Source organism: Pseudorca crassidens, chromosome X, assembly GCF_039906515.1.
Source record: "Pseudorca crassidens isolate mPseCra1 chromosome X, mPseCra1.hap1, whole genome shotgun sequence".
NCBI lineage: Eukaryota > Metazoa > Chordata > Mammalia > Artiodactyla > Delphinidae > Pseudorca > Pseudorca crassidens.
In genome coordinates this window covers 114,513,094-115,089,809 of record NC_090317.1, presented here as the reverse complement: position 1 = coordinate 115,089,809, position 576,716 = coordinate 114,513,094, and the positions used below count along the sequence as shown (strand labels likewise).

The 576,716-nt window shown below is 38.4% G+C and overlaps 1 protein-coding gene, 1 long non-coding RNA gene and 2 pseudogenes across 3 annotated transcripts; 2 read left to right on the top strand and 2 right to left on the bottom strand.

Moving 5' to 3' along the window:
- Positions 1-315: 315 nt before the first annotated feature.
- On the top strand, positions 316-887 carry LOC137217465 (small ribosomal subunit protein uS3-like; annotated as a pseudogene).
- An 11,034-nt stretch (positions 888-11,921) lies between these two features.
- On the bottom strand, positions 11,922-12,969 carry LOC137216951 (sharpin-like; annotated as a pseudogene).
- Positions 12,970-121,609: 108,640 nt separating this feature from the next.
- On the bottom strand, positions 121,610-550,098 carry LOC137216278 (uncharacterized). 2 transcript variants are annotated; one of them, XR_010939676.1, is made up of 6 exons: positions 550,065-550,098; positions 393,769-393,951; positions 230,566-230,669; positions 139,136-139,318; positions 130,455-130,560; positions 121,610-124,564 (listed from the first exon to the last, which is right to left on the bottom strand). It is a non-coding gene; the product is annotated as an uncharacterized lncRNA (long non-coding RNA). The 2 variants fall into 2 exon arrangements; XR_010939677.1 differs by lacking the exons at positions 230,566-230,669; positions 393,769-393,951; positions 550,065-550,098 and adding an exon at positions 216,463-216,834.
- Positions 543,580-546,736, top strand: LOC137216433 (sex comb on midleg-like protein 2). Its single transcript, XM_067722459.1, has 2 exons — positions 543,580-545,155; positions 545,849-546,736. Exons 1-2 carry the CDS (start codon positions 543,580-543,582, stop codon positions 546,382-546,384), a joined length of 2,112 nt encoding a protein of 703 aa, XP_067578560.1. The 3' UTR covers positions 546,385-546,736.
- Positions 550,099-576,716: the final 26,618 nt, after the last annotated feature.

The window sequence follows — 576,716 nt, the reverse complement described above, 5'->3', positions numbered from 1 at the left end:
CCACCTTGAACAGGCACCAATATATTCTAATTAAGAGAGTGTACAGGTTTCTCCTTTTGGCGGCGCGTGGTGGCAAGAAGGCGGTGCAGATTTCCAAGAAGAGGAAGTTTGTTGCTGACGGCATATTCAAAGCTGAACTGAACGAGTTTCTCATTTGGGAGCTGGCTGAAGATGGGTACTCTGGAGTTGAGGTCCGAGTTACACCAACCAGGACAGAAATCATTATCTTGGCCACCAGGACACACAATGTTCTTGGTGAGAAGGGCCGGCGGATCCGGGAATTGACTGTTGTGGTTCAGAAGAGATTTGGCTTCCCTGAGGGCAGTGTAGAGCTTTATGCTGAAACGGTGGCCACAAGAAGTCTGTGCGCCATTGCCCAGGCAGAGCCTCTGCGTTACAAATTCCTAGGAGGCCTTGCTGTGTGGAGGGCCTGCTGTGGTGTGCTGCGGTTCATCATGGAGAGTGGGGCTAAAGGCTGCGAGGTCGTGGTGTCTGGGAAACTCCCAGGACAGAGGGCTAAATCCATGAAGTTTGTGGATGGCCTGGTGATCCACAGTGGGGACCCTGTTAACTACTGTGTCGATACTGCCGTGCGCCATGACGTGTGCTGGGCACAAGGTAAAGATCATGCTGCCTTGGGACCCAACTGGTAAGACTGGCCCTAAGAAGCCCCTGCCTGATCATGTGAGCATCGTGGAACCCAAGGATGAAAGAAATACTGCCCACCACCTCCATCTCCGAGCAGAAGGGTGGGAAGCCAGAGCCGCCTGCCATGCCCCAACCGGTACCCACAGCATAATAGGGTCTCCTTGGCCGCTGGATCTGGAGTCTGGATGTTGCTCTATAAAGACATTTAATAAAAATCTTTTTAAAAGAAGAAAAAAAAAGAGTATACAGGCCGTGGACACAGTCCTCATTTTCACAGTAATGCTCACTGGTTTTTGGCTCCCGCCCAAGCATGAAGGATTTTCCAGGGGTGGTGACACTCCGTCTGTGCAACTAGCAAAAGTCCTGGGTTGGTGTCTCTGTTTATTCTTTTGCATTTTGCAGGACCAAGCTTTGGACTCAGCTCTCCTTTCTCTCTTTCCAAAACCCGTAGTCCTTTGCGGAGGGGATGCTGCTGTGCTGTCTTGCTGCTCCGATGTCCCAGAAGCACAATGGTTCCCTGAGCATGGACCCTATTATGTTTTCTTTCAGAAAGAGATAAAGAGCACACATCCTTCTGTTTTGTGCCAAAAAAAATCTGCATAATTATCTGACCTTAATTGATGGTCACTTTTTTATTTTCAAGTGGGGAGAAAAGGAGTCACAGTACCCAAGTTAGTTTTACAAACTCCCCGGCAGCCCCTAAAACAAATGTCAAAGTTTTGAAACCAATCATACCCATAAGATAGTCACTTGTTCTGTTTCTTATATACCCCAGGGCCTTTGCACTTGCTGTTCCCACTGCCATCTATGCTCTTCATCCGGATAACCACTTGGCTAGCCTGGTTCCCTTGCTTCCTTCTGCTGTCTGCCTAAATGTCTCCTGTTCATGGAGGCCTTCCCTGACCATCCACTATAAAATGTACACTCACTTCCACCCTTGATGCTCCCTCTTCTCCTTTCCTTGCTTCACTTCCCCCCACACCACCCATCTGTCCCTGATGAATTCTACACAGAGTAGCTGTTTGGTTTTTGTGTGTGCATCTGCCCCAGCAAAAGGGAAATTCCATGAGGGTAGGGTCTTGTTTTTTTGTTCACTGCTGTAGCCTCAGCACCTACAACAGTGCCTGGCATAGCAGACTCTCAAGCAATACTGGATGTGTGAATGAGTGAATGGATGTAGAAATAAGGCCCCGAATACTATCTTATTTTTATGTAAGTTTTCTCCAGAGTGGACATGCATGTAAGGAGAGAAGTCATGGAGCTATAGGGGTCTGAAAAAAGATGGACCTCTGACCTACCTCTAAACCTGTGGTGATGGTTTCTCTTCACTACCAACTGCCGTTCCCAGAAACCTTAGGAAATGTTTGAAAAAGAAAAAAAAAAAACTAATAAAAATCCTTTCACTTTCATTAGTGGAAACCTTTGTATCAAGTAGGTACAGGAGAAACTCTCTATTTCTGCCTACTGAATCAATATTTGTTTTTTATTTTACATTTATTTATTTATCATTTATTTTATTTATTTATCTTGGCTGCGCTGGGTCTTAGTACGGCATGCAGGATCTTCATTGCGGCATGTGGGATCTTTAGTTGCGGCACACGGACTCTTAGTTGCGGCATGTGGGATCTAGTTCCTTGGCCAGGGATCGAACCCGGGCCCCCTGCATTGGGAGTGCAGAGTCTTACCCACTGGACCACCAGGGAAGTCCCTGAATCAATATTTGAATCTCAGTATTCACCAGGAGACTCCAGACGTTTGCAAAGAAGATTGGGCAAGGAACAAACCTATATCCAAGCATTTCTCGCCTCCATTATTAATATTACTTCCCCCTGAATATGCTGCAAGCCACGTGTACACATTTTTTAATTCAAGTATAGTTGATTTACAATATTGTGTTAACCCGTGTACACATCTTGTTTTCAGTAATACCACTTTTTCACGTATATAGACTAGAGAATAAGAATATATGTATGTGTTTTTATATCTATATATCTATATCTATACCTATTCCCACCATCCCTACCACACACAAATGCAAGAAACAGGAGGGGCAAAATTTGTACGATGTTTGTTACGGTCAACCCACTCTCTTTCTCAAGACTTCGGATAATTGAAATGTAAGCTAGATTCAGTAATTAGTGACTATTCTTGCCAGTAAGTTATAATGGCTCATTTATAATCTTTTCCAGTCTTACCATCTTCTTGGACTATCTAAAGCTACTAGTTCTGAAACCTGTTGGATCATCAGAACTGCTTGAGGTGTTAAGCCTGAGTTTCTCCACCTTGGCACTACTAACAACTGAGACCAGATCATTCTCCGATGGGGGACTGTCCTGTGCACTGTAGGATGTTTAGCAGCCTCCCTGGCCTTGACCCACTAGTTACTAGTAGCCCCCACCCCCTAGTTATGACAACCCAACTGTCTCCAGATGTTGCTACATGACCCCTGGGGGCAAAATCATCCCCCAGTTGAGAACCACTGAGTTAAAGCAACAAGACAGATGCTGGAGTACCCTGAGCCCCTTGCCTTCAGGGAAGGCGGATTTGGGATTCGTTCTCCTGCTCCTCGCTGGACTGCCTCGTGAGTAAACCCTCTCTTCACTGCACACCTCGCTGTCTCAGCGCTTTGACTTGACAGGTATAAGTAACTTTAGTACAGCACAGACAGATTTTGGGACCTCGGTCTGTGGCAATCCTGGAGAACCTCTGCGAGGATCAGGCAGTAAAAACTCTTTTAGAGCAGAAATCCACTGGCCTTAAAAATTAATGGTGGGAGGGAGTCCAGGAAAAGGTCTGGAGCTGCCTAAGAGGCAAGAGACCATTATTTCGGGGTGTGCAAGGAGAGGGGATTCAGAGCACTGCCTAAACGAGCTCCAGAGACGGGCATGAGCCGCGACTATCAGCACAGACCCCAGAGACGGGCATGAGACGCTAACGCTGCTGCTGCCACCAACAATCCTGTGTGCAAGCACAGGTCACTCTCCACACCTCCCCTCCCGGAAGCCTGTGCAGCCCGCCACTGCCAGGGTCCCGTGATCCAGGGACAACTTCCCTGGGTGAACGCACGGCGCGCCTCAGGCTGGTGCAACGTCACGCCGGCCTCTGCCGCCGCAGGCTCGCCCCTCATCCGTACCCCTCCCTCCCCACGGCCTGAGTGAGCCAGAGCCCCCGAAGCAGCTGCTCCTTTAACCCCGTCCTGTCTGAGCAAAGAACAGACGCCCTCAGGCGACCTACATGCAGAGGCGGGCCCAAATCCAAAGCTGAACCCCAGGAGCTGTGAGAACAAAGAAGAGAAAGGGAAATCTCTCCCAGCAGCCTCAGGGGCAGCGGATTAAATTTCCACAATCAACTTAATGTACCCTGCATCTGTGGAATACCTGAATGGACAACGAATCATCCCAACATTGAGTTGGTGGACTTTGGGAGCAACTGTAGACTTGGGGTTTGCTTTCTGCATCTAATTTGTTTCTGGTTTTATCTTAGTTTAGTATTTAGAGTTTATTATCATTGGTACATTTGTTTCTTGATTTCATTGCTCTCTTCCTTCTTTTTAATATATATATATATATATTTCCTTTTTCTCTTTTTGTGAGTGTGTATGTGTATGCTTCTTTGTATGGTGTGATTTTGTCTGTATAGCTTTGTTTTTACCATTTGTCCTAGGGTTCTGTCTGTCCGTTTCTATTTTTAGTATAGTTTTTAGTGCTTGTTATAATTGGTGGATTTCGATTTGGTTGCTCTCTTCTTTCTTTCTTCTTTTTGTTACTTTTAAACTTATTTTTAATTTATTTTAAGAACTTTATTTTATCCAACCTTCCTTCCTTCCTTCCTTCTTTCCTTCCTCTCTCCCTCCCTCCCACCCTTCCTTCCTTCCTTTCTTTTTTTTTCTCCCTTTTCTTGTGAGCCCTGTGGCTGACAGGGTCTTGGTGCTCCAGCCGGGCATCAGGCCTGAGCCTCTGAGGTGGGAGAGCCGAGTTCAGGACATTGGTCCACCAGAGACCTCCCAGCTCCACATAATATCAAATGGCGAAAGCTATCTCAGAGATCTCCATCTCAACACGAAGACCCAGCTCCACTCAACGAACAGCAAGCTACAGTGCTGGACACCCTATGCCAAACAACTAGCAAGACAGGAACACAACCCCGCCCATTAGCAGAGAGGCTGCCAAAAATCATAATAAGGCCACAGACACCCCAAAACACACCACCAGACGTGGACGTGCCCATCACAAAGACAAGATCCAGCCTCATCCACCAGAACACAGGCACTAGTCCCCTCCACCAGGAAACCTACACAACCCACTGAAGCAACCTTAGCCACTGGGGACACACACCAAAAACAAAGGGAGCTACGAACCTGCAGCCTGCAAAAAGGAGACCCCAAACACAGTAAGATAAGCAAAATGAGAAGACAGAGAAACACCCAGCAGATGAAGGAGCAAGGTAAAAACCCACCAGACCAAACAAATGAAGAGGAAATAGGCAGTCTACCTGAAAAGAATTCAGAGTAATAACAGTAAAGATGATCCAAAATCTTGGAAACAGAATGGAGAAAATACAAGAAACGTTTAACAAGGACCTAGAAGAACTAAAGAGCAAACAAACAATGATGAACAGAACAATAAATGAAATTAAAAATTCTCTAGAAGGAATCAATAGCAGAATAACTGAGGCAGAAGAACGGATAAGTGACCTGGAAGATAAAATAGTGGAAATAACCACCACAGAGCAGAATAAAGAAAAAAGGATGAAAAGAATTAAGGACAGGCTCAGAGACCTCTGGGACAACATTAAAAAACGCACCAACATTCACATTATAGGGGTCCCAGGAGAAGAAGACCAAAAGAAAAGGCCTGACAAAATATTTGAAGAGATTATAGTTGAAAACTTCCCAGTATGGGAAAGGAAATAATCAAGTCCAGGAAGCACAGAGAGTCCCATACAGGATAAATCCCAGGAGAAACACCCAAGACACATATTAATCAAACTATCAAAAATTAAATACAAAGGAAAAATATTAAAAGTGGCAAGGGAAAAACAACAAATAGCATACAAGGGAATCCTGATAAGGTTAACAGCTGATCCTTCAGCAGAAACTCTGCAAGCCAGAAGGGAGTGGCAGGACATATTTAAAGTGATGAAAGGGAAAAAGCTACAACCAAGATTACTCTACCCAGCAAGTATCTCATTCAGATTTGATGGAGAAATTAAAACCTGTACAGACAAGCAAAAGCTAAGAGAGGTCTTCCCTGGTGGCACAGTGGTTGAGAGTCCCCCTGCCGATGCAGGGAACATGGGTTCGTGCCCCGGTCCGGGAAGATCCCACATGCCATGGAGCGGCTGGATCTGTGAGCCATGGCCGCTGAGCCTGCGCGTCCGGAGCCTGTGCTCCACAATGGGAGAAGCCACAACAGTGAGAGGCCCGCGTACCGCAAAAAAAAAAAAAAAAAAAAATAGCTAAGAGAATTCAGCACCACCAAACCAGCTTTACAACAAATGCTAAAGGAACGTCTCTAGGCAGGAAACACAAGAGAAGGAAAAGACCTACAATAACAAACCCCAAATAATTAAGAAAATGGTAATAGAAACATACATATCGATAACTACCTTAAGTGTAAATGGATTAAATGCTCCAACCAAAAGACACAGGCTTGTTGAATGGATACAAAAACAAGACCCATATTGTCTACAAGAGACCCACTTCAGACCTAGGAACACATACAGATTGAAAGTGAGGGATGGAAAAAGATATTCCATGCAAATGGAAATCCAAGAAAGCTGGAGTAGCAATTCTCGTATCAGAAAAAATAGACTTTAAAATAAAGACTGTTAAAAGAGACAAAGAAGGACACTACATAATGATTAAGGGATCAACCCAAGAAGAAGATATAACAATTGTAAATATTTATGCACCCAACATAGGAGCACCTCAATACATAAGGCAAATGCTAACAGCCATGAAATGGGAAATTGACAGTAACCCAATCATAGTAGGGGACTTTAACACCCCACTTTCATCAATGGACAGATCATCCAAAATGAAAATAAATAAGGAAACACAAGCTTTAAATGATACATTAAACAAGATGGATTTAATTGATATTTATAGGACATTCCATGCAAAAACAGCAGAATACACTTTCTTCTCAAGTGCTCATGGAACATTCTCCAGGATATGTCATATCCTGGGTCACAAATAAGCCTTGGTGAATTTAACAAAATTGAAATCGTATGAAGTACCTTATCTGACCACAACACTATGAGACTAGATATCAATTACAGGAAAAAACCTGTAAAAAATACAAACACATGGAGGCTAAACAATACACTACTAAATAACCAAGAGATCACTGAAGAAATCAAAAAATACCTAGAATCAAATGACAATGAAAACACGATGATCCAAAACCTATGGGATGCAGCAAAAGCAGTTCTAAGAGGGAAGTTTATATCAATACAATCCTATCTCAAGAAACAAGAAAAATCTCAAATAAACAACCTAACCTTACACCTAAAGCAATTAGAGAAGGAAGAACAAAAAAACCCAAAGTTAGCAGAAGGAAAGAAATCATAAAGATCAGAGCAGAAATAAATGAAATAGAAGCAAAGAAAACGATAGGAAAGATCAATAAAACTAAAAGCTGGTTCTTTGAGAAGATAAACAAAATTGATTAACCGTTAGCCAGACTCATCAAGAAAAAAAGGGAGAAGACTCAAATCAACAGAATTAGAAATGAAAAAGGAGAAGTAACAACTGACACTGTAGAAATACAAGGGATAATGAGACATTAGTGCAAGCAACTATATGCCAATAAACTGGACAACCTGGAAAAACTGGACAAATTCTTAGAAAGGCACAACTGTCCAAGACTGAACCAGGAAGAAATAGAAGATACAAACAGACCAATCACAAGCACTGAAATTGAGACTGTGATTAAAAATCATCCAACAAACAAAAGCCCAGGACCACATGTCTTCACAGGCGAATTCTATCAAACATTTAGAGAAGAGCTAAAACCTATCCTTCTCAAACTCTTCCAAAATATAGCAGAGGGAGAAACGCTCCCAAACTCATTCTACGAGGCCACCATCACCCTGATACCAAAACTAGACAAGGATGTCACAAAGAAAGAAAACTACAGGCCAATATCACTGATGAACATAGATGCAAAAATCCTCAACAAAATACTAGCAAACAGAATCCAACAGCACATTAAAAGCATCATACACTATGATTAACTGGGGTTTATCCCAGGAAGGCAAGGATTCTTCAGTATACGCAAATCAATCAATGTGATACACCGTATTAACAAACTGAAGGAGAAAAACCGTATGATCATCTCAATAGATGAAGGAAAAGCTTTTGACAAAATTCAACACCCATTTATGACAAAAACTCTCCAGAAAGTGGGCATAGAGGGAATCTATGTCAGCATAATAAAGGCCATATATGACAAACCCACAGCAAACGGCATTCTCAATGGTGGAAAACTGAAAGCATTTCCTCTAAGATCAGGAACATGACAAGGATATCCACTCTCACCACCATTATTCAACATAGTTTTGGAAGTCCTAGCCACAGCTATCAGAGAAGAAAAAGACAAAAAAGGAATACAAATTGGAAAAGAAGAAGTAAAACTGTCACTGCAGATGACATGATACTATACATAGAGAATCCTAAAGATGCCACCAGAAAACTACTAGAGCTAATCAATGAATTTGGTAAAGTTGCAGGATACAAAATTAATGCACAGAAGTCTCTTGCATTCCTATACACTAATGATGAAAAATCTGAAGGAGAAATTAAGGAAACACTCCCATTTACCATCTCAACAAAAAGAATAAAATACCTAGGAATAAACCTACCTAAGGAATCAAAAGACCTGTATGCAAAAAACTGTAAGACACTGATGAACGAAATTAAAGATGATACTAACAGATGGAGAGATATACCATGTTCTTGGATTGGAAGAATCAACATTGTGAAAATGACTCTACTACCCAAAGCAATCTACAGATTCAATGCAATCCCTATCAAATTACCAGTGGCATTTTTCACAGAACTAGAACAAAAAATTTTACAATCTGTATGGAAACATGAAAGACCTCAAATAGCAAAAGCAGTCTTGAAAAAAAAAAAATGGGGCTTGAGGAATCAGGCTCCCTTACTTTAGACTATACTACAGGGCTACAGTAATCAAGAGTGTATGGTACTGGCACAAAAACACAAATATAGATCAATGGAACAGGATAGAGAGCCCAGAGATAAACCCACACACCTATGGTCACCTAATCTATGATAAAGGAGGCCAGAATATACAAAGGAGCAAAGACAGCCTCTTCAATAAGTGGTGCTGGGAAAACTGGACAGCTACGTGTAAAAGAATGAAATTAGAACACTCCCTAACACCATACACAAAAATAAACACAAAATGGATTAAAAACCTAAATGTAAGGCCAGACACTATAAAACTCTTAGAGGAAAATATAGGCAGAACACTCTATGACATAAATCACAGCAAGATCCTTTGTGACCCACCTCCTAGGGAAAGGGAAATAAAAACAAAAATAAACAAATGGGACCTAATGCAACTTAAAATATTTTGCACAGCAAAGGAAACCATAAACAAGACTGAAAGACAAGCCTCAGAATGGCAGAAAATATTTGCAAATGAAGCAACTGACAAAGGATTAATCTCCAAAATTTACAAGCAGCTCATGCAGCTCAATATCAAAAAAACCACCCAATCCAAAAATGGACAGAAGACCTAAATAGACATTTCTCCAAAGAAGATATACAGATTGCCAACAAACACATGAAAGGATGCTCAACATCACTAATTATTAGAGAAATGCAAATCAAAACTACAGTGAGAGATCACCTCACACCAGTCAGAATGGCCATCATCAAAAAATCTATAAACAATAAATGCTGGAGAGGGTGTGGAGAAAAGGGAACCCTCTTGCACTGTTGGTGGGAAGGTAAATTGATACAGCCACTGTGGAGAACAGTATGGAGGTCCTTTAAAAAACTAAGAATAGAACTAGCATACGACCCAGCAGTTCCACTACTGGGCATATACCCTGAGAAGGCCATAATTCAAAAAGAGTCATGTACCACAATGTTCATTGCAGCTCTTTTTACAATAGCCAGGACATGGAAGCAACGTAAGTGTCCATCAACAGATGAATATGGATAAAGAAGATGTGGCACATATATACAATGGAATATTACTCAGCCATAAAAAGAAATGAAATTGAGTTATTTGTAGTGAGGTGGTTGGACCCAGTCTGTCATAGAGTGAAGTAAGTCAAAGAGAAAAACAGATACTGTATGCTAACACATATATATTGAATCTTATAAAAAAATGCTTCTGAAGAACCTAGGGGCAGGACAGGAATAAAGACGCAGATGTAGAGAACGGACTTGAGGACACGGGGAGGGAGAAGGGTAAGCTGGGACAAAGTGAGAGAATGGCATGGACATATATACACTACCAAATGTAAAATAGATAGCTAGTGGGAAGCAGCCGCATAGCACAGGGAGATCAGCTCGGTGCTTTGTGACCACCTAGAGGGGTGGGATAGGGAGGGTGGGAGGGAGACGCAAGAGGGAGGAGATATGGAGATATATGTATATGTATAGCTGATTCACTTTGTTATAAAGCAGAAACTGACACACCATTGTAAAGCAATTATACTGCAATAAAGATGTTTTTAAAAAGACAGATGCTGGGGGATTCTGATTGAGTAGGGGCCTGGGAACGTGTGCTTGAAAACAGCTACCCCAGGTAAGTGCCACAGTCTGCTAGAGTTGAGGAGTCCTGCCCGATTTATTCTCCCAGGCGATGACAACACATTCCTCATACTGAGCCCTGGCGAGGATCCAGTTTTCAACTAACTCAAAGTGGAGTGTCAGAAAAAGACGCTTTTGGAGGAAAAATAGAAGAAAGAAGTTATTGCCATTTCCTTTCCTCGTTTCCCTCTCCCTGAGGTGAGAGACACTGACTCTGACAGAAGCCAAATTGTCAAGTGGCAAAATTGGAAGCAGTCTAGCCTCACCCAGGAAACAAAGAAAGAAATAGGAAGGGAAGTGTGTGCTTTTATCAGTCCGTGGGCACCTGGCCACTCAGACTGATATCGCAGGGGAGGCCCGGGCCTTTTGCAGGGAAGACGGCACTAAGAGCAAATGCTCCGGATCGCAGTGGTGGATTTTAGCACAGTCTCCAAGAAAGGGGGCCATCAGCAGTCTGAGTTAAGTATCTAAAAGGAGAGTAGCAACTCTGAAGACATGGGTCTAACCTGTGGCCCTTCAGCCATTCATTTTGATGTGGCTCTTTTTTTTTTTTTTTTTTTTTTTTTTTTTTGCGGTACGCAGGCCCTTCACCGCTGTGGCCTCTCCCGTTGCGGAGCACAGGCTCCGGACGCGCAGGCTCAGCGGCCATGGGTCACGGGCCCAGCCGCTCCGCGGCATGTGGGATCTTCCCGGACCGGGGCACGAACCCGTGTGCCCTGCATCGGCAGGCGGACTCTCAACCACTGCGCCACCAGGGAAGCCGATGTGGCTCTTTTTAAGCCTACGTTCCTTCTTTGTGATTCTCTAAATCATGACCCGGCACACAATGGCAACTGGGTTTTCGTCTCCGAAAGTGGATGAAGAGTCAGCAGTGTGGAGGTGCAGGGCCCGTATACGTCTAGATCATCCTTATGTATATTGCCTCTCGTTTCTTTCTCTCTCTTTTTTATTTTCTTATAAAAATGTGGGAGTAGGTATTTATGTTTAAGTTGAACTATACGAAATCTCCATTTTCATACATTAAAAAAGGAGAGAGTATTGGTGATTTTCTATAGCTAATCCTAATCTTTTCTGTATCTTCTCTTTCTCCCCGCCCCCTTCTCTCTCTGTCTCAATCTCTTTCCATGGCTCTATTCTCTTATTTTCTTGCCTTTGCAATCACATGTGTATTACCCAGAATACCAGCTCTGAAGGTCAATAGATAGTACCAGGAAAAATTAAGAAAAAGAAGAGGTTTCAAATTTCAGTAAGTGTTAATTTGAAAACGCACTGATGCACTTCGTATATCTGGAGGGGAGGTTCTGTGTGGTCCAGCCGAAGCAATGGCCTGTGAAATTCTTGATCCTGCAGAATGGACCAGTCCTGATGAGAATGTGAATTTGTTTGTGTCACCTTTTTTTTTTTGCTCAGAAGTTCATTTAATGACTCCAGCTCGCCGCCCCTCCCCTGCAACTCCTGCTTTGTCTCCCGTGAGTGGTCAGCAGAGGTTCCCTGAGAGGTTCAGCAGGGGCTCTAGGGACCTTGGGCTTGGAAGGGAAGGGCCATCGTCTCTCCTTGTGGCCTTTGGTAGCTGCTGGGTGGAGGCTGTGGGACGGGGTTCCCAAGCCCAGGGCCTCTGGGTGCTGCACATCTCACAGCCGGGTCAGCTTTGGGGCACTAGTGAAGGTGCAGGAAGGGCAGGGCCAGCTGTGCTGAAGGGCGTTGGGGAGGCTGGAGCCAGCTGGCTGAGGGGCTTGGGGCAGCCCCAGTGACTAAGGAAAAAGGCGGCCTAGTTCCTCATCCATCTTCTGCGGGCGCTGAGGATTGTGTCCTGGGGCTTCTCGGGGGGGCTGAGAGTCCCGGTCCCGCTCGCCCCCATAGAAAGCAAGGCTGTATCCAGGGACACACAGGCACCTCCCGATGACCCAGCGCTGCACAGCCGGTGGGAAGCCGAACTCCGAGAATATCTGCTCCTGGAGGGCCCCAATGGTGCAGTGGGGGTGGACCGGCAGCGAGACATGGGCAGAGGATGCAGCATCTTCAGCTGTGCCGTGTAGTCTGATGGGGCCGGGAGGGAAGCAGGCCTCCTGCAGCTGGATGCTGAGGGCCACATGATGCTGGGCCAGGATGGCTGCCGCTTGGGCTGCCCGCTTCTCATCCCCACCCTCTCTGGCCCGGGTCAGGTGCCCTGCTAGTTCCTCATTCTGTCCTTCCACGGTGGCACCTCGGACCAGGGCTGCCCACCGCTAAGCTTCCTGAGGGTTGGCGAAGTGCAGGCTGAGAGTCCCAGGCCCTCCTGGTGGAGGCTGCAGCTCATGCTGGATGGGGCCTCGGACGGTGTAGGAGACTGACTCCCAGGGCCGCTCCAAACTGACCGCCCCGGGCCCCGCACCAAGCAGCTCCAGCTGGAAGCGCCCTGGTCGCTCGTCCCACCCCGCGCCCAACGGCCTCACCGCGGCAAGCACGGCCAGGAGCACCGCGGCCCAGCCGGGGTCCGAGGCCGCAGCTGCGTCGCTCACCGGCGGCGCCATCTCCGGTCCGGCCCCGGCCCGGCCCCACGATCCCGCTTCCGTGCCCTCCGGCCACTCTGTGTCACCATTTTGGCGTGTGAATAGTGCTGCTTTTTTCATTACTTGGGCTTTTAGATTCAAGAGGGCTTTTCTGGATATGGGGATATAGTGTTAGAGGGATTGCTAAAAGAGTCGTGACCTTAAGACCAAAAATCTCTACGTATGTACTGACAAATAAAGCAAACCGGGCTGGACAGGCTTTGCCGTATGGTCCCACTGATGATCCAGGTGCCTGGTATCTAGTTTCCCATCAAAGTTTGCCTTCTGAATGAGCTCTCTGGCCCTTGCAGCATCTTTGCAAGCTGCTTTAAGTGGATCCTGTTGACTGTCCTTACCCTGCTTGCCAACCTCACTTTTGTTTCCTGGATCACAAATGGAATTTGTCACCTTCTCATGGATAATACACCTCAAGTAACAACACCTTTGTTCCTCTGTGCATAACATGCTTTCTTTCTCTTTCATTTTTAAAGATGCAACAGTTTTGAGCAAAGGCAAAGGCTTGTGGAAAGGAGCCATTAGAACAGCGACGTCACATAGAAGTATGGGAGTTAATAGGGCACAGGTCCTTAAGAAGGTGAGCAGAAACATGGCCCGATTTCAATACTTTAGATACGATGTGTGACAAGTGCAAAGAAGAGCAGAAATGTCACTGTCACATTTTCTTCTTGTCAGAATCATTTGGGATTATGGGGATTATAGTCAGAACTGCAGTTTTGAGAACCCTGCAATGTTTTTGATTCATCTTTCCTTTTTGAATCTCATACTATGGAATCATGTCAGTCTTCTACTCAAATCTTATTAGGGTCAATAAATTCAAACCAGTGGTTATTTATTTAGCACATACTTCATGTTCAGTGTGTAGTAGGTGGTGTGAGGGTTGCCACACAAGACATGATTCTGCTCTTGAGGGATTTATAATCAAGTTGAGAAAGCTGAAAATAGCTAAATAAATCAAAGAAAATATATAAATATGTTAAAGTGCTAAAGACAGGTCGCCAGTTTCTTATCCAAAACATTTAGAGCCAGGACTTCAGGATTCATACATTTTCCCTCATTCTAGAAAGGTAGTATAGTTTGTAGCCTATATAATACATAACAATTCTAGTGGGGTAGGGCCACAGCACCCAATAACCAAACTATACATATAATAAAGAGATATAAAGTAAAAACAATAAATAATAAATGAAGACTGTTAATAGACCAGGTTTGTTGCCAAACGAATTTAAACCAAACCTAAAAGAAAAAGTTGTGTTTTCTGAAATGTTTGGGTTTCAGAACTGTGGAAAGGGACGCTGAACCTGTATCATGGGTATTGACTAATATAGGGAAAGGAAGTGAATATTTATGGTGTAGTTAGAAAGTTTCCAATTTTTTTTTCAGCCGCAGCATCTGAGATTCAAACCAAGGAGTAATTTGTTCACATGTGTACAATTCAGCATCATCTGGAAACTCGTAAGACATACAGATTTCACACCCCATACCACACATACTGAATCAAAACCTTTGGGCTGGGCCGCAAGTAATCTGTGTTTTAACAAGCCTTCCAGGTGATTTTGATGCAAGTTAAAATTTTGAGAACCACTGACGTAGCAAGTACTTGACAGAGAACCCGGATTCAAACTCAGGTGTTTCTGATTTAAAACGCCATCTTTCTTTTTTGATGCTGTTTTCCTCGCTCTCAAAGTAGAAAAAAGCAAGAGATTGATGTGAGCTCAGACGGAAGAGCGACTTCAAAGAAGGTAAGTTGAAACATGGTTCGCTTTAATCTAATAGATAAGAGCAAAATAATTTTGTAATGTACATCCCTAGAATATTAGTCTGTTCCTTAATTATATCAGGAAGAAAAATAAGCATTGATAATTCCCTGTTTTATTTTCTCCACGTTATCTCAAAGATGGTATAATATATTTTGTAATTTCTTTAAGATCAAGGGAGTAACTTAGCTTAATTGTGAAAGTTAAGACTTAGGAACTTTGTAAGGAAAAGAGGTTCTCAAATAGTCCTAAGATGGTTATTGACCTATTATTTGGTATCTTTGATATAAGCATGTTTCACTGGTAAGATGATGTGTCTTGCTTTTCTACTTTCAACATAATTCTTAGTGTGCAAGTTGACAAACATAAGAAAAAATCCAATTGAAGACCATTAAAACATACCTTTGCAGGTAAATGACGGTTATTTGTGTGGTCCCAGCTCTACTTAGAAGGCAAGAGATTTGAACTCAAAGGGCGAGTTTAGGGCACAGATTGCTCCTTAGTAACTGACAGAGGGGATGACTTATTTCTGAAAGTGAATAGGTAGACATTAATATGGATGTGCTTAGAATGAGACCTAGCAAAACACAAGTCTAATACACCCTTAGGCTGTGTCTTAATAACTTAATGTCATATTGATCTCTTTTGGAAAGAGATCAATTTGCAAAAACAAAACGGCAAAAAGTGCTACCAAAATCACCAGTTACGAGTTCTCTTTTTACCGTCGTGAGTAAAGCTTTTTTTTAAGGGATGAAGTGGATGTAAAACCCAGTATCTTCCAATAGCAATTAATCATGTCAATTTAGGGCAGCTGTTCCAGTTTTCTTTTGCTGCAAACCAATCACCCCAAGCCTTAGTAGCTTAATACAGTAACAACAATAACACCAATAATTATGCTCACAGCTCTGCAGTTTGGGCAGGGCTCAGTGGGGACAGCGTTTCTCTGTTCCACTCAGTGACTGATGGGACAGCTTGAAGGCGTTGGGCTGGAATAATCTGAAGGCATTTCTCACAGGTCTGGCTGTTGGCTTAGCTCATAGCTGGGGCTTTCATCTGAAACGTATACTTGTGACTTCTTCATGTGGCCTGGTCTTCCTCACCAAATGGTGGCTGGGTTCCAAGGGTGAGTATCTAGAGAGAGAGCCACGTAGAATCTGCAACACCTTTTATGACCTAGATTCAGAAGTCATGCAGTGTCTCTTCTATTTATTTTAGTTGTAATAAAGTCCTGCCCAGGACTTTAAAGTCCCCAGTTGAAGGGGAGGGTAAATAGAATGCATCTCTTGATAAGGGAGTGTCAAGGTTCTGGAAGAGTGAGTGGGGCCATTGTTGGAAAAGACAGTCACAGGAGCTTAAGAATTACACCTCTGATTTTTTTATTGTTGCTTTTTAACTTTTTTATTTTGAAATAATTTCAGGCTTACAGAGAAGTTGCAAAAATAGCACAGAGTTCCCATATACCCTTCACCCAATTTCCCCTCATATTACATCTTGTCAAACTATAGAGTAACTATGAAAACTGAGAAATTAAACTTGTTACAGTGCTATTAGCTAAACTAAAGAATTTATTTGGATTTCACCATGTTTTCCCCCTAACATCCTTTTGCTGTTCTGGGACGTGACACACGGTTCCATATTGCATTTAGTTGTGTGTCCTTGGTCTCCTTCAATCTGACATTTCCACAGTGTTTTCTTGTCTTGTATGACTTGACACTTTTGAAGAGTACTGGTGAGTCATTTTGTAGCAGGTCCCTCAATTTGGGTTTGTTTGATGTTTTCTCATTAGATTGAAGCTATGCGTTCTCAGAAAGGAGGACACAGAGGTGATGTGCCCTTTTCAGTACAGCATGTCACAGGGTACGTGATGCTCACATGTATTACTGGTGATGTTAATCTTGATCACTTGGCTAATCTGTCAGGTGGCATCTACCTGTATTCTTGACTATAAACTTACTATTTTTCTTTTTGTAATTATTAAATATTTTGGAGAGATACTTTTATTAAATAAATTTATTTATATTTTATTTTTGGCTGCATTGGGTCTTCGTTGCTGTGTGCGGGCTTTCTCTAGTGTCGAGTGGGGGCTACTCTTCATCGTGGTGCGCGGGCTTCTCATTGTGGTGGCTTCTCTTGTGGAGCACGGGCTCTAGGCGCGTGGGCTTCATTAGTTGTGTCACGCAGGCTCAGTAGTTGTGGCTCACGGGCTCTAGAGCGTAGGCTCAGTAGTCGTGGCACATGGGCTTAGTTGCTCCGTGGCATGTGGGATCTTCCCAGACCAGGGCTCAAACCCGTGTCCCCCTGCATTGGCAGGCGGATTCTTAACCACTGTGCCACCAGGGAAGTCCTTGGAGAGATGCTTTGAGACTAAGCAAATATCTTGTTTCTACTTAAAACTTTTGGAAACTAATTTTAGCATCCATTGGTGGATCGTGCCTGCAGCAATTACTAATGTGGTGTTGTAATGTTTATTTTTTATTTTCTTCATTCCTTCTGTATTATTTAATTAGAATTCTTCTCTATGAGAGAGCTGTCCCTTCTCCCCTGTTTAGTGTTTTATTCAGTTGTTTTGATCAGCATGGACTCATAAATATTTATTCTTAGGATTATATTCCAATACTATATTTATTTTCTTGTTCATGTTGTTCCAACTTTGGCCATTGGGAGCTCTTTCAGGTTGGCTCCTATGCCATTTCAACATGACTGCATCCTTTTTTTTTTTTTTTTTCTAATTTTTTGGAGCACTTCTTTACTTTCTGGTACAAAAACATGCTCTAGGTTCATCTTGTATTTTCCTTGCCAAAGCCCTGGAATCAAGTTCTTCAAAGAGCCCTAGTTCCTTTTATTGGAGAATGGTATTTAGAAACCAAGATTTGGGTGTTTAGATGTAAACATTGCGACTGGGGTGTCCTACATATACACATTCCTTTTAATTGTTGGGTGGTATTCCATTGTATGAACGTACCACGGTTTTTCCATTCAGCAGTTGAAGGACATCTGGCTTTTCAAGTTTTGGTGATTATGCACAAAGCTGCTATAAACGTTTACGTATAGGTTTTGTGTGAACATAAATTTTCATTTCTTTCAGGTAGATATGTAGGACTGTGATTGCAGGTACAAAGGGTTGGTATATGTTTAACTTTGTCAGAAACTGTCGGACTATCTTCCAAACTGGCTCTACAGTTTTGCATTCCCACCAGCAACGTATGAGTTCTGGTTGCTCTGCATCCGTGCCACTGCCATTTGGTTGTTCTGTGACTTCAGATGTCTGATAGGTTTGGAAAAAGTCATAAAATTGAAGTTATTTTGGTTATTTTTTCATTATCTGCATAAGAGCAATACCCCTTTTCACTCCCTACATCACAAGTGGGAGTCAGAAGTAGAAGAGCTTTGATTTGAAAGTTGAAAGAGGTAACATAAGTTTAACTGGGAAATTAAGGTCAAAACATTGTACTTCTATTATTTTGGAATAAATAGAGCTTCACTGAATAGAAACATTATGTACTGGGAGGTCATGGGGATAGACACATTATTTTCTTCGAGTGGTCTCCTTCAAATTTTTCATGCCAAGTGACTGGCTCCCTTCTGGGTGTTGCCAGAGACCTCTCTGCCCTTCCGTCTTCTCTGCCGGTATCACACTACTTTGCCATTATTAATTGATTGCAGGTTGTATATCTGAATGATTATGGGGTCAGAGAGATTACATAAATAGGCTAACCTTACTGGATATGATACAGTAGAAAGAGTAGATCAGGGGCTAAACTTGGGAGTGCATACCCTGCTTTAAGGTAATTCAAGTGAAAATTCATATGTGCCTCTGTGTGTATCTATCTCCTAACAAATAAAACTGCTCAGGGCACCAGCTTATGGTCCCTGATTCATTCTGTGTGGTTTGGCTGTAGATTCTGCAAGGAGCAGTTGGCATGGTGCCAGCAGCACTACCTAGTAAGTGTTCAACAGATACTGAATGAATGACTGATCATCACAAAATGTGGCAGGAAATCCAGAGCATTATTGATTACATTGAAGTAGACATTTCTTTCCATGTACATTCAGAATGCCAATGGTTTTTATAGATCTTACAGAACTTCTTGCCCCATCACAAGTTTTGTCAAGATCTCTATGTCTACATGTCATAAGGAACTAAAAATAATGAAAGGACTAGGCTCAGTTTTCTATAGCAACACATGGGATATTTTTACACCAGTTACTGAATTAAATGATGACATAGGAGGATTGATTTATTGATTTTTGCCATGTAAAATAGCTACTTTGGGCAGCAAGAAATTTCTTTAAGATGAAAAATTCCTGGGACTTCCCTGGTGGCACAGTGGATAAGACTCCGTGCTCCCAACACAGGGGGCCCAGGTTCGATCCCTCGTCAGGGAACTAGATCCCCCATGCATGCGGCAATTAAGAGTTCACATGCCACAACTATGGAGCCCACCTGCTGCAACTAAGACACAGTGCAACCAAATAAATAAATATTTTAAAAAATGAGAAATCTTTAAAAAAAAAGGTTAAAAATTCCCTAAGCACCGCTCATCTCCACCTGTATCATCTGACAACTCTTTCAGGCTGTGCAAATATTTAATGGGGATATTTCAGAGAATTGAAAGCAATAGAATGAATGTTTTAATCTGACATTCATTCTAGAGGGGCATTCTGGGATTTTAGATTAAGATCAATACTATGATGAGGTACGTGTGGAAGTGACAAGGCAGAGTCTAAGAACTGCCCTGGAGTCTAAACTGAGTGAGTGTTTTTAAGAAAAACTGAAGGGACAGTGAGAGGTTTTTTTGTTTTTTGTTTTACTTCTCAGTTGTCATTTAGTCTCCAAAGGATTGAGGAACTTTTCTTGAGGTAGAGTGGGGGCAAAAGGAAAGTTATAGGTTAGGAGATAAAATGCCTTTTGGGCACAGGAAAGATTGTGATAATGGAGATGGCAGGTCTCAAGGTGGGAAGGATACATTTATGCAGAAGAAAGAACTCAACTCTAACAAAGGATTCCCTGGGGCAGGTGAGACACAAGAATAAATTAGGTACAAAGCACAAGAATCCCTGAAAGATTATAATATGAATGTAACCAGTCGTTTTCTCTGAGTCAGACGTTCCATATCCACTTAGCTCATGGTCACCTACAACCAACACGATGTTGGCCAAGTTTACATTAGTCAGTCAACATCATGTGTTTTCCACCGCTCTTGCTGTTACTTAAAAAAAAAAAAAAAGACATCTTGTTCATGCTTATGATTACCCTACTATCTATACTTCTTTTGTCTGGCTCACTTTTTAACGTACAAAAAAAACTGGTCTGCAGTAAAAATTATCTGAGCCAGTTTGAACCAGTATTTCAAATACCACACATCCACACCACCAAAGCATTCTCTGTTCATTGATGTAATTAATATATTTTTATGCCAAGTTAATTTGAAATTTTGCTTCAATTTTCCCTTCATGTGATTAAATACTTAAGCATTAGGTCTCAAAGGCCAATTTACATAAATAATGAAGGACCTAATTCACCCTATCTATGTTGGCCCCTCCTTCTATCGTGGAAGTAAATGTTGTAATACATATGCATACCACATTGCAAGTCCTTTACCTTTTCTACCCTTAGAAGTAGTAATACTGAACTATTGGGTTGGCCGAAAAGTTCTTTCAGGTTCTTTCATAAGATGTTGCAGAAAAACCTGAAGGAACTTTTTGGCCAACCCAATATTAAAGAGTCTTGGCTTTCATGGGTACATTGCTGCCACATTTTATCAGTTCACAGAGGAAGAAATATGGATGTCATGTGAAAAGGCAGTATTTGGGAGGATGGTATTTATAAATGACAATGGCTGAAAGGCTGATGTGTTGATCAGACTTCTGTGGCTTTGAAAATAATGGAGTGCTCCCTTGTGCATGGCTGTCACTGTGTAGTCCAGGGCATAAATCCATAGCATTTAAGATGACAAGACCTTGTATTTACATAGAGACTTTCTCCAAGGAATTCACATCACTCCTTAGGAATGGCTCCATTAATTCTTATAGCTTTGGGAACTAGAGTGGGAAGATACATCTTTATGACCGGCTGTCATAAATGAAGGAACCATGCCTGAGATAGGTTTGTAACTTTCTCAAGGTCACTCTAGCCAAACTGAATTGCTAGAAGTGTAGAAACGCAGAGTAATATCAATTTCCCATGGTGGGGAAGGACTTTATGGGTCACTTGGGGTAGAGAAGGAACATGGCCTTTCAGCAACTGTCTTTCATCGTTTTTATCCCCCTTTGTAATCTGTGACTGAAGACTATTATCTTTATAATGGTTAGTGTTTCCCAAACCATGATCTTCTGAACACTAGGCTATGCAAGACATCAATAGGTCTTCATTGAAAAAACAAAACATGGCTTCCATAGTCAAATATGTTTGAGAACAGCTTCATCTTATATTTTCTTTTTGCTGATTCATAATTCCTATTAGTGCAGTAAGAGCTCCGAGAAGTCCTGTAGTGAAGAAAATTACTAACTTTGTTTAAGCCACAGTTTTCCAGATTTATTTGACCGTGGAAGTAAAGTTTCTTTTATAATAGCACCTCTTAAAGACTTACGGAACCGTCTTTCAATGGATTGCATTTTGAGGAAATAGGTTTCTTAGATAAAGGCTCTGGTGAATAAATACTTCTCTAAAATGTTTTTATTCTTTTATCTTTCCAGGCCCACAGCCTATGTGGAGCCCTCATTCACAGATGACCTGGGTGATGTTTGAGCCTTAGAGATGCAGGAGATATTCTCAGTGTTGCTAGATAAGGCTCCATGGAAGGAATGGGATGGTGCTGAAAAATGATCTGGGAACAATAACATAGCCTTTGCTCCAATCTCCTTGCAATTCCTGCCTGGTTCTACTTATTCCACACACTGATCTGGGGCCATTTGCCTGGAATGGTGTCACAGTGCCCTGTGTGCTGGGCACTGAGGGGATGAACAGTCACCAAGACCCAAGGAGAAATCAAGAAGCAATTGGACAAGAAGTAAGAGTAGTCTATCACTGAGGTACAGAATAGGACATGGCTTCTCAGGGTAGAGATAGTAGAGGCAGTGGTGACGTCAGGAAGCAGGGAAACATGGAATATCACATTCTAACAGAACAGGAAGAGTCTTATGTAGACCGAATCTTGATAAGTAGGCATGTGGCGTCCCAGAACAGGTTTCAGGGCTAGGGCAGGGTCCGAGACGAGGTCCCACCAAGAGTTTTTGTTCAGGTAGCTCTTGCACATCGGTTAGGGAAATCACTATTAGAATATTTTAGTTACTCTCCTACGGGATGTGATAAAAAATGCCGCCCTGTGAGTTGCTAACTAAAAACCATTTGGAAAACAGGTATTTGTCAATATGGAGACTGATAGCCAGGGGAAACTGTTACTTTTGTAAGGATAAAAAAAATACTGTGTCAAGATGATCAGCTGCCTTAAAAAAAAGCCAGGGTGAGAATGCATAGCTATTGGGCCACGTTCAGATGCTAATTTTCCTTCCCTTATTCCCCCTAGCCAACCAATGCTGTCCTCCCTGCCGCCACAGTCATCTCGTCACTATTGTGATCAGGCAGGGCAGGAGCTCTTATTCCTCAAATGTCATTTGAATTAGTAAGAGTGAGGTGCCTGGAGGGTAGCATTGAAAAGTGGCAGGAGGTGGGGGGATGAGGAGGGTAAGTGGGACCAGTTACAAAGGACTTTGGCTGTCATAATGGAGTTATATATCATGTCAAGGAGTTTGGACCGTGTTGTCTGGAAATGAGAATGCAGAGTTTTGAAGTTGGGTTGTGCCACGACTGAATGTTACCAACCTACTCAGGCGTTTACCAGCCCTTGTATTGCTCCCACCCTCTTACTGCCGCCGACTGAAGGCCCCTCTCCTCTGGGAAACCGTCTACATCAGAGAGACCCTGAAGTAAAGGAGGTGTGTAATCCTATTTAGTGTGTCTTAGGTCATGTTTAAACATGGTAAGTAAATAGGATGACTGTATGTATTTTCTCTGATTATTACAAAAATAGCAACCAAGAGATAGGTTTTTATTGTTGTAATCAATTATAAAGAACAATTATAATAAGCAAAAGCAGGGAATTTAATAGTAGGCTATCCAGAAAGTTCATCAGGTTTACGTGAGAGTAGGTTTTCTTAAGAGCGGAGAGACCATTCTCCTCTGAGCATCTGGTTGGGACTTCCCTGGTGGCCAGTGGTTAGGATTCGGCGCTTCCACTGTTAAGGGCACGGGTTCAATCCCTGGTCAGGGATCTAAGATCCTGCAAGCCACCTGGCGCGGCCAAAAAAACCCCGAAACAACAACAAAACGTGCAAGGCTCTTATTAAGAGAAATGCCCATGAAAGAAAATGGAGAGGGAGCTGGGCAAGCCTTAGCGAGCTGTCACACCACAGAACAGGGGTGACCAGGACGGAAGGGGGTGGGGTGAGAGGGTGGGTGGAAGCATCCTAGGCCTTGGTGCAGTCACAGACAGGCTTGGCAAGGTTGCCAGGGTGTCCTCCAGCCAGCACTGGCCATCAGAGATATTCCCTGTCTCCTAGCAGCGGGCTGCCCTTAGTTGGTGCCCTTGCGGCGCTCAGTCATTGGCTTGGAGCAGCCTGTGGGAGACGTAGCCCCACACAAATGCACCAGTGGCCTTCAGGGCACAGCAGCGGCGCCCAGGCCCCCAGTAAGTCTGGGGAGTGCATTCTGTCGGCTGCAATAATGTGCAGATTCAAACCTCTGTTTGCTTACTGCGTTCCGTGCTGCAGAGGGAGGGCTTCACAGAGTGAAAGCGGTTTCACAAAAAAGGGAGGGCGGGCCTTTTGTTGGTAGAAACGGGAGGGTGAGGGCAGGTCAGAGATGGTCCCGTTGGGTACATCTGAACATGCCACCTGCCTGCTGAAAAAGATGAGGCAGATTTGCAGCTGGTTTTACTATATATTCTTCTGTGAATTCCATGGCATCTAATGCCTTCCTGATTAAAAAGAAAAATGATATTACAGAGGGGGGAAGAGGTAAAATGTTATTTTCAATTTCTAGGTAAAGCTGTCAGACTCAGGAAGTTTCTGACACTTCATTATAGGTAGAAGCACTTTGTTTAGTCTCTTTACATTTTATACTCAAGATAACTTTTGGATTGATGTAATTGTTCTAAAATAATGCTCCCATCAGATCAGAGGCAAAAACAATTAGAAGATACCTTTGTTTGAAATGAGTATGACTGCATAAAATGTATTAATGAAACACAGTGCATAATCTTGATCTCTTGATAAGTTGCCTGCTCTAGAGAGCATAGGCACCTCTTGTAGCATCTATTGAGAAAACAAAGAAATCCTGTCAAGATGACATCTGCTTCTTCCGTAGAACATGTTAGGAGTTATGAGGTTTTGAATATGATGCAGTTAGCAGCATCGTGTACTTAATCAGCTGGCAAAGAGGAATGTTTGTCTTCTTTCTTGTGCATCTGTGGAGCTGAAGGCAGCTCACATTTGGCTTTACCTGAAAATCAGCAGGACGTTTAGTTTTAAGATGCCGACTGAACTTGCAGTCCCCAACCCAGCATATCTGAGCGTACTGTTGGCCGTGTGACAATGAACTGTGGTGAGATGGGGCCGGGGATGGTGTCATAGTTAACTATGGCCACAGTAATGATGCTGCACAACAAACACCCACAGAATCTCGGCAAACCCAAAATGGGTGTTTGGTTCACACATCTAGGGGTTGACTGAGATTGCCTGGTCTAAGCTGGGTTTAACTGGGGCAATTTGGTTTTGCTCTGTGTCTCTCTCATCTTCCTACTGGGATCAGTGAGCCGGCCTGAGCATGTTGTTCTCGTGATGGTAAAAAGACAAAAGAGCAAGTATAAACACACAAGTTATATTAAGGCTTAGGCTTGGAACTGGCACACTATCACTTCCGCCTCATTTTATTGGCCAAAGCAAGTCACGTGGCCAAAATGACAGGAAAGGTACAGAGAAGTATATTCTGCCCAGGATGAGGCCGTGGCAAGGGTATTGATGCAGAAAGTTGTGATGAAATGGGGCCAAAATAGGCAATCTACCACAGGGAGAAACTAGCCCTGTCTTCTTTGATCTTCTGTTTAATCTAGGCTTCCCAGGAAAATTCTGGGGGACTCAGCCCAAGCAAGGCACAAGGTCTTGACTCTCCTTCTGTGGCAGGGGCTGTGAGCCATTCACTAACATCCATTGCCACTTCATCTTGGGTTGTTGGTCTTTTTGCTGTTGAGTTGCAAAAGTTCTTTATATATTCTGGAGACTAGACTCTTACCAGATACATGATGTGCAAATATTTTGTACCATTCTGTGGGTTGTCTTTTCACTTTCTTGATGGTTTCCTTTGAACAAAAGTTTTAAATTTTCAAGTGCAATTTATCTACTTTCTCTTTTGTTACTTGTGCTTTTCATGTCTTATCTAAGAATCCTTTGCTAAGTCCAAGGTCATGAAGGTTTATCCCTGTGCTTTTCTAAGAGTTTTATAGTTTTAGCTCTTACATTTAGGTCTTTGGTCTATTTTGAGTGGGTTTTTATACACGGTATGAAATAGGGGTCCAACTTCATTCTTTTGCGTGTGGATACCCAGTTATCCCAGCATCATTTGCTGAAGAGACTCTTCTTTGAGAACCACAGATCCGTATAAGAAATTTTCACAGCTGTGGTCATTCAGGCAGACTCGGGCATAAAGCTTTGTGGCTTGCTTGGTACCAGGGTGAAAAAGAGAAGGCAGGGCCAGAGTTGGGGTGGGGAGGGTGGGGCTGAAATTGACATGGAGGTTGGCCTCTTGGAGATGTTATATCACTCTAGGAACACTGCCAAAGGAATGTTATAATCTCAGTCCAACTTCTGGAAGTGTCAATATCAGTGAATTCATAGACATGCAGAGACCTAGTAGTTAGGGATCCAGATGGCTGTTGAAGACTTGGCAGTTACATATTACCCTATTTATTAGATATCTACTGGTATGCAGTGGAACCACACTCAGGGGCCAGTCCTGGAGAAGAGGCTCACCCAGGCTGAAACTAGGCAAAGTGTGGTAGATTGATGACGAAAATAGCTGCAGTTTTTCAGCCCTCCTTGTATCTAGGCTTTTTGCATTGTGACTCCGTGGCTCATTCCATCAAGAGATGGAGGTAATTTCCCACACTTTAATCTGGGCTGGCCTCTTGATTCTTTTTGGCCAACAGAATGTAACAGACGTGACTGTATGTCATCACGGAGCCTAGGTATCAGTATGTTTTGTGGACTTCTCCTCTCTGTCTGGGAGCCTTACCTAGCTTCCATGAGAACAAGCCCTGACTGGAGGATGAGAGACCTCGTGGAGGCGATCTCAGGCAATCTAGAGCTGCCTAGCCCACCCACAGCTGAGCAAGCTTCCATGAGGGAGCGCAGCTGAGACCAGAGGCCTCGTCCAGCTGAGCCTAGCCAAAGTTGTCAATCTCCAGAATCTTGGTATAAACAAATGGTTGTTATTTTAAGCCACTGAATTTTGGAGATGGTTTATTACACAGCAACAACTAATAATACATAGGGCATTGAGGTCCTGCTGAGTGGGCTGTAGACCAGGATGGGTTTTCTCAGGACCAGGGCTGAGGTAAAGCAGGGGAGGTGCCCAGGGTGCCAAGTTCAAGGAGGCATTAACTCTGAGGTGCAGACCCTGTATTTTTCCTGGCCTGGGTCTTCTTTTCGAGACTGGGAGGTGTTGAGAGTGAGAGCTAAGGAAGGCGATTAAAGCAGACTGGGTCACTAGGAAAATAAGAGTGATGGCAGGGAAGCTGTGGATCAGGGTACAGGTGTGCTGAGAGATCCTCCTGGCTCTGGGCTGGTGAGGAAGACATAAGATATCAAGTATGGTTGGTGGTCAAGGAAATCCCAGTTGCAGCACAGAAGCCCAGCTATTGCGTCTGGGCCAGTGGACCCCAAACCTGCGTATGTGTCAGAAACTAGGAGGGGCTTTGGTCTGGGCTGTTAGCTCAGTTCCTAAGCCGTGGAGCACAAGGAAGGACATGGGAAGGGGGCCAGGCTGTTGTCAGCTGTGTGCCTGGTCCTTGGCCTCTTGCTCCTTTGACTTGTTAGAACAAAATGGTTAAAATTCAAGAAATAATGGGCCACTTTTAGGAAACAGCTGCCTTGCAGAACATACTTCAGAACAATTTTCATGATAAGCAGTAAGATTCTTTGCTTCAATTGCAGCTGCCACAATTTACACATTGCACTGAGTAGCGATAAGCAAGTTTAGTAGTGACAGGGACAGGTCATAGACATGCTTGCAAAACCTGGGTCAGACCCACAGAGATAATTTCTAAGCTCTCACATCATCACCATCTTTATAGTAATAAATGGCAACGATGATGGCTCTTTAGATTTGGGGAGGGGAGTTGCCCAGAGAGTGAAGTGGAAAAGTAATAAGGGTATGTGTTCCTCGGGCTAAGATGTGAACAGTTTTGAAGATATGGTCTACATTGTAAAACAGTGACTGAGGCCTCTAGGATAATAAAGACATGCTGGAGACAAGCTTTCAGTTCTTAGCTTGTCAGTCTTTGTGGAATATGCTCGTCTCTCTGTAAATTGGGAACCAAGACTTTCCAGGCTTGGGTAGTTAATGAGAGTAGAGGAGGGGCCATTGGGTAGCCTCACCGTTACAGTTCCAGAAACTTTGCTTCTCACTCACCAAAGGTACAACACCTACTTCTCCATCCTCTGGTATTACCTCGTCCAGGCTGGGACCGTCCCAGCCCGCAGTTGACCATTCCCCTGCTGGTTCACCATTTAATAGTCCTCAGTCTTCCCTCTTGCCCTCGGTTTCATTGTAAATGGATGCCCTTAATCTAGTTAAACAATCACCCCTTGTCCTCCTCCTTGAAACTGCACCCGTGCAGGTGCTCTTAATTATAACTACTGCTCTGGGACCCAGGACCTAGAGGTGGCTTGGCCATTGCACTTTCACTCTTACTGGGAAACCACTCTTTGTTTTTTAAAATTTTTTAATTGAAGTATAGTTGATTTACAATGGTGTGCCAATCTCTGCTGTACAGCAAAGTGACTCAGTTATACACATGTAGACATTCTTTTTTCAATATTCTTTTCCATTATGGTTTATCCCAGGAGACTGGATATAGTTCTGTGTGCTATAGAGTAGGACCTTGTTGTTCATCCATCCTATATATAATAGTTTACATCTGCTAATCCCAACTCCCAATCCTTCCCTCTCCCTCCCCCCACCCCTTGGCAATCACAAGTCTGACCTCTCTGTCTGTGAATCTATTTCTCTTTTGTAGATGAGTTCATTTGTGCCATATTTTAGATTCCACATGTAAGTGATATCATACGGTATTTGTCTTTCTCTTTCTGACTTCACTCAGTGTGATAATCTCTAGTTGCATCCATGTTGCTGCAAATGGCATTATTTCATTCTTTTTTATGGCTGAGTAACATTCCATTGAATATATGCACCACGTCTTCTTTATCCATTTATCTGTAGATGGACATTTAGGTTGTTTCTATGTTTTGGTTCTTGTGAATAGTGCTGCTATGAACATAAGGGTGCCTGTATCTTTTTGAATTATAGTTTTGTCCAGGTATATGCCCAGGAGTGGGATTGCTGGATCACATGGTAACTGTATTTTTAACTTTTTAAGGAACTTCCATACTGTTCTGCATAGTGGCTGTACCAAATTACGTTCCCACCAACAGGCTAAGATGGTTCCCTTTTCTCCACACCCTCTCCAGCATTTACTGGAAACCACTCTTTCTATAAGGCTCACACCAACCAGTTGTTGCTGAGACCACTTTCTCTGCATTGTCACCTGCAGTCCACTTGGAGACTCCTTGAGGATTTCACCCTTGGTTCCCTCTCGCTTTCTTCTTCTCTATCCAAGTGTGATCATTATGCCTGATGATTTTAATGATGCCTGGGCATGGCAGAGCCTATTTCAAAGTCATCACTTGTAGTTCTTGTATCACTGCTGAAATTTGGTATTTTTTGCCTAATATTTCAAATCCCCACAACTTTTAACTGGATAAAGTCTGATCCATTGGACTTAAGGAAACTTGGGTGGCCATCTTGTTTATAACAAATTCCCTCCCCACTGAAAATGTTTTCCAAACTCCAGAGAGAGGAACTCCACCGTTCCCCTCAATGTATTACTCTTGTGTTTAACTTGGTTACTTTTGATGATAGCCCCCTGAATTTAGGGACCATGTCTCATTGTCTGTCCTTTATAGTGTTCAGGACACAGTAAATGCCTGTTGGTGTATTGGTGTACTAATGCTTAAACTTTGATGCAATGGGAAATGGGCAGGTAGTCAACTTTTCCCTTTAAACATTTTTTTTTTTTTAAATTCTGAATGCCCAGGTTACTGTCATTGGCTTGGCCTTCATTCTCCATGCAGGAGTAGAGAAGATTGAAAGTAGAGTTGATTTTTGTCTTACCCAATTTTGAGTTCAAAAGAATCTGATGACTAGTAAGAAAGAAAACCTACAGGAAACTGATATATAATTTATTTGGTACCCGGTACCCGCAGGAAACATCTGTTATGATTTTATAAGCCTGTACAAATTCAGAACAAGCTAAGTGAAGAAAATGTGTCTATTTAAAAGACAGCAGAGCAGTCTTCTCTAAGAACATTACAGAGAGAGAGGTCTGCAGCTTTATTTGGCAATTGTATATAATCTCACAGGCAACACAGCTATTTTATTCATTTAATTACAAATGGAAAATGTATTATAATGAAAAATGTAAGCTGTAGAAAATGATGAACTACCTTCCCTGGATTCCTAACCTCTTTTCTTTGCTTTTTTTTTTTCATTTTGTGTGGTTAAGCTTTCCTGGCAATTAAGATGTTTAAAACAATGGAACAGAAGTACAGAGTTAGAGGATGGCTGGTTAATTTCCTCATAGTTATTTTTTAAATCCCTTGCCAGTTACTCCATAAGCAAAAAACTTAAACATGGATGTTAATTACCTCATTAGTGCTGACAATAGGAGTTTGCACTAATGATCAGGTTTGTTCTCTGCTCCATTTGCTGAGCTGAGTTGTGAATTATTAATGGGTACAACGGCTACTTTACCACAGATGGAAATGCTTTGCAGGCTGTTTTTTCAAAACGCATGTCAACAAAATCCTCAACGTTCAGACCAGCTTCCTGTGCGCACCCATAAATGTTGTGTTAAAAGGATCTTTCTGTGTGTACCTTTCAACCAATCAATGGACCTATGATCAGTGTGGTTTAGCTACAGACAGTATGTTTCTGCATATGAAGCTGCATCAGGGCTGTGATAGAGTTCCTGCTTGGTCCTGCGTTGTTCTGAAACACTGGGCTAGTCAATTCTCTGCATTTCCTTGACCCATGTGTAAATTACGAGAGCTGAATTAAACCCCTCTCTCCCCACCTTGAAATTTGACTGTGAGGCCAGCTAGGTTCAGGCCTTAAATAAAAAAATTCCTGTAGCCCAGCCCAGGTGAATATGAGGTGAACAGAAAAAGACCCCAATTCTGTTTCCGTCTCTAAAGATCATGAAACAGTACCTAGTTTTGGGTCTTCATGTGACTCACATCCTCCCCGCCCCCGTCCCACCAAACTCCAGAGTGAGGGACAGATAAAATGACTAATTACTACTCTTGGACCAGTTGCAAGAAGAGTTATTAACCACTGAGTCATCGGGGACCACACGCCTGAGTAGCAGCCTGTGTCTGGGAATAATAATAACCAACCCTTATATTTGTACAGTGCTCTGAGGTCTTTCAAGTATTTCATACGTATTTTCTCATTTTACCCAGAATAGAATGAGGGTGATGATCAAGATGGTCTGGAAGCACATTTTCAAGGAACATGAGTTGAGGTTTTCAATCTTAGGCAAAATGAAGGATTGCATTTTTCCTCCGGGATGAGATTGCATTTATGTTGTTCTTCCTGAATTTCATTAGCTTCTCACTCCCAACTTGAAAGAAGACTGTGAAAGGCAATGAAGACATTGAGAATGTGGCAGCAATGCTGAATATAAAATAGAAAAAATGGAAGTCTTCCCTCTGAATTTAAAGAAAATAATGGTCTTGGCACTCTAATCATTGGGTTTGATATTGAAACAGCCTGAGGATTGTCCAAACCAGGGAAATTGCATGAATCTGCAACTGGAGGCCAGAGCTGCTGGAAAAGATAGATTCAAGGATATGGCCAGGTTGCCGAGATTGATTGTACAAATTTAGCATGAGTAACTTAATTTTTTTTGTTCCCACTGTTCTTCAATAACGAAACCTCCAAAACACTAAAAGATTATCAAGGCTTGAAACAGATGGGAAAAGCAGATGCACCTTGAGTTTTCTTTCACACAGAGTTCCCGAATGCCCTGGGAGATGGGCAGAGAAGGATGTGCTTCCGGGAGCATTGTGGATTTGTCCATCTCAAACCGCAGGGACCTGGCTTGCCTGGCAATGGCCAGATTAACTATTGCACTTAAGAAATTTGGTTTCATGATTTTTGTTAATAAAAAAAGAAAGTGAATATATGTGTGTGTGTGTATATATATATATATATATATATACACACACACGTATATATGTATATGCATGTATATGTTTTTTCTCCCCCTTAAAGAGGTGGTGATGTGGACTTTGGATTTGACTTGGGTTTTTTTTAACCTGTTTCCTATCAGGGTTGTTGGAAGTTTGGAAAGCCTTCTGGACCTCCTTTGGCTGTAACAATACTATGTTAAAGCCCTTAAAAGTGAGCTCTAGGCTGAGACTGCCTAAGGTATTAAGAAGCACAAACCCTATTTAAAAGTCAGGGGAAAAAAAAAACTGGAGGGAAGGAACTATTTCTTGTGTGTGTAGGGATCCACCTCACCATGGAAACCCCACCAACCAGCTTTTATCTTGAAGACCCCCTATTTAGGACCAAATGGACTAAAGTCCACACATCTGTGTATTCCCCTGCTTCTGGCAGTGTGGTCATCAGAATCGCCTGGAAACTTATTAGAGATGCAAATTTTCAGCCCTACTCCAGACCTACTGAATCAGAAACCCAGCAGGGTGCAGCCCAGCAGTCTGTTTTAACAAGCCCTCCAGGGGATTCTGATGCAGGCTTAAGTTTGGGAACTACTGGTGTTTGCTAATAGAGTGGGTCTCAACCTTTTCAAACAGTGGAATCACCTGGAGAACTTTAAAAAGAAACATGCAATGTCTTGTCCCCACCTCTGGGCATTGTAATTTAATTGGTCTGGGGTTTGGCCTGATCATTGAATGTTGCAAAACCTCTCCAGGTGATACTGATATTCAGAGAAGCAGAGGATCCACCCACTGTGCTATCAACCTACTCACTTATAAGGGGCAGTTTTCAAAGAAGAAAAGCAGGACACAGCATTGACAGAAAAACAAAGCCAAACAGGCGTTTGGGGAGAGACAGATAAAGTGAGTTATACATCTCGAATGCTTTCTGCTCTGTGTAAAGGCATCTGAGTCAGTCTCCGGAAACTTTTCAAGTGATGATTAATTCTCCAGGTAAGAACATTCTTCTCTGTGTGAGAAACAGTCTTGCTTTTGTGGTTGACACACTTCAAAATTTATGTCAGAGAGAGAGATTCCTGTGGGATTCTGATGGCAAAAAATATAGGGAAATAGCATAACAATTTTGAAAATGTTACTTTGCAACTCAAGAATATTGGTCCAAAGTCATCTGCATTGCTCTTGTTTTTTGAGACCTTAAATGACCAAGTTACATTGTAAGCTTGAGTTTATTTTATTTCATTGAGTCTTACAGTTAGAAGGGGTATTAGAGGCCACAGATGCTACAGGAGTACTCCCTCCTGTTTCTGTGGGTTGGTCGCTTCCAACGGAAATTTGCCGGGAAACTTAACTGTATCACACTTGAACCAACCAATTATTAGAAAGTTCTTTGATATTAACAAGTTCAAATTGAAATATTTCTTCTTACATGTTATACCCATTCATCTCAGTTCTCCTTTGGAGAACCGCTCCTGAGAAGCGGGTTACTTAAAATCCTTTCCAGGTCAAGGAAGGATGTATACTCATAACTCAAAAGCCTGATGGGGGTTTTGAGGGTTGTGGTCATGTGGATAACTACTCAAAACATTTTCTCTGTTGGTTTTGAGCCAAGTGGAAATAGGCATAGAAGTCAGATATCACTGTGAGGTCCACATTATTGTGGATAAAATTGGGGCTTTGACCTGAAAACATAATTTGACTTCTACCACTTCCCTGTGAATTGGACTGATTTTGTTGCAGGGCAGAGAAGTCATCTCTGTGAGTGTATCGACCACATCCTATAAGGGCAAACAGAGCTCCCCATGAGCTCCAAATGAAAAAGCCAGCAAGGTCAGGGTCCACACATGCCTGAGCCTCTTTTTCCTCATCTCCTCTACTGTAGAGGGGTGGGTTGAAGAGAGAAACCCAAAGAGTTCCTTCCATACTAGTCCCTTCTGAGAGAAGAGAGGAAACTGGAGGTGTGTGGTCGTCACATACACTATCCCCCTACATACATCAAGCCTCTGAACATTTCTGTCCTTCAAATAGATGAAGGTAGTTATTATTTGCCATGTAAATGTGCACTTTTTCTCTTTAAAAAAAACATTGAAAATCCCCTGGGAGTTCCCGGATGGTCAGGTGCTTAGGATTCGGCACTTTTACTGCCGTGGCCTGGGTTCAATCCCTGGTTGGGGAGCTGAGGTCCCGCAAGCAGCGCGGTGTGGCCAGAAGAAAAAAAAAAAAAATACCACCCAACCACTTTATATGTAAGAAGATCTCCAGGCCCCTGACCATGCACCATGCTGATTAGCCTTTATGATCCCTGTGATATTGTTCTTCTCAAGATGTGATGTTCAGAAGTGAGGGTGTGTGTGTGTTTTTAAAATTTATTTAATTTATTTTTGGCTCCGTTGGGTCTTCGTTGCTGTGCCCGGGCTTTCTCTAGTTGCGGCCAGCGGGGGCTACTCTTGGTTGCGGTGTGCGGGCTTCTCATTGCGGTGGCTTCTCTTGTTGCAGAGCATGGGCTCTAGGCGCGCAGGCTTCAGTAGTTGTGGCTCGCGGGCTCTAGAGCGCAGGCTCAGTAGTTGTCGTGCACGGGCTTAGTTGCTCCGCGGCATGTGGGATCTTCCAGGAGCAGGGCTGGAACCCGTGTCCCCTGCGTTGGCAGGCGGATTCTTAACCACTGCGCCACCAGGGAAGCCCTTTAATTTATTTTTGACTTTTATTTTTTAGACAGCTTTGAGTGGTTGGTACTTTGTGACCTTGGTTAGTAAATCTTTTCTTACCGCAGTGGCATAAAGATAGTCTTGTGCTCCAAGGACAATGGTGCTTCAAGGACAAAGACGACCCTGCCTGAAAAAGTTTCCCTTTCCCCTTCCCACCCTGTTGCGATGGTTACGAAATTCCTGAGTCCCCCTGGGCGATGGGACCTGTCCCAAATAAGGAAAGGCATATGCCCCGTCCCACTCCCACCCTATAGAAGGAAGGTGTATGTGCCTTGACCAATCAGTAAACGAAATTTTCACCTCGGACCATTCCTTTGTTTTCTGGCTATAAAAACTGATCAGTAGCACATGTTCGCGCTCGAGTCTCCCAGACTACTAGGAAGTCGGCCCGCTGTTCTGGCAGTGACCCTTCCCTCTAATAAATTCTATCTTCTTTACATTCTGCCTTGTGTCTGGAAATTCTTTTCCAACCCGCGTTTGGACCACGACAAATCTCATATATTCTTTGAAATATTTGAAGGTATTGCCTTTCACATTTAAGTCCTATTATGGAGAGTTGATTTTTTTTATCAAGGAAGAAATCCAGTTTTATTTTCCTCCTAATGTGTAACTAATTGTTTCAACATATTTGTTCAAGAGTCCAACATTTCCCTCAATTTCTTAATCACCCTTTGGTAATGTACCAGGTTTCTGTTTAGTCATGAGTCTGTTTCTAGGCTTCCTGTTTTGTTACTGGGGTCAATTGGCCTATTCCTATGCCCAAACCACAATATTTTAATTGCTATAATTTATAAACATTTTCATATCTGATATGAGTTCCCATACCTTGTTTTTCTTCAGATGTGTCTTAGTCTGTTGTTCTTCAATATAAATCTTAGAATCAACTTGTTAAATATCTTCTAAAAAACTCTTAGGATTTTTATCAGAATATCACTGAATCTGTGGATGAGCTTGGTGAGAAGAGAGAGCCTTATGAAATCATATTCTTATCTATGAATGTATTTCTCCATTTAACTCTTTATTAATGTCATCTAATAGTTTTATAATTTTCTCAGTAAGGCTCTAACACAACTTTTGATTGATTTGTTCTTATGTGCCTCATGTTCTTTTGTTGCAGTTTTAAATGGTATCTTTTCAAAACCTACATTTGCTGTTTGTTACTAGTGCATTGTAGTGTGGTTGCACTCTCGCTAAACTCTTAATAAGACTAATTCTTTGTAGATTATCTTAGTTTTTCTACATAGACAGTCATAGCATCTTTCAGGTTTATTTCTTCCTTTTGAGTTCTTATAGCTTTTACTTATTTTTCTTGTCTAATCACCTGACTAGGGCATCCAGGACAACGTTGAACAGAAGTGGTGATAGGGAGCGTTCTTTTTCTTCCACTTTCAAAGGGGATTCTTTTAACTTTCACAGTGTAGTGTTTGTGGTAGGATTTCTTTTACGACTCAGGAATCCAGCACTTGCTAGCAGCTTCTTGCTGCTGGAATCTCTAGGTAGCCATTTCCATCACAGGTTGCTTTCAGTTTTTCAGGCATGAGACACTCGCAAGTCTTCCGTGTCTTCCAATTACAAGAAATAAGCACTTTGGGTGGAACCATGGAAATTCCTCAGATGAGACTTGAGGTGGGAAGGTAGCGCCACCTCAGTCCTCCCCTACAAGGGAAGTGAGAAATCTTGTCTCATTTTTGCATTCTGAGTTCCCTTTACATCCTTGTTCTGGCTGGGGGTACCAAAGGTCATGGGACTGGTTCTTAAATATCCCTTTGTGAATTATGTACCTGAGAGCTTCAGCTCACACTCACCTTGGTGTCTGACGTTTCCTTACTGGGGTCTCAAAAATGAGTCAGGAAGAATCCAGCTGATCATCCAGTGACACTTCTATACTTAGCTTCATGAAGCCTGAAGTGCAGCAATAATTACCCTGTTCTTGAAGAATATGAGGACTTGAGAAAGCTTTAACTTCCCTTACCCAGTTCTGACTCTCCTCTTCTTGTCCACTGTTTTAATTATATCTTATTTTTTGATATCACAGATTACAAACTAGATTTGCCTTCTATAGCTAGTATTCGTTTCCATTTCCTCACAGTTTACCATAGTCCTGGCTCACTTTTCCTTCCTGCATCTCACACCTGCCTTCTGTGGTCATCTTCCTTCATCACGAAGGGCATCCTTTAGAATTTCTTTTTTTAAAAATATTTATTTATTTGGCCGTGCCGGGTCTTAGTTGCAGCCTGCGGGATCTTTAGTTGCGGCGTGCGGGATCTAGTTCCCTGACCAGGGATCGAACCTGGGCCCCCGGCATTGGGAGCGCAGAGTCTTACCCACTGGACCACCAGGGAAGTCCCTAGAATTTGTTGATTGAACGTCTCTTGCTAGCATTCTGTTTGTCTTTCCTGAGTGTCCTGTTTCCGATGAGCCAAATCACCTGCAGCGCAGGGTTTCTGTTGGTGGGGATAAAGGAGAACAGTTCATCCTCCAGCTTCTAGCTCCCACTGGTCGACGTTTGACCTGCAAAGAGTTAGCTTTCTCTCACGACCAGGTTGCGTCCATTGAGGTGACTGCGTGATATTTGCAGGGGGCTGCAGGAGGGAGGCAAGAGGTGCAATGTCCAGGTATAAAATGAGGCCCTGTCCACGTGTTCCTTTCTTCAGGAGTATAGATTTCAATTGGCTGGAATCTGTGCAGAGATAGTTATCACAGTGGCAGCTTGTTCAAGCGTCAGGTAAAGCCAAGAGGATATGAAGTGGTTTGAAATGAGTGGCCGATTTCACTGTGTGTTTTGTGACTTATATTCTTCCTTCCTCTCTGCCTTTCTTGCTCCCTCTCTTTTGTGGTGAGTAATATTTGTGGAAACTGTTATCTATGAGAATTCTTTGAAACCTGGGTTTAATGTGCTTTCTTCCAGAAAGCAATTGTGTTTACTTCTGTGAGATTTCTGGACCTCTTAAAGTAAATCTCTGCCTGTGTTTTTTCAGTTCTTGGAAGTTGGGTGATTTCCAGGTCCAGTTTGGCATGAGTACTGGCTTACAGTTGTAGATTATCAGGAGAGACCCCGCCGCCACTCCTACCACCAAAGAAATGACTAAGAAAGGCAAATGACTTGATTGTAACTGTCAGCTGAAATTTTCCCCCTTTTCACAGTGAGTACAGCTCTTGAGGGACCAGGCATGACAAAGGAACCCATTCAGCTTTTCTTTTTGCTGGGGCCCAAGGCTCTGCAGGCAACCTCAGGGCAGCTGTTGGCCTTTGCATTTTGTTACCTCTCTGTAGCAGTAGTATTTTCCACAGTATGATCTGTTCTGTTAAACCAAGATCAAATTGCTGCTGAATTCTAAGTTCACCCTTAAAGAGTTAGTTTTTCCTACCTCCTTTGCATTACCTGAAGTTTGATAAACATGTTCTTGGTGTCTTTCTATTGTTAAGGTCTTAGCATTTCTAGCGTTAAGATCCCTTGGAAGGCCCCTGTTGCCATTCTGTTCATTACAGTTCTTTTCTCATTAAGCTTGGGGTTCAGTACTACCCAATTCCCTACATTCTGTCCTGTTCCTGAAGACAAGTCCATAGACTCTTGTCATTTTAAAAGAAACATATGGGATATGTCCTGGTTATCTTTTGCTGTATAACCAATCAACCCCCAAGTTATTTTATTTTATATTTTATTAGATTTTGTTTGATATTATTATCTTTCACAGTTTGAGGAGTGTTCAAGGAGTTGACTGAGTTCAACTGGGCAGTTCTCATTCAAGGTTTCTCATGCAGTCGTAGTGGGTGGGGTGAGAGTCAACTCAAAGGTTTTCTTCACTCAAGGGCTTTAAGGTTGAGGCTGGCTGTCCACTGGGATCTCAGCTGAGCTATGTTAGAGCACATGGCTGGAACAAGTGGTCTCTCCATGTAACCTGGGCTTCCTCACAGCATGGTGTCTGGATCTCAAGGAAAAGAGTGAGTTAGAAGCTGTATTACCTTTTATGTTCTAGTCTTGCATGTCATAAGTCTGCTGCATTTTATTTGTTAGAGGAGAGTTACCAAGACTGGCCCAATTCATGGGGTGTGGAACTAACCTCCATCTTTTTGAAGGAGGATCAAAGACCTTGTGGACATATGTTATAACTACCGTAGACTTAAGCAGACAAACATAGGAAGGTTTCATGTTTTCAAATTCTAACAAGTTTTTTTTTTTTATTGCCATGGTCATAGCTCTTCAATTCCTGATCCTTTTTGGTGGAAACACAAATGGGCATTTTCCTTTGATTTTATAACTCACTGGGTTTCACTCACTATATCTTCTTCTGAACCTACCTTTTTCTGGTTACTGTTACTTATTTATTTGTTTTTATATTTGGCTATATTGGGTCTTCACTGCTTTCTCTAGTTGTGGTGAATGGGGGCTCCTCTTCGTTGTGGTGCACGGGCTTCTCGTTGACATGGCTTCTCTTGTTGCAGAGCACGGGCTCTAGGCGCGAGGGCTTCAGTCGTTGTGGCAAGTGCACTCAGTAGTTGTGGCTCGTGGGCTCTAGAGCGCAGGCTCAGTAGTTGTGGTGCACGGGCTTAGTTGCTCCGCGGCATGTGGGATCTTCCCGGACCAGGGCTTGAACCCGTGTTCCCTGCATTGGCAGGCGGATTCTTAACCGCTGCGCCACGAGGGAAGCCCCTGAACCTACCTTTATGTATATTCAAGCCCTGAAGATGCATCCAACCTACAGTAATTCTTATCGTGTCTTTCAGGTTTCTCTGCCTCCAGTTTTACCCTCCTCTTCTAACTGATATACTTCCAAGCAACACATCTGATCATGTTTCTCTCATGATGGAAAAATCACTGGTGGCTCCTTATCTCCAGTTCCTCAACATGGCACGAAAGACCTTCCATGATTGGCTCCTTCCTTACCTTCTGTGCCACATCTCATTTTCCAGTTTCTCTTTATACTCTAGTAAAACTAAACACTCTGCCTTTTCACATCTCTGTGCCTTTGAATAAGTTGATTCCCCCGCCCTAGAATGTCCCTCTCTGACCTATCTGGTAGTCTCAAGCATTCTTAAGGTGCATTCACAAATGTATCTGTGTTCCCGAGTCTATAGCATCCATTTGTTCAGTCTACTGGCTAGACCTGAATCGCTTTTCTTTTGAAATCCACGAAGTTCAAATCTGCTCTAATTCTCTACTATTTCTTTTTGGTAGGATGTAATAAATACATGAACCTTTCCCTTCTGACATTAGAAGCAGCACTTGTCAGCTCCGGTTAAGAGCTCAGCAATCTCTGAGACCCCCTGGTCTTCAAAGGACACTGGTCAATTTTTCTCAAGAATAGTCTCACCTCACTTTCCTTTGGTGACAGTATCCACTGTCATAATCCCGTTGTTGCCTCCAACTGTGAGAATATAGCTTTACAGAATTTTCTTAAATATCAACTAGAACCAAGACTTCCCTGCAGAGAGACAAGTTAAAAGAAAAAGTAATTCAGCAATATAAAAGAAATACAGCAGTATGAAATATAAACAGCATTACAGATGTAATACAGCATATAAAAATTTAAAGCATAAAAATCAGGGAGAAGAAAATTATCATAATGGCAATTATTGATATACCATAATTTCAACTTCCCTATTGTTGGACACATCAATATTTCCAATTTTCCTATATAAATAACATGGAAACATGCATCTTTATGCACAAAAAGTTCTCTCCTGATCTGATTCTGTCTTTTTGATAGATTCCCAGAAATGTAACTATTAAGTCAAAGAACATGAGTTCTTTTAAGCTTTTTGATATATTGCCAAATTCCCACCATTCTTCCCAGCACTGCATGAGAGTTCTGCTTCATTGAACCCTCACAAGCTTCGGCATTATTTTTTTTAAACTTTCGGTAATTTGAAAAATTTTAAAAATCTTTCTTTAGCTTATAATTCAATAAAGTTGAGTGTTTTCCATATTTTTATGGGTGGGGGATGGATTGGACCTTGAAAGACAAGAGAGATTTAGGTGGGCCGGGAATAGACAATTGGACCTTACAGATGAGAAGAATTGCATTTTAAAAAACTCTTAAAAGTGACTCTTTTGTATCCAGATGAATCTTTTTCTTCAAAGATAATTTTGTATTCTCCATGATTTTCTCAAAGATGGAAGAATTGTTATATGCTGTCTCATGTAGATTTCAAATATACCATAAACAAGACTTTATAACAATTAAATCTTTTTCAACCTCCCTCAGATGTCTATGTAAAATATTTCTGTTCAATTTTATCCCTTGTGTTCTGAAAAGGTGGCCCATATTTATGGCATCTGATGGGTTCTACATAGCTTAATTATGAAAGAGGATGAAATTTAAATTTTCGTAAGTTGGTGCCAATTAAACTATGTAAATGAATGTTTCCTGCGGTTTCTGTTGTTGACTTCATTTCTTTTAATTTTTTTTCACTAACTAGCTCTCTGTGTACTTATGGTGAAGGTGTCACACAGGGTGTGTTGATAAAATAAACATTTGGCTCTCTTCCCTACTACCTTTTGAGACATCTGGGGAATACACTTTTGCCCCAGAAATTAAATGAACATGTCAACTGAGCCACTTGTCATATTATCCCTCTGTTCCCGGACTTGCCAATTTTTAATTGTTAAGGTCTCTGGGGAAATGATTCATTTAGTCTGTATCTTAGCCACCAGTCTCAGCCAGCTGGGGTTTTTCCCCCTAATGTGTTTTCCTCCCTTATTTAAGTTTAATAAACTTGATTTGAATTAGAAAAGAGATTCTTTGATTAGAGGTATTTGTGTCAGGAGAATGTCTACGTCCTACATGCAACATCTGCTTCACTGCCTCCTAGGAAGATAGACATTTGTGTTCCAACTTCTATTGGTCATTGAACTAGTTTACTAATGAAAGTGCTGTGACATCAGGTTTAGAATTTATAGATCAGGGAAATGATTTTACAAACAGTGTGCCCATCTGTACTGAATGTTCACATCGTTATAAACCATCTTTTAAAAAAGTACATTTAATTAAGCATCTCAGTTTCTTCATTTACTGTTACTTCCTATTTCCATACTAATGCATACATTCTGAATTACTATCTTAGCTGAATATGCCTGTTTTATTTCTTCCCTTAGTACAAAATAATCTGTTCGGTCCCAAAGGCCAGTAGCATCCACATAATGTTAGAAAAAGGGTTTGCCCAACGAATGAGCTGTTTATTGTACTACGGTAAATTAATTTAACTATTCTGGGCCTTGGTTTCCTCATCAGTAAGACAGAAATCTGCAATAGATAGTCTTACAGCTGAGCCCTCGTAGAGCATGCAGTTCATCCCTTTCTTTACCAATGAGACAACTGTTGACAAACCTTCCACAGACCCAGGACATGTACTCAGATTTCTTGACTTGAGGTCCAGGGTTTCAGGGCTTATTTCTAATACTTCACTCTGACAGAAACTGAGTGAATTTAACCCATTTCATCTAAATGGGGTGATAGAGGTGACGGGGTGATTGATGGGGAAGAACTTTCCAGGCAGAGAAACTGTCATGAAAAGAGGCCTGAAATTAGGAAAGACTTATTGGCTTATTTGAAGAACTAGAAGAAAACCAACGTGAGTACGGAGAGTGAGGAGGATAGACTGAGAGATGGGGCCGGAGAGGTGGCCAGGAGCCACGTCAGACATGACCGTTTGGTCATGTTAATTTGTTTGGGTCTTTTTCAAAAGAGATGAGAAGCCATTGAAAGGTTTCACGTAGGAAAGTGTCACGATGTGGGATTTGCTACATCTAAGCTTCATCGGGGCTTTAGGTCCAATATTTAATCTCTAGTACATACAACACTGTCTGGCACATAGTAGGCCCTCAAAACTTGGAGGAATGAATAAAAGAATGGAATAATAAGTGTATTTGTAATGTGCAGAAGAGACAGAAGCACGGGAGGGGCTGTTACGGTGGTTTGGTAGTATTCCAGCCAGAGGTGTGTCAGTCTGTGGTGGATGCATTGGGGATGGAAAGAAGCAGATAACGTTGGATATCCTGTGCTTAGAACCATCAGGACTTGGTCAGAGTGCGGGAGGTGCTGAGCAGGAGTCCAAGTTTTCTAGCTTAGGCAAGGGGGTGGCCAGAAGTAGCATTTACTGAAATGGGGAAGAAAGGTGGGGTAGATTTCAGAAAGGACCAAGGGCTTGATCTTGAACATGATACATACATCTGGGATGCCAGGGAGAAGATATCCAAGTTGAAGTATACAGTTATCAACTGGATGTATCAGACTGGTGGTTAGAAAGAAGATTTTGGCTAGAGATGTAAATTTGGACATTGTCTGCAAGTAGATATTTTAGTTTTTTACCTTATTCTATTTTTTTAAAATGTTTATTGGAGTATAGTTGATTTACAATGTTGTGTTTCAGGTGAACAGCACAGTGAATCAGTTATACATATACATATATTCATTGTTTTTTAGACTCTTTTCCCATATAGGTCATTACAGAGTATTGAGTAGAGTTCCCTGTGCTATACAGTAGGTTCTTATTAGTTATCTACTTTATATACAGTAGTGTGTATATGTCAATCCCAATCTTCCAATTTATCCCTTTCCCCCTGGTAACCATAAGATCGATTTCTACATCTGTAACTCCGTTTTGTAAATAAGTTCATTTGTACCATATTTTTAGATTCCACATACAAGTGATATCATACACTATTTTGTCCTTCTTTGACTTACTCAGTATGACAATCTCTAGGTCCATCCATGTTGCTGCAAATGGCATTATTTCGTTCTTTTTTTATAGCTGAATAATATTCCATTGTATATAGGTACCACATTTTGTTCTTTTAAATAAACTATAGGCAAATAGTTAGAAAAGAAGCAGAACCTAGGCCTTAGGAAATTGACCTTTAGAGTTCTGGTAGAAAGGAAGGGCCAGCAAAGGAGCTAGAAGAGCAGAGTCCAATGAATGAAGAGGCAAAATCAGAAAAACAAGGCATCATGGAAGTAAACAAGAGTATTTCAGGAAGGAGGAGAAGGGGCTAACAGCATGGAATTCCCCAGAGAGGACTAAATGATAATAGTGTTAAGCTATGTATTAGATTGAGTCATGTGAAATTGCTATTTTTGTAGTTAAAAAGTGATCAAGTATTGATAATTTTGTATGCTTTAATGTAATACATAGTTTGCTTGAAAGGTATATATTTCAGGGGAACATCTCTTCCATTAGGTGAGGAATGTCTGTTACCACAATCCTAACCCACGCCCCACCACCAACTTGTCTTTGTTTACCTAACTTCTCTCAGTAAATTTGTATGTACTTGGCTTTTATTCTAAAGCTGGGGGAAACCACTGAAGGATTTTAAGCAGGGAGTGACAGATCTGATGAGGTTTTGTTTCTTTGGCCTGTAAACTAGGGGACCTATGTCTGTTTTCCCCCACAGCTCTTTGCCCAGCAAGTGGGTCGTAGCAGGAGTTTGCTTTTTATATCCCAGAGAGGTTCCTTCCTGAACATGCAGCACAAATCTCAGTCTGAAAGTATTTCCCCTAATATTTTAAAATATTATGGGCGTCGAAGTCTCACCATACAAATGATATGGCCTTTTCGGTTTACCTGTCATGGCTTTTGTTATCCAAATGGTGGCGTTTGGCATCTCAGTGTAGAAATGTCCTGAGTTACAGAGTCAAGGCTGGTTCACTTTGATGTCAACACAGACCCAGAATGAGGAGTTTGGAATCCTGGCATCTATTGCGGCATCATGAACTAGTTCATGTAACCTCTGAAGGCTTAAGTTTCTTTACTTTTTCTCCCTATTTTCATTATTTTAAAATAACTAGATTGAATGATTTCTTTTAGTTTTCTTTTAGCTTTCACAGTTGATGCTTCTATTAATGATGTAGTAGTTAGAATATGACGGTTCCGTTCATACATTTGTATTTTGTCTTAGCAAGTTGTAAGGTAGCTACTCACTGGCCAGGACCTGAAGCCAGTGTTGACATGCTTTGTTTATCCCACCAAAAATATATTTTTAAACATCTTTATTGGAGTATAATTGCTTTATAATGGTGTGTTAGTTTCTGCTGTATAGTGAAGTGAATGAGCTATACGTATACATATATCCCCGTATCTCCTCCCTCTTGTGTCTCCCTCCCTCCCACCCTCCCTATCCCACCCCTCTAGGTGGTCACAAAGCACCGAGCTGATCTCCCTGTGCTATGCGGCTGCTTCCCACTAGCTATCTGTTTTACGTTTGGTAGTGTATATATGTCCATGCCATTCTCTCACTTCGTCCCAGCTTACCCTTCCCCCTCCCCATGTCCTCAAGTCCATTCTCTACGTCTGCATCTTTATTCCTCTCCTGCCCCTAAGTTCTTCAGAACCATTTTTTTTTGTAGATTCCATATATATGTGTTAGCATACGGTATGTGTTTTTCTCTTTCTGACTTACTTCACTCTGTATGACAGACTCTAGGTCCATCCACCTCACTAGAAATAACTCAGTTTCGTTTCTTTTTATGGCTGAGTAATATTCCGTTGTATATATGTGCCACATCTTCTTTATCCATTCATCTGTTGATGGACACTTAGGTTGCTTCCATGTCCTGGCTATTGTAAATAGAGATGCAATGAACATTGTGGTACATGACTCTTTTTGAATTATGGTTTTCTCAGGGTATATGCCCAGTAGTGGGATTGCTGGGTCATATGGTAATTCTATTTTTAGTTTTTTAAGGAACCTCCATACTGTTCTACATAGTGACTGTATCAATTTACATTCCCACCAACAGTGCAAGAGGGTTCCCTTTTCTCCACACCCTGTCCAGCATTTATTGTTTGTAGACTTTTTGATGATGGCCATTCTGACTGGTGTGAGGTGATAGCTCATTGTAGTTTTGATTTGCATTTCTCTAGTGATTAATGATGTTGAGCATCCTTTCATGTGTTTGCTGGCAATCTGTATATCTTCCTTGGAGAAATGTCTGTTTAGGTCTTCTGCCCATTTTTGGATTGGGTTGTTTGTTTTTTTGATATTGAGCTGCATGAGCTGCCTGTAAATTTTGGAGATTAATCCTTTGTCAGTTGCTTCATTTGCAAATATTTTCTCCCATTCTGAGGGTTGTCATTTTGTCTTATTTATGGTTTCCTTTGAAGTTTCATTAGGTCCCATTTGTTTATTTTTGTTTTTATTTCCCTTTCTCTAGGAGGTGTATCCCCCCAAAATATTTTTTAATGTGCGCCAGTTTTCTCAAATTGCAAGATCTCATGTAAAATTTTACATTTCTAGTCTCTCTTAAAAAACAAACAAACTCAAGTTATTTGGCCACTTTGGGCTGGCATTCTTACAGGGCAGCCCTCAGCTGGATCTGAGCAGCATCTGCCCCGTTAGAGTGGCAGTTCGCGTTCTAGTTCATGACCCCTCACCATTCTGGGCTGTTCTTCATACCCCGAACACTTCCCACATGATTTTCCCAGTCCTTGTAGCTATTTGAGTTCGATTGGCCTGGGATGACCCAAGCTGGAAAACATGGCAGTGGTGAAACTTCAGTGTGATGTGAACCCTTTACGGGTGTGCAGCTCAGTTTCTCATTTCTTTTTGCTGGGACTTCGGTAGTCAGGTACACTTGGTCAAAGTATTGCCTAAAACTAGACAGGCAGATTAAGGGAGCAGGACTTTGCTGTGTTTAGTGATGGTTTTCACACAAATGCCTCTGAGCGGCGTCGCTCCACCCTGGCTACCCATTAGAGTCATCTGGGGAGCATTGAAAAAAAAAAACCTCCTTCCAAGTTTCACCCCAGAGCAATTAGATCAGAATCTCTGGAGGAGAGGCCCAAGCATTAGTATTTTTTTAAAAATCAGATGTTCTAATTTGCATCCAGGGTTGAGAAACACTGCCGTAGAAGCTGTGAATCCAGCCGCAAGGACTGGCATCATCAGCCTAGAGAAATCCTCAGAAGGTCTGGGGAGTTATTTGTGGCTGCTGTTCAGTCTCTATGGAGTCACTAAAAACCATGTGTAAGAATAGCCTCCCTCCTCAGAAGCTGCCCATCTGTCTGGGGTTTCCATCACACCTGGTGGCATTCATTAGATGCTTCCAGCATGGGTCACTCAGCCACTGCTGTCTCCCTCGCTTAGGCAAGTATGTAGGGTGGAATGAGGGTGGGAAGAGGCCTAAATGGAGTGGTGAGCTGAATAAGGGAAGGGAGAGGTGGGATTGTTGTGTTTTACTGATCTAAATGACAATCTGCCTATTACGGAAAAATGTGGTTTCAGTATCTTAGCTTTTAAGATGATTGATGAAAGTGCAAAAACAACCTGGTGGTAAAGCAAAGATGAAAACATAACTTAAGAAGATGCTTCCGGGAATTCCCTGGAGGTCCAGTGGTTAGGACTGAGCTTCCAGTGCTGGGGACCCAGGTTCGACCCCTGGTTGGGGAACTAAAATCCCACCTGCCATGCAGCCAAGAAAAAAAAAAAAAAAAAGGTGCTTCCATTTGAAGTGTTTCCTTTCCAGTGACCCCATTTGGGCTACTTGAATCTGGAAAGTCTGAAAAACGACTTCTTTCTCTGAGTATTGTTAAAGAATTAGAAGACTAGGGGAAAAGTGCAAAGTAATGCCAGAGCAATCATTGTTTCCAGAGTTCCCATACAGAAATTATTTTTCCAAAGGACCCAGGATGATAGGGTGAGAAGAAGTACTTGAAACAATAGCTACTCAATGACATTCTCCTTGTCTGCCCCACCAGTAATGTCAGAACAATAGGCTTTGAATCCGAGCCTAATATGGAATTGAAAAATTGCAGACTTAAGGTTAATGATGAACACAACCCAGCTGGAGCATTCACTGAACAATGGCAGGAAGGTTTGGTGGAGCCAATCCGGCCGGCTGTGGTCCTGCCACAAGGGAACGATGGGTTTTAAAGGACACAGCCTAATTTCTCTCTGCAGCTGGGTGTCATTGACTAATGAAAATATATTGGCACGCTGCTCACGGGTTATTGTTCCATGTAACTTCACCTCTTGGCTGGGGATTTGTAAGCAGGCCATGATTGAAAGTGATATGACTGGGCTCCGTTATTAAAATATTCCAAATACAGCCTGCCCTATTTATTGGAAACAAAGTTTGACAAGATTATGTTGATACGAGGAGCGGATAATGAAACATCACCGTGCATAGGCACTGCCAGCGTCAACTGGGCAGAATTACAGTCCTTAAATATTTATACAGAAAATGAAATGCAACTATTAATACTTCCAGGAAGTGATACAGTGTGAGAGGAGAAAGAGACATGAGGAATAGGATCCTGGGCTACTTGTAACAGGCCAATTTATCATTTTTATAAAATGGCTGCATGTCTCATTTGCAGGAAGTCTTCAAAGAATGGGAAAAAGCATAACCACCTCTAAACCTCTAAAAATTAGGCATGTTTAAACAGAAGTGTCTAAAAACCTGATGACTAAATTTAGGTTTAAGAAGGACTTCATTTTTAGGAGGGTTATATCTTTTGGACTGATTTAAGCTCTAGCCCATTTATTTAGTCATTTAAAAAGGACACTTCGCTTGGATAATGTAATTTTGTTTTACTTTGGTATTATTTGGGGGAGAAATCTCTAAGAGGCACTGAAGGCAAATGTTTAGACAGGCATATTCACCGTAAAAAGCAATAAGAAAGGCATTAGTCTAAGGATCAGGTCTGGTTTTAATCCAAGGTTTGCCTCTAGTTGGACTTGTGGGAAAGTTGCTTTCTCATTCCAGGCCTAACCTCCGCACTTCTGGGGTGTATGCTTTCTGTGTGTATTTATATATATTTGGGTGGGGAGGAGGATTTGATAATACCCTAATTTTCCTCCAAGTGTTTTAGGAATGCACGTCTTATAGTCAGCAATTTTACCCATTTCCAAAACCTGATTTCTTACCAAGTTTACACCCACTCGAGGAACTAGCAAGGAGGGCTCTCAAGAGCCAGAACTTGGCTGCACTCTGCGGCCTTTGGCTTCTGCCCATCCCAGCCCTCACTCTTGAGTTCTCCCCGCCTCTCACGTTAGCTCTTCCCTCACTCTGCCACGTAGGCCTCATGCTCTTCAGGTTCTCTGCCCCTCTTTTCTCCATCTGCCCCTTAGTCTCTTCATTCTCTGCCCATTAGTAACCCCCTCTCTGGGGTGGGCAGCCCAGGAGTGCTTTTTGCAGGCTGGAGGTCTCCCTCCGTGCTCTTGAGAGTTACTGGTTGATGGAGCGAAGTCAACTGTACTTTCCTTAGAACGCTGCTCTGAAAGCAAAATGAAAACCATTCCACTGAAATTTAGCAGAAGCCTTCAAAAGGCTATTAAAAGCATCACATTCAGTACAAAATGCCCTGAACTATATACAGTCATAAGAAACACATTTTGTATAAATCAATACATTTGATTAATCAGTCATTTGGCAAACTGCTCATTTGCTGAACCAGTTTTCAATGAATTGCGCTAGAGTGAAAACCGCACTCTTCGTTTTGCTTTCCCCTTTCCTTTTTCCATCTTCCAACAGGCTCCTTTTTTTTTAAATCGTCCTCAGTCAACATTTAGTCTGTTGATGACTTCTGGTATTGAACTGAATAAAGTAATTGGCAGGGATGTGTCAAAGATGGAAAAGGAACAGAGTTTAATTGCAGAGGTTTCCGAACTATGTTCCAGGCATAGTTTTCCAAGGCCTTTTCAAGAGTTTGGTTTGAGGGCAAAGTTGGATTCAAGAGCGGTCTGAGGTTGCAGGGGAAGTTATTAAAAACTGTTAACCACTTGCAATTACTTTTCTGAGTCAGGATTTTGTCAGTACTATACCGTGTAATAAAATAAAGAAAAATTGGATGCCGAGACCGATTTGTTGGCATCCATAATCCCCAGTTTCAGAATTTTCAAAAATCTCATTTTTGTCTTTGATTGATGTTATAAGTAAGTGTGGCACAAAATACCCATAAATAATCTTATACTAATGCAGCCTTTATCAGTTACATATATTGAGGTTACATAAGATTTCGTTCAGAGGAAAAACGGTTCTATTGTTTAAAAATGCTTGAAAACCATTGATAACATAGAGAACTCTGGCCTGGGAAAATTAAGACTGTTTCACATCCATACTCCACCAGTGATGCGCTCAGTGACGCTGAGAAAATCATTTAAAACTTTTGGGCTTTAGTTTAAATCTATGAAGAGAAAACTGAATTCCTATCTTTTTGAGAGAGCAAGAAAACAAACAAAAATAACCTATGTGAGGATTAAGAATCCCGGGAGATAGCTGAATGTTTAAAAAGTTTGGTGCAAAGACATGTCTAGTTTGTGACAAGTGTGGAGGAATAATCTTTTGACTGTCTCAGATTTACCTCCTGCAGCGGCACGGTCCTCACCAGCTCTTTATCTTAGCCAATGGCCCTGCTTACTGTATTGCTCAGAAAAATAAAGAGGCCAGTGCAGAAAATTCATGGTTACCCAAGGCTGCCGTTGTACGGTATATTCTCTTTCTATCTGCAAGGACCTTGAAGTTGACTTTCACTAGATGCTGGACATAACCTGGTAAGATTTTCACACATCCCAGGTTTGTAAATACCTCTCATCTATAGCACGCACTTTTCCTAGGAAAATTCGGACTCCTCATGAGAGTGACTGCTTGAGCCATCTTGAGCAGAAAATAACAGCTCCATAAGCATTCACATACCTCCGCAGCCTACCGGTACTTGCTCAGTAAGCAGCCTTGATTTCAAATTCCTGCCTTCTACAAATTATGTTACTACGTATTATCTCGGTCCTGCAGAAGCATTCTAGAAGTGTCGAAACCGTCGATACTAAATCCTAGACTGCAGAGGGTCTTCTGGGTAGGCAGTACCACTTGGTGTTGAAGGCTCAGACTCCAGATTTTGAAAGACTCCAAGCTGAAGGCCAGCTTTCCCGCCTACTGCCGAGGTATCCGTGGGCAAGCTAGTGGACCTCAGGTGGGAATGGTAAAGTTCTAGGTCCAAAATAAGATTCTAGCTAAATAGCTAAAATCTATAGGCTGAATAACTGATACGTTAAATAACAGTGTTTTTCAGGTGACCAATTAGCCTAACCTACTAAATTCATCCACTTACCTAAAACTTATGTCCCTGTATTAAATCTTTATAAAGCTCACTGCATTTAATACTGAATGGATGGTCCTAACAGCTTTGGGAGATTTCTGTGAGTTTTTTTACTTGACTAGTTCTCATTTTGTCTTTGTAGCAGCATTTTAAAGAATAGTCAATTTGTTGCAAACTAAGACTGATACAATGGTTTGATATTTTTACAAATATAGTTAATAATCAGAAAAGTACTTTTCATTATACAGCATTTCAGAAGTTCAAGTGGGACGTTTTCTCTCAGTTTCTATCGAATTCCTTGGATCCTCTGGTGTGCCATTTTCTCTTTCAACCCTCTTCTAGCATTTTTAGGATTTTTTTTTTCCATCCAATTTTCAAGTAGCAGATCAAGTTGTATTTGGACTTTTGGAGAGCAGATATTTGGCCAATTGATTTTCAGTGCATTGGGCTCCTTCTGTTAAGCTCCACAAATATTTCTCGAGTGCCTATGATGTGCTGACCTTGGCTCTGGTTATCCTGTGAGGACAGGACAGACAGGGTCCTGCTCTCGAATTTTCCATTCTAGTGGAGGAGAGCAATGATAAACAAAAGATGATAACTGTTATGAAGAAAATAGAACAGGTTGTCAGAATAGACAGTGCTACCGTGCTGACGCTGGAGAAAGCTTCTAGAAGGTGAGGATGTTGAGCTCAGGAGATTGCCTTCGTTGGGAGGGGTAGTTCTGAACCACTGGCCAGGAAAAGATTGATGGGGTAATAGGAGAACCTAAAGTAGTGGCCAAAGACAATATTGACTTGCTTTGTTATTGTGGTTGAGGTGTGTGCAGCCTAAATGCATCTCCTTTCATTGTAGAATGCTTAGTTTACCATATGACCATTCACATTGACTGGGTATCTGTGGTTGTGTTATTTTTCCCTCTTGTGCCCTATAAATATTGCCTGTAGTCAGGAACACAGCAGCACTAGGGGAACAAAAGATATATGTATATACAAAACAATCAATCAAGCTGGACAGTTTTGGCAAAAGGTTTCCAGAATACACTTTCACTGATATAGTTTTAAACTGCTGTAGCAGCGTTTTAGTGCCTGATTAATGGGTTCATTTACTTCAAAGCCTGCTTCAGACCATAACCTCTTTGAAAAAAAAAAAATTGAAAAGAAGCTTCAGAGCAGCTCGTCAGCATTTCATTTACAAAACTTTCTTGTACTAATCTTCACTCTAAAACGTCAGTGGCTACTGATGATATAGGGACTTAAATAGGAAAAAGCCTTTTATTTCAGTGCAAGATACATATATCCTGCCTGCAGAATAAAATGAAAAAGGAGAGAGAAAACATACCCTGAGAGTCACTTGGAAAATATAGGTGGGGGATGACGTGGAATCACGTCTGCTCCTCAGGGTAAAACTTGGCTTCCAGATAAATCACAAGAAGGCTGAAGAGTCACGTGGGAGTTGATGAGATGGAGCATTAAGTCAGCGTCTCCAGAGAAGGTCAATGAAGCTTTGGTGCTGTTTGAGGGTCTTTGAGGGATTTTAATAGCACCACCTGTAAGCTTTATCTCAGCAGGTTGGAAACCTGCCTGAACATCTGTGTCACCTGGGAAGCTTGTTAAAAACAGATTTTTGGGCCCTATCTCAGATCAATGGGTCACAGCCTCCAGAGTAGGGACAATAAAGACATAAATACTTTCCAGGTGATTCTGAGGCAGTGGGAATACAGCCTTATATTTAGAAATTGTCATTGCACATTAAGAGAAAAAACCAAATCCTTACCAGAAAATTCTAGAAGAATAGTTTGCAAATTGTGTTTTCACAGAAAGATAACAGGGGTCAGCTGAGCTGCTAGCAGTGAGGGTGGGCATAGTAAGAGGCCAAACAGCAAGGGCTCTGAAGCCCCTGGCCTTGCTTCAACAGAACAATTCCATTTTTATATGTCTTAAACTGTATTTTTAAAAATGTTGAATTATTCTGATCTTGTACGTAATAGTATTAAGGTAATATGCACTCAGGCAAGTTGTGTGTAAGACAGACGGTAGCAGAAGAGCTGGGGGCTATTGTAAAGCGAGGCCTGACAAAGAGATTTCAGGCTGGATTGAAGTCCTAGCAAACAGAAGTGTTGCGGTTTCTCATTTTCACATCACTGTTTTCCCTCCAGTTGTCCAAAGCCCTGCTCTCTGCTGGGAGGGTCTGATAATTAAACTAAGCTCTTGACAGGGCAATTGTCCACATGGATGGGTCCAAAAAAATTCTTGGGATACAGGCATTATGCACTCCTGGCTAGGTCATCAATGAATGACGTGCAGGCTGCTGCTCATGGGAGGTCCTTGCTGCTTGGCAAAAAGCAGGATAATGATTATTAGCTCCTTGGTGTAGGGGTGAAGTGGGGGGTTCTCCTGTACCTTGTTGGAGAGTTTTGGGGGCTGGCTTAGCTTCCTTATGGCTCCCTTGTTCTGGCAATGGGTGGTTCTTGCTTGACCAGAGGCCGTGATATTTCTCCAGTGCTGGCTCAGCTCCTTTCTTTGCAGTGACTTGAAGAGTCCAGTCCGCTCACCCCTTTCCCAACCAGCCTGGGTAATGTTTCCCTCTTTTTCTCCTTTGCCTGGGCAGCCCTTGTCTTATCTTCAGAATGAACAATCTGGCCTCTTCTCCATTCTCTATTGACTAAGGCATAAACTTGATGTTTTGTTTCTTCAAGGTTTGCCTTTTGACTTTAAAATTTTTTTATTGTAGTATAGTTGATTTACAATGTTGTACCGATCTCTGTACAGCAGTGACTCAATTATACACATATAGGCATTTGTTTTCATATTCTTTTCCATTATGGTTTATCACAGGATATTGAATTTAGTTCCCTGTGCTGTACAGTAGGGCCTTGTTTTTTTATCCATCCTGCATATAATAGTTTACATCCGCTAAGCCCACACTCCCAGTCCTTCCCTCCCCCCATCTCCCTTGGCACAAGGTTAGCCTTCTGAATTACAAAATTCCAAGCTCTTGCTTATCAAACATTTTGAATTTCAAGACAATGTCTCTGTCATGAGTTTCAAAACCAAAAATGTGGCTGAATTCCCTGCATTTGACTGTGTTCGATCTCCCCAAAGCCTCAGTGGCCATGGTATATTTTTATTGGGTGGAGGGGTAGGGAGTGATGATTAAGTAAAAAAATAAATAAAATAAAGCAATTTCTTAGAATGAACGACCTATTGGATTGGTTTTTTCATCAAAATATTACCCTATTGGGGGCTTCCCTGGTGGCGCAGTGGTTGAGAGTCCGCCTGCCGACGCAGGGGACACGGGTTTGTGCCCCGGTCCGGGAAGATCCCACATGCCGCGGAGCGGCTGGGCCCGTGGGCCGTGGCTGCTGAGCCTGCGCGTCCCGAGCCTGTGCTCCACAACGGGAGAGGCCGCAACAGTGAGAGGCCCGCGTACCGCAAAAAAAAAGAAAAAAGAAGAAAAAAGAAAAAATTACCCTATTGTGATATGGACTGCAGATTGAAGACAGAAGAAATATTTTCATAATGTAGTAATAACATTTCTTAAAGCCAGTAATAATAATAAAACTATAGAACAAATGAGTGTGCCCTGGTGTTGAGGATTTTGAAATGAAGAGACGTTTTGTGAATGAAACTTTGGATGGGTTGAACGGTAAGGCCAGAGTCGTTATACCAGGTCCTGGTGTTAGACTAAGGGAGAAAGCCATGTATCAAAATTCTGGGTTGATCCAAGAATCAGAAAGAACTGTTACTTATGCGTGGACCACATGTGCAAATGCAATGATATATATACAGTATGCACATACTACAGATGGACAACATGATGGCTCTTCTCAGTCACTGACTTCTGGCTACAGTAGGAGGAAAGATAAGCAAATCTATTTTATTGTCTTGCGTCTTTATGGATAAATTTCCATCCATAGGAAAATTGTTATTTAAGTGAGGCTTTATGCCATGGTCAGAAGTATTAGCTTTAAAAATGTTTTGAGTACTTGCCAGGGAGTATAATTTTGAGTTCAGTGCCGTACAGTACCTTTTAATAGCTTGTCCAAGAGCAACAGTATCTGTAGAAGGATTATTTGAAAGACATGGAATCCATTCATTTCTCTCAGTAATTCTCAATGGGGCTGCAATCGTCATTTGGGACATAAGAATTCTTTACTGTGTGTGACTTTCCTATGCACTGTAGTATGTTAAAATCCCCAGACCTTCTTCAGCAAGTGGTGCCCACCTCCCATCATTTTAACAATTAACAGTTGCCCACCCATGGTTCCAAAGCCATAACACCCCTGGCTAGGTACCATTGCTAGAAAATCTAAAGTACACTAATTGACAACCCAGAGAACCGAGTACCCGAATCAATTATACAGGCAACTCAATAGAATCCTAGCTAGTATTCATTTTTTTTAAAAAACATCATAGCTCTACAAAACTTTTCACTGGATATATATATTTTAAATTTTATTGAAGTATAGCTGATTTACAATGTGTTAATTTCTGCTATACAGCAAAGTGATTCAGTAATACATATATATATTCTTTATCATATTCTTTTCCATTGTGGTTTATCATAGGATATTGAATATAGTTCCCTGTGCTATGCAGTACGACCTTGTTGTTCATCCATCCTGTATATAATAGTTTGCATCAGCCCATATGGATATTTTTATCAGTAGAATTAATCTCTGATCTTTCTGAGACAGAATTGACGGATATTTAGTCCTCTGGTCTCAGCAGTAGTGCTTTTTGTGAGCAAATGCTTTCTTTTTTTCCTTGTACATTCTATGAAACTTGAAATTGCATCCATATTCCTATTGGCAGTTGGCAAGCTCAGAGCCAAAAGTATCGGTCTACCTCTGGCATGAATGCCATTGTGTTCCAACCTTATTAATGGCTTCCTGTTAGTTTCCTGTGATTAGTTACCTTTTGGCTCATATGTTTTTTACTTTTAATGGGCCTTTATATTGTTACTTTACAGGAACATTTGTAAATGGCTTGAAGTCCTTTCTGGATCAAGGTAAGATAAAAATGTGTACATATATTCACCTATATAATATAGTTTATGGTGTGTGAAACGTGTGGGATGTTAATTTAAGCATATTTGTGATAGCCAAATAATTCTACTTTCTAATCACTAGCAACAGTTGGAAATTAAGGTAAAACTTAATAGAGGAGCTAAATTAGGGAATTTAATTCTTATAACAGCACAATTGTTTAATTTGCTAATGGTCATTTCTTGGCACATAAGCCTCATATATTAAAAACAGTGCAACTCCATGCTTGGTAGGAATCTTGTCGTTCTATTGCCTCCTCTAATTATCTAAATTTGAGCAGAGTCACAAACTTAAGGGATAAAATAATTTATACTGTGGCATGTGTTTGCTAATAATGCTAGTTTATTGTTTTTACAAATTATTATTTGTATTGAAAATGAAGCGTTGGCCTCATTATTTTTAGTCACAGCTCTAGAATTTCAACAGCTGAAAAGATACACTGACTTTCCCTTGGAGGTGTTTGTAAACTATTTCTATTTAAGAGGTGGTAAGGTTTGTGGGAAGCAGTAACTGGGTGGAGATATGTAAAAAATTCTTCCTCATGTTGGAAGACACTCCGAGCACAGTAAGTGTTACTAATTTAATCACTATTGGCATGGAGCATAGAACAGATGAATAAAGTTGAAAATATGAAGACTCAAGCAATAATACAAGATGCGTGTGTGCCTAAATTAAGTGCTCTTGACGGTCAGAATGCTTTTATTTGCAAAGATCTCTGTATCTTTGGTAGAAGACTGTTCAATATATATTTTTTAACATCTTTATTGGAGTATAATTGCTTTACAATGGTGTGTTAGTTTCTGCTTTATAACAAAGTGAATCAGCTGTACATATATATATATCCCCATATCTCCTCCCTCTTGCGTCTCCCTCCCACCCTCCCTATCCCACCCCTCTAGGTGGTCACAAAGCACCGAGCTGATCTCCCTGTGCTATGCGGCTGCTTCCAGCTAGCTATTTTACATTTGGTAGTGTATATATGTCCATGCCACTCTCTCACTTCGTCCCAGCTTACCCTTCCCCCTCCCCATATCCTCAAGTCCATTCTCTACATCTGCAGAAGACTGTTCAATATTGTTTGGAAAATATAATAGTTCGAACTCTATTTAAGGTCACCGAATAATAGTAAAAATATAACCCAAACTCCGAACTTCCGTTATAGCCCAGGAAGCTAGGTGCTCCGAAACAGAGGAAAGAGAAAAACAGAAAATATTTGAGCTAGAATTCAGGCAAGACTTTGACCTGATAACGTGCCTGTGTGTGCGTGCCTGTGCACGTGTGTGTGTGGACACGCACATGTGCCTGCACAGGTTTTCTCTCATTGTCCCTCCGTCTGACATTGAAATGGTGTCTTTGATTTGGACAGAAAGAAGATGCCTGAAAAATACAGATTTGAAAACCCAAATTACAAGTTACAGGCTGTTATTAGGATGTTAGACTAGACAGTGGCAGAGGGACAAGGCAAGCAAGTCACAATGAAATTCAGAAATAAAAAGGTACGCTGCCAAGAGAGAACTCACTAAGCTGCTCGCCCTGCTTTATTTTTCCCCTAATAAAATGATTTTTGAGAGGCTGCTCAGCCAGAATGGTAAACCATTCTCACAATTGAAAAGCGCCAGTCATCTGTAAAGCCCGAAGTCAAGACAGAAGGAAATTTGTGACAAAGAATAGGATTGTCACTTAGAAGGCAGAAGACGAGAGAGAGACAGTGGAGCTTCTGTAGCCAAGTTAATTAATTAGGGGCTTGGACTCAGCTTCTGGATTTTCCCTCTCCTGCAGCTTCCCTCCTTTCTTCCTTGCTTTGGCCTGCCTTTTCACCGTTAAACAACAGGGAAAGGAAGGGAAAGGAAGGAATATACTAACCAAGTCTGTGTTGCAACAATGGTTGGCCCAAAGCAATACAATTCAAAGGTAGAACAAAATAGTCAAGTTTTGCCTCTTATCTTTCTAGTTTAATTTTTCATAACCGGATAACGATCACTTAATCATCTGTCAATCTGGTGAATAAAAGTGTAGCACTTGTGTGTGCAGGCGTGGGTATAGAGCCTGGCTGGGATGTCTGCAAGTCGAATTGACCTATTTTCTTAGAAATAGGGACAGCTGGTGAAGCAGAATCTATCAACGTGGGGCTGATACACAAATGGCTCTGTTGCACAGATGTATTTGTGTATATGGACGTTAGAATGAGGACCATGATAAATCGTTCCATCTGTGTCGCTCACCCTGAAAAATCTTTTAACATGCTATGGTACTTAAAAAATTTTTTAAACTTTAAAATTTTTAAATTATTTTTAAAAACTTTTATTGGAGTATAGTTGATTTACAATGTTATGTTAGTTTCAGGTGTACAGCAAAGTGAATCAGTTATACATATACATATATCCACTCTTTTTTAGATTCTTTTTCCGTATCGGTCATTACAGAGTATTGAGTAGAGTTCCCTGTGCTATACAGCAGGTTCTTATTAGTTATCTACTTTATATATAGTAGTGTGTATATGTCAATCCCAATTTCCCAGTTTATCCCTCCCCCCTTTATCCCCTGGTAACCATAAGTTTGTTTTCTACATCCGTGACTCTACTTTTGTTTTGTAATTAAGTTCACTTGTACCCTTTTTTAGTTTTTATTTATTTATTTATTTATTTTGTAGTTAAATGGGCCTCTCACTGTTGTGGCCTCTCCCGTTGTGGAGCACAGGCTCCGGATGTGCAGGCTCAGCGGCCACGGCTCATGGGCCTAGCTGCTCTGCGGCATGTGGGATCTTCCCGGACCGGGGCACAAACCCGTGTCCCCTGCGTCGGCAGGCGGACTCTCAACCACTGCGCCACCAGGGAAGCCCCTGTACCCTTTTTTTAGATTCCACATTCAGGCTATCTCATATGATATTTGTCTTTCTGTGTCTGACCTAGTTCACTCAGTATGACAATCTCTAAGTCCATCCATGTTGCTGAAAATGGCATTATTTTGTTCTTTTTTATGGCTAATATTCCATTGTGTATATGTACCACATCTTCTTTATCCATTCCTTGTTGATGTTCATTTAGCTTGCTTCCATGTCCTGGCTATTGTAAATAGTGCGGCGATGAACATTGGGCTACATGTATCTTTTCGAATTATGGTTTTCTCTCGGTATATGCCCAGGAGTGGGATTGCTGGGTCATATGGTAGTTCTATTTTTAGATTTTTTAAGGAACCTCCATACTGTTCTCCATAGTGCCTGTACCAATTTACAGTTCCACCAACAGTGTAGGAGGGTTCCCTTTTCTCCACACCCTCTCCAGCATTTATTGTTTGTAGATTTTTTGATGATGGCCATTCTGACCAGTGTGAGGTGATACCTCATGGTAGTTTTGACTTCCATTTCTCTAATAATTAGTGATGTTGAGCATCTTTTCATGTGCTTCTTGGCCATCTGTATGTCTTCTTTGGAGAAATGTCTATTTAGGTCTTCTGCCCATTTTTTGATTGGGTTATTTGTTTTTTTGCTGTAGAGCTGCATGAGCTGTTTGTATATTTCAGAGATTAATCCCTTGTTGGGTTCTTCATTTGCAGATATTTTCTTCGATTCTGAGGGTTGTCTTTTTGTTTTGTTTATTATTTCTTTTCTGTGCAAAAGCATTTAAGTTTAATTAGATCCCATTTGTTTATTTTTGTTTTTATTTTTCATTACTCTAGGAGGTGGATCAAAAATATCTTGCTGCGATTTATGTCAGAGACTGATCTGCCTCTGTTTTCTTCTAAGAGTTTTAGAGTGTCTGGCCTTACATTTAGGTCTTTAATCCATTTTGAGTTTATTTTTGTGTATGATGTTAGGGAGTGTTCTAATTTCATTCTTTTACATGTAGCTGTCCAGTTTTCCCAGCACCACTTATTGAAGAGATTGTCTTTTCTCCAGTGTATATTCTTGCCTCCTTTGTCATAGATTAGGTGACCATAGGTGCATGGGTTTATCTCTGGACTTTCTATCCTGTTCCACTGACCTGTATTTCTGTTTTTGTGCCAGAACCATACTGTTTTGATGACTGTAGCTTTGAAGTATAGTCTGAAATCAGAGAGCCTGATTCCTCCAGCTCCGTTTTTCTTTCTCAAGATTGCTTTGGCTATTCGGGGTCTTTTGTGTTTCCATACAAATTTTAAGAATTTTCCCCCCAATTCTGTGAAAAATGTCATGGGTGATTTGATAGGTATTGCATTGAATCTGTAGATTGCTTTGGGTAGTATAGTCATTTTCACAATACTGATTCTTCCTATCCAAGAACATGGTATGTCTCTCCATCTGTTTGTGTCATCTTTGATTTCTTTCATCAGTGTTTCATAGTTTTCTGAGTATGGGTCTTTTGCCTTCTTAGGTAGGTTTATTCCTAGGTATTTTATTCTTTTTGTTGCGCTGGTAAATGGGATTGTTTCCTTAATTTCTCTTTCTGATTTTTTGTTGTTGGTGTATAGGAATGCAAGAGATTTCTGTGCATTAATTGTGTGCATTAATTTTGTATCCTGCAACCTTACCAAATTCATTGATTAGTTCTAGTAGTTTTCTGGTGGCATCTTTAGGATTTTCTATGTATAGTATCATGTCATCTGCAAACAGTGACAGTTTTACTTCTTCTTTTCCAGTTTGGATTCCTTTTATTTCTTTTTCTTCTCTGATTGCCGTGGCTAGGACTTCCAAAACTATGTTGAATAAGAGTGGCGAGAGTGGACATCTTTGTCTTGTTCCTGAACTTAGAGGAAATGCTTTCAGTTTTTCACCATTGAGAACGATGTTGGCTTTGGGTTTGTCATACATGACCTTTATTATGTTGAGGTAGTTTCCCTCTTTGCCCACTTTCTGGACAGTTCTTGTCATAAATGGGTGTTGAGCTATGATAATTTAAAAGCGATAATGATCATTTTTAAGGTAAACGTTTAATTTTCGAGCAGTTTTAGATTTACAGAATTATTGCAAAGGTAGTACAGAGAGTTTTCATATATCCCATATCCAGTTTCACATATTAGCATCTTATACTAATATGGGACATTTGTCCATTAATAAGCCAATATTGAGACATTGATTATTAACTAAATTCCATACTTCATTCAGATTTCCTCAGTTTTTCTCTAATGTCCATCTTCTGTTCCAAGATCCCTCCCAGGACACCACATTACATTTAGATTCCACGTCTCCTTAGGCTCCTCGGGTTGTCATGATTTTTCAGACTTTCCTTATTTTTGGTGACCTTGCCAGTTTTTAGGGTTCCTGGTGAGGTATTTTGTAGAATGTCTGTCAATTTGAGTTTGTTTGATATTTTTCTCATGATTATACTAGGGTAATGTGTTTTTGAAAGGATGATCACAGCGGTAAAGTTCTCATCACATTATATCATAAAAGTGATATCAGAGTTCTCATCACATTATATCTTATGATATAGGAAACTATAAAACACTGATGAAAGAAATCAAAGATGACACAAACGGATGGAGAGACATACCATGTTCTTGGATAGGAAGAATCAATATTGTGAAAATGACTGTACTACCCAAAGCAATCTCACTTTAATGTTGACCTTGATCACCTGGCTGAGGGAGTGTTTGTCAGTTTTCTCCACTGTAATGTTACTCTCTTTTCCCTCCTTTTCCATACTTTGGAAGAAAGTCACTGTGAGTAACACACCCTTAAGGAGTGAGGAGTTGTGCTCCACTCTTTAAGGGCTGTGTATCTACATAAACTATGTGGAACTCTTCTCCTTGGTAGAGTTATTGTCCCCCATTTATTTATTCAATCATTTTTTTGTATCAGTGTAGATTCATAGATATTTATATTACAATTTGTGTTATAATCCAGTACTACTTTATTTTGTTCAGATTGTTCCAGTTCATTGTTGTGACTGTGGGTTTTTTGTTTGAGCACTTTTGAATGTTCTGGCACTATGAGATACTCCAGGCTCATGTAGTGGATTAGACTGATTTTTTTGAATATTGAACCAGTCTCACACACTTGTAATAATTCCCACTTGAATGTAGTATATGTGGTTATTTTTGATTTGATTTACTAATATTTTGTTGGCGATTTTTGCATAATGTTAATGAGAGATACTGGTTTGTAGTTTTGCTTTCCTGTAATGTCATCTGGTCTGTAGTTTTCCTTTCATGTAATGTCATCTTGTTTTGTTATTAGGGTAATGATGGCTTCATAGAACGAGTTAGGAAGTGTTCCCTCCCTCTGGGAAATATTGGTACAATTTCTTTCTTAAGTGTTTGGTAGAATTTACCAGTGAAACCATCTGGACCTGATGATTTCTGTTTTTCTGGAAGGTTATTTTATTCATTCACTAGCTTTGTTTTTTTTTAACATCTTTATTGGAGTATAATTGCGTTACAATGGTGTGTTACTTTCTGCTGTATAACAAAGTGAATCAGCTGTACATATACATATATCCCCATATCCCCTCCCTCTTGCGTCTCCCTCCCTCCCACCCTCCCTATCCCACCCCTCTAGGTGGACACAAAGCACCGAGCTGATCTCCCTGTGCTATGCGGCTTCTTCCCACTAGCTATCTATTTTACATTTGGTAGTCATTCAGTAGCTTTTTTTTTTTTCATTCACTTGCTTTAATGGCTAATCTAAATAGCTCTACATCTATTTTTCATTGTGTGAGATTCGGTAGTTTGTGTGTTGGAAGGAATTGGTCTATTTCATCTGAATCATCAAATTTGTGGACACAGAGTTGTTCACAGTATTCCTATATTATCCTTTTATGTCCATAAAACAGTAGGGATGATCTCTCTTTCATTCCTAATACTGGTAACCTGTGTATCCTCTCTTTATTCTTGGTTAGCTTCACTAGGGGTTTATGAATTTAAAAAGTTTTTTCAAAGAACTGACTTTTGGTTCTGTTGATTTTTTAAATACCTCTTTTCCTGTTTTCAATTTCATTGATTTCTTCTCTGATCTTTATTATTTGTCTTCTGCTTGCTGTAGACATAAATTGCTCTTGTATCTCTAGTTTCCTAGGGTGGAAGCTTAGGTTACTGGATTTTTTTTTTTTTTTTTTTTTTTTGGCGGTACGCGGCCCTCTCACTGTTGTGGCCTCTCCCGTTGTGGAGCACAGGCTCTGGACGCGCAGGCTCAGCGGCCATGGCTCACGGGCCTAGCCGCTCTGCGGCATGTCGGATCTTCCTGGACTGGGGCATGAACCCGTGTCCCCTGCATCGGCAGGCGGGCTCTCAACCTCTGCGCCACGAGGGAAGCCCTAGGTTATTGATTTTTGATCTTTTTTCTAATATATGCATGTAATGGTATAAATTTCTCTTTTAAACCCTGTTTTTGCTGCATCCCACAACTTTTGCTAAGTTGTATTTTCATTTTAATTCAGTTGAAAATATTTAAAAATTTCTCTTGAGACCCTTCTGTGACCCATGCGGTATTTAAAAGTGTATTGTTTAATTTCCAAATATTTGAGGATTTTTCCAGCTATCTTTGTTATTGATTTCTTGTTTAATTTCACTGTGGCCTGATAACATGCTTTGTATGAACTTTATTCTTTTAAATTTGTTAAAGTATGTTTTATGGCCCAGAATGTGGTCTATCTTGGTGAATGTTCTTTGTAAGCTTGAGAAGAATGTGTATTTTGCCATTGTTTGATAGAGTCTTCTACAGATGTCAATTAGATTATGTTGATTGACAATACCATTCAAGTCAACTATATCCTTACTGATTTTTCTGCCTACCCGATCTAGCAATTACGAAATGAGGGTGGTGGGGGCTGAAGTGTCTCCAACTATAGTAGTGGATTTCTCATTTTATCCTGTCAGTTCTTTTGGGTTTTGCCGCAAGTATTTTGATGTTTTATTGTTAGGTGCACACACGTTTAGGAATGTTATATCTTCTTAGAGAATTGATCCATTTATTATTATGTGGTGCCCCTTTTTATCCCTGATATTATTCCTTGGTCTGAAATTAATAAAGCTTCTCCAACTTACTTTCATTTGATTAGTGGTAGCATTGTACATATTTCTCTATCCCTTTGCTTTTTTTTTTTACATCTTTATTGGAGTATAATTGCTTTACAATGGTGTGTTAGTTTCTGCTTTACAACAAAGTGAATTAGTTATACATATACATATGTTCCCATATCTCTTCCCTCTTGCGTCTCCCTCCCTCCCACCCTCCCTATCCCACCCCTCTAGGTGGTCACAAAGCACCGAGCTGATCTCCCCGTGCTATGCGGCTGCTTCCCACTAGCTATCTATTTTACGTTTGGTAGTGTATATATGTCCATGCCTCTCTCTCGCTTTGTCACAGCTTACCCTTCCCCCTCCCCATGTCCTCAAGTCCATTCTCTAGTAGGTCTGTGTCTTTATTCCCGTCTTACCCCTAGGTTCTTCATGACATTTTTTTTCTTAAATTCCATATATATGTGTTAGCATACGGTACTTGTCTTTCTCTTTCTGACTTACTTCACTCTGTAGGACAGACTCTAGGTCTATTCACCTCATTACAAATAGCTCAATTTCGTTTCTTTTTATGGCTGAGTAATATTCCATTGTATATATGTGCCACATCTTCTTTATCCATTCATCCGATGATGGACACTTAGGTTGTTTCCATCTCCGGGCTATTGTAAATAGAGCTGCAATGAACATTTTGGTACATGACTCTTTTTGAATTATGGTTTTCTCAGGGTATATGCCCAGTAGTGGGATTGCTGGGTCATATGGTAGTTCTATGTGTAGGTTTTTAAGGAACCTCCATACTGTTCTCCATAGTGGCTGTACCAATTCACATTCCCACCAGCAGTGCAAGAGGGTTCCCTTTTCTCCACACCCTCTCCAGCATTTATTGTTTCTAGATTTTTTGATGATGGCCATTTTGACTGGTGTGAGATGATATCTCATTGTAGTTTTGATTTGCATTTCTCTAATGATTAGTGATGTTGAGCATCCTTTCATGTGTTTGTTGGCAGTCTGTATATCTTCTTTGGAGAAATGTCTATTTAGGTCTTCTGCCCATTTTTGGATTGGGATGTTTTTTTGATCTTGAGCTGCATGAGCTGCTTGTAAATTTTGGAGATTAATCCTTTGTCAGTTGCTTCATTTGCAAATATTTTCTCCCATTCTGAGGGTTGTCTTTTGGTCTTGTTTATGGTTTCCTTTGCTGTACAAACGTTTTGAAGTTTCATTAGGTCCCATTTATTTTTGTTTTTATTTCCATTTCTCTTTTTTTCTTTTAAGACAACTAATGCAGCATTTTACTGACAATGGAAACCAACACATCAGTAAAACAGAACAGAAAGTTCATAAACATACCTAATGCCTATAAAGCAAACAGACAAACAGAACTAACACCTAATAAAGGTACTAAATCAGTTGGGTAAGAGTGGATAATTCAATAAGAGGCAGAATCTACAAAAGGAAAGATAAATTTGATAGCATTATGAAAAATGCTTCCACATAAAGCAATTCCCAAATTAAAAAAACAAAATGCAAAGGCACAACAAAACAAAGCAGATGGAGTATTTTTTGCAAAGTAAATGACATTTAGAAGATTTAGATCCTTATTCAGTACCTAGAATATAAGAAAAACAGAAAAATGTGCAAAGAAAACAGTTGGGCAATTAATGAAAAGAAAAGCAAGAGAAAGAAAGGAAGAAAGAAATACAAGCATAAATAAGTTTAAGAAAATTATTAACTTTTCTACTAACCAAAGAAATACAAATTTAAACAGCAGTTATTTTCACCAATAAAGAGAGCTGGTGGTCGGCAGTGATGAGGTTAAATACCACTCTAAGCTATTTGCAGAGAATTTAAATTGATTCAGCTTTTCTGGGTAGCTTTTTTTTTTATATATACATCTTTATTGGAGTATAATTGCTTTACAATGGTGTGTTAGTTTCTGCTTTACAACAAAGTGAATTAGTTATACATATACATATGTTCCCATATCTCTTCCCTCTTGCGTCTCCCTCCCTCCGACCCTCCGTATCCCACCCCTCTAGGTGGTCACAAAGCACCGAGCTATCTCCCTGTGCTATGCGGCTGTTTCCCACTAGCTATCTGTTTATGTTTGGTAGTGTATATATGTCCATGCCACTCTCTCGCTTTGTCACAGCTTACCCTTCCCCCTCCCCATGTCCTCAAGTCCATTCTCTAGTAGGTCTGTGTCTTTATTCCTGTCTTACCCCTAGGATCTTCATGACATTTTGTTTTCTTAGATTCCATATATATGTGTTAGCATATGGTATTTGTCTTTCTCTTTCTGACTAACTTCACTCTGTAGGACAGACTCTAGGTCCATCCACCTCGTTACAAATAGCTCAATTTCGTTTCTTTTTATTGCTGAGTAATATTCCATCGTATATATGTGCCACATCTTCTTTATCCATTCATCCGATGATGGACACTTAGGTTGTTTCCATCTCCGGGCTATTGTAAATAGAGCTGCAATGAACATTGTGGTACATGTCTCTTTTTGAATTATGGTTTTCTTAGGTTATATGCCCAGTAGTGGGATTGCTGGGTCATATGGTAGTTCTATTTGTAGTTTTATTTTATTTTTTGGCGGTACGCGGGCCTCTCACTGTTGTGGCCTCTCCCATTGCAGAGCACAGGCTCCAGACACGCAGGCTCAGCGGCCATGGCTCACGGGCCCAGCCGCTCCGCGGCATGTGGGATCTTCCCAGACTGGGGCACGAACCCATGTCCCCTGCATTGGCAAGCAGACTCTCAACCTCTGCGCCACCAGGGAAGCCCTATTTGTAGTTTTTTAAGGAACCTCCGTACTGTTCTCCATAGTGGCTGAACCAATTCACATTCCCACCAGCAGTGCAAGAGTGGTCCCTTTTCTCCACACCCCCTCCAGCATTTATTGTTTCTAGATTTTTTTTTTAACATCTTTATTGGGGTATAATTGCTTTACAATGGTGTGTTAGTTTCTGCTTTATAACAAAGTGATCAGTTATACATATACATATGTTCCCATATGTCTTCCCTCTTGCATCTTCCTCCCTCCCACCTTCCCTATCCCACCCCTCCAGGCGGTCACAAAGCAGCGAGCTGATATCCTTCTGCTGTGTGGCTGCTTCCCACTAGATATCTACCTTTCGTTTTGTAGTGTATTTATGTCCATGCCTCTCTCTCGCTTTGTCACAGCTCACCCATCCCCCTCCCCATATCCTCAAGTCCGTTCTCCTGTAGATCTGTGTCTTTATTCCTGTCTTACCCCTAGGTTCTTTATGACATTTTTTTTCTTTAATTCCATATATATGTGTTAGCATACAGTATTTGTCTTTCTCTTTCTGACTTACTTCACTCTGTAGGACAGACTCTAGGTCTATTCACCTCATTACAAATAGCTCAATTTCATTTCTTTTTATGGCTGAGTAATATTCCATTGTATATATGTGCCACATCTTCTTTATCTATTCATCCGATGATGGGCACTTAGGTTGTTTCCATCTCTGGACTGTTGTAAATAGAGCTGCAATGAACATTTTGGTACATGACTCTTTTTTTTTTTTTTTTTTACATGACTCTTTTTGAATTATGGTTTTCTCAGGGTATATGCCCAGTAGTGGGATTGCTGGGTCATATGGTAGTTCTATGTGTAGTTTTTTAAGGAACCTCCGTACTGTTCTCCATAGTGGCTGTACCAATTCACATTCCCACCAGCAGTGCAGGAGTGTTCCCTTTTCTCCACACCCTCTCCAGCATTTATTGTTTCTAGATTTTTTGATGATGGCCATTCTGACTGGTGTGAGATGATATCTCATTGTAGTTTCGATTTGCATTTCTCTATTGATTAGTGATGTTGAGCATTCTTTCATGTGTTTGTTGGCAATCTGTATATCTTCTTTGGAGAAATGTCTATTTAGGTCTTCTGCCCATTTTTGGATTGGGTTGTTTGTTTTTTTTTTGATACTGAGCTTCATGAGCTGCTTGTAAATTTTGGAGATTAATCCTTTGTCAGTTGCTTCTTTTGCAAATATTTTCTCCCATTCTGAGGATTGTCTTTTGGTCTTGTTTATGGTTTCCTTTGCTGTGCAAAAGCTTTGAAGTTTCCTTAGGTCCCATTTGTTTATTTTCGTTTTTATTTCCATTTCTCTAGGAGGTGGGTCAAAAAGGATCTTGCTGTGATTTATGTCATAGAGTGTTCTTCCTATGTTTTCTTCTAAGAGTTTGATAGTTTCTGGCCCTACATTTAGGTCTTTAATCCATTTTGAGCTTATTTTTGTGTATGGTGTTAGAGAGTGATCTAATCTCATACTTTTACATGTACCTGTCCAGTTCTCCCAGCACCACTTATTGAACAGGCTGTCCTTTCTCCACTGTACATTACTGCCTCTTTTATCAAAGATAAGGTGACCATATGTGCATGGGTTTATCTCTGGGCTTTCTATCCTGTTCCATTGATCTTTCTTTTTTGTGCCAGTACCATACTGTATTGATTATTGTAGCTTTGTAGTGTAGTCTGAGGTCAGGGAGCCTTATTCCTCCAGCTCTGTTTTTCGTTCTCACGATTTCTTTGGCTATTCGGGGTCTTTTGTGTTTCCATACAAATTGTGAAATTTTTTGTTCTAGTTCTGTGAAAAATGCCAGTGGTAGTTTGATAGGGATTGCATTGAATCTGTAGATTGCTTTGGGTAGTAGAGTCATTTTCACAATGTTGATTCTTCCAATCCAAGAACATGGTATATCTCTCCATCTATTTGTGTCATCTTTAATTTCTTTCATCAGTGTCTTATAATTTTCTGCATACAGGTCTTTTGTCTCCTTAGGTAGGTTTATTCCTAGATATTTTATTTCTTTTTGTTGCAATGGTGAATGGGAGTGTTTTCTTGATTTCACTTTCAGATTTTTCATCATTAGTGTATAGGAATGCCAGAGATTTCTGTGCATTAATTTTGTATCCTGCTCCTTTACCAAATTCCTTGATTAGCTCTAGTAGTTTTCTGGTAGCATCTTTAGGATTCTCTATGTGTATTATCATGTCATCTGCAAACAGCGACAGCTTTACTTCTTCTTTTCTGATTTGGATTCCTTTTATTTCCTTTTCTTCTCTGATTGCTGTGGCTAAAACTTCCAAAACTATTTTGAATAAGAGCGGTGAGATTGGGCAACCTTGTCTTTTCCTGATCTTAGTGGAAATGCTTTCAGTTTTTCACCATTGAGGACGATGTTGGCTGTGGGTTTGTCACATATGGCCTTTATTATGTTGAGGAAAGTTCCCTCTATGCCCACTTTTTGGAGGTTTTTTATCATAAATGGGTGTTGAATTTTGTCAAAAGCTTTCTCTGCATCTATTGAGATGACCGTATGGATCTTCTCCTTCAGTTTGTCAATATGGTGTATCTCGTTGATTGATTTGCGTATATTGAAGAATCCTTGCATTCCTGAAATAAACCCCACTTGATCCTGGTGCATGATCCTTTTAATGTGCTGTTGGATTCTGTTTGGTAGTATTTTGTTGAGGATGTTTGCATCTATGTTCATCAGTGATATTGGCCTGTCGTTTTCTTTCTTTGACATCCTTGTCTGGTTTTGGCATCAGGGGGATGGTGGCCTTGTAGAATGAGTTTGGGAGTGTTCCTCCCTCTGCTATATTTTGGAAGAGTTTGAGAAGGACTGGTGTTAGCTCCTCTCTAAATGTTTGATAGAATTCGCCTGTGAAGCCATCTGGTCCTGGGCCTTTGTTTGTTGGAAGATTTTTAATCACAGTTTCAATTTCATTACTTGTGATTGGTTTGTTCATATTTTCTCTTTCTTCCTGGTTCAGTCTTGGAAGGTTATACCTTTGTAAGAATTTGTCCATTTCTTCCAGGTTGTCCATTTTATTGGCATAGAGTTGCTTGTAGTAGTCTGCTAGGATGTTTTGCATTTCTGCAGTGTCTGTTCTAACTTCTCCTTTTTCATTCCTAATTTTATTGATTTGAGTCCTCTCCCTCTTTTTCTTGATGAGTCTGCCTAATGGTTTATCAATTTTGTTTATCTTCTCAAAGAACCAGCTTTTAGTTTTATTGATCTTTGCTATCGTCTTCTTTGCTTCTATTTCATTTATTTCTGGTCTGATCTTTATGATTTCCTTCCTCCTACTAACTTTGGGTTTTGTTTGTTCTTCTTTCTCTAGTTCCTTTAGGTGTAAGGTTAGGTTGTTTATTTGAGATGTTTGTTGTTTCTTGAGGTAGGATTGTGTTGCTATAAACTTCCGTCTTAGAACTGCTTTTGCTGCATCCCATAGGTCTTGGATCGCCCTGTTTTCATTGTCATTTGTCTCTAGGTATTTTTTGATTTCCTCTTTGATTTCTTCAGTGATCTCTTGGTTATTTAGTAATGTATTTTTTAGCCTCCATGTGTTTTTTTTTTTCGTTTTTTTCCCAGTAATTGATTTCAAGTATGCGCTTGTAAAACGTGTCTTGTATTATGTGCATGTATTTTAATTTACATAATTGCTATTGTCTTATCGTATATTTTATTCAGTTTATTTCTTTTTTCTCAGCACTGTGTTCTAAAGATATGTCCATATTGCTCTGGGTATACATGGTTGGTTGGTTCAAATGACACTATAGTACTCCAGCTTTATTATTTTTATAAAAATCTTACAAACTCAGTATAGAAAAGCTTAATACCAGAAAGTGAAAGTAAGGGATTAATGATCACGGGAAACTGCATCCTAAGACAACCAGAGTCATCATTTTGGCTCCTGTAAGATATCTGTTTGCACATATACAGAAATGTATTCTGTGTATTCAGTTTTACTTGTATGGAACCATGCTGCATATGTTATTTTATTGCTGGCCCCTTTCATTAATCTGTGTTTCATGGACATCATTGCACGCTACAGATACAGACCCATGGCATGGCTTTTAATGACCACACAGTACTCCATTGTGTGGTTGTACGTACATAAACTGTTCCCTCATTTATGGGTTTTTTGCTTTCATTTCTTTTTATTTAGTAGTATAAACGGTGCCTCAGTAAACAGCTTTGTGCAGATATCTTTTCCCCCTTGCACCATAATCTCTTCAAAGTAAATATTTTCTGTCCTCTCTGTGGGTTGGGCCAGGTTTCACTCTGCTTGCGAAGTAAATGCCTTGTCTACTGCTTTATGTTGCCCAAAGATGCAAGAGCTAAAGCGACCTCAGCTATTGAATTCTGTGAGTTTATAAGTTTATGAACATTGGCAGTAGGGGAAGAAGTCACAAAAGGAAAAGAGGCCATTTTATCAGCTCTGCTCCAGTAAGCGGTACTATGGAGAAAGGTTTCTGTACATATGTAAATCTGTGGTCTTTTATGGCGCCATCTAGTGGAGCCATCGGCTTCTGTGGTGGGCTCTCTCTCTAGTCATGGCCTTGCACCAGGGTCTTCAGGGAACCTGCACGCTTACCTGGCTTTCTTGTATCCTGGTGCTGACTAGACAGACACCCACCCCCATCTCTCTCTTTTACTTTGTGACAAAATAAATGCTAATAAATAAGCTGTCAGAAATTAGTAGTTTAAATAATTTGTTTAAAATTAGAGTTCAACACTAACTTTGATTAGAACAGAATCAGATTCTGTTGTGAATGTTGTTCTTGACACTAAATGTGACAAAATTATTTAAGGAACGGTACTCTCCTAGTATTTACAACTCAGATTTACAACGCAGAGAGGCGTATGCCAAGAAACCTCTTTGGTATATCTGCTTTCCCAAGATATTTTGGGCCAAGATTTGAAAACTCAAGGAATTTAGACACATATGTTTGGGTACTTGTTCTTAAATAAACCAAATGTTTCCTTGTTTCAATTTTTAACATGTTTGTTTCTCTAATTCAGAGTTCTGATAAATCAAACTTTCTGGGCACCAGTTTGCTTTTTTGGGCAGATGGGGAACAAAAGTTTTGTTTAGTAGGAAAAGAAAAACACCTTTTTTTTTTTTTTTTTTTTTGTCATGGTGGAGGTAAGCATGGGATATTAAGATACCTAAAGACAAACCGATTTTCACATCACAAGCCATTTAAAAACACCTAATTACCTGTAACTGAGATGCTAGTGAAAAAAAGCATTTTGTTATGGCAATTTAACTTAATATACTACATGGAAATAAAGCTTCAATTTAAAAAGTATTTAATGAAATATTTCAATGTTTTTACTATTCTAAACAAAACAAACTGAGTTGGAAGAGGGCTGATTTTGCTATTTACTCTAATGGTTTATTTTTCTCCTGGGTCACTGTGATGAAGTTATGTTTATGATGTTAGTATGGGGATCATACTGGACCAGTTTTAATGAGATGTAACCAGCATATAACGTTATATACATTTTAAGTGTACAACATAATGATTCAATATATGTGTATATTGCAAAATGATTACTGCAATAAGTTTAGTTAATATCCATCATCTCACATAGTTACAAATCATCTTTTTCCTTGTGATGTGAAGTCTTAAAATCTCCTCTAGCAACAACTTTTTCCGTCCTCTTTGGTAATCGATCATTCCATTTTCCCATTGTGATCTGGCCTGCGCGGAAGTCTTCTGCTCCTACCATGCTCTGTACTTCTGTTCAGCTCAGAGATAACTTGGGCCAGTTTAGCCCCAAGAGGAAGGAGATGGGAAGCTTCTTCACCCAGGGGTGCATCACCTGACTCCTAATGACCGTTCTCCTTTTCGTCTGCCAACAGTGGCCTTGCTCTTGCAGTCGGGTAGTTTTCCTTTACTGAGGGCCTTATACCACCTTCCTCTAGGACTCGGCCGCCATGGTTATGGGTATGTCACAGCCTTGTCACATCTTCATCCATATGGCAGGACACATGACCTCTGCTCTCCCTATGTCAGGGCCAGTTCTTTGCCTCCCTGCTGGAGAGTTCCTGGGGTGTCCTGGGATTTGGCCAGCAGTCCCCAAGTCCCCTTTGTGATATTTGCCAGGGGGCTAAAGTTCTTTAGGAACTTGGGCAAGTGACTTGGCTGCTCTGTGCCTCAGTTTCCTAGTTTGTAAAACAGGGATAATAAATGTTCAAAAGGTTGCTGTGAGGATTAAGCAGGTTAATTATTTATAAAGCACTTGGAGCAGTGCCTTGGCCATAGGAAGGGGCATGTGAAGGGCTGGGGATTTGTAATACCATCAGAATTCTGAGAGCTCAGAATGATCAAAGCTGGAATCCTGTTCTGTGGTTCACAACCCACTGTGACCCTGATTACTTCAGCAATTGTAAATATTACTCTAAAATGGCCATTTTGGAACACTAAGTTGATCATAAATGAGGGCCATTTAAATGATGATTTAAAAGGGACTGTAGGGCTTCCCTGGTGGCGCAGTGGTTGAGAATCTGCCTTCCAGACCTACTAGAGCATGGACTTGAGGATATGGGGAGGGGGAAGGGTAAGCTGTGACAAAGTGAGAGAGTGGCATGGACATATATACACTACCAAACGTAAAATAGATAGCTGGTGGGAAGCAGCCGCATAGCACAGGGAGATCAGCTCGGTGCTTTGTGACCACCTAGAGGGGTGGGATAGGGAGGGTGGGAGGGAGGGCGACGCAAGAGGGAAGAGATATGGGAACACATAAGTGATTCACTTTGTTATAAACCAGAAACTAACACACCATTGTAAAGCAATTATACTCCAATAAAGATGTTAAAAAAAAAAAAAGAATCCGCCTGCCAATGCAGGGAACACAGGTTTGAGCCCTGCTCCGGGAAGATCCCACATGCCGTGGAGCAACTAAGCTCATGCGCCACAACTACTGAGCCTGCGCTCTAGAGTCCACGAGCCACAACTACTGAGCCCGTGTGCCACAACTTCTGAAGCCCGCGTACCTAGAGCCCGTGCTCCGCAACAAGAGAAGCCACCACAATGAGAAGCCCTCGCACTGCAATGAAGAGTGGCCCCTGCTCGCTGCAACTAGAGAAAGCCCGCATGCAGCAACGAAGACCCAGTGCAGCCAAAAATAAATAAATTTTAAAAAAAGTCTTAGAAAAAGGGACTGTATATTAAAATGAGGAATATGCAAATACAGTATATCCTGTTCTTTTTAAACCAGGGCAATGTGATTTTTTTATTTTTTTATTTTTTTGCGGTACGCGGGCCTCTCACTGTTGTGGCCTCTCCCGTTGTGAGGCACAGGCTCCGGACGTGCAGGCTCAGCGGCCATGGCTCACGGGCCCAGCCGCTCCGCGGCATGTGGGATCTTCCCGGACCGGGGCACGAACCCTAGTCCCCTCCATCGGCAGGCGGACTCTCAACCACTGCGCCACCAGGGAAGCCCCATGTGATTTTTAAGATAAAATTATTTATACATTATTGATCAGTGTGTTTCTGAGCCTTGATGCTCTCATGGGCTAGAAAGTGGTCTCAGTCATGCCTACACATACCCACACACACGTCATTGTTCCTGTCTCTCTCTTTTTTTTATAAATGATATTCATTCATTCATTTAGCAAGTATATTTATTTATTTATTTTTTAGATGTTGGGGGTAGGAGTTTATTAATTAATTAATTTTTGCTGTGTTGGGTCTTCGTTTCTGTGCGAGGGCTTTCTCTAGTTGTGGCAAGCGGGGGCCACTCTTCATCGTGGTGTGCGGGCCTCTCACTATCGCAGCCTCTCTTGTTGCGGAGCACAGGCTCCAGACGTGCAGGCTCAGCAGTTGTGGCTCACGGGCCTAGTCACTCCGCGGCATGTGGGATCCTCCCAGACCAGGGCTCGAACCCGTGTCCCCTGCATTAGCAGGCAGATTCTCAACCACTGCACCACCAGGGAAGCTCCCGTTCCTGTCTCTTAGAGAACATTTTCTCCAGCTCTCCATGCGCTAGTTTGCATTTTCCTGTGTTTTTCAGTCATTAGTACAACGAATAATCCAATGTAAGAAGCATGCTGTGCCAGTAAAATATTCTCACATTCCCAGCGAATTATTGTGATGGTCTTATTTAGAAGAGAGGCAGAGGGTGGAAACGTAAAGTGCTTTGCTTCTATCATGACTCTAAACAAATCACCTGGGGTGGCAAATCAGCACACCTGCCTTAAAGGTCACCCCTCCCTTTCTGCATCTGTTAGCAACACACTCATACAGGTGTGCTATATTAGTGTCCTATCACTGCTGTAACAAGGTAGCACGATCTCAGTGGCTTACAACAACTCAAATTTATGATTTTACAGTTCTGGAGGTCAGAAGTCTAAAATGGGTCCATAGGGCTATGTTCCTACACAGAAGCTCTCGAAGAGAATGTGTTTCTTGCCTTTTTCAGCTTCCAGAGGCTGCCTGCATTCCCTGCCTCATGGCCCCTGCCTGCATTTTCAAAGCCAGCAATGCAGCATCTTCAGTCTCTTCCTCTCTTTCTGACTCTCCTGCCTCCTTTCCTTGTGATCACATTGGTGCATCCAGATAATCTCCCCATCTCAAGATCCTTAGCTTAGTCACACCTGCAAAGTCCCTTTTGCCGTGTAATCATTACCTGGTAAAGTAACACATTCACAGGTCCTGGGAAATAGGGCGTGGACATCTTTGGAGGGACATTATTGTGCCTTGTACCTACCACAGGTGCTCTCCCGAATAAGACCTTCCATGCCATCCGTGCACTTGGCTCTGCCTACCCTACTTAAAAGTTTACAGATAGTAACTGTGATAAATTCCTACCAGTTGTTCTCCTCGCTTCCCGCCCTTTCCCCACACATTTAAACAAGTCAGATAGCTTTTAGGTTTTTCTTAAATGTTGAAAACATCCTGGAGTTTTGTGGGATAAGATTTAATGAGAAAGACACCCCTACACTCTAAGTCTGTCTTAGAGAGCTACACGAAGCAAGCAGAACTCCAAGGTGAAAGTACATCAGCAAAGAATTACATGACACCACATGATGACACGGGTCTTGGAAGCCATTTGAGAAAATAGATATGATTTGGTCCTTAGGATTCTTCCTGGGAGAAGAGTTAAGAATGTGAGCGTCTAAATTAGCAAACTCAAAGAGTAGCCAGAGAGAGGTCTTGGGGGCAAGGACAGAGGCTTCCTGGCTTCTGCTTTTCCAGCCCTGAGCACAGTGCTTGGCACGCTGGAGGTGGGTACTAAACGGTTAGTGAATAAATAGCTCGTTGAAAGTATCTAAGGAACAGCTTAGGCCTTGGGAAGGATCTGGCCTTTGAAATACGACCTGTAGGAAAAATGATGGGTTTTATATCCTCAGGAAGGAGTGAAGCACCCCGCTGAGTTCTGTTAGGAGGCAAAGGAAACTAAGCCTCTAGTATCACCCTCCTCTGTCCTTCCTTGAAAGATGAAATAGCAGAATTGCTTCTCTGTTTATTTTGCTATTGTTTAAAGCATGATTTTCAAATTCATTTCTAGGTAAGTGGATTGATTTTTTAAAAAATTGTTACTCATGCTGAGCATTTGACAGTAATGATTTATTGCATCTCTGGGATCTCGGCAGCTCCTTACAGCTCGTGCTTTAATTCACAGTTTCCCTAATGGCTTTAGTGTCTGTGGTGTTTGCTCCGAGAGCTCCTGTGAAGTGATGCGCCACTGGGAGCAGGGCACTCCTGGCCCTGTGCTCTGGCCTGAGTTCTCTTCCCCCGGCTCTGTGACTGTAGTCACTAGAACAGGAGAAAACACTCGGAAACCTAGGAGGCCTGCCACCTTCTCCTTTCCTAGGAACTGCAGCCACTGTAGTTCTGTTCTACGAGCTGATGTCAAGTCGGTTTAAAAGGAGGCCTTGGTGGAGCTGAGAAGGAGCCGAGTCACTGTGTGTATCTTAGGGGGATGGCTTACTTTCCATACTTTGTAACAAAATAGCAGTGTACCGTACCGACCGTGTAGCATGTGCTAGTCCAGGCGTTGGCGGACTCCAGCCTGTGAACGAAATTGGGGCCACTACCTGTTGTTGTGATTTAAGGTAAATTAGAACACAGCCGTGCCCATTCATTGACCCCGCGCTTACGGCTGCTTTTTATGCCGCAGTAGTAGAGTAGTTACACAGAGACTGTATGGCCTATAAAGCCAAAATTATAGGCCCTTTGCAGAAACTTTGCCGATCCTGTCTTAGTCCACTTAATCTTTACAATATGAAGTAGATTTTCTTTCTTTTCTTTTTTTTTTGGGGGGGGGCGGGGGCTGTGCTGCGTGGCTCGTGGGATCTTAGTTGCCCGATCAGGGATTGAACCCAGGCCCTCAGCAGTGAAAGCGCAGAGTCCTAACCACTGGACCACCAGGGAATTCCCTGAAGTAGATTTTTGTAATATCAACACCATTTCACATAAGAGGAACCCAAGGCTCTGGGATGATAACATAACGTGCCCAAGATCTTAGAGCGAGTAGGAGGTGAAAAGGCAGAATTACAACCCAGGGAGTCGACCATATACTGCCCTGGAAAGTTACTCTGAGAATGCAGTAATTGCTAAGCTTGTCACATCATCATGTCCTATTTCTTTCCATCCTCACAAGGTTTTACTTTGTGAAATCTTTCCAGGTTATATAACTGTCAGGTGTCTAATGGCTTTAAGGAACTTAGATTTTTAACTCACTACTTCCTATTAATTGATCAAACCATTTGTGGATGTGGACTACTGGTTTTCATCCTTAGCTCCATGGTGGAGTCACTTTGGGAGCTCTAAAAGTACTGATGCCAGGTCCCATAGCTCCCAAGTTCTGGCTTAATTGGTCTAGGGTACAGCTTGGGCATAGGGACTTTTAAAAACTCCCCAAGTGATTCTAATCTGCAACCAAGGTTAAGACCCACTAGTATAGACACTTGTAAGTCCAGCCCCAAAAGATGGTGGTCATAGTATAAGGTCTTCCCTAGTAAGTCAACTGTCAATGTAATAGGAAGGGAGAAAGGAAGGACAAGTAATTCAGAGTAGAAGCACTGGCCCATCCTGGAAATGCTGCATGTTGGTGAGCCCAACTGCAAGAAATACTACGTACACTATCAATTTTGTGATGTTGAAGGCAGTTACATTCTGGAATTAATCTTATTTGTGTATCATTATACTGAGATATATGCATGTGTGTGTGTCTGTGTGTGTGTTTCCTTTTTTTTCTTTTCCCGGGGGAGAGGAGGCACGTAATTGGAAAGAAATAGTGGAAAAATTGACCATTTTCCTTTAAATAGCTACAATGGCTTGTGCATTCATTCAAAAGCTGCCGTGTATTTCTTCTACAAAATGTATATTTTGAGTTTCTCCATGTTTTAACCTTTCCTGAAGGGCAAATTAAATCAGGGCTGATTGAGACTCACGTGGTTTGTTCACTGATGGCTGCCTCATGGAATTACATCATAATCATTCCCAGCAACTACTGAGCAAGCCCTCACAGGGGACTTGGCGGCACTGCTGCACCTCATGCCCCCAAAAGTGCACCTTCATTGCAGCGCCTGGGAAAACATAATCACAGCCGAAACTCCAAATAAATATCTCACGCTTCGGATTCTTTCCACTGTTTCTTTTTGCACTGATGATGGTGCCAATGTTGTTAGAACAGCATGAGACTGAACATTTACCCATGAGCCGCCTTCCACAAGCTGTCTGTACCGGCTGGTACATCATACCCAGTAAGAATAATCAAATTGTTAAACATCAGAGAGGTTTACAAGATTTTTCTGCACTATCAAAGGTCACACATATTTTCTTGGAGGCTGAAAGAGAGAAGTGGGGTATGTACGTAAAGTATCAGAGACATGGGGCAGGTTTATGTCTGTGCAGAAGTGGCTCCCCTTTTCCTTGCTTAGGCATGACTGCCAAAGGAGCACAAGCAATGCTCTGCGCTCTGGCTGGTGGAAAGGAAATGTATGTTTTAGAATTGCAACACGGGAGGTTTATGGGATGTTAACGTGTCAAGTCTTAGTAACCTCTCAAAAAGGCCACTTGTGAAGTTAGACTGTCATCAGTCACAGAAACCAATGCATCCGTCTTCTGAGAAATCCCTCAGAAACATCTTCCAGAAAGATGAAAGATCTCAATACAGAGAAAAGGTATTCTATACATGTGAATTTTTGCTGCTTCTGGCAACTTCTAAGTGCTCCCTCAATTGAGAAATGACAAACTGATATATGCATAGCATCTATTCAAGAAAATGATAAAATTGATTAAAGTCAGCTGTACAAGGGTCAATTACTGCATATTTATGAAACTTACCCATCCAAATGGGGCTCCACTAAGTGCATTTGTTAAAACACACACTCCTACAACAGCGGGAGGCAGACTTAGGCTCAGTTTGCTAAAATTAGATAATGCTTCCTAAAATCAGCCGAGCAAACCAGCCTGACTCTAATATTGTATGAAAGTGGTTTACTAATGACACCAAAGGCAAGTCTGTATAATGGTGAAAGATGTGGATGGAAAAGGATCTAATCAAATGTTAACTCTAATGGTAACTGGGGATCTTGGTTGTTGGCGTCTGTTGCATGTCAGACACAATCAGTATTCAAAGTTGGAGACGTGTTTTGTTGTACAGACATAGTCAATGAAATTGAGATCTCAGCTCCTGTGAGCTGCTTTAACTGAATCAGACCACCTATAACCAACTGCATAAGTTTTATAAGTAACAGAATAAGAACCCAGAGAAAGTGGAGAACAAATCCTCTTTTGACCCTGTGTTGCTTGATTGGATTCCCTCAAATTCTGCACAGTTGTGATTTTGACAGTTGCTACCATTTCCCCATTAGGCCCAACAGGAATCACAGACCCAGACAGTAAATATCTGCATGCAGAGCAGAAAAGCATTTATGCAAAGAGAGTCATGGTTAAAAATGGGCAAAAACGGAGATCAAAATCTCAACAGCTTTCACATTTTGTGTCCTATTATCCCTCCAGTCCATCCAGCGGGGTGGTAAATTAGTCCCCATCTGAGCTCTAGTGAATAAGGCCCACTTGCTTCTCTCTGACTCTTTCACCTAAACAAGAGTTAGTTCATGCAGCATATCATCACACTGTAGACAATTTTACCGTATGTGTGAGCTAAAAGGACTATAATGGCCATATTTAATTTCCTTGGTCATTCATTCTACAAAATATGTTTTGAGCACCTACTATGTGTCAGACCTCGGGCTCACTGCTGGATACACAGTGGTGAACAAATCACTACTCTCAGCTGACAGTACAGTGAGGAAGGCAGATGGGCAAGGCATGGTCCCCCGAATAAACTAAGAGTTACAAATTGTAATGGATATCATAGGAAAAGAACATGATGCGATGAGTTAGATCCGCAAGAGGCTGTAAGTTAAATAGCGAGGTCTGAGACGGTCTCTGAGGAAAATTTAAACTGAGACCTGAAGGATAAGTAAAGCATTTGCCAGGGGAAGAGCGCTTAGCAAAACTCTGCCGAGGCTTGTCCAGCTCTGGCCCAGCTAACCCTTGTGTGATGGGCTGAACTCTTCCCTTGGGTGAAATCTACCACTGCAGCATCAAGTTGCCACGTCCCCCATCTCCTGGCTTTCCCCCACCGCCCCACTGGTTGGTGCCTCTGTTGATTGAATCACATTGTGTTGGGTGCTAAGGTGTTTTCCTGGCTTAGAGCAGTGGCTTCCAAATCTATTAGGGAGCAGGAAAATGATATTGGAATATGTGTTTATTTTTATTCTAAAAGGTAAGAAAGGAATGAATATTAATATTTACTTTAAGATTGGCATAGTATGTGTATATGGGTTTTAAATAAACGTACATCATCTGAGGACGTGTGTTAACAGTATTTTTATGGATAGGTGTGTACAATCAGAACGTTTGGAGATCACCTAAAGAAAACAACAAATAACCAGGAGTCATTACAGAGTAAGCAGAGCCCAGACTCTGCAATCCCCCCTTTCACCTTCTCTTTAAAGGCAGCTATTCCTTTCACAGCCCAGCTTAAACTCCACTCTGGTAACCAGGGAAGCTTCATTCTCCCATAACTTTGACCCATACTCAAATTGTTTATATCCCTGATAGCTCATAGCATTCCCTGTCTGATTCAATATTCGGCTGTTTTAGTTTTCAGCTGCAATGGTCTTGTCTTTCCAAGTAGACATAGGTTGTCCTGGGGCTAGCCTGAATCTAGTACCTTTTTATCTGACGTAGCGCTGGGAAGATAGAAAGTACTCAGTGGATATTTCTGGGCTAAACCCTCTTTGCTATTCAAAGTCTGGTCAAAGGACCAGCGGCAGCAGCATTACCTGGGAGCTTGTTAGAGCACGTTACAATTTGCACTTCCATGCTTTTCTCATTTCTCCGGTGCTTCTCAAATATTAATGTGTATGAATCACCTGATGGGTGGGGAGATCCTGTTAAAATGCAGATTCTGATTCAGTAGGTCTGGGTGAGACCTAAGATTCTGATTTTAGAAAGTTCCCAGGTTATTCTGGTGCCTCCAGTCTGGGAACCACACATTTAGATTTAAGGCCCTAGAACTATACTGTCCAATATGGTAGCCCCAGGCATGTGTAGCTGTGGAGCACTGGATACATGGGATTTTGAAGCTTAATATGGAAGAAAGAATGTAAAATATCTCATTAACAATTTAAAAATATCGATTATATGTTGCAGTGATAATATTTCGGATATGTTGGGTTAAATAAAATATAGTGTCACATTTATCTTTTTCTTTCTACATGAAAAAATAATTAATTTTGGCTGTGCTGGGTCTTAGTTGCGGCATGTGGGATCTTTTAGTTGCAGCATGTGAACTTTTTTTTTTTTTACATCTTTATTGGAGTATAATTGCTTTAGAATGGTGTGTTAGTTTCTGCTTTATAACAAAGTGAATCAGTTATACATATACATATGTCCCATTATCTATTCCCTCTTGCATCTCCCTCCCTCCCTCCCCCCACCATCCCACCCCTCTAGGTGGTCACAAAGCACCGAGCTGATCTCCCTGTGCTATGTGGCTGCTTCCCACTAGCTAGCTATTTTACGTTTGGTAGTGTATGTATGTCCATGCCACTCTCTCACTTTGTCCCAGCTTACCCTTCCCCCTCCCCATATCCTCAAGTCCATTCTCTAGTAGGTCTGTGTCTTTATTCCCATCTTACCCCTAGGTTCTTCATGACTTTTTTTTTCTTAGATTCCATATATATGTGTTAGCATACGGTATTTGTCTTTCTTTTTCTGACTGACTTCACTCTGTATGACAGACTCTAGGTCCATTCAGCTCACTACAAATAACTCAATTTCGTTTCTTTTTATGGCTGAGTAATATTGCATTGTGTATATGTGCCACATCTTCTTTATCCATTCATCTCTTGATGGACACTTAGGTTGCTTCCATGTCCTGGCTATTGTGAATAGAGCTGCAGTGAACATTTTGGTACATGACTCTTTTGGAAGTATGGTTTTCTCAGGGTATATGCCCAGTAGTGGGATTGCTGGGTCGTATGGTAGTTCTATGTGTAGGTTTTTAAGGAACCTCCATACTGTTCTCCATAGTGGCTGTATCAATTTACATTCCCACCAGCAGTGCAAGAGGGTTCCCTTTTCTCCACACCCTCTCCAGCATTTATTGTTTCTAGCTTTTTTGATGATGGCCATTCTGATTGGTATGAGATGATATCTCATTGTAGTTTTGATTTGTATTTCTCTAATGATTAGTGATGTTGAGCATTCTTTCATGTGTTTGTTGGCAATCTGTATATCTTCTTTGGAGAAATGTCTATTTAGGTCTTCTGCCCATGTTTGGATTGGGTCGTTTGATTTTTGATACTGAGCTGCATGAGCTGCTTGTAAATTTTGGAGATTAATCCTTTGTCAGTTGCTTCATTTGCAAATATTTTCTCCCATTCTGAGGGTTGTCCTTTGGTCTTGTTCATGGTTTCCTTTGCTGTGCAAAAGCTTCGAAGTTTCATTAGGTCCCATTTGTTCATTTTTGTTTTTATCTCCATCTCTCTAGGAGGTGGGTCAAAAAGGATCTTGCTGTGATTTATGTCATAGAGTGTTCTGCCTATGTTTTCCCCTAAGAGTTTGATAGTTTCTGGCCTTACATTTAGGTCTTTAATCCATTTTGGGTTTATTTTTGTGTGTGGTGTTAGAGAGTGATCTAATCTCATACTTTTACATGTACCTGTCCAGTTCTCCCAGCACCACTTATTGAAGAGGCTGTCTTTTCTCCACTGTACATTCTTGCCTCCTTTATCAAAGATAAGGTCACCATATGTGCGTGGGTTTATCTCTGGGCTTTCTATCCTGTTCCATTGATCTATATTTCTGTTTTTGTGCCAGCACCATACTGTCTTGATTACTGTGGCTTTGTAGTATAGTCTGAGGTCAGGGAGCCTGATTCCTCCAGCTCCGTTTTTCGTTTTCAAGATTGCTTTGGCTATTCAGGGTCTTTTGTGTTTCCATACAAATTGTGAAATTTTTTGTTCTAATTCTGTGAAAAATGCCAGTGGTAGTGTGATAGGGATTGCATTGAATCTGTAGATTGCTTTGGGTAGTGGAGTCATTTTCACAATGTTGATTTTTCCATTCCAAGAACATGGTATATCTCTCCATCTATTTGCATCATCTTTAATTTCTTTCATCAGTGTCTTATGATTTTCTGCATACAGGTCTTTTGTCTCCTTAGGTAGGTTTATTCCTAGATATTTTATTCTTTTTGTTCCAGTGCTAAATGGGAGTGTTTTCTTAATTTCACTTTCAGATTTTTCATCCTTAGTGTATAGGAATGCCAGAGATTTCTGTGCATTAATTTTGTATCCTGCTACTTTACCAAATTCCTTGATTAGCTCTAGTAGTTTTCTGGTAGCATCTTTGAGATTATCTTTGCATAGTGTCATGTAATCTGCAAACAGTGACAGCTTTACTTCTTCTTTTCCGATTTGGATACCTTTTATTTCCTTTTCTTCTCTGATTACTGTGGCTAAAACTTCCAAAACTATGTTGAATAATAGTGGTGAGAGTGGGCGACCTTGTCTTGTTCCTGATCTTAGTGGAAATGCTTTCAGTTTTTCACCATTGAGAACGATGTTGGCTGTGGGTTTGTCATATATGGCCTTTATTATGTTGAGGAAAGTTCCCTCTATGCCTACTTTCTGCAGGGTTTTTATCATAAATGGGTGTTGAATTTTGTCAAAAGCTTTCTCTGCATCTGTTGAGATGATCATATGGTTTTTCTCCTTCAGTTTGTTAATATGGTGTATCTCGTTGATTGATTTGCGTATATTGAAGAATCCTTGCATTCCTGGAATAAACCCCACTTGATCATGGTGTATGATCCTTTTAATGTGCTGTTGGATTCTGTTTGCTAGTATTTTGTGGAGGATTTTTGCATCTATGTTCATCAGTGAAATTGGCCTGTAGTTTTCTTTCTTTGTGACATCTTTGTCTGGTCTTGGTATCAGGGTGATGGTGGCCTCGTAGAATGAGTTTGGGAGTGTTCCTCCCTCTGCTATATTTTGGAAGAGTTTGAGAAGGATAGGTGTTAGCTCTTCTCTAAATGTTTGATAGAATTCACCTGTGAAGCCATCTGGTCCTGGGCTTTTGTTTCTTGGAAGATTTTTAATCACAGTCTGAACATCAGCGCTTGTGATTGTTCTGTTCATATTTTCTATTTCTTCCTGGTTCAGTCTTGGCCGGTTGTGCATTTCTAAGAATTTGTCCATTTCTTCCAGGTTGTCCATTTTATTGGCATAGAGTTGCTTGTAGTAATCTCTCATGATCTTTTGTATTTCTGCAGTGACTGTTGTAACTTCTCCTTTTACATTTCTAATTCTATTGATTTCAGTCTTCTCCCTTTTTTTCTTGATGAGTCTGGCTAATGGTTTATCAATTTTGTTTATCTTCTCAAAGAACCAGCTTTCAGTTTTATTGATCTTTGCTATCGTTTCCTTCATTTCTTTTTCATTTATTTCTGATCTGATCTTTATGATTTCTTTCCTCCTAACTAACTTTGGGTTTTTTTTGTTCTTCTTTCTCTAATTGCTTTAGGTGCAAGGTTAGGTTGCTTATTTGAGATGCTTCTTGTTTCTTGAGGTAGGATTGTATTGCTATAAACTTCCCTCTTAGAACTGCTTTTGCTGCATCCCATAGGTTTTGGGTCGTCGTGTCTCCATTGTCATTTGTTTCTAAGTATTTTTTGATTTCCTCTTTGATTTCTTTAGTGATCACTTCGTTATTAAGTAGTGTATTGTTTAGCCTCCATGTGTTTGTATTTTTTACAGATCTTTTCCTGTAATTGATATCTAGCCTCATAGCGTTGTGGTCGGAAAAAATACTTGATACCGTTTCAATTTTCTTAAATTTACCAAGGCTTGATTTGTGACCCAAGATATGATCTATCCTGGAGAATGTTCCATGAGCACTTGAGAAAAATGTGTATTCTGTTGTTTTTGGATGGAATGTCCTATAAGTATCAATTAAGTCCATCTTTTTTTTTTTTAAATTTTTTTCTTTTTTGTGTGGTACACGGGCCTCTCACTGTTGTGGCCTCTCCTGTTGTGGAGCACAGGCTCCGGACGCACAGGCTCAGCGGCCGTGGCTCACGGGCACAGCCGCTCTGCGGCATGTGGGTTCCTCCCGGACTGGGGCACGAACCCGTGTCCCCTGCATCGGCAGGCGGACTCTCAACCACTGCGCCACCAGGGAAGCCCAGGTCCATCTTGTTTAATGTATCATTTAAAACTTGTGTTCCCTTATTTATTTTCATTTTGGATGATCTGTCCATTGGTGAAAGTGGGGTGTTAAAGTCCCCTACTATGAATGTGTTACTGTCGATTTCCCCTTTTATGGCTGTTAGTATTTTCCTTATGTATTGAGGTGCTCCTCTGTTGGGTGCATAAATATTTACAATTGTTATATCTTCTTCTTGGATCGATCCCTTGATCATTATGTAGTGTCCTTCTTTGTCTCTTCTAACAGTCTTTATTTTAAAGTCTATTTTGTCTGATATGAGAATTTCTACTCCAGCTTTCTTTTGATTTCCCTTTGCATGGAATATCTTTTTCCATCCCCTCACTTTCAGTCTGTGTGTGTCCCTAGGTCTGACATGGGTCACTTGTAGAGAGCATATATATGGGTCTTGTTTTTGTATCCATTCAGCCAGTCTCTGTCTTTCGGTGGGAGCATTTAATCCATTTACATTTAAGGTAATTTGGGTTTGTTATTGTAGGTCTTTTCCTTCTCCTGTGTTTCTTGCCTAGAGAAGTTCCTTTAGCATTTGTTGTAAAGCTGGTTTGGTGGTGCTGAACTCTCTCAGCTTTTGCTTGTCTGTAAAGGTTTTAATTTCTCCATCAAATGTGAATGAGATCCTTGCTGGGTAGAGTAATCTAGGTTGTAGGTTTTTCTCCTTCATCACTTTAACTATGTCCTGCTTGTCCCTTCTGGCTTGCAGAGTTTCTGCTGAAAGATCAGCTGTTAACCTTATGGGGATTCCCTTGTGTGTTATTTGTTGTTTTTCCCTTGCTGCTTTTAATATGTTTTCTTTGTATTTAATTTTTGACAGTTTTGATTAATATGTGTCTTGGCGTGTTTCTCCTTGGATTTATCCTGTATGAGACTCTCTGTGCTTCCTGGACTTGATTAACTGTTTCCTTTCCCATATTAGGGAAGTTTTCAACTATAATCTCTTCAAATATTTTCTCAATCACTTTTTCTCTTCTTCTTCTGGGACCCCTATAATTCGAATGTTGGTGCGTTTAGTGTTGTTCCAGAGGTGTCTGAGACTGTCCTCAGTTCTTCTCATTCTTTTTTCTTTATTCTTCTCTGCAGTAGTTATTTCCACTATTTTATCTTCCAGGTCACTTATCCGTTCTTCTGCCTCAGTTATTCTGCTATTGATCCCTTCTAGAGTATTTTTCATTTCATTTATTGTGTTGTTCATCGTTGCTTGTTTCCTCTTTAGTTCTTCTAGGTCCTTGTTAAATGTTTCTTGCATTTTCTCTATTGTATTTTCAAGATTTTGGATCATCTTTACTGTCATTATTCTGAATTCTTTTTCAGGTAGACCGCCTGTTTCCTCTTCATTTGTTAGGTCTGGTGGGTTTTTATCTTGCTCCTTCATCTGCTGTGTGTTTCTCTGTCTTCTCATTTTGCTTATCTTACTGTGTTTGGGGTCTCCTTTTTGCAGGCTGCAGGTTCGTAGTTCGTGTTGTTTTTGGTGTCTGTCCCCAGTGGCTAAGGTTGGTTCAGTGGGTTGTGTAGGCTTCCTGGTGGAGGGGACTAGTGCCTGTGTGCTGGTGGATGAGGCTGGATCTTGTTTTTCTGGTGGGCAGGTCCATGTCTGGTGGTGTGTTTTGGTGTGCCTGTGGCCTTATTATGATTTTAGGCAGCCTCTGTGCTAATGGGTAGGGTTGTGTTCCTGTCTTGCTAGTTGTTTGGCATAGGGTGTCCAGCACTGTAGCTTGCTGGTCGTTGAGTGAAGCTGGGTGTTGGTGTTGAGATGGAGATCTCTGGGAGATTTTCGCCATTTGATATTACGTGGAGCTGGGAGGTCTCTTGTGGACCAGTGTCCTGAACTTGGCTCTCCTACCTCAGAGGCACAGCACTGGCTCCTGGCTGGAGCACCAAGAGCCTTTCATCCACACGGCTCAGAATAAAAGGGAGAAAAAGTAGAAAGAAAGAAAGAAGGAGGATAAAATCAAATAAAATAAAGTAAGATGAAATAATTAAATTAAAAAATAATTATTAAGAAAAAAATTTTTTAAAAGTAAAAAAAAGAGAAATGGATGGACAGAATCTAGGACAGATGGTGAAAGCAAAGCTATACAGACAGAATCTCACACAGAAGCATACACATACATACTCACAAAAAGAGGAAAAGGGGAAAAAATAATATATCTTGTTCTCAAAGTCCACCTCCTCAATTTGGGATGATTGGTTGTCTATTCAGGTATTCCACAGATGCAGGGTACATCAAGTTGATTGTGGAGGTTTAATCCGCTGCTCCTGAGGCTGCTGGGAGAGATTTCCCTTTTTCTTTTTTGTTTGCACAGCTCCCGGGGTTCAGCTTTGGATCTGGCGCCGCCTCTGTGTAGGACGCCTGAGGGAGTCTGTCCTTCACTCAGACAGGACGGGGTTAAAGGAGCGGCTGCTTTGGGGGCTCTGGCTCACTCAGGCCGGGGGGAGGGAGGGGTGCGGATTGAGGGGCGAGCCTGTGGCGGCAGAGGCCGGTGGGACGTTGCACCAGCCTGAGGCGTGCTGTGCTGCGTTCTCCCGGGGAAGTTGTCCCTGGATCCTGGGACCCTGGCTGTGGTGGGCTGCACAGGCTCCTGGGAAGGGAGGTATGGATAGTGACCTGTGCTTTCACACGGGCTTCTTGGTGGCTGCAGTAGCAGCCTTAGCGTCTCATGCCCGTCTCTGGGGTCCACGCTTTAAGCCGCAGCTCGCGCCTGTCTCTGGAGCTCCTTTAAGCAGCGCTCTTAATCTCCTCTCCTCGCGCACCAGGAAACAAAGAGGGAAGAAAAAGTCTCTTGCCTCTTTGGCAGCTCCAGACTTTTCACCAGACTCCCTCCCGGCCAGCCGTGGCGCACTAACCCCCTGCAGGCTGTGTTCACGTCGCCAACCCCAGTCCTCTCCCTGCGATCCGACCGAAGCCCAAGCCTCAGCTCCCAGCCCCACCCGCCCCGGCGGGTGAGCAGACAAGCCTCTCGGGCTGGTGAGTGCTGGTTGGCACTGATCCTCTGTGCGGGAATCTCCCCGCTTTGCCCTCCGCACCCCTGTTGCTGCGCTCTCTTCCATGGTGCCGAAGCTTCCCCCTCCGCCTCCCGCAGTCTCTGCCCGCGAAGGGGCTCCTAGTGTGTGGAAACCTTTCCTGCTTCACAGCTCCCTCCCACTGGTGCAGGTCCCGTCCCTATTCTTTTGTGTCTGTTTATTCTTTTTTCTTTTGCCTTACCCAGGTACGTGGGGAGTTTCTTGCCTTTTGGGAGGTCTGAGGTCTTCTGCCAGCGTTCAGTAGGTGTTCTGTAGGAGTTGTTCCACGTGTAGATGTATTTCTGATATATCTGTGGGGAGGAAGGTGATCTCCACGTCTTAATCTTCCGCCATCTTCCCGGCCCCTCCTTTTATACTTTTATCCTCTGCATTTCTTGCCTGTGTACTCTGCAGTCCAAGTATACAACGTCTCTTAAGGATTTTGTGTATGTTCTTGTACGAGATGGTAGGGTACATGGTGGGGTACAGTGCTTTGCAGATGCTACTCCCTTAGTCTGAAATGCCTTTTCTCTTCGTATATAGATGTAAAATTTCTGCACATACCTTCTGACAACTAAATGTTGACCTCATCTGTGAGGCCTTTCTTAACTCGCATGGAGAGTCATTCGTACTGTGCTCTCTGGATATGTTTTACATTACCTTATGGTACTTGTCAGCCTGTTTGAGTCTGTCTCAAATTGTATTTGAGCCTCTCAAGGGCACGGCTCTATCTTTTTCACTGTCCTATACCCAGCGTTTTAGTCTGGCTTCTTCCAGAAACAGAGCTGAGACAAGGCTTTGAATGCAAGTAGGTTCTTTGGAAGGTGATTCCGAGCAGCTCTGTGAGAGAGTGGGAAGTGAGGCAGGGAAGGCAAGGCAAACAATGGAGAATGTAGTAATGAGCATGTTAGTGTCGTGGGCAACTGGGGCTCATCTCACTGGGGTCTTCTGGGAAGCTGTATGGAACTCTTGTCAGACCTGTCCCACTCAAGGGTGAGGACATTGGGATGTTTATCCACCGACTCCCATCCTTCATTGATGGAGGGCTATCAGCTCCTGGCATTTGGACCTGTGCTGTACTTGAGCTTAGCCCAAGAACACCCTCAGGTGGAAAATCACGTGGTTGCTGAAGAAAGCCAGTAGTGTATAAGGGCATGGTGAGAGGTAAGGAGGGGGTGGATGGGGGTATCTAGAACATCTGCAACAGCCAGTCCTAAAAAATAATATGTAACCAATAAACGTTGGTTGAATGACATCAGTGAATGAGTGAATGCAGCTTGTAGGGATTATCCTGATGAGACCCAAATCAAGAAAAATTAAAATACCTTTTCTTAAATGAAACATGTTTTCTTTGAGGACACATCTTTGAAAATCAGAACTTGTGATGTCTACTAATGTACTCAGTGTTCTTTTATTATTTTCCTTTCTGGAATACTTTCAGCTTTCCTGGCTAAGATATCCCATGTGACATTACCAGAGTACAGTGCAGTATCTGATGTTTTGCTTTGGAACGCCTTGCATATGAGATGGGATCCATCCATTCTAGAGGAAGGGGTTTGAGGGATTTGGAAAAGTTATACCAGATGGAGATCTGTCTAAAGGTTTTGGCACAAGTTGCATTAATACATTTACTGATGCATCATTTGTTCATGTTACTTGTAAATTATTCTCTTATTTATACATTTAGTTCTGCCATTGACAGACTTCTGCAAAGATTCCACTACATTTTATTTTTACTTTATTTATACTAATTTTCTTCACGCTGCTTGTGTTCAGGACCTGCAAAGTTACTTTAAAAATTAAAAGAATAAAAATTAAGAAGGTTAATTCGCATAGAGTGGAACCTCCAGAAAACCGTGACGTTGAGAAATGACATATTTATTAGTGTTCAGACAAGCACATCTCCCTGGACTTTTTAACACAGTTGAAGGATGTGACTTGATTTATAAATGAAGCTGTGCAGTAATGAGGCATCTTTTAAAGAAGCGAGGCTCTCAAACTTGGGTGAATGTCTGAATTCCCTAGAAGCTTGTCACAAATAAGGAACCCATCCTCCTGTAATATATATTTAATATGCAAACCAGAGCAGTCCGAAGGTCTTGCAGGTTTGAGAATTGCTATCTAAAAGGCATGAAAACTACTTAGCCTGCCTGAATGAAGTTTAGTCCGCCTAGATTATTAACTCCTCGTGGCCTGCGGCCATGTTTCGTATTGATTTGGCTTCCCCTAAAGCACCAGTTCAGTGTTGAGTATATAGTGAGCCATCAGTATTTGCTGATGACAGGTGTTTAAAGGCCAGCCTGTTTGTCCCTTACTTGATCAGTGGAGGAAAGGTACTCCAAGAAATGGGAGATCTTGGGTAAATATTAAACATTTCTGCTGTCTTGCTGGGTTTGCAATTTGGCATCACAGTGGAATGTTGAACCAATCAGTTACCTTGCTATGTAACACAGTTCTTTGAATCATTCACTTAATGGTAATGGAAGGGAGCTACCATGTATTAAGTGTGTTCCACTGACAGACGCTTTCTTCGGGTTATCTCATTTAATTCTCACGACAATCCTATGAGGAAGGACTATTATCCTCATTCTATAGATGGAAAAATGATTTCTAGAGGATAAGTCACTTGCACAGAGTCATACAGCAAGTAAGTGATAGAGCTGGGATTAGAGTCCAAGTTCATCTAGTCCCAGTGTTTGTGCTCTTTTCACGACACAAAGACTCCTTTCAAGGGACCTTCCAAGTAAAAGCCCAATGTGAAGTAGCACTTGACAGGGGCATGGGGAAGAGGGGGGCCAAGTTTGGTTCTTTTTTAGCCGGATTTGATTCTGAGTGTCCTCCTAATTACCCCCTTTCTTACCCTGATCTTTTCCTTGGTCTTCATTCACTTTCCCTCCTAATTCAAAGCAAGAAGTAGATAGATGGTGGGAGAGTAGCCAATATTGTAGATAGATGGTGGGAGAGTAGCCAATATTGGTGATAAGACCATTTCAGTTTCTTATTTTTATCTTGAAGCTCGTCCCTGGATTATCCATCTTTGCCTCAATTCTCCCATTAAATTTTACAGTGGAAACCTGACATAAGTGGGATGAAGCCCTTGGCTATAAACTGAGCTACAAGAAGCAACGCATGCTGAATTTTCAAAAACTGGAGTTAAACAAAATGATTAGAATAACTAAAGTTGGGATGAGTGAGAGTTCGGGGCGGCTGCAATAAATAGAATTCTCATGTTCAAGAGGGATTTAGAAAGGTATTAGGAGGTAGTATTGCAAGGGTTGACACAAGAAGAGGTCAAGATATATATGGGGATTTCAGTTCTATTGGAGGTCAAGGTGAGAATTTTTTTCGAGTAGCATCAAAGGGAACATGAAAAGTAGTCTCAGAGATAAGAGAAATGTGAGCATTGCAAGGCATAGATCATTCCAAGATTGCTGGCTTGGGAGCCTTTGGGGATAAAGGGAATTAGAACTGTTTACACTTAAGCTCCATCCTGCAAATTGTCCGGAAGCAGAGAAGGGTGTCAAAGTCAGACAGATCATCTGATGAGGCCGAAGTATGTACCAAGGGGTGTGCTTGAGTCATATGTTATCATAGCCAGAGTCACTTCCTTAGTTGCTGTTCATAGTGAGAAATCTAAGTGTAAAGTTAGCAAGGAACCAAAAGAATTCTTGCTCAGAAGGGTGGGCAGAGTGTCCGGAAGCTTTAAGGAATGTCAAAGGCATATTTCACTTCATGGTTCTCGTGCTATTTATAAAGGCTGTCACTTGCATTTTATAGCAGTGGTCCATGCTCTCCTCCCTCACCTGCTTCCCTTCTCATGAATTTTGTTCTGTTTTGTTTTCTTACATAATAGAAAAAAGCACGTCTAATGGCAAATTTGCCTCCAAAAAGGCTCAAAACAAGATGTGATCTGAGGGTGACCCCAGAGAAGCCAGGTTAGGTGGGTTCCTGTAATCTCTTCTGCTGTTTACTGGCATGATTGCCCATGAAATCTCTCTCCTTGACCCCATCCCTTCAATATCTAGAATATTCCATACTCATTCCACTCTCTGCCTGGATTTGTTCCCTCTCCATATGTATCCTTTTTTTGGTGCCTGGGAGTCCTTTGGCTCGAGCTGGAGAATTTTATGATAAAAACGATGACCTTTTCCTCTTAAAAACACATCATTCGAACCCTCCTTGACCTGATGGGGGAAACCAGTAAGGGCATGAGGTAAAGAAAATCAGTTAGGATGAATGTTTGAGGAGCTAGAATTGGCCCCTGGAAGGTTACAGTGGTAAGGGACATGCCAGAGGCAGAACAGTTGTTAATTCATCTGTCAGTTACCCAGTTAAACTGGAAACTCCACGAAGGCAGGATCCGTATCCGTGTTCTTCACTGCAAAAATTTTCTTCTTTATAGCAAAATTCCTGGTACATAATAGGTGCTCAGTAATTATTTGGTGAATGAATGAAGACCTTCAGTCATAACCACTAGACACCATTACAATAATTTAGATCCTGAGGATGGCCAATTCCATTTTCACCTTATACCTAGAGCCTAGCTTTCTACATGTCATTCAGTTTCTTGTATTATTGTCATGCATCCCTCTCACCTTCTAGATTTTAAGCCTCATAAAGGGCAGGGGCATCAGTAGATGCCACTATCCTCAAGAGCTCAATTCCTAGCATAGTGGGCTGTGTGTAGTAGGAAATTAGCACGTTTCATAGAAGAATTAAATAACTTTCATCATGATAATATGACTTCATAGGGAAATTTTCAGACATCTGAAAGTGACATTCTAAGCATTTTTAAAAGTAACTTCTTTTGGAGTATAGTTGATTTACAATGTGTTCGTTTCAGGTGTATAGCAAAGTGAATCAGTTATATATATAAATATATCCCCTCTTTTTTATTTTTTTAATTTTTAAAATGTATTTATTTATTATTTATTTATTTCTGGCTGCATTGGGTCTTTGTTGCTGTGCACGGGCTTTCTCGTTGCAGTGAGCGAGGGCTACTCTTCGTTGTGGTGCGCAGGCTTCTCATTGTGGTGGCTTCTCTTGTTGTGGTTGCAGAGCATAGGCTCTAGAGCGCCGGCTCAGTAGTTGTGGCACACGGGCTTTTAGTTGCTCCACAGCATGTGGGATCTTCTTGGACCAGGGCTCGAACCCATGTCCCCTGCACTGGCAGGTGGATTATTAACCACTGTGCCACCAGGGAGGTCCCTATCCCCTCTTTTTCAGATTCTTTACCCATATAGGTCATTACAGAGTATTGAGTTGCCTGTGCTATACAGTAGGTCCTTATTAGTTATCTATTTTATATATAGTAGTGTGTATACGTCAATTCCAATCTCCCAATTTATCCCTCCCCCCTTTATCCCCTGGTAACCATAAGTTTGTTTTCTACATCTGTGGCTCTATTTCTGTTCTGTAGATAAATTCATTTGTCCCCTTTTTTTTAGATGCCACATACAAGCGATATCATATGATATTTGTCTTTCGGTGTCTGACTTACTTCACTCAGTATGACAATCTCTACGTCCATTCATGTGATATTCTAAGAAATTTTTCAATCAGACTTTAAGAGATGATAGAAATGACTACCTTGAGCTGATAGACACTACTATTCTCCAGCGGAAAGTAAACATTTTAGCCTGATATGGATGATGACTGGTTTATTGGCATCTTACTTGAACAAATGTAGGTTAAATTTTGAGAGGATATATTCTAGTAATAAAACTGGCAGAAGATCAGTTTTTGATGGTCTAAAGCTTCCCCCACTGGTGAAATATTTGCAAGGGTAGTGGAAAGATATGACAATTCATTTTCTTAAGGAAAGGATTTAAATAACATCTCTTCCTGGTACAGACATGGATTGCCACTTCCAGAGGGGATATATTAAGGCCTACTAGGTACGTGTTGTTTTCTGTTTACTGCTGGCTTCTATAAATATGTCTTGTAAATTATGCCACAAGAGGAATGTCACAAGTCGGCTTGTGTCAAACAACAGAAATCAAAACATATGGCAGATGAATATACCACTCTCCTGCCTGATTTTATCAGAGGTTCAAAGTTTACAGATCACTAGTAATGAGGGGACTTGGAGATGATTACATTAACAGGAAGCCTGGTGGTTGTTTAGGGTCCTGATTTTGGAGCCAGACAATCTGGGTTCCAATCCTGGTTCTACCACTTACTGCCCATGTGAGCTCATTCAAGTTACTTCACCACCTCGTGCCTCAGTTTTGTTCTCTATAAAATGAAGAGAATAGTAATAGTCCTCACATCATCGAGTGTCATGAGGGTTGAGTTAATACCTGTAAAGCACTCAGTGCCTGGCATGTAATAAGGCCATATATATGTTTTCTATTATCATTAGCTTAAGACCTCAATTTACATCCAAGAAACTGAGGTCCGGAGTCATGAATCACTGCATGTAAGGCCACAGAGTTTGGGCCAGAACCTAGCTCTGCTCATCCCCAATTCAGAGCTCTTTTTACTCGGCCATGATGCCTTGTTGTGTAAATGAAATGATATCAGTAAACCCCAAGAAAGAGGAATTGAAATGATATCAGTAAACCCCAAGAAAGAGGAATTTCTTGAATGCATTTTTTTTTTAAGGTAAGAGCCAGTGATACTTGTGAGTAATATCAAGAAGTATGTATTAATCCTTTGGCCTTAGGTGGTGGTGCAGATATGGTGGTGCCCTGCCCATATCTTGTCCACTCACTGGACCAGTGCATGCTATTAGCATCCTTCTGCAGGCATGTGTGACTCTCTGCTTATGGGCTTTTTCTTGGCCTTTGCATGGGAGGGCCAGAAATATCCAAGAGTTAATGCCCCCTTGGGAATAGTCCTCCCTACCGATGATGGAAAGGATCTGAAGAATAAACACCCCAGCTACTTGCCCTTCAGATGAGATAACGCTGGAGCTTATGCTTCACTCTCTCTCTCAGGAGACCCCAGCAGGATTCAGCCTCTTTTGCACATGGTACACACCTGCTCACTGACAGCACATCCTGAATTGGTTGCTTGCTTTTCCCATCTCACTTCCCTTCTCTACTGGTGTTTTCTGGAATCACCTCGCAGGTAAACTGCTTGCACCCAGATCCTTGTCTCTTGGTCGGCTTGACCTCAGGAATGACAGTTAGAAAGAAGCAAGAAGTCTAAGTACTCTATGGTTTGGGGACAGATAAACCCAAATGAATATTTGGCATTCTAGAAGATAAGGGGAAAAAATGCTGGCTGTGAGGCCCCTCAGGGAAAAATGGCCATGTTTTTAAGAGTGCCTTTTTCCCATACATAAAAGCTGGGCCTATTTAGAAATATAAAGTTCTCAGAAACTTTTAAGCCCTGAAGGAAACTGGAAATGTTTGAACAAATAAAAATACTTACATAGCTTATATAATTTTTAACACCCTTCACAGATCTAAAGTCACTTTGTTAATTTAGGAACATAAAAATGCATTATGTATAACTTGGTTGGCTCCTAAAAGTATCATGTTTGATATCTAGCGAGATGTGAAGGCCTAGCAAATAGGAGCAAAAAGAATATTTTGAAAGGGAATCTTGAAATGCCATGATGAAATAAAATTCCAAGACAATTCTATAAGCTAGTCTTATAGGCTGCTGGTGCAGGCGGGGCCATTTCCCCTGTCCTGGAATTGCTGTAAGAGATTGATTTTCAGGGACATTTGGGGGCTAGAAGTGTGAGCACAAGACACTGGAATTCTGGGGTATGCTGAATGTCTTGATGTTTTGACTTGGGGTACTTGGGGATAGCTCTGAGTTGTTCCATTGTGATGCATTATCGACCCCCAAAGAGTGGTCCCTAGACACTCCCTCTGCACCTCAGTAGACCTTCAGGCAGCCCTATATTTATAAATCCATCTACAGTGTGAACACTGTGTAGAGAAAAAGGTATGTTGAGATGCAGTTGCTGGGTAGTAGAACCAAGTCCTTTAGCCATACACTGGCTAAAGGACTTGGTTCCTCATACCAGCATCACAGACGTGGAGGTTTACAACCACATTCCCCTGCAAAATCACAGAACGAAATCAATTAGCAGATGATATTCCCCTGGCCACAGGGATTGGTTTGAATGTGGCTTCTTTGGCTCAGCGGTGAGGGTTTTTGTTGAATGGTTGAAGGAAGCCTCTCCTCTGGGATGTAAATTGCTACTCAGAGTCACTCTTTGAAATCAGCCTTTAAAAGAGCATCGGCAGGGCTTCCCTGGTGGCGCAGTGGTTGAGAGTCCGCCTGCCGATGCAGGGGACGCCGGTTCGTGCGCCGGTCCAGGAAGACCCCACATGCCGCGGAGCGGCTGGGCCTGTGAGCCATGGCCGCTGAGCCTGTGCATCCGGAGCCTGTGCTCCATAACGGGAGAGGCCACAACAGTGAGAGGCCGGCGTACAGCAAAAAAAAAAAAAAAAAAAAGAGCATCGGCAGAGCTGAGAAAATCGCCTAGAATTTAGTGAAGGAAGTGGAGCCACAGGCAGGATCTAACTGCATCTGGAACTAGCACTATCTACGGGCTTTGCAGTTACAGCAGCCTCTAAATCCTCTGTAGTGTTTTAGCCTACTTATATGAGGACTTCTATTTCTCATACCAGAAGGCGTTCTTTTTTTTTAATTTTTATTGGAGTATAGTTGCTTTACGATGTTGTTAGTTTCTGCTGTACAGCAAAGTGAATCAGCCATACGTATACACATATCTCCTCTTTTTCGGATTTCCTTCAGAAGGCATTCTTATGGACATACTTAGGCATGATAGGAATGTGACTACTGGAACTTATTCTTTGAAAATAATAATTTTGCTTTAACTATAATCTATCACAATAAGCTCTCCCCTCAAGGCCCATTTTATGGACTTTTCTGCAGTTGATGTTAAATATGGCTGAGAAATCCGAGCACCATAAGAAATTTAGCAGCAGTCAGAGTTCAGGGGTTTTCTTGAAGTGGAGGTTCAGTATAAACACAGGGGAGGATACTGTCTAGCAATCAGTAATAGTTGATTATTTTGTGAGCACGTTTTACAAAACTAACTGGCTACATTCCAATTTGAATAAGCAAATTAGAATAAACAATTCCACCTGGCTTAGATACCTATTTGATTTGGGCAACTGGTGGTTCACTTGGCATGTAGTATTAAGCGTTCAGCAGCTGGGGCTCTCCCCCTCGTGGGGCCTTTCTTTTCAGAAGACAATTATTTCAGATTGACAAAGAGCTGGGATCTGAGCTGGGTTCATTCAAGACCAAGGATGTACTAAAATCTTAGCAATCACTATTTTAAGTAGTGATGGGAACACTCATTAAATGGAAATCTTTTCTCTTTGAGACACAGTAAGCATTTTCTTCTAAGCATATTTTGAAAGATTTTCCCTTTAGATGTTAATTCAAGACAGTATTTAAATCTATTGAGTGTGACCTTGTGCCCGTGATGGAGAATTTTCTCCTGGTAAGATCTTAGTTAGCACTTTGTAGAATACAAAACCAAATGAAACATGGCTGGTCACATGCATTATTTTTTGCTTACGTAGTGTTTTTCATTCTCTCAGGCTCTCTGCCTAGAACACTCACCACGCGCCAGTGCACGCATGGCAGACTTGTACGCATCCTCTTTGTCTCAGCTTGTGGCTTGTCCTCTAGGAAGTCTTGAACCACTACCACCACCACCACCATTCACCCAGTAAAGGTTATGTGCCTAGCGTTCTGTAACTGACCATCGTAGCATTTCTCATACTCTGTTGGAAATGCCTCTTTACTTGTCTTTATCCCCAGCTGTGGTGGACAGACTTTAAGATGGCCCCCGTGATCCCCATTTCCTGGTGTCTACACTCTTGTGTTATTTTCCCCCGCCTTGATTTTGGGATCTGTGACTTGTATTAGTCAGTGGAATATGGCAAATGTGATGGGATATCATTCCCATAACTAGTTTACATTATATAAACACTGTCTTGCTAGCAGCTCACTCTGGACACTCTCCTTGGTAGCTTTGAAGGAGCCAGCTGCCAGGTGTCCTACAGCTGCAAGGAAATGAGTTCTGCCAATGACCTGAGTGAGCTTGCAAGTCCTATCAGGTTCCCATTTTACAGACAGGAATTGGAGGTTAGAAATGCTGTTTCGTGCCTTAAGGCACACTGCGTGATTCGTGAAATCAGGATCTTTGAGTCCCCAGCAGGTAGTGCAGTGACTCACATGTACTAGGTATCCGAAAGATGCCTCTCAAATCAGTGTGTGAGGCCCAGGCTGGGATCACCTAGAGAGAACATCTCAACTTGAGCACTTTTGAATCCACCCATGCTTTCTAAAGCAAGCCTCTTCAGGTGGAGAATTAGCATAGGAAGAGTAACTGATGGTGTAGCTTGAAGCACCTCACTCCGAGGTCTGGTGGCCAGATCCATCAATACTTACTTACCATGTTGAAAACTTGAGAGAGGAGAGCCTCAGAATCCTCACCTGTAGGAATTAGTTCTGTGTCCTGTCTTCAGTTCAACATTTTCTTGTTAATGCTCATTTTTCTCTAGTAGATGATCAGCTCATCTGGGTGGAAAGACAGTGCACTGTTCTCTGGTTTAGTGACCACACTATGCTCTTCATAGTGAGTTTGGCCTTGTGCATGGAGACGCGAGTGGTGGAAAGATGAGTGGGCAGCACCCTTGGCAGTTAGGCCTCTCGAGCTGTAACAGTGATTGTTCAGCCTTCATCATCTTTTACGATTGTCTCTTTTCCTTAAGATCTGGACATGACACTTTTTTTTTTCCCAAAGTTACTGGGTGCTATGAATAAGTTCATGCTCAGGAAATGTCTATTGAGATGCTGCTTGAAACCATTTTATGACACATTTTTACATTGAAATGTTAAATTCCTTCCTTCTTTTCCTCTTTCCTCCCTTTCCTCCTCCTTTCTCTCCTCCTTTTCTTCCTCTCTCTCTTCCTCCCTCTCTTCCACCCACCCTCCCTCCCTCCTTTCTTCTCCAAACATTTATTGAGCGTCTGGTAGGTGCCGGAGTTAAAAGATTATACAAGTCTGACAGCATCCCACCTCTCATTGTGTGTGTGTGTGTGTGTGTGTGTGTGTGTGTGTGTGTGTGTGTGTGTGTGTGTGTGTGTGTGTGTGTGTGTTTACAGAAATACATAGGCAAGTAAAGAATAAACAAAAGTATCCATTTAAAATATTATGATGAAGAGACAATAGGGTGATATGATAGGGATTAGCAGGTGAATTCCTTAGGCTGGGTGAATACTAAAGGTCTTTTCCTGAGGTTTTAAGCTGGAACAAGAAAGAACCAGCCATGCAAAGATCTGGTGGAAGAGAACTGTAGGCAGAGGGAATGGTTAATGCAAAGCTTCTGAGGTGAGAATGAGCTTGGTGGGTTTGAGGAACAGCAGTGAGGTCTCTGTGACTGATTGTGTTGGGGGAGGGGCAGAGGGAGGGGGGACAAGGTTATAGACATGGGCAAGGACTAGCTCATATAGGGCCTTGTAAGCCATGGTAAAGAGTTGTTCATTAATTCTAAATACAATGGGTAGAAATTAGATTGTCTTAGGTAGACAAATGACAATGATCTGATTCATTATTATAAAGAAGGTTCCTGGGTGGTAGGTATAAAGGTATTTTATGTTTTTTCAGTTTGCAGTTCTAAAATAGTTCATATTTTTATGATAATTCTTATCACTGAGTACAAAACTAATTGTTAGAGGGAAAGAATGGAGGTAGGGAGATGAAGTAGGAGGCCACTGTATAATTGCAGGTGCCAGAGGTAGGGTGGTAGCAAGTGTGAGGGAGAGAAGTAGACAAATTCAGGATATGTGTTTTGAAGGCTGAGTTGATAACACCTGCTGATGGATTGAATGTGGAGTATGAGGAAAAAAATAGGAATCAAAGATATGTTTTGCTTTGAGCACTTGGTGGAAAAGATGGTTCCACTTACTGAGATGGGGAAAACTGGGGGAAGCACAGGTTTTGGCAGTGTTAGGGTGATCAGAAGTTCTCTTAAGCATGACGTTCCTGCCAGATCTTCACATGGAGATGTCAGGATTGGATACAGTAGGCTGAGTTCTGTTTATCAGTGATCCTTAAGGCCCTGGATGGGATGAGCTCTCTCAGCTAGAGGAGAGAAAGGGACCCAGGAGTGAGCCATGAACACACCAATATAGAAGTCACGGAGAAGAGGAGAAACCAGCAGAGGAGGTTGCCAGTGAGACAGAGGGGCGATCAGGAGAGGGTGAAGCTGAGAAAACCACAAGAAGAAAATATTTCAAGTTGGAGTGAATAGTCAACTTTGTCTAAAGCAGCAGGTATTACACATTTTTCTGCCATAATGTCTTTTGTAGGATGGTGAGGCCTGTGGAACACCTCAGAAAAACGTTTTTAAGTGCATAAAATAAAATACGCAGAATTACAAAGGAAACCAATTATGTTGAAGTAATACATATTAGAAAACAAATTTGATGGCAATATGTGTTTTTAGTAACATATTCTACAACTAGATCTAGTGGCGAGTTAATAACTATTGTAATCTCTGAATGGTGGCGAGCAGAGATGATATTTTGAGATCTGCACTATCTTAAATGTAGTATGTAAGATGTAATTTGAAAATGTCATATGAAAATATCTGTGATTCTGTGACAAAGGCACAGGTACTGCTAATACTACTGTGGTTTGCTGACTATGTTTAAAACTCAAAGAAATGCTAGATTTCACTTAGTGATTAGTGAAAACAAAGATGTATGTTTTTCCATGCAAGTTCCCGGACCCTCTGATTTCAAAATCACTGGTCTAATGTTAAAAGGTAAAGCTTCAGAAATGGCACTCAGTGGTGTGGATTCTTGTAAACAGTGACTTATTTTGCTATCCTTGTTTAATTTTGAGCAATACCCATAGCTTGTCAATGTTCTGTCTCACTGTTAGAAAATGACATTAAAAGGGCATAGGAGCAATGACAGAGGAAGTGGGTGGAGTGGGGAGGGGAATGCCGAATATTCTTTTCTCTAGTTACTTATGTTGAAGAGCATTAATATTCATAAAGATGTCTAATATTAAAACAGATTTTGAATTGAATTCATTAGGGCAGAAAATGTTTAAATTTGCCTCTACTCCCATTATTTGATATTCAGAATACTTTATAGGGAAGAAGGATAGACACTTGTATGAAGGTTTCCCTTTGTTCTTTTGTTCTTTCTCTTGCCTCCTTTAAAGTTCTAGAATATCTATTATATTCCTCTCTCCCTCTAATTACATACTAATGTACAAAATATAGGTAACTTGGCATCTTTAAAATACAATGCCCAATTTAAGAGTGTGCTGTGAATTTTGGAATTTCAATGGTATGTGCTCAAAAAATACTTGTTTGTTGACTGCTGGATAGAAATTGTTTCCCACCTCTCCCCGCCTCCTGCTCTACCATGTACATCCTCACCAGTGAAAGTCTAAACATTTAGCCCTGTATAAATATATCCAACCTATCACCAAGTCCATAATGAAAGTCCTTCATATTCATTCTGCTTGCCTTATACTCTAGTGCAGTGGTGGTTGGCAAACTGTGGCTTGTGGCCTGTTTGTGTGCAGCCAGCAAGCTAAGAACACTCCTTATATTTTTAAAGGGTTGTAACAACAAAAAACAAAGAAGAATATGCAACTGGGGCCTTATGAGGACTGCAAAACCTAAACTATTTACTATTTGGCTCCTTACAGAAAACGTTTGCTGATCGTGCATCGTGGTTTACGTGTGTGCGTGCGCGTGCTTGCGTGTGCGTGCACATGGGTCTACCTAGCAAACTTTCTTAGCCCCCTTCTTTCTCTCTTTATTTTTTTCATGGCTGTATTTTTATTTAGTGTTGTAAAATTGATTGATATTGAATACACATTGCTTAATATAACAGACATATGCTCAAATTATGTAGCAAGGTATGTGGCATTTATGGTAACCGATCAGAAGATGATGTACATGGATATACAGTAGGATTGCAATAGGCTGCATGTAACAGAAATCTGACAACCATAGTTCAGCAGTTTTTTTTCTATAACAACAAATCTGAAGATGAGCAGACCAGAGCTGGTGCAGTGATGTTATGAAATCATCAAGGACCCTAACTTCGTCTGGCTTCTTGGGTCACCATCCTTAGCGTGTAACTTTTCCCTCATGGTCACAAGTTGGCTGCTGCAGATGTCATATGTGTGTCTCAGGCAGGAAAAAAGGAGGACAAAGCCAAAAAGTGCAAAGCAGCTGAGTCTTTCCTTTTTACCAGGAAAACATCTTTTGGAAGCTCATTTAGTAGACATCCCCTTACATCTCACTGATTCAAATTCTGTTACTTATCCATTGCTAGCCACAAAGGAGCTGAAAAAAATCAAATCTTGTAGCTGGTCAGCCCTCTTCTTTAAATAATAGATTTTGTCCCCTTGACCACTGGGGCAGATGAGTGATCAGACTTGGCCAATTCTAGTATGTCATCACCCTAACGACTATGACTGGTCCAAGGGGTGAGCATGTGAAACCATCAGGGGCCATTAGTGTCCTAGAGAATTGATATGCAGACGTTGGGGAAAAGCTGGGGTTGCTCAGCTGAGATGGGATAAGCCTGGTCATGCTGGTGGACCTCATGGAAGAAGCATCTGTAACAGGAGAGAAGGGAGGTGATGTGCACAGGGAAGGGGGCCTGATAGATCAAGAGTTAGGAGGGCACAGACCAAAGCTTCTGAGCTCTGACGCTTGAGGCTAGGTCCATTCTTCTCTCTCTGTATTATGTAAGTCAACAATTTCCCTTGTTGTTTAAGCTTATTTGAGTTGCAATTCTACCACTTGTAAGCAAAATACCTCTTTGTAATTCAAATACATCACAGCTCTTCCAAAAGTTCAATAAGAAACCTGACTTTTTCTTTCTTCCTTAATTGGAAATCTGTAATGATGATGTATATAGCTACCAACTACTGGGCACTCTTAACGTTCTAAGCACAGGGCTGGTTGGTTTACAACATAACGGAGTATGTATTATTAGTGCCACGTGGCAGAGGAGGGAACAAAAACCGAGAGTTTAAGTAATTGGCTTAAGATCTCACAACTAAGTAGGTGGCAAAGCTGAGGCGCCATCCACATTCTTTGTGATGCCAAAATTTGTATAAATTTTACTGTGGTCATAGCGTTTCAGTGATCTGACAAAATAAAGCCTTGTCATGCGCTTCCCTCTGAACATAGCATACGTAACAAGTCAGTATCTATTTCCTCATTGATATTTTACAGTTTAAATGGAATGACATTGTTTTCTCAGTACATGTAAATACAAAAATTTCAAATACACTTGACTGTTATTGCTTTTGGGACTCACAACGTCATAAAGCTGTATGAAATGTACTGTGCCCTCTTATTTGGCTGAGAAATACATGCATTTGAAAATGTAGGGATGATTTCTAACCAGCTGTCTTAGCTTAGTTTCCCTAGAGCCTGTAGCCAGGATTAAGTGCCAATTCTGAATTGGCCAGGTACAAACCCAGGGCAGTGAGAGTGACGATACAGGAGGTAAGGCAGGGAGGAAGGGAAGCAATGCAAGGTGCTGTGTGACAGTGTTTTGCAATGAGCCACAAAGAAACAAAGAAGATCATTTGGCAGATGTGTCCACTTAGTCAGAATGTCTATGGATGTTTTTGCACAAGCTGTGTGGATAAACTGTGCCTTCAAACAGTTCATGGAAGGGAGGGTCGAGAATTTACGTGCAGGCTCCCTCCCATCTCCTGTTTCCCATTGGTTAGATTTTGCCCCAGAGGGAGTGAACTCCTCCACACTTCTAGGTTATATCCTCCTGATCCTTTGGTATCTAAGAAGATGCTCCGTCCCATGCCCTGGGGAGTGGCGTTCCATCCTAATCCAGTGTAGGAGTCAGAAACACCAGGCAGACGGCTGGTCACCGGGCTGCACGGCAGTGGCTAAGGCAAAGCAGCCACTATTCCTGAGGCAAGTAACTGATGGACCTCGGAAGGCAGAACCACACAGGCCTGAGAGGAACTGATGGGCCACGGAGGTGGCTGAGGCAGAGCAAGAAGTTGCGGACCCAGATGGCAGTGGTACCGAGGGATTCTGACTGTGCACAGAAATGGAGTATCATATAACCATTGATAAGCACTGTAAATCATACGCTTTTAAGTTCTAATATATTATGTGCAAAGACCATGAACTCCTTAAGGAAATGAGTGCTAGTTAACTTTGCATATGCAATAAGATAAGCAACTCAAATTTGATCTTGACCAGACAGATACTAAAGAATCTTTTCTTCAGTTCCAGGAGAGGTGATTTATCTAAGTCTGAACATTTACTAACGCTTAATCTAGGCTGATGCACTAGACCTGTACTTTTTCATTTTTAATGTGGTGAACTGTTATTATGAATTAGATCTTTCATCATGGAAACAGTAGCTTCCAATTCTTGAAGACAGCCAGTGAATGATTATTTAAATAGTGGTTCATCTATCAGTATAGATTGGATTCAGAGTGTGTGTGCCTGCATTTCTTTCCATCTCTCCACTGCTAACACAGTTTTCCATCTATTTTCCATCTCTGGCTTCTCATGAGGGCATCCATAGGACATCTACGGTGTCACATTGGTTTGGCCCTTTGTATCTGGAAAGTTGAAAAAGTTACTGACTGTTTCAAATAACAAAAGTATATTCTCTCTCATAGTCTCAGAGGTGAAATCTGAAAAGCAAAACATTTACAAAGTCATGATTTGATCTTTCGCATGAAGGAGTCTAAAGTTGATAATACGGTAGGGAATGCACTCCTATTGTTTTTATTTTCCCCTTCCTGAGTATTCTTCCAGCTCAGCTGTTGAGGGCATCCCTGATGCTCCCTGAGCAGGGATTTTAAGTGACTCCACAGCAGATTGTTCTCAGGCTGAATTGTGTGCAACAAATCTTGGGAATTTTCGTTCATAGCAAATAAATGCTACTCCTTTGGGGTCAAGAAAAAAAAAATCCCCACATTCACTTTTTAGAATATGTTCATTTCTCTTATAAATCAAGTTGGACCGAAATGGTTTAGGATTATGTTCTGACAAAATATGTTTCTGTGGACTTCTGCTCTGTAGTCTTAATGATCCCTGCAGAGTCTGACATTTATAGCAGTATTTTGCCCAGTGAAAAAGCAGCCAGTGTTTAGTGCTTTGATGACTGAAATTGGGCTGGGGCGAGGTGGGCGGAAGGCATTCAGATGTGCTAAGCGTCTCTATCTTAAAAACAACTCTATGTCTCCCTTTAAAAATCTCTTAATTTTTTTAAAAGGTTGAGCTCTAAAGTAACACTAACAGCCTTAGTCATGAAGCAGGGTTACTGCCGCCTCCTTCCATAAACCCTGACTTAGTGAACCCAAATGCTGGGAATTGCTTTGGCCTAGACTTAGAAGATAAAGAGGCCAGTGGCCATCAAACCAACTGACATCAGGGATTTAGTTAATAAAACAACTTCTAGGGAATGGCCCTGGGTCAGACCCATTAAGGCTGACTGTTCACATGCTTTTTCGCCTCTCCATCTCCATCTGAAGTATAGTCGCCTTTGCAGTGAGGACTTTAGGACACTATACAGCCTTCCGTTGATAAGGACTAACTCAGGTTTACTAAGGTGAAAAAGGAAAAGAACCAGTTTTAAAAGTTTGAACTGCAAATGGTGAAACAAAGTGGGTTTTCGGGTAAATTTTTAATTGTTTTCTGCAAACACTCAACTCCCAGAGCATTTTAGCTAATCAGAGTCTTGTTATTTGTATAAGTACCGTATGCTTTATTTGCACTCTTTTACGTATTAAACTCTTCCACCATGACAGATGAGGTCAACCTTCTGGCTGGCGAAACACTACCAATATTCCTTTGTAGCAGACTCCCGGAAGCTCTCTTCAAAACCATCACCCTGCTTTTAAGCCTCAAATTATGACCACTACTGCCATTAATGCAAGAATGATGATGTTATTACTTACGTCCTAAAGGAAAAAATATATGGGAAATGGAAGAAGGCAAAGGACATTGCTTATTTTTTTTTTTAAACACAGAATAAAGGAAGAATGAATTACCAGATAGTTCTTGCCTCTGCTGTGGCAATTCTGCCCCACCATCTGATATTAACATTCATGAAGAGATATCTGTAATTCTCTAGAGCCCAGGAGCAATATCCCTTTCCATTCAGGTAATCCATCACTCTGAAGGGTGGGCAGATAATAGGAACGTATGTTTCATTTATCGCTCCCTGCCAGTAGAGGAAATGACAGTCATATTGAAACTCTTTAATATCTTGCTTGACGTGCAGGAGCGGGTTCTTTGCTCAGGTTCCCATTCTGCCTAGCTCGCGGTCAGCATCCATCCTTTCTGAGCACAAGAAAGGGAGTGACCCTCTGAGCTATCTTGGGTTGGAGCTAAAACGAGTGTGTCTAGATCTGTGGTTATCAAGTGCTAGATGTGCGTGTGGTGGAAGGCTAGGTGGATGGGGACCTAGGTCGTATACAAGTATCTCAGACGTGGGAAATGCTGTATATTTTGCAAGATCACCGCCACCACCAAAGCTGAAAACTAGGAATCAAGTTTGAGCAGGTATTGTTATTGGAAAAAATTGTCTTCTCCATTGAATTTCTAGTAGTAACAAACCATGGGATGTTCAGAAGTATCTTCCCTCTTCCCCCCAGACAACTGCTATGTTATATGCAGACTACAGTGATTGTGTTTTCATTTAACTACATGCCCAGAGTCTTAGCGTTTCGTTCATTGTAGGAGTTAGACCCTGAATGATTAAAGTTAGAAATGTAATTACAGGGTCTCTGAATTACTGTAGTTCTTGTTACATGATGAAACTAGAGAAAGTGGTCTCTTTCCACCACTTTATTTGCTTCTCTTTCCCATTCATCTTTTGATATTCCCTGACTATAGTGTCATCAAACTGTTGGAAACTAGCCTTAACCATGTGGTTGTAGAAGAAATCCTTGGCAGGTAAGGAAGTGGAGGCTCAGGTAAAGTGGCCTATCCAAGGTGACTCAGTTAATAAGTGTCAGAAGTGGGATTCAACCTGAATTCTGTTTCCCTTCTAGGCACCTTGTTTTTCTGCTTCCATATACTGCTGCCAGAGGATACTTTATATAGTTAGTATTAAAAAAGTAATCATCTGTGAATTAATTAAGCTATCTACTAAACATGTATAGAGCTCCTTGCTAAGCACTGAGAATAAAATGAACAAGACATGGTTTTCCTGAGCCTTGGGAAACCACCTTCTAGCTAGCTAGGGCACCATTACCAATAACTACAACACACAGTAATATCACGAAGAGCTATAGGATCACGGAGAATAGAGCCCCTATCTCTGCCTGTGGAGTCTGGGAGGCTTCAAAGAGCGGTGACGTGTAAATTTGGCCTTGAAAAATAAATAGGAATTTCTGGTGAAATGAGTCTTTCCATTTAACTGTCTAGTGTGACCCTGAGCAAGCCAATTAAATTTCTCATTCTTAGTTCCCTCTGTCTTATGATTGTTATGAAGATGAAATAAGATGTGGAAGCACTCTGAAAACTTTCAGATGCTATTCCAGGAAGTATTTTCAAAAATTAGGCTCCCATTGATAAGAGGCGAGGCCTGATCCATTGGAAAAAATAGGATGCATACACTATTTCTAGAAAAACATTATTGTTTGGAAAATTCATAGTCTCCAGTACAGCTGATATGGGTAATTGCCAATTTTCTATAACATATAGATAGGCCTCTAAGCCACGCTCAGGTAATTTCTAGGAAAATGGCCTAGCAATCAGGAATGGACATCTGTACTAGCACGGAGTGGTTAAGGGCACACCTTATGCATAATTTTAGGCATCTGTTATAGGGGAAGGGCTTTGCTTTGGGCCTAACTCATAGAATGTACAGTTTTAGGGTAAACTCAGATCTGCCACTTTTACCTTCTTTTTATTGCCCAGAGTAATTGATAGGTAGTTAAAAAAAAAAAAAATCCGAAAAATGTCCCTGGGTCACATGAGTTAAGGATGTCAAAGATGAGAGAATGTTTTAATAATGGTAAAATGCAAAGATGGCGGGAGCTGAAGTAGGCTGTTTTGCAATCTCCATAAAGCAGAAAATATTAATTTAAAAGCTGACTTTTCATAAATCATGGGCAGTATCCAAACTTATGCTTTTCACGTTTGATAAATCAAATAATAAAGGAACACACTGTACCAGATTGTGTGTGTGTGTGTGTAGTTCTACTTAGTTATTTATAGTATGGGACTATGTCTTTGTATCTTTCTTCCGGGGGACTTCTTTTTTTGCATAAGCTTTGCATAATGTTAGCTTATTTATGATGAAGAACAAGCCCCATTACCAGTTAGCTATTGCTGCGTAATAAACTACTCCAAACTTAGTGGCTTAAAACAACATCTGTTTATTACTGCTTATTAATGTACGGGTTGGCTGGCTGATTTTTCTGAACTGAGCTAGGCTCCGTGGGACTTACTTAGGTTTCTGTGGTCAGCTTTGTGCCAGCTAAGAAAAAGTTGAGGTTATTTTGATTCTACAGGGATGATTAAAAGAGACAGATGTGCTAGGGTTGTATTTTTTCATTTTGGGGAGGAGCAAATTTCACCTTACATAAGTCAGAGGATGTGTGAGTGTGGTTAAATTTCTTAGTAAAGAGCAGGCATTTTCTTTGTTTCCGTACCCGCATCAGTGAACTAGAGCACAGCCTATGTGCACTGCTTTGAGAGGCTGCATCCTGACAAATGGCCTCATGAGATTGCCACACTATCTGATATCCTTTGAGGGGAAGCATTGTGGGGTTTTTTGGTCTGTTTTGTTGTTGTTGCTGCTGCTGTAAAAGGCAGTGCCTCTGAGAGAGTTTCCAAACTTAAGTGATTATCGATCATCAGTGCTGTAGGGTGTGAGCACTCTGGGAAACTTGGTGGGGAAAGAGGAGGACACTGAAAAGTTAAGGGGCCACAAGAAAGGAAGATACAAATGAAATTCAATCTGCTTTCACAGTTTTGCCCTAGGGCAGATCCTTAGTAGGCCCGGTCCACCCCTGTCAGCCTTAGACCAGTCCTGTTATAGAATTAAAATTAGGAAAGTGGTTAGGATGTCTCCTGAGACAAATTGGATGAATGTGATAGAGACTGGTGGAGAAAACATCATAGACAGAAGGATCCTGGAGGAAAGCAGAGGCTAGTTAATGCCTTAACTAGAGCACTAAGCTCTGGGAAAATTTGCAGTTCTATCTTCTTTTCTCTTCTTTTGAAAGGGAATTGAACGTTTAATGGGATAGGCTTGAGTATTATACAGAAAAAAGGAAATGGCTGCTTCTTGTAACCTCCTACCAAACCCCTCTGATTGTGATTTGGTTTCATAATTATATTAAACCAGGTTATAATCCCTTAAAAACTCAGCACTCTGTACCTACTAATAGTGCAATCAGTCTAAATGCCATTTATTGTTAGTTTAAAGCAGAAAACAATATTTGAAACCAATTTTCAGTCTCAATTCATGAAAAAAAATCCCATCACTCTATCTTATTTATAATAAGCTCATTCGGGTAGACCCAGGCACAGTATAAACAAGTGATGGAAAATCCCTAGGAGGTTTTGGCTCATACATTCTGAGCAGACATGCTCTGGAAAACACAGACATTCTCAGAAAACTGCAGTCTGCTGAAAATGCCAGGAGATTTCAGGAGACTGGACTCTTCATTAGGCCTTGGCATCTTTCGTCGTTTTTGCACAGGGAGTGGGTTAACAGTTTTTATCTGATCATCTGTATGTCCAACTTTTTTTTTTTTTCTGATTGTGTTTCAAATGGACAAGATCTAAGGGCATAAGAGACGAAATGTGCGCGGGGCTCAGGAATGTGGATGCTGCAAAGTGATCCAAATCGTGACCTATGAGAGCTCAGCTCACTCTTGGTGAGTTGAAAAGGGAGGCCAGGCGGCATGGAACGACAGCTCAACGATACAGTGGAGTAGTGGAGAGTGCAGAGGCTGTAAAGCTAGAGGGACCTGCCTGAGTTTTGGCTGTACTATTATAAGTTGTATAACCTCAGGCAAACTACTGAACCATTCTGAGCTTCAGTTCCCTTATGGGTAAAATGGAGAAAAGCGTATCTATCTGCAAATGTTGCCAGGATATTTGGCTTGTATAATATTAGTAAGCACACGGAACACAGTATTCTGCCCTTCTCTGCCCTTCCTTCTTTCCATGACCGCCTAGAGGGGTGGGATAGGGAGGGTGGGAGGGAGACGCAAGAGAGAAGGGATATGGGGGTATATGTATACATACAGCTGATTCACTTTGTTTTACAGCAGAAACTAACACACCATTGTAAAGCCATTATGCTCCAATAAAGCTGTTAAGAAAATGAATAAATATAATAAAATATATATTTTAAAAAGAAATACTTATTGAGCACTGTGCCGGATGCTGCCAGTGCCCTGTCCGTGTTCCCGTGGACCCCTTTATAATTTTTGTGCACAGGACTCCCGGTGTGGTTTTACTCCCAGCAGCCAGCATCTGTGTCTATTTGTCAAAGGGTTGCCCTCAAGCTCTCAGAACCCACTTTGCCTGAAGAACCAAAACGGCCTGGGAATTTACAGCCCCTTGTGGGCATCCCTTAAGCAATAATTGATAGACGAGAAGGCATAAATGTTCCAGTCATCATGCCCTCCACCAGGGACCACTCTGAAGTTAGACTTGTCTCCACAGGATCTCTTGTGGGATTGAGCCAGTCACCATCCTTGGGAGTCAGTGTCTTTTCCTTGCTTGGTCTCCTTCCCTTCTCAGTCCTGTTTCTCTAGTCCCCAATGGGTTTCCTGGGAACACTTCCTAATGACCCATTTCCACATGGATCCTTATCTCAGGCTCTGCTTATAGGAAGACCAGTCCAAGTGACGTTATGTACCTCATCCTGTTCTGGGTGCTGGGGTGCCACCATGAACGGGGCAGACAGTCTTAACTCTCGTGGAGTACACTCACATTTTACTACCTGGAAACACTGTAGTGAGAACCCATTAAATAGGTTCCCACAATAAAGGCTGTACTTTAGACATTCTGTACAATTCAACACTCCTCTGTAGGGGAAAGAATACAGGCTTTAGAGTTAGAACTTCTGAATCTGTGTCCTGACTTGTTCATGTATATTAGCTGTAAAACCTTGGGTAGCTGCACTTCACTCACTGAGCCTCCCTTTTTCCATTTACAGTGAATTTACTGACGTCTGCCCTGCTAAACTCACAGGGTTGCTGTAGGGCTGACTAGAGTAGAAATATAATATGTGAGAGCCTCGACAGCACGTAACCCCAAACTTAGTCATTATCTGGAGATACTCCATGAACAGTCAACAAGCAAGGGCCTTAAAAAATGGAAGTACATCGTGTCATTTTGTAGAACATGTTACGTATTTTATAAGGCACTGCTTTAAAAATTAACTTTAATGTTTTTATCCTTGCTGAATTAAACAAGCGTGATTTGATAGGGTCAGTGCGTCATAAGCTTGGTGTGGTCAAGAGGAAGAGCGGGCTAATACATAAAACAGGCAATGGTAGAGGTGACAGCAAAATGTAAACGCAACTCTTAGAGTTCTGCTAAGTGTAAAGCCTTGACAAAGCACAGAGTAATGAAGCAAGTCCCGTGAAGAAGCCCTGCCCCTGATATGTACCCTCCCCCAAACCCCCGCCTCCAGTGCCAGGGCATTAATAGCTGCCTCATGTAACTCCATCTTCTGCTGGACAGTTGCCAGTCCTCTTGTCTCCTGTGATTGTGCAGAAAGAGTCCCTTTGATGGGTTTCGTTTTGTTATTAGAGAACCAGGCTTAACGGTTTTGTAGGCCTCTCTGTGCCTGCATGGTATTGCTTCTGGAAGCTAAAGCCCTGAGATGCCTGATTCAGGTTTTCCAGAGTTAATTATGTCCACAGGTGATTTTGATGGGAAGATCCAAAGTGGTTTAAACTGAAAGGGGACATTTCCTGGAGGAATACAAGGGTGTGTGTGAGATGCTAAGGGCAAGGCATGCGCCTCATTAGGGACTGGAAACAGTACCTGGGAAGTCAACATATAAGTGAAGGCAGACCCCTCCCATCTGTACTCATTTCTCTCTTTGGGATCACACAGTCTTTTATACCTGCTAATCTCTGTTATTGGCTTCATATTTCTCTTACTCTTCAGGCTGGTTCTTCTGCTATGTTTATATATGGCACATCTGAGCTGCCTTTAAATGGTGGCCTTCAGTTGAGTTTACATCAGCTTACAAAATGACTGCCTACAGTTAGCTGTCTGGACCTTTCTGTGTCCCCATACCAAATGGTGAAAGACATTTTTCCTGCCAGTCTAGACTCTGAATTGGTATCCCTGAGTCAAATATCCACTTTTGGTCCAATCAGCTGGGGTCAATGAGTGGTGAGAGCAGAGCGCTGACATGGCTTCAGAGTCTCACCTCTCAGGGGAAGGAGAATTGTTAAAGAAGTGAAGCTCTCGGTGGGCACACATTCTGAAATAGATTTACTACAGTGATTCAGATGGATTCCCGGGCTTGCTTGCTATGTTTCTATCACCCACGTCTATTTAGCTCTCAGGGAAAAAAAAATCACCACAAACCAAGCAGCCGAAGACAAGTCTGACAGACCATCTGGACTCCACGAAATTTGACATCATTCTGGCTTGTCTTAAACCCATCCCTTCTTTTGAAACCTATAGTCTTTTGACAGTTTGCTCCCAAGCAGGAAGGACTATGTTTATCTAGGAAAGGGTACTATTTTACTTTTTCTAATATAGAGTCTGTGATTCTTCTTGCCTATTTTTCAAAGGGAGTAAACAATTTTTTTGTTGCATTAGCTTCTTGGAAAGGCCCATGAATTCTGGTGGGGGCATTCATTTCAGTGACGAGTTAGACACGCCCACACTGCTGTCAAGTATTTCATCAGCACTAAAATTGGGCCTTATTAAAGCCAAGACGGGACTTTGCTTTCTGCAATCTGATTCATGTTTTCTGGCCAAAGTAAAATAAGACCTTTTTGTTGAAAAGAGGTAGAGAATCTGCTTTTTTGTGGCTCCAACAGATCTTTCTAGTTTGTGTTCCCTCGTAAAGCCCTCTGGAGTGAAATGCTGCTTTCTTTCAAGCAAGAGGCACTTGCTGGAAGCTACAGGAAGTTATTGTCCTCTACCAGAATGCTTCCTCTTCAAAAGATGAATCCAATCTAAGAAGACACTCAAGTTCTTTTGTCTTCACAGAAGGAAGCCTATAGACCCCAAACCCCGAAGATTTGGTCATGGTAAAGAGTTTGGAAACGTTCAGGTGGACTGAGGTGTGGTTGGGCTGTGGGCAAGACCACTGAATCAGACGCCCACACAGCTCAGTTTTGGAGTGGAGAGACTTGCTTAATGCTAAACATATACCAAGGCTTTAAAGTACAATATCTTCCACCTCAGGCCAAGCCCAGATGTGGTAGAGGTCCTTTTTTGTGGCTTCACAAGGAATGTTAAACTCTGAATTAACATTTAAAAAGCATGGGGACTTTTTTTTTTTGATTTTAGCTATACTAGTGGGTATGTCGTGATCTCTCCCTGTGCTTTTGATTTGCATTTCCCTAGTGACAAATAATGTTGAACATTTTTTCATGTGCCTTTGGGTCATTTGGATATCTTCTGTGGAGAAATGTGTATTCAAATCACTGGGGACTCTTGCTCTTATTCCCAGGGAGGCAGATGTGTGGAGACCAGAGACGCACACCAGGTTTTGTGAAACGGGTCAGAACTGGGCTTCTCCTGCTCTAGCTTGCATGGAAGGTGGCATTCTTGTCAGTGAGTTGTTTCAGTTGTGGGCTGGACCTTTTCCACTTGCCATTGCAGGTTTCCTTTCTGCCCTTTTCCTAACCTGCTCTGTCCCAGCAGGCTGATTTTTATGGATTGCCTCTATGGGCTCTCTTACCCTTTGGCTTCTAGTTGCTTTTGGCCAATGTGAGGACCCAGTAAGAGCTAGGTGGGCAGAAGGAGAATGAGAATCTGGGTTTTTATTCCCTGAGCTCCCTCCCTGCCCAGTCATTGTGGGTTGGCTTCCTCCGCTGAAGGTAACAACTTTGTCAGGTGGCTGGTGCCCTTGCCTTTTCAGGCTTGAGTGGTAATGGCTCCCTGCGGTGCTATCCCCCGGAGTACTCGATTATCCACTGTTGGGCTTCCTGAAATAGACCTTTGTAAAATTCACCCCCATTTGAGTGTGCCTTTCTCTTTCCTGCCAGGAACCTGACTGATACAAGTAGGGATAGCCCTCACATTCTCCCATGGGTTTCTCTCCCTAGATCTACTTTTAGCTATCTAACCTGCTTTATGGTTAGACAAAAAAAAAAAAAAAAAGTGAACCAATTTTCAGGGATACTGAAAGGACGCTATGCAAAAAATAACCTCTATTCCTTACTTCTCTTATAATTGCTTTATTAGGAGATGAAATCTTTCATTCTATTTAGAGATAAGGTTTTAATTTAAAAGATGCCTGGGAGAGGCATCCCATTCAGTACTTTAAGAATAATTGAGAGGATTACAACTAGGGTCTAGACACTGAGAATACAAAGATCGTCTCTGATCTCTGAGTGTATAATGTAGGCCAATAACTGACAATAAATTCTTTCTCGATAGTACGTTTTGCTAGTGAAATAGGAAGGTTCTGGGCTTCTGATGACAGAGACAGGTTTAGGGAGAGTGGAAAGTGGGGCGGCTTATAGCTCCGAAAGAAAGACAGATAGGCTAATTATCTCTCTCTCCCTTTTCCTCCCTCCTTTATTCTAGAATCTTTGGATTCTTTTCAGAACTTGAAGGAACCTGGATGATAATTTACTCTAGGTCCCTCCTTAACAGATTGGAAAACTGAGCTTCAGAGATTAAGTGGCTTACCCAAGTCATACAACCGAGCCCTTGACCCCTAGCTTTTTCAAAAGGCTCTGATGAAATTTCACAGCACAGCTACTGAAGGACTGGACTGTGGCTGGGCTTGGAGATGTCCATGAAGGGGAAGGATCAAGAATGTCTGATAATGAAGAGGGAACTGGGTTAGAAAGAAAGGCAGATTTGGGTACTTCTCTGGGTGAGTCAGTGTAAGGGGAGAGGCTGTCATGTGCATCTTATTTAGGAAAAATGATGAGGAAAACAAAGCGTTCCTATTTAGTGTCTTGAACAGTACGTACTACGTCTTTTTGGAACTGGAAAAATTTTAACACAGGACTATCAGAATTTAGTTGGTACAGTTTCCCCAGAGCAGTCTTACTGACACGTAAGTGACGGAACTGGTATTTCAGATCCTTGCCAGGTAGCCCAGCTATTTAGATGTATACAAATTGAGTTCTGGTATCTGGCTCTATTTGGCCTCATTGACATAGGCCTTATCAACTAAATCTCTTTATAGCAGGCTCTCATCTTCAGTTATCCCTTGTCTATCTAACCTCAATATTCACATTAGTGGGGAAGGCTTTGGAGAGACGAGTGAGAAGCCGGCAGCCTTGAGATGGGACTCTCAGTGAAAGCCAAAAGCATGCAAAAGGAACGCTCCTAGAGTGACGCAACCTCACAGTGGGTGAACATAAGGTTGGGAGACAGGCCAGGTGAGATAATGTCTTGGATTAAGGCCACAGTGATAAGGGAAGGATGAGGCATGGCTTCCAGGTGGTCTGTTTATTGCTTTTAATTTTGTTTCAAGAGGATGTCTGTCCAAGAGAGGTGAATTTGGGGAGAAGAAGCCCCCTATTATGAATTTCAGTATTTTGCAGTGTTGAGATCACAGAAACCCAACTGATGGATTTACACTATACGCGTATAGATGTACATGTAGATATGTCACTGCTGTAGCGTTTTGCCAATTACAAGATGCATAGTTTATATGAAATTGTTTAGGTCATAGAACTTACAGGGGCATGATAACTGCTGTCTGAGCTTCCTCCCACTCTTTGGGAGGCTGCTCTGCTGATGAAAAGAAGTAAAACCTCACTCTGTAACCCAGCACCTCAGGAGACACACTGGGATGGGGTGACCATGGAGAATGACCTGGAAAAGGCTCAGGCATCTGGGCACTGATTTGACTGGAACATTTTTAGAGGACACGCACCCTGCAACTTGTCAAGGGTTCATGATTCCGTGTAATGAATCGTGTTACCTACTAGTAGGCAGGACTTGTGGAATTTCCATGAGTTACATAAAAAACTACTAATACTTCCAGGCTCTGACGTAGCCCAGCACTTAGCCTACTCCCACAGGACCCCAGGTTGGGAGACAGACCTACACATCCTATCCCCACCCCGATCTCCCAGCTTGGAGAGGTTCTGACCAAGGACCAAAAACACACGACCATTTTGTGCATTCATCACCAGGTGCCGTGACATCCTTAGGAATGCATGATTTTCAACTTTTATGGCTGTCTCCTTAAATGGGCTCTTAATCTCCATAGTCCTTGAATTGTGACAGGCTTTCAAAAGAAGAGATCCCCAAACCAATGGCTTGAGCACTGACAGTTTGAAAGGAGTTGCTGAGTTGCAGCCATTAGTTCCCTAGCAGGAAACTGGCAGGCAGCCATCACACCCAGCCCCACATTCACAGCAAATGTAGGCTGTCAGGGGGAGACGAGGGAAACACTGTTCTTTGTAGGGCCTGGGATTTCTTTATGTGGTAAAGCCTGATAGGACCTGCGAAATGGATGACGGGTGGGTCTGAGATTCTGGTCTTAAAATCTTGAGAAACAGATATGCTAACGGAGGCATTGACTTCGGAGTCATTTCACAGTCATTGCGCCTTAGTTTTCTTCTCTGCCATTACCATTTCATGGCTGTTCTGAGTTCCCACCTTTGGTCAAGTGATTCAATGGTTTCCTACTTGCTGAAAACAAAAATGTAATTTTGGAGACAGTGCCCTTTCCTGATTGAATGATGGCATCCTTTTCATTGGGTTGGATTTTCAAACTTTTCTTTGTTCCCATGTATCACCCCATCTCTGTTGACTTTGCCTTCTAAATTAATCCCTCTGCTGGTGTGACTTAGCCTCTTATTGCTAACTCCTCTCCCTATAGCACCGCATCTGTTTGAATTTCCTAGTGTCACTCATTGCTTAAGGAACAGAGGAAATGGAAATGACTGCTTACAGCTATTTTCATTCCCTTCTCCTGCACGATAATTCTACCAAGGGGGCCTTTTGAGAAGGGGCTTTGGCCTATTCAAAAGCACACAGTATTCACAGACAGGTACAAAGTTGGCCCCCAGTATGTAATCTTTGAAATTATTCTTTGCATTCAACTCTAGCCAGTGATCTGGAGATTTCTCAGGCCATTTAAATGAAGCCAGCTCCTCCTTGGGATCTGGTCTTAACCAAATGCTCAGAGTTGCTATTCCTGTTCAGTTGATTCGGTTTCTTCCACTGAAGTCTCAGCAGGAGCTTTAAGTTGCCTTTCCAAGCCTTCTCATGCCTCCTTGCAACCTTGGGCAAGTCACTACTGGAACATTCCCAGAGGCTGGGGCCTTGCAATCTGCAAAGCAGCCATCTACCTGCACCCTAACCTTCCATGTTAGCAGATCTATTATTTTGTTGTAAGGTCACGTGGCAACGTGGAGCCTATTGTTCTCAACTATACAAAGGAGGAGGCCTGAGGAGGCTTAGGTTCTAGTATCTACATTGCTGCTGAGCAGCTGGGTGAGCCTGAGCAAGTGGCTTCTCTCCATCCTCAGTTTCCTCGTCTGTAAAATGACGTGGCTGGGTGAGTGATAAAATTCTATATTTTGGAATCATTCTTCCTCATAAATTTCTACATGGAATTTATTTTCTTTAGTTGTAAAACAGACCATATTTCTAAACTTTTGGTCCTCACTTTATTACCGCCCACTCTTTTTCCTATTGTCTTAATTTTCTTTTTTAGATAACATGTCTTCCCATTTAAATTAGAAAAATTTTAATCTAGGATTTATTAATATATTACTGTTTGAGTATAATAGCATTCAAACTATTGTTAGTAGTCATAAAATTTTTTCAAATTTCCTTCTTTTAGTTTTACTATGTTAATAGATTTTTATTGCAGTGTACTGTAACATGCATGTAGAAGAGCATAGAGCTCAGTGAATTGTCACCAAGTGAATTCCACGTAACCCCTATATGAATGTCGTTAAGTTTTGAGATTCACGGATGTTATGTGGGGAACTGTAATAACTGAGAATCAACATATTCGCATTGCTGTAGAGCAGTTTAGCTTTTCAGTGGTTTTCTTCAACTAGCATAGAAATTTCAGCTGTGTTCTTACACCATATAAATGCTGATGATGTTTTTCTATGGGGAAAGAGTATATATGCTAGAAATTATAACACTGGAATGGTATAAGATTTTCTAACTTTCTTCCACCTATGGCCATGGCAATCACTGGAAATGCTGGAGAGCTTGGCGCTTAAAAGGGCTACCAGACTGTTCTCTCGATATTTCAGAGGATCTCAGAGTCTCCTCGTATAATAAGGAAACCTTACTCCATTTCACTGAGCAAAGTACCTACAACATATAAGCTTCAGTGCATATTGTGTTTTCAGTGTTCTTTTGAAAATTCAGATGTGGAAGCACGTAATCAACAGACAAGGATCAAGAGATCAAATAGCTCCGGGAACACAAGAAGGAAGCAGCAATGTAGTGGCTGGCTCCTCTGGAAGGCCAAGCAAAGAGAAAGCCCAGGCTCAATCTGAATTCAAGTTTGGCCATGCCAATGATAGACAGCTGGTTGATACTTCTTTGAAAAGATAGGTGGTTGATACTTCTAGGGAAAGAGATTTCAATACAATCAAACACTTTCTCTTTGTCAAGATTATGAATTTTAGTGAGAGATTAGATGCCACTCTGAGATGGGCATTAAAAATACTCATCTGGGGAATTACTGATGTGAAAAATGTGAAAGTCCCAAGTTGGAGTATAATGTCCGACTGTTTCTCTCACATGCCCCAATTTCTCCTATACGTATTGACAAAGAGATGCCCTAGAATTTTTTAGCGCTTTTTCACCTTTCTGCTAAGGGTCAGTGAGTTGTAACTTTCTTCCTTTAGTATTTTCATCAATGTCCAAAGTGAATCGAAAAGGCAGATGCACTCTCTTTAGATAAAAAGTGCCTGGATATTTTCTTACTCTTTCCTGGTTATGAACAAAGAGTTTTCCTCTTACTCATTTCCTTATTACCCATCAGGATGTACGGTGGAGGCAGCATATTTATCCAATGTGGAATAAGTGGATAACCCAGAATCCTTTTAAAATGTCATATGTTTAAAAGAAATGTCAGCAGTTCCATGTCCTTCAGGGTTCATCTGTCTAGCATTTGAGGGGGACACTTAATGAGTCTGTTGAGGCTAATGTGAGTTGGGGCCATCTGTGCCATAGATAAGTGAATGCTGCAGGCTTAGAAGGGGTTTCCAAAAGCTGATCTTAAAATTTGTTTTTAGCAAGTGGACATTGGAAGCATGATTATGGCTTTGGTATTCTACAGTGGGGCACTACCCTGGAGCTGTGAAGCAGGATATGGGGAGAACGATTGACTTATTTGCTAAGAAAAAAGTGGGACAGAAGAGGGGCTATTAGGATTTTGAAAGTTAGTGTTTGGCTCAGTTTAAGGCCTAGGTTGCAGCAAATCCTGTGTTTGTCATTACTATAAATAGTCATCTCTTCCTCCCTTTTCCTATTTCCTTTAACACAATTTTTGAGATTTATTTTTAGGTGATAGGCACTATTTTCTACTACTGTTATTACTACTCTTACTATTAATAACAAATGTGTAATGAATGCTTCATATATGTCAGGCACTGTTTTAAGTACTTTACATATATTATTCTACAGAGTACTCAAAATAACCTGATGAGACAGGTATTATTATTATGTCCAATTTATAAACGAGGAAAGTGAGGCTTGGAGATGTTAGATAACTTGCCCAATAACACCAGCTAGTAAGTGGTAGAGACAGTATTTGAACCCTAGGCAATCTTACGGCAAAGCTAACAGTATTAACTACTAAACTGTTTATTTCATGAGTGTGACTTTTAAGGATTGTTTTCAAGTGAATGTATATTTAAACTAATCTTAATTTGCGGCCTCAAATACACTCTTATGGACTCTACTTATTTATTCATTGCCTTACATGTCACTGAAGAACCGCTTCCCAGTTAGCCCCCTACCAAACCAAGAATCTAAGAAGTATCATTATGTGTAAAGCACTTTATCAGCTGCCAGTGATATCAAAAAGAAATAGGTCTGTCCTCTGTTGACTAGGTAATTATGATGTGTACAACAAAAAACTTTGAAGTCAATGTGTTAAGGTCAATGAGGTGTAGAGGTAAAATCAGCAAACTGAGAAGGAAGTAGCATTTAGGTTGAAAATTAAGAGTGGCTAGGAATTTGACGTGAAAAGAAATGGGGTTCACTTTATTATATATGGAGGCATATCATTACAGAGAATAGAAAGGCATATTCATAGAGCTGCACTAAATTCATCTGATTGGAATATGGGATGAGTCAGGGGCGCGCTTGAGCTGGATCAACTCCTACAGGGTAGGTAGAGCCAATTGTTAAATATTCAGGACTCTTTCGAGCCAGTTTTAAAATCATCTTTGGTAGCTTGAAATTGGTCACAGTGGGAGCAGTAGCAACATGAAAATTGGCAAATATTACAAATCATGGCTTTGTTTCTTGAACTCTTGAGAGATGGTTTCCCACATCACTGATAGTGTTTGCGGGAAGAGATTGAAAAGGGTGCAAAGGTTGTTGAGATGAGTGTTTGAATGGCCCTGAATTCCAGCCCATGGTATGTAGGCATTATTCAGTAAGGGTAGTTACGGAAGGTCATTTAGCAAGAAATCAAAGTAACTAGTAAAGAGAATAGTGATACTTAGATGTGATTCACTGATCTTAGGATCTCAGGTATGAACGAGACTAATGGTCCAAATATTCATCTAAAGTTAGAATTCTGACTCTGCTTTCATTTTCCCTGAATCTTTCTGGTTCTCCAATTAGTGGGGTTTTTTTGTTTTCAAAATATGTCTGTATTTGAATATGTGTGTATTTTCTTTGCGTATAGCTATTTTTGTTAAGGCCAGATGACGAAAACTAAGTTTCGGCACTAATTTTCAGCAGTGAGGTACAACTGTCTTGCCAATGTTGGTGCCAGCCTTCAAAATGGATAATCAGATTATGCACATTTAAAAATAATCTCTATGTTACAGGAGTTCCTGATGTAATTAAAATGTGAGTTAAATTTTTATAATGTGTGCAAAGGTTGTTGAAGCAAACATTTGGATGTTTTGAGGTACACCTGCACTGAAAAGTCAGCACCCTTTTTCCATTCCGTGGTTCCTTGCAATTAATATCAAAATGAATCTAATGTATAACAATAACTGGGCTATTTTACTGAAGTAGAAATTGATGTACAATGTTGTGTTAGTTTCAGGTATACAGGAAAGTGATTCAGTTATATATATATATATATATATATATATAAAATCTTGTTCAGATTCTTTTTCCCTTTGCGTTTATTACAAAATATTGACTATAGTTCCCTGTGCTATAAGTAGGTCCTTGTTGGTTATCTGTTTTATAGATAGTAGTATGTATGTGTTAATCCCAAACCCCTAATTTATCTGCCCCCCCCCCCCACCCTTTCCCCTTTGGTAACCATAAGTTTGTTTTCTGTGTCTGGGCTGTTTTTAAAATCATGATCAAATCAGTCTTTTCTGTATTTATATTATCAAAATGATTTACTACGTTTAGCATACCTTGTTTCGTGAGGCAAGTGTATGAAAATGCTTTAGAATAATTTTTAACAGGAGTTTTAAAAAGGTGGTCTAGGTTAATTTTTGGCTAATCAATCAGATGTTATACAGTATACTGAAAAGGCTATGGCATTTTCAGTTAGATCTGAAAATCAGTTCCTGGTTGTGTAATCTTAGACAAATAACTGAGTCTCTCTCAGCCTTAGTCTTGTCATTTGTGATACTGGGATAATACTTAACACTTGGTTTGCCTTCCTGAGTAGTTGTGAGGGTCAAATAAATAACAAGAATTCTTTTAAGAATCTACAAATTTAATTACTGTTGACCAGGAAAGTAAATTATTTGGTAGATCCCATTCCAGAAGCATTCTGATTAATTGGTCTTTGATTCCACTCATCTTGTCTCCACTTTCTGCTACAGTCATCCTGTGTCATCGTATCTCTGAACAAATACAACCATTAGTTTTGGAAACACACATAATTTCTTACCATATAAAATACATTTCTGTATGCTGTACTCTATTCCACTCCTGGATTTCTTAATGGCTGTCGTCAGAGAGTTCTTTCATGCAGTATCTAAATTTGTATGTGAGGAAAAGATAAAGTTATGAAAAAGCAAAGTAGAAAGGGAAAAAGTCACAGATAAGGAAACAAAAACAGGAGATGACTGCTACTAATTATTTCTCTCTGGAAGGTAATAAACGTATCTGATATACCTGTATAGGTCAGGCCCTAGATTAGTCACAAATAGACTCTAAGTTTAGCTTGAAAGGCCACTAGTCTGTTCTATGAGATTTCTAAATTTTTTTCTGTTTGTTTAGATCTTGGGGTTTGAAAGGATGTAATCATCATCTTTAAGGCTATGTTAGAGTTAATACGTTTAAGCTACTGACTGAGATAGGCCAAGGTTTGTGAGTTGTTAAAACACCAGGTTGGTAAGGTCAATGATCTGAATTAAAATTCTCTGAGGCTTTATTCCACGTATCACCACAGACTTTGGTCTCAGTCTCGGGAAGCAGCCTTGCAAGTACGTTTCACTGCTGTGGAAGAGAGACGAAGATAAGGGCAGAAAAGGCAAAAAAAAGAAGTGTGCAGCCAACTTGAGGTTTGCATCATAACCTACGTAGGAGGAGTCGAGAGTCTTGTATGTGAAGGACAGTTAAAGAGAACACAGAAGTGCTCTTCAGAAAAGACAGTAGTAGCTTGATCCTAGGAGAGGAAACTGACCAAAAGAATCACTTCAGTTGTCTCAAATAAGTTTTGGGACATAGGGAAGGCCGAGAGGTTTAGAAGAAACTCAGAACACTTTAGACGTAGAACATCCTCATTTTTCAAATGAGGGAACTAAAACAAAGCTGAATGGTTTACCTGCAGCTGGTGCCATTGGTGGTAGTACTTCTCCAATTTCAGGGGATGACTTTTCTCTAGAATGTTAGAATTGGTTTCCTTTGTGATTCTTACTCATGCTTTGTGTCAGTGCAGTTCTGATTATCTCCATCTTGGTGCCTTCAGGCTAACTTCTGTTTTAATCTAAGGCAACCAGAGTTTCCCTTACTTCACAAGTATTTACTGAAGGCCTTCTCTGTGCCAGGTCTTGTGCTAGCCACAGGTGATAAAATGGCGAGCGAAACATTGTCACGCAAACATAGTGCAGTTATGACCAGTCATCACAGAGACCATTTTTCACGGAACTTATTCAATTTATGTAAACTCAATAGGAAACCAAGTTTTGGGATTGCAAAGTGAGCCAATCAGCTGCAAGGTACCATTCCTCTAATTCAGATCATCCAAAGAGAAAAGGCATATTATCCTGCTCAGTCATGGAGAAGGTCCATTGTTTCCCTTTTAAATTTCTTACTGAGGTTTCCTAAGGGGCTGAAGGCAAGATTCCGTTTTTCAATTTCATGAATTTTTGTCCTTGAGGTTTGGATTCAAAATGAATTCAGTTTTTTGTAGGACTTCCCTAGAGACGTGGTTGGTTCAAGCTTATGTTTCCAAATAGCTTTGTTTAAGAATCCAAAACAAAATGAAACTGTCCTATTCGTGGCCATGCCACCTGACTCCCCCATTCATACCTGCCTGGGCCAAAAGTAAAACAAAATAATACACATGCATTTTTCCACCCCTAAGTAGCATACTGAAGCCCACTGTTGTTGAGTCTGAATATCTAAAGTGAACCACAATTTGCATATTCAACCAAGGGGAGCCCTGCAATGCTTTTGTAAGACTGTTGCAAACCTAAAACAGCTTGAAATGAAACCTTTTGAAAATGTAAGGGTGATAGTTTGAAAATCCTGTTACCTTGAAAGAAGCAAAGAAAATGATGATGAGGTCTTCAAAAAAATCTCTCAACTTTCACTGGGTTTTCAGCTAGAAAGACTGCTTGAAATTTGAAAAGCATTTTCTTTCCAGAATTTGTGATAATATAGTTATCAGTGGGATATATGGTTCCAGATTTGCAATAAGGAGCTCAGGGCATTAGAGAGCATTAAATATACCACTTCTGCATAGATCTGGTAATGTGAGGTGCAAGGCTTCTAAAAAGAAGCTGTTGCAACTCAGGGACCACATTTTCCCTAGGAATAATAGTGACACTAGGGAATGGTCAGTGAATTAACACTGTAAGAAAGATTTGGGATCAACATGATTTGCTTTTGCAGTATATCAATCAGTCGTCGCTTTTTATTAATAAGACAACTTTTTAATTTTGGTCAGGTGCTTTCAAGTGAGTAGAGTTGATGGGATCCCACTGTGCTGTGCAGTGGTGACATTTGCCAGAAGACTGAAGTGCCGCTGAAGTGTTGCTAACCAGTTGGGCAGCCTAAATATGATAAAGCTCCGTGAACTATTCTCATGTCGTCTGTCATAATAACTCTGCAGCATTTTGTCAAAAGAGTCAGAATCAAGGGTCAGATCAAAATGAAATGTTTCATATTCCTGTAGTGTATAAGAGAGGGAAAGGTGTGGATGCCCTTGGGTTAAAAAATAGCTTATTAGGTATTTTCTGATCACAAAATAAATTTATAGTAACTAAAAAAAGTACAAAAAAGAAAAATATCCATAATCCTACCAGCCAAAAAGGCAAACATTGTTAACATTTTGTCACAGGTCTATCCACACTTTTTTCTAAGCATATTTTTACCTAATTGAAATGGTTCCGTAGATCTAATTTTCTTCTCTGCCTTTTTTTTTTCCAGTTGTAATGGAGATTTAAGTTGCTGTACAGCTCTACTGGTTAGAGATTGAGTCATCCTCCTCTTCCGGGTACAGAGGCGACACCCTTACAAATAAATGAAGATTTCCCTCCCTCGTAAATGTAAGTTTCTTATTTACAAAAGGGTAACTTCTGCTTGGTTTTCAAAGCTTTTCCTGTGTCTGCGGTTCCTTTTCTTTAAAAAACAGCCTAAAATAATCCTTATGCAGAAGAGGCATATTTTAGGGTGACCAGTTCTACTCCCTTTCAGCCCTGCCTTTGAAACTTCCCCAAGAAGTTTCACAGTCATAGCCCAGAAGCTAAGTTGATCGATTGCTCCAGATCTTACTGAACCAGTCTCTTAATCTTGAGCAAAGGTCCGTTCAGTTAAACAGTGCATCTCATTTTAGGAGGCGGTGATTTAGGTGGGCTCCTAAAGTTAGGCCTAAATGGTATGAGCGATCAGGTATTTACTAAGGAAGGCGTTTCTATGGAAACGAAAGAAAAACAAAGGTTAATAGCTGGAGCACACTGAAAACACAGACCGAGTCCTAAGGGCAGGCAGTCGACAAGAGAAGATATCTAGAGGTTGGGGTTGAAGCGCCTTTTGCGGTTTGAATGTTTCTGATGATGTTGGCGGGTGTTCTGAGTGGCCCACGCAGCAGCAGGCACAAAGATTGTGTAAATGAGCTGTCATGGTGATTTCTCTGAAGTTTACATCAAGTTGTTCACGTTCAGTTTGCAGGGTTTTGTGGGAAAGGGCAGCTTTTGTTCTCAGTGATTCCAGGTCAAAAGGGGAGGAGAAAATTGGAAATGTTAGTTTGGAGAGGTGTAGTCAGATACTGGAGGAAACGAGAAGAACTCAGGATCCGGTCCAGTTTACATGTATATAACAAAATCTCAGAATGTGGTTAACAGAATCTGATAACCACAAGTGTGTATTATAGTTTCTACTGAAACGGTTTTTCTCCTCCAGGGTCCCCCAAATATCCTGAGGTTCCTGCATCTGCCAGGAAGTGTCCTTCCTTACTCACCTGGTTAGGCTGCTAGGAACCCTGTTTTACAGGGGGCTTTATGGGCTGCATAAAGTCACCCTTACTTCCTTAAAGCTCTCGGGTCATATCTGAGTCTATGCACATTATTCTCAAATATGACCTGCCAGTCAAAGCCTTGGTAATGTAACCATAGTGAACATATGCAAATAACAGTATTGCCATGAAAATAAGAATATTCACTAACAAACAGTTTCTAAATTCTGGAGGGATCAGGTAGGGAGAAAACTGTAATTGTTTCATCTTTGTTCACAAAGGTATACTCTACCCAATAGCTGTAAGTCACAGATGGCTTAACAGAAGAGAGTTCCTTAGGTCTGGACAAAGAAGACATAACCATGTTTTTTTAAAGAAAAAGGCATAAAATTATATAATCTTCCTCATCAGTCCACTCAGTCCCACATAATTAATTCTTGACTTATCAGAGTCATTTCCGTGAATCTCTCTGAAGATGAAACACTTCTGCAAAAGCATCAGAGTAAAACAAACAACAGCTGTCTGTAAATGACAAAGGACTTTAAAATGGCCGTGGTTAAAGATATGAGAGATTGACAAGGAAATTTGGTTATTTCTGTGACATACATTTTAAGATGATAACTAGAATTAAAAGCAATAGCATTATCAGATTTCAGGAACTTCACACAAATTCTGGACAAATGCAACATAAAGAAGGCTTAGTGTCACTTCATATACTTGACAATGCTTCCCATGTAATTAACACCTCAATTAAGCCTAATTAGTATCTCTCTTTCATAAGTAGAGAGAACAAATCTTTTGAGGTATTCCAAGGGCCCTCTGGCAGGTCCCAAAGTTACTTCCAGCTCAAAAAGATTTAATGTAGAATTTGATTTTGAAAGTTTGTCAAACATATCAAAAGTTTCTGGACACTTGACTAAATAGGATCACAGATCATTATGAAAAAACACTTCATCTAGTTAAAGTAACAAAATATTTTAAAGGCAAATATAGAAGGTTACATAGTTGTGGGCAAAACTTAGCTCATTTAATATTAAGAAGATTCGGTTTTCTTCAGTAATCAAAGGCCTGATTAAGACAACATGGAGCACAGGAAATTAGTTCGGCAAGACACAAAATCTTTGCTTTCTAGGCAGAGCAAAACCCTTAGCAATCTCTTTATCAAGAGCACACCAAAAGTCTAAGAAAACTTTTTCCATTTACTAGATGGAAGAAAATTAAGTTTTAGTTTTATATAAGTATACTCTTGATATTAAAACTTATTTTTAAAAGCCTTATGATAACAATTCAATTTTATCCAGCTTGACTACACAAGGTAAAATTCTTTCCTCACAAGTGCCCACATCCACTGAGTCTGTCCTTTATTCTCCTTTCCTCACAAGTGCCCACATCCACTGAGTCTGTCCTTTATTCTCCTCTTTCCCGTTCTGAAACAACCAGCTTTACTTGAGGACAAAGTTACTTTCATTTCCCTTAACAAAAATGCATCTCCATAACTTGTACCTTTGCTTAGCCCCAAACAATACTACTTTCCTTGTATATAAAATTGTTTCCCTTATTATCTCTAGTAGTTTTAATTACATATTAACTAGAATTCTTAGAGACCTTAATTTCTCGTGAAAACTAAGTAGTAAGCCATTGTGAACTGTTACACCAGCATTCTTTAGATTGGGAAATTTATGAATACATTTCATAATTTTTAGCAACATCTACCTTTTATACAGTACAATTTTTCAATCTGGCACAAGAACAGACCAGTGTCTTTACTTCCTCTGTAACAAGAAACCAAAATAGGTAAACCTATGTTCAATGTTCAATACTTTATCTTATTTGGAAATGATCTAGATATTCAGTGAATTTCCATCAATTAACTCAGCAAAACTGGAAGTTACTGAAAAGATTTGGGAAACTTTTAAACTAGATATACTGTAACCTACATGTATCTAATAAATCACTTGCTCCTAACAATTATGTTTAGATTACTCAATAAAATTTCACAAGACATTAGCTAGCTAGCCGTCATCTTAAGCTATATTTCTCTTGTTGACAGTTTGTAGCAGATAAAACACGACCTTACGACTAGTAAACTTAGGAGGAAAAAACTATATTTAATGCTGATAATTCTGAAGACCTACTATTTTAATTAAACCAACAAACTTAAGGCATTAACTTGAAAAACATTTGGGTTAGTTTCTGTATTTCTCAGAGAGCTTAAGAAAACTTAATTCAAGTAAGCGCTTATGTTTTTCCCCTTTTAAACAGAGCTCTTTTACAAATTAATTTTGGCAGTACCGTCAGAAGGTAGAAAAATATCACGCGCCTACAACAGACATACATAAACACACAGATGCAAACACAGACCTTATAGCTGTCATTCTAAAATTTTAGCCATGACTCAGGTACAATAATACAAAACTCACTTGTTTATAAAAGAACAGTTGGATCCAAACTGTTTCTGGAAGTTGGAATAATAAGTTTACCCCCTTACTAATATATGTGGAGAAAACACCTAAGATTTTTCAAAATCTTCGCCAAATTTCAAAACACCTCCTTTGCATTTCAAAGAATAGATCTTAGGTCCTAGAGAAGATGGGGTAGAAAATCTACATCACAAAAGCACAAAGTAGCCACGTTTTCTCCTGGGAGTTGTGGGGGTATATTTGCCTATTACTAGAGGTCTAGGGTAATTACCATTTAAATATTTCTAAAGTGCTGGGTTTCTTAAGTGGAGCTTCAGGGTTTAATACATTATACCTTTCTAAAGTCTGTACGGAGCATTCAACAAAGGACTTCAAGTGCTGTCCTTTTTTCTGAATACACAATTCAACCTAGGACCAATGCAGCTCATGGGGAAAAGTCCCTACTGCTGCTTCTATCAGCTTCTGAACGTTGGCCTCTAGCTGAGCCATTCCTGATCGTTTGTAGGAGAGCCTGGGAGAAATTTTGGTTATCTGTTTCCTCTGTCGGGGAGGGGATGTTCCCCAGGGGGCCATCTGGCTTGTCTGGTAACTACAATATATAATTATGGGTGGGAAGAACACCCCTTAAGCAGCCAATCAAGGTTCCCGTGGGTGGGGTTAGTGACCAATTCAGTGACCTCCTTGTTAGGCAAGAGGTCTTCTTCATTACAATTTAGTGTGGTGGAAAAATGATTTGTATACGGAAAAAACAGGAGATAAAAGGTAACTCAGGGAGGATAGTCTGTCAACCAGATTTATTTATTGTACTTATATCTGCGATCCAATACAATCATCCTACTATATAAATAAAGTACTTAGAAACGGTTCTGGGAAAGGGGGAGGTGATATCTTTTTAAATGGATAGTTGAGCTTGTAAGAAATTAGGGGAAATTCTCAAGGGGAAAAATCCAAAAGAAAAGTGAAAAACAGAGTCTAAGTACCTGAACTGAGGCTGAGGGGCTCTGGATGAAGATGGGATGAACGCCGATGTTTGTAAGTCAGCAAATTGGCTTTTAATGCCTTCTGGAGGATAGGAGACAAGGCTGTAGGCTTGTATGACATGGCAGTTGGAACTGAAAGATACATACACACTTCTTCATAATACTGGGACTCTCAAAAACTACGTCCTCAGTTAAAGGAAGAGAGAGACAGAGAGCAAGCTTGCTGGCCTAGCCTCTGGTGTGTGTGTGGGAATCTCCCACAGTATTTTGTAAATTTTTATAGGTATTGCCAAATTCCCCTCCATAGTGATCATACTATTTTGCATTCCCAACACCAATATCTCAGAGTTAATTTTAGATTTTATGTTCCCCATCGCTTAAGAAGCCACTACGTTATTAAACCCTACATTTGCAGCAACAGACAGAATATGGAAGTAGGTATGGAAAAAAAAAGGACCCCAATTTGTGATGATAGTCAAGATTCTGGAGGCCTAAATAAATAGTTCAGCAGCACCCGTTAGAACTATGGCTTAAAAAGCCTTATCAATTTCATGGTATGGAAAACTTAATATTAGAACTATGGCTTAAAAAGCCTTATCAATTTCATGGTATGGAAAACTTAATATTGTGCAGATGGCAATACTCCCCAAATTGACCTATAGATTCAATACCTATCAATCAAAAGTCCAACTGTCATTTTTTTTGTTTTTTGCAGAAATTGTCAAGTTGATCTTGAAATTCACAAGGAAATGTAAGAGACCTAGATGAGCTAAAAACAAACAATCTTGAAGGAGAAGGAAGGATGTTGGTGGAGGCCTCGGAATTCACAATTTCACATCTAACTACAAACCTACAATAAAGACAGCTGTAATAGAAGAAACGGATAAATTCCTAAAAACATACCAAGACTGAATCATGAAGAAACAGAAAATCTGAACATACCAATAACACGTAAGAAGACTGAATCAGTAATCAAAAACCTCCCAACAAACAAAAGCCAGGGACCAGACTGCTTCTCTGCTGAACTCTACCAAAGAATTAACAAACACCAATACTTCTCTAACTCTTCCAAAAAACTGAAGAGGAGGGAACATTCCCCAACTCATTTTACAAGGTCAGCATTACCCTGATACCAAAGCCAGACAAAGACACAAGAAAATAAAATTACAGGCCAATATGCCTGATGAATATAGAACCAAAAATTCTCACCAAATATTAACAAACCAAATTGAACAGCTCATTAAACTGATCATATACCAATGGATCAACTAGGACTTACCCTTGGGATACAAGGATGGCTCAACATATGCAAATCAGTAGGCATGATACACTATATTAATGGAATGAAAGGTAAAAATCACATGATCACGATCAGTAGATGCAGAAAAAGCATTAGATGATATTCAGTATTGGCTCACGATTAAAACAGTCAACAAATTGGGTATAGAAGCAAAATACCTCTACAAAATAAAGGCCATATGTGACAAACCCACACCAACATCATACTTACTTAATGGTGAAAGTTACTTAATGGTGAAAGTTTACTTACTTAATGGTGAAAGCTTGAGAGCTTTTCCTCTAAGATCAGGAACAAGGCAAGGATGTCCACTCTCACCACTTTTCAACACAGTACTGGAAGTACTAGACAGAGAAATCTGTCAAGAAAAAGAAATAAAAACCATTAAAACAGGAAAGGAAGAAGTCAAGCTGTCTTTGTTTCTAGATAATATGATCTTATATACAGAAAATATATACAGAAAATACTAACGACCTTACCAAAAAACTACTGGAACTAAAGTTGCAGGAAGCAAAATCAACATACAGAAAACAGTTGGGTTTCTATACACTAACAAGAAATGAAACAATCCCATTCACAATAGCGTTAAAAAATATAATTCATGGGGTTCAGGGGATTAAAAAATGCATAATTCATATGAATAGATCTAACAAAGGAGGTCAAAGATCTGTAAAATGAAAGCTATAAGACTTTGGTGAAATAAATTGAAGACACAAACAAAAGGAAAAATGCCCCCTGTTCATGGATTGGAAAAATATTGTTTAAATGTGTATATTACCCAAGGCCATCTACAGAATTCAATGCAATCCTTATCAAAATCCCAATAGCAATTTTCACAGATAGCAAAAAAACCCCTAAATTTCATATGGAGCCACAAAAGACCATTAATAGCCAAAATAATACTGAGGAAGAAGCCAGAGGCATCCCACTTCCTGATTTCAAACTGTACTACAAAGCTCTACTAATGGGAACAGTAGGGCACTGGCATAAAAATACATACGCAGACCAATGGAACACAATGTACAGCCCAGAAACCCTTGCATATATATGGTCAACTAATACTTGGCAAGGGAGCCAAGAATACTCAATGAGGAAATGATAGTCTCTGCAATAAATGGTGTTGAGAAAACTGGATAAGTAAATACAGAAGAATGAAATTACACCCCTATCTTACACCAGTCAAAAAAACAGCCTCAGGATGGATTCAAGGTTCAAATGGAAGACATGAAAATGTAAAGCTCCTAGGGGAAAACAGAAGGAAATCTCCTTGACGTTGATCTTTGCAGCAATTTCCCGGATATGACACCAAAAGCACAAGCAACACAGGCAGAAATACTAAGTGCGACTACATCAGTCTAAAAAGCATCTGCACAGCACAAAAATGAAAAGGAAACCTAAAGAGTGGGAGAAAATACTTGGGGGTTAATATCCAATATATATAAAGAACTCACACAATTCAATAGCCCCTGCCCCCCCCCAAAAAACACCCCAATTCCAAAATGGGCATAGGAACTGAATGGATAGCTTTCGATAAAAACGTGCTCAACGCCACTAATTAGGAAAATGCAAATCAAAACTACAATGAGATATCATCTCATATCTGTTAAAATGGCTATCATCAAAAAGATAAGAAATTGTTGGCAAGAGTCTGGTGAAAAGGTAACCTGTGACTGTAGGTGGGAATGCAAATTGGCACAGCCACCAGAGAAAATACTATGGCAGTTTCTCAGATTATTACAAATTGATCCAGCAATCCTACTTCTGGGTATATATTCAAAGGAATTGAAATCTGCATCTTAAAGAGATATCTGCACATCCATGCTCCTGAAGCATCATTCAGATATACCTAAGATGTGGAAAAAAAACTGCATGTCAATTAATGGATACGTGGGTAAAGAAAATATGGCTGGCACACACACACAATAGCAGATTATTCAACAATGATAAAGAAAGAAATCCTCCTGTCTGCAATAACTAAAATGAACTTTGAGGGCATTATACTAAGTGAAATAAGTCAGAGAAAAATACTCTATGACATCACTTATATGTGGAACCTAAAAAAGCTGACCATAGAGAAACAGAGTAGAGTAATGATTATGGGGAGTAGGGGAAATGGGAGAAAATAGTCAAAGGGTACAAACTTCCAATTATAAGATTAGCACGTTGGGGGGGATCTAATATACAGTTTGGTGATTGTAGCTAGTAATACTGTATTATGTACTTGAAGTTGCTAAAAGAGTAGAAATAATGTTCTTACCACACACACAAAAAGAAATGGTAATTATGTGATGGAATGGAGTTGTTATCTGATGCTATGGTGGTAATCAATTTGTTATATATAAATATATCAAGTCAATATGTTATACGCCTTAAACTCACACAGTGTTTTACTGTAATTATACCTCAGTGAAACTGCAAATTAAAAATTCCAATGACCTTCATCCAGGTCCCCCAAATATATAATTGTTTTCTGTACTGTTTGAGAATAAGCTGCATAAGTCACACTAAAAGAGATCAGCATTTGTTTCGTAAAACCAAGGACATTATCGCCACAGTATAGTTACTAAAAACTAGCCCATTAACTCTGAAGTAGAGCCATAAAGAGTAGCAGAATGCCACCACAAAACATGCCACTTTGGCATAAGATTAATGGTGAGCTGAATGTTATTGAGAAGAAGCATATACGAAGAAAAGCTTTCTGTCTCCCACCATTTGCCTAAAAGCTAGACACAAATTTGTAAAGGTGTCCCCCGTCCCTTCTAACCAGGAAGCACAGAAGTTAATCACAGGAGACAGCTCAAGACCCTTATCAGCCCAGAGATGGGATCAGAAAAAAACTATATAACTTTCCTAACTAGCCCTTAACTTCCACTAGCTCCCCCATATATTCACCGTCCTACAATTTGCCACCCTAGAAACCTCTTGTCTCTTCTATAAAAATTTTTTGTTCTTTTGTAAAGATGCAATATAAGCCCAAGTTCTAACCACCTTTTTTAGTTTCTCATGTTAAAAAACTTCTGTTTTTCTCTTGTTAAAGACAGTTGTAGTTCTGGCATAAAGATAGACACAGATTAATGAAACCCAGAAATAAACCCATACATCTATAGTCAAGTGATTTTTGACAAGGGTACCAAGACCGTTCAACGGGGGAAAGAATAGTTTTTTCATTAATAATGTAATCAATGTGGAATATCAATATCTATAATGGAATCACTGGATATCTACAGGCAAAAGAATGAACTTGGATCCCTACTTCACGTCACATATAAAAATTAACTCGAATGGATCAAAGACTTAAATGTAAGAGCTAAATTATAAAAATCTTAGAAGAAAACAATCTTTGTAACCTCAGGTTAGGCACCCATTTCTTAGATATGACATCAAGACCCAAGGAACCAAAGGAAAATAGGCAAATTGGACTTCATTAAAATGAAAAGCTTTTCTGCTTCAAAGGAGAGCATCAAAGTGAAGAGACCAATAGCATCAAAAAACAATAAAATACTTGGGAATAAATTTAACCAAGGAGGCAAAAGCTCTGTACACTGAAAACTACAAGACTTTGACGAAATAAATTGAAGAAGACACAAATGGAAAGATATCCTGCGTTCATGGATCAGAAAATTAGTATTGTTAAAATTTCCATACTACCCAAAGCCATCTATAAACTCAATGCAATCCCTATCAGAATTCCAACAGCATATTTTACAGAAACGGAAAAAAGAATCTTAAATAACATATGGAACCACAAAAGACCCTGAAAAGCCAAAGCAATCCCTAGAAAGAAGAACAAAGCTGGAGGCACCATCACGTTTCCTGATTTCAAACTATACTACACATCTATAGTAATCACAACAGTATGATACTGGCATAAAACAGACCAATGAAACAGAATTGAGAGCCCATAAATAAACCCATGCATATATGGTCAATGAATATCTGACAAGGGAACCAAGAATAATCAATGGGGAAAAGACAGTCTTTTCAATAAATGGCACTGGGAAAACTGGATATGCACATGCAAAAGAATGAAACTGGACCCCTATCTTACACCAGGCACAAAAATTAACTCGAAATGGATTAAAGACTTAAATGTAAGGCCTGAAACCATACAACCCCTAGAGGAAAACACAGGGAAAAAGTTCCTTCCCATGTGTCTTGGCAACGATTTTTTTAGATACGACACCTAAAGCACAGGCAACAAAATAAAAAACAAACAAGTGGGACTACATCAAACTATAAAGCTTCTGCACATCGAAACAAACAATAGAATGAAAAGGCAACCTACGAAGTGGGAGAAAATAATTTGTAAACCATCTTTCTGGTAAGGAGTTAATGGCCGAAATATAGAAAGTACTCATACAGTTCAATAGCAAAAATACAAATAATCTAATTAAAAATGGACAAGGACCTGGACAGACATTTTTCCAAAGAAGACATTAAATGGCCACAGGTACATGAAAAGGTGCTCACCGTCACTATCAGGGAAATGCAACTCAAAACCACAATGAGCTGTCACCTCACATCTGTTATAATGGTAACTATCAAAAAGACGAGATAAAAAATGCTGAGGAGTACGTGGAGAAAAGGGAACTCTTGCGCGCTGTTGGTGGATTGTAAATAGGCATGGAAGACGGTATGGAGAGTCTTCAAAAAATTAAAAATAGAACCACATTATCCAGCAATTTTACTTCTAGGTGTATATAAGAAGGAAACAAAATCACTATGTAGAAGAGATATATGCACCCCCTATGTTCACTGCAGTATTATTTACTAGCCAAGACATGAAAACAACCTAAATGTCCAACAACAGATGAATGGGTAAAGGAAATGGGTGAAGGTGGTCAAAGTGTCCAAACTTCCAGTTATAAAATGAATGAGTTCTGGGGATCTAATGTACAGAATGATGATTAGAGTTAACAGTACTGTATTGTATACTTGAAAGTTGCTAAGAGAGTATATCTGAAAAGTCTTTACCACACACAGAAAACTGGTAACTATGTGAGGTGATAGATGTGTTAACTAACCTTTTTGTATTAATCATTTCACAATGTACACATATATCAAATCATCACATTTTATACTATAAACATACACAATATTCTATGTCAAATATATCTCAATAGAGTTAGAAAAATAAGAAAGTGAAAAGACAACCCATACAGTGAGAGAAATATTTGCAAATTATTTATCTGTTAAGGGTCTAGTATCCAGAATATAAAAAGAACTTATAACTCAAAAGTAAAAAAGACGACCCAAGTAAAAAATGGCATAGGACTTGGATAGACATTTTTCTAAAGGAGATACACAGATGGCAAATCAGCACATTAAACAATGCTCAACATCATTAATCATTAGGGAACTGCAAATCAAAACTACAATGGTACTAGAGAATGGATGTGAGGATATGGGGAGGGGGAGGGTAAGCTGTGACAAAGTGAGAGAGTGGCATGGACATGTATACACTACCAAACGTAAAACAGATAGCTAGTGGGAAGCAGCCGCATAGCACAGGGAGATCAGCTCGGTGCTCTGTGACCTCCTGGAGGGGTGGGACAGGGAGGGTGGGAGGGAGGGAGACGTAAGAGGAAAGAGATATGGGAACATATGTATATGTATAACAGAGTCACTTTGTTATAAAGCAGAAACTAACACACCATTGTAAAGCAATTATACTCCAATAAAGATGTTAAAAAAAACTACAGTGGGATACCACTTCACATCCATTAGAACAGCAATCATAATAATGATGATGGAAAAGAATTTGAAAAGGAATAGATACATACATATATGTATAACTGAATTACTGCTGTACACTTGAAACACAATATTTAAAATTAACTATACTTCAATAAAATAATAATAATAATAACAAAATACATGTGTTGGTGAGGACTTGGAGAAACTGGAACTCTCATGCTTTGCTGGTGGGACCAGGAGCAGAAGAACCAGCCATGCATACCTGGACATCTGACTTACAAAACTGAAATAATAAATTTGTGTTATTTGAACCACTAAATTTGTGGTAATTTGATATGGTAGCAGTAGAAGATGAACACAGTGATACTACAAGACTACCAAGGCTAGGTTATAAAAAGCAGAAAGGCAGTACAATTTTCTCTGGACTCATACCTTTGGAACACTGAGCAACCACATAAGCAGCATGGCTGACCTGAAGCCACCTTGCTGGAGAGACCACACAGAGATACAGATGTCCCAGCTGTTCCATTCCTAAGCTGTTTGAGTCTTCCAGTTCAGGTGACAGGCATCTCAGAGCCTGTCTTGTCCTTTGGATAAAATTTAGCCTCAGCTACCACTGGACTGAGAGACTCCTCATGAGAACCAGCTAGCTTAGCCCAATCAACCTCCATGACTATGAGATGATGATACCATGATCGTTGTTTTATGAAACTGTAGTGATCATTATACAGCCATAAAAAAATCCAAATCCTTCTTTAGCTTTCTGCCCCTCCAGAAAGAGAGGAAATTAAAAACTTTCTCTGTATGAAGGAAGAAGGAGCTGAATCATAGAGAAGTAGACAGAAAATCAGAGAATGAGGTACTGAGGTAGGCCTTCAATCCTTATTTCTCTGGCAGGGCTGAGGGAAAAACATTTCTCTGTTAGTACCTGTGCCTCACTTTTCATCTAAAGAGCAACTTTTACTTAAAGGGCAAGACAGTAAATATTTTAGGCTTCTCAGACTAAGAAGCAAAACCAAGGCTATGATGTAGCAACTTACATAACCATTTAAGGTATAACCATTTATTTGCTAAATAATAAGTACTACACTTTATATTTTGTTCAAAACAGTCACGCTTTTTTGCTTCCAAACATCCTGCTACAGGCAGGCTGCTCTTCAATGGAGGCTGTGTTTCTAAGTTCTGAAATGTGAGTGTATTTGATTCCAAAGACAAGGATTGTGTTGGCTGTGATTTTAGCCATTCAGTGGGTGGCCTGCTTGTCTTTGCAGTTGTCTTCTTTGACTTGAAAGTTGCCAGATACCTTGACGTTTTGAGCAGAAAAATGCTAAGTTGAATTTGAAACAGAAATGTTGGATTTTTCCACTGCCTTCCCAATACTTCACATGATGTCATTTCAAGTGTAGCAGAAAGAAAACTAGGTGTCAAGCCATGAGATTTGAATATAAGGCACTTTCTAGTTGCAGTACAATGAGTATGACAGTTAACATCTCTGAGCCCCAGTTTCTGTAAGCTGATGGGATTAATATCTGCCTGCTTGCTTACTATGAGTGGTTGAAGTTCAAATGCGATAAAATATATGAAGGTGAATTGCAGCTTCAAAGTGCAAGGCACCTGCTAATTGTTATTGATGTGCCTATTACAAAGCATTTGGTCTTCCTTTCTCTGTTTCTCCCTCTCCCTCCCTCCCTCCCTCCCTCTCTCTCTCTCTCTCTCTCTCTTTTGAAATCTTCACTATTGTTTGTTCTGCATGGATCTGTTCTACTATTTGCTTAGCTGATAAATTAATTTTGGTGGCTGCTCATTCAATATGCTCTCCTGTTTTGATCTAATGTCTCCCAGTAGTGATTTTCTGGACAGAAGATGCAAAAAATGATGATCTCCAGTGGTGGAGATTGTGGATATGTGGCACATGATTGTGGAAGGTATACTGTATTAGAAGCGCCTTTTGGAGTTTATGTTAGCCTTTTATCCATAAACTCATTATTTCTCAAATAATTAAGAATGCCTGCTCTTCGAGAGGCACTATGCTTGGTGCTGTAGATAAAGTAGTGGATGAGACAGACATGGTAATAGGTCTTACATGCTAATGGAGAGTGTATTTGTTTCCTATTTCTGTTGTAACAAGTTACCACAAACTTACTGGCTTAGAACAACACAAACTTATCTTTCAGTTACGCAGGTCAGACGTCTAAAATGGGTCCACCGGGCAGTATTCATTTTAGAGGCTCCAGAGAGTACCTAATTCCTTGCCCTTTCTAGCTTCTAGAAGTTGCCTTCATGCTCATGTCCCATTCCCTCTATCTTCAAAGCCAGGAATGTAACATCTTCAAATCTTTCTCTCTCTCGTTCCCTCTCCTTCCATCACCACATCACCTTTGTCTGACTCTGACCCTCCTGCCGCCCTCTTATAGGGACCATTGTGATTACCCCGGGGCCCATCTAGATAATCTCTCCAACTCAACTCAAGATCCTTAACTCAATCACATCTGCAAAGTCCCCTTCTTCATAAAAAATAACACTTACAAGTTCAGAGAATTAGGATGTGTACATCTCTAGGGGGTCATTATTCAGTCTACCACAGGGGGAGAGAGAAAGTAAGTAAGTGGACAAATATATAAGATGATTTTAGAGTGTGACGTGTTATGAAGGCAATCAATGGGGTATTATGATAGAGCTGCACTGTCCAGTGGGGTGGCCACAAGCCACGTGTGACTACTGCATTCTTTAAATGTAGCTCGTGTAACCGAGGAGGTGAATTTTCAATATTATTTCATGTAAAATAATTTAAATTCCGGTAGGCACAAATGGCTAGTGGCTACCATTTTGGACAGCACAGCTCTAGGCTTTTTAGAGGCCATAGAAGAAAATGTTCTCTCTCTTTTCCACCTACCTAAATTGTATGAACATCCATGAAAGCAGTCAGTCCCCACTGACCTTAATAGGTGGAATGAGGCTAGTCAGGTGACCAACTAGGTATTTTTTCCTGAACAAGCAAAAGAGAAACATTCCCTACTACTATAGCAATCTTCCAGTTCCAACCAGAGAAAAATCCCTTTCACTAGGGCACTGCTCACAATACTTCATTTTCTTCCTCATATATCCACATACTTGCCCTGGATTCATGGTGAACTGAGTCGACTTCCTCACCTCTTAACTTTGGGCTTACGCCATGTGACTCATTTTAGCCAAGAAAGTGTTAACAGCTGTGACATAAGCAGAGGCTATAAACTTACTTGCATAGCTGGGTTTAGCCTCTTGCATTCCTCTGGTTGCCATGAGAACAGCCTATCCTGTGTAGCCACTGGTCCAAGGAGAACGTGGAGACATGTGGGAACAGAAGTGAATCACATCTACAGGCTGACACCTTGAACTTGGAGTCCATCGTAGCCCAGCTGAGGTATAGCCAATCTGCAGGTCTGTTTTAAGACACAGAATTTTGAGTCAATTTGTTACTCACCATTACTGTAGCATAGCTGACTCAGACAAAGAGAAATATAAGAAGAATTTCTCCTTTCTTGGAGTACTTTGTACATTAGCCTCCACAGTTCTTCTAAGCTCCCTCTGGATTTTACATTTAATGTCAGGGAGACCAGACACGGATTATTTGCTTTCGAGGCAGTTGCTGTTAGTAGCTTTAAGAATAGGGAGACCTTCAAAGTCTAAGGATTTGTGTAACAGAAATTGCACGAATCAGTGAGCAAAACAGCTGAGTGGAATCCTTCATTTTAAGAAGGTCTATTTCTGGCTTCGATGACGCAAATTTCTCCTTCCTGAACTCACCATCTTTCAAGCTTTGTTACCAGGAAAGCAAGGACAGTATCACTACCCTAGCCTTCCATCTGAACTAAGTGTGATGAAAAACAAAGATGGCCAAGACTTTTAAAAGCCCACAGTACTTTAAATATGTGGCTTTTCTTTCAGTACCTACAGTGGCTGAAAGTAAACCTGGCAATGCCTCTCAAATGGACATTCTCTCCTTAGTGACTGAGGGCAAGCTTAGCCACCTCTCCTGTTCTTTCTCTGTATGGCCAAAGTTGAGTGAATTTTTCTCCCTGTGCTTTTTGTTGCCTCCTGGGCATTAATAATGCTGGAATAGTATTGTTCTCTCCCCCCAGGTGCATCGATTTTCCTGCTTGAACTGATGTAGTCCCACAAAGAGAACACCTCACTGTTATTATCATTTTGGACACTCTTTTTCCCTGGCTTGGCCATTCCACTCAGCTTAATCAAAAGTACGCTGTGTCTATGGAAGAAAAGACAGCTTTTCAGAAACGGGAAACTTCTTGAGCTTGAAGCATAAGAACAGGCATCTACTCATACATTAAGGGAACCAGATTTCACAAATTTAATGTATCAATTGATGAAGTTATCAATGGAACAGCAAACTACAGACTATAAGATTTTGAACTCTACTTGCTTATGTATGTACAGGAAAAATATAATTTCTTGTATGTTTGAGTCTGGCAACAGAGGCTAAAAATCATGATTATTGCCTATATTTTGTCTGTTCTGGACGAGGATATTTATTCTCTGAGGAAGCTATTAAATTGGGGCAGCTAATTACCAATATCCACACAGGGAAGTTGGGCTCATTCCTCTGCTCTTGTTGCACTTGTTCAACTCAGTTATATTAGGCCTATTTGTGGTGTATGCCCAGAAACTTCTTCCCAGGCCAGAGGTCAGCCAGGCTATCACAGTCCTTTGGGTACAGAACTAATGGAGCAGTTCTTTTCCCTGAAGCTTCATCAGGGCTGAAAGCAAGGAGGATGCATAGCAGAGTTGAATAGGAAATTGACTCTATAAGTCAGAAAGGTCAAATCAAAGCAGATGGTTAAAGTCACAAGGCCAGAAGCTGATAGTGGCAGGGATTTGGTGGCAGGGAGAAGAGAAATTCACTTCCAGAAAGCACAGAATTACCCCAGACGTTTCTTGGCGCAGGCAGTGTTGTCAGGGTTGGCACCTGTGCGCCTGTAGGAGCGTATTAAGAAGGAGCCAGCCATGAAGGCTAGAGATGGGACCTATACTCCAAGGCTGTCTCTCCCACAGGCGGTGAGCTCCCTCAGGAAGCTCTTACTTAAGGACTCCTTATTCCTATATTGCTTATCATATATGAACTAAATGAATTTTGGCAGCATGGAAAACTAATTATCCAGACTAAGTAGATACACAATATTTCTGTTAGTGTAATGACTCAGGTAAGTCAAGTCATACAAAGAGTCTACTGGGTTAGGTGAGTTAACTTTCATTTATATAACACTTAGTTGCAATTTGTGTAATGTAAGAGGAGAAAAGACAGAATTAAAAGGGCTAAATGTACAGTTTCTGAAAGAAAAATGCCGGCCAAAGCCAGGGTTTTCTGGTACCAAACTAAGTACATATTTTCAAAAAGGCTACAGTGATTCTCTGCAGTTAGTAAAAATTGTGGCTTCTACTGCTGTGAAAAGAAGATGGACTTAAAATGTACCCTAAATGTACCCTTTAGGTTCTTTTTAGAGAGAAGCACTTTGAAAGGAGAAAACACCATATAAGCGCCACGTCTTACTGTTATCATCACTGCCATGAACACCTCCAAGCCACAAACAAAAGCATGTTCATAAAAGAAGTCTGTTTTGGAGATGAGGTGGTGAAGAAAGTTCATTTCAGATATTCCACACACAAGCTGCCTGCATTTAGTGCCATCTCCCTGAAATCCCAAATTACTACTGTCACCACTGTGTGCAGTAAAAGTTTCAGGTAAATAAAAAGCACAGAGGGAAGAAAATGTTAAATGCTTTTACCATGGTCTAATGATAACAATCCAAGAGCATTATTTACTTTCAGGGTAAATCAGAGCATGAAAATAACAATATACATTCCCATTACTGACCACTGTCACCAACCAGCATGGAACACCGGCTCTTTTTGTCTTTCCCTAAAATTGTAGAAAGTCTGAAATAAATCTTCCACACGTGAATGTCCAGTCTCCTTGGCCTCCAGCTTTTCCAGAACTGCTCAAGTTCTCGTGCTGATATTCATCTATACATTCCTGATATGTTTATATACACGCATATCTAGAGCAGGGGTTGGCAAACTACAGCCTGTGGTCCATACGTAGTCCAAAATGCCCACTTCCTGTTTTTGTGTCTCATGAGCTAAGACTGGTTTTTATATTTCTAAGTGGTTGAAAAGAAGTACAAAGAAGAATATTTCATGACAAAAATTATATGCAATTTAAATGTTGATATCCATAATAAAGTTTTATCATAACACACTCACCCTCATGAGTTTATGTATCATCTATGGCTGCATCTGCACTATAACAGAGGTAGTGAGCTGTGACAGAGACCCTATGACCCACAAAGTCTAAAATATTCGCTGTCTGGTTCCTTAGAGAAAAATTTTGCCAGCTCCTGATCTAGAGCATACTTGTTGCTCCTTTTTCAAAATTACTTTTCTGTTGAAGCACAATGTGATACTTGAATAAAGGGTAAAAGGTACAAATTCTATGAAATTTTACATAGGCATTCACCTGTGTGACCAGCACACAGATAAAAGTAAAAAAGATTTCCAGCACTACAGAAAGGCTCCCTCCCAGTCAACATTCCCTCACAAAGTGATCCATTTTTTTTCTAAAGGCTTTTACCATGAATTGATTCTGCCTATTTTTGAAATTTATATAAATAGGGTAATATAGTATATATTTTTTGCCTGGTTAATTTTACTCAACACTGTGTCTGTGTAATTCACTCATGTTGTTTCATGTGGCAGTAGTTTGTTCTGTCATATGAATATACTATAATTTATTTATAGAGTCTACTCCTGTTGGAAATTGGTAGTTTTAAATTTTTTGAATATTGTGAATACTCTTGTACATGCATTTTGGTGAACATATACGTTCAGTTCTCTCTAGAATGGAACTTCTGGAATGATGATGCTCTTTTAAAAAATAGAACTCCAGTTTGATATGAGCAAGATACATTCAGTAGAACCTTTTAAAAGTATGAAGCAAAGGTATTTTTACTTTTGGAAATGCAAACTGAAGTATTTAGGGGGTAGATTCTGTGATGTTGTTTAAAAGGCTACAGCAAAGGAGAAGATAAAGGGGAATAGATTCTTTAAATGAAAAATATTTATGGTGACTGAAACTATGTGATAAATCCATTAAGGTTCATTGTACTCTCTACTCTCAGTGCATTTGGAAATCTTTCCAGTAAAAATTAGAAAAAAGAAGAAACAGGTTGAAGTAAATAATAAAGCAGGTGAACTATTACCCAACCATAATCCTAGGCATTGAGGAAAGTTTCAACTTCTATAACTGTGATTAGAGCGGCATTTCCTAGTATGCGAAGGAAAAAAAAAAAACTTGTCTCATTTATTATAAAAATAACTGCAGATATCTAGCATAAGATGTGGGGACAAAGACAACTAAGTGTATGAAATTCCACATCTGGAAATTGCTAGGTATACAGTCTTAGGCAATGTCTTTACCTTTGTCTGTAAAATGGATATTCTTGAACCCAGAGTTACTATGAGGATTATTAAACAAGTATGAGCCTTTTGTTTAGCACCCAGTACTTAGGAACCACTCAATAAATGCTGTGTAAAGCCTACGTGTATTGTGCATAGACTGAGAGGGAGTTCAACTTTGGCAATGTAACATGTCTCTCACTGAGAACAATAAGAAAAGCTGAACAAAATATTTTTTTAAAACCCTCTATTTGAAGGCATAGGAAAGCTATCAAGGTACAGGGGTTAGGTTAGTAGCACTAGGATCCTATAGAGAAGAAAAGTCAGAGAAGTGAGCCTAGCATTTGGCATTGCCTTTTACCTCAAGATAAAACAATTCCAAAAGCAGTTGCTGACAGGCTAGTTAAGTGGGACAGAGCTTTCAACAGACTCAGAAAATTCAAGTTAAAGACCACCAAGAGGGAGGAATCCTAACATATACTCCAGGATTACTACTGGAGCTCTAAAAGCATCTAAATATATAAAGCAAATATTAACAGACCTAAAGGGAGAACTAGACGACAACACAAAAATACTAGGGGACTTTATTACTCCACTCACATCAGTGGATAGATCATCCAAACAGAAAATCAATAAGGAAACCTTGGCCTTAAATGGCATGTTATACCAGATAGAGTTAACAGATATATACAGAACATTCCATCCAAGGGCAACAGAATACACATTCTTCTTAAGCACACACTGAACATTTTCCAGGATAGCTATGTTAGGCCACAAAAAACCAAGTCTTAATAAATTTAAGAAGACTGAAATCATATCAAGCATCTTTTTGAACCACAACTGTATGAAACTAGAAATCAATTACAAGAAGAAAACTGGAAAATTCACAAATATGTGGAGGTTAAACAACAGGGTACTGAACAACCAAAGGGGTAAACAAAGAAATCAAAAGAGACATCCAAAAAGACCTTGAGACAAATGAAAATGGAAACACAATATACCAAAACTTATGGGATGCAGCAAAATCAGTATTAAGAGGGAAGTTCAGGGCTTCCCTGGTGGCACAGTGGTTGAGAGTCCGCCTGCCGATGCAGGGGACGTGGGTTCGTGCCCCAGTCCGGGAAGATCCCACATGCCGCGGAGCGGCTAGGCCCGTGAGCCATGGCCGCTGAGCCTGCGCGTCCGGAGCCTGTGCTCCGCAACGGGAGAGGCCACGGCAGGGAGAGGCCCGCGTACCACAAAAAAAAAAAAAAAAAAAAAAAAAGAGGGAAGTTCATAGTGATAAATGCCTACCTCAAGAAACAAGAAAGGGAACTTCCCTGGTGGTCCAGTGGCTAAGACTTCTCGCCTCTAATGCAGGAGGCCCGAGTTTGATCCCTGGTCAGGGAACTAGATCCCACATGCTGCAATTAAGAGTTTGCAGGCTGCAACTAAAAGATCCTTTATGCCACAATGAAGATTCTATGTGTCGCAACTAAGACCTGGCACCGCCAAATAAATATTAAAAAAAAAAAAACAAGAAAGATCTCAAATAAACAACCTAACTTTATAGCTCAAGGAACTAGAAAAGAAGAACAAATGAAGCCCAAAGTTAGTAGATGGAAAGAAATAACAAAGATAAGAGAATTAAATGAATATAAACTAAAAAGAAAAGATCAATAAAACCAAGAGCTGCTCTGAAAAAAAGATAAACAAAATTAACTTTAGCTAGACTCACCAAGAAAAAAGAGAGGGCTCAAATAATTAAAAACAGAAATGAAAGAGAAGATGATACCACAGACATAAAGAGCATCATAAGAGAGTACTAAGAACATTTGTAGGCCAACAAATTGGAAAAACTAGAAGAAATGGATAAATTTCTATAAATATACAACCTTATAAGACTGAATCATGAAGAAATAGAAAACAGACCATTTACTAGTAAGGAGACTGAATCAGTAGTCAAAAACCTCCCAACGAACAAAAGTCCAAAACTAGATGAATTCACTGGTGAATTCTACATTCAAAGAAGAATCAATACCTATCTTTCTTAAACTCTTCCAAAAAACAGAAAAGGAAGAAATGCTTCCAAACTCATTTTACGAGGCCAGCATTACCCTGATACCCAAACCAAAGACACTACAAGAAAAGAAAATTGCAGGCAAATATCCCAAATGAACATAGATGCAAAAATTCTCTACAAAATATGTGCAAGCCAAATTCAATAATATATTAAACGGATCATATGCCACAATCAAGTGGTATTTATTCCAGTGATGCAGGACGGTTCAATGTCTGCTAATCAAAGCAGTACAACAAACGATGAATAAAAATCATATGATCATTTCAACAGATGCAGAAAAAACATCTGACTAAATTCAACATCCCTTTATGACAAAAACTAACAACAAAGTGGGTACAGAGGAATGTACCTCAACATAATAAAGGCTATATATGTCAAGCCCGGCTAACATCATATTCAGTGGTGAAAAAGTGAAAGCTTTTCTTCTGAAATCAGGAGCAAGACAAGGATGCCCACTCCCACCACTTTTATTTAACACAGTATTGCAAGTCCTAGCCACAAAAATTAGGCAGGGAAAAGAAAGAAAAGGCACCCAAATTGGAAAGGAAGAAGTGAAACTGTCACTATTTGTGGAAACATAATTTTAAATATAGAAAACCCTAAAGACTCCACCAAAAACTGTTAGAATAAACAAATTCAGTAAAGTTGCAGGATACAAAATCAGTATACGAAAATCCAGTGTGGTTCTATACAGTAATAATTAACTATCAGAGAAATTAAGAAAACAATCCCATTTACAATTGCATCAAAGAGAATAAAATGCCTAAAAATAAATTTATCCAAGGAGATCAAAGACCTGTAAACTGAAAACTGTATGACACTGATGGAAGAAACTGAAGAAGATACAAATGAATGGAGAAATATTCCATGCTCACGGATTGGAAGAATTAATATTGTTAAAATTTCCATACCACCCAAAGCAATCTACAGATTCAATGCAACCCCTATCAAAATTCCAATGGCATTTTTCACAGAAATAGAACAAACAATCCTAAAGTATGTATGGAACCACAAAAGACGCTGAATAGCCAAAGCAGTCTTGAGAAATAAGAATAAAGCTGGAGGCACCTGATTTCACATTACATCACAAAGCTATACTAATGAAAACAGTATGGTATTGGCATAAAAACAGACACAAAGATCACTGGAACAGAATAAATAGCCCAGAAGTAAAACCATGCCTATATATGGTTAATTAATTTATGGCAAAGGAGCCAAGAATATACAATAGGGAAAGGACAGTTTCTTCAATAAATGGTGTTGGAAGGGCTTCCCTGGTGGCACAGTGGTTGAGAGTCCGCCTGCCGATGCAGGGGACGTGGGTTTGTGCCCCGGTCCGGGAAGATCCCACATGCCACAGAACAGCCGGGCCCGTGAGCCATGGCCGCTGAGCCTGCGTGTCCGGAGCCTGTGCTCCACAACGGGAGAGGCCACAACAGTGAGAGGCCCGCGTACTGCAAAAAAAAAAAAAAAAAAAAAAAAAAAGAATCCGCCTGCCAATGCAGGGGACATGGGTTTGAGCCCTGGTCTGGGAAGATCCCACATGCTGTGGAGCAACTAAGCCCGTCTGCCACAACTACTGAGCCTGCGTGCCACAACTACTGAAGCCTGCGTGCCTAGAGCCCGTGCTTCACAACAAGAGAAGCCACTGCAATGAGAAGCCTGCACACCACAACGAAGAGCAGCCCCCGCTCAACACAACTAAAGAAAGGCCGTGTGCAGCAATGAAGATCACTGCAGCCATAAATAAATAAATAAATAAATAAATAAATTTATTTTAAAAAATGGTGTTGGGAAAACTGGACAGCCACATGCATGCAAAAGAATGAAACTTGGCTACTATCTTACACCATACACAAAAATTAACTCAAAATGGACTAAAGACTTGAATGTAAGTCCTGAAATCCTACAACTCTAAGAAGAAAACATAGGTGGTAAGCTCCTTGACATTGGTCTTGGTGATGATTTTTTAGATATGGCTCCAAAAGCAAAGGCAAGAAAAGCAAAAATAAACAGTTGGTACTCACCAAACTAAAAAGCATCTGCACAGCAAAGGAAATCATCAACAAAATGAAAAGGCAACCTACTGAATAAAAGAAAATATTTGCAAATCTTATATTTGATAAGAGGTTAATATCCAAAATGTATAAAGAATTTATATAACTTGATAGCAAAAAAAAAAATCTGATTAAAAATGGGCAGAAGATGTGAATGACATTTTTCCAAAGAAGATATATAGATATCCAACTGGTACATGAAAAGACATTCAACATCACTAATCATCAGGGAAATGCAAATCAAAACCATGATGAGATATCACCTGACACCTGTTAGAATGGTTTTATCAAAAGGACAAGAAATAACAAGTGTCTGCTAGGATGTGAAGGAAAGGGAACCCTCGTGCACTGTTGGTGGGAATGTAAATTGTTGCAGCCAGTATGGAAAACAGTATAGCGGTGCCTCAAAAAATTAATAATAGAAGCACTATATGATCTAGCAATTCCACTTCTGGGTATTTATCTGAAGAAAATGAAAACACTACTTCAAAAAGATATCTGTACCCCCATGTTCATGTGTTCATGGCAGCAATATTTACAATAGCCAAGATACGGAAACAAGCTAAGTGTCCATCAGTGGATGAATGGATAAAGAATGGATAAAGTTTTATACACACACACACACACACACACACACACATACCCACACACATGTATATGTATACACACATGCATATGTACATATATATTTACAATGGAACATTATTCAACCATAAAAGAGAATGAAATCTTGCCATTTGCAACAACATGGAGGGACCTTGAGGGCATTATGCTAATTAAAGTCAGACAGAGAAAGACAAATACCGCATGATCTCACTTATATGTGGAATATAAAAAAAAATAAAACAACAGCAGCAAAAACTGAACCAAAGCTATAAGTATAGAGAATGGATTGGTGGTTGCCAGAGGAGGTGGGTGGGAGAAATGGGTCAACTGTTATTTTTTTTTTTTTTGGTTTACATAAATTGTTTAAATAAAAAGACCAATGAACAGAAAAACAGGCAAGAGACTTTTATAAACAGGCATTTCATAAAATATATCCTAATGGTAAACTAACTTTAAAAAGGCAAACTAAACATCTAAAGAATTACCAGAATGACTAAAATTTTAAAAACCCTAAAAATATCTAACGTAGGCAAGAATGTGGACCAAGGAGGACATATGTATACTACTGGTGGAGGTTTAATTGATTCAGTGACTTTGGAAAACTTTGTGTTTACCAAAGTTGAACACATGCATATCCCATGACTTCAAAATTCCACTCTTAGGCATGTAACCGATAGAAATGCATACATATTTGTACCAGACATGTTCAGAAATATTTATAGCAGCTTTATTTGAAATGACTAAGAACTAGGGGGAAAAAACACCACCAAATTTGCATCAAGTATAGAATGGGTAAATAATATTATTGCCTGAAAGAAGCCAGTCACTAAAGAATAGATACTGTACAATTACATTTTCATAAAGTTCAAGAAGAGGCAGAACTAATGTATTTTCTTGGAATTCAGGATAGTGGTAACATTTGGGGATAAACTGGTCCTGATTGAGAGGAGGCATGATGGTGGCTTTTTGGAGGCAGATAATTTGCTGTCTTGATCTGAGTGGTGGTTACTTCAGTGTGTTCGCTTTGTGATAAATCACTGAGCTGTTTATTTATGATTTTGGATACATATTATACTTCAAAAAAAGTTAAAAAATAATTTATTATAAAAAGAAGGCAAGTAAACAATCATGTATATTTTATCATGCTTTCTTTTTTTTGCAACCACAGTGATATTCATGTTTTCTAAATTTATGTGCCAGTAAATTGATATGTCCTAATGACAAACATCTCAAAACAGGTTGAAATGATTAGACGTAAAAATGATATTTTTTACTGTAGTAAAGACAAGCATGTAAGATTTACCCTATTAATAAAGTTTTAGGTGTACAGCACAGTAATGTTAAATGTAGGCACTGTGCTATACAGCAGATCTATAGACCATATTCATCTTGCATAACTGAAACTGTATACCCATTGAACAGCAACTCGCCATTTCCCCTAGCTCCTGGCGACCACCATTCTGTGTTCTTCTTCTCTGACCTTGGCTATTTTAGATACCTCATATAAGTGGAATCATGCAGTATTTATCCTTCTGTGACTGCCTTATTTCACTTAGCATATGTCTTCAAGGTTCATCCATGTTTTTGCATGTGATAGGATTTCCTTCATTTTCAATGCTGAATACTATTGCTTTGTATATATACACACACACACACACATACATATATACAAATATATACAAACACACATACACACATACCATTTTATTTATCCATTCATCTGTTGACAGACATTTAGGTTGCTTCTACATCTTGGCTATTGTGAATAACGCTGCAGTGAACACGAGAGTCCAAATATTTCTTCAAGATCATGATTTCAAGTCTTTGGGTAAGTACCCAGAAGTAGGATTGCTAGATCTTATGGTAGTTTTAATTTTTTGAGGATCCTCCACACTGTTTTTCATAGCGGCTACACAATTTTACATTCCCACCAACAGTGCACAAGTTTTCCAATTTCTCCACATCCTTTCCAACACTTGTTAATTTTTGTTAATGGCCATCCTAACAGGTGTGAGGTGATACCTAATTGTGGTTTTATTTGCATTGCCCTAATGATTAGTGAGGTTGAGCACCTTTTCATATACTTGCTGGCCATTTGTATGTCTTCTGTGGAGAAATGTTTATTCAGTTCCTTTACCCATTTTTTTAATTAAGCTATTTATTTAATCTTGCTACTGAGTTGGAGGAGTACCTTATATATTTTGGATATTCACCTCTTATCAGATATGATTTGCATGTATTTTTTTCCATTCTGTAGTTTGCCTTTTCACGCTGTTGATTGTTTTCCTTAATAACATTTGTTTAATGTGTAAAAATGACAGCACTAAATTAGTTTAATTTGGATTTTTCTTGCAGTTAAACACAGAACTAATTTTCCTCTTATGATTCATAGCTGCTGAAGAGTTCCTTTCACAGGATGGATGTTTAATTTAGTCTATTTTCTATGGATGCATCTGACTGCTTTATCTTCTTTAGAAGTTCCAGCTCAGATGTGTCTGGGCACTTCACTGCACTTCTGAGACAAAACACAGCCTAACTTTACAAAGGATTCTCCAACTCAGAAACGGGAAGAAGCTGAGCTATAATATCCACCTTCATCATAGACTCCTGTTGTTTGTGACTTGGGCCAAATCACTGAACACCGTCTGAAATTTTGATTTCTAATTTTCTAAAATTTTCTGACCTCTAACGGAGGATTTTATGATAGTTCTTTGACTTTTATTTTCCCAGTCTTTGTGGTCTATTCTAGGTGAAGCAGTTTCTTCTGGTGGGATTGGCATATCTTTTCCTTTTTGATGCTTAAGACGTACATGATTATAGTTTCCCTTGTTTATAGAGTTTAATGATAAATATTAAATATTATTCATTCTGGGCTCACTAGAACCAGTCACATGTTTCTGGGCCTGCATGGTCACATCTTTGCTTAAATTATTTATATATAATTATACTGTTTTCAGAAAAAACAGGAGACGTAATTGGTGACGCTGTTAAAATGACTGTAATTATAATACATGAGAAAAGGATCCAATTTTGTGGATAGTTGTTTATTCTGCATTTTACCTTTCAAAAAAATTAAGTTGTTGTTATACACTTATATGCTCACAGGGAATATCTGCAATACAATTTTAAACTGGGGCAAATTACTATTTTATATCAGCCTATTAGAGAAACAAGCAAAGAACCTAATCCCCCTCCATTAGGTGAGGCAAATAGTGGTCTCAGGAGATGACTATCCTTTTATTTTCTCTAATAACTAAGAAACTGTGGAAGAACTTCCGGTCATCGTTCTGAGGCCTGTGAGGCTACTAGGATTGGTAGTTAAAGGGCCATACTTTGGCTCAAGTTTCCCTTACCTATTTAGGTACCTAGTGATGATGGCTTAAGCTATATTGTAATCCTGCTCCAACCTTAGCCCATTCCCCACTCCTCTCTGATTATAGGAAATTGCCCTGCCGTGGAGGTATGTGTATTCCGGTGTCTGGATGGACTTGATAGTTCGGCCATTTTTCAATTTAATGAAAATCCACAATGATATTACATTCTAAATGTCTTTCAAAAAGTTTGGATAATTATTCATTACTCTATTTGAGCAGCTCAGGAGCCTTTAGTTTTCATCTAATTGGTAATGACCTTCAGCCAACTTCCTTCTCTCTCAAATTCCCTAATCACATTTCACAGCAGTACCATCAGACAATCCTGGAAAAGCCACATGCTGAGATGCCAAGGAAATCCATGCTGGCTTGAAACACTTAAAGAGAACTGGATTGGACAAGAAAAAGAACAACCATTTAACTTCTTCAAGTTTATAAAAAGGCAGTATCTGGTAATGCATCTCATTAGATGGTCCAAAAGAATTCTTCAAATTATTTTCCGAAAATAGCAAAGACTTTACAGTTCCAGAAAACCCAAGTCTGGCAGTACTTTGCATTGTTTAATATCACTTCAGAATAGTCACAAAGGTCTGTTTTAAACATTTCTGCATCTTTAAGTGAGCCTGGTATTATCTTTAAGTGAGCCTGGTATTATCTTTCTTATGATCAATTAACACAGACATGTAACATAGTCAAGGTCTATGCCAACCACTATGGAAATGCTGGAAAAGTAACTTAATGATAGCATTATTCCTCAGAAATAAATGCAGCATTTTCAGAGAATCAGTGGGGTTCCAGGCCTTACTACCACAAAGCCAAGTCAGCAGACCAAATGTGAAAACAATGTAATCAAGCACCTAAATCATTTATATGTACCCTGGATGCCAGGTTTAATGGAGCTGAAACAACTTGCCTAACCACCTGAGTGTTTCATATGTCATGGGTTGTTACAGGATCGTGTGGACACTAACTATATGACTCTAAGATCTATCTTTATTCAATAAGAACTGTGCATAGTACTGTACATGCCTTGAATTTATATAATGCTCTCTATCCTGGCATTTTACAAGAGGAGATGATTTAAAATGTGCCATCTGACTTGCAAGTAAAAAGAGCATCTCTAAAATGATATGACTTACTGAAAATACAGAAGCAGGAAACTTGTTTCTGGAAAACAAAAGAATGATTACAAAAAGCTCGTTTGAAAGTGCTGTCCTGCAAGAAAGGGCTCAGTTGGTAGACCTCTGCTCTTAATCTAAGCCCTTCCCCTTACTCTCTCCTCCCAGTATTGCCCCACCCAGGGTACAGGTGTTTAGGTAAGTAAGTTTAAAGAAGAATGAGAATGTACTGGCATACAATGAAGCATTTTCTTGGAGCACCTGAATCCATTCTCAGAGTTGGCCTAAGACTGGCTGAAAGAAAGTGAGAGAGAGCAAGAGAGAAAACCATCATCCTAAAAGAAACAAAATTAACAGAGTCTGATCAAAATGGAAATGGACCTAAAAAACTTCATCTAAAATGAAAATATAGCAAAAGTGTACAGATGTCAGTGAATGTTTTATCTTACTGTCTTGTGCTTTATGATTTCAGCATTGGTTCTGGTTTTGTTCAATTTTAAAAGAGCTGCATATTTGAGGATTTCCTCAACTGTGAGGCAAGAAAGATTAAGGATAGTTATTAAGGATACTTGAGAAGAGAGACGCTCTTCAGCGAGTAAAGAACATTTTTTTAAAAGTTTATCTTCTGGATGCATGTGAATTTTTTTTTCCTGAACTCTTTCCAGTTTCAGGGTAGAGACCAAAGAATGCTGACAACAACTTACATATGAGTCTAGTAATCATGGGCCTTCCTTCACCTCTTAGCTGGACTATAATTAACAGTTTAAAAATCGGCCTGAGTATGAAACAGTTGTCTAGTATTATTGCCTCTGCACATTTTGATCAGCTGGCAGCTGAGAAACCTTTGGGGCAAAACTTTATAAGCTTATCTCTTGGTTCATTAGGGCTACTGGGGAAAGAAAGAAATGACAGTCTTCAACTTGCTGCTAATTAAAATGATTGCCAAGGCTCCTCTCCAAGGACCACTCTTTCAGTTATAAAATGCATGTGTAAATGAAGCACCCCAGGCCATCAGCAAATTGACAAAAGCAAGTCAGAACCAGTGAGGTTTTTCTGTTTAAACTGAGCTAGCATACAACAGTCTTGGCTGGAAAAATGGTGAGGGAACCTCTTTACAAGGGTTCTGTAGATTGTATGGGCAGCAGTTTTGAGGAATATCAGGAAAAGATTGGTTTCCTTTATTTAGGGCAGTTATTGGAACTTGTATTTCACATTTCTGATCCAAAGCTCTGACCTATTTGAATTTTTCATTTAGGGCGCTTCAGGTTGATATTTTAGGGAATAATAGTGCCATCAAAGATGCTGTCAGTGTCCCATTCAACAGCCAAGGGCAACTTACTACAAGCTTCTGTGTCTCTCCGCCAGAGGGCAGTCTCCAGTCACAGGTGCTTGCTCAAGCTGTGCATAGCACAGGCTCACTCTGGGGACTTCTGCCCCTGGGAGCAGTCATCCATCCATAAATGACAATCAGAAGTGGGAGAAATATACCATGAGTCTCCTTGGCTCTTGGGTGGGTCAGCTCGGAGGTGTCTTCTCCACTGTCTCCTGCAAGTTCTCAGTGGGATTGTGGCCCAGTTGCCCTCAGCGGGAACCTGATCATGATGCAGTCTGTACTGGCTTCCTTCCCTTGTGTACCCTATTCCCTCCTTTCCTGCTCCGTAATTGCTGAAACTACCTCCCAAATAAACTATCGGCACTTAAATCCTTGTCTCAGGGTTTGCTTTTGGGAGAACTCAACCTAAGACAAGTGTTATTTGCTAAGATAGAGGTACAGAGACAGTCCAATTTGTATCGATCCAAATAAGTTCACCCGATTTTATTTATTGATGTCCTTACCTTCCTCAATCATAATCCAAAAAGAAGCCCCCAGAGAATACGAGAATTTTGGCAATTAAACAATGCATAGAATGATCACATCTCTGATGCCTAAATATTCATAAATGTTTGTCAGAATTGTTAAACCAATCTGAATTTTAAAAGAACTCACTTGCAAGCATCTCATCTCACTTGGGATATTATGATACAGTCACAGGGACTTCTGGAAGTTATGTGACATACCTATTAATCAGAAACATGATTAGTTCACTGGATACTCAGCAGAGCTCAAGTCAACATCTCCATGACATCTTTCAGTTAAAAATGTGTAACACTTGAGTTTAAAACCAGAATATTTAGTATTTCACCCCCAACTTTACATATATTTAACTATTTGGGAAATTATCACTTTTGTTTCAGTTTCAACCAGATGTCTGTCATGGCATTTTCAATATTGGGCTTTCTAAAAAAAAATATTTAATTAATTAATTTACTTTTGGTTGCTTTGGGTTGTCGTTGCTGCACGTGGGCTTTCTCTAGTTGCAGTGAGCAGGGACTACTCTTCATTGCAGTGTGTGGGCTTCTCACTGCAGTTGCTTTTCTCATTGTGGAGCACGGGCTCTAGGCACACAGGCTCAGTAGTTGTGGTGAGCGGGCTCAGTAGTTGTGGCTCACGGGCCCTAGAGCACAGGCTCAGTAGTTGTGGCTCATGGGCTTAGTTGCTCTGTGGCATGTGGGATCTTCCCGGACCAGAGATCAAACCTGTGTCCCCTGCACTGGCAGGCAGATTCTTAACCACTGCGCCACCAGGGAAGTCCCTGGGCTTTGATACATCATTAAACAATGTTTACAAGGCTCTTTCCTCAACCCTCCTGAGTCTTGTAAACAAATATGTTCTGATGATAAGCACAGTAAAGTAGTAAACAGAAACTTTTAAGGGTACAAAGTCAACCTATCTCCCCACTCCCCAAATTTTTCCTGAGTATCTGGATGCCACACGGAAATAATGTTATTTTAGCGCATACCTTTCATTTGTTCAAGTTACTTTCATGTGCTTACACATGCAAACTCGGAAAAGGAAACAGACTGAATTCAATCAACTCACAGGTTATTTACAAAATATCTGATCAGTAATCCAGTTATTAAATAGTTCGCAGCTGGTCAGAGAAAAGTGTTTACGAAACCTATGCCACAGACTCAGACCACCAGTATTTGAATGAGCTTTGTTCCACATGAGAGTTGTATTTCACACTCAATTTAGCCAAGCATCTTACAAATTCATTATTCTGGTCACCCTTAGGAAAAACCTTATACTCCTAAAACAATTCAGTAGATATCTCTCAGTACTTTATGGTCTACAGTTGTAGTTTTGTTCTTTGGCTTATTTGATATTCTCCAAAACTTTTGAATCTCATACTGTTACATCTGGAGTGTTGATCTCAAGACAAAGTGATTAGAGTCCCCGGAGAGAAAAATGAGAGTGACTATTTTTTTTTTTTTTTTGGTCAGCTTAGCTTTTTCTGTAGAGCCTAGAATGTTACATTTAAAAAGATGTCCTCCTGGGACTTCCCTGGTGGCTCAGTGGTTAAGAATCCGCCTGCCAATGCAGGGGACATGGGTTCGAGCCCTGGTCCGGGAAGATCCTAGATGTCACAGAGCAACTAAGCCCGTGCACCACGACTACTGAGCCTGTGCTCTAGAGCCCGCAGGCCACAACTACTGAGCCAGCGTGCCACAACTACTGAAGCCCACATGCCTACAGCCTGTGCTCCGCAACAAGAAGAGCCACCGCAATGAGAAGCCCGTGCACCGCAATGAAGAGTAGCCCACGCGGAGCAACGAAGACCCAACGCAGCCAAAAATAAAACAAAAACAAAAACAAAAAGATGTCCTCTTTCTCCTCTGAAACCATTGCTGAACTCTTAAAATCTAAATCAGGTTTTTCACTGTAGCTAGTAAGTATAAACAAGCATTTCAAGCCTAAGTATAAACCATATACAGTTGACCCTTGAACAACACAGGTTTGAACCGTGAAGGTCCACTTACATGTGGATTATTTTCAATAAACAAAATATTTTCATTTTACAGATCTTTAAATTAACTAAGTGCAGGGAAAAGTTTGTGTTCAATTAGAGATTCCAATGTGTGGAGTCAGAAAGAACTAGGGTTTGAGTCCTGATCCTATCCAAACTGTTTCAGCTTCCTGACCTTGGGTGAGTCATTTATCAATTCGTTTCTTTTTGAGGCAGAGAGAGCAGGACAAAGATCTGTGACTGTGTGGGGGCTTAGCACCCCTAACCCCTGTGTTGCTCAAGGCTCAACTGTATTTCATATTCGTCCTTCACACTGACTAAGGTTGAGTTCAAACTGCATTCCGTGGTGTTGTGATGCTTCTCCTGAGGTATATGCCTTTAGGCGATGAAGGAATACAGGCTCTTTTTCTGCCTCCTGCTGCTACTGTCACACTGCTTACCTGTTCATTATCCTTTTCCTCTGCTTCTCCTCAGCACCTGATCCTATCTTTCCAGACAGTCAGAATGCTATGAATTATAGATGGAATCAATGCATTATAAACTGGCAAAAATCCAAATAGAAAGATATTTTGGGAAGAGAGATGTAATGGAGTTTGCCATCTAGAATAACAAATATTTTATTGATGTAATAGAGGAAAGACGAATGAAATTTGTGGATTAGGCAAGCCGAGAGGGATCCCAAATTCTTTAGAAGTCAAGATTAAAACAAAATGAGATCTTGATAAATCATATAAGACATCCTGGCTTCAAAAAAGACAATGATAAAATACTGGTTGATAATAAGTACTGATTGACAAAGAAAGAGCCTCACACAGAAGTTGAGGGAGTTATATTCCCCTAAGGAAGGAGATTTAAAAGTTCAAATGAAATAAATGTGAAGAAAAAGTGTGAAGAAATGTGAAGAAAAATAAATGTCACTCAACTCAACTGTGATAAAAATATTAAAGTGAAACTAACACTGTGAACATATTATTGAGGTAAGTTTGTATTGACAGGAGGAAAATCATTAGCTTTGAGGTCAGAAGACGGGTTCAAACCTTGGCTTCTCCATTTACTAGCTGTGTGACTCTAGATAAATTATTTATCCTCCTTCAGCCTTATTTTCTTCAGCTATAAAATTATGATAATACCATTTGTTTTACAAGGATTTTGTAAGGGTTAAATGACATCATGTAAGTCAGTGGTTCTCAGATAGGGGCAAGTTTGCTCCCCAGGGAACATTTTGGGACATTATCGGTTGTTTCAACTTGGGGATGCTATTGGCATCTAGTCGGTAGGGGCCAGGGATGCTGTTCAACATCTTACAGTGGACAGTCCCCCACAACAAGGAATTATCCAACCCAAAAGGTCAATAATGCTGAGACTGAGAAACTCTGGTAAAGTGCGTAGCCCATCACCTGATAGGTAGTAAACATGGAGTAAATTATAAGTACTATTTAAATTATTGCTACCTAAATAAGAATATACACAACTAACTTAATTTGATGGGAAGGGACAAAGGAAAAAGGTGTAGGATTAAGCTGAGAAAGCATGCTGAAAGTGATCCTGGTAATAACCACTGAAGGACTTTGCGGGACAAACTAAAATGCTCATTCCAAACCTTTAAACACTAAAAAAAAAAAAAAAAAAAGGTAAAAGTTTAAGCAATTAAAAAGTGATGAGACCATTTAAAAATTCCTATTGCTAGGGCAATGAGAGGCCCTTGGAAAATTTTAACCTATACAAACAAGTAAGACTGGATTAAACACATTCCAGAGTATTAAAGCTATTAAGATTATTAGACTGTGAAATATGCTGCCAAGAAAGTACCAAATCCACCACCTCTTGAGACACTTAAAACTCAACTAACAAAACAGTACAAAGTATATTTCTGGGAAAAGGAAACTAGCACCAAAGGGGATCAAGCTACTAATTCAAGAGATCTTTTTATTTTCCTTCTGATATTTGTGTTTCAGCAGCTACTTTTAAAATGGTAGGAGGAAAAATGTCAAATTGGAAATGAGCTCCATGGGATCAAACCATAGAATCAGTTACTTGATCAGTTTGGCAAAGATTGGAAACTGGCAAAAGCTTATCTATCATGAAAAAAATTAAGGCTGTCAACCAGAAGGAGATATAATCTATCAAACTAGCTTTAGCATCTACAAGTAGACAGTAGACTTGATTTTGGGCAAAAACAAAAAAATTCTTCAGACATTAACAAAACAACCTGGAAATGGTTACATAGAAGATAATGATAAAATTCACTGTAATAATTTCTAAATTGAATGCCTATCTCATCCCAGTTGGCAGTTTCTTTCCCTCACAAATCAATGAGTTCACAGATCTTTGAAAATATTTAAGGATATAATGTTTGAGACGGACTTTGTAAACTGTACATATACCAAAACATTATTTTTATGTTTGTATTTAGTAAACTATGCTTCATTCTCTTTAATAGAAAGCCATTTGACAAGTATCATCTCAACTGATTAAAACAGAACAAAATGTATGCAAATTGACAAGGTAGGAGGAACATAGAAAATGCAGCAGAATCAGGCTAAATGACTTGCTGAAAGCCACTTGATATGTTTACAGGCAGAGCTGGATTGACAAAATTAGATTTTTGCCTCTCTGAAAACTAGATCAGTGCTCTTTCTGCTGCTTCAATCCCCAATCTCTACCCCACCAATGCCTGTGGCCCCACTTTCAAATGAGTACCCATGAAAGGGCAATGCTTAAGGTTTGTATTAAAATAGGCATCTAAATGTTATTCTAGATCATATGCTTCTAACTCATGATTGTGTCCCTACATATAGCAGTTGGGCATTTAATAAATACACTGAATTAATGAATAAACTTTGAGCTTTTAACAAAAGAGATTCAACAGATAGACCACTGCAGTTTAGATGAAATGGATACATTTTCTCAGGAATCTCCTTTAGTCAAGATAATGTCTGTTGCGGGTTAGGTTCAGTCTCTTTGAATTAGCAACTACGAATTGTCAACCCTTCATTGTCTAAATTAAGAAGTATAATATGGGAAAGTGTTTCGAAGTAGAAGAAATTTTTAATGATTTGTTCTATTTTCATCACCATTAGCTGAAAGCCAGATATGTTAGTTAAAAGAAAATATTTCTGAATACACAATGGAGATGACAAGGGGAAACACCCCAGTAATTTTCCACTCTTGGAAAAGTTGTCATGTAAAGAGGTATTAGGTTTATGCCCTGTGGTCCAAGAGGGCAGAACTAGAGCCAAATGATAAAAGATACAGGAAGTTTGTATGAGTAAGGGCTGTCCCAGAGTGGGAAAGGCTTCCTTTGGAAGAAATGACCGTCTCATTTTTAGAAGTGTTCAAATGGAGGATGGATAAACACTCACTGGGAAAGCTGTGCAATGATCCAGACACTGAGTAGAAGTTTGGGGCTTAAAACTAAAAAATTCATCTTTGAGATTCTATTATGATAGATAAAAATGGATATAAATTCATGAAATTGGTACCCAGCTCTTTACCTCAAAAACTAGTATCGGGCTTCCCTGGTGGCGCAGTGGTTGAGAATCTGCCTGCCAGTGCAGGGGACACGGGTTCGAGCCCTGGTCTGGGAAGATCCCACATGCCGCGGAGCAACTAGGCCCGTGAGCCACAACTACTGAGCCTGCGCATCTGGAGCCTGTGCTCCGCAACGGGAGAGGCCGTGATAGTGAGAGGCCCGCGTACCGCGATGAAGAGTGGCCCCCGCTTGCCGCAACTAGAGAAAGCCCTCGCACAGAAACAAAAACCCAACACAGCCAAAAATAAATAAATAAATAATTAAAAAAAAAAACCCCAAACTAGTATCAGCCAACAAAGTTGTACTTAAAGAAAATTGCATAGACTATGTTATCAACGGGGTCAAAACTGCACTCATGTTTAGCCAGACTTTTCCTATTTGGGCACACTGTTTCTAACTGAAAGTAAGATAGATGGGGTACTGAAATCTAAATGGTGCCAGTAATGGCTTCTAATTATTTTGTTGTAAAAACATAGGCATTCTTTCTCTTTTAATGGCTGTGTTTTCCTGCTGTTTTCAACTGAAACAGCTTCTTTCAGAAACTGTGCAAAATATTTCCTAGGCAATCATTTGGCTAGCCCCAAATGAGCAATTTATGCAAGATATGCTAACTAAAATAACTAAAACTCAATGGCACTGCCCAATCAAAGAAAAAGTGAGTGTGGAATACACGGCAATTGAACTCTGCAGGATCACGGGTGTAATCTCGCTGTCGGAGAGACCGCTGACTTTGCAAACAGGTTTGCAAATAACCTAATGACCAAAGGAATGATAAATTAAATCAGTCAAATTAAAATGTAAACACAAAGTGGGGGATGCTTGGGAGGGTTAGAAATGATTTTTTTCCAAAAAGGCATTTTTTTCAAATGGTGTGCATAAACATCATCAGTGGATTTGTTAAAATGCCCAGTCATGGGTTCTACTCCAAATATTCTGATCCAGGAAGTCTGGAATAAGGCAGAGAAATCTGCATTTTTAACAAGCAACGGGGGGAAGAGGGTGGTGGGGGGAGTCCAAACCAAGTGGTTCATAGAGTATATTTTGAGAAACAACGGTAATCCTTCTGAATATTACACCTTAGTTTCTCCCCCCCACCCCTAGATTATGAGTTATAACACAGCTGTTTTTCACCTGTAGGGGCTTTTATTTAGAATTATGCTCCTTAGGACACTTAAACAATTCTATAACTCTTTTGGAGTCAACCATTATTTTTATATCCATTTGTAAGAGGAGAAAACTGAGACGCATAGAATTAATCTCTATGTTCTACAGGGCTCCAAAAGAACAGGAAATTACCTTTGGTTAGCAAGTAAGTTTAACTTCTGTACTGCTAAGACTCTAGTCAAGCCCTGTCCAATATTACTTTCTGTGATGATGAAAATATTCTTCTCTATCCAATATGGTACCCAATACCCACATGTAGTTATCGAGCATGTGAAATGTGGCTAATGTGACAAAAGAACTAAATTTCAGATTTTAGTTAATTTAAATTTATAAGACACATGTGGTTAATAACTACTGGTTGGGGCATCACAGTTCTAGATAGGACTTCTGAGAGGTGGAATTTCTGGAAGTAAACTCTTACAACTGCTTCTAAGACAATGGGAAGAATGGTGAAGACTTCAGGAAGATGCTGGGAGTGAATGTAGTACATCCGGAAAAGATTCTTTTTTTGCCCACCAGACACTGGCCATTTGCCCAGGTTGTGTTGGGCTAAGCTACCATGCTCTCAACTTTATATAATAAAACAGATGCCTTTAGCCAGCAGTCCCCAACCTTTTCGGCAACAGGGACTGGTTTCGTGGAAGACAATTTTTCCACAGACTGGGGTGGGGGGATGGTTTTGGGATGATTCAAGTGCATTACATTCATTGTGCACTTTATTTCCATTATTACATTGTAATATATAATGAAATAATTATACAACTCACCATAACACAGAATCAGTGGGAGCCCTGACCTTGTTTTCACTTGCCACTCACTGATAGGGTTTTGATATGAGTCTGCAAGCAATTGATTTATTATGGTCTCTGTGCAGTCAAACCTCTCTGCTAATGATAATGTGCGTTTGCAGCTGCTCCCCAGCGCCTCAGCTCGACCTCAGATCATCAGGCATTAGATTCTCATAAGGAGTGTGCAACCTAGATCCCTCATATGCGCTGTTCATAGAAGAGTTCGCACTCCTATGAGGATCTAATGCTGCTACTGATCTGACAGGAGGTGGAGCTCAGGTGGTAATGTGAGTGATGGGGAGCGGCTATAAGTACAGATGAAGCTTTGCTCACTCACCCACCGCTCACCTCCTGCTGTGTGGCCCGGTTCCTAACAGACCATGGACCAGTACCGGTCTGTGGCCTGGGGGTTGGGGACCTCTGCCTTTAGCCTCTCTCTGACTACATTTAGTCTGTTTTCCTGTGTTCTCTTTTTCATTTTTTACAGATGCTGACATTTTTACAGTGAATTACCTTTAACATATACTTAGCTGAGAGCATACATCCTCACAACTAGAAAAATTAACATAAAATATATTCCATTACAGTTTTGGTGACATCTCTCTTAGGAGTAGATCTTGTAAGTCTCATTTCTCAAGTAATACTGCTTTTGATCACTTTCTAAATTCTCCAAATGAAATATTCATTGGTAATGAAATGCCTTAGTAAGGCAGGTTTAAAAGAGGAGAGGGAGAACAGATGCTGAACCATAATCTAAGACTATGGTAAAAATGAAAAAAAATAAAAAAGAAATGGAAAAGGTACTACTAGTTTTTAATTAACCTATAAAAGTGCTACTGATTTTTACCCCATATTTTTTTGTAAGACTTTATTCTCTCCTTTTTTACCCATCCCACATAAAACTATATCGTAGCAGGTTCTTCAAGTCCAGCTGTCAGTAACTCTGGCTGAATATTAGAATCACCTGGGAGCATTTAAAACCTACGACATCCACACTCCACTCCTGGAAGTTCTGATTTAACTGGTTTGAGGAGGGGCCCTGGCACAGCATGTTTTAATCTTTCTATATTTTAGAAACCACAGGATTTGAGAAGAGGATGGGAATTAGAAATCAATGAGTTAAGTCCTCTTATTTTGTAGATGAGGTAATAAATGAGGTCTAGAGAAGGGCAGTGACTGGCTAAAGCTTATGCAGGTATTTCTGCTTGAATTAAGGCCACAGTCAAGGGTCTCAGTCCCTGTATAATTCTCCTAGAACAGCAAACTGCCTCGACGGGTGTGTTTCCAAGGCATGGGTTCTACCTACCTTTATTCTGATATGTTTCTTACTAGTCCAACTCTTCCTAATGCCCCTGTGGCTTTCCCTATGGTATCTATTTCAAATATTCTTAGGTTATACAATGCAGTTATACTGACCAGTCAGTTGAGGGGACTGTTATAATTTAACTTTAGGCAGCTTATCTCTACTTATTATATCACAAATGAGGAGGTATATGTTAGTTTAGAACAGTGGTTCTCAACCCCAGCTTCACATTAGAATCATCTGGGAGATTTTTAAAAATACCGATGTCTACGTTCCATCGACATTAAATCAGTATCTCTGTAGATGCGCCCTTGGCATTTTTAAAAGTTCCCCAGGAGATTCTAATGTGCAGCCAAGCTTGAGAACCTCTGGATCAGAGGATGATGTCAAGGAAGGCCTCAGAGATTATTAAATACTAGGTAGTCAAGGGATAGAAACAGTTATGCTGATTACACCCGCCCCCCCGCACCGTTGTCATTTCCTCCAGTAAATTTAATATGAATCTGCCATGTTGCCTTACCAGGCCTCACAACTTAGGCAGTTGCCATAGAGAATATCAGTATTTCCTTCAGAGCAAAATGTAAGCTATGCTGAACTTAGAGACACCATAACTTTTTTTTTTTTTCAGTAGCTCTGAGAGAACTGTTTTATGTTTAGTTTTGTGTAAGAGGTAATATTAAGACTCATGGGCCAAACCTAGGAAATTATTTTTAGTTCTCTTTTGAAAAGTGCCTTTTTAAGAAAAATACTTTAGAAAGTGACATCACCAAAACAGGGAAAAGTTATTCCAGACTTAGCCCCCCTCACAAGAATAACAACTATTCACGGATGTCAGTGAGAGAATCCTAGAATGCGGGAGTGAGGCTGAAGTACCCCTGCACCACAGACGCCAAGGCAGAGTGCATCAGAAAGGAGAGAGGAGTGGCTGGCTGCACACTGACCACGTTGCACCTCCCCAGGGTAGCACAGCACCACTTGGAGAGGTGTCTCCTGAGCCTCTGGTTCCTCTGGCGGGAAAAGAACCCAGGGGTGATATCCAGCCCCCCTAACATTGTGGGTCACTTCATGGGAGCCCCCAAAACTCTGGTTTTGCCCAATAGGGATCACAGGGTAATTGGAGGGGCTCAACTATTGCGAATCTCATCATGATGGAGAATGGAGGAGCAGTTTATGGCAACCAGCACTTGGATCTTGGCAGACTGAGCTTCTACCTGCAGAGTCCAACTAGGAGTCCCAACCAGCAGCTTTACTCATCTTCAGAAACGAGTTGGTGGTACAGCCTGACCAGGAAACTCAGTGGAGTGCAGGTCTGCCTGATTTGGGCCCTTAAAGGAGGAGCTCTGCCAGTCCTGGAGCCTGGTCTGCCCACACCCAGGCAGAAGGGCTGAGTCATAGCCCAACCTGCTGTGAAGCGTGGCCCCCAACCCCATCTGACGTGAAGGGCTGGTGAGAGGGGCTGGAAACTGCATAACCCAGAAATGCTCAAGCTGAGAGGCAGGCAGATAGAGGTGATAACTTTCAGAGCAAAGCCAGTAGCCCTGCTTGGCCAGGGAACTTGGGGCATGACTCAGCTAGAGTCAACACCTCAAAGAGTCTTAGTGACCTTGGAGCTGCTTCTCTAAGCAGGTTCTAGCCTGCCACCTTGCCAGGGCAGCGAAGCTAATTCAGAGTCCCACCTTTTGCTGAGTATAATACCTAGTCCTGAATGTCGAGTAAGCCTGATCAGAGAATCCAGGCAACAGTGCAGCCCATCCTAGAGCCTCACTTAGGCAGGGAACCAAGCTATCAGTCCTACCTAGCTGTTCTCAGCCAGTGGCAACCCACCTCAGAGCTTGAATAGGTGCCTCTTCCCAAAACAGACCCTAATAGCCAGCCCCATCTGCCCAAGGGCATTACCAGCAGACACTTCCAGAAACTCAAACTGAGCCAACTGGTGAAGAACTGTCTCTGCCAAAACAAACCTGCCAAGCCTGAAAGAGGAGGCTACTTACTCAAAGGTACAGATACCAACATAAGGAATGAAGGATCATGAAAAATCAGGTAAATATGATGATACCACCAAAGGAAACTAATGAGGCACTAATAATTGACCCTAAAGAAATGGAGATCTATGAACTGAAGACAAAGAATTCAGAATAATCATCTTAAAGAAGTAAACTACAAGAACACACATATAGACAACTAAATGAAATTATGAAAACAGTGCATAAACAAATGAGAAGTTCAACAAAGAAACAGAAACCATGAAAAAAAAAAACCCAGAAATCCTAGAGCTGAAAAATACAATAAGTGAACTGAAGCATTCAATAGAGAGCTTCAAAAGTAGGGATATACACCGGAGCCTGTGCTCTGTGGCGGGAGAGGCCCGCGTACTGCAAAAAAAAAAAAAAAAAAAAAAAAAAGTAGGGACATACAAACACAAAGCAATATTTGATTTTTTAATATTCCAGAAGGAGAAGAGAAAGAAAGGGATACAAAAGTTTATTTAAAGCAATAATGGCTGAAAACCTCCCAAACCTGGGGAGAAAAAACGATATTCATTTCCAAGAGACCCAAAGGACTTCAAATAAGTTGAACCTGAATAGGACTACACTGAGACACATTGTAATTAAATTGGCAAAGGTGAAAGACAAAGAATTTAAAAAGCAGCAAGAGAAGAGAGAGAATTTATAGACAAGAAACCTCCCCAACAAACTATCAATGTATTTCTCAACATAAAATGTTCAGGCCAGAAGACAATGGGATGACATATTCAAAATATTGAAAGAAAAAACTGTCAACCAAGAATACTATATCTGGCAAAGCCTGCTGTCAGAAATGAAAGAGGGATAAAGACTTTCCTCAAGAAACAAAAGATGAGGAAATTCATCACCACCAGACCTGCCTTACAAGAAATGCTAAACAGAGTTCTTTGAGTGGAAGTAAAAGTATGCTAATTAACATCACAAAAACAAAAGAAGGCAGTGTAAAAGTCACTGATAATGGTAAATATACAAAGTTAGATTTTGTAATATGGTAGTGGTGGTGCATAATTCACTTATGACTCTAGCTTAAAGGTTAAAAAAACAAAGGTATTAACAATAGCCATAACTACAATAATTTATTAGTTACACAATATAAAAATAAGTAAATTGTAACATCACTAACCTAAAATGTGAGAGGGAGAAGTGTAAAGCTTAGAATTGTATTGAAGTTAAATTCTTATTAATTTAAAATAGAGTGTTATAATATTAAGATATTATGTAAGTCTCATAGTAACCACAAGGGAAAATCTTGTCGTACTTATACAAAAGAACATGACAGGAGCTGAGGCTCGGGCTTCGTTCGGAGCACAGGGAGAGGACTGGGGTTGGCGGCAGGAACACAGCCTGCAGGGGGTTAGTGCGCCACGGCTAGCCGGGACGGAGTCCGGGGAAAAGTCTGGACCTGCCGAAGAGGCAAGAGACTTTTTCTTCCCTCTTTGTTTCCTGTTGCGCGAGGAGAGGGGATTAAGAACTCTGCTTAAAGGAGCTTCTGAGACGGGCGCGAGCCGCGGCTAAAAGCGCGGACCCCAGAGACGGGCATGAGACGCTAAGGCCACTGCTGCCGCCACCAAGAAGCCAGTGTGCGAGCACAGGTCGCTATCCACACCCCCCTTCCGGGGAGCCTGTGCAGCCCGCCACTGCCAGGGTCCCGGGATCCAGGGACAACTTCCCCGGGAGAACGCACGGCGCGTCTCTGCCTGGTGCAACGTCACGCCAGTCTCTGCCTCTGCAGGCTCGCCCCGCACTCCGTGCCCCTGCCTGCCCTCGGCCTGAGTGAGCCAGAGCCCCCGAACCAGTGACTCCTTTAACCCCGTCCTGTCTGAGCGAAGAACAGACGCCCTCTGGCGACCTACATGCAGAGGCGGGGCCAAATCCAAAGCTGAGCCCCTGGGAGCTGTGAGAACAAAGAAGAGAAACAGAAATCTCTCCCAGGAGCCTCAGAAGCAGTGGATTAAAGGTCCACAATCAACTTGATGTACCCTGCATCTGTGGAATACATGAATACACAACGAATCATCCCAAATTGAGGAGGCTCTTGGTGCTCCAGCCAGGAGTCAGTGCTGTGCCTCTGAGGTGGGAGAGCCATGTTGAGGACACTGGTCCACAAGAGACCTCCCAGCTCCACATAATATCAAAAGGCGAAAATCTCCCAGAGATCTCCATCTCAACACCAACACCCAGCTTCACTCAACGACCAGCAAGCTACACTGCTGGACACCCTATGCCAAACAACTAGCAAGACAGGAACACAACCCCACCCATTAGCACAGAGACTGCCTAAAATCATAAGTCCACAGACACACCAAAACACACCACCAGACATGGACCTGCCCACCAGAAAGACAAGATCAAGCCTCATCCACCACAACACAGGCACTAGTCCCCTCCACCAGGAAGCCTACACAACCCACTGAAGAAACCTTAGCCACTGGGGACAGACACCAAAAACAACGGGAACTACGAACTCTCAGCCTGCAAAAAGGAGACCCCAAACACAGTAAGATAAGCAAAATGAGAAGACAGAAAAACACACAGCAGATGAAGGAGCAAGATAAAAACCCACCAAACCTAATAAATGAAGAGGAAATAGGCAGTCTACCTGAAAAAGAATTCAGAATAATGATAGTAAAGATGATCCAAAATCTTGGAAATAGAAGAGACAAAATATAAGAAACATTTATCAAGGACCTAGAAGAACTAAAGATGAAACAAGCAATGATGAACAACACAATAAATGAAATAAAAAATACTCTAGATGGGACCAATAGCAGAATAACTGAGGCAGAAGAACGGATAAGTGACCTGGAAGATCAAAAGGTGGAAATAACTACTGCAGAGCAGAATAAAGAAAAAAGAATGCAAAGAACTGAGGACAGTCTCAGAGACCTCTGAGACAACATTAAAGACACCAATATTCGAATTATAGGGGTTCCAGAAGAAGAAGAGAAAAAGAAAGGGACTGACAAAATATTTGAAAAGATTATAGTTGAAAACTTCCCTAATATGGGAAAGGAAAGAGTTAATCAATCCAGGAAGCACAGAGGGTCCCATACAGGATAAATCCAAGGAGAAATATGCCGAGACACATATTAATCAAACTGTCAATACAGACAAACTGTATTTCTTTGTCAAATACAAAGAAAACATATTAAAAGCAGCAAGGGAAAAACAACAAATAACATACAAGGGAATCCCGATAAGGTTAACAGCTGATCTTTCAGCAGAAACTCTGCAAGCCAGAAGGGAGTGGCAGGACATATTTAAAGTGATGAAGGAGAAAAACCTGCAACCAAGATTACTCTACCCAGCAAGAATCTCATTACGATTTGATGGAGAAATTAAAACCTTTACAGACAAGCAAAAGCTGAAGAGAGTTCAGCACCACCAAACCAGCTTTACAACAAATGCTAAAGGAACTTATCTAGGTAAGAAACACAAGAGAAGGAAAAGACCTACAATAACAAACCCAAAACAATTAAGAAAATGGGAATAGGAATATACATATCGATAATTACCTTAAATGTAAATGGACTAAATGCTCCCACCAAAAGACACAGATTGGCTGAATGGATACAAAAATAAGACCCATATATATGCTGTCTACAAGAGACCCACTTCAGACCTAGAGACACATACAGACTGTAAGGGGATGGAGAAAGATATTCCATGCAAAGGGAAACCAAAAGAAAGCTGGAGTAGCAATTCTCATATCAGACAAAATAGACTTTAAAACAAAGACTATTAGAAGAGACAAAGAAGGACACTACATAATGATCAAGGGATCGATCCAAGAAGAAGATATAACAATTGTAAATATTTATGCACCCAACAGAGGAGCACCTCAATACATAAGGCAAATACTAACAGCCATAAAAGGGGAAATCGACAGTAACACATTCATAGTAGGGGACTTTAACACCCCACTTTCACCAATGGACAGATCATCCAAAATGAAAATAAATAAGGAAACACAAGCTTTAAATGATACATTAAACAAAATGGACTTAATTGTTATTTATAGGACATTCCATCCAAAACCAAAAGAATACACATTCTTCTCAAGTGCTCATGGAACATTCTCCAGGATACATCATATCTTGGGTCACAAATCAAGCCTGGGTAAATTTAAGAAAACTGAAATCATATCAATTATCTTTTCCGACCACAAAGCTATGAGGCTAGATATTACAGGAAAAGATCTGTAAAAAATACAAACACATGGAGGCTAAACAATACATTACTTAATAACGAAGTGATCACTGAAGAAATCAAAGAGGAAATTAAAAAATACCTAGAAACAAATGACAATGGAGACACAACGACCCAAAAGCTATGGGATGCAGCAAAAGCAGTTTTAAGAGGGAAGTTTATAGCAATACAATCCTACCTTAAGAAACAGGAAACATCTCAAATAAACAACCTAAACTTACACCTAAAGCAATTAGAGAAAGAAGAATAAAAAAAACCCAAAGTTAGCAGAAGGAAAGAAATCATAAAAATCAGATCAGAAATAAATGAAAAAGAAATGAAGGAAACGATAGCAAAGATCAATAAAACTAAAAGCTGGTTCTTTGAGAAGATAAACAAAATTGATAAACCATTAGCCAGACTCACCAAGAAAAAAAGGGAGAAGACTCAAATCAATAGAATTAGAAATGAAAAAGGAGAAGTAACAACTGACACTGCAGAAATACAAAAGATCATGAGAGATTACTACAAACAACTCTATGCCAATAAAATGGACAACCTGGAAGAAATGGACAAATTCTTAGAAATGCACAAGCTCTCAAGACTGAATCAGGAAAAAACAGAAGATATGAACAGACAAATCACAAGCACTGAAATTGAAACTGTGATTAAAAATCTTCCAACAAACAAAAGCCCAGGACCAGATGGCTTCACAGGCGAATTCTATCAAACATTTAGAGAAAAGCTAACACCTATCTTTCTCAAACTCTTCCAAAATATAGCAGAGGGAGGAACACTCCCAAACTCATGCTACGAGGCCACCATCACTCTGATACCAAAACCAGAAAAAGATGTCAGAAAAAAGAAAACTACAGGCCAATATCACTGATGAACATAGATGCAAAAATCCTCAACAAAATACTAGCAAACAGAATCCAACAGCACATTAAAAGAATCATACACCATGATCAAGTGGGGTTTATTTCAGGAATGCAAGGATTCTTCAATATATGCAAATCAATCAATGTGATAAACCATATTAACAAAATGAAAGAGAAAAGCCATATGATCATCTCAATAGATGCAGAGAAAGCTTTCGACAAAATTCAATACCAATTTATGATAAAAACCCTGCAGAAAGTAGGCATAGAGGGAACTTTCCTCAACATAATAAAGGCCATATATGACAAACCCACAGCCAACATCGTCCTCAATGGTGAAAAACTGAAAGCATTTCCACTAAGATCAGGAACAAGACAAGGTTGCCCACTCTCACCACTCTTATTGAACATAACTTTGGAAGTTTTAGCCACAGCAATCAGAGAAGAAAAGGAAATAAAAGGAATCCAAATCGGAAAAGAAGAAGTAAAGCTGTCGCTGTTTGCAGATGACATGATAATACACATAGAGAATCCTAAAGATGCTACCAGAAAACTACTAGAGCTAATCAATGAATTTGGTAAAGGAGCAGGATACAAAATTAATGCACAGAAATCTCTGGCATTCCTATAAACTAATGATGAAAAATCTGAAAGTGAAATCAAGAAAACACTCCCATTCACCATTGCAACAAAAAGAATAAAATATCTAGGAATAAACCTACCTAAGGAGACAAAAGACCTGTATGCAGAAAATTATAAGACACTGATGAAAGAAATTAAAGATGACACAAATAGATGGAGAGATATACCATGTTTTTGGATTGGAAGAATCAACATTGTGAAAATGACTCTACTACCCAAAGCAATCTACAGATTCAATGCAATCCCTATCAAACTACCACTGGCATTTTTCACAGAACTAGAACAAAAAATTTCACAATTAGTATGGAAACACAAAAGACCCTGAATAGCCAAAGCAATCTTGAGAACGAAAAACGGAGCTGGAGGAATCAGGCTCCCTGACTTCAGACTATACTACAAAGCTACAGTAATCAAGACAGTATGGTATGGCACAAAAACAGAAAGATAGATCAATGGAACAGGATAGAAGGTCCAGAGATAAACCCATGCACATATGGTCACCTTATCTTTGATAAAGGAGGCAGGAATGTACAGTGGAGAAAGGTCGGCCTCTTCAATAAGTGGTGCTGGGAAAACTGGACAGGTACATGTAAAAGTATGAGATTAGATCACTCCCTAACACCATACACGAAAATAAGCCCAAAATGGATTAAAGACCTAAATGTAAGGCCAGAAACTATCAAACTCTTAGAGGAAAACATAGGCAGAACACTCTATGACATAAATCACAGCAAGATCCTTTTAGACCCACCTCCTAGAGAAATGGAAATAAAAACAAAAATAAACAAATGGGACCTAACGAAGCTTCAAAGCTTTTGCACAGAAAAGGAAACCATAAACATGACCAAAAGACAACCCTCAGAACGGGAGAAAATATTTGCAAATGAAGCAACTGACAAAGGATTAATCTCCAAAATTTATAAGCAGCTCAATATCAAAAAAACAAACAACCCAATCCCAAAATGGGCAGAAGCCCTAAATAGACATTTCTCCAAAGAAGATATACAGACTTCCAATAAACACATGAAAGAATGCTCAACATCATTAATCATTAGAGAAATGCAAATCAAAACTACAATGAGATATCATCTCACACCAGTCAGAATGGCCATCATCAAAAAATCTAGAAACAATAAATGCTGGAGAGGGTGTGGAGAAAAGGGAACCCTCTTGCACTGCTGGTGGGAATGTGAATTAGTACAGCCACTATGGAGAACAGTATGGAGGTTCCTTAAAAAACTACAAATAGAACTACCATATGACCCAGCAATCCCACTACTGGGCATATACCCTGAGAAAACCATAATTCAAAAAGAGTCATGTACCAAAATGTTCATTGCAGCTCTATTTACAATAGCCCAGAGATGGAAACAACCTAAGTGCCCATCATCGGATGAATGGATAAAGAAGATGTGGCACATATATACAATGGAATATTACTCAGCCATAAAAAGAAATGAAATTGAGCTATTTGTAATGAGGTGGATAGACCTAGAGTCTGTCATACAGAGTGAAGTAAGTTAGAAAGAGAAAGACAAATACCGTATGCTAACACATATATATGGAATTTAAGAAAAAATAAATGTCATGAAGAACCTAGGGGTAAGACAGGAATAAAGACACAGACATACTACAGAATGGACTTGAGGATATGGGGAGGGGCAAGGGTAAGCTGTGACAAAGCGAGAGAGAGGCATGGACATATATACACTACCAAACGTAAGGTAGATAGCTAGTGGGAAGCAGCCGCATAGCACAGGGAGATAAGCTCGGTGCTTTGTGACCACCTGGAGGGGTGGGATAGGGAGGGTGGGAGGGAGGGAGATGCAAGAGGGAAGCAATATGGGAACATATGTATATGTATGACTGATTCTCTTTGTTATAAAGCAGAAACTAACACACCACTGTAAAGCAAGTATACTCCAATAACGATGTAAGAAAAAAAAAAGAACATGATAAAGAAGTCAAAGCATATTGATATCACAAGACCTCAAAACACAAGAGTCAGCAAGATAAGAAACAAGTAATAATGGATCTACAAAACAATCAGAAAACAACAAAATGGCAAGAGTAAATTTATATTTTCAATAATTACTTTAAACAGAAATGGATTCTATTTTCCAATCAAAAGACACGGAATGGCTAAATGGATGAAAAAACAAGATACAAAGAAATGCTGCCTACAGGAGACTCACTTTAGCCTTGAAGATGCACAAAGACTGAGAGTGAAGAGATGAAAAAGATATTTCAAGCAAATGGTATCCAAAAAAAAGCAGGCGTAGCTATACTTATATCAGACAAAATACACTTTAAATTAAAAATGGTAAAAATAAACATAAGAAGGTCATTATCTAATGATAAAGGGGTCAACATATCAAGAAGATGTAACACCTGTAAATATTTATGTGCCCCTAATTGTAACATCTAAATACATAAAGCAAAAAGAAAAACAGCTAAAAGGAGAAATAAAACAACAGTACAATAATATAGAAACTTTATTTAATATCCCACTGTCAACAATGGATAGATTATCCAGATAGTGAATCAATAAGGAAACAGCAAATAACACTATACACCAAATGGCCTACCACACATATACAGAATATTCTATCTGACAACAGGAGTATACACATTCTTCTCAAGTGCATGTGCAATATTTTCTAAGATAGAACATATGTTAGGTCACAAAACATGTGTTAGCAAATTTAAGAAGACTGAGATCACAGTATCTTCTCTGACCACAATGGTATGAAACTAGAAAACAATAACAAGAGGAAAACTGGGAAATTAACAAATACATAGCAATTAAACAATAGTTTACTGAAGAACCAACAAATTAAAGAAGAAATTAAAGGGGGGAAAAGTATCTTGAGACAAATGAAAATGAAAATACAACATACCAAAACTTATGAGATAGAGCAAAATAAGCCCTAAGGGGGAAGTTCATAGCAATAAACACCTACATTAAGAAGCAAAAAATATCCCAAATAAACAGTCTAACTCTACATCTTAAGGAACTAGAAAGAAGAAAAAACTGAGCCCAACGTTAGCAGAAGGATGGAAATAATAAAGATTAGCACATAAATAAATAGAGCACATAAAAACAACAGAAAAGATTAACCAAACTAAGAGTTGGTTCTTTGAAAAGATAAACAAAATTGAGAAAACTTTAGCTAAACTAACCAAAGGAAGAAGAGGGAGACCCAAGTCAACAAAATACATTAAAAAGGAGACATTACAACTGACACCACAGAGCCACAAAGGATCATAAGAAGCTACTATGAACAAATATACATTAACAAACTGGACAACCTAGACAAATTGAAAAATTCTTAGAAACATACAACCTACAAAGACTGAAGCAGGAAGAAATATGAAGTCTGAATAGACCAATTACTACTAAGGAGACTGGGAGATTTTTGATTACTGATTCAATGAAGGAAAACCCAGGACCAGATGGTTTCACAGGCGAATTTTACTAAACATTTAAAGAAGAATTAACACCAATTCTTCTCAAACTCTTGGTATAAATGAAAGAGGAAGTAACACTCCCAAACTTATTTTACAAAGCCAGTATTATCCTGATACCAAAGCCAGAAAAAGATGCTAGCAGAAAACATAACTACAGACCATATCCCTATTGAATTTAGATGCAAAAATTCTCAACAAAATACTGGCAAACTGAATTCAGCAGCACATTAAAAGGATCATTCACCATGATCCAGTGGGATTTATTCCTGGGATGCAAGGATGGTTCAACTTAGGCAAGTCAATCAATGTGACCCATCAGATTAATAGACTGAAAAGAAAAAAATCATACGATCAGCTCAAAAGATGCAGAAAAATCATCTGACAAAATTCAACATCCAGTCATGATAAAAACTCTTAACAAATCAGATACAGAAAAAGTGTACCTCAACATAGTAAAGGCTACATATGATAAGCGCACAACTAACATCATATTCACTGGTGAGAGGCTGAAAGCTTTTCCCCTAAGATCAGGAATAAGACAAGGGTGCCCATTCTCACCTATTCAATATAGTATTGGAAGTCCTTCCCAGAGCAATCAGGCAAGAAAAAAAAATCATCAGAATTGGAAAGGAGGAAATGAAACTGTCCTGACTTGCAGATAACATGATTTCATACATAGAAAATCCTAAACACCCCACCCAAACACTGTTAGATCTAGTCAATTAATTCAGTAAAGCTGCATGACATGAAATGAACATACAAAAATCAGTAGCATTTTTATACACTAACAACAAATTTTATGAAAAAGAAATAAACAATCTCATTTTCCACAGCATCAGAAACAATAAAATACTTAGGAATAAACTTAGCCAAACAGGTGAAAGATCTCTACTCTTAAAACTACAGGTAGGGACTTCCTTAGTGGTCCAGTAACTAAGACTCCACGCTCCCAATTCAGGGGGCTCAGGTTCAATCCTGGTCGGGGAACTAGATCCCCCATGCTGCAACTAAGAGTTCACATGCCGCAACTAAAAGATCCCACGTGCTGTAATGAAGATCCCATGTGCTGCAACGGGGACCCGACACAGCTAAATAAACAAATATTTTAAAAAAACTCTACAAGTAATTGATAAAAGAAATTGAAGAAGACACAAATAAAAGGAAATGTATCCTGTGTTCAAGGAATAGAATTAATATTGTTAAAATGTCTATACTACCACAATCCATCTATAGGCTCAATGTCATCTCTATCAAGATTCCAATGGCATTTTTAAAGAAGTATAAAAAACAATCTTAAAATTAATATGAAATTACAAAAGACCCCAAATAGCCAAACCCGTCTTAAGAAAGAAGAACTAAGTGGGAGGCAACACACTTCCTGATTTCAAACTCTACTATAAAGCTATAGTAATCAAAACAGTAGGGCATCAGCATAAAAACAGATACATAGATCAATGGAACAGAATTGAAACCTCAGAAATAAACTCACACATATATGAACAAGTAATATTTGACAAGGGAGCCAAGAATACTCAATGGAGAAAAGACAGTCTCTCCAATAAATGGTGCTGTGAAAACTAGATTTTCTCTCTATACACACACACACGCGCGCGTGCGTACATACAAACACAACGTGCACACACACACACAATGGAATATTATTCAGCTATAAAAAAGGGAAATCCTGCCATTTACAACAACACAGATGGAAGTTGAGGGCATTATACTAAGAGAAATAAATCAGAGAAAAACAAACACTGTATGATCTCTCTTATATGTGGAACCAATCAGATTTGTATTAATCAGATGTGGGTGGTGAGGTGAGGGGTAATTGAAGGAAGGTGGTCAAAAGGTTATAAACTTCCAGTTAGAAGATAAATAAATATCAGCGATGTAATGTACAACATGATTACTATAGTTAATACTGTTGTATGATATATAGGAAAGTTAAGAGAATAAATTGTAAGAGTTCTCATCAGAAGGGAAAAAGGTTTGTTGTTTTGCTTTTTTAAATTGCAGTAATCATTTCACAATATATGTAAGTCAAACCATTATGCTGTACACCTTAAACTTATACAGTGATGTATGTCAATTATATCAAAATAAAACTGGGAAAAAAAGAAAAAGAAAAATGCTTTAATGAGATCTTGATGAATACATTTCATCTAAAATGAGCCGGTCAAAGAATGAGCATAATAATCAGGAAGTAAATCCCAAAGGAAGAGAGTTGGAAAAGGGGAAAAAAGAGAGGGAGAGAGAAGAAAATGAGAAGAGGAAAAGATGAATAAAGAGAGAACGAGAAAAAAACTATAGATATGATACTTTGAACTCTTACCAAGTGTATGTAGTTGTACTAAACAACTTTCAAGTATTAATCTCATTTGATCCTAAAACAAATCCTAGAGTTAGGTGTTATTACATTTGTCATTGTTTAGTTGGGAAAACTATTCCTCAGAGCAATCAACTTGCTCAAAGTCACCTGATTAGTAAGGAGTAAAGCAGGTATTCAAGTCCTGGTCTGGCTACCAGCAGACCCTGGGATTTTAATCACTTCAATATCTTTCCTTTCTGATTAAGACCGTGGCTTCCGAATCAGGGTAGAAAGTATTACTATGGGACTTTTTTTTTTTTTTTTTTTTAAACATCTTTATTGGAGCATAATTGCTTTACAATGGTATGTTAGTTTCAGCTTCACAACAAAATGAATCAGTTATATATATACATATGTTCCCATATCTCTTCCCGCTTGCGTCACCCTCCCTCCCACCCTCCCTATCCCACTCCTCCAGGCGGTCACACAGCACCGAGCTGATCTCCCTGTGCTATGCGGCTGCTTCCCACTAGCTATCTACCTTACGTTTGGTAGTGTATACATGTCCATGCCTCTTTATTGCTTTGTCACCGTTTACCCTTCCCCCTCCCCATAGCCTCAAGTCCATTCTCTAGTAAGTCTGTGTCTTTATTCCTGTTTCACTCCTAGGTTTTTCATGACATTTTTTTTTTTTCTTAAATTCCATATATATGTGTTAGCATACGGGTCTCTTGTAGACAACAAATATATGGGTCTTGTTTTTGTATCCATTCAGCCAATCTGTGTCTTTTGGTGGGAGCATTTAGTCCATTTACATTTAAGGTAATTATCGATATGTGTGTTCCCATTCCCATTTTCTTAATTGTTTTGGGTTTGTTATTGTAGGTCTTTTCCTTCTTTTGTGTTTCTTGCCTAGAGAAGTTCCTTTAGCAGTTGTTGTAGAGCTGGTTTGGTGGTGCTGAACTCTCTCAGCTTTTGCTTGTCTCTAAAGGTTTTAATTTTTCCATCAAATCTGAATGAGATCCTTGCTGGGTAGAGTAATCTTGGTTGCAGGTTTTTCTCCTTCAACACTTTCAATATGTCCTGCCACTCCCTTCTGGCTTGCAGAGTTTCTGCTGAAAGATCAGCTCTTAACCTTATGGGGATTCCCTTGTGTGTTATTTGTTGTTTTTCCCTTGCTGCTTTTAATATGTTTTCTTTGTATTTAATTTTTGACAGTTTGATTAATATGTGTCTTGGCGTATTTCTCCTTGGATTTATCCTGTATGGGACTCTCTGTGCTTCCTGGACTTGATTAACTATTTCCTTTCCCATATTAGGGAAGTTTTCAACTATAATCTCTTCAAATATTTTCTCAGTCCCTTTCTTTTCCTCTTCTTCTTCTGGAACCCCTATAATTCGAATGTTGGTACGTTTAATGTTGTCCCAGAGGTCTCTGAGACTGTCCTCAGTTCTTTTCATTCTTTTTTCTTTATTCTGCTCTGCAGCCGTTATTTCCACTATTTTATCTTCCAGGTCACTTATCCGTTCTTCTGCCTCAGTTATTCTGCTATTGATCCCATCTAGAGTACTTTTAATTTCATTTATTGTGTTGTTCATCGTTGCTTGTTTCATCTTTAGTTCTTCTAGGTCCTTGTTAACTGATTCTTGCATTTTGTCCATTCTATTGTCCATTCTATCTCCAAGATTTTGGATCAACCTTACTATCATTATTTTGAATTCTTTTTCAGGTAGACTGCCTATTTCCTCTTCATTTGTTAGGTCTGATGGGTTTTTATCTTGCTCCTTCATCTGCGGTGTGTTTTTCTGTCTTTTCATTTTGCTTATCTTAGTGTGTTTGGGGTCTCCTTTTTTGCAGGCTGAAGGTTCGTAGTTCCTGTTGTTTGTTGTGTCTGTCCCCAGTGGCTAAGGTTGGTTCAGTGGGTTGTGTAGGCTTCCTGGTGGAGGGTACTAGTGCCTGTGTTCTGGTGGATGAGGCTAGATCTTGTCTTTCTGGTGGGCAGGTCCACGTCTGGTGGTGTGTTTTGGGGTGTCTGTAGACTTATTATGATTTTGGGCCGCCTCTCTGCTAATGGGTGGGGTTGTGTTCCTGTCTTGCTAGTTGTTTGGCATAGGATGTCCAGCACTGTAGCTTGCTGGTCGTTGAGTGAAGCTGGGTGCTGGCGTTGAGATGGAGATCTCTCGGAAATTTTTGCTGTTTGATATTATGTGCAGCTGGGAGATCTCTTGTGGATCAGTGTCCTGAAGTTGGCTCTCCCACCTCAGAGGCACAGCACTGACTCCTGGCTGCAGCACCAAGAGCCTTTCATCCACAGGGCTCCTTAATTTGGGATGATTGGTTGTCTTTTCAGGTATTCCACAGATGCAGGGTACATCAAGTTGATTGTGGAGCTTTAATCCGCTGCTTCTGAGGCTGCTGGGAGAGATTTCCCTTTCTCTTCTTTGTTCTCACAGCTCCCAGGGGCTCAGCTTTGGATTTAGCCCCGCCTGTGCGTGTAGGTCGCCGGAGGGCGTCTGTTCTTTGCTCAGACAGGACGGGGTTAAAGGAGCCGCTGATTCGGAGGCTCTGGCTCACTCAGGCCCGGGGGTAGGGAGGGGCACGGAGTGTGGGGCGGGCCTGCGGCGGCAGAGGCCGGCGAGAAGTTGCAGCCTGAGGCGCGCCTGTGCGTTCTCCCGGGGGAGTTGTCCCTGGATCCCGGGACCCTGGCAGTGGCGGGCTGCACAGGCTCCCCGGAAGGGCGTGTGGCTAGTGACCTGTGTTCGCACACAGGCCTCCCGGTGGCGGCAGCAGCGGCCCTAGCGTCTCATGTCTGTCTCTGGGCTCCGCACTTTTAGCCGCGGCTCGCGCCCGTCCCTGGAGCTCTCTCAAGCAGCGTTCTTAATCCCCTCTCCTCGTGCACCAGGAAACAAAGAGGGACGTAAAAGTCTCTTGCCTCTTCGGCAGTTCCAAACTTCTCCCCGGACTCTCTCCCGGCCAGCCGCGGTGCACTAACGCCCTGCAGGCTGTGTTCACGCCGCCAACCTCAGTCCTCTCCCGGCGCTCCGACAAAAGCCGGATCCTCAGCTCCCAGTCCCGCCCGCCCCGGCGGGCGAGCAGACAAGCCTCTCGGCTGGCGAGTTCCGGTCGGCCCGATCCTCTGCGCTGGAATCTGTCCGCTTTGTCCTCCGCACCCCTGTTGCTGTGCTCTCCTCCGCGGCTCCCAAGCTCCCCCACTCCGCCTCCCGAAGCCTCCACCCGCGAAGGGGCTTCCTAGTGTGTGGACACTTTTCCTCCTTCACAGCTCTCTCCCGCTGGTGCAGGACCCTTCCCTATCCTTTTGTCTCTGTTTAGTTTTTTCTTTTGCCCTACCCAGGTACGTGGGGGGTTTCTTGCCTTTTGGGAGGTCTGAGGTCTTCTGCCAGCGTTCAGTAGATGCTCTGTAGGAGTTGTTCCATGCATAGATGTATTTCTGGTGTATCTGTGGGGAGGAACGTGATCTCCGCGTCTTACTCTTCCGCCATCTTCCCGGAAGTCAATGGGACTTTTTCATGTGTATTACATGTTATGCTCGGAAAATGCAAGAGGTATGTGGTAGATGTCATTAATTGTCCCAGTTCTTCACTGTCTCTTCTTCTTTATTCATGCCCATTGATATATGACTTTGTAGCTCCTCCCCCTAAAGAGTTTAATTACATTTCCTCACCCTTTGACTTTGGATTTGGTCATATGGCTTGCTTTGTCCAAAAGAATGAGAAGGAAGTGACGATCTGCCACTTCCAATCCTAGGCCTTAGAAGGCCTTTTGTGTCTCTGCCATTGTAATAAAGGGGCCATACCCTGGCTAGCTCAGTGTTCCTAGGAGGAGGAGAAACATTTGCAGCCAATTCACAGACCTACAGTGTGAAGCAGAGCTACCACAGACACCATATCCTTAATCAGTCAAACTCCAGCTGACCTGTTGACCTTTAGACACATGAGACCATCCATTTGAGTTCAGCAAGCCACCCACTCCAACAACAGAGGAGTGATATGTGAGTAAGCCCAGCTGGGGTCAGTAGACCAAAAATGAATCAAATGCTGATTTTGTTTATACCACTGAGATGTTATGATTGTTTCTATGCCCAATAGGTCATATTGCAGGACAAAAGGGAGCCAATACCATTGTAATCTTGACTATACGGACACATGAAAGTCCACAAACGGCAGTCTACATGTTCTGAAAGCCAATTCTTCTACAAAATGACTAGTAGGAGGGAAAAAAACACCCTGTTAACTTATTCCTTCTAGTGACACAATTCCGAGTAGCATTCAGCCACAGGGATATTTCCTTCACGGTGACTGATCCATAGTGCAGTACCTATTAGAAAGGACACTGAGTCAGAGAGAGAAATCAGAGACACCTTTACAGTCTTTAGGTTGATCAGTGGCACCACGGTATATGATTCTGAAAATCCTATGGCCTGAAGCTGCAGAAATGGCCAATGGGCTTTCTCTTCTTTGTAAAGATGTCAAATATTGCTGAGTCTTTGCTCCCACTGAGCAATATCCATTTATAACCTTTAGGGACTAGAGACCTAGAACAGTGGTGCTTCTCAAGGTTGGGTAGGTAGGAAAGAAAAGTGAGATGGGAAAGAGCAATACAGGGAGAAAGTTTTTGTAACACGTGTGGCTACCCTATAAGGATTGCTAGTGGGGAAGTGATATGCATATTTTGTAAAATAAAATCACCCAATATACTCTGATATTTCTAATATGAGTTTCCAGTTGAGGGGGACTTCACTAAGAGCAATTTTAAACTTTTTTTTCTATGACCCATCTTTATTACTTGCTCCTACTTTCTAAATGAAAAACGATGATACCAAAAATGATAACCATTATAATAAAGAACTGTAAGCAACAACTGTAGTAAATTTGTAGTAAAATTGTTGTTGGCAACATATGAGTCACTTATTAACTTTCCCCCCAAAATACGAGTTTTTAAAGATGTTTTTTAGAGTCCCTCTATATTTTTTAAGTTTACGAATCCAGCTGCTCAATAAATGAGGGATTGACACATTCATATTTGAACTTCAATGCATACACATCTTAAAGATACTATTTATGGAAAAATTATATATCAAAAATATTATTGATGCAAATATGTATCCCTTATCACTGTAAGGTGAACAAACAACTACTCCCAAGCTAAATGAATAATGATGAAGCTAAACTGACAGTATTTATAATTAAAATGTAAGGATTAGAGTAACTGAAAAACACAATCAAATGAAGACAACAGTGATGATAAACTCACTGATTAGAAACTGCCCACTTTGTAATTTGGTGGCATTCCAATTGCATATATACTTAGCAACACGTGTACCAGTTAGATTTATTAGTAGAGTACGAATGAAAATCTTTAGTAAACTCTGGTAATATGTTAGAAAAAATAAAGTTGGGTCTGAATTATTTTGCTGTAAGAAAGCAAGGATGCTTTTAAAAGCTCTGGGGTTGTAGTAAAAGGAGCCAACCAAAACGGGTTCCCAGTGGTCAAATTGTGGCATTGGAGGATGAGAGGAACTAACTATAGTCAGTAGTGCTCCTGAGCATGAGATATACAACCAACATAGAAATTAATATTAATCATAAGATTTTCTGCTGCAATGCACCAGCCATCTACTTGGAAAATATTAGATGATATTTTGTACATTATCACAAATATTAATGGCTTGTGACAAGGCATACAATTCATGGCTGCAAGAATAGATGCTATTGGGCTACAGCCTGGAGACTGGATACAATTTCAAAGGACATCACTTCAATTGCACTGGATGGAGCCATACCATGTCCTTCCAACCACTGACCCAATGACAAAGTTGCATACTCTCCAGTCCTAAATCTTTGTTTCCTCTGCAAGATATCCGCCACACTCACAAGGAGCTCCCTGCTCTTAGTTTCACGTATCACGTAGGTTTAAAAATACATTTGCATTTATTTTCTACTATTTTCTACTAGCCCCAAATTTATCATTTAGAATGCCCACCTTGTAGGTAAAAATTATTAAGATCATAAACATAGAATTTTCCTTGCCATCTGAGAGCAACCAATCCATAGGAAAATCATGCTTCCTTGAACCTATCCCAGAAACCACCAAACAGAAGTCTATATCCTATAACAAGTCCCTTCTGATACCCTCTGAGATGCCTCATCATTTCTGTCTTCTGTCACTATATCCTCATGATGTACTGTCTTCCTCGTTACAATAGCCAAAAAGCCCAACTTTGTTCAACTATGGGTGTGTTCCTGATGGTCTGTGACTGGAGGAAACTGATATCACAAATAAGATTTGACCTAGGCCACCTCAAAACAAATCAAGGGTTACAGTTTTAAAGTGTAGACTACAAGTTAAGAATCTTTTGTTGAGAGAAAGAGAGATGAAATAATAACCACTGACATAATTAAGCCTTAAAAAATCACCCTGCTAGTTACAGCTTGCTATACTGATCTTTCACTTCAGGTTGTAGGTAAACGTCAAAGAAAGGTTAACAAACATCAAAATGATATACCTTTTTCTACTTAGTATTCATTATCCAAATGACTCTAAATATTGGGTATGTGCTGTTGATAACCAGGACTCTACAGGAGAAGGTTCTTTAACTGAGAAAAAATTAATGCCTACATTTAAAATAGTGCACAAGGTATCCATAGTTTGATATCTACAGATATACTGTAGAGTCAAATTTAAAGAAAGATGGTACTTAAAAGCAATTGTGGTGTGTGTGGAAATGCTCCTTCTGAGAAAAAATATGAAAATGGAAACAAGTCTCTTTTTAATAAGAGAATCAACTTTAATTAGAGAAAAACAAAACAAAACTAATCACTCTGACCTAAAATATAGAACATCAGTTATTGAGATGGGATCTGCAAGTAACTGACTGTGATATTCAAAAAGGTGAACTTATAACCCAGTGACCTAAAAAATATCTTTGAATAGGAAACTACTCAGAATGAAGCAAATGTCTCAAGTAAGATTCGACTGTACTAAAGTCTAGCATCTGTTTTAGTTGACAAACTTTCTTGTTGAGCTTTCATTCTTTTGTATGTGAGGAGATTCTCTTGGTGTCAAATTGTCTTCCAGTAAGAGCCGGTCTTATGCATGTGAACTTCAAACATACAGGATAGTGTGGACATCACATGTGGTGAAAAAAATTTAAAATAACTTATGGCTTCACTGGTGAATTCTACCAAACATTTAAAGAATTATACCCAGCAAGGCTCTCACTGATTTGACAGAGAAATAAAAAGCTTTACAGAGAAGCAAAAGCTAAAAGAATTCAGCACCACCAGAGCAGCTGTGCAACAAATGCTAAAGGAACTTCTCTAAGCAGAAAACGCCACTACTAGAAACAAGAAAATTATGAATGGTAAAGCTCACTGGTAAAGGCAAGCATACAGTAAAGGTAGGAAATCATCTGCACACAAATATGGTATCAAAACCAGGAATGTGAGAAGAGGAGAGCACAAATGCAGGATACTGGAAATGCATATGAAATTCAAAGACCAGCAACTTAAAACAATCTTGCTGATATATAGACTGCTATATCAAAACCTCATGGTAACCACAAACCGAAAATTGACAACAGATATACACACCAAAAAGAAAAAGAAATCCAAACACAACACTAAAGTTAGTCATCAAATAACAAGAGCAGAGAACAAAAGAGGAAGGGAAGGGAAAAGACCTACAAAAACAAATCCAAAACAATTAAGAAATGGCAATAGGAACATACATATTGATAATTACCTTAAATGTAAATGGATTAAATGCTCCAACCAAAAGACACAGACTGGCTGAATAAATATAAAAACAAGACCCATATATATGCTGTCTACAAGAGACACACTTCAGACCTAGGGATACATACAGACTGAAGGTGAGGGGGATGGAAAAAGATATTCCATGCAAATGGAGATCAAAAGAAATCTGGAGTAGCAATATTCCTGTCAGACAAAATAGACTTTAAAATAAACACTGTTATGAGAGACAAAGAAGGACACTACATAATGCTCAAGGGATCAATTCAAGAAGATACAACAATTGTAAATATACATGCACCCAACGTAAGAGCATCCCAATATATAAGGCAAACACTAACAGCCATAAAAGGAGAAATCGACAGTAACACAATAATTGTGGGCCTTGGTAAATTTAGAAAATTGAAATCATATCAAGCATCTTTTCCAACCACAACTCTGAGATTAGAAATCAGCTATAAGGAAAAAAAACTGTAAAAAACACAACCATGTGGAGGCTACACAACATGCTACTAAACAACCAATGGATCACTAAAGAAATCAAAGAGGAAATAAAAAAAATACCTAGAGACAAATGAAAACGAAAACATGACGATCCAAAAACCTATGGGATGCAGCAAAGGCAGGTCTAAAAGGGAAGTTTATAGCAATACAGTCTTACCTCAGGAAACAAGAAAAATCACAAATAAGCAACCTAACCTTACGCCTAAAGCAACTAGAAAAAGAAGAACAAACAAAACCCAAAATTGGTAAAGGAAAGAAACCATAAAGATCAGAGCAGAAATAAATGAAATAGAAACAAAGAAAACAAAAGAAAACATCAATGAAACTAAAAGCTGGTTCTTTGAAAAGATAAACAAAATTGATAAACCTTTGGCCAGACTCATCAAGAAAAAAAAAAAGAGAGGGCTCAAATCAATACAGTTAGAAATAAAGAAGGATTAAGTTACAATGGACAGCACAAAAATACAAACAATATGCCAATAAAATGGATAACCTGGAAGAAACGAACAACTTCTTAGGTACAATCTCCCAAGACGGAACCAAGAAGAAACAGAGAATATGAAGACCAATCACAAGCACTGAAATTTAAACTGTGATTTAAAAACTCCCAACAAACAAAAGCCCAGGACAAGATGCCTTCACAGGCAAATTCTATCAAACATTTAGAGAAGACTTGCCACCTATCCTTCTGAAACTATTCCCAAAAATTACAGAGGGGGCTTCCCTGGTGGCGCAGTGGTTGGGAGTCCGCCTGCCGATGCGGGGGGCACGGGTTCGTGCCCCTGTCCGGGAGGATCCCACATGCCGCGAAGCGGCTGAGCTCGTGAGCCATGGCCGCTGGGCCTGCGCGTCCGGAGCCTGTGCTCTGAAGCGGGAGAGGCCACAGCGGTGAGAGACGCGCGTACCGCAAAAAAAAAAAAAAAAATTACAGAGGGAGGAATACTCCCAAACTCATTCTATGAGGCCACCATCACCCTGACACCAAAATGAGACAAAGATACCACAAAAAAAGAAAATTGCAGGCCAATATCACTGATGAACATAGATGCAAAACTCCTCAACAAAATACTAGCAATCCAAATCCAACAATACATTAAAGGGATCATACACCATGATCAAGTGAGATTTATCCCAGGGATGCAAGGATTTTTCAATATCTGCAAATCAATGTGATGCACCACATTAACAAATTGAAGAATAAAAACCATATGATCATGTCAATAGATGCAGAAAATGCTTTTGACAAAATTCAACACCCATTTATGATAAAAACTCTCCAGAAAGTGGGCACAGAGGAAACTTAGCTCAACATAATAAAGGCCATATATGACAAACCTACAGTCAACATCGTTGTCAATGGTGAAAAACTGAAAGCACTTCCTCTAAGATGAGGAACAGACAAGGATGTCCACTCTCGCCACTTTTACTCAACATATTTTTGGAAGTGCTAGCCACAGCAATCAAAGAACGAAAAGAAAAAGAAGGAATCTGAACTGGAAAAGAAGAAGTAAAACTGATACCATTTGCAGATGACGTGATACTATACATAGAGAATCCTAAAGATGCTACCAGAAAACTAGAGCTCATTAATGAATTTGGTAAAGTTGCAGGATACAAAATTAATAAAAAGAAATCTGTTCCATTCCTATACACAGACAACGAAAGATCAGAAAGAGAAATTAAAGAAACAATCCCCTATACCTTCACACCAAAAAGAATAAGATACCTAGGAATAAATCTACCTAAGGAGACAAAACCCTGTACTCTGAAAACTATAAGGCACTGATGAAACAAATTGAAGATGACACAAACAGATGGAGAGATATACCATGTTCTTGGATTGGAAGAATCAAGATTATGAGAATGACTATACTACCCAAAGCAATCTACAGATTTGATGCAATCCCTAGCAAATTACCAATGGCATTTTTCACAGAACTAGAACAAAAAATTTCACAATTTGTATGGACACACAAAAAGACCCCAAATAGCCAAAGCAATCTTGAGAAAGAAAAACAGAGCTGGAGGAATCAGGCTCCCTGACTTCAGACTATACTACAAAGTTACAGTCATCAAAAGAGTACAGTACTGGCACAAAAACAGAAATATAGATCAATGGAAGAAGATGGAAAGCTCAGAAATAAAACCACACACCTATGGCCATTTAATCTATGACAAAGGAGGTAACACTATAAAATGGAGGAAAGACTGTCTCTTCAATAAATGATGCTAGGAAAACTGTACAGCCACATGTAAAAAAATGAAATTAGAACTTCCTGTAACACAATACACAAAAATAAACTCAAAATGGATTAAAGACATAAATGTAAGACTGGATACTATAAAACTCTTAGAGGAAAACATAGGCAGAACAATCTTTGGCATAAATCGCAGCAAGTTCTTTTTCAAGCTGTCTCCTAGAGTAATGGAAATAAAAACAAAAATAAACAACTGGGACCTAAGTAAACTCAAAAGCTTCTGCACAGCAAAGGAAACCATAAACAAAATGAAAAGACAACACACAGAATGGGAGAAAATATTTGCAAATGATGAGACTGACAAGGGATTAGTCTCCAAAATTTACAAACAGCTCATGCAGCTCAATATGAAAAAAACAAACAACCCAATCAAAAAATGGGCAGAAGACCTAAATAGACATTTCTCCAAAGAAGACATACAGATGGCTAGGCTAAAAAAGCACATGAAAAGATGTTCAACATCACTAATTATTAGAGAAATGCAAATCAAAACTACAAGGGGACTACCCTGGTGGTGCAGTGGTTGAGAATCCTCCTGCCGATGCAGGGGACATGGGTTCGTGCCCCGGTCCAGGAAGATCCCACATGCCGCGGAGCGGCTAGGCCCGTGAGCCATGGCCGCTGAGCCTGCGCGTCCGGAGCCTGTGCCCCGCAACGGGAGAGGCCACAACAGTGAGAGGCCCGAGTACCGCAAAAGAAAAAAAAACAAAACAAAGACTGTAACACGAGACAAAGGAGCATTACACAATGATAAAGAAGTCAGTACAAAAACTGGATATAACATTTGTAAATATTTATGCACCCAACGTAGAGCACCTAAATATATGAAGCAAATGTTGAAACCTAAAGGGAGAAATAGACAGGGACACAATAATAGTAGGGGACTTTATTACTCCACTTACATCAATGTGTATATCATCCAGACAGAAAATCAATAAAGAAACAGCCTTAAATGATACATTAGTCCAGATGGACTTAACAGATAATATGCAGAATATTCTATCCCAAAGCAGAATACACATTCTTCTCAAGTGCAAACGAAACATTCTCCAAGATAGATTGTATGTTACAACACAAAATAAGTCTTAATAAATTTAAGAAGGCTGAAATCATATCAAACATCTTTTCTGACCATAATGGTATGAAACTAGAAATCAATTACAAAAAGAAAACTGGAAAATTCACAAATATGTGGAGATTAAACAACATGCTACTGAACAACCAATGAGTCAATGAAGAAATCAAAAGAGAAATCAAATGAAGAAACCAATGAGAAATCAAAGAGTACCTTGAGACAAATGAAAAAAGAAATTACATCATACCACAACTTACAGGATGCAGCAAAAGCAATTCTAAGAGGGAAATTTATAGCGATAAAAGCCTCGCTTAAGAAATAAAAATCTCAAAAAAACCCATCTAAAATTATACCTCAAGGAACTATAAAAAGAAGAACGAATGAAGCCCAAAGTTAGTAGAAGGAAGGAAATAACAAAGATCAGAGTGGTGCCAGAGTGGAAATAAATGAAAGAGACTGAACGATAAATAGAAAAGATCAATAAAACTAAGAGCTGGTTCTTTGAAAAAATAACAAAATTGGCTAACCTTTAGCTAGACTCACCAGGGAAAAAAGGGGGCTCAAATAAATCAGAAATGAAAGAGGAGATAGTGCAGCTGATACCACAGAAATACAAAGGACACTAAGAGACTACTATGAACAATTATATGCCAACAAATTGGACAACCTATAAGAAATGGATAAATTCCTAGAAACATATAAACTTCCAAGACTGAATCATGAAGAAACAGAAAATTTGGCTAGACTGATTAGTAGTAAGAGGATTGAATCAGTAATCAAAAACCTCCCAACAAACAAAAGTCCTGGACCAGACAGCTTCACTGGTAATTTTTATCAAATATTAAAGAATTAATCTCAATCCTTCTCAAACTCTTCCAAAATTAGAAGAGGAGGAAACACTGCCAAACTTATTTTATGAGGCCAACATACCCTGATACCAAAACCAGATGAGGTTGCCACGAGCAAAGAAAACTATAGGCAAATGTCCCTGATGAACACAGATGAAAAAATCCTCAACGAAATATTAGCAAATGAAATTCAACAATACATTAAAAGGATCATACACCATGATCAGGTAGGAGTTATTCCAGGGATGCAAGGATGGTTCAATATCCGCAAATCAATCAATGTGGTATAACACATTAACAAAGCGAAGGATAAAAATCATATGATTATGCCAACAGATGCAAAAAAAGCATTTGACAAAATTCATGCATTTATGAAAAAACTCTCAACACAGTGTGTATAGGGGAAATATACCTCAACCTAATAAAGGCCATATATGACAGTCCTAAAGCTAGTATCATATTCAGTGGAGAAAAGCTGAAAGCACTTGCTCTAAGATCAGGAACAAGACAAGGATGCCTAGTCTTAGCACTTCTCTTTTTCTTTTCTTTTTTTCTGCTGTGACACTTGGCAGCATGTGGGATCTTAGTTCCCCAACTAGGGACTGAACCTGCACCCCCTGCATTGGAAGCGCAGAGTCTTAATCACTGGACCACCAGGGAAGTCTTCACCCTTACCAATTTTTTCTTAATTTTTATTTATTTATTTTTGGCAGTGTTGGGTCTTCGTTGCTGCGCACAGGCTTTCTCTAGTTGTGGCGAGTGGGGGCTACTTTTTGTTTCAGTGCGCAGGCTTCTCATTGCGGTGGCTTCTCTTGTTGCAGAGCATGGGCTCTAGGCATGCGGGCTTCAGTAGTTGTGGCATGTGGGCTCAGTAGTTGTGGCTCGCAGGCTCTAGAGCAGAGGCTCAGTAGTTGTGGCACATGGCTTAGTTGCTCCGTGGGATGTGGGATCTTCCCGGACCAGGGCTCGTACCTGTGTCCCCCGCATTGGCAGGCAGATTCCTAACCACTGCATCACCAGGGAAGTCTCACCCTTACCACTTTTATTCAATGTAATGCTGCAAGTCCTAGCCACAAGCAGTCAGAGAAGAAAATGAAATAAAAGGCACCCAAATTGGAAAGGAAGGAGTAAGACTGTCACTATTTGCAGATGACATGATATTATATATAGAAAACCCTAAAGACTTTACCAAAAAACTGTTAGATCAAATTTTGTATCCTACAGTTGTAGGATACAAAATTAATATACAGAAATCTTTTGCATTTCTATACACTTATAACGAACTATCAGAAAGAGAAATTAAGAAGCAATCTATTTACAATTGCATCAAAGAGAATAAAATGCCTAGAAATAAATTTAACCAAGGAGGTGAAAAACCTGTACACTGAAAACTGTAAGACACTGATGGAAGAAACTGAAGATGACACAAATAAAAGGAATGATATTATGTGCTCATGGATTTTAAAAACTAATGTTGTTAAAAATGTCCACAGTACCCAAAACAATCTACAGAATCAGTGCAATCACTATCAAAATTCCAATGACATTTTTCAAAGAAATAGAACGAACATCCTAAAATTTGTATGGAACCACAAAAGACCCTGAATTTCCAAAGCAGTGTGAGAAAGAAGAAGAAAATTGGAGGCATCACATTACCTGATTTCAAACTATATTCAAAGCTATAGTAATCAAAACAGTATGGTAGTGGCATAAAAACAGACATCCAGATCAATGGGACAGAATTGAGAGCCCAGAAATAAACATAGGCATATAAGGTCAAGTAATATTTGACAGGGAGTGAAGAATACTCAATGGAGGAAAGATGGTCTCTTCTATAAGTGGTGCTGGGAAAACTGGATAATCAAATGGAAAAAAATGAAACTAGATCCCTATCTTATACCACTTCCAAAAATTAACTCAAAATTTATTAAAGACTTAAATGCAAGACCCATAGCCATGAAACTCACAGAAGAAAACAGGAAAAAACTTCTTAACATGAATCTTGATAATGATTTTTTGTTTATGACACCTAAAGCTCAAGTAACAAAATAAAAAACAAAGAAGTGAGACTACATCAAACTAAGAAGCTTCTGCACAGCAAAAGAAACAATCAACAAAGTAAAAAGACAACTTCAGAATGGGCAAAAAATATTTGCAAACTATCTGATAAGGGGTAAGTATTCAAAATATATAAACAACACAAACAATTCAGTATCAAAGAAAAAACCCCAAATAATCCAATGTAAAAAAAGGACAAATGAACTGAATACACTATTTTCCAAAGAAGATATACAAATGGCCAACAGGTACATGAAAATAAGTTCAACATAACTAGCCATTAGAGAATTGCTAATCAAAACCACAATGAGATATCACCTCATGCCTGTTAGAATGGCCATCATGAATAACATACAAGGTAACAGATGCTGGTGAGGATGTGGAAAAGAGAGAACCCTTGTGCACTTTTGATGGGATTGTAAACTGGTACAGCCACTATGGAAAAGAGTATGGCAGGTCTCCCAAAATTAAAAATAGAACTAATTAGAACTACCAGATGATCCAGCAATTCCTCTTCTGGGAATATATCCAAAGGAAATGAAAATACTAACTTGAAAAAATATCTGCACCCCCACATTCATAGCAGCATCATTTACAATTAGCCAAGACATAGAAACAACAATTGATGGATGAATGGATAAAGAAGTTGTGGTATATATATGTAATGGAATATTACTCAACCATTTAAAAAATGAGGAAATCTTGCCATTTGCAACAATATGGATGGGCCTTGAGGGCATTATGCTAAGTGAAATAAATCAGAGAAACAAATACTGTATAATTTCATTTACACATGGAATTAAAAAAAGCTCATCAATACAGAGAACAGATTAATGGCTGCTGGAGGTGGATAGTGGGTGTGGGCAAAATGGGTGAAGGGGGTCAAAAGGTACAAACTTCTTGGTATAAAGTAAATAAAACTTGGGGATGTAATGTACAACATGGTCACTATGGTTAATAATACTGTATTGCATATTTGAAACTTGAAAGTCCTTATCACTGAAAAAATGTTTTTTTCTAACTATATAAGGTAATGGACGTTAACTAGACTTACTGTGGTGATCATTTCACAATATATACAAATATCCAATCATGTTGTACACCTGAAACTTTATAATGTGATATGTCATTTATACCTCAATAAAAAAAATGTGAACTCTTATTTTTGAAAGCTTTTAAAAACCAAGCGCATGTAAAGCTATAAATTCACCTAAGTGTTATTTTATTCGCCTTTCATAACTGTTACTATGGAGGATTTTCATTGTCGTTTGGTTGTATACATTTACAGATTTTTTTCATTCTGATTTTCTCTTAATTTAAATATGACTTAAGAGTGCATATTTTTTGGTACTTCCCTGGCAGTCCAGTGGTTAAGACTTCACCTTCCAATGCAGGGAGTGCAGGTTCAATTCCTGGTTGGGGAGCTAAGACCTACATGCCTCGTGGCCAAAAAACCAAAACATAAAACAGAAGCAATATTGTAACAAATTCAATAAAGGCTTAAAAAAAATAGTCCACATCAAAAAAGAATCTTAAAAAAAAGAGTGTATATTTTAGTTTCTAAATATGTGAGTTTTTTGTGACTATTTTTATTGTTAATTTAAAGTTAAGTGACTTACGGTCAGAGAATTTGTTTTGTTTTATATAATTTGGGCTGAAATTCTCAAGACTTCTATTGCCGTCAAATGTTCGATGTGTTTTGAAAATAATTTATAATAAACTTTAAAGCTTGATCAAAATATTTATCTAGAGTCCATGTAGCGTTCTAGATGTATATTTTAGATCAAGCTTTACATTTTTATTCAAATATTTTATGTTTACTCATTTTATTATCTTCACTTATCAGTTTCTTATAGTTCTGTTAAATATCTTGATATGATGGTAGGTTTATTTTGCTTCATATTCTATTGAGAATTTCTGTATGTTTTTAGTCAAGGGCAGGGGGATATCAGCTCGCTGCCATGATACTGAACTAGATCAATTTATTCTTTCAGGAGATACAGAAATGAAAACCTCATTAAGCCCACAGAAATCATGAATTCTATTAGGTAAAAAGACAGACCTTAGCATTTGATCCTGGACCTTGACTGTTACAGTTAGAAAGGATCTTACAGATGATTACATTTCCAGTTATATGTTAACTGCTGTAGGTAAATTACTGCTTCCTCAAATGAACAACAGATTCAAGCCCTGGCTCTTTCACTTATTTTATGTGGATACTGAGACAAAGAAATATTTTCCTCAAGAACTAAAAAATTGCTGTTTTTATCAATTTAAAAGAATCTTAAACTTTTAAATAAAAATACTTTTTTTTAAACCCAGGGGCTCAGGTTCTCTGCTCTGAGTTCCTTATTTATATGTATATGTGTGTGTGTGTATATATATATATATATATATATATATATATATATACACACACATATATATATTTTGTTTTGGGGGAGGGGGCTGTGTTGGGTCTTCGTTGCTGTGCACGGGCTTTCTCTAGTTGCGGTGAGTGGGGGCTACTCTTTGTTGTGGTGCGTGGGCTTCTCATTGCAGTGGCTTCTCTTGTGGCGGAGCACAGGCTCTAGGTGCACGGGCTCAGTAGTTGTGGCTCGTGGGCTCTAGAGCGCAGGCTCAGTAGTTGTGACGCACGGGCTTAGCTGCTCCGCGGCATGTGGGATCTTCCGGGACCAGGGCTCGAACCCGTGTCCCCTGCATTGGCAGGCAGATTCTTAACCACTGTGCCACCAGGGAAGCCCTTAAAAATACTTTTTAAATAATCCATTAATAGAAACCAGAGGGGAAGGAGAATAAAACAAGTTTATTTCAGAGATTTAGTTAGGAGAGGGAGAGAGGCAGGGAGGAAGGGAGGTGGGGGGAGAGAGCAAGGGCATGCCTAATGGTCCTAGGGTCAAAGTAAAATTTCTACTCAATTAAATCCGCCTTCTATCTGTACCTCTATTGTATTAGAGCACAAGAATTGATCTTCTGAATGATCCTAGTGAAAATCCTAAATGATCTATGATTCAATTATATTTCCTATACTCAACTTACTAAGGTAATAAAATATTTCATTTCAAAAGACATTTCAGCAATAAGAATTAGAACTAAGGTGGGTTAGATTTAAATTTTAATTAGTAGGAAAATTAAATTAACTAAATCCTCCATTCTTGAAGTACTTTGGTTAACTGAGTTTTACTGTAGTAAATAAAATTCAGACTGCATTTTTACTGAGTAGGTGATTTCTCCTATACTTCTAATTCAAAGCTTCGAATAAATGCTGTTTAATTGCTTCCATGTCCTGGCTATTGTAAATAGTGCTGCAATGAACACCGGGGTGCATGTGTCCTTTTGAATTATGGTTTTCTCTGGGTATATGCCCAGTAGTGGGACTGCTGGGTCATATGGTAGTTCTATTTTTAGTTTTTTAAGGAACCTCCATACTGTTCTCCATAGTGGCTGTATCAATTTACATTCCCACCAACAGTGTAAGAGGGTTCCCTTTTCTCCATACTCTCTCCAGCATTTGTTGCTTGTAGATTTTTTTAATGCTATTTAATTTCTATTTTCAATCTTTTTCAGACCCATATAACAGCCATGAAGACTCCCTTCACTCTATCTTTTTATCAAGTGATTCTGCCTAAGAAATTTCATTTATTTGGTGTTCTTTTAGGATATAAATACACACAAATATACATATACATATATATGTATATCATTTTTATCTCTATGTATATTCAATATTCCTAAACTCTATCCCCAAGTCAAAATCTAAAAGATTTGGTTGCAGAGCACATAGCTTCACCATTTGTATACGTCACTTAAAACAATATTTTTCAAAGAAGTTTTTGTCTCTGAAGGGGAGAATCAAAGAAATAATAACAAAAGAAACAAAATATTTTGTAGAATGAATTGAAAACTTAAAAAATATTCTTGTTTTATCATTTACCTTCAAAAAGTGTTTTTCAAGTGTCTCCTTTCCAGAGCTACAGATGGTCTTTGCCATTTAGCATCCTCATCCCTGTTAGAAGGAGCCACTTTATATCATATCCCTATACTTCTAATCAAGGCTGCCCGATTAGTGCTCTGTTGAATGAATTGCTGCTGATTAACTGAAAATTATCCAGTGAAACTAACGATTTTCTCTCCAGACCCTGTGGGCCCATAAAACGTTCGTCAGAAATAAGGACAGGTAATTACGGTGTATGATTTGCCAAGAGACTAAACTTACTGAGTCAGTGTGAGGAGCCCAGGTTGGGGGTGATTTGATGCAGGCTGGCAGATCCCTCTTTCAAGGTTTGCTGTTTTCCTCTTAGCTCATGTCTCTTCCAGGCATTTCCAGGAGATGGTGTCTGGCAGCTCTTTTACTCAGTTTACAAGATAATCTCCCAGGTGTTATCACGCAAGGAAGAGGAAAATAAGAGTCTTTCATCACTGGTACTGTATTCTTTGGTAAGCAGCAGAATTTCTTGGGGGTGACAAAGATCATTATAATTTTAATATGCTTTTAAGCTGCTGAAATATATAGCAGTCAAGACGGAGATGATGTATCTGAGTATATGCCACCCAGGTTATGCTGGTTAGGCTGCATCTGTAACAGTATAGTGAACAGATGTGAAGACGATGCCCTGCTAAATTGTTGGTCCTTGAGCTCCCAACAGAAAGAAAACAAGGTTGGGGCAAATTTTTAAGAGCAATAAGAGGAATCCCCACCTAAATAAGACAAAACAGTGGATAAACAGGGAAATGTCAAGGACAGAAAATTCAAACATACTGACTATAAGATACTGGAATTCAGGCCGTCTCTTTCTTCAGATCTCAAACTACAGTTTTATACATGGTATTGCTTGGTAGTTATGTCATTTTGGTACTTCAGTTATTAAACCCATTAAATAGAATTTAAGATGGATGTGCCTTTTAATATAAGATGTGAGGACTGACAGATGTAAAGTATTTCTATTTAGATCTATGTATCATATTTCAAAATAAAGACTGCCTAGCACTTTCTCACATACACTACTAATGTACATGGTTAAATGAGGGAAATATAATTCATATAAGTCTAAATGGTCTTTTGTTAAAGGCACTTTAGTGGTCTTCCGTTACTCTTTACGGAACCTGCCTTTTCTAGATATAAATCATCCTAGGGCCCTACTGAAGCTTTCTATGAGACCATCTCCCTTCATTTTATATTTTAGTTCAGCATCTTGTACTAAAAGAGATTGTCTACTTATAGATGTAAGGGTGTAACAACAGAATTCTGTTTTGAGCTGAGGAATTAATATTAAATGAAATTTCTCCACTTGATAAAAGATCATTGGTGAGAGAAAAACTCAACCAAAAATGTTCATTTTTTCCCCCTTTTTGAAAGATTTCTTCAAATGAGGAACATGAAAGCTCAGAATTGGTAGCAGGTGTGAGTGAACCAGAAATTAGGTGAACCAAAAAAATAATTTCAAGAGACCCTTAAGTGTGATGTCTTTAATGATACGCTGAGATAATCACTGAGATTGTGTAATGAACAAGAGGCACTCAGGATTAAAAAAAATAGCAGAGAAATTTGCTGAAATATTTGCTTCAGGCTTTACCAAGGTAAATGTTGTGAGGCATGAATGAATGGTTGAATTAAACAGGATTTCAATCAGCCTTGCTTGGTTCAAACCTTGGCTTCACCACCAATGATGTATTTTGGCTGAGTCGTGTGTCTTCTCTGTCAGATGAAAGCACGTGCCAAAACCTGTGGGTCTGGTGTGGCCAAATATGCTTATCAGTAAGCTGAGTGGCAAAACACTTGGGCACTACTACTGTCTAGTTTACCCTCTTTCCCCTAGTACTCCAAGTTACAATTTTACACCCGATCCTTGTTCGTCAACTAATCCTAGCATAGATATTAAACGATGAGGTGTCATTCGTACCTCCAGACCTTCATGCAACTTTCTTTTAAGTAACCATTATGTACCAGAAATTGACCTTTCTACAGCTAAATAAATTAGTTTTGGCTAATAAGGCTTAAAATGACAGGTGGTGAAGAGAGACAGGATGCTTTATTTCATAGTCTTATCTCCTCTCTTTATTCCTTCATGAAGAAACAGCTGTCGGCGTAGTAGCATTAAGGTGACTCCATCCCTTTCTTCTTTCTTAGCAAGAATGACTACAAATTGACTTTAGGCACCACCTTTAAAAAAGACTCGTAATCCCTAAGAGGTCCTGCTATTTTGAAAGAAAAGTCTGTACTATGTTTTAGTTCTGGGCATTCTTCCAAGAGGAAGATGTAAAAAAGATGGAAGAATTCAAGAGAGTGGCAAAGAAACGATCAAGGGGCTTCCACAGCATATTGGAGTCAAGTAAAATTCTTCAAAAGAATCATCAGATCTATAGATTTTCCTCCATACTTTGAGTTTTTAAAGTGAGCATCCATAGCTTAAAATTACTTCTTAAAGAGGGTTTTCATATATACAGTCTTTCAACAGCCTTGAGAAAGACATCAGCGTAGGTAAAATCTGCATTTTACAGATGAAAAAAATGGACATCTGAGAGAGATTATGACTTATTCAAACTCTGATGGCCATCGATAACTTAAAGAACCCAGCCTTGGAATCTGATCTCATACTTGTTCCACTCTTCCAAATTGACTGATATCCCCCTTCAGTCTGGACAGGAAAGGGCCAGAATTATTTTTTCCAGTCTCGAAATATATATTCTCTTTGACCTGTAATTAATGGTATATACTTCAATCTCCTTATTGTCTTGTTTCTAATCATTTCAAATGCTGTAGACATATCTACTATTAGTATATTTACCTTATTTGATTTTGAGATTGGGAATCCTCAGAGAAAGAGGACTATTTTTATGTGTTTTGCTCAACAAAACTGTGTTAAAACAAATCAAGTAATCTTTTTGTTACTGTCCTAAGAGGATGTCAGAAAGGATTTAAGGGGCTGATCAGAGATCAGCAAGCTATGGCCCATGGGCCAAACATGCTTGGTGCCTGTTTTTGTAAATAAAGTTTTATTGGAAGACAGACACACTCAGTCTTCTATGTGCTGTCTATCTGCTTTTGTACTACAATGGTAGAGTTGGGTAGTTTTAACAGAGATCGTATGGCCTTCAAAGCCTAAAATATTTACTATCTGGCCTTTTACACAAAAACTTTGCCAACTCCAGGTCTAAATAATCATATATAGTGTTGTTCCCTGAAAAGTGACCAAGGCGCAAGTAATGTAGAATGGGCTGTCTTGTTTCTTTCTATGAATCTGATACTTCACGAGATGTTATTATTTCAGGGAGAAAGAGTATTTTTTTGATACTTAAGGTAATAGGAAGTAGAGGGAATTGTAAGAGAATCTGGCAAAATTACATAGAGCTCTTCAGAAGGGGAATTATATTTAGGAGAGTTACTCTACAATCAATCCAGGGAACGAGAGGGAGAACTGCATGAGGTAAAGGTATGAACTGGGGTGGAACATTGAGAAGTGTTTCTCATAAGCTGATTGGTACCCTTTACAAAACACAGTAAATTTACTAATGCCAATCAAAATCCAAACTTAAGTTTAAAAATCATTTAAATTATTAGAGTTTATTTTTCTTTGCTTTTAGCAAAGAAAAAACTAGCAGGCTTTCTTTATTACGTGAGTAAATCCTGAATCCTGGGACATGGATTCAGGTTAAGCAGATGTTAGCACGAATGGTTGTATGTCAGCTATTATAAAAACAAACTTCTAATATCCCATCTTTTGAGATTTATGGAGGTGACTTTCCTTTTCTTTGGAGATGATGAATGTGTGCTGACTGGCGCCGCTGTTTAATTATAGATGGCTAGCTGTGAGGAACGTGAAAATGATCTCAGCCATTTAAACCTCAAGGCAATCTCCCGATGTGACCTAAAAGGTGTGCATTTTATTTATGTAGCTATTTTACCTACTCACCCAGATTTCTATTGCACTTAGAAATTCCCAAATGCAGTGTCTACAATGATTTTGTAAAGCGTTTGAAATAATATTCCCTTCCTTCTCATTCTTGTTCCCAGGAAATTTTTGCTTCAGGGTGCATTTGGGAAATAGTGCATGGGAATAGTGCATGGGAGTGGTATAGGGGAAAAAAGAACAGACTTTAGACTCAGGCATATTTGGAAGGCCCTCTGAAAGGTCACCATGTGTTCAGGGAACTACAAATGGCTCACCATGCCTGGATGGCAGAGTGCATGCTGAGTGTGGAGAGTGACATGTCTGCAGAGGTGGTTGGGAGCCAGACAAAGAAGAATGCTGTGTTCCATGCTAAGGAGCAGGGACAGTTCTCAGGGTAATACGGAACCCCTGAAGGGTTTTGAGACAAAAATGTAACACAATCAAATTTACAATATTGAAAAATACTCTGGCAGCAGGGTAGATGATGGACCAAAATGGAGAGAGTGAGGGTACATAGAGATTTGAGGGGCTGGTGTAGGCATTGAGGTTTTCAAGGAATGATGAGGTCTAAAGCTGGGAGTGTGTGAGGGTAGGGGATTGAACTGTTTAGGACATATTTGTGTGGCTTAACTGATAGAACTTAATTTTAACAGAGGTAAGGGTGAGGGAAGGGTCAGTTTAGGGGTTGAGTTGACTATAATAGGAAAGATAAAGAAAACAAGGGTTAATGCCTATCAGATTCACTACTCACGCCCAGAACTTAGGCCTGCCAAGCAAAGTGTTCTTGTGATTTGTCAGACAATAGAAGATTAAAAAAAAAAAAAAGTAAAGGAAACAAATCAAAATTTAGGTGATAATGACAGATGGTGGCAAGAGAGAGGATACATCCACAAAGATAATATACATAGTCACAAGTACAAGTGCCAAGTGCCAGCAAGAAAAACTGAGACAGCACTGCCTCCAAAGGCGGTGGTCCCCCTCTAGACAACTTTGCCTATATGGAGCTTCCTTGTGTGAAAAGAATCTTTGCCTGGATTCTCCGTAACTAAGACCCTCAGACTACGGTTTTAGCACACGTTTAGGAGGTGATTACCAGCAGGGAGTGGAGAAGTGAGAAAGAAAAGTTAAAGCAGCCAATACAGAATGTGTTCATGAGTGATTACCACTGTGGGCAACTGGGGGCTCAACCTTACTAAGAACCTCTGGGAGACAGTATATAACATGCCTCAGCACTGCACCATCTGAGCGGCAAAGAAGGTATTTATCCACCAATTCTAGTGTGCTACTGGTTAATGGGTTAACCAATGACAACGTCCAGGCCCTTCCAACCAGCCCTGTGCTTGAGCTAAGCATACTACCATGGGCAGAGAAATCGCTGAAACAAAGACTTGTGGTTGCAGGAACAGTGAACGCAAAGGCATATGAGCAGGGTTCTGACAGAGCCTACTGCATATAGATACACTCTAACAAGGGCAGTACACCCACTGTATCTATGCTTTGAGTTTGAAAGGGTAGAATCTTACTTATAATTAGACAAGTTACTTATTCCAATGAAGGAGGTTTTCTACCTTTTTGGAACCTATCTCAGTATACAGATATACTGGTATTTAGAAGTCTCAAACTTCAATGTATCAATATATCGATGATTTAAAACATTAGTAAATGGTGATCCATGGTGATGTAATCCTGTACACAAATGCTGAAAGTGTAGAGATAAATATGAAAAGTTGCACGTAACCATTAAAACTGACTCAGATATATCTAGAGGAAAAAACCACATTCTACAGCAATAAATGCTGGAGAGGGTGTGGAGAAAAGGGAACCCTCTTACACTGTTGGTGGGAATGTAAATTGGTGCAGCCACTATGGAGAACAGTATGGAGGTTCCTTAAAGAAAACTAAAAACAGAACTACCATATGACCCAGCAATCCCACTCCTGGGCATATATCAGGAGAAAACCATAATTCAAAAAGATACATGCACCCCTATGTTCATAGCAGCACTATTTACAATAGCCAAGACATGGAAGCAAGCTAAATGTCCATCAACAGATGAATGGGTAAAGAAGATGTGGTACATATATACAATGGAATACTATTCAGCCATGAAAAAGAATGAAATAATGCCATTTGCAGCAACGTGGATGGATCTAGAGATCATCCTACTAAGTGAAGTAAGTCAGACAGAGAAAGACAAATATCATATGATATCGCTTGTATGTGGAATCAAAAAAACGGTACCAGTGAACTTATTTACAAAGAAGAAACAGAGTCACAGATGTAGAAAACAAACTTACAGTTACCAAGGGGGAAAAGGGGGCAGGGATAAATTGGGAGACTGGGATTGACATATACACACTACTATATATAAAATAGATAACTAATAAGAACCTACTGTATAGCACAGGGAACTCTACTCAATACCCTGTAATGACCTATATGGGAAAAGAACCTAAAAAAGACTGGATATATGTATAACTGATTCACTTTGCTGTACATCTGAAACTAACTAACAACACTGTAAATCAACTATACTCCAATAAAAATTAATTTAAAAAAACACATTCTGTGCTCTAAAACACTGCCATTTCCTAAAATGAAACTACTAAGATATATGGATTTTGCCTAATATAAGTATTTAATTATTGATTTTGAGAAAAAACAGACTAAGGCACAAGATGCCTACAACACAATAAAGCAGCAATCCCAACTCTCTGTTATTCTGGAATTGGATATAAGAAATTAAACAGAAATATGTGTTGAAAGAGAACAAAGTTACGAAGTCAGATATGAAATGAAAGAATTGGATTAATTGCCGAGTAACCTGGAAATGAGAAATACAGTACTAAGATTAATCTTTGATAATCCACTGATGGGTTTTTCCAGTTTTAGTATTTTCCTTTCTTTACATCTCCTGGTTTCCTCTTTAAATGCAAAGCTACCGGAAATGGGTTAGTAAAGAAATCATTTGTATTCAAGTCTGCTATCTTGAAGGTCCCACTCTGCCACTTGCTGGCTATGTAACCTTGGATAAGTTACTTAACCTCTTTGTACCTTAGATTCCTCATTTGAAAAAATGGTGATTATAAGAGTACCTACCTCATAGGGAGGTTATGAGGATTAATAAATTGGTATATGTAAATTAGAGTACCTGACACATAATAAGAAATACCCATGTTTTTGTTAGTGTTAATATTAAGCACTTCTCTTGTCTTCTAGGTGAAGAGCAAACTGTCATAGGGTATGGAATCTGACTGCCATAAATCACACAAGAAGTGTATCAGAGTATTCTTTTGAAAGACTTTTAACCTTCAAAAGAATTGACTTAGAAAAAGGATTCTTTTGCATTCCAGAGGCAAAACTAAGACCAATGGCAGAAGTTTCAGTTCTGACACAAGGAAGAAGTTTTAGTCATTGCAGCTGTCAAACAATGAAGGCTTTGAAGTCATGCACTTGCTGACATGGGAGGTATAACAGTTTGGATGATTGCTTATTAGTGCTGCTGGAGAGGGAGCCTGTGCATCAGAGAAAAGGGATAAATAAATGATCTTTCAGATTCTTCTAATTTTGAAAGTCAATGGTTTCACAGTTTGTCTCTAAACTCTTTCCAATCTTCTACCTTACTATTTCCTTATGCAAATCCTCTGCCCAAGACACACAAGCATACTCATAAACACTCAAGTTTTATGCTTTCTCATCATTTGTGTTTTCTGTCATTCTCTCCACATCGAATGCCATTTTCTTAACAGAAAAGGGCATTTAAAAAGTATAAATCTTATTAAAAGTTATACAGCATATGGTGTCTTAAAGCTTAATTTCTATGTATAATATAACTAGGACCAACTTTTTTATATAGCCATGTTATACTTGGTCCTGAAATATTTAAATGGATATATATGAAGGTTGAAGAGACAAATTACCTCCCCAATCCACATACCCATCGTTTAGAAAGGAGTAAATAAGGCTTTGTGATCTAACTTATACTTGAAGTAATAAAAATCTCTCTAGTTTTTTAGATTTTAATTTATACTCAAATTTACCTCTGAAAATATTTATATTTCAACACTGAAATTAAATAAGGTAAATGAAAGTGTGTCTTTATACCATGTTTCATAAAACTATATCTATTAGTACTTTCACAGAAAGATTTCTGGGGTAAAGAAGGCAAGTGAATGAGCTGCTAGCCATAAACTGGTCCAAAAGTTTCACATATTTTTGACTAGAATGCTTTATTTAAACGGAAGTTTACTAGGAAGGGTAGCATGAAAATTTCAAGCTGCTTTAATTGAGGAGGTGGTGGGAGAAGAAACTGCCTGGAAGACCTGTAGGGTAATGGGAGTGCTCTTTGAGGCTGGGCCAGTGAAGGGGGCAATCCTTCTTGCCCTGAGAATCAGGACCATTTTCCTGGCCCAAAGGCAGCACAAGCTTGCTCTCAAAGGTATATCTGGAAGGGCAAACGTGAAATTTTGTGTTTACATGAGCTAAATAAGCAGCTGAAACAGGCTCTGTGGATTATAACATCATTTCCTGATATGACTTGAGAATCTACATTGGCTTATCCATGTGGGTTTTAAAACCCCGAAATTATGCTCTGCCATCTTGATTTCCTAGTGTTTTATATAAAATCATTTATCTTTTTCCAATTTTTTATTATATAGAACTTTAGGTATTCCTGGGGAAAAAATATTAATACTAAAATATGTGCTTTCCTATCAGAAGTAATAAAGTAAGTTTCAGATCTTTCCCTTTTTTCCATAAAATTCCAAGAGGAAAAACATTTAGAAAATGTAGACTGTGATTGAAGGATTCTACTGAGGATACATGATAAAAAAAAATCAAATAATACTTGAGCAGGAATATGCTGTTTTGAGATCATTGTCGGGTTACAATTTTTCTGTTATTTCAGGGTGAAAAAGATGAGTTGCTATGGTTTCTTGCTCTGCTCAAATTGAGGTTTTTGGCCACATTAATATTTGTAGTTATTTTTCCATTACTCATAAAATACCACAAACACTCAGCAATAATTGCACCTGTTTTTTTTATGAGCATACATCTCCCCTGACAGACTTTATGAATTCACATATGTTCTTAGAATCTTTTTACGATGCATTAATAATATTTTTGACAAAGCACACGCTTTCAGTATATTTACTGAAATGCTTTTTCTACAGCTCCCCCCCAAATCGTTTACCTACATGATTCATGAAAAATAATTTAGATATGCAGATGACTATGCATTAATGCAGAATGGTCTCAAGGGTGTAATGTATATATTAGAACCTCTTAATTACCCATGCCTCCATCTCTAACTCACAGGAGGGGAAGACCATCCCTTAACTCACAACCCACCATGATGTATTTAGCTTTGGATCCTACATAACAGAACTCAACAGAAAAAAAAACTGGTTCCATATTAGAAAACAAACAAAAAACCCCACTGTTTTATCTAAATGATTAAGAAATTTAGTCCTTTCTTAAAAATTTTAAAACATTTTATTATATTTATGTAATAATCATTTCCTACCTGAATTAGGAATGAAACTCTCTGCTGATTCATTATATGAATTTATATGAATAAGCAAATCAATTTCACCAATACCAAATTCATTTTAATTCCTGTCAAATATTAATAGAACCATACAGGATGGGAATCACAATGAAAAAAATGTTTTACTTTTTTCTTTTTCCCTCCTCACAGCACAATCTTTTTAAATGATATTACTGAAGGAAAAAAATATATGGATTTTTTTTTCCAGCATCAAGTGAACTTGGAAGGGTAAGCTGGGATGAAGTGAGAGAGTAGCACTGACATATATATACTACCAAATGTAAGACAGCTAGCTAGTGGGAAGCAGCTGCATAGCACAGGGAGATCAGCTCAGTGCTTTGTGACCGCCTGGAGGGGTGGGGTAGGGAGGGTGGGAGGGAGGGAGATGCAAGAGGGAAGAGATATGGGGACATAAGTATATGTATAACTGATTCACTTTGTTATAAAGCAGAAACTAACACACCATTGTAAAGCAGTTATAGTCCAATAAAGATGTTTATGGGTGTGTTTTAAAATATAGTTTTAAAGTATGTTTTAATTTTTGCAATGTATCGTCTTAAATAAGTAAAATAATGTATATTGCAAAAAAATTGTCAAAACTTAAACAGTCAATATATAGATTTTAATATAACTCGCTCAAAACTCATGAGATTTTAATTTCATGCTCAACTTATCAGAAAGAAAGATATTCAAAATAGAAATGGGTAGGCTCTATAATTTCTACTCAATGGCTATATCTATTAAACATAATTATGAATTAAAACAAAAAACAAAGGCTGGACTGGAAATTGGTTCTGAGTCATTATCTCTAAGTTATGACAAATTGGGGCATTCAGATACTTTTAACAGCGTCCCTCCTTTGGAAACCAGGCATTCAGAGTGCCCCAATGACTCAGACTGGGGGTGTACAGATGAGAAAACAAAAGAAGAACGCATTACTGTAAGAGAATACAATTCATCAATTCACAACCATATCCTGATCGCCATTTACCCTAGCACTATAGTCATGATCTCCCTCAGCTTTATCCTTGTCACTGTTGCCCTTAGTGCTAATTTTAACAGATTTTTACCTCTTTGGGATGGAGTGGTGAGCAGGGAACACAATGAATCTCTGTGATATGTTATGAGTTTTCCTAGGAAGGGCCCTAGGGGTCTCCCATGTGAGTGTAACAAATCCTATATGTGTATCTCACTTTGCACACGCATGCGCCTGCACACACACACACACACACACACACACACACAGAGCAATAATTTAGCATGTTGCAAATTTCTCAACCTGATACAATTTCCCTCAGTGATTCAGGTTGCCTCTACCTCATGACAAGGATTTGGAGAAGGTTTGAAGACTTTACACAAAATCTTAGCTATCCATAGATGTCTTACATCTTAGGCTATATGAAAGGGAAGCAAGAGGAGTCCTAAAAAACTGTTTAACTACAGGTTTGGTCAAGCCAACAATAAATATAAAGAAATAGCTTCATTTGTGTAATAGATACTTTCAAGATCTGACCAATTGTGGTGTTCTACAAATTACATCACTGATTAGTCAGATCAAAAGTTACAGCAGGAGAGGACTTCCCTGGTGGCACAGTGGTTAAGAATCCACCTCCCAATGCAGGGGACATGGGTTCAAGCCCTGGTCTGGGAAGATCCCACATGCCACGGAGCAACTAAGCCCATGTGCCAGAACTACTGAAGCCTGCGTGCCTAGATTCCATGCTCTGCAACAAGAGAAGCCACCACAATGAGAAGCCTGTGCACCGCAACAAAGAGTAGCCCCCGCTCGCCACAACTAGAGAAAGCCCGCGCGCAGCAACGAAGACCCAACGCAGCCAAAAATAAAATAAATAAATAAATAAATTTTAAAAAGTTATAGCAGGAGAAATCCTAGAACGTTTTTGCCATTGGATTTGCATTTCCATACAAACAGAAAACCACGGTATACAGTTCCATCCTTTTTATAGCTTTGTAACTTTGGCTATCGCCTCTGTTGGATGACGACCAGGTACACTGGTATAGCTCCATAAAGCCTAATACTGGAAATAATTTAAAACCTCAAAGTCAGTGTCACCTTACCTATTTCACTTGCCTAATGACTTCCTCTCTTCCCATACAAACCACACAGATATGTATTCACATTACTGGGAAGAAGAAACTCTCCCTATATTTACACAATGGAGTAATTTTTGTTCTTCTAATTAACCAGCATGAGCCAAATGTTTAAAAGGTTTCTTCTGAGCATGCCTTTAATTAACATTCACATTTTCTAAATTAATCGTTACTGACCTTAACATGAAGGATACCTTTAAGACATGTTGCAAATAGAAAAAGTAAATAAATAAATAATTCCATTCAGAGAAATATACCAACTACCTGTGTTTCATAAGTCTTTGGTCATTGCCTTTTTCCTATCACTGCATAAAATATCCTAGAATTTGGAGTACTGGATAAAGGTCCTATAAACTACCTTGAACATTATCCCCATATCTCTATAATATCAAAATTAATGATGATTCACTAACATCATACAGTTTGCAAAATCCATACCATTCTGTGTATCATATAGCCTGGATTTTCCTGCAGGAAAACAGTGGCATACTAAATTTCAGAATATTCTTATGACTTTCTTTTCAAAAATGCAATCATTATAATTATTAAAGGAACCCACATGCGGGTGGTTTATACTGAAAATCAAAGTAAGGAGTTCCCAATGGGAAATACTTCGCAATGTACTTCAAGGATTCAACGGAACTAATGTCTTCTTTCTTCAAGAAATCGTAACTCTGGCGAGACTCAAAGATAGGACCTAGCCAAATTTTACAGTGAGAAACAAAAGCTTTTCTAACAGATAAAAAAGAACACTGTCTATGGTACGTACAGCCAGGGACTTAAAGCATCATCTCTGAACTACCAATTTAAGAGGTACATAACTTTATCATCTACAAAGCCCTATTATTCAACATCTTGTCCATGGTGCCGAAGGTAAATGGTCTTCTAGGAGCAACCTAGAGCTCCAGCATCAGACCAGTGATGCACAGGCTGGCTGCCAGGGTGGGCCAAGTGGCTCACCTTGAAACTTCCGTCCTGTATGTCTGACTCTGCTTCTTGAACTCCCTTATTCTGTGACTTGTACTTCTGTCCTCAATGGCAGAATCCTAACTATGTTCATTTTTTTCTCCCTATGTCAACTTAGATTCTATGCTCCCTATAATGATTTTGCTGCCTATATTTATTTTATGTTAACCTGATGGCAGAATTTAAAACTTGTTACTGCTTCAGCTTGAAAGAACCAGCACTAAAATTCTAAAGTCCATCTATTCCAATCCTTTTTTTCAAAAAACAGGGAAGGGCTTCCCTGGTGGCGCAGTGGTTGAGAGTCCGCCTGCCGATGCAGGGGACACGGGTTCGTGCCCCGGTCCAGGAAGATCCCACATGCCGCGGAGCGGCTAGGCCCGTGAGCCATGGCCGCTGAGCCTGCGCGTCCGGAGCCTGTGCTCCACAACGGGAGAGGCCACAACAGTGAGAGGCCCACGTACCGCAAAAACAAAAAAAACAAAAAAAACAAAAAAAACAGGGAAAAGTTGTGCCCTAGATAATGTGGTTTTCCGAAGGTCATGTAGCTAGAGATACAGTTGTAACTCCTTACTATAAAATTTCACATATTGGCATTCCAATTCTATATTCAAACGTTCTCTTCTTGTTAATGCATTTTAATTGTTATCCAGATGAATTAATCCTATTACAGCTATTTAAAGGGAAGAGTGAAAGCTTTGCTCCACACCCTTCTCACACACATACTCACTATGAACTACATGCTGGAGACTCATAAAGCACACATCCCTGAAAGGTGTAAGTGGAGACAAGTTAAATATGTGAAAATAACAGAGAAATATTCCCCTACGTAACCATCCCTGGATATGTCACTAAGACTATGTCAAATGAAAATAAATTTCAGGGAGGACCAACTTGGAGGGCCAGAGTGGTGGTGAGCAGAACACAAATTTTAATCCAGGGGGAGTGCAACTTGGAGGCTGGTTGCAACAATTAGCAAGGTCTTCTAAAGGAGGTGTTCATGAACAGCTTGAAATGTCAGCAAACTTCTCCATAAAAATACCGCTGAAAAAATAGCTGAACACTAATTTTATGATGGAAGAATAAGTTTTCTTTTTCTAATATGTTCTGGTTTAGAGAACTTACTGCATTTCCCCCCCTTTTCATTTAAGATGAGAAAACTGTAACTTATCTTCTTGCTGAATGAACCATGAAAAAAATTTTATAGACAGCTTGTAGATAGGCCCTGAGTCATGGATTATTACCGTAACTGCCAAGAAGGCATCTGCAATTCCTAGATTTCTCAAAACTCCTGCTGTAACCCACCTACCATACAGATTCCTCTAGTCCTTCATGTTACTTCTGCACTGAAAAGTCAATATAGTTGTAGTAAGTTAGGGTTATTTCTTCAGTAATTATTCACTCCCTCCCCTCCCTACTTTATAGGAGGAGTACACTTCCATGCCCCACTGTTGTTGGCTTTGGTCATGTGGTTTGCTTTAGCCAGTGTTATGTTGGCACATCTGACTGTGTACTGCTTCAAGACTATGCCTTAAAGAGGCACTGCTTGCTTTGTTTACTCTCTTCTCTGGGAGAGTTGACCTCTTTCATCTTAAGAAGAAACATGCCCAGGTAGCCCTTTGGTACAAGCATGACACCCAAGTGGACCAAGTCTGAATCAAACTCAAGGCCTGGAGCCAAACCCAGCTGAGCTCAGCCTACATCTGCTAAACTCCAGCTGAATCACAGAGAAATCAATTCTTACTGTAAGCCACTGAGATTTTGTGGTGGTTAGTAGCACTAGCTCACTGATAAAATGGTTATTACATATGTTATCTGTTGCTCTGCTGTTTTTCTATTTGTATATATTTTCCCTTTCCACCAGACTGGAAGACACTTGTACAGTTTGATACATGTTTTTACCTTTTTTGGTGTCCCCTAAATGCAAAACACTGTAACTACTCAATATATCCTAGTTTCCGAAGCCAGTGTTTTCCCTTTACTACACACTGGAGTAAGTCTTTACTGTACTATTGACAGCTCTCAGCAACAAACATTGCATTTCAGTAGCAATCTCAGAATATGTTTCAGAAGCACAGAGGCTAAGCAACTCAACAGGATAATCAACAGGATAATCAGAAGAATGGAGCGAGTGGAGAATTCTTCACATGGGGGCACTGCTGGCGTTTTAAAACACTTTTCCATTCATGGTAGAACAACTTTCGCACATAAATGAAAAGGCCATTTTCTCAAGGCAAAATAGCTGATTTTAGTAGCACAAGGCCGGAAAAACCCTTTATGGAGAGACTACTGTTTTCCCATTGGATTTCTCCATGAATCTGGTATTTAGAGCTACCTCATGGCTAAGAGCTGATATATTTACTATTACTCTTCACAAAAGGGCACAGATCAAGCAGGGCAGCCGCAAGGTGACCTTTACTTGTGCTCAGTCCAACCTTTCCCACACATTTATAGTAAGACACACAGTCCTGGAATTTATTCTGTCTTCCCTGAGGTAGGAAGGTCAAGGATATATGACAGAGCTAAAGGAAACTAAGGGCGTGATGAGAGAAAGAGAAACAAGAGAGCCAGTGAGAAGAGATGGCATTTGCACACAGGTGAGCTCTGTGTCACAGCTCTAGGGTCACAGCAGGTAGGGGATCCAAACACAGAGCTAGAGACAGAGCACCGAGTCATGTAACACTGTGCGAGCTCCCCACCCGAAACAGTGTTCCCACCCCCCCCACCCCCAAATCTGAACTGAAGTTTCTTTTTCCCACTTAATTTTTAATGCCTGGGCAAAAAGTCAGGGGAAAACAATCTATAATTACTTACTTTGACAGATAATCTAGTCTTTGCCATTTCCATTGTATAGCAACCAAAAATGTAAGGCAACAATATATATACCAATGTATACATGTCATATATGCCACACACTATCAGAGTTAGGAAAAACTGTCCGGCTAGTTTATTGAGATGAATTTTCTTTATTCATCTAACTGAGAAAGGTCTTACATATCCAAGTAACACCAATTCAACTATGGGCTGATAGACATTTAACGCATTAAAGATCATTAAAAAATGTATTAAGGGAGAGGATAAAGAACTCATAGCAACTCCCAAATTCTATCTATCAGTGGCAGCAGATGAGTGCTTAGCCAGTATATTGAAAAGATTTAATTACATCTCTTTCTTACCTTGAATGTCTGAATCAATTTGACAGGCTGCTTTAAAGCAATGGTTGTCTAAAGAACAAACTTCCTGAGGCTGGTGAAGTGAGTCTCCCTAACAGTAACATTTATTAATAGCAAATTAATGATTGTCAAATCTAGGGCTCAACAATTACAAAGCTCTGTTGGAAAGTACCATATTCTCTCTGTGTGACATTTTTAGCTTTAAATGTTTGCCTGTTCTGTTCCTTGAAATCTTGACATGTAAAATCTTGATATGTCATCTTAGGAGCACTCCTAGTTAAGATCCCTGCAAGATGCTTAATGAGGAATGAAAAACTGAAAAAATAAAATAACCTGTTTTGGTTTTGGTGCTATTGCTAACTTATCCAATGTTAGCAAGATGTTTTGCACAAGAGCTAAAAAGAAAACAGCACAGATTCTCTGGGGCTTGAAACAAAAATAAGAACAAATCCTAAGGAACTTAGATTACAGAAAGGTAAAGTTTTAATTTAAAAAAGAAATTAAAACCTTTGGTATACAACAATATTTTTGTTCTTGGCTTTTCACAGTCATTTGTCATGCTTTTCTCAAGACACTATTGAGGGTGGAAATGTTTCAGGATATTCTGTAGGCTAGTGAAAATATTTGCCCATTAACAGATTGTTGCAAAGTTTGTACAGGATTCTTTGAGAATATCTGTACCTTTTCTAGAATTGTATTATTATAGAAACATGAACTCTCTTCCTTGTCATTTCTCCCGTGGGCACTTGGAATCAGAATTTGTTGAAAAGACAGGGATCACAGCTGCTTTTCTATTCAAGTTTTTTTCAAGCTCAGGGATGAGGGGAAGTCTGAAGAATGTTTGTGGCTAGGCTGGAAATCAATGGAAAACGTTATGGTTTTACAACAAATCAAGTAGCACAGATTTGCTTTGTCTTTAGGAGTTAATCTACACTCTCTAAAAATGCTCAAAAAGCCAGTTAAAGCAATTGAAATAAAAGTCTTTGCTGGAACCCCCTAGAGAGAACACACTGCTATGTCACACAGCTCTCACAAATGAGTGGGAGAGATCATCTTAAACCTTAAACTGTGTGTTTTAAAACACATGCCAATTTCTCTGATTCTTGCCATTAACAATTTCAGAATTAGCTTACAGATGGTAATCTCCACAAAGCAGTGACTTTTGTGTGGGAAACACAGGGAAGAAAGGTAGCTTTTAAATTTTTTTTCTTTTACAGCGGAACAAAAGTGAACTAGCAGCCTCGGCGCTACGTAGGAAATACAACAATATTCACGGAAGTGTATGTCTGGCATTAATAATTCAGAGAAAGTGATAAATAGTCAAGGGTTTGAGAGAGGCTGGAAATAAACTTTGAAAGTATAAAAGCTGGAAGCTAAAGTGTTGAAAATTTCCTTGGCCATTTAAAAATTCATATAAACCAGTACATAGTTTCAAACTAACACCTTGGTGTTCAAATTCTAACGCCTCCCATAACCCTCCCAGACTTCAGACAATACTACAAAGATACAGTAATCAAAACAGCATGGTATTAGCACAAAGACAGACATATGGATCAATGGAACAGAGAGCCCAGAAATAAACCCACACACCTATGGTCAATTAATCTTTGACAAAGGAGGCAACAATATACAATGGTGAAAAGACTGTCTCTTCAGCAAGTGGTGGGAAAGTTGGACAATCGAGTGCAAATCAATGAAGTTAGAACACACCTTCACACCATACACAAAAACAAACTCAAAATGGCTTAAAGACTTAAATATAAGACATGACACCATAAAACTCCTAGAAGAGATCACAGGCAAAACATTCTCTGACATAAATTGTACCAATGTTTCCTTAGGTAAGTCTCCGAAGGCAACAGAAATAACAACAAAAATAAACAAATGGGACCTAATCAAACTTATAAGCTTTTGCACAGCAAAGGAAGCCATAACAAAATGAAAAGACAACCTATGGACTGGGACAAAATATTTGCAAATGATGGAACCAACAGGGCTTAATTTCCAAAATATACAAACGGCTCATACAATTCAATAACAAACAAAAACAACCCAATTGAAAAATGGGCAGAAGACCTAAATAGACATTTCTCCAAAGAGGACATACAGGTGGCCAATAGGCACAAAAAAAGATGCCCTACATCGCTAATTATTAGAGAAATGCAAATCAAAACTACAACGAGGTACCGCCTTACACCAGTCAGAATGGTCATCATTAAAAAGTCTACAAATAATAAATGCTGGAGAGGGTGTGGAGAAAAGGGAACCCTCTTGCACTGTTGGTGGGAATGTAAATTGATACAACCACTATGGAGAACAGTATGGAGGTTCCTTAAAAAATCTAAAAATAGAACTACCATATGACCCAGCAATCCCACTCCTGGGCATATACCCAGAGAAAACTATCAATATAATTCAAAAAGATACATGCACCTCAATGTTCATAGCAGCACTATTCACAAGAACCAAAACATAGAAACAACCTAAATGTCCATAGACAGATGAATAGATAAAGAAGATGTGGTGCATATATTCAATGGAATGTTAGCCATAAAAAGAATGAAATTATGTCATTTGCAGCAACATGGATGCAACTAGAGATTACCATACTAAGCAAAGTAAGTCAGAAACAGACAAATACCATATGGTATCACCTATATGTGGAATCTAAAATACAACACAAATGAACATATCTATGAAACGTAAACAGACTCACAGACATAGAGAATAGACTTATGGTTGCCAAGGGGGGAGTGGGGGAGGGAAGGATTGGGAGTTTGGGATTAGCAGATGCAAACTATTATATATAGGATGGATAAACAACAAGGGCCTACTATATAGCACAGGGAACTATATTCAATATCCTGTGATAAACCACAATGGAAAAGAATATGAAAAAGAATATATATATGTAAAACTGAATCACTTTGCTGTACAGCAGAAATTAACACAACACTATAAATCAACTATACTTCAATAAAATTTAAAAAACAAAACAAAATAAACAAAACCAAGTTCTAATGCCTCCATTTTTCTGCCCAATTCCAAATAATAGTCCCGGATATAAAACTGGAATAGGCTCGAAATATAAGAAATTGAGATAGAAAAACAGTGTGGCTGTTTATTTTAAAGCTGAGACAACAAGTAATCCCTAAAATATTAGTCATTTGTTTTTATATTACCAATAAACAAAAAGAAACAAAAAAAACCTGACTACTAACAGCGAGGACTGCTGTATTTCTTCTGATTGTTTTAAGTGGTCTAGTGTTTTACAACGTGATATGATTCTGCCCAGAAATAAAAGAGAGGGAAGGATCACAAAAAAGACTAAGTTGGCCAGAAAGAAATGCCCTGCCACTTTTCAAAAGTAGAAGAGAGGTGAGGTAGATAATTCCAACTAGTGACTGGTCCCCAAGTCATTTTTATTTGCCTTGGAAGTACAATGCAGGCTGTTTAGTTTTATATTTTCTTCTCAGTGGTACTTCTTTCAGGCAATATTACTATGGAGGACTACTCAATTACATGGAGGAGGGAAACTTGAGGGTGACATTAGAGAGAACCAAACAGCTCAGAAAGCAGGGAAATGATCAACAGGAATTACATATCTGCTATCATTACCCCCAGTGACAGATAATCCATGCAAAAATATTTAGAGGTCAACTTGTTTATGCTATATGTTCCTGTATCATTCACTGAGTGTCTCCCCTGACTCCTCCCCCTAAATGTGAAGGAATGTGGCTTTCTATGACTAAGGAAACTAATTCTAGGAAAGATTTTCATCATAATAATGGTTAGGGAGCAAGGACATAGAACAAATGATGGGTCACATGTTATTTCAGAAAAATCCAGTGCTTTAAATTATAGTGCTTGAAATTCAGGCACCTGGAGCTTAAACCTAAGAAATTTCCTTGGAGACAGTCCTTCCTTGACTACTTTCGAAATGAAATATGCCCATTTCACCCACCTTCTCAAATAATGGGGTGTCTCGGCTTATATTTAAATTAATTTTATTCCTCTTTAGTCCCTAGACAGCCTCACAACTCTTGTCATCACTCAGAAGGGCTCCATTTTCAAAATCTCTAAACGTGAAGTCACCTCTCACTAGAGAGTTCTCTTTCTCCACCGCTTTCACTTCTTCACAGACAGTTCTCTTCAAATATCTCCTCCCACTTCAACCAGATGGCCTGGCTATGAAATCTTACAACTTCTGAGCAAGTTCCCATGGCCAACGGGATAAAGTACAAACTCCTTAACAATATAGGCAGGGCTCTCCACTGATCTGGTCCCACAAACCTCTCTATTCTCACCTGCCTTCTATTGAGTTCGATTACTCACCTCTAGTTTCTGCTGAATGCTATTTCTAATCATCCAAGAGGATAGCTCACCTTTTACAATAACAGGCTAAAAAGCATTGTTTCCTTACTGCCTATCCAATGAAAACTGACCCCTCAGCCTTGGCATTCAAGGTCCTCCATATCAATTCCAGGATTTTACAACCCTACAATGGAAAGTTTAGTAAATATTAACTCTGAACTTGGGAATCAAGGGCAGGGATGAGATCACAGGTAGGGATTAAGTGACCCCAGCTGTGAGGAGGAAAAGGCAGACTGCAGGGTCGGGGAATCTGCTGGGACTAACACTGCAAATGTTTTCACACATATATCTAATGCATACTTTGTGACATAGACATCTTTACACTGAGCAAACCAAGGCTGAGAAAGTTAAAGTAACTCCCCCAGAATTACAAAGCTTATAAATGTCACAGGCACGGTTCAATGCCAGGCATCTTTCAATCCAGAACCCCCTTTATTTCCAATGCGCAAAGCTGCCCTCTAGCATTTATTTCCACATGAAATGTTTCTTCCATCACAATCATACTTACATTTCTAGGTCCAGACAAAATTCACAAAGACTTCCTTGAATTGCCCAACAATATACGGTCATTTATTCCTTGGAGAACTGTCTGCATAAGATGAAAGCGGTCTGTACCTTTGTTCTCCAGTAAGGTAGCCACTAGCCACAAGTGGCTACCAAGAACTTGAAATGTGGCTAGTGAGACTGAGGATCTAGATTTTAAATTTAAATGTAATTACATTAACTAGCCACATGTGGCTACTGGATCGCTAGCTCTAGGTCTCTGCTACTCAAAAGTGGTCAGTCAGCATTGGCATCACCTGATTAGCCTATCATTAACTATGTTGAATCTCAGGCCCCGCCTCAGATCTGCTAAAGCAGAATTTCAAACAAGCTCTCCAGGTGATTCATCTGCACTTTAAAGTACGATAAACACTGCCCTGGAGCATTTGTTAGCAATCACATGGCTTAAAAAAAAATCATACTTTGTATTTTATAATACAGGCTCCTGGAGGGAAGGAAACAGCTTTTTCAGATAGCTAAGTAACTATTTGTTGAATAGCAGGTACTTAAACAAGTCTATCTGGTGTTCCTCCTGGCCACATGCCTTCCAGCTTGCTGGGGAACCGCAGGCACTTTTGGTCACCCTCCCTCCAATGTGGCTGAGCCCTGGGAGCCCTTCAAGTCACTTACCTGTGTGCACGCTTGGCTGTGGGTTCCTTCAGACCATCAGACGGCCTCCACGCTTGGGAAACCAGAGTCCTTTCGGCCACCATATGACCCTCGTAGTGCGGACCCACGTAATCTTTTGTCTACATGCCATCTGTCCTTTCACGGTCCTGGATGTCTTCTGGCCACCACCCTGCCTCAGCTACAGGGTCTCATGTGGAACTCTATCTGCATGCTCGCGAAGGAAACTTGGGGCTTTGCATGTATCAGGCTGACAGCCTGGAAAATCTTGGTTCTGTTTGGCCACTGTCCGTGCCTTGCAGTGGTGCCCTGAGGGTTCTTCTGGGTGCCTTCCAGGGACTAGTTTACTGTAGAACCTGGGTTCCAGACTCCTTTGGGCCACTAGCCTTCTGGCTTGCAGGATAACTGAGTGAACTTTTGGCCACCTTCACTCAATAGCACTGCTGCTTCAGGAACCCACCTATCACTAGCTTGCCTTCTCCTTTTATCCTGTGGACAGCAGACACGCTCGCAAGCTAGGGAAGTGTGGCTCCTTTTGCTTACCATATTATCTCTCTGGTCCACCTGGAGAAAGCGTCCGGGCACCAGCGTGAACACGTGTGCTATGGTTCTGACTGTTCTTCTGGCCATCATGGGCTTTCCCTTTGCTGTGGAATGAAGAGCACTTCAGCCCACTGCCCATGCAGAGCGCTGTCGCACCAGGGTCCTATCTGGTCACTATCTCGTCCACCTCTCTGGGATTTTTTGGTCCAAATGCTTGCCTTCATGCTGGGGAACTCTTTTCGCTCATCGTAGTTTCCTCAAAGTGGTTCGCGAATGGTACCTTCCGGGCACTAGTGCTAAAGTTCCGGTGGTCCCTCTAGCTTTCACTTTCCCCCTGGCTAGGGAAACGGAAAAAATTTTCATCCACTTTCCCGCCAGTACCTAGCCACACGGTAGGGCTCTTGGGATACTTTAGGCCACAAGCCTGTGGGTGTTCTGGGAGAAACTTGGCTCTTTTTGTCCACCATAATACCCTGATGATGGTACATCTTGTAACTTTCCCGGCGTCAGCTACCCCTAGAGCTAGGGTTCCGGTATACTTCAGTCTGTCAGTCTTACATTTTGCTGGGGAACTTAGAGCACTTTCAGTCACCTTCCCTGTAGTGCAGTGATTCTCAGGAGGACCTATATAGTCGTTAGCTTACTCCCGCATTGAGGTTTTGGCGACTCTTTCGGCCACAATCTTGCCTGCGACCTGAGGAACTATGGCTGCTGTAGGCTACCGTAGTAGCCTCTCACTGGTGCTTCTGAAGAACTATCCGGGTACCATCCTGTCCTCGTGTTTGCGTTCCAGGGCTTTTAAGCTCACCTTCCTTACCCCTGCTGGGGAAAGGGGTGAACTTTCAGCCCCCTTCCCTACACCACGCTGGTTCTCCGAGGGCTTCTGAGGTTACTAGCTTGTAACCCTGGGGTTTCTAAGATCTTTTGGGCTACAGGCCTGCCTGTTTACTGGGGAACTGTGACTCCCTCAGCTTACACCCTTTACTCGTGATGGTGCCCTGGGGCAACCGTCCGGGCACCAGTCTGCCCACGTTCTGTGGTTCCTACGTCTTTCAGGCCATCAGCTTTCCCCATTGCTGAGGAATCGATATCACTTTGAGCTTCTTTCCCAGCAGTGCGCTGATTTCCTGTGGGGGTGGAGGGAGAGGGGACATCTGGTCATCCGCCTACCTGCCACCCGGGGTTTTGGAGATCCCTATGCCCTCAAGCTTCTCTGCATGCTGGGAAAACGTGACTCCTATCAGCCAGTGCCCTGTCCCTCATACTGGTGCCTCCGGAGAACCAGTGGTTGCAAGTGTGCTAGGATACCTTTAGCTCTTACACTTACCAGCCTTCTCCCTTGCTGGAGAAACGGATGAACATTTTGGCCACCTGCCCTGCAGTGCGCTGGTGCTTGGGGAGTGGGGGTGGGGGTGGGGTGTATCTACTTACTAGCCTTCCCTCCTGGGATTCCTTGGGCCACAGGCCTGCCTACGTGCAGGGGAACTGTGGTTTCTTCCGTCCTTATCCTCGCCTTGATCTCCCTGGAGAACCTTCTGACCACCAGCCTGTCCCTGTTATGTTTCCAGTTGTCCTTCCAGCCATCAGCCTTCCCCGTCACTGGTAAGCTGAGATCACTTTCAGCTGCCTTACCTGCAGCGCACAGCTGTCCTGAGTGCCCATCTGGTCACTAGCCTGCCTGCCCTCTGGGTTTTCTGGGTTACTTTTGGTCACAAGCCTGCCTATGTGATTTTTAAAAAAAAACAAAAAAACTGTAGTTCATTCTGCCTGTCATGCTGGTGCCTTTGGGGGAAACTTTCCTGTATCAGCCTGTGGATCTGCTATGGGTCTGGCCTTCCCCTTTGCTGTGGAACCAGGAGCACTTTAGGTCACCTTCCCTGCATAGCGCTGATGCCCTTGGGGCCCATCTGGTCAGTAGCCTGCCTGCCTCCTGGGATTCCTGGGATCCTTAGGGACACAAGCCTCCCTACATGCTGGGAAACTGTGACTCCTTTTGTTTACATCATTTCCTCCTGATAGTGCCCTGGAGGAACCCTCTAAACACCTACCTGCCCAGTGCTGTGGTTTTGGTGGTCCTCAGGCCACCTGTCTTCCTGCTTCCTGGGGAACCACAGGTACTAGGGGTCACTTTCCTTTAGCTACAGTGGTGCCCTGGTGACTTTTTTGTTTTCTTACCTGTTCTGTGCCATGTGCTGTGGTTCCTATGTTCCTTCTGGCCATTAGGGTTCCCCCTTGCTGGGGAATGAAGAACACTTTCAGTCATCTTTCCTGATGCCCTGGGGGAAGGTAAAATGGTGCAGCCACGATTGAAAACAGTTTGGCAGCTCCTCAAAAAGTTAAGCATGAAGTTACCATATGACTCAGTAATTCTACTCCTAGGTATATACTCAAGAGAATTGAAAACATGTCCACACAAAAACTTGTACACAAATATTCACAGCAACATTACTCACTACAGGCAAAAAATGCAAACGACCCAAATGAAAACTAATGAATGGATAAGCAAAACTAATGATTGAATATTATTCAGCCATCAAAAGGAATGAAATATCCACGCTACAGCATGGATAAACCTTGAAAACTTCATGCTAAGTGAAAGAAGCCAGGCACAAAAGGTCACATATTGTACGATGCCTTTTATGCTACAGCAGAATAGGCAAATCTATACAGGCAGAAAGTGAAACAGTGATTGCTAGGGGATGAGGCAAGGGAGCAATTTGGAGATACATAGTTTCTTTTAGAGGTGATGAAAAGATTCTGGAATTAGATACTGGTGGTGGTTGCCAACACTGTAAATATCAAAAACCCCTACTCAGTCGTACAGTTTAAAAATGATTAAAATGGTGAATTTTATGCCATGAGGGTTTTTGTCTTAATTTTACAACATAACTAACTAAATAAATATTTATTCCAAAGGCCCGGCTCAGAAATCCATTGTTTTAAATAGCTTTCTATGTGATTTTAATGGAGATGTTCCGTGGACTAGTGTTTGATCATCAGAGTGAAAAACCATGGATCCTAGGATAATTGCTTCAAACTTATTTTTCTAAAACTAAAAGTTGCTACTTACCAAGGGCAAACGAATCACCTTTTCAAAGATGTGGGTGAAACATAATGATTTGCACAAGGTCATTATGGAATTTCTTTTTAAGAGGATTTTAGAGGATTGAACTCCACACGGTGTCAGGGATCCCTGTGGAACTTTGTACAGTACAATCTACTGGTGCTCTCCCATTGACCACTTGGTAAAGCAATATTAGCTGAGTGCCCTTTGTGTACAGAACTAAAATCAGTCCCACTGTAGTTTCTTGCCTGATGAGAAACTAATGGAATAGAGCAGGAGAAAGCCAAAGGAAAAAGAGCAGAGTTAACAAATACCTTTGCAAATCCTCTTCCACAACCCTGGGCTTGGCCTGTGAGCAACAACTCTTCCAAAAATGCTCATTCTGAGAGATTACTTCAAAGTCACAGCTGTAATCAGATAATGAGATCATGCCACTGAAGTTCCCATGGTTTATGTCAACAAAAGAGATGCTGTCCGGGCAACTTCAATTGCCAAAGGGACTGCATGTGGATTCTAAAACAAAACAAACCCCGCCCCCCAAAATTCCTGAATTATCAGTATTAGAAAATGGACACACACTGGCTAAATCTAATATACTTGGTTTAAGTAAAGTTACAGCACAAAAATCATAATATTTCCCCATTTTATTTCATTTTATAGGACAAAAAAATAAATCGTTCTCCAATTGCTTCATCTGCTGCCGTACTGTGTTTCAAGCCCCATTTCGTCGATCTTTAGTAGCCACCTTTTATGGCCCCATTTTTCTCTTAATTTATTCAGGCAGTTATAAAATGTTTAATGTGTCCTCGGCTCTGGGTATATGAAGACAAAAACAAAACAAAACAAAACAAAAACTACAATTCCTGTTTCCAATAAACTGTTACCGAGAACAGGAAAGCATGGAAGGTGACAGTGAATTAAGAGATGGGATTGTGGGCTTGCCGGGTGGTGCAGTGGTTAAGAATCCGCCTGCCAATGCAGGGAACAAGGGTTCGAGCCCTGGTCCGGGAAGAGTCCACATGCCGCAGAGCAACTAAGCCTGTGCGCCACAACTACTAAGCCTGCGCTCTAGAGCCCACGAACCACAACTACCGAAGCCCGCGCGCCGAGAGCTTGTGCTCCGCAGCAAGAGACGCCACCGCAATGAGAAGCCCATGCACTGCAACGAAGAGTAGCCCCTGCTCGTCACAACTAGAGAAAGCTCGCGTGCAGCAACGAAGATACAACGCACCAAAAATAAATAAATTAATTTTTTAAAAAAAGAGATGGGATTGTTTAGTTTTTCACTTTTAGGGAAAATTCTCAGTAATGTTTTTATGAACCTTAGCTTTGAGGTAGTACTTTTAACATGTGTATTCTAAAGTTTAAAACAATTTCTTACCACTGCTTCCCAGCCCACCCAGATTGTATGGACAGTTCGATGTTGGGATTGCAGAGGGGAGTCTGTTACTGTCCTAAAAATGGACTTAATGCTTTTTTGTTTGGGCTTTAGAAACAGCAAGAAGATGGGCAGATTTTCAAAGATTTTTACCTGTTTCCCATTTTTTAAGCTAAACCTTTTATTTCCCAGCCGTAGTTATGTTAATCACCAAAATTTTAAGGATTCCCACTTCTTAGGCCTATGGTAAGAAAAATGCTACAAAAAACTCCCTTGTCTTTTGCTGTTTAGTAAAGCCACCACACATTGTTTTCTTTTGGATTTCCCCCCACTGAAGACTAGTTGTACAGTAGCAGGAGGTTCTGTGCTTCTTTGCCAAGAATACCTAAACCCAATAGTGCACATTAACTAACACCTTAAAGAAGATACTAACACAGGGACTGTAACAATATAATACAAGAATAACCCACTACAGTAAAGCAGGGCTTATCTCACGAATGCAGGAATGATAAAATATAAGGACATGCATTACTATAATTATGTTGATAATACAATAGCTGCAAGAAGGGATGTGCTAAAATTGAACATTTAAACGTATTTAAAAAAATGGAATGGAAGGCTTTTCCATTAATATATATAATTAATAGTCCTTATCCTGAACCTGTCATCATTATAGTCAATAGCAGATGTCTTAGACAAAGTCCCTGTAAACTCAGGAACAGTAATAACAAGTATCTATGTTCACTGTGTTTATACAGTAGCATTTTAGAAATTTTTATTAATGCAGTAAGTCATGTCAAAGAAATAGTAGTAAAAGAAAGTAATACATAAAATTATTATTTTAAGGTGACTTGATTATATTCCTAGAAATCCAAGGCACTCAGCTAAAAATAACAATCTCTAGTATTAATGAAAACTTAATCAAGGTAACAGTATCTGATAAATACTCAGAAGTCAGTAGTACTCTGTACCTTTATAAAAAGAGAACTAAAACATAATTTTAAGAAGGCCCATTCAACAGAAATATAATGCCCCTCAAAGCAGAAGAAATAAACGTTTATAAGATGTATAGAAGTTGACTAAATAAAACTGCAAAATATTATTTGTACATTGAAAAGAGGACCTGAATAAATGGCAAATCGTGACATATTATCAGATGGAAATACTGAATATTTTCTCATTGTTCTCTCCAAGTTATGTTTTCAATGACCTGGAATTCAATTTTTAATCTTAAATGATTTTTTTCTGCGAGTTGACAATTTTATTCTACAGTTCCACTGTGAGAACAAATAGCTAACATTTGTAAATATACATTTGTAAATAGGAATCCTCACAAAGGGATGAAGAGCTCCAGAAATGCTAACTGCATGGGTAAATATAGAAGATTTTTAAATTTAAATCATAATTTAAATTTCTATGTAAATCTTTTCAAAAGATAATTAACTGTTTTTCATAGAATTGCCATGTAATCCAGCAACTCTACTTCTAGACCCAAAGGTATTGAAAGCAGGACATTTATGCAACAATGTTCATAGCAGCATTATTCACAATAGCCCAAAGGTAGAAACGACCCAAATACCCATTGTTAGGTGAATGGGTAAACAACATATGGTATATACATACAATGGAATATTATTCAGCCTTACAAAGGAAGAAATTCTGGTACATGCTACAATGTGGATGAACCTTGAAAAGTGTATGGTAAGGTCAATGATGAAATAAGCCAGACACAAAAAGGACAAATGTTGTATGATCCCACTTATATGAGGAATCTAGAGTAGTCAAATTTACAGACACAGAAAATAGAGTAGTGGTGACCAGGGCCTGAGGAGTGGGGCGAATGGGAAGTTATTGTTTAATGGGTACTGAGTTTCAGTTTGGGATGATAAAAAAAAAGTTCTGGACCTTAATAGTGGTGATTATTGCACAACAATATGAATGTACTTAATGCCACTGAACTGTACATTTAAAAATGGTTAAGACAGTAAATTTGATGGTATACATATTTTCTACAATAAAAGAGTACTGTTTTTAAAGTAACGATGTATTATGGAAACACACACACAGAACTGGAGGGGAGAAATGTAAGTATACTACGGTAAGGTTTTTTATTCTACGTGTGAGGTTTTGCACAGTTACACGTGAGTGGTATACAGTTGAAAGTAAACAGATAAGTTAGAGCTCTATACTATAAACCCTAAAGTAATCACTCAAATAAGAGAACAGAGTTATAAGCTAATAATCTAACAAAGGAAAAAAAACCAGAATAAAAATATTCAATTAATCCAAAAGACAAGAGAAAATGAGGAAAAAGACAACAAAGAATAGTTTGGAAAATAGAAAACAAGCAGCAAGATAAAAGGCTTCAACCTAACTATATCAATAATTATATAAAAGTTCTGATTGTTCCAATTAAAAGTTAGAGACTGTTACAGTGGATAAAAATTCAAAAGTCCAAAAGATACATACTGTAAATATAAAGACAGAAGTAAGTTAACAGTAAAAGAATGGAAATGTATACCACGTTAACACTACTCAAAACTTGAGTGGCTATATTAATATCAAAGATTTCAGAGGAAATAATATTACCAAGGAAAAAGATGATTATTTCATAATGAGAACAGGGTTAATTCATCAAGAGACCATTATTATTCTAAACTTTTGCACACAGATGGCAAATAAGCACATGAAAGGGCGCTCAACATTATTAATTATTAGGGAAATGCAAATTAAAGCTGCAATGAGATACCATTATGCACCCACTAAGAACGGCTAAAATTAAAAAGACTGATCATACCACATGTCAGTGAGTGTGCAGAAGAACTGGAACTTTCATACAGTGCTGGTGGGAATATAATATGAGACAACTGCTTTGGAAAACAGGTTGACAGTTTCTTAAAAAGTTAGACACACACTGACAGTATGATTCAGTGTCCCACTCATATATTTACCTGAAAAAAATGAAAGCATAATCCACACGAAGGCTTGCACACAAATGATCATAACAGTTTTGTTTGTAACAGCCCAAAACATGAAGTGAACCAAATGCCAATGAATAGAAGAATGGATAAACAATCTAGGGTATATCCATCTAATGGAATGCTACTGAGCAATAAAATGAATGAACTGTTGATACACACTACGCCATGGATGAATCTCAAAATACATACGCTGAGTGAAATAAGCCAGAATGAAAGGGTACATTCTGTATGATGCCATTTATACAGAATTCTTAAAACTGAGATCAATCTATAGTGGCTAGTGGTTACCTGGGGTTGGTAGGAAGGGGCTATGAAAGGCAGGAGGGGAAAGAGGGAATAATATTTGCAGCAAATATGTCCTATATATGAGTGTGATATAACGTTTTACGGAAAAGCCTGAACGAAGTTTTTGGCCAACCCAACACATCACACTAAATCTGAATGAAAAGTTATGTATAAATAAACTTCTAATATAAATAAAGAAACAATATCTAACAAACGTAAAATGGAAAGAAATTGAATTCTATTGATTATTTATCAAAAACTGTAGAGGATGCTTTCTAAGTATAGGAGAAACAGAAATAGTCACAAAGTAAAGGATGGACAAATAATTCTGCATATTCTATACAAAAGAAAAAAGCCATCTGGGAAAAATATTTGCAGCAAAAATACCTGAGGGTGAACATCTCTAATCTATAAAGGGTGCAAACAAATGGATCAATCCTAAGATCAGCAAATAAACAGGAAAAACATGTGAACAGATAATTCACAAAAGATAAAATTGAACAAAAAAAGTTCAATAAAAAAGAGGTAACATTTTCACTCAATTAGTAAAGCCTTACAAATGAATGCTGGTAAGTATGTGTTAAATCTGATATCCTTCTATATTACTACTGCTCTGAATATTAGCCTACATTTTATAGAATGTAACAGCTTTAATTTTTAAGAACTGTAAAACTACTCAGATCCTTTGATGTAGTAATTTTCCTTCTGGGACGTTAGCCTAAGGAAATAATCCAAACTCTGGAACAGTCTTATGCATTAATATATTTTTCAAATAACAAAGAAAATTAAAAACAGTCCAAATAGCTAAAATAGGAGACTTGCTAATTAAATTAGGGTATAACTGCTCAATGGAATATTTTATAGGCATGAAACAAAACATAGACACTATATAGCAATATGGAGAAGACATATAATGCTAGGTTTAAAAGCATGATATTAAATTTTATGCACACTATGATTAAAATAATATAAATATTCAAATACAACAAATGTGAATGATAAATATGAAACAGCAGTAGATTAGTGGGTGGTTTATTTTCCTTTTTTTTTTTTTTTTTTTGCGTTACGTGGGCCTCTCACTGCTGTGGCCTCTCCCATTGCGGAGCACAGGCTCCAGACGCGCAGGCCCAGTGGCCATGGCTCATGGGCCCGGCCGTTCTGCGGCATGTGGGATCTTCCCGGACCGGGGCACGAACCCGTGTCCCCTGCATCGGCAGGCGGACTCTCAACCACTGCGCCACCAGGGAAGCCCTATTTTCCTATTTTTTAACTTTAATGTTCTCATATTACTTTTATATTAAAAAATTTAAAACAGTTCATGATAAACTGCTTTACAGTAAGTGGGATATGAATGCCAACATTCTTTGAAAAATGTTTATGGCTGAGTAGCCATATAAACATTAGAGCTTTTGGTGTACAAGCTGAACATTTGGGGGTTAATTTTCTGGCACTCACTTTCTTCCTGAGTACACTTATTTCTAAAGGCCCTCTAAATCTCAGATTTTATGTTTCTCAGTGCTCCATCAATATTAATTAAGTTAAGCTTGGTTTCCACTGATTTTCTTTGTCTATTTGTGGACCACAAAATGCTAAACCAATCAGTTTATACAAACTGATCAATTCAATGAAAAAGTCAAGGTGCTAATTATGCATTATATTGTCTCAAAGAAAGCTAAATGGATTTTGGTTCTTTAAGGCATTCTTTCACACTTTGGTTAAACCTTGAGGTGATGTATAGGCACCGATGAGAATCCGGCTATCCCTAAAAGGGTAAAAAAGAACCTTTTAGAGCTCTCTGGGCCACTCTGTATTGCAAACCACACTAATTTCTGATCTTATTATAACTCTGGATGGCTCAAATGGAAAGAATTATTAGATCTCTGCTAAGTGTACTTCTTATTAACCCTAAGAGTAGCTTCTTTGACCATTCTTTCCAAAATAGCCAACCCCCTGCTCTAATGCCACATCCCATAATCTTATTTTTGTATAGCACTTATTGCTATCTGAAATTATTTTATCAACTTGTTCACTTTTAATCATCTTTAATCACATGATCTTATCTGTCTTACTGACTGCAGTATCCACTGGATCTAGAATACTGTATGGTAAACAGAAGGTGTTCAATTAAAAACTGCTAAATGAATGAGTGAATGAATTTGACACCAGTAATGCTAAGGAATTAGCCATAACAGGACTGAAACCTATCATCCAGGACAAGATGAAGGTTAGGGAAGGCACCCAAATCCAGAGTTTGGACCAAAGACTATAGCCCAATGGGATGAAACAATCTCAATCCTCATTGTGGAAAATGGTTGGCACCAGGGTATTCAACAAGATGGTCTTATACCCTGAGAAAACCATAATTCAAAAAGAATCATGTACCAAAATGTTCATTGCAGCTCTATTTACAATAGTCTGGAGATGGAAACAACCTAAGTGTCCATCATCGGATGAATGGATAAAGAAGATGTGGCACATATATACAATGGAATATTACTCACCCATAAAAAGAAATGAAATTGAGCTATTTGTAATGAGGTGGATAGACCTAGAATCTGTCATACAGAGTGAAGTAAGTCAGAAAGAGAAAGACAAATACCGTATGTTAACACATATATATGGAATTTAAGAAAAAAAAATTTCATGAAGAACCTAGTGGTAAGACAGGAAGAAAGACACAGACCTACTAGAGAATGGACTTGAGGATATGGGGAGGGGGAAGGGTGAGCTGTGACAAAGTGAGAGAGTGGCATGGACATATATACACTACCAAACGTAAAATAGATAGCTGGTGGGAAGCAGCCGCATAGCACGGGGAGATCAGCTCGGTGCTTTGTGACCACCTAGAGGGGTGGGATAGGGAGGGTGGGAGGGAGGGAGATGCAAGAGGGAAGAGATATGGGGACACATAACTGATTCACTTTGTTATAAACCAGAAACTAACACACCATTGTAAAGCCATCATACTCCAATAAAGATGTAAAAAAAAAAAAGATGATCTTGCACATAATGGGAAATCTATACTATTCTGTGATTAAGGAGTAGAGTAAAGAGGTAAGGCAGTTTCATCATCACAATTCTTAGGCTCATTTTGGAAACTCTCAGAAATCACCAAATCTCAGAGGTAGGTGAGGGTTGGCAGCTATTCTACAACTTGGTAATAAAAGAAAGTCCTGGGACTTCCCTGGTGGCACAGTGGTTAAGAATCCGCCTGCCAATGCAGGGGACACGGGTTCGAGCCCTGGTCTGGGAAGATCCCACATCCGCGGAGCAACGAAGCCCGTGCGCCACAACTACTGAGCCTGCGCTCTAGACCCCGTGAGCCACAACCACTGAGCCCACGTACCACAACTACTGAAGCCCACACACCTAGAGCCCGTGCTCCGCAACAAGAGAAGCCCGCACACCGCAACTAGAGAAAGCCCGCGTGCAGCAATGAAGACCCAATGCAGCCAAAAAAAAAAAAGTCTCAGACCAAATCCTGCTACACACATAGGCATTTATTAACAAGCAGGCAAGAAGAGCCATATAATCCCAAACTAAAGAATCTTCGATTCTGTCCTTTCTGGTGGTCCATAAGTAACATGCATAAAATAGTCACCTGAGACAAATACAGTATTATTGTAGTGGTGGGGGTAACCACCCACTATAAAAAGATGATCGGGAATATTCCGGAACAACAACTGGGTTCTGGGTTTAGGGTTAAACATGTGCCAAAACTAATGATAAATGTTAAGGACTTGCTAGATTCTTATACCTTGCTTACTCAAAGATGGGTGGTGTCTTTAAAGTACTTTAGCCACCATCTTGAATACCACCAACTGTACTTATGACCACCCATTTCTAACATTTCTTAGCCAAGTTCGCAAACTATAAATTTCACTAATGAAAATCCATTTCTACCATTGATTATGCTAATTAGCAAAACTTCTAGTATTGATGGAAGATAAATGTAGTGAAGATACTTGTAGTAGAAGCCATCCCTGGAATGGCTTTTCTTAGTCATCGTTACCTCACCATTCCTGGGATGTGGATTCTTGATTAGGATCACTGATTGCTCCTAAGGGTAGATTAAAAGTGACACATTTGTATCAAGCAGTCTACACTGAAGTATTTTAAAGAAAATTACAGATGTTGTAAATGGTATCTCTGTTCATAACCAAGAGGGCCTTAGCTAGGGAAGCTAGAGGTATAATGAGGAGGTATACTGGAAGAAATATTGAAAGATATGAAGCCACAAGGACAAAATAGGGATTTAAGACAGGCAACAATCTCATGTCAGGGCAGAAAGCTGCTCAGGCAACTGAGTAATCCACAGAGATGGTACTAATATAAGTGGGTCCTACCTAGAAGAGGGAAAAAAGGCAGAGATGAGACATTTAATCAGGAGCAACATGGATAAGCAGAACTTCTCTCCTGGGGCACAAAGTCTTTAATCTTGGCACTGGTGAGCCTGAAGAGTCCTGAAAGTCAGCAATTATGTGAAATCATGTTTTAATAAGTCCCACAGCTTTATGAGGGAAACGAAGAGAAATGATAAGTGTCGCAGTTCCTTGAGCTTATATGTACATAGGAATATACTCTTATCTGGAGTCCAGGTTACAAATCACATTTCATTGTAACTTTTTTTTATTTGTAATCCACTATATTTATGAATTTTAAAACATCCTGAGATGTGTCCACAGGATGCCAAGGATTTCATAGCATATAAAATGTTAAGAATCTGTGTGTATATGTTGGAAGACCTCCATGAGGACTCAGAAGTTGAGTGAAGATAAACCTAGGAGTAGGTTAGGGGTGGTTATCAGAAGATCCATGAACCTGCAACAGGTGGAGACTAAGTGGATGCTGGTGTACAAGGCAGGAGCCAGTCCCACCATTTATATCCAAATGAAATCAAGGAACATTTAATCATAAGGGGAAAAGCTGCCACAAGAGGCTAATATGAAAGAGGTTGGACTGAATGAATATGAACCTCATCTAACAAAGCAGCTCATCTTCTGCTTTTAGTGTCCACATCCCAAAACTGTCTTTCAAGCCAACCTCTAGACACAAATTCCAGGGCAAGTAGTTTATTTAGGGTGTGATCTCAGGAGACACAGTAGAGGAGGGGGGAAGTGAAACAAAGAATGGCATCCAGGCAATAAAATGTTGTGTCATTATTACTGTGGGCAACTGGAACTTAATCTCACTGGGGGACCCTGGGACCCAGAGTATAACAACACCTCAGAGATAATGCCACCTGAGGGACAAGGGCACTGAGATGTTTATGCACCAACTTCAGTCAGTCACTGGTCAAAGGCTGTTCTTACAGGGAGGCATTTATGTCTTGGCATTTCTGGCCTCGTGTTTATATGGTAGAGTAGAAGTGCTGAGGAGGTGAAGTCCAGAGAAAGCCCAAGGGCAAAGGCAGGCAGATGCTAGCAGTTGGCAGGGCACTGAAATGTGAAGGGCTGAGGGAATATGGGTGTGGTGGTGGGGAGGAGATCTACCATACTTGGTAAGTAACAGTTGCAATGAACTTTATATAATGGAATGTCAGAAGTCAGATGAAGGGGAAATTCAGATCTTTGTGCACCCTCCCTCCATGTTTCAGCTTTCTTAACCACTGCTGTGGCCTTCCTCCTCTGTGGTGAAGAGAAAGAAGAGGTAGAGAGTCCACAATTTCTTCTCCAAAATGATTTTTATACTTCCTGGAGTCTGAGCAGCAGATCCTTGGCTGTAACCAGAAGTAAACATTGAGGCTGTACCCAAAGACTGCAGTGCTATTTGTCTTCATTACCAGTGGGGGTAGAGTGTGAGTGGAATGAACTGAAGGTTGAACATATAAGGCACTTAAGAGGGCCGCTTCTTACCAGGCAGAGGAGGGAGAGTCTTCTGTTCAGCTCAAAGCTCACACTGTTCTCCATCCTCTTGGATGACTCAGGAGAATGGATCTTTTCAAAGGCATTAAAGGGACCTGCGGAAAGAAAAATGGTTTTAAAAGCATGATGAAATTTAAAGAAAAACAAAATAAAACTCCTGGCATCTGTGCCCTGAAACATCATCCAACTCCTATGATAAGTGCGTCAAGCACAGCCTTTCACTTGGGAGTGCTTGTGGTCCTGGCATTCTTCCCTCCTTGAAACTAGAGAGAACCATCCCTATGCCCAGGTCACTGAATGATAAAGTTTATGTTGCTACTACTGACACTGATTTTGCCCTGACCACAAAATGTGAGAAAGAGCTGGATTTCTGTGAGAAGCCACCAAGACTTGAATTTTAGAAGGTGGATTTTTTTTTGAACGATACATTATTATTATCACCCAAACCGCTCTTTTCTGGACAAGTGTATGAAGCCTAGAAAACATCTTAAAGCTGTAATCATAGGGGGCTAGTCTGTGCTAAATGGAATATCATAAGCTTCTTGCTGTAGCTGGGCCTCCAAAGTTTCAATCAGGTCAGAAGAGAAGGAATTAACCCTTTATAATCTGAAAAATGGGGTTTTGAAGATGATTTTTGCCCTTTAAAAAGAATTTTTTTTTGTCTTCAAGACTATCCAGAAAAGTCTTTAGAACATATATGGGCTCAGAAGCAAGGTTTCTTGTGACTGTATGTGTCTAAGTATTTCTATTGACCCTTTCCGGTCAAGGATCACTAAAGAGAAGAACATCTTAACCAGAAATGGCAGTGATGATTCACAAATACAAATGGAGGGTTTTTTTTCTCACTAAGTAATTGAAAATAGTTTTTTATAGCCATTACTGAAACGCTTCTCTCAGTTCTAGAGGTCAGAGTTTACCTGCTATTATTCCCTAGGAAAGTACCTCGTATTTTTAGTAGGCTCTTTGGTTTGAAATGATAATAAGACAACCTGTCATTTTAAAGAAGAAAAGTCACTGATGATTTATTGGGGATTAGGTAGGCTTCATTTATCTGGGTGGTGATGCTGAAATGGGGAAAGAATATGAGATATATTTCATCCCAAATGGCCTCTGATAATGTTCAACAGAGTGTCCATCTGTCTTTCTGGTGGTCCAACTACGGGTTTCACAATGTTTTTATTTTTAAGTTTTTGTTGTGGCTTTGATTTGCGTCAGCTTCTAAGTACACGCACACATGGATTTGACTCCACTGAGGTGGCTCAACCTGGCCTTGAAGAAGTCACTTGGTAACAGAAAAAGTTTGCTTAGCTGTAAAATGATGGCTTCTCTGAGGTCCTTTCCTCAATTACAGCCAGTGTTCTGTTTATACTATTTACCTTTGCACCTATCTCCTGGTGAATAAGCTAGTCAGAGTGGAGAGGGAGGCTCTGAAACGGTGGAAGAAGGGAAAATAGAAGTGAGGAATATTTTACTGCTTTCTTCTGGAAAGAGTTATTTTTATTTTTCGCTCAATTCTGATTTACAGTATATAAAAAAAAGAAGTGGCTAATCTACTTCATTATTTCTTTTACACCTAAGAAGGCTATATGAACATTGTTTCTCAGGCTCATAAAGGAAAAAGAAGAAAAAGTGTATCTATTGCTATCTCATTTTCCTCAACAGCTGAAACATTTTCTCTAGGATTCCAGACCAGAATACAAATGTGAAGTTGAGAGGAAGATGTATTTGGAATGGGATATCAGCAACTTTACTACAGGACTAGACCTGCAGGGACATGCATCTCCTTTCCCTTATTTCCTCAAAAAGTAGAGTGTTGGACGTTGAAGACAGATTTCCAGTATACTCTATCAGTGTGGTAATGATTAAGCTGACTGGGCCAATATATATTTCTTCTAATAGACTAGGAAGGTACTTTTGGTTTCAGGACAACTAGTTAAATGGTTTTCTTTTTTATTACCTCTACACAAGAAGGGTCTATGCAACAACTCTTAAGTTAGTTGCACATAAGCACACATAGCCCTTTAACATGGATTTCTTACTTATAAGTAAAATTTGGGTAGGTATAAGCCTACAGATTGTTTTGAAAAAGTTATAATTGCAATTTGGCACAGTTGAGAGTTGCTCACTACTTGAACAACAGAAAGACTATCAGTCATCTTTTTATCATATTTTCAGAACTCACAGAGAAATGTAATTTTAAATATTGGGCCCTTAATGAAGGCCCAGTTTTTCAGTAGTAAAACAACACAGTTGAAAATAGTACCCCATTAAGGTTTTAAACTGTCAGTCTTGATCCTTTTTAATTTGAATTGTTCTTCTTTCAGTTTATAATATGCAAACAATGTTATCATTAATATTCACTCAATCTGAGGCCTTCAGTGTAGCCAGATGCTAGCAGAGCAGCATCTCTGTGGAACCAAATACTCTCTGCATTAAGAAAACTGTCCATAATGAGTCTAGCTAAATTGCAGATAAAATGTAACCCCATCTCACATGGACTTAGCATTTACAGGAAAATTCATTAAATTAGCTCCAGAAAGAAAAGCAAAAGGGCACATTTATCTACATTGATGGAAATCATAGATTTTTTTTTTAATGGAGACTCTAAGAGCCAGGGATGGATGGGATCCCAGTTTCTAAATGTCTATACATTGGAGACAGGATTGATTAGTCTTATTAGTCTGTGCTTTGTGTACTTAAAACATCCCAAGTTTCTTGTGCTAAAAGATTTATACATCATTTTATATTTATAACTCATTTCTATTCATTACTCTTCAGGACAGATGCAAGCAGGTTGTTCTGCTACTGGCCCCAGGTTTCAGAGAAGATGACAGCTGCCACTGAGAGATTATGTGATGGGATAGAAGCTTGCAAGTGGCAGCAGTAGGATTTTAACTGAGTTTTTCATGTCTCTTAGAATATGTGGTCAAAAGTGAAAGAGAAACTTTGGAGGTTCAGAAGATTTTGCTCAGATTAGATAAATTCCCCCTAACCTTGGTAGCTAGAACTTTACCCAGTATTGCTAGATCCTTAGAAGTCTACACCTGCCCTCAGAGCCCCCTTGGGGCTATGTGTTGTGGCTACTAAATTAGGAGAGTAGGTAGAGGAAATGGTTGCTCTCGATCAGCCCTGAACCTTCTCTCTATGTCATCATTCCCTGACACCCTATATTTAAAGATGGAGAGAAGAGGCCAACATAATAATATAATGTTAAGAGTTACCTATCAGGAAACAAAATGTAACTGTGATTTTCACCCACTCTCAAGTAAGAGGAAACAAGTGGGTGCTCCATTACATTGATTATCTTAAGACTCATTATGTTGGAAATTTCACAGCAAAGGAAAGTTAACCATCACCATTTCTTACTGTAAGAATGGCTTTGCTCCCATATATGTGCTTTGGGAGCAACACACCATGAAACTGTCTTGGCATTTTTTCTAAAAATATTTTTTTCTGAGAATACTGTTCTGTGAAGTTAAAAAAATTTAATTGTGGTAAAATACACATAACATAAAATTACTATCTTAGCCATTTTAAGCGTACAGTTCAGTAGTATCAGGTAAATTCACATTGTTGTGCAACCAATCTCCAGAACTCCTCATCTTGTAAAACTGAAACTCTATATCCATTAAACTACAACTGCCCATTCCTCCCTCCTCTCAGGCTCTGACAACCACCATTCTACTTTTTGTATCTATGAATTTGACTACTCCAGATACTTCATGTAGGTGGAATCATACAGTATTTGTTTTTTTGTGACTCGCCAGTTATTTCACTTAGCATAATGTCATCAAGGTTCATTCACGTTGTAACATATGTCAGAATTTCCTTCCATTTTAAGGCTGAATAATAATCCATTGTATGTTTATAACACATTGTTTTAAATCCATTCATCCACAGATGGACAGTTGGGTTGCTTCTACTTTTTGGCTATTGTGAATAATACTGCTATGAACAGGGTTATACAAATATCTCTTTGAGACTCTGCTTTCAATTATTTTGGATATATACTCAGAAGTGGAATTGCTGGATCATAATTCTATTTTTAATTTTTTGAGAAACTGCACATCTGTTTTCCATAATGGCTGTACCATTTTACATTCCTACCAGTGGTGCATAAAGGTTCCAATTTCTCTACATCCTCATCAATATTTGTTACTTACTGTTTTTTTTAATAGTAGCCATCCTAATGGGTGTGAGGTGGTATTTCATTGTGGTTTTGATTTGCATTTAACTAATGATTAGTGATGTTGAGCATCTTTTTATATGCTTGTAGTTTTTTTTGTATCTTCTTTGGAGAAATGTCTATTCTAGTCCTTCGACTGTTTTTAAATCAGGGTTTCTGTTGTTGTTTTTGTTAAGTTGAGATCTGTGAAGTTTTGTGGTAAAAGGACCTCATGGTCAAAGAGTATGGGAAACGCTGATTGTTTTATCACCTTAAAGACTGCCGTATACCTGCATCATGTTAAAGGCTCTGAGAATTACTGTGGTAAAGAAAGTTGCTAACTCTGTGTAACACGGTATTTTCCATACATAACTACCGTGGAATCATTTTACACTGAACATTTATTCCCATCTTGAGCCAGTGGGGAGCCACTGAATGCAATTTGTGAAAAGCTCTTCTAAGGGTTTAAAACAATAGTTCATGAAGAAACATTTCCATTTGAGAAGTAATAACTGTTATAGCAGGCTTCAGCATGCCGTGTCTCCCACCCAGACAAGCTTTTCTCTTTCAACACCTTGCAGATCTTTATTGAGTACTGACTCAGTGCTGGGGATATGGAAAAAATAAGTTTTAGCCACTTACTTCAAGAATCTCGATGGGGAGGTAAATAATTACAGTAGAATTTGGTAAAGATGTGGTGATAATGGTAAGACACATTATCTTAGGTTGTTTGGTCACAAGTAACAGAAAGCAAGTCAAACTAGCTTTAGCAAAAGAGAGGGGTGTGTTACAAGGATACAGAGGGGTCTTGTGAAACTCAAGGGCAGGAATGCAGCCAGTTTAAGGAAATATCTGGAAAGCAGCTAGGACTCTCTACTTGTCCTTTCTTCTCTCTGAGGATCTGTATAAATTTTCTACTATGCACAATATTCTTTTTATACGACTGCCATAAAGCCTTTTACTTTACATATTATAGTTGTATGCACTTGCAGAGAATATTTTGTTTTTTTTTAAGTTCCAATTCTAAATTCCAAGGAAAGAGAATAACTAGCTCAGTGTGTATCAAGTATCTATACATGGTTCAGTCAACTGTGGCCAGGGGGATGGAGTCGCTTATCAAAACATGACTGCTATGGACCTAACATCCTCTCTTACTTCATCTCCTGTCACTTCTGACATCCAGTCCCTGCTCTGCTGATGCCATAATGATTGTCTCTTGAGAAAACCAAATATAATTAACATAAAAATTTTAATACTGATAAGGTAATTCTGAATAAACATTCAAAGGCTTACCTACATACCAGCAATAAATAATTCAAAATGTAATGGAAAATTACAACCCATTTAAATAATAAAAATACAATTTAAATAAACATTATTCTTAACAAGAATATGCAAGACTAAAATTTTTTTAATTTAAATGACAAGCCATTGATCTTGGCCAAAATACCTAAATTGGGTTTTCCAGAAGTTGAATTTTGATACTCAGTTACTGCCATCCTTTATTCCTCTCTCTTTTATACCAACTTGGACAAAAAGTGAGAGTAGTCGTTGACATGAACCACCTAGCTTCAATGAGACAGACAGCGGATATTCATTTGCTGACTTAGGCTGTCACCTGCCTTTATGTATGTTAGCAACTTGAACTAATTGTTGAGGTAATGAATAAGTAAGAGAGGATTTAGGCAATTGCAGGAAAGATAGATTAGCTCCCAGAAGCCAGAGAACGATAAATCAAAGTGGAATCCAGGTCTAAGAAGTTTGCAGAGAGCAAATTCATCACATACATAAAATATTTTAGTTAAATACTACTCACCTGAGGTTCTGTCTTTTCCCGATTTGCAATTTGAGAGGAAATTTGTAGATACAGAGAGGGAAATGTTTGGGAATAACGTTTTACATATTTCACAGGGAAGCATCTTCATCTTATGGTTTTTTAGAAAATTTATTCTATGAATGATTTCCCCCAAATATTATATTTTTACTATAGACATTAGACTGTTTTAACTTAGGTAACAAAAATGCTAAATTTGTTATCCCATTCTTTAAACCTGTTATATTACTCTGGTCTGCTACAATTTATGCTTTTCATTCACATAACTCTTCCTCTTCAAATAGTTTAAATTCATGAGGCTAGACAGTACTGCTTTTCTCTTATCCTGTGAAGCTTTTAACTCTAACACTGTGAAGGCCTCTTATTTTTTAAACATGCGAATTTCTTGAGGAATACAGTTTCTTTAATCCTAGGTGCTTTAGGTTTTATTACATTTCTTACTGCAGGCATTGGAAAATTATCATTTTTAAATGGCAATTAAGTGGAAGTATCACATTGTTTGCCATGTATTATTTAGACTCAAATATTATTCTTTGGCCAAGTAGAGAAAAAAAGTAATTTCAAGAGCAAACTAAGTGACTTTTTCCCCTTTTCATCTGAACTTGGGTATACATAGTAACTCCAATGATTAAGGTTGTAACAGCAGAAGTGCATAGGTTATTAAAACTCTCCTAATTGACAGTTTTAACAGAGAAGCATATGATTGGCATCATCAAATCTCTTGAAGACATTTTAACATGCAGACAGATTCATTCACTTATTGAATTCAACAAATTATATTGTCAACTGATTTCCAGCACTGAGGATTTTCCATCTATTCTTTAAAACAGGGGTGAGCAAACTATGGCCTGCAGGACAAATCCATCCAATTACTTGTTTTTTTGTAAATAAAATTTTAGTGGAATACCACTGACACCACCAAACTCATTCATTTACATTTTGTCTCTGGTTGCTTTGATGCTGCAACAACAGAGGTGATTAGTTACAAAAGAGACCATATTGACTGCAAAGCTGAAAACATTTAATATATGGCCCCTTAGAGAAAAACTTTGTAGAGAATTCCAGTTCTAGGCCCAAAATATAAAGATCTTGGAAGTTGTCATTCCTGTCCTTATAACTCCTGTCCTTTCAGCTGAGCAAACTGAAAGTTGATTACTTTTTAAGGACTCATCAGAGAACTAAGGCCACACAGCAAACTGCCATTCCCAAATCTGGGGGGACAGGTGCATGCAGAGTTACTGTCAAGATCTGTTTACCTGGATCAGAAGCCACTGGGTCATTACTAGCAGGAACACTCAAATAGTAATCTTCATTAATTACCAGAGCTTAAGTATGGGCTAGCATGAGCACAGGAAAATTCTGGAGTCTCTGGGCACACCCACACTTTCATAGAAATTACCTCCAAAAACATCACCAGTGTGAAATGCTGAGAAAAATGCCCTCAAGGCTCTGGCAAGGGGAGGAGAAGTGTAACCATTTTGAAATATGCCCAGAGTGTTCTCTATAACAAAGGTCTTGTCCGACAAGGGGGACAGACATTCTCTCATTCCAGCTACCTTTAGCCTTCCTGTCTCACCCAAGGAGGGAAAACTAAGGAACACTCATGAAGGTCACAACCTAGGGACACAGGTCCAATAAAAGACTGAGATTTAATCATAAGGTAATAGCATGCTTGCCCTTCCCTACCCCTTATCACTACATCAAACAGGAATCCAATAAACCAGCAGTGAATCAAGCCGAATGAGCTACAAGACAGACTCTCTCTGAGAAGGAGTATTTAGGGAAGGTTAAAGGCTATAGGTGAGAAAAAGACAAGGACACAAGAGGAATTTGAATCCTCTGGCCTCTAGTGCTGCAGCAAACATTAAACACAGCCCAACTCCTAACCAGATTAACATAAAACATCACACTAAAGGCCTGTTTCCCTCAGCTTCTATTACTTGATAAATCATACCCAGCTTTCAACAAAAATTAAAAAGGCATTCTAAAAGGCAAAAAAAAAGTTCTGAAGAGACTACACAAATATCACAACCACATTCAGAAATGACAGAAATGTTGGAATTATCAGACAGGGAATTTAAAATAATTATGATTAATATCTTAAAGGTTCTAATGAAAAAAGTAGATAACATGCAGGAATATGGGTAATGTAAGCAGACACATGGAAATTCTTAGAATGAATTAAAAAAATACTAGAAAAATTTAAAAAGCACTGAAATGGAAATGAATGTCTTTGACAAAGCTGAGGAGAGAATCAGTGAGCTTCAAAATAGGTCCATAGACACCTCCCTAATGGAAACAGAATATTCAAGAACTGTGGGACAACTTCAAAAAGTGTAACATACTTGTAATAAGAAAACCAAAAGGAGAAGAGAGAACAGAGCAGAAGAAATATTTGAAGTAAGAATACCAAGAATTATCAAAAATTAATGACAGAAACCAAACCACAGACCCAGGAAGCTCAGAGAACATCAAGCAGATGAATACCAAAAATGCCATACCTATTTATATTATACTTAAACTGCAGAAACCAAAGACAAAGAAAATCTGAAAGAAACCAGAGGGGGAAAAACATTTTATCTATAGAGGAACAAGGATAAGAATTACAGTATACATCTTGTCAGAAACCATGCAAGCAAGAATGAAATATTTCAAGTGCTGAAAGAGTAAAACGCCAGCTCAGAATTCTATATCCAGCAAAGTTATCCTTCAAAAGTGAAAGAGAACTACTTTCTCATACAGACAATAACTGAGAGAATTCATTTCCAGCAGACCTACCTTGCAAGAAATATTTTAAAAAGTTCTTCAGGGAGAAGTGAGATGATATAGATTAGAAACTTGAATCAAAATAAGGAAAGGAAGAGTGTTAAAGAAGCAATAAGTGAAGGAAAATAAAATAGTTTAATTTTTAATTCTTTACTGAACTAAAATATGACTCTTTGTATAAAGTACTACTAGTAACAATGGATAGGTGAACTGAATGACAGCAATATCATAAGGGATGATGTGAGGGAGGAATTGGGAATACTCAGTTATAGTGCACCTACACTACAACTGAAGCCTTATAGTGTTATTTGAAGGTGGATTTATACTAGTTAAAAATATGTATTGCAAACGCTAGAAAAAACTGCTAAAATTTATAGAAGTAAGCATAATTGATATGTTAAGACTGGAGATAAAATGGAATCATATGAAATAACCAATTTAAACCAGAGAAGGCAGGAAAAAAGAGGAGAAAAAAAAGAAACAAAATAAGTAAATCAATAAAAAGCAATTACATGATAGATTTTAACCAGCTACATCAATAATCACTTTAAATGTGAATGGTAACGTGAGAGAGTGGCAATGGGCATATATACACTACCAAACATAAAATAGATAGCTAGTGGGAAGCAGCTGCATAGCACAGGGAGATCAGCTCGGTGCTTTGTGACCACCTAGAGGGGTGGGATAGGGAGGGTGGGAGAGAGGGAGACACAAGAGGGAAGAGATATGGGAACATACATATATGTATAACTGATTCTCTTTGTTATAAAGCAGAAACTATCACACCATTGTAAAACAATTATACTCCAATAAAGATGTTAAAAAAATGTGAATGGTATAAATACAACAATTAAAAGACAGAGATTTTCAGAGTGGACTACAAAAAAAGACTCAACACTATGCTGTCTATAAGAAACCCACCTTAAAAATAAAGATTCAGATAAGTTAAAAGTAAAGGGATGGAGAAAGATGTACTATAAGAACACTAACAGGAAAAGATGGAGTAGCTACATTATTTTTAGATAAAGCAGACTTCAGAATAAGAAAATTATCAAGGATAAAGAAGGACACTACCTAATGATAAGGGAATAAGTTCTCTAAGAAGAGAATAATGTCTGTTCACCTAACAAGAGAGGGTCAAATATATGAGGCAAAAACTGGCAGAACTGAAAGAAGAAACAGAAATCCAATACTGTATTTGGAGACTAGACATCTGCCTACAACAGTAATTGATAGCTCAAGCAGTCAGAAAATAGGTAAGGAAAGGTTGATCAACTTGATCTAACTGACATTTATGAAATACTTCCAACAACAACAGAAAACACATTCTTCTCAAGCTCACATGGAACTCAACAAAACAGAACAGGTTTGGGGCCATAAAACACATATTAACAAATTTAAAAGAACTGATATTATACTCTGAGTTATATTACTCAGACTACAATGGAACTGAATTAGAAAACAATAACAAAAAGATAGCTGGAAAATCCCCCAATATTAGGAAATTAAACAACATACTTCTCAACACCACAAAGGTCAAAGAAGACTCAAGAGAAAAGAAAAACTCTTTTGAACTAAATGAAAATACAACTTATCAAAATTTGTGGGATACAGCAAAAGCAATAGTTAGAGGGAAATTTATAGCACTAAAAACACATATTAAAAAGAAGAAAGTGTTAAAATCAATAACCTAAGTAAGCATCTACTTTAGGAAATTGAGAAAGAAAAAAATTAACCCTAAAGCAAGAAGAAAAGAAATAATATAGATTAGAGTAGAAATCAGTGAAATTAAAGACAGGAAAACAGGGCTTCCCTGGGGGCGCAGTGGTTGAGAGTCCGCCTGCCGATGCAGGGGACGCGGGTCTGTGCCCCGGTCTGGGAAGATTCCACATGCTGCAGAGCAGCTGGGCCCGTGAGCCATGGCCGCTGAGCCTGCGCGTCCAGAGCCTGTGCTCCTCAATGGGAGAGGCCACAACAGTGAGAGGCCCGCATACCGCAAAAAAAAAAAAAAAGACAGGAAAACAATAGACAAGATGAATGAACCAAAAGTTGGTTCTTTGAAGAGATGAAAAATATTGATAAATCTCTCCAGGCTAACCAAGAAAAAAATGAGAAGGCAATAAATTGTCAATATTAGATGCGAAAGGGGAAACATCACTACTAATACAATGGACATTAAAGGGATAATAAAGGAATACTATAAACAATTCAGTGCTCCCACCCCCAATTTCATAACTTAGATGAAATAAACAAATCCCTTGAAATACACAAACTACCAAAATTTACATGGAGAAATTGATTATCCACATAGGCATATGTATTTCAAAGAAATTGAATCCATAATTAATATCCTTCCAAAAAAAAAAAAACACCAGGCCCAGATGGTTTCACTTGTGAATTCTACCAAATATTTAAGGATGAAATGATACCAATTCTCCATAATCTCTTCCAAAAAATAGAGGCAGAGGAAATGTTTCTGAACTCATTCTATGAGGCCAGCATTACTCTAATAACAAAACCAGATAAACCCATTATAAGAAAGGAAAACTACAGACTATTATCTCTCATGAAGGTAGATACAAAATTCCTCAAAATAATACTGCACAACGTATAAAAGTATTTTAACACCATGACCAATGGAGATTTACTGTAGTTGTGTAAATGTATTTATATACTAAAAAATCAATCAATTCAATAATACACCACATTAAGAAACTAAATAAGAAAAATCATATTATTATATAAATTGATTAAAAAATTGGATAAAATTCAATACCCATTCACGATAAAAATTCTCAGCAAACTTGAAATATAAGGGAACTTCCTAAACTTGATAAAGAACAACTACAAAATACCTATAGCTAATATCATACTTAATGGTGATAAACTGGACATTCTTCCCCTAAGATTGGGAACAAAGCAAGGATGTCCTATCTTATTTCTGCTATTTAACATCACATTGGAAGGCCTAATCAGTGCAAAAAGACAAGAAAATCAAGTAACTGTTATATGTATTTAGAAGGAAGAGGAAATAAAACTGTTTACAGATTACATGATTGTCTGTGTAGAAAATTCCAAAGAGTAAAAAAACCAAAGAAACTCCTGGATGTAAAAGTGAGTATTGAAATTCAAAACTAGAGGAGGAACCAAGATGGCAGAGTAGAAGGACGTGCTGTAAAAATAAAATACAGTGTGTGTGTGTGTGTGTGTGAAAAAATAAATAAAATTCAAAACTAAAAATAAATAAATAAATAAAAGTATTTATTTTAGAGATTAATCCCTTGTTGGTTGCTTTGTTTGCAAATATTTTCTCCCATTCTGAGGGCTGTCTTTTTGTTTTCTTTATGGTTTCCTTTGCTGTGCAAAAGCTTTTAAGTTTCATTAGGTCCCATTTGTTTATTTTTGTTTTTATTTTCATTACTCTAGGAGGTGGATCAAAAAAGATCTTGCTGTGATTTATGTCAAAGAGTGTTCTGCCTACATTTAATTCATTTTGAGTTTATTTTTGTGTATGGTGTTAGGGAGTGTTCTAATTTCATTCTTTTACATGTAGCTGTCCAGTTTTCCCAGCACCACTTATTGAAGAGGCTGTCTTTGCTCCACTGTATATTCTCCCCTCCTTTGTCATAGATTAGGTGATCATAGGTGCATGGGTTTATCTCTGGGCTTTCTATCCTGTTCCATTGATCTACATATCTGTTTTTATGCCAGTACCATACTGTTTTGACTACTGTAGCTTTGTAGCATAGTCTGAAGTCAGGGAGCCTGATTCTTCCAGCTCTGTTTTTCTTTGTCAAGACTGTTCTGGGAGAGAGAAGCCAAGATGGCAGTGGAGTAGGAAGATGTGGAGTTCATCTCTCTCCACAAATGCATCAAGAATACATCTACAGATGGAATAATTCTCAAAGAACACTAGCTGAACACCAGAAGAAGACCTTGGACACTGAAAGGACAAGAAAGATCCCCACATAACCAGACAGGATGAAAGAAAGAAGGGAAAAAGAGGAGAGCAAGCGGGATGGGATCTGTGCACCTGAGTGGGAGCTGAAGCAAAGGAGAGGTTCCCACATCTGGGGAAGACCCCTCACCAACAGGGAAATCAGTTGGGACAGAAAGGGAGCATTTGAGGCTGTCAGAGGAGGGTGAAACGGCTGGTCTGGGGGCAGACAGGACAGAGTGAGACCTACACAGATGGTCTGTGCCACAGCCCTGCACACCCCAGACTGGGACGTGTGTATGCCAGTGCACATGGGCTGAGAGCTGGAACATGGGGATTGGAGAGAAAACCCAGGGAGAGGACTGCTGTTGGCTCTGAGGAGACAGCCTGGGGGGATGGGAGGGAGGAAATCCGCAAATGGGAATGCATGTGGAGGGAACCCACACTGCCATAGAAGCAAGGCACCACTGTTCAGTGATGTGCAGGGGGTGGAGCCACTATTGCAGCCTCTCTCTCCCCATGCACCGGCCCCCTGCCCTGCCAGGCACTAGGAAATGACCCCACCAGGGCTGACCTTTTCATGCTTGCCACCAGGCACTAGGAAAAGCCCCCACTAGGGCTGGCCTTCTTGCCAGCCACCAGGTGCTAGGAAAGGCTCCCACTAGGGCCAAATCTCTCGCACTCATGGCCACTGACTTCCCCGTGCACCTGTCTCCACTGGGGTCCCCACAACCCAGCCAACCATGCCACCTCCATACCCTGTCCTCACTGGGGAAGACCTGAGTGCTCCAGGGCAGCCTCGGGAACAGACTCCTGTAGGTGGCCCACACACAGATGTGGGGCTAAGACCACAGCTGAGCCCCAGGGGCTGGGCTACTAAGGAAGAGGAACGAAAATCTTTCTGTGCAGCTGCACAAACCACAGATTAAATCCCCACGATCAGCTTGGTAAACCCTGCATCTATGGAATATCTGAATGGATGAGTGTTCCCACAACTGAAACCGGTCTAGCTCTAGCAAGTGTGGACTTTGGGGACTAGTAGATGTGGGAGTTGAGCCAGGTCAGAATCTGAGTTGCCCCCACAGTGCACACAGAGGGACCAGAGACCTACCTACAGGTTTTGGAGGGCCTCCTGGGGAGGCAGAGTTTGGCTGTGACTCACAGTGGGGGGCAAGGACACTGACAGCTGAGACCCAAGGAAAATATAATTATTACTAGTTTTTATGTTTTGTTCTGTTTTTATTTTTATTGCATTTTTGAATTTTAAAATATTTTTATATAGTTCTACCTCTACATTACTTTTTTGTTTTTCTGTGTTTTTCTCCTTGTTTTATTCTCTTTCCTTTGTTCTTTTTTTGTATTTACCTTTTTCCCCTTTGTTCTATTTCTTCCTATCTTCTTTATGTTTTTTTAATCATTTTTGTGTGTTTCTTCTCTTCGTTTTTTCCTTCAGTTTGCATTCTGCTTTGTTTTGTTTTATATTTCTGTTTCTGATAGTTTTTTTTTTTTTTTGCGGTATGCGGGCCTCTCACTGTTGTGGCCTCTCCCATTGCGGAGCACAGGCTCTGGACGCACAGGCTCAGCAGCCATGGCTCACAGGCCTAGCCGCTCCGTGGCATGTGGGATTTTCCCGGACTGGGGCATGAACCTGTATCCCCTACATTGGCAGGCGGACTCTCAACCACTGCGCCACCAGGGAAGCCCGATAGTTTTGTTATTAATTGTTTGATTTCATTTTGGGATTCCCTGTCTGGTTGTTCTCTTGCTTTTTATTTTTTCTGTTTTTGTTTCTAATTTTGTATGTGTGTGTGTTTCTTTGTTTTTGTCTGTTTGGTTTTGCTTTTACCATTTGTCTGGGGTTTTGTTTGTCTGTTTGCTTGTTTGTTTTTAATTGTTGCTCTTGCTGTTAGCTTCTTTTTGTATCTGCTATTTCTCTTGGGTTTTCTTTGTTCGTTTGTTTTCATCCTGCCCATTTTTTCTTTCTTTTTTCTTTTCTTTCTTCTCCTCTTTTTTTGCTGAACTGTGTGACTTGTGGGGTCTTGGTTCTAAAGCCAGGGTTTGGGCCTGAGCCTCTGGGGTGGGAGTGCCGAGTCCAGGAAGCTGGAACGCCAGAGAATTCCTGGCCCCAGGGAATATTAACTGGTAAGAGCTCTTACATAGGTCTCCATCTCAACTCCAACACCGGGCTCCATGCAGCTGCCTGAAGGCTCCGGTCCTGAACACCAAATGCCAAACAACAAGCAAGACAGGAACACAAACCCACCCATCAGCAGACAGGCTGCTTAAAGTCATACTAAGCCCACAGACACCCCAAAACACACCACCTGATGTAGCCCTGCCCGTCAGAGGGAAAAGATCCAGCTCCACTCACCAGAAGGCAGGTACCAGTTCCTCCCACCAGGAAGCTTACATAAGCCCCTGGACTAACCTCACCCAGTCGGGGCAGACACCAGAAGCAAGATGAAACACAACCCTGCAGCCTGTGGAAAGGAGACCTCAAACACAGTGAGTTAGACAGAATGAGAAAACAGAGAAATATGCTGCAGACAAAGGAGCAAGGTAATAACCCACAAAACCAAACAAATGAAGAGACAATAGGCAATCTACCTGAAGAAGAATTCAGGTAATGAGAGTAAAGATGACCCCAAATCTCGGAAACAGAATGGAGAAAATACAGGAAACATTTAACAAGGACCTAGAAGAACTAAAGAACAAAAAATAGTGATGAACAACACAATAACTGAAATGAAAAATATACTAGAAGGAATCAATAGCAGAATAACTGAGGCAGAAGAACAGCTAAGTGAGCTGGAACATAGAATGGTGGAAATAACGGCCACGGAGCAGAATAAAGAAAAATGAAAAGAATTGAGGACAGTCTCAGAGACCTCTGGGACAACATTAAACACACCAACATTCGAATTATAGGGGTCCCAGAAGAAGAAGACAAAAATAAAGGGACTGAGAAAATATTGGAAGAGATTATAGTTGAAAACTTCCCTAATATGGGAAAGGAAATAGTCAATCAAGTCCAGGAAGCACAGAGAGTCCCATACAGGATAAATCCAAGGAGAAACACACCAAGACACATATTAATCAAACTATCAAAAATTAAATACAAAGAAAAAATATTAAAAGCAGCAAGGGAAAAGCAAAAATAACATACAAGGGAATCCCCACAAGGTTATCAGCTGATCCTTCAGCAGAAACTCTGCAGGCCGGAAGGGAGTGGCAGGATATATTTAAAGTGATGAAAGGTAAAAACCAACAACCAAGATTACTCTAGCCAGCAAGGCTCTTATCCGGATTTGACAGAGAAAACAAAAGCTTTACAGACAAGCAAAAGCTAAGAGAATGCAGCACCACCAGACCAGCTTTGCAACAAATGCTAAAGGAACTTCTCTGGGCAGGAAACACAAGAGAAGAAAAGACCTACAAAAACAAACCCAAAACAATTAAGAAAATGGTAATAGCAACATACATATCGATAATTACCTTAAATGTAAATGGATTAAATGCTCCAACCAAAAGACATAGACTGGCTGAATGGATACTAAAAAAAAGACCCGTATATATGTTGTCTCCAAGAGACCCACTTCTGATGTAGGGACACATACAGATTGAAAGTGAGGAGATGGAAAAAAATATCCCATTCAAATGGAAAAGAAAAGAAAGTTGGAGTAGCAATACTCATATCAGACAAAATAGACTTTAAAATAAAGACTGTCACAAGAGACAAGGAAGGACAATACATAATGATTAAGGGATCAATCCCAGAAGAAGATACAGAAATTGTAAATATTTATGCACCCAACATAGGAGCACCTCAATACATAAGGCAAATGCTAACAGCCATAAAAGGGGAAACTGACAGTAACACAATAATAGTGGGGGACTCTAACAAGCCACTTACACCAACAGATAGATCGTCCAGACAGAAAATTAATAAGGAAATGCAAGCCTTAGACGACACATTAGACCAGATAGACTTAATTTATACTTACAGGGCATTCCAAAAGCAGAATACACTTTCTTCTCAAGTGCACATGGAACATTCTCCAGGATAGATCACATCTCGTGTCACAAATCAAGCCTTGGTAAATTTAGGAAAATTGAAATTGTATCAAACATCTTTTCTGAACAAAACACTATGAGATTAGAAATCAATTACAGGGCAAAAACCCTGTAAAAAACATAAACACGCGGAGGCTAAACAATATGCTACTAAATAAGCAAGAGATAACTGAAGAAATCAAAGAGGAAATAAAAAAATACCTAGAGACAAATGACAATGAAAACACGACGACTCCAAACCTATTAGATGCACCAAAAGAGGGAAGTTTATAGCAACACAATCCTACCTCAAGAAACAACAAACATCTCAAATAAACAACCTAAACTTATATCCAAAGCAACTAGAGAAAGAAGAACAAACAAAACCCAAAGTTAGTAGAAGGAAAGAAATCAGAAAGATTAGAGAAGAACTAAATGAAAAAGAAATGAATGAAACAATAGCAAAGATCAATGAAACTAAAAGCTGGTTATTTGAGAAGATAAACAAAACTGATATACCTTTAGCCAGACTCATCAACAAAAAAAGGGACAGGACTCAAATCAATAAAATTTAGAAATGAAAAGGGAGAAGTTACAACTGAAACTGCAGAAATTCAAAGGATCATAAGAGACTACTACAAGCAACTATATGCCAATAAAATGAACAGTCTGGAAGAAATGGACAAATTCAAATTCTTAGAAATGTACAACCTGCCAAGACTGAATCAGGAAGAAATAGAAAATATGAACAGACCAATCACAAGTAATGAAATTGGAACTGTGATTAAAGTCTTCCAACAAAAGTCCAGGACTAGATGGCTTCACAGGTGAATTCTATCAGACATTTAGAGAAGAGCTAATACCTATCCTTCTCACACTCTTCAAAAAAATGCAGAGGGAGAAACACTCCCTAACTCATCCTATGAGGCCACCATCACTCTGATACCAAAACTAAAGATATCACAAAAAAAGAAAATTACAGGCCAATATCACTGATGAACACAGATGCAAAAATCCTCAACAAAATACTAGCAAACTGAATCCAACAACATACTAAAAGGATCATACACCATGATCAAGTGGGATTTATCTCAGGGATGCAAGGATTCTTCAATATATGCAAATCAATCAATGTGGTACATCATATTAACAAACTGAAGAATAAAAACCATATGATCATCTCAATAGATGCAGAAAAAACTTTCGACAAAATTCAACACCCATTTATGACAAAAAATCTCCAAATAGTGGGCATAGAGGGAACCTACCTTAACATAACAAAGGCCATATATGACAAACACAGAGCAAACATTATTCTCAATGGTGAAAAACTGAAAGCATTTCCTCTAAAATCAGGAAGAAGACAAGGTTGCCCACTCTCGCCACTATTATTCAACATAGTTTTGGAAGTTTTAGCCACAGAAATGAAAGAAGAAAAAGAAATAAATAGAATCCAAACCGGCAAAGAAGAATTAAAACTGTCACTGTTTGCAGATGACATGATACTATACATAGAAATTCCTAAAGATTCCACCAGAAAACTACAAGAACTAATCAATGAATTTAGTAAAGTCACAGGATACAAATTTAATACACAGAAATCTCTTGCATTCCTATACACTGAAAAAGAAAGATCAGAAAGAGAAGTTAAGGCAACAATCCCATTTACCATTGCAAAAAAGAATAAAATACCAAGGAATAAACCTACCTAAGGAGGCAAAAGACCTTTACGCAGAAAACTATAAGCTACTGATGAAAGAAATCAAAGACAACACAAACAGATGGAGAGATATACGATGTTCTTGGATTGGAAGAATCAACATTGTGAAAATGACTCTACTATCCAAAGCAATCTACAGATTCAATGCAATCCCTATCAAATTACCACTGGCATTCTTCACAGAACTAGAACAAAAAATTATACAGTTTGTATGGAAACATGAAACACCTCAAATAGCAAAAGCAGTCTTGAGGAAAAAAAAAAAAAAAAAACGGGGCTTGAGGAATCAGGCTCCCTTACTTTAGACTACACTACAGGGCTACTGTATGGTACTGGCACAAAAACACAAATATAGATCAATGGAACAGGATAGAATGTCCAGAGATAAACCCACGCACCTATGGTCACCTAATCTATGATAAAGGAGGCCAGAATATACAAAGGAGCAAAGACAGCCTCTTCAATAAGTGGTGCTGGGAAAACTGGACAGCTACATGTAAAAGAATGAAATTAGAACACTCCCTAACACCATACACAGAAATAAACTCAAAATGAATTAAAGACCTAAATGTAAGGCCAGACACTATCAAACTCTTAGAGGAAAATATAGGCAGAACACTCTATGACATAAATCACAGCAAGATCCTTTTTGACCCACCTCCTAGGGAAAGGGAAATAAAAACAAAAATAAACACATGGGACCTAATGCAACTTAAAATCTTTTGCACAGCAAAGGAAACCATAAACAAGACTGAAAGACAAGCCTCAGAATGGGAGAAAATATTTGCAAATGAAGCAACTGACAAAGGATTAATCTCCAAAATTTACAAGCAGCTCATGCAGCTCAATATCAAAAAAACCACCCAATCCAAAAATGGGCAGAAGACCTAAATAGACATTTCTCCAAAGAAGATATACAGATTGCCAACAAACACATGAAAGGATGCTCAACATCACTAATTATTAGAGAAATGCAAATCAAAACTAATAAATGCTGGAGAGGGTGTGGAGAAAAGGGAACCCTCTTCCACTGTTGGATGGAATATAAATTGACATAGCCACTATGGAAAACAATATGGAGGTTCCTTAAAAACCTAAAAATAGAACTACCATATAACCCAACAATCCCACTACTGGGCATGTACCCAGAGAAAACCGTAATCAAAAAAACACAGGCACCCCAATGTTCATAGAAGCATTACTTACAATAGCCAGGACATGGAAGCAACCTAAATGTCCATCAACAGAGGAATGGAATAAAGAAGATGTGGTACATATATACAATGGAATATTACTCAGCCATAAAAAGGAATAAAATTGGGTCATTTGTAGAGATGTGGATGGATCTAGATAGTGTCATACTGAGTGAAGTAAGACAGAAAGGGAAAAGCAAATATCACATAATAACGTATATATGTGGAATCTAGAAAAATGGTATAGATGATCTTATTTGCAAAGGAGAAATAGAGACACAGACGTAGGGAACAAATATATGGTTACCAAGGGGAAAGGGGTGGGGTGGGAGGAATTGGGAAACTGGGATTGACACATATACATTATTGATACTATGTAAAAATAGACAACTAATGGGAACCTACTGTATAGCACAGAGAACTCTACCTAATGCACTGTGGTAACTTAAATTGGAGGGAAGTCCAAAAGGGAGGGGATATCTGTATGTGTATGGCTGATTAACTTTGCTGTGCAATGGAGGCTAACACAACACTGTAAAGCAGCCGTACTCCAATAAAAATTAAAAAAAAAAAAAAAACTGACCCCAGTAAGTAACCTTTCTCCTGAAACATGACTGAAGCATTGTCATTGAGGCTGATTTTCCTCCCAAATTGTATATTAAGCAGACTGCATTTGATTCAGCCACTGTTGAACTGACATTTAACGTCTTGAGCATTTGCATGATCCCCTGTTAAAGAGTTAAAGGCTTGTCAAAATGATTGTGTAACTGCTTGGCCTTTTAAAAGAGGATCAAATGCGAATTGAGAGAGTGGTGTGAACATATATACACTACCAAATGTAAAATAGATAGCTAGTGGGAAGCAGCCACATAGCATATGGAGATCACCTCGGTGCTTTGTGACCACCTAGAGAAGTGGGACAGGGAGAGTGGGAGGAAGACACAAGAGGGAGGGGACATGGGGATATATATGTATACGTATAGCTAATTCACTCTGTGATATAGCAGAAACTAACACAACATTGTAAAGCAGTTATACTCCAATAAAGATGTTCAAAAAAAGAATAAAAAGGATCAAATGAATAAGAACATCTTTTTCTGGGTTAAAAAACCCCCAAAACCTAAAAATAGAACTACCACGTGACCTAGCAATTCCACTCCTGGGCATATATCCGGAAAAGACCATAATTCAAAAACACACATGCACCCCAGTGTTCATTGCAGGACCATTTACAATAGCCAGGTCATGGAAACAACCTAAATGTCCATCAACAGAGGAATGGAATAAAGAAGATGTGGTACATATATACAATGGAATATTACTCAGCCATAAAAAGGGACGAAATTGGGTCATTTGTAGACACGTGGATGGATCTATAGACTGTCATACATAGTGAAGTAAGTCACAAGGAGAAAAACAAATATTGCATATTAACGCATATATGTGGAATCTAGAAAAATGGTACAGATGAACTGGTTTGCAAGGCAGAAATCGAGACACAGATGTAGAGAACAAACGTATGGACACCAAGGAGGGAAAGCAGGGGGGGAGGCGGTGGTAGTAGTGGGATGAATTGGGAGATTCGAATTGACGTATATACACTAATATGTATAAAATAGATAACTAATAAGAACATGCTGTATAAAAATAAATTAATAAAATTAAAAACAAAAGACACATGCACCCCAATGTTCACTGCAGCACCATTTACAATAGCCAGGACATGGAAACAACCTAAATGTCCATCAACAGAAGAATGGATAAAGAAGATGAGGTACATATATACAATGGAATATTACTCAGCCATAAAAATGAATAAAATTGTGTCATTTGCAGAGACCTGGATGGACCTAGAGACTGTTATACAGAGTGAAGTAAGTCAGAAAGAGAAAAACAAAATCGTGTATTAACACATATATGTGGAATCTGAAAAAATTGGTATAGATGATCTTACTTACAAAGCAGAAATAGAGAAATGGACGTGGAGAACAAACGTATGGATACCAAGGGGGACGGGGTGGTGGTGGGATGAATTGGGAGATTGGGATTGACATATATACACTATTGATACTATGTATAAAATAGATAACTAATGAGAACGTACTGTATAGCACAGGGAACTCTACTCAATGCTCTGTGGTGACCTAAACGGGAAGGAAATCCAAAAAAACAGTGGATATATGTATACGTATAGCTGATTCACTTTGCTGTACAGTAGAACATAACACAACATTGTAAAGCAACTATAGTCCAATAAAAATTTTTAAAAAAGATTGCTTTAGCTATTTGGGGTCTTTTGTGTTTCCATACAAATTGTAAAATTTTTTGTTCTAATTCTGGGAAGAATGCCATTGGTAATTTGCTAGGGATTGCATCAAGTCTGTAGATTGCTTTGGGTAGTATAGTCATTTTCACAATATTGATTCTTCCAATCCAGGAATGTGGTATATCTCTCCATCTGTTTGAGCCATTTTTGATTTCCGTCATCAGTATCTTATAGTTTTCTGCATACAGGTCTGTTGCCTCCTTAGGGAGGTTTATTCCTAGGTATTTTATTCTTTTTGTTGCAATGGTAAATGAGATTGTTTCTTTAATTTCTCTTTCTCATGCAGCTCAATATCAAAAGAACAAATAACCCAATCAAAAAATGAAAAAGACATGAAGGAAACGATAGCAAAGATCAATAAAACTAAAAGCTGGTTATTTGAGAACATAAACAAAATTGATAAACCATTAGCCAAACTCATCAAGAAAAAGAGGGAGAGGACTAAAATCATAAAAATTAGAAATGAAAAAGAAGTAACAAGTGACACTGCAGAGATACATAGTATCATGAGAGATTACGAGAAGCAACTCTATGCCAATAAAATGGACAACCTGGAAGAAATGGACATATTCTAAGAAAGGTACAACCTTCCGAGACTGAACTAGGAAGAAATAGAAAATATAAACAGACCAATCACAAGCACTGAAATTGATACTGTGATTAAAATTATTCCAACAAAGAAAAGCCCAGGACCAGATGGCTTCACAAGCGAATTCTATCAAATATTTAGAAAAGAGCTAACACCTATCCTTTTAAAACTCTTCCAAAATAGAGCAGAGGGAGGAACACTCCCAAACTCATTCTACAAGGCCATCATCACCCTGATGCCAAAACCAGACAAGGATGTCACAAAGCAAGAAAACTACAGGCCAATATCACTGATGAACATGGATGCAAAAATCCTCAACAAAATACTAGGAAACAGAATCCAACAGCACATTAAAAGGACCATACACCATGATCAACTGGGGTTTATCCCAGGAATGCAAGGATTCTTCAATATACGCAAATCTATCAATGTGATACACCATATTAACAAATTGAAGGATAAAAACCATATGATCATCTCAATAGATGCAGAAGAAGCTTTTGACAGAATTCAACACCGATTTATGATAAAAACCCTCCAGAAAGTAGCCATAGGGGGAACTTACCTGAACATAATAAAGGCCATATATGACAAACCCACAATCAACATCATTCTCAATGGTGAAAAACTGAAACCATTTCCTCTAAGATCAGGAACAATACAAGGTTGTCCACTCTCACCACTATTATTCAAGATAGTTTTGGAAGTTATAGCCACAGCAATCAAGGAAGAAACAGAAATAAAGGAATCCAAATTGGAAAAGAAGAAGGAAAGCTGTCACTGTTTGCAGATGACATGATACTATACATAGAGAATCCTAAAGATGCTACCAGAAAATTACTAGAGCTAATCAATGAATTTGGTAAAGTAGCAGGACACAAAATTAATGCACAGACATCTCTTGCATTCCTATACACTAATGATCAAAAATCTAAAAGAGAAATTAAGGAAACACTCCCATTTTCCACTGCAACAAAAAGAATAAAATACCTAGTAATAAACCGACCTAAGGAGACAAAAGAACTGTATTCAGAAAACTATAAGACACTGATGAAAGGATTTAAAGAGGATACAAACAGATAGAGAGATATACCATGTTCTTGGATTGGAAGAATCAACATTGTGAAAATGACTCTACTACCCAAAGCAATCTACAGATTCAATGCAATCCCTATCAAACTACCACTGACATTTTTCACAGAACTAGAATAAAAAATTTCACAGTTTGTTTGGAAACACAAAAGACCCCGAATAGCCAAAGCAATCTTGAGAAAGAGAAACAAAGCTGGAGGAATCAGGCTCCCTGACTTCAGCCTATACTAAAAAGCTACTGTAATCAAGACAGTATGGTACTGATACAAAAACAGAAATACAGATCAATGGAACAGGATAGAAAGCCCAGAGATAAACCCACGCACATATGGTCACCTTATCTTTGATAAAGGAGGCAAGAATATACAATGGAGAAAAGACAGCCTCTTCAATAAGTGATGCTGGGAAAACTGGACAGCTACATGTAAAAGAATGAAATTAGAACTCTTCCTAACACCATAAATAAAATAAACTCCAAATGCATTAAAGACCTAAGTGTAAGGCCAGACACTATAAAACTCTTAGAGGAAAACATAGGTAGAATACTCTATGGCATAAATCACAGCACGATCCTTTTTGACCCACCTCCTAGAGAAATGGAAATAAAAATTAAAATAAACAAATGGGACCTAATGAAACTTCAAAGCTTTTGCACAGCAAAGGAAACCATAAACAGGACGAAAAGCTAACCCTCAGAATGGGAGAAAATATTTGCAAATGAAGCAACTGACAAAGGATTAATCTCCAAAATTTACAAGCAGCTCATGCAGCTCAATATCAAAAAAACAAACAACCCAATCTAAAAATGGACAGAAGACCTAAATAGACATTTCTCCAAAGAAGATATACAGATTGCCAACAAACACATGAAAGGATGCTCAATATCACTAATCATTAGAGAAATGCAAAGCAAAACTACAATGAGGTATCACCTCACATCAGTCAGAATGGCCAACATCAAAAAATCTACAAACAATAAATGCTGGAGAGGGTGTGGAGAAAAGGGAACCCTCTTGCACTGTTGGTAGGAATGTAAGTTGATAAAGCCACTATGGAGATTCCTTAAAAAACTAAAAATAGAACTACCATACTACCCAGCAATCCCACTCCTGGCATATACCCTGAGAAAACCATAATCAAAAAGAGTCATGTACCACAATGTTCATGGCAGCTCTATTTACAATAGCCAGTACATGGAAGCAACCTAAGTGTCCATCGACAGATGAATGGATAAAGAAGATGTGGCACATATATACAATGGAATATTACTCAGCCATAAAAAGAAATTAAATTGAGTTTTTTGTAGTGAGATGGATGGACTTAGAGTCTGTCATACAGAGTGAATAAGTCAGAAAGAGAAAAACAAATACAGTATGCTAACACATATATATGGTATCTAAAAAAAAAAAGTTTCTGAAGGACATAGGGGCAGGACAAGAATAAAGACGCAGAGGTAGAGAATGGACTTGACGACACGGGGAGGGGGAAGTGTAAGCTGGGACGAAATGAGAGAGTGACATGGACATATATACACTACCAAATGTAAAATAGATAGCTAGTGGGAAGCAGCCGCATAGCACAGGGAGATCAGCTCGGTGCTTTGTGACCACCTAGAGGGGTGGGATAGGGAGGGTGGGAGGGAGGCGCAAGAGGGAGGAGATATGGGGATATATGTATATGTATAGCTGATTCACTTTGTTATAAAGCAGAAACTAACACCATTGTAAAGCAATTATAGGGCTTCCCTAGTGGTGCAGTGGTTGAGAGTCCGCCTGCCGATGCAGGGGACATGGGTTCGTGCCCCGGTCCGGGAAGATCCCACAAGCCGCAGAGCGGCTAGGCCCGTGAGCCATGGCTGCTGAGCCTGCGCGTCCGGAGCCTGTGCTCCGCAATGGGGAGGCCACAACAGTGAGAGGCCTGCGTAACGCAAAAAAAAAAAAAAAAAAAAGCAGTTATACTCCAACAAAGATGTTAAAAAAAAGACTTATTATAAAGCTACAGTAATCAAAACAGCATGGTATTGGCAAAATAATAAAGAGATAGATAAATGGAACAGAATTGAGACCCCAGAAATACACCCGTACAAATATAGTCAACTGTTCTTTGACAAAGCATTAAAGGCAATTCAATGAAGAAAGGATAGTCTTTTTAACAAACAGTGATGGAATAACTGGGTATCCATATGCGTAATGAAAATATGCATTTTGATGCATAATGATGATCATAGTAATAATAATATAATGAGTCATCTAATCACAGACCCAACAACTTTCACAAAAATTAAATCAAATTGGATCACAGAGTTGAATATAAAACAGAAAACTATATAACATCTAGAAGGAAATATAGGAGAAAATCTAAGTGATCTTGGGTTTGTTGATGCTTTTTTAGCTACAACATAAAACACAATCTATGAAAGAAAAGTTGATAATTACAAAATTAATTTGAAAGCTTATGTCTACACAAAAATGGGCATCTGGACGTTTATAGCAGCCTTATTCATACCTGTCAAAAAAAAACTGGAAATAATCAGGATGTGTTTCAACAGGTGAATGGTTAAACAGACCTTGAGACCTCCAGATAATAAAATATTATCCAATGACAGAAATATATGAGCTATCAAACCATGAAAAGACGAATCTTAAATGCATACTGGAATCTAAAAGGAGCCAAGTTTATTCCAATCCTATATAATTCCCAAGTCTGAAATGGGCAAAACTATGGAGATATTAAACTTTCCAATGCTTTTCGGGGTTGAATAGATAAATCACAGGGGATTTTTTTTTTTTTAGGGAAGTGAAACTATTCTGTATGATATTAAAATAGTGGATATGTGACACACGATTCATCAAAATCCATAGAAATTTGCAGCACAGAGTCAACCTTAATGTATCCAAATTAAAAACAAAATCATTTAGGAGGTCAAAGAATCCCAGGAGAGAATGCATAATGTGACAAGATAATCTAACAGCATTACAAATGTGTGAAACAACTTCACTGAAGGTGGGTGGAGGGGACTGTAGTGACCTGAGTAACTCTGGGAATGAGTAGAATCTATAAGATTAAAGGCATGGGAACATATGTATATATATAACTGATTCACTTTGTTATAAAGCAGAAACTAACACACCATTGTAAAGCAGTTATACTCCAATAAAGATGTAAAAATAAATAAATAAATAAAATAAAAAAAGATTAAAGGCAAAAGAAACCATACATACTCACTCCACTTTATCAATGTTTTGATAAAGATTTTTTACTATGGAGGTATAGGTTAAGAGTTCTGATACCACTATACATCTATACTGGAATTGAACAATGAAGTAAATAGACAGCAGATGGTGGGAGCCAGGTTTCTCAATGTTGGAGTGGGAGTTTACAGTTAAGCAAGGGGAGGAGGTTAGAATGATTTTTCTTCTGGTATTTGATTAGAGCTGGGGACATCAGTATAGACTTTCGTGCAGGTTAATATAGAGACAGATGGTTACGCATAGAAATAACTATAGATATGTGTGTATGCCCAGATTAGGGATACACATATATTCCCTTACTCTATCAGTTGAGAGAACATAGGAGCAATGATACCTCAGTAGCAAAGAGCACACCTAGCACCCAGCTCTTGGTTTCTAATACCATTCTCCAATAAATGGAACCAGGGCTCCTTAGAGAAAGGACTTGGGCAGGCAAAATAGAAGATGAGGCTGGAGCATCTTACAGTTCCAGAAAGTAAGCAAGTACTCAAAGAAAAAGGTACCCATAATGATTTGGATATTTGGATATGTCAAAGGGACATAGGAGCCAAAGCATCCTTTTCAAAAGGACATTTGAAACAGCTTCAAATGGCCAAAGCTGAAACAATTTGAGCAAATATATAAATCAATAAATATGTAAATATTGGATTAGAATCCAAAATATAATATAGATACCCACAAGTTCAATATATATATTGAATAGCTAACTAACTAAATGGAGGAGAAAAGACAAATCTCCCATGCAGAAGAATTCCAAATAATTTATGAAAATATTCCATCCTCAATTAATGGAGCATTACTCCCCACTCCTTAAGTGTGGGCTGCACATGATGACTTCCTCCCAAAAATCATAGTACAGGAAACAGAGAAAGCAAATACTACCTCAGTCAAGGGATCAAGGTCAGCATCAACAACGATGTCATATTGATAGTATATTGTAGCCATGATACTATGTGATGAAAATAACGGTTTACCTTCGTGATCCTCCTTCCAAAAACCTGTAACCCCAGACTAATCTTAAGAAAACATCAGAAAAATCCCAGTTGAGGAACATTATATATATCTAATATCTAATCAGTAGTTCTCAAAATTTTCAAGGTCATCAGAAAGAAGGGCATCTGAGGAACTGTCACATCTTAGAGGAATCCAAAGAGACATGATGACTAAATGTAATGTGGTATCCTAGATGGGATCCTGGAGCTGAAAAAGGACCTTAGATACAAAGTAAAGGAATCTGAATGAAGTATGGACTTTAGCTAATAATAATGGGTCAATATTGGTTAATTAATTGTAACAAATGTACCATATAATGTAATATATTAATAATAGGGGAAACTGGGTGTAGTGTATACAGGGACTCTCTGTACTCCCTTCGTAATTTTTCTGTAAATCTATAATTTTTCTAAAATAACAAGTAAAAAGAAAAAAGAAAAAAGAAAATAAAATAAAATAACAAGTTAAAAAAAATCCTTTGCTGACCCAAGTTTAAGTGAAAGAAAAATGAAAGTGATTGGTTTGCACATTGTTTTACAGGAGGATAAAAAAAAAATGAATTTGTTAAAGGAGGATAACAAGATGGTTTCAGATTGTCCCCATCAACTGGAGAGTCTGTTTAAACCCTGATTCCCCTCCATGCAAAATTAACTATCTTTCGGCGTGGGAAGACAGCATATTGCATGGCATAGGAAATTGGAAAGAAGTATATAAAGTATTGTGATGTTCAATGTAAAACAGTTACTTGCGAATATTTCACAGGGATTCATTACATATGTCCTTTACTTTAAAACCTGCAATTTAAATTCCCAGTTTTGTTATATTTAAAGAAGAGAAGTATTTGTTTATATAAGTGAATTCTTATCAAGAAATGGATGCAGGGGAAGCGGGTTCTTGTCCCGGTCTGGGAGGATCCCGCGTGCCGTGGAGCGGCTGGGCCCGTGAGCCATGGCTGCTGAGCCTGTGCGTCCGGAGCCTGTGCTCCGCGATGGGAGACGCCACAGCGGTGAGAGGCCCGCGTACCACAAAAAAAAAAAAAAAAAAAAAAAAGAAATGGAATTAAATGTGAATAAGGGACCCTTTTGATAGCAGGCTAAAATTGGAAAAAAAATTATTGCATAAGGTAAAAGCAATGGAAAATTCAATGCTTTGTTTGAAGCAGCCCCACAGAGTTAATTCCTTCATGGTGCTGAAGGCTTTTGCTTTGAAATTCATTTTATTGACCTAAAGCTTAAACTGCAGTGTGACTCAAGGATAATTGACAGGAGGGAGAGAACATCATGCTAGCATTGTCACGTATGCCCTCACTCATTCCCTTGTTAAAAGATGCATTATGTAAATGCATCCTCCGCTGAAATTTGCTAGCATTTTTTTGGTCCCTGGTAAAGTATTACCCATGTTTGTCAAGGAGGAGGGGTAAAACCCACCCTTTCAAATGGTTCAGTGATTATGTCCCTACACTTTAACTTCTGCCTGAGATTCAAACCCACATAAAAGGTTTCAAAACCTAAAGGTAGTTGTACTCTGTACCTGACTTCTGTGTATAATGTAGGTTTAGAAAAAACAATAAGGCATATTTAGAATCAGGAAATAGATGTAATTAGACTCTGAGACATGTTTCTTTAGCGAAGTACTTTTCTAAAGTTACCTTGTAGCTGCAAAATCAATCTCTATCACACCAGCCACAAAAATGATCAATTATCTATCCAGTTATGTATACGTCAATCAAAGCATATAAAAATCACAGACAGAGATAGGTGACGAGTTGAAAGTAGCAACAGCATGATAGGCTATTCATTAATCAGAATCCAGATTATTCTGATTCTTCAATTAAACACTGTGGAAATTACAGGTGAAGGCATGGTTTTCTATCTTTGATGGAGTGGTTAAAGTATTTCTCAATGAAACAGATTATTCCTGTGAATGGTTCTTACAAAGCAGGTAGGAAGGTATCACTGCTGGAAGGAATAAAAAGAGTAGTGGGCTTTTATGAAAAATAGATACAAATGATGAATAAATTATAAATGTCTTTAGTTTATCTTTGCGTTGATGTTATCCATGCTTTAATATCAGCCTTTACTAATAGGAGCCCCTGAGAATTTGATTCTCTCTTTTAAGGCCATAGAGAGAACCCAATTAACACAGAGGGACACATAAAAACTGATCTGAAAAAATACACTATGTCCTTGGGTTTTGGAGATAAAAAACTAGCTTTTAGTTCTTTATTTGTAGTGTGTTTTCCTAGCATTAATGGAAAAAAAAGAATCTTGTTTTAAAGTCTTAAAATCTCTCATATTTGCTCTTTTAGTATCGATGTATTTGAAGAGAAAGTAACTTGAGCAAAATAAATTATGGCCCTGATGTCGATTGACTTTTAACCTGTGTTTCCCAGAACCCAGAGCTATTCCGCAAGCCTGGTTTCTTTTAAACCTGAGCATGGGCCACATAAAACAGCTCGTTATAAGTGAATCAGAACGGTATCATTCTACGACATACACATTTTGGGGAGGGACTTAAAAATGAAAATCCTGAATAAAACTTTTGTCAGTTTCATTTCTGTTTGAGCAGCCATTTGAAGAGGTTTCTGATAGCGAAAGAGTAATTAAACCTCTTTATCTTCCCTTTAAAAAAACGGGGATTGACTCAATGTAGGTACATGTTCAGTGTCAAAACTTAGTCATGCAAAGAGGGTAGGGCTTATTAACCAGAGGTAATCGATACAGGCATTAGTGTCACATAGCTGTGGAGTCAAGCGATCGCGCCTTTCTTGAGCACGCTTCTCCCCTCACCATGCAGTTCATTAGTATGCAGCTGGAAAATACCAGCACAGAGCACGCCAAAGCAGACACAGAAACGACTCAAGGGAGATTTAAACTCCATGACTATACATATTCCCATACAGTTTAAAGAACATAACTACTCACAGCAGGGCAAAACCCCACAGTTTTCTTTCGGTGAAACAATCCCCATTACCCCTGTGGCTAGAATGATGAGAAAATGAATTTGAAAGTACCTGTAGAATGGTGCTGATGTCTTTGGTCAAGAAATGAGAGTGGGAATCCCTTTCGTCTTCTGAGATCTACAGCTTGTTCCTGATACTGGTGGGCTAGTGAGGATGTGACTGTAACATCAGACTGGAGAGGCCTGAGTTGTAGGCTTATATCCACATTTCTTAATCACAACAGTTTCTCTGCACTGGAGCTAAAGCAGAAGACGGTGGCCATTATCAGAATATTTAAATTTGTAGAACCAATCTTGCTTTATCTGGATATCTTGAGAAAAAGTATTATCTTTGTTTCTAACCATTAGCAATAACAGTTATCAAGTACTACATGCTGATATGTGCCAGGGTGTGAGCTTTAGGTACATAATTCATTTAATCCTCACAAAAGTGTAAGAGGAAGATATTATGATAGACATTTTACAGATGAGGAAGCAGAGGCTCACAGGGGTTAACTTTCTCTATCAAATGTTTTACAGTTAGAAAGGGCAGGATCTTACCAAATCCCAGGGCTGTGTGTGTGTGTGTGTGTGTGTGTGTGTGTGTGTGTGTTTGCATCCAACATTCAGTTTACAGGTTTACCTAGTTGCCTAAATTCTTCATATTTTACCAACTATATGCACATCTGTACAACAGTGGAAAATGCATTTGTTCTAACTTGGTCAGGTTAAAATATTCAGGTCTGTACAATAGCTTGATGGTAGCAACATGATTGATATCCAGAAATACTGATTGGAATGACTGTAAATAACCTCTGGCAAAGTCATTCAGTTGACTTTTGTGATACCATGATCTCATTTTTGAAGTATCATTTTGCATTAACCTCTTACTCACTGACTACATCCAGAATGTAGCCACACTGCTTCACCTAAACAATGAGCACAACCCTGACTTGTCTTTTCCTATTTCATATCCTTGGAATGACTCTAGATTTGTTTATTTCCCTGGATTACAAAGGGAAAGGGACAAGGCATTTTTATTGGAGGCCAAGTCAATTACATTTAGAAATAAATAATACAAATATGAATCAATAAGGGCTGAGGGCCTTATTGGAGCAATAAGCAAATAATTTCCAATTTAATAGGGAAAAAATACTTGGCTTTAGTTATCCAAGTTCGTGACTAGGTTATTTTAATCAAATTCACTACACAATGACTTGCTTGTCCTCTATTTTTCTGGCAGCATTATTAGAGCAGCTATCAATAGAAAACTTGGGAAAGCTACAGAATTAGCACTGAGATATTACAAGTTCATGTGGAGAAACTCATTCATTCATTATACAGATACACTTGAGTGCTTTCTGTATAGTGGGCATTGTTTTACGTGCTGAGGATACACTAATAGACAAAACAAGATAACCCCTATCCTCATGGAGCTTACATTCTGGTAAGGGAGGGCGTATATATAATATGTTAGATAATATTAATGCTTTATAAAAAAATAAGTCAGAGAAGAGAGATAAGGAATGTCGAGGGTGAGAGTAATTTTAGATAGTCTGGTAGTTTTAAAACATGTCTACAAATTCTTTGACACATTTCCCAAGGAGAGAAGGAACTATATATCCCATTCTCTTGAATCTGGACTAGTCTCTGTGACTTGCTTGTAACCAAGAGAGTTCAGTGGAAGTGAAGTTGCATGATTTTTGAGGTGAGGCCACACATAGAATGCGATGTGGCTTACCATGGAGTTGCAAGGGTTTTCCCAAGTGTACCCTAAGAGGTGGCAGAGGCTACCCCAACTTCGAGAATCACTGGTCAAGAACTTCTATTAGCTTGAATACATTGTAGGTGATTTCTTCTCGACTTCAGTGAGGATGCTTGGTTTTCACCCACTTAAAGTAAGAGTATGATGACTACATGTTCCTATCTACCCATTTTTATGTAGCTGGCAATCCTGGGAGAGGAGGATAAGGAAAACTTAGGAAGAGCTGGCTGTGGTTAGTTCTTGGGGGAAACTTGTGCTCTATATTCTCTTAATTATCCTTTGCTACATATTCAGGGCTTCCTCCATCTGCCCAGTGGTCTTCTCCACTTCCATGGAGTTTGGCTTATGCTCCAGACGGAGATGTGCACCTTGAAAGATGTCAAGTCCCAATGGTAGTTTCTTCTTTCCTCTTACAGCCAAGAAAATGGAAGTTGCTCTGTGTATCTCAAGTATGAAAGGTTTTAATAGAGGAAATGAAAAACTTATATAAACTTTGGAAGATCTGGGGGGAGCAAAGTGCAGGGAAGTGGTCAGCAAAAATCTTGGTATGAAGCACCCAAGCAGGTGGTTCTTAAGGACTAACATGGAAACTGCTGCAAATTGAAGAATCCCTGGAAGATGCCAACAACCACCTTAATCTGCATCAGCTAGGTGAATGATTCTCAAGGGATCCCCCGCAGAAGCTCTGTGAACTTCATGTGTGTTCACACATGTCCCCAAATCTCCTCAATCTCCCTCTTTTTGGCAGACTCAACCCTGGAACCAACTACAAAGAGGGCATTCTGGAAAATGTAGCTCCCATTTTCTCCTCTGCAGTGCACTAGGAGAAGTTAGAAGGGGGTGGTGATGGACAAGTTGACAGCAGACAATCCAGCCCTCTTGTTTCATAGAGACTTTGCAGTGATTAAATGAAATGATGCATATAAAATGATGGAAGAGCATGCAACTGGAATAAATGTTATCTATTATTAGTATATTATTATTGGCATGTGTATGCCTGAGGAAGAAGATGATATGATTGATCCTGTTATGTTCTGATATCTTTACTTGGAAGTAGAAATTTTGGCCAAAAACTCAGATTCCTTCTCTGTTAGAATTACACCTTTCCCTTTAGCCCAGATTGAGGTTCCTTTCCAGAAGGGGATTATGAGGTACATGTATACATGAATTAAATGTAACTCTCACAGGAAATTAAAATACTGTCATCCAAAACTCTAAGCTGATATAGCTTAGGACTCTGCATACTAATTCAGAGATATGGAAACCTTTCAAGTGTCTACAAAAATAGAGAGTCAGTTGGAAAGTTATAATTGGAAAATTATAGTATCACTTTTACTGACACAGAAAATATTTTCTATCATCTCTTTCAAACTAATAAATATGTATTTGATATAAAGTGTTTAAGCTATTAAGATATTTTATTTTTTTTTGAGTTGGGGAAATAAAATTAAAGAAACAAATAAATCTTACTTTTCAGTTATAAAAGACAAGATAATGAATGAGTAATTTGTTTACCTGAAACTGGACACTTTTTATGATTGAGAGTATATTTCATATTTCTCCATGCACATGAGGTAAGCATTAACTGTGGATTTAACTGGAGCTTTCAGAATGCTTCAGTGAACACTTCGTACATTATTTAAAGGTATTTACGTAATCAAGCTTAGAACCAGAATTGTTCCCTCTTAGTACTAACAAGGGCATGATCTGACATTTAGTTTGGAGAATATGACCAGAATGGTCAATACAGTTGCTGTTACCTCTGCTCTTTTGAATCACTTTGTTACCTTTTTAGAATATTCAAAGTAACTATAAAATAAAATAAATGAAGACAGTTTGGGAGTTACAGGAAACTCTTCTACTTTGGTAACTGAAAGGAAAATGATGTTTTTCCTTAAGGCAGTCTCCTGCAGACATCTTCTATGTCTTTAATGGATGAAAAACATGGACTAGATTTCATCAGTCTTCTGGGATTAAAAAACATTCCTACCATTACAACTGTATCAAGAAAGACAGCCTTAAAGATTATTCTGTAGGCTGGCCAAAGAGTCCCTTTGTTGTTACTTTTCCACCTTAAAAAAATATCTTTATTTGATACATAAAATAAAAGGTGACACAAAATGCTGCATTTATTTAAAAAACTCTTTAAAAAATATTGGAACTTAATGTTCTTCATTCAAGTACAGAAACATTGCTTTAAAGGAACTATATTCTAAAGCTGCTTATATTTAGTTCAACTTTTTTCACAAATAATACCTCTTTGAAGTTGGTGATTACTTCTAGAGCTAAAGGAAGACGATGTCTGTGAAAAGGAATAAACGTGCAGGGAGCTTCACTTGTTTGGTAATATTCAACTTATTAGGCTGGGTCATGGGTGCATGGATTTTTAAATTATATTTTTACTATATGTATAGGCATGTAATTTTCTATGTTGAAATACATTTATGATAAAGTTTCTGCACTGTTGGTTATAGACATCTCTCAATTTAATACTGTTTCCTAAAGCAGTAATACTAATTAATATTAATATTTATGTATTGATACATATTAGTTTACTAAATTATATTTATATTAATTTATACTTCCATGAGCAGTGTATAAATGTTCCAATTGTTTCACAATTTCACCAAACTGGGCATAATCAAACTTTAATTTCTTTTGGTGCCAGCTTGGAGAGTGGAAAATTATATTTCCAGATGTCCCAGTAAAATGGCAGATTGAATACATGCCTTCACATCTACTTTTCCCCAAAGTCAACTTAAACAGCAGTAAAGGATTTTTAAAGGCATAAACCCACAAAGAAAAAGGAATGAAAAGAAGACAACAGAAACAAAATTTTGAACTGTGAAACCAGATAGATGAGTAGAATCTTTCCCAGCAGACCCAGGAAAGCTGAATCATAGGCTGGTAGTGGGAAAAGCTAAGAAGCAACAGATTAACGTTGAGTAATCAGCAATGCTGGTATTTTTGGAACCAGAAGTGTAGGTGAGGCTGAAAAAAGAAGAATATGTGAAATATAAAGCACTTATATCCCTAGATATCTTCCCAATCATTAGAGCGAGTCAGGAATTCCTTTGGCATTCTGGGAGAAAATTAAAGGGATAATCATCTAGGATTTGAAGAAGACAAAAGAGAGAATCTGGACGACACGAGGCACAGCCAGGGGCAAAGAGAGAATATAAAACAATGAGGACAACACAGGTGGATTAAGTGAATTCCTACTAGCTGAAAATGGAGCTCCCAGTCATTTCCCCAGAATTTGGCATCAAGGCCCATATCCTCAGTACAACAGATTAAAGAATTATTTTCTGACATTTTGGACCAGGAAAAGAAGAAAGAACATAAAATCATGACATCAAGGTTTCTCCACCTAAGTGGTTCAACTTAGACTTGCCTACACTGAGGCCCACAGTCAGTAAGTATCACCCTACCCCACCAGAACTTGTACTTAGTTCAGATGATTGAGAAACACAAAGATTACAAGATATTTGAGAAAAGCCTCTATCATGAAACAGAGAGAAAAAATGAATAAACCAAAAAATGACTTGTAGGAAATTAAGAATATGCAAGCAGAAGGAAAGTTAAATAGATACTGTATTTTGTACATGTGAAACAAAAACAGGATGATACTTAAAAATGTAAAGAACATTCACAAAACAAAAATGAACTTTTGGAACTAAAAATATGATAGCAGAAAGAAAAAAACAATTGAACAGTTGATAGTTCAGGCAAAGAAAATCCACCATTAAAGTTGAACAAAAAGACAAAGAAATGAAAAACAGGTGAAGAGAACCAACACTGGAATAATTTGAATTTAAGAGAAAAAGAAAATAGAAGGAAGGAAATGCTCAAAAGTGATCAAGATATTTTTTCAGAACAGAAGAACATGAGTTTCCAGATTGAAAGGACCAACTGAAGCCCCAGCAGAGTGGGTGAATACTGACCTACACAATCAGGAAATTTCACAACAGTAACATAGGGAAGATCTCAGCACCTTTGAAACAGAGAAGAACTGGGGATCAGAATGGCATTTGGCTTTTTACGTGTAAGGCTGGAAGCTTGAGAATAGGTGAAAATGACTTCAATTTGTTTTAATTAAACTTTTTATTTTTAGATGATTGATGACATACATGCAGTTGTGAGAAATAATGCAGAGAGATCCTATGTATCAATTACCCAGTTGCCCCAATGATACCAACTTGCAACACTATAGTGCAATATCACGACGACATTGATAGGATTTACCAGTCTTGTTCAAATTTCTCTTGTTTTACTTATACTCATTTGTGTGAGTTTGTGTGTGTGCCTGTATTTACTTCTATTCAAGTTTATCATGTGTGGGTTTGTGTATCCTCCACCATGGTCAAGATACAGAACACTTCCTTCAGCACAAGTTTCTGTTGTTGTGCCTTTTTATAACCACATTCACCTTTCTCTTATCCTCTCCTCAGTCCCTTAAATGGATCCCTTAATAGTGATTCAGTAAATTCACTAACCTGTTCTCCACTTATTTAATTTTATCATTTTAAGATTGCTATATAAACAGGATATTATAGCATACAATATTTTTGGGCTGCCTTTTCCCTTTGCATGATTCACTGAAGATCTATCTAAGTTATTGTATGTAATAATAGTCTGCTTTTAAAAATTGCTGAGTAGAACTCCATGGTATGGATGTACCACAGTTTGTTTGCCCATTCACTTGTCAAAGGACATCTGGGTTATACACAGTTTTGGTTATTATGAATGAAGCTTCTATGAATATTTGTGCACACAGATTTTTATGTGAGCATAGATTTCCATTTCTCTGAAGTAAATGAGAGTGTGCAATTGCTGAGTCATACAGTAATTGCATTAGTTTTCTTTTTTTTTACATCTTTATTGGAGTATAATTACTTTACATTATTGTGTTAGTTTCTGCTGTATAACAAAGTGAATCAGCTATACGTATACATATATCTCCATATCCCCTCCCTCTTGCGTCTCTCTCCCACTCTCCCTATCCCACCCCTCTAGGTGGTCACAAAGCACCGAGCTGATCTCCCTGTACTATGCAGCTGTTTCCCACTAGCTATCTATTTTACATTTGGTAGTGTATATATGTCAATGCTACTTTCTCCCTTCATCCCAGCTTCCCCTTTCCCCCAGCTCCCATGTCCTCAAATCCATTCTCTACATCTGTGTCTTTATTCCTGTCCTGCCCCTAGGTTCAGCAGAACCATTTTTTTTAGATTCCATATATATGTGTTAGCATACGGTATTTATTTTTCTCTTTCTGACTTACTTCACTCTGTATGACAGACTCTAGGTCCATCCACCTCACTACAAATAACTTCATTTTGTTTCTTTTTATGGCTGAATAATATTCCACTGTATATATGTGCCACATCTTCTTTACCCATTCATCTGTCAATGGACACTTTGGTTGCTGCTTCCATGTCCTGGCTATTGTAAATAGTGCTGCAATGAACATTGTGGTACATGACTCTTTTTGAATTATGGATTTCTCAGGGTATATGCCCAGTAGTGGGATTGCTGGGTCTTATGGTAGTTCTATTTTTAGTTTTTTAAGGAACCACCATACTGTTCTCCATAGTCCAGATTTACATTTACATTTACATTTACATTCCCACCAGCAGTGCAGGAGGGTTCCCTTTTCTCCACACCCTCTCCAGCATTTATTGTTTGTAGATCTTTTGATAATGGCCATTCTGACCAGTGTAAGATGATATCTCATTGTAGTTTTGATTTGCATTTCTCTAATGATTAATGATGTTGAGAATTCTTTCATGTGTTTGTTGGCAATCTGTATATCTTCTTTGGAGAAATGTCTATTTAGGTCAAGAGTCATGTACCAAAATGTTCATTGCAGCTCTATTTACAATAGCCAGGACATGGAAGCAACCTAAGTGTCCATCAACAGATGAATGGATAAAGAAGATGTGGCACATATATACAATGGAATATTACTCAGCCATAAAAAGAAACGAAACGGAGGTATTTGTAGTGAGGTGGATGGACCTAGAGACTGTCATACAGAGTGAAGTAAGTCAGAAAGAGAAAAACAAATACCGTATGCTAACACATATATATGGAATCTAAAAAAAAAAGAAAATAGTCAGAAGAACCTAGGGGTAAGACAGGAATAAAGTTGCAGACCTACTAGAGAATGGACCTGAGGATACGGGGAGGGGGAAGGGTAAGCTGTGACAAAGTGAGAGAGTGGCATGGACATATATACACTACCAAACGTAAGGTAGATAGCTAGTGGGAAGCAGCCGCATGGCACAGGGAGATCAGCTCGGTGCTTTGTGACCACCTAGAGGGGTGGGATAGGGAGGGTGGGAGGGAGGGAGATGCAAGAGGGAAGAGATATGGGGACATATGTATATGTATAACTGATTCACTTTGTTATAAAGCAGAAACTGACACACCATTGTAAAGCAATTATAGTCTAATAAAGATGTTAAAAAATATATCAGTGAAAAATATCCTTGAGCTTCTGGCAGGGGGAGGGGAAAAGGGACAATTTTGAAATATAGCATTCTGAAAGATGCCTAAGGAATCATTTTGAACTATATTCTGTTCTTTTTAACAAGTTCTGTCGTCAGGACAAACTACTTCAGCAAAGCCTAACCTGCTGGGGTTTTATTGTAGCCTAACTGACTTGGAGGAAGGGAAATAACCAACTCAGCCTAGTCTAACCATCCTATCCCACCTAAGTGGGGGGAAAACCTGAGAAGCACTGGTGAAATTTATGGCCCATAGGCATAGGCTTACTAAGAGAGACATAACCAAAGAACTATAAAACACTACCCTGCCCCCTACCTTACCACAACATTACTAAAGGTCTACTTACAACAGTTCCTTTTACCAAGTACGTCATGTTTGGCTATCAAGAAAAAATTATAAGACATACAAAAAGGCATAGAAACACACTTTGAAGAGACAGAACAAGTATCAAAGCCATACATGACAGGGATGTTGGAATTATCAGATCAGGAGTTAAAAACAACTACGTTTAACATGAGAAGTTCTCTAATGGATAAAGTAGACACCAAGCAAGAACAGATAGGCAATGTAAGCAGAAGGTTGAGAATACTAAGAAATACTTTTTAAAGTGCTAAAAATTAAAAAACATTGTAACAGAAATGAACAATGCTTTTGATGGGCTTATTAGTAGACTGGTAAGAATCTCTGAGCTTGAGGATATGTCAATAAAAATCTCCAAAACTGAAAAGCAAACAGAAGAAGAAGACTGAAAAAAACAGAATACCCAAGAACTGTGACGCAGCTACGAAAAGTGTAATATATGTGTAATGAGAATGCCAGAAGAAGAAAGGAACAGAAGAAATATTTGCTACAATATTTAATACTGATACATTATGTATCAATATTTGATACAGTACATAACAAAACAATAATGACTGAGAATTACCCTAAATTAATGCCAGGCACCAAGCCACAGATCAAAGAAGCCCACAGGACACCAAGCATGATAAATGCCAAGAAAAACTATACCTAGGCATACTATAGTCAAACTAGGATATCAAAAATTAAGAAAAAAATCCTGAAAAAAGCCATATGGGAAAAAAATCTTAACTATATAGGAACAAAGATAAGAATTACAACTAATTTCTCCTCAGAAACCATGTGAGCAAGAAGAGAGTGGAATGAAATATATATAGTGTTGACAGTGAAAAAACACCAACCTAGAAATCTGTACTTGTGAAATGATCCTTCAAAAGTGGAGAAGAAATAAAGACTTTCTCAGACAAGCAAAAACTGAGGGAATTTGTTGCCAGTAGACATGCCTTGCAAGAAATGTGAAAAGAAGGTTTTTAGAGAGAAGGAAAATAATATAGGCCAGAAACTCAGATCTACAAAAAGAAAGCAGGAGCACTGAAGAAGGAATAAGTGAAAATAAAATTAAAACTTTCATTTTACTTATTCTTAATTGATATAACAGATAACAGTTTTGGTCAAAATAATAATAGCAATAATGTATTCAATTATATATTTGTATATATATCTTAAGTGTGTATATGTATACATACATATACATATATATGTATTCTTATATATAAGCAAAATGAATGACAGCAATGACACAAGGGACTGGAGGGAGAAATTAGGATTTTTATAAGGTACTGAAACCACCCATGAAGTGCTAAAGTGTTATTTAAAAGTGGACTTGGATTAATTGTAAATGTATACCAAAAACTCTAGGGCAACCAATGAAAAAGGTAAAGTAGAAGTATAATTGATATGCTAAGAAAGGAACAAAAATGGAATCATATAAATGTCCAATTAAAATCACACTGTCAGAAAAAGAGTAGAAGACAAAAATAAGAATAAAGAACAGGGCAACAAACAGAAGATATTAACAAATATGGTTGATTTTATCCAAGTACATTAATAATCACTTTGAATGCCAATGGTCTAAATGCCCCAATTCACAGATCAATGGAACAAAATAGAAAGTGCAGAAATAAACCCAGTGCATATATGGTCAATTAATTTACCACAAAGGAGCCAAGAATACACAATGGGGAAAGGATAGTCTTTTCAATAAATGGTGCTGGGAAATGGTGTTGGGAAAACTGGACAGCCATAGGCAAAAGAATGAAATTGGACCACTAACTTACACCATACACAAAAATCAATCCAAAAGAGATTAAAGACTTGAAGGTAAGACCCAAAACCATAAAAGTCCTAGAAGAAAATATATGATTAGCAATGACTTTTTGAATCTGACACCAAAAGCAAAAGCAACAAAAGCAAAAATAAACAAGTGGAATTAGATCAAACTAAAAAGCTTCTGCATAGCAAAGGAAACCATCAATAAAATGAAAAGGCAACCTAGAGAATGGGAGGAAATATTTGCAATTCCTATATCTGGATAAGGGGTTAATATCCAAAATATATAAAGAACTCATACAACTCAATAGCAAAAAACCTAACAATCCAGTTAAAAAATGGCAAAGGAGCTGAATAGACATCTTTTCAAACAAGACATACAAATGGCCAATAGGTACATGAAAAGGTGCTCTATGTCGCTAATCATCAGGGAAATGCAAATCAAAACCACAATGAAATATCACGTCACACCTGTTAGAATGGCTATCATCAAAAATACAAGAGATGACAGGTGTTGGTAAGGATGTGAAGAAAAGGGAACCCTCAGCACTGTTGGTGGGAACAGCCAAATTCACATAGCCACTATGAAAAACAAGGAAATTCCTCAAAAAATTAAAAACAGAATTACCATATGATCCAGCAATTCCACTCCTGGGTATATATATCTAAAGAAAACAAAAAAAGTATTTCTTTTCTTTAAAATAAATTTATTTATTTAATTTATTTATTTTTGGCTGCATGGGGTCTTCGTTGCTGCACGTGGGCTTTCTCTAGCTGTGGCGAGTGGGGGCTACTCTTCGTTGTGGTGCATGGGCTTCTCGTTGCGGTGGCTTCTCTTGTTGAGGAGCACGGGCTCTAGGCATGCAGGCTTCAGTAATTGTGGCTCGTGGGCTCTAGAGCGCAGGCTCAGCTGTTGTGGTGCATGGGCTTAGTTGCTCCGTGGCATGTGGGATCTTCCCGGACCAGGGCTCGAACCCGTGTCACCTGCATTGGCAGGTGGATTCTTAACCACTGTGCCACCAGTGAAGTCCCAAAAACAGGATTTCAAGGCAATATCTGCACTCCCACCCTCATCACAACACTATACAAAACAGCCAAGATATGGAAACAAACTAACTGTCCATCAATAAATGAATGGATAAATAAGATGTGGCATATAAATAATGGAATATTATTCAGTTATGATAAAGAAGGAAATCCTGCCATTTGCAACAGCTTGAGTGGGCCTTAAGGGTATTATGCTAAGTAAAATAGCCAGACAGAGAAAGGAAAATATTGCATGGTTTTACTTACATGTGGAATATAAAAGAAAAACAATTAAAAGTCAAACTGAAAGAAACAGAGAATAGAAAAGTGATTGCCATTGCCTGTGAGGTAGGGGAAATAGAGGTTGGTAAAAGGGTATAAACTTTCAACTATAGTATGAATAAAGTCTGAGGATCTAATGTAAAACATGTTAACTATAGTTGATAACGCTCTACTATATAATGGAAATTTGCTATCAGAGTAGAAATTTAATATTCCCAGAGAGACATTAATTAACTAGATGGAGGAAAATCATTCACATGTATATGCATATTAAATTAGCATGATTTAAATATCCTACAGTTTTGTGTGTCAATTATGCCTCAGTAAAACTGAAAGTTAAAAAATTAAGTTCCTATACTGACTTAAAAAAAAGAGAAGAGTAACAAATACGGTATGTATTAATCCAATTATATTAATAATCATTTTGAATGTCAATGTTCTAAATGCTCATATCAAAAGGCAAAGATTTTTAGAGTGGATCAAAAAACAGAACCCAACTATTCTTTGTCTATAAAAAAACACTTTAAATATAGAGATATATATAGATTAAAAGCAAAGGGATGAAGAAAACATACGACTCTAACACTACACAAAAGACAGCTGGAGTAGCTGTATTAATTTCAGACAGAGCAGACTTCAAAGCAAAGGAAAGACATCAGAGATAAAGAAGGGCATAATAATAAAGGGATAAAAAAAATAATAAAGGTCAATTCTCCATGAAGACATAACAATCTTTAATTTGTATACACCTAACAACAAAGCATCAAAATATGTGAGGCAAAAACTGAGAGCTGGAAGGAAAACAGATAAATCCGTTCTTATAGTTGGAGACTTCAACACCCTTCTATCAGAAATGAACAAACCCAGCAGGCAGAAAATCAGTAAGGAAATAGTTGATGTTAACAGCGCAGTCAATCAACTAGATCTAATTGACAACTATAGATGACTTCATTCAATAAGGGCAGAATACACAATCCTCTGAAGCTCATATGGAACATTCACCAAGATGGACCACATTCTGGGCCATAAAAACACAACTTAACAAATCTAAAAGAATAGAAATCATAAATGTACGCATTCAGGCCACAACAGAATTAAACTAGAAATCAATAACACATGGGCCAAAGGAGAAATTTCAAGAGAAATTTCAAAATATTTGAACTAGGGATTCCTTGGTTGTCCAGTGGTTAGGATTCCATGCTTCCACTGCAGGAGACATGGGTTTGATCGCTGGTCAGGGAACTAAGATCCTGCATGCTGCAAGGCATGGCCAAAAATATATATATATATATATATATATATATATTTGATTATATGAAATATATAATGCATTCTCAGACTGCATATATATATTTGATTAAATGAAAATATTTGTGAGATGCAGTGCTTAGTAGGAAATTTTTAGCATTGAATGTATATATTAGAAAAGAAGAAAAATCTAAAATCAGCCATCTAAGTTTCCCTCTTAGGAAACTAGAAAAAGATGAGCAAATTAAATTCAAAGCAATAATAAAATAAATAAGAAGAATTAGAACAGAAATCATGAAACTGAAAACAGGAAATCAAGAGAGAAAACCAACAAAACCAAAAGTTGGTTCTTTGAAAAGATCAATAAAATTGATAGGCCTTTAGCCAGGCTAAGAAAAATAAAAGAGAGGAAATTAATTACTAATACCAGAAATGAAATAGGACATGATTAAAGATCCCATGGACATTAAAAGGATAATAAAGTAATACTATCAACAACTCTGTGCCCACAAATTTCATAAGCTAGATGGACCAATTCCTTGAAAGACATAACCTGTCAAAACTCACACAAGAAGAAATAGACAATATAAACAGGCCTATACCTATTAAAGAAATAGAATCAATAATTAATAACCTTCCCAAACAGAAAGCACCAGGCCCAGACAGATTCACTGGTGAATTCTACAAAATTAATAAACAAATTATACCAATTCTCTTTCAGAAGGTGGAAGCAGAGGGAATACTTCCTATTTTACTCTATGAGGCCCGTGTTACCCTAATACCAAAACTAGACAAAGACATTTCAGGAAAACTAAAGACAAATATCTCTCATGAACATAGATGTAAAAGTCCTCAACATATTACCAAATTGAATCCAACAATGTATATAAAGAATTATACACCATAACCAAATGGGATTTATTCCAGGTATGCAAAGCTGTTTCAACAACTGAAAATCAATTAATGTAATCCATCACATCAACAGGCTAAAGAGGAAAAATCACATGATCATATCAATAGATTCAGAAAAATTATTTTTAAAAAATCCAACACCCATTCATGATAAACACAGTAAAATGGTAATCGAGGAGAACATCCTCTATTTGATAAAGAATGTCTACAAGCAACTTACAGCTAATATCATAACTAATGGTGAGAAATGAGAATTTTCTCATTAAGATCAGGAACAAGGCAGGGATATTCCCTCTCACCACTCCTTTTTAATATAATAATGAAAATTCTAGCTAATGCAGTAAGATAAGAAAGGTAAATAAAAGGTATAATGACTGGGAAGGAGGACATAAAATTATCTTTGTTCACAGATAAATTATTGTCTATGTAGAAAATCTAGAAAAAAATCAATTAAAAAACTCCTAGAACTAATAAGCAATTATAGTGAGGTTGCAGAACACAAAGTTAATATACAAAAGTCAATCTCTTTCCTATATATCACTGAATAAGTAGAATTTGAAATGAAAAACCCAATACCATTTTTATTAGCACTCAAAAAAAATGCAGTACTTAGGTTTAAATGTAACAAAGCATGTTAAAGATCTATATAAGAAAAAGTATAAAACTTTGATGAAAGAAGTCAAAGAAAAACTGAATAAGTAGAGATATTCCCTGTTCATGGATAGGAGGACAATATTGTCAAGACGTCAGTTTTTTACCAGTTTGATCTATACATTCAATGCAATTCCAATCACAATCCCAGCAAGTTATCTTACATATATTGACATACTAATTCTACATTTTATATGAAGAAGTAAAAATCCACTTTACTGAAAGAGATTACTGAAAAAGAACAAAGTTGGAGGATTAACACTACTCAACTTCAAGACTTACTATATAGCTACAGTAATCAAGATTGTATGGTATTGGTGAAAGAATAGACATATCAATGGAAGAGAATAAGAGCCCAGAAATAGACATAGGACAAATGAGCCAAGGCAATAAAATGGAGCAAAGATAATCTTTTTGACAAATGGTGCTGGAACAACTGGACATCTGCATGCAAAAAAAAAATCTAGACACAAATCTTACACCCTTCACAAAAAGTAACTCAAAATGAATCACAGACCTAAATAAAAATGCAAAACTATAAAACTCCTAGACGATAACACAGGAGAAATTCTAGATGACCTTGGGTTGGGTGATGACTTTTTAGGTAAAACACCAAAGGCATGAAAAACAGAATTGATAAACCGGATTTCATTAAAGTTAAAATTTTCTGCTCTGTGTAAGACATTGGCAAGAGAATAAAAAAGACAAGCCACAGACTGGGAGAAAATATTTGCAAAACAAATATATGTGGGAAAAAAACTGTTATCCAAAATATACAAAGAATTTTAAAAATTCAACAATAAAAAAACAAACAACCCGATAACAAAGTGGGCCAAAGACCTTAACAGACACCTCACCAAAGAAGATATACAGATGGAAAATGAGTATATGAAAAAATGCTTTACATCGTATGTCATCAGGGAAATGCAAATTAAAACAACAATGAGAGTCCACCACACACCCGTTAGAATTGCCAAAATCCAGAACACTGACAACACCAAATGCTGGCAAGGATGTAGAGCAACAGGAACTCTTATTCACTGCTGGCAGGAAGGCAAAATAGTACAGCTACTTTGGAAGACAACTTGGTGGTTTCTTAATATGATGTAGAAATCACACTTCTTGGTACACTTCCCAAAGGAGTTGTAAACTTACGTCCACACAAAAACTTACGCATGGATGTTGATAGCAGCTTTACTTGTAATTGCAAAAATGTGGTATGAATGGATAAATAAACTGTGGTACATTCAGACAATGAAATATTATTCAATACTAAAAAGAAATGGGCTATCAAGTCACAAAAAGCCACGGAGGAAACAAATATATATTACTAAGTGAAAGAAGCCAATTTGAAAAGGCTACATAATGTATGGTTCCAACTACATGACATTCTGGAAAAGGCAAAACTATGGAGACAGTAAAATGATCAGTGGTTTCCAAGGGTTAGCAGGGAGGGAGGGATGAATAGGCAGAACACAGTGGATTTTTAGGGCAGAAAAGCTACTCCATATGATACTAAAATGGTTGATACGTGTAATTATACATTTAGACCTTTGTCTAAACCACCAAGAATGTACACCACCAAGAATGAACTCTAATGTAAACTGTGGACTTGAGGCAATAATGATGTGTCGATGTATCAACTGCAACAAGTGCACCACTCTGGTGGGGCATTTTGATAATGGGGAAAGCTATGCATGTGTTGGGGAAGGGGTATATAGGAAATCTCTGTACCTTCTCTATTTTGCTGTGAACCTAAAACTGCTCTAAAAATGTCTTAAAACACAGCAAGAAAGAACACTTTTATGACATGAACAGTGTCAAGAAAATTTACCTTCTATGCACTGTTTATCAGAAAACTGTTATAGGATATGGGTCAACAAAATGAGGGTAAAGAAGAAATGGTACCAGAAGATGGGTACTCCAACACAGAAAGAAGTGAAGAGAAGCCCAGGATAATACTAAAGGTATATCCCAGGATAATAACTCTACCCCAAGAGTAGAGGGCAACCATTCTTGCTTGGAGGAGGTCAGAGGCTCCAGGAGCGATTTGTTTAAAATGATTAATATCACAGAATGTCTGTAAATCATCTGACTGTACTGAAGTGTAATTTACATAATTGATAGTTTTAGGTTGAATTCATAATAATATAGAAAAAACAGATTATTATCATCAAGGAAAACAAAAAATGTGCAAGAAAAGTATGCTACATTATCTTTTCATAATCATGTAGTGGAAAAGCTTCTCATAACCATGATAATACAAACACTGAATAGCGATCTAAAGAAAACTGAAACATTTTATATTGGAAAGTAGGGGAGAGAATAAAAAGTATTCATCAGTGCAGTGGATACTGATGAAAGAGTGACATATCTTAAAATGGAAGAAATAAGTAAGTAAAAATACTTTTTACAAGTTTACAAATATGGAGGTAAATACTGAAAGAATCATCTAAAAAGAGTTCAGTGTTGTTTCTGGGAGGGGAAAATGGGATAGTGGTAAGAGCACAGGGTTTCCTTGATTACTAACAGAGTTGAGCTTTTTTAGGAGTACCTATTCACAACGACTCCAGGCTGGGCCTTGTCACTTGTTTAGCCAGTGGTACAGTAGTAAACTTGACAAAGCATTTGTGTATTTCCACTTACTTCTGCTTTTGGGTCCCTGCTGTTGGTTATTGCTCCTGATTTTTCTTCATGTCTTATTTTCTTTGGGGTTTTGCGATGTCTTTTTGTAAGTGCATATCTGTATGAACTTTTTCTATGGGAATACTTTGAGAATTGAGTAGAAATTGTGTCCTTCTGAGGAGGATTCTTCTTTATTTTTTTCTGCCAGACACCTGTAAGCATTATCATCCAAGACAACACTAATAAATTCTTTGGCTTAAGAAGTTTTGGACAACTAAGAAAATATAAACTAGGGCCCCAAATCTCAAGGGATATTCTTTTCTTCTCCCTCTATCCATATCCAAGGTTTAGAGACAGGAAAATTTCCTTGCTGTCTCCTTTTGTGAGATATAATTTAAGTATCTTTTTGCTGAGGTTATAACCCTTGGGGCCCTAGATATATTCAACAACATCCAATCTGATTCCACACATTTCATGACCCTCAGCTTTACCTCCTGCTCCACATATGGCTGAAGTTCTAGAGCAAGCACTGGTTTGCGAGCTTGCTTACATCTCTAGAGTCATTATTTTATTTTATTTTTGACCTCTGATGATCTCCCTTACTTCCTTGCTGACTCATTCACACGTTTACAAATATTAAAAAATATTATATCCATCTTTGTTGCTATTTTATTGCTAGAGATTTTTTTCTGGGTATTTAGTGGCCCCCTGCCTTATATTTCAGAAAAATAATCCCAAGGACAGCATTTGATCTGGATCAGTACCTTAAGAAAGATTGAATAACATTATCCCCCTCCCTTTAAACTTCTACCTCCTGGGGTAATAATTTCAGAAATCCATTGAAAAATTCCAAAGTCCATTTTTTCCAGTGACACAAATAAAACCACTCTGCTCTCACTAGATTGCTGCACAAGCACCTTGCCTTAATGAGGGTGGAAGCTTTTTTGAGTGAAAAAAAATATGTTGGTGCATATTAACTATCCACCTTTGAACAATAACAATGATAAAACTGATGTAATCTGGGGGATTATATTGGACTCAAGAACTTGTACAATGAATTCTACAAAATATTGCTGAATGAAAAATGCCAACTGTGTACACTGTAAGACAGTATTAGCTTAATTCTTAAATGCCTACCAAGAATATTGGATCAGGGCCCTGAAACAAGATGGCGGAGTTGAAGGACATGCTCTCACTCCCTCTTGTGAGAACACCAGAATCACAACTAGATGCTGGACAATCATCAACAGGAAGACCCTGGAACTCACCAAGAAAGATACCCAACATCCAAAGACAAAGGAGAAGCCACAGTGAGACGGCAGGAGGGGCGCGATCACAGTAAAATCAAATCCCATAACTGCTGGGTGGGTGACTCACACACTGGAGAACACTTATACCACAGAAGTCCACTCACTGGAGTGAAGGTTCTGAGCCCCACGTCAGGCTTCCCAACCTGCAGGTCCGGCAACGGGAGGAGGAATTCCTAGAGAATCAGACTTTGAAGGCTAGTGGGATTTGATTTCAGGACTTGGACAGGACTGGGGGAAAGAGAGATGCCACCCTTGGAGGGCACACACAAAGTAGTGTGCGCACCAGGAACCAGGGGGAGGAGCAGTGACCCCAGGGGAGACTGAGCCAAGATTACTCTACCAGGCAAGGATCTCATTCAGATTCGATGGAGAAATCAAAAGCTTTACAGATAAGCAAAAGCTAAGAGAATTCAGCACCGCCAAACCAGCTCTACAACAAATGCTAAAGGAACTTCTCTAAGTGGGAAACACAAGAGAAGAAAAGGACCTACAAAAATAAACCCAAAACAAGAAAACGGTCAAAGGAACATAAGTAATGATAATTACCTTAAAAGTGACAGGATTAAATGCTCAAACCAAAAGACACAGGCTTGCTGAATGGATACAAAAACAAGACCCATATACATGCGGCCTACAAGAGACCAACTTCAGACCTAGGAACACATACAGACTGAAAGTGAGGTGATGGAAAAAGGTATTCCATGCAAATGGAAATCAAAAGAAAGCAGGAGTAGCAATACTCATATCAGATAAAATAGACTTTAAAATAAAGAACATTACAAGAGACAAGGAAGGACACTACATAATGATCAAGGGAACAATCCAAGAAGAAGATATAACAATTATAAATATATATGCACCCAACATAGGAGCACCGCAATACATAAGGCAACTGCTAACAGCTATAAAAGAGGAAATCGACAGTAACACAATAATACCGGGGGACTTTAACACCTCACTTACACTGATGGACAGATCATCCAAAATGAAAATAAATAAGGAAAGAGAAGCTTTAAATGACACAACAGACCAGATAGATTTAATTGATATTTATAGGACATTCCATCCAAAAACAGCAGATTACACTTTCTTCTCCAGTGCGCACAGAACATTCTCTAGGCTAGATCACATCTTGGGTCACAAATCAAGCCTCAGTAAATTTAAGAAAATTGAAATCAAATCAAGCATCTTTTCTGACCACAACGCTATGAGATTACAAATGAATTACAGGGAAAAAAACGTAAAAAACACAAACACATGGAGGCTAAACAATACGTTACTAAATAACCAAGAGATCACTGAAGAAATCAAAGAGGAAATCAAAAAATACCTAGAGACAAATGACAATGAAAACACGACGATCCAAAACCTATGGGATGCGGCAAAAGCAGTTCTAAGAGGGAAGTTTATAGCTATACAAGCCTATCTCAAGAAACAAGAAAAATTTCAAATAAACAATCGAACCTTACACCTAAAGCAACTAGAGAAAGAGAACAAAAAAACCCCCAAAGTTAGCAGGAGGAAAGAAAGAAATCATAAAGATCAGAGCAGAATTAAATGAAATAGAAACAAAGAAAACAATAGCAAAGATCAATAAAACTAAAAGCTGGTTCTTTGAGAAGATACACTAAATTGATAAACCATTAGCCAGACTCATGAAGAAAAAGAGGGAGAGGACTCAAATGAATAAAATTAGAAATGAAAAAGGAGAAGCTACAACAGACACCACAGAAATACAAAGCATCCTAAGAGGCTACTACAAGCAACTCTATGCCAATAAAATGGACAACCTGGAAGAAATGGACAAATTCTTAGAAAGGTATAACCTTCCAAGACTGAACCAGGAAGAACTAAAAATACGAACAGACCAATCACAAGTAACGAAATTGAAACTGTGATTAAAAATCTTCCAAAAAACAAAAGTCCAGGACCAGATGGCTTCACAGGTGAATTCTATGAAACATTTAGAGAAGAGCTAGCACCCATCCTTCTCAAACTCTTCCAAAAAATTGCAGAGGAAGGAACACTCCCAAACTCATTCTATGAGGCCACCATCACCCTGATACCAAAACCAGACAAAGATACTACAAAAAAAGACAATTACAGACCAATATCACTCATGAATATAGATGCAAAAATCCTCAACAAAATGCTAGCAAACAGAATCCAACAACACATTAAAAGGATCATACACCATGATCAAGTGGGATTTATCCCAGGGATGCAAGGATTCTTCAATATATGCAAATCAATCAATTTGATATACCATATTAACAAATTGAAGAATAAAAACCATATGATCATCTCAAAAGATGCAGAAAAAGCTTTTGACAAAATTCAATACCCATTTATGATAAAAACTCTCCAGAAAGTGGGCATAGAGGGAACTTACCTCAACATAATAAAGGCCATATATGACAAACCCACAGCAAACATCATTCTCAATGGTGAAAAACTGAAAGCATTTCCTCTAAGATCAGGAACAACACAAGGACGTCCACTCTCACCACTATTATTCAACATAGTTTTGGAAGTCCTAGTCATGGCAATCAGAGAAGAAAAAGAAATAAAAGGAATACAAATTGGAAAAGAAGAAGTAAAGCCGTCGCTGTTTTCAGATGACATGATACTATACATAGAGAATCCTAAAGATGCCACCAGAAAACTACTAGAGCTCATCAATGAATTTGGTAAAGTTGCAGGATACAAAATTAATGCACAGAAATCTCTTGCATTCCTATACACTAATGATGAAAAATCTGAAAGAGAAATTAAGGAAACACTCCCATTTACCACTGCAACAAAAAGAATAAAACACCTAGGAATAAACCTACCTAGGGAGACAAAAGATCTGTATGCAGAAAACTATAAGACACTGATGAAAGAAATTAAATATGATACCAACAGATAGAGAGATATACTATGTTTTTGTTGGAAGAATCAATATTGTGAAAATGACTATAGTACCTAAAGCAATCTACAGATTCAATGTAATCCCTATCAAACTACCAATGGCATTTTTTACAGAACTAGAACAAAAAATCTTAAAATTTGTATGGAGGCACAAAAGACCCCAAATAGCCAAAGCAGTCTTGAAGGAAAGAAATGGAGCTGGAGGAATCAGGCTCCCTGACTTCAGACTATACTACAAAGCTACAGTAATCAAGACAATATGGTACTGGCACAAAAAGAGAAACATAGATCAATGAAACAAGATGGAAAGCCCAGAGATAAACCCACACACATATGGTCAACTAATCTATGACAAAGGAGGCAAGGATACACAATGGAGAAAAGACAGTCTCTTCAATAAGTGGTGCTGGGAAAACTGGACAGCTACATGTAAAAGAATGAAATTAGAACATTCCCCAACACCATACACAAAAATAAACTCAAAATGGATTAGAGACTTAAATGTAAGACGGGACACTATAAAACTCTTAGAGGAAAACATAGGAAGAACACTCTTTGACATAAATCACAGAAAGATCTTTTTTGATCCACCTCCTAGAGTAATGGAAATAAATACAAAAATAAACAAATGGGACCTAATGAAACTTGAAAGCTTTTGTACAGCAAAGGAAACCATAAACAAGACGAAAAGACAACCCTCAGAATGGGAGAAAATATTTGCAAATAATCAACGGATAAAGGATTAACCTCCAAAATATATAAACAGCTCATGCAGGTCAATATTAAAAAAACAAACAACCCAATTCCAAAATGGGCAGAAGACCTAAATAGACATTTCTCCAAAGAAGACATACAGATGGCCAAGAAGCACATGAAAAGCTGCTCAAGATCACTAATTATTAGAGAAATGCAAATCAAAACTACAATGAGGTATCACCTCACACCAGTTAGAATGGGCATCATCAGAAAATCTACAAATAAAAAATGCTGGAGAGGGTGTGGAGAAAAGGGAACCCTCTTTCACTGTTGGGGGGAATGTAAATTGATACAGCCACTATGGAGAACAGTATGGAGGTTGCTTAAAAACTAAAAATAGAATTACCATGTGATCCAGCAATCCCACTACTGGGCATATACTCAGAGAAAACCATAATTCAAAAAGACACATGCACCCCAATGTTCACTGCAGCACTATTTACAATAGCCAGGTAATGGAAGCAACCTAAATGCCCATCGACAGACGAATGGATAAAGAAGATGTGGTACATATATACAATGGAATATTACTCAGCCATAAAAAGGAATGAAATTGGTTCATCTGTGGAGATGTGGATGGATCTAGAGACTGTCATACAGAGTGATGTAAGTCAGAAAGAGAAAAACAAATATCGTATATTAACGCGTGTATGTGGAACCTAGAAAAATCGTACAGATGAACTGGTTTGCAGGGCAGAAATTGAGACACAGACGCAGAGAACAAACGTATGGACACCAAGGGGGGAAAGCGGTGGGGTGGGGTGGGGATGGTGGTGTGATGAATTGGGCTATTGGGATTGACATGTATACACTGATGTGTATAATACTGATGACTAATAAAAACCTGCTGTATAAAAAAATAAATTAAAAAGGAGAAAAAAAGGATATTGGAATACTCTCCAGATCTGAGTGAGAATGGCTGCTTCTCCACACCCTTGCAAACTTGTATCCTCTATTGGATAAAACTAATGGGCCTTTTATTTAAAATGACAATCTGTGAAATTTAAAGCTCTGAAAAAATCACTCTGGGGTTGTATGAAGTTTTCCTTTAGAAAGTGAATAATTTCATAAATATCTGGCCTTATGTAGAGTGAGGAGACATCTTATTATCATCAGTATTTGTACCCTTCCTGATAACTTGTTTTCTTTTTATTGAAATAATATTTAAGTCCTGTCAATATGTGAAACAAAATAACAGGGTACCTGAGAGGCAGTTTAAAAGCTTGAGTTCTACACTACATTGACTTGATTATGAACTCCAGATTTGCCACTACTAGCTATATAAACAAGGGAAAATCTCTTTGAGCCTCAGAGATCTAAAATGTTTACAAATTTCTTATACCATCAACTTTAAAATAAAATGTAATTTAGGAATAAGTCCTAAGTTTTCTTGAATCTAGTATATTGACAGATTATTCTACCCTGGTAGTTTTCTTCATACAGAGAAAATAAAGTTGGCAGAAAGAGGAACAATTTTTACCTCTGTTTCTAAAGTTTAATTATCAAAACACAAGATAGACAAGTATATCTGTATTGTTTCAAAGGCCCTTTGTATATTAATTATAAGAATAAGAAATTTTTTGTTTGTCAAATAATAATTTCTACTCAGATTTTTTCCCTCAAAGAGTCATTCATGAGGTATTTGTATACCTTCTAAAAATGATTCACAGCTCAAGTGGTGTGATTTCCAACACCATATGCTTCGGCAACAATGCTATACAAATCTAAATAATGAGGTTCCTTTCCCAATGAGACTCTTTCACTAGCCCAACAGCCAGCATTTTCTAAGTTTGCAAACTTTTTGTAACTAAACACAGGTTGTGTGACAGCTTCTATTATTTGCCCAATAACAGTTCTTGTGTGCCCCTCCTTCTTAGGAGCCTTGCCAATGTTTGATCACAGCTGTGAGCAATTTGAGGGAAAAAAGAAGATGATTAATTGGGGGAACCAAGTCATGGGGCATTGGGTGCCTGCCAGAGAATTGATGAAGGACTCAGATTAATACCTGTGAATCATAGCTTATTCTAACGCTTATAAAACCCAAGGCATAAAATATGCAAAATACGACATGTGCCATGATTGCAGTGATCCCTCCCAGCCAAAAAAGGGTATTAAGACCTCTTTAAGTAGGCTACACTCAGCATGGCTGGCTCTTAATGTAGCAGGTGTGATGTCCCTCTGTGAGTTAACTCCAGTGAAAACTGGATTTGGACCTTACTTGATGATACATACTAATTAACTCTTTATTTTTTAATGAGATAAACTTTAAAAAGCTTACTGAAGCTACCCTCATCCAATATCAGAACAGGGTGAACACTATTAAAAATTCACAGAATTGTTGAGTCACTTGGCAGATGAAGCCCTTGTTTTACAACTGTGGAGGCTAGGCCAAATCTCAATTTGTTCCCTAACAGTGCTCTCACGTAACATCACCAAGTTAAAAATGGTGTCAGCACTTCTCGATTCCCCATTTGAATTACACTCTGCACGTACTGGATAAATTAACTGCAATCCAGATGTCAGCCATAGCATAGAGAAGTTTGTTTACCTCCCAATTTCATGTCTTGTAGAAAGTTTAATGTCATTTTCTGAATTTCTGCATATTTTCAGAGAGGTCATGATCACCTCTGGCTTTGCTCTCCTGTTTATTTTGCAATAGTCATTGTATAGTGTTTTACTATCCAGTGTATTCTGCACAGCATCAATTATTCACTTACCAAATATTTATTGAGGGCGTATTATTTGTTAGGCCATGTTACATGTGAGACACTGGGCTGGTTTTAGGGGAAACAGTAGGCTAGTGTGGGGTGGAGACATTTATTAACTAACGATACAAATAACTAGAAGATTATGAATGGTAAGTGCAAAGATGGAGAAGAGAATGTTTACAAAAACACTTATTTTGTCTAGCCTAGGAAGTTAGAGACAGCTTTCCTTAAAAAAAAAACAAAAAACTGCCATTAATATGTGACCCAAAAGAATTGCAAGAGTTAACTAAACTAAAGGAGAGGGTAAGAAAACTCCATGTTTCATTTAATGACTTAATGACTTGAACCCTAATGTAAAGGATTCAGTTCCACGAGAGAGTTTGGAATATGAGAGCGCTAAAGGGTAACAGAAAATGTACGGTTCATGAGGTGGAAGCATTTACCTTATATAGGAGGAGAGGCAGCCCTCTCTTTTCACAGAAGGAAAAGAGGATGCCCCAAAGTTAGAGGTTTCCTGATTGGTATGTTGGGGGGCAGGGAGATAAGGGAGTTACCATCTGATGCAGATGGAGAGTTCCATATGGAAAGGCCCCATGCTGGGAAGGAAAACATAAGGGAAGGTCACTGGGGCTGAAGTACAGAAACCAGGAGGAATTGTGGTGCGAAATGACATTGGAAAAATAGCAATGTCATGCAAGAAATTGTAGGCCATGTAATGGATTGTGGTCACTGTCCAAACAATAATGAAAAGCCACTGATGTAATGGAGATATGGTCTAATCAGGTTTGCATTTCAAATTAGCATCTCTGTTATCCAAATTTGGAGTAGGAGCGAGTGGAGAGGCCAAGAATTAAAGTAGGCTATTGCAGTAGTCCACTTGACGATTGGACATAGCTTACTTAGGCTACGGTGGTGGCAGTAGATATGGAAAGACATGGGAAATTTGACATACATTTAGGAGGTAAAATTGACACCTTTGTGATTAATTGGATATGAGGATTAGAAGTTTAAGGAAGAGTCATGGATTATTCCTAATTTTCTTCCTTATATAAGTAGTTGGATGGTGATGCCATTCACTCTTCAATAAGAGGACCAAGTAAGGAGACCATAAATTTGATTTTTGACGTGGATTTGAAGACATCTAAAAAGAAATGTCAAATAAGCATTTGAAATTATGGTCTAGAGTTCCAAGGAGAGTTTTGTTTGTAGAAATAAAAACTTGAATCACCAGCTTATGGGTGCTAATTGAAATGGTGAATGACAATAATATCACTTAATAAGAGAACATAGAGTAAGACGAAAAGAACTTAAGTTTTAGTTTCGAGAAACTTCAATACTGGGTGTCCTGGGAGCAGAAGAATATGAAACTGCAAATAAGATGGTCAGTGAGAAGTTAGAGCAGAGAGAAAATCATAAGGGACAGTAATGACTTCCAAGCCAAAGGACTAAAGTTTATCAAGAAGGGAGTGGTCAACAATGTCAAGAGCTGTGGAATCTTGGATAAGGTAAGAGTTTAAATTTTCCATTGGATGTAGTGAGATGACAGTGCTGGGAAAAGTCCAGATTAGAGGGGTTTGAGAAGTGAGGGGGGCATAAGGAAATGAGGACAATTTTGCCAGTGACTCTTTCAAGAAGCTAAGTGGTTAAGGAGAGAAGAAAGAAAGGGCAGTAGATGGTAGTGGCAGAGGAAGTTTTTTTTTCCTTTTTTTCCTTTAATGATAACGACTTAAGCACTGATGTGAAGGATTTAGTTCCACAGAGAGTTTGAAGTCTGAGAGTCATAAGGGATAACAAACAGTGTACAGTTAATAAGGCAGAAGTTTCTACTTTATATAGGAGGAGGGGCAGCCTTTCCTCTCTTTTCACAGAAGGGAAGGAGGATACTCCAAAGTTGGAGGTTCCTTGATTAGTATGTTAGGTGGGAGGAAGATAAGGGAGTTACCACCTGATGCTTTCTCTTTTCATCGAAAATGGTTACCATATGATAGGTGGGGAGGAGCAGGGGGAGACTTGATGTTTTGAGTAGAGTGGGTAAAGTTTGAAATAACTGTTGCAAAGAGACTGTGGGCACTGTTGAGGGCCCCTTTGAGGATGGAGTTTTAAAAAATTTATAACTGGACCAATATGCCCTGTTAAGAGGGACTTCCCTGGTAGTGTTTAACTATAGGAATAGAGAAAAAAGATGGTTGAGCTATCAAAGGTTGGGATTTGAGTAAATGCCACACACACACAAAGAAGTGGCTCAGACAAAACTCAGCTTCCTGACTTAATCCTCCTACTCCCATGCACACATCTTCAAAAGCCCATTCATAAAAGGTCTCTGAATTGTGCATCAGTGTTTTCTTAATTTTTGAGGACAACAGAGGGTTTATGTTGCAACAACACAGCCGATTAAAAATTGATTAGACGTATTTTTCTTAAAATGCCTTCTTCTACCACGGTGTTCTCTAGACTGGCTCTTCCCTCTTTCCCTTTCTCTAACTCCGCCTTTCCACAGAGCCACTGAGCCATCCATTTGATTTCACTGCTTCCTGCTAATTTCAGCCCTTAGCCTGTCACCTTCTACCAGAAGTAGCTTACCAATATGTTTTCCTAAACAAAGACAGTTCCTTCCCTAAAAGAAATTCAGGTGCCAGCAGTTAAGTGGATAGCTTTTTCACCCATGACATATTATTATTTAACTCTGTCTCTTATCTGTGACAATCTGCTCTAAAGGTGTCTTTGGTGTTTTCAAAGACAGCAGAAACATGCTCGTCCTCTCTGCTGTCATCAACCAGCAAATGTGTGACCCTGGGAAAGTCATTTTATTGTTCTAGATTAGGGATGGGCAAACTGCAGATGGAAAGACAAATCTTACCCATTGCCTGTTTTTGTAAATAAAGTTTTATTAGAACATGCTCTCTGTTTACTCACTATTTATGGCTGTCTTTGTGCTACAACACTATAGTTGAGTAGTTATGACACAGATTGTCTAGTGAACAAAATAAAAAATATTTATTATTGGGCTCTTTAAAGAAAAATGTTTGCCAATGCCTATTTTAGATCCCAGTTTATCCTTCTGTAAAACGAAGGAATCTGAGAATATGCTCTCTCATTATCTTTTCAGTTTTAATATTTGAAGATGTTAAAGCTATAACTATTAGGTCTTTCCATAAAAGTCAGCTCATCTGAGAGGCTTTATTTGACTACTATAGAAAAGCAGAAATTCTGGCCCCCATGATTCTCTATACTTTTAATCTGTTTTATTTTTATTAATATATTACTCTGGCATAATATATGATATATACCTATTAAAACATAAATTTCGTGAAGGAAAGAAATTTTTGTTCAATGCTGCTCCTCAGTGCTTAGAATAATATGGCACATTAATAGATGCTTAATAAATATGTGTTAAATAAGTGAATAAATGAATGAATGAAATACTTCTCATTGGAATTTCTTTCCAGTCTCATATACAGAGACATGAAACACTTGGAAATAAATGGAAGTGAGTACTTATTATTAAAGCTTTCTTAAATTGTTCAGGGCTCCTAGGAGATTGCTATGGGTCAAATGTTTGTGTCTCTCCAAAATTCATATGCCGAAGCCCTAACCCCCAATGTGTCTGTATTTGGAGACAGGGCTTCTGAGGAGGTGATAAAGGCTAAATGAGGGCAAAATGGTGGGGCCCTAATCTGATAGGGTAAATGCTATCCTAAGAAGAGAAAGAGACATGCACTCTCTTTCTCTGCTATGTGAGGACACAACGATAAGGTAGCTGTCTACAAGCCAGGAAGAGAGTTCTTACCAGGAACTAAATGGGCTGGCACCTTGACCTTGGACTTCCCAGCCTCCAGAATTGTGAGAAAAAAAACCCCAAAACCTCAGTCTGTGGTATTTTGTTATGGCAGCTCGACATGACTAACAGAGGGATGTCTGCAAATGATCTCTGGAGATATGCTTTGATGACCACACTCTTTTCTTCTCTGAGGACAACACCATTCAGGCATATCCTATTGGATTAATAAGCAGTGGGCTTTTTGCACGTGAAAATGATTTGTAAATATGAAAAATATGTCAAGGTTAAATGAATTAAAAGTGATAATCACATCTCTATGCTTAGAAATTAAGTACAGGGCTCCGCATCATGTTAGTGGACATTCCTCTTCACAATAAGTGTATTACTCACAGTTATATATAAAATGGTGGCTAAGCATGTGAGCAATGGAGTCAGATTGCTTGGTTTGACTCAAGTTCTATTTAACTTGTGGTGTCATTATGGACAAATAACTCTTCCTTATTTTGCTTCTTCGTAAATTGAAGAAGATAGTAAAAATAACTACCTATGTCACTCAGAATGGACCAGGCTATGTTGCAGTAACAACCTGCAAAATCTCAATGGTTTAATACACAGTTTATCTCTCACTCCCTGTACATTTATACATTGCAAGGCAGCTAGGAACTGTGCCCCAGTGGTTCTCACTCTAAGATGCAGGCTAAGAGAGAGTACCACTCTTTCAAACATTGCTAAATTGTAATGGCAGAGGAGAGATCCTGACGAATTGCACATTGGCTCTTAAAGCTTCCATAGACATGGCACTCATCACTCCTGCTTACATTTCATTGGCTAAAAGCAAGACATATGATCATTCCTAACTCCAAGAGGGGAGAGAAGAGCAATCCTATCACTGCCTAGAAGAACAAGAAATATGTGTGATTAGTTCTAACGAATATCACATTATCTCATAGGGTTTTTGTGAATGTCAATTAAGAAAAAGCATTCAAAACAGGTGCAGTTCCTGATACAAAAAAAAAAAGCACACTAAATGCTAGCAATTGTTATTATCCAATGTTGAATTACACAGAAAACACTCTTACTGGGAAAAATGACAAACTATTTTTAGCCTTGCAAGGAAACTGTGACCCCAGCAAATATAAGAGATTACAGATGGGGTTAACAGAAAACCTCCCTTCTTTCTCTAACTACCTTTACAATTCCCCAGAAGAGAACTCAATCCCCTGGCTGCAACAAATATTTTCATTGTCCTCCCCTCAAATTGATTTCTTGGAGAACATAATATAAAAGGAATACAATGGAGAGGCATTTTTCTGTTATCTGATTTTGATAAGATGCCTTACTTTTTGTCTAAGTCCAAGATTTTGTTTGTTTCTAGCTACGTGGATTACTGCTTCTTTGATGGGCTACATTAATATCTATATGAAAACCCCTTAATCCCATATCTCTCATACATTAACATTATTTACAAATCTTGGCTTGCCCATAAATTTTATTCCTATCAGTTTTCCGAAGAAGCAAGTAAAGTAGCAAGTAAAATAGTTATGTGACCAATATTTTTAAAGAAAAATATAAAACTAGTGGATTGCATATTGACACAAGAGTTAAGCCAATTTGGTTCCAGCTCTTGATTTAACTAACTACTTAAACTATTTTGATCAAGTAACTTAATCTCTTCTAAACTAAGACTCTTTACCTGCAGAATTAAGGGAGTTAATTTAAACTTCACTTACTTCCACCTTACCATCTGGGATGACTGGAGATAATCTCTAAACTCTTCTTTAATTTCAAATATTAGTTAATGATGCTAAATCCTTGGCCCACAGTTATATTAGCATACTATATGTAGAAATTCATTTAGATTCCTCAATGCTATTTCAAGCCAATTTTCTAGAAGCTCAGTTGATTGGAATGAATTTAATTGCTCAATTGTTTGATGTTTCTTATCCAAGTGAAACCAAATTTCACAATCCTGTGCAATTCACTCATCAATAATTATTAGCAACATAATTTGAAATATATTCAGTCTGCAATTAAAAAAGAAAATGCTCTGTAAGTAACAAAGTCAAAGAATGAGAATGATTCATCCAAACCATCGAAGCTTGATTGTTTGTTTGAAGCATCTTCGTTAGAAATCTAATGATTATAGAGATTCCAATAACATCCATTTAATTTCTCAAATCTCTATTTACCATATTATTTTTCAAACAATGACATTAGTCTTTTTTTAACTTGAAAATTTTGGTCAAGAGCTTATGCAGCTGATTTTTAAGTTAAAAAGAGAACCAATTCCAATAATTTTCTCAAAATCTCTTTTTAGGATTTAAATTATTTTTTACTTTTAATAGAATGACATTTTTAATAAGTCACTTTTAATTCACAGTAATTTTTTCCCTATTAACCAACCCAAGGACTTATATATAGGAAGAACAGTTTACCACAATAAAGCACTGCAGGAAGTTTTCTCCCACAATGCCGATTTTCATGAATTTATCTTCTAGAGTCACAAGATGGTACATGAGGCAAGGATTCATAAAACCCAATTAATTTAGTTTGTGTAGCAGATACTCTTGGTTATCTTGCCTAACAGCCATCCAAATCCTCCATGCCTTTCTTTTTTCTCACTATAAAGGATAAAAATACCAGAGAATCGGTTTATCAACCTTCACGAAGCTAGAAGTGACCATATGACCTGCGTTCAAGCAGTGAGTTGTAAGGCGTTATATGCCAGTGTCCTTCTATTATGCTTTTCTGATAAAAGGGATATGTGTGGCCATACGAGCTACTTCCCTTCTTCCTGTATTGATCACAGACTTCACTATGGAGCTGTGGAAACTCCATTGCCATCATGATGTCAAAGAATGAAGACCAAAGGCTAACACACCCAAGATGGTGGAACACAAAAAGAGAAACAATTTGGGTCCTTAATGACATTGAGAGGCAGCTGCACCAACAATACCTACCATTATCAACTCTGTAACATCTTCTTGGGTGAAATTTTTGTTTCTTTCAGCCAGAAGTATCTCTTACCAATAGAGTTGGCATGTTAGTTTGTTTTGATTTCCCTGCTTAAAAAAAATTTATGACCTTCCACTCACTAAATTTATCATTCTTTCTATTCCAACATTTTAATTAAAAATTTTGTATAATCATTGGAACAAAAGGTCCTTAGAGATTACTTAGATCTTTGTACCCTCACATAAAAGCTAAAAAGTCCCTCAGACATGATTAATTCACTCAAGGTTTAAAAGGAAAAATATTCTGCATCCTTTATCATTAATCCCTTCCAATGACTTTTGGGAACATTAAGAATATGGAAGAGAAGGTGGAGAATACCCTGGAAAAACCTCAGTTGGCTCTGGCAGTTGCTGTAAATCCTAAGAGAATGTTATAAAGTCGGGCAGCGTGAATGTAATAGCGCCTCTGGGCATCCTGGGAATCTCCCATAGTGCCTCAATATGGCAAGCAGTTACTTGTTGCTAGTGCCCTTTATGCTTCCACTTATTTTAACTCAGGACATTCCCTTTATTTTTTCCTCTAAAGTTGTTTCTCTCACCCTTTATGAGACATATTCTATATTGGGTTATTAAATCAATAAAATTCGATGGGTGAGATATGAAAAATATCACAGTGAATAAAAGTAAGAAGAAAGGAAATGGGCAACACTCAATGTCCCATCAGCCATGTTTAACGTTCAACTTCACAGATAATCTAGTCAGACATGCATATATCTGATATGATCAATTGTATGGAAAAGCAAAACCTTCTGGTTTCAAATATATGAATGAGAAAACCTATAGGAGAACCTTACATTATTCTGATTTAACTTCCCCTAGGATCTTCTATAATTTTTTCCCCTCAGAATCAACAGAGCAATCTGATAATGAAATCCGAGACTATATTGAAGAGAGTTACTTGGGTTGGGGATAAGGAGACAACTGTTGGAAAAGTGGACTTAGAGTTCCCAAGACAACCATCTACCTACAGTTACATTTTGTAAATGTGGAAAAGAACAATACATGTGTGTTCACAACATTTCACTGATGTGGCAGATTTAAAAAGAGCATGAATTACATTTTTTCTGATAACTTTCTTTCCCAAGTTTGTTATTTTGTGGAACAGTGCTACTTACACCATCAAGGAAATTATATTTTAATATTTTCCCTCAGAGTCAGCAATAGTGATTTTGTCCTATATTCATTTTTCTTCAACAAGACCTGCCACACTAAAGAAAATAAAAAAATATATTTATATAATCTGAATATGCTATGCAAAGATAAGTTGGTATGAATAGAAAAGATCCATCAGATATACAGATGGGAGTAGATGAGGAAGCCATAGATGAATATGTGTATATAATATGCTCACATTCATAAATATGTTAGGGCAGCATTACAAGAAGTTGAAAACAGTCTGGAAAGCAGGAACGAGGGTTAGAGTGACATATACTTCACATTTTGTTGACTTTTGTCATGTTCATATTGTTTTCATTGAGATATTAATTTCATAATACAAAGTACCACAATAAACATTATCAGTGACTCACCACCAGAATTATTGTTCTAGTCTTCTATTCACTTAAAAAAAATGTTACGTCCCTATTGTTCTCAGAACTCTTTCTTTAAAATTGGGGATCATAGATGGTAGGCATTTTGCAACAGGCAGGGCAGTCTACAGAACAAGCAGTTGTTACCCAAAATGCCCACAGCATCTTCACTGAGGAAAACTGGTTTCAGCTTAAGGATGGATTTTGTTGGTTTCTTTGCTCACACTATTTCTTGTATCTGATGTCTTACTCTTTTTTTTTTTTTTTTTTTTTTTGCGGTACGCGGGCCTCTCACTGTTGTGGCCTCTCCCGTTGCGGAGCACAGGCTCCGGACGCGCAGGCTCAGCGGCCATGGCTCACGGGCCCAGCCGCTCCGCGGCATGTGGGATCTTCCCGGACCGGGGCACGAACCCGCGTCCCCTGCATCGGCAGGCGGACTCTCAACCACTGCGCCACCAGGGAAGCCCCTTACTCTTTTTTTGAATTATTTTTTAGTTTTGCTGGACCATATCTTTCAGTCATACTATTTTTCAGGAAAAAAAACATGCATCTAGTATATTTTCCAAATCCTTTTCATGTTTAAGAACCTCTATTTTCCCCATGATTAAATGGGTCTAGAATTCAAGGTTCAGAATCCTTTGCCTTCATACTTTTGAAGACATTTCATCATTGCCAACTAGCATCCCCTGTTGAAAAAAAAAAAGTAAAATTCTCCTTCTTTACTTTATAACTACTTTCCCCCCTCTTTTTCTAGGAAGTTATCTTTTAGGTTCAGAAACATCTCTAGCATGTGTCTTAATGTAGTTCTTATTTTGTTATTTCTTCTGTATTTAGAATCTATATCCCTGAACTTTTATGTTGCTATTAGAACAAGTAAAATCACAGAAACAGGAAAATGTCTTGATCTTGCCAATGCTAGAATGTTAGGGAAAGGAGCAATCAGGAAAGTAGATAGATAAGATTAATATGCAGTTATTTTTAAAATTTCTTTTAAACCAGTGATACCTAGTCTCTTAAGGGTAAGAATTTCACTCCTCTCAGAACAGGAGTTTCCAAAAGCAATGGACTATTGCCTTGCAATTTATTTAATTGCTTAGAGATGTAATTGAGAAAATTATCTGACAGAACCAGCAATGCCTTGGTTGCACACAGGAATGGGCAAATCTGCAAATTAATCTCCCTGCACAAAAGAATTAACGGACATTTGAAGACTTCCGTAATAAGACTTTTAATTCAGTTCAGCTATCTTTACCAAAGCAATTTGGAGATAACTTCAGAAATCTTATTCAAATAAATGAAGGTTCAAATGATTATCATTTGTGTGATAAATCCCATCACCAGTATGCCACCCACTTCTACTTGCTTCCTAATAAGTATATATCACCTTATTAATATTCATCCATTCACTTGTCATATTCTGGGGAGAATGAAACAGATCTTTTCCTCCCCATTTTTTAGAAAATGGGATTGAAATCCAAAGGAAGTAAATGATAATCTGGTTTTCATTAATTTTCTATTCATTCAGACATTTCTTGAGCTCATACTAATCCAGGAACTACCATAGATACTGATGATACAAAGATGACCAAAGGAGTTTTTAGTGTACTGTGTAAGACAGGCATATAAGGAAATTATCACAATACAATGTCTACAGAGTATTCCCAAATTAAACAGAGTTTTCCCTTGTATCAAAATCTGTGGTATCCCACTCTTTTAGTCTCCTCTCTCTTTTTCTTTTAGTCTCTCTCTTTTTCTTTTCTTTTAGTCTCTCTCTTTTTCTTCTAGGGTATCCACCCTTTCTATTTGTCACCACATTCTTCCTTCCTTCCAACCATCTTCCACAGTGATACTTCTAAAGCTCAAGTCTAGTAATGTTCTTGATTGATAGAAACACTCAAATTACTCTCTCAACCCCAGGAAAAAGGCATGTTAAATCACACGTAAGGCCCAATCTCACTATTTGTTCAATCATATCCTTTTAATATCTCCACTTCGTTCAACACTTAAGCCATACCAAAAGTCTACCAATCCCCTACAACTCCCCAAACATTTGATTTCTGTGGTTTTAACACACTTCTAATTGCCTAGAATTGGCCACCTGTACCGCCTCCAAAGGATCCTTTTAATTGTTACCTCCACTTAATAAAGCCTGATGTAATCTCTAAGGGAAAGAAGTAACCACCACCTCTTTGTCTTCTGGCTGCATCTTGTTTTACCACTGTCATAGGCCTTATTATACTGTAATGCGTTTATTCATTTACATACGTGTCTCCTATCAAGCCGCGAATTCCTTGAAATCATGCGTAAAGCCTTCTTTATCTTTTTATACACACTACCTATAAATGTGCTGAGATATGGCAGACAGTTTTAATAAGTTGTCAAACTGACTGAGTTCTCAACAAGAGTACTATGAGATGTGAATATGGTAGATGGGTCTTCTTTTCTACTCAGCCTAAGGCAGTGGTTTTCAAAGTGTGGTCTCTGGACCTCTAATACAAACATCATCTGGGAATGTGTTAGAAGAGCAAAGTCTCAGAACTTGATCTATCCCTGTCCCAAGACCGGTGAAATCAGAAACTCTGGGGGTGGGGCTCAACATTCTGTGTTTTTACCAGTCCTTCAGGTGATTCTTATACAGGTGAAAGTTTGAGAACTGTCCTAAGGAAACAGTCCTCCTGTGGGCACTGTGCCTGGTGGCTACTGTAGATGAAAATAAGTAAATCCTTAACTTTTTAGAAGGTTACTTATGGATAGGTTCTAAGAATTGGCCCATAGAAGAGAAGGCAAATTCTCATGGGCATGAATATCACAGGACAATTGCATGAAACATAATGTCAAAAAACAGAGAATGCGCCAAGCCTCAAGTGATACAAATGGAGCATGGCGTATCAGGGAGCTACAACAGTAATGACTGGAAGATGAAGATAAGTCATCAGGAGACAGAAACTCCAGAATAGCAGAGCATGTGAGCAGGAGCTGGGAGCAAAGGGAGTTGGCAGCAAAGTCCAAATAACTGGAAACAGAACAACTAGAGATTAGGTTACTGCAGAAGGAATGTTTAAGTCTTCACCACACTCAGAAGGAGACTGCAGAACATAAAAGAGGGAAAATGGCAACACATAAAGATAAAAGATAAAAGATAACTGAAAGAGAGACCTAAGAATTTCTGGTTAGAGGTAATTTACTAACTTCCTATGTGACGGAGGATTGGGACTCAATGGTAGACTCATATCTACCATAATATTTACACATTCTAATTGTGTAATATAGCCAAGTTGTCAGGTAATGAATGGGCTTTAGCACTCTATACAATGGCATTCTAATCCTAGCTTCCCTGATTATCAGCTGTGTGTTCTGAGTATTTTTATTTTAAAATGGGAAAACAACCCTCAGAATGGGAGAAAACACTTGCAAACGAAGCAACCACCACCAAGGGATTAACCTCCAAAATATACAAGCAGCTCATGCAGCTCAGTATCAAAAAAACAAACAACCCAATCCAAAAATGGGCAGAAGATCTAAATAGACATTTCTCCAAAGAAGACATACAGATGGCCAAAAAGCAAGTGAAAAGATGCTCAACCTTACTAATTATTAGAGAAATGCAAATCAAAACTACTATGAGATATCATCTCACATTGATCAGAATGGCCATCATCAAAAAGTCTACAAAAAATAAATTCTGGACAGGGTGCGGAGAAAAGGGAACCCTCCTACCCTGTTGGTGGGAATGTAAATTGGTGCAGCCACTATGGAGAACAGTTTGGAGGTTCCTTAAAAAACTAGAAGTAGAACTACCATATGACCCACTCCTGGGCATATATCCGGAGAAAACCATAATTCAAAAAGATACATGCACCCCAATGTTCATTGCAATGCTATTTACAATAGCCAGGATGTGGAAGCAACCTAAATGTCCATCAACAGAGGAATGAATAAAGAAGATGTGGTACATATATATATAGTGGAATATTGCTCAGCCATAAAAAAGAGCAAAATAATGCCATTTGCAACAACATGGATGGACCTAGAGATTGTCATACTGAGTGCAGTAGGTCAGACACAGAAAGACAAATACCATATGATATTGCTTTTAGCTGGAATCTAAAAAAAGGGGGGGTACAAATGAACTTATTTACAAAACTGAAGTAGAGTCATGGATGTAGAAAACAAACTTATGGTTACCAGGGGATAAGGGGGGGAGGGGACAGATAAATTGTGAGATTGGGACTGACAATATATACACCACTATACATAAAATAGGTAACTAACAATAACCTGCTGTATAGCATAGGGAACTCTACTTAATACTCTGTAATGGCCTATATCAGCAGTCCCCAACCTTTCTGGCACCAGGGACCGATTTTGTGGAAGACAATTTTTCCATGGACTGGGGCAGGGGATGGTTTCAGGATGATTCAAGCACATTACATTTACTGTGCACTTTATTTCTATTATTACATTGTAATATATAATGAAATTATATGACTCACCATAATGAAGAATGAGTGGCAGCCCTGAGCCTGTTTTCACTTGCCACTCACTGATAGGGTTTTGATATAAGTCTGCAAGCAATTGATTTATTATGGTCTCTGTGCAGTCAAACCTCTCTGCTACTGATAATATGCATTTGCAGCCGCTCCCCAGCACTAGCATCACTATCTCAACTCCACCTCAGATCATCAGGCATTAGATTCTCATAAGAGGTGTGCCACCTAGATCCCTCACATGTGCAGTTCACAGTAGGGTTCATGCTCCTATGAGAATCTAATGCCGCCACTGATCAGACAGGAGGCAGAGCTCAGGCGGCAATGTGAGCGACGGGGAGTGGCTATAAATACAGATGAAGCTTCACTTGCTTGCCTGCTGCTCACCTCCTGCTGTGCAGCCCGGTTCCTAACAGGCCACAGACCAGTATCAGTCCATGGCCCGGGGGTTGAGGACCCCTGGCCTATATGGGAAAAGAATGCTCAAAACAAAAACAAAAACAAAACAAAGGAGAAGTAGTAGAGTCGCAGATGTGGAAAACAAATGTATGGTTACCAGGGGATAAGGGGGAGGGGAGGGGTAAATTGGGAGATTGGGATTGACATATACACACTGCTATATATAAAATAGATAGCAATAAGAACCTACTGTATAGCATAGGGAACTCTACTCAATACTCTGTAATGACCTACATGGGAAAAGAACCTAAAAATAGAGTGGATATATGTGTATGTAAAACTGATTCACTTTGCTGTACACCTGAAACTAACACAACATTGTAAATCAACTATACTCCAAAAAAAGTTTAAAAATTAAAAAATAAGAATAAATATGTACATCACAATAGATTAGTTTTAATAATTAATGATAAAATGGCAATAAAGTATTGAGTGTTCTAGTTGACACATATAAGATACTCAATACATGATAGTGATTATTATATTTACTTTAAGAAATTGGTTCTAAGTCCTGCATGCAATAGCCATACTATCTGCATAAAATTTTCCATAATATGATAAAGTGATTCTCACTTAGACCTCATTGTGTCATAAGTGCCAGTTAGTAACCTTTGTCTAGGGTGGTAGTGGGGGGTGTGTAGGCAAACTCCCCAACTCCTGACGCCCCATTAGTTCTTTCCTACTTACTGTTGGGTTTATATTTATCCCTATTCACATGATAGATGAGGTTACTTGATCGCTACAGTGAAACAGTTGATTACATAACATTGGAGGCAAAATCATTCTGTGGTATGATGCTATTAATTTGGCCAAAATACATTTCACACATTATATTGCTGTCTACTCAGAAACAGAAAACATTTTTTTTTAACTAGAACAACAGAATAAAGGGCCCCACATTGCATCTTCCATCTTTTATCAAGAGCCTTCAAGGAATAAAGTGGGAATGGATTTCCTTTCCTTTGCCATCTGCTCATATTGATTTGATTAAGCCCAGAGAGATTCTAGCAAAAATCTAATTTGTAGGACTTTAATCATGGTGTGGTGTAAAGAGTAGTAAGCAGGATTTGAGTATCAACTACTAGTTTATTAGCTGTGAGATCTTAGGCAAGTCACTTCATCTCTTTGAACCTCAATATTCCTCACCTGTAAAATGAGGATGAGGTGATACACCCACTCTCCTTCACAGGGTTCTTTTGAGATGCAACTGTATGTGAATACACTGTTTAAAATGTGCAAAAATTAGCTATTCCCTATTCTTAGTTGCTCTGTTAGGAAGTATTTCTTCATACTTCACCAAAGGTTTCATGTAACTCTGCCTGGATCCTGACTGTTCTAACTTGCTAGGACATAGATGTAGATGTATCCTGGTTTTGATCTGTAATCAATTCATGCACAGAATAAACACCATAACCATAACCTTGCTTTGCTCTATAATCAGACATTTTAGTTCTGCTCTTTTAGAGAAATAAAAATTCCCTATTCTCTCAAATTGTCTACTGATGAGTAAGCTGCATTTTACCCCCAAATTTTATGGTCTTTAAAAAATGAAGACACCGAGTATAGTGTTTATTACAAGAGGCATTAATAACAGCCTGCTGAATAAAGGCTGTCTGTTATATGTCAAGTGGTTCTAGAGTACTGTGCTTCACAGTTCAGAAAATAATGCTAACCTAAAAAGCAGGTGGTGAATCCTAATTCAAGGAAAGATGTTTGTCGTAACAGGTTGTTCTTAGAGCTAAGGAAAGTCTTTATCATCTGTCTGAGCATAAGGTGTTCTGGTGTTTGGGAAATGGGTAAATAAAGCGTTATTATGTAAGGTGTAGAGGGATGGCCAATTACAAAAATAGAATATAGGATGTGAATTAGCATTAAAACTGTAGAGAGGCAGCTTTAGAACTGTACAGAGGAAGATGGGTTTAAAATGTGATCTAGAAAGGTTCAATTTCTAGTTCTCTGCCTTCCTGTGGAGGGTGGAGCAGGTCATTGAAATCCTGAACCTCTACTTTCTTATCTATTAAGTGAAGATCATCAACTCTACCCTGAGAAATGGTTGCAGATATATAATGAGAAGTTACATGTGAAAATATCTTGGTGCCCGACACAGAAAAGGTACTAAAAAAAAAATCTGTTTCTATGATTTTTCTTATTTGTTTTTTTTTCTTTCTTTTCCTTTTCTTGCTCTCCTTTTTATCACTTTTTCTTTTATCTTCCTAGGGCCCAAGTCATCCTCTTGGTGGGATTTAGAAGGCATTTTAGGAACTTATAGAGTGACTTCAAGCTAGGTTAGCCAGTTTTAATTTTCAATGTAGTAGTTGTGAAGATGGCTGCTTAATAGAGATTTCTAGATATTAAACTACTTGTGTTATTCATCTGCATATATGCATAAAAATAAGACCTGGTGAATGGCCAGAAAGAGAAGTTAAGAACAAGAGGCTACCTCAGAAAAATGGATGATTCCATGGCTGGGGCAGGGAAAGTATAAGGATGGATCTGGAATATTTTGTGGTGCCAGAAAGTAAATGCTCAAAGAGTGATCAAGATCTATTCATAGAACACAGGAACAAGCATGAAGGGGATACCTGGGACTAAATCTGGGAAAACTGGAGTGGCAAAGTAAATTATGATAGTAACAAATAACTGGCTGATAATTGTATGACCCCATGCAAATGTAAATAGTAAAATAAATATAAAAATGAATATGGGAGAAGGGAAAGCTCTTCATTAGACTAGAATGCCAACTAATGAACATAGACAAAATGATGGAATTAGAAAATTACCATTTGGTAACCATAATAGTAATAATTAACTTGGGCAAGAATCATCATGCTAAAACTAGTGGGTGAATATTTATTGAGGAACAGAATATTTATATATTCCTATAAAATACTTATTAATTATAAAAGGAGAAGTAGTAATTTTATAGTAGAGAAACCTGGTGGATACCACCTTCACCAAGTAATCAAAGTTAACATCACTAGGAATAAAACCATCTGACATCATGGCCCCCTGATACAATGCACTGAGAAGGAACCAACATCCCTTCTGTGGTATTGCAGCCCCAAGTGCACAACCTGAATCTAATCATGAGGAAATAGCAGAAAAAGTCAAACTGAAAGACAGTCCTCAAAATAACTGGCCTGTGTTCTTCAAAAATGTCAGTCATGAAAGACAAAGAAAGGCTGAGAGGAACTATTCCAGATTCAAGGAGACCAGAGACATGACAACTAAATGAAACACATGATTCTGGATTGGCCCTTAGAACAGAAGAAAAAAATATATTTTTAGTGTGAAGCACATTATTGGGACAATTAGCATAATTTTAATAAGGTCTATTAATTAGATGGTAGTATTGTATCAATGTTAGTTTCCTGATTTTGGTGGTCATAATGTGATTATATAGGAGAGTGTCTTTGTCATTTTGGAAATAAACCCTAAAGTATTTAGAAATTGTCTTAGTAAGTTCAGGCTACTATAACAAAAATATTATAACCAAAGAGATTTATTTCTCACAGTTCTGGAGGCTGGGAAGTCCAAGATCAAGGCATCAGCCAATTTGGTGTCTGGTGAGAATCAGCTTCCTGGTTTATAGACAGTTATCTTCTTGCTGTATCATCATCTGGAAGAAGGGGGCACAGAGCTCTTTGGGATCTTTTCCATAAAGGCACTAATCTCATTAATGAGGACCTAATCCTCATGACCTAATCACCTCCCAAAGCCCCACCTCCTAATACCATCACACTGGGGCTTAACATTTAACATATGAATTTTGGGGGGACACAAACATTCAGTCTATAGCAGAGATAATGGGGCATCATGCCTGAAACTTACTCTCAATTGATGCAGAGGAAAAATTATCAATCAATTTATCTGTTGAGAGGGGGAAGAGAATGATAAAGAAAATATGATAAAATATTACCAAATGGGGAACCTAGATAAGTATATATGGGAATTCTTTGTACTACTCTTCTGATGTTTCTTTAAGAGTGAAATGATTTCAAAACAAATTTTAAAAGTTAAAAAACTTAAGAAAAAAACAACACCTCGACAATGGACAGATTTCTTGACCCAAGCCTTGGCTTCACTGATTAGCTGTGTGACAGTGAGAACCTTACCTAAATTCTCCATGCTCAAGTTTTCTCATATGTAAATGGAGGAAATGATAACATCTGTCTCTTGTGTCGTTAAAATAATTAAACAAATCATATTAAGTGCTTAGCACTGTGTTTGAAATGTATTAAGTACTCGATGAATTGCAGCTATTGTTATTGTTATATTACAGGCATGAAACAAATTAAGCACATCATTTCTCTTTTAGACCTTTCTTTAGTACTCTTCCATGTGCTCATAGGACCTTATATCTAACTTCATTTTACTACCAGTTAATACTTTGTTATAATTGTTTGTTTGCATGTCTGTCTTTCTCACTGTACAGGTAGCTCCTTGAGGATGGCAAACCTGTTTTCTCATCTTTCTGGCTCTAGTGCCTAGCATACAACAAGGTGCATTTACTCTGAGGAATGTTACAAAAGACAACACACTAGCATATAGGTGCTTTATGACTATGTTTGACTGAATGACGGTAAGGGGGGTTACAACGGCAGAGCACAGAAGGAAGTCCTAAACATATAACCAAAACATATAAGATGTTGATTTATTTGCACCAAGCAAATGTTTCTTATACTCTATAAGACTACATACATCACCTGTAATTGTGAGCGAATTTGAGACTCTCAGTTCATTAGGATAACCAACCACAGGTGATTAACTTTGGTTTGCAAAAGAGGAAAGAAAGGATGATAGAAATGATAGAAACAATGCATAAATCTTTAAGACACAAGAAATCTTGTAGCATTTGTTTGGCTGGATATTAGAGAGACATGCAAATAGCCCATTACTAATTTAGAATCTTTAAGTCACTAGACTAATCAGCATTTCATCTCCAGGGATTAAAATAATCGATACTTTGGCTGTATCCTCGTAGGGAGTCTGAAATGTACTCTGAGGAATCTTACAAAAGATAAGTAAATAACATTAAACACAAGTTTGTCTCAGGGCATTTTCCGCTATCACGTGTCTGCTATCTTTTAAATGAATATTTTGAATAAAAGGAGAAAATACAAAGCCCTAAATAATTTCCCTGTTGGGTATGAGTAACTACCCATATGCCTTCTAAGAAAAATCAGTAAATGGAGTGACCATTAAGAAACAGAGAGTTCAGGAGTTAAAGTGTCTGAACAACATGGTTTTATTCACAATTCAGTTGTGTTTCCAAGATCACAGTATGACCTCAAAAGGCATCACACTCCCTGAAATGTCTTACACCTAGATGTAAGATGAAAGCGTAGATTCTCCATCAGAGTGGACTTAAGGGTTTTGGGGTGGGGGAGCTCCAGCTGGCTCTCTACCCCTGGAGTATTTTATCATCGTGTAGTTGGTTAAGATCTGATAGGGGAATCAAAACAACATTCTTCTGCAAAGTAATTACTACTTACACTATATGACCTTTTCAGGTTGGACAAAAGTCTAAATTTCTTGCTAGTTGAATGCAGACCTTAGTATATTTGAAAGTTGAAAAGTGAATTGAGGAAGTAATGAGTAACTCTACACAAAGACCATTCTGTAATCCTTTGAAGCCCAAGATCATCCCCAAATCACTGTTATTTTGAGAAATTTATGGGAACTGAAGCAGGAGCTATGTAAAGGGTCAGCTTGTTAAGATTAAAGAATATATAAATAAACCCAAAGAGCTTCTGAGAATCAACACATCCTCCCTGAGTGGTCTCTCCTTCATTTTGCATAGTAGATTATTTTCCTGGGCCATATGCTTAGCAGACTCTCTATTATGTTTTCTCCCCACAAGTGAATTCCTTAGCTCAGAATTCAGCCTGAACATCATAATATACAAACACACACAGGATTAGGACAGAGAAATGCAAAGTTACGTTAAGGCACAGAGCATAGTTTCTTGATCAGAAAAAGACTGTTTCAAAGGAAAGAAGAAATATATTTGAAAAGAGGGTATCAATTGAAGAGGTCATTCATGAATTCATTTTAAGCATTATTGAGATTGTCTCTGAGCCTCAGGGTATGCTAGGCAGGCGCTGGGAATGCAAGGAGAAAAAGGAGGGCGTGAGAAGCTAGTGCTAGTCAACCTTTTCCAAACACTGAACAACAGAGAGTGCCTAGGCAAGCAAATGCTACAGTCTTGCCCATCTGGCAGGTATATCCCTGTTATGGGCCATCTGAGACTGATGTAGGAAATTTTTGAATCACTTCTTCTCTCCTTGCTCTGATTCCTTACAAAGAAGCCTGATAAAAGTAATTTGCTTTCCTATGTAATATGGCCATAAGGAGAAAATGCATTTGCTCTATGATCACAGCCAATTATCTACTGAGGAAGGACTGGGAAGTGATAGTTCACACTGCAATCTAATAGAGTGCAATTTCAGTTTCTAGACCCCAGCCTTATTGTATTATCACTGTGAGCAAGTCTCACCAAATGTTCTACTTGAAGGCCTTTAGGTAATGTAGTTTCTGCATCTTTAAGGCTAAGGACCACAACCTAAAGGTGGCCTTGTTTCATTGATATCTTGCTTCATGCATTCTTCTGCGCACAACACGAGCTCTCTTCTAGGTTTCTTGACCACCTTTATCCTTGTTTCTTCTTGGTGAAACATAATGGAAGACCATGGGTTTTCTGCCATCTTTTTTTTCCTGTCTGCTATTGTAACTAAACAAGTTTATTTCTGCCTTGGAGTCGTAGTATTTATTACTTTTGCTGGAATGTTCTTGGTGCCTTCTCCTCATTCAGGTTTCAGCCCAAGTGCTACTTCTTAGAAAGGCCTTTCAAGACCATCCAATCTCAGGTAGTTACACCTCTGTCATCACTGTTTATTGTATTAATCTTATTTATTTTTTATGAGCTTATTTTATGTCTCCTGCCACTAAAATGTAAGCTCCCTGGGGGCAGGGGCCTTGTTTGTTTTGACCACCATTCACTCCTCAAGACTTAGAATAACACAGGAACTTAGTAAACATTTGTTTCTATGAATGAATGAGTGAGTGAATGAATGAATGAATAAACATAGCTCATAGATTTGGGTTGGGATTCTATCTGACATCCTGAAGCAAGTTACTTGAGGGTAACTTAACTTTTCTGAACTTGTTTCCCCATCTGTAAAATGGGGATAATATCTCCTTTCAAAGAGGATTAACTAAGATGATCTGTGTTTGCAATAAGATACTTGTCAATACATATTTTTGTTTTCCTTCCTATTCCCTTTTAATACATTTTTGTAATGCAAAGAAAGTTGTTTTTAAACTCATCTAATTAGTAACTAACCACATTATTTTGTGCTTTTCTCCTGCACGCTTTAAATGTTTGGGTTCTAGTCTCACACGTCTTGATTTATAATTCCTTTTTTTGTTCAAATTCAACATTCTCACTTCAATTGAAGTGAGCCTAGAACAGTGGCTTTCTTTTTATCACTGGTTCATATTTTTTACCTCTTCATCCTGAGGAAGATACAGTAGCACAACTTTCTTTCCTCAAATATTTACTATAGTAATAAAAATAGCTACAATTTACTAAGTACTACTATGTGCTTGGCAATGTGCTAAGCATTTTACGTACACGATTTTATCTAATTCTATCTGGTAAATATTATGACAATCATAATATTTAGACGAGTATTATAACAATCATTGTAGATGATAAAATTGAAATTCAAAGGGACCTGCCGATCGTCACACAATTAGTGAGTAGAAGGGAAAGGATTTGAAGTCAACCCTCTAACTCCAGAATCTTTGCTCTTAGCTACTGTACTATATTACCTTCTCTGGCACCTACTGGGCCTTTGAGATCCAAAGATCAATAAGACAAAATCCTTGTCCTCGAGGAGCAAGAAGTCCACTGTTGGAGGCAGCAATGAACATAATACTCATCATTAGGTACGATTTGTTTATTTTTGTTTTTATTTCCATTTCTCTAGGAGGTGGGTCAAAAACGATTTTGATGTGATGTATGTCATAGAGTGTTCTGCCTATGTTTTCCTCTAAGCGTTTTATAGTGTCTGGCCTTACATTTAGGTCTTTAATCCGTTTTGAGTTTATTTTTGTGTATCGTGTTAGCGAGTGTGCTAATTTCATTCTTTTACATGTAGCTGTCCAGCCTTCCCAGCACCACTTATTGAAGAGGCTGTCTTCTCTCCATTGTATATTCTTGCCTCCTTTATCAAAAATAAGGTGGCCATATGTGCGTGGGTTTATCTCTGGGCTTTCTATCCTGTTCCATTGATCTATATTTCTGTTTTTGTGCCAGTACCATACTGTCTGGATTACTGTAGCTTTGTAGTATAGTCTGAAGTCAGGGCACCTGATTCCTCCAGGGAGTGAATGAGTTTTTATATGGAAGTTTTGGCAAAGCTTTAAAGAGTAGTAGAAGCTTTCATATAGAAAATGGATGAGGGGAGGGGGGTTTCAAAATCACTGGAACATTGTGTGCAAAGCTTAGAGGCATGGGAGAGCACACTGTGCTGAGAAAAGACTGAACTTCTATGAAGCTGAAACCTAGAGTGAATTTGCAGGGTTTGGGGAGGGAAATGTGGCAAAATGCAGGAAAAGAGAGAGGGACCCGAGAATCAAGTTTTGAGGTAGATTTTCAAGGAGTTCGGACATTAGCCCATTTTATTTCAGAGACGAACATCATCAGATCTGCATTTCAGAAAGATCTTTCTAATTCTGACCTCTCTCATACTCATTTGAGTGGTAAGAGCAAAGCTTTATTTGTAATGTCATCACTACTCAAAAGGCAAATCCAGCCCCTTTCCAAAAGCATGTTTCATCACTGTTTTCAGACCCTACTGACCCAAACCAACCCATTTTCCTCTTTTTCTCCCTCTGGAACCCCCTTAAAAACAGATGATTATTCATTAGGAAAGAAAAAATAACCTGTCTCTAACATTCAAAAAACAGGAGTGTTTCTTTGAACAACTGTTCCATTTATATCTGTAATTGTACTTACATATACGTATTTGGGATTTTCCCTCCTTTATCCCTATGCCCTCCTACCTGAGCTACCTGTAGATAAATGTTGAGACTTTGGATTTCTTTAGCAATAACTTCTGAAAAGACTTTCTCCTTATTTAAAAATAACTATCCCCTCCTCATCCCCCTAAATTTACCCCCAATAATTAGTTTAAAATTTTTCTTAATCAGGTATATACAATAGATGGAAAACACCACGGCCTGAACCCTTCTGTTTTTCGGCATGACTTATATAGTCCTGGCAGGCACTCTGTGTCCTTGATTAGGTGGTTGCTAATCAGGAAAGGAGGACATTCCAACTGTGCTCTCTGGTGACACTGAGATTTGTGCTCAGCAAGAAGCTTATTTTTTTGCCTCACTCTGTCCATTCCGTGATCACCTCCAAGTTATTTTCCAATTCTTGTTGCTGTCTGCTACCTATACTAAATGAATACTAATAGTGTTTATAAAAACCTTTGTACCCATCTAAGCTGTTAGACTATTAAGGTCATTTTCTTTAGAAACATTTTCTTCTTTCAGGCTTATGTTTTGCCCTCGTTATTCTGCACTTGTCTCTTTTCAAAATGTAGCATCTTTTCCACTATGTTCAAAGGCAATGAAGTCTTTTTATTGGTTAGATGTGGTCATTATAGGTATGAATGGATCCACTGGCATTAAGGTGATCACCAAGGATCCTGAGAAACATCTTAAAAAGGAATAGCTTCTTTGCCTTGGAACAAAAACAAAGCAACACAAAACCCACCAGCTTAAATGCCCTGAGAGAAGGCTAGACATGTTTTCCCTTGAGAAAACACCTGATCAGTCCCCAAGATGTCTAAGGCGATTAACTTAAAAGATTATCTATGTAAACTTTTATATGAATATTACAAGTCAGTGCATGACCTGAAATCAACCACCCGGTACGCCTCACAAATTTGAACCAATAATACTTCTTATGTACACATTCCTGCAAAAGTTCACATCTTACTGAAGGGTGCATCCTTGGGAATTACTGTCTCTGATGTAGAAAGGAAACTTGTTGCTATGTGCACTGTCATCATTGGGACTCAAGCCAAGTACATGCTAGAAAGCCTCAACTGTTGATCGATGGCAAGTACATCAGCCTGTTTAAAATACCATGGAGTTCTCCAGGCATTTCATTTCCTAATTGTGAACAATTATTTGCATTTGATTTAGATCTCATCCTGCTGCCTGGAAGTCAGATGGCAACACCACCAGAGACAGAGGAAGTAATTACATAATCTCCAATATCTTTCCATCAATTAATTTATTTGGATGAGTTTAAATGGTAATATAAGGAAGTGCTTGATAGCGTTAGCTACAGGCAGGCAAGAGGGGTGGTGATGGTAAAATGAGTCATCTACATTCTCCAGCTCAGCTGTGTTACGGTTAGCTCATGCTTATTAAAGCAACGCTGCAATCTTGAACTCGCTTTTCAGTAAAGATTAATGGAAGTTCTAGTAGGGTTTGGGAATGTATTAAACATTTTCCTGATAATTTACCAATGTTCTTATTCAGTTTATCTAATTATAATCTGAAAGTCATGAGTTAAGGATAATAATAACCCCTTTGAAAGTCGTTCTAAGTCTAAAATAAGATTATATCTGAAAAATTACTTCCGTTACTGGCCAATGGCTGTAATTTCTTAATGCATGAAAGCCACTGTTTTTGTTTTTGTTACGATTAATGTCAATTTATTTCGAGAAAATATATGGCAACAACTTTATGAGATAAAATATCTCAGTAACAAAATCCTTTTACTAGAAATGAGTTAGAAAAGAGAAGAGTTATTCCCTCTCATTCTTTCGAAGAGTAAGAGTAAGAAGAGAGGCTCAAATGACTAATGGTTTTGATAAGTTATTGCACATTTCACGGAATCATGGTTCTCAAACTTCTGGTGTCTGTAGCCTGCTTTGTTGAGACAAAAGACCATACAGACACCTAGTCAAACTACTCCCAGATGCCAACCCCAAATAAACCAACCTGGAAAACTGGAGATTAGAAAGGGGTGATAAGAAAGGAAGACAACCAACATCTTGTGTACCAAGGATGTACTTGGAGCTGAGCCAGACACTTGACATAACTCCATGGGCAGATTTTAGAATTCATCTCAACTGCTTTTAAGTACATCATCCCTTTTTCTCAGTCAGCTATACTAGTAACTCTTGCACTTGTGCACTAAGGGGGGTAAGGAGGATGGGGGAACTGTGTTGGGAATAAGGACAGAGGTAGTAAATGGTGGTAAAGGCAGACTATCAGCGGAGGTATTCTCGGAGGCTTCCTGCCTCTCCTTCCTTCTTCATTCACCCAGGCCTGCGGGTGGCCCTCCGACAGTTATCCTGAGATGATGGAAATAAACTGCATTGCTTATCAGCACCCTGTGAGCAGCAGTGCAGTAGCTGTCCAGACTTTCCAGGCTGTACTTGTGAATTTACAGTCACAAAGAAATTCAGATTAATGGGACTTCCTTTTTTTTAATCTCTTCTCCCTCTGCTGACAGGGACCATCCTACTGATACCGTAGGAATATTATCTCATCTGCTTTTCAAAAAGAAAGCCTTTCTAGCTTATTGAGGATTATGAGGCAACCATATTAATTCCATCCTTCTTAAGTGGTTTATCTGTATTGTTATGGAATGTGAGTGGGGGCGGATTCCTCCACACACACCCACTCCCTTACAGTGGCCAAGAACTGAGAGGGAGCACAAAATAGATGTATCTCTGTGAGTATGTATAAGAGGCAGTATCTCTAAATGCATCCCCTAAAAAGTACAAAATGAATGTTTTGTTTCGAATTATTTTTTTAATTTTTAATTGAAGTATAGTTGATTTACAATGTTGTGTTGTTTTGAATTATTAATCATTATCTTTCCCTCTAGTGAGAAAACCATTTACAGAGGGCTGTCCTTAAGCCCTCTTTAATGCAGAATGTTCTTAAGCCTAATGGAATTTCTGCATGGAAACTGTAAATAGTTGAGCATGCTTTTTAAAAAATATTCTTTCTTTACGCCTTCCTCCCATTCTAGATGTATTTTTCCCCTCTGCCTCTATTTCCGATTTTTCTGGTCTCTTTCCTACTCCATTTCACCTCTTTTTTTTTTTTTTTTTTTTTTGCGGTACACGGGCCTCTTACTGTTGCGGCCTCTCCCGTTGCAGAGCACAGGCTACGGACGCGCAGGCTCAGCAGCCATGGCTCACGGGCCCAGCCGCTCCGCGGCAATGTGGGATCTTCCCAGACCGAGGCATGAACCCGTGTCCCCTGCATCCACAGGCGGACTCTGAACCACTGTGCCACCAGGGAAGCCCTCACCTCTCTTCTTTATGCTTCTTCTTTTCACTGTATTGTATTGTCCTTAAACACTCCTTGTTTTCCATACAGACTATATAGCCTTCTCTTCCTTTGATTCATGAAAAGAAGTTTTTGTAAACAAAAATTTCTACACTCAGATGGAATCATGAAAGTAGTTTGGCTTTTAAACCAAAAAGGGAAACGCTTAACATGTTTAGAAGTGCAAATGATGAGCTTCAGAAGCTCAGGATGCATATCTGAACCTCTCCATCTTCTGAGGTTCATCAATGTCTAATAAATGTGTCATTAGCAAATTCTATTAAGTGACAATCACACATCAAGCCCTACATGCAATTTGGAATACCTAAATAGCCATGATGCCTTGGCACTTATTTTCAGGCATTTCAAATCCTCACCTGTAAAATGGTGGTGGGCTTTTAAATTCACACAGACCCGAGCAACTCAACATATCTTTGGGTTGCCGGCAACACTGATTGATTCCAAGAGCTATTTAATGTACGTCACAGAGCCTGTTCTCAGACTTTTCTCCCTCTTTTCTCTTTAGAGTTTGCTTTCCTGGCAGTGACAATAATGAGGCATCCACGGGCAAATAGCCATAGTGAGGGTATTTCCCATCGCACACTGCCTCAGTAAGCCCACTCCCTGTGGCAGAGGAAGGTTTATAAAAATGTGGAGAACAAGGCAGGGAAGCACTGGAATCTTTCCAACCACTGGCTCCAGTTAGAATTAATTTGTACTAAACTGACTTGTTCCTGGAAGTTTTAAAGTTGTGTCAAGCACCCATTGTTCATAGCACGAAATTTGGAGAAAAAAGGGCCTGAGTTCAAGTCATGCCACTTGCTCTAGAATTTTAATTAAGTTTCCTGTCATACTATGGAAAAATGCACCAAATCTTATACAGTCATCTCAGGGTGGTGCCACTGTACCTCACAATTATTTTCTTTTTTATAGTCCTCTATTTTCAAGGACTTTTCCAAAATGAATGTTTATCACTCTTATAATTAACAAAAGAGAGATTTATGTTTTTAATTTAAAAAATATACAATGTAAATATCTGGTTTATTCTATAATTAAATCTCCAATAAACGATAATTACAAATATATTTCCCAATATTAAAAAAACGTTTCCTGTCATAGATAGACCTCGAGTTCCTCATAGATAGATGATAATGACTAAACAGGCTTTTATAGGGTTGCTATGAGCAACCCAGTCAATATACCTTATAAATTATTTGGCACATTGCCAGGTAAGTAGTAAAGGCTTAATTAATGGTAGTTGCTATTCTTTCTATAGAGTTTTATCCCATACTCTCTTTCAACCTCACAACAACTGCTGGTCCCCTGTGAAAATACAATCAAAAAGAAAGGAAAAAAAACAAACAAACTTCAAAGTAATGTCATCCAGTTCCTGACATTGCATTCTATGACATTTACTGATGATGGTAATGATCAGAATAGGTGAGCTTATGCTGCTTTGGTTAAAAAAAAATAACTCTAAAATCTAAGTGACTTTCTACAAAAAGGTTTGTTTCTCAGTTATTTCACAGCCCAGTATCAGTTGGCCAACTGACGTTCCTTGAAAGATCTCTTCCTAGCGTAACTCTGGGATCCAGGCTCCTTTCATTTTATAGCCATCTTGGAGAATTTTCATGGAGAGTTATGTATGGTGAGGCCCTGGAGAGGGATACATCACATCTGCCCATTTTCTACTTACCAGAATCAGTCACATGGCAGCCAAATAACATTGAGCCCAAGAGAAAGAAGTACAATGGGTGTGCATGTGGGCAACTATGCTACTATGATGATCATAGGGAGGAGAGAATGATGGTATGTTAAGAAGTTTTTATTATTGCAAGGTTAAGATCATGCAAATATTGGGCTGCTTTCTCATCTAGACACGTAGGAACTCATGTCACAGATCCAAGTTTTTGGAATTGAGTCCTTCAGAACTGAGAGAAGAACACATTTGTTAAGTTTTCTTTACTTATGGATTGTAAATGCTTTTAAATCAGTTTCAGATTTCTTTGCTTTGGCTCTTTGTTCACTTTATTCTTTGGAAAATTCTGAGGCAAGTGAACATGCAGCATTTGTTTTCCATTAACTTAATTAACTAGATTAAGAGCTGTATAAAAGGGGAAGGAGTTAACCTACCTAAGGAGGCAAAAGACCTGTACTCAGAAAACTATAAGATAACTGATGAAAAAAATAAAAGATGACACAAATAGATGGAGAGATATACCATGTTCTTGGATTGGAAGAATCAATATTGTGAAAATGACTATACTACCCAAAACAATCTACAGATTCAATGCAATCTCTATCAAATTACCAGTGGCATTTTTCACAGAATTAAAACAAAAAATTTTATAATTTGTATGGAAACACAAAAGACCATGAATAGCCAAAGCAATCTTATGAAAGAAAGACGAAGCTGGAGGAATCAGGCTTCCTGACTTCAGACTATACTACAAAGCTACAGTAATCACAACAGTACAGTACTGGCACAAAAACAGAAATATAGATCAGTGGAACAGGACACAAGGCCCAGACATAAACCTACACGTCTATGGTAACCTAATCTATGACAAAGGAGGCAAGAATATATAATGGAGAAAAGACAGCCCCTTTAATAAGTGGTGCTGGGAAAACTGGACAGCTACATGTAAAAGAATGAAATTAGAACACTCGCTAACACCATACACAAAAATAAACTCAAAATGGATTAAAGACCTAAATGTAAGGTTGGATACTATAAAACTCTTAGAGGAAAACATGGGCAGAACACCCTCTGACATAAATCGCAGCGAGATCTTTTTTGATCTACCTCCTAGAGTAATGAAAATAAAAACAAAAATAAACAAATGGGACCTAATGAAACTTCAAAGCTTTTGCACAGCAAAGGAAACCATAAAGAAAAGGAAAAGGCAACCCTCAGAATGGGAGAAAATATTTGCAAATGAAGCAACTGACAAGGGATTAATCTCCCAAAATATACAAACAGCATATGCAGCTCAAAATCAAAAAAACAAACAACCCAATCAAAAAACGGACAGAAGATTCCTGTCTTACTCCTAGGTTCTTCATGACATTTTTTTTTCTTAAATTAGGGAGGGTGGGAGGGAGGGAGACGCAAGAGGGAAGAGATATGGGAACATATGTATATGTATAACTGATTCACTTTGTTATAAAGCAGAAACTAACACACCATTGTAAAGCAATTATACTCCAATAAAGATGTAAAATAAATAAAACTAAGAGAGATAAAAAAATGGACAGAAAATCTAAATAGACATTTCTCCAAAGAAGACATACAGATGGTTAAAAAGCACATGAGAAGATGCTCAACATCACTAATTATTAGAGAAATGCAAATTAAAACTACAATGAGGTATCACCTCACACCAGTCAGAATGTCCATCATCAAAAAATCTACAAATAATAAATGCTGGAGAGGGTGTGGAGAAAAGGGAACCCTCCTGCACTGTTGGTGGGACTGTAAACTGGTACAGCCACTATGGAGAACAGTATGGAGGTTCCTTAAAAAACTAAAAATAGAACTACCATATGACCCAGCAATCCCGCTCCTGGGCATATATCTGGAGAAAACTCTAACTCGAAAACATACATGCACCCCAATGTTCATTGCGGCACTATTTACAACAGCCAGGACATGGAAGCAACCTAAATGTCCATCAAGAGAGGAATGGATAAAGAAGATGTGGTACATATATACAATGGAATATTACTCAGCCATAAAAAGAACGAAAGAATGCCATTTGCAGCAACATGGATGGACCTAGAGATTGTCATACTGAGTGAAGTAAGACAGAGAAAGACAAATATCATATGACATCGTTTATATGTGCAATGTAAAAAATGGGTACCAATGAACTTATCTACAAAACAGAAACAGAGTCACAGATGTAGAAAACAAACTTATGGTTACCAGGAGGGGAAAGGGGGGGAGGGATAAATTGGGAGATTGGGATTGACATATACACACTATTATATATAAAATAGATAACTAATATGGACTGACTGTATAGCACAGAGAACTCTACTCAATACTCTGTAATGGCCTATATGGGAAAAGAATCTAAAAAAGAGTGGATATATGTATATGTATTACTGATTCACTTTGCTGTACACCTGAAACTAACACAACATTGTAAATCAACTATATTCCAATAAAAGTTAATTAAAAAAATAAAATAAAATTTGCACATAATCAAAAAAGGGCAGGGGAAGGAGAGAACTATAGCTACACACATTCTCATGGATACATCTCAAAAACATACATTTGAAAAAGACCAAAAAACGTACATTTGAGCAGAAGAACTAAGTTGCAACCCCCCCCCATACTGAACATGCTTCCATGTTCACAACCTGGGAAAATAAATAATACATTGTTTCAGAAAATGTATGTGAGCTGAAAAACTACACAGGTAAGTAAACGAATGAAAAATTCAAATTTTGGCACAGCGCTTACCTTTGGGAAAGAGGAAAGGAGGCAATTCAGGAAGAGAAACTTGATGTGGGGAGACTTCAAATGTTCTAGTTATGTTCAGTTTTTGTAGTTGGGTGGCAAATAAGTGCACAAATATTCATTTTGTTAGGCTTTAAACGAAACAGGTCTCTTTTATATACTGTTTTCTATACATATTCAACAAAAACAATTAAGAGGTAAAATTATATCTGAAAGAAAAGCGAAAAATGTATCCTTCGTACTTCATTTTTTTACCAAATTATATTACTTTGCAAATCTATATTCAAATGGAAAGTATAAGTACTTAGATGTACCATTTATATAAAGCCTCAAGATTATACTTGAATTTTAGATAGCTAATTCATTATCTGCTGCCTAGTTTCAAATTCAAGACAAAGTAAGCGGACCCCTTGCACTCCAAGTTCATTTTGTCTGATCTAAATTCCATGGTGTTCCATTTACCTTTTGTTGTGTCACAAATCACCCCAAAACTTAGTGGCTTAAAACAGCAACACTGTGTTATCTCTCACAGTTTCTGTGGATCAGGATTCCAGGAAGTGCATGGCTGGGCACTTCTGGCTCAGGATCTCTCATGTAGTTGCAGTCCAATGATGTCTAGACCTGGAGCATCTGGGGGCTGGCTGGCTATCTCTCCTTCTATGTAGTCTCTGGGCTTCTCCATGTGATCGCTCTACATGTGCTTGTTTGGGCTTCCTCACAGCATAGCAGAAAGTCAAACTGCTTACACGGTAACTAGCCTCCAGTGAGGATTTTCCACTGAGTGATGTTGCAGCAGAATTGTTTATGTCTTCAGCTGGGAAGTCAAGCAGTGCCTCTTCTCTTGTATTCTACTGGTTAGAGATGTATCACAGGCCCTTCCAGATTCCAAGGGAGAGAAATTAGACTCCATCTCTTGATGAGAGAGTGGCATGTGGATTAGGAGATACTGCTGCAACCCCTTTGGAAAAAGATAACCTGTCACAACTGGGTAATTGGGATGGTCACTGTATAATTTAACATTCAAAATGGTACTATATTTTAAGACTAAAGGAGGTGTTATTAATAATAACACAGAAATAACAGGTGCAAATCTAGATGGTGCTGGGCATACCACGACATATGATCATTCTGGTAACTAAGTTTAAGAACTGGATTGGGCATTTCCTACCTGAAGATATGATTAAAAATATATCACCTTTGGGATTTACCTCATCAGAATTCAGAGCCTTTATCTCACAGAAACAAAATGCACAGACATCAGAAGATTCTTTTGAAAAGAGTAATCAGAATGGAAAAATGCTTTGTAATTTCTCTGTGTTCCCTCATTTTATCATGGCTAGGTCACCCTTCCTCCCACAGAGAGTCAAATATTTAAAATTGCAAGTTGAGAATATTTTCAGTGACACACACAACAGAAATTTCAATGTCTCTGAACAACAGGCACTTTAAGCTCTATGCAGATATTCTTCTTGTTATTAATCATCCTACTCCCGCAGGGGTTTTAACCCAGTGTTTCCCATAATGTGTCCCATGGAACACGACTACAGCTAAGTAGCTGACTGAAAAACATTTTCCATGATGAAAGCAGTTTGAAATTCCTGAAAATTATATCCCTCCTCTTGGGATCCCCAATTCACAGTATTAAAGGTTGTAAGAAGTCCCACAATAAGAAACTTGTTAAACCTTGTTCCTGGTCTAATCGAGCATTTCCAGAGTTCATTTGACCATGCAAACAGTTTTTCACCCCCTGAACACCACCAATTAACACTTGTAGAATTAGTATTCTGTGAAATTCTTTGGGGAACACTGCTTTAACCTAAGCCAGAACATGAGTCTTTTCAACATTTATCAAGAAACTTGGAATGATCAAATACAATTAAATCAACCATTATAAATATGGAAGAACTGAGAAGGAGGTATTTGAACTCTTTTACTAATAGACTGATTAAACGTTTGAAAAAGTTTGTTGCTTCCAAGTGTAAGGGCTTAGATTAATAAATTTGCCCTGGGCTAATTTTTAATGAACACGTTCATCAAATAAAACTTATTGTTCTAAAAAAAGGTGCTTATTAGCACCAAGTACTGATGAGGACACAGATTAATGTTATTCACATTCTATGTTAGCATGTGGAAAGTGGAGCACAGGTTTAAGGCCGACTGTAGACTCTGCATTTTTCTGCACATTTTAAGATTTACTAAATACAGATAGCCTTCAACGTTAGTTTAAGATGTCTAAATTGAGCAGGGTACTGGAAGATTAAAGAAAAACCCACTATATGGAAGAGGACTAAGGGAGTAGAGTTTTTAACACAGAGAGAAGAATTCTAGAAAATTTAATGAGATAAGGTGTTTTAAAATTTCAGATACCTAAAGAATATTTTTGAAGATAGGAACCGAGCAAACTATTCTTATATATCTGTAAGTACACTCATGCCAAAATTATGATAGAAAGTCCAAATCAACTTCAACCAGTCTATTTCTTTAAATACAAAATGATGTTAACAAGGAATTAATAAGAAACTCTATAGAATATTCAGTGTCAAAGACAACACATCATGAAATAAATGAAAAGTGCATCGTATGTTCTACATGATGAAAAAAGTGAATTGTAAGTTCTAATTAAAATACTATATGCTTACCTCACCTATTATGCATATATTCCATAGCAGTGCATTTATTGCATATAGAGAAATAAAACTGCCTTGAGAAATTTGCAGTGATAATAAGATAAACCAGATAATGGTGAATTTATTAATGACTCCAAAAGGAAATTTGACTACCCAACAAAAAGTATACTATATCATAGATGACGTGGCTTTTCTGCATTGAATGTTTAACATCTAGAAATAGTTGAACCCTGATTCGACTTGACAAAGAATTAATATTGGGTAAATATATTCAAAACGTATCTGTTCCTGAAACATTACTGAACTTCCGAGAGGCCGTTCAACATAAGGGTTAAGAGTGTTGTCTCTGGAATCAGATTGCCTGGGTTTTTATTCATTCGTTCAGTGAATATTTGTTGTAGGCCTAAAATATATTAGGTGCTGTTCTAGGTACTGTGGATGTAGTAGTGAACAACAGAGGCCAGAAAATCCCAGCCGTCACAGAGCTTACATTCCAGTGATGGACACAGACAATTAACACATAAGAAAGTCAAATACAATACATAATGTGTTGACAAACAACGTGCACTAAGGAGAAAAACAAAGAAGCAGCAAGAAATAGCAAAGGTCACTAGGTGGGGGTCATTGTAGTTTTAGATAAGTGGTCTGGGAAGGTCTCATTGAGAAAGGAATGTTTGAGTAAGGATCTGAAGGTAATTAAAGAGTGAGTCCTGGGCCTCCCTGGTGGCGCAGTGGTTTAGAATCCACCTGCCAATGCAGGGGACAAGTGTTCGAGCCCTGGTCTGGGAAGATCCCACATGCCGCAGAGCAACTAAGCCCATGCGCCACAACTACTGAGCCTGTGCTCTAGAGCCTGCATGCCACAACTACTGAACCCGCGAGCCACAACTACTGAGCCCGCACACCTAGAGCCCGTGCTACGCAACAAGAGAAGCCACCACAGTGAGAAGCCCGTGCACCTCAATGAAGAGGAGCCCCTGCTCGCCACTACTAGAGAAAACCCACGCGCAGCAATGAAGACGCAACGCAGCCAAAAGTAATAAATAAATAAAATAAATAAATTTATAAAAAAAAAAGAGTGAGCCCTGAGTACATATTGGGGAAGGGCATCCCAGGTAGAAGAACAGTAACTGCTAAGTCTTCAAGGTAGGAACAAAACCTGGAATATTTGAGGAAGTGGGGGGAGTCCATGTAACTGGAGGTGAATAAGAAAAGAGAAGTAGGAGAGGAGGTCATATGGTTGGCGGGGTCGGGGTGGCAGCTTGTGTAGAGCTGTAGGCTTTGGCCTTTGCTCTAACATGGGAAACCACTGCAGGGTTTTGAGCAGAAGGATTACTTCATCTATTTATGTTTTAATAGGATCACTTGTAGTTTGAGAGTAGACTGAAGGGAGACACTTGGACAGGAAGTAGTGAGAAGTGGTCAGATTCGGCATATGTTTTCAAAGAACACTTGATGGGATGTGTTGATGGTTCAGTCATAGGGTGCAAGCAAAAGCAAATTCATTGCTTTATCTGTGAATCATTCCCAATGTATGGCAGAGTGGCTATAGCATAGGCCTTAGACTCAGACATGTACGTTTTTGAATCTAGCACCATAATAACATCTTGAACAACATACAGAACCCCTTTTTTAGAGTCCTTTACTCCTCTTTAGAATGGGCATCACAATATCCACCACCCAGAGTTGTCATGAGTATTAAATATAATAGTATAAAATAACGTATAGAAATCTCTCAGCACAGTGCCTGATACATGGTACATGATCAACCTCTCTCAGGGCCCATTTGTACCCTGTCTTTTCTCTTTATTTTCCAGCCACATATCTTCTCCTCCAGCCAGACCAGTTTACTTCCATGAGCCCTAAACACTCCATGCTCATCCTCTAACACTTTGCTCAGACCCTAGCCACTATTTGGAATTCAGTCCTACTGCCTTTCTTCTCCTCCTAACTTAAGGTTAAAATCTATCTCCTATCTCCTCCATGAAGCTCTCCCCTTCCTCCCTTGAAAGCCAACAGTAACTTCTCCCTTCTCTAAAATTCCTTGTTTCTCCCTGTTTACATTACCCATATCACACATATTTGCTACCTTTTCAGGAAGGTGAGAGGATACAGAGGAAATTGTAGTGTCAACCAGTAGATCAGGCTATGAATAAAGACCCTACCTATTTGGGCTGCGTTGCATTGCCCTGGTCAACTTATTTCATTTCTTCTCCTGTAAGATGATGATAGCAACAACTCTGTGTCTGAGACTGTCATGAGAACTAGACGGGACACCTATGCACCTTGATTGTGGTGAGTGGTGAATAAAACAAATAGTTGTTTCCTTTTCCTCCATGTATCTTATTTCTAACTAGATTTTAAGATTTTGATGGGCAGGGGTTATATGTGGTTCATATTTATTTGTATCTTTCCTAGGATCTAGCCCAATGGCTTTCAAACTATTAATATTTTGATAAGCTATAATAAGAACAATGCATTTATATCATGTCAGAGTATTCATCTCATACATATAATAAATTTGCATATACATCTACTCCTAAATGGCTATACACATATAAACATATATTCACATGTATGACAGACACATGTGCACACAGCTGAAACAAGTTTCATGAAATCATATCCTTAACAATCTGCCGTATTTTATTTTCTTTCACTCTATTCCTTTCTTACTTTATGTCATTAAAAATCCAGTTGCTACCCATAAAATTGATTCCATGACCCACTAATAGCTTTGATCGTGAGCTTTAAACAATGAAAAACACTGGAATATCACGTAGTAGGCACTACATATTATATTATTGAATGAGTACTTGTGTCCCTCTCCCAGTCTCCCTGGCAATCTCCCTGCCAAAAAGGATGAGACAAATGAGATGTGTGTTTGTCACTTGGTAACTTAGACTCTGGGTCATTCTGTATTTGGGATGTGTTCTTTCCTATACACCATATTGGAGCAGTATGCTATGGACTCTGACATCTCGCTTACAATTTCAGCAGGTGTCATTACACAGCAGCCTTCTGCTGGCATATGACATTGTGCCTGTGCAGCCAACTACATAAAGCCCTTAGGGTTCTGGACCAGCACAGGGCACTCCGTCCTCTGTACACGCATTTGGCTTTTTTGTTTTCCGAGGACCGTTACTGACTCCCTGCTTCTCCTCTCATCTGTATTAGAGGCTCTGACTGGCACAGAATAAACTTGCTCTTTTCATTTTTAAACCCAACTCACCATGAGAATCAATATTCCTTAAAAAAAAAAAAAAAGAAAAGCACAGGAGAGAACTGCTTCCGGTGGGGCACAACATCATTTCAGGAACATGGTACCTCTTCCCAATTCCAATGACTAAACTCCAAGAAAAATCTGAGTTTTTCTCCAGAGTTCACCCAAAATCGACCACTGTCTCCAAATGAAACTGCCTCTTAAAGCTTCCTCCTGAGGCTTTTTCCACAGTACAAAGTGAGAAAGAAAGCATTTCAGGCATGTCCACTAATCTCCCCCCTACATTTTCAAGAGTTCTACTCTTATAAAATTACAGCCCCTGGCAGGAGGACCCTGGTACTGTACTGAGAAATGATTGGACTAACAGAAATTAAAGCAATATATGCCTGGAAATTAACTGCTTCTTGCTGTGCAGTGGAAACATGTAGAAAATTACTGCCCACCTGGCCTGTTCCCAGTGAGGTATATCAGCAGCTGAAGGAAGCATTGGCAACAAACTGTAAATAAGATTTGGGTGTATTTTTGAAATAGGTTCATTTTGACATGAGAAATAAATGGCGTTGCAAAATGCAGAATCTTAGAACCAGTTATTCATACACAGCCCTAGCCTGTATAAAACAAATTAAACAGGTTTCATCATTTATGTGTTCCTTGCCGTTTATCACACATGAGTAAAATGAGATTAAAAAGAGAGACTGCTTTTTCTCAACATCCGTAAGAGTTATAAAAATTTAATTAAACCTGGGTTGACTGGGTAGAAATATTTGGAAAAGAGATAAACAACCTTACACATATAACTGTGCCTTCCAGCGGCATTTATTTTCCCACTTCCATTCCTGTATCTATTTCTTGCTTAGCACGTAGTAGGAACTCAATATTGGCTGCCTTTAATGGGTAAATAACTGTCACATTAAGCCTCTATCAAAAAACCCAGGCATTAGCATTTTATTAACATTAGCTGAGGGTCTCCCATGTGTCAACTCTTTGCTGGGGGGAGAGGATACAAAAATGAAGAGACCAATTTCTCTACAACCCAAGAAACTCTCATTTAGTAAGAATGGTAAATAAAAACAATTAGTAAGGTGTGGTAACTGTTCCTGTAGAGCCATAAAGAAAGGTCTACGGCAACATACAGGAAAAATGATGACAGAATCGGGGAGTACTTCACAGAAGGAAGGGCATTTAGGTCAAGTCTTGCCAAAGATGATGCATCTCCCTTTCTGTTGCACCACGTAGAAGTGCAGTGTTTAACAATATGGTCTATTTTGTCACAGTCACTTGATTTCAGTCTAAACTCTGCCCCTTATAAGACATTTACTGTCTCTGATGTTCTGTTTTCTCATCTGTATAATAGAGACAGAGAGAGATAGCTTCAAGATGGTGGAGGAGTAAGATGTGAAGATCACCTTCCTCCCCACAAATACATGAAAAATACATCAATATGAGGAACAGCTCCTACAGAACACCTACTGAACGCTCGCAGAAGACCTCAGAATTCCCAAAAGGCAAGAAACTCCCCACGTACCTGGGTAGGGCAAAAAAAAAAGAAAAAGCAGAGACAAAAGAATAGGGACAGGACCTGCATCTCTGGGAGGGAGCTGGAAAGGGGGGAAAGCTTCCACACACTAGGAAGCCCCTTCACTGGCGGAACCGGGGGTGGGTGGGTGGGAAGCTTCGGAGCCAGGGAGGAGAGCGCAGCAACAGGGGTGTGGAGGGCAAAGCAGAGACAGGACATGGAAGCAACCTAAGTGTCCATTGACAGATGAATGGATAAAGAAGATGTGGCACATATACACAATGGAGTATTACTCAGCCATAAAAGGAAACGAAATTGAGTTATTTGTAGTGAGGTGGGTGGACCTAGAGACTGTCATCCAGAGTGAAGTAAATCAGAAAGAGAAAAACAAATACCGTATGCTAACACATATATATGGAATCTAAAAAAAAAATGGTTCTGAAGAACCTAGGGCAGGACAGGAATAAAGTCGCAGATGTAGAGAGAGAATGGACCTGAGGATATGGGGAGGGGAAGGGTAAGCTGGGACGAAGTGAGAGAGTGGCATGGATATATACACACTACCAAATGTAAAATAGATAGCTAGTGGGAAGCAGCTGCAGAGCACAGGGAGACCAGCTCGGTGCTTTGTGACCACCTAGAGGGGTGGGATAGGGAGGGTGGGAGGGAGACGCAAGAGGGAGGAGATATGGGTATATATGTTTATGTATAACTGATTCACTTTGTTAAAAATCAGAAACTAACACACCATTGTAAAGCAATTATAGTCCAATAAAGGTGTTAAAAAAACCAGAGATAGAAATAGCATCTACCTCAAAGGGCTGTTGTCAGGATTTATTGAGATGATTTTTGTGTAGTGATATCACTGTTACCTTATCCAGATTCTCTTACCTTTCTTTCCCCCTTCAGTGTTGGGTGGCCTAACTTCTAAGCTGCAATTTTCCCTGGAGGGCTTTGCTTTCTCTGGACATCAGTGTTTAGGCCAGAGGCGCTGGGGAATCAACACCTCCTGGGAGTGCGTTCAGTCAGTGACTGATGGGAGTTGTGCCATAAATATCCCAGCTCCCTTGATCCCTAGGAGGGATAAATCTGAGGCATATATTTTATACAGCTGCTTAGAGTATCTCTGCAGGATTAAGCCCCAGTTGCCCACAGTGGTGGCTGTTTTTTTTAACACACCTTTTATCAGCTGCTTTCCCTCCCTGGTACCATGTCTCTATTTCCCTACCAACATTCCCTGAACCTTCCAAATATATTACTAGCACTCAAATCCTTCTTTCAGGCTCTGTGAAAACCCAAGCAGTGATCACAGTACCTGGCACATTGAAAAACAGGAAGTGGAGAGGGAGTGCTGAGTGCTAGAATAGCCACGCCTTGTTTCCTTCTGATTAGGTAGCTCATACAGCCCTTCGGTTGCCTCCAGGTTAGAGCAGATACGAAATCAGGCACAGCACAGTAGATATACCCTTTCAGTTTTCTGAACCTTGCCACATTGCTATGGGTCCATTATAAGCATGTGTACAAGGCTGCCCGTGAGTGACGCAAACTGCTCTCTCTCTAGTTGGCCTTTCCTCATTTCTCATTTTGAAGACTTTTTTGGTGAATTACATGCTCAAACACAAAATCTCATTACCACTTTTTTGTTTCCTAGCTAATATCTAGGAAAATAGAAACCATCTGGTATTTTATCATGCACCTTTGTTACCATGTCCATGGGAGTATGTAATTAGAGAATCAATGAATAATAGGATCCTAGAACTGAAAAGAACTTGGAGATCATGTGGTCCTAATCCATCATTTATAAATCGGAAAACTTTTTTTTTTTGGAAAACTATGATTAAGAAGTGTCAATGACTGGCCTATGACAACGTGGCCAGTGAATTTTTTCTGTGACTCTTTGTCTAGGACTCAGGCAGACAGTGAAGTCAGATGTGGCACGAAAGTGTTCCACACTCTCTTCTGTCTCTATCACTGTCCCCATTGTTCCTCTATTTTTTTTTTTCCATTTAAGATGATCAGTCTGTGAATGCTTCCCCTTTCCTCTATCAGATCTGCTTTTAGAAAAGGGCCTAAAATAATTCATAGTGAAAATGACTGGAAACAGCTTCCTCTGTGACACATATCAAGGATATTTTTATTTTAGCAAGAATCAAACTGTTAAGCTGAAGGGATTTCAGAAATCCACTAGTGGGCAGGGGACATAAGGGAGGTAAACAGGATTCTCATTTGCATGGTTGAAATCTCTCCATTTATTACATTCTCTGGGTATGTTGCCCAATATTAGGCATACTATGCTTAAACAGTAATGCTATGAGATAATGCAGATAAGAAGACATTTAATATAATAACCCACGAAGTGCAAAAGGAATCTCTAATGCGGCATCCATTTCCAGCACACCCCCCAAGTGGGAAGTGACCTTTCCCACAAAACATATTTTCAATGTTCGTATTACCACAGTCCAGAAAACAGGACTCCTGAAAAGAAACTCCACCAAGCAGAATATATATATTAGAACTGTTGATAATGGGAAGAAATGAATGTGGCAGAAAATGCACAGATCCTAGACATGAAAGTATTGAGCTCTTGAATGGTCACTGAACATTTTTAAGCTTCGTTTTTCTCCTTTGGCAATTTCTGCCACTCAGCTTTACCTTCTCTACCTCACAGGTATGTTGCAAGGATGACATTAATTAAAGGATGAAAATATAAGGTATACATATTGTCTATGTATGAGTAGCCATATAGGGTATATATTTGTCCTGTTTTCTGAAAATAGGTTTTTAAGGGCTTTTCAAGGTATATCGGGAATAATGCATTGTTTTTGTTAAGGTCTATCTGTGCTATCAAACAATGCAGAAACTCAAAACTGGAACTATATGCTGGGAAGGAATGTAATATGTGACTTCCCATTACTATTGATTTCGAGCATTTTCATTGCCTAAGTTTCTATAGTTTGGAAAGACATTAAGAAAACCACAAATCGGTCACTAGTGCCAGTTATAAATTTCAGATACCTCTCTCCAAGTTCAAATGAGAAGTGAGGGAAACATTAAAATAATAGAATTTTATGACTAGAAAGAAGCTTTGTCAAATTCTGTCATTTATTACATGAGATACTGAGTAGTTGGCTGACCTTCCTAAGGCCAACAATTATGTGTATTTTGGGTTCTCCCAGAAGGAAAGGAGAAAGTAGGGAAATGAGACACAGAAGTGGGGGGAAGCCAATACAAGGTGCTTTATCAAGGCAACCACCACTGTGGAAGATTGGAACTTAATTCTGCTGGGGAAACTCTGGAGCTAGCGCAGACCAGGTGTCTCAGCGTTATCCCACTTAGGCTGAGGGAGATGGAGTTTTTATATCCTCATTGTTTGAGGGTTGCTCCCAGGAGGCAATAATACCTCACTCAGCATGTCCAGCCTGCTTCACTGGCAGCAAGGTGAGCTCCAGCAGATGAGAATGCTCGTAAACAAAGAGGTGCGGGTGCTGACAGGTCGAAGTCCGGGCTCAGCCACATATATACCTTCTATGGGTACTCAGATACAGACAACATGTGTACCTTACATTCTCATCCTTGTCATCCTTGCAACATGCCTGTGAGGTAGCGAGGGCAAAGCCAAGCACCAGAGTGAGGAGACACAAGCAGGGCCGTGAGAGTACCTGCTACATGCTATGAACTGGCGGAGTCAGAACTTGAATGCAGGTTTTTAGATGCCTAGACCAGGCACAAGCCACTCTAGCATGCTGCCTTCTTCTATACCTCATCCGACTTGCCTACCAAGCATGTTAGGTTCTGTATTAAATTCTTGGAAGAAAGCAGGAAATACATAAACAATTTCACAAAAGAGTGAAAATACGGAGTGATGGTTATGCACTGGTATTAGCGTGATGTTTTAAAGCATTTATTTTCGAAAGTGACATTAGTTCAGTTACACTGTTTGGGAATTTGTAACTGAATTGCAATAAACAAGTCTATGGTTGCTCTACTGATGAAAGTGTATATTTTTGTTTCTTTAAAAGAATGTTATGCTTATATAAGAATAGGCTCGAGAAATTTGGTAATGCTTCAAATGTATTTCAGGGACACGTACAATTTTTAAGATATATATATATATATATATATATATATTTCTGCCAATGTCAATGTGCTTCCTGCTGGGACTAGCAAGCCCCTAGGCTGCATCAACAATCCCAACTCTACTGCTGCCTATAAGGGGAATTTATTGTCTATATTCCATAAAGAAATAGTACAAACCTGTGGATTTATACTACTTAATTCATCACACAGCTCTAAGTCCCAAGTCATATTTCTACAGGGAGTGTAGATGACATGGCAACCCAAAGCTCAGTATGGTTAAAAGTCATGCATACGGGTCATACAGCGACTTAATAGTGACGCTGAAATAATAACAACAAGAGGCTTTTAGCTATCATAATTTAACATTATTATTCCCTCCCTGATGAACAATGTGAATGATTTTTTTTTTTGGTATTTTCAATTATTAGTGGCCTCACTGTTACCTAGGAAGAAAGAGGTGTCTTTATGGGTGTGAATCCACCCTCCTCCCATAAGGTGACTCTCAAAGTTAGAACAAACATTTGACTTAAACTAAGATATAACCACCGTGGTAAAAGGGCATCTCCTCTGGCTCCTCCCCAAGCCGTGCAGAGAGAGTAAAGACTCTCTAAGAGAGTAAAGAAGCCCTGTTCATGAGTCAGTGGAGGCCCAAGCACATCCTGGCTTTACCTCCTTTTGATGAGTCCAAGAAGCCACATAGAAACAATTTGTGAGAAAGAATTGACTCTCCTCTTCCCCTTTTCTGACTTTCCCAGAAGTTCAGGCAGATAGATGCTTATTCTCTCAGGAGAGCAAGGTATCAATACTCATAGAGTGTAGGACACTGGCCAAGAAAATAATGTGCGTCCCTCCGAAGCGCTGACTGATAATGATGCAAAATCGTGAAGTAGTGCAAAGGATGATTCCATTATTTTTTTAAATATAAAACTAATCCCATCTCATAAACAAATATTGATAATTTTAGCCCTTCAGAACATCCATTTTTTATTGAAGTATAGTTGATTTATAATATTGCATTAGTTTCATGTGTACAGCATACTGATTATTTTTTCCAGATTATATTCCATTATATAATAGGTTATTATAAGATATTGAATGTAATTCCCTGTGCTATATAGCAAATCCTTGTTGCTTATCTATTTTATGTACAGTAGTTTGTATCTGTTAATCCCATACTCCCTTCCCCTTCCCTCCCTCTCCCCTTTGATAGCCATAAGTTTCTTTTCTATGTCTGTGAGTCCGTTTCTGTTCTATATATAGATTTATTTTTATCCCTTCTTAATGTTGCTGTAAATTTAATTAGCACTTACTGACTTTTAAAATACAGATAACATCTCTGTCAATGAAGAACCCTTTTTTCCTAAGCTGGCACCTTTTATCTTGAACTGTTGATTCTATTTAAAATGATATTGTGGATCTCTTTGAAGGATGGAAAAGAGAGTTCAAAAAACGAAGTCCTGTGACACAAATCCAGGTGACTTTCTCTTTAGCTTTTGACAGCACCAGTAGTCAAGAATGCACATTCCATACAAGAAGAGAGAAAGCACTGAACTTAAACTCTGCTGCCCTTGGGTAATGTTTTCTGCTTAACAAGATGCTTTGGAATCGGCAATGAGTAAAATAAGGCTGTTTTAAAGGGGACAAAATGAAGGTGTGAAGCGTTACAACTATATGGATAATTCAGACAAACTGGATAATTTTAGCGTAATCAGCTGCTAACTTTGGGGCATTATTTAGCTGACTAACTGGATCTGTTTCCAGCAACCCCTCAAATCTAATGTATCTATTATTTTTCCTCCCCAATTCAGATTTATAAAAATCAGTCATATTAGCATCCTTTCCCATTTAAAAAAACCCTACCTAGTCCCTCCTCTTCGTATATGCTCCTACCAAGGCCAATTAATTCTGCCATCAAAAGGCTTATGAGGAGGTTTCTCATTTTCCTTCCATCCCCTTGGTTACCACCACTATCTGTCCCTCCTCTTACTTTGCATCATTATTATTGTGTTAAAGTCCTAGGTGCATGTCTCTTTAGATTCCTACCCTTACTTTGCAGTATCCCAAGACCAAATTTCTTAAGGTATTTTTTTTTTCACTAAAGTCGTCCCTTTATTCAGGAACCTATTCCTACCACATCAAATCCAAATTTCTTACTTATTTAAATGTTATTCAAAACATTGTCCCTCTCTGGCCAAACTTGATCTCCTCTACACAGAACATAATATCTTTTTTCACTTAGGGTTTCCCATTCAAATGCTCATTCAGATGTGGCACATATATACAATGGAATATTAGTCATAAAAAGAAATGAAATTGAGTTATTTGTAGTGAGATGGATGGACCTAGAGACTGTCATACAGAGTGAAGTAATTCAGAAAGAGAAAGACAAATACTGTATGCTAACACATATATATGGAATTTAAGAAAAAAAAATGTCATGAAGAACCCAGGGGCAGGACAGGAATAAAGACACAGACCTACTAGAGAATGGACTTGAGGACACGGGAAGGGGGAAGTGTAAGCTAGGACAAAGTGAGAGAGTGGCATGGACATATATGCACTACCAAACATAAAATAGATAGCTAGCGGGAAGCAGCCGCATAGCACAGGGAGACCATCTCAATGCTTTGTGACCACCTAGAGGGGTGGGATGGGGAGGGTGGGAGGGAGGATCAAGAGGGAGGGGATGTGGGGACACATGTATATGTATAACTGATTCACTTTGTTATATAGCAGAAACTAACACACCATTGTAAAGTAATTATACTCCAATAAAGATGTTAAATTTTTTTTAAAGAAAAAAAACTAAATTGTGAGGTTTTAAAGGTAGTTAAGACATAGAAATGAGTTAGAGAAGTAAGCTGGGGCAAGATCATATAAAGGTCTTGTGAACAATATTAAAGCATTTCCTTCTTTTTTTTTTTATCCTAAAAGAAATGAGAAGCTATTGAGGAGTTTTAAGCAGGAGTGATATGATCACATATTTTAATAGAAAGCTCTGACTGCATTTTAGAGAATAGGATTGAAGGGTAAGATAATCTGTTGACAACTCAGTATCACTACAACCTCTTCTCCAATTCTCTTCTCCATTACTACATTCCCCAGAGTACTCTTCGACTTATTGTTTCACGTTACAGTTTATTAATGAGAAGCAGTCATGCAAGATTTTGAAGACAGAACAGAAGGCAAAGGCATTATTTTCTTAAAGGAGTCGCAATAACACCCAAGGGAAAATGTGACATTCACAGCATCTTCCTGGTGAGCCTATGTGCTGCAGTCTGAGTCTTTAGGTGTCAACTTCCCTGATCTTTAATATCAGCTTCCTTATCCTTTGCTCTCCCAGTTCTTCCAATACTTATGGAGCACCATTTCCTACACTAAACCCTGTATACCTGGCATAAATAGAGCAACTTCTGTTTCCCTAACCTCTCCCTGACTGATAAAGAGGAAGTCAAACAATGAGGTTGAGAGATCTGTTAGGAGGTTGCAGTTGTGATCCAGGTGAGACGAGATGGAAGTTTGAATTAGTTTAACGGCAATGGGAGTGGTGGTGGCCGTGAGAGATGTTTGGGAAGTGGAATGGTTTGACCTTGCTGGTTGGACAGAAGGGTGAGGTCAAAACCTCAGATGATTTCTAGGTTTCTGACTTTAGCCATTAGATAGACAATAGTGCCATTCACTGCAATAGGGGGCAAGGGAAGAGAAGCAGGTTTGGAAGAGAGTTGATGATAATTTCATTAGACTCATTTGAAGTGCCTATAGATCATCCAAGTGCCGATGTCTGGTATGTAGCAGGTCACACAAGTCTGAAGGCAATGAAAAGAATTGGAGCTAAGGGCTTAGGAGTTATCAGCATAAAAACGATAAAGCTGTGTTTAAGGGTGAACTTGCCCATGGGCAATAAGAAGAGGACGAAAGAAGAGGCCCAGGTACAGCCCCGAAAAGATCAACAATTAGAAATATACTAAAGAAGAGTGGTCCATAAAGGAAATGGAGGAAGAGCAGCCACAGAAGTAATTTCCCAGAAGCCCCACAGGGAAGGATGGTATCAGAACTCTTAACCATGTAGGACGGACACATCTCCCATTACAAAAGGATAGGAGGAGGAAAGGACTAGAGGGAATACAGGACTGATGGCCAGAAGGTAAGGTAATTCTGATCTGATGTCTATGTTTTCTGTGAAGTAAGGGACTAGATAAGCTGCAGAGGGTGAGAGGAGCAGGTGATGAGTTAAAGGTCCGAGGAGAGTAGAGGAGGTTTGAAGACAGCCTTTGTGGAGAATGTGACAGAGAATTTATCGTGAAGGAGGAGAGGACAGAGATTGCGGTCCCAGCTGTGCCAATAACCAGCTGGGAGACCTTGCAAATTCTTTTATTCCCTTCTAAATTTCTCTGTCTTCATAGCCAGGTAGATGACTAAGCTGGGCTACATGATCTCTTAGGTCCTCTGGAGTCCCATGGTGACATTCTTAATTTCCTTTCCGGATACCCAGATGACAGCCACCCTTCAAGGCCCAGTGAAAGTTCTATTTGCTCTGAGAAGAATTCCCACAAGCTCCGGGTTTGGGGATCATTTGTAGCTTAAACTCCTATAGCACATTTTCTGCCACACTGTGGTCTGCACACTGTACAAATCATTTCTATTTTTAATCAAACACATTTAAGCACATAATTCTAGTGCTAAAAGGCTTATAACAAAAAACTCTCTTTCCCATCTATTTTGTTCCCTAGATGCAACCATATTCAACTCTTAGGGGTTTCATTTGTTATTTACCTTAATATTTCTACATCACATGGGCGCTTAATTCTTTGACCTCAATACTTATCTCTTCCTTTCAGTCACTCTTTTACAGTATAGTGGCTTCCTTGCTGTTCCTCAAACACACGAGGCATGGTGTTCATCAAATGTACTGGGCAAACTGCTTTCCTGAATACACACGATGCTCCCACCTAAGAACCTTTGCACTAACTGTTCCTGTACCTAGAAAGAATGTTCTTCCCATTACTACATGCAAGACTCACTACCTTACTTCCCTGAGGTCTTCAATTAAAATTCACTATCTCAATGAAGACTTTCTTTTCTAGCTAAAATTGCAACTTACTGAAGCAATGCTTCATATCTTTATTTCCTGCACTTATCCCTGCCTAATACATGCTGTATTTTATTTATTTCTCTTGGCTAATCTCCTTACTATACCCATGTGTAAGTTTCACGAGGGCAGAAATTTTTGTCTGTGTCATTCACTGGTAGCCGCGGTGCCAGGTACATAACAGGTACTTAATAAATTTCTGTGAAATTAATTCCTGAATGCTGAAATTTATCATTAATGGATGAAATTTAAACTTCATCTACTGACTTTTTTACATAGTAAATGAAGCTTCAACTCTTACAGCTCTCTGCCTTCCCCAATTCTGTCACTGTTATATATACACATATATATGGTTGCTGTTTACCTTATTATGACTATGTGAATATTGGTCAACGCTGAACCAGTGGAAGACATCTTGATTCAGGCTCTGAAACTGAAGGCAGAAGAAACAGGCGCAAAGGGATTTATGGTAGTGGACTGGCCTTGTGGAACTTTCCCTCTCAAAAATACCTCCCAACCATCTGACTTTGATGCTTGAATGCCTTGCATTGACTACTTACTTCTTGGTGTTGTGCATTACCTTTTCTCCCGATCTTCTTTGGAAAAGTGGGAAGGGTGACTCATGTATCCAGTGGCTCCTCAGTGTGAATTATTCTCCCAGTAGACAATGCAGTGGTGCTAGACTGGGAGTGTCGTTACTAACATGGAGGAAATGGGTGCAGAATTGAGAAGAGGAAAGATAAGAAAATAACTATTTCAATTTTGCTCTGATGGTGGGAGCAGTAGCAACCCCAGGATGAGCACCAATCACTAAACAGGATTCACATGCATGTCACAGACCTACATAACGATAGGCTCTCAGAGGTGGGCAGTTTTTACAGAGCACAGTGACCAAGTACCTCCTTCTACAGATGCGGAAATTGAGGCCTGAGGTAGCCCAACACCACATAGGTGGTAAATGGCAGACTTGGTTCCAGAACCCGGTTTTTCATTCTCCCAGTCTGCTTCTGAATATTCAGTGCTGTCTCATGTGCGCTTTCTTTCATGAATGCTATTAATTCTTCATGGGCAAACTCACCCCTCCTTAGGGATCCCAGTGAAGCACACCCTTGCCGAGGGCCCATGCTTCCTTCTAGTTTTCATTCTAAAGAGATTAAATAGAGGGTGTCAGCTTTCAAATGTTGCTCTTACCAAACTTCTAGGTACAACCCACCTCTTCTCCACCCCCAACAACCGTAAATATTTAGCTACTAGGAAAGTTACATATTCTGTTATTATCCAGTCAGTAGATGAATAATTGCCAACAGATAATGGTCTTTTCAGCATCTAGTTCCTCAGCTTGCTCCATCTGACAGTGATTTTTGTCCATCATTCTTGGTTTTCAACCCTGTAATTGCTCTCAAGCCATTTATTTAATGCCATGTAAATGTGTACATGATTGTCATCACATATTAATCTTTTGGGTGGAATGGCATTAAGCTTTTAGGGGAAATAAATGAGGTCCCTTAATTTGCTTTTATCTTGCTTCTTGCGTTGTACTTGTTAAAATAACACATGCTTATTAAGTTGGGACTTCTTTTTATAAATCAGTAATGATTTGTTAACCATTATGCATTTCTAATGCCGTGTAATCCTTTCCCTGAACGCTGTTCCACATCTCTTTATGGTTTAAGATGGATTATCTGATCTCTAAACTTCCTGAATTTGCTTTTGACCTTTCATTAATGTGATAAATTCTAGTTGTTTCTCATAGTGTATTGTTCTATCACTGCATTGTTTGGTGTTGTATTGTGGTCTCAGTGTTACAGCCCAGACACCATATGTGACCTCCTGTTGGGCAGAAAGAGGGAGCAGGCAGCATAGGGAGGGGCTGCACATCAAATAACCAAGACCTATGTATTAAATAAAGCATGTAGGAAATAAAGCAGTCAGGGTATGGCTAAGAGTAGTCAAACTGTGAGGGTAGAAGAGCCTGGGGTTAAAGTAAGGAACAAGGAGTAGCGGCTAGTTTCAGAAGGATGTTTGCCAGCCTGTGGTCTTACGGCAGTGACCGCAGATGGAACAGTGGTAGCGCGCACCTCTCTTACAGACCGCAATCTCAAGGAGGAAAGGGGTGAATCAACAAAGGATTCTAGAATCCTGCTAGGAAAACAGGCAGGAACCAAAGCAGAGCCCTATACATCAAATGACAAACCAGCAATTATTCATTAAAGAACAGTCTGAAGCCAAGATTCTCGAGCTTTGGTCCAAGGTCAGAGCGGGACACAAAGTCAGAAAACGTGGAGCTTCCAAACTCATGATCTGGGATATTCACTTTGTCCCTGACTTGAGAACATTTCGCTCTCCACCTCCAAGTGCCCAGGCTGGCTTGGCTGAGCCTGTTGGTCAGAGTTAGGAGGCTTCAGCTGTGATACCTGGATGACTGCCTAAGACAGAACAGGCTGGCTGGGATGAAGAGTTATAAAAGGACTCTCAGTCAGATGTTCTTTAACCTCCCTCAATGTATTCTTTAACTTTCATGAGGTAATTCATCTGGATTCAATGGTTTATTGGCCCCTGATAGTTTCATAGGGTTAATTATCTTCTCCAAAGTAAATAAAAAGCCTTTAATATCTTTTGCAGAAAAGAGATTCTGAAATCCCAGGTGTGACCTTCAGCATTTTTCTTCCTTCTTTCCTTCCTTTCTTTCTTGTCTCCTTCTTCTCTCTCCTTTTCTTCCTTCCTTCTTTCCTTTCCTTCCTCCCTTCCTTCCCTTCTTTCTTTTCTCTTCTCTCTTCTCGTTTCTTTTGGTAATTCTATAGCAAAACTTCTCAATGGCACAGCCATTAGAAATTATTAGAAATTCTTTGGATTTATGATCTCTCAGTAGCCATGAGATCTTTGATTTGAAAGCTTCTAAAAGGACATCTAGATCATTAACAATTGCCACTGCATCTATGTGCCACTTTTGTATAAGTTATATTTTCTAGAAACTGTTATTAATATTTCATTATTTCATTTCTACCTCTCTTGGCTTGACACAGTGAAATAGTTAGATTGTTAGAGGTAGAAGAGATTAAAGAGGCTTCATCAGAGATTTTAGCTTTTTGTGGGTCAAGGAACACTTTCAGAACCTGGTCCTTTCTTATCTAAAAACGCACATATGGATACCAAATTTATAGACATTTACAGAAGCTTCAAAGTATCTCTGATCACTGTGCATGGACACTATCTTAAGGATCTCTGCCTGGGCAAAACATGTCAAATGAAGATAGGGAACCACAAAGGTTGAATGGTTTGAAAACCTTGAACTCAAGGTGGTGAGCTGCTCCCCCTCTGCACTCCCATGTTACCATGGGCATAGCCTTGTCTTTATCCTACCATACGATATTGACCCATTTCCTCAGTGCACTGCAAGCATCTTTAGGCCAAAATCCACATGTCGGTTATTTTTATAGCTCTAGCACATGCAAGGCCTGGCACACAGAAAGCTCAATAAGTGTTTGATAAGTAAGCCCAGATTCAATGATCCATAAGTGAGGACTCAAAAGTCCTGGACTCTGACCATGGGGGTTATCACTTCCTTGTGTTGCCACCGTCAGTAAGCAGGTTCTGGGGTCCCCTCTAGCTCCCTCACTTTTTCAAAACCTTTGTACATGTTACTTAACATTCTGATTTTCAGTCTCTTCATCTTACAAATAGGGATAACAGCATGTACTTGCACTGTTGCCTTGAATACAAAATGAATATTGCATGTAAAGCCCCGTGCACATGGTAATTATCTTTTTTATGATCTAGCAATGAAATATTTGGGATGTAGTCTATGTCTGAGAGACTCCACTGTGTGGTATGAGAGCCCAAGCTTCAAGTACCTCTCGAAATAAATAGCACTGAGATTAGAGAAAAAGAGAAAGAATATCTATCGTGCAGACGACTCTTGGAGGTTTCTGAGACGAGCGTCAAAACCAGGCTAAGATTAGAATTGGGTTCTCGAGGCTCTATCTCCTATTCCCCCAGCCTTTCTGTTGGACAGAGTACCCCTTGAGCTTTTCGTCATGACCGTTTCTGTATTTGTCCTGCTGCTTGTAACCGTCATCTCATTGATGTAAGCAGAAGGAAAACAACAATAAGGACAGTTGACACTTATGCAGCATTCAAAAGTTTCCCATCTACTGAACTACTTTTTAAAAAGCATCTTCTAACAAGCACTGAGGAAATGAAGCAGCAGGAATAGCTATTAGGTTAGCTATGTGGGAGAAGGTAGCTCCCCTCACCCCATCTCATCATATTAATTGATCCAAATGATAGCTTTTGCTCCTTCTGTATCATCCATCACAGACCTGGGGGCCGGCAATGCTGAAACAGGGTGACAGCCAATCAGATGCATCTGCCTGTGTACTTCAGCATCTGTGACTCATCAGCAACCAATTAGGTGCCTTCAGTGGGGGAAAACTCTCCTCACTAGGGTAGAAACAAGCTCTGCACACTGCTGACCTTTACATCAGCAACTCGTGTTTCTTATCACGATGGTGAAAGGCCAGTGCGGGCTTGGAAGCCCCACCCTGCCACATGAAGAGAATGCCTTTACTTTTGTGCAAGGGGGTTATGGTATTTGGTGCTGTTTGTGCTTAGCTCTCTCTGCCTCAGACACAGCTCTGAGCTCCGTCTCAGAAATCCTAATTACTCTTTGTGGGGGAGATTTGTTGGCTGCCTTTTTCTCTGGGGAGACCACAGCTATGCCACAGTGTTTAAAGCTGGGACTCACTGTGCCTTTCAAGAGAGGTTTTTCTGCTCATCCCATTGGAGACTGCACAACACCCATCTACTCTGTGGCCTGGGTTGAAGGAGGTAACTGAGACTTTTGTATAAAGCACTGGTATTGTAGCCACTGTCCTAGCATCTGTGGATCTGAGCTGAACCCCAGTATTGTGTGCTTTTCTATTCTTTGTCACTTTTGTATGTGTGAGGGTATGAATGAGAGAGACACAGAGAGACTCCAACTCTAAACCATCTGCACTTCTCTTGATCAGAGAATAAAAACCAGAGCTTTTACTGTAGAATTTTATTCCTTCCAGAGTTTTCTTTTGACTATTTCCTTACCTAGTGCTCCTTTTTCAGCAGCCATGCATTTTGTAGTCCTAAAGTAATGCAGAATATTCAAAGACAAGCATGGTTCACAGAATCCTAGCAAGTTTTACTGATGTCATGCAACCTGCCTCATCCTGAACTTTTCTGATTCAAAGGGATCCATTTCCAGATCAAACTCATATAACTTACAGGAAAATGCCTTAAGTTGCAGTATTTTCCTATGTTTCCCAAATTATCCCCTTCTCTTCACCATAATAATTAGGCCTGTCACTGTGAGAGAAAGAGGACAGGGGCTGTATTATATCTTATGTACTTTTTGATATCATCCAAAGCACAAGTAGGTCCTCAATCAATGCTTGTTTATTAACTGATTGGTATAATGTAAAATTATTAAACTTTTCCCCACAAGTCAACCGCATTCATCAGGGTTCTCCAGAGAAACAGAACGAAAGGATGTGTGTGTATGTATGTATGTATGTGCGTGTGTGTGTGTAATTTTTTTAAAAGGAACTGGCTCATGTAGTTGTGTAAGTTTGGCAAGTACAAAATCTGATGGCAGAGGCTAGCAGGCTGGAGACACAGGAGGAGCCAATGTTTAAGTCTGAAGGCTGTCTGCTGCAGAATGTTCTGTTGCTTGGGGGAGCTCAGTCTTTTGTTCTATTCATGCCTTCATCTGATTGGATGAGGCCCACCTACACTAAGGAGAACAATTTGCTTTACTCAAAGTCCAATGTTTTAAATATTAATCTCATCAAAACTACATTCACAGAAACATTCAGAATGTTTGACCTCATATCTGGGCACTGTGGCCCAGCCAAGTTGACACATGAAATTAACTATCACAGTCAACAATTTGAAATTTATCATAAATCAGGGATTAGCATGGTTCCATATATCTACATATTCCACACAGTTTCCACTTATTAGGTTTCTATCATTGTGAATTGGAAAATAGGGAAAGATGAAGGGAACCAAAAAAAAAATTGGTAGGGAATAGAGGTAGGCATCAGTTTTCTGTTTGAAAGCACCCTAAACTACAACTGGTGCCATAATTTTATGTTTCCCAATGTGTGATGATTCCAGGTAGTGCACAGAAAAACATTTAAATTACTAAGTATTTATTTTAAGGGATAGTAGAAAAATATAACTAGCAGATCAAAACCGTGACAACAGATATTTCTTAGGATGAGGCTAAATATAAAAAAGTATCCATTAAAATATTTTATGTAGATAATAGTACAGGACTGACAAAAACACCCGATCATTCTACCAAACATTCAAGGAAGAATTAATAACAATCCTTCTTAAACTGCTCCAAAAAATAGATGAGGAGGGAACACTTCTGATGTCATTTTTCTGAGGCCAGAATTACCCTTATACCAAAACCAGACAAGAATGGCACAGGAAAATAAAATTACAGGCCAATATCCCTAACGAACATAAGTGCAAAAATCCTCAACAAAATATTAGTGAATCAAATTCAACACTGCCTCAAAAGTATCATACACCATGACCAAGTGGGAGTTATTCCAGGGATGCAAGGATGGTTCAACATCTGCAAATCAACTAATGTGATATACCACATTAACAAAAGATAGAAATCATATGATTATCTCAACAGATGCAGAAAAAGCATTTTATAAAATTCAACATCTATTTATGATAAAAACTCTTGACAAAGCAGGTATAGAGGGAATGTATCTCAGCATAATAAAGGCAATATATGACAAGCCAACAGCTAACATTATACTAAACAATGAAAAGCAGAAAGCATTTCCTCTAAGATCAGGAACAAGACAAGGATTCCACTCTTCTCTTACCACTATTATTCAACATAGTAGTGGAAGTCCTAGCCAGAGCAAATTGCCACTTTTATTTAACATAGTAATGCAAGTCTTAGCCAGAGCAATTAGGCAAGAAAAAGAAATAAAAGGCATCCAAATTGGAAAGGAAGAAGTAAAACTGTCACTACTTGCAGATGACACGACACTGTATATAGAAAACCCTAAAGACTCCACCAAAAAACTGCTAGAACTAATAAGTAAATTCAGTAAAGTTGCAGAATACAAAATCAATATGCAAAAATCTGTTGGTTTCTATACACTAATAATGAACTAACAGAAAGAGAAATTAAGAAAACAATCCCATTTGCAAATGCATCAAAAAGAATAAAATATTTAGGAATAAATTTAACCAAGGAGGTGAAAGATATGTACACTGAAAACTATAAGACGTTAATGAAAGAAATTGAAAAAGACACAAATAAATGGAAAGATATCTCATGCTCATGTACTGGAAGAATTAATATTGTTAAAATGTCCATAATACTCACAGCAATCTGTAGGTTCAATGCAATCCTTATCAAAATTCCAATGGCACTTTTCACAGAAATAGGACAAACAATCCTAAAATGCATATGGAACCACAAAAGACCCTGAATAGCCTAAGAACTCTTGAGAAAGAAGAACAAAGCTGGAAGCATCATACTCCTTGATTTTAAACTATATCACAAAGCTATAATAATCAAAATGGTTTGGTATTGGCATAAAAATAGACATATGGATCAGTGGAACAGAATATAGAGCCCAGAAATAAACCCACATATATATGGTCAATTACTTTATGACAAAGGAGCTAAGAATATATGATGGGCAAAGGAGAGTCTCTTCAATAAATGGTGCTGGGAAAACTGAACAGCCATATGCAAAAGAATGAAATATGATCACTATCTTACACCATTCACAAAAGTCAACTCAAAATGGGTTAAAGACTTGAATGCAATATCTGAAACTATAATACTAGAAGTAAATGTAGGCAGTAAACTCCTTCTCATTGGTCTTGGAGATGATTTTTTTGGATCTGACACCAAAAGCAAAGGCAGGAAAAGCAAAAATAAACAGGTGGGACTACAAAAAACTGAAAAGCTTCTACATGGCAAAAGAAACCATCAACAAAATGAAAAGGCAACCTACAGAATGAGACAAAATATTTGCAAATCCTATATGTGGATAAGGGGTTAATATCCAAAATATGTAAAGAACTCATACAACTCAGGGGAAAAAAATCTGATTTAAAAATGGGTAGAGAATTTGAATAGATATTTTTCCAGAGAAGACATACATAATGCCAACAGGTACCTGAAAAGGTGCTCAACATCACTAGTCATCAGGGAAATGCAAATGAAAACCATGCTGAGGTATCACCTCACACCTGTTAAAATAGCTATTATAAAAAAGAAAAGAAATAATAAGTCCTGGGCTTCCCTGGTAGCGCAGTGGTTAAGAATCTGCCTGCCGATGCAGGGGACATGGGTTTGAGCCCTGGTCCGGGAGGATCTCACATGCTGTGGAGCAATGAAGCCCATGTGCCACAACTACTGAGCCTGCACTCTAGAGTCTGCGAGCCACAGCTACTGAGCCTGTGTGCCAAAACTGCTGAAGCCCGTGCACCTACAGCCCGTGATCCACAACAAGAGAAGCCACCGTGATGAGAAGCCTGCATACCGCAATGAAGAGTAGCCCCCATTCGCCGCAACCAGAGAAAAGCCTGCATGCAGCAACGAAGACCCAACGCAGCCAAAAATAAAATAGATAAAATAGTAAGTCCTGGTGAGGGTGTGGAGAAAAGGGAACCCTTACGCACTGCTGATGGACATGTAAATTGATACAACCACTATGCAAACCAGTATGGAGTTTCCTCAAAAAATTAAAAATAGAACCACCATACAATCCAGCAAATCTACTTCTAGGTATTTATTTGAAGAAAACGAAAACACTAATTTGAAAAGGTATATGCACCCCCATGTTCATTGAAGCATTATTTACAAGAGCCAAGATATGAAAACAACCTAAGTGTCCATCAATAGACGAATGGATAAAGAAAATGTGGTCTATATATACGATGGAATATTATTCAGCCATAAAAAATGATGAAATCTTGCTAAGTGAAATAAGTCAGGTGAAAAAGGATAAATACCTTTATTTATATACCTTTATAAATACCTAAATATCATTTAGACTCTGCATATGGAATCTAACAAACAAACAAACAAAACAAAACTGAACTCAGAGACACAGAGAACAGTTTAGTGGTTTCCAGAGGTGGGGGTGGGAGGAGAGCGAAACGGGAAATGGGTGAAGGGAGTCAGAAGGTATAAATTTCCAGTTATAAAAAGAATAAGCCATGGGGATATAATATACAACTTAGTGACTACAGTTAATAATACTGTATTTCATATCTGAAAGTAGCTAGGAGACTGGATCTTGAAAGTTCCCATCACAAGGAAAATAATATAACTATGCATGGCGATAGATGTTAACTGGACTTACTGCAGTGGTCATTTTACAATCTATCTAAATATTGAATCATTACATTGTACACCTGAAAAAAAAAACCCAACAACTGTTTTCCTAAAGAAAGGTAAGACTCTCGGCCCAAATAGTGAGCCCTGCATGAAAATTTTCCTGCCTAGCAGGGAACCTCACCTAGCACAGGGCTTATGGTCTGGGGAATGAGGCTTGCAGGAGGAAATCTGGGGTACTTTTTTTTCTTTTAGCTGAAAACTGAAAAGCCTCTGTGGCCTCTATTGAGGAAACAAAGTAGTCTCTGAGGTCTTCTGATTGGGTGGCATCATCTGGGCTAATCTCTTTGGCCATGTGTAAGTGCTGAGCTGTTTTTTTTTGTTTGTTTGTTTGTTTTGCGGTACGCGGGCCTCTCACTGTTGTGGCCTCTCCTGTTGCGGAGCACAGGCTCTGGACGCGCAGGCTCAGCGGCCATGGCTCACGGGCCCAGCCGCTCCACGGCATGTGGGATCTTCCCGGACCGGGGCACGAACCCGTGTCCCCTGCGTCGGCAGGCGGACTCTCAACCACTGCACCACCAGGGAAGCCCTGAGCTGGTTTTTAATGGGTTTTCCAAGGAGTGGTCTTTGCTGTGGGACTGATTTAGGAATGTGGTGCCCTAGATCTTCTCGCTACACACTTGTGGCTCCTGATTTAGTTTTAGGGTGATCAAGAGTCCCTTTAGGGGGAAAGGGCGGTAGGGAGAAATTAGGAGTTTGGGATTAACATACACACACTACTGTCTATAAAATAGATAACCAACAAGGGCCTACTGTATAGCACAGGGAACTATATTCAATATCTTGTTATAACCTATAGTGGAAGAGAACATAAAAAAGAATCTATAACTATATCTATATATCACTGAATCACTTTGCTGTACACCTGAAACTAACACAACATTGTAAATCAAGTATATTTCAATAAAAATTTTTTTAAAAAGAGTCCCTTTAGCACAAGCCAGGCCTGTGCCACTGTCAGCAGGCTAGGCAGCCTTACCAGGATTCATCACTGTCCTAAGCATATTCCTTTCCAAGATACTTCTTTTCAGCTGTACACACCCACCTTTGTCTGTCTTTATAACTCTTGCTAAATTTATTGGGTGGTGAGGACTGTACAAAAGCCTTCGTTACCATATGAGATATACCAAGAAATCCTTCTGGAAAGGATGAGGGCTGAAAAGTAGAGAATGGTTGTGTTCAGGCCAGGATCCCCATATTGGGCTATACACATATCAACCGGACCTATGAGTCAATTTTCTTTATTTTGAATGCTGATCCTTCCAACTCTACTCCTTGCAATCTCCTCAGGCATAGGTATCAGGAACAAATTTTATAGTTCCAGATATTAAGTGTGCAAATTGTGACATTCTCATATAATTTACTAAAATTAAAGTTATTTTTTATCTTGAACTTCTATTACAGCTAGTGGCAAAAACTTAATATTAGGTATTCAGAGTAACTGAGTCATTTCAATACTTTTAAAACCAATTTAGAATTTTTCCTCTTCTGTCCTCTCTCCGTGAAATGGCAGCTAAGTTCTGGAAACAGAGGGGGGGAATGTTTATGTGGCTTTCAGGCATTAAGGGGAGTGGGCGTTTTGTCTGCAGCCATCTTCTGTCGTTATCTTTTGCTGGCATATAACTAATTTCCGCTGGCTGGGCACTGCCCTTTGTTTCTGCTTCATCTGCAGAGATGTCTGTTGCTCTTCTGGGCTCTGATTCTTTTTTTTTTTAAACATCTTTATTGGAGTATATTTGCTTTACAATGGTGTGGGCTCTGATTCTTAATCTGAGTTTTCTACATCTGACTGTCAGGTCCCATGGATGGCTAGCTGACTGGCTGGTTCTCTCTCTCTTTCTCTCTCTCTCTCTCTCTTGCTCTCTGTCTTGCTCTTTCTTACATCCATGCCCTGTGGAAGGAAGGACTTAGGAAGCATTTACCTGTTTTTTATGTCTGCTCAGGAAACCAGGGAGAGGGGCCACCCTTTCAGGCCCTTTCCACCCAGACCTGCCCTGGCATTGTATCTACTCTTGGGCTGATAGACCATTCTGGCACCAGTTCTTCCCCAAACTGCCACCTGTTCACCTCCATGATCTCCATTCAATGAATTAAATACAGATCATATACACATATACAGGGGCACCTCTAATCAAACTAGTCTGGGATTTCTGTACTCCATCTGCCTGCTGTGACTATGAGTTTCGAGTGGTGAGGGCACTGGGCCTCTACTCAGGTAGGTTATAAAGTTAGGTTCCAGGGAAAACATCGGTTGGAAAAGATGGGTTATAGGATTTTTATGCAAAGTCATGGTTCCACAATGCAATTGTTTTTCTTTTCTGATGGTTTTGCCACAGGGCAGGAAAAATAAATGGGAGTCAAAGGAGGCGCTCCAAAAGCTACTGGGAGCGATAAGGAAATGTAGTATCTTCTCTGTGATAACTGTAAGCAGGCAGTTCAAGTCAGGGAAGCAGAAAAAAGGACAGGCCAAGAATTCTAAAGCCCTAAACCGTAAGAACTGAAAACCATTGTTGTCAGTATCTATATAGCAAATAGGCTTCTGGCTTTTAAAATATTCTAGGATGTTTGAGAAATGTGACTTCTACTTTAACTTGGAAAGAGAATAGAAACAAAATTAAGCCGCAATGAAAGTGGTTAAAAGTTAATGAGAAAAGTTGCTCCTAGAGTTTCGTATTTCCTTAATGTTCTAGGGCTTGTCATGATATTTAAGCCTCATATATTAGATTTTGATAGTTACATTTTTGGATAGAAAAACAGATTGATGTGTGAATTTAGCATACCAAGTAAAGAGAGTTTACCTATTTATACTAGGGGGTGGCAAACTATGGCCAATGGGACAAATGTGGCCTATCACCTGCTTTTGTAAATGAAGTGTTACTGGAACAGTCACCTCAGTTTGTTTACATATTGTCTGTGGCTGCAATGGCAGAGTTGAGTAGTTGCAACACACTGTATGGCCCACAAAGCCTCAAATATTTACTGTCTGGCCCTTTACAGGAGTAATTTCTTGGCCCCTGCTTTATATGGTGAGGCCACAATCCAAGCATCATTATCCACCTGGTGGAAAATTATATGAATTACTAGCATAATGCTTGTGAAAATTTAAGAAGTTCTGCAGGACTGGTCTAATAAAATTACATTTCATATTGATAGGAAATGCAATTTGTTAGACAGGAAACAACCACTCATCTCTTTCTTCCCCACTGCTAATGAAATGCGCTAGTTAATAAGAGAATATCTTGGTTTCCTTTTTCTTAGTCAGTTGATCATATTGAAAAGATGAATCTTTAAAAATTATCAAAGTGAGACCTATGAAAAATAGTTAAATTCTTGTTTCTCTTAATGAGCGCTCGGTCTGAGCACCAGCACTTCTTGTGATGATTACGATTTTCTTTGAAGTTTTCCATTGCTGTCACTAGTATCGGCATGGTATGGTATGAATAGTTTATTTCTAAATTTTATTTTTTCTTCCTTGCAAATACTGTATTACGCTATTATTTGATATTGTGCCCTCCATATCTACACCACTGGTTCTCAACCCTGGCTGTGCATGAAAATCATTTGCAGACTTTTCCAAAAGTGCCAAAGCTCCAGCACCACCCCACAGTAATAAAAGGAAAATTTATCAAGGAGGGGACCAAGGCACCAGTAAAATACTCCCCAGGTGATTCTAAGGTATAGCATGGGATGAGAACCAGAGACCTAAACATAAGCGATCTGTGCTTCCCATGAAGTGCATTTCATGAGTTAGAAGATCACCTTTGGTCTTCCCCAGAAAAAGCAAAACAGATTCATTCTGTAGTCCCAATGGCAAACCAGATGGTTACTCAGACACACTAATATGAAAAATGTAAGTACTGAGGAAATGCGCCTATGACATTATCAGTTAGAAGTGAAAATGAGAAAAACATTTTCATGAATAAGTAACTTTCCTGGAAAAGGGAGGCAGACACGCTTGCATGATTTCATCCTGTATTTCTGAATATTAAAAAGAAACAAAAAGCCCAACTTTGAGGAGTAGCTTTTTTGTTTGTTTGTAATCACAGACATGACTTGGCCCCAGCCTGGTTGTAGGCCCTCCTTCCCCAAGTCTCCTCTCAAACCCCTTGGGCACTTCAGGCGGTTGTCAGGTAACCATCTCCAGCTTGTCTGTAAGCTGGGTTGTAGAAACAGGGACTTATCTGCCCCGATTCAAGAGTTCTTGAAATCACTTGTGCCATGGGTATCTGAAGATTTCCTTTACACGCTTTCCTCTCCTTTCTTTGCTCTTCAGTGGTTCAGTTCCAGCGTTTCTTGAAGTCTCTCTTTACCCAGGCCTCATTCAAATTCAGTTGGAGGTTCATGCTGTCAGCCTCCTGGCTTGTCTGCCTGTTTCTCTAGCTCTTCTCTCTCCCAACTCATTCTGACATGCTTTACCTTATCTCACAGTGCTAAATAGTTTTCTTCAGATCTTTCAGCCACATCAGAGTTTAGGTTTCCAGATATTAAGTGTGCAAATTGTGAAATAGGTTTCATTTTTGTTTTCATTCTCAAATAAGTACTTTTCTGTCATATGTACACTTGATTTTTTTTTTAAATTTTTAAATTTTTTTTTGCGGTACGCGGGCCTCTCACCACTGTGGCCTCTCCCGTTGCGGAGCAGAGGCTCCGGACACGCAGGCTCCGGACGCGCAGGCTCAGCGGCCATGGCTCACGGGCCCAGCCGCTCCGCGGCATGTGGGATCCTCCCGGACCGGGGCACGAACCCGTGTCCCCTGCATCGGCAGGCGGACTCTCAACCACTGCGCCACCAGGGAAGCCCCTTGATTATATTTTTTAACTTCCCTCTAAGTAAGCCCCATGCTCATCTTCAATCTATAGGAATCTGTCTTGTAATTGATAGCGACATCTGGGCAAGAAACATCTTAATTGCTTTCTATTATTTGCATAAATCTTCCATAAAATACAAAATGGGTTTTTAACCTTACTAATGAATAAACATGTTAGCCCATACAGGTGAAGTGTTAATTACTTTTCTCAGTTAACATTTTGAATGACAGCCCGATACAGGTGAGCTGTCAAATTTGGGCGCGTCTCTAAAATTTGGTTTCTTTACCCATTCAATCCCTCATCTTCCAAATGATCTAACTTGTCACAAGAGCAGCTTTGAAAATCTTCATTCTTAAGGACAGAATATTTTTCTACAGAGATGAGTTAAATTTATTCAAAGATTTTAATAAATCAAACGTATATCTTTGTTCACTCAATCCAATATAGAGAGATCTTAAGGTGTTGGTTAATGGTTCAGAATTGTTAAAGGGCATAACATTACACACCTATATTTTTTTCTTGCGGAAATTATGCACACACACACACTCCACTATATCCATGCCCCAAATGTAAATTCCAAACAGGTGCTAATTAAATAATAATAGAATTTGACTTTGAAGTATTCTTTACTGTGTTTCTTTAAGATGACATTAAACTAATTAATGATCTCAGGACAGACGCAAACTGAGAGTGGAGGAAAGCAACCTAAAACATAACGAAGGATGAATGAGTTTCTAGAGGATCATCTACAAAGTAGGTTAGTTATGTACAAATAATGGAAAGTTGATAGTAAGTTGGTAAGTTTTTCTGTTTTGAACATGTGACAAACACGACGCCTGCCATAACCATTATAATTGTAGAACCTTAGGGTTGGAGATGGAACATTTACACTTCTGCTTATTAGCCAGAACCGAATACACAACTCTGGGTGCAATGTGCCCATATCTCTCAGCTCACGTGTTTTAGTGCTCATGCTGCATCACCCTTTACTTGAAATAAAAAAAAACGCACTAAATGTTTTTTCACTTGTACTTCCTCCAAACTAATTTTCTCCCATCCTGTTTTTGTGCAATCTTCCATTTTTCCTAACAAGCATCACCATTAGCCTCTAGGGGGAGCTCGTCTACCCTACGTCCTTGCTACTCAACAGGTGGTCTGGAGAACCACAGCACCTGCATCAACAGGGTACCTGGTAGAAAAGCATAACAACTGGTCCCACCCTAGTCAACAGAATCAGGGTTTACATTTTAGTTAAGATCCCCAGTTGACTAATTTTCATATTGAAGTTGGAGAAACACTGCTGTCTACACTCCACCTTCTCTCTCAAGAGAAGACAACTTAAGAGCCAACAGCATTTGATAGTAGATAGACAGAATTTTTCAACGAGAAGAGCAAAATAACTGAAGGGTAACATCTCACATGATAACACTCGCTTTTTAGATGAACTTCTTTTAATGGCACAGGAGGTAAGATAGCTTAGCTATGTGACAACTAGATTCTGAGTTTCAGTCATACTCCTTCCACTATCTTACTGTATAATTTTAGGCAGGGGCACATTGCTGGGTTCCGGTGACAGGCAAAAAATGAAGAGATGTAGTTTATGAAGTAAATTTATGTTGAGATATATTGGGTTGGCCCAAAAGTTCGTTTGATAAGATGTTATGGAAAAACCCGAATGAACTTTTGGGCCAACCCAATAGTATAGCATAGTGGTTAAAAGTGTGATCTCTAAAGAAAAGACTTCTGGACTCAAACTCTGGCTCCATCATTCATTAGCTGTGTGACTTGACTTTCTATGCATAATGGGGATGATACTGATGGTACCTACTTCGTGAGTCTGTTATAAGAATAAAGGAGTTGATGTATAAAATATATAGAACCTGTGCTTAGCACATGATATTTACTTAAATTAAAAAAAAACTATTACTATTATTGGGCATTAAGTAACCTCTATTTCCAAGAGGGCAAATAAAATCTATAAAACACTCTTAAGAAAACTGTGTTCACCTGGAAGCCAAGTGCTCCCAGGAACTAGAATACTGATAGGAGGCTATTTTAAAAATTGAGATTTTTAGGGCAATTCCCAAGATATAAAAACTTAGTGACATAGTTCCCAAAAACATAGAGGCATAATCCAGAAGTATCCACAATCGTCATGAAGTCCCCAAAGAAGGTTAAATTGTTTTCCTTTGTCTTCTCATAACTGAGCTCAGTGTGGGTTCACCATACTTAGTCATCTGTTCCCTGTTCAGTTTACTTCTCCAGCTTGTGAGACATCATTTGTTAACTTAAATGAATCAAAGACTCTTTAAACTCTTTGTTTCAAAAGAAAATCAACAGAATCATAGATGTGGTGGACACCGTGTAGCCCCAGCTGCTGGAAGTGCTGTCAGAATACGGCCTTCAACCCTCAGCCCCTTTAGGATTGCCTCAGTTTCAGAGACATGACTCACTCAAGACCAAACTCCTTCTTGTGGTAGCAATGGTGTTCTGGTAAATGTTTAACAATGGTCTCTCCAATAAAACAAGCAAACAAACTCTGATTTGCAACCTTTGCTAATTGATTTTTTATTTTCACGACATAAATACTCCCTCCATTGCTGATTTCAAGCTACTGATGTGACTGGCTTCACTGAATGCAGAGCTGGGAACGCACACAGTCAGCTCATGGGAGCCGGGGTGAGCTAGCTCCAGCACACTACTGCATGGTGGCCCGTATCCAAAGACTGATTATATGGGAGTAGAAAGGCCTGGCTAACTCAGGACAACTCAGAAGGTACTTTCCTGGGGTTGGCTGAGGCAGCTGTCAGGCTAGCATCATAACTCATCCTTTCCATCCACCCAATTCTGCTTCTGTCCCCCACCCCCTTCCTTCCGAAGGGATTGGTCCCAATGACACTCCTTAAGAAGCATCCTGCAACCTAAATTCTGTCTGCTTCCTAGGGAACCCAACCTGTGGCAGTCATTATTTTTTATCTCTTTGTGTGCTGCCATAGATTCCCTTTTGTTCTAAAGAAAAAACTTCGCATGCTCTTATACTTTTTATAAAACAGAGAATCCAATTTAAATATTAATGGCAAGGCGTCAGATTTGTAAAGAAGATAACTGGAATTACAATTACAATTTTTATAAGCTAATAAGAACCTTCATAGGCCACAGCAACATTCTCTCAAGTCTGAGTGTCCTTTTTTGAGACTCCTGAGTCACAAATAACACTTATAGGATACTTTTATAATGCAAAATGCCGTCTGCATTTCTGCAACTGCAGGAAAGAAGGAACAATTTTTTCCTTCCTGTTGTGATAAAATTTGTTTTATAAACCGTTAGAAGTGCTTGCTATGTCAAGGCAACCACTGGAAGTATATGAACTAACATCATGGAGAAAGATAGCAGGCTGGAGTAGCCCAAAACTTTCAATACAAAATACAGGGCACAAAAAGAATTTTAACAAATGATCTGTGGCACACCTACTGTTATGTACCTACAATTTAAAAAAAAGATTTATTTATTTATTTACCTGTGCCAGGTCTTAGTTGCAGCATGTGCGATCTAGTTCCCTGACCAGAGATCGAACCCGGGCCCCCTGCATTGGGAGCATGGAGTCTTAACCACTGGACCACCAAGGAAGTCCCTGTACCTACACTTTGATCTCGTTCACAATACTCTTTTGGACCTGGTGACAATTCCTGCTATGTCCATGTCACCTTTGAGGGCACAGATCACTTCACTCCCAGCAAATATCTTGAGATTGTTTAAGGTTCTCTCTATGTAGGCTTACCCTTTAGCCACTTGTACTTCCATGTCACTCATGAACACACAAGTGTCATTCTGGAAACTCTGTACAGCTGTGGCCTCATAACACTAAACATACTCCAAATCTCAATACACAACCCACAGTCACTTCTAATTTGGTGGTTTGCTTCCTCACTAGGACCCATGAGGCACAAGTACTACCAGATTCATGGATCCCCTTAGGTTTGTTCACAGTCCCACTCATCCTCCATCCCACTCAATCACACTGTTATAAATGGGGCTGTCTGTAGAACATGAGGACATAAAATGGCATGAGAGAAAGAAAGTTGGAGGACTAGTTGAGCTCAGATGGTGCCTGTGTTGGCACATTACAGCAAAACAATAATAAGTTACCCCCTAAAATCTTGTTCTTAATGACTGTTGATATTTTGTAGGTGACCCAATGGGTATATGAATATCTCCTATGGGGACTGTTCCACAGGAACTAATGTCCTTAAGGAACATATCAGATATATGGGGATACTGAGGCACACAAAGTAACTTTGTTATTTACTCTGTCAGCATATGTGTGTATAAGGAATGTTGTACCTAAAATTAAGGTTAAAATATCAGGGGGTGAGGGCAGCAGGGGACACGCATGATAATAATTCGGACCATTGGACTAATTGCAGTACGCTGCCCCTCAGCTCCAAGCTCAGTTGCCACCTCCATGATTCCCCAGCTAGCAGTTATCCATTTCCCCTGTGAAAATAAACTCCACTCCTTTTGTACTTCTCTTAAGACAGGCAAGTTCCTACCATATACAATATTTACAAGTTTACATTGTTTTGCCCTTACTCAATGGTAAGTTTTCCAAGGGCAAGATTCATATCTGATTCTGTATGTGTCAGTCTCCTCATCTAGTTTCTTGGCCCCTATATGTAATCAGTGTCTATCTCCGAAAAGTAAAACAATGGCGTTGGTAATTTGGGTCTGATTGCAATTCAGTTTGGGGGAGTGGCAGGGAGAGGGGATCTCATAACTAGGGTCCAAAGCACTTTTCTGCCGTGAGATCTAAGCACTGAAGCACAATGCCTTAAAGTGGAATTGTCCATTAGAAATGAACCATGCACATCAAAAAGTCTACAAACAATACATGCTGGACACGGTGTGGAGAAAAGGGAACCCTCCTACACTGTTGGTGGGAATGTAAATTGGTACAACCATTACGGAGAACAGTATGGAAGTTCTTTAAGAAACTAAAAATAGAACTACCATATGATCCAGCAATCCCACTCCTGGGCATATATCCAGAGAAAACTCTAATTTGAAAAGATACATGTACCCCAATGTTCACAGCAGTACTATTTATAATAGCCAAGACATGGAAGCAACCTAAATGTCCATTGACAGATGAATGGATAAAGAAGATGTGGTACTTATATACAACAGAATATTAGTCAGCCATAAAGATAAACAGAATAATGACATTTGCAGCAACATGGATGGAACTAGAGATTATCATACGAAGTAAAGTAAGTCAGACAGAAAGACAAATATCATATGATATCACTTATATGTGGAATCTATAAAATGATGCAAATGAACTTATTTACAAAACAGAAATAGAGTCACATATGTAGAAAACAAACTTATGGCTACCAGGGGGGAGGGATAAACTGGGAGACTGGGATTGACACATACACACTACTATATATAAAATAGATAACTAATAAGGACCTACTGTATAGCACAGAGAACTCTACTCAATACTCTGTAATGACCTATATGGGAAAAGAATCTAAAAAAGAGGGAATATATATATATATATATGTACAACTGATTCACTTTGCTGTACACCTGAAACTAACACAATATTGTAAATCAACTATACTCCAATAAAAATTAAAAAACAAAAAAAAAAAAAAAAGAAAGAAGTGAACCATGCAAATGTTGAAGTCTGGGTCAGTTTGAGTTCTAGAGTTTTGACATGCCTTAATTTATTGACCTAGTTACCAATGAAGGAAAACCAAAGGAAGTACTTGCACACTATATAACCTGATAAAGAATGCATTTAATTTCATGATTATCCATTTGAATAAAGGAAAAAGGAAGGATCATAAAAATAATAATGGCAACAGCAACCATGTGGTCATCTGTTTTGAGCACCTGTAATGTGCTAGATGATTTACATTAGTTTATTAATGATCAAGAAAAACTTATTAGTTTATCTATTAATATAATCATTATATCATAGACAAATGGCTTAGGTTTATAAGAGAAAAGTTTACAAAGAGAAAAGGAATCTGGATTACTAATGAAATACTTTCTTGCTGCTCTCTCTCTGGTGTTGGTCTACAACAAGCCTGCCTTGTGGGGCAAACGGACTACATTGTACTTGGGAGGGGCAATTCAATTCCTACAGAAACCCCGCTTCCTACAAGCTCTACAATTTCACTTCGAGTAAGTGGCATAAATCAATCCTACACAAATAAATTAGACACAGCAGGACTGTGTGTGGATAATTGAGAGCTAGGAGGATATAACACTTAATACATATGTGTATAGTTTATTTAGATCAAAACTAATAAATTAATTTGCATTCAGTTTATATACCTGAGTATATCTATAGTAATATAAGAGCTAATAGAAGACCTCTAGGTATAATTAATACACCTTGTTATTAAAGGTTTTATTATCACTTTTCTACTTATCTTTTATGTTTATTCCATGCATGGTTTGTTGCCAGTTTGTTTCTCTTCAGCCTTGGCCCCACTGCTCCTGCTCATACTGTGCTGCTTTCTGAAATGTTAGCTATATCACCGATTTCACACACTTCTACTATTCATTTCCTTGATACTAATGCAGTTCTTCACTTTTTTTTTTTACATCGTCCAATTCTGTTTCCTCACATCTAAAAAATGATCGAAGTGCCCTGATTTTCTGTCTCTTCCTGCAATAGGCATGGGAAGGTGATCATGACACAAATAATGTGTTGAGTCACTCTGAAGATTCAATGAGGTACAGTGCATGTGACTGACACTAAGGCGTTTAACAAATGTTAATCTCCCCTCCCACACCCTCACTTTCCTGTTATGTAAGCTATACTTATTATTACAGTATCTGGCCCTGGCTAATCTCCTCTAGAACAACATTCTTTAGGTGAAAAACTCATCCTGTTGAACTGGTTGTATCCATCAAACAGAGCAAGACCCCAAACAAACAGGTTTGTATTTACATAAGTTCCAAAATGCTTAACAGTCCAGACATCATTTTCTTACACACTGTTCATTTGCACCTCACAACAACCCTCTGAGGGAGGTAATAATCTAAGGAAAACTGAGGCACAATGACATTAATGGCGTGTTAAGGTCACCCACCCAGTTAGTACAAGAGTTGGGATATGCTATTTTCCTGTTTCTCAAATGTTCTGTCCATTAGACTGTGATGTTTCCCAAGGAAATGCTTGCAAACAATCCTTCGAAAATGAAAATACACAAAATAGATACAAAATCTCCTAACTTACCCAGTCTATATGGGGCATGGGGGTCTCTGTTCTTAGCTAGAAAGACTCCATTTTGCAAAAGACCTGCATGGCATTTAGTGTAAACCCAATTAAAAAAACACCATGCACCTCAATAGTTCCCAGTCAGAAACAGTCAGGCAATAGCCCACTTGACCCAAAGCCAATTTCAAGAGCCAATTTTCCCCAAACCACAGCAAGGCAGGAGAGAGCAGCCATAATTATTTCTATCAGATAATCCTACCACCTCAGGTCGGCTAAGGTGCAAGTGAATGCACTTAATTGCTCAGCTGTGTATTTGCTTCAATGTAATCAACCACTTACTGTGAGTTGCTGTCTAACTATTAGGATATTGGCACAAGAAAAGCTAAATAAATTAGAGAGAGTTCACTCTCTATAAAGCTGTCTTTGGAAGGAAAGCGTCTTCCATGTTCAGAGCCAGGGGGAATTGGAAGGGAATGAGGTTGGAAGTCAGGCTACAGTCATAACAAAATGCTTCTTCCTCATGGGCACGGTCTCCTCCCTGTTAACACAGGGCAGGGCCCATAGCTGCTGACCTCTGGAGACTGCTCATCGGTCACGCTACAGCAATGGCCAGTTGATCGAATGCACGTAATACCCAGGGAGCCAGCACTAGCCTGAAATGAGTTGTGTTTGGTGAGTAAGGAGGTCAAAAGGCTTGGCTTTTTATAGCGACACATAGCATGAATAACAGCTGTTCCTTCAAGCATGAATATGACAACAAGGGGAGGAGACGGCTAGACAAGGCAGAAAAACAAACAGCACGATGTTTGGTGTCCAGAGTAATTATGTTGATACCTGAGTGCTTATCTTTTGTCCACAGGGCTTCCTGCAGTGCAGCATGACCACACTCTGCCCAAGGGAAGGAGCTCAGAGAAAAGCTTTGAGCCCAAGGGCTGCTACAGTGAAGGTTCCATGTGCTCCCTTAAAACATAATAGCCCCGTGCCTTGAGCACCCCTGGCCCCGCCATGTCCATGCCCTGCACGATTTCAGATAGTCAGACTCCACCTTTACTTTCACCTACGTTGGTAGCCCCAAAAGATGGGCATGTCTAAAGTATCTTGAGGAGGACCTTAAAGATGGCGGAGGAGTAAGACGTGGAGATCACCTTCCTCCCCACAAATGCATCAAAAATACATCTACATGTGGAACAACTCCTACAGAACACCTACTGAGCACTGGAAGAACACCTCAGACTTCCCAAAAGCCGTGTGGCTGACAGGATCTTGGTGCTCCAGCCGGGTGTCTGGCCTGAGCCTCTGAGGTGGGAGGGCTGAGTGCACAACACTGGACCACCAGAGGCCTTCTGGTCCCACGTAATATCAATCAGCAAGAACTCTCCCAGAGATCTTGGTCTCAACGCTAAGACACAGCTCCACTCAATGACCAGCAAGCTCCAGTGCTGGACACCCCATGCCATACGACTAGCAAGACAGGACCACAACTCCACCCAGTAGCAGAGAGGCTGCCTAAAATCATACTAAGTTCACAGACACTCCAAAACACACCACCGGATGTGGTCCTGCCCACCACAAAGACAAGATCCAGCCGCATCCACCTGAACACAGGCAACAGTCCCCTCAACCAAGGAAGCCTACACAACCCACTGAACCAACCTTACCCACTGGGGGCAGATGCCAAAAACAACGGAAACTATGAAACTTCAGCCTGTGAAAAGGAGACCCCAAACACAGCAAGTTAAGCAAAATGAGAATACAGAGAAATACACAGCAGATGAAGGAGCAAAGTAAAAACCCTACAGACCAAACAAATGAAGAGGAAATAGTCAGTCTACCTGAAAAAGAATTCACAGTAATGATAGTAAAGATGATCCAAAATCTTGGGAATAGAATGGAGAAAATACAAGAAACGTTTAATAAGGACCTAGAAGACGTAAAGAACAAACAAACAATGATGAACAATACAATAAATGAAATTAAAAACTCTAGAAGGAATCAATAGCAGAATAACTGAGGCAGAAGAACGGATAAGTGACCTGGAATATAAGTAGTGGAAATAACTACTGCAGAGCAGAATAAAGAAAAAGAATGAAAAGACTTGAAGACACTCTCAGAGGCCTCTGGGACAACATTAAATGCATGCACATTCAAATTACAGGGGTCCCAGAAGAAGAAGAGAAAAAGAAAGGGACTGAGAAAATATTTCAAGAGATTATAGTTGAAAACTTCCTTAATACAGGAAAGGAAGTAGTCAATCAAGTCCAGGAAGAGCACAGAGTCCCATACAGGATAAATCCAAGGAGAAACACTCCAAGAAACATATTAATCGAACTATCAAACATTAAATACAAAGAAAAAATATTAAAAGCAGCAAGGGAAAAACAACAAATAACATACAAGGGAATCCCCATAAGGTTAACAGCTGATCTTTCAGCAGAAACTCTGCAAGCCAGAAGGGAGTGGCAGGACATATCTAAAGTGATGAAAGGGAAAAACCTAGAACAAAGATTACTCTACCCAGCAAGGATCTCATTCAGATTCGATGCAGAAATTAAAACCTTTACAGACAAGCAAAAGCTAAGAGAATTCATCACCACCAAACCAGCTTTACAACAAATGCTAAAGGAATTTCTCTAGGCAGGAAACACAAGAGAATGAAAAGACCTACAGTAACAAACCCAAAAGAGTTAAGAAAATGGTAATAGGAACATACATATCAGTAATTACCTGCAATGTAAATGGATTAAATGCTACAACCAAAAGACGTTGACTGGCTGAATGGATACAAAATCAAGACCGCATATATGCTGTCTACAAGAGACCAAAGTCAGACCTAGGGACACATACAGACTGAAAGTGAGGGGATGGAAAAAGATATTCCATGCAAATGGAAATCAAAAGAAAGCTGGAGTAGCAATTCTTATATCAGACAAAATGGACTTTAAAATAAAGACTGTTACAAGAGACAAAGAAGGACAGTACATAATGATCACGGGATCAATCCTAGAAGAAGGTATAACAACTGTAAATATTTATGCACCCAACATAGGAGCAGCTCAGTACATAAGGCAAATGCTAACAGCCATAAAAGGGGAAATCAACAGTAACACAATCATAGTAGGGGACTTTAACACCCCACTTTCACCAATGGACGGATCATCCAAAATGAAAATAAATAAGGAAACACAAGCTTTAAATGATACATTAAACAAGATGGACTTCATTGATACTTAAAAGACATTCCATCCAAAAACAACAGAATACACTGTCTTCTCAAGTGCTCATGGAACATTCTCCAGGATAGATCATACCTTGGGTCACAAATCAAGCCTTGGTAAATTTAAGAAAATTGGAATCATATGAAGTATCTTTTCCAACCACAATGCTATGAGACTAGATTTCAATTACAGGAAAAAAAAACCTGTAAAAATTACAAACACATGGAGGCTGAACAATACACTACTGAACAATCAAGAGATCACTGAAGAAATCAAAGAGGAAACCAAAAAATACCCAGAAACAAATGACAATGAAAACAGGACAACCCAAAACGTATGGGATGCAGCAAAAGCAGTTCTAAGAGGGAATTTTAGAGCAATCCTACCTCAGGAAACAAGAAAAATCTCAAGTAAACCATCTAACCTTACATCTAAAACAATGAGAGAAAGAAGAACAAAGAAACCCAAAGGTAGCAGAAGGAAAGAAATCATAAAGATCAGATCAGAAATAAATGAAAAAGAAATGAAGGGCTTCCCTGGTGGTGCAGTGGTTGAGAGTCCGCCTGCCGATGCAGGGGACATGGGTTCATGCCCTGGTCCGGAAAGATCCCACGTGCCGCGGAGCGGCTGGGCCCGTGAGCCATGGCCACTGAGGCTGTGCATCCGGAGCCTGTGCTGTGCAACGGGAGAGGCCACAGCAGTGAGAGGCCCGCGTACCTCAAAAAAAAAAAAAAAAAAAAAAAAAGAAAGAAATGAAGGAAACAATTGCAGAGACTAATAAAACTAAAAGCTGGTTCTTTGAGAAGATAAACAAAATTGATAAACCATTAGTCAGACTTATCAAGAAAAAAAGGGAGAAGACTCAAATCAATAGAATTAAAAAAGAAAAAGAAGTAACAACTGGCACTGCAGAAATATGAAGGATCATGAGAGATTACTACAAGCAACTATATGCCAATAAAATGGACAAGCTGGAAGAAATGGACAAATTCTTAGAAAAGCACAAACTTCTGAGACTGAACCAGGAAGAAACAGAAAATATAAACAGACCAATCACAAGCACTGAAATTGAAACTGTGATTAAAAATCTTCCAACAAACAAACGCTCAGGACCAGATGGCTTCAAAGGCAAATTCTACCAAACATTTAGAGAAGAGCTAACACCTATCCTTCTCAAACTCCTCCAAAATATAGCAGAGGGAGGAACACTCCCAAACTCATTCTATGAGGCCACCATCAGCCTGGTACCAAAACCAGACAAAAATGTCACAAAAAAAGAAAACTACAGACCAATATCACTGATGAATATAGATGCAAAAATCCTCAACAAAATACTAGCAAACAGAATCCAACAGCACATTAAAAGAATCATACACCATGATCAAGTGGGGTTTATTCCAGGAATGCAAGGATTCTTCAATATACGCAAATCAATCAATGTGATACACCATATTGACAAGTTGAAGGACAAAAACCATATGACCATCGTAGCAGAATCAGAAAAGGCTTTCAACAAAACTCAACACCCACTTATGATAAAAACCCTCCAGAAAGCAGGCATACAGGGAACTTACCTCAACATGAAAAAGGCCATATATGACAAACCCACAGGCCACATCATTCACAATGGTAAAAAAACTGAAACCATTTTCACTAACCTCAGGACAAAGACAAGGTTGCCCACTATTATTCAACATAATTTTGGAAGTTTTAGCCACAGCAATCAGAGAAGAAGAAGAAATAAAAGGATTCCAAATCGGAAAAGAAAAAGTAGAACTTTCACTGTTTGTAGATACATGATACTATACACAGAGAATCCTAAAGATGCTACACGAAAACTACTACAGTTAATCAATGAATTTGGTAAAGTTGCAGGATACAAAATTAATGCACAGAAATCTCTTGCATTCCTATACACTAATGATGAAAAATCTGAAAGAGAAATTAGAGAAACACTCCCATTTACCATTGCAACAAAAAGAATAAAATACCTAGGGATAAACCTACCTTAGGACATAAAAGACCTGTATGCAGAAAACTATAAGACACTGAAGAAAGAAATTAAAGATGATACAAACAGATGGAGAGATATACCATGTTCTTGGATTGGAAGAAACAACATTGTGAAAATGACTATACACCCAAAGCACATTACAGATTCAGTGCAATCCCTATCAAACTACCAATGGCATTTTTCAAAACTAGAACAAAAAATTTCACAATTTGTATGGAAACACAAAAGACCCTGAATAGCGAAAGCAATCTTGAGAAAGCAAAATGGAGCTGGAGGAATCAGGCACCCTGACTTTAGACTATATTACAAAGCTACAGTAATCAAGACAATATGGTACTGGCACAAGAAAAGAAATATAGATCAATGGAACAGGATAGAAATCCCAGAGATAAACCCATGCACATATGGTTACCTTATCTTTGATAAAGCAGGCAAGAATATACAATGGAGAAAAGACAGCCTCTTTAATAAGTGGTGCTGGGAAATCTGGACAGCTACATGTAAAAGAATGAAATTAAAACACTCCCTAACACCATACACAAAAATAAACTCAAAATGGATTAAAGACCTAAATGTAAGGCCAGACACTATAAATCTCTTAGAGGGAAACATAGGCAGAACACTCTAAGACACAAATAACAGCAAGATCCTTTTTGACCCACCTCCTAAAGTAATGGAAATAAAAACAAAAATAAACTAATGGGACCAAATGAAACTAAAAAGTTTTTGCACAGCAAAGGAAACCATAAACAAGACGAAAAGACAACCCTCAGAATGGGAGAAAATATTTGCAAATGAAGGAACTGACAAAGGATTAATTTCCAAAATTTATTAGCAGGTCATCCACCTCAAAATCAAAAAAACAAACAACCCAATCCGAAAATGGCCCAAGACATAAAAAGACATTTCTCCAAAGAAGATATACAGAGTACCAACAAACACATGAAAGGATGCACAACATCACTAATCATTAGAGAAATGCAAATCAAAACTACAATGAAGTATCACCTCACACCAGTCAGAATGGCCATCATCAAAAAATCTACAAACAATAAATGCTGGACAGGGTGTGGAGAAAAGGGAACCCTCTTGCACTGTTGGTGGGAATGTAAGTTGATACATCCACTATGGTGAACAGTATGGAGGTTCCTTAAAAAACTACAAATAGAACTACCATACGACCCAGCAATCCCACTACTGGGCATATACCCTGAGAAACCCATAATTCAAAAAGAGACATGTACCACAATGTTCATTGCAGCACTATTTACAATAGCCAGGACATGGTAGCAACCTAAGTGTCCATCGACAGATGGATGGATAAAGAAGAAGTGGCACATATATACAATGGAATATTACTCAGCCATAAAAAGAAACGAAATTGAGTTATTTGTAGTGAGGTGGGTGGACCTAGAGTCTGTCATACAGAGTGAAGTAAGTCAGAAAGAGAAAGACAAATACCGTATGCTAACACATATATACGGAATCTAAAAAAAAAGTGGTTCTGATGAACCTTGGGGGAGGACAGGAATAAAGATGCACAGGTAGAGAATGGACTTGAGACATGGGGAGGGGGCAGGGTAAGATGGGACGAAGTGAGAGAGTGGCATTGACATACATACACTACCAGATGTAAAACAGATAGCTAGTGGGAAGCAGCCACACAGCACAGGGAGATCAGCTCGGTGTTTTGTGACTCCCTAGAGGGGTGGGATAGGGAGGGTGGGAGGGAGACGCAAGAGGGAGGGCATATGGGGATATATGTATACGTATATCTGATTCACTTTGTTATACAGCAGAAAGTAACACACCATTGTAAAGCAATTATACTCCAATAAAGATGTTAAAAATTAATAAAATAAAATATACAACAGAATAAAAGTATAACTAGGTCTTTTCTCTCCAAAAGAGACCTTTCTGAGAAAAGACTGGAGGGAGAAATCCCCTCAGGTAACAGCCACATTTAAAAGAAAGACTAAATGTGAAACGGCATGTCTTCGAAGATTTAAGGGCCCACTGCTGAGGTTTTCTTCTTAGATCTTAAGAGACTAATATTTTGAAGGCTCTATCAAATGCCACCTTCTTTCACCTATTGTCTCAGCCTCTAGTTCCTCTCTATTTATTACACCTACTGCTCCAGAACTGAAGGTGCTGTTTTGTCTGCTCTTCGCTTGCTTGTTTGCTTGCACGTTTGCATTTAGAATGATATCAGTATTTAAAACTGTATCATTAGTATGTATCATAATACATAGAAAGAATTCATCGAAAGATGAACAGAAGCTCAAGCAGGTGCTGGTCCCCTTGGCTTTTGTAATAGATTGTATTCTTTCAAGCTTGGCCTTCAACGGTCACGTGGTCACATCCTCTTGTCTCCAATCCAATCATGTGTTGTTTCCTGATCTGTTTTAGCCCAGAAGCTCACTTAGATTTTCCTTGCTGTTTTCTACTGTCAAGCAGCACCACCTACAATTTGTGGGGCCCAGGGAAAATGAAAGTGTGGGAGATCTTATTCACAAAGCAGGAAAAAAATGCCATGAAAGGTATTAAAATAGAAAGTTGTTCCTTTCTTCTATGGTCTCTCACTCTCTCTCAACTTGGTACAGTGTGTTCAATTAGCTATTTAATGTTATTCTAAGTTAAGCAAAATTAAAAATTTTAATCATTAGCATGCACTTAACTGTTCATCATTATATGGTGCAATGCCACTTTTAAATGCAAACAGAGGAGCACTTAACTTGTTTACAGAATCCCAGAAATTACACAATTCATTTTCATAGCTTATACAAGCTTTTAGCAGAAGAGTGGAAATGCTGCACAAAACCAACCCAATTGTTTTTGCTTCACTTCTTGACAGGAGCACGCTTACCAATATTGTCTACCTTTAGCTTACTGACGAGTAAGGAAGGAGGACTAAAAGGCAAAGGAGCAGGAACTAGGGGACGTCCCTGTCTTTCCCTTTCCTTCTATGTCATCATCTCAGTGTCACTGGTTGGCTGATACAGGAAAGTAAATGAATACAAAGGGATATGATAAGGTTCTTTGATTCTACGTGTTTCCTAGAACATCCCTACCTTCTTTTTTTAATTAAAAAAAACTTTTTTAACATCTTTATTGGAGTATAATTGCTTTACAATGGTGTGTTCGTTTCTGCTTTATAACAAAGTGAATCAGCTATACATATACATATGTTCCCATATCTCTTCCCTCTTGCGTCTCCCTCCTTCTCACCCTCCCTATCCCACCCCTCTAGGTGGTCACAAAGCACCGAGCTGATCTCCCTGTGCTATGCAGCTGCTTCCCACTAGCTATCTATTTTACGTTTGGTAGTGTATATATGTCCATGCCACTCTCTCACTTCGTCTCAGCTTACCCTTCCCCCTCCCCGTGTCCTCAAGTCCATTCTCTAGTAGGTCTGCATCTTTATTCCCATCCTGCCCCTAGGTTCTTCATGACTATTTTTCTTTAGATTCCTAGATAAGTCCATTCCTAGATAAATATGACTAATTTAAAAATCTTAACCATCTGTAGCAGTTTTGAGGGGGAAGAGTAAATTTATAAAAAGTAATAAATAATACCTTTTCAAATGCATATTTTATTAGCATTCAACTGGTAGCAGTCATGTGAGCAGCTAGTTCACGCAAGGACTCACCAGCTATTCTGGAAGAGGTGAGTTATATGGGGAGAGAATTCTGGCAAACAAAGAATAATTTATTAAACTGCTCTATTCCTGATGGGTTTAGCTTGCTTATAGTAATCAGAAATCGATGGAGCACTTACCACGTGCTAAGATATGCTTTCATGTGGCATTTGTTCATTTAATTATCACAGCAACACTGTGATGTAGGTACTACTACTATGCCCATTTATTTATTTATTTATTTTTAAACATCTTCATTGGAGTATAATTGCTTTACAATGGTGTGTTAGTTTCTGCTGTATAACAAAGTAAATCAGCTATACATATACATATATCCCCGTATCTCCTCCCTATTGCGTCTCCCTCCCACCCTCCCTATCCCACCCCTCTAGGTGGTCACAAAGCCCCGAGCTGATCTCCCTGTGCTATGCAGCTGCTTCCCACTAGCTAGCTATTTTACATTTGGTAGTGTATATATCTCCATGTCACTCTCTCGCTTTGTCACCGCTTACCCTTCCCCCTCCCCATGTCCTCAAGTCCATTCTCTACGTCTGCGTCTTTATTCCTGTCCTGACCCTAGGTTCTTTAGAACCATTTTTTTTAGATTCCATATATATGTGTTAGCACACGGTATTTGTCTTTCTCTTTCTGACTTACTTCACTCTGTATGACAGTCTCTAGGTCCATCCACCTCACTACAAATACCTCAGTTTCGTTTCTTTTTATGGCTGAGTAATATTCCATTGTATATATGTGCCACATCTTCTTTATCCATTCATCTGTTGATGGACACTTAGGTTGCTTCCATGTCCTGGCTATTGTAAACAGAGCTGCCATGAACATTGGGGTACGTGACTCTTTTGCAATTATGGTTTTCTCAGGGTATATGCCCAGTAGTGGGATTGCTGGGTCGTATGGTAGCTCTATACCTAACCTTACACCTAAAGCAATTAGAGAAAGAAGAACAAAAAAACCCCTAAAGTTAGCAGAAGGAAAGAAATCATAACGATCAGATCAGAAAGAAATGAAAAAGAAATGAAGGAAACAATAGCAAAGATCAATAAAACTAAAAGCTGGTTCTTTGAGAAGATAAACAAAATTGATAAATCATTAGCCAGACTCATCAAGGAAAAAAGGGAGAAGACTCAAATCAATAGAATTAGAAATGAAAAAGGAGAAGTAACAATTTATCTTCTTTCTGTGTGTCAGAAGCAAGTTTCTGTTGGAACAGGAAGTGTTCTCTCTCCAGGCTGTCAGCAGCCCCTACTCCTCTGCTTATTCAGTCATAAATGTAACACACTTATGCTTGTTTTGAGTCTCACTGAACTCCATGCATCATAGGTCCACTGGAATTCTGTGTCCATGGGGCATCTTGAAGGAAATATGTGAATAGGGGAGCAAGACATAGTAGACAAACGTATTCTTGGGGTTCATTTACAAAACACAAGGTTGAGGATAAAATTCTTAAATATTTCAAAACAATGACAGCAAGGCATAAACCAAGGGTGGGAGATTTCTGAGTATGGGACTTTGTGTGACCACACAGGTTGTATGCCCTCACATCCATGATGATATCTTCACATCAAAGTACCCAATTTAGGTCATCAAAGGAAAATATTTATTAGATCAATGACAGGGTAACTTTTATGAGGGCAGGGACCTCACATAACCTCACACAGGTAGAGTGCAAACGTCCCATAAATAATTGTTGAACAGGTAAAGAAATGACTATAGCCTGACAGGAGAAAAATGACAGAAATAAAGAAAAGAAAAAGGTAAACCAGAGCTACTACAACAAGGAGTGGAAGGATTAAGAGCACTGATTCTGAAGCCATGTCTCCTGGGTTCAAATCTCGGCTCCACCATATACCAGCTGTGTCACATTGGGTATATGACTTCTCTTGGTCTCAGTTTACTTATCTGTAAAGTGGTACAGTGATAATAATATCTGCCTTATAGGGCTGTTGTATTAAATGAGTCAATGTATATCAAATGTTTAGAAGAGTGCCTGGTACACATTAAGCATTATGAGTGTGAGGTACCATTATTATTTATCAGTGTCAAGTCACTGTCATTTTCTTTCCAGAAGTTTCTCATTTACTCCTCACAACAAGGCTGAGGTATGCATCTGTGTATTCCTTATTTTTCTTACATTTCCTTAATTCCTTACATTTTCCTTATACAGATGAGGAAAATGAGGCTCAAAAAAATGTCATTTATCAAGTTTACACAGGTAAGAGAGATCAATGCCACGACCTAATATACCCTTACTATGTTCCTTTTATTTCCTAAAATGACCCCATTTTTTTCCATAAAATCTATAGCTTCTACGGCATGCTTCAGTTTATTTAACAGTTGTATTTCTGAGAAAAAATGACAAATAAATTTTTGCTCCTGTGACCACTTAAAATATGAAGCAAACTACTTTAGGGAATAAAATGGTGAATGATTTTGTAGGTTAAATGTCAAAAGGATTGCCTTAGCCCACCCCTCAGCCTGAAGCAAGGGAGAGATCCAGCCAGAGTCATAGTCTCCCAAGCATGGGATTGGATGTATATTATCCTTAATATGCTTATTGTTTCATGGTGGTAAACACGACAGTATTTTTAAAGTGTTTCAAAAATTCACTCCCAGTGTTGATGGCTTGAATACTATTTTTTTTCAACAATGCTGTTTATCTGGGTACTTTCCTTCCATGGGGGTGTGGGCGTCAAGGTCTGATTTAATAATAGGAGAGCAACTTATTGACATGTCCAGGCAGAGATCATTAAAAGAAAAAAGCAAGATGCCACACATGTCCACTGTGATCTAATTGTGGTAAAGGGTAGCTATAGATATAACTAGATATAGGTAGAACCTATTATGGAAAAGAGATGCAATAAAAGGTTAATAGTGATAACCTAGGTTATAGAAATAAAATATCTTTGTTTTCTTATTTTTGCTTATCTGTATTCTCTAATTTTCTATAGTGCACATATACTGCTTTTGTAATGATGAATATTATTTTTAAATAAAATAAGTCTGGAAGGTATGCTACAAGGGAAGGAGGATATAAGAAACTGTTTAATAATATTTCTTTGATCGTGTTTTTCTAGATCTCAGTGCAATCACCCTTTATCTTTTTCTCTTATTTGATACTCCTTTAGGTCCCCGGCCCCTGCAGGTGGCCCAGTAGATATTGGGATCCACTTCTTATTTGACATAAATGTCTCTTGTGTTCAGCCTGTCTTGTCTCCCAGCTCTTACAGTTACAACGTTGGTTCTGCATGCACTTAGTCCTTCAGCTTAACTGTCCTTGAGGCTTTGGGCTTCCCCTCTGTCGGCAGGCACTGGTGCTGCCTGTTTAGGATGACATTGGCCTTGATAAAGTCTCTTTTTGTTCTACAGCAGCTCTAGCTCAAGGCCTGGAGGGAAGTGTCTTTGTAAACACACACACACACACACACACACACACACACATCATGCAATTATCTGTGGCAGAACAGGCAAATGCATAGAAACAGAAAATAGATTAGTGGTTGCCAGGGGCTGGAGAAGTATAGATTAGGGAATAGCTCCTCATGGGTGTGGGGTTTCTTTGGGGGTGATGAAAATTTTTAAATTCAATTGTGGTGATGATTGCACAACTCTGTGAATATACCAAAACCCACCTAATTGTACACTTTAAATGGGTGAAGGGTATGGTATAGGAAATACATATCAATAAAACTGTAGAAAAATATCTGCGGCATTATTTTTTTTATGATGAATCAACATGTTTCTTATTCACTTCTTGATGCTGTTGTAAACTTCAAGAATACACACTGAGGGCTTCCCTGGTGGCGCAGTGGTTGAGAGTCCGCCTGCCGATGCAGGGGATGTGGGTTCGTGCCCCGGTCCGGGAAGATCCCACATGCCGCGGAGCGGCTGGGCCCGTGAGCCATGGCCGCTGAGTCTGTGTGCCCGGAGCCTGTGCTCCGCAACGGGAGAGGCCACAACAGTGAGAGGCCCGCGTACCGCAAAAAAAAAAAAAAAAAAAAAAAGAATACACACTGAAGTTGGCACAATGGTCCTTACGAACTTCTCTGTTTCTAAAATTCTTAATATTAGCCTAAAAGAAGAATGGCTTTTCAGAGAATCCGAGGATATTTCCAAAGTAAATAGATATTTGTAGGTATATTTAGTGTTGTGAAAAGAGCAAGGACAAGAAGTCAGGGGTTCTAAGTTCCTCTACTGACCCTCCTACTCCCAATTCGTGTGAACTGTAGCAAGTCATCTCACCCCTTGGGTCTTGGTTTTCTATCCGTAAAATGGGTGGGTCAGACCACACGACTGCCAAGGTTGCTTTCAGCTTTAAAGCTCTGTGATTCTATATACCTGGTCAAGTATTTGACTATTTTTGGAAGTTAGATTAACCTTCTAGAACATCACTACTAAGTTCTTTCTAAAGAAAATATTTTTGAAAAGTTTAGATCTTATTTTCAAGTCTTCAATAACCTCACACATATCAGTAAGTAAAATGCCTAAAACATAATATGATTAAACACAAATGGGGGGGTGTGGGAATAGTAAAATAAGTGTGTGTGTGTGTGTGTGTGTGTGTGTGTGTGTGTGTCTGTATGTGCGTGTATTCCTGGTTTTTTTTAACATCTTTATTGGAGTATAATTGCTTTACAATGGTGTGTTAATTTCTGCTTTATAACAAAGTGAATCAGCTATACATATACATATATCCCCATATCCCCTCCCTCTTGCATCTCCCTCCCACCCTCCCTATCCCACCCCTCTAGGTGGTCACAAAGCACCAAGCTGATCTCCCTGTGCTATGCGGCTGCTTCCCACTAGCTATCTATCTTACGTTTGGTAGTGGATATATGTCCATGCCACTCTCTCACTTTGTCACAGCTTATCCTTCCCCCTCCCCGTGTTCTCAAGTCCATTCTCTAGTAGGTCTGCGTCTTTATTCCCGTTCTGTCCCTAGGATCTTCCGACTTTTTTTTTTCTTTAGATTCCATATATATGTGTTAGCACACGGTATTTGTCTTTCTCTTTCTGACTTACTTCACTCTGTGTGACAGTCTCTAGGTCCATCCACCTCACTACAAATACCTCAGTTTCGTTTCTTTTTATGGCTGAGTAATATTCCATTGTATATATGTGCCACATCTTCTTTATCCATTCATCTGTTGATGGACACTTAGGTTGCTTCCATGTCCTGGCTATTGTAAACAGAGCTGCCATGAACATTGGGGTACGTGACTCTTTTGCAATTATGGTTTTCTCAGGGTATATGCCCAGTAGTGGGATTGCTGGTGTATTCTTGGTTTTAATCATGAAAGCTCTGGCATCTCTCCAGAAAGCATCCATTTGCTTTTCACCTAATGGTAAGGACTTTTAAACCAAGCTGTGTTTCTCATGCCTTCCCTCCAAAAGCCAGGAGGCAGCAGCCAGCTCAGCAGTGCTAATCTCGGATGGCCAGTCCCACAGTTTGTGATCATGGGCAGCTGAGAGCCAAGGCTGCAGAAACCGCAGGAGATGTCAGTTCTGACACATGGGCCTGCATGGTGCCCAGAGCTTGTACTGGCTGATGCAAGCCTCGCAGGTGCCCTTGGTTATGAAGGCAGAAGCTGAACTCTCAGAAGCGGTTTGTGTTTTCAAGCCCCCTCTGAGGACACTGAGGTAGTGGGGCTAGGACAAGGCTGGAGGTGGAAATTTTGTAGGGAACAAGGGGTAAATGAGAGGCCTTTTTTGACATTTTTGCTGGAGGGCTTAGTATTTTGAATGGTTTTGACACTTCCAAAATAAGATTTCCATGCTTTCCTTGCAAGAGTTTTTAAACATTTTAAGCCAACAAAGTGCATTTGATTCTGAAATTGAGCTCTTAATGCGCAGAGGATTAAGTAATGGAGCACTGTCAAAGAATGGACGGTAATCCTAAAACAAGCCAAACTAAAATCAGAGGATGTTCTACTCCTCTCTTTTTAATCTCTCCATCTCCCATTCTTTCCAATTTTGATTAAAGTCATTTCCAAATAAAACAGGTCTGGCCTGTTCATGTTGCCCCTCAGACTGTCTTCAGTACTCTACCTGGTCTGTGGCTTTCTAAGATATTCCACTAAATTCTTACTATTATTCCTTTTCCCTCCCCTAACAAGCTCTCCCTTGGTGAAAATAATTCCTGATGACAGCAGCTCTGGTAGGATGTTGGCGAGCCTGCTGAATTCAATTTCTCAGCCTTCTAGAGCAAGGCACAAAACATTCAGGGATACAGAGTTACAGGTAAGAAAATCTAAACATTTGATAGTTTCAAAATATAGAATCAAGATAATCACTATTTTAAGTCAGACAGAGAAAGACAAATATCACATGATATCGCTTATATGCAGAATCTAAAAAAAAATAATGCAAATGAACTTATTTACAAAACAGAAACAGACTCGCAGACATAGAAAACAAACTTATGGTTTCCAAAGGAGAAAGGTGGGGAGGGATAAATTAGGAGGTTGGGATTGACATATACACACTACTATATTTAAAATAACCAACAAGGACCTACTGTACAGCACAGGGAACTCTGCTCGATATTCTGTAATAACCTAAATGGGAAAAGAATTTGAAAAAGAATAGATACATGTATATGTATAACTGAATCACTTTGCTGTACGTCTGAAACTAATGTAACACTGTAAGTCAACTATACGCCAATATAAAATAAAAATTTAAAGGAGATGATAACTATATTAATGTTCAAAGGTCAACTTATTCAATGGTCTGAATTTATTAAAATTACTTTGTTTGATTCTTCAAAAAGAGGGAAGAATGATTTCAAAGTTCATTGAATCATCATCACTTCTGGTCAAATGTACACTTAGACTTTTTACTTTGCTTCTCTATGTCTATTACCAGTTGCACAGAAATGTAATTTAGTTTAGGACAATCTCATAGAGTGATGTTAGTGGGCAGAAAGAATTGGAAGGCAGACTTCTGGGTCAAGTAGGTAGTAATGCCTTAAAGAAAAAATATCCAAATTATTCCTTTAGCCAATTAGCTGTATTTTCTAACATGCTGGTGGTCATCGTATGCAAAGAACTACTCTTAGTAGTTCTATGAAAAGATATAATAAAGACAAAAAGCACCATTTGGAATACACTGTATTACTGTTCACAAATAATCCGAACCCCTAAATAGGACAATTACACATTCCCACCCTGTTGAACTCAGGCATGGCTGTGTGAATTTCTTTGGCCAGTGTAATGTCAGAAGTGACATGTATCTCTTATAAAGAAACTTTAAAAGCCAGAACATGGTTCTCCAGTTAATTTTTTCCCTCCCTCTGGAATTACAGAAGCAAGTATCTGGAAACCTCCATCAACCTGGATCAGTGAGAAAAGATAAGCAGAGCCCCGCTTACCTACCAACCCACCCCCTGTGCTGACCTGCAATAGACATGAAATATGAGTGATAAATAAACATCACTCCTTTAAGCTGTTGCTATTCGGTGGATGTTTGTTACTAAACCATAACTTGTTTGTTGTGACTGATACATCATCCCTGCCCTTGAGACTTCTAACTAATGTAGTAGGTAGGACAAATACACATACTCATGCTTGCATAAATAATACATACAAAAATGCTACAAAGGTACAAATTCAAATCTAATAGTACAAGGATGCAGATGAAATTTTTAAAGGATAAAGAAGGGAACATGCACATAGGGAAAAATTTCTAGATGACCTAGAGCCAGGTGAAGCTACTTCAGAAAATCCTAGAAATGAACCTTGAAGAAAGTTCTGAAGATGAAGAGGTAAGTGATTCATGGGGGAGGCTGCTCTAAGGAGGTGACAGTTTGTAGGACTGACAGTAATAATTTCAAGAACTTCCTCACCAGGTTGCTGTGTTCCCATTCCTTCTTCCCCCGGACCTTTAGATCATCTATGGATTCTTTCTGTTCTCTCTCACTAGTGGCCATGTCAGTTCAAATCACATACCTTCATTAAATTTAATCCAGATTGCTATCCTATAAAAGAGTAAATCTTTTGCAGACTTAAGGAAAGGTGTCTATCCAATTAACAAAACTGTGCATCCCTCGGCATACCCCAAAGCACAGACTGAAACAACTAAAGGTGGTTTTCATCAGCAAAGGAAAGAAGCAACACTGTTCATCCACTTGATGGTTTTACTGTGCGGGCTGGCTTTTGCACCCTAATGCTGGAAGTTTCCCTCCCCATGTTATTCTACCACATTTCCTCATCTGTATTCCAGAGACTTTCACTTCAGTCTATTATTTCCTGCAGCCCTAGTTTATTTTCTCACTTTTAAATTCACCATTAAAATGAAAAGCAAAGGCATGCGTATTTGCCAGGCAGTTTCTCTGAGGTTCTTAGAGCCCTAATTATTATATGAAAACATGATTTCCAACTTTGCAGATGATGGTAAATTGAGAGAGAATAAAAACAAATGAGGAATAATTAGGTGGTGCAGCCAGATATAAAAGGATTTACAGCATTTATGTTTCTGGACTAATAGATGGCAAATGCAGGGCTGTGCAGATAAATGGAAGATAATTAGCCCCTACGAAGTATCAGAAATGGGGATCTCTGCTAAATAGGAAGGTGCTGACGAAAAGTGGCGTGAGTGAGAAGAAACAGTGGGATGTGGGGGTCAGTGAGGGTGACCACAGCCTGGGGATGACTGCATCATGGAAAAACTCCAGAGATCTGGCACATTCTCCAGCTACCCTTTTAGTCTGCATCCCTCCCTCACTCTGTCACACAGAGGCATTCTGCTGTTAACAACGTGCTCCTTTAGAGCCTGACATAGAGCCTGGCTCTCTGCAGTCTTTGCGTTGCAGGCAGGCTCTGTAAGAAGAAGGATAACTGCAGAGGAAGAACATTTTCTTTAACCAGGAAATTTTACCTGGCAGTCCATATACAGCACACAAGTTCTAGTAGTTTTTAAATTATTCTGGTGGATTAAAACTAAAGTGCCATTCTGAGCACTTAGGAGATGCAAAAGAGAACACATACACATTATCTGTTTAATTCTTGTTCCAGGAGCCACTTTTCGTCCAGTGGTCAGTCTCTCATGCTCTCTGAGGGTGCCTCACACTTTAGGCTCACGTTTCTGTTCCTAGACCTAAATGGAAATCCAACTCAACATTTTATCCCTCTCCACTTGTAAGTACTCTAGCTTTTGTCTTCCAATGACAATTAACCAACACTGCCGGAGATGCCAGAACAATAACAAGAATTGACCAAATGAAAGAACCATGGGCATGCACCTCCAAAGTCAAAGGCTGGCCAGTCACTGAGAAGCCCTCCCTCCTCACTGCTCTTAACCTTTTTGTGGCATAAGGCATCATTTACCAACCATCCATGGATCTCTTCAATTTTTGGCTTCCATGATGCTATATGATGACCTATACCACTCCTTCTCTCTCTCACTCTTATTCTCCTATTCACCTTCTTGTCCTCAATGGTCATTCATCAAAATACAACCCTCTACCCACAGCCTTTTTATACACTCTCTGTTTCACAGAAACTATCCATTCTCTTGGTTCCAGCTATCACACCACCATACTATGCTTTGAGTTTCAATTTTAATTCTTTGTGAGCCATGAATCCTTTCTGTTCTTTCCCCAAATAAGTGATTTCTTGTTGCTTTAAACTTCTCTGATGGGGCGTCCCTGGTGGCACAGTGGTTAAGAATCCACATGCCAATGCAGGGGACACAGGTTCGAGCCCTGGCCCAGGAAGATCCCACATGCCGCAGAGAAACTAAGCCTGTGCACCACAACTACTGAGGCTGCGCTCTAGAGCTCGCGTACCACAACTACTGAGCCCGCATGCTACAACTACTGAAGTCCGCGCGCCTAGAGCCCGTGCTCCACAACAAGAGAAGCCAATGCAATGAGAAGTCCATGCACCTCAACGAAGAGTAGCTCCCACTCGCCGCAACTAGAGAAAGCCCGCACACAGCAACAAAGACCCAACGCAGCCAAAAATAAAAAAATTAAAAATAAATAAATTAAAAAAAACTTCTCTGATGTCATTTTTATACTTAAAATGTAAAACATATCAATGCAATAAAATGAAATCTTGGAGATATGACTATGGAAAGACTGGTCCTCCTTCCCTTCTGTTAATTTAATATCTAAATAGGTCCCTATTCCAGGAACACAGCTGCTTCTCAGAGCTTAGCTCTCATCACCCCATATAAAAGTCCTTCACGGGCAAAGAATCAAGTTCTTCCAACCTCTTTCTGCTCTCTTCCCACTGGTTTCTCTATGTCACTAAGAAGAGTGACTCACTTTGAGTGTCTCTATGCCCACCTAGCCAGAGTCCCTCATCAGGGTTTGGTTGACTTTTTTTTCTCAGTGTGGTAATTTATTTTCATATTCTCGTACTGCGTCAGTAGATCACCTGTCTAGTTTGATTCCTTTAGGAAAGGTGTCTACTACAATCCACTGAAGGGGCCAAGCTTCTTCTCATCCCCTTCCCCTATGTCCAGCTAACTCTGAAACTTCTCGAAGTTTTCTGCCTTCTCCTTTCCAATGCCACTGCTGATATTTTCACCATCAGCACCACTACTGCTCCTATTCTCTCCCAGACATGATAAAACATCATGTCTACTCATTTTTTATTCCAGAAGAGCAGAAAACACACAAACACATACATATCGCATCACCATCAGTTTCACCAGCACCCCAAGGCAAACCAACAGTTCCAAGACATACACTGGAGTACTATCCATACTCAGCCCCTCAGGCTGTTGATAAAACAAGGTATCCCTTACGTTGTAAAATTTCTGCTGACTGTCCCTATGGAGGAGGGAGACTAACAGAAGCAGGTCAGCTCTCAGCACAGAAAAGGCAAAGTAAATGTTTCTCTCAAATGTTTAGACATTTTTTATTTTATAATATCTATATGGAGTATAATTGCTTTACAATGTTGTGCTAGTTTCTGCTGTATAACAAACAGAATCAGCTATATGTATACATATATCCCCATATCCCCTCCCTCTTGCGCCCCCCTCCCACCCTCCCTATCCCACCCTTCTAGGTGGTCACAAAGCACCAAGCTGATCTCCCTGTGCTACGCACGCAGCTGCTTCCCACAGGCTATCTACTTTACATTTGGTAGTATATATAAGCCCATGCCACTCTCTCACTTCGTCCCAGCTTACCCTTCCCCCACCTCATGTACTCAAGTCCATGTTCTACATCGGTCTTTATTCCTGTCCTGCCCCTAGGTTCTTCAGAACCATTTTTTTTTTAGATTCCATATATATGGGTTAGCATACAGTATTTGTTTTTCTCTTTCTGACTTCACTCTGTATGACAGACTCTAGGTCCATCCACCTCACTACAAATAACTCAATTTCATTTCTTGTTATAGCTGAGTAATATTCCATTGTACATATGTGCCACTTCTTCTTTATCCATGCATCTGTTGATGGACACTAGGGTTGCTTCCATGTCCTGGCTATTGTAAATAGTGCTGCAGTGAACACTGTGGTACATGACTCTTTTTGAATTATGGTTTTCTCAGGGTATACGCCCAGTAGTGGGATTGCTGGGTCATATGGTAGTTCTATTTTTAGTTTTATAAGGAACCTCCATACTGTTCTCCATAGTGGCTGTATCAATTTACATTCCCACCAACAGTGCAAGAGGGTTCCCTTTTCTTCACACATTCTCCAGCATTTATTGCTTGTAGATTTTTTGATGATGGCCATTCTGACTGGTGTGAGGTGATACCTCATTGTAGTTTTGATTTGCATTTCTCTAATGATTAGTGATGTTGAACATCAGTTCATGTGTTTGTTGGCAATCTGTATATCCTTTGGAGAAATGTCTTTTTAGGTCTTCTGCCCATTTTTGGATTGGGTTGTTTCTTTTTTTGATATTGAGCTGCATGAGCTGCTTGTATATTTTGCAGATTAATCCTTTGCCAGTTGCTTCATTTGCAAGTATTTTCTCCCATTCTGAGGGTTGTCTTTTGGTCTTGTTTATGGTTTCCTTTGCTGTGCAAAAGCTTTTAAGTTTCATTAGGTCCCGTTAGTTTATTTTTGTTTTTATTTCCATTACTCTAGGAGGTGGATCAAAAAAGATCTTGCTGTGATTTATGTCATGGAGTGTTCTGCCTATGTTTTCCTCTAAGAGTTTTACAGTGTCTGGTCTTACATTTAGGTCTTTAAGCCATTTTGAGTTTATTTTTGTGTATGGTGTTAGGAAGTGTTCTAATTTCATTCTTTTACATGTAGCTGTCCAGTTTTCCCAGTACCACTTAATGAAGAGGCTGCCTTTTCTCCATTGTATATTCTTGCCTCCTTTATCAAAGATAAGGTGACCATCTGTGCATGGGTTTATCTCTGGGCTTTCTATCCTGTTCCATTGATCTATATTTCTGTTCTTCTGCCAGTACCGTACTGTCTACATTACACTAGCTTTGTAGTATAGGCTGAAGTCAGGGAGCCTGATTCCTCCAGCTCCATTTTGCTTTCTCAAGATTGCTTTGGCTATTCACGGTCTTTTGTGTTTCCATACAGATTGTGAAATTTTTTGTTCCAGTTTTGTGAAAAATGCCATTGGTAGTTTGATAGGGATTGCACTGAATCTGTAGATTGCTTTGGGTGTACAGTCATTTTTTCTTCCAATCTGAGAACATGGTGTATCTCTCCACCTGTTTGTATCATCTTTAATTTCTTTCACCAGTGTCTTACAGTTTTCCGCATGTAGTTCTTTTGCCTCCTTAGGTGGGTTAATCCCTAGGTATTTTATTCTTTTTGTTGCAATGGTAAATGCGAGTGTTTCCTTAACTTCTCTTTCAGATTTTTCATCGTTAGTGTATAGGAATGCAAGAGATTTATGTGCATTAAATTTGTAACCTGCTACTTTACCAAATTCATTGATTAGCTCTAGTAGTTTTCGTGTAGCATCTTTAGGATTCTCTATGTATAGTATCATGTGAACTGCAAACAGTAACAGTTTTACTTCTTTTCTGATTTGGATTCCTTTTATTTCCTTTTCTTCCTCTGATTGCCGTGGCTAAAACCTCCAGAACTATGTTCAATAAAAGTGGTGAGAGTGGTCAACATTGTCTTGTTCCTGATCTTAGAGGAAACGGTTTCAGTTTTTGACCACTGAGAATGATGTTGGCTGTGGGTTTGTCATATATGGCCTTTATTTTGTTGAGGTAGTTTCCCTGTAAGCCTACCTTATGGAGAGCTTTGATCATAAATGGGTGTTGAATTTTGTGGAAAGGTTTTCTGCATCTGTTCAAATTATGATATGATTTTTATCCTTCAATTTGTTAATATGGTGTATCACATTGATTGATTTGCACATATTGAAGAAACCCTGAAACCCTGGGATAAATCCCACTAGATCATGGTGTATGATCCTTTTAATGTTCTGTTGGACTCTGTTTGCTAGTATTTTGCTGAGTATTTTGGCATCTATGTACATCACTGATACTGGCCTGTAGTTTTCTTTTTTGTGACCTCTTTGTCTGGTTTTGGTATCAGGTTGATGGTGGCATCATAGAATGAGTTTGGGAGTGTTCCTCTCTCTGCTATATTTTGGTAGAGTTTGAGAAGGACAGGTGTTAGCTCTTCTCTAAATGTCTGATAGAATTCGCCTGTGAAGCCATGTGGTCCTGGGCTTTCATTTGTTGGAAGGTTTTTAATCACAATTTCAATTTCAGTTATTGTGATTGGTCTGTTTGGAGGTTGTGCTTTTCTAAGAATGTGGCCATTTATTCCATGTTGTCCATTTTATTGGCACGTAGTTGCTTGTAGTAATCTCTCATGATCTTTTGAATTTCTGCAGTGTCACTTGTTACTTCTTTTTTATTTCTCATTCTGTTGATTTGAGTCTTCTCCCTTTTTCTCTTCATGAGTCTGCCTAATGGTTTATCAATTTTGTTTATCTTCTCGAAGAACCAGCTTTTAGTTTTATTGATCTTTGCTACTGTTTTCTTCATTTCTTTTTCATTTATTTCTGCTCTGATCTTTATGATTTCTTTCCTTCTGCTAACTTTGGGTTTTTTTGTTCTTCTTTCTCTAATTGCTTTAGGTGTAAGGTTTGGTTATTTTTTAATTTAATTTTATTTATTTATTTTTTTGTGGTATGCGGGCCTCTCACTGTTGTGACCTCTCCCGTTGTGGAGCACAGGTTCCAGACGAACAGGTCCAGCGCCCGTGGTTCACAGGCCTAGCCGCTCCACGGCATGTGGGATCCTCCCGGACCGGGGCATGAACCCGTATCCCCTGCATTGGCAGGCAGACTCTGAACCACTGCTCCACCAGTGAAGCCCAGGTTGTTTATTTGATATTTTTCTTGTTTCTTGAGGTAGGATAGTATTGCTATCAACTTCCCTCTTAGAACTGCTTTTGCTGCATCCCATAGGTTTTGGGTCATGGCGCGTTCATTGTCATTTGTTTCTAGGTATTTTTTGATTTCCTCCTTGATTTCCTCAGTGATCTCCTGCTTATTTAGTAGTGTATTGTTTAGCGTCCATGTGTTTGGGTTTTTTCCAGTTTTTTTCGTGTAATTCATATCTAGTCTCATAGTGTTGAGGTCGGAAAGGATATCTGATGTGATTTCAAGTTTCTTAAATTCACCAAGGCTTGATTTGTGACCCAAAATACGATCTATCCTGGAGAATGTTCCATGAGCACTTCAGAAGAAACTGTATTCTGTTCTTTTTGGATGGAATGTCGGAAAAATAACAATTAAGTCCATCTTGTCTAACGTGTCATTTAAAGCTTGTGTTTCCTTATTTATTTTCATTTTGGATGATGTGTCCATTGGTGAAAGTAGGGCTGTTAAAGTCCCCTACTATGATTGTGTGACTGTTTTTTTTTTCTTTTAACATCTTTATTGGAGTATAATTGCTTTACAATGGTGTGTTAGTTTCTGCTTTATAACAAAGTGAATCAGTTATACATATACATATGTTCCCATATCTCTTCCCTCTTGCATCTCCCTCCCTCCCACCCTCCCTATCCCATGCCTCTAGGTGGTCACACAGCACCGAGCTGATCTCCCTGTGCTATGCGGCTGCTTCCCACTAGCTATCTACCTTACGTTTGGTAGTGGATATATGTCCATGCCACTCTCTCACTTTGTCACAGCTTACCCTTCCTCCTCTCCATATCCTCAAGTCCATTCTCTAGTAGGTCTCTGTCTTTATTCCCGTCTTACCCCTAGGTTCTTAATGACCTTTTTTTTTTCCCCTTAGGTTCCAAATATATGTGTTAGCATACGGTATTTGTCTTTCTCTTTCTGACTTACTTCACTCTGTATGGCAGACTCTAGGTCCATCCACCTCACTACAAATATCTCAATTTCGTTCCTTTTTATGACTGAGTAATATTCCTTTGTATATAGGTGCCACATCTTCTTTCTCCATTCACCTGATGATGGACACTTAGGTTGCTTCCATGTCCTGGCTATTGTAAATAGAGCTGCAATGAACATTTTGGTACATGACTCTCTTTGAATTATGGTTTTCTCGGGGTATATGCCCAGTAGTGGGATTGCTGGTTCGCATGGTAGTTCAATTTGATAGAATTCGCCTGTGAAGCCATCTGGTCCTGGGCTTTTGTTTGTTGGAAGGTTTTTAATCACAGTCTCAATTTCAGTGCTTGTGATTGGTCTGTTCATATTTTCTATTTCTTCCTGGTTCAGTCTTGGCAGGTTGTGCATTTCTAAGAATTTGTCCATTTCTTTCAGGTTGTCCATAATGGCATAGAGTTGCTTGAGGTAATCTCTCACGATCCTTTGTATTTCTGCAGTGTCACTTGTTAGTTCTCCTTTTTCATTTCTAATTCTATTGATTTGAGTCTTCTCCCTTTTTTTCTTGATGAGTCTGGCTAATGGTTTATCAATTGTGCTTACCTTCTCAAAGAACCAGCTTTTAGTTTTATTGATCTTTGCTACCGTTTCCTTCATTTCTTTTTATTTCTGATCTGATCTTTATGATTTCTTTCCTTCTGCTAACTTTAGGGGTTTTTTGTTCTTCTTTCTCTAATTTCTTTAGGTGCAAGGTTAAGTTGTTTATTTGAGATATTTCCTGTTTCTTAAGGTAGGATTGTATTGTTATAAACTTCCCTCTTAGAACTGCTTTTGTTGCATCCCATAGGTTTTGGGTCGTCGTGTCTCCATTGTCATTTGTTTCTAGGTATTTTTTGATTTCCTCTTTGATTTCTTCAGTGATCACTTGGTTATTAAGTAGCGTATTGTTTAGCCTCCATGTGTTCGTATTTTTTACAGATCTTTTCCTGTAATTGATATCTAGTCTCATAGCACTGTGGTCAGAAAAGATACTTGATACAATTTCAATTTTCTTAAATTTACCGAGGCTTGATTTGTGACCCAAGATAAGAGGTATCCTGGAGAATGTTCCATGAGCACTTGAGAAAAATGAGTATTCTTTTGTTTTTGGGTGGAATGGCCCATAAATATCAATTAAGTCCATCTTGTTTAATGTATCATTTAAAGCTGTGTTTCCTTATTTATTTTCATTTTGGATGATCTGTCCCTTGGTGAAAGTGGGGTGTTAAAGTCCCCACGGACGGACAGAACCCTAGGACAAATGGTGAAAGCAAAGCTACACAGACAAAATCTCACACAGAAGCATACACATACACACTCACAAAAAGAGGAAAAGGGGAAAAAATAATATATCTTGCTCCCAAAGTCCACCTCCTCAATTTGGGATGATTCGCTGTCTATTCAGGTATTCCACAGATGCAGGTACATCAAGTTGATTCTGGAGATTTAATCCGCTGCTCCTGAGGCTGCTGGGAAGGATTTCCCTTTCTCTTCTTTGTTCGCACAGCTCCTGGGGCTCAGCTTTGGATTTGGCCCCAACTCTTCATGCAGGTCGCTTGATGGCATCTGTTCTTCGCTCAGACAGGACGGGGTTAAAGCAGCAGTGGATTCGGGGGCTCTGGCTCACTCAGGCCGGGGGGAGGGAGGGGTACAGATGCCGGGCGAGTGTGCGACAGCAGAGGCCGGCGGGACATTGGACCAGCCTGAGGCACACCGTGCGTTCTCCTCGGGAAGTTGTCCCTGGATCCCGGGACCCTGCCAGTGGCGGCCTGCACAGTCTTCGGGAGGGGAGGTGTGGATAGGACCTGTGCTCGCACACAGGCTTCTTGGTGGCGGCAGCAGCGGCCTTAGCGTCTCATGCCCGTCTCTGGGGTCTGCGCTGATAGCCGCGGCTTGCGCCCGTCTCTGGAGTTCCTTTAACCAGCGCTCTTCATCCCCTCTCCTCGCGCACCAGGAAACAAAGAGGGAAGAAAAAGTCTCCTGCCTCTTCGGCAGGTCCAGACTTTTCCCCGGACTCCCTCCCGGCTAGCCGTGGTGCACTAACCCCCTGCAGGCTGTGTTCACGCCGCCAACCCCAGTCCTCTCCCTGCAATCCGACCGAAGCCCAAGCCTCAGCTCCTAGCCCCACCCGCCCCGGCGGGTGAGCAGACAAGCCTCTTGGGCTGGTGAGTGCCGGTCAGCACCGATCCTCTGGGCGGGAATCTCCCCGCTTTGCCCTCTGCACCCCTGTTGCTGTGCTCTCTTCCGTGTCTCCGAAGCTTCCCCCCCGCCAGTCCCCATCTCCGCCAGTGAAGGGGCTTCCTAGTGTGTGGCAACTTTTCCTCCTTCACGGCTCCCTCCCACTGGTGCAGGTCCCGTCCCTATTCTTTTGTCTCTGTTTATTCTTCTTTCTTTTGCCCTACTCAGGTACGTGGGAAGTTTCTGGCCTTTTGAGAGGTCTGAGGTCTTCTGCCAGCGTAGGTGTTCTGTAGGAGCTGTTCCACAGGTAGATGTATTTTTGATGTACTTGAGGGGAGGAAGGTGATCTCCACGTCTTACTCCTCCACCATCTTGAAGGTTCTCCAGGATAGGCTTTCTATTTTCTATGATTGTGGAGCCTTGGTGAATCCAAAATCTGGTATAGTAGGCCAGCAGGCCGGAGACTCTGGGAAGAGTTGCAACCCAGAAGAAGGTTGCTGGCAGAATCCCAATTTGTTTCTGTCAAATTTGCAGCACAATAAATGTGGGGACTCCATTGGGTTTAATGCAGACTTAGGGCAACTAATTGGTCGTTTCCTTTTATATACTAAAGCGTGGGCCTATTTTTCTATTCACCCAAACTGCTCAGCATTTCAGCAGGGTGGGAAACGTCCTTGCCACCTACAGTCTTTCATACCCTGTAGTCCCAGGGTCCCTAGGCATGTGCTGATAACCAGAGAACTTACATCTGAACCAGATCTAAATCTAAATCTCTGGGTTCCTGGCATGGTACCTTGCATGAGAATGATTCTTATCTTCCCAAGCCATTTGTGAGGTCCTGCAAGTCAGGATGTTGTATTATACATTTGATAAGCCTGCCTGCTGTTCGTTCAAGTTCTTAAAGACAGTTATTGGGGTGGCCAAAAAGTTCGTTCGGGTTTTTCTGTAACCTCTTACAGAAAAATTCGAATGAACTTTTTGGCCGACCCAATACTATAAAGAGCACCAGGCTCAGAAGTGCTGGGCTGGCATTCTACTCATAAGATGTGCCTTCTTTTCTTATTTTTTCCTTGTTTTTCTACTATTTTTTATTATGACAATTTAAAAACATATGCAAACGTACCATGATCCAGCTTCAATATTTAGAAACTAGTTGCCAATCCTGTCTCATACATACACCCTATTTTCCCTTCTATTTGAATACTGTGAAGCAAGCTGAAAACATCAGATGTATGTTTCCCTAATAGACAACACTTTTTAAAATTAGGTTTTTAAAAATTATTAAGATATAATTTACATACAGGAAAATTCATCCATTTTAGCAAGAATGTTTTTAACATATCCTCAGTATAATTATAACCCAACTAAAATTAACAGTAATTACGATGCCATCTAATACTTGATCCACATTCAAATTCCCATAATTGGCTCCAACCTGTCTTTTTCAGTTCATTTGTTCACATGAGGATCTCAATATGGTCCACACATTATATTTGGTTTTTGTCTCTTAAGCCTCTTTTGTTTTATGACAGTTCCTGCACTCCTTTTTTTACTTTCATGAAATGAATTTGCTAAAGAATGCGGGCCATTTTCCCTGTAGATTTAACTATGTTCTGGATTTGGCTGATTGCATCATCCTGGTATCATTTAACATGTTTCTCCATCCTTTGTATTTCGTGCAAACTCTTAAGTTAGATGTAGAGGCATGATTAAATTTTGACCCCTTCCTCCACCTTCTTTTTGGTCAAAGATATTTCAGGAGTGCTGTATTACTTCCGATTGCATCCCTTCAGGTGGCACGTGAAGACCGGCTGCCCCACTTTTAGTCATGCTAAGATGGATCAGGGGGTTTAGGTGCTTTCAGCCTCATCCATTAATTTTAAATTTCCTCATCTACCTTTCACATAACAGTTTTAGCAGCCTTAGATGACTGCTGCCTGGATACAGCATTTTATTAGGAATTGCACAATCGTGGTTTTTCTAATATTATCATCCCTTATGAATCTATTAGTTGTAGTCCTAAAAAACAATGTTCCCTTACAGGCTATTCAGTTACTCTAAAATACAGTTCAAACACAAATGGCAGGTTAAATGCTGCATTCATTCACATTATTTACCAATTTACAGAAAAATAAGCTGATTCTTTAGTAAACTCCAAAGGAGCCAGATTGATTTTAGTACTATTATTAATCGTCTTATGTTCACGTGTCTGTCGCACTTATTAGTCCTATGATACTTAAATTATTCCAGTTTTGAAGGTTGGATTTCCCTGTGTTCCTTTAACAGGACCATAACAGACACTGCCTTTTAGATTTCTGGCACTAGATGCCTCAAAGTTCATCTTGTGTATTTCCTGCCTCACACCTGAAATCACCCATTTCTCTAAGGAACTCTGGTTTGTTTAACAGGACCTTATATTTAAAGATGACAACTTAGCTGCTAGGGGTAATCATTACTTCTATGCTTCTCTTCAGAGAATTGAGGTAGGAAATTTGTAACTTTTAGAACAAGAAAACTAAATCCTTAGTTCATAGTGATGTTTCAAATTCACATGTAAGATTATAGGGGTTGTATTTATTTAACTCCTTTGATTTTATAGTGTTATTTTTTTTTTTCTTATGATCAAAATCTTGGTTCCTAAGGACATTTATACAATGGCCCCCATATAGATTCAAAATAACAATACCCATATTATTTCTAACAATAAGATTTTTGAATGCAGTCTAACATTTATTTCTGGTTCTTTTTGTCCTTTGAATAGATACTAGTAGGGACAAAGTATCAAAATACTGTGTTTTAAAGTCACTTAAAATAATTCTTCCTTATGTGTTTATTCTGTGGCTTGATATGTAAAACATTTTAAATATATTTTAAATTTGTAAGGATTAATTTTTTGCTTAATTTTGTTTTAAAATAATATAAACAATTTACATATTTACCAGTTCAAAACTATAGTACAAGTTAGTTTCAGAGAAGTACAGAGTCCATATTTTTCCCTTCCAATCTGTACCCTTCCTTGTCTCCTATACTTAAACATTTTTATTAGTTGGTTTACTTTCCATTGTTTCTCTCAAAAAATAAAAATAACACTGCAATACTACTCAGCCATAAAAAGAACAAAATAATGCCATTTGCAGAAACATGGATGCAACTAGAGATTATCATACTAAGTGAAGTAAGTCAGAAAGATGAAGACAAATACCATATGATATCACTTATATGTGAAATCTAAAATATGACACAAATGAACCTATCTATGAAACAGAAACAGACTCACAGACAGAGAGAACAGACTTGTGGTTGCCAAAGAGGAGGGGGATGGACTGGGAGTTTGGGGTTAGTAGATGTAAACTATTACATATAGAATGGATGGACAAAAGGTCCTACTGAATAGCACAGGGAACTATATTAAATGTCCTGGGATAAATCATAATAGAAATGAATATAAAAAAGAATGTATATATGTATAACTGAGTCACTTTGCTATACAGCATAAATTAACACAATATTGTAAATCAACTATACTACAATAAAAATAAATTCTACAATCAAAAACGATAACACAGGGCTTCCCTGGTGGTGCAGTGGGTGGGAATCTGCCTGCCAATGCAGGGGACATGGGTTCGATCCCTGGCCCAGGAAGATTCCCACATGCCGCGCAGCAACTAAGCCCGTGTGCCACAACTACTGAGCCTGCACTCTAGAGCCCGTGCTCTGCAACAAGAGAAGCCACGACAATGAGAAGCCCGCACACCACTCGCTGCAACTAGAGAAAGCCCGCGCACAGAACAAAGACCCAACACAACCAAAAATAAAAACAAATAAATAAATAAATTTATAAAACAAAAAACCCCACAAAACAATAACACACCTGTAGGAATGAAATATATCATATAGATTGTTCTTCCCCTTGCATTTAACAGTATATCCTGGAGAGACCACTCCATAGGATATCAAAATCTTTCTCTTTCCTTTATACAGTGGCTTAGTACTCCTTTGGGTGGACGTCCTATAGTTTATTCATTCAGTTCCCTCTTGATAAACACTGACTTATTTCAAACTTCCTGCTATTATAAATAGTGTTATAATTAATAGCTGTTTACATGCATCATTTCATATTTTTTCCACTTCTGCCTTGAGACAGATTTCTAGGAGTGAAGTTGCTGGCAAAGGGTAAATGCATACGTAATTTTGTCAGGTATTGTGAACTTGCTACACGCAGTCTTAGGCAACTCATTTCTGTGTCCCTGGTTCTTCATTTGCAAAATAGAAGTAATACGTCCTTCCAAAAATATCATGAGGATCAAACGGACAATGGAAATCAAAGCACCTTGAAAAAATGTAAAGCAATAAACAAATGTAAGTGATTAGAATTAATGAGTAACAATTCATTGTTAGAGGGGATTAATGTAGCCATGCCAATGTCTGGCAATTATCTCATGGACTGAAGTAGAGAATCAACCTAAGACATAGGGAGAGAGACATAGAAAAAAACTGAGATCTGTGTAAGATGCTATGGGACCATAAGAAAACAATTATTTCCCCAGGTGTGAAGATGTTGAGGAAGCCAACACTGGAGCTGAATTTTGAAGTAGACAAGGAGATTACTAGATGGAGATAATACGGCATTACAGAATACGGCATTACAGAATAGGGGGTGGAGAGACTCCACGAGCAATAGAGGAGTGAAATTTTACTGGGAGAGTATTATTATCTAAGTAATTATTATCTTAGCGAACACGTGGTGGGGCTTGTATGAGGAGATGTTAGAGAAATAAGTCAGAGTCAGAATGTAAAGGGTATATTTATGCCATGCAAAGGATTTTCCTCTTTAGAATATATACAGTGTGTGTGTGTGTGTTGGGGGGTGGTTGACCTAGAAGTTTTCTCAAATCTCATACTTTATATATTCCTCATAAATATGAAAGTCAGTAACTGATTATTATCAAATACACACATTATCTATTGTATAAAATGAAATGATATTGGAAACTATTCATAATGAGTTCCTTTTGAAACAAATGTTCCAATGGCCAACTGCAGAAAAATAATTCTTATTATACCAAGTCACATTTTGTCTTTGGTGATACTTTCTAAACACAAAGGGATAAAACAAAACCACATCCCCCCATCTTCTTGCTATCTCGGCGAGTCAACAAACCCAGGGTAGTTGCCTACCAATTCTATTACTAGTTACCTAGCTAAGCCATCTTACAGGTGCATATGCATTTCTAGAATATTAACTGGGAGTTACGGAGGAACCTGAGAGTGCAGCCAGAAGCAGGCTCTGCTTTCTCCAAAGCTCCAATGCATTCTTCCTTCTGGGGCTCTGCGGTCTAAGACTACCTAAAGCCTGTTTGCGACTATGTAGAAAATTAGGGAAATATGTACTGGGAGTTGGGATTTTAGGGATGTATTTGTTTTAATAGTTTCATATAGTTTAGTCTTTGAAGTGAAGTAAATCTTTAGTTCTAGTATCAAGAATAAACATGCTGGGCTTCCCTGGTGGCACAGTGGTTAAGAATCCACCTGCCAATGCAGGGGACACGGGTTCGATTCCTGGTCTCGGAAGATCCCACATGCTGCGGAGCAACTAAGCCAGTGCACCCAACTACTGAGCCTACGCTCTAGAGCCCATGAGCCACAACTACTGAAGCTCACGTACCTGGAGCCCATGCTCCGCAACAAGAGAAGGCACCGCAATGAGAAGCCCGTGCACAGCAATGAAGAGTAGCCCCCGCTCGCCGCAACTAGAGAAAGCCTGCGTGCAGCAACGAAGGCCCAACACAGTCAAAAAAAATTAAAGAAAAAAATAAAATAAATTTATTTTAAAAAAAGAATATGCAATACAAGGAATAGTTGTTTGTCTCTATAAATTTGGTTTCATGAATCTCACGACCCATGTAATCAATTTTTCCCTCTTTGCTTCAATTACCAAGAAGCTTACACCTAAATTTATGGCCTTCTCCAAGCAACTGTACAGAACTTCTTGTATTTGAGATTCTAACTTCCTCTATTTTAAATTCGATTTCTTTATTTCCCTGTTACTTTGTTTTCTGCAATTGTTTCTTGGAATCCTATCTTCCCATGTTCTCTTTGCAATGTTCATATAAGAGAATATATGTAACATATACGCAAATCATAATGCATAATATATTTAACACTCAAGAAATAGATCATTACCCATACACTGCATCTATGTGCTTTATCCCCAGTCTCACCTCCCTGTAAGTACTGTCCTGAAATTTATCATTCCCTTGTCTGGGTGCAATAGTTTTTATCACATATCTGTATATGCCTAAACAACACATTTCTTAGTTTTTCTTGTTTTAAAGTTTTTTCTATCATAGTGTATATATCTGTTGGGACTTGATGTTTTTGTTTACCTAACATTGTGTTTCTAAGATTAACTCCTGTTTCTGCATGTAGCTGTGCTCATTCCTTTTTCATTACTGGATAATATTCCATTATGTGAAAAAATGCATATATATTGGGTTGGCCAAAAAGTTCGTTTGCGTTTTTCCATAACATCTTATGGAAAAACCCGAATGAACTTTTTGGCCATTCCAATATTTGAGATTGTATACAGCCTGTGTGTATCTATATATATTCCTCCAATCTCCAGGCATTTGGATTGTTTTTGGTTTTGGACTGCTACAAAGAGTACACCTATGAAAATTCCTATGCAGGTCTCCTGGTGAAAACATGCAAGAGTTTTTCTAAATCATATTCCTAGTTATGGAAGTGTTTGGTCATTGGATATGTGAATGTCCTGCTTTGAGAGAGAGAGGAAATTCGTTTTCGAAAGTTGCTCTAATTTACTCTCCCACTAGTTGATCGTAACAGTGTTCCTATTGATACACATCCTCTGTCAAGTTTCTCAATATTTTGCCATTCTGGTGGGTGTGTAGTGCTATATTATTTCACTCTTAATTTGCATGTACATTAGTAAATGTAATGTAATCTTTCCATCTGTTCATTGGCTGTAGATATTTCATTTTTTGGGTGAAGTGCTTGGTTTCTGTATTTATTCTAATTTCCTTTTGGGTTGTCTTTTTCTTATTCACTTGTATTTTTCACATAACCTGGACACTAATCCTTTGTTAGTTATATGCTTTATGAATAACTTCACCTAGTTAGTGGCTTCAATTTCCCTCTCTTTCTCCGTATGTTTTAATGAATAATGGTACTTAACTATAAAGCAGTTAAATTTATGCATACCTGATTTTATGCTCAGATCTTTTGTGCCTTAAAAAAACCCTCTCCTGGGCTTCCCGGGTGGCACAGTGGTTGAGAGTCTGCCTGCCGATGCAGGGGACACGGGTTCATGCCCCGGTCCGGGAAGATCCCACATGCCGCAGAGCATCTAGGCCCGTAAGCCATGGCCGCTGAGCCTGCGCATCCGGAGCCTGTGCTCCGCAACGGGAGAGGCCACAACAGTGAGAGGCCCGCGTACCACAAAAAAACCCAAAAAACTAAAAACAAAAAAAACCCTCTCCTACACAGAAGTCAGAAAGATTCTCCTATATTTTCTTCTGAAAGTTTTGCATTTCACATTTGAGTCCTCTAAGCTTCTAGAATTGATTTTTGTAAATTGTTCAATTTAAGGATATATCCAATTGCTTTAAATTTTCTACATGGATAAACAATTGTTTCCAGTACCATTTACCCAAGAGTCCTCTTCTATGCCCCAGTGATAAACAAGACCACATCTGTCATACAATCAAAGTTTTGTATATGCATGCACATTTCCTGGACATCTATTCTAATTTATTGGTCAATTTATTTTAATTCAATCCATTACCACGTTGTCTTAATTTTAAGAGCTTTAAATAAATTTTGATATCTAGAAGAGAAAGCTCACCCCAAACTGACGAATACTTGATTAAATTTAAAAACTGACTTCTTGTACTACAGTCTTTGTACTTTATATAATGGAATCATACAGTATATTTTATGCTTGTTTTCTTTTGCTCATCATTATGTTTGTGAGATTTGTACATACTGTTGATGTAGCTATAGCTCATTTATTTTCAGAGCTGTCATAGCTGTATTGTATTCTATTTTATGATCTTATCACACTTTTTTCTCTATTTTACTATTAAAGGGATATTTGGGTTGTTTCCAGTTTCCTTTCAATATATCTGATGTTTAAAAATCTTGACTTTGTCAAGAAAGGTGTGTGAAAATTTTCCACTAAGTTTCTTAATGATGAATGTATCAATTTCCCCGTGTAACTGTGTCGACTTTTTGCCTTACCAGTTTTGACATATATATCAGGTTCATGCAAGTTTAGAATTAGGTTATCTTCCTGGTGAACTGAACTTTTTTCAACTTTATGTAGTGACCTTCTTTATTTCTAATAGTGTTTTAGGTCTTAAAGTCTTCAGGGTCAGAAATTAGTACAATGATCCCAGAAATCTTTTCCTTTTAGTCAGTATTTACTTAGTCTATTTCTCTCTCATACTTTGGTTTTCTACCTTCTGCATCACATGCTTTTGGTTTGCCTATTAGGAAAATCACAGAGCCAGCTTATTTTTTTTCTATTTTTACCCCAATATGATAATCTGTTTTTCACTGGTAAGTTTAGTTCATTTATATTTAGTCAATATACATTGAGACTTATTTATATTATCTTACTTTAAAATTTCTATTTATCATGCTTTTAAAAATTCTTTCTATTCTTCTCTTTCAATTTTGGGTTGAGGTTTTTTCTCCATTGTGCTTTTTGTCTTTACTGTTTTGTTAATTATATTTCTATTCTTTTATGTTCACCCTTGAAATTTTATCATATGTATTTAACTAAACAATAACTAAATTAAACCATGTTATAACCTGAACAAACAACATCAAGACCCTGGAATATTTTAACTTTGAATATAACCATCCAAAATTACATGCTGTTTTTTCTTCCAGTATTGTAATACTATGATTATTGTTATTATTTTATATTGATTATTCTTGGGTTTATATTTGTTTTTACCTTCTTATTTGCTCCGGTTGTCCTTCTGTGATAATATTGCTTCTTCCTGAAGAACATCCTTTAGAAGTTCCTTTAGAAAAGTCATTGGTGGTAAAGGTATCACAGTTTATGTTGATCTTCAAATATCTTCATTTCACCTTCCAGATAGTTTTCTGAGTACACAATTCTAGGTTGTGATTTATTTTCTCTAAGCACTCTTTCTGGTTTTGATTTTGCTATTTAGTAGTCTGCTACCAATTTCACTGTCTTGCTTTTGTGGGCAATCTTTCCTACTTTTAGGAGGATACTTTTTAATATACTTTTGTCTTTGAAATTCTGCAGGTTCTCTATAATGAGCCTGGGCATGAGTCCGTTTTATTTATTGTGCTTGAGATTCATTGTGTTTTCCGTATCTGTGGATTCACGTTTTCCATCACTCTTGGAAAATTCACATCCTGGTCAGAATCTCAGAAGAAATAATAGCATGAAGAAAGGCAAATTGGTGATGTGGCTGTAGTTCATGCATTTTCATAGCTTAATAGAATTCTACTTGATGAATATATTCACTTTTTATTCTATTAGTTATAATTTTTTATTTCTACAAGTTCTAATTTCATTTACAAAATTTCCCAGTCTATTCCTCATGGCCTCTTATTGTTGGCAAACATTTCCTTTTTAAAAAAAAATCATTTCAAACATAATGGTTCTATATTATGTGCCTTGCAATCTGCATATCAATAATAATAATGATATGTATTATTGATAATACATATCAATAGTCTTAATGTGTGGAGTCTTAATGTGTGGTGGTTTCTCCTAACCTTTATTCATTGCAGTTTTTCTTGTCTTTTCTCTGCTGCTATTTGATTGTGAGGTCATCACCTGATACCACTGTGTGAGTGTGCTGCCTCAATTAAGAACATTTTCCCCAAAGAGGATTTGCTTTTGTTGCTAATGGCAAATGGCTACCACCAAACTGAATCCACTTTTACCCCGCTTTAAAGCTTCAGTTTAGTACAATTCTACCTTTAGTTTCCCTACCTTGCTTCTGGACCAAAGTTCATAGTATCCATACAGAAAGTGCTTCTACAGTCATCCATACTCAGGACCTCTCTCTTTCCCAGCTTTCCTCCATTTCATACTCCCAGCTCATACTTCAAACCTCTTTTTGGGTTAGAGGGCTTCCTGGGATACTCTTCTACCTTCTTTAAGTCCACTACTATGTGTTCTATCCCATATTTAAATACTCTGTAGTCCCTCGGAACACTTAGTCTGCCATAACATTAGAAGCAATGCCATAAAAAAGAACAAAATAATGCCATTTGCAGCAACATGGATGGACTTAGAGATAATCATGCTAAGCAAAGCCAGTCCAACAAAGACAAATATCACATGATATCACTTCTATATGGAATCTAATTTAAAAAATGATACAAATGAACTTATTTACAAAAGAGAAACAGACTCACAGATTTTGAAAACAAACTTACGGTTACCAAAGGGAAAACGTGGTGGGGAGGGATAAATCAGGAACTTGAGATGAACACACACACACTACCATACATAAAATAGATAACCAACAAGGACCTACTGTATAGCACAGGGAACTCTACTCAATATTCTGTGATAACCTATATGAGAAAAGAATCTGAAAAATAATGGATATATGCATATGTATAACTGAATCACTGTGCTGTATGCCTGAAGCTAACACAACATTGTAAATCAACTATACTCCAATAAAATTTAAAAATAAATAAATAAAAAGGATATATATATACACACATATATATACACACACATATATATACACACACATATATATGTATGTGGTAAAACACCAAAGAAACAGAAAAGGTACAGCAACAATAGTTCCTTACTCCTTACCTCTCTACCACACTACCATTTTCACAAAACACCTTATTTTAAGTGGTTCTGCTCACAGAATTTATGATGGTAATCTCCATATCTCTAAATAGTATACATATACTTATATTTTGTTACCTATGTAAGATGTGGATTTAGTTTACTAATTTTTCCCTTTCTCTTTCCTCCTCCAAATTTTTTATTAAGCTTAGTTTTCTAATTAATTACATTTGTAACATTAAACAAAATATCCAATCCCCTATTCTGCTAATGTCCATCAGTATCTATTGATCTTTCTCTTTGAGGATATGAACATACTGACCCTTTCTTCCATGTATCCCATGATCTTCCACTCACATCCTAGCTAATTCAAATTACATACTTAGTTTTATATTACCAAGTTGTTAACATTTAAATTCTTTGCAACTAATGTCAAAATTTCAACAGTTTTTTAATAGGATGATTGTAAAACCTCAAAATCAATAAATAGCATTTTCATTTTTAGGACAGCTTAAATACCTTCAGTACAGGCCAAGTTCTATTTTGAGATTGCATTTCCTCCATCCTGAGCTCAATGCTATGATCCTTAAGCCATGGCTTAAGGAATGGCTCAAGGGCAAAAAGATATTGTCTTCTTATATTTTTCTAACTCCTGGACATCGTAGTACAATTTAGTTTGTTTCATAGTTAGATCATCCATGACTTTTTATATAGTTTTCTGTCCATGCCCCACCCCCTGGAGTCTCAAATGGCCTTTCCTTATTTCTTGCATGATTTAGCTTTACCATCCCCTTCTTTTTTTCCAAGTGCTCAATCATACATTCTATCCTATCAATTTCTTCCACCCCCTATCCTACTACCTGGAAACTTTCCTCCTAGAGTCTCTATCTACTAGATCCAAACTGCATCAGCTGTTCTGCATGCCTACCAAACTGCTGTCATGTTGAGATGTCACTTCGGCACTCTCTTGAGTTGGAGCCAGAGTGTCCCAGTTCCCATACATTCCTCCTTATTGGTTTATCCTTAAAATTTTTTTTTTTCTTTTTTGGCACAGTACATCCTCGAGACACATTTTAGAAAAGGTGTATAGGAAATAAAATTTATGAATCCTTGGATGCTTTTATCCTTTCTTCACATTTGATTTATGTTTTTCTCAGTATAGGAACATGGCCTATAATTTTGAAAGAACTGCTCCATCATCATCTAGGATGCATGTAGTATGGCTCCGGAATCTTAATACTATTCTGATTATTCATATTCCTTCTTAGGTAACTTGTATAAGTACCCTTTTAAAGTCTGTCCCATTGGCGTACCTTCATGAAGTCATTTTTTGAAATCTCTCATTTTTTTCATGACCTCCTCTCCCATTTTCTTCACTCTTACAGGTTTATTACTTTTCTATAACTTTTCCCCCTATTCTTTTAGAAAGAAATCTAGAGGGATGTGAGACAAAGATACATTCCATAGTCTACCATCTCAAATCTCCATCACTTATTTTCAATATATTATGTTGTCATACTGCATTCACCTTGTCAGGTGCCTACACTTCTTTTTGGAATGAATAAGGATAAAATATTTATGCAGTCATTCAATACGTTTCTAAAAGTTGAGGGCAGATGAGATGTTCCCTAATTCAGACTAATACAGTTTTAATTACATAATCTTGGAAAATATTGGAGTATTGATTCCTTGGGCTAGCTAAGAATAATTACAGACCCATGGGACTCACAGAGGGTAACAGTTCAACATCCAAAGGGAAGGATGGGATCAAACAGCTGCAAGCAATGAAAAATCTTAAAAGCACCAAGGCAACTGTGATGATGCAAAGTGTTATTGCAGCGATAACTGATAGAATAATTTCTGCTAAATATAGTTGTGAATTATTTTGCCCAAGGCTCCTCTTGGACTGACAGTCAGATCCTGTCTTGCCTGAGGCAAACAGATAATTAGCAATGGCCAGAGATATTTGGGCAACAACCTGTAGTGGAAAAGAAGGAAGGAACACCCAAAGGAAGTAAAAAGGCCCACTAAAAGTTTCTGGTTTATGAAATACAAGTTACACGGCCTGGCATATCTAATTAGCTCCCACGGTGATAGACCTCATTACATTCTACGTACCGTCTGAGGTCACCATACTTGACATTCAAAGAATTGTTAAAACTTCAAAGACAGCTTGTTTTACTTCCTTACCTTTGGCACCCCGGTAGGCCTCCACAGAGAGCTGCCATTTTACGTTCTCACAGGAAGCTGTACACCTTGAATACTTGCCTTGTGGAAGTAAATGTCAAGGATGGACTTTGAACATGGCCACCAACCACTCCTATTCTGCTTGTTTCAGGTGAGGAAGACCTCCTGCCTACGGGATGGGTAGGTCTGTGGGAATACAAAGAATGAGTAGTCTTAGCCTTCTTTCTTTTACCAGTTTTTCTGAGTACTACCTGATAAGTTTCAGGCTTTGTGCAAGGCATTGGGAAGAAAATGGTCAAGACATGGATAGGTCATGAGACCCTTCCCCTTGTATACAAGTAGTAGCTTGGCTTTTTATGCACCCTTCCCACAAAGAAAGACAATACCTTAATTTAAGAAAACCCATAGCCTCCATCTTTCTAAAATCAGACACCTGCAAGGCCAGGATAGGCATTCCCATATTCCCTCCAGCATAATCAACACAGTTGTCTTTCCATTTGGTTTATCTCTGAGAGTTTCTGGGAAACTTATAACCTTGGCAAAAGATAGGTCCTATTGTTCTATAGCCCCACTTGGGAAGAAAGGAAGGGATAAAAGAGGGAGAAAGGGCAGAGGAAAGAAAAAGTTGTATACACTAAAACAGACACACCAGATTCAAATTAATTTATTCATTTGGCAAATATTTATTGAGATCTAACTTTGTATTACGCCCTGTTTTGTCATATGGATTTTGAAGTTAAAATAGGGGCTTCCCTGGTGGTGCAGTGGTTAAGAATCCTCCTGCCAATGCAGGGGACATGGGTTTGAGCCCTGGTCCGGGAAGATCCAACATGCTGCAGAGCAACTAAGCCCCTGCGCCACAACTACTGAGCCTGTGCTCTAGAGCCCGTGAGCCTCAACTACTGAAGCCCACACGCCTAGAGCCCGTGTTCTACAACAAGAGAAACCACCGCAATGAGAAGCCTGCACACCACAACGAAGAGTAGCCCCCGCTCGCCGAAACTAGAGAAAGCCTGCGCGCAGCAACAAAGACCCAAATCAGCCAAAAATAAATAAATAAATTAATTAATTTAAAAAAAAGTTAAGATAGACAAAACTCTCTGTCTTCATGGAGCTTGCATTCGAATTGGGAAGAGGCAGATAATATAAAGACACATAGGTAAAATACACACTATGTAAGACAGTGATAAGGGCTTAAAAGGAAAACAAAGAAACAAAGAGAAACAGGAAGTGCCGAGGAGAGGGAGGTGCAATTTTTTTATGTGTGTTCAAGAAAACTGTCAGGGAGAAGATGATATTTGAGTAATGTATGGAAGGAAGAGAAGCAATGCATGTAAATAATATAAATAGTTGGGAGTAAAATGCTCTAGGTAGTTTGATGAAACAAGTGCAAAGGCTCAGAGGTATTTTCAAAGGATACTGAGTCAGTGTAACTATGTTAGAATGAGAGAAGATGAGAAAAGTAGATGATGGAGTCAGACACGAAATGAAAATCTAGATCATGTAGGGCCTTGTAGGCCCTTTTAAGTACTCTGACTCTGGGATAAGTGAGAGCCATTGAATCTCAAGAGTGTCATGACCTATCTGATTTAGGTTTGAAGGGATTATTGTGTAAGGGTGGAAAGGCTAATGCAAATGAACATAATGGAAACTTGCGCCACAAGGACAATAGCAAGAAGAAGAGAAAGAAACATCTCATCATTAAAAATAGTGTTATTTAGGGCTTCCCTGGTGGCGCAGTGGTTAAGAATCTGCCTGCCAATGCAGGGGACACGGGTTCGAGCCCTGGCCCACATGCCGCGGAGCAACTAAGCCTGTGCGCCACAACTACTCAGCCTGCGCTCTAGAGCCCGTGAGCCACAACTACTGAGCCCACGTGCCACAACTACTGAACTCTGCGTGCCTAGAGCCCGTGCTCCACAACAAAAGAAGCCACCACAATGAGAAGCCTGCGCACTGCAATGAAGTGTAGCCCCCACTCACCGCAACTAGAGAAAGCCCGCACGCAGCAACGAAGACCCAACGCAGCCATAAATAAATAAATAAATTTATAAAAATAAATAAAAAATAAAAATAGTGTTATTTATGCTTTCTCAAGAGGACTGTAAAATTTTGACACCATTTACAAATCTCTGATGTCCAGGGAATGTTATTCTGGCTTCCTAAGAGAGAGAAAAATTAAGGCTCAATGAGCTCAAAATGGCTGAATTTGGACCCATGGATAGCCTTTCCCAAGAAGTCACATCGTTTTGTACCTCAGACTTAATTTTCTCCTTCAGCATATGATGAAGCACATCTTTAACAGGGTGTGACAACTGACAAGAGAATTAAACTGATGCAAATTAAAACTTTAACAATAACATTACATGGAGCTTAAAATCCTTTGTACTTTTGACACTGAATTTATGCTAGCTACTAAAAATCACTAGACTAAAAGGTCCTTACAGAACTACCAGTCAAGGACAATTCATTGTCTTTACAAGAAAAATAATACAGAAATTCTTAGTATCAGTAATAGACAGAGTTGATGAGCTGAGGATAGAAGCTTTATATCTCTTTAATCAAACCACAGGATAAAGTTTAAAATTACAGTTCATTACTAGGGAAGACAGCAATTCTGACTGAATCTGGAATAAAGCACATATATGGCTTTTATGTTATCTAAGGAATATATGTATGACTTGCCTTTACCTTGTTATCCATGAAGAATTTAGAGCTTATCTCCTTCAAAACAGAACAATGAATAATTAGTATTAGGAGCTGAAATGTTACATGTAAGGCAATGTTCCCTTTCACTCCCTATTTTAGTGCAGTTGTAACAAACCTGCCAATGGTCAACCTGTTGCCATATCTGAATCAGTATTGCACATTTAAATTACCTTCTCATTTTGTTATTAACGCTAAACTTATCACTGTGGCTTTCATCAATCGCTAGCAAAATGCAGGGCTAAGACAGAGGTACCAAGGTACTAATAGGAGAGCTATTATTTTGGCTGAGCTCTGCATTCCTACTTCCAACTACCTAATGGACACTTTCATGTAGAATTCTCACAAGTATCTCAACTCAACAGCATATCCAAAAGCCCCTAGTTCCACTTAAAGGGATTGCCAATCTCAAACATCAAAATTAGCATCACCTTTCCTACCCTCACAACCAATGAGCCATTATATTCTGTCAATTCCATCTCAAAAATATCTTTAAAATTCCTGCTGGCTCCGTAATGACGCATCCAGATAATGGTAAAGCATATTTTTTACTTCCTTGTCCGTATTTCAGAAGTTACTGCTTTTATAGCCACACATTTGATTATGTTACTTTTCCTCTCAGAAACTTTGTGTGTGTTCATTGCCTTAATAATAGAATTGTGTTCCTTAATCTTGGGTTCAAAACTCTCTAGAACTTGACCCCAAAGACTTTTCCATCCTTTATGTCTGTCCTAGGTAAACGATACCCAGACACCCTTATTTTTTCCCAGAATAGTTCTTCAATCTTCTTTCCCTTACTTAACCCTGAAGCTTCTCTAAAAATTCATTTCAGTAAAGGGCCAGATAGTAAATATTTTAGGCCCTGTGGGCCATGTGGTCTCCATCGCAATTACTCAGCTCTGCCCCTGTGGCACAAAAGCAGCCAAAGATAATACATAAACAAATTAGCATGGCTGTATCCCAATAAAACTTTAATTACAAAAGCGGGCACAGGCTAGAATTAGGCCCGTGGGTCCTGATTTGCTGGCCAATGATCTAGATCATAGTACAAAGTGACAATTCTTTTATCAAGCAAGCATCAAGTGACCATTCTATTGCTCACAAATCATGAGAAGTTACAAAATATCTAATACTTTGAAAATTTCAAACATATTTTGGAATGTGTACATGTACTTTCATTAAAAATAGAAACAAACAAACAAAAATAGAAACAAGAAGACAACATAGGGAGGAAAGTACATCCAACATTGTTAGTGACTATGCATCTGGAAATTCCTTTTCCCCAAACTGTACAGAAAGCTATTTCTCAGAAATATTTAACAAAATATAATGCAGGTTAAGAGATTAATTTGCCAGTAAACATATTTCAATTCAATTTGGAATCCATGATGGTAGTTGTGGTCCCTGAGGTTCTCTGTTACATTTCTGTACATATATTCTTTGATTTATAGCTCCCTAAATTTTCTCTCCTATACCCCCCCCCTTTTTTTTTTTTTTGCGGTACGTGGGCCTCTCACTGTTGTGGCCTCTCCCGTTGTGGAGCACAGGCTCCGGACGTGCAGGCTCAGCGGCCATGGCTCACGAGCCCAGCCACTCCGCGGCATGTGGGATCTTCACGGACCGGGGCACGAACCCGTGTCCCCTGCATCGTCAGGCGGACTCTCAACCACTGCGCCACCAGGGAAGCCCCTCTCCCATACCCTTTTAATTGGTTTACTGGGTTGCAAAGGATTTTAGTTTGTACACACAAATACATTTGCCATTGTTTGTATTGCTCTTAGTAATCTGTGAATTTCTATAGCCTACACATTACATGAATTTTACAATTTAAAAATGATGTGTGGAGAAACCGAGTAATCAGAAGAGCACAAACAACTTTGTAAAAGAGGAAAAAAGTTGGATGATTTATGCTATCTGATTTCAAGATTTACTCTCAAGTTACAGTAGCTAAGACTTGCAGTATTGTTGTAATGTTAGACAAACAAATAAACAGAGTACAGAAATAGACCTACACATATATGATAAATTGATTTTTGACAAAGATGCAAAGGTAATTCAATGGATAAGTGATAGCATTTTCAACAAATGGATGAATGGCGTAGGAATAATTGGACATCTGTAAGACAAAGAGAGAAAGGAAAGAAGGAAGGAAGGAAGGAGGAGAGGGAGGGAGGGAGGAAGAAGGAAGCAAAGAGAGAGAAAGAGGAACCTCAGCTCTTTTCTCATACAATATACAAAAATTAACTTGTAACACTTCAGTATGAAACTTCCACATGAAAACATAGAAGACATTTTTCTGCCTTTGAGTTAGGCAAAGACCTGTTATATAAAATATAAAAATAACAAAACAAAATTAATCAATTGAACATCATAAAATTAAAAATATCTGTTCTTTGAAAGCCATTTCTTAATTCTCTGAAAGAATTAGATTGGGAGAAAATATTTGCAAACACCTATCTGACAAAAGACATATCCAGAATATATAAAGAACTCTCTCAACTCAATAATAAGAAAACAAATAATGATTTAAAATGTCCGAAAATTTGAATAAACATTTCATGGAAGAAGAGATATGGATAAGAAATAAGCATATGCAACATTAGTCTTTAGGGAAATGAGAAACACAAGCACAATGTGATACCATTACAGTCCTATTAGAATGGCTAAAATTCATACAAAACAAAACAACCCAACAAAACCTGTCAATGCCAAGTGCTGATGGAAATGTGGAGCAACTAGAATTTTCTAGATGTGGAGCAACAGGAACTCTCATACTTTGCTAAGAGGAATGCAAAATGGTACAACTACTTTAGAAAACAGATTGGCAGTTTCTTACTACTAGGTATTTACCCAGAAAAGTGAAAATATGTGTCTACACAAAGATTTGTATGCAAATGTCTACAACAATTTTATTCATAACCGCAAAATACTGGAAACAATTCAAAAGTCTATCAGTCAGTGAATGGATACATTCATGCAACGGAATAATAGCAATAAAAAGGAATGAACTACTGATACATGCAACAACATGGGTGGATGTCAAAAGCATTCTACTAAGTGAAAACACAAAAGGTTATATAACTATGATTCCATTTATATGACATTTTGGTAAAGGTGAAGATATGAAGACAGAAATCAGATCAGTGGTTGCCTCGGGCTGCAGGTGGGAGGAGGGAACTGAGTACAAAAGAAGATAAGAGAACTTCTTAGGAGTGATGAAAATATTCCATACCTGGAACGTGGTGGTGGTTACACAATGAATATGTTTGTCAAAACTCACTGAACTGTTTATCTAAAAAAGGATGAGTTTTACTCTATATAAATTATACCTCAATAAACCCAACTTTAAAAAGATGATATTACTCTGAGGAACACTCTATCCCTAAATCTTTACGGATTTCCTCTGAATTTTTATACAGTCATGAGTCTCTTTCTTGAGCACCTAATCTATGCATGGTTTCATTCTATATCCATGCTTCAGTGATCAGACACAATTTTCATTCATTAATTTTTCTTTCATCGTAGTTTCCTGAATCATTTTTTGAAATTTCTTCGCATGAGTGAACCCAGGAATTTACATATTTACTTTCTTGGTAAGTTCTAAATTCAGAGTTTGATGAGAGTCTGCTTTCCAAGTCTGTACCTGAGCATTAAAGTAAATGGTTCATGTCTTAAAACTCCCTAACTCTCATACATCCTGAAGCCTTACTGCAGAATTGCATTCTTTAACCATGCCCCCAGTTAATAAAGTGCTTTTGGCACTTCAGTTATTAAAATACATGGGTTTGAGGAGGATTTAAAATAGACTTTGCTAATATTTAAAATTCCCCTTTATATTTAATAATCCAAGTTCAATGATAGTGTTGGCTATTGGAAAATTCAAGTAAACCTGAGGACCCAAAATCTGGCATCTCTCCCTTCGATGGAGAATTCTAAATGACAGTTATAGGCAGAAGGGTTTACAATGTCTCACAACTTCTTTAGAACAGAGCATTGTTAACATGGACATAACTTCAGAAATAAAGGAGACAAACCTTGTTATTGTGCACTGAAAATATTTGCATTCCACCTATGTTACAGTTCAGGATTAAAGAACTTTGGCAATGACATTACCCTTTCCAAACCTGAACCTAATTTACCAAGCAGTTAGAGTGACAAAGTAGAAAGCATAGGATTTGTAGTTCATTTGCTCTGTCCACAGATCTGGGTCTCTGTGTAAAGTTTGCAAAATTAAAAGCACAGTCAAACTAGATGTTTAAAGAGTAATGGTGCATGCTACGCCTCTGAGATGCCACATAAAATCAAGGCCCTTGGGAAAGTTGTTAAGTAAGGAGTATTGATTTAAATTACTTAACAATAGCAAGAGTAAACACACTTTTGCCTCGAAGATTTTTCTTTCTTTTTAAAATAAAAAGTCAGTGATTTGCCAATAGACATGTTCATTCCAAAAACTTAAATGTCAACAGTATCAACAGCATAAACATGAATGTAATATATCTTTCAGAAAGTAAATGTTTCCAAAAACTTTGTGACATACACGTTTTGGAATAGTTATGATTTTGTCTGAGATATATATAAATACACACATACACATATTTAATCACTTATGGGACTCCTGAAAAAAAAACAGTAACTCTAAGACATTTTTACCAAAATGAAATATGAATAATGAATAGTACACTTTTATTGAGGAACTTTTATTGTAGATTAATATTAATCAAAAGTATGTCATAATTAGAAAACAAGGAGAAACAAATAATTTGTAGTTCAATGATTAGATATAGCTATTTATTTCTTCATTAATTCTGCAAATACCTACTGAATGCGTTCTATGTGCCAGGCAGTGTTTTAGGCACTGCAGGTTCAGCAGTAAACAAAATATATTCAAAATTTCCTGTCCTTATGGGGTTTACAGCAACCTTTACCATTTTGTTGTATAGCCTTCAAGAATTCAGATATATGTATCGATATATATATATATATTACACACACACATACATACATACACACACAAAGACAAAAGCATAGTGTTATTCTGTAGGTATTACTTGTAACCTGTTTTTTAAGACTACACATGACTGTGATCTTTTTAAAAATTTTTTACTGTGGTAAAATCACTTAACATGAGATCTGCCCTCCTGACAAAATTTTAAGTGTACAATACAGTAATGTTAACTACAGGCACTATGTTATACAGCAGGTCTCTAGAATGTATTCATCTTACATAACTGAAACTTTATACCCATTGATTAGCAACCTCTTTTCTTACCACCAAATATACACTGATACCTTTTTTCTCAATGACTTCATTATATACCATTATATGGGTCATCCTAAATTATTTAACAATCCCCTCTCATTGGACATTTAGTTTGTTTCATTTTTTTGCATTATAAATGGTGCTATGGTAATATGTAAGCATGACTATTATAGTATATGTTATAATTATATACATATATACACACGTCCAATTTTTTTTATCATGGTCAATTCCTAGAAGTGAAAATTTTGTTTCATAGGGTATTAACAATTTTAAGGCCTGTATGACTTTTCTCTATGATTTGTTCTTTTCTGAAATAGAAAAGCAGAAAGCAAAGTATAGCATACGTGCTTCATTCAAGTGAACACTCTAAACAGTATGCCTAGAGTAGTGTTTATCCTCAGAGGTTGTCGTGATGATGCCAGTGTCTTAGAATACCAGTACGACGATCAAAAGGGTAGATCAGGAATGAAAACCAGTGGTTTTGAGCTTCTTTTCCACAAGGATAACTAAGCTTTAGATTAAAAAACCAAATTAATTGATATGTTTTGAACATTTCAATGTACATTTCAGACAAAACTTCATTAGACTTCCATTCCAAGTAATATCCTTGAATTCTTCTTTGCTGTTACAGCAGGGAAGCATCCCAGCTTTCAGAGTTAGTTTTCCTATAATCATTCTTAAAATGCCTATAAACCATTTTATTATCGAAAGTATTTATAAAACATAAACTATAATCTCAAATTTTAAAAATGACATGACCTTTTTCTTTAGGACGTCTAATTTTCTAAATACCTCTGGAAAGTTTAGAATAAAATTTGGTTGCTCTAACATAATGTTTTATTCTGCCTACAAGATGTACTCTTATTATATATGATTTTAAGAGCCAAATTGATCAATCTTTTTTTTTTGTTAAATTTTCTAGCTCCTCATTCATAAATTCTGTATGTCATTTATGGGAAAATAAGTCGCTAATCATATAAAATCAACAAATACAGGTTTATGGTAAGAAACTAAGATATACCAAAGTAGAAAGGCAAATTTGAGAAAAGTCTGACTTCATATGACAGTTAAAAACATTTAAAAAACCATTTATAATTTAATAGATTTCTTTCTGAATACAGATTTGTAGTAAGAAATCAGCTACAATCAATGATATGAATAAATTATTCTACTTGTTTTAATTCAACAGGATAAAGTGGAAATGTGAGAATTATAGCGATCCTTAAATTCAGCTTGATCTTTCAAGGTGTTCAGCATTCCCTGATTCCTCACCTAGGTCATAGCAGGGGAGAGATGTGATGAATACTTGCAGAGATATAACTGCCTGTATAGTATTCCTCTAGTTTATAGCATTGTTTGTTCCATATCCTATGTATTTATGTAGATTTTGTAACACGCAGTTCCTCATCTAAGAGCTGGTTGCCAAGTAACATCAGAAGGATTCCAGGACCAAAAGCATTCCTTCTTCACAGAGAATTAATTTTTGCCTAATAAGACTTAAGACTTAATAGCTACTCTACCAAGCTGCACAAAAATGTGGTTTGTGAGAGACATCCTTGAAAATATTTAGGAATTTTAAAATTATTATTATTATTGTATTATTATTATTATTATTACTGGGTGCTGAGAACTACTCTAGGGATACCTGCAGGGAAGAAACCTCTAGGATTCTTTTTCATAGTGTGGGCTCTCTTCAATTCCACTCTCCTTGTGGCTCTACTTTTGTTGGGCTTTATAAAAAAATCAAAGTAAAGTGAAAACTATGCAACAGTATTTGTGTAGTTTTAATTACATCTCTGTTACTATGATTGAAATTGAGAACTTTTTACAAGGTAAGGGTCATTTGTGTTTCGTTTTCTGTGAACTATTGCTCATATCTTTTGCTCTTTTTAAAAAAAATCACACTGTTGATATTTTTCCACTCCATTTTTAGAAACTCTTTAAATATGAGATATAATTTATGATATTATTTATACATATTTTTCCCAGTTTGTAGTTTGCTTGTGGTATTTTATTTTTCTGTTCAACAGCTTTATAAAATATTTATCTATATATCTATATCTCTATCTTTCTAATCAAATTATCAGTCTTTCCTTTTATTGCTTCTGTATTTTTAATCATCGGAAATGTCACAGGTTTGGTTTTCCAGGAAGCTGACTCTGAGATGGAAACTACAGTGCTGGACTTTATTAAAGAATCTGTCTTAGTCAGCTCTGGCTGCTATAATAAATACCATAGAAGGGGTGGCTTAAATAACAAACTGTTGTTTCTCACAGTTCTGGAAGCTGAGAAATCCAAGACCAAGGTGCCAGCAGACTTGGTTCTTGGTGAGAGTCCTATACCTGGCTTCCAGATGGTTTCCATCTCTCTGTACTCACATGACCTCTTTGTATGCATGCAGAGACACAGCTCTGGTCTATGTTCCTCTTCTTACAATGACACTAATACCATTATGGGGCTCCACTCTTTTAAGACCTCATTTAAGCCTAAGTATTTCCCAGAGCCTCAATCTCCTAATACCATAATCTTGGAGGTTAGGGATTCAACATATGAATCATAGAAGGAACACAAGCATTCAGTCCATAACAGAATCCTTGGGACTAACAAGTGTGGATCAAAAGGACTCCCAACACTAGGGTAATAAGCTCTTTATTCCTGAAGAGGATCTAGGTGGCACATCAAAGCATTTACCATGGGAAATTCTCTCCACTCCAAGAAATGAAACAAAGGGATAAAACAACACAGCTAATAAGGTATCCATCTATGGCTTCTTATACTACTTGAATAGTTTTATTTGGTACATTAAATCTCTGATCCATTTGAAATGGTGTGACAAACTGAGCCAATGTTATATTTTCATACTTTCAGTGGTCCCAGTAATATATTAAAAAGATGATTTGAAAAGTTATCCATTATTCTAAAAGTCTAAATTTCCATATATGTTTAGGTCTGTTTCTGGATTTCTTTTTTGTTCTATTATATCCGCTCATGTGCTAATACCACATCATTTTAATTATTTAGGTGTTGTAATGTGTTTTAAACTTTTCACTATCCATTTCTTTTTTTTTTTACTTTTAAGGCTTTCCCAGATATTTCTCCTAGATAAACTTTATAACTAACTTGTCTAACTATAGAAAATTGTATTTTATTTAGATTTCATTAGATTCATAGATCAACTTAGGGAAAACTGACATAAATCAACTTTGGAAAAGCTGATATCTTTATTATGTTGTGCTCTCCTTTCAATGAAGATGATATATCCTTCTAAATGCTCAGCTCTATTATGTCTTTCAAGAATATTTTATAGTCTATAAGGGTTTTGTGCCCCTTTCTTGTTATGTTTATGCTTAGGTTTAAAAAAATTTTTTGACTTCCTATTATAAATGGAATCTCCTCTTACACTATTTTCTAACTGGTTATCGTTCAGGTTCCCTGCTTTATTAAGTAATTAATAATTTAAATCTACTTTAAAATTATTTTAGTTCTTTTAAAATTTTATACTATTGATATAAAAAATCTCCAACATATACAAAATTGAGAAAAGTGAATGATAAATCCCCATGTGCCCATTACTAGATGTGACAATTATCACTTCATTACTAATCTTATTTCATCTAAAACCCAATCTACTTCCTCTCTCCTAGATTAGATTGAAGCAAATCCAAGGTATCATATCATGTAATCTCTATGTATTTCAGTATATATTTCCAAAAGATAAGTACTCTTTTTAAAACATAGCTTCAATGCTATTAGTCCACCAAAAGCCCCCAACTATAATAATTCCATATTATCATATTATTATCAAATATTTAGTCAATGATTAAACTTCTCCAATTATCTCACCAATTTTTTGGAAGTTTGTTTATGCCAATCAGTATACAAATAATGTCCACACATTGCAATTGATTGATATATTTCATTTAATCTACAGGTTACCTCTCCATCTCTTTTTTTTTCCCTTGCACTTTATTTCTTGAAGAAACTGGATCATCTGTTCTGTATAGTTTTTCATAGTTTTGCTGACTGCATTCCTGTAGTATTTTTAAGCATGTTCCTCTCTTCACTGAATTTCATGTAAATTAATAGTGTGAACAAGAGGCTTCATTAGACTCAGATTTGATTTTTTTTTTTGGTTAAGAATATTTCCTAAGTGCTATAGTGAATTTCCATGAGGGAGCACATAAGGTCTGATTGTATCTGTTTTAAATCTAATAATTCATTAGACTTTGCAAATTGATAATATTCTAATTTTACCACTCTTTTATTTATTAGCTAGAAATCTTCTATAAAGAGTAACTTTTCTTTATCATCTATTTGATTACACTGAAATACAGTTCATAGAGGAATGGTAGAATAAATGCTTGATTCTTCTTCTTTATAACAGCTTTTAAAATTATGTCTTATATTTGTAGTACACTCCAAAGGTGACCAATAAGCGGATTCATGTATTAAACATATTTGATGTATTTAAATCCCTTGTAAATTTTCCCATTTTGGGTGGTCAGTGGGAGACGCTTCAGGTTAGCTCTTTTTGATATGACCCTAATAGTGATGATAGTGTCCTTGTTTTCTGCCTGGAAAATGTGTTCCTTACTGTCTTTTACATTCCCTGTCCCAAACCAGGGATCAGGCACTTCTCCCAGAAGCCCTGGTTCCTTTAATAGGAAGTAGCATTTTAAGATCATAATCTAGGTACATAAAGTGCTCTTTGTTATTGGTTTTTCATTGTTCCTACACCCTTTCTTGTTGCAGAGCTAGGAAATGTTTTTTGCTGTTGTTAAGATGAAATAGATCTTGCACACACAGGGATAATTCTAATTCAGACACAGCACTGAAGATTTTTACTTAACCTCATTGCACTTACGTGTGCTTCTCCTTTTTCACGTAACAGGTATCTGGGTTCTCAATGACATCAATATAATTATTAATTTGCTTTATCCCACAACATACATGACAGTTTCAGGATGACACTAAAAACACTATCACCAACACCATTACATTCATTTCTTTCATTTTGTTTTGATGTTTACGTATTACCTTTTAAAACAATTCTTTATAATTATGCAGAATATTTACATGGTTCCAAAATCAAACCTACGAAATAAGAAGTCTAGCCAGCTTCTACCATGTCTATTTTCTCCTATAAATATTTAGATACATAATTTGAGAGAAAAGCTAGAAGGGAACTAAAGGGAAAAAAACTTGGACTCAGAGGTTAAAGTTCAATCTTTGCACGAAAGTTGTGTAACAAGAGTTGGAAATATTCTTATTAGGAAGTTAGAAGAGAAAGTGGAATAATTTAAAATATTTCACTGAATTGGCTAAAAGAGGACAATGATGGAGAATTTTTTTATGAATATTAGAAAAGAGTGTGCAAGAGGAAATGGTCAACAATGCCAAAGTCAGCAGAAAATCTTGGTAAAAGTTGACAGAAGTAAAGCTATTGGATTTCTCAATAATAAGGCCTTTTAAAAAGATTTCAGAGAAATAAGTTTCTTTGAAGGAGCAAAGCAGAGTTTCAAAGAGCAATAAGGGAATGAATGGAAAGGAAGTAGAGAAAGGCAGCCTAAAAACTTACTTGTGATGCTGGAAGTCTGAAAGGTAGGAACACACAGGGCTATTGCTAGCTTGAGAAATACAGTCAAATGGAGATTCTTTGTTTTCCCAATAATGAATATCTTAAAGTCAAAGAGGGAGCTATCCGAAGGAGAAGCTAGAATGAGTGAGGTAGGAGGTAGATGGGCCCCTGGGCAGAGCAGTCGGAGTGTGTCAAGTGGAGTAGATTGGAGCTTTGTTTTCCCTGACACTCCAAAGACAAAGTTAATGGCAGGAGCTGAGCTCTGCTGGAGTAAAGAGGTAAGAGGACCACACCTGTCACTCCTGAGGTCAAGGAAACCTCCCGACTGCACATGAACAGGAAGGCTCCTCAGGGGTCAAAAAGGGAGGGGGCGTCACCCCATAATAAGTGTGGAATACTCTCTTTAGCCTTTGCACTGGAATCCATCTTGGCAAAACGATGTGCATGCATATTGGGAGGGACTTGGACAGGTCAGGCGTGGAAAAGAAGTGAGATAATTTGCCAGAGGAGAACAAAGACCCAGAAGACCTGCCCCATATAAGTGATTTATTTTTTATAAATTTATTTATCTATCCATTTATTTTTGGCTGTATTGGGTCTTCGTTGCTGCACGTCGGCTTTCTCTAGTTGCGGCGAGCGGGGGCTACTCTTCGTTGTGGTGTGTGGGCTTTTCATTGCAGTGGCTTCTCTTGTGGCGAGCGGGGGCTACTCTTCATTGCAGTGCACGGGCTTCTCGTTGCAGTGGCTTCTCTTGCTGCAGAGCGTGGGCTCTAGGTGCATGGGCTTCAGTAGTTGCGGCACGAGGGCTCAGTAGTTGTGGCTCGCGGGCTCTAGAGCGCAGACTCAGTGGTTGTGGCGCATGGGCTTAGTTGCTCTGCGGCATGTGGGACCTTCCCAGACCAGGGCTCGAACCCGTGTTCCCTGCATTGGCAGGCGGATTCTTAACCACTGCACCACCAGGGAAGCCCCATATAAGTGATTTAAATCACCTTGCTGGCACACCCCTCCTCATTAGGGAGGACAACAACACCCTTTCTCTACGGGTGTGTATTTCTGCCTTGCTTCTGTCTTAAATAAACTACTTCTCTGTGTGTTCTCCCACATGTTGTGCTGTGCTAATAATAATAAACTGTGTACCTGTTTTCATAGTTTTTGCCTCCTTGAAACATCCTTGCTTTCAAACGGGGGCAAGAGCCAGGGCAACTTTGCTTCTAGCCTCTAACCCCTGGTGGACTGGCAGCTAGGATTCCTGGTTTTCATCCAGGCTACTCAGGTTCAATTCCTGAGCAGGGAACAAAGATCCTGCTTCAAGACTGCTCACTGCTGTCTCTCAGAGAACATGAGAACATGGAAATGCTGGAACAAATCTTTCAAGAGTAAGGAAGGAATGAATCTAATGATAGAGAACAGCCAGCAATTCAGCCACCATGCACAGAGACCAGGGCGCTAAGTGAGAATTGTGGGACATGCAGCTTATTCCAAGGAAGCATGTAATAAATCCAGACTTCTGAGTTTTTCCACACCAAAGTTGAATTCTTCCACGGAGGCTGATTCCATTCCTCACTTAGATCCTTGGAAATAAAAAAAAATCCCAGGGCAGGCTTATTCCCCTGAGTTAGGATTCCCCATGAAACAAAATTAATTGAGTTCACTGCTAGTTTATTCTGAGCACACAACCCACACTTTCTAGTCTACTCCTAATACACCGCACCTGATTGTTTTGGAAGCCTTGAAATCAGCTCAACTTGGAATGGTCACATCTTTGTTATCCTTGGTCACTGTCTAGGTTGGACAACCCTTGGATCATTCAAGTTCTTTCAAACTCTTATTTCCATGTTGCTCCACATAAGCCTATCTTGACCATAAGACCATATCCCCACATTTCTTCTTCCTCTTAAACCTTCCTACTGTGTCTTATGGTAACTCTTATTTCATGGTAAACTATCTTATATCTCAGCCTCTTCATCAGATGTTCCTCCTACCTCCTAGCTCAAATCTGTATTCACCACTGCTATTTCTAAACCATTATTTGTTTTCTTTCTGACAACTGTTCTTTTGAGACATATACTGTCCCACTGAATCTGTCATTCATTAATGTCTCATCTTGTGTCAGTTTCTCAGCTTGGTTTGTCAGTCACTTGACAGGGTCAAGAAGAAGAAAAAAAATGGATGTACAGCAGTTAAATTGCTAAGGAAGAGCATGGAGTGTCTGCAGAGCAGAATTAGACCAGACACGGGAAAGGTGGACTGAGAGGGTAGGCAGAATGTGTGAGCCACATAAAATCCTTAAATAATGGATAAGGTACGTGGTATGTCGGGGCTGGCTCATACTAGTTTATAAGAGCCAGTTGATAAATTTTCAGAAATTTTGCAAGGTCTTACGTTGATAGTTTGAAATGGGACAACATGGGAGTATTTATACCATGAAAATCTGCAAATGCTACAAATCAGGACTCATTTTCCTCTGAGAGCCAGTTCTTAAATATTTACCAGCACACCACTGGGTGATAGGGAGGAAGAGGAAATGAAATACTGAGTGGATACAAGGTCGGGAAAGTTGAAGACAAATTTTACCCAATTCAAAAATTATGTCTAGGAACACTATCACCAAGAAATAAAGTAGAAGTCCAAGAAATAAAAAAATAAGGAAGATTTAAATGGTAGATCCCAAAGTGGCAAAATTAAAGACAGGTTCCAAAGAAAAATAACTGGAACATATCTTTCTTTCAGCTTAATAAATAGATTTCATCTTTATTAATGCGGCTGAACCACAACTGTATGGGGAATGAATGGAGATGATATTGGTAGGTTCTCCTATATCACTGGATACTCTTGTGTTGAACTCAGCACACAGCACTTGTTTATTCTGTGCTTAACTAGGCTACTGGGTACAGCTTCAGGCTCCAAAAACTTAGATGGGGTCAAGAACCTAGAAATTGACAAGAATAATGAGAATATGGAGAAGATATGGCTCTTAGGAGCACCTATACAGTGAAATAAAAAAGGTGGAGTTTATATCCTGTCTACCCTCATCCACTGAATGATATCGTGCAAGTCACACAACCGCTCTGAACTCATTTCCTAAGCTATGATGTGGCAATGGAGATACCTATCTCTTAGTGTAGCTGTGAAAATTACTCAAGTTTATGAAGTTTCAAGTGTTGGGTCTGGTGCCTTGCTCGTAGCAGACACTAAAACATTTGTTTCCATCTCATTCCTAATCCTTTCTTCTCCATGAGGTAAGGCTAAATCCATATGCTTGAGAAGATGAAAATAACAAGTCAGACCGAAGTGTATGAAGGAGTTTCTCAGTAGTTCTCTTTTTTTTCACATCGTTGAAAAGCTCTAATCCAGGGGTTGGCAAACTTTCTGTAAAGAGGCAGAGAGTAAGGCTTTGCGGTCCATAGAGTCTCTGTCCCAGCTACTCAACTCTGCTGTTGTAGTACAAAAGCAGCCACAGACAATACATAAACAAATATGTGTGTGGCTGTGTTGTTAATAAAACTCTATTTATGAACACTGAAGTTTAAATTTCAAATAATTGTTCATGCTATAATGTCTTTTCTGTTTTTTTCAACCACTTAAAATGTAACAATCTTTCTGAGCGCACAGATCGTATAAAAACACGTGGAAGGCTGAATTGTGCCTGTAGACTGTAGTTTGCTGACATCCGCTCTTATCTCATACTTCAGGAATCAATTGGCATAGGCCGGTAGTTTTGAAACATATTTTAAAATCTTGGAATCCTCTGTTCAAAAAAAATCTTGCATGACAACCACTTGTTAGCAGAGTTTCCGTGAGGACGGGAATTTAGCATCCCTCCCATTCCCTCAAGAACCTATCTTCCCACCAACGCTGACACACACACACCCACACCCACACCCACACCCACAATCTCCTGAAGGGATTTTATGGACACTTTTCTGGAAGTCTTACAATGAAACATCAAAAAGAAATACTGATAATTTTGCACTATTCGACCCCCTTTAAGGCAAACAAGATCTGAACACAAAAAATGCCAGGGAACGGTAATTTAGAGAGCCCTCCAAAGGCTACACATCCTTAAAGTTGTTTTTTCCCTACATCAGACTTCTTATTTATGCTTTCAGACACTTGTCTCTCGAATGAATCTTTCTCTCCTCTGATGAGAATCTCCATAAACCGAACACTGTAGTTTATCTCTCTTGTCCGCATGATGGTTTGATCCTCTCTCCTTTCTTGGCTGTACTGGTGTCTGTTACTGGGATTTGGCCTCTGCTTTGGTCCTGAGCACATGGCACATGCAGTTCTCAGTCACCCTGCTATCCCAGATCCCTGACCACACCAGCCAGATCTTAGTTATGAAAAATACCCTCCAATCAATTCAGTAGGAAGAAAACCCATCAGAGCAAAATCTCTGTACAGACATCCACGGAGAACTGTCAAATGTCAGACTACGTTAATAAAGGATGTAAAGAAGGAAACAAATATTTAGTTAAGTCTGCTATGTGCCAAGTGCTGTGCTAATCATTCATGCTAAAATTAAGAAAAATTCGACAAGCATTTTATGAATGGTGTAAAGTGCAACCCAATCTTAGGAAAGAAGTTAAAATGAGTGATTTTCTAAGTCCTCCCCCTTCAGGTAAAGTTTGAGTTCCTTCCTTCATGGAGCTCTGCAGATACATTTTCTAGCAAGGAGAGATACCTGGAGAAAAAAATAGGTCCAAGAGAAAACTATTTTGAAAGACTGTTAAAGGCTTCCACTGGCATCTGGGAAAACCAGACTACTTTTTCTATAAACACAGACACAGATATTGAAAAGAAAAACACAAATATGTTAAAAAAACTACTCCTCTGTCACTAACATTAGCAAATAGATGAACAGACTTTCCTATGCACGCAATCCAACTGCATGGTTGGGGCCCTTTATACAGGGGCAATTCGAGATGCTATCTTTAGGTTTGAAAATAAACAAACCAAGAAAACAAAACCATAAACAAAACCAAGCTTGAGCTTTAATTCCAGTGTGGTCATGTTCTGTCATACACATAATCTCAGATAGTATGTGTCAAGTGAAACAAAACGACCAAGCATTTACATTAAGAGCTGGCTTTAGCTCCTGTACAAATTCAAATAAATGTTTTTCAAGGCAATATTTGAAAGTCATTGCTTCTAAGATCTTTCATTACCATCTTCCGGTCTGTATCAGAAAAAAACACATACCAGCTGAGACGAGACAAATCAAATGACTTGCATGTATTAATTAACCACCATGTGTCTACTTTCCGAGGACTTGTAGATCTACTCTCCAACTTTCCCCACCACTGCTTTATGACCTGGGGAAAGACTTTTAGGGACTGCATCAAATGAGTTTCCTGGGCCTCTACTTTAAGTTGGGCGCAACCAATGGAAAGTACCTCCTGGAGATCAGCAAGGAATGTGAGTTGAAGGTTTTTATTTTCCTGGCTCTTTCCTTGTTTGACAAAATTAACAGGGGCTCCATTTCTCTCCTGAACGCTAACACTCTTGTGTGCTAGGAACCATTCCCTGCCCCCTGTATCTTCAGGCCAAGTGGTGGTAATGGCTCATTACTGTTGCTACTCTTGGGGTACTTTATTGTGCCTTGTTAGTTTCCTTTAACCGCGCTCACACATTTGCAGGTAGTACGTTCATTAAGCTCTCCTCAATCCTCCCCTTAGAGCTGCCGTCTACTTCCTATGCTGACCCTAAGTGATAATGCCCCTATTTTTCACTCTTATTTGTGATTGAACAAAGAGAACCAGATTCATTGTTTTCTAGCCAACATTGTATATTGATATTCTTTATTGCACACCTGTTGCAGCAAGTTCTAGGGAGTGAAAAGCGTCATACGGGGGCCCACAGAGAACTTCAAATGTTGCATTTCTCAAGCACACTAGTTCAGGGATATTTCTATTACCATCTTTGGATATCTTGCATGTGTATTATATTCTTTCTGTATATGAAATAACGCATCATAAAAATGCAACAGCGAGACAAAATTATTTGAAGTAAAGCTTTTATATGTATATATGCATGGGAAAGTTTCTGAAAGGAATTAGAAGAAAATAATATTGGTTTCATTAGATCTTGAGATTCTGGGTGATTACTTTCTTATATTTTTCGAATTTTCTATAGTAAGTCAAAATATATAGCCAATAATAAGCAGTAAAAACTTGGTAAAAAGGGAATAGCTTCAAACAAGCTCTAGACCAGTTACTGTACTAAATCATTTCACTGATAATTGGATCCACTTAAAAGAGGAAACCCCCCAAAAAAGTTCAGACATGTGACTAAAAGGCAAAAAGAGGAAAATGCCCTATGAGCCAATGAGAGTGTCACCTCTTGCAACAATTATGTCATAGGAAAAGGATTTCAGGAGACCATTAGGATATGAACTTGCTTATAAGGCTGCCAAAGGTGACCTTAATCATCCAGTCATGTTCTGTTCAGAACCATTATTTGGCTTTCAGTTGCTATGAATAGTAGCTGTGTGATATAGTCATGTTTAAAGGGATAGTGGCTGTTCATTTTCATCTGCAGTCTCTCCTTTAGGCTGTTATTAAGATTTCATGGAGTTTGCCAAACGTCTGTCCCCTGAGACCTTGCAAGATGAGTGGCAAGTACAAAGACTTTTGATGCTCAATGTCAGAAGGATGATTCACTTGGCTTTGCTGCAGCCCAGCAAGGCCAAGACCTGTTACTCAGATGATATTTAAACAACAAACATGCCAATTACTGGACTTTTATTAACTGTCTGGATAAGTGAAGTATAGCTATATGAAAAATGGTGTTTGATAACATCACGTTGATTAAATAAGGTCTTGCCAGCATTATTCATTATAACGCAGTATCCAATTTTGATATTTAGATTTGAGTCAGGTAGCATGATTTTATAACCTATGGTCTCCCTATCATAACCCTTCCCTAGTGTCACTCTAACACTAGACTAGGTAGAGGTCCTTGTTTAGCATGACTCCTTTTTCTCCCTCAGCACATATGTCTGATCTTTCTCTAACTCTTTATACCATCTTTGTTTGTACTAAAGATATTAATAAGTAAAAATTCCAGTCACTAGTGTTTTTCTGATAGTTTTAGGTACAATATATTTTTTAAAATCTGGTCCCTTAATTAAACTAAATTAAACATTCCCCTATATAACATGGCATGAAACATTGTGAAGCATGATAGGATAATCATCTGCGGACTTTTTAAATAGGGAACCAAGAAGCATTTTTTAAGAGGCTGCATATATGGTTTCATAAATTCACAGAATATTTGGTTTGGAAATGGTCTTAAAGATCAGCTAGTCCAACCATTCACTCAGTGCTTGAATCCCTTCTAAAACATCTCCATCTGTTTGTCTCTGTTATCCTTGAACTGCTCTAGGAAAGAAGAACGTTTTTTTCAAGCAACTGATTTGAAATAGGAGGTACTAGTTTCCTTATACGGTCATCTATCGGTATCCACAGGGGATTGGTTCCAGGACTCCTGTGGATAACAAAATCCATGGTGCTCAAGTCCCTTATATAAAATGATATAGTACAGTCAGCGCTCCATATCTGCTGATATGAAGGGCCAACTGCACATATGTATATAAAAATATTACGCAAAGATGATTACTGCTCCTTATTTTAAATTTATTATGAAATATGTGACTGGGAAAAAGAGAAGAAAAAAATTCTTCCCTAGTTTTCTTACAAGTATTCCTTTTTAAAATAAATTTGACAATCCTGGAGGACTCAGAGCTTTCCCCTTCTTTGACCCACAAAATGAAATAATTAAATAATGGCAAAGACCCTAGTTTCTAGGACACATGCAAAGATCTAAAACAATACGTTGAATGAAGCATCATTTTCATCTTTTAAATTTATTTGGACCACCTGTGTTTCATCCAGCAAGTCAAGTCAAATAGGCACAGAGCTTCTTGCCAAGAATATGCTCGAAACAAAAGATACACTGGAAAACTCAACACAGTCCTCAAAAAGCTGTATTGTATAAGAAAGCAAGAGAACCACCAAAAGATCACTATCAGCTGTTAAGAGTTAACAGGATAATTGTAAGTTTCCTGGTGCAAAGGAAGTTTCATGAAGAAGTGATTTTAGAAATCTTTTGACTCTAGCTATAAAATGTGTTTGGCAAATCTTGGAACATAAAGTGCCCTTCTTCCTTAAAAAGCTGACTTGCTGCAATGCCTGAAATCCCTCCCTCCCCAGTCTGAATTAGAGAAGCATGGCTTTGGGGTTTAAAGGCCTCTTCATTTTCAGGATCCTCTGGCACCAAGCCCCTAACACAGACTCATTATAATGTAAAGCCTTAGTGAAGAGGTGACTGGTCTGTAATGAGATACTGAACAGGCTTTGGACAGATCGCAGGGATCTCAGAAGCTGAAAGATACAGAAAGAGGAAGAGGGAGGTGAACTAAAGATAAACTTCACTCCCTCCTCAACTTTCTCAGGGCTAGGCCTTCCACTGTACATTACCTTATTTATTCCTACATTTGGATTATTTTGAAAGTCTTATAGACCTACCTGAGGCCAGGGAAAAGATTGTCAAACACTTTTGTTGAACCAAATGTATGGAACTTAGAACTTTTCTTCATAAATCAAATCTGTCCTTAAATCTTGGGAGGTATCTTTACAAAATCATGAATAGTCTTAAGGATAAAAGCTCCTTCTTGTTTAGCATTGTGCTGGATACATATTATGTGTTTCATAAAAGTACTTTATTGAGAAAACCTGAACAGCATTTCTAATGATAAAGCAAGTTCCATCGTGAATCATTTGCCCAGCAGCTACTGGGTAAATGGAATTAAGTAAGACTCGTTAAGACTTAATTTCTCTATATACTTTCACTTTCTAAATTGGCAAAAGAATCTCAGATAAAGAACAGACTTCAAAATGAGTACATTCAAAGAAACAAATAAGCTGTTTGTTTTATACTCAGTTATGACTATTGTAAATCAATTATTCATCTAAAAGCTGAAAGACTTATGTCACTTAAGTGCTTGGGATAATCAAAAGTAAACTGGGATCAATTAATAAAAATGGGAAAGCAGGGAGAAAAAACCAGAAAAAAAACTTAGTCAATGATAAAATATTGCAAAATCATAATGAAAATATGTAGGACCTTTGAAAAGATAAATGAAATCGATAAACCCTTAGCCAGACTCATCAAGAAAAAAAAGGAGAGAGAGGGCCCCAATCCATAAAATCAAAATGAAAAAGGAGAAGTTACAACCAACACAACAGAAATACAAAGGACCATAAGAGACTACTATGAACGACTATATGCCAATAAAATGGAAAACCTAGAAGAAATGGACAGATTCTTAGAAAGGTACACTCTCCCAAGACTAAACCTGGAAGACACAGAAAATATGAACAGACCAATTACCGGTAATGAAACTGAATCAGTAGTTTTGAAACTCCCAACAAACAAAAGACCAGGACCAGTTGGCTGCATAGGTGAATTCTACCGAACATTTAGGGAAAATTTAACACCTATCCTTCTCAAACTATTCCAAAAAATTGCAGAGGAAGGAACACTTCCAAACTCATTTTATGAGGCCAGTATCACCCTGATACCAAAATCAGAAAAAGATAACATAAGAAAATTACAGGCCAATATGACTGATGAACATAGATGCAAAAATCCTCAACAAAATACTAGCAAACAGAATCCAACAATACATTAAAAGGATCATACACCATGAGCAAGTGGGATTTATCCCAGGGATGCAAGGATTTTTCAATATCCATAAATCAATCAACATGATACACCACATTAACAAACTAAAGAATAAAAACCATATGATCATCTCAATAGATGCAGAAAAAGCTTCTGACAAAATTCAACACCTACTTACTATAAAAACTCTCCAGAAAGTGGGCAAAGAGAAAACATACCTCAACATAATACAGGCCATATATGACAAACCCATAGCTAACATCATACTCAACAGTAAAAAGCTGAAAGCATTTCCTCTAAGATCAGGAACAAGACAAGGATGCCCATTTTCGCCACTTTTATTCAACATGGTTTTGGAAGTTCTAGCCACAGGAGTCAGAGAAGAAAAAGGAATAAAAGGAATCCAAATTGGAAAGGAAGAAGTAAAACTGTCACTGTTTGCAGATGACATGATATACATGTCTATATATAGAAAATCCTAAAGACGCTATCAGAAAACTACTAGAGCTCATCGATAAGTCTGGTAAAGTTGCAGGACACAAAATTAATATACAGAAATCTGTTGGATTTCTATATACTAACAATAAAGTATCAGAAAGAGAAATTAAGGAAACAATCCCATTTGCCATCACATCAAACAGAATAAAATACCTAGGAATAAACCAACCTAGGGAGGCAAAAGACCTGTACTTGGGAAACTATAAGACACTGATGAAAGAAATTGAACACAGCACAAACAGGTGGAAAAATATACTGTGTTCCTGGATTGGAAGAACATTGTTAAAATGATCATACTACCCAAGGCAATCTTCGGATTCAATGCGATCTCTATCAAAATACCAATGGCGTTTTTCACAGAACTAGAACAAATAATTTTAAAAGTTGTATAGAAACACAAAAGACCCTGAATAGCCAAAACCATCTTGAGAAGGAAGAACAGAGCTGGAGGAATCAGGCTTCCTGACTTCAGCCTATACTACAAAGCTACAGTAATTAAGACAGTATGGTACTGGCACCAAAACAGACACATCAATCAATGGAACAGGATAGAAAGGCCAGAAATAAACCCACACACTTATGGTCAATTAATCTACAGCAAAGGAGGCAAGAGTGTACAATGGAGAAAAGAAAGTCTCTTCAATAAGTTGTACTGGGAAAACTGGACAGCTACATGTAAAAGAATGAAATTAGAATATTCTCTAACACCATATACAAAAATAAACTCAAAATGGATTAAAGACCTAAATGTAAGACCACTCTCTTACTTCGAGAGTGGCATGGACATATATACACTACCAAATGTAAAATAGATAGTTAGTGGGAAGCAGCCGCATAGCACAGGGAGATCAGCTCAGTGCTTTGTGACCACCTAGAGGGGTGGGATAGGGAGGGTGGGAGGGAGATACAAGAGGGAGGAGATATAGGGATATACGTATATGTATAGCTGATTCACTTTGTTATAAAGCAGAAACTAACAGACCATTGTAAAGCAATTATACTCCAATAAAGACGTTAAAAAAAAAAAGTAAGACCAGATACTATAAAACTCCTACAGGAAAGTATAGGCAGAACACTCTTTGACATAAATCACAGCAATATTTTTTTGGATCTGTCTCCTAAAGCAAAGGAAATGTAAGCAAAGGTAAACAAATGGGACCTAATTAAAATTAAAAGCTTTTGCACACCAAAGGAAAGCATCGACAAAATGAAAAGACAATCTAATGAATGGGAGAAAATATTTGCAAATGATATGACCAATAAGGGGTTAATATCCAACATATATAAACAGCTTGTACAACTCAACATCAAAAAAACAACCCAATTAAAAAATGGGCAGAAGTACTGAATGGAATTTTTTCAAAGAGGAAATGCAGATGGCCAACAGGCACATGAAAAGATGCTCAACATTGCTAATCATCAGGGAAATGCAAATCAAAACCACAATGAGATATCACCTCACACCTGTCAGAATGGCTGTCATTAAAAAGAACACAAATAACAAATACGGGTGAGGATGTGGAGAAAAGGGAACCCTCTTACACCATTGGTGAGAATGTAAATTGGTGCAGATACTGTGGAAAACAATATGGAGGTTTCTCAAAAAACTAAAAATAGAACTACCATATGAACAACCAATTCTAGTCCTGGGTATACATCCAAAAATAAAAATAAAAGTACTAATTCGAAAAGATACATGCACCTCAATGTTCATAGCAGCATTATTTACAATTGTCAAGATATGGAAGCAACCTACCTAAGTGTCCATCAAAAGATGAATGGATAAAGAAGATGTGCTATATATATATATATATATATATATATACACACACATATACACACAATGGAATACTACTCAGCCATAAAAAAGAATGAAATCTTGCCCCGTGCAGCAATGTGGATGGACTTGGAGGGCATTATACTAAGTGAAATAAGTCAGACAGAGAAAGACAAATGCTGAATGACATCACTTATATGTGGAATCTAAAAAATATATCAAACTAGTGAATATAACAAAAAAGAAGCAGACTAACAGGAATAGAAAACAAACTAGTGGTTACCGGTGGGGAGAAGGAAGGGAGGACGGACAAGACAGGGGTAGGGGATTAACAGGCACAAACTATTAGGTATAAAATAAGCTACAAAGATATATTGTACAACATGGGGAATATAGCCAATATTTTATAACAACTATAACTGGAGTATAACCTTTAAAAATTGTGCATCACTGTATTGTACACCTGTAACTTACATAATATTTTACAGCAACTATACTTCAATAAAAAAAAGTTTTCAGCAACAACAAAAAAGCAGCATTAGTTTGAGGCTAAAATCCTTAAAGTACATTCCAAAGAAAGTGATACATCAGGTAGGAGAGAGTTCCTGGGAGGGTACAGACGTTAGAGAGAGAAATGCAGCCACACTGAAGGAATAAGGCAACCCTGTCCAGGAGGGAGAAACACTAAAGACTGCCCCTGCCAGAGAAAAGCCCTTCTTATTTTAGCACCTGGGAACTCCCACTTGCCTGCATTGACAAAAAAATGTAGGCTTTTCTAGATTATAAAATCTTAAGTGAATTCAAACTTGCAAGCACAAAGAAATAAGTAAATATCAAGCAATCTTTTATTGCATTGACCAGAAAGGAAAGCATTAATATTTTATTAAAATGAATTGGCTTTTGCCTTTATCATTGTCTTATTCTGGGGTTGCCCAACATCAGAGTCTGAGACAAAGACCACCCTGTCTCTATAGGTTAAGGGTTGCTACTGGCCTTTGCATTCCAGAATTCTCCTCTTTTTCCCATTGGTATTAGGAAACCCAATTCCATAGCAGTATCTCTTTCTGTCAACCCTGGCCTTCAGAGGATACCACGGAGCATCTCTAAGACGTCACTGCTTATTGCCAGGACATTTCTTATTGCCTTAATGAAGGGACTGTCCTATGACCCTTCTTAGGAACGTGGTCAACTGGTAGGTTTACTAGTCTCACAAAATAAATCCATTCTAATATTCCACCTCCCTAATTCTGTTCCTTTCCTCACTATCATGCCCAGGTGTTCCAGCATCACTACCTCATTTACCGCAGGCCATTACTGTGTCAAAACTTCAAAGAGCCACCCCAGACTATATTAGAGCAAAATTCAAGAAACCAGCCTTCCTTGCCAATATTTTGAACCCCAAGTCACAGGTGAGAGCTTGTAGGTCAATGATCCCCTGGTCCAATACCCTTATTATTCACTCCCACATTAGATCCCCTGGTCCCTGCCAATGCCAATTACCTGGTCCTGCAATTCCTTCAGGGTGTAAGCTATTTGCTTACACAACAGCGACTGTGTTTCTATACATGGGCTGGGCTGTGACCTAACCTTAGCTCCCAGTTTTGAGGTATGAGGATGGCAGGAGCAGTTTTTGAGAAAGACAGGCACCATATTCAGGTTACATGCCTCAGATAAGGTCTTTCCAATGTATCCAGGCAACAGAAAGTTCTCTCTTCCCGCAAAGAGCAGGGTAATCCTACCAGCTGGAAAGGTTTAGTGGAATCTGGGATTCGATATTCTAAGGCTGCTCCATCCATATGTGCCCATCCAAGTATCATGATCACACTCACTTCCTCTCAGAGTCCTGACTTTTATATAGGAGACCTGTCAAGACTGTGCTTTCAATTTTCACTGCATCTCTGCCATCTTTAAAATTAGATCTTGGGTCTGATTTCTATCATGATTTTCTCAGAAGCTGCAGGAGATTCAGTTCTCCTTATTTGCTTCCATAGGGACCCTCTGGCTTTCAGTTTCTTGAGCCGCTATTTGGCTGACCTGACCCTGTCATTTTTTAAATATATTTCCTAAGTAATACATTATTTATTTACCTTCATCATATCACTATAACTATCTCTTGCCCCCATACTTTTCCTGTTACATTGCTATCACGTGCCCAATTTTTCACCTTCCACCTGCGCTTTGCCCCAATCCACTATAGGTTAAAGTCTTAGTAGTTGTGATGCTTCTAGAAGCAAGCTGGATATTATCGCTACTCCACTTTGGCACCAACTCTTTTAGTCTGGTTCCCCTAAAAGCAGAATGTGAAAGAAAGGCCTTTCTGCAAATAGCTTATTTGGGAATGGAATCTCATGGAACAGTGGTTAAACAACAGATGAGCGTCCCTCTCCTGGAAAGGAAGGAAGGACGATACAGGGATGTATTATCAATTGGCCACCAGTAGGGTAAGTTGAACTTGATCTCAGTGGATCTTACGAGAAAACTTATGAACTCCATCTCAGAACTTTTTTTTTCCTTTTTTTTTTTTTTGAGGATGAAAGGAGGAGGAAATTATCCTTTGGCTCCTGCTTCCCATTGTTTAATGTGGTTTGTTTGGTCAAGGCTTTCTGGCTTGTGCATTCATGAGCGCTGAGGAGTTTCCTGGGGTTGACGGTCACTTACTGTGGTATCAGAGAAGCGCCAGGGCATAAAGTGAGCCTGAGGCAAGGCACAGTCAGGTTACATCTGTCAGACTGTTTGAAGTCTCTGCTGAACTGGTCACTACAGCAGTAGTATATGGTGGGCTGAGAGGATTTGAGGTGGCTATAAGAGGTGTCTGATATAATCATCAGCCATGGTTAGCATTTATTGTGAGTTCTTCATTGACACGGCACTGTGATAAACACTGGGGATTCATATGTTCTACAAACCTGTATGAGATTTATTGGGTTGGCCAAATAGTGCCTTCAGTTTTTAAGTAAAAATAAAAGACACATTTTTCATTTTCACCAAGAACTTTATTGAACAATGTATTCATCCTTTTGTTCCACTACATTCTGCCATTTTCCAGGCAGCCTCATAATTCCATCTTCCCAAAACTTTTTATCGTTTTGAGCAAAGAACTGTTCCAGGTGCCTTTTACAATCTTCCAGGGAATTGAAATTTTTTCCATTAAGAGAATTTTGTAAAGACCGAAATAAATGGAAATCCAAAGGTGCAGTGTCTGGTGAATGTGGCGGATGAATCAGAACTTCCCAGCCAAGCTGTAATAGGTTTTGCCTGGTCATCAAAGAAACATGCTATCTTGTGTTATCCTGATGGAAGATAATGCATTTTCTGTTGACTAATTCTGGATGCTTTTCATCGAGTGCTGCTTTCAGTTGGTCTAAATGGGAGCAGTACTTGTTGGAATTAATCATTTGGTTTTCCAGAAGGAGCTCATAAGAGAGGACGCCATTCCAATCCCACCATATACACATCACCTTCTTTGGATGAAAACCGGCCTTTGGTGTGGTTGGTGGTGGTTCACTTCGCTTGCCCCATGATCTCTTCCATTCCACATTATTGTACAGTATCCACTTTTCATCGCCTGTCACAATTTGTTTTAAAAACGGAACGTTTTCATTATATTTAAGTAGTGAATCACATGCGGAAATATGGTTAAGAAGGTTTTTATCGCTTAACTTATGTAGAACCCAAACATCAAAGTGATTCACATAACCAAGCTGGTGCAAATGATTTTCAATGCTTGATTTGGATATCTTGAGTATGTCAGTTATCTCCCGCGTGGTATAACATTGATTGTTCTCAATTAATGTCTCGATTTGATCGCTATCAACTTCAACTGGTCTACTCGACAGTGGAGCATCGTCCAGTGAGAGATCTCCAGCATGAAACTTGGCAAACCACTTTTGACATGTTCAAACAGTCACAGCACCTTCTCCATACACTGCACAAATCTTTTTTTGTGTTTCAGTTGCATTTTTACCTTCCTTGAAATAATAAAGCATAATATGCCGAAAATGGTGCCGTTTTTCTTCTATCTTCAATATTAAAATGGCTACACAAAAATTCGCCAATTTTGATGTCTTTTTTTAAATGCACGCTGACATGACAGCTGTCACATACAATCTAACAAAATTGTTTCGAATGAAGTTAAAGACAACTTTAAATGCTACTAGAGCCATCTTATGGGAAAAAAACGAAGAGACCTTTTGGCCAACCCAATACAATCTGATTCGGGGGGGTGGTACAGGCTATATACATGTACATATACTTTGTAACTGTATCATATGTATAAAAATATGTATTTGTATGTGAAGGTTATAAGCATCATTCATCTTTCTGGAGTGGCCAAATATTATTCTTGGATAAAACACAATCATTTGATTGTTCAAAAACTTGTATTGCATTGTTCTGGCAATAGGTACAACTGGTTTTACCGAATATTGTTTTGGCATTATTGCCACAATTCATATTCTTGAAAAAGCAACCATATGGTAAGATGCCCTCAAAATTATCATCAAGATGACGTTGAGGACAACGTTTGTCATATCCTGTAACAACCCCTTTATTAGAACCATCAAGAGAAATGTATCTCTTCATACTCACACCAGGAAAAAATGGGCTTTTCCTAGACCCAACCTCTAAAAATATTATCAAACTGTAAATCTTGCAAATAATGTTGTTTTCTTTGCTTTGGCCACTGCGAAGCTTGAAGCCAAATCTCTATTCTACTTTTAGTGACTTATGAAGATTTTATTTTATTTTTAAAATTTTTTTAATTTAAATTTTTAATATATAGCAGGGTCTTACTACTTAAGAAGATTTTATAATAGGCATTTCTGTAAACAAATTGTACCTTCTAGTTTCATTTTATTAGTCCACTCTTATGTTCCTCCCCTTTGATCTATTTAGCAATTTATAGTTTATTTTTATTGTTTATAAGTCACTTCAAGTCTTTATATTTACTGAGCTGGGCATAAATTCATCTAATTCAAACAATTTACATAGACAGCCATTAAATATACATTTAAATTTATATCTTACATTAAATGACACATATTAATATACATTTTAATGTATATTTTTAATTAAATGGCAGACAAGCTTATTGAAAGTGAATGATACAGCAGAGGTGGTGGTGTATAAACATGTACATGGAATGGTAAATTTGAAGAGCAGTTTTAACTGATGAAGAATAAGTGGCCCTGAAGTTACTATTCAACAAACTATATACTTATTATTTTTAAAATGAGGGAACAGCTAAAATCAGCAGTAAACATTTGTATTTTCTTACATTGTTTCGAGTCACAATGAAGTCTTAAAAGAAACTAGAAACACTGATTTTACTCTCCATGTCTCATTTACTACTAACTATTTAGATCAGGGAATTTATCTTAAATGTATCTATTAAGAACACTAACACTGAGGCTACAGTATGAGCTTAATTTATTAATTGAAACAATTCAATTTAAAACTGCCAAATGCATAATCCTGCCACATAATAGGATTACCCCTATGTCACAACAAAATTAAACTTATAAAAAAACCTGGTGAAACAAATATTATAGCAAAATGTAATGGGCTAAAGTACAAATAGCAACTAGTATTAGAATTATTTACCTAAAATGACAAGCTCTATTGAAATACCACCTTGCAACCAGTTAGAATATCTTCATGTTTAAGAAACTATGAATGAAGCAAAGAAATATGATAAACAAGGATCATGAATTAAGGGGGTGGAGGATAGAAAACAATGTGCACATAACTATCTGAATATTAGAGAACTCTCAACACTTAAGATCCTGAATCATCTTATAGGATGATGCAAGAATATTCCAATCTTAGAATGGAGGTATTTGACCAAAATCTCACAGTGCTTATTCCACACTAGAGGTTAACTCCCAAAAGAAATGATGAACGCAATGCAGCAATTAATGATAGTGATGAGTATAAAGTTACAGTGGCATATTCGTGACCAACACAGAAAAAGTGCCTTTGGTAAGCTGCCTGCCCAGCTGATGGTATTAACTCACGGGGAAGTCAAATACAAACCCATCCTACAGCCGTATGGTGAAACTACTTCCTAGCTATTCACAAAAACATAGACTGGATGGGGCAAAAATACAGTAAAATCTAAGGCAATGATGTTTCTATGTCTCTGAAAAGAATATTAAAAGTAAATTATCAGTGTGTCTGATATGAGGGTCTATAATCCACAATAGGTTAAACAGTAAATTTAAGTCCATTCCTAGATAAATATGACTAATTTAAAAATCTTAACCATCTGTAGCAGTTTTGAGGGGGAAGAGTAAATTTATAAAAAGTAATAAGTAATACCTTTTCAAATGCATAATTTATTAGCATTCAACTGGTAGTGGTCATGTGAGCAGCTAGTTCACGCAAGGACTCACCAGCTATTCTGGAAAGGTTAGTTATATGGGGAGAGAATTCTGGCAAACAAAGAATAATTTATTAAACTGCTCTATTCCTGATGGGTTTAGCTTGCTTATAGTAATCAGAAATCGATGGAGCACTTACCACGTGCTAAGATATGCTTTCATGTGGCATTTGTTCATTTAATTATCACAGCAACACTGTGATGTAGGTACTATTACTATGACCATTTGTTTATTTTTAAACATCTTCATTGGACTATAATTGTTTTACAATGGTGTGTTAGTTTCTGCTATATAACAAAGTGAATCAGCTATACATATACATATACATATATCCCCATATCTCCTCCCTCTTGTGTCTCCCTCCCACCTTCCCTATTCCACCCCTCTAGGTGGTCACAAAGCACCGAGCTGATCTCCCTGGGCTATGTGGCTGCTTCCCAATAGCTATTTATTTTACATTTGGGAGTGTATATATCTCCATGCCACTCTCTCACTTCGTCCCAGCTTACCATTCCCCCTCCCTGTTTCCACAAGTCCATTCTCTACGTCTGCATCTTTACTCCTGTCCTGCGCCTAGGTTCTTCAGAACTGTTTTTTTTTTTAGATTCCATATATATGTGTTAGCACACGGTATTTGTTTTGCTCTTTTTGACTTAATTCACTCTGTATGACAGACTCTAGGTCCATCCACCTCACTACAAATAACTCAATTTCGTTTCTTTTTATGGCTGAATAATATTCCATTGTATATATGTGCCACATCTTCTTTATCCATTCATCTGTCGATGGACACTTAGGTTGCTTCCATGTCCTGGCTATTGTAAATAGTGCTGCAATGAACATTGTGGTACATCACTCTTTTTGAATTATGGTTTTCTCAGGGTATATGCCCAGTAGTGGGATTGCTGGGTCGTATGGTAGTTCAATTTGTAGTTTTTTTAAGGAACCTCCATACTGTTCTCCATAGTGGCTGTACCAATTCACATTCCCACCAACAGTGTAGGAGAGTTCCCTTTTCTCCACACCCTGTCCAGTATTTATTGTTTGTAGATTTTTTTGATGATGGCCATTCTGACTGGTGTGAGGTGATAGCTCATTGTAGTTTTGATTTGCATTTCTCTAATGATTAGTGATGTTGAGCATCCTTTCATGTGTTTATTGGCAACCTGTATATCTTCCTTGGAGAAATGTCTTTAGTTCTTCTGTCCATTTTTGGATTGGGTTCTTTGTTGTTTTGATATTGAGTTGCATGAGCTGCTTGTTTATTTTGGAGATTAATCCTTTGTCAGTTGCTTCACTTGCAAAACTTTTCTTCCATTCTGAGGGTTGTCTTTTCATCTTGTTTATGGTTTGCTTTGCTGTGCAAAAGCTTTTAAGTTTCATTAGGTCCCATTTGTTTATTTTTGTTTTTATTTCCATTTCTCTAGGAGGTGGGTCAAAAAGGATCTTCCTGTGATTTATGTCACAGAGTATTCTGCCTATGTTTCCCTCTAAGAGTTTGATAGTGTCTGGCCTTACATTTAGGTCTTTACTCCATTTTGAGTTTATTTTTGTGTATGGTGTTAGGGAGTGTTCTAATTTTATTCTTTTACAGTAGCTGTCCAGTTTTCCCAGCACCACTTATTGAAGAGGCTGTCTTTTCTCCATTGTATATTCTTGCCTCCTTTATCAAAAATAAGGTGACCATATGTGCGTGGGTTTATCTCTGGGCTTTCTATCCTGTTCCATTGATCTATATTTCTGTTTTTGTGCCAGTACCATACTGTCTTGATTACTGGAGCTTTGTAGTATAGTCTGAAGTCAGGGAGCCTGATTCCTCCAGCTCCGTTTTTCTTGCTTAAGATTGCTTTGGCTATTTGGGGTCTTTTGTGTTTCCATACAAATTGTGAAATTTTTTGTTCTAGTTCTGTGAAAAATGCCATTGGTAGTTTGATAGGGATTGCATTGAATCTGTAGATTGCTTTGGGTAGTAGAGTCATTTTCACAATGTTGCTTCTTCCAATCCAAGAACATGGTATATCTCTCCATCTGTTTGTATCATCTTTAATTTCTTTCATCAGTGTCTTATAGTTTTCTGCATACAGGTCTTTTGTCTCCTTAGGTAGGTTTATTCCTAGGTATTTTATTCTTTTTGTTGCAATGGTAAATGGGAGTGTTTCCTTAATTTCTCTTTCAGATTTTTCATAGTTAGTGTATAGGAATGCAAGAGTTTTCTGTGCCTTAATTTTGTATCCTGCTACTATACCAAATTCATTGATTAGCTCTAGTAGTTTTTTGGTAGCATCTTTAGGATTCTCTATGTTATTCCCATTTTAAAGATGAGGCAACAATGGCTTCCAGTGGTTAAGTGCATGTCCAATTTATAGGGCCAGTTAGAAAGTGGTTGAGCTGGGATTAAAGCATGGATTTGTCCCCAGAGCCCAAACACTCAACCACTTACGTGGTTACCTATGTGGATACTGCCTCTGAAACCATTTTTGAATTAATCCTCCAGGGAGTTGATTCCTGATCCTTGAAAAGTCCTGGTCATATACTAGCTGTTCTATTCTAGAGCATAAGCTTTTGCACTCTTCCAAAGGAAAAAGGTATAATTTATAATTTTGTACAGGGGAGGCATCTTCTTACCTAGTGTCTAAGGTAACATCTATTTCTCTTCTTTCCTTCCTCCTCCATGCTTCCTTGAACCTTAAACTCAATTTTAGATCAGAAAAGGATCCTAGAGGCTATCTTACCACGTCTTCTCATTCTTTTAAAATGAGAAAACGAGGCCCAAAGGGGTTAAATGATTGATAGTTGGTTGGTAGGGCTCCCCAATGTCTGGAATCCCCCTCTACTGTTTGTCCTATTATGTTACAGTAATTTCCATCTCTGTCTCCTGTTTTTCCAGCCACCTGATGCAGGAAAGGTATCATGAAATCGTTTTTTCAGTCTCAGTAAAGAGAGGTTTACCACTGATATTTGGACTGCTCTCATGTTATAACAGAAATAATGAAAGAGGCTTTACTGGGCTTCTCTATTGCAACTACAGGCTAACCGTGACACTGGACACAAACAGTCCTGAAAACCAATCTCAATTTTCTATTTGAACTAAAAGGAAGAAAGTAAACACATGAACGTGTCAGACTGGGGATTTAACTTGGAGAAGAAGTAAAAAGCCAGACAGAAATAGAAAAGCAAGAAAGAACATAGGAAATATAAGGGAAAATACCAGCTGTATAAATTAGATTAACACTAGCCCCCTCCCCAGGTCAATTTTAAGTTTTACCATTTCTGATACATTACATAGTTGTCCTATCTCCATTTCCTCTGTCTCCTGACAGCCCTTCTTTCTGGCACAAATTGGAAAAATAATCCATAAACTAATTACTAATTGACACAAAATTAACTAAAAAGGGCAGCCCCCCCCCACACGCACACACACACACACCTGTACCTCTATACTACATACAAAGTCATGTTAACAAATATTTAAACACATTAGAGGCCGATTATTGAAATACATTATCTTTCTTGCAGTGTTTTTCAGGGTGTTACTGATATCTTGAGTGAAACAGTTACTCCTTGGTTAGACTGTCCTATCCATTGGATGCTTCTTAGCACCTCTAGCCTCCTCCTGCCACCAAAGCCCAGTAGCTGCACGTAGTCATTGTGATACCCAGAAAACACCCTTAGGCATTTGAAAATCCCCCCGGGGTGGGGCAATACTCCCCCAATTGAGGAACAGTGGGACTAAGAACAACACTCTAGGTCCAACTTAGAGAAATTATTCACATCCTAGATTCATGTATTTTATTCAACACTTAATTTATTGAGTATCTGCCACACACAAGGCCCCGTGCTAGTTGCTGGGAGGTACTTTAATGAATCCAAACAGATTTTGCTGTAATGGAGCATGTAGGATGGTGTGAGAGATAAATATTGATTAAATCTTCACACACACATACACGCACATAAACACATACATTCAGAACTCCGATAATAGCAACAAAGACACATGGTGTTTTTAGAGCGTCTAACAGGAAGATTTGCTGAGATTAGTGACGAGTCCCCAAGGAACCTTTAGCTTGAGCTGAGATCTGAAGCATAAGTAGGAATTCACTTGTTGACGATGAAATGGTAAAAACATTCTCCGTAGAGGAAACAGCATGTGCAAAGTTACACAGATGAGATGGACACGAGACTGGTGTGGCTAAACCTGAGAGAATGAGGGGGAGTGTCCTGTGACATGAGGCTACAGAGACAAGTAAGGGTGAACCCACACATGGTCTTGTAGCCTATGTCAATAAGAATAATTTTCAGGTACAGCTAAGCAAGTGAAATGTGGTAGAAGGCAGAAGAAGGAGATGGCTCACATGAGACATAAATCCGCTGATGGGTGTTGCACCATGAAACTTCAAATCAAATCAACCCCCACCTGAATGGAGATCAAGATAGCACAAATAAAAATACTTCCAGTGGGGTATAATTGTGTGGAATTTACCCAGTCAGTAGATTTGGTGCCATGCAAGGTTGTCTGGAGGTTGTAATATGTAAGAGCAGATGTCTGTCCAGGAATGTTGGGGGAATCTGGAGACAACCTAGAGAGGGCACAGGTTACAGGGAAAGAAGAACTGGAATTGAAGCACCAGCAACTGGGTCTCACTCCCGGACTTCCCTGCCTCATGGCAACTTTGCCAGTCCCTGATTAGGGCTTTTATCAGAAAAATAAGGACAATAATTCCCCCAGGTTTCTGAGTAGGATTAAATGAAATACCTCTAAGAAGAATGTCTAACCCAATGTTTGGCATATCCAAAGTGCACAACTCATGCTTTTAATGAAACTAAAAGTTTCTTCAGTTGTAAAATAAAGTCAATAATAACTGCCTTGACATCCCAAGGGTGTCATGAGGGCAAATGGGATGTTAGTAAAGAAGCAAAGGAGTAAAGAATAAAGGAGTGTGGCAAGAATGTCAACCTGAATTCATCATCCCTTAATTGTTCTGTCAGTGGGCTATATTCATAGAGGCAAAATGCTCCACGGAACATCTCTCTTCGTGTAGTCCTCAGAAAAGTCAGGGATGGGGGAAAGAAGAAATGAGAGTATGCAAGGTTTTTTTCTCCTGATGAAATAACAATTACTGTGATAAGAAAGTTTAAGTGCTATAGACACAGGTGCACACAATTTTCCTTTGGCTATGCTGTAGAAAATGAAGTATTGTTTAAGATGAATTTTGTACCAGCCTGTGCACCAACATTTTGGGACATGCTGACTGACCATGGTTCACACTCACGAAAAGAGGAAAAGGAAAAAAATATATATATCGTTGCTCCCAAAGTCCACTGCCTCAATTTTGGGACGATTCGTTGTCTATTCAGGTATTCCACAGATGCAGGGTACAACAAGTTGATGGTGGAGATTTAATCCGCTGCTCCTGAGGCTGCTGGGAGAAATTTCCCTTTCTCTTCTTTGTTCGCATAGCTCCCTGGGGTTCAGCTTTGGATTTGGACCCGCCTCTGCGTGTAGGTCGCCTGAGGGCGTCTGTCCTTCGCTCAGACACGACAGGGTTAAAGGAGCAGCTGATTGGGGGCTCTGGCTCACTCAGGCCGGGGGGAGGGAGGGGTACGGATGAGGGGCGAGCCTGCGGCGGCAGAGGCCGGCGTGACGTTGCACCAGCCTGAGGCGCGCCGTGCGTTCTCCCGGGGAAGTTGTCCCTGGATCACGGGACCCTGGTAGTGGCGGGCTGCACAGGCTCCCGGGAGGGGAGGTGTGGAGAGTGACCTGTGCTCGCACACAGGCTTCTTGGTGGCGGCAGCAGCAGCCTTAGCGTCTCATGCCCGTCTCTGGGGTCCGAGCTTTTAGCCGCGCCTCGCGGCCGTCTCTGGAGCTCCTTTAAGCGGCGCTCTGAATCCCCTCTCCTCGCGCACCAGGAAACAAAGAGGCAAGAAAAAGTCTCTTGCCTCTTCGGCAGCTCCAGACTTTTTGCCGGACTCCCTCCCGGCTAGCCGTGGCGCACTAACCCCTTCAGGCTGTGTTCACGCCGCCAACCCCAGTCCTCTCCTGCGCTCCGACAGAAGCCCGAGCCTCAGGTCCCAGCCCTGCCCGCCCCGGCGGGTGAGCAGACAAGCCTCTCGGGCTGGTGAGTGCTGGTCGGCACCGATCCTCTGTGCGGGAATTTCTACGCTTTGCCCTCTGCACCCCTGTTGCTGCGCTCTCCTCCTCGGCTCCGAAGTTTCCCCCCTCCGCCACCCACAGGCTCCGCCCGAGAAGGGGCTTCCTAGTGTGTGGAAACCTTTCTTCCTTCATAGCTCCTTCCCCGAGGTGCAGGTCCCGTCCCTATTCTTTTGTCTGTTTTTTCTTTTTTCTTTTGCTCTCTCCAGGTACGTGGAGAGTTTCTTGCCTTTTGGGAGGTCTGAGGTCTGTTGCCAGCGTTCAGTAGGTGTTCTGTAGGAGTTGTTCCTCTTGTAGAAGTATTTTTGATGTATTTGTGGGGAGGAAGGTGATCTCCACGTCTTACTCCTCCGCCATCTTGAAGGTCCCCCCTCAGCCCACCTTTAAGTGAACCTGCAGCTCTGACGACCAGTTCCCAGTGCATGGACAATTTCCACTTCAGTTGCCTGTTCTCACTGCTTCTCCACCCAAGGTCCTTCTCTGGAACCATGAGCTCTTGCTCAGCCTGCTTGTTGGGAGGCCTAGAAGTCTCTGAGGCTTAACCACCCCAGGGAGCATCCTCAACCAATGACAGTTGAGAGGTGGTAGATGAATATTTCATTTTACTTTGTCCTTTGATAGATTAATTCTGAAACATGTTCCACATGGTTCCTCAGAGGGTCTCCAATGATTTGAACCCCAGTTGCCCATGGTGATAACCTGCTCATTAAAACCCTTTTAGTAGATTTGCCCCTTCCTTGTCTCACTTTCTCTACTGTCTTTCATGTACTTCTTATAGTTATCTCTCAAATTAACTACCTGCAACCACTTCATGTGTAGTACATGTAGTACTTTTGGGGAAACTCAAATTTCATTACAGGATTCCTGGAATTGTCCAGTTCATAATGCAAGATTTGCATTTCTAATGACACAATGGTATGTACTCTAAAAAGACATATGGCCCCATGGTTGGTAGAAGGAGGAAATAGCTATTTTGTAATGCCTCTTAAAGGAAAAAGACCAAAGTCAAGGATACATTCTCTAGGAAAAACGTATGATCTGTTTAGAGTATCAGTATCTTCATTTTAAACTTTATTGGAACATTAGGCCATACCAATACCTACTAACTTTTGAGGGTCACTTACTTTACTTTTTATTTTTTTCAAAGAAGCATCTGCATTTTATTTCAACATCAAATCACATGTGTGTTACAAAAAGGAAAGTGTATCACTTTGATTAAAAAATAACTTTCCTGTTGTGATGTTTATAGTTAACCCATACCTTCCCTAAGCAACAAATGTAGGTCAGCCACATAAATTACTGGCTGAGAACACAAAAAACAGAGGGGGGCACTTACTTTAAAAGCAATGAGTTGAAAAGATTAAGTATTTGACAGATGACTTTGTGCCTAAATGTCCTTTACCACCTTTTGATTCCTAATTGCCTATATTGAAGGTATTAAGCTTAACTTGCTAAATAAAGCCTAGAAGGAGTTACATTTCATCCGAGTGACCTACCAGTGCCCATCCAAGCCTCTTGGAGTGGTTCCAACAGATGCTAAACTATGCAAACCATGTAATTAGCTATTTTAGGTACTGAATTAGTAAGGCCCCTAGACCATAAACTCAGTGATAAAAAGTGCTATAGTTGTTTAATCTACCTCAACACTGCTAGTTTCTAACACAGTGCCTTGTACTTACTAAGTGTTCAATAAAATGTTCCTGAATGAACACATAAGCAATCTCCATTTAGATGACTTTTACTATACTTACATGCATTAAGATAGGAGAAAATTTGGTATCTAAATAGTTACAGATCTAAGGAGAAAATACTATCGTACATTTATCAGTCATCTTTAGTGTGAAGTTATAAAGCTACAAAGCTACCTGGCTCTTTTCTGGTCCATTTATATATTCACATCTGGGAAGTTAGGAGCAAGAGAAAGCTGAAAGTGTAAGATGTAAGAGTGACCCTCAAAAGAAATATTTTACCCATATAAATACTTCTCTCAGCTCACTACTGTCTGTTATTTTAGTAAAGCTGATATAGAGGAATAATGGAACGTCAGGTCAGAATCAACTTCGCAGTATATTCTTTATGCTATCTTAGGAAAAAATAGGGAGTTCAGAAGAGTAGCTCCTTCACACCTGTAGCAACTAAGCAATAGCTAATCAAATCTCTACAGATTATCATCTTTTTTTAAGGAGGTGAACATTACATTATTGGTTTATGAGTGATGTGCCCTGGAGCATTTTGGGTTTAATATTAGTCCCAATGTAGGAATGAATTAGCAAAGGAAAAAAAAAAAAGAACTTAGCAATGTAGGCGTGCTTTGCATAATAACTGAATTTCTACAGGACTCAGTATTTTCCTAGAATGTAGGAAACCAGTCCTGACTTGGTCTTGTTAATCTTTTATATCCCCCTCATTCATCAAGCCTCAAAATTTTTGAAATGCTATCTATTAATATCTATGTAATCATGATTCTGTGCTACAATAAGACCTTTAGAATTTGTTCTGTTGATGTGATGATTGTTTTTGCCCAGTTCACAGAAACCTAAAGTGTTACCATCAACATTTGATATATGAACCTCAGAGTTTGTTAGAGAAATCTCATTAAGTGTGTGAGATAAAGCAAAGGAGAAACAGGGCTTTGACCTTGCAGGGTATAGATAGTGGAGGAAAGCTCTTCCCATAAATGGAATATACATAAATTGATAATTTTGGCAGTTTAATTGAAGAGAAATGATAAAACCTTAGCAATTCAAAAGTTTCAATTCCCTACTCCTCCTACCTAGTTCAACCAGACTAGTTTTGCTTTCATCTGAGCTCAGGGCATCCTGGGAATTCCCAGGTTGGCTCTCTGATTCTCTGCCATTGCTCTGTGACTAAGGACTGCTGAGGAATTTTTTCATTCTTAGCACTCACCAGCCCACACTGACTTACTTTTCTAGCTTGTTGTGACTGTGTGCTGTGCCTGAAATTGGAAAGCACCTTCTCTCCTGCCCTTGCTCCCCTTGCCCTTCACCACTTTCTCTTCTTGTCCAGGCCTACTTTTAAGAGCTCCCCCTGCAGAGGCAAGCCTTTTCAGTCTGTTGGCCTTCCTAGGTCGTCAGCTACTAGAGCCACTTTGCCTCTGCTAGGGAGCACCCTCTGTGATTCCTTAAGGCCCCAATTTTACCACATTTATAGAAGAACAGGAGCAGAAATTTAGCCTTTAACTATTTACTTGCCAAAATAGATTGCTTTACCAAGAACATCTCTAACACTCAGAATGATAAGATGCAGCACAGGTTCATTTCAGGGGATGCTGAAGGTGTAGAAATGTTGTCTTGTAGGAAATAAAAAGCTTTTTCTTCAGTATCTGTACCCAGCAAGGTCAAACACTTTGTTTTTGACTTTATTTAATAAACAAATGTGATGTTAATAGGTATCAACATTGACATTTTAGGTTTCTCAGAAAGTGATTTTAAGAGAAAGATAAATTCTAAAAGTTGTATACTAGCATACAAGTAGGCATACTTTGCATAATAATTGCATTTCTACAGGACTCAGTATCTTCTCATTATGTAAGAAATCAGTCCTCACTCAGTCTAAGAATATCTATATATTCTTTGAAAAACATTACAATTTCTGAGGCTGATGGAATGAGATCTTTACTTAGGAGGAGGAGGAACAGGGTACTACCAATGATGAATGAGATAGGTTTTCAGGACTATTACTAAACATTGCAAATGTGAATGGTTTGACTTTGTTTCATAATCCTTTGCTGAATGAACATTTAATAAATTGATTTATATCTATATAAAAAGCCATTCTGTTCATTTATAAGTTCATAAATGGAACAATACTCCTAACTGTAATAATTATGTGAAAACCACTGAACTGGAAACCAAAAAACCTGTGTTTAGGTTATGTCCCAAACTATTTTGGGGGCTTTGTTTAAGTCGCTTAGTGGGCCTCATTACCCCATTTGAAAGAGGCAAAGTTGATCAATTCTAAGGTCTTTTGCAAATACATAGTTTGGTGAGTCTATAATTATTATATAATAAAAAGAGTAGTTTATAAAAGAACAGATCCTAAGACACTGCTTCTACTCTATCTTAAGTCAAGTCCCCTAGAAGCAGAGCCTAAGATGAGGATTCTTTAGCAAGTGATTTCCTGAAGAAATGTTCCCAGGAGAAACCTGTAAGGGAGTGAGGGAAGCAAGATGGCCGAGGAAAGAGCTAAGCAAAGGTACACTTTCAGGACCCTGATCCTATAGGGAGCTCTGGAGCATAAATTGTACCACCAAGTTTTTCCCATCTTGAAGCAAGGATCCTGAACTTTTATATCTCCATATTAGTAAGACATTGGCCAAAAACCACTTTGGGAAATGGAGGCATACCTTCCTAGGCTTTTCTAGATGGGGCGAACCACTGGAGAATGGGATACATGAGCCGTAGCAGCCAACACCACAGCAGTCATTGGGTGGCTGGACTGGTATGGTAAAGAGAATCTGGATGGGTGCCAACAGCGTCTGTTATATACTATTTCTTCTTTACCCTATCTAATTTTTATATTGAAGTGGTATTACGAGGTTACAAAACATTCACGTCATTTATCTCATTGGACCTTGATAATTTTTCATATAATTCACATAATAAGCATTTGGTAAATACACATAAAAGACTGGTTATTATGTTTTACAAAAAGGAAAAGCTCATATAGTAGTAATTTTATTTTTTGTTAGCATCTCATTAGATAGCATAGGGTATGAAATGGTTGTTCAATGAAAAAGTACAAAATGGAACTTAACAATTAAGGCTTCTTGGACAAGAAGTACCCCTGAATTTTATTTTACTTCTATCAAGTGACCTTGTTCCAGGAATTCATATTACATTTAGAACTGACTGAATACTGGATAAGATGGTTTATTAGAACTTAACACAAAACAGAGCATATGTAAGGCTGATAATATTTGTTTTGTTTAAAAAATAAAAGTCTGCTCTCTGTGGTAGAGACAATAGGTTTCTACCTATAAAATGTTCCCTTCAAATGGATTACTATTTGAAATATGACATAGGAGTTTCATTCTTTAACACCCAGATAACTTATTAAAAATAGCACAGTTAACCTTTTAAGCTGTTATCAGTAGCATCCTCCTTATGATGAACCAAGACTAAAGAATGCATTTTTAAAAAGGAAATTTAGCAGAGCTCACAGGAGAATTGTGGACTTGAGGAAAGCCAAGCACAGGGGAAATGGATGTAGTAAAGACACATGTAGCTGATTTCACCATGTTGTCTTGGAGAGTCTTAAAGGATACTCAGGAGTAATGCTCCTTAATCTTTTTCAGGTCATGGACCTCTCTGAGAATTCGATGGAAGTTATGGACTTTCTTTCCAAATGGGAAAATACATATGCACCCGAAATTCTGCTATCAGTTTAGGGTAATTATAGAATATTGAATCCCTCTATGAACCTCTGTTGTAAAAGGAACTGGAAGTATGTTTGAGACTATGAAGAAGAAATGACAATAATAGGCCAGAAAAAGTTTTCTATTCTGAATACATATTTCCTTTTTCTTTCACTTGGACAAAGTGCATCTCAGGTTTAATGATGTTAATGAAGCTAAAATGAATAAGAAATACAGTTACGAATATCTAATATAATATTCACAAAGTTTTTTTTGTGTGAGGAAAAGAAAGTAATTACAGGTGGTTTCATTAGGAGGACCAAGGAGATATTTCATGACTGACTAGGCTGAGATTAGATTTCTGAACCAATAAGAACTACCGATTAAATTTATTTTCATGGCAAAATTTTACCTTCCTTTTTACATTATCAAATGACATTCTGTTTAATTACTTACTTTCTTGACATCATTACAGCCTCTCTGTAACTCAGGATGCACTCTGACAGGAAGCCCTTTGCAAACCAAATACTTTTCTACCTCTCCCACTTTTGAGAAATGTAAGAGAGGCTAGTTTGATTTAGATTGATGCTGACCTTTATGTATTCCAGCTCCATTTTTAACCACTGGTTTTGGGGGACCTCCAAGGTCCATCCCTTGCTTTTTCTTAAAACCTGTTTATTGCTTTGGCTTCACAGAACCTGGCTGTCTTCCATATATTTATAAGTCACCACCATCTACTTTGTTTTGGGGTTTTTATTGACCTGTATTCTCCAGTAAGATCTTTAAGCAGGTTTCTGGAAACAGAATAGGCCATCTAAACAGCTCCAATTCAAGATTAAAAAAATCATAATATACTCTTAAAGTACAGTGTTCACATTTAAAGAAAATTTAGTTGCCTCAGATTTTCATTTCTATTTGAATTCCCTGTAAGCGGAGTACTTAATCATTGTGAGATTCACTTATATGCTCCACAGTGCTCACACACTCCATGTGCAGATTAGAAGGCAGACTAATTCGTTTTTCCTCCCAAATTATTAAAACAGGTAATGCACTTTTATTAATGTTAGAACCAAGTGAAATAATTCTGGAAAATTAATGCTCCAAATGAATGCAATTTCAGAGCTCGGTGAGTACATTATAGGCTTATTATTCTTACTCTGGGATGTTATATTCAGCGGTTTTGATTTCTACAGAAAACTAGGAATAATTTCTCTGTCTCTTCTGCATGATAACCTGATGACCTGGCACTTTTCCTGAAATGAAAAGGTATCACTGTAGCTTGGATGCCATAATCTTTTAAGAGCTATTCAGTTAAAATATCAGAGGGCAATGGAAGAGGATTTTGGTTGTTAAATTTTCTGACATAAGCATAGAGATATAGCATGCATGCACCTCTTTTCTTCCGTCTTTCTCCCTCTCACAAGCACACACATACAAATATGAATGATATACATACATGTTTATTATACCAAGCATTTTACAAGGTATGAGGCATATCAATGGTAAAAACAGAGTAGAGAATATCTGCCCTCATGGGGTTTATTTTCTAGTGGATGAAACAAAGAACCTGAGTATTTTAAAGAGGAGACCAATGAGACTCGGATAATCACGAAGGAAACTGATGAAAAGAGGAAGGGTGGATAAAGAACTATCAATAGAAACAATGGACTGGAGGTAATAATTGTTTTAATGTGAGTATTAGAGAGAAGAACTTCAAAGGAAAGAAGGCTATGTTGAAGAGTGGCATGTTTGCATTTTTGATGTTGAAGTTAGTGCAGTTTTTGAGGACCTGGTTCAGGCTGACGTGGAATGGGGACAAGTCAAAGAATTCAGAGAGAGTTTTTGGTTACATGGATGTTAAAATTGCCAAGAATGATAACAGCAGTTTGAGTGTGAAGAAGGAATATAAACCAGATGAGAAGTTTTTCAGTGAATGAAAGAGAGTGACCAAGAAATCTAAAGGAGGAGCAACAAGAAGGTAGTGAAGGCCTTATGGTGGGGGGTTTCTCAAAGAAACAATTTTTTTAAAGAACAGAGTAGGGGGAGCATCATTAGCTGTAATTGCAAATGGAGAGAAAGGTGAGATACCTGTCCTAAAATACTGGAGGAGGGTAATAAAGGTTTGTTTTAAAGGAATTTAGTGATCTACATCCTCTGAAGACAGCCAAGTTTCAGTAAAGGCAAATAGGTAATACAGGTGTTTTAGTTGTGCTGAATGTGTGTGTGTGTGTGTGTGTGTGTGTGTGTGTGTGTACATATGTGCATAAATATACGTGGCCTTTTAATCATGCCTAAATCCTTTTGGTTTTCAATAATTTGGTAGATAAGAATAGTATTTCACTAATAAAAAAATATTTCTTGAATACATTTGCATAAGTTTCAAGCAAGAATCATCAGGTATATTTGTAGACAGACCATGTAATTTAATCCTTTGGGATCTTATACTAAAAATGAAAGCAAATAATAACCTAGGTCCCACAAAAAACTTTTAAAAATTGTGCTTATTTATCTCCAAAGTGGAAGACTTTGCATCTTCACTGATACGGACCAGTGGTTTTCAAACTGAGCACCAAGGATCTTAGGGATATTAGTACTTTAAGGGCCACTCGGGATCTACTCCATTTGTATTTAACCAAAATGACTCTCTCTTTCATATATTGAGTTTCAAAGTTTTAAGAATGTTTTACTCTTTAAAAAAAGTTTGGAAATTTTACACTGGAGTAATGAGTCTCAGAAGATGCTACTCATCTGTCTAGAATGTGAACTCCAGCATTTATTATCTTTTACCTGGGGCTGGCACACCTGCTGTCTCATCTCTGTAATTTCTTTTAAAATAAACTTATAAAATGGTGAAAATAATGCCAGGGTTGTTGAGAGATCTAATGAGGTAGTACATGGAAAAGTGCTTTGTTTGATGTATATGCAATGGAATTTTATCATAATTAATGTCCAGGAGAAAGGCTTTTATTCATTGACTAATAAGTTGGTGGTCTCTTAGAGACCTGGACATAGTGAGGGACAGTGATGAACCACAATATGGTCTATCTTTTGAGACCTTTCTTATTTACTGGATATGGGGTAGAAATAATTCTGAAATAAAATTCTCCAAAAAGGTTTTTTTTTTTTTTGCGGTTCGCAGGCCTCTCACTGTTGTGGCCTCTCGCGTTGCGGAGCACAGGCTCCAGACGCGCAGGCTCAGCGGCCATGGCTCAGCGGCCCAGCCGCTCCGCGGCATGTGGGATCTTCCCGGACCGGGGCACGAACCCGTGTCCCCTGCATCGGCAGGCGGACTCTCAACCACTGTGCCACCAGGGAAGCCCCCGAAAAGCTTATTTTTAATAAAGTATGTTTTAATGCTGTGTCTCTGGCTTTAGTCAAATATCCACATATGAAACAGTGAAATGAGGACCACTGAACACTTTTTCTACACCAAGTACTGTAAATATTACCTATTATGTTGCTCAATATTCCCTGTATAAGGACTTATTACAGTTCTTTCAGTACTAGGGAAAAGGTTTGCTCCTTATGAAGAAAGGGTATGTATCTTTTGATCAGATTATATATTCTATCGTGTTTTGGTTTTTGCTTTAACTGCTTGCAAATTCAGAACACAGTCTAATGCTCTGTCATGATATCTATATTAGCCTGGGGACTTGAACTATAAACCTCTCTCTCTCCAACACACGCACACACATGCATGCATACACATATGCACAAACACATGCAATTTCAATATCGCTTTCTAGGAATACAATAAAAAGGTCACTTATTTTCAGTCATCTCCCATTATTTTTGAAAATTAAATTCATTTATATATTAATTTGACCTATAACACATTTTAATTTTTACACTGACAAGATAATGATGTTACGTGTGTGTGTATATAATTTATCAAGACATAATTTATTGAGCTATTTAATAATTTTTGCATCATTAACTTATTTGTCCAGAAAAATATTTACTGAATCCCAACTATATGTGTGCGTATGTATATATGTATTACAGAGACCAGTAAGACTTGGCCTCAGTGAGACCTTGATGAGTTCACAGCCTAGTTTAATATAATATATAAATAATATACAACCATTTTATATGCTCTTGAACAAGGGTCTGTAAACTATTTTTAGAAAAAGCCACTTAGGCCATAAAGTTTTATTAGAAAATAGCCAAACTCGTTCATTTACATATTGCCTACGACTACTTTAGTACTACAACAGCAGATAGCTGTGACACAGACCTTAGGGCCCACAAAGTCTAAAATATTTACTACCTGTCTCTCTACAGAAAAGTTTTGCTAAGCCCTGATCTATAGACATTTCTTGGTGTATATATTTTCATCCCAAGGAACAGTGAAAAACAACTCTTCATAAGCTGATTAGACAGTAACTGCTGGCCCTTAGTCTTCATCTCACATGTGCAGGACTGAGTAAAAGTGTTTTTCAATGAGCAGATGATGTGTTGTTGGTGGTGGTGCAGCTAGTTTCCCCAGGGTTGGTTTTGGAAGAGCAGTGATTGAGGGGTTGATTACAGTGGCACTGCCTGAAGTACCAAAGGCTGCTTTTAGGTAGCTGGTAAAAATAATAGCAATAAAAGTAGCTACAAATTTTGAGCATTTACCATATGTTAGGTGCTGTTCTAAGCACTACCCAGCCTGGATTTATTCAATCCTCAGAACAATCACATGATATATCTAGCAGTATTTACATTTAGGAGATGAGAAAAGGGAAGCTCCAGGAGATTCTGTACCTTGCCCATGGATATGCAGCTAGTTAGTGGTGGAAATAAGATTCAAACCTGAGTACTTCTGACTTCAAAACTCAGGCTCTCACATACTAAGTTACACTGTGTCTCTGCTGGAAGAATTCAGCACTTTCGGATGTGATCTTATTGAAACCTCTCTGAGACCCTCTGAAGAATGCCTATCATATTATTATAATTATCATCAGCATCTACTCCCTGTATCTCTGAGCACCTGGAGTTATGACTCTCTAATATTCATCTTGGTATATCTAGCACCTAGCACAGTATTTCTCAATAAAATGGTTCATGGGGAATGAATGAGAAACATCTTCTGAGGGAATATGGGCTGGACCTGGCTGAAAGAGGAGTAAGACTCACCTCCCTAGCCACATCACCTTGTAAAGGAAGGAGGGGAGTGGCTCAAAGAAAGTTCAGAGGGAAAGCAGTCCACATCCTGGAACACACTATGAGTCCCTCTCAAAAATTTGTAACCATGGTAAGAAAATTTCTACCCATAAATCATGCGGTTGGAAGCTACTCCCCCTATTAATGACCATAATGTTATTTATTCTTATGTCCACAACTCTTCTGCTGATTAAATAGAATTCCAGAAGATGAAAATAAACTTGTCATAATAATGAATATTTTAGTCAGCTTTATATTGGAATTATAAACTATTCCCAACTGTATTTTACCTCATAGTAATTTGCATAAGCAACCAGAATACAGTACCCTGATCAATTATATTCTTAGAAAAAGAAGATGTTCAGTTTAAAAACCTATTTCCAAATATCACCATTATAAGATTACATACTCAGTATGAGTTTCAGTATATTCTCATGCACTGGTGAAAAATAAGAAATGATTATATGTATATATATTTAAATAAATTCACAAATTTGTAAAGAATCATTAAGGAATATATAAACCAATACGCCAAATCCTTTTAAACTGATTCTATAAATTATATACATCTGATTCAATAAAACCTTATTTTCTATGAAAAGAATTCAAATCATATTTGAAACATTCATTTTAGAGACAGCACACTTATTTGATATGGTTCCTAGCTACTGCAAACTGCTTCTAATATCACGGTTGGAAAATAACCATCAATATCTTTTCTCCAGGAGCTCAATGTAAATTAATAATTAGAAAAAAAGAAAGCAGCAAATAAGAAATGTTATGAAATAAGCACAGATTATAGGGAAAAAGATAAACCCTGTAGTCACATCTATGGAAAATAGGGTTTTTTTTTCGAATCTACCCCCTCCAAATGAACAGAATATGAGCAAGCACTCCATATGTGACTAGTACTCACTTATGTCCCCAGAACAAATTCTGGAATTGTCATCTATCTATCTACCTATAATACATATATATATATATATATATATATATACACACACACATTATATATATATATATATATATATAATAAAATGGTTATCTGAAGCATATTTTAAATAAAAATAATATTCCTAACTTTTTTTAAATGGTAAGCGACTCTCTTAATATTCTGAATTGCAAGCAATATTACATGGCCAAATACTACTTTTTTTTTTTTTTTTTTTTGCCGGGCACAGGCCTGTCACTGTTGTGGCCTCTCCTGTTGCGGAGCACAGGCTCCGGACGCGCAGGCCCAGCGGCCATGGTTCACGGGCCCAGCCGCTCCGCGGCATGTGGGATCTTCCCGGACCAGGGCACGAACCCGTGTCCCCTGCATCGGCAGGCGGACTCTCAACCACTGCGCCACCAGGGAAGCCCCAAATACTACTTTTAATGTGCTCTAATATTAGACATTAAATCTTATTTTATACAGTAAAATATAAGTACCAACAAGAAAAATTAAGTACATTTGCAAGCATTAAAAATCCACTGTCTATAATTTTTGTAGTTATTAAGGATACCTTGCAGTTTATTTTTGTTTTAAACAACATGAAAAATTTGTACAATGTTTCCATTAGCATTTTCAGGCTAGGGTCACTGCATCTAATCTTGAGAATAATTTTTTTAAAAAACATACCAAGCCAATCCCATACTCTTTCTGTGGTAGTTGTTGGTTTTTATAAATAGCCTTGATAAAAAAGTCACCTGAAGTGTGACTCACCTAGGCACAATCAGCTAAAATACAGCAGAGAAAACAGCATGTAATGGCCAAAACAAAGCTAAATTGAGGACAGTGGCTTCTGATTAGACATGAACAAATGGCTGAAGCTAGATCCAGCTGCACATATTTATTAGGAAAAGCAAACACAAACATGGGGAATGTCTTTTTCTATCCTTTTATAATAAATACATTTTAAATAAATTTTAACAAAGTGAAAGAAACAAAATATTCCTTGAGTAAAAAAGAGATTATTTTTGCGGTGGTACGGAGCACTCAAGGCAGGTAGCTTCATGACTGCTATAGGGTCTGAAACAAACGAAAAGTACCTAATGACTGGATACTGAAAAATGATGCTGTGTAGAACTAAGGGATAATGCAGACCACAACCTGATCACCCTCAATAAACTTCTCAGATTCTTTACGGCAACGTGTATTTTAAACCGGATTACCTTTTACCACGCCTACTCCTTTTCTCAACCAAAACTATAAAAAAGCTACATCATGCTTTCTGATGACCTCCTCATTTTAATATTTATTAGTAGTACCAGCTAGTCCCTCAATTATCCAGTCTTAGACTTGCATCATCTTAGACTTGCCCTTTCTTTCATATGCTTTCAATCACTAAAACCTAACACTTTTCCTTAAAAGGGTTAAGACAGTAGAGATCAGTGTTTAACTTGATGGGCTTTGGAGGTAGACATGAATCATATGAATCCAGGTTGAACCTCTTAATAACAGTGTGACCTTGCTAGACATCATTACTAAACATCAACTTTCTCATCTGTAGATTTGAGATAACAATACCTGGGGCACAGGACTGTTGAAAGGGTTAAATGAAGTATTGTCTGCCCAACAGTGCAGAGCCTGGGGCAAAGAAAATAGTGATAAACATACTAAAGATATACCTACTCCTTCCCTCCCAATCTGCTCCTAGCTTCTATACTACACACACACACACACACACACACACACACACACACACACACACACACACACACACACACACACTCTCTCCCTCTCTCTCTCTCTCTCTCTCTCTCTCTCACCTGGATAGCATTCTGTACTGCACTATTACTGTCTACAGTGAGTTAAATAGTAGGCCCCTACAAATTCGTGTCTACCCAGAGTCTATGAATGTGACCTTATTTGGAAATAGAGTTTTTGCAGATGTAGTTGGTTGAAGCTATGATGAGGTCATAATGGATTAGGATGGGTCCAATAAGACTGGTGTCCTTATAAAAAGAAGAAATTTTGGACATGGAGATACAGAGAGAAGAATGTCATGTGAAGATGGAGGCAGAGATTGGGATGATGCATCTACAAGCCAAGGAGCATCAAGGACCACCAGCAACCACGAGAAACGAGGAGAAAGGCATGCAACAGATCCTTCCCTAGAGCCCTCACAGGGAGCACTGTGCTACTGAAAAATTCACTTCAGAATTCCAGCCTCCAGAATTGTGAGAAAATAAATTTCTGTTGTTTTATGCCACTCAGTTTGTGGTATTTTATTATAGCAGCCCTAGAAACTAATGCATTCTCCTTTCAGTTAATCAATGTAACTTAATCTCTCCTTTACCTCTGCCCGCCCTTCCAATTTTCTTTATCTGATCAAAATAGTAGCATGGGGGGGGAGATAAAAGGGAATAGATGTGAAACAGTTAAGTGCACCTTTCATCCTGGGAGTATGCTGCAATTGTAAGTAAAACACTGGGAGGACCTTCAAGATGGCAGAAGAGTAAGACGTGGAGATCACCTTCCTCCCCATAAATACATCAAAAATGCATCTACTTGTGGAACAGCTCCTACAGAACACCACCTGAATGCTGGCAGAAGACTTCAGACTTCCCAAAATGCAAGAAAATCCCCACGTACCTGGGTAGAGCAAAAGAAAAAACAGAGACAAAAGAATAGGGGCGAGACCTGCATCAGTGGGAAGGAGCTGTAAAGGAGGAAAGCGTTCCACACACTGGGAAGCCCCTTCGCGGGCGGAGACTGCGGGTGGCGGATGGGGGAAGCTTCGGAGCCGCGCAGGAGAGTGCAGCCACAGGGGTGCTGAGGGAAAAGCGGAGAGATTCCCGCACAGAGGATACGTGCCGACCAGCACTCACCAGCCCGAGAGGCTTGTCTGCTCTCCCGCCGGGGCGGGCGGGGGCTGGTAACTGAGGCTCGGGCTTCGGAGGTCAGACCCCAGGGAGAGGACTGGGGTTGGTGGCGTGACCACAGCCTGAAGGGGCTAGTACGCCACAGCTAGCCAGGTGGGAGTCCGGGAAAAGGTCTGGAGCTGCCAAAGAGGCAAGAGACCATTGTTTCGGGGTGCACGAGGAGAGGGGATTCAGAGCACCGCCTAAACGAGCTTCAGAGACGGGCACGAGCCGCGGCTATCAGCGCGGACCCCAGAGACGGGCATGAGATGCTAAGGCTGCTGCTGCCGCCACCAAGAAGCCTGTGTGCGAGCACAGGTCACTATGCACAGCCCCCTCCCTGGAGCCTGTGCAGCCTGCCACTGCCAGGGTCCCGTGATCCAGGGATAACTTACCCGGGAAAATGCACGGTGCGCCTCAGGCTGGTGCAACGTCACGCCGGCCTCTGCCGCCTTAGGCTCGCCCCGCACTCCGTACCCCTCCCTCCCCCCCCGGCCTGAGTGAGCCAGAGCCCCCGAATCAGCGGCTCCTTTAACCTCCTTCTGTCTGGGCAAAGAACAGACGCCAGAAGGTGACCTACACGCAGAGGCAGGGCCAAATCCAAAGCGGAACCCCGGGAGCTGTGCAAACAAAGAAGAGAAAGGGAAATTTCTCCCAGCAGCCTCAGGAGCAGCAGATTAAATCTCCACAATGAACGTGATGTACCTGCACCTGAACAGAAAATGAATCATCCCAAAATTGAGGTGGTGGATTTGGGAGCAACTGTAGACTTGGGGTTTGATGTCTGCAAATGACTACTTTGTGATTTTTATGCTTATCTTAGTTTAGTTTTTAGTGCTTGTTACGACTGGTGAATTTTATTTATTGGTTTGGTTGCTCCCTTCTTTTTTTAATTACTTTTTAAATTTGTTTATTTTAATCTTAATAACATTATACAGTTTACATTATTTATTTATTTGTCTTTATTTCTTTTTTTTCTCCCTTTTCTTCTGAGCCTTGTGGCTGACAGGGTCTTGGTGCTCCAACAGGGTGTCAGGCCTGAGCCTCTAAGGTGGGAGAGACGAGTTCAGGACACTGGAACAAAAGAGACCTCCTGGCCCCATATAATTTCAATCGGCAAGAGCTCTCCCAGAGATCTCCACCTCTATGCTAGGACCCAGCACCACTCAATGACCAGCAAGCTCCAGTGCTGGACACCTCAGGCCAAACAACTAGCAAGACAGGAACACAACTCCACCCATTAACCGAGAGGCTGCATAAAATCATAATAAGGTAACAGACACTCCAAAACACACGACAGGGTACGGTCCTGCCCACCAAAAATAAAAGATTCAACCTCATCCACCAGAACACAGGCACCAGTCTCCTCAACCAGGAAGCCTACACAACCCACTGAACCAACCATTCCCACTTGGGGCAGACACCAAAAACAATGGGAACTACAAACCTGCAGCCTGTGCACAGGAGACCCCACATACAGTAAGTTAAGCAAAACGAGAAGACAGAGAAATATGCAGGAGATGAAGGAGCAGGGTAAAAACTGACCAGACCAAACAAATGAACAGCAAATAGGCAGCTTACCTGAAAAAGAATTCAGAGTAATGATTGTAAAGATGACCCAAAATCTTGGAAATAGAATGGAGAAAATATAAGAAACGTTTAATAAGGACACAGAAGAACTAAAGAGCAAACAAACAAAGATGAACAACACAATAAATGAAATTAAAAATACTCTAGATGGGATCAACAGCAGAATAACTGAGGCAGAAGAACAGATAAGTGACCTGGAAGATAAAACAGTGGAAATAACTACTGCAGAGCAGAATAAAGAAAAAGAACGAAAAGAACTGAGGACAGTTTCAGAGACTTCTGGGACAACATAAAACACACCAACATTCCAAATACAGGGGTCCCAGAAGAAGAAGAGAAAAAGAAAGGGACTGAGAAAATAGTTGAAGAGATTATAGTTGAAAACTTCCCTAACATGGGAAAGGAAATAGTCAATCAAGTCCACGAAGCACAAAGAGTCCCATATGGGATAAATCCTGTGAGAAACAGGCCAAGACACATATTAACTGACACTGCAGAAATACAAAGGATCATGAGAGATTACTACAAGCAACTATATGTAAATAAAATGGACAACATGGAAAAAATGGACAAACTCTTAGAAAAGCACAACCGTCTGAGACTGAACCAGGAAGAAACAGAAAATATAAACAGACCAATCACAAGCACTGAAGTTGAAACTGTGATTAGAAATCTTCTTCCAGCAAACAAAAGCCCACGACCAGATGGCTTCACACGTGAATTCTATCAAACATTTAGAGAAGAGCTAACACCTATCATTCTCAAACTCTTCGCAAATAGAGCAGAGGGAGGAAAAATCCCAAACTCATTCTACGAGGCCACCATCACTCTGATACCAAAACCAGACAAGGATGTCACAAAGAAAGAAAACTACAGGCTAATACCACTGATGAACATAAATGCAAAAGTCCTCAACAAAATACTAGCAAACAGAATCCAACAGCACATTAAAAGGATCATACACCATGATAAAGTGGGGTTTATCCCAGGAATGCAAGGATTCTTCAATATATGCAAATCAATGTGATATACCATATTAACAAATTGAAGGATAAAAACCATAAGATCATCTCAATAGATGTAGAAAAAGCCTTTCACAAAATTCAACACCCATATATGATAAAAACTCTCCAGAAAGCAGGCACAGAGGGAACTTACCTCAACATAATATAGGCCATATATGACAGACCCAAAGCCAACATCGTTCTCAATAGTGAAAAACTGAAAGGATTTCCACTAACATCACGACAAAGTCAAGGGTGCACATTCTCACTGCTATTATTCAACATAGTTTTGGAAGTTTTAGCCACAGTAATCAGAGAAGAAAAAAGAAATAAAAGGAATCCAAATCGGAAAAGAAATAAAACTGTCACTGTTTGCAGATGACATGGTACTATACATAGAGAATCCTTAAGATGCTACCAGAAAGCTACTAGAGCTAATCAATGAATTTGGTAAAGTAGCAGGAAACAAAATTAATGCACAGAAATCTCTTGCATTCCTATACACTAATGATGAAAAATCTGAAAGAGAAATTAAGGAACACTGCCATTTACCACTGCAACAAAAAGAATAAAATACCTAGGGATAAACCTACCTAAGGAGACAAAGGACCTGTATGCAGAAAAGTATAAGACACTGAAGAAAGAAATTAAAGATGATACAAACAGATGGAGAGATATACCATGTTCTTGGATTGGAAGAAGCAACATTGTAAAAATGACTATACTACCCAAAGCAACCTACAGATTCAGTGCAATCCCTATCAAACTACCAAAAGCATTTTGCACACAACTAGAACAAAAAATTTCACAATTTGTATGGAAACACAAAAGACCCCGAATAGCCAAAGCAATCTTGAGAAAGAAAAACGGAGCTGGAGGCATCAGGCTCGTTGACTTCAGACTATACTACAAAGCTACAGTAATCAAGACAGTATGGTACTGGCACAAAAACAGAAATATAGATCAATGGAACAGGATAGAAAGCCCAGAGATAAACCCATGCACAAATGGTCACCTTATCTTTGAAGGATGCAAGAATATACAATGGAGAAAATACAGCCTCTTCAATATGTGGTGCTGGGAAAACTGGACAGCTACATGTAAAAGAATGAAATTAGAACAGTCCCTAACACCATACACAAAAATAAACTCAAAATGGAGTAAAGACCTAAATGTAAGGCCAGACACTATCAAACTCTTAGAGGAAAACATAGGCAGAACACTCTATGACATAAATCACAGCAAGATCTTTTTTGACTCACCTCCTAGAGACATGGAAATAAAAACAAAAATAAACAAATGAGACCTAACGAAACTTGAAAGCTTTTGCATAGCAAAGGAAACCATAAACAAGACAAAAAGACAACCCTCAGAATGGGAGAAAAGATTTACAAATGAAGCAACTGACAAAGGATTAATCTCCAAAATATACAAGCAGCTCATGCAGCTCAATATCAGAAAAACAAACAACCGAATGCAAAAATGGGCAGAAGACCTAAACAGACATTTCTTCAAAGAAGATATACAGATTGCCAACAAACACATGAAAGGATGCTCAACATCACTAATCATCAGGGAAATGCAAATCAAAACTAAAATCAGGTATCACCTCACACCAGTCAGCATGGCTATCATCAAAAAATCTACAAACAATAAATGCTGGGGAGGATGTGAAGAAAAAGGAACCCTCCTGCACTGTTGGTGGGAATGTAACTTGATACAGCCACTATGGAGAACAGTATGGAGGTTCCTTAAAAAACAAATAGAACTACCATATGACCCAGCAATCCCACTACTGGGCATATACCCTGAGAAAACCATAATTCAAAAAGAGTCATGTACCACAATGTTCATTGCAGCTCTATTTACAATAGCCCGGAGATGGAAACAACCTAAGTGCCCATCATCGGATGAATGGATAAAGAAGACGTGGCACATATATACAATGGAATATTACTCAGCCATAAAAAGAAACGAAATTGAGCTATTTGTAATGAGGTGGATAGACCTAGAGTCTGTCATACAGAGTGAACTAAGTCAGAAAGAGAAAGACAAATACCGTATGCTAACACATATATATGGAATCCAAGAAAAAAAATGTCATGAAGAACCTAGGGATAAGACAGGAATAAAGACACAGACTTACTAGAGAATGAACTTGAGGATACGGGGAGGGGGAAGGGTAAGCTGTGACAAAGCGAGAGAGAGGCATGGACATATATACACTACCAGACGTAAGGTAGATAGCTAGTGGGAAGCAGCTGCATAGCACAGGGAGATCAGCTCGGTGGTTTGTGACCGCCTGGAGGGGTGGGATAGGGAGGGTGGGAGGGAGGGAGATGCAAGAGGGAAGAGATATGGGAACATATGTATATGTATAACTGATTCACTTTGTTATAAAGCAGAAACTAACACACCATTGTAAAGCAATTATACTCCAATAAAGATGTAAAAAAAAAACCAAAAAAAACTAAAAATAGAACTATACCATACATCCCAGCAATCCCACTACTGGGCATATACCCTGAGAAAACCATAATTCAAAAAGAGTCATGTACCAAAATGTTCACTGCAGCTCTATTTACAATATCCAGGACATGCAAGCAACCTAAGTGCCCATTGACAGATGAATGGATAAAGAAGATGTGGCCCATATATACAATGGAATATAATTCAGCCATAAAAAGAAATGTAATTGAGTTATTTGTAGTGTGGTGGATGGACCTAGAGCCTGTCATACAGAGTGAAGTAAGTAGATAGATAAAAAGAAATACGATATGCTAACCCATATATATGGAATTTAAGAAAAAAAATGTCATGAAGAACCTAGGGGTAAGACAGGAATAAAGACACAGACCTACTAGAGGATGGACTTGAGGACACGGGGAGGGAGAAGGGTAAGCTGGGATGAAGTGAGAGAGTGGCATGGACTTATATATACTACCAAATGTAAAACAGACAGCTAGTGGGAAGCAGCTGCATAGCACAAGGAGATCACCTCGTAGTTTTGTGACCACCTAGATGGGTGGGATAGGGAGGTTGGGAGGGAGGCACAAGAGGGAGGAGATATGGGGATATATGTATGTGTATAGCTGATTCACCTTGTTATACAGCAGAAGCTAACATACCATTGTAAAGCAATTATACTCCAATAAGGATGTTAAAAAAAAAATCAATGAGACGCTTAAGAAATATCCTGACACAGAACTAGGGTATTCCACATGCTCTATTTCTTTTAGAAGATAATCCAAAAGGAGTATATGATGATCACCAGATTTATTTAGCCACTTAAAGAGATAAGCAAAATGAAAGTACATTAACAGGGAAAGAATTCCATCTAAAAGCATCTGATAATATAATATACTTTAATTGATTATACTGAGTATATGTTCACCGTTATTTTCTTTTGAGGATACAACTTCTGTTTTCTCAGTTTTGACTCCATCCTTTAAAACCAGGGATGAGACAATGACCCAAACATGGCCAATTAGAGCACTAAAACCTAGCCACAGAGATTATTTTACTGATATACCTACACTGTGACCTACATCGGACCAATCAGAGTTCTCTTTTATTTTGTCTAGGACAATTTGAGAAAGATTGCTGGCTAAATGACTTATATAAACCAGAGTTTGTGATTATCTTTGATACTAATTTTGCATGGGAAAAGCACGCCTGAGAATGAAGCAAACATAAAGGAGGAATACAGAGCTAAGGGCTGAAAAGGGTCAGATATGTGATGACACTGATCAAACCTGGGATTCAGCCGTACCTGATGCTAGTTGATACTAGGATGTTCCAAATTATGCTAGCTAATAAATGCTCTGCCTCAAGCATTTTGAAATTGATTTTCTGTCATCTGTAGCAAAACGGTTATCACAAATATATTAATATAGAATATAGGCAGATCAAGATTTTCTCTTATTTATTTATAATCAAGCATAAGTGATTATTAAATCACATGAGGATTGGATTATAGTCAAAGTATTTGAAAAACTATCCTATGTAAATTTGAAGGTGAAGATTAAAGAATAGTGTAATAGGGTTTAAAGGTACTATTAGGTACAAAAAATGTAATTATATTGTTTTAATTCATTATATAATTCTATTTAGTTTCAAATTTAGGCCACATAAAAATCAAATTTAATATTATACAAATGAAATATGAATTATTAAAATAAGAGGTAAAATTATCTCAACACTCTAAGAAAGCAAAAATAACCAGTTCATTTATTTAAACTTATAAAGTTATTGATTTTTTAACAAGGGATTAAGAAGAAACATGAACAACTGCAACAACTGCTAAGGAAAATGCTAATTATAGAACTGCCTTATAAAGTTAGAATGAAGAGATTAAAGGGATTCCTTTTTAAAATTCTACTGTTAAACAATACTTAATTTAAAGCTTTTCTAGAAACCTTAGGTGTACGTAGCTTCATTAGGAAAATGAAAGAACAGAGAGTTCCATTTTTATGGCTTTTTGCCTAAGGACAGGGCCAGGCACAGTGCTGGTCATCCAGAATTCACATAAAATGCCACAATTTACTGGCTTAATAAATTAGAGGACAGAGTTTTGGGGAACCACAGCAGCTGAAAAGTAAAAGTAATAACCACAGACGGGAAGGCCCAGATTTTGTATATAAATCTCTGCACCAATTTCTGGTTGATTCTTGAATCACATGTACAACACATATGCAAAGCCTCCCTACCACAGGGGAGACAAAGTTTGAAATTCGAGCTCAACCAAGTGCACTGCCTGTTTAAAGGAAAAAAGTCAACACTACTCACGGGAACATGATAGAATACACAGTCTATGAAATGTATCAGTAAAATTTCCAGGATGCAATTCAAAGTTACAAGACCTAACAAAGTACAGCATCTCCTATAACTATACTGAATGAAGTATATGAAAATATGCTCATAATAAATAGGCCAAAAGGAAATTTCAACAAAGAAATAAAAACTACTTAAAACCAGAAACAGAGATTCTAGGACTTAAAATTATAATATCTGAGCTACAAAAATTCACTTAATAGAGGATTGGAGATGACAGAAAAAGCAGTAAGTAAATTCAGTGATAGATGAACAGGAATTTTCTAGCATCATTAGCTACCTGAAGGATATACAGCAAATCTAATTTTTTTGGATGTGGAAGCCTAGACAGACAAGATCGAAAGAATGGGACAAAAAATATTTGAATGGACTTCAAGAAATAGGTGATGCTATATTCTTACTTTTCAAAATTGTTTTAGCTATTCTAGTTCTTTTGACTTTCCATATAAAGTTTAGAATTATCTTGTCTACATCTACAAAAAAAACCTTGCTAGGATTTCGATAGCAATTGCATTAGGCCTATATATAAATTTGGAGAGAAATGATTTTACTATGTTGATCTACAACCTATCATAGTGGTTTATCTCTCCATCTAGTTGTTCTTCTTTGGTTTCTTTCATCAGAGTTGTGTAGTTTTCCTTATACAAACCCTGTATATTTGTTAAATTTATATATAAATATCTCATTTTGAGTGAATGTAAATTGTATTGTTTTAAATTTTAGTTTTTACGTGTTCATTGCTCATCCATAGAAATACAACTAGCTGATTTTTGTGTGTTGATCTTGTATCTTTTGACCTTGCTGAAATGACTTTTTCTTTTTTTTTTTTTATCCTAAATGTAACAGGAAGTCATTCAAGGGTTTTGAGCAAGGAAGTTGCATGATCACTTTAGCTATCAGGTTACACTGAAGGAGGACAGGTGTGGAAGCTTAGGAGTCTCTGCAACCGTCCGGGTGAGAGATGACTGATGGTATCTTTTTTTTTTTTTCCGGTACTTGGGCCTCTCACTGTTGTGGCCCCTCCCATTGCGGAGCACAGGCTCCGGACGCGCAGGCTCAGCAGCCATGGCTCACGGGCCCAGCCACTACGCCGCACGTGGGATCTTCCCGGACCGGGGCACAAACCCGTGTCCCCTGCGCCGGCAGGTGGACCCTCAACCACTGCGCCACCAGGGAAGCCCTGAAATGACTTCTCGTAGTAGCTTTTTCTTTTTCTTTTCCTTTTTTTGGGAGATTCCCTGGATTTTTCTATGTAGACAATCATACCATTTGCAAGTAGGGACAGTTTTACTTCTTTATTTCTCAACTACATGCCTTTAAATTTCCTTTTCTTGCCTCATTTTGCTCTCTAGGATTTCCTGTACTATGCTGAATAAAAATGGTGAGAGAGGGCATCTGTTTATTGCTCCCTTCTTAGGGAGAAAAGATTCAGTCTTTGGCATTAAGTATGATACTCGGTTTAGGTTTTAGATAGATGCTCTTTACCAACTTGAGAAAATTCCATTCTATTCTTAGTTTGCTGAGATTATTTTATATCATGAATGAGAGTTGAATTTTGTCAAGTTACTGTTCTGTATCATTTAGAATAATCCTATGGGTTTTTTTCTAAGTTAGTTAATACATGGATGACATTGATTGGTTATTTCAATTGAAGTATAGTTGATTTACAATGTTGTGTGATTGATTTTTGAATACTGAACCAGCCTAGCATTCCTGAAATAAACCTCACTTGATCACTGTACTTATTTTAAAATATACTGCTGGATTTCATTTGCTAATATATGTTGAGGATTTTTGGATCTATGGTCATCAGAAAAGCTGGTCATTGATTTTTGTTTTTGCTTTTGACTTTGTTTGGTTTTGGTATCAAGGTAATACTGGCCTCCATAAAGTGAAATGGTGGTATTTCCTCCACAAGGGAATGTGTTGAATTGGTATTCATTCCTCTGTAAATATTTGATAGAATTCCCCAATAAAAGTGTCTGAGGCCAAAGATATCTTTTTCAGAAGGTTTTAAATTATGAATTAATTTTCTTTATTCATTACTGGACTACTCAAATTTATTTCATCTTAACTGTGTTTTGGTTGGTGTCTATTTTAAGGTCAGAAATTTTACTACCTTTGCATGTTATTTTATGGCTTTGATCTATTACTGTTTCTACATTTTCTCCTGTCAATTTGGGTAATTTATGCTTTCCTAGAAGATGTATTCATCCAATCCCATCTGTTTTCCTTTTTTCAGCTTTCTCCAAATTTTCTTGCCCACTGGTGATCATTTGAATTCTAGGGGTATGTGCGTGTACATACACACACACACACACATACATATATATGTACATGTATATACATATATTATGTATATATTCAGTGTCATATAGTTTATATATTTTGTTTTGTGTTCAGGATTTTAAGTGTGTTTCAGTATGTTCATGTCTATTAAAAAGTATACGAGTTTAGTGGCTTCCCTGGTGGCACAGTGGTTAAGAATCCACCTGCCAATGCAGGGGACACGGTTCAATCCCTGGTCCAGGAAGATCCTACATCCCGTGGAGCAGCTAAGCCCATGCGCCACAACTACTGAGCCTGCGTGCCACAACTACTGAAGCCTGTGGACCTAGAGCCCATGCTCTACAACAAGAGAAGCCACCGCAATGAGAAGCCCGGGCTCCGCAATGAAGAGTAGCCCCCGCTTGCCGCAACTAGAGAAAGCCCGTGTGCAGCAACAAAGACCCAATACAGCCAAAAATAAATAAATAAAATAAATAAAATTTTTAAAAAAGTATACGAGTTTATCTCCACCTTTATCTGTCTTAAACATGTATAAACTGTAGTAAACAGAGATAATGAAGCTAATGTCAGAGGAATGCTTACAATAGCAGGTAAAATCAATACTTGCAACAAATTCTTAATTAATAAGGCTTTAATAAAATAAAAACCTGTCTAGCCGAAGAATCTGATAGAATAGTTTTTCAGAGCACTCACATTAGACTGCTGCTAAAGTCCTTAATTCTGTTAATATTTACAGCTGCTGAAGCATAAAGCATCCCAATGAATAAAACAGCATAATTTAGCTCCCCAAACAGTCACCTTCAACAAGAAAACAAATCAGTCCAACTTAATGGAAATTAGTAGTTTTCTGTTTTGTAAGCGTAATATGGAAACCTTTTATTGTGTTTGTTTTAATTGATATGTGTGCTTATAATTCCCCCAGAGAAACACTTTTGTTATAACATTATGAAATGCTGCAGGGTCTAGAGGTATGACAGAATTAACAAATGCTTTAAAGACTAATTGGGTTTGAATGTTGCTGGTTCAATAATTTATTCAGTGGGTGCCCATGGCCACATTAGTTGACCTTCCTGAAACTTGGTTTATTCAGCTGTGAAATGGGTGTAGAAAATACGTGACCTTATTGGATTACGGTGAGCATCCAGTGAGAAAACATTTCATTTGTGGTGAATACATTTCTCATCTAATGACTGCCTAACCTTGGTAAAGGTAGAGCAGGAATGGAGGAGAGAAAATTAAAATTGAGTCAGCTATTGGCTTGTTTACAGGACTCTCCCCCCTTCAAATGGTTTCTCTCACACGCAGAAAAAATAGAAGAACGTTCAGATAATAACACATTGCTTTGAATCTAAGATGCCAACAGTTATAAAATATTTCCCAATTTTATAGAAGTCAAAATGTGATAAACTATGCACCCTAGAATTCATGATTTTTGGTAATACAGTACTCCCCCCATTAACCATGTGGGGTACATTCCAAGACCCCCAGTAGATACCTCAAACCAGGGACAGTACTAACTCTCTCTCTAAATATATGTATGCTTTTCCTACACATACATACATATGATAAATTCATAACCTAGGCCCAGTAAGATAGTAACAATAACTAATAATAAAATAGAATGATTACTAATAATATACTGTAATATACTACAGTTATAACAATATACTGTAAAAATATACTGTTAAATTTTAGAGAGTGCTATAGTAAGTTATGTAAATGTGTTCTCTCTGTCAAAAAATCTAACTGTAAAAATTCAATGTTTTTTCCATCCTAACTAAGCACTTACCATGCACTATGGCCATAACTTTTGCAGTTTGAGGTGTGACAGCAGAACTAGCAGGAATTTCTTTTTCTTTCTTTACATTTTCATGGATAGAAGATCTTAGCAACCTCAGCATACAATTTTTTTCTTTCCTTATTAAGTCAAGAACTTTTACCTTTTCACTTAAAGGGAGCACTTTCTGACTTCTCTTTGGCATATCCAAATTGCCAGCATCATTCTGCACAGAAAAGGAAACCACAAACAAAAAGAAAAGACAACCCACAGAACGGGAGAAAATACTTGCAAACGAAGCAACCAACAAGGGGTTAATCTCCAAAACACACAAACAGCTCATGAAGCTCAATATAAAAAGAAAAAAACCCCAAACAACCCAAGCAAAAAATGGGCAGATCTAAAAAGACATTTCTCCAAAGCAGACAAACATTTGGCAAAAAAGCACATGAAAAGATGCTCAACATCAGTAATTATTAGAAAACTACAAATCCAAACTACAGTGAGGTATCACTTCACACTGGTCAGAATGGCCATCATCAAAAAATCTGCAAACAATAAATGCTGGAGAGGGTGTGGAGAAAAGGGAAGCCTCCTACACTGTTGGTGGGAATGTAAATTGGTGCAATCATTACGGAGAACAGTATGGAGGTTCCTTAAAAAACTAAATATAGAACTACCATATGACCCAGTAATCCCACTGCTGGGCATATACCCTGAGGAAATCATAATTCAAAAAGAGTCATGTACCACAATGTTCATTGCAGCTCTATTTACAATAGCCAGGACATGGAAGCAACCTAGGTGTCCATCAACAGATGAATGGATAAAGAAGATGTGACACATATATACAATGGAATATTACTCAGCCATAAAAAGAAATGAAATTGAGTTATTTGTAATGAGGTGGATGGACCTAGAGTCTGGCATACAGAGTGAAGTAAGTCAGACAGAGAAAAACAAATACTGTATGCTAACAGATATATATGGAATCTAAAAAAAAATGGTCTGGTGAACCTAGGGGCATGACAGGAATAAAGACGCAGACGTAAAGAATGGACTTGAGGACACGGAGAAGGGGAAGGGTAAGCTGGGATGAAGTGAGAGAGTAGCCTGGACATATATACACTACCAAATGTAAATAAGTAAATAAGTTAATATCTGTACATGTGGCCATGAGATTGTTTCACGTAAGAGTCAAGGGTGGGAGAATTGAAGAAAGGGGTAATGGGGAACAGGAACTGGTATCATGTCGGTGTTTCCCACCATGCTCAAGTGGGAAGCAGCTGCATTGCATGGGGAGATCAGCTCGGTGCTTTGTGATCACCTAGAGGGGTGGGATAGGGAGGGTGGGAGGGAGATGCAAGAGGGAGGGGATATATGTATGCATACACCTGATTCACGTTGTTATACAGCAGAAACTAACACACCATTGTAAAACAATTATACTCCAATAAAGATGTTAAAAAATAAATTAATAAAATAGCCCTAAAAAAAAAGTACACAATTTCAGTGTCATGTCTTTAAAAGAAAACTCCTTGCTCTCCATATCATCTTCCCACTTCCAATAGTGAAAAATCTAGATGTTATGGTGATAAGCCAGTTTTAATCATTTTGATTAAGTCAACTTTCTTGGTGATGGAAGAAGAACTAGATAGATGGTACCTGAGTCCTGTTCTTACTGCTTGTACTGACATGAGCTTCATTTCTGGACAATTTGGCTATCATTACAAAGTTATGTGAAAGGAAGAAAATCTATCTTAGACACTATATATTTGAGATCTCTTTGTTATATCATATGAGTGATTCTCAGAGGATGTTTTTCTTGCCTTTTTTTTTTTGGTGTTTGTATAATGTTAGAACATTCAAGACGTAATAGTAAATTTTAAGGGCATGAAGCAGGAAAAAAAAAAAAAAACTACCGTATGATCCAGCAATCCCGCTCCTGAGCATGTATCTGAAGAAAACCATAATTTGAAAAGATGCATGCACCCCAGTGTTCAGTGCAGCACTATTTACAATAGCCAGGTCATGGAAGCAACCTAAATGTCCATCAACAGAGGAATGGATAAAGAAGATGTGGTATATATATACAATGGAATATTACTCAGCAGTAAAAAAAAAAAAAAAAGAAATAACGCCATTTGCATCAACATGGATGGATCTAGAGATTATCATACTAAGCGAAGTAAGCCAGAGAAAGACAAATATCATATGATATCACTTATATGTGGACTCTAATAAAAATGAACTTTTTTAGAAAACAGAAACAGATTCACAGATCTCGAAATCAAATTTATGGTTACCAAAGGGGAAAGGAGGAGGAGGAATAAATTAGGAGATTGGGATTAACATATATACACTATTATATATAAAATAGATAACTAACAAGGACTTACTGTATAGCACAGGGAACTGTACTCAATATTTTATAATAACCAATGTGGGAAAAGATTCTGAAAAAGAATGTGTATATATATGTGTGTGTATATGTGTGTGTGTGTGTGTGTGTACAACTGATTCACTTTGCTGTACACCTGAAACTAACACAACATTGTAAATCAACTATACTCTATAAAACTATACTTTAATAAAATTAAAAAAAATTCTAGCATCAGATCTCTTCTGCTGCCTTGGGGCCATTTTTAAGTAAAATCAGGGTTACTTGAATACAAGTACCACGATACTCATGCTGATGTGGCAACAGTCAATCTGATAACTGAGATGGTTACTAACTAACAGGTGGGATATGCTGGACAAAGGGATGATTCTTGTCTTGGGCAGAACTGACCAGGAAGGAGCACGATTTCATTACACTACTCAGAATGGTGTGCAATTTTAAACTTAGGAATTGTTTATTTCTGGAATTTTCCATTTAATATTTTCAGACTGTGATTGACCATGGGTAACTGAGACTGCAGAAAGTGAAACCATGGATAAGGGACGACTGCAATAGTTAACAAATATTGAGCACTTACAGTACAACTGGTACTATTCCAAATGTTGTACAGATATTAACTTATTTACTCTTCATTAAAACATCAAGTAATTGCTATTGTTGTCTCTATTTTGCAGAGATAAAGTAAGTCCTCAGCTAGTACAAACAGCTGAGCCATAACTGGGGAGGAGCCCTGGGTACTGAATCTACCTACACCAATCCATGGCCACTCCCAAGAGAAGCTCACGTGGCCATGAGATTGTTTCACGTAAGAGTCAAGGGTGGGAGAATTGAAGAAAGGGGTAATGGGGAACAGGAACTGGTATCATGTTGGTGTTTCCCACCATGCTCAAGTGTCTTTTATTTACTGATAATGCCTAGTGTTAGAGAGGGCTGAAATAGGTGTAACCTTATAAGTGAGTTAGGGAGACTTGAAATGAGAATCAAGTATTAAAATTATTCAAGTGAAGCCATTCTGGAAAAGAAAAAAAAAAACAAAACTCCCTGAGGGGCAGATGCAAAACCCCTGGCAATCACTGATTTGTTTACTGTCTCTACAGTTTTGTCTTTTCCAGAATGTCATATAAATGGAAACAGACAGTAGGTAGCCTTTTCAGATTGTCTTCTTTCACGTAGCAATATGCAATTAAGAATCATCCTTGTCTTTGGCTTGATAGCTCATTCCTTTTTATCACTGAATATTATTGAATTGTATGAATAAACCACGGCTTGTTTATCCATTCACCTGTTGAAGGATATGTTGGTTGCTTTCAGTTTTTGGCGATTATGAATGAAGCTGATATAAATATTTAAGTGCAGGTTTTTGTGTAGATATGTTTTTAAATCAGTTGGGTAAATATCTGGAGGTATGATTGCTAAACTGCATGGTAAGATTATGCTTAGCTTTGCATTGGTTTCCTTCTTTTAGCTTGGTAACTTAAAATAAATCACTGAGCCTTAGTTTCTTCATCTGTAAAAAGGAAATAAATTTTTATTAACAGCAAAAGCTGTTGTGAGATTTAAGAGAACATTTAACACAGTTCTTCACTCAGCAGGAATTAATTCAGTGCTAGGTTAAGCATATTTATTATTATCTTTGATTTTATTATAAAAAGATAAATATAAATTGACCCATGTTATTCAATCCAGAAACCCCAAACTTGTCCTTACATCACTCTCTCCTAAGTTGATCAGTCAAGAAGTCTCAGTGAGTCCATATCTCAAATATCTCTTAAATTTATTCTTTTTTCTTCCTTTTCCGCAGTCAATGGTTTGACTCTAACTTCCATTGTATTTCCTATGGGTTACTACAGATCCTACAACTCCCCTCTCTGCCTTCTTTTTCATCATTTCCCCATCTATTGTCTATGCTACTTGTTCCCAAATGCTGATCATATACGCCTACAATAGTGCTGGACATATAGTAGGCATTCAATAAATATTTGCTGAATAAATGAATACCCTCCAACTAGTGCTCAGAATGATAAAATGTCCAACACTCCTTTGTAAATAATGAAAATTAATGACAACTTGTGTGTACATGTACACATAAATATTACAAATACGTTTACACATTTTTCACCTATGCATACTGTGTTATCGCCACTTCAAATGTATCTTAATGCTTCTGTGCCATTGCCTATGCTGTTTGTTTATCTCTGTCTGGAACTTACCATATGCATCCCTTCACCCTACTGCACACTTTACCCATACCCAGATTCTACTGGGTGCCCTTCCCATATTTGTCTATACTACTGCTTATCAAGCTTTAACATGTACATTAGACACCTGCAGATCTTTTTTTAAAATGCAGAGCCTGATTCAGTGTGTCTGGGGTGGAGCCTGAGAAGTCTGCATTTCTAACAAGTTCCCAGGGGATGCTGCTGCAGCTGGTACATAACACACTGTGTTACAGTTGTTTTTCTCGGCTATTTCCTCTAGACAAGGAAATCCTCTAATGTTATCTTTTATAGAAGTTATCATGTGATAACTTTCTTTAGTAAAGTAACTCAGGGTATTAGAAGGGACAGTACACAGGAAGTCAAGAAATCTGGGATCATTTTTGCCTATTTTTTGCCACTATGAAAATTTACTTGTGGAACTAAACATCAACTGGACCAATCAAACTACCTGATTTGTCACTGGTACTGAAAATACACTTCAGGTTCAATTTGCTTTTCTCTAGTTTATTTTTCAGATGTGTAACAGCTATCAGACACATATAATCATTAGAAAAACACACATGTTGCATGATGTAACTTCATCTCCTGCAACTTCTAATGCAATATTATGAGTTTATTTTTACTCATTTTTGCATATATATCTTTTATTTGCTGCTAAATTCAGTCCTATTCTATGATTCTGTTCATATGTTATTATTTCCACACTCACATGCTTAAGTCAATATTCTTAAACTCCATTGTTTCTGGCGGTAGGTAGCAGAAATGGAAATAGAGAAAAATAAAATATTCACTAGATTTCTAAAGTATATTACTGTTTCTTCTAATTTATGAATATATTACAACTTCCTCTAATCTAATTACTACAGCTTATTCCAAGTTTCTTTCTAAAACTGCACTGAAACTAGTATTTTCATTTATACTTTTCATATGTTGCTCATGAGATTCTGGCATAGTGGTTTTGTTTATAATGGATTTTATTCTGTCAATATCAGCATCATCATTAAATGACTGAAATTTTGGCAACACAGTAAAGAGTATAGCAGGGATGGAATCACAAATTATGTCTACGGATTAAGTTACAGGGGTCCTATAATAGAAGTTGATGAAGACTGATTATTTAAGAATAATAATCGAGAGAGACAACAGACAAAACCAACCAGCAAAACAGAAGTTTGAGCGTTCCCTCCTTCCTCACCAAATGCTCACACACCATTTCTATAAATACAGATTCCTTTACAACATCCTTAAGACCAGGATATGGATTTTCTGTAATTTATACACAGACTTTCTTTTTTGACTTGGGAAAAAGGGGCAGAAAGCAGCAGAATTCTCTCTTTGGGGTGATAATACCCAGCATAACCCATGTTAGAGGTACAAAAGGAAAAAACAAAAAACATAATTTTTTAAGTTGGATTTTTAAGCTTTTTTTTCTCGTTAGTCACCAATTTACGTGAGCCCCAAACTAATAAATAGATCTTTCTAAAATGCTTGTTCCTGATGTACTGGGTTGGCCAAAAAGTGCCTTCGGTTTTTAAGTAAAAGACATTTTTTATTTTCACCAAGAACTTTACTGAACAACGTATTCACCCTTTTGTTCCACTACCTGCTGCCATTTTTCAGGCAACTTCATAATTCCATCTTCCCCAAACTTTTTATCTTTTTGAGCAAAGACCTCTTCCAGATGCCTTTAACAGCCGTCCAGGGAATTGAAAATTTTTCCATTAAGAAAATTTTGTAAAGACCTAAATAAACGGAAATCCAAGGGTGCACTGTCTAGTGAATACAGCGGATGAATCAGAACTTCCCAGCCAAGCTGTAACAGTTTTTGCCTGGTCATCAAAGAAACATGCAATCTTGCGTTATCCTGATGGAAGATTATGCATTTTCTGTTGACTAATTCTGGACGCTTTTCATCGAGTGCTTTCAGCTGGTCTAACTGGGAGCAGTACTTGGAACTGATAGTTCAGTTTTCCAGAAGGAGCTCATAATAGAGGACTCCCTTCCAATCCCACCACATATACATCATCACCTTCTTTGGATGAAAACCGGCCTTTGGTGTGGTTGGTGGTGGATCATTTCACTTGCCCCACGATCTCTTCCGTTCCACATTGTTGTACAGTATCCACTCTTTGTCGCCCATCATAATTTGTTTTAAAAACAGAACGTTTTCATTATGCTTAAGCAGAGAATCGCATGCGGCAATATGGTCAAAGAATGGTTTTTTTGCTTAACTTATGTGGAACCCAAACATCAAAGCGATTCACATAACCAAGCTGGTGCAAATGATTTTCAATGCTTAATTTGAGTATTTTGAGTATGTCGGCTATCTCCCGTGTGATATAACGTTGATCGTTCTCACTTAATGTCTCGATTTGATCACCATCAATTTCAACTGGTCTACTTGACAGTGGAGTATCGTCCAGTGAGACATCTCCAGCACAAAACTTCACAAACGACTTTCGACACGTTCAATCAGTCATAATATCTTCTCCATATACTGCGCAAACCTTTTCTTGTGTGTTTCAGTTGCATTTTTACCTTTCTTGAAATAATAAAGCATAATATGCCGAAAATGTTGTTCTTTTTCTTCCATCTTCAATATTAAAATGGCTACACAAAAATTCACCCATTTTGATGTCTTTTTTAAAATGCACGCTGATGACAGCTGTCACATACAATCTAACAAAATTGTTTTGAATGAAGTTAAAAACAACTAAGTGCTACTAGAGCCATCTTATGGAAAAAGACTAACGAACTTTTGGGCCAGCCCAATATTTTGTACCACTGGGATGTCCCATCCCTCTTATGTTTTTGCAGGTTATACTAAGTGACTTTTTATTCTCCCACCCAGAAATCCCACTGGCTAATGTTGACCAGTTAGCTTGTATTCCTCCCTTGAAAGAGCTAGTCCATGTTAATAAGGAGGGAGTCCATGTTAATTTATTAACTCACTCAACAAATATTTTGGGCACCAAGAACATGCCCAGGAGTGGGGTAGGTGCTGGAGACACAGTAGTGAATAAAATAAAGGCCCCACCCACCTGAAACTTACACTGTAAGCAACATTCTTAATAGGTCTAAAGTAGAGTGTAAGCAGCTTTCAGCTCTTTCTTTGGTATGGAAGGAGTACCATAAGGATCACAGTTCTAGATAACCTCTCCACTCTAGTCTTGCAAAAAGAATCTAGCAATCATAGGCACTGGTGTCTGAGTTTACAAATCTAGCCACTACTCTTGTCCCAAATGCTTTCCTGATGGTAGGTAAAGGGGAGAGAACACACTGCATGATTATAGATCCATGGATATATCTTACATTTCCTTCCAAATTACTCAGTCTCTGCCATCAAAATAATTCTAGCTGCTTAATGTTTTCAATCAACCCAGTGCCATCCTCCCAATATCATATGTCTTTTTTCCATTTTCTCTGGGTTTATTTGATTAGAACACCCTAGACCATACAGTCAGTTAGCTTCATAAAGTTAGTGTTAAGGAAGTTCATAATATTTTACAAACGCTTCTAAGCATTTTTTTGACCTCTTACATATTCAATGAAATTATCATAGACAATCCCCAGTTCCCATCGTGGCTCTAAATTCAGTTGAGAGCTTAAGTCAAAACATGTCATAGAATGATTAACCCACTACTTATAAGGACAGAGGATTCTCATGACTACCTCTTACTGTGTATATTTAAATTAATCAGGAGTTGGGACTTCCCTGGTGGCACAGTGGTTAAGAATCCGCCTGCTAATGCAGGGGACATGGGTTCGAGTTCTGGTCTAGGAAGATCCCACATGTCACAGAGCAACTAGGCCTGTGTGCCATAACTACTGAGCCTGCGCTCTAGAGCCTGCGAGCCACAGCGCTCTAGAGCCTGCGAGCCACAACAAGTGAGTCTGCGTACACCAACTACTAAAGCCCGCGCACCTAGAGCCCATGCTCCACAACAAAGAGAAGCCCGCGCACTGCAACGAAGAGTAGCCCCCGCATGCCACAACTAGAGAAAGCCTGCACGGAGCAACGAAGACCCAACGTAGCCAAAAGTAAATAAATAAAAAATTTAAAAAGTAATTAATTAATTCATCAGGGGTCATAATAGAGGTTCTACTAAGATTCTCCAAATAGGGATCCATGAGATTCTACATATGTCTTTCTTATCATAAACTCGGTGTTCCTGATCACCCAAAAAAACTCTCCAGTTTTTTGTTTTAGCTTGTAAAATACAGAGGATAATCTCATAATTCTTATCAGCTGATTAGTTTCCCTTTCATTTAACCCTGATGTGGGCTCTTCTTGGCCTTAATCTTTAAATAGCATGCTTATGGTGTTTCAATTAAGAAATAAAATTAAGAATTAGATTTCTTAATAAATTGATGTTTTCGCAAAGATGTGAACTTAAGAAATGTTGGTATCACTTAACCTTCCATAAACAATAAAACACACATTCAATTAATATAATATAGATGGTGACATAAGGTAACATAATTACTAAGGATTCTTGAACTTAAACTCTATAAAAATACTGACATGTGCCTATTTGTAACAGTTTCTTAAATGTACATTAAAGTTTATGGTAATTGCTAATGCTACACTGGCTTATAGACAATAACTTAATTAAGCTGCCGCACATTCTCATACAGCTACACTTAGTAGCTACACTTAGCCACATGCATTAGTGTATCTGTAATTGCCAAACAAATTACAGAAACGTTTTTTAGGCAAAAAAGGCACTTTCCAGGTCTAATTTTAAGAATTGTCACCACCAAGTATGGGATATATACAAAGATACCAGGAAGAAAGTTTGTGTCTAAAGCACGTATGTCTGTCTTTCAGAGGCCTGAAATTACAAATTTATGCATTCTGTTATCATAAGCTAAATCATTATTTTGCCTTCTACCAAATATCAAACATCTTTTGAATAAAATATACTCACTCTAGTTGGTCAATAACAACATTGTGATTATGCTTTAGATTATTTCCTGTGTGAAGTTTTGACTACTACTGAGTAAAGGCAACATTAAAAATGCATCTATCTTGGTCCTTGTACATATTAAGGGATTAATAAATATTTGTTCAATGAATTCAGTAAACTCTTATTACCTGCCAGCTCTGTGCCTGACATAGTACTAAGAACCGAGGAAACAAAGTCACCTAAAGGATAAGCCTTGACATTAAACTCTAGAGGCAGACACATGTACAACTAAGTGGATTAGTCTAGCAATATGTACAGGATTCTACTCAAAAAAAGGAATTCTTCTGAGATGGTTGTCAGAGGAAACAGTAATTAATTGGGGCCTTGGAGTATCACTGGACAGGTTTATTAAAGGTGAATTCATAGTTAAAGACAGAATAATTCTAGTATATATTCAAACTAATTTTCAGATCTAAAGCTTATCTTTAACTGGAAGTAACAGTGCTTAACTCCTTGGTTTTTTAATCATCAGACTAAACTTTGCCAAAAAATCTGACCTACCTCTAAGTAGCAGATTTATATACAGTTAAAAAATTAACTGGTAAAATGCACATAAAATTTTAATTAGGTTTAAGTGTATAGTTCTGTAGTATTGAGAATATTCACATATATACAAAGGAATATTACTCAGCCATATGAAAAGAAACGAAATTGAGTTATTTCTAGTGAGATGGATGGACCTAGAGTCTGTCATACAGAGTGAAGTAAGTTCGAAAGGGAAAAACAAATACCGTATGCTAACACATATATATGGAATCTAAAAAAAAATGGTTCTGAAGAACCTAGGGGCAGGACAGGAATAATGACACAGATGTAGAAAATGGACTTGAGGACACGGGGAGGGGGAAAGGTAAGCTGGGATGAAATGAGAGAGTGGCATGGACATATATACACTACCAAATGTAAAATAGATAGCTAGTGGGAAGCAGCCGCATAGCACAGGGAGATCAGCTCGGTGCTTTGTGACCACCTAGAGGGGTGGGATAGGGAGGGTGGGAGGGAGACTCAAGAGGGAAGAGATATGGGAACATATGTATATGTATAACTGATTCACTTTGTTATAAAGCAGAAACTAACACACCACTGTAAAGCAATTATACTCCAATAAAGATATTAAAAAATAATAAAATAAAATGATTAACTAGCAAGGACCTACTGTAAAGCACAGGGAACTCTGCTCCATGTTATATGGCAGCCTGAATGGGAGGGGAGGTTCGGGGAGAATGGATATATGTCTATGTATGGCTGAGTCCTTTGCTGTGCACCTGAAGCTATCACAACATTGTTAATTGCCTATACTCCAATATAAAATAAGAAGTTAAAAAAAGAAGTATAAATAGAAAATAGCCAAATACCAGTAACATCTGAAGAAAGTGAATTGTAGGGAAAAAGAACAATCCCAATTCCTATTTCATAAAAGATAACAAGGCCAGATGATTTTGCAGATAAATCTTTAGTGAATATTCAGGAAACGTTAAAAGCCTTATCTTATACAAATGTTTCAAAGAACAAAAATGAGAGAAAGCTAATTATATCATTTGATTTGGCTAATAACAACCTTAATAGCCAAACTGAACAAGGACACTAAGAGAAAAACATAATTATAAACATTGGAACAAAAATCCCAAATACAGTTCTAGCAAAGGGAATTGGGTTAGTGTGCTTGACTTCTTTTTTATTTTTATTTATTTATTTTTGAATTTTTGAATTCTATTTTATTTATTTTTTTATTCAGCAGGTTCTTATTAGTCAACAATTTTATACACATCAGTGTATACATGTCAATTCCAATCGCCCAATTCAGCACACCACCATCCCCACTCCCCGATGGCTTTCCCCCCTTGGTGTCCATACATTTGTTCTCTACATCTGTGCCTCAACTTCTGCCCTGCAAACCGGTTCATCTGTACCATTTTTCTAGGTTCCACATATATGCATTAATATAAGATATTTGTTTTTCTCTTTCTGACTTACTTTACTCTGTATGACAGTCTCTAGATCCATCCACGTCTCAACCAATGACCCAATTTCGTTCCTTTTTATGGCTGAGTAATATTCCATTGTATATATGTACCACATCTTCTTTATCCATTTGTCTGTCGATGGGCATTTAGGTTGCTTCCATGACCTGGCTATTGTAAATAATGCTGCAATGAACATTAGGGTGCATGTGTCTTTTTGAATTATGGTTTTCTCTGGGTATATACCCAGTAGTGGGATTGATGGATCATATGGTAATTTTATTTTTAGTTTTTTAGGGAACCTCCATACTGTTCTCCATAGTGGCTGTATCAATTTACATTCCCACCAACAGTGCAAAAGGGTTCCCTTTTCTCCACACCCTCTCCAGCACTTATTGTTTGTAGATTTTTTGATGATGACCATTCTGACCGGTGTGAGGTGATGCCTCCTTGTAGTTTTGATTTGCATTTCTCTAATAATTAGTGATGCTGAGCATCTTTTCACGTGCCTCTTGGCCATCTGTATGTCTTCTTTGGAGAAATGTCTACTTAGGTCTTCCGCCCATTTTTGGATTGGGTTGTTTGTTTCATTAATATTGAGCTGCATGAGCTGTTTATATATTTTGGAGATTAATCCTTTGTCCATTGATTCGTTTGTAAATATTTTCTCCCATTCTGAGAGTTGTCTTTTCGTCTTGTTTATGGTTTCCTTTGCTGTGCAAAAGCTTTTAAACTTCATTAGGTCCCATTTGTTTATTTTTGTTTTTATTTCCATTGTGCTTGACTTCTTGAGGTGCTAAAACATCACAGTTATTTGGGATTTCTTGTGCAAATAGGTAGAATAAGCCTCTCTTCACTATGTGTTACGCTGTCTTCTGGGTATGAAAGCAGGGCATTTTCTACCCTAGTGTTTTACAGAGTGATCAACCTGTACGTCAATAGCCCCTTAGAAGTACACTGTCAAATCTGGGAATTGTTAGCCTCCTGCGGCTCCACAATTCAATTAACCCCATCCTTCCCTCTCTCCCAATTTTAGACTCACTCCTTTTTCCAGCCTGAGTCGATCCTTGGAACCCTAACAGCTTATCTTCCTTAACCCAAACCCCAACTTCAAAGCCTGATCCCAACTCCTTACCCACACGATGCCCTCAGTCTCCCAATCTAACATCAATATCACGTTTTCACACTGCAGAAACACACAATGTAAAAATGTCCACAATGCTAAGGTTTCTTTTTATAAAAAACAAAAGAAAACAAAAACGAAAACATGATTCAGGCCAGCCCCTAAAGATGGTTCTTGATTGGACTGATCCCATAGTGGTGGCACCATTTCCTTTGCTTTGGACTTGTTGCATAATTCTGGTCAATTAAATGGTGAGAGGAAGTCTTCTGAGTGGCGAAGGAGAAGGCAACTTTGAGCGAAGTGTTACTTGTTTTTTTTTAAGGAGACCAAAGTAGGCCAAGGGATGTTTCTCTGGACATTGTCACGTTTAGATGTGATGCTTGGAACAGTGGCAGCCATGTTACTATTATGAGGGGAATTAGCCTGAGGATCTCCTTGAAACAGGAAGGATGGCAAAACATATGTTGGAAAAATGTGACCCTTAAAGGTGTCCTTGAGACTGAATAAAACAACCCTGGAGCTGTCTTTTTGGTCTTCTTGATCAGTGAAATAAAATGTGTCCTAACTTTTAAAAGTGTAGTATATTCCTGTTCTATCTGCTATCAAAGACAGTCACATTGATACAGCAGTTTTATTTTTATTTTATTATTATTATTTTTTAAACTTTTGGCCACACTGCACAGCACGCAGAATCTTAGTTCCCCGACCAGGGATTGAACCCATGCCGTCTGCAGTGGAAGCGTGGAGTCTTAACCACTGCACCACCAGGGATGTCCCGATATAGCAGTTTCAGAATGGAAATATTATTCTGCCTTCCTTTCTTCATCTGTGCTTTCAGATTACTGAGTTAATGATACATGTTTCGTTTTAAGGCAAAGATGTTTGATTATGAAATATTTCAGTTTTCATTTAAGTGATTTTGTTTTTCTTAAACAATAGAAGAATAAGAACTTGTTGTCCATAAAGAAAGGCATGCTGATTAATAACCCTGCCTGATGTTGGGCTATCTCCACAAGGCAGGCCAGAGAAATTCCCTTTGGATAGTTCAGGTTTTATCTATTTCTTTCTCAGTAACTCACTATCAAAGACAGAATTCTTGATTAAAAAATAAAAATGGATTCTGCCATTAACAAGATCAGAGGCACTAACTAAAAATGATGCCAGGAACATTCAAAGCAAATGAACACTATTTAGATGTATGGTTCACCAGAAAAAAAATGAATAAGAAGAGTTCAGCATGTTTATTCCCAACTTTTAAAAAGTTATAATGGAAAATAAAGCCATTAAAGTAAGATCAAATTTAGAGCCTGCAGAACACCATCTTTTTTTCATCTTGGCTTAGAATGCTAAATCAAAAATGACAATTACTTTTGCCTGTGCTTATCTCAAAGACAGCCAAGTAATGTGACTGCATGTAAGCTTATTCACCCGTATGAATGTAAATCCAAGATTTAGAGATATTGTACTATCTTGTGCATTTGTCTCCTCTTAAGGTGGTAGTTTATTCAATTTCACAAATTCATACCTAATATCTACTACAATCAAGTCTCTGCACTAAGTTTTTGAGGGGCAGGAAGAAGGATGGAAACGAGGCAAAGACAAACCAGGCGATTGATATGTGAGAAAGCAGGTTCAAAGTTGTTTGCAAAGTTAATTAGAATGTTAGTTTCTGATGCTCTCTAATGCTGTATCTAAACAAGACATCAAAGGGCAAAGAGAGACAAGAGGTTATCTTCAGCTGAGGAAGGAGGTAAATACTCCAAGAAAAGATAGCACTTGAACCTGGGAAAAATATTTCTGGCTCCAGTAAGCAAAAACTGGAGCGAGGTCTTTTCCTGTTTCAGGAAACAGGTGAAAGATTATACTTGGGAAAAATACTCACCAGCGGGAAACTTTTTAAAACCTAATGCCAAGTCTGCGCCCCCAAACCAGAATCTCTAAGAAGGGAAGCAGGCAACAGGATTTTATAAAAGGCTAAATGATTCCAATGTGCAGCCGAGACCAAGATTCTTTGGCCTCTAAGGACTTCCCTGATCTAGCCTCTACTCTCTCCTCAACACTTATCACCCACCACTATCACTCAGTGTGCTCCACACATATGGGCTTTCTCTCTGCTCCAGAATAAAATTTATTCCCTTTCCTAAGAGCTTCACATGTGCTTCTCCCTCTGCCTACAGTATTTTCCCTCCCCAACATTCCTACACTGGCTAATTCTACTAGTCTCTGGGACTCAAATATCAATTATTCTGAAAGCATTCTTAACTCTTGAATCAAAATTAGATCCTGATGTTAAATACCCAGAGCTTCCCATTCAGTTCCTTCCTGGTACTTAGCACAATTTACCATTATAAATGTATCTGTGTGATTGTTGGTCCAAGTTTTCTTTTTTGCACCTAACTATAAGAACCATGACAGTGGGGAGTATGTGAGTTTCACTCACTCTTTCCTCACCAATTTCTAAAACCATGTCTAGTGGATAGTAGGTGTTGCAATAAAACTTGTGGTGTGAATTAATAGGTTAATGAATGCATGAAAGAATGAACTGGATATTTTAGGGCACTTGAGGAGACATGCAAGCTATTAATTGTAGAATATATGAAGAAGTTTCATCAGAGAGAATGTCCCTCTTCTCCTGTAAAAATATTACCTACCCACCACCTACTTCTTCACTCTCTCCTTTATTTTTCTTCACAGCAGATATCACCACTGAAATAGATATAAAGATATAGATACACATATACATATAAAGAGTGAGAGAAAGAGGGAGAGGGAGAGAGAAAGGAACAGACTATCCCAAGTGGAATAGACTACCACCTGAAGAGGAGACAAATGCACAAGACAGTACATCCATCCATCCATTTATCTATCTATCTATCTATCTATCTTTTATTTGTGCAACATCTGTCTCTTCCTATTAGCATTTTGAGGCCTACAAGAAAAGACCTTGTCTTTTTGTTTACTGCTGTATCTCTAGTATCCAGAAAAGTGCGTGGTACATGTTAAGTCCTCAATACGTATTTGTTAAATACATTACGTGGGTGTGTGTGTGTGTGTGGTGTATTTATGAGTTAGAGTGATCAACCATCCAGGTTTGCCTGGAACTGATATGGGACTTTCATACTAAAACCTGTAAAATCCAGGCACACTGGTATGAGCAGGTCAGTCTAGACTGTGAGTACGTTACTAGGGTTGGGAGACTTAATTGGGAAAAAAGGAAGAGTCCAGAATAAAGCCAGGAAATGCAGAACCACAGAAGAGCTTGGACTTGCATGTGCATGTGTTTTGCGGGAGGAGGTTGATTAGACTATGGGAATAGTATACAGGATTAGATTAGAAGGTTGAGGGGAGAGGTTCTCTTGAGGAAATTTTTTCAATAGCCCAAGAAATGGTAATGAGGACCCAAGCAAGAGAAAGGGGCTGGAATGCAGGGCGGATGCACTGAGAGAATAGATAAGCAATGACTGAAGGTCAAGGCTGAAGGAGAGAAAATTATTTGATGAGTAACCTCTGCCTTCTGTGATTGGGCTGGGAAGGGCAGTGAGATCTGGCAGCTCTGCAGAACACGGTATGATTCTCATAGTTCTGTGAGGCTTGGTGATTTATCTGAGCTCTGAAGAATTGGAAGTGTCACACTGGCAACGTTAAAGAGTGACTCAGGTAACTGAGCAAGGCTGGGTGGAGATTTCCTTGGAGGCATTTACTCATCCATCTCTTCGCAATACATGGATTCTGAGAAAGATATGCCTACTGAGTGTGTGGGCTTTTTTCCCACTATGTTGCTGATTTATTCAAAGCAATTTCCTAATGCCATCTCGAAAACAACTGAAATGTATTTTACCTTTTTTTTGGTAAAAAGAAATGAGGATTATCTACATGCCAGATATAGTCAAAGACCTTATAGAAAAATGTCTTATCTAAGAAGGTTATTTGGTTACTTGAATACTTTTAAATGTCCGTATGCACTACAACTTCAAATATGGGTGTGTGTGTGTGTGTGTGTGTGTGTGTGTGTGTGTGCGCGCGTGTGTGTAGGGAAGGGAAGAGAAGACAAAGGAAGAGAATCCCCTGTTCACAAGAATTGATTCAGGTTGTCTGGCTAGTTTGTCTGCTGTTACCTTCCTCCCTTACCCATTAGTTTCCTCTCAAAGTTGTACGTTTAGTTGAGAAAAATGACTTTTCTACATAAGAAAATACTACTGTTTAATTAAAGATATTGTGTACATATGTGTATATCTTTATGTATACATATGTATGCATGTATATCTGAAAAGCGAAATGGAGAAGACATGTCACATTTGAGTTTACAAGATACAGTATATTACATTAATGGCTCCAATTCTTCTACCCTCTTTGATTTCAGGCCATTTTCCACGTGACTTTGTATTCCCGCTGTTAAACTCTTTTTCTCCACCCCTTTATTTTGCATTAGACCATATGATTTGTTTTGGCCAAAGGAATGATAGCAGAGTTTACGTGTGCAAATCCTGGACAAGCTCTTTTATAATTGGGCTTACTCTCTTGCACTTCTGCTATTATGAGAAAACATGCCCAGGTTAGTGTGTTGACCTCAGGAGGGAGACGAAAGACATATGGAGCAGAGCTTCCCCAGAAAATCACAACAGTCAGTCTTAGCCCAGGTGATCCAACCTATAGTCTACCCTCAGACATGTGAGGAAAAAATGCTTATTACCATATGCCACCAAGATATTTGTGGTGGGTTGTCAGGCCGCATACTGTAATAGTTGACCACTCACGAACATTAAATATAGGCGTTTCAAGAGTGAGTTAATCATCTGTATCAACCAAATAAAAATTACTAACTCTAGATGTTTAGAATTCATATAAAAGAAGAGATAAGCAGCAGCAATCTACTTTTATTTTCATGTATCAGCTGTGCTTTATAGAAATGCAGGTAATTTCCAAAATGTATTTCTTGACAGCTTAGAGCATTACAAGTTCAATTTACTTGGAGGAAAAAGTTATAGAAAAGGTTTCTGTGAAGAATTTTAATTTTAAAAGGAAAATAGGATGTTTGATAGCAAAACGCCTAAGAGCCAGTTCCCCATACATAATTAATTTGCTTACCAGGTATGTGTCAACAAAATCCCTATTTCCATGTCAGCTAGGAATTTCCTTTTCTTCCTTTGCTTTTCCCACTTTCTCAGTTGATCTCACTAGAGTATGGGTACCCCCAGGGTCGTGAAGCCCCACGTAAATCCCCTAAGTCTGGTATGCGTCAATAAGACCCTAAAGTGATGAAAATAAAAGCAGTGATGACTGAAGGCAAAGAACACGTCGTAAAAATAAAGACAAAGCTCCACTTGATTACCAGGCTTCATTTCTTTTCATCAGTGCTCGTAAGTCCCCCTGCTCATTTCAGCTTTATAATCCCTATCTTCTCTCAGTCTTCTCTCCCCAACTCCCTTCATTCCTAGTTTGGTCCCTTGTTTTTCTACACCTTACTCTTCTTAAGTCCATATCTCAGATGTGGAAACCACCCCATGAGGCTTAGAAACGGGGAGATGAGTGAACCTACCTATCGTAGTTGGTACTCATGCACTTCCGGAATGGAACTCAGTTTTACTTTCTTATAGACAACCATAGGTTAAAACTGTTATCCATCTACTCTTTGGCTATTTGTGCCTGAAGTCAGAAATCCAGAAGGTATAGAGATAACACACTGACATTCAGATATATTGCTTCTGATGTGCTGTGAAAATGGAATCCAGAATATTGCAAAAACAAAAATTAAAAATGAGAAAAGTAACAGCTCTCTGTGAAGATCCAGGTAAATCACGTTCCTAAATAGACTGAGAGGTGCCTTGAGGTTCAACATGTGCCCCAGTACTAATTGTACATGGGACTTCTCCATGATAGACAATTACTTGAATGTTGAACAAAACTGAATGTTGAGATTTTACTTTTGTGAGGATGGCTTTTAATCTTTACCCCAAATCATAGCAGAATGATATTATAATTACTACATTGGTTATGGGTGCAAGCCACATAACATGAACAACAGGAAAGGTCTTATGTTATAGATCCGGAACATACACTGGCTTCTATATAAATACAAGTATTATATGAGGATGTTAATTGAAATCTAAAAGGACTAACTATTCTTGCTATAAATTCTTATTTCCCTACACATTCTATTAAGATATTAGGCAACACACCAATTTCAAAAAATTCGTCAACTCCAATTAAATTTGCATTAGTGATATCCCCATTTATCAAAGTGAATATCTCTTACTACAGCTATCATCTTCTACTCTACTGCTTCTCCTTACATTTAGATGAATATCAGTATACAGCCAATATACTCTGTCTACTGTCAAACGTGCATTTCAATGAAAGCCTTAAAAACTAAGAGAGATAGACAAAGACAAGCCCATTTTGTAGGTCCATGACATGCCCACCTTTTCATAACCCTGTTCTCAGACTCTAAACTATGGGGTCTAAACTAGGAATTCGAATTCAAGGTCACCAAAACCAGTCAGTACACAACGGAAGGTTTAAGGACTTCCAATTCTAAGTGGTTTTTGTTGTTTTAGTGAAAAATTATTATTCTTTCTTATTGTGAATCCTACTGATATGCCAATATAAAATTAAATCTCCTTATGCATAAGAGAAGGTACTAACACAAGTTACAATGGCATAGAAAACCACAGACCTTGAGTTTCCTGAGTTCAAAGCCATTTATGCTCCCAGGGAAGGTTCTTGCCAACAAGAAATTCTGCTGATAGTTGCTGTCAGTGAACTGCTGTCCAAAGCAGTAGTTTGTTTAAGTATCTGTGCCTTCCGGCAGGTTCATTCATCTTTGAGTGGCTTTTATCATCAATATTTCTGGTGAGTCACAGTTTTCAAGACCTTTCAGATACATGAGGCTCCTAGGATAGAGAGTCTCCATACAACATTCTATTTTTTCTTTGTATGAATTTTTTTCACATCATTATTCGAGTATAATTACTTTACAACTATGTGTTAGTTTCTGCTTTATAACAAAGTGAATCAGCTGTACATACACATATATCCCCATATCTCCTCCCTCTTGGGTCTCGCTCCCACCCTCCATATCCCACCCCTCTAGGTGGTCACAATGGACCAAGCTGATCTCCCTGTGCTATATGGCTGCTTCCCACTAACTATCGATTTTACATTTGGTAGTGTATATATGTCCATGACACTCTCTCACTTCCTCCCAGCTTAAACTTCCCCCTCCCCGTGTTCTCAAGTCTGTTCTCTACATCTGTGTCTTTATTCCTGTCCAGCCCCTAGGCTCTTTAGAACCTTTCTGGGATTTTTTTGATTCCATATACATGTTTTAGCATACGGTATTTGTTTTTCTCTTTCTGACTTACTTCACTCTGTATGACAGACTCTACGTCCATCCACCTTACTACAAATAACTCAATTTCGTTTCTTTTCATGGCCGAGTAATATTCCATTATCTGTGTGTCATATATGTGTATGTGTGTGTGTGTGTGTGTGTGTGTGTGTGTGTGTGTGTGTGTGTCACATCTTAAACCAATCTTGTATTGATAGGCACTTGGGTTTTTCCCATGTCTTCGCTGTTGTAAATAGTGCTGGTATGAACACTGGGGTGCATGTATCTTGTTGAATTAGAGTTTTCATCTTTTCTGAATATATGCCCAGGAGTGGGATTGCTGGATCAAACGGCAGCTCTATTTTTAGTTTTTTAAGGAAGCTCCATACTGTTCTCCATAGTGGCTGCACCAATTTACATTCCCACCAATAGTGTAGGAGGGTTCCCTTTCCTCCACACTGTCTCCAGCATGTATTACTTCTTGACTTTTTGATGATGGCCATTCTGACTGTTGTGAGTTGATACTTCATTGTGGTTTTCATTTGGATTTCTCTAATTATTAGCGTGTTGAGCATCTTTTCGTGTGCCTGTTGGTCAACTGTAGGTCTTCTTTGTAAAAATGTCTACTTAGGTCTTCTGTCGACCTTTTGATTGGGTTTTTTTTAAATAAATTTATTTATTTTATTTATTTATTATTTTTGGCTGCTTTGGGTCTTTGTTGCTGCTGCACGCGGGCTTTTCTCTAGTTGTGGTGAGTGGGGGCTACTCTTCATTGCAATGCGCAGGCTTCTCATTGTGGTGGCTTCTTTTGTTGCAGAGCATGGGCTCTAGGCACACAGGCTTCAGTAGTTGCAGCACTCGGGTTCAGCAGTTGTGGCCCACGGGCTTAGTTGCTCCGCGGCATGTGGAATCTTCCTGGACCCGGGCTCGAACCCGTGTCCCCTGCAATGGCAGGCAGATTCTTAGCCACTACACCACCAGGGAAGCCTGGGTTGTTTGTTTTTTTGACATTGAGTTTTATGAGCTGCTTGTCTATTTTGGATATTAATTCCTTGTCAGTCACATCGTTTGCAAAAATTTTCTCCCATTCCTTATGCTGTCTTTTCCTTTTGTTGATGGTTTCCTTTGCTGTGCAAATCTTTTAAATTTGATTTGGTCTCACTTGTTTATTTTTACTTTTATTTCTTTTGCCTTGGGGAGTAAGAAAATATTGCTACGATTCATGTCTGAGAATGTTTTGCCTATGTTCTCTTTTAGGAGTTTTATGCTGTCATGTCTTAAATTTAGGTCTTTAAACAATTTTGAGTTTATTTTTATATATAGTGTGAGGGAATATTCTAATTTCACTGATTTATATGAGGCTATCCAGCTTTCTCAACACCACTTGCTGAAGAGACTGTCTTTTCAGTATTGTATATTCTTGCCTCCTTTGTTGTAGATTAATTGACCATAGGTGTGTGGGTTTATTTCTGGGCTCTCTATTCTGTTCCACTGATCTATGTGTCTGTTTTTGTGCCAATACCACGATGTTTTGACTACTGTAGTTTTGTAATATTGTCTGAAGTGTGGAAGGGTTACGCCTCTAGCTTTCTTCTTTTCCCTCAGGATTGTTTTGGCAATTCTGGGTCTTTTGGGCTTCCATATAAATTTTAGGATTATTTGTTCTAGTTGTGTGAAAAATGTCAAGGGGATTTTTTTTTTAAAGAATAGGGTTTATTTGACTTATTTTTCTTATTGGGCACACTGTGCAGTTTTCTGGATCTTAGTTCCCTGACCAGGGATTGAACCCGTCACCCTGGCAGTGAAAGCACAGAGTCTTAACCACTGCCAGATGATTCCCTCAAGGGGATTTTGATAGAGATCGTATTAAATCTATAGATTGCTCTGGGTTGTATGGCCATTTTAACAATATTAATTCTTCCAATCCAAGAGCGTGGGATATTTTTCCATTTCTTTGAATCATCTTCAATTTCTTTTATCATTGTTTTATAGTTTTTAGCATATAGGTCTTTCACCTCCTTGGTTAAGTTTATTCCTAGGTGTTCTATTTTATTTTTAATGTGATTTTTTAAACTTTCTCTTTCTGATATTTCATTGTTAGTGTAAAGAAATGCAACCAATTTCTGTATATTAATCTTGTATTCTGCTACCTTGCTGAATTCATTTATTAGGTCTAATAGTTTTTGTGTGGAGTCTTTAGGGCTCTTTATATAGAGTATCATATCATCTACAAATAATATACCTCTTCTCTTCCAATTTGATCATTTTTAGTTCTTTTTCTTGTCTGATTGCGTGGCTAGGACTCCAATTTTATGTTGAATTGAAGTGGTGACAGTGGGCATCCTTGTCTTATTCCTGAATTTAGTGCGAAGGCTTTCAGTTTTTCACAACTGAGTATTATATTGGCCATGGGTTTCTCATAAATGGCTTTTACAGTAAGTCCCCTACATACGAACCTTCAAGTTGCAAACTTTCAAAGATGTGAACGTGCGTTTGCATGTCCAATCATATAAGTTAGTTCACGTGCCTGGTGTACATTGTCATGTGCATGCATCCTCTACAAGTGGATATGCTTTTGTGTACTTTACCCTACAGCAGTGTATAGACTACAGCAGTACAGTATCTTTATTTCAAGGCCAGGATGTCTGGAAGCAAGTGTGAAAGTAGCAGTGATGTAGCTGGTACTGCTAAGAAGTGCCAAGCAATAACGATGGAAACAGAAGGGAGAATAATCGAAAGAGTGGAGTGAGGCGAAACGATGGCAGTCGCTCATTCTTATAACATGAATCATTCAACCATCGACACAATTTTAAAGAACAAGATGATGGAACATGTGAAGTCTGCTGTGCCAATGATGTCGACAATAATGTCAAAGGAGTGTGGAAAAGCAATGGAGGAGATAGAGAAATTTCTCAGTGTGTGGATGCAGGATCAGCATCAGCGTTGAGTCCCACTCAGCTTAATGCTGATTCAAGAGAAAGCTAAAAGGCTTTATGAAGACTTGAAGAAGAAACATAGCGAAGAATCAGTGGGCACATCGTTTAATGCCAGCCATGGCTGGTTTCATCGGTTCAAGGCTACAGCCAACCAGAATGATGTAAAGGTAAGTGGCAAGTCAGCAAGTGCAGATATGGTAGCTGCCTGGGAATTTCCTAAAACGCTTTGAGAAATTATTGATGAAGGCATGTATTTACCCGAGCAGGTTTTTAATGTGGATGAGACAGGACTGTATTGGAAGAGGATGCCAGAGCTAAGTTACATCAGTAAGGAGGAAAAGTTGATGTCAGGCTATAAAGCAGCAAAGGATAGGCTAACTCTGTTTGGTGGCAATGCTGCCGGTGATATGAAGCTGAAGCCTGTCTTAGTTTATCATTCAGAGAACCCAAGAACCCTTAAAAACATAGCCAAGGGCTCTCTTCCTGTTGTGCAGAAGAATAACACCAAAGCCTGGGTTACACAGGCCATTTTCCAAGACTGGGTTTTCTACCACTTTATCATGGAGGTAGAGAAATATTGCTTGGAGAAGGACGTCCCATTCAATCTTCTTTTGCTCCTCGACAATGCTCTGGGCCACCACCCATTCGTGGACAACTTTCATCCCAACGTCAAAGTAGTGCATCTGCCACTGAATACTACATTGCTCATCCAACCTATGGACCAGGGAATTACAGCAACTTTCAAGAAATATTATTTGTATCACACTTTTTGTCAGGCAGTAAAGGCAAGTGACAAATCAGTAACAACCTTGTGACAATTTTGGAAGGACTATAACATCTACAAGGCCATAAAAAACATTGACTTTCCTTGGCATGAGGTTACGGCCATCATCATGAATGGGGTTTGGAAGAAACTTTGCCCACAGTTTGTCCATGATTTTTGTAGAATTGAGAAGGTGGATGAGGAGTCCAAAGAGGTCTTCAGCAACTTAGTGACCCTCAGCGAGAAGCTGGAGCTAGATCTGCAAAAGGACTACTTCATTGAACCCCTGGCTGTGCAACACGAGGAGCTTACTAATGAAGACCTGATGGAACTGGAGGCCCAGAGAAAGGATGAAGAGAGACAAGAGGAAGAAGTAGTAACTGAAGAACCAAAGAGATTCACGATGCAGGAAATGGCAAGGGGATTTTCTTTATCTGAGAAGGCACTGTTAGTTTTTGAGGCACAGGACCCGAACGTAGAATGGTACATGAAGGTAGCAGCAGCCGTTCAGAATGCAATCCAGTGTTACTGTGTCATATATGATGAGGAAAAAAAGAGCTACTACCCAGACATCACTGGATCGTTTTCTTCAAGAGGGTAGATAGAATTGAATCCAACAAGAAACCAGAACCTGTGCCACAAACATCAGGTGTGAGTGAAATTGCAGCTAACTCTCTGTCTCCTATTGCCTATGATCCTTCAGTTCTACAACCTCCCACCTCCTCTCCCTCCTCCAGTCAGTAACTCTTCTTGCCTGATCAATCGATGGTAGTCCCTGTATACCAGCTGTTGTACTGTACTACTGTACTTTTCAAGGTACTGTATTGTAATATTTAAAAGGTTTTCTTTATTTTTTGTGTTGGTTTTTATGTACTATTTGTGTGAAAAGTATTATAAACCTATTACACTACGGTACTATATAGCCAATTGTCTTAGTTGGGTACCTAGGCTAACTTTTTTGGACCTATGAACAAATTGGACTTATGAACATGCTCTTGGAACGGAACTCATTTGTATATATGGGACTTACTGCATTATGTTGAGACCCACATGCTATTCTTTTTTTTTTAACTTTTATTTATTTATTTTTTAACATCTTTATTGGAGTATAATTGCTTTACATTGTTGTGTTAGTTTCTGCTGTATAAAAAAGTGAATCAGCTATACGTATACATATATCCCCATACCCCTCCCTCTTGCGTCTCCCTCCCACCCTCCCTATCGCACCCCTCTAGGTGGTCACAAAGCACCAAGCTGATCTCCCTGTGAGACCCATATGCCATTCTTGAAGATAGCTCTAATATGCTCCTCTATGAATTGTGGAGACTTCTTGCTTCCTAGAATAATTCCATGCTCCTGGGTAGATGAATCATCTGATATTTCTCCCTTGGCAGCACTACTTCTGAGGACCAGCTCCTGGTAGAGCACTTGCTGAGATGGCCATTGACAGTCACCATGCTGAGACAGCCTTACAAGAAATTCTTCAAAATCCTTTATTGCTGCAACTGGAAATCTTGGGTGACACCATAAAGGATTACCACATCCCTTATTATTGTCTTCTTCCCTCTCTTTCTGTGCTTTGTAATGTGGCATAGGTCTATTTTCCAAACCTTAAGATAGGAACAATACTTTATACTTGCAAAGGTTGGACTCCCCAGTGGTTACAATTATATTCCTTCATGTGTCTAGGTAAAAATACAGACTTGGGTAGCTGGGAAACATGGTTGCCACTTCTAGTGTCCTAAGAGACCCAGACCCATCAGCTGTCTGAGTTAGCCACCAGTGTCCTAGAGTCATCAAGACAGAGCAGTAACTAGACTAACTCTCAGCTATATTGACAACTTTCAGAAATAGGCTGAGCTGCATGTTTTCATATCTCATTATGAAAATCCTAAAGCCTGAGGCTTTAAAAAAATTCTTCAATTTAAGTCTAGACCTTTGCACTCCCATACCTAATGTGACTTTAGAATGTTAATCTGGGTTGGCAGGAAAATAGGGACGTGGGAAAGGGAGCTTATCACCCCAGGGATTGTGTGTATAAAGTTGGGTGCATATGGCACAGTGTACCGATAAGGGATTTTTAAAGATGAGTAAGTTCTGAAGCTGATTATGTGTAAGATCAAAAAACATCATACCACCTCACTTGCCTTATCACGCTGCCCTTTCTGGAATTTACCTACCACCCTGAATGCAGTCAGTTATTATTTGAGGCAGGGTAGGTGTTAGCAATGAGATGGAAGTTTAGACGTAGTTGTCAGGGTCTGTGATAGTAAGTTTCTGTATTTTGCAGTACGCTCCAAAGCAAAGTAACTGAATTTAGTCAGCTTATGACACAAGGGACCCTACGTCTCACCTTGGGAATAAACTAAAGAGTGGAATTATATACATCTCTAAATAACCAAAATACTCCTTCTTTTAAAAAGAGACAGAGAGAGAGAGAGAGAGAGAGAGAGAGAGAGAGGGAGAGAGAGAAATGGCTCTATATAATTGATTTTCAAATAAACTCTAAAAACAAAAAACATTAGGAACCTCACTATATACTGAGGGATGTACTTTGTTCATTGGTAGAAAGATTCAATATTACATAGATGTCAGTTATCCTCAAATTGATCTATAGAAAAATACTGAAGCAGTGAGAGGAATTTGTTCTCTAGGCAAGATTTTATACTTCAGGCAACAATATTCCCAGGTTCTTGGTTTACTTTGATATATAACATCAAGGTGATTCAGTAGGGCAATATCTTACATTCACTTTACCAACAGGCTTCCTAGAATTTTATTAAAGACTCAAGATCCTCATGTACTAGACTGCATCATTGACTCTAATGCTTAACTCTTTCTGGTATCCAAACCCTTTGCCACGTGACTTCGCAGTTCGTACGTGGCAGGTACATGAGTCAGCAGAGCAGATTCATGAGAATAAGTGCTGTTTTGAGCCACTGAGTTTTGGGGTGGGTTGTTATGCAACATCATTGTGGCAAGAGTTAACTGATATACCTGCATGAATAATGTCTAGATTGCACAGCTTCTGCTTATATTAAAACAGGGAGTGTTTTAACACATGTGTGTCTAACATTGTGACAGATGCCATGCTATGTGAAATAAAAGAAAAATTCCTGTCCTTGATGAACTTTTAATCTGAGGGTAAGCATCTTTCTTAATCTAACCAATACTTATATAGAGGCAGCAGTTTTCTGTGCTATTTCATGTGATGGTTCATGAATACTGCTGTCTGGCTGTTTTTTAAATATTTCAGTTAGTTACCCATTTTACTGTACTTCTGCCCTGAGGCTTAAAGCTAACAGCAAAATTTAAAGAGAAAGAAAAAAGACACTGAAACATTACTCTTGCCAAAGCAATGATGGAGATCATCGTAACTGTGTCAAGGACATTTCTGTCAGATATTCTGAATTCTAACCATACAGCCTTAAGTCAGTTGGAACAACCCTGGGGAGGAAAGCAACCACCATATAATGTTTATCAGTGGGCACTTTCTTTTATGAACTTTTCTCTGCCAATGTCCTGTGTCCAAAAAATTAGTTTTTGAAAAGCCTGACTTTCTCACTATCTCTTTGACTTACACAGACAATGTTGGTGAGTTTTTAAGTGTTCCATAATATTTTTTGTCAAGTTTCAAAATTCATGAGGCCAATAAATTGGTCAATAATAATAGCCTCAGTAACAGTAATTTATTGAGGTATAATTTACATAAAGCACAGAGATCTTAAGTATTTAGTTTGATGAATTTTAACGACTGCATAAACCCATATAATAACCACTCAAAACAAAATACAGGAAGTTTTTATTACTCTAGAAACTCCTCTTTTGTCCCTTTAGAGACAATCGTCCTAGAGGCAACCATTTCTGATTTCAATCAACATAGCTTAGTTTTGCTGTTCTTGGACTTCACGTAAGTTAAATAATAGAGTGTGTATTTGTTTGGCTCTAGCTTCATTTTGCTCAACCTTATGTTTTTGTTTTTAGATTCATCCATGTTTTGGTCTTTCAGCAATTTTCTCCTGTTACACTGCTAGATTAGTATACCATTATAAGAATATATTTTACTTATCCATCCTTCTGTAGATAGATACCTGGGTTCTTCCAGATTTTGGCTATCATGGAAAGGCTGCTATTAACATTCCTAAATGTCCATCAACAGTGGAATGAATAAAGAAGATGTGGTACATATATACAATGGAATATTACTCAGCCATAAAAAGGAATGAAATAATGCCATTTTCAGCAACATGGATGGACCTAGAGATTGTCACACTGAGTGAAGTAAGTCAGACAGAGAAAGACATTTATCATATGATACCACTCATATGTGGAACCTTAAAAAAGGGTACAAATAAACTTATCTACAAAACAGAAATAGAGTTACAGATGTAGAAAATAAACTTATGGTTACCAGGGGTAAGGAGGGCAGAGATAAACTAGAAGATTGGGACTGACATATACACACTGCTATATATAAAATAGGTAACTAATAAAGACCTACTGTATAGCACAGGGAATTCTACTCAATGCTCTGTAATGGCCTATATGGGAAAAGAATCTAAAAAGGAGTGGATATATGTATAAAATTTTTTAAAATCCATCTAAACATCAAAAAAAACCCATTCTGCCTGGAGATGGAAACAACCTAAGTGTCCATCATCGGATGAATGGATAAAGAAGACGTGGCACATATATACAATGGAATATTACTCAGCCATAAAAAGAAACGAAATCGAGCTATTTGTAATGAGGTGGAGTGAAGTAAGTCAGAAAGAGAGAGACAAATACCATATGCTAACACATATATATGGAATTTAAGAAAAAAAATGTCATGAAGAACCTAGGGGTAAGACAGGAATAAAGACACAGACCTACTAGAGAATGGACTTGAGGATAAGGGGAGGGGGAAGGGTAAGCTGTGACAAAGTGAGAGAGAGGCATGGACATATATACACTACCAAACGTAAGGTAGATAGCTAGTGGGAAGCAGCCGCATAGCACAGGGAGATCAGCTCGGTGCTCTGTGGTCACCTGGAGGGGTGGGATAGGGAGGGTGGGAGGGAGGGAGATGCAAGAGGGAAGAGATATGGGAACATATGTATATATATAACTGATTCATTTTGTTGTAAAGCAGAAACTAACACACCATTGTAAAGCAATTATACTCCAATAAAGGTGTTAAAAATAAACACCATTCTGTGTATATAATTTTCATTGTGTGTGTGTGTGTGTGTGTGTGTGTGTGTGTGTGCGCGCGCGCAGATACCTGTAAGTTAAACTTTGATTGAGAATGTGTTGCATATATAGATAAATTTAGAAAGAAGGGATACCTCAAAAATAGATTCTTCAAATCCATGAATGCGGTATTTTGCTCCGTTTATTTAGATGTACTTTCATTTCTCTCAGCAACTGAGAGAAATACATCTTTTTCATTAAATATATTCTAGGTATTTTATCATTTTGACCTTGTGGATTTTTAAAAATTATTCCTCAAATATTTATTTATAGTACATAGAAATACAATGGCTGCTTATAATGAGTTTGTATCCTGTTACCTTAATAAATTATTAGTTCTAGGAATTTTCTTTGAAGATTCTATAGTGTTTTCTACATATATAATCATGTAATCTGTAAACAGTGACAGTTTTCTCATTTCTAATCATTATGCCTTTTTGTTTCTTTTTATTGCCTCATTATGAGGCCGAAGATCTCTAGTACAATGTTAAATAGAAATGTTGAAAGCTGATATGCATGCCTTCCTCTCTATCCTAGGGGGAAATTATTTAATCTTTCAGCATTAAGCATTATGTTAGCCGTGGGTTTTTCATAAATGCCCTTTATTAAGTTAAGGACATTTCCTTCTATTCTTAGTTTATAGAGGACTTCTTTTTTTCAAAAATCTCGAATATCTGTTGAATTTTATCAAATGTTTTTTCTACATCTTTTATCTGATGATTATAGGGGTTTTCTCCTTTATTGGACAATATGGTACTTATATTGATTTTTTTCCAAATGTCAAACCAAATTTGCATTCCTAGCATCAGAACAATGAACATTATTAGGTATAAAGAGAGAGATTAGCTAGTAACAAAGGAGTCACTGTCAAGAATTATCAATCCCCAGTTTGTATGCACCTAACAGCAGAACTTCAAAATTATCAACCAATTTGAATTAATTGGTATGTTTAAAACTCTCCACCCAAGCAATATTGTGAAAAAGTCTATGCTACCCAAAGCAATCTACAGATTCAATGCAATCCCTAACAACTCATCAATAGCATTTTTCACAGAATTAAAACAAAAAATTTTACAATTTGTATGGAAACATAAAAGAGCCAGAAGAGCCAAAGCAATCTTAAGAAAGAAAAACGGAGCTGGAGGAATCAGGCTCCCTGACTTCAGACTATGCTACAAAAAGCTATAGTCATCAAAACAGTATGGTACTGGGCTTCCCTGGTGGCACAGTGGTTGGGAGTCTGCCTGCCGACGTGGGGGATGTGGGTTCATGCCCCAGTCCGGGAGGATCCCGTGTGCCGTGGAGCGGCTGGGCCCGTGAGCCATGGCCACTGGGCCTGTGCATCCGGAGCCTGTGCTCCGCGGCGGGAGGGGCCGCAGCAGTGAGAGGCCCGCGTGCCACAAGAAAAAAAAAACAACAAACAAAAAAACAGTATGGTACTGGCACAAAAACAGAAATATAGATCAATGGAACAGGAAAGCCCAGAGATGAACCCACACACCTATAGTCACCTAATCTGTGACAAAGGAGGCAAGAATAAGTGGTGCTGGGAAAACTGGACAGCTACATGTGAAAGAATGAAATTAGAACACTCCCTAACACCATACACAAAAATAAACTCAAAATGGATTAAAGACCTAAATGTAAGGCTGGATGCTATAAAACTCTTAGAGGAAAACATAGATCACTCTATGACATAAATCACAGCAACATCTTTTTTGATCCACCTCCTAGAGTAATGAAAATAAAAACAAAAAAATGGGACCTAATGAAACTTAAAAGCTTTTGCACAGCAAAGGAAACCATAAACAAAACAAAAAGACCACCCTCAGAATGGGAGAAAATATTTGCAAACGAAGCAAGTGACAAGGGATTAATCTCCAAAATATACAAACAGCTCATGCAGCTCAACATCAAAAAAACACAAGCAATCCAATCCAAAAATGGTTGGAAGATCTAAATAGACATTTCTCCAAAGAAGACATACAGATGGCCAAAAAGCACATGAAAAGATGCTCCACATCATTAATTATCAGAGAAATGCAAATCAAAACTATAATGAGGTATTAACTCACACCATTCAGAATGGCCATCATCAAAAAGTCTATAAACAATAAATGCTGGAGAGGGTGTGGAGAAAAGGGAACCCTCCTACACTGTTGGTGGGAATGTAAATTGATATGGAGGTTCCTTAAAAAACTAAAAATAGAACTACTGGATGACCCAGCAATCCCACTCCTGGGCATATACCCAGAGAAAACCATAAGTTGAAAAGATACATGCACCCCAATGTTCACTGCAGCACTATTTATAGTAGCCAGGAAGTGGAAGCAACCTAAATGTCCACTGACAGAGAAATGGATAAAGAAGTTGTGGTACATATATACAATGGAATATTACTCAGCCATAAAAAAGAACAAAATAATGCCATTTGCAGCAAGATGAATGGAGCTAGAGACTGTCATACTGACTGAAGTAAGTCAGACAGAGAAAGACATTTATCATATGATGCTGCTTATAAGTGGAATCTAAAAAAGGCTACAAATAAAGTTACTTACAAAACAGGAGTAGAGTCACAGATGTGGAAAACAAACTTATGGTTACCAGGGGATAAGCTGGGGAGGGATAGTTCGGGAGATTGGGATTGACATATACACACTACTATATATAAAATAGATAACTAATAAGAATCTACTGTATAGCATAGGGAACTCTACTCAATACTCTGTAATGGCCTGTGTGGGAAAAGAATCTTAAAAATAAGAGTGGATATATGTATATGTATAATTTATTCACTTTGCTGTACACCTGAAACTAACACAACATTGTAAGTCAACTATACTCCAAAAAAATTTTAAAAAAAGTCTCCCACCAGTGATAGTAGTATATACATTCTATTTGTGGTGGTGTTGATATTTTATATATTTAGTTTTTTTTTCCTACCAAAAACAGAAGAAATGTCAATCCAATGGTAGATTTTGACCTGCATATTTTATTTGACTAATGAATATTTTATGGAAATAATTTAAAAATTAAAAATACACCTAAACAGTGTAAAGATTGCATGGGACTTCTCTGTATTATTTCACACAAGTCCATGCATATCCACAACTATTCCAAAATTAAGAGTTCATTCAAAAGTTAAATAATTCTAAACTTTTCTAGAGCGACTGTAACTTTAACATTTCCACCATCAGTGTATGAATTTCTCCACATCTTTGCCAGCATTTGGTGCTGTGACTTTTTCTTTTTAAATTTTGGCCATTCTGATAGGCACACAGTGATATATTACTTTGGATTTAATTTACTTTTCCCTAATGACTAAAGATGTTGAACATCTTTTCACGTGCTTATTTGTCATCTATATTTTTTTCACTGAAATGTCTCATTATGTCTTTTGGTCATGTACTGACTGGATGGCTTGCTTTTTTACTGTTGAGTTATGAGTTTTTTATATATTCTAGATACTAGACCTTTGTCATACATGTGATTTGAAAAAGTTTTCTCCCACTCTGTAGCTTATCGTTTTATTGTATTAACAAGGCCCTTCACAAAGCAAAAGTTATCAGTTTTTTGTTTGTTTGCTTGTTTTTGCAGTACGTGGGCCTCTCACTGTCGTGGCCTCTCCCGTTGCAGAGCACAGGCCCCGGACGTGCAGGCTCAGTGGCCATGGCTGACAGGCCCAGCTGCTCCGCGGCACGTGGGATCCTCCTGGACCGGGGCACGAACCCGTGTCCCCAGCATCGGCAGGCGGACTCTCAACCACTGCACCACCAGGGAAACCCTATCAGTTTTGATAAAGTACAATTTGTCAAATTTTCCTTTTATGGATCATGCTTTTGCTATCAAGTCTAAAAATGCTTTGCCTAGTCTTAGATCCTGAAGATTTTCTATGACTTTCTTTCCCAGAAGTATTTTTTTTCTAGAAGTTTTATAGTTAAGACTATGATCCATTTTTAGGTAATTTTAGTTAATGTATAAGACTTAAATGGAAGTTCTTCTCTTTTTTTTTCCAACTAATCCAGCATCATTTGTTGAAAAGGCTTGAATTGCCTTCTTACCCTTGTCAAAAATCAATTGGGCATACTTGTGTTGGCCTACTTCTGGATTCTCTATTATGTTCCATTGATCTATGTAATCTATACCACATAGCCTTGATTACTGCAGTTCTAGAATAAGTTGTGAAATAAGGTAGACTGATTTCTCCCACAATTCTTTTTCTTTTTTTCAAAAAAATCGTCCTGAGCTTTTGATAAAATTGCATTAAATCTATGTATCAATTTGGGAAGAACTGACATCTTTGATATTCTGAGTCTTCCAATCTATGGACATTGTATGTTTATCCTTTTATTTAGATCTTCAATTTCTTTCATAAACAATGTGTAGATGCAAGCATACAAGTCTTGTGTATGTTTTGTTAAATTTTCACTTAAGCATTTTTTGAGCATTTGTAAATAGGATTATATTCTTAATTTCAATGTTCAAGTGTTCGTTGTTAGTATATAAAATGCAATTAATTTTTGCACGTTTATCTTATAACCTGTGACCTTGTTGAACTTATTTATTAGTTCTAGGAAGTTTTTATTTCATGCCTTTCTATGTAGACAATCATGCCATGTGCAAGTACACTTTTGTTTCTCCATTTTGTATCTCTATGCCTTTTATTTCCATTTCTTGCCTTGTTACACAGGTTAAAACTTTTATCACTCAGTTGAATAAGAGTGGTGAAAATGGACACTTTTTCTCAGTCTTAAGGGGAAAGCATTGTATTTTGTAATACTTTTTGAAAGTATTTTGCCAGTAAGTATGTTACCTGTAGATTTTTAGTAGATATTCTTTATCAAGATGAGTAAGTTCTCCTCTATTCGTAGTTTGCTGAGAGCTTTTCTCATAAATGAGTGTTGACTTTCGTCAAATGTTTTTCCTGCATTGATTTATATAATTTTGTGATTTTTCTTCTTTAGCCTGAATTATATTGTTTAATTTTTGAATGCTAAACACACCTTTATTCCTGGAATAAATTCCACTTGGTTATATGGTAAAATTCTATTTACACAGTTTGAATTTTATGTGCTAATATTTTGTTAAGGATTTCTGTGTCTATATTCATGAAGTATACTGGTCTGTATTTTTCTTTTTTTGGCTTGTGTTTTTCTTGTTTTCATGTCAGCGTATTACTAGCTTCATAAAATGAATTGTAAAGTGTTTTCTCCTCTTCTGTTTCTGAAAGAAATTGTAGAGAATTGCTGTTAATTGTTCTTTAAATGTTGGATAGAATTTTCCATTGAAGTCATCTGGTCCTGAGAGTTTCCAGTGGTAACTTGTTTAAGTACTAATTCAGTTTTCTTGTTAGTTATAGGGCTAGTGAGACTATATATTTTAGGTTGGATGAGTTGTGGTAGTCTGTGTGTTTTGAGGTAGAGGTCTATTTCACTTAGTTTGTCAAAATTATGTGTACACTTATTTGTAGTATTCCCTTGTTATCCTTTTATGTCTACAGAGTCTGTAGTGATACGTCCTGTCATTCCTGATATTGGTAATTTGTGTCATCTCTATTTTTCTTCGTTAATCTTTCTAGAAGTTTGTCAACCTTATTGATATTTTCAAGAAAACTAGCTTTTTGTTTCATTGATTTTTGCTATTATTTTTCTGTTTTCACTTTCATTTTTACTTCTCTTTATTATTTCCTTCTTTCTGTTTTGGGGAATATATTCTTTTTTTCCTAGGTTATAGAAGTTGAAGCTTATGTTATTGATTTGGGATTTTTTCTTCTTTTCTGATGTATAAATTTAGTGCTGTAAGATTCCCTCTCAGCATTGCTTTGTGTCTCACAAATTTTAATGTGCTGCATTTTCATTTTTAGTTAATGCATTTTTATTGTCCTTGACACTTTGACCTATGGATAATTTAGAAGCGTGTTGCTTAGTTTTCAAGTAATTGGAGAGTTTCTTGCTATCTTTCCGTTATTCATTTCTAGTTTAATTACACTGTGGTCAGAGAACCACATGATCTCAATTCTTTGAAATTTGTTGATGTTTGTCTTACAGTCTAGGACATAATCTATAGAGGTATATATTTCATGGGGACTTGAAAACAATGAAGAGTTTTGCTGTTGTTGTGTTTACTGTTTTATAAATGTCAATTAGATCCTGTTTGTTTCTCATATTATTGAGCTCTTTTCTTATCCTTGCTGATTTTCTGTCTAGTCATTCTATCAATTGTTAAGAGATACAGGTGTTGAAGTCTCTAATTATAATTGTGCTTTGTCTGTTTCTCCTTTCATTTTCATCACTTTTTGCTTCAAGTAGGTATTAATTTCCTGTTTAAACTTAGTGGTTGAAAACCCACAAATTAATTTTCTTATAGTTCTGGATGTCAGAATTCCAAAATGTGTCTTACTGGGCTCTAATCAAGACTTTAGCAGGATTTAGTTCCTTTTGGAGGCTCTAGAGGACAATCCATTTCCTTGCCTTTTCCAGCTTCTAGAGGGTTCCCAGTTTCCTTGGCTTGTGGTCAGCAATCCTATCACTCTGACTTCTGGTTCCATTACATCTCCATCTCTTACTTTAACTCTCCTGCCTCCCTCTTTCCCTTATACAGACTCATTGTGATGACACTGGGCCCACCCAGAAAACCAGAGTAATTTCCTCATTAAAAAGTTCTTAATTTAACCACTTCTGCAAAGTCCCTTTTGCCATGTAAGGTAACATGTTAACATGCTAGGGGCATTAGAACTTGGACCTCTTTGGGGGGCAATTATTCTATCAACCACAGTGCACCCTCTGGCCACCAAAGACACATATCCCTATGCACAAAATATATTCACCCTGAGTAATATCCCACTGTATATATATGTGCCACATCCAAAAAGAAACTAAATTGAGTTATTTGTAGTGAGGTGGATGGACCTAGAGTCTGTCATACAGAGTGAAGTAAGTCACAAAGAGAAAAACAAATACCGTATGCTAACACATATATATGGAAACTAAAAAAAAAAAGTCATGAAGAACCTAGGGGCAAGACGAGAATAAAGATGCAGACCTACTACAGAATGGACTTGAGGACACGTGGAGGGGGAAGGGTAAGCTAGGACAAAGTGAGAGAGTGGCATGGACATATACACACTACCAAATGTAAAACAGAGAGCTAGTGGGAAGCAGCCGCATAGCACAGAGAGATCAGCTCGGTGCTTTGTGACCAGACAGAAGGGTGGGTTAGGGAGGGTGGAAGGGAAGGAGAAGCAAGAGGGAAGAGATATGGGGATATATGTATTTGTATAACTGGTTCACTTTGTTATAAACCAGAAACTAACACACCATTGTAAAACAATTATACTCCAATAAAAAAAAAATATATATATATATATATATATATATATATATATTCATCCTATCCTAGGGTCCCCAAAAGTCTCAATCCATCACAACATTAAATCAAGCCCAAATTCTTATCTAAATCTTGTTAGCTTAAAAGTCCAAATTCTCATTATCTAAAACAACTAAATTAGGTATGGGTGAGGCTGTGTGTATAATCCATCCTGTGGGTTCAGCTCCAACTCTGGGATATATGAGGGGAAAACAAAACCAAAAACAAAAACAAGGAACTCACCACCATGCTGTTCCTCAGGTCCTGAGATCCCTAGCAGATCTGCATTCTTCTTTCATTCTAAATGAGTCTTATTATGTTTGTGTATATATAATATCCAGGGTTTTTAGTTGAATTTAGTGGGAAGAATAGGAAAAGTAGATCTCCATATTCCAGGAATTGTTAAGTCCAGAAAATATATGTGTAAAAGCTATCCAAGATACTTCACATATGAGTATCTATTCCTATAATTTTCCTGTCAAATTCTATGTAGCTATATTTTTTCCCAATAAGTAGTTCCAGTTTGCTCTATTAGTCATCAGTATCTAAGTATATATTAAAATTTTGATCAATAGGATAAAAAATACTTTATCTTGTCATAAGTATACTTCAGAGCATTTTGAAAAGGCTTCTGTAGATGGTAAGGAAATCACATTTAATTCATCTAGGTCTTTAATGTAAGCATCTTGGTTAATGTAGAATAAATTAATTTTGAGAAATCTATGTTATCTTTTAAATTTATCTGGAATTTATTCTGTAAACTAATTTTAAAATAATGATGGCCAATACCAACTAACAGCTCCTCCATTCACCATTAATTGAAAAAAATTATAAAAGTAGAATTACTGATCAGTGTCCCAATATAGAGAGAAATGTACGTTTTTAAAAGTTTTGCACAAGGTATGCATATAGGCTTAAGGAATAACCCTTATTTGGGCTCACATTCTAAGAATGGATAAATGAGCCACAAAATTTATCCAATTAGTGTATATTTGGCTTAAGTTATTTTTCAAGTTCTTTCAAGATACCGAGTAGGTGGCCAATTATTACAGAATGTATTAAGTCCCAGGCGGAGTGTTTGGTTGTGTTTCAAAAAGCATTGAGAAATTTTTGAAAAACATTTTAAAATATTCAATTACAGATAAATTTGTCTCTGAAGTATTTTCCTTTAATTTTCAAGTTTTTATTTTGAAAAAAACTTCAAAGTTCAAACCTACATAAATGTTTTAGGAATAATATAGTGAATTCCCAAATACCCTTCACCTAGAATAATTAATTGTTCTCACTTTGCCACATCTACTTCCCCCCTTGTATATAACAACCAACATTATATTTTATATTATAAATAATATAGTACATTTATATATTATATATTGTTATAGTATAATAATTACTGTTCTTAGTTTTGCTGAGTTACTGATTTCAATCATTTGTCAGCAACATGACCCTCTACCCCTTAATACTTCAACACATACAGCCTCAAGCAAAAGCACATTCTCTTAACAGTACTATCATCAGATTTGGAACTTTTATACTAATGCAATATTATCTAATATACTGAGCATGTGTCCATATTCAAACTTTGTCAATTGTACTAACAATATTCTTTAAATTGTTTTTCCTCCATGGTCCAGGACGTTGTCCAGGATCATCATTGCATTTAGGTGTCATGTGTCTTCAGTCTCTTTTTAAATGGAAGGGTTCCCCAGAGTATAGACCTGTTATTTTGTAGAATGATCTTCTATTTTTGTTTATCTGAGGCTTTCTCATATTTACATTCAGGTTACGCATTCTTGGCAGAGAGACTACATGTATATTGTCCTGTTCCTGGTGCTTCATAACGGGAGCTGCATAATGTCTCTTTGTCTCATTATTGGCAATGTTAGCCATAATTTGAAAAGATACAGGCACCCCAATGTTCACTGCAGCACTGTTTACAATAGCCAAGACATGGAAGCAACCTAAATGTCCATTGACAGAGGAGTGGATAAAGAAGACATGTATACATACATACAGTGGAATATTACTCAGTCATAAAAAAGAACGAAGTAATGACATTTGCAGCAACATGGATGGACCTAGAGATTGTCATATTGAGTGAAGTAAGTCAGACAGAGAAAGACAAACATCATATGACATCACTTATATGTGGAATTAAAAAAATCTAAAAAATGTTATAAATGAACTTATTTACAAAACAGAAATAGAGTCACAGATGTAGAAAACAAACTTATGGTTACCAGGGGGGAGGGATAAACTGGGAGATTGGGATTGACATATACACACTATTATATATAAAACAGATAACTAATAAGGACCTACTATATAGCACAGGGAACTCTACTCAATACTCTGTAATGACCTATATGGGAAAAGAATCTTAAAAAGAGTGGAGATATATATATATATAGATGATTCACTTTACTATACACTGGAAACAAACACAGCATTGTAAATCAGCTATACTCCAATAAAAATTAGAAGGAAAAAAACCAACTTTGATTACGTGGAAAGGGTAAATCTACCCAGTTTCTCCACTATAAATTTCTTCCGTAATTAATAAGAAATCAATAGGGAAATATTTTAGACTGTGTAAATATCCTAATGTCCATCACACTTTCAGCTAATAGCATTAATATCCACTGATGATTCTTGTCTGAATAAATGATTACAATAAGGTTGCAAAATGGCCATTGCTTAACTCTGTCATTTCCTCTGTATTTATTAGTTGGTATTCTCCTGCAAGGGACAGTGTTCCCTCCTCCCCATTTATTTGTTTGTTTTTTGCGAGTGTTAGTATTGCTGTGGACTCATAAATTCTCATCTTGTACAATGGGTTATGCTTAATTTCTGTCATCATTCATTTTGTTGCTCAAAGTCCCCAAATTTGGCTAGCATGAGCCCCTTCAGGCTGGCTTCTATGTCTTTTTGAAATGTCATTCTCCTTTTTTGAGTGCTTCCTTAATTTCTGGCACAAAAAGATGGTCCAGATGCATCTTATATTTTCCTCACTGCAGCCCTAGAACCAGCCATTTCCCCTTTTAGTGTGAAATGGTATTTAGAAACCAAGATCTGGGCATTAATTGTCACACTGATATTTCTAACTTGAATTCAATGCCATGAATTTTTTTGTCTTGCTTACTCTTAATTCATATTATATTTCTTTCATCTTAAAATGAGAGAACTCTGGTTTCCTAAAACATCAATATAGTTTTATTTCATTTCTAAAATACGTATAAAATAATTCCAGAATTGCTATACTCATGTCACTATGGAAAACAAACATAAATTGAGGAGTTCAAGATTTCTTTCCAGTTCTTTTCTGTATTTAGATTGAAGACTTACAGTCAAAGAACTATGTTCAAAATTACTTTGAATAATTTGTTCTTTTCCTTCTCTGTAAATTGTTATTCACTTGAAAAACAGTTACATTTGTTTCTGTTTACTTTTATTTTTTTCAACCTATCCTTGTTGATTCAATTTTATTTTCCAATATGCAATACATTAACAAATTTCCCAAAGTAAAAACTATACAAAAATATATTCAAAGAGATATCACTCCTTCTCCTATCCATTTCACCATGTTATCACCCACCCTCATGAATAACTAATTTCTTTAGTTTCTGCTCACTATTCCTGTGATCCTTCTGGCAAAAATAAGCAGATATATTCTTACCTCTGCTCTATCTTATACAGAACTATCATATAACATATGTTCTTTCGTATTTTGTGCTTTTAACTTAACAACATATCCTGAAAACTATGCCATATCAATTCATGGAGATAATTCTCATTCTTTTCTGTGGCTTCATACTACTCCATTGTGTAGATGTACTATACACAGTTTATTCAGCCAACTCCTGTGGATGGGAATTTAGTTGTTCACAATATTTTGCAATTGTAAATAATGCTGGAATAATTAACCTAGTGTATATATTTATTTTTGTATTTCTGGAGGTATAAAATATTTTAAAAATCAGTTTAGTTACAAGGTCTATAACAATTAGAAATAAATCTTGGATTGCTACTGTTAGAATTTTAAGAAGTCCAAACCAAATAACACTACTCACTCCCTTACAATCCTAAATCAACTCAATAATAGATAAGAAGGAGTAACGTATATGGAGACCAAGTATCAGCTTTATTGCTGATAAATCTGATATTGGAGAAGGTGATTAAAGCAGACACTTTCGGTACCCTAGACCAAATCCCTTCAGCCTACCTCTAATTTTAGCTGCACCTGTTGCAAGTTCAGTTGAACAACTTGAGTTTGAACTGTATGGTCCACTTACACACGGATTTTTTTTCAGTAGTAAATACTACAGTACTATGCTATCTGCAGTTGGTTTAATCTGTGGATACAGAGGAACCACGAATAGAGAGGAACCATGTATATGCAAAGACAACTACATGTCATACAGTTTTTTGACTGTGTGTAGGGTGGATGCCCCTAATCTCTGTGTTGTTCAAGTGGGTAGTTGTACTTTCTGTGTCTTAACAACATCCTGCCTTAATGAGTCACATTTTCTGGAAAACCCCAAGAGCTTACTCAGCAGTCCTGTGTAGCAGCCAGGAGGAGTGAGAGTTTCTAGGGGTAAACCCTTGACCAACTAAGGTAGGAGTTGGTGGATAAATGCTGCATCTCAGAGGGACAATTCTAAATACATTCTACACGGTTTCTCAAAGGGCCCCAAAAAAGGATTGAGCCTCAGTGGCCCAAATCATTTACCAGTCCAGTAACACATTCTTTATTGATTTTTCTTCCTCCACTGTCCCATTCTACTCGTTCCTTCACTCCTGCTTCCTGGAGTCAACTCCCAAATAAACTGTCTGCACACAAGTCCTTGTCTGAGACTCTGCTTTGGGAGAGAAACTGAATTAAGACACTTGCTTAGATGTGCAGCAACTAGATGGAATGCCAGTAGTAGGATGATTACCCACCCAAGCAGGTACTGCTGAACCAATGCAGTACCAATGATGTGAGCTGCTACCCCTGTAAAACATTTGGTGTGGATAAAAAGAACACGTGTGCAGCAGTTCAGCTGGTTGACAACAGAAGAGCCTGAATGACTCCTGCACTGTTTCCTTCCCAAACTATGCAGTCCGACAAGTCACCACAAATCTTTGAGTAAGCCTAAGTGTGGAAGAGGAGGTCAGTAAGATTAATGAATATCCTCACAATGAAAATCAGAAGAGTGGAGATATAAATTCCCCCTCTCCCCTCTACACACTTACTTCTAATCAAAATCTTAGGGAATAAGATACTTAATATGTACAAGATATTGATGAATATGCCTGATTTTGAAAAGCTTAATGAGGAGGCAAACCTTAAGCTTTTAAAAAATAAATTTTCCTACAGGTGCACATACAGATGAATTTTGCATAAAGAAAAGCAAACCCACAAAACAAGCATCCAGACCAAGATACAGAAACCCAGAAGCCCCTGTCATTGCTCTACCCTCCCAGGTACTATCGCCTAAATATACCTATTAGGTCAGCTGACACTGGGAAGTCTGAAGTTAGAATGACTCTTAAGAATTGCTACCAGTTGGGTAAGGGGGCCGGGCCCTTACATCTCCTCATCAATCAGTCACTGGCTCTCTTCAGCAAAGTCATCCTTGCAGGGGGATGACAGCTGAGGACTTGCTACAGGCAGCACTTCCACAGCTGAGGGTATTAGTCTTTCATTTCTAAATCAGGATCTCAGTAGTATATCACAGTACCCACCACAGACCAGGTATACTTGGATCAAAGAGATTTTAAAAATAATCATCATCAATTCCCTTTTGCCTTAAATCTTTTTTTTGAAACTTTAAAGCTTTTTATACTTCTTTATCATAACAAATGCCATATTGAATTAATCTTGTTTCTTTACTTGCCTGTTGTCTCTGAGTCCTCGAGCAAGGGACACAAGTTTTATTAGTTGTTGTATCCCCAGTATCTACCTTAGTCCCTGGCTGGGAGACAGTGTTCAATTATTACCTGATGAAAGAATACACTCAAATGTATAACTGTTTGAATGATCTTACAAAATGACTAATGATTATACATACCTGTCTGCATGTAGATTTTAGTGCCTAGCTATAGGCTCTGTATTCATGCCAATCCAAAATTATAGTTTTATCAGTGGTAAAGAGGAAGGGGTAGCAAGCAAATGTTCCATTTGTGAATGGCATGAGACTAAGGACAGAAATTTCATTGGATGACAGAGTCAGTATCCAAAAACAATGAAAATAGGCTAAAATAATGGTCTGAATCTAATGAGATGAAATTTAAGAGGAAATGGTGTGAGGCACTGTCAGTAGATTCAAATAAACCACCTGGACAGGTTTTCAATTGGCTAAACAGAAGTCTGTAGGAAAGAATGAGGGCTTTAGATGATTATAATACTAACAAAAGCCAACAACATTATGTGGCTATGAGAAAAAGCCAGGATCATCTTAGACCTTATCAGTAGAAATATATAATCTAGGAGTCAGGAAGCAATGGCCCTGTTCTAGGTGAGATTGTGATTATCATCCCAGTAGTTCCGAGAACTGCCACTGAAGTATAAGGACCAGACAATTTAGAATGCATTTGGAGGAAAGCAAGTAAGGTAGTGGAAAAACTGTGAAATTTGCAAGATGACCAACGACTAAAGGGAGGTTCTACCAAAACTTCAGGGGAAAGTTTTACCAAATCTTTTAGGCACAAAAATTAGCTTAATACAAAACCTGACAAATATGAAAACTATAATTAATAGTACTCATTAATATAGCTGAAGAAATCCTAAAAAGGTATTTGCAAATTGAATCTAGCAACATGTTAAAAAAAAACCCACCACTACATATCATACACTTTTTGTAATGATGTAATGTGTTTCAGTATTAGAAAGGCTACAGATCACATCACTATGTCATAGAAAAATTATGATTATTCAATAGGAGACTTAAATGGCTATTGGTGAAGTGAAAGTTACATTCATGTTTTGAAAATTAAAAAAACATTAAATTAGGAATAGATGGGCAGTTACAAGGCATGATGGTTTATATATTTCTCATTTATATATATTTATTTATCTGTTTTTATTATATATTATATATACATCATATATACTTCTTACGCTAAACCAATATATGCTTTCCCACTAGAGTCAGGAATATGAGAAATATAATTATTCTCATTACCTTTACTTTACATTACTCATGTTCTAAAGCCGGAGAAATACATAGGCTATATGTAAGAAAAAGAACAGGCAACATTACCTGTCCTATAACAACTACAACAAAACTTGGCTGAAAAATATCTGAATTATTAAAATATTGATAAGGGAGGGTGTTACATACTAAGTATATAAACTGCAAATACGGCAGAAAAATCTAGTTAGAAGGTATAATGTAAAATATATTTTCTTCAGATTTAACAATAAAATATAAGTACTTAAGAGTAAACTAGATTAAAAATGTGCAGGATTCATAGGCAGAAAACTATAAAACTTGACTAAAGACCGTAAAGAACACTTAAATAAACTGAAGAGAGACACACTATGTTGTTGGTTAGAAAGACGCAATATTTTAAAGATGCTGACCCTCTCCAAAGTATTCTCTAAATCACATTTAACATCAAGAAGCCAGGGATTTTTACTTCAAACTTTGCAAGATGTTCACTTAGACCAAGAAAGAATAAAGAATAAGGAAAAAAAAATTTTAACATAGGACTTGCCTAATAAGATATCATAATGTGTTCAAAAGTTAGAGTAGATAAAACTCTGCAGTGCTATTATGGGAACAGACAAACCAAAGAAACAGGGTAAAAATTCTAGGGGAAATGTATATTTAAGAATTTATGATAATAATATAAACTGACCCAATAAAGAAATAAAAGATGGTATAACAAATGATGCTGAAGAAGCAGTACTGGAGAAAAATAAGTTAATTTCTACTTAACGCCCAATAAATTACAAGTGAATGAGGGATTTACATTTTTAAACAGAACCTTATAATTTCTAGAAAAATAGCGTATTATCTCAGGTCCAGGAAGATCTTTCCCAGCATTAAAAACAAAGAGAGAAACCATTTTAAAAAACATCAATTTAACTTACCAATATTCATTTTTAAGTTATAAGAAAAAGTAAGCAGAAATTAAAAACCAAATGGATGCCAGAGAAATACTTGAAAAATGACAAAGGATGAATAGCTTTACACATAAATAATTCTTAAAATCAAAAATGTAAATACCCTTAAACAGAAAAGAAGGGCAAATAACATTAGTGGGTGATCAACAAAAGAAAAACTACAATGGCCAATAAAAAACACATAAAATTATTTCAATTCACTAATATTGAAATAAATTAAGATGTTTTACCTACATTCACTCATTCATTCAAAATATATTTATTTATGACCAATCTTGTCCCAGGTACTTCTGTGGGTCACTAAGAACACAGAGGTGAATGAGACAATACATATGCTCTCATGAAAAAGAAACAGACAGTAATCAAATAAAAGAGTAACAGAATGATTTCAGATAGCGATAAGTATATGAGGAATATAAAGTAGGCTAAATGGCTCTCTAGCCATTGTGGATACTATTAAAATGGGAGAAAATCAACATGATCTTCTTGAAGGCTAATTTGGCAATGTGTATCAATAATTTAGGAATGTTCATACCTTTTGAAAACTTTTGACCTTGAAATAATTTAAGACTCACAAGAAGTGGCAAATATTGTAGAGAATTCCTATGGTGGATTCACCTGCCTTTGCCCAATGATAACATCTTACATAGTCAAAGTAAAAGGCCAAAACCCAGAAACTGACATTGGCACAATACTATTAACTAAACTGCAGACCTTAATTCATTTTCTTCAGTTTTTACATGGACTCATCTGTGGGTTTGGTGTGTAATACTGTGAATTTTTTTCACATGTATAGATTCACGTAACAGCCACCACAATCAAGATACAGAAGTGTTCCATCACCACAAAAAAACTGTCCTCATACCCCTTTATAATTTTATCTCCTCCAAATCTAACCCTTGACAACCACTGATCCACTTTTAATCACTATAATTTTGTCATTTTGAGACCGTTATATAAATGGAATCAAAGAGTATGTAATCTTATGAGATTGGCTTTTTTTCCCCCTCACTCGGCATAATGCCCTGGAGATCCATCCAAGTTTTTGTGGGCATCAGTAATTGGTTTCTCTTCATGGCTGAGCAATATTCCCATTACATGCATGAACAAGTTTCTTTATCCATTCACCCATCAAAGGGCATCTGAGTTGTTCCCAGTTTGGGGCTATTACAAATAAAGCTGCTGTGAACATTTGTATACAGACTTTGTGTGGATATATGTTTTCAGTTGAGAATCGTGATTGCTGGGTCCTATGCCAAGTATGCGGTGTAACTTTATATAAGAAAGTACCACATTGTTTTCAGAGGCTTGTAGCATTTTACATCTCCACCAGGAATGTCTGAGGGATGCAGTTCATCCACATCCTGACAGCATTTGGTGTTGTCACTATCTTCTCCTTTAGTCATTCCGATAGATGTGTACTGGTATCGTGGCTTTAATTTGCATTTATCTAATGGCTAATGGTGTCAAACATACTTTTAGTGACTACTGACCCTCTGTATATGCCCTTTGGATGTATGTCTGGTCAAGCTTTGGCCTACTTTATAATGGGAATGTCTTAGTATTGAATTTTCTGAATATAAGTCCTATGTTGAATATGTGACTTGTGAATATTTGTTATAGTCAGTGGCTTATCTTCTCATCCTCTTAATAGATTCTCTCATAAAGCAAAAGTTTAAAACCTTTGATCGAGATCAGCTCGTTATTTTTTTCTCTTATGGATTGTAGTTTTGGTGCCATGTCTAAAAACTCTGCCTCACACAAATCATAAAGATTTTCTTTTATATTTTTCTATAAAAATTTAATAGTTTTACAGTTTACATTTAGACCTATGATCCATTTTAAGTTCATTTTGATGTAAGGTGTAAGGTTGAGGTTTAGTTTTTGATCTATGGATGTTAATTGTCCCAGCATGATTTACTGAAAAGATCATCCTTTCTCCATTAAACTGCTTTATTGTCAACGACAAAAAAATCAGTTGCGTGTACTTTCGTGGGTCAATTTCTGGACGCTATTCTGTTCCACTGATCTATGTGCCTATTCATTTTTCTATAAGACACTGTCTTGTGTTCATATCTTTTTGACTCAACAATTTTATTTCTGAGAATTTATCCATAAGAGGTAAAGAGAAGAATTCTCCATAAAAGACAAAAAAAAAAGAGATAAGACATACGTGGAAAAATGCACATATGAGGATGTTCACTGCAGCAGTTTTTATATAATGAATAACTGAAAATAATCTAATATTTACTGACAGAAAGAAGGTTAAAGAAATTACGATAGATTTCAGATTCCAGAAAAATGATTCACTTGGCTAGTGCAGAAACTCTCTCCCTATAAAACCTAGTTATGTTAAACATAGAACTTTTTAATATATACAGTACTTGACTTCAAAAAAATGTGAACTCTCCAGGAACCCGAATTGGAGAGGTTCCTTAAAGCCAGAATTCCAGGAGTACATGCTGATTTTTCTGCAGCCCTGGACACGTTACTAGCCCAATAATAGTAGGGTCTTGATTTAATGCACACAAAGGCACAGGTGATAAGAGCTTTGCTCATTCATGGTGGGACAGTGGCACTGAGACCTGGGAATAAGGCTGAGACCCTGAAAAGAGTGTAATCCTAGGGAATGGGAAATAAGAATGTTCCATGCACCTACCCGGTGTGATGACAATAAACATTCAGAGAGAAATTAAATCCTATGACAGTGCCCCACACAGGTAGAGTCTACTAATCCTAAACTTACAGTCTAGGATTCCTCAATTCAATAAATTAACATAAACATTTGTACTGGGCTTTTGACACCCTAGACAGTCTAGAAAGCCTAACAGGAACAAAAACAAACTCTCTGGAAAAATAACCCAGGCCACAAGGAATTCCTCCTACAAAAACAAGCTCCCCTTGAGACAGACTAACAACAAAAGTTAAAAAATATAGATGGAATCAACAACCATAGCAAAGCCAGCAGATACTACAAACAAGAGAATTAACACTGCAATAATTTGGGAAAAAGCCTATATGCTTTTCTGTTATGAGTCTACAATCACACTATTATAAACACAACACAAACCACAAGTGTCAATCACCTATATAATTTTAAATGTAATTAAAATTTCACATATACACTACCAAACGTAAGGTAGATAGCTAGTGGGAAGCAGCCGCATAGCACAGGGAGATCAGCTTGGTGCTTTGTGACCGCCTGGAGGGGTGGGATAGGAATGGTGGGAGGGAGGGAGACGCAAGAGGGAAGAGATATGGGAACATATGTATATATATATATAACTGATTCATTGTGTTGTAAAGCAGAAACTAACACACCATTGTAAAGCAATTATACTCCAATAAAGATGTAAAAAAAAAAAAGTAAAACAAGCAAACTTAATTTCAATAGTTTAATATTATTTTTTTACTTAACTTTAATTAACATCCTTTTTTAAAATACTAAGTCTTTGTAATCCAGTGTATATTTACACATCTTACTTTGGGTTAGCCACATTTCAAGTGCTCAACAGCCACATGTGGTCAGTGACTACCATATTGGATATCGCCTGCAGGTTATGAAATAAGTATGTATAAAATGAGTGATGTGGCTCATTCATTCAACTATGAATCAGTGAGCACCTACTATGCATGAGCCACTAAGAAAACTGCAGTGCACTGAATAGACGAAGTCCTTGTATTCATGTGGCTTAAGTACTGATGTGTGTGGAAGAGGAGAAGCAGCCATGGAGAAGCAGATAATGAACAAGAAAACCTATATTAAGGTAGATGGTGATATGTGCTGTAGGGAAAATAATTAAGCAGGGCAAAAAAGATAAGGAGGGCTCCTGCGTGTGTGTGTGTTTGTGTGGTGTAGGGGTATTATTTTTTTATCAGGTGATCAATGAAGGTCTCACTAATAAGGTAATATTTGAGCAGGGACTTGTAAACCAAGAACAAAATACTGGTATATAGAATATCTGCAAACAAATATAGTCACTGAGATTTTAAAAAAACAAACAAACTCAATGCATGGATTAAACAGAGGATTAGACATAGCTGAAGAAAGATTAGGATTTGATTCAGAAAATACAGAATAAATATTTTGAAAAGTTTTCCAGCTACAGAGTAGCTATATTCTGTATAAATAACTACAAATAGCCTTTTAAATTTCTGAGCCTATTATAAGAGAATGTAGATCTGCACTGTCTAATCTAAATGTAATATAAGAAATACAAATATTGGTATCCCTTATACGTGGAATCTAGATAAAAGTAAAAGTCATAGAAACCGAGTAGAAAAGTGGTTTCCGGGGGCTGATGGGTGGGAGAAATAGGGAGATGTTAGTAAAAGGGTACAAACTTTCAGCTATAAGATAAATAAGTTATGAGTATCTAATGTAAGATATAATGACTATAGTTGGTAACAATGTATTTTTTTGTTTGTTTTTGTTTTGCACAGGCTCTGGACGCGCAGGCTCAGCGGCCATGGCTCACGGGCCCAGCCGATCCGCGGCATGTGGGATCCTCCCAGACCAGGGCACGAACCCGTGTCCCCTGCATCGGCAGGCGGACTCTCAACCACTGCGCCACCAGGGAAGCCCGTAACAATGTATTTTTAAAATAATAAAAATAAATATAATATGAGCTACATATATAATTTTATCTTTTCTAGTAGCCACATTAAAAAGTAAAAATAAACAGATGAAATTACTTTAATAATATACTTTATTAGTAATTGAATAATATTTTTAACTCAATATATCCAAAATATTATTTCAACATGTGGCATCAGCCGCCTTTTACATGCTTAGTAGCCACAAGTAACTGGTAGCTATCGTATTAGACAGCACAGCCTTTGATACTGCATATACTACTGCAGGCAGACTTTTCCATGCTTAGCTAAACTCTAGGTAGATTAAACCAAGAAATAAAAAAACAAAAAAGAAACTGATACTATGGGAATGCTAGGAAATTTTGCCTTTCTCAGGTACTTCTAACTCCTTGGGCTTTTATGGCCACACAGGGATCAAGTGATATAACCTTGGGATAACCCTGGAAATGAGAGAATTACCATTTTTATTCTGAAGAGAGACATCCAGAAAGAGAAAGGTGTATAGGGGGACACACTGAAACACTAACAGCAGGAGACACAAAGACTGCGTGTGTGTGTGTGTGTGTGTGTGTGTGTGTGTGTGTATGTGTGTGCATGCACACAGGCACACACAGGAGGAATGACAAGGGAATTGGGAGACAGAGAGAAGAGGCTCTTCTCTCCAGTCCAGATTAGAAACTGAACACGGAGCCTCCTTCCTCCTCTTGAAACAGTAAGGTCCTCCATTTCAAGTTGTGCTTCCACGAGCACCACTCCACGGTAGAGGACGCCACTGGCTACAAAGACCAGGGCCAGGGCTTAAAACCCATGAATCTGAGCCCATTTATTTCAACCTTCAACCAAGGCTTTACTTCTCCAGGAGAGTAGGCTTGAAATCAATGACTCCAGAGAGCAAACAAAGAAGCTGAATTCAGCAGAGACACGGACATGGTAGCAAAGGTACTCGGTACCAGGCCTTAAAAATGTAGAGTGTGATGAGCTGTTTTTGCCTGAGAACTGTCTAAAAAGAAAAGACGGATCTTATATCCTGGGTTTCTCAGCAGGAAATGTGCACTATTTGTACACTAAAATGATGGACACAAGCATTGTGTATGCCTGTTTTTAATCTCAGTTACATTTTGACAGCTACCAACTGAATCAACAAGTACATACCACTTTGATAGCATTCAAAAGCGTGATGTAGGTCTGGTCAGTAATCCTAAAATGCTACGACTCTAAGTAAGGACCTTGTTTAAAGAGACAAAGTAACACTGTAGTAAGAGTCCATGGACTGTGAATCTGAAGCCTGTATCCTGGGTCTGGTTCTACTGTTAAATAGCGACACGACCTTAATCAGCCAATTATCCTTACATGTAAAACCTTCCTCCGTTTCCTTACGTGTGAAATTATCACATTGGATAATAGAGTCACTCTCATTCTATAACCTATTATTTCACTTTTATAGAGGAAAAATGATGAAATGCTTTTATTTTATTTTACATACAATGAAATGGAATGAGAATTGCTTGATTCAATAAGGACTTTCTAGATCTTTCCAGGTCTGTCCATGGAAAGGCAACAAGATAATTTCACAAGAACTAGATTCTCAAGAAATTATATGAACCCCAATTCCCCTGCTTTGATCAATGAATATCCCTATGAGTGTGGAATTTATGTATCTGTGTATGATGGTGTTTTAGAGAAGGCTGGTCCTTAAATAATGTATAAACATAAAATTTCACAATTATTTAGCTTTGAAACGCCAGTGGTCAAGTAATTTCATAATGAATCTTGAGGACATTAAAGTATCTGTATGTACAGAATCAGGGTTCCCTCTCAGTTTGCCAACATCATTCATAGTGGCCATGCACATTAATTTCAAGTGTCACCTTTTATAAGGCCACTTGCTACCAGGTCACGCCTTGCAGGTAAATTATCCTCAGCTTTTCCCTTATATCTGACAAATTCTGGACCTAAAATGTCACTAACACATATTGATAGATATTTGATCACAGAGTAGCTTTGTTTGCCACCTTCCTAGGGGACAAAAGCTGGGATACACATTTCATTTAAATAATTCTGTTCTTGCAGCTGCTCAATACCAAATACAATAACATATACAATTTGGTGGCTTGTTTCAATTTGCAGACTTCACAGAAGCCTGTGCCTAGAACCAGTAATCAGCAGGACCAGCACAACACTGCCAAAGATGCTACAAAGGCAATTCAAACAACCCTATAATTTAACTTTCATTTTTATTTAATAATGTTTGTGTATTATTTCAAATTGAAATTTAATTAGTTTAGAGACTTATTAATACAGATTTTGGGGTAAGCATCACTGATTTTACGAAGACAGGCAAAAGCCACCTAATATTGTTCACTACAATTCGTTTTCTGATTGACAGTTAAATCCTCCTATTTACTCAAGTTATTGACACTTCCACACGTCAAGCTGAAATACTGTTATTCTCTGAACCATAAAATTTCAATGAGATTTTTTTTAATCTGCAACCAAATAACCATATTAGAGAAGAGCACTTGAAGCCTACCTACTTTATTTCCAATACTCACAAATTTTTAAGTTTGGTTCAAATGAAACTCCTGATAATGGGTAATAATTGTGTAAATATTTTATCACTCTACACAGTTGGAAAGCAGTGGGTTTTGGAAATCTACGGGTTTTGGCATTAAGCAGCTGGAGTTTGAATTTTGGCTCCAAGCCTACTCTGCACGACGCCGCATATAAAGTATATGCTCAATAAATATTACTTTCCTCCCCTTGTTGGTTTTCCCTAAAGTCAACTAGGAGAATGAGTTCGGAATTCATTTCACGGGCAATGAGGAACTATTGAAAATGCTGCTTTAAATTGGGGAAAGTAATATGATCTTTTAGATAAGTGATAAAGAAAGAGGTAGAGGCAAGGAGACTGGATATGAACCTGTTTCAAAAGGCTAGATAGATACATTCTAATTCATTGATTGATTGACAGGATCAGAACTATGATGGGGGCAGGAAGGAGCATTTCAAATTATCTGCTTACCTACCTACCTACCTATTCTATAACCATTTGTTAGTTCGAAAAAAAACTTTCACATCATCAACAAGAAGTCTATGAAATAGCTATTATTATTCAATTTTCACAGATGAGAAAAGTGATGCTCAAAGAGGTCATGTATTTTTCCCAAGGATAATATAACTATACAGCTAGTTAGTATTGGACCCAGAGCTTGAAGACAAATGAATTATCTGTGATCATTCCTATCCCACGAAAACATCAGAAAGTATGAGACTGCTCATTGGATAAGGATTGCTTATCGGATAAGGATTGGTGGCTGAGGGAAGAACCAAGTAATAGTGAAAGTTTAATAGTGGTAACATTAAGAGAAAGAGTAAAGTCAGAGAAGGAACTGATATAGTATGGGGAATGTGACAAGGAGACTGACAGAATATGTAGCTTGGAGGTACTGATTTTAGAGTGGGATTGGACATCCAAATGGAGCTTCCAATAGGTATTTGGAAATGTGGGGAAGTTGGAGTATCTGGCCTAGCTCTGTAGAGGTGTCGAGTGAGACAGGAGACCTTAAGAATGGATATAAACTCAGAGAGAGACATTTTCAAGTAGAAGACCACTAACAATACCCATGGAACAGCCCTATTTCGGCTATGAGATGCAGTACATTAATCGACCAGAGGGATAGTGATGAAGCAAGCAGAGGTATAACAAAACATGTGCAGCTCAGAAACCAAGAGAAGTATCAGAGGATTGTCATTTTTGAGCATCAAGTACCAGATACTTTATCTATGTGTCAGCATTCTATTCTAATAAAACTCACTAGATCCATGTGGTGTATTATTTCCGTTTTCTTTTAGATTTAGACACTAAGGTCAAAGAGGCAATCTAATTTGTTGAAGAACACACAAATAAGGAAATGACAAAATTAGGATTCTAAGTTAGTTCTGTGAGGCTCCAAATCCCTGTTCTTTCCATGGTAAGGAAGAGGGAAGAGTCACTAGTGATTAAGGGCTGCTGTATTATTAAGAAGCAGTATCATGGGATTTGGCAATTAGAAGATTTTGAGAGCATTTGGGATGGGGCTAAGACTTCAAGTGTGTTGGAGGTCACTCTCTGGAGAAGTTAGGCACTGATGGCAAGGGGAAAGAAGAGATAATAAATGCAGGAGAAATCTGATCTGAAGATGACTCCTCTAACTTTACTTTCTATAGTGGGTATTCCAGTTTTTTTGTAATTTTATGACTTAATGAAACTTTTTAAGTTGGAAGGTCCTTGCCTATCATCTGACCCCCTCAGGTGATACATGAGGAAAACAGTTCTAGAGAAGTTAAATAGCAGGTCCAGACAGCCCAGACCCCTGCAAAACAGTGTCAACAAACCCATGTCTCTTGGTAGGCGCTGACTTTAGCATAATAATGTATCCATTCTTCTTCTTGTTAAATATAGCTCACACTTGGTTAACATGTACTTTGCCTGTAAGTCCTCTAGCCTATATCTCCATCTATCTACAGTCCACATAGAAACTGGAAGATTTCCTACAAGTAGCAGGGAAAAATGATTAACAGTATACCCCTTTGAAAATGCATAGTAAATACTTCAGTTAACTTTCAGAATTACACAATTCTCTTTTCTAAGCCTCAGTATTAATAGAATCCATTACGTTATTTAGCAGAGAACTTCCATAATTTTTCTCCTATGTGCCAATTGTTTTACTTATTGTTTTTCTTATTTAGGACTTGAACTTCCTTGAAGATAGAGATAATTTTATGTGTTTGTTTGTTATTACAAGAGATAGCACAGTGTAGAGTATACAGTGAACAATGAATACATAGTTGTTGAAAGACAAGTCTGTACCAGTACACAGATTTAAGAACTCTTTGGAACAAAATTTCCAAAGGCATGTTTTTAAGCAGTCATGATTCAATTGCCCCCTGGAAAATGCTATGTGAAATCCAACAACTTTCACATTTGGGCACCTGCTTCTTATTTGATGACTCAAATGGCCAATTCTGAATGCACTGAGACAGGGTCAAGGAGGAATTCAGGTAAAATTCTCAGTATATTATCTATTTCTTTAGTTTACCATTTTCTACTAACAAAAATAAAACATGTTCATTACAGATAATGTGAGCAATCCAAGACTAAAACAAGGAAGAAAATAATCACTGATAAAACCATAATCCATGGATAACTGTAGCTGATATTTTATTTCCTTTTATTCTTCTTTTTACCCATAGACACACATGTATGTTTACACAGTAGGGGTGAAAATGCATGTAAATATTGTATATATTTTTAATTTAATATTGCAGAGTGTTTGTCTATATCACTAAATATCCTTCAACAACATCATTTTAAAATATGAATTAGATAACATGAATGACATCATTTAAACTATTTTGCTATTGTTGGTTATTTAAGTTGCTATCAAGTTTTCATTGTTCCAAACACTTTTGTGAATAAAATTTTTGTGCCTAAGATTGTTAAATTTCTGGCCATTTCCTTAGACCAGATTCTGAGAAGTTGAATTATAAGGTCATTGAAACTTAATTCTATTTGCTGTTTGTAGAACTATAAAAAAAAAGGATTTTCCTGTTCAAACACTTCATACACAGAAGAGGAGTCAAATACAATTATGTGAATGGTTTTCTCCAACGACGTGGCAAATCTGATCATTCATCTGGCACCTACAGCATAGGGAGTATTTTAAAATTCATTTTATTTTCATTGTCATGCAATTATGATAAGGAATGACTGATCCATTCTTTTTTGAGTTGTTTTGCTATTAGCAATGAGAAGGGGGCGTGTCAGGTGGTGGATTTGGATTCACTCTTCTCACAAGTATATTACAGGACTATGACATCGGAGAGGTAGGCTGCTGTGGCTAAGAAACTGTCTCTCCATATGTTTCGTGCCATATTCCACAAACCTCACCACTCTAGCCTTGTCCAGAGTCATTCTTAATAATTTATCACTGTCTCCAGTGTTGGCAGCACTAAGATGATGTTACCATAAGAAATAGCATATGCTGCATACAAACAGGTCAATAACCAGCTCATTTTGATATATGTCAGAAGCTTATTTTATCTAGAGACACAGTTTATCTGCTTGCAAAAACTCATTTTCAGGGGAATCCTACAGGCTAAATCACATCATCATTCCAGGTAGGCAGAGAAAATAACTTTAGCTGCAATCTGCCTTAGTACATTCAAAGCACATACATGTTTGCAATCAAGTTCTCCCAAAGATTATACATATTTCTACTCTGAGAAAAAGAAATGTGGGATGCTCTTGTGTGTAATTGCTAGATTTAGAATCTAACTTGCAATTATACTTAAAAAACCAACAGAATTTCAGGTTTGACAGTACCAATATTAAAACAGGTTAATTTTGCTTTAAAATTGCACTTAATGATTTTTCTGGTTACAAAAATAATGTTTATTGCATAAAATTTAGAAAAGCATTAATAAGGGAATTTAAATTACCTCTCAACCTATAACCAAGCGATAACTACTGTTAATTATTTTGTGTAATATTTCAGCCATTTTTCTTGTCTATGCGTGCGTGTGTGTGTGTGTGTGTGTGTGTGTGTGTGTGTCTGTATAACTAGGGTTATACGGTATATTATCTTTTACAACCTGTTTTATGCTTATGAATGCACCATGGACATTCTATACACATTACACATGTGATGTACATATGTAATGTATATATGTAATACATATGTAATTATTCATAATCGTGTTTTCTATTGACTATGTATTTTTTTAAAAATATTTATTATTATTTTTTAACATCTTTATTGGGGTATAATTGCTTTACAATGGTGTGTTACTTTCCGCTTTATAACAAAGTGAATCAGTTATACATATACATATGTTCCCATATCTCTTCCCTCTTGCGTCTCCCTCCCTCCCACCCTCCCTATCCCACCCCTCCAGGCGGTCACAAAGCACTGAGCTGATCTCCCTGTGCTATGCGGCTGCTTCCCACTAGCTATCTACCTTACGTTTGGTAGTGTGTATATGTCCATGACTCTCTCTCGCCCTGTCACAGCTCACCCTTGCCCCTCCCCATATCCTCAAGTCCGTTCTCCAGTAGGTCTGTGTCTTTATTCCTGTCTTATCCCTAGGTTCTTCATGACATTTTTTTTCTTAAATTCCATATATATGTGTTAGCATACGGTATTTGTCTTTTGCTTTCTGACTTACTTCACTCTGTATGACAGACTCTAGGTCTATCCACCTCATTACAAATAGCTCAATTTCGTTTCTTTTTATGGCTGAGTAATATTCCATTGTATAGATGTACCACACCTTCTTTATCCATTCATCCGATGATGGGCACTTAGGTTGTTTCCATCTCCGGGCTATTGTAAATAGAGCTGCAATGAACATTTTGGTACATGACTCTTTTTGAATTTTGGTTTTCTCAGGGTATATGCCCAGTAGTGGGATTGCTGGGACATATGGTAGTTCTATTTGTAGTTTTTTAAGGAACCTCCATACTGTTCTCCATAGTGGCTGAACCAATTCACATTCCCACCAGCAGTGCAAGAGTGTTCCCTTTTCTCCACACCCTCTCCAGCATTTATTGTTTCTAGATTTTTTGATGATGGCCATTCTGACTGGTGTGAGATGATATCTCATGGTAGTTTTGATTTGCATTTCTCTAATGATTAGTGATGTTGAGCATTCTTTCATGTGTTTGTTGGCAATCTGTATATCTTCTTTGGAGAAATGTCTATTTAGGTCTTCTGCCCATTTTTGGATTGGGTTGCTTGTTTTTTTGTTATTGAGCTGCATGAGCTGCTTGTAAATTTTGGAGATTAATCCTTTGTCAGTTGCTTCATTTGCAAATATTTTCTCCCATTCTGAGGGTTGTCTTTTGGTCTTGTTTATGATTTCCTTTGCTGTGCAAAAGCTTTGAAGTTTCCTTAGGTCCCATTTGTTTATTTTTGTTTTTATTTCCATTACTCTAGGAGGTGGGTCAGAAAGGATCTTGCTGTGATTTATGTCATAGGGTGTTCTGCCTATGTTTTCCTCTAAGAGTTTGATAGTTTCTGGCCTTACATTTAGGTCTTTAATCCATTTTGAGCTTATTTTTGTGTATGGTGTTAGGGAGTGATCTAATCTCATACTTTTACATGTATCTGTCCAGTCTTCCCAGCACCACGTATTGAAGAGGCTGTATGTAATGTATATACGTAATACATATGTAATTATTCATAATCGTGTTTTCTATTGACTATGTATTATTTAATAAGAATATATGGAACTTATTTAACCAATACTCTTATTTTTGGAATTAGGTTGTTCTTTATGGTCTACAATTATAAATAATATTACATTTAGTATTTTGCCTGTCTCTGTTTCCTTAAAGTAAATTTCCAGAAACTTAATTGTAAAGTTAAAAGGATATAACCTATTTAAAGGATTTTGATACACAGTCCTATATTGTCATTTAAATATATATTTAGGTTGACACTCAAACTATGTTTAGTAGTCAGCTATAGCAGATGGTGTTGGTACCCTATTCATAACCCACTGCCTACACCAGAGACAGTTTTCATGCACAGGTTCTTGCATCTCTCTGCCCAGGACTTTTTCCTGCCTCAGAATCCTGCTCAGTCCATTGGTGGAGCAGGCGGGAAGTGTGTAGAGGGTATCATCCTGAGAATTGCTCTCAACCCTTAAGGAGTAGGAGTCTAAACACACGTACCCTAGATATTTTACCTCTCTGTGAAGCAACTGAGTTGTGTTCTACACAGTCTCTCTTTTTTTTTTTTTTTTGTGGTACGCAGGCCCTTCACTGCCGTGGCCTCTCCCATTGCGGAGCACAGGCTCTGGACATGCAGGCTCAGCGGCCATGGCTCACGGGCCCAGCCGCTCCGCGGCATATGGGATCTTCCCGGACCGAGGCACGAACCCGCGTCCCCTGCATCGGCAGGCGGACTCTCAACCACTGCGCCACCAGGGAAGCCCTCTACACAGTCTCTTAAAGGTCCCCAGCAGGTTGAACTGCAGTTGCTCACAGACAAGTACTTACTGGCTTTCTCTATACTGTCTTTATACCCTTCCGTGTCTCATTTTCTCACTCGCTCATAGTCCTTCCTGGGATTACCTCCCAGATATACTACTTGTATCCAAATCCCTGCCTCAGAGTCTGTTTTTAAGGAAAACCAAACTAGAATAACGTTCCATTTTCTCTTACTTCTAGTTTCAGGATTATTTTTAGAAAAGATAACACCTCTAAAATATATGTAAAAGACTTAACGGTAAAATTTCAGAGAACTATGTGATAGTAGGGAAGGGAAAGGGACTTAAGTCATTAGATAGGATAATACTATAATATTTTTAATTAACCTGAATTTGAACAAAACCGTCCTCTATTTTCAATGCAAAAAATCATTTCAGATGTTTATATTGTAATTCTCTATTGATTAGAAAATGCAAAATCTAAAAACCTGACTATCTAGACAATATGATGAAAAGTCTCAGTGCTCTTTCCTTGCTTCAGAGAGGGGTTAAGAGTGTCCAGTTCAAAGAGGAGGTATCTTGCTTAGGTTCAGCAAATCTGCTTCTTTATAATATGAGTAATTCCTAGAAGACTAATAACACTGTGAAGGAGAGAAGAGTTGAAGGAGAGAAAAGTGGGAAGGATTGAAGATGTACCTTGACCAGGTAGATTTATATGATAACCTAGACAAAAATGAGTGCCACTGTTTGTTGTTCAGGAGGAAAGAACACACAAACAGAGCATCAGAAACTGATCGTTAGCACTGTCCAAAGAGCTTTCTGCAATGATGGAAATGTTTTATATCTGTGCCACCCAATGCAGTAACTACTTACTACGTGTGGCTATTGAACACTTGAAATATGGCTATTGTGACTAGTGCAACTAAGGAACTAAATTTTTAATTTTAGTTAATTTAAATAGCCATATTTGACTAGCAGTTACCCTATTGGACAGTGCAAATCTAGGCTCTACACTGACTGCGTTTCACCATAGTAACTTTCCAAAGATTAAATTTCAGTTGTTAACTTAATTACAATCAACTACTAGAAAGAAAATAAATAGTGTCTTTTAAGTCCTAGTCTACAAAGGGTTACTTTAAATTCTGATACTGTTTTGGGGGGAGGAGCTAAAATGGGGAGAGACGTTAATAATATCAAGTATTTACATGGTGCTATCTGTCAGTCAGTCTTCTAAGCACTTGATGTATTTTAACTGGTTTAAAACTCATCACAATAGCATCAAAAAATACTTAGGAATAAATTTAACCAAAGAGATAAAAGATATGTGCAAAGAAAAATGCAAGACACTGATGAAAGAAACTGAAAGACACAAATAAATAGATATCCTCTGTTCATGAATCAGAAGAATTAATACTGTTAAAATGTCCATCCCACCCAAAGCCATTTATAGATTCAATGCAATCCCTATCAAAATCCCAATGTCATTTTTCACAGAAATAGAAAAAACAATCCTAAAATTTTTATAGAATTACAAAAGACCCCAAATAACCAAAGCAATCCTGAGAAAGAAGAAAAAAGCTGGAGGCATCACAATTCCTGATTTCAAACTCTATTACAAAGGTACAGTAATCAAAACAGTATGACTCTGGCATAAAAAGAGACACATATACCAATGGAAGAGAATCGAGAGTCCCAAAATAAAGTATGCATATGTAGCCAACTTGACAACAGAGCCAAGAATACTCAAATAGTGTATGTTCTCACTTATAGGTAGAATCTAAAAAAGCAGAACTCACAAAAATAGACAGTAGAGTGGTGGCTGCCAGGGGCTGAGGGTTGGATGAAATGTGGAGGTATTGGTCAAAGGAGACAAACTCCCAGCTATAAGATAAATAAGTTCTGGGGATCTAATGTACAGTATGGTGATTATAATTAACAATACTATAGTATATACCTGACAGTGTTAAGAGAGCTGATTTTAAATATTACCACCACACTAAAAGTGTTAATTATGTGAGGGGACGGAGGTGTTAACTAACCTTTATGTGGTAATAATTTTGCAATATATAAGTGCATCAAATCGTCACATTGTACAGCTTAAACTTACATGTGTTGTATGTCAATAATAAATCAACAAAGCTGAAACAAAACAAAAACCTATCACAACCTTATGAAGTATATACCATTATTATCTCCACTTTACAGTTAAAGAAACTGAGGCATAGAGAGGTTAAGTGATTTGCCCACACAGCTAGGAAATCACAGAGCTGGGAATTAAATCTGAGTCTGTGCTCTCAAACATTATACTACACTGGCTCTTAGGATTTCAGAGTTATTAGAGAAGACTATTCCCAGTCATCCAACATATACTAAAAAAGCAATGCTAAGTCGTATGTCTTGACACAATAAAAGGAACTCTTTATGACTCTTTTCTGATGAAAAAAATATGGGAAACACTGGGTACTTTGGTATTCTAAATAGACCACTTCTGCCTAAAACTATTCTCCAGCATCAAATGTGAAAGGAGTCTTTCTTTCTGATCCTAAGTGATGTGTTCCTGAATGAATGAGATCTATTTTTATTACTCTGGATGGAAAAAAAAAAAAAGATAACTTAGACACAAAGTTCTTTCTCTGATCTCTTTTCTGTTCCTCTATCACACACTTTTTGTTTCAACTTTCATGGGACAAGTGCAGAATTAACAATGGAAATCCACAAAGAGACTCACAAAGGGGGAAATGTTACATTTCTTTTTGGGGGATGAGAAGATGGTGAGGTTGTAAGAAAAGGATATTCCAATTGAAAAGCAAATACAATGCTAAAGATGGAATACTATCCGAGCAAAATTGAAATACATTAGTAAAATCTGGATATCTCATTGTTGAGTAAATTATGGATTTTAATGTTTGAACTCTGGCAATATTTACCTAGCCCAGATCAAGAGACAAAAATATCCTCTCACATAAGTATAATGGAGTACTTCGGTAAAAACACAGGTAATCCTACTAACTCGTATCTTCAAGCTAGAGGTAGGGTTATTATACACATAATGGTTCTATTTCAAAATATTAGATTTTTAAGCAGTCACTGAGCTTGACACTACCAGCAGCAGATGGACTCCATGCTATACTTTAAACTCTAGACAGGGCTTTCTAAGAGTAATGAGGTACGTACTGTTTAGAATATATTAGACTTGCTTTAAAGGTTGAGTATTTGTTGGCCATGGAAAGAAAATTCATAGGACCACTGAGACAAGAGATTTTCTTCAGGGTGTCAGTGTTTGAGATTATTTACCAACACACACCAATTTCATTATTGAAAACAAATACAGCAAACAAATTTCCAGTTTCTTGATGAAGAAAGATGCTTGATAAGATGACAGGGTGAGAAGAGGAAAGGAAATAGCAGAATCATATGGCTAGAGTTTAGAGTTTGAGTGGGGTTGTGTGCCTAGTGTTGCTACCGGACACACAGGCTGAGGCCATATCATGGAAATCTTTATGGCCCATGTTAAAAGGTTTTATCCTTTATCCTGAAGATGTATGAAATACATCAAAGGGTTTAAACAGGATATAATTTACTTAGATTTGCAGTTTAGAATATAATTCTGGCAGCATTCTGAGAGCTTAAGTATCGGATTCAAGGAAATGGATTAAGAAAGTTTTGCAAATGAGAGTTGTTTAAGTAGTATTCAGTTATCACACTACTAAAATTGAAAACCACTTTCTTAAATGAATATGTTTGGGTCCAGGTGATACACTTGAGCATAATTTCTAAACAATCTTTAGTATCAAACTAGTCTCTGACATGCAAGAATCACTTCTAAGTCAATTCAACATACAGCATTTTGATCTGATATAACTGGTAAATTAGGTAACAGGTTCTAAACCTAAAAAGTATCCAGTATAAGAAATATTTAAATCCAGATTATCTGTGTTCACTGTACCTACCACAAAAGGAAAAATGCTTCCTAAGTATATAAGACACTGAGAAAGTCCCAGTATTGAAGAGGCCTGCCGTTTTCCCTCAGCCTCTTCATTTAGGATTGCATAAGGCGTTTCCGTGCGAAGCTGCCAGCCGCTATGTACAAGAATTAACAAGGTGATTTACAGGGGTTAAAAGAAAATGAACTGTGTACTAGACGAAGATAATAGTAAAAAGGTTCTAGGAACAGTGTATGCTTAATCAAAATGGATTCTGAAAAAAATTTACAACAATATCACAATATTCAGAGACAAGTTAATATATCTCAATATACGTCAGTGAGAAAGTAGGACAAGAGAAAAAGGACTTTGGCTAGTCACAGTAGGTGGTCTGGATGGGGAGATTTGGTGCGAAGAGTGAGCAATAAATAGGAGGAGAAGACTTTAAAAAATATTATTACACTTGCAGGTGGTTTTATTTTTGTCAAATTGAGGGCAGGCCATAACCCTTCCCACCTACTACAGTCCAGATAAGGACCACATAAAGCACTGAAACACAGACAACAAGCAGCAGACAGGAAATAGAGGGAAGAGAAGAGCCCTTCCTGGGGTAACAAACAATAGATGTTCCTTCAAGGACACAATGGAAGATCCAGCAGTGCATGAAGGATCTGTGGATTAGGAAATTCAGAGCAGCAGTAGCTGGAGCTATAGAAAATCAGTTGAAGACTATGTATTAAAGAGCAAGCTTTGAGAAATATTGGATTTGGATATTAAGAATCTTTGCAGTTAGTACAAAAACTTGGTAAAAAGGAGAGGCAATCTGGTGCAGATCACTGCAGACACTGGAAGGGCAAAAGAAATCTGTATAACACTAGATCAGGGACATTTCCCTTTAACTATTTTAAGGAATTCACCAAGAGTTCTGTGGGAGTGATTTAAAAGGAATATCAGAACCAAAAGTTATGCTATCTATAGTTTGTAATATATTTTAATGTAGTTATACACATACGCACCCCCTCACCCACTACTTTGAGTCAACTATTTCAGGGACCATCTCATTTTAACTCCAGAGTGTGGACAGTGTCATTTTAAACTAATCCTTTACCTGGTTCTATATAAGAATACGATTAAGGGCTATCAAGGTAAATATTCAAACTAAATGGCTTCATTGATCATTGCCTTCAAGATTCTGCTGGCGAGAGAGGACATACAAGTTGAACAGTAAATCTTCAATACATTGACATTTCTCCAGTGCCTGGAATAGTGCCTGCAATAGTGCTTGCCACATAGTAAGTTCTCAAGATAACTTCCAAATGAATGAATGAATCTGTTAATGAATAGTACTTTAATAAAGCTGATTCTTGGCCAGTCATGCCATGTAAGCTATTTATGCATGGCACATTACAATCAGACCCTGGGGAGAGTCCCAGAGAATATCTTATTCCTCATTTAAATAAAAATTCATTATTTTGTACCTAATTAAAATAAGGAACATGCCAGCATTCAAAACCTAGAAGTCCCATAAACCTGATCAAATGTCTGATCTGAACTTGTGCCATAATGCTCTCTGACCTGGAAAGTGGATTTTCTTCTACTTATCATGACCCATCACAAGGGTTAAGATCCTTGAAATATCCTTCAGCATGAATTCTTCATCAGGATTGCAGATCTTCTAGTGATATAAATCAAGAGTGGGAAATAGCTTCCAAAGGGAATAATGATGCTTTAAATTGTATCAATATGCAAACTTATGGTTACCAAGGGGGAAGGAGGGGGAGGGATAAAGTAAGAGATTGGGATTGACACATACACACTACTATATATAAAATAGATAACTAATAAGAACCTACTGTATAGCACAGGGAACTCTACTCAATACTCTGTAATGACCTATATGGGAACAGAATCTAAAAAAGAGTGGATATATATATACGTATAACTGATTCACTTTTCTGTACACCTGAAACTAACATAACATTGGAAATCAACTATATTCCAATAAAAATAATTCAAAAAAAGAAATGGTATATGCTTTTTTAAAAAAAAGTAATCAACACTTTTAGCTCAATAAAAGTAAATTATTTTAAGGATACATAAATAAATTGTATCAATAACATAGTGTGTTAAAAGTAAGAGAGGCATGGTCCTAGTGGACAATATGTTAACACTGTCTCCACTTCTGGACAACAAACTTTAAATAGGAAAATGACAAACTAGAGTTTGTGGAGAAAATGTGGCCAGGATATCAAGAAGACTTTAAATCTTGACATATATGGAAAACTTACAAGAACTCATGATTTGCTCCCCCACCCCAAATATTTCCTTATCAGTTTCTCATATTTCAGTAAATGACACCCCTCTTTACCAAAATACTAAAAGCCTAAGAATCAATTAGGATCTTCTTCCTAACTGAATTAAATATCAATCCTAATACTAATTATAGTATTAATGCTAATGCAATTACTGCTAATAAGCTGGGTATTACTGAATATTTATGCTTTGTCAGGCATGATGCTAGGAGGTTTACATGTATTCTCTTGCTTAATTTTCACAATTATACCTTCCATCTTTCAGATGATGAATTTGAAACTTAGAACTATTAATACAGTTGCACATATTCATAAATGGTAAAGCCAGGATTTAAACCTAACTCTGTCAGATTTCACAACCTGAACCAAATCCTGTCATGTCAATCTCCAAAGAACATCTTAGCTCTGCCCACTTCTGCCCTTCTTCACTGTTACTAATCTCATCAACGCCAACATCATCTCTTACCTATACTACTCTGGTAGTATCTTACTCAAGGTTGTGTTAAGTGTTTACATAGTATTATTCCAATGAATCCTGCCTATAAGATGAGTATTATATCATCCAAAGGTGAAAAAACTTAAACCAAAGAGGTTAAGTAAGATGCCCAAAGTAGCATAACTGGTAAACAGAAGAAAGAACGGCATATGCCATATAATACTCACTTAAATTCACTTTGGAGAGGGTCAACTGGATTACCACAGTGGAATGAAAGTAAATTAGTTTCCTCTTCCAACATTTAATAAAATTAATTGAAATAATAGTAAAAATCGGCACAAAAGTAGTTATAAGTTCCAGTCAAAGAAAGAAAGGAACGTGACTGAAAGCCCTAAGCTTCAAAAACTGTTATCAAGGGAAAGAGGCAGAATCTATAAGAGCAGTACTGAAAGTTTCCTGACCAGAGACCTACTCCTGAGCCAGATGGATGAGTTGGCAAAGTTACAGAAACTCAAAAAATACCCCTGATCTGGGAGAGAAGCAAACTTAGTAGATGTTATCTTCTTCCTCTCTGACTGGGGATAAGTGATGAAATAAAGTATAAAATAGAATTAAAAACTCTTTCTAAAGGAAGTGAAGTTTCCAGGATTTACACAATTGGGAAAGTGATTTGAAGCTTAACTGTATCTCTCTAAGGAAGCAGGACACAACCCCAAGTGGAGAAAACTAACCCTGACTCAAGAAGGTGAAGGAAATCTCAAGAGAGAGAGAGTAAAGACCATATTTTCTAAAAAAGATTGCAGATTCTCAACTGAATTTTCCTGTCTTCCAAGATACCACATACCCTCAATATCTAGTCCTCAAATGGATGTTCAGATATTGTGAAAAGAGTCAGGCAAAGAAAAAAATGGAAGCCTGCATCTCATGCCTAAACATGGGCAAGATGAATAAAAGGAAAAAAACCCTCCAGATATGTAAAACATGTAACAACAAACATATTACTAAGTGAAAGAAACTAATCTGAAAAGGCTGCATACTGTATGATTGCAGCTATACGACATTCTAAAAAAGGCAAAACTATGAAGACTGTAAAAATACCGGTGGTTGTCAAGGGTTAGGGGAAACCAAGGGATAAATAGGCAGAGCACAGAGGGTTTTTAGGGCAGTGAAACTATCCTGTATACATGTCATTATATATTTGTAAAACCCCATAGAACATACAACACCGAGAGTGAACTCCCATGTAAACTGAATTTGGGCTGATAATGCTGTGTCAATGTAAGGTCACTGATTGTAACAAATCTGTGTGTGTGCGTGTGTAGGATATGCAGGAAATCTTTCTACTTTCTGCTCAGTTTTGTTGTGAACCTAAAACTTCTCTAAAAAGAGAAAGTCTAAAAATGAATGTGATAAAACCCAACAAAAGGAGTAGATATGATTATTTATTAATATAAAATTTCTCTGAAATGTAGAAAAAGTTGAATCTAGATTAAAGGTGCAAGAAACGTTCTAGGAAAGGACAAAAGACCATACCCTGGTAAAATTACTGAACTTCAACTATGAATAAAGAATTTCAAGTATCCAGCGACAGTACCTCATTTAGAGGGAAGACAACCTATCCTTAGATTTCTCAACAACAATCTTCAATGCCAGAAGACAATGTGGGGGACTTCCCTGGTGGTCCAGTGGTTAAGACTCTGCGCTCCCAATGTAGAGGGCGCAGGTTCAATCCCTGTTCAGGGAACTAGATCCCGCATGCATGCTGCAACTAAAGATCCCTCATGCCGCAACAAAGATCCCACGTACCGCAACTAAGACCCGGTGCAGCCAAAATTAAAAATAAATAAATAAAATAAATAAATAAATATTAAAAGAAAAAGAAGGCAGTGGGGCACGGGCACACATTTTTAGGGAAAGAAATTATGTCCCAAGAACATTATAATAAGTCAAGAAGTTTTACAAATATACAGGAAACAAGCATTAATTCTCAAAGAGTAAAGATCTAGGGAAGACAGTCCTCCAAGCCCTTCCTGAAAGAACTACTTAACAACAAAATCCAGACAATTAAGAAATTACTCAGAACAAAGAATTCAGTAGTGGTCATGGCAAAATTCCAGGTGATGAACACTGCATTCATGTATAGAATAATACTAAGTTGCTGCCCAAATTACTGGTGCTGAACAGAATAAAATTGTTATGAATTGTAATATATTTTGAAACGGTAAAATTTAACTAAAAATAAAACAGAAAATGGGGATGGGGTAGGAGGAAATGTGAGAGAACAAATTAACTCTTTTTTTCAAGCTGTAAATGTAATCAACCCTGCCTAAAATTTAACCACATAGTTAAATAAAAGACCATAGCTCTAACACTTTAATACATTCAACATTTATTTAATCTCTAAAGAGATCGTTTAGAAAATAAAATATACTGTAATGAAGAACCATTCATCTGAATTCCTTCAGTTTCTTTTTCTTCTGTTCAAGAAAAATAAAATTGAATACTATATTCTAAAATTACATTTGTAATATAATTCTGTTTTATAAATAATTTGTAGTGGTTTGTACTGTGTCAACTCAGCTAAGCTGGACACACATTTCCCAGAATTCCTCTCCCTGTATGGTCTGGGTTCTAGTTGTCCAAACAATGAATGTGCACAAGATTTGGAAAGCAGAAGTGATGCAGAAGCCACTATTCTCTGAAGGTCATTGTGATTAGGTATAGTGATAGATACAAGGGTACTGGTTTCTAGCTTGTCCTTGATCCCCTCTGCTCTGCATCCAATTCTTCCTATTGACCAACAGCAATCCTGAATTCACCGCCAGACACTTGGTGACAGACCACTGATGCAGAAGCTACACAGAGACATAGGTCCCCACTTAATCGGATCTCCTTGGCTTTTCAGATTGGTTGGTTGTACCTTCACATCCACAGTTGCTCCCACAACTGTGCAAGGTCTAATTCCTGTAATAAAACCTCTACCCAGTAACTCATAGAGATTTTGATTCTGATTCTTTAATTAAACCCTGTTGGATACAAATATTTTCTATCTTTCTGCTATATGTGTACAAAAATATCTAGAATGACAGTCTCCTAATATGAATGATGGTTATTTCTAAATAGTTTAATTTCTGTGATTTTAAAGTATTTTTGTTATTTTATGCATTTTCAGGACTTTGTTCTCAGGAACAGACCACCACTCAGCCTGGCTCTTTCTGTGAAGATCGCTACTCAAAAGAAAACGTGTGGAATCTCTTCTCCCCACTAAACATTATCTGTCTCTGTTCTATCTTCTCGGGATTTTTTTCAGGGATTAGAAAGCTAATTCCTACTAAACTGTAATAATTATAGGGCCTATCCTATTATTCCTCCCAGACAACATGTTTGCAATTAGTGTAAACTAACTTTCAGCATCTTAACCCCAAGAAAAACTGGATGGGATTCCAGATAAGATAGTTGGCAAGTATTTCACTTATGAAAGCACTTGCTTATGAATTAAAAACAAGGCAGGTCCTCCCTGAATTCAGAGGGGGATGCACAGTCATTAATAACCTGCTGTGATGAATGCTTAGGTGAGAATTGAACTAAGTGCAACAAGGTAATTGGTTTTCAGAATTTGAGGATTTTAGAATTTTGCTATGATGATTCTGAAAGGCAGAGAAAGAATATAAACACTGACCAGTTTCTTAAAAAGTATTTGTCACAGTTAGGTGCTCGATAAATATTTGTTGACTTCATAGATAAAACTAGTTAGAATTCAGGCATTCAAAATTTGTTAAGTCTGCATACCTCAGAGTTAGCATTTCCTAAACTGTAAGCATGAAAGGGGTATTTTGCCCGAACAAAGTACCAAGTTCAAAAGAACTTATGAAACATTCACTTAAACACAATTTAACAGGTATCTTTAAATAGCAGGGATTCTCAGTATTTCCAAGGTAGAGTCTCTAAATTTGGTGACAATGGGATAGAGACATTTTGTTTTTGCATTTGTTTGTGTTATTTTCCTAAGGACCTATACAATCTTGAAGTAGTTCAGAGACCAAAATTTAGCAGAGGAATTGTATGCTCCTCTGTTTCTCTTTATAGGTGGCTTTGTCTGTGGATATTTCAGCGGTGATGCAGACACTGCAAGTTGGAACAACTGTTTTGCAAATATTATAGAGTACACATAAGTCCACAAGGATAAAATTAATTAACATTCAATTATTGCGCTACCTTTTAAAAATTTCTATTATAATTTTTAGCATAACTTTTAGATGTTAATGGATATTTCACAAACATAACAATGGAACACATGGAAGAATGAGCAGAAGCATCTATCTTGCCTTCTGTACAATGAAACTGCATTTTCTATTTTCTTTGTGAACTAACAATAATCATAGATAACATTTTTATGAGAAGCTAGCAGCGTCATCTGTCTGCTCAGGAGGTATGAAAGCAAAAGAGCTATATATTATTCTTAGAAAAACTTGATATTTTAATAAAAACCTTCTCTTGATTCTTACTTTTCAATAAAGTTCTGTGCTGTGAGAGCAAAGATCGTTTCACCATAATATAGGTACACACGAGCTATATTCCTATTGGCTCAACACAAACATATTTATACTCTTGATATACAAACAGCTAGCCTTCATTCCTTTCCATGCACAAAATTTATCAAGGAAATGATAGCATCATTAAATTAAGCTATAAATGGCAAATGAAATGACTTATTGTATTCATTTTCCTTATTTGTAAAATTAGGGGTTTGAGTTTATCATTATGTCTAAGATTCCATTCAATTGTAACATGATTAGTTCTGTTAAAGTATACTTTTTAAAACACTGAAATTATGTTGTACAGTCTATGGGATTGGACAAATGTATAATGACATATATCCATTATTATAATATCATATAGAGTATTTTCTCTCCCCTAAAAAAAATCCTCTGTGCTCTGCCTATTCATCTGTCTCCAAGCCACCACCCATGGAAACCACTTATCTTTTTAATGGTTCCATAGTTTTCCTTTTCCAGAATGTTATACTGAAGAACACTTTGATTTCCACGAGCAGTGAATAAGACTTCCTGTTGCTCCACATTCTCCCAGCATGTGGTGGTGTTGGTGTTTTGGATTTTGGCCATCTAACGGGTTTTAATGATATCTCATTTTTGTCTTAATTTGTAATTCCCTAATAACATATGATGTGGAATATCTTTTCATATGCTTATTTGCCATCTGTATATTTTCTTCGGTGAGATGTCTGTTCAGGTCTTTGGTCCATTTTTTAATTGAGTTGTTCACTTTCTTATTGTTGACCTTTAAGAGTTCTTTGTATATTTTGATTAATAGTTCTTTATTAGATGTGTATTTTGCGAATATTTTTTCCCAGTCTATAGCTTGTCTTCTCATTCTCTTGATATTGTATTTTACAGAGCAGAAGTTTCTAATTTTCATGAAGTCTAGCTTATCAATTTATTCATTCATGGATTATGCCTTTGGTGTTGTATGTAAAACATAACTGCACTAAACTTGTTTATTAACTGTAATAGTTTCTTGGTTATTTAGGATTTTCTATACATAAGATCATGCCATCTGCAAACAGAGATAGTTTTACTCCTTCCTTTCCAATCTCAATGTCTTTTATTTATTTTTCTTCCCTAATTGAGCTAATTAGAACAACCTTCACTACAATGCTGAATAGAAGCAAGAATGAACATTCCATTTTTTTGTTTCTGATCTTAGCTTTCTGTCTTTTGCCATTAAGTATGTTAGCTATGGGTTTTTCATAGATGCCCTTCACAGGAGTTCCCTTCTATTTTTACTTTGTTGAGTGCTTTTATCAAGAAAGTGTGTTAGATTACGGCAATGCTTTTTCTGCATCAATTGGGATGGTAATGTGGTTTTTGTCCTTTACTGTATTTATATGGTTTATCAAACTGACTGATTTTTATATGTTCAACCAATCTTGAATTCTTGGAATAAATCCCACTTGTTTGTGAGATATATATATCTATATATCGATATATAGACATATAGATATATCCGGGTTCAATATGCTAGTATTTTGTTGTGGATTTTTATAACTATATTCATAAGGGAAATTTTTCTATAGTTTTCTTTTCATGTGACACCTTTTCTGATTTTGGTATCAGAATAATATTGGCTTCATAAAATGAGCTGTCATGTGTTCTATTTTTTGGAAGTTTGCGAAGGACTGGTGTTAACTCTTTAGATGTTTGGTAGAATTCTAGCCCTGGCCATTTCTTTGTGGGAAGTTTTTGATTACTAATTAAATCTCTTTGTTATAGGTCAATTAGGATTTTCCATTTCTTCTTGAATCAGATTCAGTAGTTTGTGCCTTTCTCAGAATTTTTCCATTTCCTCTAGGTTATCTATTTTTTTTTTGGCATAGAACTGTTCATAGTATCCTTTATAATATCTTTTATTTCTGTAAAGTCAGTAATCATGCCTCTCTTTCATTCCTGATTTTAGAATTTGATCATCTATTTTTCTTCATCTAGCTAACGATCTGTCAATTTTGTTGATATTTCAAAGAACAAACCTGAAGTTTTGATTTTCTCTATTCCTTTTCTATTCTGTATTTCATTTATTTATTCTCTAATCCTCTTTCCTTCTGCTTGAAGTTTGGTTTTCTTTTTCCATTTTCTTAAGGTGGAAGGTTAGGTTATTGATTTGAAATCTTTTTTCTTTTATAATATAGGGATTTATAGCTATGTATTTCATTCTGAACACTGCGTTGGCGGCTGCATTCCATAAATTTTCGTTATGCTGTGTTTTTATTTTCCATAATCTCAATGCATTTCCTAATTTCCCTTGTCATTTCTTCTTCTTCCTTCTGATTACTTAGGACTGATCTTAATTTCCACATATTTGTGAATTTCTCCAAAGATTATTCTTGATCACAATGCAACGGGTGTCATTATGTTTGGTCTGATTATTTATGTAGGTGCAACAAGAGTAATAATTAACCATAAGGTTCCTTGAGCAATAATATTAGTAAATTAAGTCCAAAGACCTTCTGTCTAAAAATTTTTAAAAGGAATTTTGGATTGGACTTATAAAATTATCTACTTTTGTCATTATATTCTAGGGCTAGGAAACTAAGCCTAACATACTTTCCTCCAAAGTTCACCTGCAGTACCTATAATTTGAGTTATGTCCTCTCTCTTGAGGTCCCCCAGATTTGCTAAGGTCTACTGCCTGACAGAAATTGACCTTCTTCAGCACTTATAAGACTGAGGCCCTATATAAGCCATGTACCAAACCAGTTTTCTTGGGAGGACATAGTAAGCATTGGATACATATATAAAGTCAATTTCTTTACTGAGATTTCCATACTTGATCAGATTACTATAATTTTTAAATGTGACACTCAAGATACGGCATGGCCTTGGTTGAACAAGTGATATATCCAATTATACCCTGGGAAAAACGGGTACAGTTTCTATTTGAGCCTGTGTAAATAATTATAATCCCATGAAAAGTAACAAGTCTCAGTAAAAATGTTTTTTGAATTGGGAGAGGGATTCAGTGAGATGCAAATACCGCTAAAGATATGTTCAGTTTACAGAATCATAAACTACTAAATTTAGAGTTAAGAACAGCTTGAGAAGAAAAGGGCTTCTTCAAATATCGAAAAAAAGAAAATCCAAAATGGTATCAACATCATTCCAAACAAACAACCACAGTTATATTTTCCTCATGAGATTATTTAGTCCTGTGTCATTAATTTCTCTGATCTTATCAGCAATCTGCATTCATGAAATACGTCTGTTTATAGACTAAAAAGATTCCTATAATTCCTAACAGTCCATAGCACATCTTGAAAGTTGTCTAAGCATCATCAGCTCGAAGTCTTACCCAAGAGTGTATTCCCTGCAGTATCAGTAGTTCATGGTACACGGTAAAGTCCTTCCTACAGCCCCCGAGACTGTTTTGTTTTTACAGATTTTAGTCTGAAGCGTTATAGCAGAGCCTTCATGAAAGCAACAGGGGAAAGGATAAAACTGTGTGATAATAAGACTGGATGGCCATGGTTAATTTATCAAGGTAACCAATAATATAAGAATGCGGAAGAGTAAAATTCTCTACTGGGGTGCAGTAAATAACTATTTCATAAAGGATCCCCCTGAAAGTAATATTATATTGTGGACTATGAAGGCATTGACAAATCTCTGAAATATCTGTATTAATAAAAATTTACTTATACAAACTTAACCTTGGGGAGGCTGAACATCTCTTCTGATTTGGAAATTCTTCCCATGAAATTTTTACAATACCGTTGAGCTAATGAAGAAATATGGAGTTATTTAAAAAAAAACCTAATTATTTCTGGCATCCCTTTTTGATAAGGTGAAATAGCAAATCTTTGTGCTTTTCCAGGGGCCATCTGGGAAATCTCTAAGATAGTTTTAGGTGTTAAAGTTATCCTAAATTTTTCATTTATTTTTTAATGTAGGTTTTAATATTGGGAAGGCATAAATGAAAGAGTTTTCAAAGGAGATTTGGTCCCTTTATTAAGATAGAATCATGGATTTCTCAAAGAGAAAACCATACCTCTGAGCCAAGCAATCCACCCTGACTTGTTCCTACAATAAACACGGACAAAGCCAGATTTTATTGGTGGGGGACAAATACTGTAAATCTGTCTGTTTTTCCTCCTCCCTCCCTCCATTTCTCTTTCCTTCTTTCCTTCATAAAAGTAATATTATACAAAGTAATAATAATAAAGAATATAATCAAGTCAACAAAAATCAAATAATATTATTCTGGTGAGATTTGGAACCTGTGTTATCTGGGCAGATTAAAAGGAGGGTAAAGAATAACATCTAATAACATTGTTGTTAGGAGTTCTAAGACAAATTTATCACTTAAACAGAGAGAAAGACGAATTCCAGCTTTCCACTAAGATGCTATTTGGCAATGAAGGTTTCACAGGCTTTTTTTTCTTACAATTAAACCCACCAAAACCAAGCCAACTTTGTCAAAATTTAAATACATTTTGTTGTTTTTTTCATGCTTAGTATTTTAGCTATTATAAACAAAGACAAATTAAAATTCCCTCTTGGCAAACCTTTTCAACTTTCTATATACATTCTACGACAATTTAGGCAATGATAAAAAGAATCCCATTTCCCCTTGCAGAAAACCTTATTTAACTTACAATTGCAAAAAAGCACTTGCATTTATCTGCATTGCTTCTTGCACAGTCTGAACCATATACAATAACCAAAGAAACTAACTTATATTTTTACAGAAAAATTAAAAATGGGTAGATATTTGAGGACTTTCTGTCCTCTATAAGCATTCCAGCAGACTATCAAAGCTCATAAATACAAGTTGTACAACTCTCTACAGCCACTCACATCTCTTTTACATCTAGTTAAAAATGACAAAAAAGGAACATTTACATGACTCATTATTCATGTTCATTAACATGACTCAAAGATATAGCTGCTCTAGAGCATAATAGAAGAAAACGTTTCAAAAGTAGAAGTATATTAGCTTTGTAATCAATTTTTCAGTATTCATTCTTAAAAATTGTCTTGATATCTAATAATTATCCATAAATTAAATCAATTTAAGATTAGTCCAAGATTTTTAATGAATAAGGATATTTAAAATTATGTTTAACTTCCTCAGGAGAACGTACGGCATGCCTCAGGCTGGTGAAACGTCCAGCAGATCTCTGTGCCGCAGGCTTGCCCCGCATCCGTACCCCTCCCTCCCCCTGACCTGAGTGAGCCAAAGCCCCCAATCAGCTGCTCCTTTAACCCTGTCCTGCCTGAGCAAAGAACAGACGCCCTCAGGCGACCTACACGCAGAGGAGGGGCCAAATCCAAAGCTGAACTCCGGGAGCTGTGTGAACAAAGAAGACAAAGGGAAATCTCTCCAGCATCCTCAGGAGCAGCGGATTAAATCTCCACAATCAACTTGATGTACCCTGCATCTGTGGAATACCTGAATAGACAACGAATCATCCCAAATTCAGAAGGTGGACTTTGAGAGCAAGATATATTATTTTTCCCCTTTTCCTCTTTTTCTGAGTGTGCATGTGTATGCTTGTGTGTGAGATTTTGTCTGTAAAGCTTTGCTTTCACCATTATTCCTAGGGTCCTGTCCATGCTTTTTTTTAAAATTTTTTTCTTAAAAATTACTTTTTAGTTTTTATTTTAATAACTTTATTTTATTTTATCTTACTTTTTTTAATCCTCTTTGTTTCTTTCTATTTTTTTTACCTTTTATTCTGAGCCATGTGGATGAAAGGCTCTTGGTGCTACAACCAGGAGTCAGTGCTGTGCTGCTGAGGTGGGAGAGCCAACTTCAGGAAACTGGTCCACAAGAGACCTCCCAGCTCCACGTAATATCAAACGGGCAAAATCTCCCAGAGATCTCCATCTCAACAACAACACCCAGCTTCACTCAACGACCAGCAAGCTACAGTGCTGCACACACTATGCCAAACAATTAGCAAGACAGGAACACAGCCCCATCCATTAGCAGAGAGGCTGCCTAAAATCATAATAAGGCCACAGACACCCAAAAACACACCACCAGACGTGGACCTGCCCACCAGAAAGACAAGATCCAGCCTCATCCACCAAAACACAGGCACTAGTCCCCTCCACCAGGAAACCTACACAACCCACTGAAGCAACATTAGCCACTGGGGACACACACCAAAAACAATGGGAACTAAGAACCTGCAGCCTGCGAAAAGGAGACCCCAAACACAGTAAGGTAAGAAAATGAAAAGACAGAAAAACACACAGCAGATGAAGGAGCAAGATAAAAACCCACCAGACCTAACAAATGAACAGGAAATAGGCAGTCTACCTGAAAAAGAATTCAGAAAAATGATAGTAATGATGATCCAAAATCTTGGAAACAGCATAGAGAAAATGCAGGAAACATTTAACAAGAAACTAGAAGAACTAAAGAGGAAACGAGCAACGATGAACAACACAATAAATGAAATTAAAAATACTCTAGATGAGATCAATAGCAGAATAACTGAGGCAGAAAAACGGATAAGTGACCTGGAAGATAAAATAGTGGAAATAACTACTGCAAAGCAGAATAAAGAAAAAAGAATGAAAAGAATTGAGGACAGTCTCAGAGACCTCTGGGACAACAATAAACACACCAACATTCGAATTATAGGGGTTCCAGAAGAAGAAGAGGAAAAGAAATGGATTGAGAAAATATTTCAAGAGATTATAATTGAAAACTTCCCTAATATGGGAAAGGAAATAGTTAATCAAGTCCAGGAAGCACAGAGAGTCCCATACAGCATAAATCCAAGGAGAAACACGCCAAGACACATATTAATCAAACTATCAAAAATTAAATACGAAGTAAACATGTTAAAAGCAGCAAGAGAAAAACAACAAATAACATACAACGGAATCCCCATAAGGTTAACAGTGGATCTTTCAGCAGAAACTCTGCAAGCCAGAAGGCAGTGGCAGGACATATTGAAAGTGATGAAGGAGAAAAACCTGCAACCAAGATTACTCTACCCAGCAAGGATCTCATTCAGATTTGATGGAGACATTAAAACCTTTACAGACAAGCAAAAGCTGAGAGAGTTCAGCACCACCAAACCAGGTTTACAACAAATGCTAAAGGAACTTCTCTAGGCAACAAACAGAAGAGAAGGAAAAGACTTAAAATAAACCCAAAACAATTAAGAAAATGGGAATAGGAACATACATATCGAGAATTACCTTAAATGTAAATGGACTAAATGCTCCCACCAAAAGACACAGATTGGCTGAATGGATACAAAAAGAAGACCCATATATTTGCTGTCTAGAAGAGACCCACTTCAGACCTAGAGACACATACAGACTGAAAGTAAGGGGATGGAAAAAGATATTTCATGCAAATGGAAGCCAAAAGAAAGCTGGAGTAGCAATTCTCATATCAGACAAAATAGACTTTAAAATAAAGTCTATTAGAAGAGACAAGGAAGGACACTACATAATGATCAAGGGATCGATCCAAGAAGAAGATATAACAACTGTAAATATTTATGCACCCAACATAGGAGCACCTCAATACATAAGGCAAATACTAACAGACATAAAAGGGGAAATCGACAGGAACACATTCATAGTAGAGGACTTTAACACCCCACTTTCACCAATGGACAGATCATTCAAAATGAAAATAAATAAGGAAACACAAGCTTTAAATGATACATTAAACAAGATGGACTTAATTGATATTTATAGGACATTCCATCCAAAAACAACAGAATACACATTTTTCTCAAGTGCTCTGGAACATTCTCCAGGATAGATCATATCTTGGGTCACAAATCTAGCCTTGGTAAATTGAAAAAAATTGAAATTGTATCAAGTATCTTTTCTGACTACAACGCTATGATACTAGATATCAACTACAGGAAAAGATCCGTAAAAAATACGAACACATGGAGGCTAAACAATACACTACTTAATAATGAAGTGATCACTGAAGAAAGCAAAGAGGAAATCAAAAAATACCTAGAAAAAAATGACAATGGAGACACGATGACCAAAAGCCTATGGGATGCAGCAAAAGCAGTTCTAAGAGGGAAGTTTATAGCAACACAATCCTACGTTAAGAAACAGGAAACATCTCAAATAAACAACCTAAACTTGCACCTAAAGCAAGTAAAGAACAAAACAACCCAAAAGTTAGCAGAAGGAAAGAAATCATAAAGATCAGATCAGAAATAAATGAGAAAGAAATGAAGGAAACGATAGCAAAGATCAATAAAACTAAAAGCTGGTTCTTTGAGAAGATAAACAAAACTGATAAACCATTAGCCAGACTTACCAAGATAAAAAGGGAGAAGACTCAAATCAATAGAATTAGAAATGAAAAAGGAGAAGTAACAAGTGACACTGCAGAAAAACAAAGGATCATGAGACATTACTACAAGCATCTCTATGCCAATAAAATGGACAACCTGGAAAAAAATGGACAAATACTTAGATATGTACAACCTGCCAAAACTGAACCAGGAAGAAACAGAAAATATAAACAGACCAATCACAAGCACTGAAATTGAAAATGTGATTAAAAATATTCCAACAAACAAAAGCCCAGGACCAGATGGCTTTACAGGCGAATTCTATCAAACATTTAGAGAAGAGCTAACACCTATCCTTCCCAAACTCTTCCAAAATATAGCAGAGGGAGGAACACTCCCAAACTCATTCTACGAGGCCACCATCACCTTGATACCAAAACCAGAAAAAGATATCTCAAAGAAAGAAAACTACAGGCCAATATCACTGATGAACATATATGCAAAAATCCTCAACAAAATACTAGCAAACAGAATCCAACAGCACATTAAAAGGATCATACACCACGATCCAGTGGGGTTTATTCCAGGAATACAAGGATTCTTCAATATGCAAGGATTCTTCAGTATATACAAATCAATCAATGTTATACACCATATTAACAAATTGAAGGAGAAAAACCAGATGATCATCTCAATAGATGCAGAGAAAGCTTTCGACAAAATTCAACACCAATTTATGATAAAAACTCTCCAGAAAGTAGGCATAGAGGGAACTTTCCTCAACATAATAAAGGCCATATATGACAAACCCACAGCCAACATCATCCTCAATGGTGAAAAACTGAAACCATTTCCACTACGATCAGGAACAAGAGAAGCTTGCCCACTCTCACCACTCTTATTCAACATAGTTTTGGAAGTTTTAGCCACAGTAATCAGAGAAGAAAAAGAAATAAAAGGAATCCAAATCAGAAAAGAAGAAGTAAAGCTGTCACTGTTTGCAGACGACATGATACTATACATAGAGAATCCTAAAGATGCTACCAGAAAACTATTAGAGCTAAACAATGAATTTGGTAAAGTACCAGGATACGAAATTAATGCAAAGAAATCTCTGGCATTCTTATACACCAATGATGAAAAATCTGAAAGTGAAATTAAGAAAACACTTCCATTTACAATTGCAACAAAAAGAATAAAATAACTAGGAATAAACCTACCTAAGACCTGTATGCAGAAAATTATAAGACACTTATGAAAGAAATTAAAGATGATACAAATAGATGGAGATATACAACATGTTCTTGGATTGGAAGAATCAACATTGTGAAAATGAGTCTACTACCCAAAGCAATCTACAGATTCAATGCAATCCCTATCAAAATACCAATGGCATTTTTCACAGAACTAGAACAAAAAATTTCACGGTTTGTCTGGAAACACAAAAGACCCTGAATAGCCAAAGCAATCTTGAGAACGAAAAACAGAGCTGGAGGAATCAGGCTCCCTGACTTCAGACTATATTACAAAGCTACAGTAATCAAGACAGTATGGTACTGGCACAAAAACAGAAATTAGATCAATGGAACAGATACAAAGCCCAGAGATAAACCCATGCACATATGGTCACCTCATCTTTGATAAAGGAGGCAAGAATATACAGTGGAGAAACGACAGCCTCTTCAATAAGTGGTGCTGGGAAAACAGGACAGCTACATGTAAAAGTATGAAATTAGAACAGTCCCTAACACCATACACAAAAATAAACTCAAAATGGATTAAAGGTCTAAATGTAAGGACAGACACCATCAAACTCTTAGGGGAAAACATAGGCAGAATACTCTATGACATAAATCACAGCAAGATCCTTTTTGACCCACCTCCTAGAGAAATGGAAATAAAAACAAAAATAAACAAATGGGACCTAAGAAAACTTCAAAGCTTTTGCATAGCAAAGGAACCCATAAACAAGACCAAAAGATAAACCTCAGAATGGGAAAAAATATTTGCAAATGAAGCAACTGACAAAGGATTAATCTCCAAAATTTATAAGCAGCTCATGCAGCTCAAAAACAAAAAAACAAACAACCCAATCCAAAAATGGGCAGAAGACCTAAGTAGACATTTCTCCAAAGAAGATATACAGATTGCCAACAAACACATGAAAGAATGTTCAACATCATTAATCATTAGAGAAATGCAAATCAAAACTACAATGAGATATCATCTCACACTGGTCAGAATGGCCATCATCAAAAAATCTACAAACAATAAATGCTGGAGAGGGTGTGGAGAAAAGGGAACACTCTTTCACTGTTGGTGGGAATGTAAATCGATACAGCCACTATGGAGAACAGTATGGAGGTTCCTTAAAAAACTACAAATAGAACTACCATATGATCCAGCAATCCCACTACTGGGCATATACCCTGAGAAAACCAAAATTCAAAAAGAGTCATGTACCGAAATGTTCATTGCAGCTCTATTTACAATAGCCCGGAGATGGATACAACCTAAGTGTCCATCGACAGACGAATGGATAAAGAAGATATGGCACATCTATACAATGGAATATTACTCAGCCATAAAAAGAAACGAAATTGAGCTATTTGTAATGTGGTGGATAAACCTAGAGTCTGTCATAGAGAGTGAAGTAAGTCAGAAAGAGAAAGACAAATACCGTATGCTAACACAGATATATGGAATTTAAGAAAAAAATGACATGAAGAACCTAGGGGTAAGACAGGAATAAAGACACAGACATACTACAGAATGGACTTGAGGATATGGGCAGGGGGAATGGTAAGCTGTGACAAAGCGAGAGAGATGCATGGACATATATACACTACCAAACGTAAGGTAGATAGCTAGTGGGAAGCAGCCGCATAGCACAGGGAGATCAGCTATGTGTTTTGTGACCAGCTAGAAGGGTGGGATAGGGAGGGTGGGAGGGAGGGAGACGCAAGAGGGAAGAGATATGGGAACATATGTATATGTATAACTGATTCACTTTGTTATAAAGCAGAAACTAACACACCATTGTAAAGCAATTATACTCCAATAACGATGTTAAAAAAATAATTATGTGTAAGCTTTCTAACTACGAAATATAATTATTGTTAATATAAAAAGTTTGTGAGACAAAAAAGTTTGTGAGAATAATGAAACAATTTAGGTGAGCACAAATTTATATTTTTCATAATTTTAATTATGTAGGAGTAATATAAGTTTGATTATTAAACCAATATTAGAAGTTTAGAGAGTTCAGAATAACTATTCTCTTTATGAGGGAAAACAAATCAAACTCTTATTAAAATTATAAAATGATATCATATGATATCCCTTATATGTGGAATGTAAAAAATGATACAAATGAACTTATTTACAAAACAGAAACAGAGTCACAGACTTAGGAAACAAATGTATGGTTACCAAAGGGGAAAGGTAGCAGGGGAGGGATAAATTAGCAGGTTGAAATTAACATATACACTACTATATATAAAATAGATAATCAACAAGGACCTGCTGTATAGCACAGGGAACTCTGCTCAATACTCTATAATAACCTATATGGAAAAAGAATCTGAAAAAGAATAGATATATGTACATATATAACTGAGTAACTGTGCTATACACATGAAACTAACACAGCACTGTAAATCAACTGTACTCCAATATAAACATTCAAAAAAATAAAAAATATAAAATGTACACTTGTATTATACCACATTTTGATAAACTCAGAGAAAAGCTGCATAACTATCATTTTTAAACCAAAATTATTAATTTAGTCAAATGTGTCTAAAGATTTATCTTTATTATGTGAACTTGGAGTTTTAAAATGTTTCTAAACTTCTAAAATATTAGAAGTTCACTTTCTTTGTTTCCTGTGTATTTGAGGGATTTCAATGGATATAAGCACTTATTTACAAAAGAAAATATATATCCATTATTCATCCCACAGACATCACCAAATGGTCAGATGATAAAACCAAAGTCCCAATTATTGCTGCCACCAATGAGAATAACTTATTGGCCATATAATAACCAGAAACAAAAATAAAAAATCAGTAGGAAAAACAAAGAAAGCAAAACAAAAGTAAACAAAAATAGAGAAAATACAAAGCTCTATCACTACTTGGGATTTATTTTGAGAGCCAAGAAAAGACCTAACTGGGATGAAGCTGTTCATGAGGTATATATATTTCCCCAGCAATGCAGTTTACTTGGCTCCATGCGATGAGGCTACATGGGCATCTCAGTGGATGACCTATAAAATTATTCAGTATATTTTTCCAAAAGACCAACCAGAACTCTTACACATACATAAAATAAATGTGTCAAATATTTCCTGTAATTCATTAATTAGGGAAACAGTAACATGATAAAACCAGTCCAAAGAACATTTGAGAAGCTACGTATTAATAGGCAATATTACAATGAGATTCCTGAGTTAGAAACCAAACTGGCTAATGACCTACGTGGCCATAAACTGAAACTTCTGGGGATGGAATCACCAAATAAAATACAGGATGCAGAGTTAAATGTGAATTTCAGATGAACGGTGAATAATTTTTTCAGTATCAAGTCCTAAATATTGCATGCATATTTATTTGCTAAACATGGCAACTCTATAACGGAATTATCTGTTCCATTAGACAGAAATTATTTGCATTTCTTCCGGATAAAAATTTACAAATTAGTCTCTGCCTCTCTAGAGATATAAGAAGGCCCAGACAATATAAAGTCAAGCCCAAAATTGCACTAAAAGAATGATAATAATCTCTTTTACCAAAATTTAGTAATTAAACTTGAGGTTTCCAAGTTTTAGATAATTTTCTCAGTGAAGCACAAGTAAAAAACTTAAACTGGAAAATACTGTTTATTACAAAGTAACACTGGGAATTAAGATGTAAAATGACAAGCATATAGACTGTTTCCTTAACTCTCTTTATATTCAATTTGAGAAAGCTTTGGTAATTTCTTTTTCCAGAGTACTGTTTCATGCAGGTATTCTGATATTGCCACAAACACAGGTTGGAAGGGTTATTTTTAGCCTTATGGCTTTTTCAACTGTAGAACAATATTTGCTTCCAGAAAAGAAAGCAAAACAAACTTTACAGTCAGATAACAGGGCAAAAATTGCTCACAAGTATTACTTGAATAAGGTCAGTAGCTGTATTCCCCCACTGTGTTCACCTCTCTCTAAAGCAGACCAAGATAAGCCATTCTACATTTCTAAAATATGAGTCTATCCCTCAAGGAATCATCCTAACCGCCAGGAAACTATATAAGAACTATATAAATTTGATTTTGAAGGAAAAGTTAGTGAGCAAATGATCTTAGTTGCAAAAGAAGAAATCTTCCCAGTAGCTATGCAGATAGAAATATTCATATGATAACTATATAAAATGATCCCTCCAATGCAATCTGGCTATTGTTATGTATTCATTCATTTATTAAAGATTTATTGAGCTCTACATTCGCGTTGGACACAGGTGATACCACTACAAACAACAACCAAGTTGGACCCCTACCTTTGTGAGCTTATGTCTACTTGGCATTTGTATGAAGACAGAAAACAAAAAACTGGTAAACTGAAGCTAAGTAACCAAACTATAATAAATTCTCTCTACAAAAGGATTTTAGAACTTAAAATTTAATTATATATTGTGAAATACTGACAGTTTAGTGGAAAGCTGATACTAGCTTGACAATGGAATTGTGATTTTTGTTTGCTGGTTTAAACTTTTGCAATCCAGGAAGCAATGCCAAAAACAATAACATCAGACAAAGGGCCGCTTGAGAGACGCAAATAATAAAAATATGAATTTTAAAAAGAGAAGGAGAAACTCCAAATATTAGAAAGGCAACAGTGTTTGTATTCACAATTATAAATGTAATGATTAGTCCTGAATGATCTTATAAAGTAGAAACTCAGCAGGTAAGAATGGGTTTTGTTCAGATACCATTATTCAAATAATGACGAGTTTGGTAAGGTGACTGCCAGAATCAATTGGGGAAAATTTCAAAATGTAGAGAAGTACTTCATCCTCCAGATTCAAATACCCTTTTGGTGGCTGTAACACCTACCTGCCTATCCAAAATGGATTCTCCCCTTATGAGAACACAGATTTTATTGAGAGAGTGCTGTGTCCATTAATGCTCCCCTCTCCAGACTTCTGTAGCTATACTTGACTCTGTGACTCGGTATCTTGAGATAAACATAGAAATCCGCTGGGTGGAACATTTAGGAAATCTACAGTTTTCCTGAAAAGAGACAAATCTAGCTGACATGTGTTTTGCTCTTTACCATTCTCCCTTCTTCTTGCCTGTTATGGGGAATAATAACTTTTAAAGGGAATGCCAATGTCTTTCCACCATGAGGAACAAAATCTTACTCCAAGATTGGAGGATCAGGAGGCAAAAAGGAACCCGAGTCAAAATGACTTCCTTGAGCAGCTACACTTCCCCTGGGTAGCTTATCTCTGAATTTCTTGGTCAGTGAGAAAAAAATAGGTAAACTCCTATTTAGGCAAGACACATAATTTGTTTTCTCTTAATTGCAGCTGAATCCAGGCCTAGAAGTATGATAGAAGTGGAGGGAGAAGAAGAAGGGGGAACATGAATAAGTATTGAATATATTTTGAAATCGCTCCCTGGAGAATTCTAATATGAACCTTATCCTGCTCTATAAACAGGGGCTGTTCACGTACCTGTCATTGAGACACATGCATATACGTCAACTGTATCTGAAAGATTCCTTCTAACCCAGGGTCTTAAAATGAAAAATTTAAATGGAATCTACCTCATGGAAATAATTATTCACAGTGTACTAAATAATGTGCATTTTCTCTCTCTCCCTTTCCTTCTTCTTCTCCCTCTTTCTAGATTTTTCTATCTACACACATATTACTAAAGTATAATTTTCAAAATTTTTAAATTATAACGTGTCAAAAATTTTATTTAAAAAATTAATTAATGAAGGAACCAATAAAATGTTAAGATTGATTCAAAGAACATTTGAGGAGCTAACTAATTGTAGGCAATGTAATAAGGAATGTTAGGATAAGACTGCTGGGTTAAATACAAAAGTGGTAATTGTCTACAGAGCAATAAACTGTAAGCTGTGACATCACCCTTTCTACAAGACAGAAATTATTTGCACCTCTACTGGATGAAAATGTGCAATTTAACATGTAACCTCACTACATCCAGATTCTTTAATCGATAGTCTTGATAGTATATTTGTGTACAAGATATACAAATTATATCTCATATAAATATGTAAATATAAAATAAATATATAAATATAATACATTTGAATATAAATATATGATAAATATAAATATATAATAAATATATGAGATATAATTATTAACAAGTATTGCTGTGGTGTAAATGGTATTGACTACAATCCAGACTTTCTGGGAGCTAGAAAAAGCCTTAGCTGAAGGAAATGTTATGTCCTGATTTGCTTCTATCCTTGTTTTGGTTCTTTGTTATCCACTGATCCTTATCTGTATCACAGCTCAGTTTACCATCCATGACCTTCTACAGGGAAAAGATCTCTTTGGTTGCCTCAGAGAAAATTCCATTGACATCTTAGTTGTACTGTAAGCAACTGCTCAAAAGTGGAGACTAAATAACAGACTATGCCCATTGCATTTTTCTATACAGTTTCTATTACCTCTGTAGCTCAACTGCTAATTGTTACTTAGCATATATATAACAATTCTGTTAATTAACATGGAATTTGTCAATTCCAACTCACACTTTGCAAAACAGGCTAACTGTAGTTACATTTTATATATAGGTAGGTGCCTTTTTCTCTCAGTTGTTGGTGCAAAACTTGAAGAGACCACCCTGGATTTTGGAGGAACAAAATTTTGTTAGGGAATACTGCCTCAAAACTTCCCACTCATTGTTTAAAATACCATAGCCCCGGTGGCGAGGGTGGGCGGTGGCCGAGAGTCGAAGTCGATGGCCAAGGGGAGCGAGCTCCCCTTGGATGAAATTTGACGTGGACCCTGGGTTCCCAATTGGGGGCCCACCACGGTCTTGGGTGCACGGGCTGCGACTGGCTTTTTTTTTTTTTTTTTTGGCGGGAGGGCAGATTGGGGTGGGGTGAGGATGAAGGAGAACTGCCAAGGGCTTTCCCGGAGCCGCAAAGTCTCATGGCTCGCCACCACCTGCGCGGGCTTCCGGCTGAACCCCGGGCTGGGGCCCCGCACGCGGCCGAGGTCAGAGGGCAAGCTTGCGGCAACCCCAGGGCACGCGGGCAGCGGGGCGGGGGGCGGGGCAGCGGTGGCGGGGCATGCGCGGCTCCGTGCGCAGCTTCTCAAACATGGCGGCGGTGGTGTGAAGACCGGTACCGGCTCGCTGGACCAGTGTTGACAGAATTTCGCTCTTTTCGCCGACGAGACTCGAGCAAAGAACACCAGAGAGGGATACCATGGGGCGAGCAGTGAATGAAGAGTCAGTGGATGCAAAGAAGGAGAATCAAGAGAAAGCTCCTCAGTCAGGCACATCTTCTGTGCAAAATGATGATTTTCACTGGGGAAATTACTTGAAAGAGACTGGATCTTTAAGTGCTCCTTCAGAGTGTTTCAGACAGTCCAAGATTCCACCAGCTAATGACTTCAAAGTTGGTATGAAACTGGAAGCCCATGACCCTCGCAATATGATTTCAATATGTATCGCCACAGTCGTTGGAATTACTGGTGCCAGGCTACATTTAAGACTGGATGGTAGTGACAACAGAAATGATTTTTGGTGGCTTGTTGATTCTGCGGACATACAGCCTGTTGGGACATGTGAAAAGGAGGGGGACTTATTTCAGCCTCTACTGGGGTACCAGATGAACATATCATCTTGGCCAATGTTCCTCTTGCGAACACTGAGTGGATCTGAAATGGCACCTGCAACATTCTTTAAGAAGGAACCACCAAAGCCACCTCTAAATAATTTTAAAGTGGGAATGAAACTTGAAGCTATAGACAGAAAGAACCCTTATCTGATCTGCCCTGCAACTATTGGAAATGTTAAAGGAGATGAAGTTTATATCACATTCGATGGCTGGAGTGGAGCTTTTGATTATTGGTGCAAGTATGACTGTCTAGATATTTTCCCAGTTGGGTGGTGTTGCCTGACAGGAGATGTATTACAACCACCAGGAACTCATGTTCCTGTTACAAAGAATACAGCAAAAACACAGACTTCTCCTTCCAAAGCAACCCAGCGTTCAATGCAGTCTCTACAGAAAACTGCTGTAATATTACCAACACAGCAGATCAGGAAATCAGGTCGTACTAAACCACCTGCACATACTTCAGTCCCCAAGAAGGGGAGTTCTGTTAAAAATATCACACCAAGGAAAAAAGGCCCAAACTCAGGAAGAAAGGAAAAATGTATTCCTGTTGTATGTTCCACATCTTCAACTTCTGTCAGTATGCTGGCCAGAGGACGTGGCGGTGTTTTATATGATATGGATGCTGTTCCTGGGTCATCTAAAATAGTGATGCCTACAGTCTGTGTCTATGTAAACAAACATGGAAGCTCTGGCCCTCACCTGGATCAGAAGAAAATCCAGCAGCTGCCCGATCACTTTGGCCCAGGCCCTGTCAATGTGGTGCTCCGGCGGACAGTGCAGGCCTGTGTGGATTGTGCCATTCAAAATAAGACTGTTTTTGGATTCCTTAAGCCAGATGATCGTGGAGGAGAAGTGACAACCGCCTCCTCTGATGGGGAAACTCATTCCATACAGCTCCCTCCAGTGAACAGTGCATCATGTGCTCTTCACTTTCTTGAGAAATTGTGCCACAGCCTGCAGTGTGATAACCTTTTGAGTAGCCAGCCTTTTAGCTCTTATAGAGGTAATGGTCATAGCCCTTCAGAGCATGATCAAAACAAATCAGTAAAAGAAGATACAACAGAAAAGAAAAGCACCAAACGACCTTCTCAGGAACCTCTGCCTTATGTTGCTCCTCTCTCTCCTAAGCTCCCCAAAACAGAAGTGCATGCCTCTGAAGGTAAATAGTATTTACATGTTGCAAGATTGGGGAGAAAAGTCACTCTTCTATCACTTATATGCTCTTGAGTGTTGATGCTGGAAGTAGGGGATTATATTCCCCCAAATCAGTTTGGCAGTTAGGCTACTACTTTGGCAGCTTTGTTGAGCACTTCATTCCCTTCAGAAGTGCACAGTTGTCATTTCTCCTCAGATTAAAGAAAAACAGTTATAGCCATATTTTCCATTCAGCTTTGTATTGCTAAAAGCTGATAGAAAGAGGAATAGAAAAACCTAGTACATTTCTCCAGTGAAAGTTTTAAGTGCCCAAGGAGTAAGCAAATGTTAGAAACCAACTCTGTGATCATATTGTAACAAAGAGTTGTGAAGAACTGCATTCCTAAAAATAAATGCTTTAGTGAGGTGTTCATAGTCTCGGTGGCAAGACTGGCAAGGGTTAGTTGCCATGAGAAAAATAGGTGATATCATTAGAATCAATTTGGATTTCAGGACAGTGTCCATTACTATAAACACCAAGAAGGGGATGGCCATGTGCTTTGTGTTAGAGGTTTGTGGTTCAGTATAGCATGGCTTAAGTGAACTGTTGTTGGCAGTTAGGGGATTTTTGACCTTTTAATAGTATTCGAGCTGTAAGTCTGTTGATAATTGTCTTTGTCTTTTTTCTTATTGCCTTTGTCTTTTTTTTTTCTTGTAGAAGAAGTATTATCTTCTGAGGGAAATGGCATGCCCAAAGGGGAAATGCTTTCTGAAGAATCCAAAAACTCACCACTAAATCCAGCAAGTTCTTTGAATCCTGCCAGCACAAGTCCTATAAGCACTCATACTCCGGTCTCCAGTAGTGTTTCTCAAAGTGTGCCATGCACCTCAAGTTCAACACTGGTGGGGACCGAATCACCTCCCAAGAGCAGTCAACATGAAGTTACATTCCAGATGCAGAGGAAAAGTGAAGCTCCAAGTTATATAGCTGTACCTGACCCCAGTGTCCCGAAACAAGGCTTCTCTAAGGACCCTTCAACCTGGTCTGTGGATGAAGTGATACAGTTTATGAAACATAAAGATCCTCAGATATCAGGCCCCCTCGCCGACCTCTTCATGCAACATGAGATTGATGGGAAGGCTCTGCTACTACTCAAAAGTGATGTGATGATGAAGTATATGGGGCTGGAGTTGGGGCCAGCCTTAAAGTTATGTTATTATATTGAAAAACTTAAAGAAGGAAAATATAATTGAAAAAAATGTGTAAGTTTAGATTAGACATAATTTTCAATTATCTTGATAACTTTTTAATTTAAAAGTATTTTTATTCTCGTAGCAGTTTTTGTTCTGTAGACAGTTCCTCTAAAACTACGTTATATCCAGAATTGCAGAACTACATTACAAGTCCAGTCTACTTCTTTAAAACACATTAACATGTTAGTATTAGCATATTCAACTTGGCAGTCCTTTATGTCTTTTTATTATTTTACACTTTACAGTTTATTATTTAATTGTACAGTTTACAAATATACTTAATGCAGGAAACAGAGAAACACCATTGATTTTGATTAATGTTTATATATAAAACCAAAACAGCTACATCCCAAAGGGGAAAGTATCAGGGACTGACAGGCTCTCTAGTGAAATCCATGAGAAGTTTTCCTTAGAAAAGAATTTAAAGATGCAACTGTAGATATCATCTCTTTTTCAAATATTTTATGTCTGTTACTGCAATATTCTGTTTGTGTTCTACCAATTTCTGGAAAGGGAATAGCCATATAAATTATTTTCCTTTCGTTATTATTTCTCTGTATGTTGTGTTTGTTCATATTTAAAGAAAAAAAACAAGCTTATAAACTTTCATAAAGTGCTCTTATCAGTTTTTGATAAGTTTCAAACAATTGTAAGATAGAATGGTTGTTTTATGCAGGAGCTATCATACTACAAGGGTGGTTTGGATAGAGTCTGATTAAAATTTTTCAGTGAAATACCTATTATTTCAAAACTTTACATATTTTCTCTAAGCTTAGACATTTAACTAGGCATTCATTTCTCATATCTCTATATGAGGACACCTGTGCCCAAATTTTTAAAATATATATATTTTATTGTCTGTGTTTTATTCTTCATACAGATACTATACCATATTTATATATTATTCTATACCTATAGGTATTCAAACAAGTAAATCTGTTCTTTTTGAATTTAGTATCGCACTTTGCACTGCCACAGAGGTAATGGTGAACTATTTATATAGTTCGATGTTTTTATTCTGAAAAAAATATGTGCATCATTTGCTATCACTAGTACCTCTCAGCTTAGTCTTCAGGGGATAAGAAACAATCCATAGATTGGTTTCCATACAGGGAAGTTCTCTGTCCTATGCAATGTTGCTAGTTAATTTGCTTAGTTCTGAGCCATTTATTCTGCTAAATTTTGGAAGATGCATTAATTCAGACTTATCATTTTGGGCTTTATTTTTAAAGTTAGAACTTTCAAGGGGAAATGGTGCTATATGTTTATTGTTAGTACTTTGTATAAGTTTGGTGCAATGTTAATAAGCTATGAGAATCTGTGCTAAAAGTATTAGCCATTTGTTATAAATGCCAATAAAATGTACACCAGGAGCAAGAATGTACATTTTCTTTTTTAGAAAACCAAATGTACTTTATATGAGAATACTTCTATTTAAAGGGTGGTTTCATCTATGTTATTCATTTTGTGTTATAAGACAAAATTCTAATTTAAACTTGGTCTTCTCTCAAATTGTTTGTGTGAAGATGCTGTGCTCAGTTAAACAGTCCTCAGGTGTTTGTATAAATACTGTTTTACAGTTTTCAGATTTTAAAATATAATAAAAGTTTAATAACCACAGCCAAAAAAAAAAAAAATACCATAGCCCCAAATCAACCTCTGGCTATGGCTGAGTGAGGACTCTGGCAAATCCTCTCCCCTAAAAGCAACTAAAATGCTGAAGAAAATTGAGAAAAGCAACCATTTCTGTACTATGGAAGTAGTCCAAACACATATAACAATGTAAGAAGCATTTATGCTTGAAAACTGCTGAATACTGAGTAGAAATAGTAGGAGTCTGTGGCATTTTTGCCTGGGATGTTCCCAACAGCCCTCCAGCTCCATTAGCATGGATGTTCTGTCAGAGCAGGGCAGGCCATGAGGGCTGACAGTGTCACTGATGCAGGCAAAATAGAGTGAGCCTCTTTAACTGTTCAGTGATGGAATACACATTCTTTCCAAGTAAAAAGGGAACATTTACAAAGATAGACCATACTCGAGGTCATAAAATAACTCTCAAAAACATTAAAAGAATTCAAGCCACATTAAATAGCTTCTCTGACCACTATGAAATTTAATTAGACATCGATAACAAAAAGATTTCTATAAAATACCCAAATTTTGGAAGCTAAATATCTTATTTCTAAATAGCCCATGGATCTAAGAGGTAAACCAAAAGTTAAATTAGAAGTATTTTGAAATGGATGAAAGTGAAAACACAATATGTTAAAATGTGCAGGATGCCTCTAAATATGGATTAAAGACAAAAATGCTTATATTAGAAAGTAAGGACATTCTGAAATCAATGACTTCAACTTCCACCTTCAGATACTAGGACAGGAATAGCAAGTTAAACGCCAAATTAATAAAAGTCAAACAATAAAGTTCGTAGTAGAAATCAGTGAAATAGTAACAGAAAATAGACAAAAATCAACAAAGCTGAAAAGTGATTCTTTGAGAAGATCAATAAATGTGATAAGCCTTTAGCCAGACAGGTCAAGGAAAAATTATGACTATCAGGAATTAAAGGAGTGACATCACTACAGAGTCTAGAAAAATTTAAAGAATAATGAAATATTCTGAAGAACTTTGTACCAAAACATTTAAAAACTTTGATAAAATGGACAAATTGCTTGACAGCACAAACTACCAGAGCTCTCTGAAGAAAAGATAATCTGAATAAACCTATATTTGTTAAAGAAATTGAAATTGTAGTTAAAATCCTTTCTACAAACATAATTTCAAGATCAGATGGCTTCAATGGTAACCAAACAGTTAATGAAGGAATAATGCCAATTCTATACAAACTCTTCCAGAAATTGAAGAGGAGGGAATCCTTTCCAACTCACACACTAATACCAACATTATGCTACCAACAAAACCAGCTAAATTGTTTTAAGAAAAGAAAACTAAGGACCAATATCCCTCATGGACATAAATGCAATAATTCTAAACAAAGTTTTAGCAAATCTAATCCAACAATACTAACAACAATAACAAAAGAATAGGCAAAGGGTTTCAACAAACACTTCATCAAAGAAGACATAAAAGCGATAAATAAGCACATGAAACGGCATTCAACATCATTAGTCATGAGGAAAATAACAATTAGAACCACAGTGAGATACCACTACAGACCAATTAGGAAGTCCAAAATTAAAAAGACTGACCTTACCAAGTGTTAGCAAGGATTTAGAACAACTGTAATTCTCATCCACTGATGGTTGGAATGCAAAATGGTGCGGCTACTTTGTAAAACAGTTTAGCAGTTTCTTAAATAGTTAAGCATCCACCTAACATATGATTCAGCCATCCCCCTCCTAGGTATAACCCAAGAAAAATGAAAGCATATGTCCATACAAAGACTTGTATATGACTATTTATAACAGCTTTATTTATAATGGCCCAAAACAGGAAAGAGGTCTAAATGTACATCAACAGATGAATGTATTAAAACAAAACAAGACTCTGCTATATCCATACAATAGAATACTTCTCAGCAGTAAAAAAGAATTAATTACTAATACGTGCTACAACACGGATAAACCTCAATGTAAATATGCTAAGTGAAATAAATCAGAGCAAAAAGAAATATAATGAATGATTCAATTTATATAAAGTTAAAGAAATTGGAAACTCACCTATAGTGACAGAGAGAAGATCAATGTCTTCCAGGAGATCTAGGGTCAGAGAGAAGCAGACAGAATCATGAGGACAATTTCGTTTTGGAGGTAATGTATATGTTTATTACTGTGATAATGGTTTACACATGTTAAAACTCATTAAAATATAGGATTTAAATATGTGTAGCTTATCATACATCAACTACTGCAAAATAATGTTGTTTAAATTGTTTTAAACCCCCAAAAAAAGGACAGGTAGAAATGACTTCATTGGTGAATTATATCAAATACTGAATGAAAAAATCCAAATTTTTGCAAGCTCTTTCAGTAGATAGAGAAGGAGGGAACATACTTTATAATCCATTCTATGAGGCCAGTATTAATCTGATATCAAAGCCAGAAAAAGATATCACTAAAAAAAACTACAAACCAATATCCCTCATTAACATAGTCACAAAGAAATTCCTTGACAAAAATTCATTCAAAATGGACCCTAAACCTAAAAATAAAATGCAAAGCTATAAAATTCCCAGAATATAACATAGGTGAAAATCTAGGTGACCTTGGGTTTGACCGATGACTTTTCAAGTGCAACCCCGACAGTGTGATCTAAGAAAGAAAAATGATAAGATGGACTCCATTAAAATGAAAAACTTCTGCTCTTTTAAAGACACTGATAAGAGAATGCTAAGACAAGCCACAGACTGGGAGACAAATTTTGCAAAACATCTCATAAAGGACTAGTATCCAAAATAGACAAAGAACTCTTAACATTCAACAATAAGAAAACAAACAAGGTAATTACAAATGGGCAAAAGATTTGAACAGACACCTCACTAAGGAAGATAATGCAGGTGGCAAATATGCATATGAGGGATGCTCAACATCAAAAGTCATTACAGAATTGCAAATTAAAACAGCAATAAGATAACACCACACACCTATTAGAATGTCGGAAGTGCAAAACGCTGACAACACCAAAGGCTAGCATGGATGGGGAGCAGTAACAATTCTCATTCATTGCTGGTGAGAATGAAAAAGGATACAGACACTTTGGAAGACACTGGGCAGTTTCTTAGAAAACTAAACATACTCTTACCATAGGATCCATCAATCGTGTTCCTTGGTATTTACCCAAATGAATTAATAACATAGGTTCTTACAAGGGTCTACACACAAATGTTTATAGCACCTTTATTAATAAGTGCCAAAACTTGGAAGCAGCCAAGATGTCCTTCAACAGGTGAATGGATATACGAGTTGTGGTACATCCATACAATGGAGTATTATTCAGTGCTAAATAGAAATACAAAGCCACAAAAAGACACGGAGGAAACTTAAATGCAGGCTGCCAAGTGAAGAAGCCAATCTGAGAAAGCTATATACTCTTTTATTCCAGTTATACGGCTTTCTGGAAAAGGCAAAACTGTGGAGACAGTAAAAAGATCTGATCTGGTTGCTAAGGCTTTGGGAAGGAAGGAGGGAGGGATAAATAGGTGAAGCATAGGGCAATTTTAGGGCAGTGAAACTATTCCATATGTTACTATAATGGTGGACAAGTGTCATTAAACGTTTGTCAAAACCTGTAATACGTACAACATAAAGAGTGAACCCTAATGTAAACTATGGACTTTTGTTAATAATAATGTATTAATATTGGCTCATCAATTGTAACAAAAGTACCACACTAATGCAAGACGTTAATAAGAGGGAAAACTGTGTAGGGGAGACAATAAGTGGATGTACGGGAACTGTGTACCTTCAGCTCAAGCTTCCTGTAAACCTAAAACTGCTCAAAAAATACACACACACACACACACACACACACACACACACAGAGGCATCTTATACATCTTGTACATACACGTATCTATCTTCAAACTATTTATGTAACGCTTGGGAAGTTCAACAGATATGGTTCCCTACCTATAACTGTGGCTGTGACTTTAAAAATCAAATTGGAGAGATTGTCAAAATAAAATAAATAAATAGAGGTGAAGGTTAATGTTCTCCCCATTTCCAGGATCACTGTGCTATAGTTACTCATTACTTTGCTCTACCAAATTACGCTGAACTTTTAAGACTTAATTGATACCATGTTTTAATACCCTAATAGATCTCATCGTTTGTTCTTATAATACACTGAACCTATGTCATATATTGGGTTGGCCAAAAACCCGAAAGAACTTTTTGGCCAACCCAATACTTTGGGCCTTAATCATGTTGTGTTGTTGCTTGAAGCATAACATTATCATCTCAATTACTACTTCTTATCTTAAGAAAAGGGAATAGCATCCCTTCTTCAGTGTTCCTCACAGACCTCAGTACCATGTGGAACATAAAGAATGTTTTAAAATATTGCTTTACTTTCATACTCAGAACAAATGTATTATAGTTTAAGAATCCTGAATAGCATGAATTTACTATTGATGGTTAGCTCAACATCAGTCATCATCAGGGAAATGCAAATCAAAACCACAATGAGATATCACCTCATACCTGCCACAGTGACTATCATCAAAAAGTCTATGAATAACAAACGTTGGAGAGGATGTGGAGAAAAGGGAACCCTCCTACACTGTTGGTGGGAATGCAAACTGGTACAGCCACTATGGAAAACAGTATGCAGGTTTCTCAAAAAACTAAAAATAGAACTACAATATGACCCAGCAATTCCACACCTGGGTATATATCCAAAAAAACCAGAAACACTAGTTTGAAAAGATACATGCACCCCAATGTTCATAGCAGCATTATTTACAATTGCCAAGATATGGAAGAAACTTAAGTGTCCATAGACAAATGAATGGATAAAGAAGATGTGGCATGCATGCGCGCGCGCGCACACACACACACTGAAATACTACTCAGCCATAAAAAAGAACAAAATTTTGCCATTGGCAGCAATATGGATGGACTTGGAGGGCATTATGCTAAGTGAAACAAGTCAGACAGAGAAAGACAAATATGGTATAATATCACTTATATGTGGAATCTAAAAAAAATTACAACAACCAAGTGAAGATAACAAAAAAGAAGCAAATTCACATAAGTAGAGGACAAACTAGTGGTTACCAGTGGGGAGAAGGAAGGGGGGAAGGGGCAATACAGGGGTTAGGGACTAAGACGTACAAACTATTATGTAAAATAAGCTACAGGGATATATTGTACAACACAGGGAATATAGCCAATATTTTATAAAATATACATTGAAACTGTCAATAAATAAATAAAAAATTTAAATGCCTCTTTATAAAAATGTCCCTGGAAAAGAACCAATTAATACTCCATAATTTTCCAAAGTTATGTAAACCCCCAAAGCTTATATCATCTCCAGTTGGGCCCATGAAACTAATAATATCCTGACCAAAAGAAACAAAATGGGGCTTCCCTGGTGGCGCAGTGGTTGAGAGTCTGCCTGCCGATGCAGGGAACATGGGTTCGTGCCCTGGTCCGGGAAGATCCCACATGCCGCGGAGTGGCTGGGCCCGTGAGCCATGGCCACTGAGCCTGCGCGTCCGGAGCCTGTGCTCCGCGACGGGAGAGGCCGCAACAGTGAGAGGCCCGCGTACCGCAAAAAAAAACAAAAAAAACCGAGGACAGCTCTTCTTTCTCTCTTCTGTACTCTCTCTTTTACCTTCCAACCTCAAGGAGGTATGGAAAAAATAATTAGGAAAGGAGAGAAACCACAAAAAGAGTGACAACGGGGCTGGATATGAGGAGAAATGACCTAGGATATCCTAGATTGGGCACACCACCGACACCTCTGTGTGATGGGTGTAAGGAAAAAATGCGAAATAGTGGACAAAGAAGCGGAAGGACTACACTGAAAGAAAAGGAAGAGACTTTTAAAACTTACTTTTTGTTTTACTTATATAAAACATTTATATAGTTTTAAAGTCAACTCTATAAACAAGCAATATTCTGAGAAGTTTGGCTTCTATCTGTACCTTTACTTTATTCCCTACCTCCAACATAGTAGGGCTTCTAGTTTAAAACAGATAGAATCTTGTTAGCAGCCTCTGTTGAAACTTCTCTTAACCTGCGATGAAAGTAACTTTGTTGATATGAAAAAAGACAACTCAAAACATGAAAAACTAGCATGTCAATCTGTTTGTAGAACACTAGAGGAATTTCAACTAAGACAAGGCTGATGGAAAGAAATTGAAAACATTGTTGCTGGTACACCATGCTAAGCTCTTCTAAAAGTCAGTTGGAAACCCTCTGTTCCTCTGAATTCTTCATTCAGAAACTTAAAACCTATACCAGCTAAGAGAGCTGGGAATCCGTCCTTCTACTGACTGGTTATCTTTTTGTCCCCACCCCTTCAACCAACTAGTACGTATCTTACTACAACCAATTGGAGATTAAAATTTCCAGAAGGCCACACGACCAAAAGTGGATAGTACGCTTTCAACGGCATAATGAATTCTAAAACAGAGTATTTACATATAAAACACCAAAGACAGGATTAGATAAAATGAGGATCCAAAGGGAGTACACAAAGGGAATTACAGTATTCTTTACATTATGTGTTAATTCCCCCAGATAATGAGGATAGGAGACATTCCAAATCAGTCCAATAATTCCGTGTTAGAAAATAGTATGATAAATGCTGAGATTAGTCTGTAGACATCAACCAGTCTTCTAGCTATTGGTATGAAAAGGGGATTCAACAAATAATGAGGCCAAATGCATTCATATACCTTGTCAATTCACAAACATCATCTCAGGATATTTCTTTAGTTATGTGAAGGGAAGCAAAACAGAAATACAAACCAACATATTGCCTATGAAACATAAGGGAAAGGCATACCATCTGTAACACTCAGGAAAGGCAAAGCTCAAATTCTCAAAAGGTTACAAGAAGATACCAACTCAACCAAAGTAGAGTACAGGCAAAGAAGAAAAGGTAATAGAACTATATACAAAGGAAATGGATGACATAAAAAAGAATTGCAGTGAAATTAAAAGCAACACAAAATTAAATCCCATTGGAGACAGTAAAGAACGTAATTCATTCTGAAGAACATCAAATTACTGGAGTGGACACTAATTAAATTAGTGTATACATTTGGGAAGTTCTCGCAGAAAGCAGAGAAAAAGGAACAAAAGTTTAAACTAGTTGATAATGTACAGAATATAGACTAAAGAGGCAATTTAATAATTAAACTCTCAGGAAAATGGGAACTGGAATAGAAGCAATGATCAAAATCATAATTTTAAAAAATGAGTAAGAAAGGACTCCCCTGGTGGTGAAGTGGTTGAGAGTCCACCTGCCAATGCAGGGGACACGGATTCGTGCCCCGGTCTGGGAAGATCCCACATGCCGCAGAGCGGCTAGGCCCGTGAGGCATGGCCGCTGAGCCTGCGCGTCCGGAGCCTGTGCTCCGCAACGGGAGAGGACACAACAGTGAGAGGCCCGCGTACCGCAAAAAAAAAGAGTAAAAAAATGCACAAAGCAAATTAAAAGGGCTCACTGTACACCAGGCAAAAGTGATTTAAAGAACTCTGATTTCAGACAAACTAACTGGCAAAAACAGTTTGACAATCTGGCAATTTCAGACAAACTAATTGGCAAAAAAAATTCACAAAGCAAATTAAAAGGGCTCACCGTACACCAGGCAAAAGTGATTTAAAGAACTCTGATTTCAGACAAACTAATTGGCAAAAATATTTAACTTTAAAGATACTAAAAAAAGGGCTTATAAGTATCCATGTTGTATAGCACAGATAAACTACAAAAGAGTAAAACTGGGCTAAGATTTTTCTGCTGTACCTAAACCAACACCTGATATTCAGCCAAAACTCAATAAATATTTATTGAATGAATGAATAAAATGATGAATGAATGTGTGATGAACCCATATGTAAATAACATCTTAAAATTTCTACAAATGTAACTTAATTTCACATAATTTGCAGGAGGATCTTAAATTTGGTCAATACATTCTTATAGTGCTGCCCACAGCAATATCTAGTAGTTTCCCCTAGACAGAGTTCATCACCAGTAAGCTAAAAGCAATAAAACCTGATTATAGCCATGCTAACAAATACCCACCATGTCTAGAAATAAGATTAATAGGAAGTACAACAATATGTTATTGTCATTTGGCGGGGCTAACTTTAATTCTTTCAGTATTATTTTGGTGCTTTCCAAGCTTCCTTTCCAGATGAAATATATATTGCAAAAAATATATTCATTTTCTTAAGTTTCTCCATCTTGATGTGGAAAGTATCCTTACTCTAACTTCTTTTTTATCACATGGATTTTTTCCACAAAACTCCTAATTTTATTACTGTCAAATACTCCAAATACACATACATACCATACACACACCTGCTGCCCCACACCCACCTACCTACATATATACACACACTCCCCTTCCATAACTGTGTCCCTAAAACAGCTATATTTTCTTAAGGGTTAGTGCATTTTATGGAGTACTTGGAGAAGTGGTCCTCACCCTTCTCTGCTTAATTAGAATCACTTGGGAACTTGAAAAAGTACTGATGTTTGGGTCCCACTCACAGAATTTCTGATATAACTGGTCTGAGATGTGGCCTGCACATTACTTGAAAAAGTACTGATGTTTGGGTCCCACTCACAGAATTTCTGATATAACTGGTCTGAGATGTGGCCTGCACATTAGGATTTTATAAGTCCCCCAAAAGATTCTAATGTGCAGATAGGTTGGAGAACCACTGACTTATAGTTTTTGCTACTACTCAAAATCATTTTGCCATTGCTATAATCACCTATTCTTAACTAGTGATTGGATCATTTAATAAAACTGGAGGGAGAGACAGAGAGAGACAGAAAGCAGATGAAAAAGTTTTTTTTCCCAAGAGTAGTAAAATATGTTTCGATAAGATATTTTAAAACGAGTCACTCAAACAATCTATCATAGCAATGACCCATACTAGAAAATGAGGACAATAGAATCAATGAAGTAAAGACAAATCTACTGTTGTAATTTCCTTTCCAAGCACAACATAACAAGCAGCAAGATTAAGAAAACTTTCTAGAAGGGGCACATGAAACAGTACCAATTAAATCTTCTATAAATTTAAGAAAAACATACTAAGTCATGAAGACCTAAAATGGAGAATAGAGCACCAGTATCTTGAAGTCAGACAATGTATTCATGATATAATAGGACAGTGAGTTGGTTTTAGCTAAGTAAGATCCAGTGGAATACGAAATTGGACCTATGGTAAATGCCTCATTGTATAGCTCTTTTTTTTTTAACATCTTTATTAGAGTATAATTGCTTTACAATCGTGTGTTAGTTTCTGCTTTATAACAAAGTGAATCAGTTATACATATACATATGTCTCCATATCTCTTCCCTCTTGCGTCTCCCTCCCTCCCACCCTCCCTATCCCACCCCTCTAGGTGGTCACAAAGCACGGAGCTGATCTCCCTGTGCTATGCAGCTGCTTCCCACTAGCTATCTATTTTATGTTTGGTAGTGTATATATGTCCATGCCACACTCTCACTTTGTCACAGCTTACCCTTCCCCCTCCCCGTATCCTCAAGTCCATTCTCTAGTAGGTCTGAGTCTTTATTCCCGTCTTGCCCCTAGGTTCTTCATGACCATTTTTATTTTTTGGATTCCATATGTATGTGTTAGCATACGGTATTTGTTTTTCTCTTTCTGACTTACTTCACTCTGTATGACAGACTCTAGGTCCATCCACCTCATTACAAATAACTCAATTTCATTTCTTTTTATAGTTCTTAAGTACTCAGAATTCCATGAGCATCTGGAAAACGTTCTCAAATAACTGAAGGGTAACTGTTTTGTCTCAAAGTTTCAAAAGTCTTTTAAAACTGAAGATCAGAGTTGACTATTTACAAGAAATTACTCAGGGTCATATGATGCTGTTGTTGTACGACTCAGACCAGTTGATCTGCCATCATTAAAATTACTATCATTAGGGTGACCATATGTCTGATTTTCCTAAGACTGTCCCTGTTAATATCTGCTGTACATCAATCAATGCCTGCCACTTATATATAATTCCTATATATAGTTCACCCTTTCATTCTCAAAAATGTCCCAGCTTGGACAATAAAGTAGAACCCATATGTAAATAACATCTTTAAATTTCTACAAATGTAATTTAATTTCACACCATTTGCAGAAGGATCTTAAATTTGGTCAATACATTCTTACAGTGTTGCCCACACCTAGACTTAAGGTCTTATTTTAAGCCAATATATTAGATTATAGACACCAGTTTATATTTGAAATGTCTCTTTAGTTTTTCAAAGGGCTTTCATATTCAGCATTTAATTTTACCTCTGTTAACTTCACAAGAATTTTATCATATTGTAGAGTAGAAATATGTATAGGTTTTCTTAAGATTTGTTTTCACATAAGAGGGAAAGATCTGTAAAGCAAGACCTCTGAAATTTGGATATTTCCTTCCAGAAGCTAGAAGGCAGAAATGTCCATGTCAAACGTCAACCCCTTCAACCCTAGAGCTGATTACTCTGATGTAGTTCATGCCTCCTTCCTCCTTCCAGAGCCATTTGGAAAGGTGCTACCAGATGGAGAATAGTTCCTGTTAAGGGCAATTAAGACATTTTATGTGTGACTATTTAAAAGGCAGAAGCTTTAAAACACATATGTCTGCCAATTGTTTTCTATAAAATGTCTTAAGGACTATTACAGAAAGAAAAGGAAGCCCAGCAGCTCTGTTTCTGAGCCTCCTGCTTAGGCTCCATCCTGGGACTCTGCAACTGTATCTGTTGACAAGTTTAATTTCTTGTAGGCTTTTATCGAGAGAAATGTGTGAAAATTAGAGATTCTGTTCAAACTACTGATTTCACAGGTAAGAAAACTTAGGCGCAGAAAGTTCACATGCCTTTCAAGGAGCATTTAAATATTGCTTTTCAGTTTTCAGTCTACAGCCAATTCAAAAAAAAAAAAATCCTTCCTCATGCTAAATGTTGAACACTGCCAATAAAGAACTTAATTTTTATCTTAAACTTAATCTGAAATTTTTTTCAGGGCAGTACTGTCTCAGACTTTGGTTATAAAATAATCATCTGTCCACCTGTATTAGGTCAAGTATATTATAAATGAGAGATGCCACTTTCACCTACCTGGCTCAGCTAATTATGCAAAACAGTATTTCCTTAGAAGTCTATCTTCGTGGGCAGAACAGAGTTCAACCAAATGCCAGACGTTCCTTTTATACCCCTTTTTCTTACTTCCTTTACTTGGGAAAAGTCTCTAAGGAAACATGGCCTCGTGTAGCCTCTTTGACTATCCTGAGTTCCAGGAGGGAAAAAGTGTTATCAGTTACCATGACAATCTTATTTTCCCAGAGCTCCCTGCTGTACCTCATTTGTACTAAAAATGAGCAATCATTATTCAATGAAGGCTCTGATAAAGCTCTTTTCTTTTTAATAGTTTGAAGTATTCCTCGAAGCCCTCCTTTGTACAAAGTAAAATGACTCTCTAAGGGAGAATACATTTAGTTTTCCTAAGACAATGTTACCTTTGCTAACTGTCCATCAAGTACATACAGCACGTAAACTCAGCCCACATTATCTCTACCATCTAGGCATTTTCAGAGATTTCTCCTATGAGAATTTGATTTAACCAAAAGTTCAGGTGAGACTTCCGATGTTTGTTAACTAACCAATTATTCAAATTCTCTCACTTCTGTATATGTATTGAAAGATGGCTAGTTTATCACTACTTTTCCATTCAAAATTAACGTAAGTGGCTTACATAACGACAACTTTTAAGCTTCATGATGTCAGTAAGACCAGAGATGGTGTAAGTTTCAGTTGAGGCTTGATCTAGGAAACACTCCTTTATTTACCATTTTCTTCTTTGCCTTTCCCCTATATCTGCTTCCTTCAAAGGTTACTTCTAAATGACACACAATGTCAGCCTTTGGCTTCTGCAGACTCCATGCTTTCTTGTTTGTGTCTGGCATGAAACAAATATATCTTACATAGCTTCTAGAAAAAAATCTCTACTCACAATTATTGTCCTGAACTGGTCCTGTGCCTAAAACCTCAATCAAGCACTGTGGCCAGAGGGATAGAATATGCTGACTGATTTGAGTTAACCAGGGTCTACCCCTTGGAATATGGGTGGAGGGGTAAATGGGAATATGGGGGGGGGGAGGGTTCCCATGAAGCACTTGGAGGGCATGAGAGAGACATAGATATCTGAATAAAATTAGGAGTCTTTTAGCAACATGAAGGTGTTGGCACTCAATGTCTCAGAAGAGCAAATATCCACTACAACCAGAGAGCAAAAGTTTACTTCTGGGCTCTTGGTTCTGTTCCGTCAGTACATATGTCTACTTTTAAGCCAGTACCATACTGTTTTGATTACTAGAGTTTTGTAGTATAGTTTGAAATCAGGAAGTATGATGCCTCCAGTTTTGTTCTTTCTGAGACGGTTTTGGCAATTCAGGGTCTTTTGTGATTCCATACAAATTTTAGGATAATTTTTTACTATTTCTGTGAAAAATGCCACTGGGATTTTAATAGGTATTGCATTGAATCTGCAGATGGTTTTGGGTAGTATGGACACTTTAACAATATTGATTCCTCCGATCCATGAACATGGAATATCTTTCCATTTGTTTGTGTCTTCAATTTTTCATCAAAGTCTTGTAGTTTTCAGTATACAACTCTTCTACCTACTTGGTTATATCTATTCCTAAGTATTTTATTATTTTTGATACTACTGTGAATTATTTTATTTCTTTTTTAGATATTTCATTATTAGTGTATAGAAATGCACCTGTTTTCTGTATGTTGATTTTGTACATGCAACTTTGCTGAATTCACTGATTCGTTCTAAAAGGGTTTTTTGGTGGACCTTGAGGGCATTATGCTAAGTGAAATAAGTCAGACAGAGGAAACAAACACTGTACGATATTACTTACATGTGGAATCTAAAAAGCTGAAATCATAAAAACAAAGAGAATGGTGGTTACCAGGGGCTGGGGGAAATGGGGAGATGTTGGTTAAAGGGTATAAGCTTCCAGTTATAAGATGAATAAATTCTGGGGATCTAATACTCATGGTAATTATAATTAATAATACTCTATTGTGTACTTGAAAGATGCAAAAAAAAGTGTAGATCACAAATGTTCTCACCACAAAAAAGAAATGGTAATTATGTGACATGAATGAGGTGTCAGCTAAGGCTATGGTGGTAATCATTTTGCAGTATATTAAGTGTATCAAATCAACACATACACCTTATTTTTTTTCTTTCAGATAGTCTTTTTTAATTGAACTATAGTTGATTTACAATGTTGTGTTAGTTTCTGGTATATAGCAAAGTGATTCAGTTATTTATATATATGTATACATATATATTCTTTTTCAGATTTTTTCATTATAGTTTATTACAAGATATTGAATAATATCGTTCCCTGTATATAGAAGGACCTTGTTATTTATCTATTTTATATATAGTACTATGTATCTGCTGAACCCAAACTCCTAATTTACCCCTCCCTCCCTTTTCCCCTTTAGTAACCATAAGTTTGTTTTCTATGTCTGTGAGTCTGTTTCTGTTTTGTAAATAAGTTCATTTGTATCATTTTTCAGATTTCACATATAAGTGATATCATGATATTTGTCTTTCTCTGATTTACTTCACTTAGTATGATAATCTCTAGGCCCATCCATGTTGCTGCAAATGGCATGATTTCATTCTTTTTTGTTTTTTGGCTGAGTAGTATTCCATTGTCTGTATGTGTATATATATGTATGTGTGTGTGTATATATATACACACACACACACACACACACACACACACATCTTCTTTATCCATCCGTCAATGGACATTTAGGTTGCTTCCATGTCTTGGCTATTGTAAACAGTGCTGCAGAGAACACTGGGATGCATGTATCTTTTCAAATTAGAGTTTTCTCTGGATACATGCCCAGGAGTGGGATTGCTGGATCATATGGTAGCTCTATTTTTAGTTTTTAAGGAAGCTCCATAGTAGTTGCACCAATTTACATTCCCACCAACAGTGTAGGAGGGTTCCCTTTTCTCCACACCCTCTCCAGCATTTATTATTTATAGACTTTTTGATGATGGCCATTCTGACTGGTGTGAGATGATACTCCATTGTAGTTTTGATTTGCATCTCTCTAATAATTAGCGATGTTGAGCATCTTTTTATATGCCTATTGGCCACCCGGATATCTTCTTTGGAAAAATGTCTATTTTGGTCTTCTGCACATTTTTTGATTCGGTGATTTTTCTTTTTGTTAGTCAGTTGTATGACCTGTTTTCAACACATGCACTTTAAACTTATACAATGTTAGATGTCAATTTTGTCTCAATAAATGTGGAAATTAAAAAATAACATTTTTTTCAGAACTAAACAGGGCTCCACCACACATTCATTAAGGGAGCAAAGATCCTAGAGTATATTGGTCTTATGTGCCAGAACAACACACACATGAACACATACACACTCATACCTTCACGAAATTATGAGCTAAACTGTATTCTTGGATATTTATATGGTATTAATAAAAGAAATCTCGTTAGAGAAGTTTTAGTAACTTCTTCAGCCATCGTTTGGGATAATGTGCATTATTATATTCAGTGTTCCTTTTAGAAAGTTCTATATCAGGAAGTGGCAAACTATTTCTGTCAAGGGTCAGACACCAAATATTTTAGGCTGTGAGGACCATAGGGTCTCTATAACAACTACTCAACTCTGCTATTGTAATAAAGTGTCCATAGATAACAGGTAGTCAAATAAGCATGACTGTGTTCTAATAAAACCTTATTTACAAGAAGAGGTGAAGGACTAGATTTGACTCATGAGCTGTAGTTTGCTGACCTGTGCTCTATATGATAAATTCTTTGTAAAAGGAAATTTTTAAAAATTGGTCTCCTTACTTGAACTTACATATGTCTTTCTATCTAAGTGAAAACTATAACTCATCCTGTTCTGCCCTTTTCTTTGCTACCAGGAAGCTCAGAGCTAAATTCAGTGCTCACTTTAGTAAGAACTACTTTGCATTTTCTGTGGTATATGAAACTCTTTCTTTCCATGTGGTCTCCTATTTCTGCTTTTATACCATATAACTTTCTGATTCTGGGTGATTTTAATATTACGAAATCTTCAAATCATTTCTGGAAATAGACGAAGCATAAATTATATTTAAATCTTTCAGCTTTTTCGATCACACAGATACACATATATGCAAACACATGCCAAAGTCTCAGTCTCGTCCAAAACCCATTTGACAAATGAGCAAACCGAGACCCAGATAGGACCATAATTACAAAGCAAAGAAGTACTAGTTCCTTGACTAGCAGTTTGGTCTCCTGTGGCTGGGCCCAGTTTATTCTAGAAATAGAATAATAGAAATAGAAATACAAATGAATAAAAGTAGTCCAGTCCAGAGTTGTCCAATTGCCACAAAGCCAATTGTTCTAGTTTTACCTTAGGTAACACACCACTAGTCATTACTCTCTTTTTCCTGCTCTTTCCCTCCCTCTGGATTTTGGCTTTGATCTATGGCTGCAAACTTCACTCTTTCCTGTCCTTTGCTCCAGTGCTCTAGTTCAAAGCCACATTTTTTTAATAACCTTAGTCTAAAGATCTACCACAGGCAGTGCTCAAAATTGACCCTTAGTTGCCCTGGAAGCCAAAATTAAAGGAAGAGAGAAAACAACTAAACAGAAGAGTAAATCAAACAAATACAGTCATGTTGGTAAGCACTGAGTTTAGTTCATTAGCTTCTGCTCACCACCAAGTCAGCTGGAAACTGTATAAACCTCCCCAAAAAGACAACCGCAAGCCTATAAAACACTAGGCATTAATGTGCATCAAGAACAAATTTAATGGAGAAACTCATAATATTCTCCCCATACTAGGCTCTACGAGATTATCCCAAACCAATAATTATCTAGGAAACAAGCACTTTAATTTTTCTTTCGGGATTATTATTGTAAAGTTCTTTAACTCTATGGTTTGGACTTTTTCACTAGAGGTATTTTATTTTGGTTTAAAAATAAGTGCAGTCAAATATTTTTTTTTTTTTTTTTTTTTTGCCTGTGTTGGGTCTTCGTTGCTGTGCGCGGGCTTTCTCTAGTTGTGGCGAGCGGGGGCTACTCTTCCTTGCGGTGTGCAGGCTTCTCATTGCAGTGGCCTCTCTTGTTGCGGAGCACGGGCTCTAGGCACGTGGGCTCAGTAGTTGTGGGCTTAGTTGCTCCACAGCATGTGGGATCTTCCTGGACCAGGGCTCGAACCCGTATCTCCTGCATTGGCAGGCGGATTCTTAACTGCTGAGCCACCAGGGAAGCCCGAAATATTTATTTTTAATGCTAAAAATTTTCCAAAACACTAAGCCTTTTCGAGTACAAATTTCATTAGGGACCAAACAAGAAACTGAGCACATATTTCACTGAAATTTTCTCCTTCCCACTGAGACTAAGAGGATAAATTAGGTTAACAACAAACACTTATAAAATCAAGTAGCTTGGAAGCTCCGAAGCTTTGCTTAGAGTTGAGGCAGAGGTTTGTCAATACGTGGTTAATTTTATTAAAACTGAGCAATCTTGATGCAGGTACCTACATTCACACAATGCCATGTGCTTAAGGCATTAGTAAAGCAATGCCCTGTGAAGATATTTGTTGAAAAAAAGTACAAACTATATTTCAAAGAAAGCTTTAGTTATTATCATCATAACAAAAATCAGAATTTTCTATTTTTTAATATTGTTTTTATTTTGAATTATATATACGGGTGGCAGCCATAAAGCTTTTCAGGGACAGGACCTCTAATAGACTTATTTTGAACCAGCTCACACACATGCACATGCACACACACACACACCTGAGCTAAGCAAAACTTACATCTTCAATTTTTTATTCATAAGAATTTAAATTAAGTCATCCAATTAAAAGAACCACATTGCAAATTTTTCTAGTCCAATTTCAATACAACTCAATTAAAAAATAAACACAGCTCTTTGGGAACACTTCTGTTACATTAAGAAAGAAATACTGATATTATAGGTTGCTTTATTAATAACTTTAATCCTACAGAGTATTTGAGATCACATTTTCAAATTGCTTCATGAGTTTTTCTTCAAAAAATAAAGCCATGATATGAGCCAGGTTTATTACTGGGTAGTTTAAGAAGAGAGATGAGAATTTCAAAGAGGTGAACCGACTAAAATTCCCACATACAGGCCCATGACCTAACCAGGATTACAAAGCACTTTCTCAGCACCTGAAACATTAAAAAATATTATCAGTGCATAAAAATAATGAACCTCTGATATCAGAGATGGAATCCAAAAAGAAAACCTCCCAAGAGACTACACTGGAAGAGTGTGACATGAAAATCCAAGTAGCTTTATGTTGTGTTATCATGACATTAACAACTTTCAGCCCTTAAAGTTTTATCACACAAGACTAGAGAATCCAGTGGTCCAGGATAAGCTAACAGAATTCACCTTTACTCCTAGCTTAACCACATTAAGAAACCTGGCAAAATACTAAAACAATTCTGTTTATACACCAAGATCATGAGATGCATATGATAGTTTTCTGTTTCATTACAGGGAAAGAGCTTCTAAATCAGGCATCTGATTAAGTTTGAAAACACAGAGTGTTGTTTCCTTTTTTAGTTTGATACATGACAACAGAGGCAGAAGCAACATTCACTTTCAGTAAGTATTTTAATAACATAATGGAGACATACCTGGAAGGGTCTTCTTACAAATTCCTGGGTCATAGTGTTCAGTATCTCATGACCATATGAAAATCCTAATAATGTGAGATGCGCTTGTATTTCTCATTCATATACTAAAGCCATAAATAGTGGCTGAGATACTGGGAGAATTATGTGAAAAACCTATGGCACATTCAATCCATTTTTTTCTCTCTGACATCAGCACTAAACATGTTTATTCTTTTAAACATATACCTCAGATAATCTACTCGCATACACTTAAATGTGCCCATTAATTTATATGTCTGTAATGGCATATAAAATCTCCAGATAACCGTTATATATTCCAAGGCCTGCTCTCCCCATTATTTTTTAAACCTCTTGAGACACTGGTTCCTTTCACGACATTTAAAATGAAAATAACAGGGGCAGGGAAAAGTTACCTTGCACTTCACTCCCTATTTCTTGACAGATGTTCCTTTTTCTCCGTGTGGAAAATATTCCCCTTCTCTTCTCTCTCCCTAAAACTGCTCTCCCTACACCATCTCCTCGTTAATAGGATGTTCCTGTAATTGAAAAGAGGAATGACTAAGCCTAGCGACCCGGGAGCTGCCAGCTGGCTCTCAAAGGGTAGGACTATCAAGGGAAAGAAAAGGGCACCATCCTTTCTTTTCACGTTCCCCTCTATAGTTTAAGTGCTTCCTCTTTTTAATTTTCCTGCCCAGAGGAAATACTAGATAGTACTTCTTCTTACTCCGTTTTCTGCTTCTGTTGCCTGGTGCTTCTACTTCAGCTGAGGTCAAAGAGATGAATGCCCATGCCATTAATCTAGTACAGGGAGCAGCAAGTCCCCTCTCTAATGATGATGTATAATCACCATGAGTTAAGAGGAAATCTTCTGCTTTATGCTTTATTAACTACACTTCATTTTTTATACTTACAAACTTAGTCCAACTTAGAAATTTATCAATATTTCTTTCCCTCCTATTATCTCCTCTTCCTTTTAACTAATAAGGTAACCACTTAAAATAATTAATTGTTGGAAATTGGCTTTGAGTATGACTAGTTGCTCTAAGCTTAGTTTCGGTTCAATTCTATCTTCAAATGCATGATCCTTCTAAAGGCATAGGACTGTGGACCTGACTGAAATTAACAGTAAGGAGCATTATTCTAGAAGTCCACCAGTCTAACTCCATGAAAAGAGAGACGATCTGTGTCTCATTCACTGTTATATCCCCAGGGCCTAGTAATGTTCAGGCACTTGATATGTATCTTTTGAGTGAATAAACAAATGCCTTTTTTCCAGCAAGCCATCAAAAATTATTCAAAATAGTGTTTATCTTTATAATCTTACTACATAGAACTAAATATCAATAAATAGCTGACTTAACTTTGAATGATGTTCTATAGTAAACTGCGAGGAGTTGGACATTCAGAGGGAATTCTGTGTGATTATTATTATTATTACAAATGCTGTTGTCGTGACAAGAAGGTATTACTCTCTCACCTAAATCATGATCTGCATCAGGAAATTAGAACAGAATAGTCTCTCAACTGAGCTGTTGTTTGCTTATTATTACTGATGTTCCACATTTGAACAATATCCAACCTCCACTTTACTGTGGGGGGGTAGTACTGTGATTTCAATGAATATTCAGTTCCTGGAAACATATTCCTAAGAGACCTACTACTCAGCCACTGTAAAGAGCAAATTATATTTAATTGTTTCCACAAGCATTTGTTGACCTCCATTTTGTGTATGATAATGTACTAGGTCCTATTAAATTTATCCAATGATTAGGAAAGAAACGAGCGAGTCATCAAAGTAAGGAAAGAAAGAGAAAATGAATGTCTACAACAAAAACTGCTCCGCCTTCTTCAATACATTTTGGAATATTTTTATTCAAACTCATTCTTGCAATAGTTGAAAAACTTGTATGAAGGGAAAAAATGGAAAGTTTGGAAAAGTTTACTATTACTCAGCTAGGGTATGCAAGCTTGTCTGTGTTAATTCAGCAGCTACCTGTAATTATAGTAAGTTTAAACTATTCATCATTCTCTTATTTTAGCTCTTCTGTTCCCTCCTAAGGCTTTGGTGTGACCATGTCCTGGAATTCCTCCCTGTTGAAGCGGGAAACATAGGCAGCTTCCTGACAGAGACAGGAGCCCTCACTGTTGGTCCATTTTCTTTTTTTAAACATCTTTATTGGAGTATAACTGCTTTACAAGGGTGTGTTAGTTTCTGCTTTACAACAAAGTGAATCGGCTATACATATAAATATATCCCCATATCTCTTCCCTCTTGCGTCTCCCTCCCACCCTCTCTAACCCACCCCTCCTCAAATTTACCAGTCTGAGCTCCAGTTATCTATTGGCCCAAATTTGACTGGACTTCTTTCATACTTTATTGTATTACAAAGTCTAGCATGTGATTAGCTCTGTCTCAACTATGTAAAAATTATTAGAGAAACACAAATCAAAACCACAATGAAATATCACCTTACACCTGTCAGAATGGCTATCATCAAAAAGTCTACAAACAACAAACATGGGAGAGGATGTGGAGAAAAGGGAACCCTCCTACACTGTTGGTAGGAATGCAAATTGGTGCAGTCACTGTGGAAAACAGTACGGAGGTTCTTCAACAAACTAAAAATAGAACTACCACATGATCCAGAAATTCCACTCCTGGGTACATATCCGAAAAAAACCAAAAACACTCATTTGAAGAGATATGTGCACTCCAATGTTCACAGCAGCACTATTTACAATAGCCAAGACATGGAAACAACCCAAGTGCCCATCAACAGATAACTGGATTAGAAGATGTGGCATATGTATACAATGGAATATTACTCAGCCATAAAACATGAAATAGTGCCATCTGCAGCAATGTGGATGGACCTAGAGAATATTATGCTTAGCGAAATAGGTCAGAGGAAGATAAGTACTGCATGAAGTCACTTATATGTGGAATCTAAAAAATAACACAGATGAATGTATATGCAAAACAGAAACAGACTTAAAGACATAGAAAACAAATTTGTGGTTACCAAAGGGTAGAGGGAAGCAGGGAGGGGCAGATTAGGGGTATGGAATTAATAGATACGAGCTACTATATATAAAATAGATAAGTAACAGGGATATACTGTATAGCACAGGGAATTATACTCATTATCTTGTAATAACCTATAATGGAGTATAATCTGCAAAAATACTGAATCACTATGCTGTACACCTGAAACTAACACAATATTGTAAATCAACTATACTCAAATATAAAATAAAATAAAATAAAATAAAATAAAATAAAATAAAATGCTGAAGAGAAAAATGGTTAATTTTCTAACACTTCCACTCTTTGAGGCAGGGCTGACTTCATGCGAGTACAATCAATCTGAGCAGTCATACAGTCCCCACACTCAGGCGTCTTGCTGTCACCATCTTGAAATTCTTAATTTTATCTTTGAACTTGTGTTTTGTAAGTAAACTTCAACGGGACAATGGAGCATGCAAACGAGCAAAGAGAATATGTGGAGAGAGGAAAAAACCTTTACATGTTAGTATCTTTATAGCACTTTCTTTGTTCTTCGTGAAAAAAGGTCCAGCACTTTCATTGTGAACTGAGTTCTCCACATTATGTAGCCTTGCTCTGAGGAGAAATATCTGAAAGTCGGATCCAAACTCTGATTTCTCAAAAAACAAACAAACAAACAAAAAATACCTCCATAGAACTTAATTTTCAAAACTGCTCTTTGCGTACCTTCAAAAAAGTTTTACTATAGTGAATCTTTATGATAAATCCAGTACCTATCTAGTAGAGCAATTTAATTACCACGGCTGTATTAATTACCATAATAAACTCCACTCCAATAGGACTCTAGGTAGACAAGTCTTCTAGCCTCAGGCCTCTCCTCATTAAACTGCAATTAGGATGATAAATGGGGAGTGTGATTTTGCAGCAGCCAGCACCAGCCCTACTTACTCATGAGGTGACAGGGGAAGCCATCAGAGACAAGAATTAAAGATACTTAAATAAAAATGAAAATGGTAGGGTTTCCTGTCATAGAGCCATTACGCCTACATTTGCATGCAGGGATATTTTACACATTTCAGCTGTAAATGATGAAGACCTCAAATAACTACCAACGTTAGTATCAGTTAATGCAATCTGATGACTAAAGGCAGTCTGTCCCAGGAAGATTCCTAAGTTGTGTGAGAACTCAAGATGACTATAATCTTATAAAGCATTAATGGGAAATATTACTAAATAAGATGGCCGTTAAGAATGGCCTCTGAAACAGTGTGCACTCTTAATCAAGTAATGATATATTTCACACTTACCAATGGTACAGCTTCAACAGAACTGCACTACTGCATGTATTAACATGTGTTTAATTTGAAAATCATACCTTAAGAAGATGACTTCCATGTATATGGGTTTATTGAAACCTAAAGCAAAGACAAATTACAATATCAGATTTTAATCTGGGACGATATGCTGTAACTCCAGCAATCAGATTCCAGGAGAAACCCTGTACCCTTTAGGCATACTCACTATTAACCTGAGTTTCTTTAAATGAGTTTCAGTTCCTTAATATTAAATATTCCCCAAGACGTTTTGAAAATTGCCATTTTAATAAACGAATTATCAGGGGAAGGATACCTTACACAAAATACTATATCACGCTCTGCTAGCATTTTAAATTACTTTAAAATAAGTACCATCCACTATATTTGATTTTACCTAGTCAACTCTAGAAAGGATGGTTATTCTTACTTCTCTATTCTCATCCACATACTCCATCACCTTCAACCAAGGAAGAGAAATATCTATATACTGAAAATCATAAAACACTGAGGAAAGAAACTGAAGACAGAAATAAATGGAATAATATTCCATGTTCATGGGTTGGAATAGTTAATATTTTTTAAATGTCCACACTACTGAAGGCCGTCTACAGATTCAGTGCAATCCGTATCAAAATTCCAATGGCATTTTTAACAGAACTAGAAAAAATAATCCTAAAATTCGTATTAAACCATACACAAAAAATGAACAGTCAAAACAATCTTGAAAAAGAAGAAAGCTGGTGGCACACTTCCTGATTTCAAACCACATTACAGAAGAGTATGATACTGGCATAAAAACAGACACATACACCAATGGAAGAGAATTGAGAACGCAGAAATAAATTATGCACACGTAGTCAACTAATATTTGATAAAGGAGCCAAGAATACTCAATGGGGAGAGGATGGTCTGTTCAATAAATGGTTTTGGGGAAGCTGGATGTCCACAGGGAGAAGAATGAAATTAGATCACTATCTTATACCACTCACAAAAATTAACTCAAAATAGATTAAGAACTTAAATGTAAGACCTGAAACTATGAAACGCCTAGAAGCTAACGAAGAGGAAAAGTTCCTTGACATTGGTCTTGGTGATGACCTTTTGGCTATGACACCAAAAGTGCAAGCACAAAAGCAAAAATAAACAAGTGGGACTACATCAAACTTAAAAGCTTGTGCACAGAAACAGAAACAATCAACAGCATAAAAAGGCAACCTACAGAAGGGGAGAAGATATTTGCAAACCATCTATCTGATAAGGGGTTAGTATCCAAGGTATATAAGGAACTCATACAACTCAAAAGCAGAAAAATCAATAAGATTTTAAAATTGTCAGAAGACAAACAGACATTTTTCCAAACAAGACATACAAACGGCCAACAAGTACATGAAGAGGTGCTCAACATCACTAACCATCAGGGAAATGTAAATCAGAACCACAATGAGATATCACCTCACACTTGTTAGGACATCTATTGCCAAAAAGGCAAGAGATAAATGCTGGCAAGGATGTGGAGAAAAGGGAAGCCTGGTGCACTGTTGGTGGGAATGTAAAACCACTATGGAAAGCCATATGAAAGTTCTTAAAAAAAAATAAAAACAGAACTTCCATATGATCCAGAAATCCTACTTCTGGGTATATATCTGAGAAGATGAAATCACTGTCTCAAAGAGATATTTGAACTCCCATGCCCATGGTAGTATCATTCACAATAGCCAAGATAGGGAAGCAACCAAGAGTCCAACATAGGATGAATGGTTAAAGAAAATGTGATACACACACACACACACACACACACACACACACACACAGAATAAAAAAAGGATGAAATCTTGTTAGTTGGGACAACATGGATGGAGCTGAAGGGCGTTATGCTATGTGAAATAAGTTAGACAGAGAAAAAATAAATACTACGTGATCTCACTTTTATGTGAAATCTAAAAACACTGAACTCATAGAAACAGGGAGCAGAAGGGTGGTTGCCAGGGGCTAAGGGGTGGGGGAAATGAGATGTTGGTCGAAGAGTATAAACTTTCAATTACAAGATGAATAAGTTCCGAGGATCTAAGGTACGTTATGGTGACTATGGTTGACAGTATTGTATTGTATACCTGAAAGGTGCTAAGAGAGTAGAGCTTTAATGATTTCACCATAACAACAGAAGCAAAATGGTCATTAAGTGAGATGACAGAGGTGTTAACCAACCTCAGTATGATAAACATTTCTCAATATATACGTGTATCAAATCCTCACATTTTACCCCTTAAACTTACACAATGTTATATCAATTATATCTCAATAGAGCTGGAAACAATTAAAATAAAAAATATTCCATTACTAAATGGAGGGGGATGTCTTGGGTTTGGTTGTACTGATTAACCATTAAAGCTTATTCTAGGTGTGATTAAAAAGCATAAATGTATTATTCAGATTTTTATGTCCTTTAAAATAAAACATGAAAACCTAATATGTCAGGGACTGTCATGTGTTGCACATGACCCTCAGTCGGCATGGGCAGCCCTGACATTTGTTTGAGATCTACACCCAGTCCCAAGCCCTCTACCAGTGTCTCCATTTGTGTAAACTAGAAGAAGCATCCAAACAATCCTTGGCTCTCTCAGTTCAGTAAAAAGTCATATGCTAAGATTCATCTTGATTGCCCCCTTTCTCAAAAACTATATTCATCTTATCATTAAATCCTGTCAATTCTGCCTCTACAACATCAAATCCTCCTCTTTTCCAGTCCCACAGCCATAGTGAGCACCTACCTCTATAGTTTTTGTTTTTGTTTATTAACATTTGCCTCCCTCACAGAATTGTAATCCCTAGCATTGCTTATTAATCTTGATATCGCCCCCTACTGCCATATCATTACTTTGTGCTTATGGGAGGTTCAAATATTTTAAATACAACTTCAAGGTTAATATATAGATTGATTAATTGCATTATTACTTAGGCTTTATAAATTAACATTAGAGTATACGAAATACTTATCAAATTAGAAAAATTTCTGTACATATTGATACGATTTCTTACTTTGAGCCTCGACTCTTAAAATAAAAACAGCAAAAAATAATAGTAGCATGAAGAATAAGATGATATCTATTAAGCATAAGGAGCACTTGCTTTGTGCCAGGCACTGTGCTATTTCATGTAATGGTCATAAAAATCCAGTTAAGTAGGTTATCAATCAAGTGCACATTTTAACTATTCTGTTTCTTCTACAAATGAGGAGACACTAGGTCTGAAACATCAGACCATGTTCTGAAAATGTGCCACTTCTGGTGCCAAACATCTCTAATCACATGCTTCCTATAATTATTCTAGTTAGGGTCCTATCTCTTTATATCCTGCTGACCTTAGTGAAACAAAGTTCCCACCAGAGGCAAACCGGCTTTCTCTTTATTTTTTTCATTCATTCATCTATCCATTCATTCATTCGGCTCCGCCGGGTCTTGGTTTCGGCACGTGGGATCTTCATTGCCCTGTGCAGGACGTTTTAGTTGCGGCAACCACGGATGGAACCCGGCTCCCCTGCACTGGGAGCACAGAGTCTTAACCACTGGACCACCAAGGAAGTCCCAAATTGGCTTTCTTTGTACATCTTCATTCCATGAGCTCTCACATCCTACTCTTCCTCTGGTACCTGACAGTGGGGTTAGAAAAAGAGGGGGACATGGTGCCAGGTACATGGTATAACTCATCCTCTGAGAGTTGCGTTTTGCTAAGTAGACAGCTTGGCACTACGGTTCTGTGCTGCTGCCACTGGTTCCTCTATCTCCATAAGGGTGATGAATCGGCATAGATGGATCTCTTGCTGTAGCAGGCCCAGAGCATATTTTTTTCTTTTTTTTCCAATTTGATTCTTAAATGATTTTTTACTTTTTATCTTCTTGAATATGTTAAAAAACAATCTGAACAGAATAGGTTCAAACATACTTTACTGATGTTTCCTTATGGTCTCAAATGTACCATGCCTACCCATGTTCTATGAACATCTTCAAACTACTTGTTACTACATTTTATTAGGTGACAACACTTAGTATTGACTCAAAAGCACAAATGCATTGGAAAACAAATGAGGTGGAAAGGGAAGAAAATACTGACTATGGTTGATTGCTAGCCTTCCTTCTTAATGCTCCTCAAACCAACCTTGAGTAGATTTTTCAGGCCCCTAGCAAGAGGTTATACACTGTACTTAATTTTCCATTTATTGTCCTTCACACTTTTACCCTCTAAGAACACTGAACTGCTATATTATAGTGTTTCTAACATGTCAAGCTACTTTGCATTCTGATGCCTCTGCACACACTTTTTCCTTTTTCTGGGATTTTTTAAAATTAATTTTTATTGGAGTATAGTTGTTTTACAATGTTGTGTTCTGGAATTTTGTTTTTTCATTCCCTTGTCCACCTGACAAAATTAAAGATACTTCCAAACCTAGTGCGGGTGACTTCTCTGTTAATCTACTTCATCCTGGAACGTTAATCACTTTTTTAGTAATGTGTATATATAGAACTACTGCTACATTTATCACACTGGTTATAACTGTCCTTTTTGTATTTACATTTCTTTTTAGCCTAGACAGTGGAACCCATGCCTAGCATAATTTCCTAGCACTTAGTAATTTCAACGTTTATGAAAACCTGCTGTTGAATATTAACTACAAAGGTCTCGACTTGCAGCAATTTTAGGTTACAGATTTTTCTTTTCCTGTGCTGGATAATATAATCTCTTTCAATGCAGGGACACTGTTTCCCCTCTACTAGCTACACCCACTAGAACTAAAGTACATGCAATGTCCAAGAGGACTGGTGATGGGTAATTACTCTTCTCAGATGCTTTTACCTAGCATCAAAATTGGGCCCTTTATAGCACATATTCATATAAATGACACCTCAAGTCAAACCTATCTATCTCCCTAAATAGATGGAACCATTTCCCACCCTTCAAACATTCTTTTCTCTCTTCTAAGGTTATGTCAAAAATCACCATGATTAACAGTCAACATGTCCACTCCATTCAATGCAACTTCTGAGGAATTTGTTACCTTTCTTTTAGAATTCTCTAGGTAATAAAATCCTTCCAAAGTAACTAAAGAGCTCCAAAGAAATCTTGGAGGAAAATATAGCTGTCATTAACAAATATCTAATAAAATTATCATCAGCATTATCACTATTATCATCATATAATAAAGTCCTTTGTGATCAACCTACTTCATTTCAATATAAAATCATTTATTGCATTTAAAAAAATCTGTCCTAGGGAGCTTAGCTCAGTGCTGTGTGATGACCTAGATGGGTGGGATGGGGGGGGAAGAAGGTCCAAGAGGGATCAGCTATATGTATACATATAGCTGATTCACGTCATTGCACAGCAGAAACTAAAACAACATTGTAAAGAAATTTTACTCCAAAGATGGCGGAAGAGTAAGACGTAGAGATCACCTTCCTCCCCACAGATACACCAGAAATACATCTACACGTGGAACAACTCCTACAGAACACCTACAGAACACTGGCAGAAGACCTCAGACCTCCCAAAAGGCAAGAAACCCCCCCACGTACCTGGGTAGGGCAAAAGAAAAAAAGAATAAACAGAGACAAAAGGATAGGGACGGGACCTGCACCAGTGGGAGGGAGCTGTGAAGGAGGAAAAGTTTCCACACACTAGGAAGCCCCTTCGCGGGCAGAGACTGTGGGTGGCGGAGGGGGAAAGCTTCGGAGCCACGGAGGAGAGCACAGCAACAGGGGTGCAGGGGGCAAAGCGGAGATATTCCCGCACAGAGTATCGGTGCTGACCGGCGCTCACCAGCCCGAGAGGCTTGTCTGCTCCCCCACCGGGGCGGGCGGGGCTGGGAGCTGAGGCTCTGGCTTCCATCGAGTGGAGCGTAGGGAGAGGACTGGGGTTGGTTGCGTGAACACAGCCTGCAGGGGGTTAGTGCGCCACGGCTGGCCGGGAGGGAGTCCGGGGAAAAGTCTGGAGCTGCCGAAGAGGCAAGAGACTTTTTCTTCCCTCTTTGTTTCCCGGTGCACGAGGAGAGGGGATTAAGAACACTGCTTAAAGGAGCTCCAGAGATGGGCGCGAGCCGCGGCTAAAAGCGCAGGCCCCAGAGACAGGCATGAGACGCTAAGGCTGCTGCTGCCGCTACCAAGAAGCCTGTGTGCGAGCACAGGTCACTCTCCACACCCCCCTTCCGGGGAGACTGTGCAGCCCGCCACTGCCAGCGTCCCGGGTTCCAGGGAAAACTTACCCGGGAGAACGCACGGCGCGCCTCAGGCTGCTGCAACGTCACGTCACGCCGGCCTCTGCTGCGCGCAGGCTCGGCCCCGCACTCCGTGCCCCTCCCTCCCCCGCCCCCGCCCCCGCCCCCAGTGAGCCAGAGTCCACGAATCAGCGGCTCCTTTAACCCCGTCCTGTCTGAGCAAAGAACAGACGCCCTCCCGTGACCTACACACAGAGGCGGGGCCAAATCCAAAGCTGAGCTCCTGGGAGCTGTGAGAACAAAGAAGAGAAAGGGAAATCTCTCACAGCAGCCTCAGGAGCAGCGGATTAAATCTCCACAATCAACTTGATGTACCCTGCATCTGTGGAATACATGAATAGAAAA

Excerpts from the sequence above, each read along its gene's own strand:
- LOC137216433 (XM_067722459.1), top strand. The coding sequence starts at position 543,580 with ATGGGGCGAGCAGTGAATGAAGAGTCAGTGGATGCAAAGAAGGAGAAT. Across the intron at positions 545,156-545,848 it reads AGAAGTGCATGCCTCTGAAG|AAGAAGTATTATCTTCTGAG; the intron begins GTAAATAGTATT and ends TTTTTCTTGTAG.